The 494,281-nt window shown below is 38.4% G+C and overlaps 2 protein-coding genes, 1 long non-coding RNA gene and 1 pseudogene across 18 annotated transcripts; 1 reads left to right on the top strand and 3 right to left on the bottom strand.

Moving 5' to 3' along the window:
• Nucleotides 1-10,668: 10,668 nt before the first annotated feature.
• On the bottom strand, nucleotides 10,669-28,411 carry FAM71D (family with sequence similarity 71 member D). Its single transcript, XM_036325283.1, has 5 exons — nucleotides 28,253-28,411; nucleotides 25,118-25,314; nucleotides 23,623-24,157; nucleotides 20,086-20,315; nucleotides 10,669-10,747 (listed from the first exon to the last, which is right to left on the bottom strand). The coding sequence occupies exons 1-5, from the start codon at nucleotides 28,409-28,411 to the stop codon at nucleotides 10,669-10,671; spliced, it is 1,200 nt and encodes a 399-aa protein (XP_036181176.1).
• Nucleotides 28,412-46,820: 18,409 nt separating this feature from the next.
• GPHN (gephyrin) lies at nucleotides 46,821-486,021 on the bottom strand. 16 transcript variants are annotated; one of them, XM_036310162.1, is made up of 26 exons: nucleotides 485,895-486,021; nucleotides 396,385-396,463; nucleotides 311,269-311,326; nucleotides 290,284-290,376; nucleotides 270,958-270,996; nucleotides 244,452-244,546; nucleotides 220,497-220,563; nucleotides 214,152-214,424; nucleotides 212,586-212,693; nucleotides 193,924-194,058; nucleotides 179,245-179,301; nucleotides 139,736-139,778; nucleotides 114,961-115,098; nucleotides 101,144-101,236; nucleotides 91,285-91,340; nucleotides 88,643-88,762; nucleotides 86,665-86,723; nucleotides 85,664-85,817; nucleotides 82,516-82,611; nucleotides 73,391-73,512; nucleotides 64,082-64,169; nucleotides 59,676-59,749; nucleotides 55,400-55,464; nucleotides 51,291-51,394; nucleotides 49,289-49,385; nucleotides 46,821-47,820 (listed from the first exon to the last, which is right to left on the bottom strand). In XM_036310162.1, exons 1-26 carry the CDS (start codon nucleotides 485,956-485,958, stop codon nucleotides 47,687-47,689), a joined length of 2,511 nt encoding a protein of 836 aa, XP_036166055.1. In that variant the 5' UTR covers nucleotides 485,959-486,021; the 3' UTR covers nucleotides 46,821-47,686. The 16 variants fall into 16 exon arrangements, with proteins under 16 accessions (XP_036166055.1, XP_036166079.1, XP_036166070.1 ...); XM_036310186.1 differs by lacking the exon at nucleotides 82,516-82,611; XM_036310177.1 differs by lacking the exon at nucleotides 179,245-179,301.
• LOC118656722 lies at nucleotides 235,893-238,666 on the bottom strand (annotated as a pseudogene).
• Nucleotides 485,521-487,516, top strand: LOC118656726. The gene is made up of 3 exons (XR_004967674.1): nucleotides 485,521-485,667; nucleotides 485,793-487,146; nucleotides 487,286-487,516. It is a non-coding gene; the product is annotated as an uncharacterized LOC118656726 (long non-coding RNA).
• The last annotated feature ends 6,765 nt before the right edge of the window (nucleotides 487,517-494,281 follow it).

Here is a 494,281-nt window from a genome sequence, read left to right as displayed (position 1 = left end):
CGAGCAGCTCCGGGCTCGCAGGCGTAGGCAATGGCTTTGGCGTGGAGCCCGTGGGCTACGTTGTGTGCGGACGCGAGGTTTCCCTGAGGCGCTGTCGGGAGCAGGTGGATGACTGTCCGCCTCTGAAGAAAATCTGATTCCCCATGAGGCCACTCGTCCTGTCCTATGGAACACGTCACACAATATAGCATTTGTTTAAAACAGCACCAACAACAAAACAAAAACCAGGACACACTTACAGGTAGTGTCCCACAGAAGAACTCTCTGCCGCTGCAGAATCCAAAAAACTATCAGCTGGGATCGAGTACTGCAAACCAGAAAGGAAGAATGCCAAGGGCCACAGCTGTTCCACAAAACCCGAGTAAATGGGTTTAGAGTTACCTGGAACAACAACCCACATCCAGTGCAAGGAAATCCAGATAAACAGTCTCCGGAATTTCCTAGAAACTGTTGGGCGAGGGGGACGGGTGTGTGTGTGTGTGTGTGACCTATTTTCTAAGTTCTAAAATGCATGAAATAACAATTCAAGAAGCCTCCTCTAGCTCCTCAATGAATTTTACTTCTCTAGCTCAGGATTTCTCACCTGAGGGCTATTGACATTAGGACCACATCATTCTGTGTGTGTGTTTTGTTTTTGGGGTTTTGTGTGTGTGTGTGTGTGTGTGTTTTTGGGGGGTGGGGGCGGCCTGTGCATTGTAGGATGTTCAGCAGCACCCCTGCTCCCTGCCCGATGCCGGTAGACCACTACCCCATTATGACCATCGAATATGTCACTAGACATTGCCCAAGATCCCCTGGACGCCAAAAATCATCTCCAGTAGAGAACCACGGATCCAGCTGTTTAAAGAATTCTTTAAAAAGGAGTCTCTAGTCGCCGGTGCATTCCAATTGCCTGGCTCCAAGCAACTGTGCATAGCACCCTACCCACCCGAACTCTCAGGCTCCCTAGGCTTGCTTCCCCGGCTGCTTGGCCTCCTCGGTCACAGGGCCGCACCCTAGTAAAAAGATGATCGCTATCTGTGCGAGATAGCAGCTAATGTTCTCCAAATATGTGGAAATTCCTTTGTCAAATGCTATACAAACGTTAGCTATTATTTTTACTTCCCAACGTATTTCCTTTTAAAAGAGGGTAGACCCTATGGCAAATAAAAAGTTTATTTTCTGGTGAATAAAGCCATGCCCAGAATCCCAAATTACTTGGCCTTGTGAAAAAAAGAAAAAGATAATAAAAGAGGAGGAGGAGGGCGGGGGAGGAGGAGGAAAAAGTGAAAGAAATGAAAGGTAATTGGATTTGAGTTTTAACTTTGATGCTAACTAGCTCTGTGATTTCAGAGCGTGAAAATTTCCTAAACTATTCCTAAGTTTACTTCCCTAAATGTTCTCATCCACAATATAACGGGTTAACTACATATTTTTTCTAGCTTTAAGATTCTGGTAGCCTCTGCATATGGAATCTAACATGGATAGCATAAGGAGTTAAGAAAATATAATTTCATCCCAAAATAGAATGAAATGGGTAATCTGTGCTTTAAAACCCCACCAGAAGAGTTGTTCGTCTTTGTCACAAGGCAGATTCACCCACAGAGTCACCCTGACAAATTTGTAACTGAGTTTTTCGGGTGAGTAGTGAAAGCCAAACTGTAAAAACAAGTGTATGGTGGAGAGTAACCATAGGAAATACCTTTCCTCCTTCCTCATCTTGGCGTCTGCTTAGCCCATCATTTGCCAACAGCCTCTGTTACACGTCTATGTAATAAAATGTTCCATTTTATTATGCTAAAGGCTTAGGGGAAATATATTAATATTGCATTTCAGCCATTTGCAACAAGTCTGAAATCTCAGTTTTCAAGATTCTACCATTCCCTATTATATGTGAAATCCTTAACTTAAGGCTATTATATCCCTTTGGTTTTATCATCTCTATGTACTAGTGAAAGCCAAAGCTTTCATAACTGAATTAGTAGCCTAATCACTTCTGACTGTATGAAACAGATGATCAGAAATGATGTCAATTAAAAGAATGCTCACTGATTGAGATATAAAAGAAGTTATGAAACAAGTCGTTATTACACAAGTATCTAAAAATTTTAAATACCATAAAAACAGAAAGCAAACCAATAAACCATGAATTTTTCTAACTTAAGTGGGTTTAGTTATTATCGTTTTGATGTTGTAGAGTACTTCTTAACTTTCATAAATCTAGCTAAAATGATTATGTCCCTAAGCTAAGAACATTACACAGTTGTTGCCATGTGGAATGGGAAGTCCTACTGTCTTTGGTTTGTTTAGCATCAGTGTCATTCAATACAGGTGTGTATCATTCAACTCAGTTGACTTCAATATTCACTCATTAATATATATATAAAATATATATATATATATATATCTCGAATACTTCTTATGTCTAAGTACTATGCTGTAGAGAACTGAAACATGGGACAGTCCCTGTCCTGGAGGTGGGGAAAGGGACAAGATAAAACAAGTCCATAAACGTAAAATACAATATAATAAATGAAAATAAGGCTCAAAAAATGGTAAAGTCTTATATTAGGAGAAGTTTTGCTATCTAATGAGGAGGGAGAAGGACAGAGAAAGAAAAGACACCACTATTGAAAGACCCACAGTAATAGGAAAATCAAGATCTTATACATGCCTTTTAAAAAGATAACACTTTTTATCAATTTGAATGAGTGAAGAACACAGAGAAAAGCATGGGCTTATTATGGGAACAGCAAGTAGTCAACAATAACTTCAGAGTAGCATATTCAATATTTAGAGTGTTAGTCATTTATCCCGCTTGTTTGTGTGCCCTTGGGTGGTCCTGTGCTAGACGGGGGATGTGTAGACAAATGAAATATGGTCCAGGAGACGTTCTATTTTGAAGAGAGGGGGCAGGTATATTTGGAGCTTGGAAATAGTTTCTAATAAGAGAAAGACCAAGACTGAATCCAAGAGAAAGGATATCAGGTTTTTTCTCCTAAATAGAGCAATAAAATTACCCATATCTTTTTCTCACTAAGTACCCAATCAAAACTCTATTTTTGTTTATGTAATAAATCTCAGCTACCACTTTTAATTCATATCCACACATGAATACCTCTCACTGGGTCTGGGGACGTATCTGCTGAGCTCCAGAGAGTTGAACTCCAATGCTTCTTCTATCCAGTCTTGGACTCACTCTGATTGAGATTTAACTCCATCGCAGCTTCAAAACAGCCTTTATCAAGGTCACCTGTTAGAGCCACTTTGTTAAACGCAAAGGTCAGTGTTCAGTCCTTGTCTTCCTTGACCTGCCAGCAAGCATTTGATGCCATTGAGCATTTTCTCCATTTTGTCCTCTGGGCTCCTGACCACGCTAGCTTCTCTACCTACACACTGGAACCTCCTTCTCAGTCTTCTTTGCTGGTTCTTCCTGATCTCCCTGATTGCTAAAAGTTGGAGTCTCTCAGGCTACACTTAATATTTTACCTCTCTCTGCCTGGGTTTGAATCCTAGTTCTATCACTTGCTAGCCGTTTGATCAGAAGAAATTAACTTAATTTCTCCAAGATTCAATTTCCTTACCTAATAATTGATGATAATATAAGTAGCTACCTCTTTTAGTGGTTGTGAAGACCAAATGAATCTATTTATGTAAAGCGCTTAAAACATGCCAGGCACTATATACATTAATTCTTTGTACTTGTTCTTATCATGTTCTTTATCACTCACTACCTATGTGATTGCATCTGGTCTCGGTTGCTTTAAATTCTGTTTATACACTGTCAACTCTAATTTGTCTCGAGCCTAAACCTCTGTCATAACTCCAGAATCATATATTCAACTATTAGGCTCAACACCTCCATTTGATTTTCTAATGATTATTACAAATTGAACATGCCATAACTTTTTATGTTTATCTAGATTTCTTCATTTCAATATATGGTGACCTCACTATTCCAATTGGTGAGGCTTTCTTTCTACTGTAGACGCAATCCAGTGGGAAATCCTCTCATTTCTACCTTCGTATCCAGAATCTAACCACTTCTCATCCACCCCACTGCTACCACGCTAATAGGCTCTTTTGCACTGATATCTTCTCAATACTGCAGCCACCATGCTGCTGAATGTATATATTTTAGCTATATGACTTTGGACAAGCAACTTAACCTTGCTAAGCTTCACTTTGGCCATCTGTCTGTGAAACAGGGAAGTAGCAATATCCTCAGATTACTGTGAAGATGGAGAATGCTTGCAAAGCATAGTATAGATTACTGGCAGCTTTTTGAAAATGATAAGTGGTGGCTATTAAAAATTCAAACTATATTTTTGGATGGAGACTGCCTGTAGTTTCTTTATTTTTAAAAGTATGGGGATTAAAAATATAAAAAACTCTGAAATGGCGTTCGATTCCATAAATACTGTCTCTCAGGCCAGGTGCGCAGCTAGAACACAAAGATGGAAAGAACACGGCCCCTCCTTCAAGGATGCCACAGGCCCAATGTTAGCAGCAACGTAGTGTTGGGTTAATGTCCAAATGAGAAAGGTAAAACCAAAGAGAATAACAAACTTTTCCAATAACCCCAAAGAAGCCCTATACGTGAAAATTGAGTTTATGAATAAAAAATCTTACAGTTATGTATATGCCTCTATCTTCCTTTAAAATTGATAATGCACAGTAATTAAGGTTTAAGAAATGAGGTTGACATAGATTTAAGTGCTTAATGGTTGGTGGTAGCCTTTATTTCTGCCACATGGAAGACACCGCTTTGTTTTTTTCCTTGTGTTGGCTGTTATTTCTTGAGCTGTGCTTGTTTTTTAGTTTAGTAGTTTGTATTTATCTGGGAAATAAAAAAGACAGAGGAGTCAATTCAATTAATTCAAAAGTCTAAAATAGACAATTAAAGTTATTTCTGTTAAATAAAAAACTTATAAAAACTAAATATGCATAAAATAAGTGATTATAATAAGTAAAATTATGCTTATAATCCAGCTTTTCTTCTTAATATAAGAATAAACATCCTTTGGACAGATAAGTTTTTGTTTTTTACAGGTTGAAGCAATGTTAAAGGAACCTCTACATTTCTTAAAATTTTTGTTTGAAGCTATTTCTACCCATGTAAGAATCTAATAAATCAAGATATCAAGATTAAAAGAGTATGGGCTTTTATTCTGTAAGAATTATAGATATATCATGGAATTATTTTGTATCTAAACTGAGTCCTAAAATAAGTCATAGGTATTACAAGCTCATTGAAATAAGGGGCCAAATAACTTTCACATTACTTCAGTTGTAATATGAAGTCTTTTTTCACCATTTAAAAAATTGTCTATCTTTGCCCATACATAAGCAATTCACAGTTTAAATATTTGAGAGCCATTTTTTAAAAATCAGAAGTCAAGATTTAAATGTGGCATGTATATCTTTTCTTGCCCTTTTTTGTATTTGTAGTTCTTAATAAGACCCCAATATTTGAAATTTCATTGCTATAAAATATATCAATTAAAGGATGAAATCACAGAATATTGGATTATCTTTAAAGGATTTTCTCTCTCTAAATTGTACACTATATAGGGTGGAGCAAAAGTAGGTTTACAGTTGTGAGTACATGAAACAGAAAGGTTATTCTTATATTATTTTTATTAATTATTGTATTATTTTCCATACGAACAACTGTAAGCCTACTTTTGTCCCACCCTGTTTTGAGAGCTAGCAGGACCTGGGATTCTCTCTAAGTGGATGTAGGAACCAGCACATGTCATCCTGAGTGACACCCTTTCACTGTCCACCACTACCATCTATAATAATAAAAGGGTAATATGCTAATTAGACCAGACATCCTTCCGGACGACCTTCTGGATGAAGCCAGAGCTGCGCGAGGGAAGCCAGTGCCGGCAGCCAGGGGAAGGAAAGCCTATTCTTGCACAAATTCCGTGCATTGGGCAGAAAAACCACAAAAGCATAGGCACAGACTAAGCAGTGTATGTGAAGGCCAGGGGATTACTGTGTGGGGGCATTTGTTATTTTTTGGCCACAATGTTTTCCTCTGGTGCATAACCTCTGGCCCATGGTGTGCATCTGGGTGGGGCTCTGTGAATAAACTAGGTACTCAGCGCTAACCTAGCTGACTTTAGTGGCAGCATGACAGAACGGGTAAAAGAAGGGTGGGCGCCTCCATTATCATCAGATCCCTAATGAGATGCGCATGGGGTTCCTGCCAAGGCCACTCCTGGTTCTCCAACCTTCTCTTCAATTCTACAAACTCAGCCCCTAAGTGTACACATGTATGCATGGGTACACACACACACACACACACACACACACACACACACACAGTAGCTATGTTGTGGGAGGCTGCTGAAAGAAGTTCATTCGTAAGTAACTCACTGTCAAGCTAGCATCCCAGAGAACTTTAGAATAGTAGGCCTGGGCCAGCACCTGCAGCTATAGGCTGCAATGTGACTAAACCGTGCAGTGTACAATTTACACAACTGTATGTAACAGCCTACTAGGTGCTCTATAAATATTGTTATAACTGTGGTATGAAAGAGAGAGGGTTTGGCTGTGTTGGCTAACCTAAGAAAGCAGGTTGGGAAAGAGTGTGATGAGGGAGGCAAAGAGGAAGAGGAAGAATGAGAATGGAAGAAATCACGTAAAAGCAGCTTCAAGTAATTCCCTTCCAGTGCCTTATCCGAGGCTCCTTCTTTTCCTGTGGACTTACAGCAGAAACCACAACCAACCCTCAACATTCCAGTCCCCCTCTATTGACACTACAATAGAAGCAATAAGGTTCAATGTTAAAAGATTCGATTTTTTGACAACTTTTTGTGAAAGTGTCATGTCTGTCCTTTATCTATAGGGATTTATAATTGTAAAAAATTACCTTTAGGTTGTCTTACATGTCTTTTATCCATTGGTCTTTGCTTTTTCTGTTTTACTTTCCTCTCCTCACATCCGTTCCCCTGAGAAAAGGGGAGACAGATGAGGCACAAGTTCGAGGAAATTAGAAGAGGCTTTGACATGAGGGGAGAGAGACAAAGGGCAAAAAGGAAAATAGTAGGGACAGGGGAAGAGAGGGGGAAGTGAAGAAGAAAGAAAAAAGTCACAAGCAGGAGAGAAAAAAAGCACAGAAAGAGAGGGAACGTATTCTGGGTCTTAAATTCAAATGATGTGCCAGCCATCTCATCAAAAATGTCTTTATTCTTTCCAATGGAGCCCGTTGTTAAGTTTCACAAACAGGTTTCCTTTAAGGTCCTCCCACCCTTTCTCTTTTTAGCCTCGGTTTTATCAACACAAAATGACCCTGCCCATTTAGGATTCGGAAGAATTTGATTCGTAATTGGAAAAGAAAGGCTAGTGGGGATGGGGAGGACGCTCCCAGTATTTCATAAGAACTTTCCCCTCTCTTCTTTCCTTGGATCTCTATTCTTTGTCTCATTCCTTTACACATTTGGAAAATACCATAGGTTCACAGATAAGCCGATTTTTTTCAGCAATGTTAAGGAGAAGAAAGCCTAGGAAGATAAGACATTGAAAGTCAAGAAGGAAGAGAGATGGACCCAGATCCGGAGAGACAAGGTTAGCCTAAGCCCTGCCTTGTAGCCTTCTTGTAAAAATGCATTTGAAGTGCCTCTTTACCCAAAATCTTACTGAGAAAGGAGAAAAAGTGTGATTCTTTCAAACTGCTGAGAGATTTGAGAGAAATGAGTTAGAAACCATGCCTGCAGCTGGCCATTGCCCAGCAGTGGGGTGAGTGAGAATCTGAGAGGGTAATAGGACCAGGGGTTCGTTTTACTGCAGTGGGAGCACTCATTATTCGGGCTTCTACATAGAGTAGAAATGGGGTAGAAATCAGATTTACAGACTCAATTTCAGTCTACACTCAGTCTAAATTCAATGAGGCATTATGATTCCACTAATCTTTGCTTTTCTTGGGGGAAAGAGTGCTCAGTGTGCGTAAGAGGGGATGAAAGGGGAAAACGAAGTGATTCAGAGCAGTGTGAAAAAGGGGAAAGAAATGCTAATCAGAGGGAAAATTGAAAAACTATACAATCCTAAGTAATGAAAAATGGGAAGATCGAGGAAAGAAAAATGGAAAGAATGAGAAAGTACATGAAAGAAAACAAACAGGGAAAAAATTAATACTTTTGAGAAACCTGCATGCCAGACTTGCATCCTATACTGTCCTTGGGACTTAACAAGCTCAGAGTGGAATTTTGCTGCCCGGGGGCTGTTCTTTGCTTTGCTCCTCATTCCCAGAGCCCTGTTCTAAGCTGCCTCTATATTTACAAAGATGGGCCACCCGGACCACAAACATATCAGCTTATAAAGTCCTAACAGTGGAAAGGGCCCCGAGACAGCTAACCATGCCCCTCCTTCCCCCACCCATGTGCACACACATTTGACAGTTGAGAAAACTGAGGCGCAGAGGGGTTGAATATGAAACAGAGGAAGTGCACTTAGAGGTCAAAGCTAGGGCTTTTGATTCTAAGTTCAGGGTTTGATAGTTGACTTCTTCACTTTCCCAAACTCTTCCAATTCCTTTCCCAGCTTGTATCATGGACTCACTGCTTTCTAGTCGTGTTGCCTCCCAAGCTGTTGTCTTCAGTTTGTTGTTTTTTTGTTTTTTTTTTTCTCTTGCCCCCACAGGTAGTCAGTCCATAAGTCTTGCTGACTACATATTCATGTCCTTTTTATCTCACGGCTTCTTACCTGGTTCAAACCTTGGCACCCTTCACCTGGACTGTTATGATCTCCTATCTCTACTCTGCTCCAGCTTCTCTTAGAAGTTGCAATTGTCCTAAAACGTAACACTAATTTTGTCCTTTCTGCCTTTCCATGGCTCCTCCTTTCCAACCAAACAGTGATGTCCACACTCCCTCACATGGTGCAGGACCTCCACAGGCTGGCTCCTGCCTTGCATTCTGGCTGCACCTCTCTTTGTTCCTGTATTGTCCATGCCCAGCACTACCACACCCCTTTGATTTTGTTCACACCATTCCCTATATCCAGGATATTCTTGCTTCCCCCTTTCTAACTCAAAGACTGCCTCCTTCATAGAGTCTTTCATGATTTTCTCTCTCCTTCTTGAGCTAAAAGTAGGTCTTCCACTTTTCTCTGAAAGCTACACTATCACAAATTTATGTTATTTGTGCATCAATATGTGTACATATTGTTATTTATTTCATTTTGATCTCTCCCAGAGCCTGCCAGTACTTCATATATAATAGATAGGCCCTGGATGCTTGTTCAGTTGAACAAAATTGAGTTTGTGCCAAAAGATAGGTGAAGGAATCAGTCACATGTAGGGTGAAGTTAAAAATATTGATTTCCAGGGAGGGGGGTAAGAGATCAACTGAAGGACTTGTATCCATGCATATAAGCATAACCAATGGACATAAGACACTGGGGGGTAGGGGAGACCACGGGATTGTCAAGGACGGTGGGAAAAAAAAGGACACATATGTAATACCCTTTGTAATACTTTAAGCAATAAAACAATTAAAAAATATTGATTTCCTACATTAATTTAAACTGTCGTTGGCTTAAATAAGGAGCACTTCAGAGTACATGGAGAATGTACTAATTATGTGCTAATGTACTATGCATTAGTGATAAGGCTGCTGTAGATTGACCCTTCCCTAGAGAATGAGAGGAAATATTTGCTGATTGGACATCTCTGGAATTTCTACAAATTCACTTTGATTTCTTTTTGAAATACAATCTGGGGTAGGAATTGATAGATGAAAGTTCTAGACGCTGCAAAGGAGATTTTGCATTTTTATTATAAACGACGATAACATATCCCTGCGATGGTGTCAGGTTCAGCACAGCGGATTGTAACATAGGTGAAGCCAGATTAGGTGAAGCTGATCTGGTACCTGGACACTAATGCCCGGTGGGAAGGCCCAGAGACAAATTCCCCTTGTATAAACACCTATCCTCTAATTATTTGCTTTTTTTGAGGAGGATTCTTGCAAATGTGACTACAAATATCTTTTAAGTGTTGGTTTTTAAAGCAGAAGTATTCCTCCCCCCCCCCCCCCCCCCCACTTAAGTCCAGCGAAATGTGCCTCTGTGTGCCTTCCGTGACATTCTTTCCTGCGCATGACTGGAGCGGAGGTCTGCTCCACCCCCACCGTAACTTAGAAGTGGGTCAGCAGCAAGCCAAGCCGGGGAGGAGCTCCCCACTGGTGCCTATAGGACGACCTCCACGTCAAAAGCTTGTGTTACAATTTTAAAATCCCGAGGCATGAGAATTTGTGAAGAAAAAACTGCCAAACAAAACACTGAATGGAATCACCTGACAGCAAAGCAGAGGCCCAAGCTGAAAGCAGGAGGAAAAGGGGGCGATGACTGCAGATTTACCAAGACATGTACTGGTGGACCACTCCCCTTTCAAATCAGCAAGGACAAGAGGCCCTATTGTTTGGGTTCGGCCTGCAGAGCTAGGCTGGGAGTGGTTCCTGCCCAGGGAGTTAGATACGGGGAACTGGGAAACCGAACCCTACCAGCACAGAAGACTGTGAAGCGAGGGCCCCTACGTGAAAGATCGCAGGAGGACCGGCTCTGGGCAAGAGTTTCTGAGCGCAGGACTCAGAAGGGAGCAGAGGCAGGGGAGGGAATGCGTCAACACATCTCGCTTGATTCCTTCGCTCTTAACTACTCTGCTCCAGGACCCAGAGGGGACTACCAGATACCAGGGATCACAAAGAAATGTAGTGGAATCTGTTCCTTACCTGAAGTGTTTGAATCAGTCCTCATGCTCCTGTAAAAATAAACAACACATTTCAAAACATTTGCTAGTGTAACCACAAGTATCTAGAAAAGCACTACTGGGTGTGAGGTAGCTGCCCCTTCTCGAAATGCTTTGTAGGTAGTAAGGAAACGTGTTTGGTACATCTATGGCATTGTTGATTATAAAACAAATTAAAGTGAAATTACCTAAATTTCTCTAACATGCAAGCTATCCCACCTGCAAAAGCCATATTAATAACATATAATCTATTTTTATTCCCTGCCACTCAATGAGGCTGGGGCATCCTTTCCCTGCTTCCTCTCCAGCCCCTGAAAACTTACTTGGGGTTTAGACCGAGAGAAGCTCAGGGCTCACCCAAAAAGAGCCGGGTGTGTTGGGAATTGTAGACTTTCATAGAGACCTAGGGATAGATTCTAGAAAGGATGGGTGCCTGGGGTTAGAAGTTGTCCGACTCCGCTTGCTTCTTCGTCACAGTCTCTATGGCCCTGATGGGGGCCACAGAGCCTGGGAAACTTGCCAGCCCCCAAGATATGCCTTTTTGTTATGTTGATTATTCTAAGCTGGTTATTTTTAAGAAACAAAAGACTCAGAAAGAACCTTTGAACCACCCCGTCCCGCCCCCCTTACCTGACTAAAGGAATTCAGACAGAAAAACCTACTCAAAGGAAAATCTGCTCACCTTAGTGGCATGTGATCTAAGCGTGCTAGAAAGGAAGCAGCCAAGCAGGGTCAGGTTTTAGACTCCCCCCTGGGTCCCATTGTGTCTGGGTGTCCTGGCAAGATTTGTTTACCAGATGTGTGCTCTTTCTCATCCATCCCTGGATTGCCCACTTTCCTTCTGATGTCCCAGACCCCTGCCCCCCTTCTTTTGGTCTAGAATGGCATGTGAACCTGAACTGCCCAGTCTGTCCTAGAGTCCTCTATTCTTAGGGAACCCCCACATGTACCTATGTAGTAAATTTGATTATTTTCTCTTGTTAATCTGTTTCATGTTCATTTGATTATAAAATTAGCCAGATGAACTTGAAGGGTAAATGGAAAATTCTTTTTCCTCCCCAACACAGGTGAATAACATAGACAAGATGCTGAAACCAGTTTGGCCCGGTGGATAGAGCGTCGGCTTGCGGACTGAAAGGTCCCAGGTTCGATTCCGGTCAAGGGCATGTACCTGGGTTGCGGGCACATCCCCAGTAGGAGACGTGCAGGAGGCAGCTGATCGATGTTCCTCTCTCATCGATGTTTCTAACTCTCTATCTCTCTCCCTTCCTCTCTGTAAAAAAATCAATAAAATATATTAAAAAAAACATAGACAAGTTATTATTTTTCTTATGGTGTAGTGGATAAAATAGGAGAGAAGCTGTCAGTTTTTCAGACTATTTCACTTTCAGAAATGTCTTTGGATTTAGAAGTTTGTTTTCTGCACTCCTAATTTTAAAAATTAATAACAATAATGAAAATACTTATTTTCTTAACCTCATTGGCATGCTAAAACATAAACCTATGTGACTTAATTTTCACTAAATCTGTTTCTTCGTCACATTTTCAATAATATTTTGGAACTGTTGCTGTTGGAGCAAAAGAAAGTGTTTCAGAAAAATAATTGCCCTTAGGTAATATATTCACAGATAAGTACAAAGACATAATTATGATCCATTTCAAGGGTTCTGGCAAATGCATCCAGTTTAAATTCTAATGGATCTTTCCAAAGTAAAGGTTAAGCTAGTAATTTTCTGAGGAGTTTGCAAATAAATGTTCACAGCGCCTGAACTAAATAGGTCTGGTGATTTAAATGAAGGTTAAGCTTAATGACAAAAGTTTTCAAGAGACTGAGAAATATCAGGTAAATGTACTTTAAATAGGTGTAAATTAAAATAAAGCCTGCCATTATCCTCCATACAGCAAAGGGAAGAGTCACAGTATCGCTATTATCAAGGTATGAAAAGGAATATAAATGCTTTATAAAGTAAATCCTTCACTTCAGAAGGACCTAAAGTGACAGTATAGACGGCTCCATACTCTTTCACTCATCTAGATTGAAATTGCTGAATTTACATTTTAAAGAGTAATGAATTTGAGGACAAAATATCTAACAAGGTCATTGTTTAATTTTTTTTTTTCATGTTCCAAAGTGCATGGTTATAAAGTGTCACTGAAATCCATGGTCTGGAAGATGAAAAATATGTAGCTCTTATTTATCACTCTCACAATGTCCTGATGCAATCCCACAAATCCTGCAATATCCTACAGATGTCCCAGGAACAAAGCACCAGCCAATTCCACTCTATTCTTAGATATTACACCTATCATTCATAATGAACATTTTCAAATTAGGCTCCAGCAAGTAATTATGTTCCTGATGCGAACTGGCAATAAAAAAGAGCCCAGGCTTGATTAAACTGGGATTAAGAGGATTACTTAGAACCAACATTTGTTTTTGCTTTGTGTTTTAAACTTTATGTATTTACTTTTCTCCCTTGTAGAGTCATCAGATAAATGGCTCAGGAAGCTAAGAGACTGGAGGGCAGGCCTTGAAGAATTTCAGATGTGCTAACCTTCAAGAGTCCTTTCATCGCTAAAATTCCATAAATTTTTACTATTTATATAGGGATTTTGTTTCCTATTTCTAATAGGGATCATAATAGTGAGACTAACAACAATTTGCAGAGCATTTTTCATCATATTTTTTATCTCACAATTTTAATACTTTAAAAAGCCAATAAGAGCCAATCTAATGCTCAAAGGATTTTTTGGGCAGTGAGACTATTCTGTATGTCATGGTGGGTACATGTCACTATGCATGTGTCAAAACCCATTGAACTCTACAATACAAAGAGTGAGCCCTAAGCTAGGGACTATAGTTAATGATAACATATCAATATTATTTTTTAATTCCAACAAATGTACCACACTATGCAAAGTGTCAATAGGGAAGTCTGGGGGTGGGGGAAGGGTGACAGAATGGCATGGGGTGGGTGTATGGAGCTCTCTATCAATTTTTCTGTAAATCTAAAACTGTACTTAAATAAAGTTTAGCCGAAACCGGTTTGGCTCAGTGGATAGAGCATCGGCCTGGGGACTGAAAGGTCCCAGGCTCGATTCCGGTCAAGGGCATGTACCTGGGTTGCGGGCATATCCCCAGTAGGAGATGTGCAGGAGGCAGCTGATCGATGTTTCTCTCTCATCGATGTTTCTAACTCTCTATCTCTCTCCCTTCCTCTCTGTAAAAATCAATAAAATATATTTTTAAAAAAATAAATAAAAAAAAATAAAGTTTAGCCCTGACTGGTTTTGCTCAGTGGGTAGAGCATTGGCCTGCGGACTTAAGGGTCCCGGGTTTGATTCCAGTCAAGGGCATGTACCTTGGTTGCAGGCATATCCCCGGTAGGGGGTGTGCAGGAGGCAGCTGATCGATGCTTCTCTCTCATCAATGTCTCTAACTCTCTTTCCCTCTCCCTTCCTCTCTGTAAAAAATCAATAAAATATATATTTTAAAAAAAGAAAGTTTATTAATTATTCATTTTATTAAAAGGCACTAAAAGCTAATCTAAGGGCAAGGAAAGAAGTTGAAATGATTTAAATAGTTAACTTACATATTTTTTTATCTTTTGAATCCAAATTTCAGAGCGCCTGGTCATTTAGAAACAATTCCTGAAGAAGTCTCCCTAGAGTTCAAGCCAATAGTTTGCCCTGTGGCTCTAAAGGGGATCCTTGTTTTGGATATTGGGACTGAGAACAAGCCCTCAGGAGAAAGGCGCCCTTGCTAAACTGTACTTTGTATGTAGAACTGCTTTTCATAAAGCAATGGTTCTCAGATGTGAGCATGCACTGCAACCACTTGGAGGCCTAGTGCAGCACAGAATGCTGAGCCCACCCCAGAGTCTATGCCTCAGTAGGATGGGGCGGGGGCCTGGGAATGTCCATCTCTCACAAGTTCCCAGGAGATGGTGCTGACACACCCTGAGAGCCGCTGGTGTAGGAACCCTGGATATGTAGCGGTGCTTTGCTTGAGCAGACAGCCCAAAGTACAGAAATCATCACCCCCTGACGCCTGAATACCTTGGCACTTGGACCTAGAGGCTCTGGAATTGCTAGAAATGCACAGTCCAGGGGCTAAATGTACGTGACTCTGATTCCCATAATCCTTTGATTCCCTTGACCTGTACTTAGCTGAGAAAGGTGCAAGAAAAAGCCAGATTTGAATACGAAGTACTTAATTCTCAGTTGGTTAAGATATTGTTGAGTAAGATTTTTTTTTGACAGAATACCCAACTTTCTTTTACGGAAACTATTAGAAATGAATGATCAGTGACAACAGCGATCATTTACTGAGCACCTACTGTGTCTCAAGCTCTTTACGGACTTTTAGTGCTCTGCTTCTAGAGCCCTACAACCCACTGGATGTGTTTACTGTTTCTGTTCCAGCACTGTCCTTTAAGGACTCCCCAGAGCAGAGCTACATTTGCCTTCACCATGCGGTCTCTTGTTTATTTAGCAGTAGATTAAAATTACATAAGAATTATGAGTAGGTCTTGATCCCTGGCAGGAGAATAATGTCTAAAGTCTAGCCAGGACAAAGGTCTTAGTGTTTATTTTTGACAAATTTCCAAGGACAAAGACACCACAACCTCCAAAACCAGTTCTGTTGTTTATTAATATCTAATCAGTGATACGTACTAATGTATTGTTCTTTATTGATTGGTTGGCTGTCTGCTATATTACTTTGCTGTATAATAAATTTTTCCTTAGTGATTAGTTAAAATGATTTTCATTTTAAATTTAGCCTTCTGTGGACTTCTCATACATTGAAGATGGTAATAGTCACCTATTGGCATTTTCCTCCTCTGTTTAAATAACCTTTTTTTTTTTTTACTGCATAAATTTTGTGTTTTTCTCCAGTTCTTCTCTAGGTTCAGTGTATTAGCTAGTGTAGTGGGAACATTACTTTGAAGGTACTCTGTGGTATAAAATCATCTTTGCATTATATTCAATGCAAGTCAAATCTGTATTAGATTTGTTTAGTCTAATGTACAATCTGAACCCTTTCTCCCTCCCCTCCCTTACTATGTTACTTCCTCCTCCCATTCCCTTCCCCATTTTAATGTGTCTATTTTTTTTTTTTTTGAAGCAATTACCATTGCTCACAGTGACTGGCATTGTGGACTTTTTAATATCAGTTTTTTAAATCCCTACAGCAACTCAGCATGGTCAGCGTAAATCTCATTTTACAAGTAAAGAAACTGTGACCAGAAACATCGCAAGCAGGTAAGACTAGAAGAGCCAGGATGGGAACCAGGGTTGTCTGACTGCAAAATTCAGTCTCTAACTGCTATGTCTTCCAATTAACGCATCCTAGCATCAGTTTGATTTTTACATTATATATGTAATCCATTGTCTAATAAAAGTATAATAGAAACATGTGTTAATAGCTACAACAAATATCAATTTATTTAATCACCAACTCTGCCTAAACTCTTTGGTTTCTTACCATCCTTATTGTAAAAATAAAATACCATTATATATACATTTTTTGGAATTTTACTTTTCTAGCTTATAAGTTCTTTTTAGTCATACAGTGCTTTTCATTGAAATTTCCCCATTGCTTTTCCTAATGGGGACCTGCTGTTTCACTAAATTAACATATTATTTCCTATGTAGCCATTTTTATACCTGCAGTTCTTTGGATTACTTATAAGTTTTAACTACAAGACACTATGTTCAAATAGGTTATTTAAAAAAATTATTTCTTTGACACATGTTCCTCTATGTCAAGGGCTGTAACTGTCTCTAGTGTGAGTTGCCAAATCACTTGTAGACAGGTCCCACCATTTACGATGACATCATCAGTGTTAGAAACATCTAATAAAAACCCAGTAATTGCTTAACTTGTATTTTTAAAAATTATTAGTGAGATTGATCCCTCTTCAAGTATTGATTTACTTTTGTCTTCTAGAGTCAATTTTTCATTCATAACATTTATTGATTAGATTCTTTACAAATTCTCATTAGCTATATATATGGTAGGAACAACCTTTATAGATTATCTGTTGTGATTATTTTTCTATTGTGTTATGTATTTATTTATTTAAAATTATTTATTTGGCAGGTATTTATAAATGTTATACAGTCAGTCAGCTTGGAACTCTATTTCCTCAGAGCTCCATTCCTGCTCATATCAGAGAAGCCATCCTGACCACCTGTATAAAAATCTCTCTTCCCTCCTCAAATCACTCTCTATTCTGTTACTTTATTTGTTTTAATCACAGCCCATTTCAGATCTCATGATACATTTTATTATCTATTATCCTCCACTGGAATAAAACACTCCATGAGATAGGGACTTGATTATTTTCACTGCTGTGTTCCTAGGGCCTAGCACATAGACAGTGCTCAGTAAATATTATTGAATGAATGAAATTTGCCACTGAAAGTTTCTTCTGTTGCTTCAGTGGCCAAGAAATGAGCTTTCCTCTGAGACTAAGGCAATGCTACCATTCCATTTTCTTCTAGTTTATTTTAGTTTTACAATATTTCACTCTTTCCATTTGAAATTTTTTGTGTGGTATGACATAAATCTCTAGAATTTTTCTCTTTTGTGCTTCTTTTGAACCCATATTAGTTTACATTTATTTTTCAAACTTTATTTATATATTCTAAACTTGGCATTAGTGTTTCTAGTGGCTATCTATACTAATAAAAGGGTAACATGCTAATTAGACCGGGAGACTTTCCAGGAGGCCTTCCAGATGTCCTTCTGGACAAAGCCATGGTGGCGGGGCCGAGGCAGAGGAGGTTAGAGGCGATCAGGCTGGCGGGCGGGGGCAGTTGAGGGTGAGCAGGCTGGCAGGGGGGCAGTTAGGGGTGATCAGGATGGCAGGGGGAGCAGTTGGGGGTGATTAGACTGGCGGGGGGGGGGAGTTGGGGGCGATCAGGCTGGCAAGCAGAGTGGTTAGGGATGATCAGGTAGGCAGGCAGGTGAGTGGTTAGGAGCCAGCGGTCCCGGATTGCGAAAGGGATGTCTGACTTCTGGTTAAACCAGCAGTTGGATATCCCCCGAGGGGTCCCAGGTTGGAGAAGGTGCAGGCTAGGCTGAGGGACACCCCCCACCCCTGCATGAATTTCGTTTAATTATAATGTGGCTTAAGATTTTATAGAACCGACTCCCTCTAGACACTTTCCATCCCCAAAAGTTTACTTGATAATCTTACCCCTATCTTTTCCACATACTTTGTATAATTTCTATGAGATATCTTATTGAGATAAATTGGTATTGTATGAAATCTATAAATCAATCTAGGAGGCCCTGTAATATTTACTGTCTTAACTCTACCAGAGTTTTCCTTATTCAAGTTGTTGTTTAGTTCTGCCATTAAAGTTTTGTAATTCCAGATATATAGATCTCTTCTCACTTCCACTAAATATTTGATTTTTATCATTGTTTATAAAAAATACATTCTGTTTTTTCAATGCATTTTTTATTTTTTTAAAATGACATTAACAGAATTATTTTTTGTAAGTTTATTTTATACCTATGACATTCTTAAACTTTTTTTACAAACTATTATTTTTAATGAATCTCAAATTTTCTAAATGTGAATTTCCATTTGCAAAGAGTGATTTTTAAAATCTTATATTTATTCTTTGATTTCTTTGCCCTACTATATTTCCTCTTAAATTATATTTTATAGAAATGTTAATGGGAACATAATTTAAGAACAGTTGCAAAATTTCTTTATTTAAATAATGTCTCTGATTTGGAGTAAATGTGCTTTACTGTGCTAAAGGAAAATTCTTCTATATTTTGTGAGTCTCTATCAAGAGCTACAAAATCTCTCAAATGCATTTATAGTGTCATGACTTTTCTGCTATTTGAAATTCAAATAATGACTTCTATTGACAGTTTCCTTAATTTGGTATTATTTGCTATATTTTGCTTCTTAAGAGCCAATGAATTTAGTATTTATTGCCACAGGTAGGATTAATCTAGAATTTTCTTTCTTGTGCTGTCTGCCAGGCTTTATAATCCAAATTATTTGCTTCATAACATTAGGAAAATAAAACATATTTTCTTCTATATTTAAAAGATTACAAACATCTGCTAGATGATTTTGACTGTCCAAAAACTGTCCAGTAAAAGTCAGAACTATGTCCTTTTCTTTTATGGGAGCTCTTCGATAAAAGCTTTCTGTTTTCAAGTTTTGATTGTGCCAGTTTTGCCTCTTTGTGTTTTTGTTAAAACCATCTATTTAATTTAGGGTTTCCAAGCTATTAAAGCAAAGTTGTAGATAATCTTTCTCAATAACAATTTTCTAATCTTCCTATTAGCTGATGTGACACCTTTCAAGTTTCCAATTTTGCCCTTTAAAGGAAAAAAGTTGTACGGTGGTTCCCCCCCCTTTTTTTTGTTGTTTATTCATTTTGAAGAATCAACCACAGTTTCTATCACTTTAAATTACTTACATTTTGTATTGTTTATTACTTTTTTTAGTTTTGTTTTCCTGTTTCCCCTGTTCCTTTTTACATTAAAAAAAAAACAACTTATGAGCCCCGCTGGCATGCCTCAGTGGTTGAGTGCTGACCTATGAACCAGAAGGTCACGGTTCAATTCCTGGTCAGGGCACATGCCCAGGTTGTGGGCTTGATCCCCAGTGTGGGGCATGCAGGAGGCAGCTGATCAATGATTCTCTGTCATCATTGATGTTTCTCTCCCTCTCCCTCTCCCTTCCTCTCTGAAATCAATAAAAATGTATTTTATAAAAATAAAAAGAATTTAGACACCATTCATTGCATCCCTTGTTTTCATTATTGCTAATATAAATATTTAGATCCAAATTTTCCTCTGGTTTCTTTTTAGGCATTACTCCAGAATGACCGGATTAACTTTAATCTTTACAATACTGTAGTGCTCTCTCCCATTCATCTTGCAATTGGATATTAAAGTTATGAAAATAGTTTTTTTTCAGATTATTAAGTTGTTAGTTGGAAATGTAGAAAAGTGTGAGGGAAATGTGGAGGAGAAAAGATAGAGAAGTATAAAATAAAAGAAAGAGCACCCATCATCACTCCAGAAATCCAGGCCCCCTAACTCCCAAAGGGGGACCCTGCCATTCTTGTTTATTTTCTTCAGCACACACAGTGACACCGGGCAGGCAGCCCAGAATGGAAATGAAATTTAGATGAGATTGAACCAAAATCGGGTCATTAAGAGTTGACGATGTCATCATTCGATTATATTGTATCTATGCCCGAGACTCCAGCAACAAACCCCCGAGTTGCAGGGATCGGAAAGCGTCCACTCATTTACTTTACCTCCTATGGCGGCACCCCCGGCACCTCCCTGCCTCACGCACCTGGATTCTCCAGCCTTGAGAGCCGTGCTTATTTCCGAGGTCCTATCTTTCATCTCTTCGCAGGCATCTGGCTCGCTCTCTACTGGCGTCAAGGTCGTTTGGAAACATCTCTCACCTTCGAAAGTCAGTGTTACATTTGAGATGGTGACGTGCTTTGAGAATTCTTTGAGCTCATTCTTACTCTTTGTATCTCGTAGACACCCAGGCTTCAGACATTTTTCCAGTTTTTCCTTTGAAAATAGTAAGCAGCAGCAAATCAGGTCACAGGAGAGCATCATCGAGCAGTAGATGACTTATGGAGCCATATCTAAAACAGCAATCATTTCTTTCAGACTTACTCGATGCGCAGGCGCAGTGAGGAGGGACTGACGCTTGCTGTCGCATGGCCGGTGGGGAGGCCAGGTGGATGTTGGGGGCTGGCAGTGTGGGGACCCAACGCAGCACATTGAAAAGCGCATGTGGTCATGTACTGAAGTCACCTCTAAATTACAGTACTTCCTCTCCCCGAATTGTCAGGGAAAGGAAGGTTTTCTAGAAAGGCCTTGCTAGGTACTCCCCAGTCTGAGGCTGCCCTTGGTTTAAGAGCATTTAATAGGTGAGAAACTCTACCTAAACCTTAATGCCCTAAAATCTCTCCCGTTCTAATTTCCTGGTTTCTGTTAATGCAGCACCTCTCTGAGTGGCTCGCTGCCTTCCTGGGACTCCAAGGCTCAGAGCAATGGGCTGGCAGGTTCTGAATACTGTGTCTCTCTAGCATCGCCTGCGTCTGCACCAACTAGTCCATCACCTCTGTTACCTTTCTGGAAAGTGATCTTCCTCCTAAAAACTTCATTTTAAGTCTGACAATGAAAGAAATACATATTTATTATAGAATAATTTTAAAAATGCTATCCTATATAACAAAAGGCTAATATGCAGATTGTCCCCTGGACCAGGATTTCAACCAGGTGGCAGGGCTGGCAGCCAACCACCCGCAGCCCCTCTCCCCAGCCGGCCCAGCCCCATTGGCCCCTATCAGGGAGGGCTGGCTGGACCCCACTTGTGCATGAATTTGTGCACCAGGCCTCTCGTAATATTTAAAGTGAAAGGAAGAAAATTATTGCCAGCCTGATGCACTGGCCAGAAATAACCACTCCTCTGGCACATTTCACTTGGTCCCTGTGCCCATTTATTTACTTTATATGTGTCTGTTCTGTGACCATATTTCTGTTTCATATGCTACATTTGTCACTTAATGATTTATTATAAACGTTTTCCTTATATCATTAAAACTTGAATTCTTCTAATTAAAAATGAATCCTTTTGTTGTAGGAAACACTAAACTCAGAAAAGTGTGAAGAAAACATGAATTGCTTATAATCCCCCAATCCAAAAATAGACTGCTATTAATAATATGACTTTCCCCCTTCTATTGTCTCTGTACCGTACGGATCACATTCTTCATTTTTTAACTCAACTTTATATCATGAAGATTTCTCCAAGTAAAGAACAATTCTTCAACAATTTTAATAGCTACAGAGTATTCATTCATTTAACAAATATTTACTAAGTGTCTATCAACTTGCCAGATACATACTATAGTCATTCCTGAATTAGACAAATATGGGGTCTGCCCTGAATGGATTTAAATCCAGTTAGCCATTTTCCCTGTAGTGGACATTTAGGTTACTTCCATATTTTCATTTTTAGAAACATGGTATGAATGTGGAATAATTAGCATCTTTATAGCTAAATCCTCATTCCTATTTCTGTTTAATTCCTTTAGAAAGATTCCTAGAAGTGGAATCACTGAGTCAAAGGGTATATTTTAAGGTTTGTAGCAATTTTCTTTTTTTTAAAAAAAATATATTTTATTGATTTTTTTACAGAGAGGAAGGGAGAGGGATAGAGAGTTAGAAACATCGATGAGAGAGAAACATCCATCAGCTGCCTCCTGCATACTCCCTACTGGGGATGTGCCCACAACCAAAGTAAATGCCCTTGACCGGAATCGAACCCGGACCCTTCAGTCCGCAGGCTGACCCTCTATCCACTGAGCCAAACCGGTTAGGGCAGTTTGTAGCAATTTTCATCCCTACCATAAATCTATATGAATTCCATATTAACCACAGCTTCACTAACACAGACTACTTTTATTCTTTTTTTAAAAAAATATGTTTTATTGATTTTTTACAGAGAGGAAGGGAGAGGGAGAGGGATGCAGAGTTAGAAACATCGATTCAGCTGCTTCTTGCACGCCCCCTACTGGGGATGTGCCCGCAACCCAGGTACATGCCCTTGACTGGAATCGAACCTGGGACCCTTCAGTATGCAGGCAGACACTCTATCAGCTGAGCCAAACCGGATAGGGCTACTTTTATTCTTTTAAGTAACAGTTTTACAGGTTAGATTCTTTCTAAATTTGAATTTCTTTGATTATGAATGAGGTTAAACTTTTCCATTGTATTTACTGGAAGTTTCTTCTTCTGTGAAACTTCTTCCTTGCCCATTGCCATTTTTTTAAAAAAAATTGTGGGCCCCCTGGGCTTTTCTGCAGTAGTCTTCAAATTGATTTCTTTGCCTACAATCCATTCCGCCATCAAATTAATCTTTTAAAAACACAGCTCCTGGCCCTGGCCGGGTGGCTCAGTTGGTTGGGGAGTCGTCCCATACACCAGAAGGTTGCAGGTTACATCCCCAGTTGGGGTACATGCAGGAGACAACTGGTGGATGTTTCTCTCTCACATCAGTGTTTCTCTCTCTCCCTTTCTCTCTCCAAAAATCAATTAAAAAACACACAAGATCTCAGTCTTAAACACACACACACACACACACACACACACACACACACACACACACACACAAACCACAGCTCCTTCACACCCTTACGGAAAAGGCTATTGTGACTAAGGTATGCCCAAAGACCAAAATCCACACTTCTTATTTTGGCATTCAAGGTTTGCAAGCAATTTTTCAATTCTATATCCTATTATTCTCTGCATATATTAAGCTCCAGCTGAACAGGACTAACCATTCTTGGATATGGCTCTGCATTTTTCTACTTTCTGGCCTTTTCTATAGCCACTCAATTCTTTTGGTATTATAATTTCTACCCTCACTTTTCCCTACTGAAGTTTCATCCCATCCTTCAATGTACTTTTTATATACATTTAAACCTTAAAATAGCCCTTACATGATATTCATATTCTCATCCTAGAGATGAGGAGACTGAAGCTCATGCAGGTTCAGTGACTTGGCCAAACCACGCTGCAGCAGGGCAAGGTTCCAAGCCAGGTCTCGGACTCTGATTCCAAAGTTCTTCCCATCCCACCATAACTTTCTGACATTGGGGTGCGTTTGGTGGTAAGGATGGTCACTACCTATTTCAAGAGACACCTGACAACTCCTTTACACCAAGGATCAGATCTCATTATTAAAATTAGAACAAGTTCCATGGCATTTTGATAATCACCATCAGGGAACTAACCAAGAAGAGCCATCTTGGTGATCACCCTTGTTCTTGATGATTAAAGAATGAAAGTCTTCCATGTCACATACCTTTTCCTCCTGCTTGGCCCTTAGTATGTCATCATTTTCAAATACCACTCTGACCCCCGAGCTGTTTGTGCCATCATGGAGGTCTGTGACTTCTGTGACTTCTGTGAAAATGTTTACATCTGGGGCCTCAGTGACCTCCTGCTCTGGAACATCCGTGACATCCGTGACGTCAGTGATGACTGTTAATTCTGAGAAATCAGTGCTCTCCAGGCCGTACACATGGTCCGAATACATGTACGGATGGGAAGTCTGTACAGCGGTGAATTCTGCGATATCCATGATGTCCATCGAGCCTGTGATGTCTGTGCTATTTGTGAGTTCCGAGAGGCTCGAGACTTCTGACACTTTGGAAACTTTGGCTTTCTCCTGGTTCAAGAGGGCGATGAGCTCTACCCACTGAGAAAACAAGGCGTCCTGTTTGTAGGCGGGGGCACAGAGCTGGAGGTAGTAGGCTCGACCACTTGCCAGCTTCACTTTGAGGCGCATTTTCTCAGCATCGTGCACAGACAGAGTCACAAACTGCAGAGGGAGAAACCTGCAAACAGACGCAGAGGTCACCTGGAGGCCAGATCGGAGGCCTCTCAGAAGGCCTTTCCTCTTACATTTTATAGCAGTTTGTAGCGTGAGACTTAGGACAGTGATGGCGAACCTTTTGAGCTCGGCGTGTCAGCATTTTGAAAAACCCTAACTTAACTCTGGTGCCGTGTCACATAGAGAAATTTTTTGATATTTGCAACCATAGTAAAACAAAGATTTATATTTTTGATATTTATTTTCTATATTTAAATGCCATTTAACAAAGAAAAATCAACAACAAAAAAATGAGTTCGCGTGTCACCTCTGACACGCGTGTCATAGGTTCGCCATCACTGGACTTAGGACAACAGACTGGTCTCCCACACAGGCCTGGGGAGGGGCAGGCAGGGACCTGGCAGTGCCTTCCCATGGCCACCAGGTCCCCAGGCTGGTCCTTAGTTTAGGAGGCTCAGAATGTTCATTTTCAGTACATGTCATCAGGCTGCTGGGGGTCATCCCACCTGGGTCACACTTCTAAGACTCTGACGTACTACAAAAATCAGAGAACCGACATTTACCGCGAGAAACTGTCCTGTGTCATCCTGCAGAGTTGAGACTTAGAGAAGGTGGGTGATTGGCTCTGGGCCGCACAGCAAGTTGGTGGCTTGAGACGCAACCAGAGCTAACTACTTCTGGTAGCCGTTAGGATGTTGGGGGGGAGAGGGGCATGTTCTACAGAGGCAGTTTGAGTTTTCAGTTCCTGTTAATTAAGTTCAATTGAAATAAAAGTTTACCTCGTTTGACTGCCAGGTTGGCATAAGCCAGGTCCCCAGTTTCGAGGGCGTGGCTCTCATTTGCAGCAAGGAGCACAAGTGAGAGGCTCCCTCGGAGCAATTGTCATCGTTGTGTCCATTTTCAGCTCCTCGGGGGCAAAGCCCATTTTCTGAAACACCCTTCACCTCTTCCCTTTGTAACTCACCTGGTGAGCACCAGTTTCTCTGGAGAAGATCTCAGGAGACTCTTAAACAGGGGTTCTCTGTCCTTCTGGGCCATGGGTGTGAGATGTGCTAGCAGCATCACGTTGGGGGTCTTGTGGGTGTGGCTGGAAGAGCAGATGGCAACAGCCACCCAGTTGGCTCGGTTATGAAGGTAAATGGATTCACCTCTTCTATTGACCTAAGGCAGAGAACAGGAAGAGGGGTTTTCTGATGAGGTGCATGGTCCCGACTACCTTGCTTACCTGTAGGAAACAGGAACATTGAACCATGTGATGCATGTGTTCACCACTCTCTCCTGTGACTTCTTGGAGCTCTCCCACTAAAAAGGCAGACATGGCTCCTGACTGTGGAGGTCTACCAGGGAAGTGAACACTGGACAACTATGCCACTTATTATTATTATTATTATTATTATTATTATTATTATATTATTATTTAATCCTCATCTGAGGGTATGTTTATTATTTGTTTGTTTGTGTGTTTAGAGAGAGAGGGGAAGGGAGAAAGAAATAATAGGAATAATGAGTTTTGAGTATTTTTGCCTTTGTTTTGAATGTAATTTAATTGGAAAAGTTTATAGGATTTAATTTTTAATAATGGCTGTGTTTAACAACCTCTGGCAAACTTCCTAAACACTCACCAATCTGCCAGTCCCAGACACCCTGGCCATAGGGTCAGAGAAGTCTCCTTGAGAAAGGGACCTCACTGAGACCTGAACAATGTGGCAGATAAACTGGCTGTGTGGACAGAACTATTTTTTAATATATATTTTATTGATTTTTTTTTTTTTTTTTACAGAGAGGAAGGAAGAGGGAGGAAGAAACATTGATCAGCTGCCCCCCGCACACTCCCCACAGGGGATGTGCTTGCAACCAAGGTACATGCCCTTGTCTGGAATCGAACCTTGGACCCTTCAGTTCACAGGCCAATGCTCTATCCACTGAGCCAAACTGGTTGGGCTGGACAGAACTTTTAAGCTGAGGAATTGCATGTGCAAAACCTAAGAATCTCAGCCAGTAAAATCTTCACAGTTGGAAGAGGAGGAGACTGGAAAGTGGGTGGACAAGGAAATGAAGGAAGCCAGAGAAGTTCCAAGCAAACTTGGTTTCTCAGCTGTATAATAACTGGCTCAAAAAATAAATCACTTAAAAACAAATATACTCTAAAAGACCCACACTATTTATTATCTACTCAACACCATGCTCCTTTTCTGCCTGATGAGCAGAGTTCTGGTTTTGTTTGGTACCCACCCGTCAGAGATGGTGTTCCAGCTCAGGGGTTAAATTATGATTGACTTAGCCCAGCCGGTGTGGCTCAATACTTGAGTATTAAAGTCACCAGTTCAATTCCTGTTCAGGCCACATGCCCGGGTTGTGGGCTCAATCCCCCGTGGGGGGCATGCAGAAGACAGCTGATCAATGATTCTCTCTCTCATCAATGTTTCTATCTCTCTCTCTCTCCCTTCCTCTCTCTAAAGTCAATAAAAATATTAAAAAATTACAATAAACCAGTCATGCTGACCCATCCCCTTGCAAGCAATTGCTTTTAGCAGCAGCATGTGACCCAGGCCTGGCCAATGAAACACTAGTGGGGGCCTCTTGGTGGCCCTGGGAAAGGATTCCGAGTCCTCACAGAGTTGTAAGGATGAGAGGCATCTCTTTTGTTGCTGGCAGTCACTGACCTATTTGCATGTGATGTTTGAGGGGAGCTAACTTGAGGGTGACAGAGCAAAAGGAGGGAGCCTGGGTCCTTGATGACTCCCCGTGGGCGAGCTGATGCCCTGAGGTTCTGGCACTCTGTCTGAGATCATTGTTATTCTTTTTCATTTAAACTTGTTGACTCAGGAACCTTAGTAGCTTGCTGCATGTTGAAGGGAATAACCTTATCCAATTATGATATGGGGCCCTGGATGGTCTGTAGAATGCTAACTGGCCCCTACCCCCGTGTTCATGAGAGCATGCAAAGGTTATTTGAAAAGTGTGCAGGAAGAAATGTGAAAAAAAAGAATAGTAAGTACGAAGCACATGGAAAATAAAGTACATACAATTATGACTTATTCTACGTGTTCTGGGCAACACCGAAGCATCAGTGTTCTTTGAGGCATCACTTCCTGCCTACGGTTCTGGAGGGGAGGAGGTCTCCCGGGCTCCCAGGGGTCAGTGCAGAGAACGTGTTTATGGAAGATGAAGAAGTAAGCATCTGTAGTCATCTCTGTGGCATCAGCTGAGGAGCTGTTTGAATGGATGCGTTTCATGTTAGACTTGGTTGTGGCATTTCAGTGAAGTTTAGAGGTACAGCCTACTACACCATTGAACTCATTTCCCTATTTCTTTGTCTGAATATATATATTTTTAAATATGTTTTAATTGACTTCTGAGAGGGGAATGGAGAGGGAGAGAGAGATAGAAACATTAGTGATGAGAGAGAATCATTGATTGGCTGCCTCCTGAAAGCCCCCTGTTGGGGATTAAGCCTGAAACCTGGGCATGTGTCCCAACTGGGAATTGAACCCTGACCTCCTGGTTCATAGGTTGACTCTCAACCACTGAGCAACACTAGCCAGGTTTGTTTGAATATTTTAATGTTGAATGTTCAAAGGAAAGTTAGAACTGCTCCCAAATGCATTGATATATAGTTTCATTCATAATGTAGGTACATTTTTATGAAAGGAAATTTTTCTCCCTGACACAATTTGACAACTGTAGTTCACCTTCAGAACTAAAATCCAAAATTCACTTTAAATCCCAGTTGTGTCATAGGTGTTATTCTTTAAAATGTCTTCTAAAGCTAAGAAAGGAATTATTAGAATGCTTTCCTGTGGCAGGATATCCTAAAAATGACTACCATCTCTTCATGTAATTTTGAGCAGATTATGATAGAAAATTATGGTAGAGTTAGGACAGCATTCCTAGGTTAGAGCTGGGAAAATTTAAAATGAATTTTTACTTAACATTATAATTATTTTCAGTTGTCTAAAGTTCCAAAACTGTTCCCTTTAACTGTATCACACATTCCACTGCCACATTTAAAACAATTCTCCTCCCAACCTTTTCCGTCATCTTTGAGTAAGTTAATGACTGAAATGATTGTAACATAATTCAGGGCTCTAATTTTTACCTGGATGAAATTGCCCTCTAACATGGGAGGAGATACAAAAGGGGCATACTCTCCTCCATCCAATATGTTTTTGAGATCTCCTGGACCGTGCGAGGGTGGGGTGCAGATGGCGTCTCGCTCACTGATCCTCATGGTAAGCTTCCTGTTGCTCTTCTTCATTGTGCTTCCACACAAACATCCGACCATCGACAAAGTGGACAGACAACGAACAGATGCAGAGAAAATTTAACATAACACGTAAGTAGCTTCACTTATTCATTCATTCAACAAATCTCATCAACATCTATGATATGCTAGGCGACGTGCTGAGCATTGGAGATACATCCGAGAGGTCTGATAAGATCCCTCCCCTCAAGCAGCTTATAGGCTATGGGGAAACAGGAAGCAAGTTCAAAATCAGATGTGGCTTTGGCCAGGGAGCTTAGTTTGTTAGAGCGTCGTCCCCATGAGCCAAGGTTGCAGTTTTGATCCCTGGTCAGGGCACATACAAGAAGCAACCAATGAATGCATGAGTAAGTGGAAGAACTAATCGGTATTTCTCTCTCTCTTTAAAAAAATGAAGGTGTTGTATGATAAAGGCCACAGAGACTGTAGAACAGAGATACCTGGAATATGAAGTTCCTGGGGTATAGGGCTGGCAACACTAATTAATTAGGCTGGTTAGGAAAGGCCTCTCGAGGAGGCCTCACAACACATGCCCCATTTCCCCTAAACCATTATTTTCTGTCTTCTTAATTAATGTACCACTACTCTTTCCATCATTCAGAGTTCACAGTCCTCTTCTCCTCCTCCTCCTCCTCCTCCTCCTCCTCCTCCTCCTCCTCCTCCTCCTCCTCCTCCTCCTCCTCCCTCCTCACTCCTCCTCCTCCCTCCTCCTCCTCCTCCTCCTCCTCCTCCTCCTCCTCCTCCTCCTCCTCCTCCTCCTCCTCCTCCTCCTCCTCCTCCTTCTCCTTCTTCTTTTTTCAATCTCTATTACAAAGGTTAGGGCGTTTCTTATCTCCATTCCAGGGAGTAAAGATTATGTAGCTTAAGCATGATTGTTCATAGTTAAAGTGATTAATTACCCGCCTGGCACTTAGTTAAGAGGTTTTATTCCCTCCCTAACTTCAGGGGAAAATCCCTACCTGGGGAAACAATCTTTCTCAGAGACCTTGGTTAAAACACATAGTGCCAAGAAGGTGAGCAAACATATTAAGAACAGTATGCCATATATGCCAGGTCCCTTGAAACAGTAAGGATGGACCGGCTCCCGGCAGGTATGGAAACTATACTAAACTGAGAACACTTCTTCCTGATCATTCATCCATCACCAAGGCTTATCTCTTGGTTGGGAGGTAAATAGTGGATATTGATCTAATCAATGACAGTCATTCATCTCTTGCTCTCTCTCTGGCAACTGCTTCAACAGACAACAATGGCTATATATTATCTTTCATCTATCAGAAATCACAGAATTCCAAGAAGGGAACAAGACTTCAGAGTGTAATTCTGCTCAAATGTTCAAAATATCCCCTTCCCTCTTCACAAACCCCATGCCTGTGAGAGGAAGAGTTTTTAAGTGGCACGTAGTAGCTCCTGCATGCAGATTTTCACCTCTGTCCTTTCTCAGAGACACGTTTCCCCTCTAGCCGAAGCTAATAGGTAAGTAGTGAGCATGTCTCGTTGCTGCCCCTGCCAGGGTCGTGGGGTGCAGAGACCACCACTACCTGACATCCTACAAGCATATGCCGGGCATGGAGAGTGTGGGAATTCCCCAGACCTTCTGCTTGTGGAGCTCAAAGGATGCCTCCCTTTAGCTCATCTTTTTTTTTTTTTTTTTAACTGCTTTCAGAGAGGAAGGGAGAAGGAGAGAGAGTTAGAAACATCAATGATGAGAGAGAATCATTGATTGACTGCCTCCTGCACGCAACCCGGGCATGTTCCCTGACTAGGAATTGAAACCTGACCTCCTAGTTCATAGGTCCATGCTCAACCACTGAGCCACACTGGCCAGTCCCATTAGCACATCTTATACATGAACCAATGGGAAGTAAAATGAGTCAAGAAGAGCAAGAAATGCCCTAGCTGGTTTAGCTTAGTAGCTAGAGTGTCAGCCTGAGAACTGAAGGGTCAGGTTTGATTCTGATCAAGGACACATGCCTGGGTTGTGGGCTTGATCCCCAGTAGGGGGTGTGCAGGAGGCAGCCAATCAATGATTCTCTCTTATCACTGATGTTTCTATCTCTCTCCCTCTCCTTTCCTCTCTCTGAAATCAATATAAATATATTTTAAAAAATGAAGAGCAAGAAAGTAAAATAGTCTAGAGAAGCCAAAACATAAAAAGAATGGGATAAAAGAAAGCATTCAGGGATGGGTGTGGGAAGAGATAAAACAACTTCCACCTAACACAGAGAGGAAGGAAATAGTAATTGATAGAATTTATTTAGTGCTTGTCATGTGGGAAGCAATACAGGCCTTACATGCCCTACCTCATTTAATTCTGGTAACACCATGAAGTAGCATTATTAAGATATTCCATTTATACACTATGCCATTGAGGCTTGAAGACAGAAAGTAACTTACCCAACATCACACAGCTTGCAAATCCCACACCAGGAACTAGACACTCAGGGTCTAACTAGAGGAGCTTATGTCATTGCTCAAGATTCAGTCCTGCCTTGAGTGCTTGGGAAGACTGGCAAGGGTGGGAGGAGTCAGGATAGGTCAGAATGAATGGGAAAGAGGAAGAAGGAGGAAGAACCAAAGAATACAGAAGGTGTCCTTCCCCTCCTTCCTGTTCCTGTCCCTTCCTGAACAATTTAATTCTAAATGTATTAGCTGAACAAAGAGGCAGGAATCTGAGGTGGGGGAAGCTGCAGCCCAGAACTGGAGGGAGGAAGGAGGGTACCTATTACCAGGAGAGGGGGGTACAGCTCAATGTAAGAGCCGGGGGAGGGTGAGGAGGGCATCCAAGTGGGAAAGAGGATGGTGTGAGAGATATGTAATCAGTTACATCCCAGGAATTGATCTAATACAATAGGAGACCATGAGACTCTATGCTGATTTAAATACATAAATTAATTAGAAGTTTGATGAGGAACAGAATATTTACATATTTCAAACCTACATACTCATTAATTTCAAAGGGGGAAAAGTAACTTTACAGTGAAGAAGCCAGGCAGACACCTCTTAAATGAAGTGATCAGTGAACCCTGTCAGCAGTGGCTGTGAAAGCAGTGTACCACCAGGCAGGATGCAATGAGCAGCACCCAGCATCCTTCTGTGATATTCCTCCCAAAGATGCATCACCTGAGTCCCATCATTAGGAAACATCAGACAGATCCAATTCAGGGACATTCAACAAAATAACTGGCTTGTGGTCTTAAAACATGTCAAGATAATGAAAGCCAGAGGAAGACTAAGGCACTGTCCTAGACTGAAGGAGACCAAAGAGACAGGCCAACCGAACTGGATCCTCTAGCTTTGCAGATCCTCATTGGGACAATCGGCAGCATTTGAATGGGGTCTCAGGATCAGATGGTGGTAATATGCAGTGTTCATGCCCTGATTTCGATGATCACATTTTGGCTATGTAGAAGGACATCTATGATTGTAGGAAACAGAAACTAAAGTACTTGGGGATAATAGGGCATCATGTTGAAAATTGTTCTCAAAAATTTCAGAAAATATTTCTGTAAGTTCGTAATTGCTTAAAAAATTAATGGCGATAATAATACAAAGAAAGAGAAAGTAAAAGAGGTGGAGAGGAGAGGGTCGGGGAGGGGAGATAGATGAATTCTGAGGTTCAGACCATGAGTGAAAAAGGCTATATTAAACCACTTTAGATTTCCAAGGACAGAGCTTTGTAACGGCAATGAAAGAATTTTCATAGTGACTGAAAGGCTAGGAAAAAAAGCCTGTTGTCATTTCCATATTCTCTGCTCCATAACTTATCCCGTAGGACAAAACATGCATCCCATCATCGCTCAGTGGTCGGAGACACTGAGGCTGCCTGAGAGAACCAGAGGACACAGCGAGTGCTCCAACTCTCAACTGGATCCCTTGGGGGCCCAAATATAGGGTGTCCCCCCAAATGTATACACACTTTAACAGCTGATAACTCACTTGACTTTCATTCCTTTTCAGGTTTAACTGATTTGAAATAATAGGTGCAACCAGACTAAGCTTTGAACAAGAAAATTTATTTTAAAGTGCCTCATTAGACTTTTTAATGAGGATACATAAAAGAGAAAGTTTAAGGTACAAAACCCGGTTGACGAATTGAGGCCTCACAAGTACTGAATGAAATAGTTCTTGATGTTTGCCATTCCATTGCTTCCTGTTATCAGCAATGCCTGGATCAGAACAATCATCAGTTTGAAAACAGTCACTGACAAACAGCCTTATTCTTTTCTGTAGATTAGTTAAAATTTTGAAAATGAACTGTATGTTAATAAACACTAAATAAATCATGTACATATTTTTGGGGACATCCTATCTATGAAGATCGCCTAGAACATGTCAAGAAAGCTTTGGAATGGAGCATTTTTTAAAGGAGAGTAAGGTGTAATGGAGGAAGGAGAGTGAAGGCCCCCGACCTTTCGGGTCTGGCTGACAAGCAATCACACAACTGTTCTCCCTCCATTTCCCAGAACAGCTGTGCTTTCTTGCAGTTTTGTCCCTCTCAGCTCAGATTCTCATATTGGTGCATGTGTCCCTTCTTGAATCTAGAAAAGTGGATCATCCAAAGCCACATCTTTGGTACACTGAATTCCAGAAGGGGGAAAGAGGAAAAGAAAGCCCGGGAAGGGAAGGAAGTACAAAACGAAGGGAAAGAGAAAGGAAGAAGGGTAGACAACGGGAAGAGGAGCAGGGGATGGCGTAGCTCACCACAGGCTCAGCGTGTGCACCATCACATCTTACCTCAATTCAGGGCCAAGCCAGAATCTTCTCTTGGAGACAGCGTTTTTAACTCACTTCAGTTTGGGCTTCCTCATTTTCATGATGAAGTCTTTTGTGAAAGAAAGAAAAATAAAGTATGCAGTGCAATTTCAAGAAAATTTCCACACTAATCCTTACTCTTATTTCAAATGTGAGGTCCATGGCTTAGAAAGAGTTCTTCTGGCTGAACCCAGTGGGTGACGTGGTCAGAGGGCTGCTGGCCACATCTGAGCCGAGCTGTTGTCAGTGACCCTAATCATGGCCTTTCGGTGAATGGAACCAAACAGTCATATGTCCATAGCTCACAGTTGTCCTAAAACTGCCAGACAGTGAACTCCTGCGCTCCTATAGCCAACGAGGATGTTCGAGAATGTGACAAAGGAAGTAATGTAGACTCACATGACCTTTGGGCAATGGCGGTTGTAAGAACCCTGAAGGTTTTCTTTCTGTACATGAGCCAGAGTAGCCTAAATAACTCTCTAACTTCCCAGCCGGTAGTTGTTGTATGTATATACTTATATACACTATGCTCAGTATTTTGTCACTTGTGTTTAGTTCTCATATCATACTGTGATTACAATTACTATAGACAATTCTATCTTGTCTCTGTAAAATTCTGACATAAGTAGCCCCTTCAGGAATTCCTGGACCAGGTGAACTACAACTATAGTTGCTATCAGAACTTCAGTGACATAAGGCCAGTATGGAAACTAGTCTGGTGGGAATATAATGGATGTTGGAGTCAGACACAGCCAGGTTTATATTTGGGCTCTGTCACCTGCTACTTTTGTGATCTTGGACCACGTTACTAACATCTCTGAGCTCCATTTCCTCAATGCAGTGTTGGGATGACTGAATACACCGATGTATAGAAACACCGAACACCGTGGCTATCAAATAGTGAGCATCCGTATGGTGCCTATATTGGTCTGCCACACCTGACCCAGTGTCAAAAAGTACAGTCTACTAGCACTTGCTGTGCTGAGTTCCCTCTGATCACTGCTAGTTCCATATTCTCCCAATTTCATCCATGCTAGGAAACACGCTTTCCCTCAGTTTAACAACACTGAGATGGAATATATCTGTGGCCACCGAGGGACAATGGCATGGTGGTTGTCATTTGGCTGCTCATATATGAACTTAATCCTGGTTGTTCATATTAAATTATGTGCGTTGATTGTACTACATGGGTTGCATTTAATTATAATTTAAAAATGTGTTCCTAATGGGTTCCCTGAAAACGCTTTGTTGGTATCTTCTGGTACGACTGAGGCACTTCCAGGACAAAACTTGCAGGATGCAAGTCGGAGGCTCAGAAAAAGCTCCCAGAGACTAAAGTGGAGCGTTCCTTTAAGAAATGCACAGAGCTTGGAGGCACAGATATTGTGTGGGAGAAATCTAGCTAATGTGAAAGCATTGCCTTATGTAATTAGTAGCATTTTTTTTTTCTTTCACAGTGCTCCATACAGTAATGATATATCTTATAATTGATGGATCTTAGATTTGATGAAATGCAGTAATCAACTCTTGTTCACCTAGAAGTGGATGATAGACTAGACTTTTGGGGAGAAAAAAAATCACTCCAAGAGAGAGACAACATCCACGTCTTGGAGGCTATGTCTAGTGTTTACAAACACATGCTAATCAGTAGGTGCTGCATGGCCACTGGGAATAGGGAGTAGCCCTTTCCTGCCCAGTCATTCATGTGGTTCCAGGATCCCTTGTATAAGAGAACATCATCCCTCCAGAGAGCAATCAGCAGATGATCTCCCAGGGGAGCAGGTGTAGTTTCAGGGCCACATTGAAGGAGAAGGAAGTGACAGGAAGGGAAGGGCTTTAGCAGATTTGAACCCTGATTAGGACTTGCCCCTCTTGTTGCCTTTGAACCTTGAAACAAAAGGGAGGTCAGCTAAGGAGCAGAAAATGGAACAGAACCTTTTATCTTCTCTGGTGTGATTGTTTTTTTTTTTTTCTAAACATTTGTTTTAGAATTATTTTTACACCTTTGAACAAATGGTAAATGTGTGCTGACTTTTAACTAGTTTTAACTGTGATTTGAGATTATCAGTCTGTGTCTCACAATGCCTCCCCCCCCCCCCAATTATCAATTATCTTGGCTAATTAGTCAAGACTGCACTGTTCCTAAGACGCATGACTTGCTCTGTGAAACCAATCTTGGCCACATACACACATCACCTCACAATCTGTCCGTGGTTCAAAAGCAGGATCAGCTCTTAAATTAACTATTTATTAGGCTTACTTTCAATACCTGAGGACAGTATTAAAAGCATATATTAAAAGCATATATATTAAAATATATTATATTAAAAGCATAATATGCTAAGTAGACCAGACAACCAAACAGCCTTCTGGACATCCTTCCGGACGACCTTCTGGACAAAGCCGGGGCTGTGAAGGTCAAGCCCTTTGCAAGAATTTCGTGCATCAGGCCTCTAGTGTCCTGCATCAGGCCTCTAGTGTGTGTGTGTGTGTGTGTGTGTGTATATATATATATATATTCAGCTTTATAAATTTGTATATATACATATACATGTATTCTATATTGCATAGCATAAATATTCATATTTTCTCTTAACATCATATCAGCAGTTACGGATCATGGTGTTGACCTATTTGGAACATTACAATCTCTTGTAAGATGTGCCAAAATTAATTGTGCCCAATAGCTAACAGATGTTAGAAAATGATTTTCCCTTAAAAAGCAGTGGATGATTCCAGGTTCTCACTCTGAGCGCCCTGTGCTCTGCTGTGCTCTTGTGGGGATCACAGCAGATCATCCTGACAGTCACCTCACAGCCCCCAGCCCGCTCGCCCCATGAACAACCATGAACAACCATGAACAGCCCTTACTGAGATATTGCTGCTAATTTTGGTGATTCATAATAACTCTGATTTGTGTGGGCTGGACTTTTACAGATAGTTTTGTTTTCCTCATAATTTTATCTGTAGATCAGTTTTTAATATAGCTTTATTGAGATACAATTTACATACCATCTACTTTACTCATTTAAAGGGTATAATTCAATGATTTTTAGTATAATCTCAGAGTGGTGCAACCATCACCACAATCTAACTTTGCATTATTATCCATGGAAAAGTTTTTAATAAAGATAAATTAGGAATGTGAATAGCACATTTAAGTCTCTCTTTCGTCGTCCTGTGACCATTGCACATCAGATAATTTGACTGTAGTTTTTATGATTAAAAGAGCAGAGAGATGTTGCAAGTGAAATTTGTGATAATATTATTCATATTAATAAACTGAACATTTGTTGATTTTCAGCTTATTAATATGAATAACATTATAACAAATTTCAGATATATAAATATCTTAAAAATAAAGCAAGACTTATTTATGAAAATTCTTTATGGAAGTTCATATACTTTCCTGCTTTATTTTATATTACATGGGCAGTATAAGTCATATACTTTCCTGCTTTATTTAATATTACATGGGCAGTATAACTCATAAATAAAAAGTAAACTTTAGCCCTAGCTGGTTTGGCTCAGTGGATAGAGCATCGGCCTGGGGACTGAAAGGGTCCTGGGTTTGATTCCGGTCAAGGGCACATGCCCGGGTTGAGGTCTCGATCCCCAGTAGGGGGCATGCAAGAAGCAGCCAACCAATGATTCTCTCTCATTATTGATGTTTCTATCTCTCTCTCCCTCTCCCTTCCTCTCTGAAACCAATAAAAACATATATTTTAAAAAGTAAACTTTCGTGTTAAAATAAATTAATCAAACTAAAGGACCAATGAATGAGTACATAATGGAATTACAATAAATAGGTGTTGAGTGAATGTGTGAATTAAACAGAGCAGCCAAGCAGGGTTGCAGGAGGTCATCATGGGAACACAAAGCTAGCTTCATTTCACATACACAGAATCTCATGTTTGTTCTACCAGAGTGGCATATTTGTTTCACAACCATAACTTATATTTTCCCAATAATTTATGCCTTTCACTGGTCCCATTAAATATCCTATACATCTAAGCAAGCCAGAGTGATACTACAGAAAAGGGCTGTAGCTGTTGCTGAGCAGGGAGGGCGGAGAGGAAACTGATAATATTTGAGGTGGACTTCAACTTACCCTATCACTAGCAGAGCCTTTACATTCTTTTTTTAAAATATATTTTTATTGATTTTTTACAGAGAGGAAGGGAGAGGGATAGAGAAGCTAGAAACATCGATGAGAGAGAAACATCGACCAGCTGCCTCCTGCACACCTCCTACTGGGGATGTGCCCTCAACCAAGGTATGTGCCCTTGACCAGAATCGAACCTGGGACCTTTCAGTCCGCAGGCCGATGCTCTATCCACCGAGCCAAACCGGTTTTGGCAGCCTTTACATTCTTTGTTATTTCTCTTAATTAGTGTGTTCCCCCCCCCCAATCCTCTGCCCGCCCCCCTTTTTCAATTCTGAGTGCAGATTAATTCAGCAGATATTTACACCAGGTTGCACTTTTTCTGCAGAATTACGGCGTAATTTTCATTTGAAAAAGCACTGTTGGCTTTTAGTTAAAGAAAAAGGTAGGGAGATTCCATATTAAATCTGATCCCAGAGCAGGAGCTGATGCCAGTGACTTAACAGGGGAACAGAGCCCAGAGAAGCAGCGAGATGCATACATCTCAGGGTGGAACGGCTTCAGTTTTGCTCTAGACTTTCCATGACATCACCAGAATTCCCCACCTGGGTAATCCTCCCAGGATGGCCAAGGCCCCATCAGAGCTAAGAATAGTGTGGATGTGAAGGTACCACCCTATGGTGGGGGTGCGGAGTCTATATTTTCCCAGGAATAAATGCAGTCATTGGGAGTTTTTTGGAACTGGAAGAGCTTGAGCTTTAATGGAAATTAGGAAGCAGAGGGAGTGGGCATCTGGGAGCCAGCATGGAAGTGCTTCTGTTGGCTTTTCTGACCGCCTAATTCAGAGCAGTGTGTATAAATGCCCATAAAACGTTCTCTGTCTTTCCTATTTTCTATTTTCACGTGGTCTTTTCGCCTGATGTGTAATTATAAAACAATTTCAAACCTACGGCAACGTTGAAAGAACTCTATAGTGAACACCCATATACTGACCACCTAGAATCTGCTGTCTTTTCCCGTTGTGTGTTGTTTCTGTAATTCCATGGAAGCTCCTACATGAGGGTGTCTACCAGCACTTGGTAAAGCTGTTCTCTGTGATGCTTGGTGCTTTGAAGCATTGCATTTACTTTTCTCTAAGATTCTTAACACACCAATAAACATTTTTAGGATTGGTCCATCACAATTCTAGGTTGCAAGTCTTCTTACACCTGTGAGAAGGTCTGAATATTGCGGCCCCCTCTCTTGACAATGGGACCCACCCCAACCCCCCGACTCCTTCCCCAACTAACCTTTCATCTTTGAACAGAAAAGCCCTGGGTTCTGGATCTTCTCTCCCATTTGAACAATTGAAAATGACTGTCTTTCTACAAAATTCATTCAATTCTCAGGCACTTATGGAAGAAAATTGGGGTAACAGTTTGAAAAATCAAAATTTTAAGAGGATCTGGAAAACTCATTTTTATTTCCATCTCAAACGCTCTATGAAATTATTTTTTACAAAATCCAGTAACTAGGTGTTGTCTCTGAGCTTTCCTGCTTGTTCTGGTTACAGTACTAGAAGGAAAGAAATGAAACTAGAAGGAAAGGAGGAAGATAAGAAGAAAATAGACCGTGGGTTCTTGAATTATTTGAAATTCATTGAGCTAAACCTTCCTTCTCCCTCAGGTTCACTCCAGGTGGCAGGGGCGGGAGTCACTTACACAGAGGTGAGGCTGGAGAGACCTTGAGATCTCCTGGATGTCCACTAGGAGCTTGGTCTCCAAAGGGCACGCTCCCAACTCTTTTCACATTTCTTTGGCAGAAGGTGTTTGTGTCTACCAGGCAGGCAACTGACCGCGTAGTAAAAGAAGCAGAGGAGGCAGGCTGCTCTGGGCATTGTTTCATTGCGCCCGCATCACAATGCGCTGACATGGTCTCTGCAGGAAGAGAAGCTGGGAGATTCAGGGTGTCCAGCATTCCCTCAGAGCCCACACAACTCCACGGAGGTAGTTCTGGTTGCAGCATAAAGTTTTCAGATGAGAACTTCAGGGGAGAAAAGTAAGTTTAGCAGTAGAATCATACTGAGATATCATACTGAGAAAGGTGAAAACACTATACTGCTTATCATTCAATTGATAATTTATCAATCTCCCGATATTCCCATTTTCAGAGACTTGGGCTATTGAAGACACTTTGAGCTTCTGCGAGGAGAAACTTCAAATGAATGTAGCATTCTTAGAGGACAGAGATCTGCTTGTTTTCAGTGCATTCTGGACACATGCTATTGTAGGAACTCAGTCCTTCCTGGGTGAATGAATGAGGATAGTCACACACACATGCTGTTTTCTCTGGAGGGTATGTGATTAGGTTGTCTTTGCATTTCTGTGTGGTTAGGAGGTTCTCCCCTTCCTATGATATAGATCATACTTCTTCACCTTTTGTGTTTTAGTCAAGTGCTGCAGATACCCACCTGGACCACTGAGGCCTGCAAGTGGGAGTGGGCGGGGGGTGGGGAGGGTGGGGTGGTGGCATTACCTTGGTGAATTTAATTCCTTTGGGTCACCATAGTCTACATTGAAATCCTTAACAGGACCCAGAGAATATGTGGTCTCTCAGAATAAACATGAACTATCTGAGTGTTTGAAGGGATGATAGTGTTCCTATTTCCTCAAGAAGTGTGACTTCCATTTGGGACCAGGTGTTGTGTCAGGGAGACCGCAGGATCCACTCCCATAGGATGTGTACCAGACAGTTTTCCCAGGAACAGAATTGAGGGCTGTTGTATAACTGGAATGTTCAATGGCATCAGACTCTGGTGATAACTCTCCCGGAAAAACTAGCTCAGTCTGCAGGCTAGGGCAGCCTCTCCATGAGCAAGCTCAAAGGGTCTCCTGTTATTTTTACCTTAGACACTCCCTTTCCCGTCTTCTATCCTGAATGCCCTCTTTCAGATGGGCAAATTCTTCCTCTAGTTGTCTAGTTGCTATGGACTAGATGTCTAGCCACCCATTTCTTCATTCAGCATATTTATTGCATGATCCACTTGCCATGTACCTGTTCTTCCTGCCTCAGGGCCAAGAAACATTTTTGCATAAATCTGATCTCATCTCTTACAAGTTGCTGTTATTAATTTAATTATGATGTACCCTGATGAAACTCTGATATTATCTCACTTTCATTTACGTTTTTTTTTTTTTGAGGCTACCGGTATATTAAAAAGTGAAGAAATAGGTTCTGGCCAGGTAGCTCAGTTGGTTAGAGCATCATCCCCATATGCCAAGATTGCGGGTTTGATCCCCAGTCAGGGCACATACAAGAAGCAACCAATGAATGCATAAATAAGTGGAGTAACAAATCCTCCCAACCCCTCCCCTTAATAAGATTCCAAATATGAGTGAGATCATGTGATACTCAACTCTCCCTGACTGGTTTATTTCACTTAGCATAATGTCTCAAAGGGTAATAGATCCTTTTTTTATGAGTACCTACAATTTACTGGACTACCAAGGTAAACAGTCTCTGCCTCAAGGAATGTATTGTCAAGTCGGGGAGGGATCATGTAAGCATATTGCTGTGATGAGTAGAAGCACAGATGAGGGGCTTGCAGTTCAATCTAGGGATTTAAGGAAGGTTTCCTGGAAGAGTTAATGCCCAAGCGAAATCTTGAAAGATTAGCCAGCCTGAGCAAAGGCACCGAGCCATAAAATGACATGGTTTGAAAGGGTGACTACAAATGGTCAGGTTTACATAAAGTTGAAGGGGGAAAAAAATAAAGTTGGAGGAGGGGGCAGCTAGATGGTTGAGGGCCTGAGCACTCTGCTGGGGGCTTGGACCTCATCTGCTACAGTTTTCTAGGGAAGAATTTAGCACAGGGAGACTATGTCCTGGATTGATGGTTCTGGTAACTGCATGAAGGATACATTTCCGGAGGGCAATTCTGGAGCTGCAGAGACCAAGTTGGTAGCAGTGGTAATAGAAAACAGAGGGTTAATTTAAGAATGATTTGTAGAGTTGAAGAATTTGGTGACTAACTGAATGTGGGGAGAAGAAAGAATGACTCAGAGGTTTCTGATTTGGAAAACTGGGTACAGGGTGGTGTCATTAACCAGAAAACAAACTACAGGCAGAGGAACAGGTGTAGGAGGCAGAGAGAATGAGTTCTTTGTTTTTGGGAACCCTTGTCTAGCATGTTGCCTTGTATTCTTAACATGTGGGGCTTATTTTCATTCTGCAGATCTGAATTCAAATGTTACCTGTTTAGAGAGCCCTTTCTCAATCTCCTGACAAGTGATTTTCTCTCAGCTCCAACTCCACCATTGCATTCTGCGTTGTGGTGCTGGGCTGGAACTCTGCAAACTGCATCTCTTTTGTCAGCCAACCTCCCTGTTAGATTCAACAATAGGTTGCATTAGACTCCAGGGAGCTTTGCAAGCAGAGGGTAGGAAAAACAAACTTGAGTTCCTTCCTGTTTATTTTTGTTGCTGTCATTGTTGCCCTGGCAACAGCAACTGGTTCTAGACATTTTTTTGGTGTGATATCAGGATCAACACCTGGGCAGGGCAGTGTTCTCTCCTAGGGGGTTGAGTATGGTCTGACCTCCAAGTTTCTGGATTCTGATTACTCTTCTTCTACCCACCTTCCCAGTCCAGTGGTGGTAGTTGCTTCCTGTATTATTACCTCTGACACCTTAATGTTTCCTTTGAGCCTTTTCAGGTCTCAATACCTATTTAACGTATTCCTACATTAAAATCTCTTAGTGTGACTTTTGTCCTTTTTAATGGCTGGACCCTAACACCATAACTGAATATGATTTAAGCCTCTACCCACTTACTCGCTAACATATCATTACATTTCTTCATAGACTTTTCATAATCTATATTTACAAAAATTGGTTTTGCTTTCTCATAATCTATGTCCTTCAGTTGGATATCAGTTTTTTTCTCCTTCATCATTGTATCCTCAATGCCTAGCATGGAGACAGGCATACTATTGTAAAAATGTAATAAATGCTTGTTTAATAAATTATTATTGCAAAAGACTACAGGAGAAATATTGGTAACTGACCATACAAAATGGCCAGAATTGAGCAATTCTTTAACTCTTTGGCTCTAGGCTGAGTTATTGATGCACTCTGTAACTATACCTTTCTGTTATAGAGTCGGGCTTAATATTTCTTTTTTTTTTTTTTTTAGAGAAAGGGAGGAACCCATTTATTAACACTAATGACTAGTGGAATCCAGGAGTAATTTCCAAATCAGAGTCTTAATATTTCTTATAAGCAAGTTAAAATGCAATGTATTATTAACTTTGATCCATCATCATTGGAATAACAAGATACGTAGTTTATCTGCGTTGAATTATGCACTTACATAAATATCCACTTTATATAATTGGGAATAATAATGACTTACCTTGTTAGGATTTCATGAAGATCAAGAGTTCATCACGGGTTAGATCCACAAACTTTAGTTGGCAAATAATTGAAAAAATGAAAGCCATTCAAAGAATCCACTTGCTATAATATGCAACATCACTTAACTTGGTAAACTAAACTGCTTATATTCTTTTCTTCATTGTGTGATATGAAACAACCCACACAATAGAACCAAAAAAGCAGGTTAAAAAGGAGCTTCTTACCTTCCACACAGCTTTAAGTAGGAATCTAAAAACATCTTCTATAGTCTTTTATTTAAACACCAACTACTAAGACAAAGAATATAAAACATCATATATGTGTAATTCTAAAATAATTTTGGTCAAATAATGCAAATAGATTAGATGACATTGAAACTTCCACTGTATCAAGTAGAACTATTTCATTAAATCTTAACTTTTAAATTAAATGGGAGAATACATTTGCCAATGATACATGTGATAAGGGGTTAATTTCTAAAATATATAAAGAATGTATAGTACTCAACACCAAGAAGACAAACAACCCAATTAAAAAATGGGCAAAGGACCTGAATAGACATTTCTACAAAGAAGACATACAGAAGGCCAATATACATATGAAAAATGTCAATGTCACTAATCATTGGAGAGATACAGACGAAAAACACAATGAGATATCACCTCACACCTGTCAGAATGGTTATCATCAATAGATCAACAAACAAGTCCTGGCAAGGATGTGGAGAAAAGGGAACCCTTGTACAACTGTTGGTGGGAATGCAGATTGGTGCAGCCACTATGGAAAACAGTGTGGAGTTTCTTAAAAAAATTAAAAATGGAACTTGTTTATGACCCAGCCATCCCACTTCTGGGAATATATCCTAAGAAACATTAAAACACTAATTCAAAAGAATATATGCACACCTATGTTCATTCCTTGGCATTATTTATAATAGCCAAGATCTGGAAACAGCCCAAGGGCCCATCAGTAGATGAATGGCTAAGAAAAGTGGTGGCACATTTACACAATAGAACACTACTCAGCTGTAAAAAAAAAAAAAAAAAAAAAAAAAAAAAAGGCGATCTTATCTTTTGTGAAAACACGGATGGAACTGGAGACTGTGATGCTAAGTGAAATAAGCCAGTCAGTGAAAGACAAATATCATATGATCTCACTTATATGTGGAATCTAGTGAACAAAATTAACTGACGAACAAAATAGAAACAGAGGTATGGATATGTGGAACGGACAGCTGTCAGAGAGAAGTGGGGTTGGGGACTGGATAAAAGAAGGGATTAAGCAAAACATGCGCGTGCGCGCGCGCACGCACACACACACACACACACACACACATCCTATATAATAAAAGGGTAATATGCAAATCAACCAAATGGTGGAATGACCAGTCGCTATGATGCGCACTGACCACCAGGGGGCAGGCACTCAATGCAGAAGCTGTGTCCTGGTGGTCAGTGCGCTCCCACAGGGGGAACACCACTCAGCCAGAAGCCGGGCTCACTGCTGGCAAGTGCAGCAGTGGTGGCAGGAGCCTCTCCTGCCTCCACAGCAGTGCTAAGGAGCAGCTAGCCAAGTGTAAGGAGCAGCGAGCAGGCAGGCGGTAAGGAGCGAGGGGTCCCGGACTGCAAGAGAGATGTCTAACTACCGGCTTAGGCCTAAGCCAGCAGGCGGACATCCCCCGAGGGGTCCCAGACTGTGAGAGGTCGCAGGCTGGGCTGAGGGACCCCCCTGAGTGCATGAATTTTGGTGTATTGGGCCTCTAGTGAAAATATATATATATATCTGTAATAATAAAAGCATAATATGCTAATTAGACCCAATGTCCTTCCGGACGACCCTATGGATGAAGCCGGGGCTGTGAGGGAAGCCCGGGTCCCAGGTGCCATAAGGGAAGCTGGTGCCGGCAGCTGGGGGAAGGAAGGCCTACTCTTGCACGAATTTCATGCATCGGGCCTCTAGTATATTTAGTATATATCTATAACACCTAGACATAGACAACAGTGTGGTGTTAGCCAGAGAAAAAGAGGGGTGGGGTGGAAGTGGAGGTGGGGAAAGGGGATGGAAAGAGACTTTGCTAGGGGCAATAGACACCACGATGCTGTGTGCAGATGATGTTTTGTTGAGTTGTTCACTTGAAACCTGTATGCTTTTGTGTACCAATGTTGCCCCAGTAAATTCAATTAAAATATAAATTCCCTTTGTATTTGTTTCAAGCTACCATCCTGTGTCTATTTTCCTTATGCACAAGTTTACAGTTTCCATTTTGTAATCTGGCTTTTGCCCTCAACCCATTATTGAATTGCACTTATGTAGCTCACCAACAATTGCCTAATCAACAAATCTTTCTGAGCCTTCATCTTTCTTGACATTTCTTTTTTACAGTTTATCATCATTCCTTTTTGAAACTCTCCTCCTTGGTTTTTGGAACACTGCTCTACCTGGTTTCTTTTCTTCTACAAAATGCTCTCCCTTCCATTCCATTCATGAATTTTTTCTTCCAACACTCTGCACTAAGATGCTCCAATGGCCCTCCCCTCTTCTTTATCAATTTTCTGTTTCTTTAGCTTAGTGTTTAAGAATACAGACTCTCAAGCCAGGTTGCTTAAATCTTTTTGTGCCTTAATTTTCTCATTTGTAATCTATAATAATAAAAGCCTAATATGCTAATTAGACTGAATGTCCTCCGGACAAAGCCGGGGCTGCAAGGGAAGCCCCGGTTCCGGGTGCCAGAGGGAAGCCGGGGCTGGCAGCCGGGGGAAGGAAGGCCTAAACTTGCACAAATTTCGTGCATCAAGCATCTAGTATAGAAATAATAATTCTTTCAGGGTTGTTGTGAAAATTAAACAAATGAAAAGTAATGAGCATATAGTAAGCTCTATATAATGTATTTCATTGAACAAATATTTACTGATGCCTACACATATGCCAGGAAATCTTCTATGGACTTGGGATAATGTAAGTGAATAAAATAAACAAAATTCTTTCCCTCATGGGGCTTACATTTTATAATAGAAATAATTATTATTAATTGTCCATAATTCTGTTTCTGGAATGCCTTTTTCCTGCATCATCTTTAAAATTATACACACTTCCTTTAAGACCCACTAAAATGCCATCTTATCCCTTGAAATCTTACCTTATAGGAGGTAATCATTTGAACTTCTCCAACTCTTTAAACCTGAATCATGCCATTTATCATATTCTACACACTCTACCATGTATTTTCAAGTATCAAACATACCAAATATTATGTGTTTTTGTTTTTTCCCTTGATGGAGTTTAATGTTAGCTACTATCTCTATTCATCTTTGTAAATAGTAGCATGATATACGTTGTTCCCAAGCACATATTAGGTGATCAATAAATATTTCTTGAATGAATATAGGTAAATCCCTGTTCATAATCTTTCACTTGACTCTATTAACTAACCTTATCTTCTTTAATTGCAAGTATAAAACTTGAAATATAGGACATTGTATTTTCAACTCTGGAGATATGAAATATTAGAATCAAATATTTGTTGTTTACAATTTGGTTTCATTCATCATCATCACTTGGTACTTTGCTTACTAAGAGGGCAATTTTTATTGTTTGCTTTACTAAGAATAACCTACAGCATATTCAGTGTCCTGTTATTACTATTTGAAAAGTGCCCTTAAATTTTTATTAAAGGAACCACGTGGATAAACTATATTTCATTTGTTGCATTTTCTATGATCAGCACAGATTATTTCCATTTCTCACTTCCTTTCAAACATGATAAAAAAAGGTACTCATCTGACATTTCCTGGTGCACTACTTACATTTCCCCTCCATTCCAAAGAACTGTAGATGTTTGAAATTTGTTTTTATGGCATACGAATTTAGTTATTTTGCTCCTAAATTATCAACTATCTTTCCTCTAAACTTGCTTCTTATTCTCTAGCTATGACTGGAAACACCAGACGAACCACAGGTTCCCTACTGTCTTCTACTCTGTATTTTCACAAAGCTACAGACCACATTACTGTAATAAAATATAGTTATATAAAGCCACACTTTACATCTCCTTTATATCACTTAATCTTGCTGAGTCATTTAAATATGCCTTTCATCCAGGCAGAACCCCATGAGAATACATGACAATGTTTAATAACGAGGCCAACACAATGGATTTTTATATAATGATCAAGGATTTTTTTTATTCATTAAGTTTCAGTATCATTACAGAAAATGTTATGGTACAGAGTTGTTTATCATTATTTTTTCTTTGCTCTTGATTTCCACATGAATGCTGGTAACACTAATATCTGTACAAGATCAGTCTTTGATTTTATGTTTTTTTTCTGTACAATTTTAAACGTATTGGTTAAAAAGGCTGTCAGCACGTAAGGAAGCATTTCCCCCCAGTTAGATTGTTCAAATAAAAGGTATCCAGTTACTGCCCAAGAGTACTGTGCCATGAGGCTCCTGGGGTGAGAAACTTCCCGGAAGCTCTGCGAGGGATGGCTCTCCTGGAGGCAGGGCAGGGCCTCCCCCAATCGCTCTTCTGTTGGCACTGTGCACATAAACACGAGATACAGGATAAAGAACAAGCGAAAGCTCTCTGTAAAGCGGTTATGAAGCATACTAAGAAGGGAAATCCAAGTGTTGCCTACGCTAGTATAAATAAGCAGACAGCCTTGATTTGAGAGCATAAGTAGTTGTTTAAAGATGAGAAAAACACAAGTTCTGCAGGCACCTACTGCTGTCTACTAAAAGCTATCGCTATCAGACCTAGCATTGAACACACAAAGCAATTTGCAAGAAAGGAAAATTTTGCTTTGATATAATCAGAATAGAGTTATCTGTTAAGATTTATTTTTAGGTGTTTTTTTTTCTTTAAAAGGTATTTAAATTCTTTTGAAATATAGTTCAAGATGTTGACTATACAGATCAACTTTTATCCAAATCAGAAAAACTAGCTGTGCCGTTGCATATTACAGGATACAGTCAATGATATGTGGACATGCATCAAAGCTTTCTTCGCTGGTGACCATCATAGTCGTCCGATGACCATGACATCCACCACCTCGCCCTTGTGGAGCTCCACGTACTGCTCTGTCTTTGGAGGTAGCATCAACAATCCGTTGGCGCTGCGCATGCTCATCAGACGGCTGCTCATCTGATTACCTAGAAAGAAATACTCTCATTGCAACAGCAGAAGCATCACTATGGATACATCTGGAGCCCCTCTAGTTCCTTCCAAAGTAAGAAGCCATTAATAGAAACATAGGTCTTCAAGAGGAAGAGATACGAACAGACTTCCCAGTACCCTTTTCAGGTAGCTTTGCTACTGTACCCTACTACCTTGCCACTAAACTCTAAAAATAAACATTAAAAATTATTGCTTAAAAGAATAAACCAGGAATTTATAGCATTATGCAAAACACCACAGAATTTTCCTCTTCAGGCTGAACTATTATGTGTGTCTGAAAAAGAAAGACTTTTAAAATCTATTAAAATAATGATAATAATAGCAGCGGCTACCATTTCTTTAGTAGTATTTACTGAGTGCCAGACAAGGTGATAGGCACTTTACTTAACCATCTTTTAAAAAAATATGTTTCGATTGATTTGAGAGAGATACAAACATTGATGAGAGAGAAACATCATCGATCAATTGCCTCCCACATGCTCCCTGATGGAAATTGACCCTGCAACCCAGACATGTGCCCTGACCAGGCATTGAACCAGTGACCTCTTGGTGCATGGGTCGATGCTCAATCACTGAGCCACACCGGCCGGGTTTACTTAACTATCTTATTTAATTCTCACAAGACTCAAACGAGTTGAGGTAACTTGCTTAGAGTCCTACTTTCTTATGGCAAGGCCCCTGTCACAGTGTTAGTTGATATCTGCACTTGACAGGACTTTTGTTTCAAGGGCAATACAATTTTACTGGTGTTACATCAAAAGTTAGGTAAAATATGACGAGAGAAGTTGGGGATAAAAGTTTAAAGTCTAGAAGAGGTAACTATCAATATCGATTTCTTAGTCCTTAAATTTTAACAAGATCTAGGGTATAGTGGAGGCTCTAGAGCAGTGGTTCTCAACCTTCCTAATGCCGCGACCCTTTAATACAGTTCCTCATGTTATGGTGACCCCCAACCATAAAATTATTTTCGTTGCTACTTCATGACTGTAATTTTTCTACTGTTATGAATCTGAGATGGAGGATGTATTTTCATCGTTCGCGACCCACAGGTTGACAACCGCTGCTCTAGAGAATCACATTATAATTGGGCTTTATTCTTGTGTTTTAAGGTGGCATAGCCACAGTCTTTCCTGTTCCTACAACCAAAATTATGTTCAGAACTTACCGGTTGAACTAATAGATAAAAATCTTTTGTAATTATAGGTTTGTTTTCAAATGGTTATCTAGAAAACATGGCTCCATGGATAACTAAATATTTATTATAATTTTTTTTATTTTTTTGTCCTGTTATACTGTATGTTTAAGAATATTTAATTCATCTAATCTTCCAAAAATGAAAATATATAATAATTTAAAATTGTGTATACCCAAGGAAGGAGGTTATATACATGTGATTTTAGCAGAATAAGTGCACAGATGTACCTGTATGTGTGAATGACTAACCTGTACTCTGTGCCCAAGGCAGTGGTTCTTGGTGATGCCAAGTCAGTATACACCGATGGTATTCTGGGCGAGGATCCAGTTTTACATCACATGATAACTATAGAATAGAGAGGAAAATAAAACAAATTTGATCATTTTAGGATCATCTCTTAGAACTAGAGGGTGGTGGAGTTTGTGCAAAGAATAGAGTGGACATGAAAATTATTTTGGTATTCTGCTGTTTCCGCCACTGCTACCTTATATTCTTTTTTTTTTTTTTTTTTTTTTTAATATATTTTATTGATTTTTTACAGAGAGGAAGGGAGAGAGATAGAGAGTTAGAAACATCGATGAGAGAGAAACATCGATCAGCTGCCTCCTGCACATCTCCCACTGGGGATGTGCCCGCAACCCAGGTACATGCCCTTGACCGGAATCGAACCTGGGACCGTTCAGTCCGCAGGCCGAGGCTCTATCCACTGAGCCAAACCGGTTTCGGCCCTTATATTCTTTTTTAAAAAAATATATTTTTATTGATTTCAGAGAGGAAGGGAGAGGAAGAGAGATAGAAACATCAATGATGAGAGAGGATCATTGATTGGCTGCCTCCTGCACACCCCCACTGGGGACTGAGCCCACAACCCAGGCATGTGCCCTTGGCTGGAATCGAACCTGGGACCCTTCAGTCCACAGGCTGATGCTCTATCCACTGAGCCAAACCAGGTAGGGCCCACCTTATATTCTTAATACAGGAAATCCAGAGGTTGGGTTGCTCTGATGAAAAGAGAAAAGAAGGCCAAGAAGTTGGTATTCATAGTTCAGGAAGAGGCAGATGAAAAGATTGGGTCTAATTTTTAAAAATATGTTTTTATTGATTTGAGAGAGAGAGAAAAAGAGAGGAAGAAAGAGAAACATTGATGTGAGGGAAACATTGATACGCTGCCTCCTACTTGTCACCTACTGGGCATCTAGCCCACAACCTAGGCATGTGCCCTGACCTGGAATCGAACCGGTGACCTTTTGGTGTATGAGATAATGCTCAAACAACTGAGCCACACTGGCCAGAGCAAGAATTAACACTTTTTATTAGCATAATAATCATTTAAATCACTTTACCTTAAAATGATATAGAAAGGCTGTAGCTCTAACTAACAAAGATATTGCTTAGATTGGATGATGCAATTAAAATTGGAAATTTTGATTTAAGTAAGTCTGTGTCCAATCCATTCTGGTGACTATGTTTTTAAGTATTCTAATTATTCACTCTGACAACCCATGCTTTTCCTCTGGAGTCTAGAATATAATTCAATTGTAGGGTGTTTTTCTTGATTAAATCACACTCCACACTTTCACTTAATCTTATGTTTATACTCTATTTCATATCAATTGGGGTTTAACTTGCGATTACTCCTAAATTATTTTGTGTTTGAGGGCAAAATCTCTCTTTGAATATCTCTGTTTGTGTGTTCTCCACTACTAACTACAAGAGCTATTCGCATGGCTGTGTGATCTGCTAAGCGTTTAAGCAGGTGTCCCGTCCCGCCCCCCACCCCCTCCCCCCCGCAACAATGCACTGATTGGTTTGTAGGAGTACAGTGGAACAAATGTTGGAATGGGATGGTACCCATACCTAGGTTGTACTTCCAGCTTTACTGCTAACTGATGGCTGTACTAGCAAGTTATTTTGCTTTCTGATACTTGTTTGTTCATCTACAAAATGGGGTTGTTTTGAAGGAGATATTTATATTAATTTAAGAAACAAGAACAGTTGCATCAAATTGTCATTATATCTCCATTACCATATGGACTTCTTGCTGGAGAAAATTGTTCACCTTAGAAGTCATGAAATAATGTGGGAGGGAAATAAAAGGGGCCCTTTCCTCTATTTTCTATCACAAAGGAGAGACTATAACCCCATTTCTTCTCAAAACTAATATAAAACTCGAGATGTTTCTAGATCTTGATCATAACCTTAACTGTTACTAAGCTTCTATTTTGGTTCCTGGTCATTAGAAAACATTACCCTGGCTTTGATGATGGTTGGCCGAGGATCCAAGATGCCCTGCATCTTTCTCAGTGCAGGCACAACAAAGAGATTGCAGGTGACCACGGCTGACACAGGATTCCCTGAAAGTCAACCACGCAGTTATTGTAGTATCCACATAAATTTACCGAACAATTATGACTGTCTAAACCTTTAGGTATCATAGTGACATGACTACTTGTCTTTCTCTTCTGAATCACCTTGAACCCCAAAAGGATGCCAGAATAGACGTATAGTCAAGCAAATGCCATAGAGGGTACAACCTTCTGGGTCTACCAATGAAATGCAGACTTCTGATATCCAGAGGTTAACACCATTTATTTCTTCTTTTCTGAGAGCTATACATTGAAAGCCATTACCAATCTTGGTAAGTTTTAAAGCAGTTTCTACTTGCTATTTTTTTTAACTGTTTACACTATTACAGATGTCCCCCCATTCACCCCTTCCCCTTTTTATAGTTGTCTACTTGCTATTATTATGTTTGAAAACTTCCATAGTAATATATGCTCAATACAAAGAAAATTACAAAGTAGGATAAGCATAAAAAATATCCATATTCCCCTATACATAGACATTTCTTTAAGTTTAAAATATAAAGCTAAATGATTTAAAATGTGAAGGACTTGAAGATAAATACTGCATGGACTGAGTTGTGTTGTTTTCCCTCCCATTCATTTGTTGAAGTCTTAACTCCCAATGTGACTTTATTTGGAGATAGGGTCTTTAGAGAGGTAACTAAAATTAAATGAGATATAAGGGTGAGGCCCTAATTCAATAGAACCAGTGTCCTTATAAAAAGAGGAAAAGGCATTAGGCGTGCCTGTGCACAGAGGAAAGGCCATGTGAGGGCCTAGGGAGAAGGTAGCCATCTGAAAGCCAGGAAGAAAAACCTCAATAGAAACTAAATTTGCATCCATATAGCTTGTAGAACTGTGAGAAAACAGATTTCTGTTATCTATAATCCAGTTATCTAGTCTGTGATATTCTGTTATGGCAGCCTGAGCAGATTAATTCAAACACCAATTTCTTTTAGAGTTATAATAAAAATTTGAGAAATTCAATTGTACCTCTCCAAGAAGGAATCTGATTGTGTCATGCACTTTAAAGATAGGAAAGGTACATTGTGAAAACATGACTGGACTGAGAAAAACACATTTATAGTAGTTTCTTGTGTGGTATATTAACTAACCAAGCTGTGACCCTGGTGAGTTCCAAACCTTTTGAGTCTAACTTAACTAATTCACAAAATAAAGGTTGGACTATATGATTCTCAATATTCTTCTGGTTCTAAAATTCTATTTTTATTAATACTTTTATACAGTTGTATGTTGCTGGAGACCAAGATCAACAGTAATTGATATAAATGTGAGGAGTCTGGCAGAAGGTTGACCAGGACTCCTTTTGATATTCTCAGGGTGAATATCTACATTTTATTACCTGCTGTTGACTCAATGGCCTAAAGCAAACTCCCCCAAAACCTGACAATCTTACTGTTTACTAAACATTACCATTGATATGTCTGTTTGCATTCCTAAAGGCAATTGTGTATTCTAGCTAATGAAAGCAGCTGGGAAAGAAGCAACAGGGAGAACTTGACTGCCATGGTTAAGTTGCCCTCTGGTTCCCCTGGTATTAAAAATAAGATTTCGTCTTGTGTATCATCTGTGCATCAGCTCTTCCTCCAAGCCTTTGAACCCAAGCCTTTGAAAGCCACGCTGGCTGTGGACTCTCGCAGTATGTGAATATGTATGTATATACTAGAGGTATAAGATGGGCTATTAGATTTTTAGTTTCCCTTTGGCCTGGCTATGTGCTGCTAATTGTATCATCAAAGTAAAAGGCAATGGTTAATTTAGCCTCTTATTAGCTAAAACCATTATTTTTAATTTTCTTCTTCCTACAAGTAGTTAAGAATATCTTTTTTAAGTTGTAAAAGGTGATGAGTGATACTTATTATTTCAATGGAAAATGAGTTGTCCAACAGAGCTACAGTCTTAATAGGTAGCGGTGTGTGTGTATGGGGGGGGGGGGGGGACGGGCGGTAAGAGATCAACCAAAGGACTTGTATGCATGCATATTAGCATAACCAATGGACAGGGACACTGGGGCGGTGGGGGCTTGTGGGGGAAGGTGGGAGTGGCAGGGGAGGGGTCAATCAGGGAAAAAGGAGACATATGTAATACTTTAAACAATAAAAAATCAATTGCTTTTCTTGCCTCAACAATACAAATAAATATTTTTTTCTGGAAAAAAACACAGTTCATTTAACAATGATTACAGAATTCCTGTAATTGCTATTGCTTTATAAAATTACTCTATAAAAATAGTACTGTTAGGACTGATATAGAAAATTTCGGATAGTGGTTATTTCAGGGGGAAGAGGATTATGGATAACATTTCTTAATGCTTATCATCATTTTCTAAAGTTTTTATAGTGAATGTGTTATACAGTAATTTTAAAAAGTTACAAAAATAGCAAGTCGATACACAAAACTTTTAAACTGCTTTAAAACTTATGAAGCCTACTAATGGCTTTTCATGCATGGCCCTTGGGAAAGCAGAAATACAATTCTGAATTTTAAAATCCTTGTAAAAGGAACTTCTTCGCTGGTTTTACAGTCTGAACATGTGAGCTCCTGCTGCCCTCTTTAGGTTTATTCAGGCCGAGCAGAGAAAATTTCAAATGAAAGTAGTAATTTGAATATAGGTTAATTATAACTTCTTTGGTAGACAAACAGTACTTCCTCAGAAATGGTGAACTAGTCTCCCACTGTAACATCCTTTGTCACTGATGGGCTATAGGCTGAGTCATAGCTTCTGTAGACAAAGTAAATAGTGTCTTCTAGGGAAATTAAAACCAGACAGAGGATCATAGTTTTATATAATGGTTTTTAAAATGTCTAAGGATATATTAGAGGCTCCAAGGAGTTCTATACTACAGATAAAACTTGAAGACTACTTTCCTTACATGTCCTCTCTCTTAAAATTTCCTATATGATAGAAATCTAATCTCTTTTTTTGCTTATAAATTCTTTGGGGCTTTAAAAATGATTTTTAAGCCCTATATCTTTTCTGCTTTCTTTCTTTTCTTTATATCTCTATTTTGAGACTTATTTAATATAAAAAGCAAATAAATATCTCAAAGGAATAAGTAGGTTATAAAAAAATAAGTAGGTTATTTTCTGAAGGAACCTGTGTCAAAAAAAGAGGGAATGGGACACTGTTACAGATTAGAGGATAATTTTGTTAAAATTGGAAAAAAAAAACCAAGCTGATATTCAAAACTTCTCAACTGCTTTAGAATTTTTCAAGATGAGTAATGGCTTTAAAAGCACGGCTTTAAATACACAGTCAAAAATCGATAAAAAGCTGAATTTAAAAGTCCTTGTGAACGGAACCACTTGGCTTTTTAGAAAATACAGAAACACATTAAAAAGTGTTATTCGCATCCCCTTCCCTGCTGAAATAACCACTATCTGAACCTGTGGGTTTCTGCTCACTTGGCAGTGAGTGTGAGGACAGTGATGTGGTCAGACTGATGATGCCTGGGATTTTGGCTGAGAAGCACCAATACTAGTAGCCCCTCCGTCCACGTTGCTCACCCCCCTCCCTACGGTCCAAATTTGGCCCAAACCAAAAGCAATTGTGTATTTTTTGTTCTAGCATTTGCATTGTGGTCCACAGCCCTTTGGCCCCTCGAGCACAATACTTCAAGTTGTGGGACACGGTTAGGCTGCTAACTTTGACCGATCTCCTATAAAGAAAAGCAGGTGCCCCAGAAAGATCCAGTGACAGCTAATACTTGGTTATCATTTTAGGGTTTGGAATGTGCTGTGAAATATACTATCTAATTTGACTTTCACACCAACCCTGTGAAGTAGTAATTAGCCCCATTTTATAGATGAAGAAACACCTTCAGTGAGGTTAAGTGATTCATCAAGTAAGTAAAGCTGGGACTTGAGCCCAGGTCATTTAGATTCCAAATCAAGTACTCTGATAAGGGACTGGTCACTTGGGATTCAAAATCATTTTTGGTCATTTTTTTTTTTTTCAGAAAAGGTAAAATAAACTGTTTCAATTATTCTTACCTGGTAGTGCAAAAATTATTTTTCTTACACCATCAATATCCAAAGTTGCAAATGTCGTTGGCAGGCTAGAGAAAAAAAGAAGATTATTAGTTCTGTAAAGTAGTATAACAGGTAAATTCAGTACTCCAGTTTTCTTGTTACGTGGTTCTTCTAATAGAAAGCTTGTTATATAAAAATACTTCTCTGTTGATTCTTTAAATCTTTATATCCTGATGTGTTTTAAGAGCATGTAAATTAATTTGTTTTTAGCATCTACTATTTCCAAGTAACCAAACTCCTTGGTTTTCTGTAGCTTACTTTTCTCCCTTCCTGCCAGTGTCATAGAAGAGTATCCCAAGTCCTGGAGTTTCTCCACCCTCCTAGCTAATAATGTCTATACTATTGTTGCTGGTGATTCATAACAGTCATTCTCATTATCAGAAGGTTATCTCATAATACATGCCTATCAGATAACTGCCTATTGCTCAAAAGGAGTATTTCTCAACCTTTTAAAACTGTACTCAGCACTAAACATAAGAACTTCCCTCCTATGAAAGGCGTGTTTTGAAATGTCAAAATAAATTAAAAAAAAAACATGACTAGAATATAATTAAAGCAATAATAATATTAAAAATTCCCATATTATACTTTCTCAAGTTTCTGACATGAATCTTTACCATGAGGGGTATGGAGAGGGGTAAGTGTGAGTGGCATGGAGAAGGTGGGAAGTTAAGAATAGTAATTTTTTTCTATTGCCTATCCTTTACATAGAATTTCAGCTATAATTTTTATTGTATTAATGAAACTTGAGTGATGTAGAATCCTTAGGGAGTGATGAAGTTTCCTAATAAGTTTGAAAAATTACCTTTTTAAGCACCCAAATTTGTTTTATTTTTACTGTTTTTGCAGGTTGGGCTTTCAAAAATGGGTCATAATATTTTTTGATGATTTACAGCCATTATTATTAACGTATTCTACTCTTCTATAATACAGTGATTTTGGGTCACAAGGGTATTTTGTGTTCTTTTCACTTATAAACCATAGATGTGAGAGAGAAACATTGGTTGCCTCCCATATGCACCCCGACCAGGTATCAAACCCACAACCCTAGGTATGTGCCCTGACCAGGAATCAAACCTGCAACTTTTTTTGGTGTATGGGACAATGCTCTAACCAGCCGAGCCCCTGGCCAGGGCATCCGTTTTTTGTTTTTTTTTAACTAGTGTTTTTCTGTGGCTTCCCTTAATGTTAGACTGTCATCATCTCGACCCTTAAAGCTTGCTTAGGTTTGTGAACCAGAAAGTAGTAATAGTTATATTGTTGGAATGATAATAACAATAATAAAAGTTACTATTTTTAAAAAGTTCTATTAACTACATCTATTATTTCATTTAATTTTCACAGTAATCTCATGAGGTGATAATTATCGTCCCATTTTATAGATGAGGAAACTGAGAGATTAACAATGCCCCAAATCACTCAGCTACTAAGTAGGGAAACAAAGATTTGAACCAAGCTTTGTCTAACTGTATGACTCATAACTTGATGAGGCTCTGTATATAGGGTATGCTGTATATAGACTTCATAACATCTATTTTTGACTACTCTGAGGGCTTTTTTTTGCTTACTTTTTGATTCTTTGATGTAGTTTAGAAAGATGAGATTAGACTGTCATATTGATTTATGGATAGGTTATTTGGCAATGATTGTTACTGTATGATGAAAATAATTTCTAAGATGCATTCTCGAAAACAGCTATGTTCACTGTAGATGACTCATAAAAATTGTGATTGGTAGATCTGGTTGATAATAATCCAAATGCTTTTTTTTAGTATCTCTGTGTTTAAAATGAAAGAGGTTAGTTACATTCTAAATGCACTGTATGTGGGAAGAGCAAGACTAGTGTTCTGAGGTTTTATATTTGTTCTTGTACTATTAGGCAGCAATTATCTTTAAAATCTTACCTTTAGACAAGTGTAAAATTCTGGCCAAGTAAAGGAAGCTCCTTTAAAATTTTAAACCACTTTACTATAGCAAACTAACATGCATAATAAGAGTGAGGAGGGAGTGCATAATACCTTCCATCTACTATATTTAAAGCCAATTCAAATCATCTTGCATCTTGCAGACAGGTACTATGATTTATCTAAAGGCACTAATTTAAAAAAGATTCCATTACAACAAAACATTTAGTTGTCATGCATTGCTGTCATGAGTGTCCTAGACTGTGAAGTCTTTTTAAGCTCTGGGAAACCATTTCCTTGGAACTCAACACTTACTGTTCAATTCCCCTCCTGAGATGAGAATGTAACAGAACAATGAGTGAAGTCACAGGGGTTATGACTTTAAGGGAACTGGTGAAGTCCCAAAGTTGAAGTAAGTGGTAAATAAAAGACTGAAAATAAAAAGAGTGCTAAAATTATACATCACAGGTGCTGAGATTAATTTAAACATATATTACACAAATAATTGTCTTCCAGCGGTGAGGGCAAGTAATGCCAGCTTTTTCTCACTGCAAAGGAAATAACTGATTTAATTTTTGGGGTTAGTGAGAAGAAGCACACTGACATACTTTTGAGATGTCCTCTGTTTTCTAATCAAATTTGTATGGCCCATAGGGAAAGGAAAAGAAAAAGCCTGTGCACCCACACCATAGCAACATTTGCTTAAGATAAAATATTCCTAATAAGAATGATCCAAATCCAACAATTTCAATAATAAAAGAACCTTGTCAGTAGCAGCCATATTGGCGTAACTACAGAATTAAAATGCTGAGAATTTTAAGTTCTAGCAAGTTGTGAAGGAAACTTTAGGGATAATCTTAACTTCATACTTAAATGGCAAAATCATGGAGGCAAAGCCTGATCGCTATCCCTAGCTGACATGAGGACCCATTAAATCAGGGAGATTACAAGGGTCAGGGACACTTAAAAAAGGCTTCTGGAATATGGTAATAGTTCCCACAGCTCCTAACTGTAAGTCTCACCTCTACTCTCTCTTGGGGTTCACATGAGCACCCATCAGAGTATAATTCTGAACTACAGCATTATTGTTATTGTCCCTGATGGCATGGAGGTGGGGCTGGAATGCTCACCCACACACTGAGCCTTTGAATAGGGAACCAAAGGTTTACAGAGTAGCAGGGGTCTGAATAGGTAAACAACTGCTTGAAGACATGGCCACACATATTTCATCAACACCAATGTTTGATATTCTTTAAAGATTTACAATTGATTACAGAGCTTCCATCAGTCCTTCCTTAGGGAGTTATTAGTTTTTAGGATATGTGCAAGATCTTAGTATTTAGTTATTTTTTTTTTCCTCCTAGGAGGTAGTAAGAAGCAATATAAAATACTACTTATTAAGTATTCTTACAAAGGAAAAAAAGTTGAATCTTCATCTAATCAAGCCACTAGACCTAACTTCCAGTCTACAGAATATCCTGGAGAGAGTGTAACAAATTAAATACCACCGCAAACACAATCAGCCCAATCCATTTGTTTAGGACAAATGATTCATTCAGTTTCCTCAACAAGTCAATGGCATGACAAAAAAGGAGGGGACAGTAAATGTTCTTTAACAGCCAAATACAATGAGTGCACTGACTTGAATCCTAATGCAAACGAAACAATTATAAGAAGGCATTATTTTTCTTAACACATAGGAGAATTCTGAATATGATCAGGGTATTAGGTGTTAAGGTATTCTTATTTATTTTGTTAGGCGAGGCAATACCACTGTGATTACTTACATAAGAGGATACTGCTGCTGTTGTTATTATTTGAGATATATATAAAAATGACATGTCTAGAATTTGCTTTAATATAATCTAGCCCTTTGTCCCCCCAACAAAGTGTGGAATGGGCTGATGAAGCAATTATGAAAAAATGTTGATAGTTACAGAAGCTAGGTGATGGGTTCATGGGGGCTTCACTGTACTTCCTACTTATGTGTATGTTTGAGAATTTTCATATTGAAATGTTTTTAAAGAGAGAAAAAGAATCAGTATGGAGAGAAATAGAAAAAGAGAAAGCAGGAACTAGACATGGGAATTAAAGGGAAAAAGGTTTGGTAACTTGCTTTGCTTTTTTATAATAAACTCAGTGATTCATAAGGAAGATGAATACCCATTTCAGATAGGAGCTGCACTTGTGCAAAGAATTCTATTACTATAATATTTCTTCTATTAAAATAGGTAATCCATCATAGACTATATAAGAAGAAAGCATTTAAAGCTTTGTTAGTTAAAGCAAGCCAAACCAAGCCCATATATGAGATAACAAGATTATTTTCATACCCTGGCTTCATAAACACCCTGCCGAAATGGATCTGAGCATGAAGGTCAATGTCCAGCACCTGCTTGAGATAGTCCTGCAAATATGAAAAAGAATCGCTTTATTTTCAGACATTTGAATACCAGACTTTCAAGATGAAGATAAAATGAATTTATAAGATTAAAATAAAAAAACACCTTATTTTAGTGAAGTTGACTGTGTAAGACAAATATTCATTCCTCAGTCAGTCATTCATTCAATAAATATCTATTGAGCACTTGTTATATGCTAAGTACCAATCTAGGTACAGTCTTGAACAAAAGAGATAATGCTTTTTATATTTATATTTATTTATTATATGTTTTTTTTTTATTGATTTCAGAGAGAGGAAGGGAGAGGGAGAGAGGGATAGAAACATCAATGATGAGAGAGACTCATCCATTGCCTGCTCCCTGCATGTCCCCCACTGGGGATCGAGCCTGCAACATGGGCATGTGCCCTGACTGGAAATAGAACTGCGACCTCCTGGTTCATGGGTTGATGCTCAACCACTAAGCCACACCAGCTGGACTTTATATATATTTTAAACCTTTCAAGGTATTATTATTTTATACAATCAACACTCATTTACATTTACCTACATATTAACCCTTTCCTTTTTCCTTTTCAGTCCTTTCTGCATTTCCATGCTTCCATAATCTTTCTGCCTAAAAAACTTGCTTTAGTATAGGTCTGCTCAGTTTTTGTTTGACTAAAAATATCCCTATCTTAATTTTTGAAGGAAATTTTTGCTGAATACACAGTTCCACAGAGGCAGTTATTTTCTTTTAGCATTTTATAAATGCCATTCCAGTGTTTCTGAGTATCATCGTTTCCGGTTAAATCATTTCTGTTTTACTGTTGGTTCTTTGAAGGAAATATGTCCTTTGGTAAGATTTTCTCTTTGTCCTGGCTTTCAGTAGTTTTGCTATAATTATTTAAGGATGGTTTCTTCCTATTTATACTGATTGAGATTAGCAGAGCTCCTTGAATTTCTGACTTGAAATCTTTTATTGATTTGGGAAAACTCTTTGCCAATACTTCTTACATATTGCTTTTGCTTGCTCTTTCTCCTTTCCTTCTGGACTCCTATTACATATATGTTAGACCTTTCACCATATCCCATATGTCTTTTATGCCTTTTTTCATCCCTTTTCTAAAATTTTCATTTAATTCTTATGAGTAGATTCTAGTTTTCTAGTAAAATTCTTCATTTTGTCATTCCTCTCCCTTCCTCTCTGAAATCAATAAATATATTTAAAAAAAGAAAAAATTTGATACTGTATCCCAATAGAGAATTTTACTTATATTCTATTCTGATATTATTGATTACAGCATCAATGATGCACAGCCATTAAGTATCTGCTATCTATGGAGTTTCTGTTTTACTCTGATGCTTGCAGTAGGCTCGGCTATAAGCTACAGCCAATAGTTTGTGTCTGCAACAAAGACAGATTCAGAATACTAGGGAGGAATGTCAGAGAAACTTTGAAATACTGACACTTCAAAGAATAGTCTTGGGTACAGACTTAGATAGAGCTTAGGTAACTTTTATACAGTACCAGTGAACTGAGTCAGGAATCCCAGGACTCTTTAGAATGGAAGCAGATGGTTTCATGAAAGCAGACTGCTAACCCAAGATCTAGCAGAGCAAGAATGATATGGGGCTGAATAAAATGATAAGGAAAAATTTTACTGTGTTTATTTGTTCAGAATATTGTTGATTACTTTTAATATTCTATTGCTGTTTGACTCTAAATTTGCAACAAATTCAAGAAGGCCTATATTTAATAGTCTTCCTGCTAAATAATTAGGGTAACCCTGTGAGACCACCCTTTTTTGTGTGATCAAAACTATCTGTGATTATTTTGATCAGATGAGGTAACGGAGACATTATTAGGAAAACTTAAGAGACTGTTAAATAGGCAATAAAATAAAATAAATAAAATTACTGGGTATCCAGGTTAAGTATATTCTTCTTGGTTATCTGCACCATTCATTGTTTTTGAATTATTTTACAATCTTGAAGGTTGTAGGATATTTATAGTAATTCATGTAATTCTTTAGTTTTCAGGACAAAAAGCAGATTCTGTTTATCTGAAACTTTCAATTTTTATAAAAATAAAAACTCTTGAAAAAGTCTGTATGAAGCAGGGGGATGTAGCAGTGAGGAGAGATTTTATCTGAAAGAGTCATTTTTCATTGGCTCCTTTATAAAGGAAACTAATAGGCCTTACTATATTGGCTCTGTTTAATTGTGAGGGTATCCCTAGGATAAATGACATCTTTGTTAGTTATAAACTTGTTGCCTCTTCAGAAGTATTAGGAAAGACAAATTTTAGGTCTGACAAATAATTATTGTCCTACAATTAAGTTCATTAATAACCAAGATAAGTTATACATGACACACTCCCTGGGAATAACAAATTTAATATTTAAATACTCAACTTCAGGATTGCTCTTGTGATACTCGGAACACCACAGGCAGTTTGATGATAATAAAAACAGACATTATAGGTCTACTATAATGCAGACTTTAGCCCTAGCCTTTGTGATCTCAGGAGGTCTGCAGTAATTTGCTATACCGAGGATTGAAGACTGCTAGGAGACTTGAAAGAAGACTAACCCAGCAAACTGTCTGCTATAAGGAGAATACCTACCTACATTTTAATAGCTTTGCTCTTGGATGTCATTTGCGATGGTAGTCTTGGACTGAGATCCCCTCTTTTTCTTCATTGGCTTTAGCATCTGAATTGCTATTCTTAAACATTCTAAAACAGGGGTGGGCAAACTTTTTGACTCGAGGGCCACATTGGGTTCTTAAACTGGACTCAGAAGAAGGAGCTGCGGCCGTGTTTCCTGACGTTGCCATGTTAACACTGCTGCTGGTGAAGGAGCGGAGGGGAGAGCAAGAGAACCCTCTGCTCTTTCGGCTCCGCGGGCCGGATTGAATAGCCGAACGGGCCGGATCCGGCCTGCGGGCCGTAGTTTGCCCACGGCTGCTCTAAAACTAAAGTTGGGAATGAAAGCAGGCATTCTTTGTTCAGGCTACTGTATTCTGACATTTGCTCTCAGAGCCTATAGAATTCACTGTCCAAAGAGTCAGGTTAAGGATTAAGGCAGCTTTATAGCTAGTGAGTGCAGGGACCAAGAACAATCATATACATAAGGTCTTGCTAAAAAAAAATCAAGCTCTTGGAAAATATGATTTTAGCAAAAGTTGCTATTATGACAATATTTTTATAATTTTCAGTTCAGTCATTAATATGAGATTTAAAAAAAAACATGGAAAGGGATTATACATTTGCAAATTATTTTGTGATCTGAAATGTTATTGTGCCAAACATAAGATTGGTTATCGTAGTAAAGAATATTTCACTTTTATAACATTATTCAATGGACCCAATAATAATCATGGACCAACACATTTCATTTAGACATATATATAAATTTAATGATACTGAGATATTCAAATTGTAATTTTATAGGGTTAAGCATATACCATATGCAAATATACTTAGTCTTATAAAATCCAACATATATCTCTATATATATATATTTATATCCATGCTTGTATTTTATTTTCATCATTATTATGATTATGATTATTTTTCAAGTGGGGCAAAGGAATACCTAATCTTCTCTTTTTATCTTGTGGGCAACCAGGTTTGAAATATGAGGGAGGGGGGTGGCAAGGTCATCTGTAATTTAAATTTAGGTAGAAGGAAGGATCTTGGAGTTTTAACTTAGAAGTAAATATCTACACTAATAAAAGAGAAACATACAAATTGGTCATCACTCCGCTATGCCCACCAGCCAATCAGAGCAACTACGCAAACCAACCCAACAAGGATGGCGGTTAATTTGCATACACAGACACAGAGCGAAGACTGAAGACAGCGTAGAAGGAAGCTAAGTGCTGCAGAAGGGAGCGAAGCTGTGGAGAAGCAAGGGGGGGCGGCAGAGATGGGAGGGAAGCAAGCGGGGCGGCGGAGACAGGAGGGAAGCATGCGGGGTGGTGGAGACGGGAGGGAAGCAAGTGGGGCGGCCGCAGGAAGCCCTATTCTTGCAGGAATCTTCCTGCAACAGGCCACTAGTTACATATAAAAGAAGTCCTAATGTACTAAGGTTGATTGAGCAAAAAGCTAGAAATCTCCAGGGGGAGATCAAAACCATAATGCAAATTGTGGGATTTTCAATGCTGCTTCTGAGGTAAGCTCTCTGACCTAGACAGCAATCCTTTCTGTATGCCCAGAAATTTCTGAAGCCCCATGGATTTTTAGCTTTGTGGGGGTCTCGTTATACCCCAGAGCACTACCAGAGCACAGTTAATCAACTGCATGCAAAGATATTATAGTGGATAAATTTCCAAGGTCCCCATTTTTCATACCTTTTCCCCCATGGACACACCCCCTGATGTGATGATGACATCAGCACGACTGATACCCTCATTCAAGGCATTGAGTAAGTCATCTGGGCTGGAAAAAACAAAGACAAACACATTAATGCACAAGGAAAAGGTTTTAGATATAGTGCCCACTTTAAACTAAACCATGTTATTCACTGAGTAGGCGTTAACCTGAGCACAGCACTATATTCTGTACAAAGTAGGAATTAAAGGGTCTCTGCCCGACAGGAGCATAACTCTTATTATGGAGAAAGAATTATGAGCAGAACTAGTGGCTACTGGTACTTTCACAGGGTTTTCTTCTTTTTTCTCTAACAGGGTAACCTAATAAGGGGAAATGATGAGGTATTTGTGTATGCCAAATAGTGATGATTGAACAATAATTTGTACTTTAAAATTTTGAGATATCTTCTCACCATTGCCACAAAGGGGATGTAAGATAAAGCCTCCAAGGTCAGTGGTCAGCAAACTGCGGCTCGCGAGTCACATGTGGCTCTTTGGCCCCTTGAGTGTGGCTCTTCCACAAAATACTGACTTCTGCGCATGGGCCACGAAGTTTCAATCACACTGTACATGCACGCCCACACGTGGTATTTTGTGGAAGAGCCACACTCAAGGGGCCAAAGAGCCGCATGTGGCTCATGAGCCACAGTTTGCCGACCACTGGCCTAGGTATATATGAGTAGCATCCCTTCTCTCAAAGAGCAGCAGATCTTAAAGAGAGATATTATGATATCATTTAATTCTGCCTTCAGTAACAATCACAGTTTTAATTAGATTTGGACGATGATTAATCATTTATTTAAAAATAAATCAAATACCAGTATTAATCTTAATTTGCTAACACTTTATATCCATTTTCATTTAAATTAAGTACCTATCCATTGTTCTCTTAGAGTGCCAAATATTATATGAAAGTATTCTATAAGAGAGTTGTTTTAGTACTAAATGCTAAAAATTTAAATACTAGGTGACAGAAAATAGAACGGTTAATTGAAGGCCTAAGTGTCACAAGGTCTAGAATCCAATTTTGTCTCTACTGTTGAGATGACTGAAAAATTAATATCATTTTGGGGTCTCATTATTCTTATTTGCAATATGAGAACATTTAGACTAGATCCTTTCTGTCTCTAACATTCACTGACATAAAGCACTTAAAGCTAATTGGGATCCATTTAGCTTCAAGGTATCATTTTTAAGCTGACCTGGAAGTCTCCCTAAAAATTACCCACACTGCCCTATCCTGAAAGGCTGGGAAAGCCCAAACTTTTACAACTAAATGTCCAGGGAGCACAAAGGCTTTTTCCCCCCTCCTACTTTAACAGAAGAGTGGCAGCTTGCCACTGGAGCTTTGCCAATTCAGGAGTTGTGACTTCCGTGCCTTTTACCACTTGTGGTCCTCTTTTCTACTACAACTCCATTCCCATCAGGTCCTCAGTATTGTAGCAGCTTCCTGAGGGCTGAGGGCAAATAGATCTCTCAGTAGATAAGGAAAATACCAGCAATTTTAGAACTAGCAATGGGATGTGGAAGAGTAAGCATACTATTTAGGATAGCTAGCGCATTCTGAAATAAAACTACTCCAGGAAATATATAATTTTAACAATAACAAACAATTAAAGCACTAATGGAGATTGACTTACAACATTAAAGATTTACTGAGTTCTAGGCAAGGTTGAATATATTTATATATATAAATGTCGTGGTAAAATTGTGTAATTTCAAGAATAAAGAGAAAATCTTACAAGCTGTCAGACAGTAAGATTTGATTTACTAAAAAGAGAATATTGGCTTTGGATTTCTTACCTACAATACCAAAAATTATAAAACAGAAGATTAACATCAACATATTCTGAGAAAAAAGGCTTGCCGCTACCAAATCGTATATCCAGTCAGACAGCATTCACCCATCAGGATAGAAGAATGATATTTGTGAAAATGCAAAAATTCATATAATAAATTAATAAGTAATGTTCTGAAAAAATAGATCAGAAATCTCAAGATAGGGCAAGGAAAGAGGAAATGCTAGTGAGCCACACACATATTTATAGAACTATACAGCTAAATCTAATATACAATGATCAAATAAACTGAGGAATTATAATATATGTACTATATGTGGATTTCCCTAGGAATTAGAGAGATATACTACAAAAGAAAACTTAATAGCCTATAATTAAGAGCATGGTTGCAGCAATACTACCTAAAAGTTGATGGGGTCGGAGGAGATTGGGGAAGTATTCTAAAGGTCTCACTGGTGTAGGGGGTGCATAGAAGAAATGGGGATGTCTTATAGGAGGGATACATTTAGCATCCTTTAAAAATATAATAGTGGAGAAATATATATTTGATTATGAATATTAGAAATTGGAAGGAAATCATGAGGGGGATAGTGAAGAAATAATAAAGCTGAATAAATAGTAAACATAAAGTTTATGATAAATATAAACAGAAAAGAAAGAAAAACATCAAGGGATGTTTTTATAGCAAACTTCATGGTATGGTAAAGCAAAATAAACTTTATGCCAGGATCAGGGTTACAGTAACTTAAGGCAGATGCAAGATTGAGGGTTTTTTCTCTTTAGCTCAAATCCCATTTGAATATTATTTACAAGAGATACACTTGAAGATGAAAGACTGAAAGTAAGGGTAGGGCAAAAATATACCAGGAGGCAAATGTAAATAAGCAAAAAAGTAGGAGTGGTATATTAATGTCAAAGTGGAATTTCAAGTAAAAGAACTAAAAAGAATAAAGAGAAGCAACAATTTGGAAAAAGTAAAATTTATGAAGATGACACAATCCTATCTAATAAAGAGGGAATATGCTAATTGACTGCCTGCCCTCAAAGATGGCAGTGCCCACAGCCAATAAGGAGGGAATATGCTAATTGACTGCCACACTCAAAGATGGCGGCACCCATAACCACAAGATGGCGGCGCCCAGTCCCTTCTGCCATGCTGGGTGGCAGGCGCACAACAAGGCCTGCCTTCTGAGACCACCAGTCCCCTCATCACCCAGCTGCCTAGGGCCGCCCAAGGCTCAGGTAACCAGGGCCAGCTGAGGCTCAGGTAACCAGGGCCACCCAAGGCTTGCACTGCCGGCAACAGCAGCAGCAGAGGTGTGATGGGGCATCGCCTTCCCCTGATCGCTGGGTTGCCTCCCACCCCTGAGGGCTCCTGGACTATGAGAGGGGGCAGGCTGGGCTGAGGGACCCCCCTTCCAGTGCATGAATTTTCATGCACCGGGCCTCTAGTAATATATGACTGCCTCACAAGACAGGGTCTCATTTATCTAGGCTCCTTGATTGCCTCTCCAAATCTCTACACATTGTAGGAACTCAAAAAATGAACTGAACAAACCCTGGCCTCTATGCCATCTCTCCACAGTAGATTTGGGAATGAATAGTGTACAATTATTACAACTGTAATAATATTATGGGCAATAATATTGTCTGTGGATGGAAGAGAAGATACTATTTAATATTTATATAGACATAAATAGTGCTTTCTTTGAAAGCTTGTCATATATAATAGGGAGTCAATTTATTTGGTATTGCTCCAGAGGGCAGAATTAGGACTAATGGATGGAAGAAACAGGGATAAAGACTGGCTCAGTGAAATGGAAAAAATCCTTATCATAAGAGCTATCCAACAATAAAATGTGCTACCTCATGAGGCAAATAAGATCTTTCTCACTAAAAGCATCAAACGAAAACCGGATGGCTAGTTAGGAATTTTCTCTAACATCTCCAATAGTGAAAGATTTGACTAGCTAACATCAGACATTCTTTCAATTCTAACATATTGTGATTATATGGAAATAATGAAATTTATATAAATACAGCAACTATTTTCTCTTCATACTAGTACATAGACTGGAGCATAGAGGGCAAAATGGACTGGAGTATTGCAATACAATAATCATCTTGTATATTATACTTTTCTCCCTTTCACTTTTTGAACATCAAGAACATCTATTTGACTTGCATTAAAAAAAAACAAACAGCATTTTTTCTTTGCAAAGCTCTAACATTCACCTTCAATCTGGGATATGGTTACTGATAATAACAACAGTCTCCCTAGAATTCTAACTTAATCAGATGTCAAAGAAGCTTAAACTTAAAAGAAAGGCAGATAAAAGAGAAAGTAGAAGTATAACTCAAATCTATCAGAGAATGAATGTGGCTTTCTCAAAAAATTATGTATGAATCATTCTCTGTGAAGGAATATATCAATGATATCTTTGCAGTAGGCTTTGGAGACTCACTTTTAGTTCAGGCTTTTTTCCTTTTTAAAATTTGTATCTGCTTTAAATTACCACAATCCTGATTCTGGCATAGTTTTCTTTTCTTTACCATGAAGTCTACTATAAAATTCAAAACCAAGATAGAGTTTTTACCCACGTTTAGATTTTATGGATTTCAGACAGAGCATTCAGAATGCAAATGCACTTTTATTTTAAAATATTTAATATAAACACACAGATGGACAACAGCTGCTAATTAGTTTCCTGTTTCATCTGTTATACCAACTGTGAGCTATATCATTTTAAGATGAGTGAAGAGACAGTGGGAGAGTTAGAAAAAATTCTGAGATTGGAAATTAAGGAATAATAGCAGTTTATTATACCAAGATAACAACAAAAAATAGTTCAGGACATATACTAATTTCTTTAGGGGTCAAGGATAAATTCCTTAAAACAAATATTTTTTGGTGTCTACTTCACGTATGAAATCAAGCTGCATACTCCATATTGCCATCAGTTAGTCTTTCTCCAGTCCCACTGGGTATTTAGGCACCATGGAGTCATATAAAGAGAGAAGGAAGCATGGTCTCTACCTTAAGTTTACAAGCTAGTACAGAAAACATGGCAAAATTTAGGAAAATGAGTGAAATTAGCAATGAAATTAATATCACTGACTGAATTCAAATATGTTAATTAACACTACAGTAAAATGCATATAAGGAGATATTATATAAATATTGAGTGGAACATAATGATTTAATCTGGTATGGAATAATTAGGAAAAGATTTTTGGAAGATATTACTTTAATGGGGGTCGGTAAGAAATTCTATAAGTACAGTAAAAACTGGAGGTTATTCTTAGAAGAATCAATAACATCAACTCTCAAGGATTAAGAAAGTCAACTGTAATAGCCACTAAAAAAAGTTTGTCACCGAGAGTGGGAAGAATCTTTTTGGTTAACCGATAGAAAATCAGGGACCTCTGCTGATAAATGGTCAGGAAAGGAATCTATTATGTTGAAGTGAAAATGAATACCTTGCATTTTGAACAGAAAAGGGAAGTAGGCAGTTTATAAAGATGACAAGAACCAATTAAGTTCAGACAAAATTCCCCCTGTTAATTAGAAATTTCCACTTTTAGAACATTGGGTAAGCTATAGCAAGTTAGCATATGTTTTATTCACAAATTGGAAGATGTAAGGCACTGGACTTTGCCCAAATAATCACTGTACTGTTAAGTCTATCTTGATAATTCCTGCTACATGTGCCAGTTTTATAAAAATTCAATTTGCTATCTCAGTGCTTTTTACCCTTCTGTTCATGCTTTAACGTGAAGAGGCAGCTTCACAAATTGGCAGCAGCAGGAATAGGCAATTCAAATCCAAAACACCATCTAGGACAGAGCCAAGCAAGCCCAGCATGACTAGAGTGGGGCAAGCTTCTGTGATGGCACTGTTCCAGAGTGGGGAACCCTTTTCTTAATATGGGAATTTCTCAGCCCTTTAAGCCTTGAAAGGCTAGAAGGTTCAAGTCAACGGTTTGGAAGCCATATTACCAAGCTGCTTTTAGCTGAGGTAGAAATATAAACAGCTCAGTAAATCAGTTTTAGGAATAATATAAATTCAATTAATGGCAAAGTTTATTTTAAAAGGTTTCCCCAGCTCTGGTAGGGTGGCTTAGTTGGTTGGACTGTTGTCCATAAACCAAAATGTTTCAGGTTCAATTCCCAGTTAGGGCACATATCTGGGTTGTGGGTGCAATCCCTGGGTGAGGTGTGTATGGGAGGCAACCAATCTCGATATTTTTCTCTCACATCGATGTTTCTCTCCCTCTGCCTCTGTCTCTCTCTCTCTCCCTGTCCTTTCTTCCCTTCCTTCTCTCTCTAAAATAAAAACATATCCTTGGGTTAAGATTAAAAAAAAAAGAGATTTCCCCAAGTGGATTCTGTGTATTTGGATTATGATTACTGTTATATTTAAGAAGGAAATGTATAAGATCATCTACTTAAGTCTGAGGGAATAGCTCCCCAACTTTTTAAATTAGAAGCTTTTAAAATCCATTTGGAATTATGCCCACACCCCCATCTTACTTTTTTTCTTCTTCAGAAATATAAAATGGATTCATTTTAACTCCAGGTACAAAGCTTAACATTGTACCTTTTATGAGGATGTGTCTTAGTCACCAATGCAATTATGCTGTCAGTGCCATACTTTCTGGTCTGATCCTATGGCTAAGGTTTTTGGACTCACTTTAAGGGACCCTGTAAGATTCTTCTGGACAATTGCATGGTTGGAAGTTTGTAAGTTCCATGTAAAGACGAGATGGTATAGGGAAAGATGGCAGGACTGTCGAATGTAGGAGATGTACTCTTACTATGTGCTGTGGACATAGAGTTACCAAGACACACCTTTTATATCATGGAGCTTATAATCTGGTGGGAAAGAAAGCACCCTGTTTAGACCACAAAAGATAGAAATTTATTTAAGAAATTTCATCAGGAAACTGAGGGAAAAGAAAAAAATGCAAAAACAAGAGAAGTACGTATGTGCCCAAATGACCAATAACATAACCAGGTCTGGTCACAGTTGTCTCGATTAGCACCTGTAGTAAGCAATCTCTACTTATTTACCTACCCATATGTCCTCAGTTGTTTTATTTATCATTTTACCTCTGCTATTAACATAGCTTTGCAAACGGAAGACATTCAACAATTATCATAACATGAATAAAATAAAAACTTTAAAACACTCTCAAATAATTGTGGGTATATGCCAAGATTTAGTAATAAGGATGTTAGTCATTTATTTACAATTGAGAAAGATTAGAAACAACCTAATCTATGGCAACAAGGGATATAAATAAATACTATTGTACTTTATACTAGAGAATAACATGTAGGCATTAAAATGATATAGCAAAAATAAATAAAAAATGATATAGCAAAAATAAATAAAAAATGATATAGCAGAGAACTATGTAATGATATGAACAGATGTTTATAATATATTGAGTAAGAAAAGGAAGGTTAAAATAAGAATATGTTTTCTTTGATTTCTTGCACATGCATACACACATAAATAGTATACATGCATAGAATTAAAGAATTAAAGAAGGGTAATACTGCGTAATGGAATTAGGTGTTAATTTCCTTTCTTTTTTAAAAAGATTTTTTAAAAAATTGATTTTTAGAGAGAGAAACATCAATGTGAGAGCAAAACATCCATTGGCTGCCTTCTGCATACCCCCTACCAGGAACTGAGCCCACAACCCTGGCATGTGCCCTGACCGGAATGAAACTGACGACCTCCTGGTGCCTGGATCGGCACCCAATCACTGAGCACTCTGGCCAGGCAGTAACATTTATTTGTATACGAAAGTACCAACATAAGAGAATAAAATGGACAAAATTATAGTTCAGAACAGATTAAGGTTAAAATGACAAAAAAAAAAAAAAAGCTCCTTTTACTTTATTTCTTAGAGCTCATTAACGCACTTGGAGGCAGGGCCAGAGCCAGTGATAGGTAGGAAACAAAACCTAAACAACCTGGTAGGTTTGTTCTATACAGTTTCAGGTCTGCTCTGTGTTTTTGGAACTCTTGGAGTTGTATTATTTTTTCTCAGAAGTGAATTTTTGTCTTTTTAAAAGCTGTATCTGTATCAGGATTTTCAGGTGCTTGAAGTTTACATGGAAGGACAGGTTACTGGTCAGGTTAAAATGCAAACTACCCGCCTTTCATCCCCCCTTTCTTTCTACTTCCCCAGGGCTAGGGAGCCTGAATCAGGGTGATATTAGGTAACCTGTGACACTGGCTTCACCAGGGGTTCCATGGGGGCTGGCCACTTCGCTATAGGCTTCTCTAGAACTAAACATCCAGGCAAACACAAGTGGTGAAGAATCTAAAAAGAATGATGTTTGAAATATGTCTAACAGCCTCTACAAAAAATGTCCTCAGAGAAAGAAATAAAATCAGGAAAAAAAAAGAGAACTTTAAAAGGTCAGATGACATAAAAGCTACTGCTTCTCAGGTTACTGGCAAGATCCTGTGTCTAAGTTTTGATGTGTTGTGTCCAGTTTAAGCCTAAGGTGGGGTTTACAGGTTTGAGAGCATTAACTTATGAAATGGTGGGGTAGAGCCTTTCTAAAAGCACATTTGATTTTTGAGAAAGCACTCATCTTAAGGGATGAAGGATCATGGTATAATGAGCTTTACTCAGTGACCAGGTGGTAATGAGAGAGAAGGATGATTATGGGTGACAGAAACATACTGGTATCCACCACTCAGGCTTATCTCCTAGCTTGTCTCCACAAGGCTGATATTTCAGAATTACTAAAAGCAGGCACACCTTTGGTGAACGGATAATAGTGCCTGGTGAAAGATGGCTGAGTAGCAGTGTTGCATGGTAGTGAGATGCTCAGAAAGCAGGCTTGCTTTAGGTCATGTGTAAGATACAGCTGGAGAGTCACTGGATTACTTGGGGAATTTAGTAGAGGGCTGAGTTCATTTAGTAAATGTGCTGTTAGAGATGGGCAATTATAGTTAGCATGCCTCCCTCTGAATTTTCAAGTTGGTGAAATCTGGAGAAACTCAGGTTACATAAGGATGCCAAAATAAATACAGAGGCCCTAGAAAACAATTGTACTTAAACTTCAAAAAATCAGTTAGTGCTAATTTTGACATTCTCTCTTACTCTTCTCACTTATGCTATGTCTTCCCTGTCTTTCTTGAAACAAGTAAAAGTATGAATAGGAATAAAACACTATCACCATTACTTCCACTAGGATAAAGACAACACTATCAAAAAAGATCCCTGTAAATTTAATAAACCCATAGGACAGCAAAATATTTCTCCTGTTGTAATAGGCATTTCAGGAAATGTCTGTCCCCAATGGACATAGATACTTCCATAATTCTTAGGCTTCTGAAGAATGAAATACGTGAAAATTATGGTATTTAATTTCTGTTGTTTTAGCAACAACCCCACATAGTTAGTACTCCTAAAATTCATATTTGTATAACAACTTAGAAATAAAATCCAGTACTTACTTGTCTCCCACAATTCCCAAGTTGATTGTGGGGTAACCATGTTCCTGAATCGTGGCTAAGAGGGTGGAACGATTGCTGTCTCGAATCTTTCCTGGTAAGAGGTCATCTTCAGGATTTAGCAGCTACAAGGCCAAAAAAACCACCACAAATTATTCCCTTAGGATAATGTTGCCAATTGTTAATGGAAAAATAGACCTAGTAAACAGAGTTCAGTATATCTAGCACCTACAACAGTATTTGGCATATAGAAAATATATGCCCAAAGGATCTTTGAATAAATATTGAAAGTATAGGAGGATAAAAAAATGGTCCTGCAGAAATTTAAATGGTGACTAAACAATATTGCACCAGCTTTGGCTACAATTTGACCATAGTGCTCTGGAGATGCTGGCCTTCCCAGTGGTTGCTTACTGAAGCAAACTAAATAAAACAACTTTAATTTTAACTCCCAATATTACTTTCCAATTTGTTTGAGGTAGAGACTCTGTGACATGATATTCTCAAGTCTGAAGAGAATGATCATTTATCTTTCAAGTTTTTTTAAAATCTCTTTTCTGAAGTGGAATCAATACCTGAGAAGTTAAACTTAGTTGGAGGAGACAGATGCCTTGTCTCTTTATTAGCAAACTTAAATAAGTAATACTTAACAACACATACTCACAATTCCATGACTTTGAATCACCTTTAGAAATTTAATATCTGCTATTATATGCCTATAAGAAAATTATAAGACGCTTAGTCTATTTTCCAATGAGGTAGTATTGGAATAGCATAAAGAGGTTGGTATTCAGGTAAGGTTCAAATTCAAGTTGCCCAAACATATTATGCCTTAATTTTCTCATTTATAATATTTTTGGGCAGGTGAAAGTAGGTTTACAGTTATAATATAAATAAATAATACAGTAATTAATAAATAATAATACATGAATAAACTTTCTTATGTACTCACAACTGTAAACCTACTTTTGCCCACCCTGTATAGTAGTAACTACCTTATTATAGTAGTTGTTAGGATTAATTGAGATAATGAATACTCAGTTGATATAGGTAAATATACAATAAACAAGATTTTCTTTTCTTTCTTTATTACATATGATATTGAGAGAGCACTTACTTTCCCCCTAGTTGGTCTCATATTATTACTCCTAGATGCTCATATAGATGAAATTAGTTTATAATGTGAACATGGATTTGGATTTCTTAGAGTATAAAATACTTAAAAGTAGGGGGTCCTCACATACACACACACAACAGACAACTTTAATTTATGGATAATTTTAAGATGCACTCTGATTTTAGAAATGTGACAAAATGAACAAAGTATATATTTGAAGTGAGAAAATCTGGAATATTATCTTAGGAGGCGGACAGCAAGCCTGCACATTTAGATGCTCAGGTTGTTAATATGGCCAATACCCAGGGCTTCATATCTCAGTTCTCCCAAACAATAACCTCTAGTTTCTTCAGTCTCATTAGTGATACTATGTGGCTAGACCTTTTGCTTTGTGTTGAAAAAGTAGTAGCTTTGCAACTGACTGGCCTTTACAATAGCTGGAGGAAAACTTTGTCGTATTTAGTGTCACTGGGAGCCTTCCATTCAGATATGGCACTAATTTAACTTAATTAGATGCCAGGTTACATTGCAACCCACTTTCATCCTTAGTCACCAGCAGAGCTTGGAAAATTGCTATTGAAAAAGAAAACAAAGAAGAAAATTGCTATTGAGTGCTAATATAGATTAATTTTCTGATCTAATTAACACATGGTTATTGAAGCTATTGTCCTATATAATAAAAGCCTAATATGCTAAGTGTCCAATTGACTGGTCGTCTGTTCAACCAATCAAAGCATAATATGCTAATGATACGCTAAGGCCACTCAATCACTCGCTATGACATGTACTGACCACCAGGGGGCAGATACTCCGACCAGTAGGTTAGTTTGCTGCTGGGGTCTGGCCAATCAGGACTGAGTGAGATGGGTTGGACAAGCCCTGGAGCCCTCCCGCAGTCCCTCCCCGGCCCTGATCGTGCACTGGTGGGGTCCCTTGGCCTATCCTGCACCCTCTCGCAATCTGGGACCCCTCGGGGGAATGTTGGGGAGTCGGTTTCGGCCGGATCCCACAGGCCAGGCCAAGGGACCCCACTGGTGCACAGATATGTGCACCGGGCCTCTAGTAATTTTATAAAGGTCATGGCTTGCAGCTCTTTAACTCCATTAATCAGATAACTTGTTTCAGAAAAAAAAAACTATGGCTATGTAATTTTTTTCAGAAAAAGGTACTGGCTACCAACTAAGTAAGATTCCTCTGTTATTAAGGTATTTTCTTTGCCATTCATACTCCTCTCTGCTACTTTGCTGTAAACAGTTCCAGAAATAACAAAACAATTAGAGATTACTGGAGAGTCAGTTATTTGTCTGTAAAATTGACATAATGAAATAATAGCTAGATAAGTGAGAGGATAGGATTTACAATGCATTTTAAGTGTTTTCAAAGAAAGCATACAGAATTGGATGGAAGATGATAAGACTGAGATACTAGAATAAATTCACAATATTCCCTTTTTAAAACTGAGTATTATTTTCTGGTATCTTATACTTCTGGTCATCTCTGGATGATGTCTGAAACTTATTACAGTTGAAATACAAAAGAAAAAAAAATACAAAGTAGGTGCAGGGACTGTGCACCAAGCAGAAGGAACGACATTTCACAGACAAGTTAAATTGGCATTTAAGAGCAAGGCTCCTGGCTTTGGTTAAAGATGGTGAATTAGGGAAATCCTGAGCTCACTTTCTCTCATAGACACCAAAACTACAACTACATATAGAACAGTTATCTCTGAGAATGACCTAAATACTAGCAGAATAGATTTTCTACAACTATGGATTTAAAAAAAAAAAAGCCATACTGAGAGGGATAGAAGGGGCAGAGACTCACCTTACCCCCTACTCCCCATGCAGTGACTCACAAGTGGGAGAGAGATCACAACTGCAGAGGTCTCCCCTGAAGAGGGAGGGGTCCGAACTCCAGCCTAGGGATCCTGTATCAGGAAGAGGAGCCCGTATAACATCTGAGTTTGAAAAACAGCAGGGCTTAGGTCTGGGAGTCAAAGGGTTGTAGGAAAACAAGGCTGCACTTTTTCCGAGTCCCAGCGCAGAGGCAGCAGTTTGAAAAGCACCTGGGTCATACATGAAGGTAATACATTGACTAATTTTAGGGCATCTGCTGGAGGGATAGGGATCTGTCAGAACTTTTTCCAGAGTCCGAAGTGCTGGTGGGCACCATGTCTTTCCCCTTTATTACTCTCCTTCCTTCTGCCTGGTCGGATGCTGGAAGGTGCCATTTCTGTCACTCTCCATTAACCTTGCTAACAGCGTTCACCCTACCTTGGTGTTTCCCTGAGGACCCACCCAGGCTGGCACCTCTCCAAGTGGTTTCTAACCTGCCACACCTGGTGGGCAGCCTCAGGAGCAACAGCACACAGCAGTGTGTTTGTAATAAGCTGAGGCTGGACCTTGCAGCCAGTACCTCACAGCCAGCCAGGCCAGAGACCAGCCTTGCCTGCCAGTGTGTTCATAGCAGTTGTGGCCCAACCACAACAGAAGACCACACTAGTCCATACAGGAAACACTTCTTGAGCACCTAGGAAGGGGGGATTCCACCACTGGAACCCACAGAACACCTTCTAAATAAGGGTACTTTTTCAAGACCAGCAGACACAGCTGATCTACCTAATACATAGAAACAAAAAGGCAAAATGAGGAGACAAAATGATATGTTCCAAACAAAAACAACACAAGACAAATTCACAGAAAAAACCCCTAAACAAAATGGGGCTAAGCTGTCTACTAGGTAAAGAGATCAAATAACAGTCCTAAAGATGCTCATCAAATTCTGCAGACAAGTGAATAAACTCAGTGAGAACTTCAACAAAGACATAAATTACAAAAAGAACTGAAGAATATAATAATTGAAATGAAAAATACACTAGAGGGAATCAACAGATCAGAAGATGCAGAAGAATGGATTAGCAATGAGGGAGACAGGATAGTGCAAATCACCCATTGGAAGATCAAGAAAAAATAATTTAAAAGAATAAGGAGAGCATAAGGGACCTCTGGTACAACATCAAGTATATTCACATTTGCATCACAGGGGTCCCAGAAGGAGAAGAGATAGAGAAAGGGATGGAACGCTTTTTGAAAAAATAATGGCTGAAAACTTTCTTAATCTCATGAAGGAAACAGATATCCATATCCAGGAAGCATAGAGAGTCCCAAATAAGATCAATTCAAAGATACCCACACCAGCACACATCATAATTAAAATGTTAAAAGTTAAAGATAAAGAGAGAATCTTAAAAGTAGCAAGAGAAAAACAACTAGTTACATATAAGGTAATGACCATAAGACTATCAGTTGATTTTCAACAGAAACTTTGTAAGCCATAAGGGAGTGGCATGATGAAAGGGAAAACTCTACAACTAAGAATGCTCTACCCAGCAAGGTTGAAGGAGAGATCCAGGGTTTCCCAGATAAGCAAAGGCTAAAGGAGTTCATTAATATTAAACTGGCATTACAAGAAATGTTAAAGGGTATTCTTTAAGTGGAAAAGAAAATGCCAAAACTAGAAAAAAGAAAATATATGAAATAAAATCTCATTAGTAAAGGCAAACATATAGTAAAGTTAGTAGATCACTTATAAAGTTAGAGTGAAAACAATTTAAATGACAATAAGTACATTACTATCAATAGTTCCTTTACATATCCTATACAATTAAATAGTAAGGAAAAGATTTTAAAACTCTAAAATATCCTTTTTGTTATTGTTGATCTCAACATATGGGGAAAGCAGTTTAAAGAAAAAGCACTTCAGGTAGAAGGGAAAAATATAATCTTAATGATGATTTCAATTCAGGATCAAGATATAGTGCTCTGCATACAAGGGAACACTTACTAGCAGTACTTGAAGCCTTGTGAGTTGAAATTGCATGTTACTTGAAAGATCGAATTAAGCTAAGTTTTGGTGCACAGCAATTGTACATAATTTCTTGTTAATGTAGCAAAAGGCATTGAAATGTACTAGTATTGAAACATACATGTAAATATAGTTGTGGAAATTGTCTATTATATTTTCCTTGTGTCTCATTTATTTAGAGCATAGTTTCATTTTTATAATTGTTCTAAAGGATAAGGCTAAATGAATACTGTAATTGAAATTACATTTTAAATCTTTGTCTTGAGTTTTTTTTTTTTTATAAAAAAGCTATTGCAAATTGTATCATTCCTGATTATACAGAACTTTGTGGGTGATTTTAAAAACATTTTATACTTCTAAAAAAAGTTACTTTAAATGTAAATGGACTAAGTGCTCCATTCAAAAGACACAGGATGGCCGGATGGGTAAAAAAACAAGACCCTTTCATATGCTGCCTACATGAGACTCACTTCGGTTCAAAAGACTCATACAGAATGAAAATAAAGGGATGGGAAAATATATTACATGAAAATGGAAATGAAAGCTGAGGCAGCAATACTTTACCAGACAAAATAGACTTTAAAGCAAAGGCTATAATGAGACAAAGCAGGACCCAGCAATTCTACTTCTGGGTGCTTATCCAAAAAAAAAATGAAACACTAATTGGAAATGATATATGCACCCCTATGTTTACTGCAGCATTATTTATAACTAGAGGCCCGATGCACAAAATTCGTGTAAGGGCCTTGGCCTCGGCCCCTGCCCGCCACCGCGGCTGCGTCCAGGGGCCTCTGCCACTGCCTCTGCCATGGCCCCAATCACTGTGGCTTTGTCTGGAAGGAAGGATGTCCAGAAGGATGTCAGGTCTAATTAGCATGTTATGCTTTTATTATTATAGATAGCCATGATATGGAGGCAACCTAGGTGTCCATCAGTAAATAAATGGATAAAGGGAAAGTGATACACACACAGACACACAATGGAATATTACTCATCCATAAAAAATAATGCAATCTTGCCATTTGTGACAACATGGATGGACTTAGAGGGTATTGACTAATAGAAATAAATCAGGGAAAGACAAATGATTTATCATTTCACTATTTGTGAAATTTAAAAAACTAAACCAATGACCAAACCAAACCAAACCAATAGACTCATAGATACAAAGAACAAACTAATAGTTGCCAGAGGGTTGGGAGGTGGGGGTATGGGCAAAAAGGTGAAGGGGATTAAGAGGTACAAACTTATAACTCAAATAAGTCATGGGATAAGTGCAGCATAGGGAATACAGTCAATAATATCGCAATAACTTTGTATGGAGACAGATGGTTACTTCTTGTGGTGATTACTTCATAAGGTATATAAATGTCACATCACTGTTGTACATCTGAAACGATATTGCATATTAACTATACTTTAATTAAAAAGAGGTTTACATTCTAGAATGAAAAAAGGAAAACAATACATAACCCATTATCTCCATATCTTATTACTTTCCTATCTACCATATATTAAATTTCAATTTCCTGTTTGTTATTGTCAATGGTATCAACTGTCTTCCCAGTATTCAAACATTTAACCTTTGATTCATTTTTTTCCCCTTTGCAGTCTGAATTATTAAGAACATTGTAATCTATCTCTTCTTTGACCCAATGTTTTTATTCACTCTCTTGCCCATCCCCAACCCCAATTTCAGGCATTCAATATGTCTGAATTTCTATAAAAGCATTATAATTGGTTATCTTGCCTATAAGCTCTTTCTTTTTGAGAAAAAAAAAATACAACAGAAACATCAACTTGCAAAACTATACTATTACTTGTATAAAAGATAAAACTGTACCAAACCATGACATATAACTCAAACTATTTTAAGTCAAACTGTTTTAACACAAGCGTGTTAGGACCTATATTCTCCAACATAAGACCATGGACAATTTGGGACTATCGTAATTCACATGGACTCATGTGTGCCAAAGAAAAGACTGTTTTAGCAACTCATTTACTTTACAAAATATGACCAGTTATTGCCTAGACCTTACTTATAAACTTTTACCTTAAAACCACCCACGATCAACTCCAGTCCTGAAAATTCTGTTTCCTTTTGTAACTTCCCCCTTTTGGGACATTACTGAGACTCTGGCAAGTGATGCTCATCCTTGCTCAAAAACTTTCATATATTCAGTTTTGTACAATCAACAAGTTTCCTTGGTTGTCCTTGTATTAAGACTTTCAGAGTCATTGAGGCTCTACCAAGATTTAGGGAGGACCCCTTGCCACCAGTAGTCTCATAGTGGTTACACTGTACTTCACGGAGATCTCTTGAGCCTCTTTGGTTGGGGGATTTTTTTTCTATGGTAATAAGTCCAGCACTATGTTAAGCTCTAATACTTTTCTGTTGTTTTGTTTTTTGTTTTCCTGATCCTTTTCTGTTTAGCTACCAAAGCTAGCTGATATTTATTTTGTTTGTTGTAAAAATAAGATTCCCAGGAATTTTTGGTTACCTGATTAAATTTGTCCTAATTTTTGTGTTTAGATTGTTGGAAAGAAAGATAGCTAAAGGAATGGGGGAAATTATGAGGTAAAGAGAAGGGAAAATGAGGGAACCCTTATCTAGTTCAGTTTGACAAGTATTTTTTAGTTTCATTTTTTTCCATAAAGGTCACCCGTGAGGTTATCTGCCACGAGTGAGAAAGTAGGGCTGCTAGTAAGATTTAAAGGGGGTAGAGAATGTATGAATGAACTATCCACTGCAGGAATGTGCAGTGACATCAGAATTACTGAGCAACTTTAAGTGCCAGGTTGACATTAAATGGCAAAAATTTGTAGTGGGTCAGGTAATCCAAGTTTTACGAATTTTTTCAGTAATGTTTTTATGCTTGGGAGCAAAACTGTAGTTGGAGGATGAAGTCATGCAGTTTTGATATTAATTTAATAAGCAAAGGAATAGATTATAAGGAGTGAAGCTGCCTGAAGTGTTAGTGAGCCATGGTCTTTAATCTGGACAAGAAGTATAATATAGTTAGAATAAAGTAATGCACTATCTAATCTGATAGATTTCAGATTGCCATTGAAAAGTTGGACAAATGAAATTTAAGAAACCTTTAGTGGGAAGCATTGTAACATAGTGGGAAAAAGTCATTATAGCCAAAAGACTCAGATATGAAACATAGCTACATCACTTACACAAAATATGTTAGGCTAGTCGCTTTGTTTTTGAGTGTCAATTTCCTGGATAATTATACTAATCTCATAGTGTTGCTTTAGTTATAAAGCACATAGCAGTCCTGGGCATAGTAGGCACTCAACTTCATATTCCTTATTAGTGGGGAAAAAGATTTTAAAGATTCTAACTTTACAGCAGCCGCTTGTGGAAGTCCCCAAAGAATCTATCTATCTCTCTATATAAAAGCCTACGCGACCATTATGACCGAAAGACTGGAACGACTGGTTGACCAGTCGCTATGATGCACACTGACCACCAGGGGGCAGATGCTCAATGCAGGAGCTGCCCCCTGGTGGTCAGTCGCTCCCACAGCCAACCTCCCATGTCCGGCCAACCTCCCATGGCCGGCCAACCTCCCGCTACCCCTCCCCCTGGCCGGTGCCTCCCCTTGGCCGGCCAGCAAACCTCCCATGATCCCTCCCTCCCATCCCTCTCCCCAGTTGGCAGGCCCTGATTGGCCGGGCACCGATCGGCCGGGCACCGATCATCCTGGCCCCGATCGGAACTGGGAGAGACGTCCTGATTGGAACTGGGCGAGACGGCCTGATCGGCCCTGATCACTGGCCAGGCCTAGGGACCCCACCCATGCACGAATTTGTGCACTGGACTTCTAGTATTACATAAAGATTTTAGACAGACTATATATATCTAAAGTTCATACTTGTTTGTACAGGCCTCTGCTATTGGCAGTGGCCAGGTAAATGATAAAAAAATGGAACAGAAAAAGCAAAGGTATAGTAGAGATAAATATACTTAATTCTCTCTCTCTCTGTTTCTTTCTCTCTCTCTCTCTCTCTCTCTTTCTCTCTCTCTGTAAGAGAACATGAATGAATGAATGGGTTATGAAATATGGCAAAAGGTAACTGAAACAGTATCTTCAAAACTAGAAGACTAGCATTTACTGAAGGAATAATTACCTACTTTGTGTAAGTAGGTAACAAGCATACAGTCTTGATTTCCTGAAGATAATGGTAGCTGGTTGACTGATGTCCAGTCTAAAGACCTATAGATCACAATCTAAAGTTTCAAGAGAATAAGAATGTATTTATCAATAAAGAGATGACATCATCAAGCCAAAATTAGCCTTTGGCTTGATAGCTCAGTTGGTTAGAGTGTCATACACCAAGGTTGCAGGTTCGATCCCTTGTCAGGGCACATACAAGAATCAACCAATGAATGTATAAATAAGTGGGACAACAAATAGATGTTTCTCTCTTTCTCCTTTTCTCTCTCTCTCTCAAATCAATCAATAAATAAAATAAGTTTAGAAAATGAGTCAAAATTAGAAAATACAACTGGGAAATATAAAGGCTGATAAAAAGGTGGAAGATACAATTGCCTCCTAAGTGTAAAACTTGCATACCCTGTCTTCCATTTATACTCACTTCCTAGGTGACTTTATTTAGTCTCATGATTTTAAACACTATGTACCAGTATATATCTAAAAAAAAGGGAATAAAACCCCTTCTGTTTATATGCTGATAACTTCCAAATGTATATATTTAGCTCTGTCTTTTTCTAAGCCCCAGGCTAAATATCTTATTGCCTCCTGGATATTTCTACTAGGATCTCTAATAAGTATCTCAAATTTAACATGTCCAAAATAGAATCCCTGATTTCTACTGCCTAAATCTTTCTCACGTGGATAAATAAATGATAACTATCCTTAGAACTGCTCAGGTAAAAAAGTTTGGAGTTCATCTTGACTTCTCACTTTTTCTTACATTCTGTTTTAAATTTACTAACAAATCCTATTGGCTTTATCTTCAAAATATATCCTGGATCTGATTACTTCTTACCATCTCCATTGCTACCACTCTGGTCCAAATCTCTTGCTGGAATATTGCAGATACTGCTAACTAGTCTCCCTGCTTTTTTCCCTTTCCTTCCTATACGACATACCATATAGAAGCCAGAGTAAACATTTAAAATTTTAAGACATGTTATATTAAAAAAAAAAAGGCGTTATATTCCACATTATGTTTTCCTTCCTCAAAATGAGCTATTATAATAAACGAGAGGCCCGGTGCACAAAATTCGTGCATGGGATTGGGGTTCCCTCAGCCCAGCCTACACCCTTTCTAATCTGGGACTCCTGTGGGATCAGGCCTAAACTGGCAGTAGGACATCCCTCTTGCAATCTGGGACTGCTGGCTCCTTACTGCTTACCTGCCTGCCTGCCTGATCTCCCCTAACCAACCTGCCTGCCTGATCGCCCCTAACTGCCTCTGCCTGCCCCTCTGCCTGCCTGATCGCCCTTAACTGCTCTCCCCCACTGGTCTGATCACCCCTAACCACTCTCCCGTGCCGGCCTGATCACCCTTAACCTCTCTGCCTGCCGGCCTGATTGCCCTAACCGCCTCTGCCTTGGCCCCCGCCACTGTGGCTTTGTTCGGAAGGACGTCCAGAAGACGTCCAGTCTATCTGGTCTAATTAGCATATTACCCTTTTATTAGTATAGATGATTGTTTCTATTATCTCTCCACCCTCATCTCCTTTTACTTTGCTCCTTTCCCTCTATACTTCAGCCACAGTGACATATTTGCTGTTCCTCAAACATGACCTTACTTCAGGGCTTTTCTGTTTGTTCCTGATGTTTGGAACACAATTCCCTTCATATGACATATGCTCTCAATGTTTTCTGATTTCCACTTTATCAGTGAGGCCTAATTACCCTATATAAAATAGAAGACTCTATCAATCAGGTCCGTACAAGAAAACCAAAAGTCCTCTAGGGATGGAGGGGAGGATGGAGAAAGGAGAATTTAATACAGGGAATTGGTTACAGATGTATTGGCTACCAAAGATCAGCAACTGTGGGAAGTCACCATCATCCCTAGGGATGTTGGGGTAAGTATTACTTAGAGTCAAGGAGCTTATACCTCTGGTAATTTCTTTCCACCTTCTAATATCATGTTAATGCATCCCAATGGCAAAACCTAACTGGACCACAGCTGGAAAGACAGCCTGGGAAATAGAGTTTTCACGCTTCTTGCCTTATTGTTTAGGGGAGAGTATAAAAGGGCTAATTTGAGGGAAGTTTCAACATATAGTATCTAGCATTGCCTCTTCTACCACCACACTTTATCATCTGACCCTTTCTTTTTCTTAATGTAATTTATCACTGTTTGTTTATTGAATACCCCTCTCCTAACCTACTTGCTTGCTGCTATATTCCCAGTGGTCAGAACCATGCCCGGCATCAGTATGGCACCATACTGAGGGGTAAAGGGTGGTGGGAGTGGTCTGTCCCAGTGGAGAGGAGCATTTTATCACTGGTATTGTGTAGAGAAAAAAACAAAAACCCAATTATCAAACCCTTCCATAAAGATCACATGGAATTTTAGCAGGAACAGGCTAGCCATGGTATCCCAATTCATTGAATTCTTTCCCACATAGAGGTGGCCTACATCACAGCAGCAGAGAGGGCACAATTCATTGTCCTAATAGACCAGTGGTTCTCAACCTGTGGGTCGTCAACCTGTGGGTAGCGACCCCTTTGGGGGTCGAACGACCCTTTCACAGGGGTCGCCTAAGACCATTGGAAAACACATATATAATTACATATTGTTTTTGTGATTAATCACTATGCTTTAATTATGTTCAATTTGTAACAATAAAAATACATCCTGCATATCAGATACTTACATTACGATTCATAACAGTTTAGCAAAATTACAGTTATGAAGTAGCAACGAAAATAATTTTATGGTTGGGAGTCACCACAACATGAGGAACTGTATTAAAGGGTCGCAGCATTAGGAAGGTTAAGAACCACTGTAATAGACCAAGTACTGAGTTTGTACAGCTGAATATCTATAGCAATCAGTCAACATTCTTTGCATGTGTGGAAAGACCATTGTTTCAGTCTAATAAATGGAAGGGATTATTTATATGTAATTTCTACTTCTTCCTTCTCATCTCCTGTACTTGAACTATCCTGAGGCCAATTTTTATTTCTTAGTTATAGGAATGTGGTAATAGTTATAATCCACAATCTTCTATTTGTAACATAGATGTCAGAAACAGTTTTATCTGAAAGTCCCCTTCACCTGACCTCCTTTTTTACCTCATTCCCTGTTGACATGACTGCAACCACTGGAAACTTATTAACTTCAACCTCCGTGACACCTACAGTTGCCAGAAGACCAATCTCTGAGGGGCCCATGTGCGTTCCTTTGGCCAACACGCATTCCCCTCTTTTAATGTCATGGCCGATGGGTCTGAAAGTCAAAGCAGAACCATAAGCACGATGAGTAAGAATAATATTTTCACTCAGAGGGAAACTTTAGTGTCAGAGAAGGAGGACACTCTAGGGAGAAAAATATTAACAGATGGGGCAGGAGCAGAGTAATGAAATGAAGAGATTCTAAAACCTGCATGCTTCTTAAATTAAAAATATTAAATCATACAACAGAAGACAGAAATAGAATTTATATCTATTACTGCTAAACAGGAATATGTTATTTCACACCTGAAAATTACTTTATAAATTGCTTTGTACCACATTTCTGTCAAAAACGCCAGTTGCAAACTTTCTTTGATATAAGGCAAGAAATTATATGGAGTTAATGATAAAAAGTCTACAGCTTGTTAGTTTTGTGGTAAGGAGAAAAATACTAATAAGATTAGAGTCAAAGAGATAATTTCTATTTGAGTCACTTAGGTTGGTCCAGTTATGTGTCTGCATAAGTCCATTCACCTTGGCCTCCTGACATAAGGATGGGAGAAGCATAGCTTTGCCACAAGGAGATTCGACAAATTAGTATTAATGAAATCAGGGTAAATATAGTCCATTGTAACAAAGATCATTTAAAATATGTGCCCTCCTTATGGTAGGACAGTGGTCTCATCTTTGCTTTTGATTATTTCATTTGCCTCTACCATCGCCATGAAAATGTAGGCAGAGCAGACATGGACTGTAGAGTTCAGAAAATTCATTTCCTACTTGTTAAAAAACCTGAAAGATAATGGTTGACTGAACTGTGGATTTATGATAGCCATTCTTTCCTGAGTTCATGAACATGCAGAAACAAAAGTTGGCTATACATTTTATATGTTATGACTTACCTGATATCTTGGCCTGGCCGAGCTTGCACCAGAATTCGTACTTCAAGTTCTTCGGTGCCCTATAATAAGAGGAAGTCGTGCAATTTCAAACAGGACAGTCTAACAGAATTTCTGATCAATGGAATTTAGCTACATCAGATAGGCCCAGAATATATACAAATAAAGAGAAACAAAAAAACATTTGCTAAACACTTTGACATGATAAATTTCTACCATAGGTTCCTGCAAAATTAGGTTTGATGCCAAGGACTAAATAAAATATTTTTACACTTTAAAAAAATATACCAATTAAAATTCTGAATCTTACTTCGTAAGTAGCATTCTCAAGGAAAAATAATTTTATATATATTATTTATATGTAATGTTTGTATGGAAAAATAATACAATTAATAAATAATAATGTAAGAATAAACTGTTTTGCATACTCACAACTCTAAACCTACCTTTGCCCCACCTTGTATATGTATTTGGTTACCCTAGTTACTAGACCCAATGAATGTGTAAGGAGATAACCTATCTCTTCTGTTCCCATGAATCATGGGTTTAATACTATACCAAGGTTCCCAAATATCTGCAGAAATTTCCGTGAAGGACTTACAGTTTGCCTGGTAGTAAATTTCTATAAATGAATAGTGATCATCAATTTTACATTTATGGGCTGTGAATAATATTGTGAGACTGGAACTGGGTTTTGTCATCTGGCAGAGTCTGTGGAGGCATGTGTTCTGCATTTCAATGTTCTGTTGGCTTCCTGATACCAATAAATCTGCTGGACAGTTTTAACAGCAAGCAATGTGATCTGTATGCCAAGAGTTGAACTTTATAAGATGAAGTGTGATAAGATGTGATAAGATGATTTAAAAAATTCCCAGATCAAGAAAAGTGGCGGTCTCTCAACATGACCAAATTTTACTATATGCCAGACCAGGAGAATATTGTTATTTTTAACTTCAGCTTTTAAAATATAAGCTACCTTAAACTTCTTCACAAAATAAGTAAGATAGCCAGTCATTAAGACTTCAGTTGAAACCATTCTTTTATTGGTGGCTGATCCTCTGGCTGTAATAATTGCCACTAGTTTCAGTGACATGAAGGCCTGCTTAGACCAAAAAAGATCCCATGGTCCTTTATTTCAGGCAATAGAGGGGGAAACTGGTATCAATTTAATATTTCCAGGCTGTCACTAGGTGGCACAGATTTTTCTGAAATATAGATACTAGAACTGAATGTTATTTTGTTCAATTGTTTGGCTTAGTGTAATATTTAAGAACCTGCCCAAGTGTTCTTTGTTAAATTTTTCTCTATTAAGTCTCCCTTTACATTTTATCAGAAGCTAGTGTCTGTTAACAAACTCCTTAGCTAGAAGGTATGTTAACAATTAATACCTCTATCTTTTATCTTGAGGTAGTTTCTTTCCTTGTTTGCATGCAATATTTCTTGAATCAATGTGGTTCAAGTTCTGCTATAATCACAGTAATACAGTGGGTCCTCAGGTTATGTCAGAGATCCATTCCTATGGCGTGACGTAACGCGATTTTCACCGTAAGTCGGAACCGACCTACATAAGCACCTACATCACTCACATGGAGCACATACACAGCAGTAATGAAGTGAAACAGTAAAAAAATTTGACCTTTACTTGTGGTAAATAAATAATAAAAAACATAAAGCACATATGTACATACATCGAATGACAGAAATTTAAAAAAAAAAAAAGGGAGATGGTGACGTAACCACCAAACGACGTACGTTGAGTCCGACGTAACCCGAGGACTGTCTGTAATCATAAAAATGTCTCCTATAACAAGAGATTTTCAAGCCTAAGGCAATTCATTATTTAGTGTAGACTCATACACTACATTGTAAGATCCTAACATAACCAAAAGACACTGGGTTATTCTCATAAACATTCCAGAAAATGGATATGACTTAATATACTACCATAGGAATGTAATGATAAGACCTGGTGATAACGTACATCATCAGACTCCCTGATAAGTTCGGTATCTTCTACTTGTACTACAGCATCAGCACCGCAGGGGATTGGAGCACCTGTTGTAACCCGCATGACTTGTCCAGGCATTACTGTCTGAGTTGGCTGGAAACACAAACATGTAAGAAAGAGGTGATTTACTTTACTGCTGTTAAGTAAAACTAACATTTTCCTGTAGGAGATGTAACATTTTTAGAAACAAACCATAAAAGGAAAATCATACAGTCTTGTTCATTTTGGGCCAATGTAATGAAAGCTAGTCACAAACAGGTACAGGTACACTCTAAGAGGCTTTAACTTGATTTATCGTAATGACCATTAGATGCCTTTTGTGGTACCCTGTTTTCCTTTTGAAGAACTGCCACTTACACGTGCCATTATTGTCTCTCGCTCAAATAATGTGAATTTTTAAAATATATATAAAGTGATTTCAGAGTCTTTAAGAAAAAAATGCCATGCAAAATGATTTTATGCATGACAATTATGAAAAACCAGCACATTAGACATTTACTGAAGTTTTGATATTTGAGAAATGTCATAACTTAAAACTAAACTTTTTGGTTAAATATAGGCAAGTCAGAAAAATTATTTAAATTATTGCTCTTGAAAATCTTTCTACCAAATGTAATTAGATAATTTCAAAATGATTGTAGTGCCTGTAATAATTTGGATGAAACATTATATCTGAGATTTTCACTGTCTGAACTCTCATAGGAATGGTAGGAGACCAATTATAGGACCTGCCTGGTAAACTTCTCCTAGCATAGGAAAAAGCATATTTTTATAAGATCCATCTGATAGGTTTGATCTGGCCTCAGATGAATAACTTGTCATTGGCCATGATTTAGGTCAGAATTGGGAGGAAAAATGCTTCCAACTTCCTCGAAGATAAAATTCTGAGATAATATTAATTCCCTAATAAAAATCTTTCCAGCCTGGCCAGTCTCACTCAGTGGTTGTGTGTCTACCTATGAACCAGGAGGTCATGGTTTGATTCCCAGTCAGGGCACATGCCTGGATGGGTTGTGGGCTCAATCCCCAGTAGTGGGGGCGTGTAGCAGGCAGCCAATAGATGATTCTCTCTCATCATTAATCTCCCTCTCCCCTCCTCTCTCTGAAATCAATAAAAACATTTAAAAATAAGTATCTTTCCAAAGATACCTGCATCATAATTATTTATTTAAAATCTTAGGTTATGTGCTTGCTTCGGCAGTACATATACTAAAATTTTAGGTCACAACATGAATATATTTAACACTACTATGCTATATACTTAAAAATGATTAAGATGGTACATTTTAAGTTATGCATTTTTTAACAGATTAAAAACATTTTAGGGAATAGCTAAGGATATATACCTCTCCACTGGATATACATATGGAGTAAAACTGGAAATTTATTTATTAGAACAGCTTTAAAAAGCTTTTTTCAATATTATCACTACAAACAATCCCACTAATAGATAATATTATTGAACCCTCAATCTATGTTTGGTACAGTGTTAAGTGCATTATTACATTCAATTTATATAATAATCTAAGCTCAACAAAGATAGGAATTTGTTTTATTTTTCTGTTTGCCTCTCCAGATCACATCATCATACCATCCTGTGCTGCGGCCCAGAAGACTGACCTCTAATGGACTATTTCAACCAGGTTTCCATCACTGGATTCTGGTTAGGTAAAGCCAATGGGAGGGGTCAACAAGAGAGAGAGGGCAGAAGAGAAAAGCAGGTTTATATTCCCTTTGCTCTTTCCCTAATGGGCTGCACTTTGGTGAAGGCCAGGTCATCACTATCACTGACAGGTGACCCTGAGCCATAGCTATGAATCTCCACAGGTCCACTTCTTCAGACATAGAGATCGTAATGGAATTTCACTGTTATCCCCTGGGTGCTTCACATTTCTTCGTTAGTTTCTCTTAACCCATCTATATCTTGGATAGTCCCCACATTACTCTTCTTAATCACTTCTTTCCAGACATATTTATTGCTCTACCATTCCAAAGTCTCAAAAGTGTCTGGCACAAAGTTGGTAGTCAATAAATATTTCCAGAATGAATAAATGAACATGAATAATCTCATTATCACAACAACTACATGAAGTATACAATCCTTTGTGACTTACAACTCCAGTGTTCTCCCTGCTTTTCTCACAGTTATTGGAGAAAGTGATTCTTGGGATTGTACTATGTATCCCCTTATTCTGCTATTTGAAAATACATTGCAGGCTCATTCAGAATTGTTATATTTTAATGTAATCTTCTGCCAAGGTAATACCTGGCTCTGACTACTACAAACAATTTGTAGTTCCCTGAACATTCCATGTAATTTTTAAAACACTTCATTGATATTTATACAGGAAGAAAGAATCATCCAATCAAGGGCTGGAAAATGTTTGTGGGCATGTCTATGAGACATGACAACAACTCCACGCCCTATATTAATAGATGCAGATTCTTACAGCAAGAAAGAATTGGTTCTTCTCATGGGAACTCTCCTTTAATCTCTAATAACGTGTCTAATCCCTCTTTAAGATTTCCCTTACAGTGATGGTTTAAACTTAGAATTAGATCCTGGAAGTGCATGAAACTGAACTCTTTAGGGCCTGTCAGGCCTATGAATCTACCTGTTCACCGGCTTGGGATTCCCCAATGATGAAACGATCTCCTGGGCCATCAGCAGCTGTGAGATGAACAGAACCAAGAATCAGAATGGACCTATAGCAAGGAATAAAAACCTACTATTGGAATTCTAAAATTTGACTCAAATGATCAGATAGGCCTCAGGAAAGTGGAATCTCCTAGATGAAACAATGGCTTTACTAGTACTCCTGGTTTGGTATTCCAAACTCACAAGTACCAATAGAAATGTTCCTAATTCATGCTCTTTCTTGGTGTCACTTGAGATGGTCTTCCTCTTGCTTGATAATTTCCAAACATGTACTTTTAAAATAGGAAGTTCTTTTTGTCTATCTTCCTAATGAATACCACCTTATTCATGGGTATGCATTTGTGATGTGTGTGTGCCACTCATGGATATTACTATACATTTCTCCATTTTCTATAAAATTTTTAACTATTTCATACTATTTTAAAAAAAGTTATCACTCAGTTTGATCTTTATAATTACCCAGTGAAGTAGGAAGAACATAACATTCTTTTCTCCTTTTGGCATTTGAAGGAAATGAGTTACAGAATAAAGGAATTCAGGTAGAAAAGGTTAAGTACATTGAACAAGTTCTGGCTTGTGGTAGAGCTAGGACTAAAATCCAGTCTCTTAATTTCCAGTACAGTGTGTGTGTGTGTGTGTGTGTGTGTGTGTGTGTGTGTGTGTATTTTATAATGGGTCAATGTATATTATTCTGAATCAGAATGTATAGGCAGTGCTGCATCACATTTTTTCCATTAATTATTTTTAAATTGGAAGAAACCCTTTCACTATTGAGATTGAAAAAACCTTCTTATCCATTTTTTTCTGAATACAGTATAGTAATGACTGGATAAAAATACTCCTAGAAATAAATACATTCAAAAGGGTTTTCTTCACATATGATGTGGATTTCAGACCAATATGACTGGTAAGGCAATATCTACCTAATAAGTTTTAAGATCAGGACCATTAGTTCATGTTATCTGTATACAGCAAGGGTGTAGGACACATACACAGAAAAGATAACACTTTCTATAATACTATTTTAATTACATTTGCAATCATGCTGATAAATAATAAAAGTATTTTCCTTATTTTAAAAAGGACATGTGAAATTCATTATTTCTCTATGTGACTACAACACTGTTTTTTTTACTAAAGGCTTGTAAGCAATAATGTTTAAATGAGTCACTCTTTTCGCACAGGCTTTGGTTGACCTATTGTGGAGGGAGGTAAGAATTAACATTGGGTATCTTCTACGTAAAAGATATTGTATCTCATGCTTCATAACATTATATTATTAATAAACTCTTGACTTTCTTTTGTTTGTTTTTAATCTTATAGTATTTTCAGCATTCACTTGTAAAAAAGAGAACAGTTTTCCTGTAATGCTATTCTTACTATGCTGTTTTCATGGGCTCTTCTTTTTTAAAAAAACTTTTTTTGAAGTGAAAAATTTAAACAAACATAAAAGTCTTTGCTTCAACAATTATCAACATTTTACCAATCTTGTCTCATCTATTCCTTCACTTATTTTGGCAGAATTTTAAAGCAAATCATTATTTTCTTACTGTTGAAAATTAAAAAGTCAATTAGCTTTCAGAATTCTGCACTAAATGCATCTCAAATGTGAATAAGTTGTTTTTAATTATTTTTTCTAGTAAAGATATTACCAGCCTGCCATCTCCCAGTAGCAACCTAGACATTTTCTCTTTTTACTTCTTTGGGCAAGGGAAAATTAGCAAGGCTTTAGAGTAAAACAAAGCTGAATCCTGCTTCTGCCTATTATTAGCCTCAGGACTTCCAGCAAATTACTAAACTTTTTTCTAGCCTTCACAGTTTTCTTGTTGATAAAAATGGGGATAATCATTTAAAAATACTAATTCTTTTTAAAGCTTTTCATTCCTTTCACTCATTCACTAAATTTCTAAGTGTCATCGAAGTGCTGAGGTAGAGTAAAGAGTAAAACCAGACACTGTTTCAATTCTAGTGTGGTGCCAGTCCGTTGTAATGTATTTTAAACTCTGGATCACAAATGGAAGTGGGCCCTAAAATCAACCTGTAAACAATGTTTGTTTGTTTTTTAAATTAAAAAGAATAGAAAATATATTTCATCACACATGGTAAGGATAAATACTGTTTCAGGAAACTTATTTTTATATGTGTGCATATATATATTTGTAGATATTATATATGTCATATATGTGTGTATATCATTGGCTTGTAATGTATACTGTATTTAATTTTTCTTTTTTTTTTCTTTTAAAAACAGACTTTATTTTTAAGAGCAGTTTTAGGTTTGTAGCAAAATTGCACAGAAGAGTTCAAAGTTCCCATATCTCCCCTGCTCCTGTCCATAGTTCCTCCTATCATCAATATCTTGCATTAGTGAGGTATATCTGTTACAATGGATGAATTAATATTAATACATTATTACTAATTTAAGTCTGAAGGTTACATTAAGATTCACTCTGTGTTATACAGTTCTGTGAGTTTTGACAAATGCATAGTGTCTCGTATCCACCATTACACTATCATAGAGAATTAATGTGTGTCTTCCTATGAGTGTGGTTAAAATAAAACTCTTCAAGCCACTGATGTAATAGATATTAACCATATTAATCATATTAATTAATATATAAGCACAAATTAAGAAAACCACTCTAAAGGAACATGGTTTGTGACAGTACACAACGAAAGTAATGGAAGTACACTGGAGGGTCAAGGAAAGTTACCCTAATAAGAGGATTTTTTATTAGAATATGAAGGATGAATAAAGCTAAGTAGGCAAAAGGTAGGAGTGTGTGTGTGAGGGGGTGGGGGGAGAGGGAGAGAGAGAGAGAGAGAGAGAGAGAGAGAGAGAGAGAGAGAGAGAGAGAGAGAGGTGGAAATGCTCCATATAAAGTTCCTCACCTAGAGAGCAGTATGTATAAAGGCCTCTGGTTCATGTCTTCCTTATATCTTACCCTTTAGCCATTCTCCAGTTCTGGTACTGTTGCTCCTAAGGATGACTCATATTTCAGCTCCACAGCATATGCTACTTCCATTGCTTGGAATGTCCTTTCTTTATTCCCGCCTTTGATGAAAGACTTAGCTTTTAAGACTCAGTTCAAATGTCATTTTCTTTATGAAGTCATATCTGACTCCGAATCCTCAAGAGTCACCTACTTTCTCTTTTGTTTCTCCAGAGTATTCTTGAAATAACTCTAATATGGCTTCCTAATGTATTTGCAATTATTTGCTTATTTGCCTCAGGGGGAATCCCTAGAACTTGCTGCATAATAGGTATTCTATAAATGTTCAATATGTGAAGTATTCAAAGTGTCCAATAAATAAGAATAAATTAATAATCTTTTTAGAAAGATGCATGAGTGACTGAATGAATAATATTTTTTCAACACAAAATGCTGTATTTTGAATGTCTTTCATTTTCTGCTAGGCATACTGTCTTTAAAATGTGTGTCAACATTCACCATCTTTCGATATTTAGAAAGACTGCTCTGATTTAATTCTATATAACTTAGGTTATGTTGTTATTCAGTCAAGGTTATGACTACCTCATCACGATGCTCAATAAATACTTGTTAAAAGAATAAAGAAATGAATTTGGCATTTCCATAATAGGCGGAAAGTTTGTAAACTGACTTGTATGTGTTACTATTGTGTTTTGTAAATCTTTTAAAATACTTTAAAATGAGCTCTGTAAAAATAGGGATCACTTCCTTCATTTCTTTTTTGAAACCCTCTGCTCTTCAATCTTCCTCCTGTCTCCTGTTCCCCTACACATGGAAATGCACATACACTTAAAATGCTTACATTAATATTTTACACAAATGCTCTAAATAAATGTTACTGAATAATGAGTGACTGGAGATCATCTGGGGCGAGTCTGGTATAGACTGCCAGGGAGGCCAACATCTGAAAGAGCCCTCAAGTGATTCTAAGCAGCAAGATCCCTTGTGATTAGGGACTGTGAGTTAACTGGGGAGAGAATACATGGTCACTTAAACTGTGTTCTCCACCTTGCCCTGGGAAACAGGCCTCTATACTGCTGGCTAAGGAAGGCTCAGCTAACCAACATAATATAAGGCTCTTTGAATGAAGAGGAGTCTCTTTAAAAATTATATTTCCCTTACAATAGTGCTTCTCAGTCCTTAATGAGCATATAAATCACCTGGCGATCTTGTTAAAATACAGATTCTGATTCAGTGGGTCCAGGATAGGACCTGAGGTTCTACACTGCTGAGAAAGCTGATGTTGCTACTGCTGGTTCATGGACTATTCTTGTTGAGGAGCAGACAAGATTGAACTGAATATAGACACATTCCGACTAAGAGAAAACTTAAGGAATAAAAAAAGCAGTGAACAACAACAGAAGTTCTGATTTTACATTAATGCCAAGGCTCACTATTTCTTATAAAGATAGAAAAATAATAACCAATCTATCTAATTGCTGATATTTATTGAAAAAATATCTATTAAAGAGATAAGTAAAAGAAAAGTTGCCATTTTCAAGATGAATTCTACAAGCTTAGGTGTGAGGGGGCTGAAGTGGAGGAACGGTGGTATATGAACCTAAAGTTTAAAAAAAAATTAAGCTACAGTATGCCATCAGAAAAGATGGAGTCCCAGGATTTCTGTAAAGGCTTAGGATCTCTGCCCCCTGCCAATTCTGACATTTCAGTTAATAAACTTTCTTGTTTTGTAATTGTTGAATTTAATTAGAAGGAAGTGCTAAAAGCAATATAAACCCAATCCTAACAGCAAATGCATCATATAATTCATTACACTTAATGCTAGATTCTGAAGCTTTTAATGTCCAGATTTTTTTTAGTCTTGTTTACCTGTTTATGTAAAGATTTCTGATGTCATTTTATATAAAATTGATACCATTAGATAACTATTCATTGTGGCAATGTATAGAAAATAGTGTTCCCCAAGTCATTTATTATAGAATTATTACTTATTTTCATTTTCCAGCCATATGTGAACTCTCTTTAAGCCTCCTGAAACACTTTATTCATTTATTTCCAATAATAAAGAGTCTCATCATTTCCATGTTAGGACTGAATAAAAAAGACTGCAGAGATCACATACCTTTCAGAGATCCTAGGAAATATCTTCAACAGAGGAACAAGGCAGAGGGGTTTATTTACTTTGATAACAGAAGCACACTAAGACCAGGATGACAGACAATAGGGCAATAGTATTTATGTATATAGTAAAATTAAGATTATAGAAAGAGTTGGGGTGGGAGAAAGAGAAGGTGACAAGACTAGCACAACAGGATTAATACTTGCTGCAATTATATTGAGGGATTAAATCAGGTGAGTTGTTTGGAATTTTAAGTCTGTTGTCTTTTCTTATGGAGAGCAGGGAGCTAGGGAGTAGAACAGATGAGTGAGACGGCATTTTATATAATTTACAAAAATGCCCATTTATTTTTAGTATTGAGAAAAGAGATATTCCTTAAATACAGTTTTAACTAAAATTAATTATTCCAAATTATCTCTCTGCTCACATGAGTAATACTCCCATATCATAGTAAGAAGAGTAATACTCTTCTTCATCTGAAGTGTCCTATAGTGGAGGCAATAGGCTGTCAAATGAGTTGGAGAACCAGCTGTGGCCAAAAAGGTTTTGAATGGGCAAAATAAAAACCCTGTAACATGGCTTTCATGAAAGACTAAGAATTAGCTCTAATAAAAAAATTATACTGATAAATCATAAATTAAAAAAAGGTTATACTGAATTTTAGTATACAGTTTAATCTACTGCCAGGAAGTACAACAAAATAATAATAGTGGCTGGGCAGTGAGAAAATGGGCAATTTTGAGATGTTCTTTTTTATTTTCTATAGTTTCCAAAAACAAATATTTCAATCAGAAATTAAAACAGAAAAAATCTTTTAAAATTTACTTTACCCAAATGGCAAAGATTTCTTTCAATATATCCTTCCAGAATTGATTGCAACATGTGGTTCTCAAAATACTTACTGGCTTGTTCATAATTTTTCCTTTTTCTAAATAATCCCAAAACAAGTTCTGAAGGGATAAGCCTTTCATATTGAACATTTTCAAGAAAGCTGACCCTGGAATTCTGAGACATTTTTTCCTTTATTACATCTAAGAAGAAACTGTGTAAGAAGATGGTCTAGTATTTTTGTTTTTTTTGCTTGTCCAATTTTCCCAACACCATTTATTGAATAGACTATCTTTACCCCATTGTATGTTCTTGTCTTCTTTGTCAAATATTAATTGACTATATAGGCATGGGTCTATTTCTGGGCTCTCGATTCTGTTCCATTGATCTATATGTCTGTTTTTATACCAGTACCATGCTGTTTCTATTACTATGGCCTTATAGTATAGTTTGATTATCAGGTAGTGTTATACTTCCAACTTTGTTCTTCTTTCTCAATATTGCTGAGGCTATTTGGGATTTTTGTGGTTCCATATACATTTGTTTTTTTCAAGACAGAATGGATGGACCTGGAGGGTATTAAGCTTAGTGAAATAAGTCAGTTAGAGAAAGACAAATACCATATGATTTCACTTATATGTGAAATCTAAAGAACAAAATAAATGAACAAACAAAATTTGATGCAGTGAGTAGGCTGTTGGTTGCCAAAGGGGAAGAGTGTTGGGGGACTGGGAGAAAGAGGTAAAGGTAGATTAAGAAGTACAAGTGGTAGTTACAAAACAGTCACAGGGATGTAAAGTAAAGCATAAGGAATATAGTCAATAACATTGTGATAACTATGTATGGTGCCAGTTTGGTACTGAAAATATCGAGGGAAACACTATGTAAAGTATATGATTGTCTAACGGTTAGACTCTAACCACTAAGCTGTAAACCTGAAATCAACACAAAATAATATTGAAGTAAACTGTAATTTAAAAAAAAATTGTGAGACAATGAGCACCTACCCACATCTCTCCAGGAGGGTGTGAATGCATCAAAATGATTGACTTACTCAGTATGAAGGGAGAAATAACTCTTCAAAAATATGAAGAATATGATATCTAACTTATACTGATAAATCATAAATAAAAAAGGTTTCATTTTCTTTTACCTTTCAAATTTACTCTGTCCTGAATGCAGTTTTAGGTTTATAAGGTCACAGCTCTTCCTATTATTTAAATCATCATCACTGACTCTTGCCTTCTTTACATTCTAATCTATCTTATTTTTAAAAAGTTGTTCCTATTTCTCATTTCCTTAGTCATTTTTTACTGTCTTGATTCTTTCAACCCACATACCTTAAAGCAAGTGATCCTCCAACTGGTTTGGAGTTTTATGCCACATGCTTCTGAAGGATACTGGCTAATGCTTAGTGATCCAGAGCAAGTTAGCAACCTCTTTACACCTAGAGGGTTAGCAATGCTCACAGGTGCCACTGGTTATTACTGGAAGGCCTAAGGCAAAGGCAGAGGAGAAGAAAAAAAGGGAGAATAACGGGAGTGGGGAGGAAAGAATGGCAGTAAAGGAAGACAGGGTGGAGAGAAGAGGGGACACGAAGTAGAGTGGTAAAGAACCACAACAATAGCTTCCAGGAAATTCTTTACCAAGACAATGACTGGGAGGTGGCATTGTAACACAGAAAAGCCTAAGACCATGTCTTTTTGTTTACTGATGACTTTTGCTACTTTAAGTATGATATTGATATATATATATATACACACACACACATAGATTTACCAACCATTCCCAATTTGAGATTTAACTATATCCACAATGTTATGTTATGTGTTAAGTCTCTGTTAAATGGTCTATATGTTAGAGAACTCTCAATACTTCACAGGAAAGAAATAATATGAATAAGTTGCATGATATATAATCTGTTGAAACTTTTATACTGTGAGATGTCATTTTAGATGTTTTTTCTCTGTGTAAAATAACTAAAATACCATCACTTCAAAACACAAAGAAAAATAAGATACTGAATGGTAACTTCACATAAAAATTTCTTTGATAGATTCTACAGCACAAAGGCTCTTTTTATGGCTCATGTGGGCTAACTGCTCTTTCTGGCAACTAGAAAAGCTAAGAGCAATAGTTTCTTTTTATTAAGCTGTTACATCTCATGCAAAAATCATAGAACAACATTCTGTTTGAGAATAATTCTGCCTCAAATAATTTATTTTCTTACTTTCTCCTACTTTATATTACAAAGCATGTAAAAAATAGACTTTCTTGTCCCTCTGGTATTTCATTTGTTGTAGCTGTTTGTTCAATTCTGGAAATAAGAATTATTTGTGATTTTATAGTAATACTGTATGGCTGTTAATTATAAGTTCAAAACAAAATTTATATCTTAGATTGGGAATAAGAAACAAAAAGAGCCAATGAGGCTATCAGAAGATTAAAACAATTTTATTTCTGGACAATATGCATTACATAATAAACTCTGTAGAAGGAATTAATTGGGAAAAATTTGGTAGGGATTTATTATTTATGTTTTCAGAAATACTCTAATTTAGTGAGATCAAGCAGAATGAGGTGCATCCAAGATAGTATTCCTGAGACAGTATAAACTAGTAGGAATTAATCCCCTCACCATTTTATTTACACAGAATATGAGATTAACAATTTAGGGAAATGTTATACTTTTTTCAGAGATTGTATAAGTCAATGTGTTTATCATAATAACAGTAGTGATAATAATAGATATGATTATTAAAAACAATTATTGAATGCTCTTTTTGGTGCCAGGAACTTTACTAAGGATTTTTATAGTTTCATTTAATCCTCACAACAACCTGTTGGGGTAAGAACTGTTATAATTATCACCATTTTACAGATGAGAAACTGAGGCTCAAAAAGTTTAGGTAATTTGCTAAAAGTTAAATCAATGGAACTGGTACTAGAACCCAGATCATTCTTTGCTCAAAGCCCATACCCTTAACCACTTACTATACTGCCTCCAACATAAAAAGATACTTCTAAGAGATGGTGATAGAACATAGAGATTAACTAATATATTTCTTTACAAAAAATAGAAAATTATTTTAGTAGTTAGAGTAAAAAGAAAATAATGACAAAAATCAGCAAGAAACTCCATAAATGATCATTAAAAAAGGAATTGGCCTTCTTAACAGTTTTGATAAGTTGGGAAATGTTTTTAGACATTTCTTCAATGACATAAGCCTTGAGTTAATAACCAATAATAGTTTCTAAGCAATTCAGTTGCATTTTCATTTAGGGTTCTTAGATTGGACTTTAGACAGGTAAATACTATTTCTTTTTTGCTTTTAAGTTTTACGTAATCTCGGGTAACTCCAAAGGTGTGAGCTGCCTGGTACCATCTGGAGCTTTAGATATTTGAAATATGGCATCTTCCCAGGAATTAGAGGTTTCCCTCATGCTTGCTTTTTATGAAGCCTTTATTGATGTTTGAGTTTAAAGCAAGAGAAAACATCACCCCACTTTATCCCTATGTTGGGAATCTGCTCTTCTTTCTTGTACCATATAGATGTTTTCAACTAAAAAACATGCAAAAAACATCCAGACAAAGTAAGACTGTCTACTATCTGGTATGTGTAAGGCTAAAAGAATAAACTATAGTATAGTGTGTTTTTTTTTATATATCAATCTCTACATATAATTGTAAATAATAATTTTTAAGTAACTAGTAATTTCACTAAAAAGCTTTAAACAAGATTGTGTCAGAAAATAGATAGATGTAGATTACTTTTGTTATCTATGAATAAAATTATTTTGACAACCAAGGGGGAAACAGATTTAACAGTTGTTGGGTGCCCAGGCTGAGCCAAAAATCTGAAAAAACACACAGTGTGAGTTATGATGATACTCAAGAAAGCCAAAATATTTACCTCGAACAGCATAGCCATCTTTTACTGATGCTGGGAAGGGGGGTAGGTTATCTTTTGCATATACATCTTGAGCAAGGACTCGACCCATTCCATCTGAAAGAAGAGAAAAGAAGCAAAACACGGTTGTTGAGATTAATTTTAAACAGGCAGTCATAGACAAGATGAGCATATGTGCTTGCCTGACAAGGCTTGTATATGGGCTCAGTCAGACCTGATTTCTAACCCACAGAATAGGAGACAGAAGGAAGAGATGAATCCTAGCATCTGAAATGAAATATTAGATTCAGTCCATTAATAATGTTTGCAGAGATTATTTGAATATGAGTAGCTATACAAAATCATCAAAGATGTGCTTAAGTTGACATGTCATTAATCCTTTGACAACCCAAAAATGACTTTAAAAAGCCAATTATTAAACATTTTCATATCCATTGACCCAGTAATTTTACCTCTAGAAATCTGTTAAGAAAATGAATAAATATTTTTTTCTATGTCTAAGACTTTTTCCTCTTTTTTGCTCAATCCCTCTACCTCCTTCCAGCCCCTCTCCTATAATAGGCTGTCAGCTTGCTGGTCTGTCTCTATTTTGCTAGTTAGTTCATTTTATTAAATTCCATATATGAGTAAAATCATATGGTACTTGTTGTTCTCTGACTGGCTTATTTCACAAATCTCTATGCACATGCTTATTTCAGAGTTGCTTACATTAGTGAGAAATGGGAAGAAATCAAAAGACCAATAACATAGAAATTTAAATATACGAAGATGTAGCCTTATGATAAAACATTATGTAGGCTAAACTAATATTTATGAAGAAGATTCACTGACACAGGAAAACTCATATAGTTAAAAACATGCAGAATTGCACATGTAGACATATGCATAAGTATCAATAGAAAAAGATAGGAAAGGCATACATGAAAAATAAAGCATCTGTTATTTCAGTGTGCTAGAATTATATATGATTTTTATTCCTTTTGCTATATACTTTTCTGAAAGTGACCAAGTTTTCTACAATAAACATGAAATTTTTATAAAGTTTTTTTTTCCTTATGAAGAGAAAAGCAAAGACAAGAGCTTCCTTACCATTCCATTTGAATTTTAGCCTTGATTTTGCCTTTATTAACCTAAAAAAAGTAGTGACTATAAGAAAAGGGCTAAGTAGAAAAAGCCAGTCACAAAAGATCACACATGATACCTTTATATAAAATGTCCAGAATCGGTTAATCTATAGAGATTGAAAGTAGACCATTGGTTACTTAAGGCTAAGTGGGGATATGAGGGGATAGGAGGATGACAGATAAAGGGGAGAGGGATTGTTTGTGAGGTGATGAAAATGTTCCAAAGTTGATTATGGTGATTATTGTACATACCTGTGAATATACTAAGACATTGTATTGTATACTTTAAATGAGTGAATTGTGGTATATGAATTGTATCTTCATAAAACTGTTATTTTTTTAAAGGGCAAGGATAAGAGATTTTAAAAAAAGAATATTCCTCTCATTTCAACAAATAAGTATATTTAGGCAAGTCAAGAAAAATTACATTTGTAGCACAGATATACCATCTGGTCTTTACAGACCTTCTTGAAATATCATGGGAAAAAAATAATACACATCATTTTGAAAAAAAAGAACTGCTTCATACTTAGGCTATTAAAATTTATCAATATATCATATAATTGGCAAGATTTTTATTTTGGACTTATACTAAATATAGGGTGCTGTCTTTAAGGTAAATTAGATACCTACTGGGTTAATTCTGCTTTTAGAGTTGGTATTAAGTTAACCTATCAGCAGAGTTTTAATCTCTTCAAAGAGAAAAACAAAAAGTTCTGGTCTAAAAGCCTAAGGCAAGGGACAGGATTTATAGAGAACTATGCAATTGATCGGAAAATGGTAAAAACTCCCAGTTGCAGCAGATGCAAGAGTTTTGAAGGAATAAATGTCAGATAGACAAGCACCTACTGTATATCCAAATCTCCCAGTAGGGTTCAGGACTAAACAATGGGTAGCTCTTCCAAGAAGTCAATATTAGAATTGTCTGGTCAATGTCTGACCAGATGATCTGTTTGGGAACTTAAAGAGTATGTAGTAGTGCTGAAAGTTACTTCATCACATGGGACAGTCTCTCTTGCATACATATAGGTACATAGATGTTAAAGCATCCCTTTTCTTTGCCCATAGGTGGAGCCCAAGGATTGTGTTGAATAAACTTTGGGCATGTGTTTTGAAAAAGGGAACCTCAGCCTTCTTCAAACTTGAATGGGAACCAGGCAGCAGTAACTTCTCAACTAGATATTATGACTATTTTAGGTTTCACATTTAGTAGAGAAACAACAGTGAGCAGTTGAAGCTGTGGGAGCCAAAAGTTTTACTAAAAGATATAATTTCAGGAAAACATAAGCAAAATTCCTTTTTCTCAGGTGCTCTATTCCAATAGAGCCCTACTTAAAATAAGCAAAATATGATTTCCCCAATATATATTTAATACAACTAATATGTTCTCTTAGGAAGAGTTGGTGGTGGGAATTCGTAGCTCTTCACAGTCAGAAGTGAGCCTTTCAGTTGTAGAAAGTTAGTCTGTATGCCAAGAAGCTATGGCCCTACTTTCGGAGTCTGAGGAGAAAATGTTCATTGTGTTCTACTTTCCCCCTCACACTTATTCTCTAAGTTCTGTATAATAAAGGATGTCTTCAGTTTGTTGAAGATGAAAATAAATATGCATATTTCTAGATTCTGTGGGGGTCAGAAATCTTAAAGGCAGGGCTATGTATTACTGGGGATCCTGATCTGTATACACAATTAAGTGTTCTGAAGAAGGTGATAAGAAGGAAAGAGTGGAAAAGACGGGCTGTTGTATGCTTACTTGTGCTGCAAGAAGACAGTGGCAGAGTGCTTGGTTAAAAGGTGGTTGCCTTTTATGCTATCAGCAGGAAACTCATGAGTCAGCTTCCCATAGGTAACAGTCATTATGCCTACTCTCCTAGTGTTAGCTTTTTTATAATGGGATGACTGCCCCAAAAAATAACTTCAGAAAGTCTTTAGAAATTCAAATGGCTGACAATGGACACATATACAAGGAAAATCAAGATAGAGAGCTGTTTATAAAATTGAGTATGCTTTGTAACCATTAAATACAAATGTATTCTCTAAGAGGTAAAAGCAAATATTTGTTGGTTGGGCATTTATTCTGACTCAGATAATAGTCTCTTCTTGCTATCTAAATTAGGATGTCAGGAGAACTGAGTGACTTTTGGATGTAAGAGGGAAAAGCATGTTAATTTCTCAAGGTCACTTATCAGAGTGATTCCACTCTGTAAAGTTTCCTGTGTAGTTATTTCTAAGAAGGCTTTGGAGGAAGTCAAGGGAAAATTGAGTTCAGTGCTCCAGGAAATTGATTCCTTGTCCTCACTTTGGCTAACCAGGATACTATCAGTTTATATTTCAGGAATGCAGGAAGAGTGTGGTAGATAACATAAGTTTGAAAAGAAAGGTACCATTCAACATTTCCTAATATAAAACATGGATATAACTCAGTTTTATATACTATATATAAAACATTTAAAAACCACCATCACATCCAATCTATGTGAGAGGCTACTGAAGGATCTTTTTGACTTAACAGCTATCAGTTATGCTTACAAAAATAGTTGAGAAGGCAGACTTGATACATATACTTACTCTGGCCAAATGACCATTGGTAGGAACAACATTAGTTAAGTCCAAAGATTAAGAGGAAGGTGAAACAGGTTCAGAATTGGGTCATTACAACATTAACAAAAAAAAGTTTTATTGTGAAATATAATATACTTATAGAAAGCTTCATGATTATTTAAGAGACATTAAACATTTAATATGGTGAGCCTATCCCAATATAATATAATTTATTCCCACATTTTGACTGTGAATTTGAAAGATTAGACAACATTGGTACATTATAAATCTAACTAATGTATTATTATAGGCTTCACAATTTTGTAAACTGAGAAAGATTAAATGATTTAGGGTTGAATATATTTTGGGTAAAAACAAGCACATTAATTAATCTCTAGTTACTCCAGAAGTCATGTTTATGGAATAGTACAAAAAAATGCCTAAGCTTTTAAAACATGTAGCTTGTTCAAAGAGGTATTGCATTGTGCATTTGTATTTTTCCATCTAGGGATGCTCATTACCTGTCAATGTAATGAGTGAGGGCCAGCATTACAGTTTTACATCATAAAATAAAAATAAGCTTTGTGCAAAGTTACAGAATTTGGATAAATACAAATGTTATGATTATTAGAAATGATTAAGATGATTTAGAAATACAAAAAGATGCAATGGAATTGGTAATGAATTAGTTCTTAGACTGTATTGTGGTTTCATGATATAAATTTTATATCTCTGTTATATATTCATTTATATCCTACATAATAAAAGGCTAATATGCAAATTGACCAAACAGTGGAATGACTGGTGGCTATGATGTGCAATGACCACCAGGGGGCAGACACTCAACGCAGGAGCTATCCCCTGGTGGTCAGTGCGCACCCACAGGGGGAGTGCTGCACAGCCAGAAGCCATGTTCACGGTTGGCGAGCGCAGTGGCGGTGGCAACGCTAAAGATGTCCAACTGCCGGCTTAGGCCCACTCCCAGTGAGCAGGCCTACACCATCAATTGGACATTCCCCAAGGGCTCCCGGACTGTGAGAGGGTGCAGGCCAGTTTGAGGGACTCCCCTTGAGTGCACGAATTTCGTGCAATGGGCCTCTAGTATATAAAATATTAAGCTTTAAAAGCAATAAGTGCATAACTGTAAAAAGCATTTACCTTAATTGAAATGAAAGATATATATTTTTGGGAAAACATTAGTTTTAAAAAATACCTAAACCTGTGGTCACAGAAAATATTTCAAATGAAAGTAAATGATCACTCCTTGTGGTACTTAATGATGGAAACCTTCCCACACCAAGGTCACATGAATAGGGTGTCACTGATAAATAGATAGCACTTAGGTGAAAGGGATGGATTTGTTGGTCAGGATTTGGTAGAAACAAACAAAATGCTCTTTCTATAGTTTGAATAATTTAAATAAACTCTTCTTTATTGGTAGTTTCTCAATCACTGTCCTATAAACTACAATGTACTCCACAGGGAAAAATATTTTCTTATTATAATTTCTATAATTTTAAACACATGTTCTAGTATCCTAAAAATAATTCCTAACATTCAACATTAATTGTCCTATATTAGCATATTACTACTATGACTATTTAAAAAAGGTATGTAATAAATATTTTATAAAAAGAAAAAAAAAAGATGATGAAATAAAGCTCCTAGATGAGATGCAAGAAGAAGTAAATATTAAATCTAACAATTACAATATTGACCTTGAAGTAATCCTGGCAACTTACTTTCATATTGCTTAAATCAAAATAAGGAAATTAGTAAAGCATTATAGTTTCAAGGCTGCAATAGTATCACTGAATCACTCAGTGTTATTTACAAATGATAAGACAAGATGTTAATAGTTGATTTTTAAAATTAATTAACTAATTAATTAATTAATTTATCTAGCACATTAACCAAGGACATTGGGATTCTGTAGAAAAGGAGTTTATCGACAGATAAAATAATATATTTTTTTAAAAATATATTTTATTGATTTTTTACAGAGAGGAAGGGAAAGGGATAGAGAGTTAGAAACATCGATGAGAGAGAAACATCGATCAGCTGCCTCCTGCACATCTCCTACTGGGGATGTGCCCGCAACCAAGGTACATGCCCTTGACCGGAATCGAACCTGGGACCCTTGAGTCTGCAGGCCGACGCTCTGTCCACTGAGCCAAACCGGCCAGGGCAGAGAAAATAATATTTTTAACCAATTAAATATATTTTGTTCCTGGAAAATGGAGTTAAAGTTTTAAAAATTGATGCAAATTTATTCCATTCTTATATACATTAGGACACATTATAAAGATTGTTGCTGGTTATAAAAGAATCCTTGTGTCTCTAATTTTGCTCATATGCTTTTGTTTCATAATTAACCTAGAGGCCTGGTGCACAAAAATTTCTGCACTCGGGGGGGAAAGGGGGGTCCCTCAGCCCAGCCTGTGCCCTCTCGCAGTCTGGGACCCCTCAAGAGATAACGACCTGCTGGCTTAGGCCTGCTCCCGGGTGGCAGAGGGCAGGCCAAATCCCTAGGTACAGCCCCTGGTCGGGCTCAGAGCAGGGCCGATTGGGGAGTTGGGGCGCCGCCCCCTGTCATGCACAGAGCAGGGCGGATTGGAAGGCTGCGATGCCACCCTCTGTCATGCTCAGGGTAGGGCCGATTGGGGGGTTGGGGCACCGTCCCCTGTCACACTCAAGGCAGGGTCGATAGGGAGGTTGTGGCGCCACCCCCTGTCACGCACAGAGCAGGGTCCATCAGGGGGGTTGGGGCTCCGTACCCTGTCACGCACAGAGCAGGGCCCGTGGGGGGGGGGAGGGTTGGGGCGCCGCACCCTGTCACATACAGAGCCCCAGGGAGATCAGGGGGTTGGGGAGCTCCCCCGTGTCAGGCACAGAATAGGGCTGATCAGGAGGTTGGGGCGCCTTCCCCTGTCACGAACAGAGCAGGGCCGGTAGGGAGGTTGTGGCCCTACCCCCTGTTACACACAGAGCTGCAGGGCGATCAGGGGGTTTGGGCGCTACCCCCTGTCATGCTGATCCCGGTGCCGGGAGGCCTCTCGGCTCCGCTGATCCCGGTGCAGGGAGGCATATTACCCTTTTACTATATAGGATAGAGGCCTGGTGCATGTGTGGGGGCTGGCTGGTTTGCCCTGAAGGGTGTCCTGGATCAGGGTGGGGGTCCCCACTGGGATGCCTGGCCAGCCTGGGTGAGGGGCTGAGGGCTGTTTGCAGCTGGTCACACACCCTTCTGGGTGGGGGTCCCTACTGGGGTGCCTGGCCAGCCTGGGTGAGGGGATGATGGCTGTTTGCAGCTGGTCACACACCCTTCAGGGTGGGGGTCCCCACTGGGGTGCCTGGCCAGTCTGGGTGAGGGGCTGAGGGCTGTTTTCAGGCTGGCGGGTGACGGAAGCTTCCAACTGATCCTTTTTTTCTTTTTTTCTTTTTTAATTCTGGGCCAGCTTTAGCTCTGAGGCTCCAGCTCTTAGGCCTCTGCTCCTGAAAGCAGGTATCTGGTTTGTTTCAGTTCTATAATCGAAACTCTGTATCAACTCCAGCTCTGAGATCCCGGCTCGCTTAAAGCTGGTTTCTGGGGTTTTGTTTAGCTTCTATATTTGTTACTATGTTTCTTAAACTGCAGGCTCAGAGGCTGGCAAGGCAGGCAGGGAACGTTGGTTTCCTCCGTCACTGAAGCAAGCAAACCTCATGTTAGTTTCAAGCTGCCTGGCTGCCGGCCGCCATCTTGGCTGGCAGTTAATTTGCATATCTCACCGATTAGCCAATGGGAAGGTAGTGGTCGTACGCCAATTACCATATTTCTCTTTTATTAGATAGGATGGAAGATTTGAGTTTCCCTGCCACATACTACATGGTATGGGGTGAGTTAATAGCCTGCCAGGAATTGCAAAGTCTTTACTTAAAAAAATAGTCAAAGAGGTAATTACTGTAGCACTGGATGCTCTAATGGGAAAACTAATCAATAAAATCAATTTAAAAAAAGCTATTGCCCAGTTTCCATTCCTGGTAATTCTCTTGCTGGTGGTACTGGCAAATCCTTTACTGCCACTGAAATTTGTCTCTTTTCATTTTTATTAATTTTCTTCCCTGTAGTTTGGAAAATCTTGTATATTTACAAAAATTTTCATAGTTCTACCAATATAATTAAGAATAGACAAGAATTTCTAAAAATCGGAAATCCTTCTTTGATCACTGCAAGAATAAGGTGTTTTGATGCTATTCCTTGGAAAAATTTTCTATTTTCATTTTATTTTAACTGAAACATTTTTCCCATTGCTTATATTCTGAATCCTAACCTAATACTGCTAATAGAGATGATGGTACCTCAAAATAGATACTGAATAAAAGGATTGCCAAGTAAACTATGCTAAATAAAATGTATATTTAAAATGTGAAAAAGTACCCCAAAAGAATGGAAAATTAAGAATCACTAAGAATCGTATTTAAAAATTATACTTTGTTTTAACCTGATATACTGAAATTACTTCCTCCTTATTTTAAAAAAATTAATATAGATGGTTTTATCAAAATTATTTCAAGTGAGATACACTTATAATAAGCTTTATTTTTAAAGAGAGAGAATACATATAAGGAGACATTTAATGTTATGGAGAGAAGGAAGTATGAAATAGGAAGATTAGTCTACCTGACTGCCACATGGGATAATTAGCCAATGTTACAGGTCTGATTCCTATGTGACTTAATTTTACTCAATTATATAACTATAGAAATGACTCCCCCACACAAGAGGGCTTATTGAGTATTGTGATAACAGCACACATGTGGTAATTGCCATACTGGGGGAAAAGCACCTGAAAGCACATATACAGAGAACAGATTGGTATTATAATCACAATCTTGGACATTAAGAGCAGCATAATTGCCTAGAGATTATGATTACATACACACACACATACAAACAAACATACACACATACCATGAATACATAGAGGGATTTAATTTTTCGTATTTGAGGAATACAGGAAGAAGTATACAGGAAATGATATAAATAAAAGGATATAATGAGATGTGCATATTTTAGAGGCATAATAAAGTTTATGGGTTAAAGAGTCTAAAGAGATAAGACTACCTGAAGGGAAGTACGAATGAGTTCAAGCAGTCACATTGAAAAATCTACAGCAAATGCTAGCCCAGACCAACACCCCAGGAGGTATTTGCAAGCAAATGGGATCATCCTAGGTGAAACTTTACTAGACTGGAGTCAGTAATCCACACTAATAAAAGGGAAACATGCAAATTGACCATCCCTCTGCTACGCCCACCAACCAATCAGGGCAAGTATGCAAATTAACCCAATAAAGATGGCGGCGGCCACGGAGCTGGAGGCTTGGGTTGCCTCTGGTGATGGAGGAAGCCAAGCTTCCTGCCCGCCCTGGCCGCTGCTGAAGGAGTGGCTGGGAGCATGGGTCAGGGGCGACCCAGGCTTCCAGCTGGCCCTGGCTGCCGCTCAAGGAGGGGCTGGGGGCCTGGGTTGCCAGGAACCCGGGGAGGCGGGGCGGGCCTAGAGACTTGGCTTCTCCGCTGCGGCTGGACCAAAGGCCTGGGTCCTGGGTGCCGGAGGAAAATAGATGCCAGCAGCCAGGGGAAGGAAGGCCTTTTGCATGAATCTTCATGCAATGAGCCTCTTGCTTAGATAATAAACATATGCTTTCACTTGAAACATTTAAATAACTACCCAAATTCTCTGCTTCAATTTTGTAAAGCTCAATCAGAAATAAGCTCAAAAACTGCAAAAACTGCTGTTTAGGTTACATTTCCTAATGGGAAAGGGAGCACATGCCTGAATGACCTAGTAGGTAATGTAAATTTGACTACAACAAAATGCATAGGGATCCAGAAACAGTTCATGTGGATCAACAAATGGAGCTGAGCCAAGGGATCTAGCGTTGACACTGTAATTTATAGGTGCTTATATCAGGGCTATGATCTCAGAATCCCCACGTGGAGAAGGGAAGGGAATCAATCATTTACTAAATTTGAAATATGGCAGCTTGGTGCAAACTAGATGATTTACATATATTATTTCCTTTAATAATATCTCACAATGATCTTATTGGGTAGAAATTATTCCTATTTTTATGTATGAGAGAAATAAGACTCAGAAGGGTTATGTAGCTTGCCCAAGGTCTCTCAGCTAGTTAAAAGTGAAGCAAGGTAAAGAGTATATTTGATGGCAAGTTCCTGCTGGTATACCTTACTTGCCTTTTCATTATTTTCTGACAGCCCCTGAATCCTCAAGAGGAATTAATGAATTCCTAGCATGAGCTGTGAACCATTTTGGTGAGGACCTCCTACTGTTTGAAATCAAGAGCTTCTGAATTTCTTCTAGAGGCAGTAATTTCTGCCTACTTTCAGGCAATTATCTAACTGTAAGTCAGAGACAGGGAGAAATACCTCTGCTGTGGTCAGTATTCTAAAAGAGACCACTGCTTCCAAGTGAGTTCCAACATCAAAGCTTAACGTTTCCTTGACTCGAATTACTTAAGTGTTTTCTGGAAAAACAAAGATCCAAGGTTAGAGATGCTAAAGTCTGCGATCATTTAATCTTGAATAAGAAAGCCTAGAGCTAGTGATCTAAAATAATATCCTAAGAAAACATAACCTTTCTATTGAAAGCTCATAGTTTTTCCATTGTTAACTAAAAGAGACGGGGAATTACAGCGAATGGTGCCAGAATATTTTAACCTGCTTTACAGTAGCTAGTACAATACCAAATGTGAAGCTGTAATTTATTCATGCAAAGCATTTCATAAGCAAAGAAAACGAATCAGAAGTGGCAGTCTTACATATATTATCCCCTGTTGTTATCCCAGGTATGCCTCTCACAAGAAACCAAAGGAAGATATTTATAATCAATAGAGCGCTTGTTCCTTAAAGGCCTTGTTTGCAAGTAGAAGCTGAGAATAGTAGAAATGCATTTATAGCTAAACCAGATGAAAACAAACAAACAAACAATACATACATGGACATCTAGGCACTTGCTTTAGAAGGATAATTTTTAATATTCTATTAAACAATAATCCATGAAGTTAATAATAAAGACCTAAATCAAAATTATAGCTTTGGGAATAGAAAACAAGGGATGGATTCAAGAGGACGTAGAAACAGCAAGTATTGTAGAGGTAAAGAATATAAGTTTAGTTTTGGCCATGTTAAATTTACTAGCAGCAAGCCCTGCCAGTGTGGCTCAGTGTTGAGCGTCGTCCCATGAACCAAGAGGTCACGGTTTGATTCCTAGTCAGGGCAAATGCCTGGGTTTCAGGTTTGATCTCAAGTGTGGGGTGTGCAGGAGGTGGCTGATAGATGTTTCTCTCTCACTGATGTTTCTATTTCTCTATCCCTCTCCGTCTCTCTCTCTCTAAAATAATAGAAACATATTTAAATATTTACTAGCAGCATCATTACATTTGGTGTATAAGTCTAGAGCTCAGGCAAGGTCTGGGCAAGTGATATGGATTTAGAAATCATTTAATAGCTAGCATTTGAAATCATTGGCATGCATGAGGTTATTTGAAGTGCATGTGCAAGATGTGAAAAGGACCAAAAACGAAAATGCTAAAGAAAGCTTATATTCAAGGAATGGACAAAGGCAGGCAAGCCTACAAAAAAGCCAATAAAGGAGACAATTATCTCATTGTTTCCCTGTCTCTTCTGCACTATACGTGAGATCCATGGGGCAAAAGTGTTTTATTCACCTTTGTCTATCCAGGACTTAACATAGTACCTACCATTTGGTAGATGCTTAATAAATATTTATTGAACAAAATGAATTATGTTTCTATATATGATGATATTTTTTAAACACCTACTTAAAGTGCCTAGGCCCTAGGAGGTTTAATTATAATACTCTCTTGCATGAAAAATTGAGTTTGATCTAACTCAAAGGTTGAATGCACACTTCATCTTCATGGGTGGAAGCACTTGACAAGAAATTTAACCATCCATGAAGAGTTTGCTAACTTATAAGTGACAACTGATTTGATGAACAAATGAAGGAGAAACAAGCACATGAAGAAAAAAGAGATTCCATCTGACAGCTTTTTTTGGTTTGTTTTTTCCCCTAGAAGAAACTTATAAATGGCCACTTTCAATTCCGTTTTTGTTTTTTTCTTCCTTAAAAAGACTAAAATTTCTGCTTAAATGACTTGGCATACTCTGAGATTTTTCTAAAAACTGCTGTTAGGGAAAACTCCCGTGAAATTCCAAGGTCAGAGATGGTTAATTTATGTTTCTAATAGGTAAAGTATTACTTAAAATTTTTTCCAACTTAAGTTTACATTTATATTTTCTGAATATGTCTTGCTGTTGATGGATATAAAAATATCTGAATATTCTACATTTAATAATAGCAAAAACCTATCCCATTAAAATTGATTTTGAAAACACTTAGTTAATTAATTCCTAACTAATTCCTTACTCTAGTGAGCTTCTAATCTTTAGATCCTTTAATGAGGATTAATAATAAACCAAAAGTTTAAGCCTACTGATATACATATTTAAAAGAACGCAAGTCAGAGATATAGGATTAGGGTGAATTATATAAAAAGAATTTTTGTCTAAGTACCATCAGTGAACAGAGCTAGAATCTGGCATTTAGAATTTCACTAGTATTAGGCCTCTTAATTTTAACATAATTTGTTTGGTTACCTATCGTTATTTTAAAAAATAAATATTTTTATTGATTTCAGAAAGGAAGAGAGAGGGAGAGATACCATTTGCAACGTCATGGATGGAACTGGAGAGCATTATGCTAAGTGAAATAAGCCAGTCAATGAAGGAAAAATACCACATGATCTCACTCATTCATGGATAATAGAGACCATTATAAACTTTTGAACAATAATAGATACAGAGGCAGAGCTGCCTCAAACAGATTGTCAAACTGCAGCAGGAAGGCCGGGGAGGGTTGCGGGGCAGGAGGTAGGGGGGTAAGAGATCAACTAAAGGACTTGTATGCATGCATAGAAGCATAACCAGTGGACATAAGACATTGGGGGATAGGGGAGGCTAGGGGACTGTCTAGGGCGGGGGGATAAAATGGACACATATGTAATACCCTTTGTAATACTTTAAGCAATAAACCCCCCCCCCCCAAAAAAAAAAAAAAAAAAAAAGAAACATCAATGATGAAAGAGAACCATTGATCAGCTACTTCTTGCACGCTCCCCACTGGGGATTAAGCCCACATCCTGGCATATGCCCTCACTGGGAATCTAGTCGTGACCTCCTAGTTCATAAGTTGATGCTCAACCACCAAGCCACTCTAGCCGAGGTCTGTCATGTAGTAAAAAGAATGGAATCTTGAGCCTTAGTCTTATTCCTTTTCAGCTGTTCTGAGTCTGAACTGCCTTGCAGAAAAATTAGGGTGTTTGTATAGATGCTCTCTAATGTTCATTGAAGTTAGAATATTTTATGATCTATGAATAAAGTATTTTTTAAAATCAATCCTATTGTGTTGTTTTTATCTGCATAACAAAAATAACTAAGAAACTGTATTTTATTGAGATTGCACTAAATATAACTTTCATGCTGAATTTTTAAGAAGGGGGTTGATTAAAAAGTGAAAACACTGGGGACACCACCTTTCCATTGTCCTTCCACAAACTGGTCTCAATGTGCTACTGAACTAAAGGGCAGAGAATAAGAAGATAGACGAAGCACAAAAACTGAGATCAGTCTGGTTGTCCAGTGATCCATGGATCATTTAATGTAGTTTTTACATTTAAAAACATATTTTCCACAAAGGAAAACATGATTACAAGACACTTTAGTTATCTTCCATTTCTAACAGAAAGGACATCAGGAAGACTCAGAGTTAACTATTTTCCTCACTCAGTGCTAACAGCCCTCTTTTTGGTTTATAGTATTAGTATTTTGATGAACAGGAGAAACACAGCTACTTTATTCATTTTTTTATTTTTATGAAAAAGGAAGCTTTATAGATGTTTTACTCTATATACAATTAAGGCTGATCGTAGAGTTGAGTAGAAATAAGAATTTAAAAGAATAATGATAATAACTGTGATAATAATTAATAACCTTTTCTTTCAGGAAACTGTTTATTAATGCTCTATGAATCTTACTTGGAGAAAAGTGAAAGGCAATGGACAAATATTATAGTACCTCGGTAGTTGATGATTTCTGTCCCAAGCACCGGAGTCATCTCCAGGACTGTGATGAAGGCTTTGTCCATAGATGTTAGAGGAAAAGGAGACATGCGGTGTCTTCTAGCCACCTTGGTGATATCAACAGCACTGTGACCTAAACAGGAAGATAATTAACTAAGAATATGATGCGGAAACACTGATTAAAGTGGGACTGGCTCATAAATATCAACAACCCTCGGTTTCTTATATACCCAAATGAAGAATACAAGGAGAGAAATTTTCTCTTGCCAAAATATAGCCTTCTTTGGTGGAACATTACATCAAGTTAACATTACCTCATGTGTCAAAACATGGTGAACTTTAAAGATAATACTGCCTAATTCTTTTTGTTTTTTTCTTAAATGTCTTTTTTTAATTAAAAACTTTTAATATTGACATTATTGCAGGTATTCCCCCTTTTATCCTCCTTTTCCCACCTCTACCCACTCCCCTCCCCCTCCCTTGGCTTTCACCATACTATTTAATTCTTAAATTTCTTAATTTTTTTTTATTGTTTAAAGTATTACAAATAGTAGTACATATGTCTCCTCCCCCTCCCCCCCATTTGCCTAATTCTTTTAAAAAAATATTTTTATTGATTTCAGAGAAGAAGGGAGAGGGAGAGATAGAAACATCAATGATCAGAATCATTGACTAGCTGCCTCATACATGCCCCACACTGGGGATTAAACCTTCAGCCCGGGCATGTGCCCTGATCGGGAATCGAACCATGATCTCTTGGTTCATAGGTTGATGTTCAACCACTGTACCACACCAGCTGGGCTGCCTAATCTTTTGTGCATGTTACTATTTGCCATGGCACTGGTCTAATTTAACTTACTCATCACAAGAACCTTATAGGAAGGCATCATTATTATCCTTATTTACAGATAAAGAAAGAGAGGTGTAGAGGGATTATATGTTTTGGTCTAAATCACAGAAGAGCCACAATTCAAGCCTAGGTAGCCTGGCTTCAGAGTCCACGTGCTTAATCACTACACTAAACTTTGAACATTTAATGTGCTAGTTAGTAAAATGCAATACCCAAACTTGATCTTATCTAGGATTTCATAGAAAATTTTCTTTCTTCTGAAAAGTCATAGAAAAAGGTTATTACTTAGCTACCCCCTATATAACCTCATCTAGTCTCATGAAATTAATGTCACCCATTCACTAAAATTCCTAATTTTATATCTCTAATCCCAACCTCTACTGGTGACTCTAGGATTGTAGGCCATGCAAATAGCAGTGGATAAGAATATATATATATTTCCTAACATAAATCATCCAACATGCATTTGGATATGTAACAGGCATTTCAAGCCTAAACTGTCCAAATCAAACTCTTGATTTCCCACCCTCCTAGCCTACCCAAACAATTCCTGTCCTCAGAAAATAGCAACTCTGTTCTTCCAGTTATTAGTCTAAAACGTTGGAGACATCCTTGATTTTTCTTTTTGTCAGAACCATATCTAAACTACCTTTGAAATACCTCTAGGATCTGATCATTACTCACCATCTCTACTACTGCCACAATGGCTGAAACTATCACTTATTTTCTGGGAAACTGAATAGCCTCCTAACCGGTCTCCCTGTTTCTATCCTTGTTCACTACAATTTATACTCCACAAAGTAGTTATAGTAATCCTTTTAAATTGTGAATTAGATTGTACTAATCTCTGCTCACACCCTCCAATGACTTTCCATTTCACTAAGAGTAAAAGCTTTGCTAAGGCTTACAAAGCCCAACATATTATGGCCCCAACTGTGCTCACCTATCATTTTCCCTCTTGTTCTCTGTGCTCTATCTATATTGGTTTCTTGTTTGTCCTTGAGCATGCTAAATGCATCTCTTTTCAGGGCCTTTGTATTTGCTGTTGTTGTTGTTTTTTAACTTGGACCTTTCTTCCCCAGATATGACTCCATTGATTCTTCATTTCTTTCAGGTCTTTGCTAAAATATCACCTCATCAGAGGGTCTTTGTTAAACATCCTATCCTATATAATAAAAGCCTAATATACTAAGTGTCCGGTTGTCCACTTGGCCATTCAACCAATCAAAGTGTAATATGCTAATGATAAGCTAAGGTCGCTCAACCACTTGCTATGACGTACACTGATCACCAGGGGGCAGATGCTCAATGCAGGAGCTGCTCCCTGGTGGTCAGTGTGCTCCCACAGGGGGAGTGCTGCTCAGCCAGAAGCTGGGCTCACGGCTGGCGAGTGCAGCGGTGGTGGCTGCACTCCCCACACACACAGACACCGAGTGCACGAATTTCATGCACCAGGCCTCTAGTATAGAATATTACCTATCGTAACTATTCTCCTTACCCTACTTTACTTTTCTTTATAGATATGTACATATATCTGAATATATGTATATATGTATGTGTGTATATATATATATATGAATATTTATAATATATACTTATATTTATTTGTGTTTTAGCCTTCTAAGGACAATGTAAGCTCCATGAGAGCAACAACTTTATCTTTTTGTTCAGTGTTGTTATTCCCAATACTTAGAACAGTATCTGGACCATATTAGGTAATAAAAATGAAATATTTGTTGAATTAATAAATTAATCATTTACTGACAAAAAAGAGACTTCTTAGAATACTATATCTCCATTCATAAATAACTTGACCTTTTCTTTGGAACTTTAAGGTTCTATAGCTCAAAAGGTAAACAGAAAAGGAATAACTGCAGATACTGTTGCTTGGCTATGCTAAATACTATCCACAACTCCCTTCTTCACTAGCCACCTTGCAGCTACAAGTGTTTATATGATATAGTTCTGGCCAAGGAGATGTAGGAAGTTCCTAGGGAAGGTTTCCCATTACAAATAAAAAGATAAATATATAAAGTTTTAAGAGGAGAAAGCTCTTGTCCTCCTACCTTCCTTCTACTTGGACACAGCGAGATACAGAAGGTGCTGTAGCAATTTTCAATCATGAGGATGAAAACCCATTCAGTAAGTATGGAAACACGAGAAGAAAAAAGAACCTGAACCTCTCTAGTGACAATGTTGAGCTGCTGACAAGTCTTCAGCTGCCTGCTTCCAGACTTTTGGTATATGAGACAAATAAACGCGCATCATTTTAATCTACTCTACAATGATGGTATATATCTCTCAATAGTCTGTTAGTTACTGGTTACTGTAATTTATTAAATTTAGTACAGTACTCTTACCCCAACCCAAGCCGTTGCCTCATACATGACTTAAAGGTACTGCCTCAAAGACTTTACATTCTAAGATAATGACGCTGCTATAAGTACGCAGAAAAAAGTACATAAAAAGATGATTATAATTATGATACTCCTTCCCATAAATAATCATACAATTAAAAATGTTTCAAAGCTTCAAGAACCTTAAAGTTTATTTAGTGCTGAATATGAACAATATTTTCTATTCAGAATTTTAGTGAATATTTAAAAAAAGATTATGTGTGATTTATCATTCACTTACAATTGAAATATAAATATTATTTATAACTCACTTTCACTGAAGTCCTGGTCTCATCATTCATATATCATAAAACATCTTACCACAACCAGTATAACTGGGGAGAATGGTGGAGATGCTTCTGCCTTTAACTCAGGTTTATAGATTTCAGATTTAATCTTTCCTAAGATAAGCTTTCTTTATGGTGCAAATTTTGTGTAATCTTACAAAAGCTGTCCTTTTAAAATGTTGTTCCTGAGGAGAAAACTGTACTTTTTAATTGTGCGGAGTTTATTTGTGGAATACGTGTTGTAACAGAATAGAATATTTCTTATTAAAAAGCAAGTCTGATTATCAGTGACACACACACACTGAACAAATATTTATCCAATGCATTTTATGAGTCAGGAACAGTTAGGGACTTGGGAAACACAGAGTAAGCTATACCCTGCTATGAAGAACATTACAGCTCAGCAGAAAGAACGGACATGTAAGTAGATAAAAAATAAAAGCAGGAGGTTATGAAACCATCTGATGGCTCAAACTACAGAAATAAGTAGTTTTCTCTCTCCGTGTCTTTTAATTGGAAATTGTAATGTGGGTATCTACCAGCCTGGAAAAATATTCCCCACCTTTAAAATAATTTGCTTCTTGTTTATATTTTTCTTATGGCACCAATCACTCTCCTTTTTATGTTAGAGGCATTTAAATATCTGCCTTCCCTATGTTAGTCGATTGTAAACTCCTTGAAGGCAGGATCTACTACGTCTTATTAATATCTGTATCATTTGCCATATTTAGAAGTGCTTTTCCTTATACTTACAGTAGTTACTGAATAAATACTTATATGTATGAATAACAAATCTTCCAAACAAAGTCAAGTTGGGAAGGGAAAGACTCAGTGATGCTTCCTCCTCTGCCCTTTTGCTTCTCTAAGCCCTCCAATATTTATAGAATCTCTGCTACAAAGTGATTGCTCACTGGATAAATAATACAAACTTTGATGCTAATGCCTTAATATTGGTCCCTGGCTACACTATTTGCATGTTATCACAGGGGCCTTCTGGATATATAGTAAATTAACTGAAAGAAATGTCTCAAAGGAGGAGTATTTTAATTCTCTGGCACATTAGCAGGTTTGTGTGTGTTCTTAACAAATATTTACTGAGTACATTCCATGTGCCAACAGGTGTCTTCCCACTTCAAGACCCACTCAAAATCACACTAAGAATAGTCAGCTACTTCACCAATAAAAAAAGTTTAACTTGATCCTATAAATATGAGAAAACAGTATTTGTAACTGACCTACACACAAGAATAAAGTTAATAAAATAGACAATAGCTGTTCTTTTTACGTAAAAAGAACTACTAAATAACATTGCACACCTAGTTGTGTTTTATCCTTACTATGTACAAGATGACTATCATATAAGATCCTGGGTAACAAAAAACTGTAGCCAAAATAAGTTTGAAAACCATTGATCTAGGTGACCCAGTGCTCTCATTTCCAAATCAAAAGTGAACAAACATTGCTCCAGGGACAGCACCAGGGACAGACACAAAGAGGCACCAGCAGCTGGAGGCCTAGGCTGACACAGCACTCACACGTACATAGGGGGGTCTCATGCAGGCTTCCCAAGGGCAGCCCATTTTTAGAAGGCATACATTTCCAAAGTAAATCTGGTAAGCAAATAGTTATGTTTCCTTTTGTGGTTTGTTTCCATTTTTAAGAGAAACATAATTCTAATAAAGACAATTGTTTTCTGATGTTGACACTTGATTTACAAGAAGCTTCAAAATGAGAGCAGAAAATTTAAGAATAGTTATCTCTGACTTCTCTTATTTTGCAACTTACAACCTCAAAAAGCACTTCTCTTTAGTCATTAGAGAACTCAATCAGGCAGGGAAAAGGATCAAGACATACTCTCTCCTAAACCCCAATCCTCTTCTTGATTCCGAGCCTAGCACAGGAATCTGATAGAAGAAAAAAAAATTGAGGGAAAAAAGCATGCAGTTTTGTGTCTTGAAGGTAAGATGGGTTATAGCCCATTCAGTGGTCCATAAACCCCACTTAGCCAGAAGGAGGAAATGAAGAAAAAAAAATATATTTTTTTAAAAAGTAAGAAGGTTACAATGAAAGGAAGTTTGGTGTTTGGATAGAGAAAATATCCAAAATTTAATAGAAAATCTGGATAGTTTTTTTCTATAAAGCAAAAACTATTTCATGGCCACAAATATATTCTGATTGCTACCTTACAAATGAATTCCAATGGTCACAAAGAGGATCTGTGAAGACATTAGCTCCATTAAACTCATATATATCACAATGCAAAACAAAACCAACATGTGAAAATATGCCCTACTGAGAAGATTATAGTGTTCAAGGGAATATTTATTTTAACTTACAATAGTAAAATTAACTGGTAATATATGGCTGTTAGTGCAAATTTTTAGGTGGGCTAGTGAGTTTGACAAAAATAAGCTATGAAACACTCTAGGATTTGGGATTTTTACTTGAGAGTGAGGGTAGGGATAAGAAACGGAAGTCTATACATCTTCCCCACTAATAACAAGCTTTCCAACTGAGCTAAGAGTAACAGCATGAATTATTATAAATTCTAACATGACAGCATTCTTCTACAATGGTTTAGTTTTCTGAACTAGATATGCAGGATTAAAGCAATTTTAAATTAGCCACGGATTAATGATCTAAAGATTTCTCTAAAAAGCCTAGATTTCCATAAGTAAACTGAACTTGTCTCATTTATATTTTCTGGCACATAAGTCTAGGGATGGGGTTGATTACATTAGTTCAGGATCTTTGCAGGTACTCAAAATGTATTATCTTCTATGCTGAAGCTGTAATTACTACAAACCCATCTAATAAAAAAGTAATATGCAAATTAACCATCACTTTGCAACAAAGATGGCAGCACCCATAGCAGGGGCAGGATGCTGGCGGCATCACCCCGCAATGTGAGCCCAGCGGGCATTGCTGTGGCGACCTGGAGCAGGCAAGTGCCCAGCAGGGCCTGCTGGCGGGTCACTGCAGGGACTCGCGAGCAGGCAAGCATGGCCTGCTTGCAGTCGCCATGGTGTGGAGCAGGCAGGCCCTGCAGAGAGCAGAGAACCACAGGGAGCGGGCCTAAGCCGTCAGTAGAACATCCCCTGAGGGCTCCCGGATTGGAGAGGGTGCAGGTCGGGTTAAGGGGCCCCCCTTTCCCCCCTCCCCCCTTTGCACGAATTTCGTGCAACAAGCCTCTAGTACAGTGATGGCGAACCTTTTGAGCTCGGCGTGTCAGCATTTTGAAAAACCCTAACTTAACTCTGGTGCCGTGTCACATATAGAAATTTTTTGATATTTGCAACCATAGTAAAACAAAGACTTACATTTTTGATATTTATTTTATATATTTAAATGCCATTTAACAAAGAAAAATCAACCAAAAAAATGAGTTCGCGTGTCAGAGGTGTCATAGGTTCGCCATCACTGCTCTAGTACTAGGGACTTTGGTAAGTCAAAGAATGTGTGGTTTAGGTATACAAAGCATTTAGTCTTTCATGTAAATCTCTCAAATTAAGTGAAATCAGGTATGAAGCTCTCAGGAAACACTGGTAACAGTAGTGTTCTAAAGCTTAGGACTACAGGACACTTTGCATATTTGAAAATAATTTCTTGTATTGTTTCAATAATAGTTTTATGTCTTCTATTTGTTTATTCAAAATAATGAGACTTACAACATTCTGATAAAACCTAGAAACCATGGCTGAAAGAACTGTGTTATTTTTTTTAGAGTTGTATGGTATTGAGCATAGACACATAACAGTGTAGTGACAGGCAGAGGGAAAGGGAAGTGGGGAATAGGTGGAGGTGGGCAAGGTGGGGGAAAGGGAAACAGAAAGAGACTGTCTGAAGTGATGGCCGCATGATACAGTTTGCAGATGTTTTACTGACCTGTATATTTGAAAATTGTACAGTTTTGTGAACCAGAGTTACTCCAATAAATTCAATTAAGAAAAGAAATATTAAAGCAAAGTATTCTTGGAAATTTTATGCATCAAGATTATAAAACAGGGCATTGTTGTCACAAAATGTGTGCTCTATAATTTATATGCTAGGTTCATTATCACCCACAAGATAAAACTCAAATTACTTAGAATAATATATAAAATCTTTTCTTGCTTCCTTTTCAGACTCATCATTCATTACTCCATCACTCACAAAATTGTTTCCACTGTAGATATTAGAATATACCACACTATTTCATATTTTCCTGTCTTAGCACATTACGTTATTTTTGACTAGAATAAATTTTCTTTCATCTTTTTATTTTCATGTGAAGTTATTCTTCCTTCACAACTTTTTTTTTTTTTTTTGTAAGGAAGTACTCAATAATGATAGGAACATGCCGAAAGGATCTTGGAGTCAACTTGAAAAGACTCCCTTTGGCTAAACCTGGGAAAACTTAATCAAAATCACTTAGGAGAGCAACAGATTATATAATCTACTAGTGGCCTGGTGCACAAAATTCATGCACCGGGGATGGGGGGGGGGTGTCCCTCAGTCCAGCTTGCACCCTCTCCAATCTGGGAGCCCTCTTGCAATCATGGACTGCTGGCTCCTAACTGCTCACCTGCCTGTCTGCCTGATCTCCCCTAACCACTTTGCATGCCAGCCTGCTTGCCCCCAACTGCTCCCCCAGCCAGCCTTCTCACCCTCAACTGCACCCCCATGCCGGCCTGATCACCCCCAACTCCCACCCCCACCCGCCGGCCTGCTCGCCCCCAACCGCCCTCCCCTGCTGGCCTGATTGCCCCTAACCACCTCTGTGACAGCCCTGCCACCATGGCTTTGTCCAGAAGGTCTCCCAGAAGGTCTCCCAGTCTGATTAGCACATTACTCTGTTATTAGTATATTTGTTGTCCTTCCGGACAAAGCCACGGTGGCGGGAGCAGAGACAGAGGCAGTTAGGGGCGATCAGGCCGGCAGGGGAAGGTGGTTAGGGGTGATTGGGCCAGCAGGCAGAGGGGTTAGGGGTGATCAGGCAGGCAGGCAGAGGGGTTAGCGGCGATCAGGCAGGCAGGCAGAGTGGTTAGGGGGATCAGGCAGGCAGGCAGGCAGGCGAGTGATTAGGAGCCAGCGGTCCCGGATTGCGAGAGGGATGTCCGACTGCTGGTTTAATTTCGTGCACCGGGCCTCTAGTCCTATATAATAAAAGCCTAATATGCTAAGTATCCGGTTGACTGGTCAGTCATTCAACCAATCAAAGCATAATATGTGCACCGACCACCTGGGAGCAGACGCTCTGACTGGTAGGTTAGCTTGCTACTGAGGTCTGGCCAATCTGGACTGAGTGAGATGGCTGGGCATGCCCTGGATCCCCCCCACAGTCCCTCCCTGGTTCGCCAACCTCCCGTGTCTCTCCCTGGCTCCAGTGGGGTTCCTCAGCCTGGCCTGCACCCTCTCGCAATCCAGGACCCCTCGGGGGATGTCGGAGAGCCGGTTTCTGCCTGATCCCCCAGGCCAGGCTGAGGGACCCCACTGGTGCACTAATTCGGGCACTGAGCCTCTAGTTGTGAATAATGCTACAATGAATATGGGTGTGCAAATACCTCATTCATATTTTGTTTACAATTCTCTTGGATATATATTCAGAAGTGGGATTGCTGGAGCATATGAGAGTTTCATTGTTAAGTTTTTGAGGAATTGGCTTACAGTTTTCCCTAGTTGCACCATTTTACAATCTCACCAACAGTATACAAGTGTTCCAATTTCTCCACATTCTCACCAACACTTGTTATTTGTTTTTTGATAGTGGCCATCCTAATGGGTTTTGTTTTGATTTGCATTTCCCTTATGTTTAGTGATGTTAAGCATGTTTTCATATGCTTTTTGGCATTTGTAGATCTTCTTTGGAGAAATGTCTATTCAAGTTTTTGCCCATTTTTAAATTGTTTTGTTTGTTTGTTATTAAGAAGTGTTCCCTCTTCTTCAAACTCTTGTCAGAATTTGAGAAGAACTGGCTATAATTCTATGACAGAATTTAATAGTGAAAGCCTCTAGTCCTGGGCTCTTCGTTAGGAGGCTTTGATTACTGATTCAAACTGCATTTCTTCTAGGTTGCTTAATTTGTTGACATAAAAGTATTCATAGTAGTCTCATAATTCCTTTTATTTTTGTGGCATCAGTTGTAGTATTTCTTCATATTTAATTTTAATTATTGAGTCTCCTTTCTTTTATTCTTAGTCTAGCTAAGGGTCTGTGAAATTAGTTGATGTTTTTAAAAAATCCAACTTAGTTTTGTTGATTTTTTCTATTTTTTAAGTCTTTATTTCATTTATTTTTGCTTTAATCTTTATTATCTCATGCTAAAACTTCAATCATATAGAAAAACTATACTTTTACATCTTTCCGCTCCTACTTTGTTAATTATGTTACAAATTACATCTTTATATATTGTGTATGTAGTAACATAGTCTTATAGTGTTTTTATGTTTTTGTCTTTTAAAAATCTATGACATAATTAAAGGTGCTTTATGTAACACCATTACAATATTATAGAAGTCTGTATTTGTCTATATAGTATCTACCTTTACTGGTGAGTTACATATTTTAATATGCTTTTGTGTTGCTGTTTACTGTCATTTTATTTCAACTTGTAAGACTGTCATTAGCATTTTTGGTAAGACAGGTCTAGTGCTGATAAACTTGTCAGCTTTTGCTTATCTACAAAAGTACTTATTTATTCTTTTTTTTTTTTTTAAATATATTTTATTGATTTTTTACAGAGAGGAAGGGAGAGAGATAGAGAGTTAGAAACATCGATGAGAGAGAAACATCGATCAGCTGCCTCCTGCACATCTCCCACTGGGGATATGCCCGCAACCCAGGTACATGCCCTTGACCAGAATCGAACCTGGGACCCTTCAGTCCGCAGGCCGACGCTCTATCCACTGAGCCAAACCGGTTTCGGCAATTCTTAATTTTTGAATAACAGCTTTGTTGGACATAGTGCACTTGGTTGGCTGAATTTTTCTTTAAGCACTTTGAATATATCATCCCACTCCCTTCTGGAAAGTATCTTGCTGAAAAAGACACTGATAACCTTATGAAAGCTCCCTTACACATGACGAGTTGCTTTTCTCTTGCTGCTTTCAAAATCTTCTCTTTATATTTGACTTTTGACAGTTTAATTCTCTTATGTTTTAGTGTGGGCCTCTATGGATTCATCTTAATTGAAATACTTTGAGCTTCTTGAATTTTGATGTCCATTTCTTTCCTCAGATTTGAGAAAATTTCAGCCATTATTTCTTCAGATCGTTCTCTATACCTTTTTCTCTCTTCTCTCCCTTATCAGAATTTATCTGAAAAGTCCCTTAAGCTTTCTTCACTTCTCTTCATTTCTTTTAAATTTTTTATTATCTTTTATTTATTTTCTTTTTGCTCCTCTGACTTGATAATTTCACATGATCTTTTTTCCAAGTTCTTTCTTCTGCTTGATTAAGTCTGACTGAATGTCTCCAGGAAATTTTTCTGTTCAGTTATTATAGTATTCAGTTCCAGGATTTCTGTATGGTTCTTTTCTTTACAGTTTCCAACTCTTTGTTGAGATTCCCATTTTGTTCATGCATAGTTCCTGATTTTGCATAGTTGTCTGTGTTCTCCTGTAGCTTCAAAAAAAATTACTTTGAATTATTTGTGAAGAAATTTGTAGATTTCTCTTTCTTTAGAGTTTGTTTCTGGAAATTTATATTTTTCATTTGATTGGGCTATGATTCCCTGTTTCCTCATGTGCCTTGTAATTTTTTTTGCTGAGTTTACCCATTTGGAAAAAATAGTTACATCTCCTAGTCTTCATAAACTGGTTTCATATAAAGAAAGACTTTCACCAATCAGCCCGACTAGAGGTTCTGGGGGCCTATGAAAATTTTTTCTGTTGGCTGTGTGTATAATTTCCTAACCAAAGATTTGCCCAATTTATTTTTTCAGGAGCCCACAATCTCTTACTCCTTTAGGTGCTGCAGCTGCAGGCCCCTCTTCATTCCTTTATTCTCAGTGGCCCCCTGGCATCAAAAGCATGCTGGCTCACATGCCTCGAGTCAGCTGAGATAGAAACCAGTTCTTTGGGCAACCTCCCCAAAAAACCTGAATCCTGGGACATATGCTCTACTTTTTTCCCTTCTTCCCAAGGAAGAAGCAGTGAGTTGAGTGCCTTTTTCCCATTTCACTGAGCCATGGCAGCCTCTACACCACTTCAGGCTCTCAAGCAGTCAATACCCTCCTTTGCTTTAGTGGCCCCAGGCACCAAACTATGGCAGTCAGGCAAGACAGAAACCAGTTCCTTAGGCAGCCTTCTGAACACGTGAACTGTTGAGAGAGAAAATGGAATGTGCATCCATTCTCCCTTCAGCGACAGGCTGCAAGCCAGGCATTCTCTGCTGATCACGGTGACCTGTGCTGGTTTGGTGGAGGAGAGATCACAGGTAAAATGAAAAGGCTCTTCTTCCCATTTTAATGCAGCTGTTCTTGGCTTTGTGCTCACCTGGGGTATTGCAACTTATTAACTGGTTTCTGGATTTCTCATAAAGGTATTTTGGTCCGTATGTTGTTTTCAAGTTGTGTCTCCGTGGAATAGAGGGGGGGAACATACTATTCCACGATCTATTAATGTTTTTAGCTATACCAATATACAATATTGACAATGAGGAGGCTGAAAAGGGTGACTGGCCCAGCTGGCGTGGTTCAGTGGTTGGGTGTTGACCTATGAACTTGGAGGTCAGGGTTTGATTCCTGGTCAGGGCACATACCTAAGTTGCAGGCTTGATCCCCTGCAATGTGGGGGCATGTAGGAGGCAGCCGATCAATGATTCTCTCTCATCGATGATGTTTCTATCTCTCTATCCTTCTCTCCTCCTCTCTGAAATCAATAAAAATATATTTAAAAAAAAGGTTGACTGAAAGTGATAAATGAATCACAATTTTTTATGTTAAAAAAAGTGATAATCTAGGAAAATAAGACAAGTGAGATACAATTTAAATCAAAGATAAATACTATGTATGAAATTAGTAAATTTCATAAATAAATGAGAACTTGGTAATTAAACTATATGAGGGTATATGAAAGATATAGTTGACTTATTTAGGATATTAGATGAGAAAGTTAAGAAGGGTCGTGTTTATAAATGGTATCTCACTAAATTCTTATGGAAGTGAACTGCTAATTGTCTTTAGTTGTCTAAAGAAAATTTGGATAAGTGATGATAAATTGCAGTTGTATAATTCAGTAAGTGCCAATTAAGATGGTAAGGGATTAGATTATAGCAGAAAAGAATTAGGAAAATTATTCTAAAAATAAGACTACAAAAATTTATCATACTTCTTCAAGAACTATTTCATAATTCTTTTTACTGAGAATCATAAAGAAAAGAACGTCATGTTTTTAGGAGCAAGGTATAAGAAAATTAACTAGAAGACTTATTTATCTAGGACAGATTAAAGGGCATAAAAAAGTATGATAAAATACTCCAGGCAAGAGGTAGTTATTGGTCCTGAATCTGGGTGGCAGAATGTATATAAGGGCAGAATGAAAACATCATATAATTTGAAGAAAAGGAGCACTTAAAAAAATAGTATTGGTAAGAAGGACATTTTTGATAATGTTTATTATTTTCCCTCTCAGTTTCAACTCTGATTTCTTACTTGAATGTTCTACTGTTCCTTGCCTGCTCTACTTGCCCAACATTTTCTTCTCATTTATTTACATACTCACACATTGAACCCATTTAGTGAGGGACAGTTACTGTGCTAGATCCTGGGAATAGTACCAGTGAATAAGATAAGAGGGACCTGTAAGGAGCTTAGGGTGGAGTGGAGGAAACAGGAAAGTGCTATACTGTAAAAGAGGCTTGCAATAAAGTATGAAAACTACAGAGCACTAAAGAAGAACATAGGAGGGATATTTTACTCCGAGTTGGGCAGTAACGGAAAGCCTATGAGAAGAAATATAGAATAAGTAGCAGTTATTCAGGAGAAGAGATGGGAGAACAACATCTTTCAAAAGAGGGAACTACTTTTGTAAATTGAAAGTTTCACATGGCTGGAATACTAAATTTAATGGGAATGATAGAAGTAAAACTAGAGGTAAGCAGAAACTAGATTGTAAGCAATTTTAAGGAGTTGAGACTTTAAGAACAATGAGAAGCTATTAAAAAGTGAATAAAAGTCATTAAATGAGTATGAAAGGTTTAGGTTTGCATTTTAGAAAGATAAAAATGGTTGAAGGAAGAGGGATAGGAAAACACTGTAAAGATTTTGGGTTTGGACAACTAGGTGGACAGTGATGTCATTTTTTGAGATATGTTAAGAATATGAGATATGAGATTATATATTTGGTTTTGGTGATGTTGAATATGAGGAAATTGTGGAGTATCCAAGAAGAGATCTACAAAGAGATCTACAATAGATTATTGGAAATATAACTGAAACTTAGGGAAAAGATAAACTTACTGAAGCTTTGTGAGTGTGTGACTTTACTCATGTACAATGTGAAGTGTGAATGCAAGGTCTTGAGAAAACTCTGAATAACAGTGATATTGAACGAATGGACTAAAAGTAGAAGTCATCAAAGAAGCTGTGAAACAGGTAGAATAAAATGTTCCCCCAAATTGCTCGATTGAGTTAAGCCCGGCAATTATCAATAGGTAGCTATAAAACAATGGTCCAGGAATCACCCTGACTTCTTTTAAGTTTGTTTTTTAGATCTAAAAACAAGCCACAAACCCCAGAAACAAACTCAATACCTAGTTGGGAAAGTCCCTTCCTGCATCCCATAGTAAGTGCTGCATAATCTCAGAACACTTAGCTTTGTTGATGTATACCTGGACATCAGTGTTCCAAAAAAGAAAAAAAAAAACAGACAACCTATACTGTGATTGGTTAATGCCAACAACTTCTGTGTTCCCAAGGAATAAAAACCCCAATACACCACAGTTGGGGTGAGAAATCTGAGGCTCTATCTCAGTGTTCTAGTCCTCTGCAGAGCCTAAATAAACTTGCCTTTGCTTTTATCACTGTCCTTGGTCTTAATTCTTTTGTGTGTGTGTGTTTTTTTTTTATATTTTATTGATTTTTTGTAGAGAGGAAGGGAGAGGGATACAGACTTAGAAACATCGATGAGAGAGAAACATCGATTCAGCTGCCTCCGGTACGCCCCCCACTGGGGATGTGCCCGCAACCCCAGTACATGCCCTTGACCGGAATCGAACCTGGGACCCTTCAGTTCGCAGGCCGACGCTCTATCCGCTGAGCTAAACCGGTTAGGGCAAGTCTTAATTCTTTTATATCAGGAGACAAGAATCCAAACTCATTTGTAACAGCTGGAGAAAAAGGAAACCGATAGTTTAAAAGAAGAGAACAAAACCAAGGAAGGTAGGTAATTGTTTCAAGGAGAGAGTGATTGATTAAAAGTAGCATCTAGCCCGGCTGGTGTGGTTCAGTGGTTGAGTATCGACCTATGAACCAGGCAGTCTTGGTTTTATTTCTGGTCAGGACACATGCCAAGGTTCCTGGCTCAATCCCCAATAGGGGGCATACAGGAGGCAGCCAATCAATGAATCTCTTGTCATTGATATTTCTATTTCTCTCTTACTCTCTGAAATCAATAAAAATATATTAAAAAAATAAAAGTAGTATCCAACCTTGACCAGTCTTCTTTTAGGCTTTTCTTTTTCACTTATATTCTAATGAGAGGCCCAGTGCACAAAATTTGTGCCCGGGGGAGGGGGATCCCTCAGCCTGGCCTGCGTCCTCTCACAATCTGGAACCCCTCGGGGGATGTAGGGCCTAAACTGGCAGTCGCACATCCCTCTTGCTATCCAGGGTGCTGCATGCACCAGTGACCATACTTTTCATACAGGTGAAATGCATTGTGCTGTTGTATGGGCAGCTACATTTTTTTGGCCTGATTATAAAAAGTAGTACATAACATGATCCTTCTGAGGCAGTAGTACCATTTTCCCCATCTTAAAGGTAGAAAAACTGAAGCAGAGAGAAGTTAAGTAATTGGTTTTGTCACACAGTTATAAGTGTCAGAATCAGGGCTGACCACGAAATGTGCAAGCCAGAGTCCATGCACGTCATTGATGCATCATCCTGTTTTTTCAGTGTTAGAGTAGCCTTGCCAGGCTTTAATTTTTAAATCTAAGAGACTGTTCCCAATATATAGGGCAGGGTCTCGAGGCCTGGCCAGCGATCAGGGCCATCTGTGGGGCAACCGATGGGCGGGGTGATCGGGGGGGCCCTGGTGGCACCTGCCTTGGCTGGCGGCCTGGCGCCGCTTGCTGGCCACCCCTCCTCCCCACCCCCCATTGCTGCTGCTGGTCACTTCCCTCCTGGTTGGAGGCAGCTCCTGCATTGAGTGTCTGCCCCCCAGTGGCCAGTGCATGTCATGGCGACCAGTCGTGCCACTGTTTGGTCAATTTGCATATTAGGGTTTTATTATATAGGATAATAGCTATGTACCCACCCATTGTCTTAAAACTAATTTCCCAGAGGTAGCAGCCAGATTATCTGATAAATTCATCTAAGATTAATGAATTCTAAATGCTTAATTTGTTACCCCAACCAGTTAACAGACTTTCATTGAAGTAGTTTTTTAAAAGACAATGCCTTTGTGCTAAAGAACAATTGTTATAACAATAATAGTAATACTAGTAGTACTAGTAGTAATAACTGTAATAGCAGCTACCATTTACTCATTTACTGAATATTACTAGTATACACCAAGCACTTTAGCTGTTTAATCCGTACAACAATCCACGAGGCAGATACAATTCTCATTTGATAGAAAAGAAACCGAGACATAGAGATAATGAGCACTTGCCCAAGTTCATACAGCTAGTAACTAGAGAAACCAAGATTTGAACATACGTAGTTTAAACCTACAGCACATTTTCTTTTATAAGGTGAGACACTGAGGATAGTTTGAGACTTGCAGATTTTTCATGGTACCTCAAAATATGTTAAAACTGCAATCACTTGTTTTGCTTATGTATAAACCTGAATTTGAACAATTTAGAGGATATAGGCTTATTAAAACACAATTTGCTTATTGAAAATTGTTTTATTGCTTCCTTAAATTAGAATTGACACTTGGGACCTATAATATTTTAATACTAAGGAGTTTTAATGGACTGCATCTGTCATTAGAGATAATATTTATCAAACCTGATGGTAGTGAGGTGATACGGTTTCTTAAAGTTATTTAAGATCACAATTGTTAAAATAATGACAGCAAAAATGGAATATCTAACCTGGCCTGTGTTGTTCAGTGGTCAGAGCGTCAGCTTACATACCAAAGGGTCTTGGGTTTGATTCCAGATCAAGAGCATGTACCTGGAATGCAGCCTTGATTTTGTGGTATGTGTGGGAGGAAACCAATTGATGTATGTCTCTAACATTTAAGTCTTTATCTTTCTCTCTCTCTCCCTCTCTCCTCCCTCCCAATCCCTCTAAAAAAATCATTGGAAAAAATATCCTCCATGAGGATTAACAACAACAAAAAGGGAATATCTGACATTTATATATGGGTATTAAAAGTATGTGAACAAGAAGGAGATATAAGTAAGGTTATAAGTAAATAAGTCATTATCTAGTAATTTTAAAGTTTAATCACATTTCTGAAAACTTTAGAATATTGGAGTATTAAGATCAATGGAAAGAATTCTAAAACCCACAAAGTTCATTTTTTTTAGCATAAGGCTAGCAAACTTTTACAAATCTATATATATAAAAGCCTAAGTGACTGTTATGATGGAACAACTGGAACAATTGGTTGCTATGATATGCACTGACCACCAGGGGGCAGACTGACCAACGCAGGAGCCGATTGCCAATGGGGCCTGCTGGCCAACCTCCTGGTCCCTCCCTCTGGCTGGCAGGCCCTGATTGGCCCGCCGCCTGCCCGCCGCAGTGGCAGTTGGCCCCTCCCCCTGGCCAGCAGGCCCTGATCACCTGATTGGGGCCTGCTGGCCAACCTCTTAGTGTCCCCCGCTGGCCAGCAGGTCCCAATCACCCAATCAGGATCGGGACCCAGGTTGGGATGAGGAACTAGGGGTGGGTGGTGGCGGACACGGGTGGCGAGGGAAGGGGGGGGGGTGGCGGGGAACTGTGTGGTAGTGGCACAGGGGTGGAGAGGGAAGGGGAGGTGGGGAGGCAGGGAACCTGATCAGCTCTGATCACCGGCCAGGACTAGGGACCACACCCATGCACGAATTTCATGCACCGGCCTCTAGTAAAGTATAAAAAGGTAAAGCTTCACAAAGTTAGGACCTACAGATAAACTAACATACCTAACATTTTTCATTTCATTTAATAGATGAATAACATTTATCTTTTCTGCATCCCACTAAAATCTGTTCTATTATGTAATGAATCCCTCCAATAAAATAATAATGTCTTCAAATAAACATGTCTTTAAGGTAAAATTATTTTAAAATTAAAAGCCCACTAGAAACATGGGATGAATGTGCTAGTCTTTGACAAAACAATTTGTGAGAAAGTAGTTGTTTGAAAAGAAGAGCAATGCTAAATCAGTTTCAAAAGAAAGCCCTGGGAAATCCCTTACTTTAGTACTACTCAACTGAATCATTATTCCAGTTTCTTGCTGTACAAGTAGTAAAATCTCTTAATGTATTCACAGGAGAGAGTCAGTTTGTCTTTATATAACTCAAAATCCAACACCACTATTTTATTTATAGTTTATTCAAATAAGAATCTCCAGAAATTAGCATAGAATTCTACACATCCTATCTAATAATAGACAAATAGGGTAATTAACCGTACCTCCGACATGCTTCCCATTGGCTAATCAGGGTGATATGCAAATTAACTGCCAACCAAGATGGCGGTTAATCTGCATACGTAGGCGCCAAGCCATGGACTGAGGCTTTAGGCCTGGGTCAGGGAGGAGCCAGCCAGTGATCCTTGATGGTGGTGGCAGCCGGGAACCGGGGCGGAGCCAGCCAGCGATCGTTGAATGCGGCGGGGAGCTGGGGGTGCCCTGGCCCAGGGTTAATGACTCGCCAGAGGCGTTAGGCCTGGGCAGGGGCCAAACCGGCAATTGGTGTGAACTACAGAGGAAACACCTTTTCTGACTGCTGATTGGTTAAGCTCCCTGTATGCCACTGGTAATATTCTTAGTAACTTGGGTAATAAGAGTCCAAATAGGTGATCTAGGGTTTTTTTACCACATTCTTTGAGAAAAAAAGGAAGGTCCGCTGCTGGAGGGCTAAGAAATGTCATATCCTGCCCTAGCTGGTTTGGCTCAGTGGATAATGCCTTGGCCTGCCGATGGCAGGGTCTGGGTTCAATTCTGACCAAGGGCATGTACCTAGGTTGCAGGCTCCTCCCTGGCCCGGGGCCCAGGTCAGGGCTCATGCGGGAGGCAACCAATCAAAGTGTTCCTCTCACTTTGACGTTTCTCTCTGTCTTTCCCTTTCTCTTCCACATTCTCTAAAAATCAATGGAAACATATCCTCAGGTGAGGATAAAGAAAGGAAGAAAGAAAGAAAGAAATGTCATATCCTATGAAAGACACTTCTTGAAAATGCCTAAAGAAAGTTGTCATTTTTTCATGGTAAAGGGACTGGAGTCCATGTTGATGAAAACACCTTTGCGGCTGTGGTGACTGGCAGTGGCTGCAACAGTGCAGTGATGGGGCTGGTGCCTTCCCCTGATCAGCCCGGTCGCCTTCCACAAAGGGAGGCCAGTCTGTGGTTTAGGCCCGCTCCCCAAGGGGAGCAGGGAGCAGGTAGTAGGACATCCCCTAGGGCTCCCAGTATGTGATAGGGGGCAAGCTGGGCTGAGGGACCTCCCTCCAGTGCACAAATTTTTGTGCACCGGGCCTCTAGCAGTTAAATAAAGCAGGATGCCTTTTCACCAAGTTAGGGTGCAGATAAATTATTTTGCACCCTGGGGATATTTCTGGCTAGATAATTACTGTTAGCTATTATATTAGATTGAGAATTGAAACATGGCTTTACTATTCTACTGTCTTCATCAGCATAACTTTAGTAATCCAGAAAACTCTTGCTTAGGAAGATAAAACTTACAAATTACTATTCATTCTACGAACTTCCTCAAAGACCCATTGACTATTAGACAGTATCAAAGGCAGTGTACACACCAATACCTTTCTAAGCCCTCACCCCCAAATCTTTGCAAGGAGGCATTCTGGGTACTGCTTAGTGCAGAGCTCCTTCCCAGGAATTGAGGTGCACTGTGGGCACAGGGTCCTCGCCTCTACTGCTGGCCACAGGGTAGCCTCTTGCAGGACTGGCGATTGGAATGGCCTGCCTGGCGCTGGGGCTTGGCTGAAGTGGATGGAGAGGCAAATGGGGAGAGGTGCCTAGAGTCTGATACAACAGACCACATTAGTCCTAAGTTTGGCATTGATACATTGGTTTCACTTCTGAGGCAAGAAAATGTGTGATAAAAATTCCTCCAGAGATGAAATATACAGATTACTTTGTGACTTGGAGTGGAATCTCCACATGCCATGTGAAAATGCACAAATTGGCATAGAACATAAAAGTGAGTGCAAAAGTGAGCCTCATGTTAAGATCCAAAGAAATAGAGATTAGAGGACTTAATATTAAGATAACAATACTACCCAAAGCAATCCATGGTTTTATTGTAATATCTATCAAAATTCTAAAGGCTTTTTTTTTCTTCCAAGAAATAGAAAAGCCAATCTTCAAATTCAGATGAAATGGCAAATCAATATAGAAAAAGAACAAAGTTGGAAGACTCTCACTTACTAATTTTAAAACTTACTTACAAAGTTACAGTAATCAAAACAGGGTGAGATTGGCATAAGGATAGACATATAGATCAACAGAATAGAAATGACAGTCCAGAAATAAACTGATACACCTATAGTAAATAGATTTTGACAAGTATGCTAATACCAATCTCTTCAACAAATGGCATTGAGACAACTGAATACCTATAAGCAAAAGAAATTAAGTTGGATCCCTTCCTCACATACATCAAACTTAAATTGTACCACTGCAATACAATCTCTTCATTGCAGTAAAAAAAACTACTCATTGGTGGGTATCTCTAATAATTCTCTGTCGTGTCCTTCATAACTGTCACCCTCAGAAGTTTAACATAGAAACAGTTTTTCCTCCTCTGTAATATTCCTGCTAACTTGATAGGCAGAATGTACTATATAAATGGAATTGATACTGGTAGATGAAATGTTCTCCTGATGTTTTCCTTCCTTGAAATCCCCAAAGACTCCCCTGTTTGTAATGAGATTATAGCTAATTTGAATATTGAAGATCTCCAGGAGATCAACCCCAAATTGAAGATCTCTAAAAGATGCCAGACCTTTTACACTTTGTGGGCAAAATTTCAACAAACAGGAGAATTACTGCGATTGAACCCAGTAAGATTCAAATCAGGCCATCTAAACCTCTATCTACTCCTATGTGCAAAATACTCTTTTATTATCTTCATTTTGCAGATGAGGAAACTGAGGTAGTAGATGAAGTACTTACTGCAAGGAGCTTCTTCAAGAACCCATTTTAGACAATCAGTTTCTTTTCTAAGAAAAAACACAGCACCAGTTCCTAGATTGTTAGATAACTTAATTTTTAAAAAGTAGGAAAATTGGGCCTTAATGCAACAATCAAATTCTTGATCACTCAAGGGAAATTCTGTATTTCTTTCTTCCTTTCTCAAGCCTCTTTACTTCAAGCTTTACAAAAGGCCCTATAAGTAGGGAAGGTGCTACATGCTATGATTCAGAGAATAACGGATGAGTTACATAATTCCCCCAAGGCTAAATAACTCATTATTTGAAAGTTTCATGAAATTACAATGACAGTGCCTTAGCTGCTTTAGATATAATATTGTCTTCTTATGGAATAACATGTGCTGATATTGGGTAAGAATGTGCTGCTTATACGCCTGTAGACTTCTCTGGGATCACTGTTATTACTAAAAACAACCAGCATGCAAATAAAGAAGTCAGAAAATTAGGTAGTTTGACTAATAACCCTATATCTTATTCTGAAGACTCCTCAGAGTGAGAAAGAGATTTATTCTCTTGGCTTAATTTTGTTTTTGTCCCCTCACCCCCAGTTTTATTGAGATGTATTGACATAGAGCACTGTGTAAGTTTAAGGTGTACAGCATTATAATTTGACTTTCACATATTGTGAAATGATTACCACAGTTAGTTAACATTATTATCTTACATAGATACAAATATTATTTTTCTTGTAATATGAACTCTACTGCCTTAACAACTTTCAAGTACACTACACAGCAGTGTTAATTATAGTGTCATGTTGTATATTACATCTCCAATACTTATTTATCTTATACCTGGGAGTTTGTACTTTTTGACTACCTTCATCCAATTCCCAACCCAACACCTCTGGACCTCTGGTAACCACAAATGATCAATTTTCTATGAGTTTGTTTTTATTCTACATATGAGATCATACAGAATTTACCTTGCTCTATCTGACTTATTTCACTTATCATGATGCCCTCAAGGTCTATCTATGTTGTTGCAAATGGCAAGATTTCCTCCTTTTTTATGGCTGAATAATATCTATCTATCTATCTATCTATCTATCTATCTATCTATCTATCTATCTATCTATCTATCTCATTACTTCTTTATCCATTCATTCATTGAGGGACACTTAGGTCCAAAGCTGCTATGACCATGGGGGTTGCAGCTATCTTTTCGAGATACTGATTTTGTTTCCTTTGGATAAATACCCAGAAGTAGAATTGCTAATATACAGTATTTCAATTTTTATTTTTTTGAGGAAACTCCATACTATTTTCCTTAGTGGCTGTGCCAATTTACAATCCCACCAACAGCGGGCCAGGATTCACTTTTCTCCACTCCTTGCCAGCATTTGTTATCTCTTGTTTTTCTGAAGACAGCCATCTTAACAGGCATGAAGTGAAAGCTCATTGTGGTTTTGATTTGTATTTTCCTTATGATTAGTGATGCGGAGCATCTTTTCATGTACCTGTTGGCCATTCATATGTCTTTTTCTAAAAAATGTCTATTCAGGTCCTTTGCCCATTTTTAATTAAATTATATGTTTGTTTGTTTTGTTTTGCTATTGCTAAAAAATGCCAACTATCTTCTAAACTTTCAGAGACTCATAATCTTTTTTTCTAGTAGGGTCTTGTCTTTTTTTTTTTTTTAATATATTTGATTGATTTTTTACAGAGAGGAAGGGAGAGTGATAGTTAGAAACATCAATGAGCGAGAAACATTGATCAGCTGCCTCCTGCACACCCCCTACTGGGGATGTGCTTGCAGCCAAGGTTCATGCCCTTGACCAGAATCGAACCTCGGACCCTTCAGCCCACAGGCCGAAGCTTTATCCACTGAGCCAAACCAGTTAGGGCATGAAGAGTCTTGTTTTGATGCTGATGGCTGCTGACTGATCAAGGTGGTGGTTGGTGGAGGTTGGGGTGGCTGTGGCAATTTCTTAAAATGATAATAAAATTAAGTTTGCCATATTTATTGACTCTTCCTTTCACAAATAATTTCTCAGTAGCATGTTATGCTGTTTGATAGCATTTTACCTACAGAACTTCTTTCAGAATTGGAGTCAATCTTCTTAAACCCTGCCATTGCTTTATCAACTAAGTTTATATAATATTCTAAATCCTTTGTTGATATTTCAACAATCTACAAAGTAGCATATTCCAACAGGAGTATATTCCATCCCAAGAATTCAAGATCAGAAAAACCTGAACCATCATGATGTCCAGCCAAAGTGATTACTAGCCAACAAGCCAGTAAGAGTACAGTGAAATGAAAGACAGTCCTAACAACACAAAGGTCCATGAGAAGTGAAAAAGGGTTCAAAGAAGTCTGTTCTCCATAAGAAATTATTTTTGTTCTAATCACCATAATCACTATCAGTTTATTCATTATCATCTCCGGATCAACAAAAAAATGGAAATCATACAGTAATCATTATAAAATGTAATTTTAAAATTTAATTTATATCTATTATTTTATTTTAGTGAATATTCAATTATCATTCACCTGGTTCTTAGGTTTTTCAACCTTAGGAGTTAGTATAGGACTATAGGACTTTACATCTCTTATAATTGAAAAGCCTTTCTCATGTCTTTTAAAATGCTGTAGAAACTCGCAAAGTATAGAGATTAAACATGGCTGTTTGCATTTATTTTTTTTTTATATAACTCTAACATAAATGTCTTGGGCAAATAATTGCAATATGCTTGCCTATCAATTCAATAGTTTCAAGCAAAGATTCATAAAACAGAAATGGGAAAAAATTTACATTAAAGAAAATAAAACATGAATTTTTACCCATCTGAAATTTTGTTATTTTTTTTTAATGTTAAATAATATACACATTCTACTGGAAATATAAATAATCCCATTTACTAAAACTCCTAGTGGTATAAGTATCCAATAGACCCATTTCAGTATGATCCACCTGTACTTCTTCTTTTGATAAAGAAGAGGAATAAGAAAGGATGATATCATTAATATTAAGTGAAAGAAAATAATAGTAAAGTAATTAGCATTTATACAGCATTTTCTCTTAGAATCCCAAAGCTTTTAAGGCACAACCTTCAACATCACATCATTTCAAGGATGCAGGTTATTTATAGTTCCTTTTTATAAAATAAAAAATAGTTCCTTTTTATAAAATAAAAAAATGAATAATACACAAAGTTAAATGACTTCCAAGTTATCGTTACTAGCAATCAAACAAAAAAAAAAATAAAAAAGAGGTTTCTTTATCCATGGTTCATGGCACTATTTTTAAAACATGCTGCCTGTGAAGTAAGATCTTTCAGGAATGCACATACATAAAATGATTATGCTGTATCCTTTTAGGAGTCACTTTTTTTTAGTTAGATTCTTTTAGTGAATTTAGATTATTATTTTCAGTTAGTCTGTTTTTAAGTAACTTTTTTGGCAGTGAGGCAATTAAAGAAGGTTCCCATCTTAGAATAATAGAGGTGCTCATTATCACCCTAACTAGGAGTGTTATCAAAGTTTTGCTGTTAGCTTGCAAAGACAATTAGAATAAAGGAAACATCCATTACTATATTGATACTAATATTCTTAGAAGGTAAAAGCCCTATTCATATTTTTGATATAAAAGTTACCTATTACCTTCTTCATTCTTTCACCAAAATGACATTTTTAGGGTTCATTCCTGTTGAACCACAAGCTCTGATTCACTAGTCCATCTGAAATAAGCACATACTTACTGGCTCTGAGAATGTTCTCCTTGCTGCTGCACCTGGATTGGACCTGCAAAGAAAGCATAAACTCAGTAATTTAGGGCTTCTAACATAGATAGCCAGATATGTATGTATTCTTATTGGGCAAACTCCTGAGGTCTAGGAGCAAGGGTTCTAGATATCTCAGATATCAGAACATGTTAGTAAAAATATGCTACATTTGTTTTATATATTATTATCCTTTCCTTTAAGTAACCGATTTCCAGAAAAAAATGGGAGTACAATATTATAAATGTGACAGGATTGTAAAACCGAAGGCAATTTTTTATTTATGTGTATATGAACTTAGCATATGGAAAAAAATTCAAGTTACCACATATTCAGTTGCAAATAAAGACCCTTAATCTTAAGGCATTATGTTTATCTATTGACTAGAATAATGCAATTCAAGTATTAAAGTTACAATCAAATATTCTATTGTAATGTTTGTTCCATGTTAATAAGGGGAAAATCCTCAGATACAATATTTATGTGTGATTCTAATAACTTTTGTTATTTATTGTATTTATTAATATTGGTTATAAAAGTTGCACCTGTTTGAAATCAATGATTTCGAATACATTTATTTACCAGTTCTTAGGTGTGTATATATAGTTTATCAATCAGAAACTTTTATGCTTTGATTAAAATATTTTAGTTCAAAGTGGAACATTCTTTTAAATGCTGTAAAACTGTTGAATTCAAGGGCCATGTTGAATGGCACTATCACTTGTTAATTTCAGAGTAAATTGCATTTAAACTCCACACCTCTTCCTCCCATTCCACAGCAGCTTGCCCCAAATGGATATATACACAAAAAATTAATTTCTATAGCTTAACACAATCTACTATTGTAATGAAACAATTTATGAAAGGAATGTTGCAACTTAGGGTGGATTATGGTTGTCCTTCCCTGAAAAAAACAATTGTTAATGTTTAAAGAAACAACAACATAAAAAAAAATCACATACACACAAGAAAAACACACACACACCAAAAAAAGAAAAAAAAAGAAAATAATTCCAGATGTTAAAGTTATTCTCTTTTGGTCCAGATTGTTTAATTAGATTTAAATATACTATAATGAAGAAGCTAATCTAGAAAATAGTATTGTTATATTATTTTACTCATAAGTTTTATTGGGGAACAATTCTGGACCAAATGGGAAAGATATCAATGACTACTTAAAGAAAACAATACAGGGAGGAAAACACAAGAGTGAGGAAAAAAAAAAAAAGAAGAAGAGATGGGGTGGTAACTCTAGCAGATAGAAAAGAAAGTACGGGTTTACAGAAGGGGACTATATGTTAATGCTATTTCTTATTGAAAATTCATATCAAGAGGGTAAGAATGACGAATGAACTTGCTGCAAGATAAACAAGCAAGTTGACATACCATGGAATGAAAATAAGTGTAACTATACCACTACAGCCTTAAAGGAGAAAATAAACAAACACTAATAGAAAAATTAATAGACAAGCTTAATAAAGAGATAAACTACATTTTAAAAAGTGATTCAAAGAACATAAGAGAAAGCTAAAGAGTGAGAGAAACATCTGGGAGAGAGAAGAAAAAGAAAGGGAAAATGTTGAAAGACAAAAACAGAGTTCAAAGAAGTCAAATGGAAGTCAAGAAAGTCTTCAACAAGATGTAGAAACAGAAGGAGCCCAAACCCATAGCGCAAAGCAATGTTTGCGAATGGAAAGCAGCTCCTTTGATCAGTAATAGTTACTCTTAAGTCGTAGCCTCTATTCCTCCAGAGTTCATCTTTAAGCCCTTCCAATCTAGAGTGGAGCTAGTGTATGGATAGAAACAAGAGATTTATAATGAACAGAGCAGTTCAGATGAGTAGTTCAAATCTTCTCATCAAATGTTTCAACAGGTTTATATAATGTCTAAATGAAAATGGTGGTGAAGAACTAGCCAGCTTTACCAAAACCAAACAAAAAAACAAAACAAAACAAAAAACAAACCCAAAGCAAAACTACAATAAAAGAACACCGTGTCCCTTCCATAGATGGCTTAAAAAATTAAAAAGTCCATTCATAGCGTAAATTTAATAAAGAACACTGATTTGCTTTGTAGCACCTCATTTTAGAATTATTTTTCCCCCAAATGGTTTTGGGAGAGAAATTTGGATGATGAAAACAATTCAATTTTGTGAGTCTGTTATTTATTTAGGTTCATAAATTGCCAACAGCAGTATTAGCAATGTTTTCTCATTTATGTTACATTGGCTATTTGATCTAGATCGAGGGAAATCACTTTTAAAATCAACAATTACATAAACTTTAGTGATTTTGAGTATGTATGTAAAAATATTGAGTAAAATAATTTTAAAAATGTAATATTTATGCATGTAGCAGATGCCCCTCTCTCTTGTACCATTAAAGTGGTCATCTTTATCTATTTATTTTATAAAATCCCAATATAAAGACTTTACTTAACTCATAATGAAATGGAATTTACTTGAAAGAATAAAGTTGAGAAACAACTATTGTTCTTATTCTCACACATATGAACTATAAAGAAGGTAACACAGGTCTGTCTCAAGTTTTATGGCTTATTGTTTTGTTTTATCTTACCCTGGATTTTTACTCAATGTAGAAAAATAAAGTTTGAAAAACAAAATAAAACCAATATTTTGCCCTAATACCAAATTTTTTAGGGATTAAAAATGAAAAATATGGTATTGGATTATCTATTACTTTATTCTATTGGATTAACATCTGACTTTATTGTGTTGACAATGAAGTTCTCTTTCAACTGGAGTCAAAACTACAATAATGGTGTAGAAACGTCAATGGAGGAAATGAGACGTACAAGAGACTCACTGAAAATATAGGTATTCGCCAAAGCCGGTTTGGCTCAGCGGATAGAGCGTCGGCCTGCCGACTGAAAGGTCCCAGGTTCGATTCTGGTCAAGGGCATGTACCTGGGTTGCAGGCACTTCCCCAGTGGGGGATGTGCAGGAGGCAGCTGATCGATGTTTCTCTCTCATCGATGTTTCTAACTCTCTATCTCTCTCCCTTCCTCTCTGTAAAAAATCAATAAAATATATTAAAAAAAATATAGGTATTCATTTACTAATCAAGACTGCTTTCAGACATTAAATAATTCATTTAATTAATTTCAACATGTGTTTACATGTGTAATATAATTTTGCTGAAGATCACATTGCCCATTAACAAATCTTAAAGCCATGAAACAGAAAACAAAATGGGGGAGAACACGCAATAAATGGTAAGGGAAAAAGTGAAAATGCTTTAAACAAAACTGAGAAAAATTTAACAAACAACCACAATCTTTAGATACAGTTAGAGAAGTGACTTACCTTATGCTTAGGTCATAACAAGAATAGCACAGTGTTTAAAGTCAGCTCTTCATTATGGGAGGTGCAATTGAAAGCCATTGGTTATAATAACATGAATTGCTACACAGAAATGAAGACTTTTTCAGCCCAACATGAAAAGCTAACTCTTAAAGGAGAACATTTCAAATTATGTTTAATGCAACATGAAGAACAATTGAGGGTGTAAACATCAAAACACATGAATCTCACACCAATAAGAGAGAGACGGCCCAGTCTCTCAGGAACACAGAAGATTTAATCTGTGATCATAATCTGTGACACATAAGGGAAGGCACATCACTCTAACATTGCATGCATGATGTATAACCATCCACTGACAACGCCCCACCCCAACCCCCATCCCACTCGTACACACAAGCCCACTAAGATACAGGGAAAGAATGTAGTGGTGCCAAGCTGTTATGAAGAAAGCAGGACACACAGAAGCGCAGCAGTGGTCATGTGACTTGAGAGGTGTTCTTCCCTTAAACCATCCCATCTCCATGCTTATTTTAAAGAAGCCAGGAAAAGGCCCTCTTCAATGCTGCAGTAGCTACGAGCCCCCAGCATGAAGCTAGTGTGTGGAATTTTGATCACCGTTCCCTGCGATGTCAGGGGCTCTCCAGTGGAAGCCAGATGTGTAACACCAGTTAGTGGGGTATAAATGTATGAATAACAAACACCCTTTCCTTTCTGCATTTCACAGAAATAAGGGAGGAGAGAAACAAATAAATAAAATCCACGTTAAGAATAGGCTCATAACAACATAAAAATGTATAAATATTAAAATAAAGATTACATTTGATTGCAGGTTAACACAACTTAGGTTTCTTAAAAACTTGTCTCTATTTTGCTGCTCACCAGGCTAATTTGTATTTTTCCCCCTGCAAACAGGTGGAATAAATTAATTAATACAATATGACTCATATTGAAAAATTCTGAGCAGTTGGTCAAATGGGGTTAAAGTCAAGAACAAAATAAATCATCTTTGCGGGTCATTAAGAAAGCCCTTTCTATATTTAGCATAGTTTTACTGGCCAGCAGTCATATTTAAAATTAGAAATTAAGCTTCTGTATATCTGCTCACTCATATAATCTGAAAAATTCTATAGCAATTTTTTGAAACACCTAATTTAAATTGTAATCTTTTTACATTTTAAAAAGCAAAAAAAACCCCTACCTATTTAGAAATTGTTGCTAACTTTCCTGTGTACAGTGGGGCCTTGACTTACGAGTGACCCGACAAACGAGTTTTTCGAGATACGAGCCGTTTCTCGGCCGATTTTTTGCTTTGAGTTGCGAGCTAAAATCCTGGTTACGAGCCAGCTTCAGATACCCCACTGCTAGTTGGCGTAGCAAACGTCACAGTGAACGCCACAACATCAGCCCAGCATCATGTGTCACTGTAATGGTGAAAATTGATTTGACATACGAGTAATTTGAGTTATGAGCTCCATCACGGGAACGAATTAAACTCGTAAGTCAAGGCCCCACTGTACTTTTCTCTACTGTCAATAAAAGATGGGCCAGTAATAGGATCATATCAGCTCATTAGAAAAAATGCAAATTTGCTTATCTGTAATTGAAGATAGTAGTTAACTTCACCTATTTTATTTTTTGTATGAGATGAGTTTTGAGTCATATGTGGCATGCAATTTAGTTAGATTTTTAATTGTTCAAAGATCATTTATTTATATTACCATTTTCCCTCTCCCTCATCCTATTCTTAGCAGGTCAGAATATGTTTACCTTTCTGTTAGCATGTCTCTATTATTTTAGGCTCTGGGTCCTCCTTTAATCTGTTTCCTCTTGGGGAAAATAAAGACTATAGGACTCACAGGAGATAATGCAGGTATCGGTGATTTTAGCTATAAAGACGGAAACAAATATCAAGAGTTGCTATCAGTGGAGCCAGTGATAATTGTGAAATACCGTAATTATACACCCTCGAATTGTAACTTCCTCATCTGCTCAAAATGGAGGCAAATACTTATTTTTAACTCAAAGGAAGAAAAAGTATTTATATACAGTTATGTTTTTCAATAGGAATTGACCAAAACTTTTTGGAAATGTTATAGCCATTTGGCCATATGTACTAGTAGGAATGCAAGTCATATAATCTAAGGCATGGAGCAAAGTCTGAACTAACTCCTCTAGCATAATCCTTGTACGTTTGAACTCTTAGACCTTAGACAAGCTGTTTACTCTCTCTGGAATATCCTGTTGCTTATTTTCTAATCTAAATACTACTTGTCTTCTAAGATCCAGCCTAAATTGCACCAGGTGCAAAAATATTCTCCAAGTTCTTAATCAGAAACAATTTCTTCTTTCCCTAAACTCTTTTAATAGCTGTATTGAGATAAAATTTACCTACCATAAAATTCACTCATTTTAGGTATACAGTTTTATGATTTTTAATACATTTATATGGCTGTACATATATGGCTGTACACCACAATCGGGTTTTAGGTTTACCTAAACTCATAAAGCCTCTTATCTGAACTTCTATTATAAGAGTTACCACAGTTACTAATATTCCAATTATTGATGCGGGTCCCTGAATATACTGTAGGTTGTGGAGAGAAAGGATTTAACTTTAATTCTTGGTATATTCTCTTTCTATCATGTCAAACATAGTACTTTATACACAGTAAATATTAGCCATATTTGAATATTTGTATATTTTGTAGTAATTATAGTTTTTCTAATCTCAGCAGATTAAAAATGATTTCTCATCAGTATGATCATATCCACTCCTGTACTAACTTAAAAATAGTTTTTACTTATTTGGGTCTGCTAATATTAAGAGATATAACATGAAAAGTATGTGAATTATATCTAAAAAATATATGGGTAACCTACAGAATGATATTAAAAGTTTGGAAAACACATTACTATTATTATTACTTAAGGTTATTGGAGTCCAATAAAAGTAATCCTATACCAAAAGTTTCAGTTTAGGTTAAGAAGATTCCTTATTTTCTAAGAGAACAGGATGTTCTATATCTCATACAGTTAGGTCAGTAGAATGAGAGATAATAAAGATTTCATTTTAATTTTTCTATCTTGTTAAATTTATTTAAGAATAATCTGTCTACAAAAGCACAAACTTTACTGAATGCCATTTACTCATAAAAATAAAACTTAAGAAGATAGAAAAAAAGAACCTCCTTGGCGTTTCCTCTGATTATTTGCCTCTTTAGCCTACCCAAAACCAGAAAGGTTTGATTTAAACAAATTAAGCCAATGCTACAATCACAGATTCTTAAATTTGATTTCTTTCTTTTCCAACTTCTTATAACAAAAATGGATAATTGGTCTACAAATACTCTATTCCATAGTTCCATTCATTCATCACTTTATCTATAAATTTGGATACAAGTACTGGGCTCATCTGATCCTGATAACAACTCATTTGTGTTCAGTTAGGTTTATGATATCACAACACAAATGCAACTACAGAACTAAAGTTTTTGATTTATTTATGACATGAAAGGCAGTATGATAACAGGTATGGTTTCTAATATTGATTTTTTTCCCTTTTCCTAGCTGTTTGGCCTTAGACTCAATAATCAACACCTCAAAGTTTTAATTTCCTAATCCATAAAATGGGGGAAAATTAAGTAGGATAATGTATGTGAAGGTGAAACTACTATAGATGAAAAAGAGCAATACAGATCTATGTTATTGTTATTATCCTTATGTATGTTGGTAGAATCTGAGGAACAATGAGAATAAAGAATTTGCTTCAGATTATGCCACAAATCAGTAACAGTATAATGGCCAATTTCTAGACTATAGTTCAAAAAAGGCTGAGATAAGGTCTAAGGTTATCTTTGCAAGGATTGATCTTCTTTTGCTTTGTATGATTTTAGATAAGTTACCTAATTTCTATGGAACTTAGTTTCCTCAACTGCAAAATGAGGATATTTTCAGGGGTTTGAATTGAGGTTGATGGACCCCTTGAGAGAATCTGTGGATATTTGTCAGGGGGGTCCATTTACTGGAATGAAGAAAAAATATTTATAATTTTTATATTCATCAAACTAAATAAATTTTAGCATTTTCTTTCATTATGAGCATATGTGACAAGCCACAATAATATTAGCAGAACCTATTGCTTTGAATTATTATGAGTATCTTAAAATATTGTCATGTTCATCAAGATTTCAAATAACAGTAGTCTAATTACTAACAGGTTTTATTATCTAATGGACAAAGCAGTATTTAACATAACTTATTTTATACATATTTTGATAATGATTTCAATTAGTTCTCTTTGTAATTCTATATATTTATATATTTAAAAAAAAATATATATTTTTTTGAAAAGAAGAGTGTAGACTTTGCCAGATTCCCAAATAGGTTCAGGAGAAAAAAACGGTTAAAAAACTGTGTACTAGATAATTTCCAAGCTTCCTTTTATGTCTAGAATTTTGTAGCTCTAGAAATCTTTCCTATCTTTATATGCTGCTCTTTATCAATTTATATATAAAAGATGTCCTTATACTTTTGAAAAATTATGTAAAATTGGTCTCTGAATTAAGAAATTACCATTTAGTAGACCCCCTACAAAACAAAAAAGGAATATGGTTATTAAAAAGTTATAAAGACCTCAGACTTAAAAAAAAAAAAAAAAAAGAAAGAAAGAAAATCTGGCCCTAGCCAGTTTGGCTCAGTGGATAGAGCGTCGGCCTGTGGACTGAAAAGTCCCGGGTTCAGTTTCATTCAAGGGCACATGGCTGGGTTGAGGGCTTCATCCCCAGTAGGGGGCATGCAGGAGGCAGGTGATCAATGATTCTCTCTCATCACTTATGTTTCTATTTCTCTCTCCCTCTCTCTTCCTCTCTGAAATCAATAAAAAATACATTAAAAAAAGAAAATCTGTTTTACTTGCTCTTTTTCCAATGGTTTAGATAAATAATTATATGGAATCATTTAACAGCCATCACATTTAAAACTAACCAAATGTAAACGTACACACATACACACACACACACACAGACACTTCTATAGCTAATTATTTTTTGAACTCTTAGTCATGTGTTGATCACAAAGAGAGAGCAACAATTCTATTATCTATGTACTAGTGGCCTGGTGCACAAATTCGTGCACATAGAAAGGAAATTAATTAGAATTATTTTAATATCGCTATTCGCCCTTTCTCTATAATAGAAGTGTCAACCATATTTATGACCGACAATGACAGATGGAAATACACGCATGTGATAGGTGCCAGTAGAGCTTTATATGTATCGTGAATGCATGAGTCAACTTAGCCTTTATAGATATAGAACAAACTTGCTTAACTAGACCTGCTTTCTGATTTAGCGAAACTTTTTCCAGCCCAGTGAAGCACCCAAACTTCTCTTTCAGGTAATTGTCAGCAACACAGTAATTGTCAGCAACACAGCAGTAAAGATCAATACGAAGCAGATTATTATTGTAGATCATGCAGGGAGAACAAAGGGTAACTGCAGCAGTGTTTGACTATATTCTGTGCAGTGAGAAAACCTGAAGTGATTTTCAAGGTCCACCATTTCTTACTTCTTTTCAGTCGAGTCAAGTTCCTAAGCTTTTAAAATCTCCATTTTCCAGCTAATGAAAAGAAAATGGGATTCTACTGAGTCTCTTATCTACCTACTCCAGGGCTTCTGTGAGGATCAAATGAAATGAGGCAGGGGAAAACGCTTCACAGACATTTGGTTACAGTGTAAAGTGTTTCCACCTGGCTATAAAGCAAGTCATGTTCCTGGGCTGAAGAAACTGTAAGGAGGCTAGTCATTGCTAGGGAGAGGAAGCCAGGTGTTGCTATGTGATGTCATTACCCCTCAGTGGGAAGGACACTTAGCATATTAGCCTTTTATATATATAGATAATGTAAGTCTTTGAAGGTGCACAGACAATATTTATAAGCAATACAATTTTGTAAATCTTTTCCAGAGGATTATTCTTAAATGTTTTTCCATGGTTGTATAAAATATTATTGTCTTAAATTCCCCTGAGCTTTCTTAAGTCTTGGGTAAATGTGAAGAATTCTTTTTGTTTTCAGGATTGACCTCTTCTAAAGTAAGTCAGAACTATAACAGGCACAGAGTTGTTGAAGTGGATTATATTTTTCATTGTAAATCAAAAGCCTATTTATGGTGCTGTATAGGTAACTTGGTGAGTTCCTTATCCCTAAAGAGAATAATATAATATGTAGAACATAACTGGTTATCACCAGGTCTCAAGGGAATATGAATACAAACATCAATGGTGAATATTCTTAATGTATTTTCTATATAAAGCTTTAGTTATAAATTGAGCCACTATCAATCACCTCCAGAAAATTTGTAATCTCTGGCTGGCTGATTTCCCCTTGGTAACAACAATATTTTTGAGTTGATGCTTGTTCTGAGAATTTTAATGTTGAATATGATAAATAGGAGGAAAATATACTACCTAGTTGTATATATAAAACAAAGCTAAATAAAAAATATTTTTACTAATAGGGATTTGGGATTATTCATAACACTATTTCTCAATCTTCAGATGAATAACTGATTATTTTACAAAGATATTTATATCCATTCTAGAGATGAAAAAGCAAGGATTGTTACTGGCTTCAGATCACACAGTAAAGTAGGGAAGGGGAGCAAAATATGCCACCCTGAAAAGTTCTCCTTTAGCATGTGGATTATTTTGAGTTGAGGCAATCATGATCCAGCAGACTCAAGAAAAACTTTCACCTCTCTTACCTACCAAAAAAAAAATTTGATGTGGGGAGAGGGGGCTAGCTCAGAGAAAGAGACAGCTGTTACCAGAGGGAACTTTCATTTGAATAATCTATCTGTATGGCAGGGCAAACATCTAATTACCAAACATCTGCTATTCTTATTGTCTTGTGAATTACCTCCTACCCTTTGAAGCCTCAGGCACCCATCCCATTCCTTGGCTCAGGAAGGTATATAAGCCTCAAATGCCTGACTTGATGTTGGTCTCATACCTTTATGGGACTCCCATATGCACAAAATTAAAAATTTTTCTCCTGTTAATCTATATTACATCAATTTGATTATTAGAACAGCCAAATAATCTAGAAGGGTAGAATATTGCTATGCAATTAGGGATTATAGTTTCAGGATGAAGTTTCATTTTAGACACTTTTTTTTTTTTTTAAAGAAAAAGCTAAATAGTCATGTGTAGGAAGAAGTGAATTAGAAGGGGTATTCTTTCTTAGAACATTGTTAAATTTAGGCTTACAGGTAGTTTAAGTTGTTTTAGACCACTTTAATTACCTTGCAAAAATATGCATTTGCTCCATATATATTGCTAGTTCTGCTACTTCATACCAGTATAAGTTCACATTCATATAACTCATTCATATAACTCATCCCTGTATTTAGTACATATACACATACAGTATTTGTGTGTGTATTCTCTCTCCATCAGCACATACCCCAAATCCTTCAAATCATGCTACTAAATAAGTATTTTAAAAATAAATATAAGCAGGAATATATCGAGGTATCACAGAAGCAAAAGGGGTCCTAAAAATACAGCATCATTCAAATGCAGGGTCAATATATGCCACACATGTAGAAAGAATATCTTTCTAAATTTCTAACATATAATGTACTATTTTTCTATAATTATAATCCTATGCAAAGGGAACTTGAGCTTTGTCATAACTTTTAAAAAATGTTAAAAGATCTAAAGACATTATAATAAACATTAATATTTGTTAAATCTAGATGGTCAGCATATGGGTGTTTGTTATTTATTCTTTGTTAAATATTTGAAGTATTTCATTAAAAAAATGAGAACTGTAACAAAAAAGAGAAAAAAGGGAACTGATTCACCAAAGGATATTTAAATGAGGCTGTGGATATCAAGAAACCCTTTAGCTTAGATTTCTCAAATTCAGAATTTGGGATCACCTGGATATTCTTTTGCCCTCTTTATTCTATAACAAACACAATGCCAATGTTTTCAAACCATATGTTTTTCCTATTTTTCCCCCTTGGCTAAGTATATATTGAACTGAGAATGCTGTTTAGCTGTTACCACTGTCCTTGACTGTTTTGCCATTCACCAATTTACTCCCTTTACTCTTCTCAGGGTTGCTTCAGGGAGCTTTGCTATTCCTTTTATTGCTCACTTATTGCATAAGGAATACAATCAAGTCAAACTGCAGAAACACATCCACCAGATTTTCCAACTCTTAAATCTCTTATATACTAATCGTTCTTAAAACTTTCCACATAGGTTATTCTTTAAAGATAATTATTCCTTCTATATATGCTTCTTTATTTACTTTACAGTCTCAATAGAATTTCCTTTCTACTCTCCTCGATACACCATCCTATTATTTCTTTTCATTAAATGTCAACAGCATTTAACATGGGGAAGTTCAAAGGTAATTTTTTTCTCTTTGCTTATCAATATTCTTTACTGAATATGTGAAAAACAAGCCAAACATTATTCAAAATGAAAGAAAAATAGAAACTGCTATTGAAAATGATACATTTGATTAAATTTTTTAAAATTCAAACCTCTTAGTTTAGTATAGATTGACCATTATTTTATTTGTTCAAATCAGTCTCACTCAATTGTTGATAGATTTATTCTGAGCCATCAATACATCCTTCCTCAGTCCTTTCCCTGTATACACATCTACAATAAAATATTTAGGATTATTTTACAGTCTATAATTATAGAACAATTTTGAAATTAACTGGCTTTACTAATCTGTAATCCTAAACTCATTATTACCATTACGTTTTAACTCAACTAAGCTGAAAAAGGCACATATATTCTTTTCATAAATAGTATTTTCACAGGGCCACTGCATGACTTAAAAGTTTAATAGGTATAAATGTTATACCTAATTAATTCATGCTAGTTTCTTTCAGATTATCTGTCCCATATTCCTGTGAGATAGCTTGCCTAGAATATAGGCACAATATATGGCTGTTATTTATTCTTTGCCATATTTAAATACTAAAGCAGCTATGCTCATCTCATTTTGTTTCTTTATAGCAAACTGAGACACACATATTCATTTAAACAATTATTAAAGTTCATACTCTTTATCACTGACTGAGATGGGTTGGGTTATTTATAGAAAAAGGAAAGAAAAATAGGAAACAGGTAGAGATATAAAGATAGGTCATTTCTATTAAAAAACACATATACACACAGGAAAGAAAAGCACAGAAAAGAGTGAAATGTAGGGAACTGCAGTAAGAAAATGGGTGAATGTAAATTACAGAATACCAAAGAACAGAACAGGGATTCTTATATGTTATTTTCCTCTTTATACTTCTTATTTCAACCTTAAAACACCAATATCATCTGTGATCTGACATTTTCTTTTCAAGTAATAGGCCAGAGTCAAAAGACATAGCTTATAAAAATTTAAAAGGTGTGTGTCAGAGTAATAACAGGTATTTTGAACCACATCATAACTTAAGAGCAATAGCAACATTTCTCTTTGTGGATGGGATATTTAAAAGAAAGCCAAAGTGACTTCAAACATTAAGGCAATGACATAGTATAGCTACATCTACCAGGATAAATAACTCAATAAAGAACAGGTAGATAATTCTAGCTGGGGAATATTTCAGAACAAAGCGTTGAAACAGAGCTCAGTTATATCTAAAAGTTAGGTAACTGCAAATGAAAGGACAGTGATATAGATGGACTAAAACAGTGGTACTTATATATGCCCAAGAATTCTTTAGAAATGCTACAATCACTGACCTGTAACAGTGAGAATGGCTATAGAGACCCTTGCTAATATATATATGGCGGTAGTTGAGGTTGAATGAATAACGCAATATTATCTTGACGTGGCTTTAAAAAACAACATATTTTCATTGATTTCAGAGAGGAAGGGAGAGAGAGAGATAGAAACATCAATAATGAGAGAATCATTGATCAGCTGCCTCCTGCACATCCGCTACTAGAGACTGAGCCCGAAACCCAGACATGTGCCCTGACCAGGAATCTAACAGTGACCTCCTGGTTCATAGGTCGGCACTCAATCACTGAGCCACACCGGCCAGGTTTGAAGTTTCTTTTGAACTCTTAAAATGTGCTACGTGGCTCTAAAATAGGTGAACCAGGGCGAGTACAGATAAACTTGCTATATATAAAGGGAAATGAGCTAATGGAGGTCATTTAGATAATTCTGAGCTTCTGGTCATATAACATTTTTTGTTTGTTTGTTTAAATTTCATTAGCCTACATATCAAAGACTGGAGTAATTGACAGTTGTGTGGTCCAATTACTGTACTCACACTGATTTTCTTTGGGAACATCCAGTTATAAATTAAGCAACATAATAATAATTCATGTTCATAAAAATGATTTAGGAATATAAAGATTAAATGCCCAATTTCAGGAACATTCATTTTCTTCCTATCTTTTCAAAATAAAACTTTAAAGTGAAAGGGAAACAGGAATATTTTTTTCCACTTGGAAAAACAGCATCTAATTTATTTTATTTTCTAGTAAACAAAAGATGCATACATGAAATAAGATGAATACTTACTGGAATTAATGAAGGGTATTGATCACATGATAGTTAAATCAATGCTTCTAATACACAGTTAAAATATCAAAGGCAATTATAAAGTTTGTTTAACCAGTTAACTGCCACAATATTTTGAATTTAATTAAAAAAGGTCCCCTGCTTGTGTCTATAGTCACTTATGGTGTACAAATGGTTTAAAAACAGTTTGGCACTGTTATGGATATAAAGAAGTTAAGACATGTTTGATATATTTAAAGCTGTATGACTGGGCTGGGAAATTTGATAAGACAAAGTCGGTCTTAATTTGACCCAATTACTTCAGACTCTGAGTCAAATATTTGAGCTTGAAGACTGACTCAACATTTCCTCATACATCTCTTTCAAACCTCCTTTTTTCTCTTTCTTACTCCCCCACTCATGTGCATTCTTTGAAGGATGCCTACCACCACAACTGAAAAGTACCAGTGACTAATTTAGCAGCCTCTGACTGCAGAAGACCATTTTTACCTCAGTGCCCACTTTTATTCTTGGGGCATTCCCTTCTCTGTCAAGTACTGTATAGAAGGCCATCATCTATAACTGCAGCTTCAATACTAAATTCAAAGGACTAGATTGCTAAAGGAATTTTTCTTTTGGTGAGATACATACACAACAGTCTTCTCAAAAAGCCATGTATTAGCTCATGTCATGCTTCTCATAGGAAACAGCTAGGCATGGCAGCTGTGTGTTGATATAGCAGCAAGTTGTCAAAGAGGGGGAAAAAAAATAAAAGCATCAAGCCCAATTTTTATGACTCTAGGCAATACTGAGTGCAGAATGGCATGGACAAAATTTCAAAAATAGACCCTTCTGTTCTTATCCTAAGGCAAACTTAGAAATAGGACAAGGAAAACTGCTAATATAATTTAAAACTATGGCTATAAAAGTCCATGTGAATCTGAATTTCATTCAGGATTTCATGGAACATGATTCCAAAAATATCTTTAAGGTCTTTCTGAATTCACTCTTGTTCTTTAAGTTGCTACTCATGGTCTGCAACTATTTGATAGGAGAAATTATAATAAGTGATTTTTTTTTAAATACTGAAGCAGAAAATGGAAAGAAAAACTGTTTGTTTCCTTTTCCCCCCTATCTTCTCCTTTCACTCCATCCTTCCTCTCTTTTTCTTTTTTAAAATTCAAAACATTTGAGTAGTAACATATCACTCTCAATTCTAAGGAATATATTCAATATTAGTTTTCCTATGTATAATACAGAGCCAACTGTTTTATTATAAAACAATCTTATTTTATATAATAATTTTATTATGTTTAATAATCCTTTGCTTTCTGTAGTAACAAAAGTCAGATGAAAATTAGGTCAAAAGCATTTACATTTCAAAGGCTGTATGTGACTTCAATTTATCATCCAATGCACTGATATTTCCTCCTGCATATAAAATATCTCACTTATAAACCGAACATGGGTTTGGATACACAAAATATTTAGGCTAAAGAGAAGTCAGTATGATAAGAATGAGCACACCTATAAAATACTCTGATATCATATACATGTAATTATACAAGTTGAACTTTTCAAAGCTAATGGAAAGGACATTAAGATGACATTCTCCATTTTTTATTTCTAGTGTAGCCTCTTGATGATGATAGGGTACCTTGGGGAAACCCCCCTAACATTTCTCTATAATTTTTAATTCTGTAATTCTTGTAAAAAATGAGAATAAAATACTATTCCTGGCTGATTAGCTCAGTTGGTTAGAGTGTTGTCCTCATATGCCAAGGTTGCAGGTTTGATCTCCAATCAGGGCACATATAAGAAGCAACCGATGAATGCATAAACAAGTGGAACAACAAATCTCTCTCTCTAAGAACTAATTTAAAAAAAAATGAGAATAAAATAATTCTGTCTTAGATGCAAAAAGATAAAATAGAGTTGAAAAGCGTTTGAATAATAGGCATAACACTATTATTAAGAATGCAAACATTACAGATTAATGTACATTGGAGAATGACAGCCACAATTGTAAAGTGGGGTAGGAAACATTTATTAGATAACACATGGGAAAGACTACTTGTATGATTAAAATGAATTACATAGAATTCAAAATATGCCCTTATATTGAATTGAGTGGACTCAAAATACATTTCTCAAATTCCTTTTTGTAGATTATATCTCTTTTGCATATGCTATTCATTCTGACCCATGATGTTTGCTGAGTTCTTTCTCAATGTCTCATATACCACTCAAATGTATTTGGTAACTTAGAGCAGAGAAGAGCATTTGAAGAATGAAAATTTGCATTCTCCTCCAATAAGTAATGTTAATAGCAATATCAACTATTGATAAAGGCTTTGCCTTTATCTCTCCTTTCCAAAGAGGTCTGCACTAGGCAAATAAATTAAATAAGGCTTTCCATCAAGTTAGAATAACTGACACCATCTCTGTATAGGAAAAAATATGGCCTAAAGAAATATTATGGCATTTTTAAAGTTATATAATAAGGCCTCAAGATCTCAAATTTATTCTAGAAAAATCTGCCCTAAGCAAGTTCTTTTTTGGGACTTGACAATAATTTGGTGAATTATAAAATAACTCCCCATGACTATTTTGTGAACACAGAGCCCAAGAATGATGATTTTCCTCCTGACTTTTTTGATGCTAACACTGAATAGTTTTAATTTTCAGCTTGAATACAAAGAATATGATTTTTTAAAAAAATACAGACAATATCCAATTTGTAAAATTCTTAAGTGAAGCCCCATTTAAAATTTTTACTACATTCTCTATATAACTAATAAAGCAATATCTTCTCTGTAGCAGAGATGCCCAATCGATACTTGATTAATCATAACCTATTGGTAATGTTAGAGAAACTCAAGGTATAAATAATCAAGTAGAAAAAAACACAATGATAGCAATTTCAATTTTTACATTCATCTAGGACATCCAATTCATTACAGCCCTGGATGGGTGGCTTAGTTGATTGGAGTAACATACTGTACACCAAAAGGTTTCAGGTTTGATTCCTAGTCAGGGCACATATCTAGGTTGTGAGTTCAATCCCTGGTCGGGTCGTAAGGGAGGCAACTAATCAACGTTTCTCTCTCACACTGATGTTTCTCTCTCTCTCCCTCTTCTCCTTTCCTCTCTCTCTCAAATCAATAAAAACATATCCTTGAGAGAGGATTAAAAAAAACTAATTACAAACTTTAACCTCAAAGTATGTTTTTGTTTTTTTTTAATCTGCGTTTTGGTACTCTGACTGAACTTAATGTAGAAAACAAAATGAGCAGAGGATAATCAAGATCAAATTCCTTTAAACTGGTACTATTAAAACTGTAACAGGATTAAAAATCCTGTTTGCTACATTCATGATAAATTAGCTTTCTCATGAACAGACCAGGTAGTAGAAATAACCTCTTTTAATTCAGAGTCAGACATCTATCTTTCTCAGTTGGTTCAAACACCTATATATTGTTTACAAGATACTAAGGACATAGAAGGCACTTAATAAGTCAGAAAAATCAGCATTCATTAGGAAGAGGTATTAGAAATGACACCACACTATAAAAACTTATTGAAATTTAACTATACAGGTATAAACCATTGATATAAATGTCCAATTTATAATTTCATTCAACAATGGTTGATGCTGCTGTGAAGAAGTCCTTGCCCCCAATTGCCAGAGTTTCCCTCTCCCTTTCCCTTCCATCATAATGAGTATTCTAAGGAAGATGTCCCAGTTGAGCAGTTGGAGGAAGAAAACAGAATGTAAGACATGTTGCTGTTTAGAATTTGTCAGGGTAAAAATGCCTTGGAGTAAGCTGGATTTTATTAGAGGTTAAAATGCATTTTCTCAAGAAATAATGTTACAAACCCTATCTAATAAAAGAGAAACATGGTAATTGGCGTACGACCGCTACCCTTCCCATTGGCTAATCAGGGCGACATGCAAATTAACTGCCAGCCAAGATGGCGGCCGGCAGCCAGGCAGCTTGAAACTAACATGAGGCTTGCTTGCTTCAGTGACGGAGCACTCCAACGTTCCCTGCCTGCCTTGCCGGCCTCTGAGCTGGCAGTTTGAAACATAGTTACAAAAACAGAAGCTAAACAAAACCCCAGAAACCAGCTTTCAGCTAGCCGGGATCTCAGACCTGGAGTTGATACAGAGTTTCCATTGTAGAACCTAAACAAACCAGATACCTGCTTTCAGGAGCGGAGGCCTAAGAGCTGGAGCCTCAGAGCTAAAGCTAGCTCAGAATAAAAAAAAAAAAAAAAAAAGGAGCAGTTGGGAGCTTCAGTCCCAGCCTGAAAACAGCCCTCAGCCCCTCACCCAGACTGGCCAGGCACCCCAGTGGGGACCCCCACCGTGATCCAGGACACCCTTCAGGGCAAACCAGCCAGACCCCACCCATGCACCAGGCCCCTATTCTACATAGTAAAAGGGTAATATGCCTCCCAGCACTGGGATCAGTGGAGCCGCGAGGCCTCCTGGCACTGGGATCAGCATGAGAGGGGGCAGCACCCAAACCCCCTGATCGCCCTGTGGCTCTGTGTGTGACAGGGGGCGGGGCCACAACCTCCCTATCGGCCCCGCTCTGTTCCTGACAGGGCAAGGCGCCCCAACCCCCTGATCGGCCCTGCTCTGTGCTTGATAGGGGGGAGCTCTCCAACCTCCTGATTGCCTGCGGTCTGTGTGTGACAGGGTGCGGTGCCCCAACCCCCCCCACACCATGGGCCCTGCTCTGTGTGTGATGGGGTAGAGCCATAACCTCCCCATCGGCCCTGCCCTGAGTGACAGTGGCGGCGCTCCAACCCCCTGATCGGCCCTGCTCTGTGGGTGATAAGAGGGCTGCGCCCCAACCCCCTGATCCGCCCTGCTCTGTGCGTGACAGGGGGGAGCTCCCCAACCCCCTGATGGGCCCTGCTCTGTGCATGACAGGGGGGAGCTCCCCAACCCCCTGATGGGCCCTGCTCTGTGCGTGACAGGGGCTGGCGCCGCAACCTCCCCATCGACCCTGCCTTGAGTGTGACAGGGGACGGTGCCCCAACCCCCCAATCGGCCCTACCCTGAGTGTGACTGAGGGTGGCATTGCAACCGCCCAATCCGCCCTGCTCTGTGCATGACAGGGGAAGGCGCCCCAACTCCCCATTCGGCCCTGCTCTGAGCCCGACCAGGGGCTGCACCTAGGGATTAGGCCTGCCCTCTGCCACCCAGGAGCAGGTCTAAGCCAGCAGGTCGTTATCTCTTGAGGGGTCCCAGACTGCGAGAGGGCACAGGCCGGGCTGAGGGACCCCCCCTCCCCCCCGAGTGCACAAATTTTTGTGCACCAGGTCTCTAGTAGTATATAAATCCCTAAATTAATCCTTATATTTTGACCCTCAATTCAATTAAACTATAGTGCTATTTCAACTTTTGAGTGCTAGCCTAGAAATCTGGTCACTATAAGTTACTTTCATGGCAAAATGCTTTGTCCCACTTATAAGGCAAATGCTTGTAGAGTATCTGTATATATAAAAGCCTAAGAGACAGGTTTGACTGGCCAACCAGCTGCTATGATGCAAACTGAGCACCAGGGGGCAGATGCTTAACGCAGGAGCGGAAACCACCGGCATGGAAATGATGGAATAGACTGAGAATCTCAGAGGGAAGCGGGGAGGAGGGAGGGCGGGAAGAGATTAACCAAAGAGCTTATATGCATACTAGAGGTCCGGTGCATGAATTTGTGCACTGGTGGGGTACCTCGGCCTGGCCTGCGGGGATCAGGCCAAAACTGGCTCTCCAACATCCCCCAAGGGGTCCCAGATTGCAAGAGGGTGCAGACTAGGCCAAGGGACCCACTGGTGCATGCACCAGGCCTCTGGTGACATACAATGGAATTCAAGGACAATATAATGAATATAATGATGGCATTCAGGACATACTACCGCCAAATATGGCACTTTGGCATACTCAATTTTTTAAAATGGAGAAGTTTAAGAAAACGGCAGAAGCAAGAAGGTCTTTCTGTCTCTCCCTTGCCCTTCTCCCCTAAAGCAGGTCAGAAGACCTTTAAGTGAGAGGTGCCCTCCCTATAGCATAAGGAAAGGAGCATCCTTACCTCTAAGATGAGGGGGCACTGAGAAGAAGCAGAACAAACAGGCCTTGCTAAGTTTCCCCCATTTACTACCCTTAGCTCATATTCTTTGCCCTATCCTTTTTTCCCCAACAAATATCCACTTATTATCAAAACTATCATAAAAGCACACAGGCTTAACTATTTCTTTGGTCTTCATGTTGTTATGAAGGCTCCTATGTCATGTAAAATTTATAGAAATGATGCTGTATGGTTCTCTCCTGTTAACCTTTATTAGGTTAATTTTCAGACCCAACCAGGGACCATAACAGTGTCAAGGAAAATATTTTCCTGCCCTAAAATAACAATTATAATAAAAAGTACTATTCTTATTAGCTATAATCTTTAGTGAAGTGGTGTATAGGTGTGCTAAATAATGCGGACACTAAAAAGGAAAGTGATTTTGGAGAAAAAAGACAAGATAATCTGGGAAAGATAGTCAACTGGCTAAATGAAAAGAAATAGATGTTCATATATAGCATATTCAACATACTTACCATGACTAAGAAAAAGAAGCAAGCAGGAATGTGTATAAGTGTTCATGTTAAGTTAGGTAAAGTTGATAGCGAAGTTAATAATACTTGATTTTTCAGTCAGAGTGTGGCTAACCATATGTAAAACATATTTTACTGCATGACAAATGTAGCAGCTACTATGTCTAACAGGTAGTTCAAACTAAACATAACTTTACCTTTGTACCTCTAGTATATATTTATTGAGTACTTACACACATCAGGCACTGTATCAACCAGTATTAAGTGATTAAATACATAAAGTACACTTAACAGGAAGTATTATTTCCATTTTATAGAAAAATGAAGTGCAGACAAGTTAACTTTCCTAAGATTGCAAAGCTAGTAAGAGGCAGGGTTGGGTTTCAAATCCAGTGCTGGGATTCAAATCTAGCCCAAACACAAAATTTTTTAAGCATTATGCTAAATTCATCTTCAGTAAATTTACTTCAAGACTGTGAGAAAACCAATAAATATTAATAATTGCCAAAACATGAACATCTTTGGAATATGGTGAGAAGCTGGTTAATCTTGATTCGTTCAGAAAAATAATTTTAAAAAAATCAAATAAATCCATGACTCATATTCTCAAGTCTTAAAATAGACATGGTAAGCATGAAGCTATTTAGGTATTTTAGTATCCTCAAAAAAATGGCAATAAGAAGAATTCCCAAAGAAGAAATTTTTTAGGTATGGCTTTAAATGACAACTGGTTGCAAGAAATACTGAATTACTTAAAGAGTAGAGAAAGAATTAATATGTTTCTCAACTCTGGAAGAGAATTAAGCCTGATGCACTATACATGCACTGTATGTAATAAATTAGCTTCTCCTTTATGAATATAGACTGGTACCATCTTCGTAGGAGTTTGAGAAAACAGCCATACAAATAACTTGTTCTGTGGTTTAGATGAGAAATCCCAGTTGAAAAAGGAAGTGATTTTGAACGGGGGAAAAATGTTGACCAGAGAAAACTGACAATTCTATTTGCCAAAGTCCAGGCTACACATTTCATTGCACTGAAATGCATGTTTGTATGAACAAGTAAAAGAAAGTTTACATTGCTGATAGTCAAGAAGATACTTTCTGAATCTTTAAAATTTAGACCAGGTTTGGTGATAAACTAAAACTGTCTGTAAATCTATGGGTATGAACCACAGCAGGGTGTGACCACAAGCTGCTGAGTATTCCTGCTCTGTAATTTGCAGGCAGCTGTGCAAGTATACATATACTACCTCACATATAGAAGAGACAATTGGGTTAATTAAGAAAGAAGACAAATGGAGACAAAATGCAGGCTGTGGTGTATAAGAGCACATGAAAGAAAAGAATTATGGGCATCAGCCCAGTAAGGAGTAAAAATCACTTTGATGTAAATTGTCCTCAATATTGAATAGAGAGCAATAAAAAAATAAAGCCCCTGGGAATTTATATGTTGATCCTTCTTTAGACTTAAATTGCCTACCAATACTCCCTTTGTGTCTTGGTAATAAATAACGAAGCTTTGGCTGGCTGGTGTTGCTCAGTGGTTGAACGTAGACTTGTGAACCAAAAGGTTGCTGGTTCAATTCCTGGTCAGGGCACATGCCAGGGTTGCAAGCTCAATCCTCAGTCGGGGGCATGCAGGAGGCAGCCAATCCATGATGTTTCTCTTATTGATTCTTCTATCTCTCTCTTTTCCTCTCCCTTCCTCTCTCTCTAAAAGTCAATAAAAACATATTTTTAATTTTTTAATTTTATTTTATTGTTTAAAGTATTACAAATAGTTGTACATATATCTCCTAAAACAGCTTCAATGAAAGGCCTATATATGATTTATTTATTAATCAATAACACTAGATTCTGACTTCAAGTTTGTTGAAAGCTAAGAAATACTTACTATTGGTTTAACAGCTTTCTTTATTTTTTTGCTTGTGTACCAATTCTGATTCCCATCTGAATTTATAAAAGCATGATTTTTCATGGACTTTTAGTCCCTAGTGTTTTTCAAACAGGATGTCAAGGAGACTGATTGAGGACAGAGAAGAAAGCTGCATTGCTCTAGGTAAACTTCAGGTTTCAACAATAGGGGGAGAAAGACAATTCAGTAGTTCGAGATTCCCTTCTCACCTATTACATCCAAGGTCAATAAGGAATTAGAGTTGTAGAGATTGGAACAACTATTTCATAATGATGATGCCCACACTCAAAAAAGACTGGGCCAGCTACCTTTGTTACTTTAGAAAGTAGAATATCAGAATATGCTGTAGGAAAGCCAGTCAGGCAATGGAGAATTAAAATGTTTTAGAAGCACTGACCTAGAATAGTGATGCTCAACCTTTTTCATCTTAGGGCACATATAAACTAATTATTATAATTCTCCGGCACACACACAAAAATACATATTTGTTGATCTGACAAAAAAGTAGGTGTAATTTTGATTCATTCACACTGATGGCTATTATCATGTTGGCTGTTATCTTTTTTTAAATTGACAATCTAAGGGAAAAGAGGTCAGTGTCCTTGACTAAATAGGTATTGCATGTTTTAAAAATTTTTGTGGTACACCAGTGTACCTCTTATAGCACACTAATTAAAAATCGCTGACCTAGATTATTTTATGCTTCAGGAATTTAAAAAATGCATGTAAATCTTACTCATATTTGACACATACAGAATGAGATATTTGAGACTGTGTTTGAACTCATGACCTGGTTAATATGTGTTTATTAAATGCTTACTGTGTGTGCTGTGTGTGGGGGAAGGTAGTATAAAACCCAAAAGAAGCTAAGTCAGTGTCTCTATCCAACCAAGTTCCTAGAATGATCCCTGACCAAAGCAAGTGGTATACACATAGAATGATGATGATGGACAGTGATGATCATAATAATAATGGCTGATTATATCGACCCAGAAGAGAACATTGTGTTCCAATATAACTTCTTGTGATGATGAAAATATTCTATATCTATAGTTTGTAATATGGTAGCCACTAGTCACATGTGACTATTAAGAATTTGAAAAGTGACTGCTACAACTGAGAAACTAAATTTTAAATTTTATTTTATTTTAGTGAATTTAAATTTAAAGGCTACATATGGCTACAGGCTATTATGTTGGAAATGGCAAATATATAGTGAGAAACGAAACAGAGAATCTGAGAGTGAATCAAGTTGATCACCAACATGTATGCAACAATAAAAAAACAGTAAAAAAGGCAGGAGGAAAAGCAATATAGGGAAATATTGTCTTTAAGTACAATTCAAATTCCTTTGAGAAGAATGGGAATTGGTAGAGAAGGTTTTCTGGAGGAAGATGTGCTAGAGTTATGGAGGAAGAAAGAATAGGACAAATCTATCTATATAAAACCCTAATATGCAAATTGACCAAACTGCAGAATGACTGGTGGAATGACCCGTCATTATGACATGCACTGACCACCAGGGGGCAGACGCTCAATGCAGGAGCTGCCCCCAGCCCACAGGTCCCGACTGGCAGTGGTGGGGGGCTGGGGCCGGTGAGCGGGCAGTGCCAGGCCAAGGCAGGTGCAAGCGGGGACCCAGAACATCCCGCCGGTTGCTCCACAGATCGGCCCTGATCACCGGCCAGGCCTAGGGACCCTACTCATGCATGAATTTTGTGCACCGGGCCTCTAATAATGGCCAATAAAAAGGAAGAAACAATATGACAAGAAGTTTCACCTTGACTGGAACTGTAGGTACATGATAAGGAGTAAGTGGTCAATTATCCTTGTTGCCTGGGATTGAGGGGGTTCCTGGTATATAGGACTTTCAGTTTTAGGATGTGGTACTTTCAGTGCCAGAATCTGGAAAGTCCTGAGCAAAGTTGGAGGAGTTGGTCACTTTTAGAAAATAATGTTAGATAAACAGTGGCTAGTTAAAGTATGAAGGACTTTGATAGAGAGGCATTTACTCTTGATAATAACTCAGAGGTAGGTTATTATAGCTTTTTTGATTGGAGAGCTGAAAGGAATTAAAGTGGCCTTGGGAAGATTAGTCTAACATAAGAGAAAACAAGGATTATAAAAAGAGAATCAGTTATTTGGCTACTCTAGTAATCCAAGTCTGAGGTTATTAGGGCTTTAAATATCCAAGTTAGAGAAGGGAAAAAAACAGAAACCCAGATGTGGAAACCTTATAAACTTTAGAAAAGTTCACTGATTTATTTGTTTAAGGCACTCACCATTTCCCAAATATTTTTTGAGTTCTTCCTATAAGACATACCAAGTTCATGACTTATCTTACTATAACCAGGGTTTGAAAGTAGATCAGACTACAAAGTTTATTGTACATATTAGAAGAATTAAAAGAAAATAATTTAAGGAAAGAAATAACAAAAATGACAAAATTTAATCATACACTGTCAAAGATGAAAAATAAAGAAGAGTCAAAACAACAAAGATTTCTATGTTGGGAAACTTTAAGAACATGATAAAAACAAGTGAATTAGACAGCAGAGTTGGATACAGTGAATTGACATCATAAAAAGACATTCAAAGAGCAGCTGGAACTCTAAGTATGAATGCAAGAAAGATATGTCATTTTCGTGCATACCATAATGGCCAACATTTATTTGGGCTCTAACTATATTTAGAATTAATATATTTCATTTGTAAAATGATAACGTCATGATGATAAACTAACTTGCATTTGTATAAAGCTGGATTTCCATTTAGTATTTGATAGACTTTTTTCATTTCTATTTCCATTTGGATTTTAGTTATGTACTTTTCTTATTTTGATCCAAAGAATCTATATACTTCAATTCATTTTTAAAAATTCAAAAGTGAGGAAGGAGTCAAGAAACTTTGTTAACAGCAGTTGCAGTGTTATATAAAAATATACTACTTCTAAGAGATTTCTTTAAACTGTCTCCAAATTTCCAGCTATTATATACAAACAGAATGAAAACAGTACACATTAAAGTGAAAGGAAAGAGTGGAGCATTACAGAAAATAGATTGCAATAAAGAGTAAATCAATTATTAAAGATTTTCTAAGTGATAATTTATATAATAGGAAATCTTAGGTGATTATCCGGCAGTGTAGAATATTCATTTATGAATATTTATTATATTAAAGTTTCTTTTACTTTGAACAGTTTGTGGTCCTCTTTTTTAAACAGGAAATGCTATAGTCTTTAGAGTCCAGTTTTCTTCCTTTCCTTCCTCTCTTCCTCCCTCCCTTCCTTGATTATATAGATCTACTATCTGTAATTTAAATAAAACTTCCATTTACAGAAGCTCCAAATTGTAAATCAGTTGAGGTTTGTTTAGATCAGATTTGGTGTTCTAAAAGTGTGTTAAGAGTTCAAAGGGCAGCCTAGCTGGTTTGGCTCAGTGGATAGAGCATTAGCCTGTGGGCTGAATGGTCCCAGGTTCAATTCCAGTCAAGGCATATGCCCAGGTTGCAGGTTTGATCCCCTGTAGGGGGCCTGCAGGAGGCAGCCAATCAATGATTCTCTTCCATCACTGATGTTTCTATCTCTCTTTCCCTCTCCCTTCCTCTCTGAAATCAACAAAAATGTATTTAAAAAAAAAAGAGTTCAAAGGGCAACTGTTTTGCATGTTACAACTTAAAAATGCCACTTTTTCTTTAGGTAGCTAAGTTCTTAAGCACTAAATAAAGATATAATTAAGTTTTAGTCTTTTTCTGCTCAACAGGAAAAATCAATTTAGCTTCAAAATTTTAAATTATCTAAATCAATCTTGCTACTGGGAAATCTAACACATTAAAGATAGGTTTAAAAGCTGTTTATTAACTATCTTGGTGTAGACATTGTTACAAATCATTTAAGATTTATATGTAATATATATTCCCGCTTTGCAAATACAGGAGTGGGAAAGGTAGGTTTACAGTTGTAATACAAATAAGTAATCAATAATTAATAAATAATAATACAAGAATAAATTGTTTTGTATACCCACAACTATAAACCTACTTTTGCCCACCCCTATATGTCAGAAAATAGCACTATTTCTATCAGAAGATAGTACTAAGTCTGGCTTTTGTTTAGGCTAAGAAAATTCTGAAGCAATTTTTCTAAGTATTTTAAAAAATGAACACTGCTGAAACACTGTTGGAACAAAGTTGAGGGTTAGAGATTTGGAAGGTGAGTTTTTTCCTTTTTTTCATGTGGCTTGCAGTGATGAATAATAGTGTACAACATGAGACACTAATCTCTAATTATATTCATGATATTTCTATGCATTCTAAATGTGAAGCCAATTCCATAGATAAAAAAATAGTTAGCAGATTACAATTACATTTGAGTAAGGCATAGTAGGAGCTCAATAAATATATTCTGAATAACTAAGTACAAAAATAAGAATAATAAATTATAAAAAGGGTTGTCTTTCTAACATTTCCTTAAAGTTTTCTATCTTATACAACCACATCCTCTCCTATAATAATATCCAAAACTATATAATCAACGTAAACTAGGGAAATAGATACTGTGAAAATATAAGACTACTGCATGCCATTCAGAGAGCTGATGACTTTCAATAACCCCTGAACAGTAGAAACCATGGTATTTAAGAAAAAATTCTCTACCACTCACTTGACAGCTTTTATAACTTTGGGCAAGATATCTAACCTTTTGAGCCATAGCCTACTCATCTGTGAAATGAGGATGACAATAATATCTTTTCCAAACAGAGCTGTAGTGAAGATTAATTAAGATAAAATAAGTGAGATGTCAAACACAGACTTGTCACATAGTAAGAGAACTGTATTTTTTACAAAGAGCCATCAATCACTAATACATGGAGTAACATTTGCTGAGCAGTATTATCCAGGTAAGGTTAGAAATTATCTTGTTCTTGTACAACTCATGGATGGATTCATTTCTTTCTTTCTTTTTTTAAAAAAATATATTTTATTGATTTTTTACAGAGAGAAAGGGAGAGGGATAGAGAGTTAGAAACATCGATGAGAGAGAAACGTCGATTCAGCTGCCTCCTGCACACTCCACACAGGGGATGTGCCTGCATCCAAGGTACATGCCCTTGACCGGAATCAAACCTGGGACCCTTGAGTCCGCAGGCTGATGTTCTATCCACTGAGCAAACTGGTTAGGGCAGGATGGATTCATTTCTGAACAAGGCTTATTATTTTTTTAGTCTTATGAATGCCACAGAAGATAGTGACATGCAATTGGTAAAGCATTAGGGTTTCGAGAAGTTGTTTCTACCGTAGTGGAGGTTAGTGAACATGATGTAAATGTGAGGAAAAGAAGAGACTGAGCCATAAAGGTTTGGCTACCTCCATAATGATGCTATAAAATACATAATGTACTTAAGCAACAGTCTCATCAAGAGGCTTTCATGTCAAAAAACATGAGGACATTCCCTGAAATTCTAATAATTAAGGCTTACAGTCTAACATTTGTGAAATAGTCATTTACCAATTTAAGATGAAATGGAAAACAATTATAAAAGTTTATTTCTGTCCAGATGATTATCATATTAGAATGCCTAAGGAGTTCTTCATGGTATTAGTCTTTATAGCATCATAAGTTACCACCTATAGAATCCACAGACATGTGGCATTGAGTGAAATATAGAAACCTACCACAAGTGACAAAAAGAGAAACATACTTCATGACAAATAAATAAAGCTCATGTGTCACAATGAAAGAAACAAACCCTGATAAAGCCAGAGTTTATTTAAGAGCTGAGTGCTATGGAGCAAATGCCATAGCATACACAATCCCATCCCCCTGAATCCAGTTCCACATTCCAACCTTAGAGCCCTCCTGCACACATGCTGTCACAGAGAAAGTAATACCCTGATGGATGCTGTAGACTGTGATTGGAGATGATGCCAATGGTAGACTTCTTATACACTCTCATGGGAAATGGAGAATTGCCTGGATGAAGTGGCAGAAAGAAATGGGTTATATATACACCTTTTTTACACTGGGGATTATAATCCTGGGAACTTAAGAAAAGACCTATGAAAAATGTGATGAGATGACATAAATCTTCTCTTTTAAAAGTCTTTGCTGATATCACAAGTAATTCATTTGTCTTTCATTACTTTGCTTCTCACTACAAATACATATTTCAAGAAGAAATTAATTATCCACAAAATCAGTTTTAAGAGAAAAATATTGGTAGCAGTTGTAACTTGCAAAAGAAAGAAAATTAGAGAAGCTGGTTGTAATTCTACCAAATTTAAACTTTGTGAGGCTATGGGTTTAACTATGCTATTCCTTCAAAGCTTTTTCTTAAGTTTTGAAGTCAAAAGATGGTATTCTGCCTGTGGTCTGCATATACTTACTACCTGGTATTTTAGATACTGTGATCTTTCTGTTTGTTGTTGTTTTGTTTTGCATAACATTATAATATTTTTGTGGTCAGAATTAAGCTGACAATACTGGCCTGCACATGGCAGCTATAGCTATAGTGGCCTGAGCAAAGTGTAGAAATGTTATGTTTCTAAAGTAACAAACTAAGACCTTAAAATTCATAGGCTATTAAAGTCCTTTTAATTACTAGTCATATTTTGAGGTACATATATTCTTTCCTTTTAGCTACTTAACAGTGACCTTGCTTTGGAAAGAATATTCAAAGTCTATTAATAATATTTTAATAAATATGGCTTATAAAAACAGAAAATCCATTTATGCTATGGTTTAACATAGTAAGAATAAGAAATTAAACCCCTAAAAAGGGCAAAGAACATAAAGGTCAAATTTCATGTAAAATATTTTGTTAAAAACAACAACACATGAATCTCAGGAGGATAAGCTCTTCTAGCTCATAAAAACCTTATAAAAATACAAGTATCCTGAGTAACCTAATCAGTATCTTAAAAGGGACTGAATCCTTTCTTTTAAAAATAGAGAAATCATATTAACTTTTCATTTAATAATCAGTTTTGGATGCTTTCCTGTTTCTATGGATAATGGGTCAGAGTCATCACTAATGTAATATACATATTCAGCTACCAGAGACAGACCTTTACAGATTTGCAAATTGGAATCTTTGTCTTTAGCCAATTTGAGTTTAATAACAAATTATTTGTTCAAAGGAATCTTTATGTAATTAAGGTGGTGATAATAATCAAATGGGCTATTTGGGTTTTAAGCATTTCAATTGATACAGTGATTGCCAGAAAAAAAGTTACTCAGAAATAGTACAGTCTAAAAATATACAAATTTTCCCCAAAACAGCTAACTTCTCCCCTTTCAGCCAAATGCAAAGTGCAAGGCAAAAGAAATTAAGGCAAAAGGAAAATAAAATAAGAAAAATGGTGAGGGCGAGCATGTTGTTGACCATGTAATAAAACACGTGCAAAGTATACCTCAGAAACACTATAGGTAGATGAGCACGAGGGAAGCCGAGCCTGGTTTTGCAGTGGGGAAAAGAAAACACTGTTAAAGAGGAAACGATAGCATAGTAAGGGTCTCAGAAGTTTAGATGGCTCCATCACCAATACATTTGCCAGACAGTAAAACAGCCTTATAAGAAGACACTTGAGTTTGAAATCTCAAGGTTCAAGCTAGTTGAGAAGAACCTCGTGATAAAAAAAAAAATACCAGCTTATAAAAAAAATCCATGACGAAGATGACTCCTTTAATCAGAATCTGGTATAATCTTGTCGAAAAGAGGCTAATTTAAGGTTAACAGAAAAGGACTTTGTCCTATGGTATCACACCAATCTTCATTGGCTTAACACTAGCAAACTACATGTGACATTATTCTGTAAAGAGGGCACTAAGCCAGCTCAGTATTCTAATTCTGATTTCCTGTTCCTACTATTCCATTCTCAGTATTACTGAATATTTTTCTCTACATATCTATACCTATAGCTCTATCTCTATTATATCTACCCATACCAATACCAAAAAAGATATGAAATCTTAAACACAAACTCTTCTACAGACCTATCTTTTAAAAACAACTATTTTATACTTTAAAACATGTTTATAATCTTCATGACTCCAAACTGATCATTTTCTGGCCTGTTTTTCCTTTCTAGGCTGTCACATTGCCATGTTCAATTCTGTGGCTTCTTCTTTCATTAGGTTTTCTCAATGTCATGTGAGGCAAATTCTTAAGTCTACATTCTCTAGTTACAAAATTCTTCATGAAGTTCCAAAATACAAAGTTAGGATGCGAAAATGAAGATATAGGAAATGTCAAAATGGAGGAATCAAATGCCCTTATTATTTGATTTGTTCTTTAACTGTATTCCAGCTCAGCTAGATGTAGAAGGTACTCAATGTATTTATTGAGTGAATGAATATACAAACTCTTTTCTTCTAACCTTAAAAAAACTTGAACCATGTGAAATAATAATCAGAAGGTTTTACACTTACCATTAAAAAGACCTGTGATAGAATGTATGACTGCCACTTAATGAGTTACTTTGAGGTAGATTTTAAAATATGGCCAATTCTATACATATTAAGAAATTATATCCTGGGTGGTGAACATATAATATAATACAATATATAAATGATGTATTATAGAATTGTACACCTGAAACCTACATAATTTTATTAAGCAATGCCATCCCAATAAATTCAATACAAAAGAAATTATACCTTTATAATCAATCACAGACACATCTGATTTTCTTTAGCAAGATGCCAGTTCTAATAAAGCCTGGCCCTGCATGTTTATTCTGTTTCTATAACTATACCCATAAAACTAAAAAACATTATCTTTGAAATCAGTTTGAGACTTGTCTCCCTCCCACCTCTCAATTCTCCATTTTCTATTACTAGGGAAATTTACTTGTCAAGGAGATCTTTTATTAGTATCTTATTTTTGTATAAAATTTCTGAGAAGGGCAATTCTGTAATAAGTATTAAACACTTCACAGATATGTTATTTCCACTCCAAATGATGTTGTAGGCTATTGTAGGTGATTTGATAAGTATCAGATGAGAAATTTTTAGTTCGAAGCACAAGATAAATTTTAGCTATTTTTCAGTAGAACTGAAACTTCAGAAATGTATTAACTTTACATACATGTTAAGCAAATTCTAACAAAGTAAAAGGTAGCAAAATTAGCCAGTTTTCCAAAAGAAATAGCCCTAAAATTGATTTACCGCTATCTTTATCTTTATTGTAGTGCAGACATATTTATAAGACATCATCTATCAAAGTACTCAGAATGTTACATAATTATTATAAAGTAAATGCATATTATCAATGAATAAATGCCAAAAATGTCAAAAAAGGGAAGACTTAAAGGCTTACATAATATTCTACATACAAAACCCAAAAAACATAGAAATTTGCCTAAAGAAAGTAGAGTATACAAACTGATGTTTATTCATTTAAAAGCTACTGGCAATGGGAGGATAAGGACACATATGTAATACCTTAATCAATAAAGAAAAAAATTAAAAAAAATACACAGAAATACACAGAAAAAAAAAGCTACTGAATGTTTATTTACCTAAGGAGTAGTGTTCTAGCTGTTTCTCCTCACCTCAGAAAGAGTTGGCTGATTCAATGCAGATACCTTTTAGACTTTTAAGTGCTGTATAATAAGATATGATGTATTACTTGTACTGTCAGAGTCTTTCCCATTTGTATGGTACTTTTTATATAAGGTATGATTTTAGGTGAGGTCCAATTGGAAATTCAGTAGAAATTAAAAGTTGATCATGATTTTCAAGGGGAAAATTATTAAAAGGCAATGAAGTGATAAACAAAAGAAATGCAATGTATACTGCAAAAATACTTTAAAAATACATTTTAAAAAAAGTTTAAGAGAGCAAGAATGGAATTTATCTTTATATATTAAGTGGTCCCCCAAAGAGGAGGAATGTATAAACTATACTTTTTTCATATGATATGTCTATATTTGAAGGGTTTAATGTTAATTCCATAGTAAGTTTTACTCTCTATGTGTGTGTTGTATGTGTGTGTGTGTGTGTGTGTGTGTGTGTGTGTGTGAGAGAGAGAGAGAGAGAGAGAGAGAGAGAGAGAGAAAGAGAGGGAGAGAGAGAGAGAGGGGGAATATGTGGCATATAAAAAGAGAGTAGCTAGCAGGAAAAAAAAGGAAGAATAAAAATTCAATAATAATCTGAAACCATCCCTAGAAAAATGAGCAGCTCTCCTTTTTTCAAGCTTTAAAATGAAGATAATTTCACACAGCCTCTACTATAATCATTTCTTTGTCAATGTCATCTTTCTTTTCAATGTCATCTTGATACACTAACCAGTTATAGCAGTTCTTGGCAAATGTTTTCTATAAACATTCAGATAGTAAATATTTTTGGTTTTACAATTCTTATGGTTCTTGCCTCAACTGTTAAGCTCTGTTGTTGTAGTGCAAAAACAAGCATAGATGATATACAAATAAATGAGTGTGGTTGTGTTTCAATAAAACTTTATTTTTGGACACTGAAATTTGAATTTAATATAATTTTCACATATCATAAAATGATATTCTTTTGATTTCCCTCCATTATTTAAAAATGCAAAAATCATCCCTAGTTTGTGGGCTCACAAAAGAGAAACAGGATTTGGCCCAAAGGCTATAGTTTGCTGACTCCCGAGTAATAGCATTAATTTGATGAATATAAAAGTGAAAAAGAGCCCAAATACAATTCAAAAAATATAAGAGGTAATTCAGGAGTAAGGCTGAAATGAAAATACTGATTTTAAAAGATCTACAACCTACTTCATATCAGTTTTATTTTTAGTTAACTTTGTGCCAATAATCTGTCTTTATAAGTCATCTTCCCTTTTATTGTTTTTAAAAGCCTTTAAAAATTAACATATTTGGTTACCTATCTGTATACATTTGTAGCTGAATAAAAAGTTACTATCATGTTACATAAACTGAGTGAAAATACAAAATTTGTGGCTTTGAGGTATTTTTACTCCTCTCCTTGCTTTCCTTTCTATTCGTCATTATTTCATGAGCATATATCTAACTCTTCTTCTAAATATTTTAATATTCAATCTTTCCAGATCCTATTTTTAAAAACTAATTAACTTCAATTTTGTAAATTTATCTTGATTTATATTACTTAAACAAAGTGTTAGTTTGTCTTTTTATAACCTATGTTTTCCAATTTTCAACACTATCTACATTGTTCTTCAATCTTGTGCATTACTTTTAGTATTCTTCTTACTAGTTTCATGCATTTGGTTAAATGGAAAATTAACTTTTTACTTTATGTGGTTTTAGTCTTGTCATTATTCTCAACACATTATCAGTCTAAGAATTTGCAGTAAATTTTGCAGTTGTTGAATTAGGCAAACTCTGCTTAGGTAGAAAATGTTAATATTATCAATATGAAAACTACTAAAAACCCATTGAGGGTTCAGAATATTTCAGCTTTGTGCAATGGACAGAAAAAGATGATAAATTCTTAATGTAGAATTCAAGAATCTATTACATCCTACATTTTGCTATAGAGGAGTAAATGTAGGATAAAGAAGTATATAAATAAAATTTAATATTCAAAAAATTATATTTTAATAGAATATTAAATTTTATATAATTGATTATCCATAATAAATAAGAATGCAAGGTTCTTTTCTCTCTAAAAAATAATATATTGTGTAGATGATACCAATAGAAGCATCAATGATTTAATAAAATCCTTATTCCAAACTTCTGTATGATGCCTCACCTTCTACAATTATTAAATAAAATATTTAAGTGGCAAGATGGTTCTAAATCTTTCCTTTTAATGAAATATTTAGCAGTGTTTCAATGAATAAAATGGCACCCACTGTTTTGCTCTTGTGTGTGATCACCTATAATAAATTTGTGTGAAACTGAATGGTGACTATCTGCCAATTTACCCCATTTTAGAAACAAAACCTATTTATATAGCCTATGGTCCTGAGAATAACTTTATTCTGCTCTTAAGCAATATTTTAAAATATACAAGGCATATATTACAGCATTCTGGGGTAATAGAAATTAAAGGTGAAGGAGAAAAAGTGAACATTAAGTTAAGCATTTTATTTGCATCTTTTCTTAGCTGAGCTCTCTAGAGAAGATATAATTTGCCTTTAGATAGTTTTTTTTCTACTCTTCTAGTTAACAGAAATCTCAGAATGATATACCTCTATTCAATCTTTGCAGAAAAATAAAAGGTATACAAAACAAGTGCAGCCCCATGAAATGAAACAAAAGATGAAGATACTGAGACTGGTCATTATGTACTATACTACGCAGTATAGGTGTTGAAAAAAGAAATCGAAGAATGACATGAGATAAACTAATTTGCAAAGTACAGAACTTTTCATTTAACCCTAACATAACACTAACTCCCCACCAAGTTGACGTGAACAAGTCTCAATTTTCTAGTCTTAGTTTTATTGAAAGAAAAAGAATATCAGCTCTCATGGCTGATTAGGGAAGAGTATGACACTAAATACATATATTAATTAATATAATCAGAATATCTTTAGTGGTTTTTAGAATAATATCCAGGTATCTTTAGACTGATTTAGACATAGAGTTCATGCTGATTTTTTTTTAAACAGTGGAACACATTCTGAGGGCGATTGTGGATGATCTTTTAGCTTCAATAAGAATATAAATAGAAAAGAAGGACTGGCTCCAAAGGAAGAAGTAGAAAACACTTGCTATACTTTCCTTCTCTGTTTAGCTATTATAATTTAATTACTGATATTAGTAAAAACAATTTTGGACTTCAGTAATCAAAACTTAATATAGAGATATAAATAACTAATTAAAAACAAGCTGAGAATTATTATATCACTATTATTTTTCATTCAACCCTGTATAACAAAAACTATCATAGCAATATGAATTAAATGTATAGCACTAATCTTGGGAGAAGTCAGGGCTAGGATTCATAGGCACTTTTTAAAAAGCCTTAGGAATGGGAGGTCAGGGCTAAATAGAGCCAGAATTATTTAGAGTAAACCCTTGATTTTTGCAGACCTCAATTTAATGGACAAAATTTCTAGTCCGCATGTCATATGTGAATATTAACACTGATAACTTTAAAATGTTTTTACCCAAGTTTTGCTTATAATTAAATTAACAGATTATTATTTTTTATTTTTGTTATTAATTCACTGCTATTTTTTTAAAACAAATTTTAGTGAATAGGCCATATGATAGAAAAACACTGTAGTAATTTCACTGACATAAATAAATATTACATACCTACAACTATAGTCTACATATTTAAATCTAAGAGCCAACACTCATAAACAATGTTCAACGAATGATTAGCACGTGACCACACCGCAGCGCTTGTGCTACTTGGTTCTGTTGTCCTGTGGCAAGACTTTCTGCAGCAGTTTTAACGCATGCCTGCTGATGGTTGGACTTGTGCTAAGCCATGCCCCAGTGTCAGAGCAAGTTCCTCCTCCAACCCTGCTAGCTGCACTAACTGTTGGGAACACAGCTCCTCATTTATCCTATGCTTGCTGCACCATATGTTGGCGGCATAGATCTTGATCCTGCCCTACTACGCCAGTTGGATCCGCGCCTCTCTGCCGGGGGCTGAACCTTCTTGGACATCCAGCATGCTCTGAATAGGGCCTTCACACTCTTAACTGGCCTTGAGCATCCGGCATATTCTGAATAGGGTCCCCAACCCAGCTTTGTGCATTTGTTTACTTGTGATGACTGATGAATGCATGCATTTACTAAACTTACTCAGTTTAAAATTAAAATTACAGTATACATTTAGAAAAGTTTTCTGTGAAATTAAACTTTTCATACATACTTAATTTTAATTACACAAATATGTCCACATAAGTAAAAACAAGTAAACTAACTAATTTGTCAAGTTTTTAACATGCATTTAGAAAACCTTCTTTATTATATAATGGAGTTTCAGCTATAATGAACACTCCCTCTCCTGAATTAATCTGTTATATCGAGGTTTTACTATACAACAATAATTTAGCTTTTCTTCTGCCATATTTATATCATATACCATTTTTGAGATTTACTTCCATTTATCTTAGAAATGTATATTCAGTAGAAGAGCTAAGTATTCTGAGTCTGAACTACTGGTCACAAAATACTATTTTTGCCTTTGATTATATAATATATGCACAGTATTGAGTGGCTATAAGGTATTGTTCTCTTTCAAAGTGTTATCTTAAGCATACAATCCTTTGTCTCAAGTAAGATGTTACATGATGGTGTTCCTGATAAAGATGCTTACTATTTTATTTTTAAACAAAAAATATCTTACAGTTAATCCTAAAGAATATGAGTTGAGAAAAGTCTGTTAATTCAGAAAAAAGTCTACTTGCCAGAATACCTATACTCTAACATAGATCATTTTCCTTGACAACTGAAATTGAATCATAAAGGCTCTATCACTTGGATTCAGCCCATAAATTATAATCCTGTTGACACATCTAACAGGGGACAGAAGAGACAGTCAACAGAAAAGCTCCAAATGAAGTCTCATGAATAGATCCTCAGAAAATTATATAATTGAATAAGAAACACAGATTTTGCAAAGGAAGTTTTTATTTTGTAATGAATCCAGAATGTTATTAAATCAACCTCAATGCTAGTGTGGCTTAAGGGTCCTCTGCTCTGCCAATTTAATCTGTATTTCATAAACATGAGCATGAAGCTACAGCTAGAAAAGAGGGAGAAAAGAGAAAAAAAGTAAACAAAAATGGAGATGAGAGGACAAACCAATCAGATTTGGAATTACCAGTCAGCAGAAGTTTAGGGGAAAAAAAATCACCAAGTAAAATCGTACATGTACTCTGAGAGAGTATCCTTTCACATTGCCTTCTAGGTGATCTCTGAGCTCATCCAGCTTTCGATGGAGCTACATGTAAACATCAAAAAATGAATTGAAAAAGCACCTTGTTCTCTTTTCAGTTTTTCTTTTAAAAATAAGATCATAGCATTGCACATTTCTCACTGCCTTTGGCAAACATTTCAACACATCAAAGATCTTTGTATAATACAAGAATACATGCTAAATAAAGCTGTGACTAGGGAAGCCAATATTTTAATGATTGCATCTTGTCTCCCCAAAGCATTAGAGAAAAGAAATACTGTAACTACCCTTTTAATCCCCTAGAGATCCACTTAAGATTTTTCTATTTGGTAGAAATATGGAGTAAAAATATTTAAAAATTATGAAATTTGCCTTTCTTTCCCAAATACACTTTTTGATTTAAGGCTGCATCCACATTAAAGTAAACTGACTGAACCCAAATATCTATCTTTTGTTCTTATAAATAATGTGTGTATATATATAATCATACTGTATATATACTTAAAAACAACGAACATACAATTATAACTTGAAGTTCTATACACACAAAAGCTGAACACAGAGATAATTAAACACACACATACTCACACATACAATCCAGTTTATAGCAGATGGTGCTGCAGTTAGGGATGCTATTTGATCTTTATTTAACTATCAATAACTTCTCCAAAGTTATGTTGCTCTGCACATTTGAGTGTGAGTCATAATCCATAGTCTAAATGATTATAGATTTAACTTTCCTTAAAGACAAAGGTAAAATATGATAGATACCTCACAGTAGACAGTGAGGAATGTTACTAATAATCATCAGGATACATAAACTAATATATTTGTGACTGAATAATTTTAACTTGCCTCATTTTTGAAATAGAAATTTAATCAACACTTCCTATCTCCTCTGATTATCCTTAGTGAAATAACATTTTAAAAAATGATACCCAGTATATAGCAGTGTTAGAGAACAGAGAGGATGATTTGTCTGGAATTAAGGACACAAACGTACAGACACACCTTCATCCATGTGCAATCACACAAGTGGCACACACACAAATAAACAAATACAAAAAAAGTAAAATTAAGAAGGCAGAAGAGGCAAGGAGAGGAAAAAGTGCAGAAATTAGTGCTTAATAAATTGTTAAATGGAAATAAACTGAAGGTGTGTAAAATTTTGAAATAACTTAATATTAGGCCTCTAGAATCTAAACCAGCGGTCACCAACCTTTCGGACCTCACGGACCACCAGTGGTCCGCAAACCAACCGGTTGGCAACCGCTACATAGTTATTGAATTTTGGAAACATCCCAGTGTAATGAAGTCATTTTGATTAGTTTAATAGTTACTACTGTTGCAAGAACAAATGGGATTGACATATAAGAAGCTGTTAATTTGGGGGGGGGGGAATTCCTTTGTGTATTTTAAAAATTCAAATTTTATCTTACATTTATGGGGGCAGCATTAAAAATTATCAATGCAACTTTTAACTATGTCTGTGTTTCTTAGGATTGATAACTTGTTTACCTACTCATTGTGACTAAATGTTAGAGTATCAAGTACCCAAGATATTTAACAGCTAGTAAATGGGACCATCAGATCAGAAATATTTAAGTTGTAAATTAGCAAATCACATACAAAAATGGGCAAACATTAGATGTATATTGTTTCTGCTGATTGTTATATCAATTTTTTAATTTAAAAAATAAAATAAAGGGGATTGAGTGCTTAAATACTGTTAGCTATAATGTGAGCCCATTATACCAGCATCATATAACATTTCTAATTCTTAAGATTTTTATATATGTATAAAATATGTTATTAATTCATAATTATTTTTCTGGAATAAACATAAATGGTAATAACACCAAAATAATACTTAATTATTTTTTATAAAAAACATAAACAGGGAAGATAGTATTCTGAAAATAAATATTAGTTCTCTGTATAACAGGAACTTAACACATAGTGACATCAGTCAGAGGAACGGTTTACTCTAGAACCCCAAATTATGGCACCTGTAGTGAGGCAGTTGCCCTTTTTCTTGTCTGTAGTGCCATTCAAAGCTAGTTATTTGTCAGCTTGCCTTCAGCTGGTTGCTCTATGTGTAGCTGAAACAAACAAAAAATATGACCCAACAGCCAATAAAAATATTAAAATAAAAAAAAATGGGATGGTGAAAAATGGAAAAAGCTCCCTTCCTCCCACCACCCGCCAAAAAGGAAGAAGTGTAGGCTATAGACAAAATCTTGCCAAAAAATGTTAGAAACATATTTACTTTGAGGGATCCAACTCTACTAGCAACTCCTTTGCTTTCATCCGGCCGTCTAATTTGCTACAATGAGGGAAGATGGGTAAAAAAGACAGAATAAAGAAAAAGTGAACTTAAAAATTTTTCTACGCATTAGTAAATACATGCAAAAACATCAATTGACTCTTTGAGGTACCTCTTAGGAGGTCAAGGAGTTAACTAACCCAGAGGCTATATGACATGCTCTGCAAATAGGCTAGTCAGTAGAATGCAATCATTGTTATGGCACTATTCCTGATGAAGAAATGTGCACTTACTTTCAGTTATCTTGGGGATTTCTGATGAAGCAGTATCTGGGGTAGTGTTACATTTGCATTTGGTTTATGAAAAACAAAGAATTACAAATATACCTATGCATAGAACTTTGTTTCTTTCAGTGTTTTAGTATCTATTCCATTGTAATATCAGAAAACATTAATGATATGATTAGAAACATAAATGTTCCCCAAGTGGAAAGATCAGTCCTGACAAGCATCATTCTTAATAGGTGACAGAGTGAAGATCCTCCGCTTGCTGACCCAAGCATTGAGGTTGTTCAGCTGTCACTGAGATTCCCAATTAAACAATTGTGCTGCCCAACCAGAAAATTTTAATGCCAGACCAATGTCAGATACAGTCACTCCCTCAAAGCTTTCTGTATTTCAGTTGAATCTTCCTCCTAGGTAAGAGGGGAAAATAAAGTTGCCATTTTAAAAACTCGTTTTATATCATTACATAAATGAGAAAAAGAAGGTTCTTAACACAAAATGTTTTATCAGATGAGGGATAAACTAGAAATTCATTTGCTTTTTAGTAGAGCTGTAACAACAACAAATATTTTGTTTAAAGAGGAAGACAAAAAGAAAAAAAAATGAAAATAGAGAGGGAGAAGGGGAAAGAAGCTTCCGATCAAGTGGATTCGTACATGTGCAGAATGATAGCCTCCCTTCAGACTGCACAGGTCAAGTTAGCTGGAATGCTTCTGCTTGTATTAGGAGACAGCAGAGAAGCATCAACATGATGTCAAGTTCTGAGTGTTAAAATCTCCTGAAGAAAAGAAACCTGACCATACTACAAAATTATATTTGGCACACTACATATTGTTTTATCCTTTTTAGGACATCTCAAATAGTATATGGAGATTACTAAATACTAAGAATTGAATTTTCATTTTGAAAAAAAAAAACAGCATCTTGGCACATAAGAATTTTAATGCCAACTTCTGGTTTTAGTCAATATAAATAGTTTCTACTAATTCTTCAGCATTAACTAAATTTATGCCCAAATAATAATCACCAATTCTCATGCTTAGTCAAACAGAATTCTCAAATTTAGAAACAATGAAAACCAAGTAGAATGTCTACCCGCTATAAGACAGGGCCTTTGTGTAGACAATGTGTTCCTAGTAATTCTCTTGTGCTATTTTCTTTGACCTCAGAGCACATTTTCATATCAAAAGTTGTTTCCCTTTTTAAAGGGAGACTCACTATATCTTGATTACAAAGATAAACTATGCAGTTTCCAATAAAAGTATAGTCTAGTGACTCATGCTGCTTTCTGAAAACTTTCAAAAACTGTGAAGATTTTCAGCAAATTTTCAGTAACAAGTGAATGCCACTTTCTACATACATATTTTTTTTAATTTCCAGAGAGCTTAAAATTACATCAAGTCTAGCAACATAAGGTATCTTATTCAAGGTTACACAAAATATTAATGACAAATCAAGGAACAACATCCACAGTTCCTAATTTATAGTTTAAGGTTGTATTTCCTTAATAGGCCTGGAAATAAATGGGTAGGACAAAAATTGATGCTTATTAGATTATATGTATGTATATATCTCTTTATCTCTCCATCTTAAATAAATTTTGTTATTATATGAATTATAAGAGAGAAAAGATAGTCACTATTGAACACTAAACATGAAAAAAAAGACTATAATACTAATTTAAAGATAGATTTTTGGAGTAGACAGCTCATTTGTCAATGCTTGAGATAAATTTTCTGCATATAAATTGGATATTGTAAATTGAAACTATCATAAGAGGAAGACTTTAGAAAACCAATGTGGTTATCAAAGTCAGAGTTGTCATGTAATATTTTTGTGGCTCCTACAACAGGTAATAATTCCAAATACTAAAAATTTTCAAAGAGAATCTGAAAAAGATTTGTCTCATAAACAAAAATTTGAGAAGTAGAGAAAAGTTAAATGAATAGATTTTGAAATGCAATGCTCTCACTTATTCTAGTCAACCCTTAATAATCAAAGATGGAACAGAATAAGAGAAATCACAAAAGATTAGCATTTGAATAAAATGAATTAATTTGGTCTTCATGATAATTGTAAGAGCCTCACATGTTAGCTAATTTTATACATACATTTCTCTGAGGCTAAACATTCTCTATCAGTAACTAAGAGAGGTTAAACTGCAAATGTTTCTGTTACATATAGGATCATTGCAATATTAATGAAATTTTTATAATCAGGTGTAAAGAACTGTAAGGATTATGAGTTGGTTGAAATTATTAATTATTTACATATACTGAAAAATAAAATGTCAGTTGCAAAACAAAAAATGTTATCACTAATAATTTTTCTATCTTGAAGAAATCCTTCTACAAGCATTTTACTGAGATTGTAAAAGATATAAACCAGAGGATCAAAACCATTTCAATATTCTATTCAGCCTCCCAGCTAGAATATTTAACAAAACATTTATTAAAAATAGTCTGAAAATATTGCACAAATGTTCTTTTGTAACATTCTAGGAATCTTTCTTTAGGATTACTGGAGAATCTATCCTTAGGGATTAATTACCAGTATGTGTCCTATAAAACAGTGAAATCACTGCTGTTTATAGTCAGCTTTTTAATAAAAGTTTGAATTCTAGAAATATCATTTAAAAAAGACATTGCCTGAAAGCGAATACAATATGGGTTGTTGATTTGCTTTGTTTTAGTCTAATTTTTCAAAACTGAGCTCACTGTAAAATCATTTCGACTGCTAAGAAGGTAAAAAATTATTCCTCTTGCCAATAATAAGTAGTTGTGTTATGTTTTTATTGAAGCAAACATATAGATTTTAGAGTAGAAATCCAACTTTATATTAATTTTTTTAAAGATATGAAATTTCAAAGAAAGTTTAGGCTTGTAAAAGCCACATAAAGGTAAGTGACTATATCACTGGGTGTATGCATTCACATTTCTCTTTATTACAAAATGTTTGCTGAAAATTTTTGAGAAAAGGTTTATATTTTGTGTGTTTGTTTTATTGATAAGAGAACTCAGGTTTAGAGAGGTTCAGTGGCTTTCTGGAGAACTAGAAATTAAGAAAATTTAGACTTTCATCTATGAAATGACTAATGTAGACTCCCATCCTTGTCCCCTGACATATTTTCTATTGATTTAGATTATGTAGATTAAACAAATTTTTCTGTTTGTTTGCCTTAGGGCCTGAATTCTTTTATTTTTAGAATTATCTAACTGACTCCTAATTACCCTGAGAGACAAACATTTTTAACCTGATTTTATTATGCCACTTTTTAAAAAGTATGGGCATCAGTAATAGAAAAAAAACTTCTTACTTAGAAACTATCTTCCAACCAATACCACTCAGTGTATATTAGTAAAGCTATAGATTGTTTCTGGTAGTTATGATTTGGAGGAGGACATTAAAAAGAGTTTTACTTTCAACTTGAAAATTTGAACCAACTTCTGTAAGTAAGAAAATACTTTTTTAGGATTTGTCTTTAATCCTGAAGTTTTGGCATGGCCAATTTTAGAATATATATCATTTTAAAATATAATGATCCAGAGAATAATTTAATTTGGGATTTGCTCTTTATTAAAGTCATGAATGAGATGAGACATGGCCAGTTAATTATATGGATATTTATTTATTTATTTATTATTTATTATTTATTTATTTATTTATTTATTTAAAATGTCGACCCTTCTTGCCCTTTTTTTCTTGGGTGGTTTTTTTTTTAAAATATATATTTTACTGATTTGGGAGAGGGGAGAGATAGATATATCAATGATGATAGAGAATCAGGGGAGAGAGAAGATAGAAACATCAATGATGAGAGAGAATCATTGACTGGCTGCCTCCTACATATCTGGAACTGGCACGTACCCCTAACCTGATTCGAACCTGGCACCCTTCAGTCTGGAGGCCGACACTCTGGCCACTGAGGCAAACCAGCTAGGGCAGTGGTTCTCAACCTTCCTCATGTTGCGGTGACCCCCAATTTCATTGTTACAAATTGAACATAATTAAAGCGTAGTGATTAATCACAAAAACAATATGTAATCATATATGTGTTTACTGATGGTCTTAGGCAACCCCTGTGAAAGGGTCGTTCGACCCCCAAAGGGGTCGCGACCCACAGGTTGAGAACCACTGAGCTAGGGCAATTATATGGATTTAAATCATGGCTCTATCTAATAAATTCTGTTGCTGAAATAATGATGGCATAGGTTATTTCTGTTGAGCTGCTTTTGCACAAACATGCCCCAAACTATCAAAAAGAAGTTTAAAGGAATCAAAACTTTTTAATTAAAATGAAAGCTAGTATTCTTAATTTAATTATTCCTTGTATTTCTATACTTCTCACTTTCCTATTTTCCTATCGCTTGCACAAACTCTAGTGGATACCAAGATAAATCATTATTTCATTTAACAGAATTAAGCTTGACCTAAATGAGAAAAATCTTGACTAAAGTTAGAGCATTTTCAGTTGATAATCCCCAACTTTATGTAGTAACATGGAATGTAAAGGCTGGATAAATAAATATAAATTATTTTATATTAATTGGATATTAATATAACATCAGAGAGGAGGGCTAAACAGAATGGTAATATTTATTCAGTCAGTATAGAAACTTATTTCAAAGAAACAGATTTATAGGCCTACAAGGAACTTTAGAGGTTACTTAATTTAATACCATGATATTATAAATATAAAAACTGAGGTCTATTTAAAAAATATTTCAAAGTGGCAGTTGGGCTGACCCTCAATATTTAGTGCCTCATAGTGCAATTACTTTTACATACTCAATGTTAAGTTTTCAAACAACTTTGGATCCATAATTTTTTAAATGTCTGCCAATAAATAAGTCATATGCAAATACTAAAAACTGCTTTTAATTGAATATCATTAAATTGAATTCATCAAGATGCAAAAATGAACTGTTCTTGGTATCCATATGAATTATATGAATAAAGAAAAACTAAGATACCTAGGAATAAACTTAACTAAGGACGTAAAAGACCTGTATTTAAAAAACTACAGGACATTGAAAAAAGAGATAGAGGAAGATATAAACAGATGGAAGAACATACCATGTTCACGTATTGGTAGGATCAACATCATTAAAATGTTCATACTACCCAAAGCAATTTACAGATTCAATGCAATCCCAATTAAAATACCAATGGCATATTTCAAAGATCTAGAACAAACGTTCCAAAAATTCATCTGGAATAAAAAAAAGACCCCGAATACCACAGCAATCTTGAGAAAGAAGAACAAAGTTAGAGGGATGACAATACTGGATATCCAGCCATATTACCAAGCCACGGTTCTCAAAACTGCCTGGTTCTGGCACAAGAACAGACATATAGACCAATAGAACAGCACAGAGAGCCCAGAAATCGACCCAAGCCATTATGCTCAATTAATAATATTTGACAAAGGAGGCAAGAACATACAATGGAGTCAAGAAGTCTCTTCAATAAATGATGTTGGGAAATTTGGTCACATACATGCAAAATAATGAAACTAGATCAGCAACTTACACCATACACAAAAACAAACTCAAAATGGCTAAAGGACTTAAATGTAAGATGGGAAACCATAAAAATCCTACAAGACTCCATAGGCAGCGAAATAGCAGACATATGTCGTAGCAATATCTTTACAGACACAGCTCCTAGGGCAATGGAGACTAAGGGGAAAATAAACAAATGGGACTACATCAAAATAAAAAGCTTCTGCACACCACGAGAAACCATCAACAAAACAACAAGAAAGTCCACTGCATGGGAGAACATATTTGCCAATGATATTTCCGATAAGTGTTTAATCTCCAAAATTCACAGAGAACTCATACAACTTAACAAAAGGAAGATAAACAACCCAATAAAAAAATGGGCAAAGGATCTAAATAGACACTTTTTGAAAGAGGACATAAAGAAGGCCCAGAGACATATAAAAACATGCTCAATGCCGAAACTGGTTTGGCTCAGTGGATAGAGCATCGGCCTGAGGACTGAAGGGTCCTGGGTTTGATTCCGGTCAAGGGCATGTGCCTTGGTTGCACGCATATCCCCAGTAGGGGATATGCAGGAGGCGGCTGATCGATGTTTCTCTCTCATCGATGTTTCTGGCTCTCTATCTCTCTCCCTCTCTGTAAAAAATCAATAAAATATATTTTAAAAAAAACAACATGCTCAAAGTCCTAATCATCTGAGAGTGACAAAATAACAATGAGACACCATCTCACACCTGTCAGAATGGCTATCATCAACAAATCAACAAACGACAAGTGCTGGCTAAGATGTGGAGAAAAAGGAACCCTCGTGCACTGCTGGTGGGAATGCAGACTGGTGCAGCCACTGTGAAAAATAGTATGGAGGTTCCTCAGAAAGTTAAAAATTGAACTTCCATGTGACCCAGTAATCCCACTTCTAAAACTATATCCCAAGAAACCAGAAACACCAATCAGAAAGGATATATGCACCCCTATGTTCATAGCAGCACAATTTATAATAGCTAAGATTTGGAAACAGCCTAAGTGCCCATCAGCAGATGAGTGGATTAAAAAGCTATGGTACATCTATACAATGGAATACTACGCCACTATACAAAAGAAGGAATTTTTACCATTTGCAACAACATGGATGGAACTGGAGAGCATTATGCTAAGCGAAATAAGCCAGTTGGAGAAAGATAAATATCACATGATCTCACTCATATGTGGGATATAATGATCAACATAATTTGATGAACAAGAATAGATCCAGAGACAAATGGTGGTGGTGGTGGTGGTGGTGGTGGTGGTGATGGTGGTGGTGGTGGGGAGGTTAGAGAACAACCAAAGGACTTGTGTGCATGCATATTCGCATAACCAATGGACACAGACACTGGGGAGGTGGGGGCATGCCTAGAGTGGGAATGGCTGGGGGGACAGGGGGATCAATCGGAGGAAAAGGAGACATGTAAAACTTTAGACAATAAAAAACACACACAATTATATGAATAATGAACTAAAGATTCTGCATATACTTTAAACAAAGGTAGAATTAATACAGTTGCTAGGTTTAATTAAGAGAAAACTGTAGTTCTGGCCAGTGTGGCTCAGTTGGTTGGGCATCGTCCCATGTACCAAGAGGTTGGCAGTTTGATTCCTAGTCAGGGCACATGCTTGGGGTTTCCAGCTTGATCCCCGGTAGGGGGTGTGTAAGAGACACTGATGGATGTTTCTTTTTCTCTCCATATCCCTTCCTCTCTCTCTAAAAATAAATAAAAAAAATTTAAAAAGAGAAAACTGTGCCATAGCCAGTTTGGCTCAGTGGATAGAGTGTCGGCCTGCAGACTGAAGGGTCCCTGGTTCAATTCCGGTCAAAGGTACATGCCTGGGTTGCGGGCTCGATCTCCAGTAGGGGGTATGCAGGAAGCAGCTGACCAATGATTCTCTCTCATTATTGATGTTTTAATCTCTCTCTCCCTCTCTGAAATAAATAAACAAACAAATAAATAAAATAAATAAATTAAAAAGAGAAAACTGTGAAACATTTAACTTCCAGATCATTATATCATTGTTTTAAAAACTGAAATAACAACTGAAATATCCATAATAGGGGCTGCTGAAAAAACGATGCTACCTCCACAAATTAGAATAGCAAACAATAATAATGTTGTACAAGATTATTTAAAAACATGTAATGATGTTTATATTACTAAATGAATGAGCTAGGATAAATTTTTTTTTAATCTTTATTGTTTAGGATAAAATATTATAGTTTAATAATAATAGCTAACATTTAGGGAGCATTACTTGTATTTCAAACTTTGTGATAAGTGATTAATATGAATTTTGAAATTTAAACCTTATAATAACTCTATGAGGGAAATGTTATTATTATTTTTCATTTTACAGATGAGATAATTATGGTTACAGAGGTAAAGTAACTTTCTAAAGGCCATATACCTACTAGTGATTCCAGAACCTAAGCTCTTATTCACTGCCTTCCTATTATGATCCATTTATATAAATATTTGAATGCAAAGAAAAAAATAACAGAATGATATACAACAAAATTTTAGCAGTCATTAATTAAGTGTAGAGGAACTCTTTTCCCCCCTTATATACATTTTCTAAAATGAGAAGGTATATTACTTGTTTTTAAAGAATAAAAAAAGAACCTAGCCACTTATAGACTGCCTAAGCCAGCAGTTCTCAACCTGTGGGTCGCGACCCCTTTGGGGGTTGAACGACCCTTTCACAGGGGTTGCCTAAATACATCCTGCATATCAGATATTTACATTATGATTCATAACAGTAGCAAAATTACAGTTTAAAGTAGCAACGAAAATAATTTTATGGTTGGGGGTCACCACAACATGAGGAACTGTAATAAAGGGTCGCGGCATTAGGAAGGTTGAGAACCACTGGTAAGCAATAAAACTTAACTCTACAGCTAATAATTTCTGGTTAGCTATATCTTCTTAGGATAACAATTAAATGTCATTTGCAAGTTCAGATTTCAGAGTAGAAATTGTACATTTCCCAGTTAAATTATGCTTAGCTTTAATGATGAATATAATTCTGTGAACATTAAATAATTAGAAAAGGATGGGAGGAATTTCATTTTCAATTACCACTATATATAAAGACAGAGGGGACACTAAAGGAGATGAACAAAGAAACAAAAATCAATGTAAAACCTGTACATTTAGCAGAATGCCATAGAACAACCATTTAAAATTATTTGTCGCCCAGCTGGTATGGCTCAGTTGGTTGGAGCATGGTCCCATATACCAAAAGGCAGCGGGTTGGATTCCCAGTCAGGGCACATACCCAGATTACGGTTTCGATCCCCAGTTGGGGTGTGTATGATCAGCAACCGATATATGTTTCCCTTTCTTGCTCTCCTTTCATCTTTCTAAAATCAATAAAAATAAGAAAATAAAATGATTTGTAAACTCAAAATTAAAAGCTAAAACATATTACTATTGTTTAACTTCAATTTTATCAAAATATGAAATACTTTATCATACTGGGTGGTGCCTTTCTCATTAGAAAAGTACAGAAGAGAACCATCTTTTATTTGAAGTCTCAATAATCTGTTTTGCTATCACACCAGAATAATTAGCAAAACAAACATGTTGTTATAATGGAGGAGAAACTAAACAATAATGAACAAGAGTAGAAATCAGTTACTCAAACATCTATAGGAGCCAGTCATTGAATGCAAATGAGTAAAATAGCCTGGAGGATATAAAGAATGACAGCTGTGATATACATAGGGCGCTGGACAAGTAATGTTGATCTTATCTTTTTAGGAAAAGCTGAAAAATTTTATATTTATTTAAAAGCTCATCAATTTTAAATGTTCTAAACTGAGTTTTAGAGAGCCACGCTCAATTATATCTCTAATAAAATTATCTTTCCAAAACAAGGCTATTACTTAAAAGAGGCCTCTCTGTATCTATTAGTAGATAAGATATCCTGGGGAAACATTAGATGCCATCCAAGTACAGAAATAGTATCTCTTTGGAAATAAGTCGAGTTAGCCAGAAATTACAATTCCTGGTCTTGTATCCGCAAAAGACTTTGTGAAGCCTTTTCTCATTTTGACTTAGGGAGGAGATATTCTATTCCCTGCTCTGGAATTAATTGGGATTACAGAGTGAGGGTGAACCATTTATAATGCTTAAGTAGGGTACTATACTGTAGGGTATAAGTATAGGGTATAAATAAGTAGGGTTATTTACATACCAGGGGTGGGGAATGTCTGGCCTGTGGACTGTATAAGGCCTATGAAATCATTTGGTCTGGCCCTGGCAAGGCTTTAGGGGTGAATTAATTAAATGTTTGACCAAATATAGCAGGCTAATTTTTAAAGTGATAATTTTGTATGGCCCGTGAATGATGTTATAAATACCCAAATGGCCCTTGGCCAAAAAAAGGTTCTCACCCCTGAATAAGATCTCTATTCTGAGGATAGCACTGTAACATTGTCTCACTGAAAAAATAAGATTCAAAAGACATAATTTTGACCCATATATGTTCAAGAAACAAACCAGTTTGCTCATTTAATTATACTGGTGATTCTTTAAGTCCACAGTCCCATGAGGGTCCCCGAGGCCCTATCAGGAGTCCAAAGGCTGAATTATTTCAATAATAGTACTATGACATTTGCCTCTTTCACTATGTTGACATTTTCAATAATGATACAAAAGCAATGGTGGGTTGGCACCTGAGTGCAGATTGAGGTGGTGGATCCAAATAGTATGAATAGTCCTTGTATTATTCACTATCATGCGCTAAGAGTTAAAAAAATTTAATAGTTTCAAAAAAGAAAAGCTAGTTTCATTTAACATTGTTCTCAATGCAACAGTAAATACTAATTTAACTTACTTTAAACTTGTCCCTTGAGTCTGGCAAAATGAGTAGTATGAATACAATACTGCTGTTCCATATCAAAGGATGATGATTGTCTCAAGGAAAAGCACTTATGCAGTTGTTAAGTTGCATGCTGAACTAGTCAGGTTTTGAACAGAATACCATTGTTACTTGAAGGAATGAAAGAATACTGACAAACTGTGATTATTCAGACTTAGATATTCGGCAGACATTTTCTCGAAATGAATGAAATGGGCCTGTCAATTCCAGAAAAACACAGGAATTGTTGTTTTGTCAAAGATAACTTTTAAACACAAATCAGAACTGTGGAAAACATATAATACTATGAGTTTGAGAGCTTCTAATACTTCAAAATCCTTTTTTATGAGCTTGGTGGTTATATTAATGAAAATGGTTTTTTAATATAAATAATGAAATATGTCAACACTTAGAAGAACATATATTTTTCAAGTTACCAAGAAATGTGTTACAAAATCATACCTACGTTCATTCAAAGTTCAAGCCAGGGCAATGGATTATAATATATCAAAGTACTCAATGGTCCTGACAAAATTTTTGATTCCATCCTTTAACTAACTTTTAAAAGAAAATTGTAAATTTTTGGTGTAATTTCAAAGAATACCCATAATTATCTGAAAATACTATTAAAATCATCCTTCCTTTTCTAACTACATGTGTGAGGCTGATTTGTTTCTTCATATTCTTCAACGAAAACAACATATCACAACAGACTGAGTACAGAAGATGTGAGAATCTGGCTGTCTTCTATTAAACCAAACATTGAAATATATTTGAAAAAATGTAAAGCAATGCCATCCTTTTCAGTAGATATTTTTGCTTTGGAAAACATTATTTTTTTTCATAAAAATGTTATTTATGTTGACATATAAAGGCTTATTATTCTTATTTTGAGGCAAATAAACATTTAAAATTTCTCAGTTTTAATTTCTTGCACAGTAGATATTACTAGGTATAACCACATAAACAAATGCTATTTGGTGTCCTTAATAATTTTTAAGTGTGTGAAGGGGTTCTGAGACCATTATGTCTGATAATTGCTGACTTTGACAAATAATCTAGAGAATATTATTCTCAATATCCATCAGATGGGGCAATTAACTTTTTATAAAATAACTTACATTTTTATGTTTAGAAAATGTACTTTTGATGTCATTAAGTCAGTGTTTTCCAACCTTTTTTGGCGTTTGTAGAACCCATATTTCTATAATGTCATTTACAGCTGAATAGATGTTGCTATACCAATACTGATTTAATTTAAGACAAAAGCAAAGAATCTTAATGTTTAGTATAGTCTTATTGATTTTGTATATGCTCTTACAAATAGTGCAAAATAATTTGCAGACCCCAGCTAGTACCATGACCTAGCAACAAAGATTTTCCAGAGACTTGGGAACCTCAGGTTTACAACCAATGAACTAGCCATATCATATAATTACCCTGGTGCTCACAAAGAAAAGTGGTAATAATATGGAATAGTTTGTAAAACTAACTTCACTAAGAAAAAAATCTCAGAGGGAATATTATACTGATACTGGATCAATGATGCCATTTTTATATGTAAAGGAAATCACATTGTTTTCTAGACAGACCTAGTGATTGAAAACTGTGAGTTAAAAAATATTCATTATTTATCCAGAGTAATCTAAATTCTTATGTTCAAAGGATAAAGGAAACGTATAAAAAATTAATAATTATGCATTTTGTTTGAATATAAGATTAGACATTGTATTCTTCATGTCCTAGGTGAAATGTTATTCCTTGGCGAGGTCTTCTCTGATCATTCTAAGTAAGGTTTCTCTCCTATTATTTTCTATCACTACAATTTTTTCATTTCTTCTTGCATGAATTTCAATTTATAATTATGAAGTTATTGTAAAATTATATTTGAATAATTTATGTTTATCTACCTATTTATTTTATTATACCATCGACTAAACTGTCACTGATTCCAAAGCATATATAACTTAGATTCAATCAAGAAGTCTTAATAATTTAAAATATTTAATAGAAAGATTAATTTGACTTCACTCCTTTAAGAAATCAATATTCAAACTAGTTTTTTATTATATTAGTATTCTGATTCAGCCTTAACAATTTAATTTTAAAATTACACTAAAGCAATAATTTTATCTTTGATGTACATTATGATGCTGGTAAAAATTATTGAAAAGAAACAGAATCTTATTCCTAGATAAAAGTATAGAAAAAAACTCCTAGGAAAAAAGATATTCACATACACTGCTTTATATGAATTCATTGTCAGTTTGAGCATGTAAGTGTTAATTAAGAGAAAAATGTCAAGACAAGCCACTTGCTCTCCTAAAGCTTTGCAATAAGCACATTAACTTAATAAATATCAATATTTTTATTTTTAAGATTTCACCTTAGTAAACTTGGAAATACCAAGTGAATTTTAAAATTGGATTTAATAACCACTTTGTAATTAAAATGTAATTACAATGTTTTAAAAGGACTAAGAACTAGTATGTATAATTAAATTATGCTTAAAATATTTATGTTCACAGTATATATTGTTAAGGGGGAAAAATGCTGTATCTTGGATAGCTCTTTATTACCAAGATTTGGATCTTAATATGTGGTGAATGGCTAAACATTAATAGTGACCTTAACTTTCAGCTTTAATTATTTCTCAGATTTTATAAATGAATACAGCTTATACAATTAGAATTTAATGCAGTCAAACAATAAATTATTTTGATTTAAAAATTTAAAAGACATGAATGAAATTCATTTATCCAATTTTAGTCTAGAGAACTCAATGTTTTCATTCAGTGAATATGTAGTTGATTATCATCCCAATGGCATTAACATACATTTCATGTCTAGAATGTGCTTACAATTTTTCTTCACTGAAGATTTAGGACCTCAGTTTTTTAAAACTATAAAATTAATATGTTATTTTTGATACAAGTCTAAAAACAATGATATACAACATTAACACTGTGAAGACTTTGCTAAGAAGGTTGTACCATGGAATGTAAAAGCAACTGCATTATATATCAAGAACTGCTTGAGGTCACTTCTAGTTAAATCCAATTACAACACTGATAAATTCAGAGAAGTTGAGAAAGAAATTGAGAAAGATAGCTATGTAAGTTCTTAAATTTGATATAGAGAAAAAGTCACAATTTGAGAAATTACCTGCAGAGCCCTAGAATAAATTCAGTGTACAGACTGATATCTAACACCATATCCTATTAAGTAAGCAGAAATTTTACTCTTAACCTTCTGATGCCAATATTGGATCCATTCCATAGAAAACGTGATAGCACAAATGATTATCTTAACCAGGGAAGGGAGATTCCAGGAGTAAGCAGTCATAGCCATAATTAAGTTTGCTATTTAATTTATCATACACATTGAAGATGTGAGGCAGTGAATAAATAATACATTTTCCCCCATACACAATTCAGTACTTGGGAAAATTATAAAAAATAAATACTAAGATACTTCTCCCCTCCCCCAAAGGTTGGCATTAAAACTTTCTTTCTAATCAATTTAGATGTGTTTCCAAATATTAGGCAGCAACATTCCAAGTTGGATATGTTTGAAAAAATTTGGAATGATACTAGAGTAGGGAGCTACCCCAGACTGGACAGGTTAAAAAAAAAAAAACACACCTTTTGGTAATATTATTTTATTTTGGCCAAAAATGCATTGATCTGCATATGCATGTAACTCCACATCTATACTGATGAGTATGCTAAGAAAATAACAAGTCTACAGCAAAGTAATAGGAGCTACAGAAAGTGATACCTGATGTAGAAGTAGACATTTTGCATGAAATTTTTATTGTCCTTCTGTTGGCCTAGTATGACAATTTGTGAAACAGTAGGTGGTAACTATCTTATAGTCCATTAATTTTTCATTGTATTTATCATGCATGAATCCGACCTTGACAAGCAGAAGAAAATATTGGTTAGTTTTCCCAGATTCACATCATAGCCACAGTACCAAGGGACTGTACTTACTTTTGGTGTTGGGCAGGAAGCAGTAGAAAGGCGAGATGTAGCCTGAGCACGAGGCGATTCTGAAGGAGTAGTGCTGAGGGAAGCTGTGTCTCGTGGGAGCACCTGAACGCCACGAGAAATTATGGAGTCTGGAATCTGAACAAGGGGAATATGCATGGTTTAATATTCTAAAAATACTAACAGCATGTAAAACCAATACCCACACCTAACTTGTTGTTGGATGGGGGCATTCTTTTCTTCTCATATACTGTTAGTTATAAAAGTATCCAACAATTTGACGTAGAATAGAAACCTCCAGATTCAAAGTATTTCCCCTGGCCAAATAATATTTTATTAAACTTCTTTATGAGAGCTTTTAACCACAATTGCATTGTGGTCAGGAGTAAAGTGTTTGGCATTCATATACTGACTCTGTAATTTAATAGTTATGTATTTCCCAGATATTTTCCATTTCCCTTTCAGATTCATTTTCCATCCTTCTTCACCCTCTCTACTTTAAACTGACTTGTATAGATAGAATCAACAAAATATCCTGGGCTTTCTGGTTTCCAGTTGGAGTCAGCCAATGGGAGGCACTGTCAGGAAACTAAAGGAGTGGAGGAACATAAAGTCTGGTATTTATTCCCCTGGCTTTTTCTCTACCAGGTCATTATAGGTTAGCTAGGATCACAGCCATGTCAGATGACACTTGCTTATAGCTCTTTTCTGGATTGTAATAGCAGCTCCCTTCCTTTGTCCCATTAGGACTATCCACTATTACTAGTCCCAGGGCACTGCATTATGTCTGGTTGCTTCCCCTAAAACAGTGATGGCGAACCTATGATATGCGTGTCAGAAGTGACACGCAAACTCATTTTTTTGGTTGATTTTTCTTTGTTAAATGGCATTTAAATATATAAAATAAATATCAAAAATATAAATCTTTGTTTTACTATGGTTGTAGATATCAAAAAATTTCTATATGTGACACGGCACCAGAGTTAAATTGGGGTTTTTCAAAATGCTGACACGACGAGCTCAAAAGGTTCGCCATCACTGCCCTAAAATCTGCCCAAACCTTTGTAAATACCATAGTCCTTTATTAAACTCTTCTCCATTTAAGTATGCTATGACTTCTGCAGGGATACTGATGACTATATTTTTCCTTTTTTTAAAAAATTGAGAAGACATTAGTTTTATTCATACCAGAGGAATATATTTTTCTAATCATCATTTCTTTTATCTAAAACATGAAGACAATGATAGCATCTACCTCACTGGATTACTGATGAAGATTAAATAAGATAGTGTATTTAAATTATCTAGCACTTCCAAGTAGTAAACAATAAATGTTGGCTATTATTATTATTATTATTATTATTAAATTATTCCTATCAACATGGTAAAGACTGATGTAATTGAGAATCACCATTCTAAAAATATACAAACATACGGGCAAATAATGTGAATTATTTATTTTAAAAATCATTAATATTTATGTTGATTATAAAATTTATTATTTGGGGCTATGCCTAATTTAGTTCATGTTCTGGGCTACTACTAATGGTATAGTTCTTCTATTCTCAAAGTGAGAATGTGACTACTTTCAAGTTTTGTGCACAAGATGGGAACAAGGTGATATTCAAAGAATATACCAAGAGAGATAAAGGGGAAAGAAACAGACACTAAATAGATGGGGTAGTCATTAGTGGTCTGAGAGAGAGCTACTTCATTATTTCATGAAGATAAATACTTGATTATAGGATATAAAGAAAAAAGATGAATGTAAGAAAAAGGAGGCAATGAATATGGATTACTCTGTTGATGAACATTTGTATTATTTTCATTTTGGAGACATTATGAACAATGCTACATTCTTGTTAATATATCGTAATTCCCACATGCATTAATTCTAGCACATATACATATACTCGGGAACAGAAGTGCTGTTATAGGGTATAAATACCTTCTTTTACAAATTCCTAAATTGGTTAAGCCAATTTATGTATATCACAAAAGAATGGTAACAATTGCTCTTATTCCACAATTTACCTCTACCTAGTATTGTCAGTATTATTAATTTTTGTCAAATCTGGTAGGTAGTATGGTGGTTTTACTTTTTCTTACCCTACTTATTAATGAGGGTAAACACCTTTTCATCTTTATTAGTCATTTAGATATTCTCTTTTGTAAAGTCCCTGTTCAAGTCTTTTGCCCTATTTTCTCTTATTGGGTTCTCTTTTATTGAACTGTTATACTTCTGTATCTATTCTGAATAACTAGTCTTTTATCAGTTTTATATTGTGTAAATATATACTCCTACTATGCAGATTGTCTTCTTCCTTTATCATGTCTTTTTATTTTAATTTAGTTAAATCTATCAATATTTTCTTGTATAGTTAGTAGTTTTTGTGTCTTAGAAGGAATCCTTTCTAAGTGATAACAGTGGAAATGGCAGAGTAGGAATGCCAAAAGTCCATCCTTTCACTAAAGAGATGAATAAACTAGCAATAATGTCAGAATCAACTTTACCAGAAATCTAGAAACTAATAAAAAGTTTACTAGTATAGTAACTAGGAGAATGCTTAATCAATTTAAAAAAATCCTACTGATCCCCCAATATATAGCTCAATGAATGGCCTTGAAGACACAGTCCACAATCCTGGTAAAGGTTCTTACAAATGAAGGAGAACAAACCTTATTCTAAAAAATCGTGGTTGTTTGTTTCAACATGTCTGGTGGTTCACTGAAGGACACACTTGAAGGGCTGCCTTTATTTCCCCTGATTTGTAACATTCCCAGAGCTCAGGCAGCTAACTAGGGAAAGGGGGCGGGGCACAGTAGTTGTCAAAATCTACTAAAGGGGTTCAGCAGCATACTTGAATAAGAAGAAAAAGAATTAATGAACTTGAAGATAAATCAATTTAGAATGCCCAGTTTTAGAAGCAGAAAAAAAAAAAAAAGAAGAAAAGTAAACAGAACTCAAGAAATCTAAGGGACACCAATAACTGTACCAAGATATGTGTAATGGGAGTTCCAGAGGAGAGGAAAGAGGCAGGGATAATATTTGAAGAAATAAGGCACCCAAATTTTCTAAACTTGATAAAGACAAAAAGCTCAACAACCCCAAGTTGGATAAACTCAAAGATTTCTAAACCAAGACACATTATAATCAAGCTTCCGAGAGAAAAAGACAAAGACAGAATCCTGAAAACAGCAAAAGAGAAGCACTCAGACAAAAGATCCTCAATAAGAGTAACAGCTGATTTCTCAACAGAAACCATAGGGATCAGTAGGCAGTGAAATGACAAACTAAAAATGCCAAAAATTGTATATCTGGCAAAATACTTCAAAAATAAAGGTTAATTCAAGACATTCTTAGATAAACAAAAACTGAGAGAGTTCAATGCTAGTAGACCTGCCCTACAAATAATGCTAAAAGGAGGAAGTCCTTCAGGCTGAAATGTAAGGACATTAGGTAGTAATTTGGAATTCATATGAAGAAATAAACAACACTGGTATTCTGCATAGGTAAATATAAAAGTCAGTATTGTAGAGTGTATATTTTGGTTTGTAAATCCATATATATATATATTTGTTGCTTATATAATTTAAAAAGACAATTTTAGCGCTAGCAGGTTTGGCTCCATGGATAGAGCATCAGCCTATGGACTGAAGGGTCCCGGGTTCGATTCTGGTCAAGGGCACATGTCCAGGTTGCAGGCTTGATTCCCATGCAGAAGGCAGCCAATCAATGATGCTGTCATTATTGATGTTTCTCTCTCTCTCTCTCTCTCTCTCTCTCTCTCTCTCTCTCTCTCTTTCCTCTCCAAAATTAATAAAAATAATCAAACAAACAAATAAAAAGACAATTCCAAGTAAAAAGTAACCATGAGAGCTGGAATGGCTATAATAATATCAGAAGAAATGGATATTAAGCTAAAAACTATTATAAGAAATATTATATAATGATAAAAAAGTCAATTTATCAGAATATATGACAACTATAAACTTACATGCACTTAACCAGAGCCCTACAATATATGAAGCAAAAACTGACAGTATAAAAGAGAAAAAAAAATTTAACAATAGTAATGGGATATTCCAATGCTCAACTTTGAATACTGGTTAGAACAACTAGTTAAAAGGTCAAAAAGTAAAACAGATGACTTGAACAGTATAAATTAATTAGACCTAACAACCATGTAGAGAACAATCAGCCTGATAACAGTGGAATATACATTTTTCTTAAGTGAATATGGAATATTTTCCAGGATAGATAAAATGTTAGGGCACAACATAATTTTCAGTAAAATATTAAAATCATAAAATGCATTTTCTCTGATTATAGAAATCAATACAGGAAGAAACTGGGAAATTTACAAATATGTGGTAATTAAACACATTCTTAAACCAATGAGTCATGGCAGAAATCATAAGGAAAATTAGAAAATATTTTGATATGAATAAAAATGAATACATAACAGGGGGCTTCTGGTCAAGATGATGGAGTAGGTAAACATGATATAGGCATTCTCCCATACCAGTTCAAAATTATAACTAAACTACAGAATAACATAATTGCAAATGGCCTGAAATCTAGCTGAACTATAATTAAGGATATACAGAAACCACATGGAGACTGGTAGGAGGGGCATAGACATAGAACAGGCTGATCCCATACCCACATGTGATGGTTAAAATGGGCAAAGCTATCTTGGCTGCAGAGATATCCCCTTGAGGAGAAAGATGTCCGAGCCCCACACCAGGCCCTTCAGCCCATGGTTACAGTGCCAGCAAAAGAAGTCCTCATAAGTTCTGGCTGTGAAAACCAGTGGAGAATGTGGCTGTTGAGTCCCAGGTGTTCCCCTTAAAGGGCCCATGCACAGATTTACTTGGACTTATTTCCTCTGAGCTCCAGCACTGAGGCAGCAACTCGAAAGGTGCCAAGGATATGTGGGAAGGAACTGAATTGTATGGCATCAAGGCGAGGGCTGGTGGAGCAGCTCTCCCAGATAGAAGTTCTGGAAGAAACTATTGTTCTTTGCAGAGCCCTCCCCCTGCAGATGCACATGGGCACCATATCTGATTTTCCATCAACCTGATTAACACTGTTCACCTTCTGGTGATCCTCTGAGACCCGGCCGCACCCAACTTGTGGCTTTTCATTACAAATGGCCTGTCTTGGCTCATGCTACAGACTTTCCTAAATTCTTTCAAAGGTTAATAAACCACAAACAAGCAGTATCTGGCTTTGACATGCACTGTATCTCTTGCTACGTGGCCCCAGGTTCAGGTAGCCAGGCTCTGTTCCCAACTTGGCCTCCCCTGCACCTCCAAGACCAGCACAAGTAACAGCCAGCTGCAGATTGCTTTATGGATGGCCCTCGGTAGGGCATAGGCAGCAGCTGACCTTGGTCTCGACCTCAAGGGAGGCCCTAGAGCCAGTGCACCCTGTTAGCCAGCTTCAGACCAGGCTGGAGCACCACCCAACCACTTCTACAAGTCATACACTCAAGGAGTGAATATGTTGGGCACCAGAGCCCTACTGAAGCAAGTTCTGTTCTATGGGGTAGGCCCTTGCAAGCAACTCCTTTGCTATAGTCGTGGCCAGTCCTCCTAGCTGATCACCCTGTGTGTCAATTCCTTCCAATAACATGCCAACGGCAATTTGGCTCAACTATAACAGGAGGGTGCACACAGTCCAAATGGGTGCACCTGAAGTACCAGGCTCAGGTGACTGGGGAGTCTGTGCCACTGGGCCCTCCAGACACCTACTACATAAGGTCACTCTACCAAGTCTGGGAGACACAGAAATCTATCTACTAGTATATATAAAAACAAACAGAGACACAGACACAATGGGGAGACAAAGAAACATGTGCCAAATGAAAGAACAGGAGACTCTCCAGAAAAAGAATTAAATTAAATAGAGGCAAACAAACTACTAGATAAAACAATGGTTATAAGAATTCTCAAGGAGCTCGGTGAGAACTTCAACAGCATAAAAAAGGGCATATAAACCATAAAAAGAAAAAAGTTAGAAATGAATATAATAAATGAAATGAAGGATATACTAGAAATCAACAGCAGATTAGATGAAGCAGTGGGTTGAATCAATGATTTAAAAGACAAGGTAGTAGAAAACATCCAATCAGAGCAGCAGAAAGAAAAAATAATTTTAAATAATGAGGATAGTTTAAGGGATCTCTGGTACAACCTCAACTGCAACAACATCTGTGTCATCAGGGTATGAGAAGGATAAGACAGAGAGCAAGGGATCGAGAACTTATTTGAAGAAATAATGACTGAAAACTTCCCTAACCTGGTGAAAGAAAGAGACTCAAGTTCATTGAATTTGTAGATCCCTTTGGGTAGTATTGCCATCTTAACAATGTTTTCCCACTTATTTATGTCTTTTTATGTTTTGTAATTTTCAATGTTCACTCTCTCTGATGCTATTGTAAATGGTATTTTTTTAAAATTTTCTTTTAAAAAATTTTAATGTCAGTATATACAAATCCAACTGATTTTTGTGGGTTCTTCATTTATCCTGCAACTTTGAATTTATTAGCTCTAATGGTTTTACTTCTTCCTTTTTAAATTGGATGCCCTTTATTTCTTTTTCTTGCCTAATTTCCCTGGCTTAAACTTCCTGTACAATGTTGAAAAAAAGTGTTGAGAGCAGACATCTTTGATCCTTATCTTAGGGAGAAAGTTTCAATCTTTCATCATTAAGTAGGATGTTAACTATGGGTTTTGTTTTTGCTTTTTTGTTTTTTTATAAGATGCCCTTTAATCAGGTTGGGAAAGTTGCCTTCTATTCCTGGTTTTCTTACTGGTAAAATGCTTTTTCTACATCAATTGAGATAATCATGTGGATTTTTTTCTTTGGTTAATGCATCGTAATATAGTGATTATATTTCTTATGTTGTTTATATCCATGGAATAAATTTTACATGGTCATGGTTTATAATCATTTTAATATGCTGTTGGATTCAATTTCCTAGTATCTTGTTTAGGAGGCTTGCATCTGTAGTCATAAGGGATATTGGTTTGTAGTTTTCATTTTTGTGTTCATTTATATTTTGTATCAGGATTATTTTATATCATTTTATGTCTTGATATTTATAGAGTAGGTTTCCTCACTTTGCTCTTTTTCTTATTCAAGAATATCTTCGTTATTTTTGGCCCATTCCATTGACAGTCTATAAAATTTTAGAAGCAGCTTGTCAATTATCTCTCTCCCTCTTTCAATTACACACACACACACACACAAATACACAACACATCACTTACAGATTATTAGGATTTTACTTACTACATTTGTATAGAAAAGTTTTGAGGAATGCCCTGCTGAACGATTAAAAAAGGTTTACTTCTGGGGAAATATAAAGATAAATGAGAATGAAATGAGTGTGGTTTAAATGCATGTTAATCTTTTTTTTTTTTTATTTTTATTTTTTTTATTTTTTATTTAAATCTTTATTGTTCAGATTATTACATTTGTTCCTCTTTTTTTTTTTTTTTTTTTTCCCCCCATAACTCCCCTCCTCCCAGTTCCCGCCCCACCCTCCGCCCTCACTCCCCACCCACTGTCCTCATCCATAGGTGCACGATTTTTGTCCAGTCTCTTCCCGCATCTCCCACACCCCTTTCCCCCCCAGGAATAGTCAGTCCATTCCCTTTCTATGTCCCTGATTCTATTATAATCAACAGTTCATTCTGTTCATCAGATTATTTATTCACTTGATTCTTAGATTCACTTGTTGATAGATGCATATTTGTTGTTCATAATTTGTATCTTTACCTTTTTCTTCCTCTTCCTCTTCTTAAAGGATACCTTTCAGCATTTCATATAATCCTGGTTTGGTGGTGATGAACTCCTTTATCTTTTCCTTATCTGTGAAGCTCTTTATCTGACCTTCAATTCTGAATGATAGCTTTGCTGGATAAAGTAATCTTGGTTGTAGGTTCTTGGTATTCATCACTTTGAATATTTCTTGCCACTCCCTTCTGGCCTGCAAAGTTTCTGTTGAGAAATCAGCTGACAGTCGTATGGGTATTCCCTTGTAGGTAACTGAGTTTCTTTCTCTTGCTGTTTTTAAGATTCTCTCTTTATCTTTTGCTCTTGGCATTTTAATTATGATGTGTCTTGGTGTGGTCCTCTTTGGATTCCTTTTGTTTGGGGTTCTCCGCGCTTCTTGGACCTGTAAGTCCATTTCTTTCACCAGGTGGGGGAAGTTTTCTGTCATTATTTCTTCAAATAGGTTTTCAATATCTTGCTCTCTCTCATCTTCTGGCACCCCTATAATTCTGATGTTGGTACGCTTGAAGCTGTCCCAGAGGCTCCTTACACTATCCTCGCATTTTTGGATTCTTTTTTCATTTTGCTTTTCCGGTTGGGTGTTTTTTGCTTCCTCGCATTTCAAATCATTGACTTGATTCTTGCGCTCCTCTGGTCTGCTGTCGGGAGTCTGTATAATATTCGTTATTTCAGTCCGTGTATGCTTAATTTCTAGTTGGTTCCCCAATATAACATCGAGGGTCTCATTAGTTTTCTTGTAGATCTCATTAAGTTTATCGGCGGCTTCTAAACAGTTCTTGAGAGACCTTAAAAGTGTGGTTCTGAACTCTATATCTTCCATTGACAATTTTGTCCTGTTTCTTTGTCTCCGCATTTTGTTATGCTTCCTTGGTGCACCCCCTAGTGGTCTTTGTTCGCAGTTTTATAGTTAAATCTTGATTGTTGTAGCTAATTCCAAGGAGGGTTTGACCTCCAGGCCAAGTGGCTATGAGAATCAGCTGTGTCAGCAGTGAGAGAACTTCTGCCTCTAGGGAGGTGCTAATCTAGCCTTTGCCTGAGGCTATCCGGCAAATGCCTCTGTGCAGGGCTTGGGCGGGGCGGGTCGCACAGGATCAACAGGGTGGGCCGGAGAGAGCAGTTATGGCGGCTCTCAGTCCTGTCCCCAGGGGCTCTGCCTCTCTGAGTCCCAGCACCCGCTGCAAAGCTCAGAGAGAAAGCTGCACTCGCTCTGACCGAAGCCAGACAGTCCCGCTTCTCCCGTTTGAGTCTGGGTCACTAAAGACTCGCCCGGTTCTAGAGCTCAGAGTCTGCGACTCCCTCCCGATTGAAAACGCCAACCGCGCCCTCCGCTGCCAGCCCGCTCCGCGCCCTCCGCACCTCAGAATTTGACTTCAGCACTGCGCCTCCTCTGAGTGTCCGTATGCTTTTCTCTTTCCTCCTAGTTGTAGGACTTCCACTCAGCCAGCGTTCCTGTGGTTCTGGGTGATGTCCCTTCCGTTTTTTGGTTTCACTTTTGAAGTAGTTGTTCAAAGCAGCAAACTCCGGCGTTAACCTATGTCGCCATCTTGGTTCTCCGCATGTTAATCTTATTAATGTTTCATTTTTACTTTTTAATAAGGAAAATGTATTTATGCATAGCTTACAATTAAAAACATTTTAGTAAAGAAAACCAATTCAAGATTTAGTTTCAAAAATGAGACGTGGTCAACACACTCAACAACTAGGGAAAGGTAAAGGAATGAGCACAATGTCTGGCATGCAGTTGATACTTAATCATTATTTCCTTAAAAAAAAAAAAAAACCCAGTAAAAGCAGTCATTAACTTTGAAAATTACAATCTCTCTTTGTGATAAAAATGAACAAAGTATTAACTAAAAATATAGTTTAAACAAAAAGAAAAAATGTTTAGCTCTGTTAGTCTTTAATTTCTTTAAGATAACAATAAGCAAGAGTTGTCCTGGCCAAGTGGCTCAGTTGGTTGGAGTGTCGTCCTGTACACCAAAAGGTGGCAGGTTCAATTCCTGGTAGGGCACATACCTAGGTTGCGGGTTTGATTCCCAGTCGGGCATGAATAAGAGGCAACCAGTTGATGTTTCTCCCTCACATTGATGTTTCTCTCTCTCTTTTCCTTCTTCTCTCTAAAAATCAATTAAAACATATCGTCAGGGTGAGGATTAAGAAAAAAAAAAAAAAAAAAAGAGCAAGAACAGAGAATGGGGGAAATGAGATGAAAAAGGTGAAGGTCTGTATCTCATCAATATATATAAAGGAATCAATAAGGGATAAGCCAAAGACTTTCCAAGGAGTAGTGAGAATCTACCTAGAGTAAGCAGAATTTGTAGTGGGTTAAGTCAGCAAAAAATGAGAAAGAGAAATGCCAAATCACTTTCAAACAAAATAACATTCTTACTTTTAGAGAACTAATCTGTATTCCTATTATCTTACACAACTACAGGGAGAAAACAATTTGTCCCAGTTGATTGAAAACTCTGTAGATATATAATTAAACAATAGAATTTTCTTCATTAAGGGAAACTGTAATGGGAATACATACTTTCTTAGGAACTGTGCTGATTCTATCTATGTTGCTTTTTCTGTCCTAAAGCTAATTTGATTGATAGGGTGAACACTTCTAAAAGAAAAAATAGAGAGTTATACATCAAAATCAGAATACATAGCCAAAATATCATTTTCCTTTTTGAACTCCATAGTCTTTTGAAATGCCAGTAAGAATAACAACAGTGAAAACATACACATTTGTATTTGGTGCAAGGTAAATTCATAAGTAAGCCTACATTTCACCCTTTGAATCATTAATTTTATCACTTAAAATTTTTTTGTTCTGAAAAATGGTTAAACTTATAGAAAAGTTGCAAGACTAATACAATAAAAGATCTATTATTTGGATTTAATTTTATGTAGCTCGTGAGCAAATTTATAATAATTGGAATCAGTCTCCAAAAGCAGCCATATATGAAAAAGTATGGCTTCCATAGCCATAATTTGTCAATCTCCACTGGTAAGGCTTTTGGAGTCCCTGTTAACTTTGGTAGTTAGTTCTATCATATGTACACTTTCTTAATAACTTCTCTGTTTAGAGACCTTTACAGACATCTCAGTGTGCAATATAGAATCTAAATAATAAAAACAGATGACATATGCATACCTAAATTGGTTCTTTCTGAAAATATACAACATATATCCTTCCAGAGCTTTGGTACTAATCCTTTAAAGGCTATGATTAAACATAATGGAAATTTTACTAAAGAACAAAGCTATCATACCTATCTTGCATTCAGTAGGTATCTTATGACAAATCATTTATAAAATTCTGTGGACAAAATTGATACAGTGGGTTTTCATGACTATAAGAGAAGTATATGTTAGCTGGTTAAGTGCTATAGCCAACAGGGTTGCTGGCACTATGTACAATGACCTATCCTAAAAAAGAGCTCTATCAGTGACTCGCATAAAAGCATGGTTAATATATCTGTAGGTAACAGAGCTAGAAAAGACAGGAAATATACTTAATGGCCAATATAGATTTAAAAAAAGATCTTCTCAGGCTAGACTCATCAGCTGAATGTAGCAAAATGGAAAAAAAATTCATTGATTTTTAGAGAAGTGAAGGGAGGGGGAAAGAGAGAAACATCTGTGTGAGAGCAAAACATTGATTGGTTGCCTCCAGCATGTCCCCCCCCCCCCCCCCCCCCCCCCCCGGGGATCGAGCCCACAACTCAAGCATGTGCCTTGACCGGGAATCGAATCATAAACTTTGCGATGCCTAACCAAGCCACATCGGCCAGGGCGCAAAATGAAATTTAACAAGAATAAGACCTGAATTTAGATTAAAATAAGCAATACAAAAATCCACAAGAATTTCTGATATATCCTATATAATAAAGAGGTAATATGCAAAGTGACCATCACTCCAACACACAAGATAGCCGTCCCCATGTGGACACAAGATGGCCAGCAGGGAAGCGCAGTTGGGGGCGACGAGGCCTGCAGGGAAGGGCAGTTGGGGCAACCAGGCCTTCAGGGGAGGGCAGTTGGGGGGAACCAGGCCTGCAGGGGAGGGCAATTGGGGGGGGACCAGACCTGCAGGGGAGGGCAGTTGGGAGGGGCCAGGCCTGCAGGGGAGGGTAGCTGGGGGGAACCAGGCCTGCAGGGGAGGGTAGTTGGGGGGACCAGGCCTACAGGGGAGGGCAGTTGGGAGGGGCCAGGCCTGCAGGGGAGGGCAGTTGGGGGCAACCAGGCCAGCAAGGGAGGGCAGTTAGGGGTGACCGGGCCAGCAGGGGAGGGCAGTCAGGTGCAATTGGGCCGGCAGGGGAGCAGTTAGATGTTGATCAGGCTGGCATGGGAGTGGTTAGGGGTGATCAGGCTGGCAGGCAGGCAAACGGTTGGGTGCCAGCAGTCCTGGATTGTGAGAGGGAAGTCCGACTGCCCATTTAGGCCTGATCCTGGTGATGGGATCGGGCCTAAACAGGCAGTCAGACAGCCCTCAAGGGGTCCCAGATTGAAGAGGGTGCAGGCTGGGCTGAGGGACACCCCTCCACTCCTGTGCATGAATTTCGTGCACTGGGCCTCTAGTATATATATATAACACACGCACTGTGATTTTGTCTACACAGTAAACATATAAGGTATAACTATAAGCTATCTTTTTTATAAATGTAAAAATTTAAATATTCATATGAGTGTTTCTTTACAAGTACTATCTCCACTTATTAAAATTACAAATGAGAAACTGAACCTTAAATCTTGAGTAATTTGCCCCAAATGTTAAGTGGTAAAGTCAGGGCTAATATCTAGTTTTTCTGATTTTAAGTTTCATAATTTTACATTATTCCACACTGCTTTGTATGCCTCAGAATGGGAACCAGCTGAGGGAAAACTGTGATTTTTCTCTCGAATAGGTAATTAGATGCTCCCTTTTAAAAATTAATTTTTAAATTTTACATTAGTAAAGCTTGTAACAATCAGCCAAATAGTTCATAGAGATATTGCAAATGACTGTCTCATGTAGAGATCTAAAACACTGACACTAAATCTGGGCATTCATAACCACTGAGGCTCACTGATGAAGTTAGTGCCAGATAAGCATTCACAGAGTTAACACAACTTCTTTAGGAGTACTGAGGACATTAAAAACCTTCCTTTTAATCATTTTCTGTTACCTATTTCTTCTTTTTCATTCTTTTCTATGGATGTTAGGTCTGTAGAAATAGAACATTATACTCTTTGATTTATAGCTCTGATAATCATTTGTCAAAGGAATTGTAAGTCTACTTACAAAACTGAATTATCTGTCAAAAGACCATAACCACTACTTACAAAGGATTATTAAATATCAATTAATAAATAATAAGTTCCTGGTGATGCCATATGAGGCCATCCAGTTAGAATACTTAAATAGCCATTTTCAACTAGTTTCTCCAGAGAATGAAATCCTAGTAATAAAAGGAATCCACCATATGTAATAATTTCTCTTCCAGGCATCTAGAATGGTACTAGGTATGTGCAATCCTTGGGACTACTAAAAATACAAAACGAGCCACGCCAGAAGGGGTCAATGGGGGAAAATAGGGGACATATGTAATACTTTCAACAATAAGAGTTTTAAAACAAAGAGCCATTAAAATAATTTTCAGTGTAATAGTATAAAACTCAGACATTAATAACTTAAAACTTCCAAATACTTTATTTTGAAAACCAGGATGATTATTACAGTTGTGGTTGTTTTATAAGATGAGAATACAAAAAACAGTCCTGGTTCAAGTTTCATATATTTTTGAATGTTTATAATTTATAACAAAGCTATATCTGGAGAATTCACATGCTAGTTGTCAACTGAAATTCATTAGTAATTTTAAAAATCAATATTTAAGTTTTCTACTTGTCCTTTGACTAACTCAAGTCTATTTCCAACCAGGTAGGGCTTGTTGTATATAAAGATTAAAGTCTTCATTGTGGTAGTGTATCTCCCAAGAAACCACTAGTTCCCCACCTACCCCTCCATACCCTCTTCCCCAAATTATGAGTGCTTGTTCTCCCTAAATATTTAAAGGCAAAATTTACTTCAGTACTTTTCCCTCTCAGTTTATATCCCTATTAGGGATTATATATATATATATTTTCCCCCCCCAGTGGTCAGATTATTATGACCACCTGATGTTTGTAGGCAAATTAGCTATAATTTCGCGCTGAAGTTGCAAGAGGGCCAGACCATTATAAATAGGGAAGCAGGTTGTTTACCACAACAGTAGAAGTGATTTTTTTCTGATGATATGGGTAAACAACGCGATTTAACAACCTTTGAACGTGGGAGATTACACACACACACACACACACACACACACACACACACATACATTGAGTGGCCAGATTATTACGACTACCTGACGTTTGTAGGCAAAATTAGCCGTACAGTGCACCGTATGGGATATGGAAGCCAAAGGCCTGTTCGAACACCTTTGTTGTCTGCAGTTACAAAGATAAAATGTCTCCAATTTGCACAGGAACACAAGGAAAAAACAGTCGAGCATTGGAAAAAAGTCATGTGGTCCGATGAATCATGTTTCCAGGTGCATCAAGCAGACGGCAGAGTGAGAATTTGGCGGAAACAGCATGAAAGCATGCATCCCACATGCATGAGTACAACCTTTCAAGCTGGTGGGGGCAGTGTTATAGTTTGGGGCATGTTTTCCTGGCATGATTTGGGCCCTTTAATTCATGTGGAACAACGTCTGAATAGCACAACATACCTAAGTATCATTGCTGATCAAGGTCATCCTATCATGTTGATGGCGTATCCCAGTGGTCGGCAAACTCATCAGTCAACAGATCCAAATATCAACAGCACAACAACTGAAATTTCTTTGGAGAGCCAAATTTTTTAAACTTAAACTATATAGGTAGGTACATTGTTATTAACTTAATTAGGGTACTCCTAAGCTGGCCTTTGCTAAAAACATCCTCAATCTGATTGAGGTATGTTCGCTGAGGTCGAGCCCTTCCAACTCTCCCATCCACACTCGTCTTGTATACTTGTTTCGTCTATCTCCTTTCCTTCATAATCTCTATATGTCCAAACCACCTCAACCTACCTTTCTCAATCCTCGACACTACATCTTTCATTCCACAACGTTCCCTAAAATTAACTTAATAAACTTTACTTAAAGTTTTAAGTCAACTTCGCACTGTACGTGCGTGCCCGTACGTGGTATTTTGTGGAATAGCCATTCTCAAGGGGCCAAAGGGCCGAATGTGGCTCATGAGCCACGGTTTGCCAACCACTGGTGTATCCCAATGGAGATGGCTTCTTCCAACAAGACAAAGTGCCATGCCACGGTGCTCGTATTGTGCAGGAGTGGTTTCAAGAACATGAGGGAGACTTCACCTTGCTTAGGTGGCTCCCACAATCACCATATCTCAATCCAATTGAGCATTTGTGGGACGAAGTTAAAAGAGCCATCAGGCAGCTGGTTCCACAACCATCAAATCTCACAGAACTGGACAGTGCTATTCATCAGGCATGGTGTCAGATTCCTCACATCACCTTTCAACATCTCGTGGAGTCAAAGACAAGAATTGCCGCAGTATTGAAAGCAAAAGGTGGCCCAATGAAGTACTGATGGGGTGGTCACAATAATCTGGCCACTTATGTTCAAATATATCCCACGTTCAAAGGCTGTTAAATCACGTTGTTTACCCATATCTTCAGAAAAAAAATCACTTCTACTGTCGTGGTAAACAATCTGCTTCCCTATTTATAAAAGTCTGGCCCTCTAGCAACTTCAGTGCGAAATTATAGCTAATTTGCCTACAAACATCAGGTGGTCATAATAATCTGGTCACTCAGTGCACACACACACACACACACACACACACACACACACACACACACTAGAGGCCCGTTGCCCGAAAATTTGTGCAAGAGTAGGCCTTCCTTCCCTGGGCTGCTGGCACTGGCTTCCCTCTGGCACCGGGACCAAGGCTTCCCTCCCTCTGGCCGGCCGCAGGCACCCGGGACCCCGGGCAGCTTCCTCTAGGCTGGGCCCCGGCTTTGTCAGGAAGTATGTCCAGAATGACGTTAGGAAGATGTCAGGTCTATCCGGTCTAATAAGCATATTACCCTTTTATTAGTGTGTGTGTGTGTGTGTGTGTGTGTGTGTGTGTATATATATATATATATTTTCTTGATTTCAGAGAGGAAGGGAGAGGGGGAGAGAGAAACATCAATGATAGAGAATCATGGATCAGCTGCCTCCTGCATGGCCCCAACTGGGGATTGAACTCACAACCTGGGCATATGTCCTTGACCGGAATTGAACTCGGGACCCTGCAGGCTGCAGGCTGATGCTCTATCCACTAAGCCAAACCAGCCAGGGCATCACCAGTTACTTTTAGAAGGTTGTATTGCTTCTAGAAGAAACCCTGTGCCACCTTACCCATCTAGTTGCCTGCCCCACCCAGCTATCTGCACACTGCTGTTTGAGACATTTCATGGGAATGGGACCATACACAATGGGCGTTTTGTGACCGGCTGCCTCACTTGGGTGTATAACTTGGAGTGGCGGGTTGCAGGGTCCTATGTGACTGATATTAATCATTTGAGGAGCGGCCGCACCATTTCCATTCCAACAGCAGTGGGTGAGGGCTCAGATTTGTCCACATCCTCACCAACACTTGCTATCATGTAACTTTTGGTTCTAGCCTCCAAGGTGACCTCGGGGTCCCGCTGAAGCATTGCTCTCTAGAGCAACAATCTATGCTTCTCAATTCAGTTTTAAAAGTGGATGTTGTTTACAATGTCTGCACAAACATGCCTATTGGTAAGTTCTTGCTGCTCAGGATCTGCTGTGACACAGCTTGCAAGGGCTAAGTCTGCCCCAGGCCAACTTTACCCCCCGGCTGTCTGGTCCTGTCTGGTACCTGGGGAGGGCTGTTCACAGACTGCATTGGGCTTTGGGAACCGAGGGAGGAAGAGCGAGGTTCAGGTGCAGCTTTGGGGCCATGCCTATCGCAGTGACTGTGCTGCTCCCTACAGGCTGAGGTGAACGGTATGTGGGGGGCACCTTCTCTGAATGAAGCCATGGGAGCCCAGGAGCTCCTGGGTGCCCATCTGCAGGCTCCACTGTGCCCACCGTCCTGGCTTCTACGCTGCCTGGCAAAGGTCCGATCAGCAAAAATGAAAACTTTAAAGAGGTGATGTGGGCTCCACCTCAGAGTGGCTCAGACATGGTTCACGGTCCCACGTGGGACTGCAGACACCAGTGGGGATGGGCAGCGGCCACGCGGGGCCGGCATGGCCCTCTTCGTTGGGAGAGAAAGTCCACAGGGCTGAAGGCTCCCTCTTCAAACACTGATCGCTGGTCACAGTCTGGCCCCCAACTCCCATCCACGGGCCCTCCTCACGAAGTAAAGGGTGCCAGGTGAGGCCTCTTCCTGGCCATCCCCACAGACCCATTGGCTCTCCTGAGTCTGTGGGGGCAGATTGTGGGGCTCCCCACTGGGCAGCGCAGCCACAGCTGCAGCCCTGAGGCCAGGCTCTGGGCTTGGAACTGGGGTCTCCAGTGCTGCAGCCCCCCTGATCTGCAGCACCCCTGATCCGCAGCCCCCTGTGCAGTGACTCTGTGCTCACTTTGAATGCGTCATTATTCCAGGCCTGAGGGTGTGCTGGCCGATAGGGGGCTGGCGGTGCTGGGAGCCTGCGGCTGCTCAAGTCCCTCCTGTTAGGTTGTGACCGTTATGGCGTCCGGGCTAATTTGCATATTTCTCTATTTTATATATATATATGGCTAATATGCAAAGTGTCCCCTTAGGAGTTCGACTGGGAGACTGGGAGTTTGATTGCTCACTATCATGTGAGCTGACCACCAGGGGGTGGTGTGGAATGAAGGCCCTGCCTGGCAGCCAAAAGGCCCCGATCGGCCCTGACTGCTGGCCAGGCCTAGGGACTCTACCCGTGCACGAATTTCGTGCACCGGGCCTCTAGTATAATAATAAATCATAATATGCTAATTAGACTTCCAGACTAAGTCGGGGTTATGAGGGCCGAGGCAAGCCGCCACGGCTGCGAGGGCCGAGCCCCTTGCACGAATTTCATGTATTGGGCCTCTAATATCTATCTATCTATCATCTATCTATCTATCTATCTATCTATCTATCTATCTATCTATCTATCTATCTTTTTTTCCTTTTTTTGCAGCCATAGTCTAAATTATCACTGCTTAGTCAGTTATACATATCACTTTAATCTTTCCTAGTCTGGCATTTCTTGCAAACTATCATTCAGCCAGTGACTAAAAGAAGTGATATGTATCCTTGAAAGTTTCTATCTTAGAAATCTCAGAATTTGTATCAAGACTCAACTCTCTAAATGGTTGTAATGAGAACATAGTGAAGGAAAAGAAAATAAGATGTAAAATCATGAGCAAAAAACCCCAAGGTTAATACAAATGGAATATTAGCTTGAACAATCTGTTTAGATTTTAAGACATAGGCTGAACCTCTTAAAGAAATTACTTTAATTAAGCAGGATAATTTATTTGAAGGTATTTGATAAAACTGCTAAAGAAAAGAACTTCTGAGCAATGAATTTCTTGGAAGTCATGTAATGAAAGCTCATTGCCACATACTTCAGAATCTTAATGATATTAGAGTAGTAGTAATTTAGGTATAGGAGAAACTCTATTAAATTAAATTCTTCGATGAAATATAGTCAGTGGCACTTACACTTTCACAAGAAAGCACTGCTGAAGGTCCTTCTGAATAAAACATATCTCCCATAATATGTTATAGCCTACCTCTAAAGATAGGAGGTAGGTGGTATGCTTGCAAAATCATTAATGCAAAAGCCTCTTTGTCTTACCCGTTCATCTGCACTGCCTGTTGCATGATGGGAATAACTGATGAGACCAGGGATGGGCTGCTCACCATGTGCCATGATAACAGCAGGACTGGTGTAGAATGGATGCTTCTAATGCACAACACATAATAACTATGAATATAGTGACAAGAAAACATGAAACTATACAAGCAAAATGACTAGAAAGGAAAAAAGGTGAAAACAAATGGAACAATGAAATGTCAAATCAGCTTAGATTTCAAATGCTATAAGCTTTTTTCTTAAGATTGAAATTGGTGGTATTTTTTACTCTTTTAATTAAGAGTAAAAGAAAAAGAACATACATTGATTTTTAAATGTATATTATTCACCAATTAGTTCCAGCAAAACAAAACAAAATTCACAGACATCTTAAATACTAGCCTTAAGTAAAAACTTAATGGATCATTAAATTGATCTGAAGATAGAATCATCTGTCTTCAGTGAAAGGATCACCTGCTGGTTGTCTGAATGTACACTTCAAAAAGATCTCTATGATCCTTTCTATCTATATGTTGCCAAAAAACCCTCTCATGCAATCCTCATAGGCAAAATATCTGGATAATCCATGAAATGTTAGGAATTGCTTAAGATAGTAATTGGATTTTTACTCTTTATGCTCTTAATCAATGAACAATCATTATTCCCAGAAGTGATATTTTACTTTTTGAAGATTTTAAAGCACACTGGTAAAGCATACTAGGTATGGATAATAATGTAAATGATGTTCTGTGACTTAAAATGACTAAATTCGTTCAAGTACCTCATGGTACCCTACTCCCTGCATTTCCCCAAAAGAGTTTTTAATATGTTGGTACTGTCCTAATAATATTACTTTATTAGATTAAAAATGCAAATACTTTATATCCATTTCCTGTCTACACCACTATGGTAATCAGTCATTTATTTAAATAACTGTTTAGTTAATTGCTGAAAACGCTTATATTAAAATATCTTTATTAACCTTTTTAACTAATCTCTTGAATCATCTAGCAGTGGTTCTCAACCTTCCTAATGCCGCGACCCTTTAATACAGTTCCTCATGTTGTGGTGACCCCCAACCATAAAATTATTTTCGTTGCTACTTTAAACTGTAATTTTGCTACTGTTATGAATCGTAATGCAAATATCTGATATGCAGGATGTATTTTCATTGTTCACGACCCACAGGTTGAGAACTGTTGAATTATTGTTCCTTTAAGAAATTGTGAATATTTGATTTTTTGAATATGTAAACATTATATATTTATTATTACACAAAAATGACATCTCCAAAAAGTTCTTCAATGTCACATTGTTTATCATTGCAGCTTTTACTTCACTAGATAACAGCAGTATCTTGAATGCCTCAGAACTCAGAACAAGCTTCAGTGCTTTCAAGAACTCTACATTATGGAGGAAACAGCGGCGTGTCCTGAGTATCTCTGTTCTTTTTAAAGAATGTAGTAAAGAGGTTTTAAACTTATGGAATGATGAGATGAGAAGAGGGATGAAATCAGTACATTTACCTGTGAGTCCTTTAGATTGCTGGGTCTCTCTCAGCAAGCTTACCTTGGCAGCAATGGCTGCTGCAGTTATATGTGATGAAGAACTATCTTCTGTTGAAGCAACACCACTGTCTTTCTTCTCTTCTTCCTCCTCTTCACATTGAACCCCTTTGTCTTCTGTCTGTTTATGGGGGCTAGTTGTGGGAGGAGGAGAAAGAGGAGGTGGTGGGGAAGGTAAATCTTCAAGTTCATCATGCACTTCCTTTACTTTTACAATGGCATCACGTAAAAGGTCAATGGCATGAGGTAGAGCTGGCAGTATGAACTGAAAGCATTCCTGTATGCAAGAGAAAGAAAAAAATGAAGATGAAGTACTTTTATAGGCATAAAAAATGGTAGCAATCAAACTTATCTGTGATTTTTGGATTTGCATTTCTTTTCATCAGTCTTAAGAATGAATATTTAAAGCATTATTGTTGTAATATGAAAAAGGAAGTAAGCATGTTGTATATTACAGTGTTCTTTGAGGAACTACAGTACTATATAAGTACACAGTATTTTTTTGACCAAAAATGTTTATACAACTTTGGGGTTCAAGGATATATTATGGGAAAAGAAAAAGTTTTTCCTCTCTAATTAGAGCAGAGCATTAGAACTAACAAACCACTTGAGAACTGAGCTATTTTATTCAGAGATTTAAAGTTCTGACTACCATTATAAAGTACAGCTAGTCAACATGAGATATAACTTTGTACAAAACACTGCATTAAAGTCAATACAGTCTCCTGCTCAGCTGTACACTATTACCTATAATGTATCATCAAAAAGAGAATAGGTGAGAATGTTAACCTTAGAACACTGGGTCATATATGTTTGGGGAATGTGTTGGGGCAGAGGTCTTTCTCTTTTATATTTAAAGTAACTTACCTTAAAATGTAAGATGTAAAAAAAAGTATCTTGAATTTATGGGGGGTTACTGAAATACATGAAAGCATGCCCAATATTTTTATCTCTTTTCGCATAGCTCAATCACTTTACTGATAAAGATTAGATAGTAAAGGATTTAACCTTAACCAAAGAGAGGTTTGGCCTTTACTTTCAGATTTTGAGAGGTGATCTCTAGTGCCTTGGAATTTCATGCATGATAGAAATGTGTTTGTTTGCTTGGGGGCTTTAGCTACTGGACAGCCTAACACTGATTTATTATGAGGGCTTCAGGAAACATTATTAGTTTTGCCTCTGGAAGGAACTAGAGAGTAAAGTCACCAGTCTTCCCTCTGGAAAAGACTAGGCTAAATGTCAGCTTTGCAGGAAATATGTGATCAAGTCCCAATAAAAACTCTGGTCACCATAGGCAAAAAGTCAGGGTACCTTGCTAGCAATAGTCTGTCTGTATCGTCTCATATTATGGAGAGTAGGTTAAGAGGATAACCAGAGTTCCTCATTTGGTACCTCTCTTAGACTCTGCCCTTTCTGCTTCTTCCCTTGGCTGATTTCGATCCATATTCTTTCCATGTAATATAACACATAACTGTGAGTATAACAGCTTTCAGTGAGTTCTATGAGTCCTATTGAATTATTAAAACTGAGGGTGGTTTTAGAAATCCCTTGAATTGCAACTGGTATCAGAAATGAGGGAAGTCTTATAGTTGGCTAACTTTTGCAGTTGGCCAAAACTCCTTACAATTGGTATTAGAAGTGGGATTCACTAGAAAGAGTGTGATGCATGAAACATGTGATCTGGGAGGAGGAAGGAAGAGAGGGTAAAGAACGATGCGTCTTTAAAGCCTGAATGAACACAAAGTCACTCACAGAAAGGAAATGCAGCTGTGCTGCGATTAGTTATTGAAGATTAAAGTTAGCAATGGAATTTCGAAATGAAAGGTCCAACTCCTAAGGAGCTGTGTTACTGGGTGGATAAATAAACGTAAAATAACAAGAAACAAGGTACATATATAGTCCCTTGGTTACTGATATCTGTGCTAGCTAAAATTAATATAAGGGAGAATGTTGGGGTGGATCCTGAGGCTGAGCCAAGCCGAGATTTTGGCTTGTCCAATATATAGTTGTTAACCTCAGAGCTGCTTCCGAAGGAAAAAAGTTAGGTTAAAGCAATAAACAGTGAATAAAGTTAGATTAATTTATAAGAGAATAGGACTTGTCCTAGCAGGAAAGAATTGGAGAATATCATACTAATTAAAATAAATCAGAGAGAAAAAGTGAAGAATCATATGATTTCACTCATATGTGGGATATAAAACTGAAAGCAACACATGAACAAACAAAACAAACAAAATCTCATAGACACAGACAACAATATGGTAATTATCAGAGGGAAGCAGGGTTAAGAGGGTAGTAAAGGGTAAAGGGGGTCCAATATATGGTGATGGAAGAGATTCAACTGTGGGTGGTGGGCACACAAAATGCAATAATAGATGTATCATAGAATTGTACACTTAAAACCTATATAATGTTATTAACCATTGTTACCCCAATAAATTCAATTGAATAAAAAAATAAATGGCTGAATAAAGTGAGCACTGATGGGGGCAAAACAAAGGTCTTAATGTAGCATTGTTGTGGATTGAGCACAGATAGGAGCAGTTGCTTGTCTCCTGAGAGGAGTGTCTTTGATTTCCTGGTGACTATGGCACTGCACCATCTAACAATGTAGTTTAATATGAGGGCTTTGGTCCTAAACAAATCTCTATTGAGAGGTCCTAAACAAATCTCTACTTACTTTAGTTTAGAAATATTTAAAAAGTGAGAAGACAAAGATGACTGTAAGAAAACTCACCTTGAATCACCTAACGTGATGGATGATCCCATAATCTAGTCAAGATAAGGCCTGACAAAAGGGTCTGGATCCCTTCGCCCAGTGTAGGCCTAGAAATCCAAGGCCATATGCACATAAATTGGTCAAATGGTCAGAAAATGGAGAAGAGATTTTGGGGGGACTTTTTGACATGGGAGTACCATGTACTGTGATTCTAAAACTTGTTAAGGTCCTAATTGGGGGATAATATTAGGTTGAGAGGGTATAGGAGTGCAATAGGGATTAAGGTGAAAGTTTGGATGAAAATAGCATGTTTGTACAGTGAACTTTATGTGAAGTGGTGAGTCTCCTTTACCTGAATGTATTATGGGAATGGATATTGTGTTTGGAGAATTCTTCCCCTATCTAGTATTGTATGACAGAAGGCATGTAAACCCACTCTTCCATCCAATATAGACTGGATGTGCTAAGTGAAAATCAAAAGATTGTCTGAGCCCAGACAGTTCATTAATTTGCTGTACAATAGCTTTGTGAAGAGTGCAAAGTAGAACTTATGGCAAAACCTATGAGAGCTACCCAGCAACAACTGCTGAGATTTTGGTCCAGAAAATCTGTATTTGAGGAAACAATTACTAGCTTATTATTGAACTTTAATTGAAACTTCCCTTATTACTAAATGACATAGAATAATATAATCTTGAAACCTGAAATAGCCATAATGTCTTAGGTAAGGTCAGAGAAATGTTCTAATGGGGAAGGCAATGCCTAGGAGAGTTCCATAATAAAATGGAAATGGTGGATATAGGATCATGCTACCAGGAGAATGCAAGGAGGTACTCACGAGCAGGTAGCCTCTTTTCACCTAGGGCCGACTTCGGAAGCACCTGAGGAGCTGCTGGATCCTATGGCCACTTAGGCCACTTGGGCGGTGCCCTATAAACAGCTTTCTATTGATCAACAAAGAGCTGCTTGGTTTATGGATGGCAATTCCAAGGTGAAGGGACAGCATCCTGTTTGGAAGGCCGCCACTCTGATTGAAGAAGGTAAAAACAAATCAGCTCGATGGGCTGAACTGCATGATTTTTGGCCCTATATTTGGGTTTTAATTGAATCATGGGAAGTGTCTAATGGCCTGGCCATATGGTCAGGCAGAAGGACAATGGAAAACTGGTTTACTAAAGGTATTCCTGTATGGGGCATAGCCCCATGAAAATCACCCTGGCAATGCAGGGGGTATATTAAAGTAAGATATGTTAATGCCCATCAAAAGAACCCCCTTCCAGAATTGGAAACTGATTGAAACTAGTGAGCAGGTATTGATGTGCCTTCTTGATATGGCCACCTGGACCCATGAGATGAGTGAACATTAGGGGGCTGCAAGATGGGATGAATGTAGATATATTCGTCTTGCACTTTCTGAGACACACAATGCCAACAAGGACTGTTCTGTCTGCTAACAAGAGAGACAGAGACGGCACAGGGCTATACAGCAGATTCCACGGGAAAGGTCTTTCACATAGATGGCAAGTTGGCCTGATGCCAGTAGTCTCTGGCGGCTACAAATTTGTCCTAATAGGAATAGACACTTACTCTAAATTGGGCTTTGCTTACCCAGTGGTAGATACAAATGCTCAGTGTACTATGAAAGGCCCAGAGCAGAAGATAGTGTATCAATGACCATTATACCAAGGAACACACTTTCATCTAGAGCAATGATTTGATAGAAAATTGGAATGGACAATGAAACACTTGTCTCAAAGGGGAGGAGATAAAGATATGAAGGGCTGGCTTACTTATACACCTTCATTGGTGTGTGATCATACTCAACATGAGGCAGTCCAAGGGATGGTCCCCATTAGACAGATTCCTCTACTTTTCTGGGGAAGAGAGGGATGGGGGAAGATGCTCTTATGACATACTTTTTACTTTAGGACATTACTTTTTTCCCCCATGTCACCTCAATTTCCCCCCCCTATCAGATGTAGTGGTCCTAAACCAGGACTGCAACTGTGAGTGCCTACTAGTTCTATACGTAAGTAATCCTACCTTATATGAAAGGAAATGAACTGGGTGGGAGGCACTTGCTAAACAGGTATTATTGGTGGCAATCTGGATCACATACTGGCCAAACTAATTGTCTCATCAAAGATTTTCAAAGGAAAAGTTTGGGTATAATGGAGAGAAGAAATGGTACCTAAAGGTAAATGAGTGAATAAATGGTTTATGCAATGAGGGCAATCCAATATATTGGTGTATCAAAAGAGGTTTAGGACAAGAGATGATGTTGTTTCTTAGCTCAGTTGTAACAGATGCCAGAAAGGGAAAAGCCATATGTTGTTGAGACTACTGCTTTTGGAACATGACAAACCGTAAATCTGAGTAGCATCATTCTGGGAGGCATTGTTGTCATATGAAATGATGATGGACAAGGGTAACTTTAATGTATGTGCAGGAATTCAACTATGTGCCAATATCTTCTGACTTTTATTTTTCACATTACATTTACTACTATACTGTGATATGTTATAATACTGGCACTTTAGTAAGATTATAAAACTGGTTATATGTACTGAGAAACAGAGTTAAAGCCTCCTCAAAATTGTAATACCGATGGAAAATGATTGACCTGAGCAACAGAGCTAATTTCTATGGTAAATAGTTCTATGTGAATATATCATAAACTACAAATAGTAGTTAAAGGTGAAAAATCAGTAAATTAGTACAAAAAATATGAAAATGTATGTAATGGCTATAGAGGATGGATTAGCTATTTCTTGAAATCTATCCCAGTCCCACACTGGCTTCTCCAAATCTTAGGCATATTCACACTTATATTGTTTTTGTGTCTATAATAAAAATGCTATAGTCGATTTAGATGTCCAGTCAAACAAATACAATCATTTAGCCTTCATATAGCCTTGGCCAAAGGCTAGGGAGTAGCTTGTCTAATAAAGAATTAACTTTATTCAAAGAGAGTCTGGTTTTTGCCCTCAGTAACTGATAAGTGATAGGAGTGTCTTTGTACTGGGGAAGTACAAAGACACCAGACAGTCTAACAGTGTGATTTATTATGGGGCTTTGGGCAATGTGCTATCAGTTTTACTTCTGGAAAGTGTTGGACATTAAAGGTATCAGCCCAACTTCTGGGAAGGGCTAGAGACTAAAAGTCAGCCATATGAGCAGTATTTGATGAGCCCTAGTAAAACTTTGGACACCAAAGGCTTGGATCTTCCCTGATTGGCAATGCTCCCTGTGTTGCTACACATTGATGCCAGGAGATTTTAATGCATTTATGACTCCACAGGGAGAGGCTAACAGACGTTCCTACTTGGTAACTCTCCTGTACTCTGTCTAATGCACTTCTTCCCTTGGTGGATTTTAACCTGCATCCTTTCCCTGCCATAATTGTGGGTATACCTCTTCAGTGAGTTCTGTGAGTCTTTTTAATGAATCATTGAAACTGAGAATGGTTTTGGAAATGTACTGAATTGCAATTGGTGTCAGAAGTGAGGGTAGTCTTGTGGAGTGCTCCAACTCTTCAGCTGGCTAAATTTCACAGCTGGCCAAAACTTTGTACACTAAACCATATAATTCTCAAGAACATTAAATCATATAATTCTCAAGGTTTCTTACCTGAGATCCTTTCTTGCTACCTGGCAAGTTAATTATGAGAGTTTTCCCTCTGATTCCACATACAGGCCTAAAAGGAAAGATAAACTGGATGAATACTAAATGGTAATGAAAAGCTGGTTTAAATATATTAAACAACAAGAATCAATCACTGTTCTTTTCATGAGAACAATTGTTTTAGAAATATAATTGTTGTGGCTAGAGATTCACCAATTGGTATACAAATTGGGAAATCTGGCTGAGGTTTTTACAATAATGGTCAGTGTGGTGGATGGGAAAAAAGCACTGAACATGGAATCAGAATAAATTAAAGCCACTTTAAAGAATTAATGGTCAAATTATCTTTCTCTAACTTCAGGTTCTTAATAACTCATACGGTTATAAGATTTTAATGAGACAGTGTATCAAAATACTTAACATAATATTTAACTTTAAAAATGTAACACATAAGGTGCTCAAGAGCTAACTGAGGCTTTTGAGTTCTTCTTAGGAAGTCATTAAGTTTTAAAATAAAACAATGTGTCTAGTAAATGAATGGCAGTGGGGAGTTTGGAGAGCTCAGTTGTTAACAGATCCATTGATAAAGAGTCAATTTAAAGTAAAAGGTCACTGTCAATTTCCAAGCCACTTTAATCTAAGTGGTTAGATAAGAAACATAAACACTAGAAAAGGACTGGAAGACTGAGATAAAAATTGAAGGCCTGGATTTCATATGAGAATTGTAATCATGCTCTGGCAACATCTCATGGTCATTATTTGAAAACGAAAGTATTGACTAGTCTATTCCTAAAATTGCGCAGCTAATATTTAAAAGTCATATAAGAATATTTTCCCAAAACTTCTATGATAGAGTTTATACTTTACTCTCACTCTCTGAAATAACCTAAAATTATCTCCTATTTTGTTTTTTTATTTTCCTATTCACAAAGAGAAGAGTTTATAGCTATTTATTTAAAACTTTCCATATTCTTTTGTTTTCAATTGTAATATAATTGACAAATAACATTGTAGTAGTTTTAGGTGTAGAACATAATGATTTGATATATGTACTGCAAAATAATTATCACAATAAATTTAGTTAACATCCATCATTCAGTTACAGTTTTTCTTCTTGTGATGAGAACTCTTACAATTTACTGTCTTGGAAACTTTCAAACATACAATGCAGGATTATTAACTACTATACATTATACCTCCAGAATCATATCTATATCTATTTATATCTATCTATCTATCTATCTATCTATCTATCTTCTATCTATCAATCAAAGGCTAATAAGCTAAGTGTCCTCGCAGTTCAACCAGGAATTCTATCATATGCTATGACAACTTGCACTGACCATCAGGGGGTGGCATAGAATGAAGGCAGGCCCTGGCTGGCAGCCAGCAGCAGGGGAAGGGAGGTCCCAGCTAGCAGCCAGAAGGCCCCGATTGGCCCTGATGGCTGGTCAGGCCTAGTGACCCTATTTTGTGCACCGGGCCTCTAGTTTATTTTTAAGTGGAAGTTCTTACCTTTTAAACACTGTTGCCCATTTTACCTACTCCTCAATCCTGCCTCTGGCAACCATCAATCTGTTCTCTATGTCATGGGTCTGCTTATTTTTAGATTCCACATATGAAACTATATAGTATTTTTTCCCCTCTGATTTCACTTAGTAAATGCACTCAAGGTCCATCCATGTTGTTGCAAGTGGCAGGATTTCCTTTTTTTGTGTATGTGTGTGTCTGAATATTTCATTGCACATATATATGTTCTTCCCCAGGATAGGAAATTTTTAGTCATGATTTCTTCAAAAACTATGTATATATTTTTTCTTTATTCATTCATCAATTGATGGAATCCTAGGTTCTTTCTATCTTTTTGTGATTATTAACAATGATCCAATGAACATGGGGGTGCAGGTATCTTTTTGAGACAGTGACTATCATTTCCTTTGGATAAATAACCAGAAGTAGAATAGCTGGATCAGATGGTACTTCTACTTTTAATTTCTGATGAACCTCCATACTCTTTTCATAGTAGATTAACCAATTTACATTCTCACCAACATTGTACAAGAGTTCTCTTTTCTCTACATCCTCTTATCTCCTGTATTTTGATAATGGACATTCTAACAAGTGTGAGATGATAACTCATTGTCCTTTGGTTTTGTGTGTTCCTGATGATTAGTGATATTGATTGACCACTTTTCATGTACCCGTTGGCCATCTGGATGTCTTCTTTGCAAAAATGTATATTTGATTATCCTCTGCTCATGTTTAAATTATATTATTTGGTTTTTCGATTGAGTTATATGACTTCTATATATAATTTGGATATTAATCTCTTATCAGATATATTATTTGCAAATATTTTCTCCCATTCTGTAAGTTGCCTTTTCATTTGGTTGATGGTTTCCTCTGCTGTACAGAAAGTTTTCAGTTTTATGTTGCCCCATTTGCTGATTTTTGCTTTTGTTGCCTTTGTTTTTGAAGTTAATTCCAGAAAAGCACTGCCAAGAATAATGTTCAGGAGCTTACTCCCTATGTTTTCTTCTAAGAAATTTATGGCTTCAGGTATTACATTCAAGTCTTTAATCCATCTTCAGGTATTATATTAAAGTCTTTAATTCATATTAGTTGATTTTTGTGTATGGTGTAAGATAGGGGTCATATTTCGTTCTTTTGCATGTGGCTATATAGTTTTTCCAACACCATTTATTGAAGAGACTACCCTTTCCCCATGGTATATTCTTGGTTCCTTTGTTATAAATTAATAGACCATACATATGTGGGTTTATTTATAGATTCTCTATTTTGTTCCACTTATCTGTGTATCTGGTTTTATGCCAATACCATACTGTCTTGATTACTAAAGCTTTGTAATGTATCTTGAAATCAGGAAGTGATTTTTCATTTTTCTAAAGATCCTTTGCTATTAGGGTCTTTTATGGTTCCATTAAAATTATCCTATTTTCATGAAAAAATGCCACTGAAATTCTGATAAGGATTGCAATGAATGTGCAGATTTTAACAATATTAATTCTTCCGATCCATGAGCACAAAATATCTTTCTATATTAGACTTCAATTTCTTTCATCAATGTCTTATAATTTTCAGTGTACAGATCTTTCACTTCCTTGGTTAAATTCATTCCTAGGTAGCCTATTCTTTTTGATGCAATTATATATGGGATTGCTTTTTTAAAAATTTCTCTTTCTGATAGTTCATTATTACTGTATAGAAATGCAACTAATTTTTATATGTTGACTAGAGGCCTGATGCATGAAATTCATATAAGAGTAGGCTTTCCTTCCGCCAGCTGACAGCACCAGCTTCCCTCCGGCACCCGAGACCCAGGATTCCCTCGCAGCCCCAGCTTCATCTGGAAGGTTGTCAGGTCTAATTAGCGTATCATGTTTTTATTATTATAGACTTTGTATCCTGCAACTTTATTGATTGAATTTATTCATTCTAATATTTTTGTGTGTGAAGTCTTTATGGTTTACCATATATAATATGCCATTTGCAAATAGAAGCAGTTTTACTTCTTCCTTTCTATTTTGGGTGGCATTTTTTCCCCTTTTATTTGCATAATTGCTCTGGCTAAGACTTCCTGTACTATCTTGAATAAAAGTGGCAAGACTAGTTGTCCTTGTCTTGTTCCTGATATTAGAGGAAAAGTTTTCAGTTTTTCACCACTGAGTATGTTGTTAGCTATAGATCTGTCATATATGACTTTTCTTATGTTGAGATACATTTCTTCTATATTCACTTTGTTAAGTTTCCATTATGAATGAATGTTAACTTCTGTCAAATGCATTTTCTGCATCTATTGGGATGATCATATGATATTTGTTATTTTGTTAAAATGGTCTATCATATTGATGAATTAGTGGCTATTAAACCATCCTTGCATCCCTGGAATAACCAGTTCATCATAATGTATTATTCTGTTAATGCAGTGGTTCTCAACCTTCTGGCCCTTTAAATACAGTTCCTCATGTTGTGACCCAACCATTATTTTCATTGCTACTTCATAACTGTAGTGTTATGAATCGTAATGTAAATATCTGATATGCAGAATGGTCTTAGGCGACCCCTGTAAAAGGGTCATTCTACTGCCAAAGGGGTCATGACCCACAGGTTGAGAACTGCTGTCTTAATGCAATGTTGTAGTCAGTTGGCTAATACTTTGTTGAGAATTTTTGCATCTATGTTCATCAGGTCTATTAGCCTAAAATTTTGTTTTCTTGTACTGTCTTTGCTTGGTTTTCATATCAGGGTAATGTTGGCCTTGTAAATGATTGGGGAAGTGTTCGCTCCTCTTCTATTTTTGGGAGAATTTGTATTACTTTTGAGAAGGAATTGTATTAATTCTTCTTTAAATATTTGGTGGAATTATCCAGTGAAACCATCTGGTCCTGCACTTTGTTTTTTGAGAGGTTTTAGGTTATTAACTCAATCTCCTTACTAATAATTGATCTGTTCACATGTTCTACTTGTAAATTCTAAACTGAACTATATATTTACCTTTACTAGAGAAATTTATACTTTCATATAAGTTTTCCTGTTACTGATTAGTACCCTTTGTTTCAGCTTAAAGAAGTCCCTCTAACTTTTCTCGTAAGGCCTGTCTAGTTACACTGAATTCCTTCAACTTTTTCTTGTCTTATATACTCTTCTTCTCTCCTTCAATTCTGAAGGACAATTTTGTTGGGTAGAGTATCTTGGTTGAAAAGCTCTTTATTTCTTTCAGCACTTTAAATATATCATGCTACTCCCTTCTGGCCTACAAAGGTTTTTGTTTTAATCTTCACCTGAGAATATGTTTTCATTAATTTTTTTAGACCAAAAAGAAGGATGAGAGGGAGAGGGAGAAGGAGAGGAAAACACTGATTGGTTGCATCCTGTAAGCACCCTAACCGAGGATCAAACCTGTAACCTAGGAATATGCTCTGACTGGGACTCAAACCCACAACCTTTCTAGGGTACAGGATGATGCTCCAATGAACTGACCCACCTGGCCAGGATGAAAGTTTTTGCTGAAAAATCTATTAATAATCTTATGGGAGTTTGCTTATATATAAGCGAAAAAATGTATGCACACCTTAATAGCTGATTCTATTACATTTTTTATTTTAAATATATTTTATTGATTTTTTACAGAGAGGGAGAGGGATAGAGAGTTAGAAACATCGATGAACTGCCTCTTGCACACCCCCTCTTGGGGATGTGCCCGCAACCAAGGTACATGCCCTTGACTGGAATCGAACCTGGGACCCTTCAGTCCACAGGCCGATGCTCTATCCACTGAGCCAAACCGGTTAGGGCAATTCTATTACATTTTTTAAAATGAAATTTTAATAAACACTGTCTTTATAATTATGTAAAGTGTATACATATTTTTTGGGATACCCTATAGTTGTTCTCTTGCTGCTATTAAGATTCCCTCTTTAATATTTGATAATTTAATTTCAATGTGTCTTTGTGTGGGTCTCTTTAGATTTTTCTTATTTGGATATCTGTGGGCTTCCTAGATCTGAATATCTGTTTCCTTCCCTAGGTTAAGGACATTTTCAGCCATGGTTTCTTCAAATAAATTTCCTGGCCCTTTTTCTTTATTCTCTCCTTCTGGGATCCTTATAATGTGAATATTAATCCACTTGATGTTGTCATGTGAGTCCCTTAAGCTATCTTTACCATTTTTCTTTTTCCTTTCACTCCTCTGATGGATGAATTTCATTGCCTTGTCTTCAAGTTTGCTGATCCTCTCTTGTTTCATCTAGTGTGGTTGAACCCCTCTACTGTAATTTTTCAGTTCATTTATTGTATTCTTCAGCTCTGTGGTTTTTGTTTGGCACTTTATTATATTTTCTCTTTGTTGATATTCTCACATTGTTCATACATTGTTCTCCTGACCTTGATGAGAACAATGTATTCTGAATTCTTTATCAGGCAAATTACTATTTTCCATTTCATTAAGGTCTTTTCCTGAGATTTTGATATACTATGCATACAAAATTGGATTAATACATGCCTCTGGGATTCTTGTAAGTTCATTCCACCCATGATAATATAGTTTATTTTCTAAGTATCATGGCCATGAATTTATCCTTACTAACAATAATGTTGTGTCTACAGTTTAAAAAGTTTATCATGTGTTATGGAACTTAGAATCTATTTTCCAAGAATCCTATCTAATAATAGACAAACATGGTAATTGACCGTACCTTCTCTATGCCTCCCATTGGCTAATCAGCATGATATGCAAATTAACCACCAACAAAGACGGCGGCTAATTTGCATACTGCAGGCAGGGCGGGACAGTGCGAGCCGCCGGCACATCGCCAACCAGGGCAGCCCCAGAAGACCCAGAAGCCAGGACCCAGAAGACACAGCAGCTGGTCTTGCCTTGTGGCCGGGGAACCGCCCATCGGCGGGTCCAGGGCTGCAAGGCAAGGCCCGCCCCCCGAAGCCCCAGCAGCTGGTCTTGCCTTGCGGCCCGGGAACTGCCCATCGGCGGGTCCCGGGAGGCAAGGCAATGCCTGCCCCCAGAGGCCCCAGCTACTTTAAAAATAGAATGATCTCCTTTAGAACCAATCTGTTTAGATTCATGATTAGTAAAACAGTATGGAACTAATGAAATACAGTGATAGGAATTAGGAAGTGCGACACTGATGGTTCTGGGCATGTGAAGGGTGAGGGACAGAAGGGTACACATGGTCTTCCCTTCAGTTCTGCTGGAGAGATGAGCTCCCAGGGCCCGAGCTGCTCCATGCCCAGAGGAGGTGGGTGGGGTCAGTGGCTCTGTTTCAGAACTTCCTGCCAAGCAGAGACCTTACCCAACCCACAGGAACCTTTTTACTCCAGAAAACAAACAGCCAGTTCCTAATGGGCATGGGAAAACCAGTGTCCCCTCCTGTGCACGGCGTCCTGATGGGGTGTCAGGGGAGGTGGACGAGGGGAGCAGTGCAGAGTTGTTAGGCAGCTGGAGTGGGAGTGGAAAGGCCATGAAATGTCCACAGTCCTGGCTGTGCCCACGGCCTGGGCTGCTCCTCCAGGCCCTGGCTGAGGGATTAGGGCTGATTCTCTTTGGAAGGGAATATTCCATAGGTGGAAGATTTACAGGCTCAGGGTGGGCTGTGTGTTAGTTTGGGGCAAATCCCTCAGCACTCCTGCTGCCAAGCCCTCAAAGGAAGGAGGCAGAGGCACTCCTCACCCCCAAGACCCCTTCGTGGACATTTTAGCATCTACGTGATTTTTAATCCCTTCAGGGAGACTTTCTATCCTGCAGTCCTATCCCACCCCACTGTTGCTGTTTGTCTGCCAGCTGGGTCGAGCATCAAGGGGAAGGGGGGTTTAAACTCACTGAAAGACTACTGATCCTACTGGGAAACCAATCTGTTTACTATACTGTTGTAAATATCATACCCTTTATATCCTGTTATTTGGCTTCTTTTAAATAAAGTGAAATGTCTTAGAAAAAAAAAGAAAAAAAAAAAGGCAAGGCAGGGCGAGGCCCAGAAGACCCAGAAGCCGCCTGATATGGTAGTAACTCTATCAGTAAGCACTCTGAAAGTCAGTGGCATAAATGCACCAATTAAAGGACAGATTATGAGGGTGAATCAAAAACAAAACTCACTTTAAATATAAAGACACATATAGATTAAAAGTAAATGAATTAAGCTGCAGCCTGTTTTGCTCAGTGGATAGAGCATTAGCCGGTGGACTGAAGGGTCCCAGGTTCGATTCCAGTCAAGGGCATGTACCTCACTTGCTGGCTTGATCTCCAGTCCCTATCAAAGCATGTGCAGGAGGCAACCAATCAATGTGTCTCTCCCTTTCCCTTCACTCTCTCTATTAGTCAATGGAAAAATATCCTTGGGTGAAGATTAACAAAAACAAAGTAAATGGATTAAGTAACATTAAAGAGATTATAAGAAAAATATATTCCAAATTCTGTTAGTTGTATAATAGTTATGTTTAAATTATTAACACCTAAGAAATTGGGTGAAGGGTACATATAATATGCTATAGTATTTTATAGTTTTTTTTAACATGTATGAGATTATTTCAAATTAAAATATTAAAAAATTAAAAATTAGTAAAATATTAATTGAAATGTATCTGAATTACATGAAAAGTCTCCTAATTGCATCTACCATAATTTATCAAATTGTGCTAAAATTTATGAGGGTTCAATTAAAAAATATCTTAATTCTAAATGATATAATAGAAAATATATAATAGTGCAGTTATAAGCACTTATCTGAAAATAAAAATTTAAAGAAGTGAATTTAAGCAAGGGATTAGCCAAAGAAAATTTATGTACAACCCATGGACACAGACAACAGTATTGTGATGGCCAGAGAGAAGTGGGAGGCAAGAGCTGGGTAGAGGGGGCAAAAAGGGGAAATAGGGACATCCTATATTCTATCTAATAAAAGAGAAACATGGTAATAGGCATACGACCGCTACCCTTCCCATTGGCTAATCAGGGCGATATGCAAATTAACTTCCAGCCAAGATGGCGGCTGGCAGCCAGGCAGCTTGAAACTAACATGAGGCTTGCTTGCTTCAGTGACGGAGGACTCCAATGTTCCCCGCCTGCTTGCCCGCCTCTGAGCTGGCAGTTTGAAACATAGTTACAAAAACAGAAGCTAAACAAAACCCCAGAAACCAGCTTTCAGCTAGCCGGGATCTCAGACCTGGAGTTGACATAGAGTTTCCATTGTAGAACCTAAACAAACCAGATACCTGCTTTCAGGAGCGGAGGCCTAAGAGCTGGAGCCTCAGAGCTAAAGCTGGCTCAGAATAAAAAAAAAAAAAAAGAAAAAAAGGAGCGGTTGGGAGCTTCAGTCCCAGCCTGAAAATAGCCTCAGCCCCTCACCCAGACTGGCCAGGCACCCCAGTGGGGACCCCCACCCTGAAGGGTGTGTGACCAGCTGCAAACAGCCATCATCCCCGCATCCAGGCTGGCCAGGCACCCCAGTGGGGACCCCCACCCTGATCCGGGACACCCTTCAGGGCAAACCAGCCAGCCCCCACCCATGCACCAGGCCTCTATTCTATATAGTAAAAGGGTAATATGCCTCCCAGCACCGGGATCAGAGGAGCTGTGAGGTCTCCCGGCACCGGGATTAGCATGACAGGGGGCAGCGCCCAAACCCCCTGATCGCCCTGTGGCTCTGTGTGTGACAGGGGGCGGGGCCACAACCTCCCTATCAGCCCTGCTCTGTTCCTGATAGGGGAAGGAACCCCAACCCCCTGATTGGCCCTGCTCTGTGCCTGATAGGGGGGAGCTCCCCAACCTCCTGATCGCCCTGCGGCTCTGTGTGTGACAGGGTGCAGCGCCCCAACGCCCCCCCACACCACGGGCCCTGCTCTGTGTGTGACGGGGTAGAGCCATAACCTCCCCATCGGCCCTGCCCTGAGTCTGAGAGTGGCGGCGCCCCAACCCCCTGATCCGCCCTGTTCTGTGCGTGACGGGGGGAGCTCCCCAACCACCTGATGAGCCCTGCTCTGTGCGTGACAGGGGGTGGCGCCGCAACCTCCCCATCGACCCTGCCTTGAGTGTGACAGGGGACGGTGCCCCAACCCCCCAATTGGCCCTACCCTGAGCGTGACTGAGGGTGGCATCACAACCTCCCAATCTGCCCTGCTCTGTGCATGACAGGGGGCGGCGCCCCAATTCCCCAATCGGCCCTGCTCTAAGCCTGACCAGGGGCTGCACCTAGGGATTGGGCCTGCCCTCTGCCACCCGGGAGCAGGCCTAAGCCAACAGGTCGTTATCTTTCGAGGGGTCTCAGAGTGCGAGAGAGCACAGGCCGGGCTGAGGGACCCCCCCTTCCCCCCCGAGCGCACAAATTTTTGTGCACTGGGCCTCTAATAATAATAATAAAAGGCTAATATGCACATTGACTGAACGGTAGAATGACTGGTTGCTATGATGCACACTGGCCACCAGGGAGCAGATGCTCAATGCAGGAGCTGCCCCCTGGTGGTCAGTGCACTTCTATATGGGGAGTGCCACTCAGCCAGAAGCTGGCTCATGGCTGGCCAGTGCAGAGGTGGTGGGAGGAGCCTCTCCCACCTCCGTGGCAGCACTAAGAATGTCCAACTAACGGTTTAGACCTGATCCCTTGGGGGCCTAAGCCTTTAGTCAGACATCCCCTGAAGGCTCCCTGGCTGCCAGACAGATGTCTGACTGCAAGCTTAGGTCTGATCCCCAGGGGAGTGGGCCTAAGTTGACAGGTGGACATCCCCCAAGGGGTCCTGGACTGTGAATGGGTGCAGGATGGGCTGAGGAACCCTCCCCCCCAAGTGCACAAATTTTTGTACACCGGGCTTCTAGTCCTATCTAATAATAGACAAAGATTGAAATTGACCATACCTTCGCTACGCCTCCCATTGGCTAATCAGTGAGATATGCAAATTAACCGTCAACAAAGATGGCGATTAATTTGCATATATAGGCACGTAGCTGCGGAGCGAAGACTGAAGGCGGCTCGGCCGGAGAAGCAAGGGCTGTGAGGGCAGCTCCGGCCGAAGCAGCGAGGGCTGTGAGGGCGGTTCTGGCCAGAGCAGCACTGGTTTTCCTCCGGTACCTGGGACCCAGGCCTATTGCACGAATCTTTTCGTGCAACAGGCCTCTAGTATAACTATATTTTCCAAGAGTGTTCCAGCATATTATTTTCTCATATAAAGCAGACATAATTTTTATTGTTTTACAAGGTACATTAAATAATTTTACTCATATATTTACCACTGTCTTATTCTCTTTTCCTTCTTGAATTCTCAACTCTTCATTTGAGATAAAATTTCATCTAAAAGAAGGATATCCTTTAAATTCTTTAAGTGCGGTTGTTTGGGTAATAAAATCACCAATTTCTATAAGTAGGAAAATGGCATTTCTTCCCTCCTTCATTCCTGAATGACAACTTTACTGGATGTGTAATTCTTGGTTATCAATTATTTTCTTTCAGCACACTGAAAGCATTATTCCAGTATCTTGTTTCAATTATTGTTATTAAGAGGTTAACAATGAGTAAAACTGCTGTTTAATTTTAGGTGTTTTGTGTTTTTGCTCTCTCCAATTTTTGAAAGATTTATATTCATAAAACTGAAATTTCCATTTGACAAAATACTATAAGTAAATATAAAAGTGAACAAAGAACTAATTAGAAAAATATGACTTAAAATGTTAATATTTAAAAAACTCATAAAATCAATAAAAAAGCAGACTAGCCTAAGAATTGATAAATGAAGTGAATATGCAACTTATAAATGAGGAAATACGAAGTATATAAATACATGTAAATGTTTCATATTGCTATTAAGCAAAGAATTCTATATCTAAATAATATACCATTTATTGTTTATTACACTGAGAAAAAACCAAAATTATAATTCCAAGATATAAAGAATTATGCATTTTCAACAACTATATTGAAGTATAACTAACATATCATACATTTCATTTTCTGAAAATTTTAAGATCTCTTTTCCATGGTATTTTATAGTGTTACTATGATATGCCAGGTATAGATTTCTTTATATTCATCCAGCTACTGATTTGTTTGGGTCCTGAATTGAAGATTGATGTCTTTCAAGATTTTGAAATTGTTTTTGGTTTTATTTGTCAAACATTTCCTTTCCTTCATTCTCTATTATCTCTTTCTGAACTCCAGTTATACTTTATATGGATTTGTGCACATTGAAAGGAAATTAATTAGAAGAAATATTTTAAAATCACTATTCACCTTTTCTCTATAATAGAAGTGTCAACCAAATTCACAATTGAGAATGACAGATGGAAATAGACGCATGCGATTGGCGTCCACGAGAGCTTTATATATATATAACTTGCTTAATTAGATCTGCTTTCTGATTTAGCTAAACTTTTTCCAGCACAGTGAAGCACCCAAACTTCTCTTTCAGATAATTGTCAGCAACACAGCAGTAAATATCAACACAAAGCAGATTACTTACTTATTTATTTAAATATATGTTTATTGATTTTAGAGAGGAATGGAGAGGGAGAGAGAGATAGAAACATCAATGATGAGAGAGAATCATGCATCGGCTGCCTCCTGCATGCCCCACACTGGGGATCGAGCCCACAACCCGGGTATGTGCCCTTGACTGGAATCGAACCCGGGACCCTTCAGTCGCAGGCCGATGCTCTATCCACTGAGCCAAACTGGCTAGGGCTATGAAGTAGATTATTATTGTAGATCATGAAGGGAGAACAAAGGGTGAAATATCTAACTGTGGCAGTGTTTGACTATATCCTACGCAGTGAGAAAACCTGAAGTCATTTTCAAGGTCCAACATTTCTTACTTCTTTTCAGTCGGGTCAAGTTTCTAAACTTTTTAAATCTCCATTTTCCGGCTAATGAAAAGAAAATAGGATTCTACTAAGTCTCCTATCTACCTACTCCAGGACTTCTGTGAGGATCAAATGAGATGAGACATGGGAAAACACTTCACAGACATTTGGTTAAACTGTGAAATGTTTGCACTTGGCTATAAAGCAAGTCGGGTCCCTGGGCTAAAGAAACTCCCAGGAGGCTAGTCGGGCGTTGTTACATGATGTCATTACCTGGCACCCACAGCCACTGTTTCCAGGCTGGGCTGGGCTGTGGGCCGCATTTCGCACCATGGAGTCTTGGCAGCGTTGACTGTGATTTGGTGGGCTGTTGCTCTGGGGTAGTGGAGGAGCCTGTGTCTGGCTTGGGGGAAGCCAATTGTTGGTTTGTCGGTGCCCAGTCCACGGTGCTGTTTCTTTTAAAATGGCCAGTGCGCATCATGGCAGCTCCTGCATTGAGTGTCTGGCCCTGGTGGTCAGTGCGCATCATAGCTACCAGTCCGACGGTCAGATGGACACTTAGGCTTTTATATATATAGATATTCTCACTGTATTCTCAATGTTTCTTAATTTTTATGTCGCTGTCAATCTGAATTGTATTCTGGATAATTTCTTCAAATATTTTCTTCTAGTTCCCTAATTCTCTCTTCAATTATATATAATCTGCAATCTAATCTATTTAGTTTAATATTTGTCATTATTATATTTTACCTATCTAAATATGTTTCATTCTTTTAAAACTACTTGCTACTTGAATATAATTTTCCAGCTTCTTTTTTAGTTCTCTTAGATATATTACATTATTTCTTTTTATTCTGTCTGATACCAGGGTTTTAAGTCTTTCAGATCTCTCATTCCTTAATGTGCCTTGATACTTGTGTGGGTGACCTGCTAATTTCTGTAGAACTTTATCTGTGACAAACCTTTGAGGTTTAGATTGAAGTATAATTCCTGAAGAGAGGATTTATGTCAGTCCAATATTTGGGACACTTCCAACACAGAGACACTTTAAATTTAATTTTCCTTTACTTGATGTTTTTCAGATTACACAAGTAATCCAAACCTATACCATTATGTGGTTATGGTATTGAGGAGATAACAGCTGGACTCGACTCCTTCCAAAGTCAAGGAGATAATTAAAGAGATAATTCTGGGTCAAACTGCTTACTTAAAAAAATGCACTAAACTGATCCTGTGCTCTAGGTGCTTCTGAACTAAAGCTGTACTAGAGTTGCTGTGCAAGGATCTGAAGATACCATGAGGAACTTGAACCATGTTACTCAGATTGTTTATTTTTTGTAACAGCAGAAGCACATATACACACTCAGTGCCCTCAGCCCCATCCCTCAGAATAACATGGAAGTCCTTGGGTTGTAGGAGGAATCCTTTGGAGGGAAATGGATGCCTGGTCCACACTGCCTTGACTGGTTGGGATGAAAGGGCCATTGCAGGGCCTAGTTACATGTCATCCCTAGGCCTAAGAAACCCTAAAGATGGGAATGGATGCAAGCTCAGGATATTAATCACTAATCCAGCATGTCTAGGGGTCAAGGTTAAGTCTGCTACTAGCTTCTTCTACAAGAATATATACATTCAGGGTGTCCGCCTCAAAAAGTCCAAACTCCTAGGATCCCCACAAAAACATGGTCTGGCAGAAAAGGAAAGTCTTAGAGCAGCCGTGGGCAAACTACGGCCCGCGGGCCGGTTCCGGCCCGTTTGAAATGAATAAAACTAAAAAAAAAAAAAAAAGACCGTACCCTTTTATGTAATGACTAGAGGCCCGGTGCACAAAAATTTGTGCACTCGGGGGAGGGGGGGTCCCTCAGCCCAGCCTGTGCCCTCTAGCAGTCTCGGACCCCTCGGGAGATAACGACCTGCTGGCTTAGGCCTGCTCCCGGGTGGCAGAGGGAAGGCCCAATCCCTAGGTGCAGCCCCTGGTTGGGCTCAGAGCAGGGCCGATTGGGGAGTTGGGGCGCTGCCCCATCATGCACAGAGCAGGGCAGATTGGGAGGTTGTGATGCCACCCTCAGTCACGCTCAGGGTAGGGCCAATTGGGGGGTTGGGGCACCATCCCCTGTCACACTCAAGGCAGGGTCGATGGGGAGGTTGCGGTGCCACCCCGTCACACACAGAGCAGGGTGGATCAGGGGGTTGGGGCGCTGCCCCCGTCACACACAGAGCAGGGCCCATCAGGGGGTTGGGGCGCCACCACTCTCACACTCAGGGCAGGGCCGATGGGGAGGTTATGGCTCTACCCCATCACACACAGAGCAGGGCCCATGCGGGGGGGGGGGGGGAGGGGGTTGGGGAGCTCCCCCCTATCAGGCACAGAGCAGGGCTGCTCAGGGGGTTGGGGCCCCGCCCCCTGTCACACACAGAGCCGCAGGGCGATCAGGGGGTTTGGACGCTGCCCCTTGTCACGCTGATCCCGGTGCCGGGAGGCATATTACCCTTTTACTATATAGGGTAGAGGCCTGGTGCATGCATGGGTGGGGGCTGGCTGGTTTGCCCTGAAGGGTGTCCTGGATCAGGGTGGGCGTCCCCACTGGGGTACCTGGCCAGTCTGGGTGAGGGGCTGAGGGCTGTTTTCAGGCTGGGAGTGACTGAAATTCCCAACCGTTCCTTTTTTTCTTTTTTTTATTCTGGGCCAGCTTTACCTTGAGGCTTGGCTCCAGCTCTTATGCCTCCAAGGCTGAAAGTAGGTTTCTGGCCTTTGCTTACAATGTTGCGAATCTGCTGGCGGTATTTGTTACAACGTTTCTTAAACTGCCTGCTCAGAGCCCTGCCGCCGCAGGCGGGGAACGTTGGTTTCCTCCAATGATCCTCTGTCACTGAGGCAAGCAAGCCTCATGTTAGTTTCAAGCTGCCTGGCTGCCAGCCGCCATCTTGGCTGACAGTTAATTTGCATACCTTGCTGATTAGCCAATGAAAAGGGTAGAGGTCATACGCCAATTACCATGTTTCTCTTTTATTAGTGTAGATGTTTACTTTGAATTTATATTACTTCACACGAACACTCCATCCATGCTTTGGTTCCGGCCCTCCGGTCCAGTTTAAGAACCCATTGTGGCCCTCGAGTCAAAAAGTTTGCCCACCCCTGCCTTAGAGTCTGCTGAATGATGCAAGTCAGGCCCAGAGTGGACCACACTGCTCTCAGCACCACTCCAAAAGGCATCCATTGGCAAGGACAGCCCAAAGGGGCACTGCCACCAGCCTGGCTCAAACCCAAGCCTGGGTTAGGAATGGTCATGTTCAATCACCTTTAGACCATCTGGACTTCTGATTCCTCAGCTATTCCCTGAAACTTTTCCATGATGATCCCTGAGGGGGGCTTGAGTGCTGGGTGTGGGGGGCTCTCCAGTGTCTTTGGACAGCACATAGTAGACTATCTCTTGGGCATTGGTCTGATTCACCACATGGATGACAGTTCTGGAGGTGTCCTGAGAGGCTGAGAGGGCTATCCCCTCACTACCTCTGCTTTCCTCTTCCACCTCTTCCTGGGGTCCTGAATCCCCTGATGCTGATTTTAGAATGATGCTCTGCAGGCTGCTCTCATTCAGTGATACTCTCAGGCCCAATCCTTCTCGTGATTGCCACAGCAGTTGCTGTGTCAGCTCTACACTTTCATAGCGAACTAGCTACAGCTGCATGTAGCCGTCTTCATGTTCCTTGTTCAAGTGTCACTTGAACTGGTGCTTCTTATGAAGATACATGGTGAGGCTGTTGCACCTTGTGAAGCATTTGGGACACACATGACATTTGTACTTTGGCTCTGAGTAATCTTCATGCACTTTTCAGTAATGGGACTTGACAGAGCAGAGGGCTCGGGCACTAAAGTTGCAGTTCTCAAAATGATACCTGTAGGCTGGCTCCTTGCTATGGGTATACAGGTGCTTCCAGAAGTCAAGTAGATTCTTGCAGCTGAAGTTACAACAGTCACATTTAAAAGGCCAGTCCTCACTGTGGCGATAGTGCATGTGGTTGCAGAGGGAGAATGGCAGCAGACAGATCATATCACACAGAGGACACTTACAATATAGTGATTCACATGGTTATGCATATGGTCGCACAACACCTGTCACAAATCTCATGGAACAGTGAGAGCACTGGGAGCATTGCTGATCCAATGAGGTCTGGCAATAGATGTGATCTAAGAACTTGGTCAAACATGCCCTGAAGGTGGGGCAGGCCACCACCTTTTCCTGGGTATGGCTACAGAGGTGCTTACGAAGCTTACAGTGGTCCTTGAAGGTACAGGTACAGCCTTTCCTGCCACACAGCACCACATGGTTGTCTTTGCCAACTGCTTTGTATTCACAGCACAGGCTGTGCCCTTCCACATGCCAATAGAACCACTCAGGATTATTAAAGGAGCTCTCACAGTGCTCCCACAGACATGGGAAGTGGTCAGGGATGTCAGGTCATGTAGCTGTGGAAGTCCAAATGCAAGGGCTGAAGTTGGCCTGACTCTGCAGGGCTGGCAGCCCCCCACTGATTCAACTTGGTATGGTAGCAGTGGTAGTAGACATGGACAAGGTCAGCACAACTGACCAGAGGACAAAGGCCACACTCCTGCCATATGCAGGGGTATTCTTCCTCCAGCATATCCTCCTCATCATCCTTTTCTTCCTTCCCCAAGCTGTGCAGGTACTTCTGCAGGAGGTGAGTGACGTGTTCACAGAACTCCTACATGGCCAAACACAGAAAGGAGGAGGACCCCCATTCACACTGTAGGTCCAGGTTCTCCTTTTGGGAAACTTTCCCAGGGGGCAGCATGGCCTTCACTTGCCCCTCAGCTCCTAAGTCTCTCCAGTTTTCCTTCTACCTTGACCATTTCTGGAAGGGCCCAGATTGTTTATTATATGGCTTATGACGATGGAACTCAGCTATCAAAAAACTCTTATGGGACTACAGTACATAAAAAAAAAATATATATTAGGGGGGTGAGAGGAGGGAAAAGGTACCAGCTTTCCTGTGCTGCAGTAGTTATTCATCCCAAACCTGTCTCACTTGTCTTTTGCAACCTGATGTACTTCCTATGATGCTGAATGGATGTCTGATGTATTGTAGCAATATACCAAGAAAATTTGCATTCCATGGATGCTGTATTTACTATCCTAAAGCATTTCTTCACATTGTGGTGAAATATACATACCATGCAATTTACCATTTTAACCAATTTTAAGTGTTCAGTTCATTGGCATTAAGTACATTCAAACTGCTGTGTAACTATCACTATACATCTCCAGAACTTTGTCATCATTCTGTACTGAAACTGTCCAATAAACAATAACTCCATGTTCCACCCTTCCCATCCTGGGTAGTCACTGTTCTACTTTCTATATCTATGTATTTGACTTCATATAAGTGGAATCATACAATGTTTGTCCTTTTGTCTAGTTTACTTTACTTAGCACATCTCTAAGGTCATCCATGTTGTATAATGTATCAGAAATTCATTCATTTTTAAGACTAATATTCCATTGTATGTACTGATACATAACACATTTTGTTTATCCCTTCACCTATCCATAAAGGGACATATGAGTTGCATCCACCTTTTGGCTGTTGTGAATAAAACACTATAACCATTGGTGTACAAGTATTGTTCCAGTCTTTGCTTTCAGTTATTTTAGGCATAAACCCAGAAGTGGAATTGCTGGAAAATACGGTAATTCTATATTTAATTTTCTTGAGTAGTGGCCATAGTGTTTTAAACAACAGCTGCACCATTTTACATTCCCACTAACAATGTACAAGGGTTCCAATTTCTCTACACCCTCACCAGTGCTTGAATTTCTGTTTTGTTGTTTTTTTTTTCGATAACAGCCATCCTAATAGGTGTAAAGTGGTATCTCATTGTAGTTTTCATTTGCATTTCTCTAATGATTGCTGGTGTTGAGTATCTTTTCATGTGCTTACTGGCTATTTGTATATCTTCTTTAGAGAAATACCTATTTAAGTCCTCTGCCCATTTTTAAATTGGGGTGTTTGTTTTGTTTTTGAGTTGGAGTCCTTTACAAATTCTGGATATTAAACCCTTATCAGATATATGACTTGCAATTTTTTTTTTACCATTCTGCGGTTGTCACTTTATTTTGTTGATATTGTATTTTGAGGCACAAAGTTTTTAATGTTGACAAAGTCCAACTTGTCTATATTTTATTTTATTACTTTTGATATTATAGTCAAAAAGCACTGCAAAATCTAATGTCATCAAGCTTTCCCCTGAAGTTTTCTTCCACATGTTTTATAGTTTTAACTCTTACATTTAGGTCTTTGATTCTTTTAAAGTTAATTATAATATATGGTATAGGGTATAGGGCCAACTTCATACTTTTCATGTGGATATTCAATTTTCCCAACACCATTTGGGAAGATTATAATTTTCCACACTGAATTGTCTTAGTACCCTTCTCAAAAATAACTGGCCTCTCTATTCTTTCTCTTCTTTAAAATCCTCTTTTAAAAAATATATTTTTATTGACATGAGAAAGAGAGAGGAAAGGAGAGGGAGAGAGAGAAACATCAATGTGAGAGAAACATTGATTGGTTGCCTCCTGCATGCCCTTACTGGGGTCATGCCCACAACCTGGGCATATACCCTGACTGAGAAACAAACTAGTAACCTTTTGGTGCATGGGACACTGCTCAACCAACTGAGCAACACCAGCCAGGTTTGACCTCTCTATTCTATTCCATTGGTTTAAAAAAGTCTGTCTTAATGCCAGTACCACAGTTTTAATTACTGTAGCTTTTTAATAAGTTTGATATCAGGGAGAGAGAGTCCTCCTACTTTATTGCTCTTTTTCAATATTGTTTTGGCTATTTGGGGTCCCTTGAGATTTTCTATAAATTTTAGAATAAAATTTTCTATTTCTGCAAAAGGATGTTGCTATGTGTATTTTGATAGGACTGCATTACATCTGTAGATTACTTTGGGTAGTAATGACATTTTCATAATTAAATTTTCCAATCCATAAACCTGGGATGGATTTCCATTTAATTAAGTCTTTCATTTCTTTCAGCAATGTTTGGTAGTTTTCAGTGTACAAGTCTTTCACCTCCTTGATCAAGATAATGAGTAAGAATTTTATTCTTTTAAATGCTATTGTTAATGTATAGAAACACAACTGCATGTTGATCAAATGCATGTTGATTATGTATCTTAAGCTTGGCTGAATATAATTCTTAGTTCTAATGGGCTGTGTGTGTATAATCTTTAGGGTTTTTGTTACATAGAAGATTAAGTCAAACAGGAATAACTTCAATTCTTTCTTCCCAATTTGGAATTTCATTAATTAACTGATTAATTTATTTTTGCCTAATGCTCCAACTACAACTTCCAATAGCTTCTTTTTTTTTTTTTTTTTTTTAAGTGGCAAAAATTGGCATCCTGGTCTTGTTCCTATTTTAGAGAAAGAGCATTCAGTCTTTCACCATTGAGTATGATATTTTCTGTGTGTTTTTTAATATAAGGCCTTTATTCTGTTAAGGTAGTTTCCTTCAATTTCTGATTAAGTGTTATTAACATGAATGCATGCTGAATTTTGTCAAATAATTTTTTTTGTATCAACTGAGCTACTCAGTGTTTTTAATCCTTTATTTTGTTAGTATGGTATATTGATTGTTCTGTTTTGTGGGTTTTTTTTGTATGAAGAACTATTCTTGCATTCTAGATATAAATCCCACTTCATCATGGTGCATAATTCTTTCAATATGCTGCTGAATTTGGTTTGCTAGTATATTGTTGAATATTTTTGCATCAATGTTCATAAAGAATATTGGTCTGCTGTTTTCTTGAAGTTTTTTTTGTCTTTCCTTGGTATAGGGTAGTGCTGCCCTCATAGAATTAGTTAGGAAGTGTTCCCTTCTCTTCAATTTTTTTTGAAGAGTTTGAGAAGGATTGGTATCCATTATTTCTTAATGTTTGGTAGACTTATTAGTGAAGCCGTTGGATACAAGCATTTTATTTGTAGGTAGGTTTTTGATTACTGATTCAGTCTTCTTACTAGTTACAGATCTATTTGGATTTTCTATTCCTTTGTGATTCAATCTACTAGGCTTTGTGTTTGTAGGAATTTGTCCATTTCATCTAGATTATCCAATTTTGTTGATCTTTTTAAAGAAACAATATTTGATTTAGTTAATTTTTCTGTATTGCTTTTTCCATTTGCTATTTTATTTATTTCCGCTTTAATCTTTATTATTTTCTTTTTTCTTCTAGTTTTGGGTTTTGTTCATTCTTCTTTCTTTAGTTCCTTAAGCTACAATGTTAGGTGGTTGTTTTGAGACTTTTCTTTTTAAATGTAAGCATTTACAGCAATAACTTTCCTTATCAATTAAGTTTTGTTAGGAATCATGGAGGCAGGAAACAGTGAAACTTTTTTTTTAATGTGCTGAAAAAAAGAGCTGTCAATCCAGAATACTACATCTAGTGACAATATCCTTCAGGAATAAAGGTAAAATAAAGGCATTTTCAAATGAAAGAAAGCTATTAGAAGGTATTTCCAACAGACTTGTTTAAGAACTAGAACACCCAACCAATAAAAATACAACAACAATGATTAACACTTAAATAAGACTTATATATCAGTTGTTGTTTTAAATACTTTACATAGACTCACTCACTTAATTCAAGGACACTGGTACTATTAACATCCTCATTATACAGATAAGAAAACAAAACAGATGTTAAGTAGCTAGTAAGTATTAGAGCCTGAATAGAACCCAAGCCAGCCATCTGCCTTCAGAGATGATGCTCTTAACTAATACGTACTTGATACTATCTTCCAACTTTCTTGTACAGAAAACCTATAGTATATCAAGTAATCAAATAGATAAAAACAATTTGGAATAGATTTGGTGATTCTGAAAGGTATTTTTATTTAATTCTGCTCTCTAGAGATAAAAACAGAAATGCAAGGCACCAACTTGACAGATTACCTTGAAAAAAATTCTATTAGAATTAGGATGTATTGATTTATCAATAAAAATAACCTTAACAATGAATAATTTTTGAGTACTTACTATGTGTTAAAAGTGGTTTTGTAGGGTGAGGATGTAAAAATGAATAAGACAAAGCTCCTGTTCTTGAGAGTTTTATACAAATTAGGTAATACAGACAAGAAAGTACAGTAGGTCCTCGGGCTACGTCGGAGATGCGTTCCTACGGATGTAATGTGATTTTCGCCGTAAGTTGGAACCCACCTACATAAGCACCTACGTCACTCACATGGAGCACATACATAGCAGTAATGAAGTGAAACAGTAAAAAATATTTAAAAGAAAGATAACAATTCCTGACCTTTACTTGTGGTAAATAAATAATAAAAAACATAAAGCACATATGAACATATGTCGAAATGACAGAACATTTTTTTTTTACAAATAAATGGGAGATGGCGATGTAACCATGAAACAACATACGTCGAGTCTGATGTAACCCGAGGACTGTTTGTAAATAATTAAAATATAGCATGTGTTATAATAGAATTATATGCAAAGTCCAAAGTACATACAAGGTAAAAATGCTATCAAAAGGAAGCATCAATCTAATTATGGCTGTTTTAAAAATAGGAATTAAAAAAGGCTTTAAAAAGCACCAAAAATGAACATTCATGGGAATATTCTACAATTTCCTTTTCCACTCATGTAGAACTGTTTCAAATCTATTAACTGTTTCAAATCTGTGGAAACTCTCAGTTAAGTCGGCAATGAACAGAAAGAAAAGTCAGAAGAATTTGTTACCCTGATGTGTATATGTTTTAATTTTCAAAGTCCACAGCATAATGATGATGACCTTATACAAAGTACTTAGAATCAGCTCCTGTTGATTAGTTTTCCACTTACTTAGCAGTCCAGTGCTCAGTCCAGTGGATTCAAAAGATGGAAAAGGAATTAATCCAGAAAAATCTTTCAATAAGAAAAAAAGTAATATTTCTATACTGGCTCAAGAAATCTATAGAAAATTTTAAGGATTACCTTAACCGTTGCAAAGAACAAGTTCTCCAGGTTAACTGTGGGATCATTAAGGACAAGGCCTTACATATTTTTTTCTATTCTTAGTATCCCTAATGGTTAATATGGGCCTGTCAAATAGAGTATTACTATGCCTGCCAAAATAAAATTTACATTATAAAAGAATTAACAAGAGATGAAGTTTAATTCTTTAACTATATTCCTTTTATTCCAAGAAAGAGTTATATGTTCACAGATAACTACACTTAATTCCATAGAGAAAAGGGATCAAATTTGACTCTAGACCTCATATCTATAGTAATATAAGTAAAGGCTAAAAAAAAAAAAAATCCCCAACAGAATAAAAGAGTTAATATAAGTTCCTTAAAGATCAGCATGGTCTTTTAAGTTTAAAATCTCTATCATTCTACTTTAATTCTATTTTTGCTCTTACTAAAATATTCCCATATAGTACTTGTGATAGCAAAGGGAATACAGTATCTGATGACCCATTCATATTTCCTTTTAGTTATTTTCAAGTGGCTTCTCTTCATGGGATATAAACTTAGTCGAAGTAAAAGAAAGGGCATTGTATCTAAGCATTAAATGCATATATTTACTTATATATTCATATTGCACATAGGGTCAATAAATGGCTATAAATGATTGTGATATGCTTATATTATAAAGTTGCTGTGTATTTTTAGGTTGCTCTGAGATCAACTGTCTATTTAATAAAATCATTAAATCAACAGACTCTCACTAATTTATACTTCTGTCTTTAACTTAAATGATATGTTATATGTTGTCCTCATTAAAGAAGATTTTAATCTAAGGGTTGCTAAAATAATAAATAAATAAACCATTAGATCAGTGATGGCTAACCTTTTGAGCTCGGCGTGTCAGCATTTTGAAAAACCCTAACTTAACTCTGGTGCCATGTCACATATAGAAATTTTTTGATATTTGCAACCATAGTAAAACAGAGACTTATAATTTTGATATTTATTTTATATATTTAAATGCCATTTAACAAAGAAAAATCAACCCAAAAATGAGTTCGTGTGTCACCTCTGACACGCGTGTCATAGGTTCGCCATCACTGCATTAGATTGCGATGGATGTCAACATCTATGTCAGCAAAAGCATAGTTTTAAATACACTAATTTAATAAAATAATAATATACTATTAATTGAGCTTTTTTCATGACCAGATATCAATAAATCTAATTACAAATTGGAATAAAAGTTAGTAACTTGTGAGAACAACTTAATTTTAGAAATTCTACTGTTTAGTTTTATCAAATTAGTATTTGAATGCAATTAATGACTATTAATTAATGATTGCAGATAATCACAAAAAAGAATAGTTTTACATCTTAATAAACTGGACTCTTCTCTGTGTTAGGATTGACAACTTTTAGCAGTAATATAGTACTTTCTAAAACTTTAAATATGCAAAAAGAAAAATCTTGAAAGAAACTAATGTCCAATATTTGACTGGACAGGAAACTAAGACTTAATTCTCGGGAATATATGGGGCAAACTTAATTGTTATAACTCAAGTTTCTTGGGTTTATCAGTCTATTGTAGTGATTAATAGTATGGAATTAATTTTATTTGCAACATTTTGGTGACTTTCTTACCTAGAGAGCATGCCCAGAGGTGTAACATTAAGTGATCCCATCAGCATTGCCAGGGCCATCCCTGGTGCTTCCCGTTCTATTACTTCTTTTGTGGCCTGTAATTAAAGATTAAATAGCAGACTGAGTGAAACTAGCCAAAAAGAAGGAATGCAGAGTAGTAAAATTAACTTCAATGTAAGTATAAACCATGCTTTTCCTAAACCACACTTTGTAGTTCTTCAGACTTTTTTTTTTTTTTTTAAGGCAGCAAGACTCAGTTCTTTGGGACCACTGAATAAAAGCCGAGGACCAGGACATCCAGGGAACTTTTACATTAGCAGACCTTTCTCATATCTTACAATTCTGAAGTATTTGATAAAAGTCTCATCTCGCCTAATAACCTAAATTTTAAGAGAAAGTCCCAGATTGCTATAAGGACTCAATAGATTTCTAAGGGTAAGAAATTTGGGTAAATTTATTTTTGTCTATTACTCTTAAAATAATTAGTCCCTCCCTGAAGCCCTGCGATCATTTTGTATCTCTCCTAGCTCTGTACTTTTATGATATAATTAAAAGGAACTCAAGAAGTCATCAGTCAACTTTTCCCATGTATTGGGTAGAAAAAAACCCTCTAGGTTCCATATCTTCAATATGAATTACCATCTACTTTGAAAATAATAAAAGTGATAGGCTTTATTTATATAACAAGTTTTAAGATAGAACATTTTTAAGACAAGTGTGTTTAAACCTGGAATAAGCTAATGAAGGAGATAGGAATATTTCATTTTCTAAAGGTAAATCAAATTAGGTATATATTATTCTGTGATGGTAAAGATATGACTTAGGTTAAAACTTGAGAGTGAAATATATGATTTAATTAATTCCTAATCCTCTGTTTTTATAAATATAGCTTACAATACTTGGGGGCAGTACAAAAGTGAAACTTGCAAAACAAAGTGTTCCAATAAATAAGAAAAATGCAAATGCAATAAAAAGTAAATTATGGAGAAAGGTTTATATTTCAATATTTCATTAGAAGTAGAGAGATAGTCTTAGATTGTAGCTCTGGGAAAAATGTAGAATGAGGACTGGGCAAAGCAGTTAATATGCACCGAGTATGTGTTAGAGATGTCAGTCAACTTTTAAGATTAATTGTTAGTTAATCCCTTATAACTATACAGAATAAAGGACGACTAGAATTGATGTCATCTACTAGTCTACTGAATCCCAGCATAATTCAATACTTTACAATGGCAGACATTTAAAGGAAACTAATATACCAAAATATTTTTCAATAAATTGTGCTTTAAAAATAGAGGGTCAACAGATAGGAGAAAGGAAATTCTTAAATTCCTAAATTTAGAAGTTAATTACTTTCATTTAAATGTATAGCTAAAAATTGTCAAGCTAGCATTATCAGAATCTATCTTCTGTTTTCCAAATTCAATCTGTCTGGTATGATTTTGAGGTCTCTTGAGAAGAAACACTATTTCCATGTTATAAGGATGTATTCCAAAGTACAGTAGCATAGTTTATTTAAAGATAAGGGAAAATACCAACGTGTAGCTGAGAGAAGTCTTTCATTTAAACAAATACTTTAAAGCACAGCACTTATCCATCTCCACATTAGTTATTAAACAGCTATGTACTAGGTTGTATTCTATGCATTGATGTTGCACTAATGAAAACAAACTTATAAGAGTTTGTGTAAACTCACTGTTACCTGGTACATAAAAAACTCAATAGGCAAATTATATTTGAGAATTACCTAAAAAATATGCAAGTCATTAAATTTTCTACATACTCTTAAAATATGCAATTGAATTTGGTCAGATCACAGTGGTTTACCTTGATAGCCTCATCTCACTTTTCAAAGAATCATTTTACTGGACTTTGCTTTTGTGGCATGCAATTGAAGCCAATGAAATGGCTCAGTGCGACTCATACTTACATCACAAAGTATCTGAGGCCACTGTTCACTACATTGCATTGTGATCCTATTTAAGAGAATCTATAGAGAAATTTCCTCTTAAGTGTCACAACTAAGAATGGGTCTTTTTCTGCGCTACTAGTTTGTTTTTAAATTATGATGCTTGTGAATTAAGTTATCCTTTAGAAAAGAGGAAAATTTGTGGATACTGTTTTAATATGCTTCCTGAACACAACCGAATTGCATCTTATTGTTCCTTGCCCTATTTTTTCACATTTATCTTGTTAGAAGTTGTGTTCTATGTGTTTGGATAAACCATCTTAATTATTTTTAGTGTATTAATAAATATATGAATGATAGATGGATAGATTAATGAATTTTTTATACAAAGGTCTTCATCTTTTTCCAAACATAATTTAGGGAGGACAGTTAATTCTTTCTGAAGACTTTTTAGAGCAGTGGTTCTCAACCTTCCTAATGCCGTGATCATTTAATACAGTTCCTCATGTTGTGGTGACCCCCAATTTCATTGTTACAAATTGAACATAATTAAAGCATAGTGATTAATCACAAAATAATATGTAATTATATATGTGTTTTCCGATGGTCTTAGGTGACCCCTGTGAAAGGGTTGTTCGACCCCCAAAGGGGTCGTGACCCACAGGTTGAGAACTGCTGTTTTAGAGAATTTGGGCTTATAGACACAATTTTTGTATATTTTAGAACAGAACAGAAAAGGAAATTATATACTATGGTGATGTCACTAAAAGGCACCGGCGCTCACGGTAGTGATGGGGAGATCGTCAGACTTTCTCTAGGACTAGACAAAAAGCAACTTTTCAATAGAGTATCCCTAAGTAATGCCCAAATATGGTCTTTCTTACATCTAGTCAAATACATCTTTTCTATGAACCATCAGAACCTTCTATTTCTTTTTTCTTTTTCCTCTTTTTTAAAAATATATTTTATTGATTTTTTACAGGGAGGAAGGGAGAGAGATAGAGAGTTAGAAACATCGATCAGCTGCCTCCTGCACACGCCCTACTGGGTATGTGCTCGTAACCAAGGTACATGCCCTTGACCGGAATCAAACCTGGGACCCTTCAATCCGCAGGCCGACGCTCTACCCACCAAGCCAAACTGTCTAGGGCTCTTTTTCCTCTTAAGCTGTTTGGTATAGCAGTAAAATCATCATCTGTGAGATCAGACAATGCCACTACATATTTAAGGTAGATGAGAATAAGGGCTGGCTATATTGCAGCACCTAGCACAATATCCAACATATACTATATGTATTCAATAAATTTTTGTTGAATAAAAGAATTAATGAGTAAATGAACCAATATACTTGAAACTTGGCTTTATCACCTAATTGTTCTGTGCATTACAACAAAATGTTTAACTTTTCTGAGCTTTAGTGTACTTATGAATAAAATGAATATAATTGTAAAACATATCTACATCTTATGAGAAGCAAATGATATAAGTAAATCACCTATCACAGAGTAGATAGTCAATACATGTCAATTCTCTCTGTGCTTCTACCTTCCAATTCGCCTTACATCCTTGCAGGTTTGATCTCACCAGTTAGAGAACAGGAATAATACAAAAAACCAGAAGCCAAACCTAGAGACAGTGGTTGAGAACCAAAGGTGAAGGAAAAGAGAATGGAGAGCAAGAACTTAAATCTTAGAATGTTGACAAGTGGGGGGCAGGAAGCAGAACACTGAAATAGTGGAATCTAAAGAGAACAAGAGGTCAAATGAAGTGGAAATTGGAAGAAGTGTAGGAGGGCAAGAGCTGGTGAAGGCACAATTAGAAGGAAAAGAGAAGAGAATAAAACAGGAAAAAGTGATCTAAATTATTTAAAAATCCAAACGGCAGCATAGTTTTAACAATGTAGCTTTATCCTTTCAATCATATATACTAGTATGCTATAGATATTGAAGATTATATGTGCCTTTATTGTCCAAGTACTAATAGATATCATTCATTATTAATAGATTATTCATAATTAATGGAAAAAAGGATGCCATTACAACTTTAAAACCATTTTTCTTAATTAGCTTAATGTTTCTACTTTCTCATACATTAATTTGATTGCTAATTTTTTTTCCTTGAGCAATAGTAGAAATTTATATTTCTACTTCAGATATGAACTTTTCTGAACTAGTAGTGTCTAAAATAATGATGTTTAATTAGATTTAGCAATTCCCTGTTAATAAGACATTTTATCTTTAACTTCTAAATACTTTCTAAACTATAAAAATTCAATCTCCTATGGAAACTTGTTTACTGTGATCTTATTTTTTTATCCTTGACACTTTGAAGATAACATTTAAGTCAGAAAGATGCTTCAAAGACTGCTCAAGTTCCAAAAAAAGAGTGTCATCAACAATAATTCGATAGGCAGGGAACTTGTCAATGAAATTGAGTTCCATTTTTAACTTCACAGAAAAAAAAATGACCTTAAAAAATGTTATTGCTAAAAAGCAGTCATGTTTAAATAAGTGCAGGACACATAGCAGCTACATGTCAATGGGTAGAAATTTCTTATATTCCTGGTGATTGTGAAAAATCACTTTTACTTACTTTATAGATATTTATTAACAAACCATAATTTGTATTAATATTTACATGCTTGTTACTCAACTATGTAGGTTTAATAAAATATCCTCCTAACAATTACTACAGTGCTCTCTGCTCTTTGTTCTTAAGTAACAAAGAATATCTTTGAAACAACATCTAATGGCTACTAATAATGTAAAGCTATCAAGGTAGGATCGGTTAGAGGAGTAGTTTTCTAACAGTAATGTGCATCTGAGTCTTCAAGAGGCCTTGAACAACACTGATTGCTGAGACCTTGACTCAGAATGTCTGATTGGAGTCTCAAAATATGCATTTATAACAGATTATGCTTGTGATGATGGTCAGAGGACCACACTTTGAAAAACACACTGCGGATAGACGTAATGAGGTTGATTCATGATAATGTGTACTACTTGATCTAATCTTCATGATCACCTTATAATATTCAACTTTGTAAAGTAGACTGAAATAAATGTTAGGATATTTCATAAGAGCAAAATGTAGACCTAGTGAGGAGATAAATTTGGTAAAAATAAGCAGTATAATGCCATCCAATTAAATTTTCCTTACTCTATTCATTAAAGGGCAAACATATTAATTTTATTTTACACTTTAAAAAGAGGTTATAATAAACTAACAGTTTAGAGCCTGACCCTTTAAGTATACTATGGTACAGAGAAGCTATTTTTAATACATTTTTTTCCTCAGGACTACAAAGACATGATATATAAAATTTAAATGTATGACTATCTCCTAAGTATGCTCAAGGAATACTAGATATAAATCATCTTTCTCCTCTCATTTAAGAAACAGAGCATAATGAAATAAGAGACACATTATTATAAGGGCAGCTTTAAATTTAATTTAATTAATTAAACGTTCATTTGTAGATTTTGTAATTTTGTATTAGTTGCAAACACCTTTCAAACAATCATAACACATCACTGTCTCACAACAGTGTGACTAAAGCAGTTAGACATACGCAACAAGCAGATGAAGATGCTACCCAGGATAATGGTAGTTATCCCAGTTTTACTTGGAAGATATGATCTGGTTGATAATGTTTTAGGCTTCTTAAATATTTACATCTTCTTCCACTCCTGGAAGAAGCAGGAAGCTTTTCAAAATGGATATACTTTATTTTGTTTTTCAAAGTTGTACAATATTTAATATCTGGTTATGATAAGAGATCAAGGGAGACTGTATAATTATAGAGAGAAAGCAAGAAAAAAAGAGTAAAAATTTAAGTACTGTAGCCAACTTCATCTTTTATTCCATTTAGTGAACACGTTGCAGTGAGCACGAGATGCTGAGTTAAGTCTACTGTTTCTCCAGTTCACCTCAGTTCCCATGAGCATCACTGAGTTAACATATCAGTGTTCTAAGTAAGGTTCTGATGTTCAAAGGTAAGTATTTCTTATATAACATGGCCTCTAAAACAAGCCAAGCAATTTATCTGATTCAACAAAAGGATTTATTTCAATGTTAGAGTAAAAACAAATTGTTGGGTTACTGAGAATATGTCTTTCTATAATAATACTACATCACAGTTACTTTACCTATGAAAAATCTCATCCTCTTTGCTAACATTTAGATCCCAACCTCTGCGAAATAACTAACTTGAGTATACAGTGATGAATACTCCTTAGCTTAAAAACATTTTTCTTTACCCGGTTACTTTTCACATTGTTTTCCTTCTTTATCTAAAAATTAATTTAATTAATTATCACACATATATACACACATATTTTTATGCATGGAATTTTGGGCTGATATCTTAGAATCAAGATTTGTAATTTAAGATCTGAGGATCCCAGACTCTTGCAGAACCTCCAGACGACGGTGCTCAGAGTAAGGTAGGTCACTATCCAAAAAAAGTCTATGTCACCTTCAAGTTTGAGATTTATTTATTTATTTATTTATTTATTTTTTAAATATATTTTATTGATTTTTTACAGAGAGGAAGGGAGAGAGATAGAGAGTTAGAAACATCGATGAGAGAGAAACATCGATCAGCTGCCTCCTGCACATCCCCCACTGGGGATGTGCCCACAACCCAGGTACATGCCCTTGACCGGAATCGAACCTGGGACCCTTCAGTCCGCAGGCTGACGCTCTATCCACCGAGCCAAACCGGTTTCGGCTCAAGTTTGAGATTTAAAAGAAGTCAAAATAGAGTCCATCCTTGAGCAACAACAACAAATTGCACTTCATAAAACTAAGGTTAATGTATGTGTGTATGTGTGTGCACATATGTACACATGTTCTAGGACTGGAATTGAGTTCTCAGGCTGGGGCTATAGGCTGAAGAGTTGACTTTATTAGGGTACTGGTGGGACTGAGGAGGAAGAAATTGGCTGCCCATTACCTAGTCAAAATGGGTGGAAATAAACATCCCTACTAACACATAAATAAACATACACATGCATGCATTTATAACATTTTCTCTTTCGATGCTACCTTAATGTTCATTTTAGCTGAATGATATGATCTGTTCTAGAAACTGTACCCTTAAGTATGGCTCAAGATATGCAAGAACCAAACTAAATTCACAAGAATACCCAATAAAGGATATTTAACAATTCAGGTTTATAAAACAAACCTAAAGATTTGATAACCAAGCAATATTATTTTATATTAAGATAATTATGAACAGTGTTAACTCAGGTCATGTCTTCACAGAATAAAAATCAAGTATCTAAGAGCAGAGGGTACCCAAAGCAGGAACCTTGAGTGGAGCAAATGGAAACTGCCCTTTTGTTCAACACTAATAGGAAGGGCAAAGTTCTATACTAACAAAATTTGCTTCTAGGGAAAGAAGAGATAACAAAAAAATAGGTGGGGATGTGGGGGGTGGAGGGGATGACAACACTAGATTATGTCACATCCTAGTTTCCAAAAGTTCTTCTTCTTTTATTAATGTAGATTGACCAGAAGCTATCAGACATTTTGTAATTTTCTCTGAATAATTTTCATATATCTCAGCTTCCGCAAATTCTGTTTTGTAAACCTTTTTATATTACAAAATGATAGTCTATATAAGGAATATTTTCCTTAATCTTCTTGACCTGTCTGACTGCCAGCAGCAATGACAAGAAAACATCAGAGAGAAACAGTACTGTTTCAAAAGGATGGAATTAAAAAAATATATATATGGCTATTAATTTTCAGTATCTCAAAATAAATCTGGCCTAAATAAATCAAGGCAAATGTAGTTCTATTCTTAAAGTTATTCATAAAACTGTTCTTGTGTCATCACAGAGGTAGTCAGAAAGCTAAATAAATAGGAATTAATAGAAATCCAAAATATTAGTCTGTTAAAAGCAGTAAAGCTTATATAAAACAAATGCCTAATGTTATGGCTCATCATAACAGAAAAGTAATCTCAAAATTACTCAGGTGCTACCTCAGAACAATATATTTTGAATTTAATATGATATATTCTGAACATAAATCTTTAAAGATAAAAGGGCACTGTTTTTGATTAAACTATGGATAACTATGACATGAGGCTCAAAAATGAGTGAGTTTGAATCCTGACATATTAAGATTGTTCTATGGATTGTGCTCAAGATTTTCCAAAGTTTTTCAACTAAGTGTAATAGTAAAATTATTATAAGTGAGAGGCCAAATTATGTAAGAATAAAAATTTTAATATATTATTTTTACATTAAAAATATACTATTTTTATTATGTGATGAACATTTAAAAAATTGGTCTCCAAATCATTAAAGTGAGAAGGTAGGTAGCATTAGAAAAATTTAAAGTATTGAATACATTAGGAAGAGAAAATAATACAATCTTAGATATTTAATTCACTTTTTGAAACATAATTATTTTATTTAAATATTAGTAAATTAAGAAAGTCAAGTATGATTACTAGATTTAAAGTACATAAAGTATATAACACACTTAGGAATTAATTCTTTCTGTATCTAAATCAAATCTATATATATAAAACCCTAAGCAACCAGACTGGATGACTGGCCAGTAGCCATGACATGCACTGACCACCAGGGGGTAGACACTCAATGCATAGGCATGGAAACATGGAACAGACTGATGAATTTCACAGGGAAGTGAGTAGGAGGGAGGGTGGAAAGAGATGAACAAATCCGTGCACTGGGCTTCTAGTTCCTATATAAGTGATTTGTCCTTCTTTGGTTACTTTAAAAATCATTGCCTTTATTCTTTCTTTTTGAGGCTATGATGAATGTACTTTGGTATTTCTCATTTCATTCTCCATACCTATGTTTCTCTTATATTCCCATTAAATCATCTCTCTATGTAATTTTTCCAATATGAATTGGAAAAATAGTAATTTCCTCAGATAGATATTTCAGTGTGTGAATTCTCTCTTCTGCTGGTCTAATCTGCTGTTTTATCTGTTCATCGATTTTTTAGACTTGCATTTTCTTATTTCTAAGAATCCCATTCCCCCCAAAATTGCTCATTCATAAATGATGATCTCTTATGTCTTTATTTTTGTTAGTCTCTCTTTGTTCTTTTGGACATTTCACCATAGGTAGGTTAAACATATATCCTGGCTTGCCAGGGATAGTTTAATGTGTTTCTGTTGTGTCTGCTAAACCTGTCTGGTATAGCATTTGTCCTAAACAAAAGTTCCCCAGTATGAACAATAAATGACAACAGTCATCTAATTCTTAAATGACATTTGTATTTGACAGTTCTAGCAGTTGTCATGTTTTTCAGTCCATCTACTGAATAATGGTTTTGCTTTGCTGACTTGTGATTGGTAAGTTTTAGTAGTACATTCATTACTTGATCTTAATCTGTTGAGAATACTGCTGAATTAAACTGGGGAAAATGTCCTTTGGAGAAATATTATTTCTGTTTCACTGTCAGTTTCCACTTCAGCCTCCAACAGGTTCTCAGTCTCAGGGAGTCCCAGGATGAACTTTACACACTGCTGCTAATCCAAGGATAAGTGTCTCACCAGCAGTGCTGCTAGTCATCTATCCCAGGGCACCTTCTGTCTCTCCCAAGTCTTGGCTTCCTATAGTTGTGGCTAATGTTCCCTGCTGCTCTGACTTCCAACTCATGGTATTTTGGGGGAGAATGTGAATCTAAATACTGACAGTGTCTGTCATTTTACAGGGTATGCCTCAGAGGATCTGTCCTTTTACTGGGTTAAGTTTTTCTATAGTGGGAAGGTTTTTCAAAGTACCAAATCAATGATTATTTTAGACCATACCTCTTTGTAAACTGCTTTATTCCTTTATGAAATGGATGTCTTTTATATAATTACACTGACATTTTTCACACATTGCAGACTGCCCTACAGAGAGATGATACCAATTTATCTTCTAAACAATAATGTGCTTTTCACACAAACCTTGCCTATTCCAGGCAATCTCAATTTTAAAGTTATTTAATTGGTGTGTACAAAACAACAGAATATTTTTAAAGGTACATTTATTACCAATTATAACAAGTACATATTTAAAAGCAACTTACAACTTTTCGGTTGCAAATTGTCTGTTTATATCCTTTGCCTACTTTCTATACTGTTCTTCCTATTGAATTATAAGAAAACTTTATATATTGAAAATATTAAACTGTTGGCAGTTAAATCTATTGCAAATATTCACTTTTAAGTTTGACATTTGTAATAATTTTTGCTTAGCTGATATTTCCATGAAGAAGTTTTAAATTGCTTATATAGGAGGTCCTATAAGTATTTTTATTGTATTTTCTGAGTTTCATGTCTCAACTAGAAAGGTTTCTCTTACCTAGAGATCATAAGCATAACCTATTAATTTAAAAATCATAAACTTATAGTTTTTTATGTTAAATGTTTAGTCCATGTATAGTTTAATTTTTTTGCATGATCAATCTTCTCGACCAAAACGGATATCCAATTTTCTGAATACCTTTTACTGAATAATCCTTCTTTCCTCCAATGTCTGGAAATGTCATATTTATAATGTATTAAATTCCAATTTTATACATATTGAGATGAATAAAACATCATTTGGTTGGATTTATCTCTAACTTTGTTTTCATGTAATGTGCCAAATGTTTAATTACAGTGCCTTATATTATGTTTTTACATCTGACTGGATAAAGCCCTCTCATTGTTTAACTTAAAAAAAATTACTACATATTTTCTTAGATCTGTTCTTTTAAAATGACATTTAGATTCAACTTTGTATACTCTCCCCAAAATCAATTGGGAATTATACCAGATTTATCAATCAATTTAAGGAAAATCGACAATTTCACAGAAATATTTGCATCTAAGAACATGGCATGACTTCCTAATCATTCAAACAATATTGTATGTCCTTTAATAAAGTTTTGTTTATTCAAAGCTGGCAAAATTCTTGTTTATTCTTAGGCATTATAAAGTTTCCTTTCTTTTTTTCTATTGCAAAGAAGACATTTTTCCATTATATTTTCTAGTGGGTTGTTCCTAATTTAAGTAATACTATTCTATAGTTATTTAAAAAAGAAAATACTCTTGTATTTAGCCGCCATTAAAAACTTTTCTGGATTCTAATACTTTTTCAATTGATTCTTTTGGATTTTCTAGGTGAATAATGTCTATAAAAAAAAGGGTTTACAACTTTTTTTAAAAAAATGCTAACGTTCTTCATCTTCCAAAACATTGATAGGCAGTGCTATGTTACCAAAAGCTAACTGTACTCATTCTCTAGGTCACAAATAGGCAACTAGCTTTGCCACTATCTTAGGTAGCAATCAATACATCTTTGAAGTGATGCTACTCGGAATTTTCTGACTCAGTGGCTTTATTCTCTTAAGGAATGCATACACAAACCAATTCAAATACAGTAATTGTCCCATCTAAAAATAACAACTGGAACTCAATTAATTTCCTCCAGAAAATTTCCTTCTTATTCATACAGATGCAATATTTTAAGTCCTTTCTTCCTTCCCTCTCCCCACTCTTGCTTTTAACATACACATACACATACACATACACATACACATACACATACACATACACATACACATACACATACACATACAGAGACACACACACTGTGTTTCATTTTTTCTTCCTGAGCTAAAAAGAACTTTATTCATGACTAAGTGTATAAATTTTGTGGAAAGTAAAACTCGTGAAATCTGAAACAAAAAAGAAGGAAGATGGAGTTTTAAATTAAAACAAAAAAAAAGGCCAATGCCATTATTCAGTCTAGACTGTTACCAATCTTCCTACAGATTATACATAAAGATTTCCATCAATTTATTCATATTCAACTAATGATATCTATTCTTCTACAAGTTTGAATACTAAAGATGAATTTGGACATTATTTTGAATTCAATTTTAATTACTGAGTAGAATTCTATTTATTTTTCATTGCTCAGATTTTGTATTTCAGTCACACACACACGTTTTTGAAAGCTGGCTCTGAAAACTATCCTCTGCAATCTTCATACCCAGTTGGTAAAAAAGTGCTATAAATTTTATCCAGAGAGAGCCATCTATCCCTCTCTAATCTTGCCTGCATTTAGGTCTCAACATCTTTTGTTTGAATAGCCCAATAACCTGACTGGTGTTATAACTAAGTTTACTCTCATTCAACCCATTCTCTACTCTGCTGCCAAAGTGGTCTTTCTGAATTTCAAACATCATTAAATTCAATGCTATTTAACATCTTTCAAAAAATCTTAATTTCTTTCCACAGGAAAATCCAATTGCCTTTTATATGACACAGAGAGTCTCCATAATTTGACCCTATCTACATCTCTAGGTTCTCTCTTTGCCACTTCCATCTCCAAACCCAGTCTGCAGCCTGACTGATCTACTGGAAGAGTTAAGATTTCAGCCATTGTGCCTTTATAGAATTGATAAATTCTTCACAGTAGATTAATAAATATTGGCTTATTTCTACAATGGATTACTGTATGATAATGAGAATGAACAACTACATATAATGATATTAATTGATTTTACAAAACATAATATTGAGCAAGAGATCCAGACACAAAAGATTACATACTATATGGTTTCATTTATATAAAGTTCAGTAAAAAAAAACCTATAATACTAAAAGTCAGAAGAGTAGTTACTTTTGACAGTTGGGCTGTAACTGAAAGGGAGCACAAGAAAGTCCTCTGGGATGCTCTTAACATTCTGGTGTCTTGATTTGGAAGGCGCTGTTTACGTGAGTATATGTTCGTTTTTTGAAAATCCATTGTTATAACTATACTGTTAGTGTGTTTTTTGTAAATTTAAGTGAAAGATAAATAATACAAATAACAATAACAAAAACAGTTCCAGTATCACTGCTTTGAAATTTTTTCTAATTCCCTCAGGCAAACTTTATATCTTGCTTCTATCACACACACAACACTACTATATTCATGAGCATGTCATATTTTATTTATCTAACTAGAGGCCTGGTGCATGAATTTGTGTACCGGTAGGGTCTCTCAGCCTGGCTTGCGCCCTCTTGCAATCCAGGACCCCTCAGGGGATGTTCAACTGCCGGCTTCTGCCTGATCCCCACAGGCCAGGCCTAGGAACCCCACTGGTGCACAAATTCGTGCATCCGACCTCTAGTATGCATTTAAGATCTTGGTTAATCTCTTCCCCCCACCCCGCGTCCCCTCCCCACTGAGGTTCATCAGTCTGTTCCATGTTTCCATGCATGTGCTTTGAGCGTCTGCCCCCTGGTGGTCAGTGCGTATCATAGCTACTGGTTGAACAGTCAAAAGGTTGTTTAGGCTTTTATATACTGGTATATAGACTAGAGGCCCGGTACGCAAAATTCATGCACTGGGGGGGAGGGGTTCCCTCAGCCTGGACTGCACCCTCTTGCAGTTCAGGACCCCTCGGGGGATGTCCGACTGCCGGCTTGTGGCTGGATGGCCTTGTGCTGCTGCACAGCCTATTGTTTGAGCTTCAGCAGCTGCTGCACGTGCACAGGCTGGGTCACCATAGTCTGTCCTGTGAACACCATCGAGTAGGTGAGTCAAGAGCAGAGGCAGGCTCACCCCCGAGTTCCCTATGCTTCCCTGAGTCACTGAGTTATTCAGACTGACTGCCTTGTACAGAGAACAGCACTGGGATCGGGCTTAAGCCAGCAGTCGGACATCCCTCTCGCAGTCTGGGACCCCTCAGGGGATGTAGCAGTACACCAAGTGGCAGGCGGCCAGGGAGGAGCCTGAAACAGGGTTGGGCGCCGTGCTGCTCACGATCATCCTGGCCCACTGTGACTGCTGCCACCATTTGGTAGTGCTGCCGTGGAGTTGGGAGAGGCTCCCACTGTGGCAGCTGTGCTTGCCAGCCATGAGCCTGGTTTCTGGCTGAGTGGCCCTGCCCCTGTGGGAGCACACTGACCATCAGGGGGCAGCTCCTGTATTGAGCATCTGCCCTGTAGTGGTCAGTGCACATCATAGCAACCGGTCGTTCTGGTCGTTCCGCCGTAACAGTCGTTTAGGCTTTTATTATATAGATTCTTTCTATTTACTACCTATAATGTAACTTCCCAGAATGCTAAGATCATAACTTTCTGTCCATGTGTTCCCAGGTCCCAGCACAGTGCAGTTACTGAGTGAGTGTGTGTGTGTGTGTGTGTGTGTGTGTATACTAGAGGCCCGGTGCACAAAAATTTGTGCACTCGGGGGGGAAGGGGGGCTCCCTCAGCCTGGCCTGTGCGCTCTTGCAGTCTGGGACCCCTCAGGAGATAACGCCCTGCTGGCTTAGGCCTGCTCCCAGGTGGCAGAGGGCAGGCCCAATCCCTAGGTGCAGCCCCTGGTCGGGCTCAGAGCAGGGCCGATTGGGGTGTTGGGGCGCCGCCCACTGTCATGCACAGAGCAGGGCGGATCCGGAGGTTGCGATGCCACCCCCAGTCACGCTCAGGGTAGGGCCGATTGGGGGGTTGGGGCACCGCCCCCTGTCACACTCAAGGCAGGGTCAATGGGGAGTTTGCGGTGCCACCCCCTGTCACGCACAGAGCAGGGCCAATCCGGGGGTTGGGGCGTTGCCCCCTGTCACGCACAGAGCTGGGCCCATCAGGGGGTTGGGGCGCCGCCACTCTCACACTCAGGGCAGGGCCAATGGGGAGGTTATTGCTCTACCCTGTCACACATAGAGCAGGGCCCGGGGGGTGGGGGGGGTTGGAGCGCCGCACCCTGTCACACACAGAGCAGGGCCGATCAGGGGATTGGGGCGCCGCACCCTGTCACACACAGAGCCACAGGGCGATCAGAGGTTGGGGAGCTCCCCCGTATCAGGCACAGAGCAGGGCTGATCAGGAGGTTGGGGCGCCTTCCCCTGTCACAAACAGAGTAGGGCGGATAGGGAGGTTGTGGCCCTGCACCCTGTCACGCACAGAGCTGCAGGGCAATCAGGGGGTTTGGGCGCTGCCCCCTGTCACGCTGATCCCAGTGCTGGGAGGCATATTACCCTTTTACTATATAGGATAGAGGCCTGGTGCATGGGTGGGGCTGGCTGGTTTGCCCTGAAGGGTGTCCTGGATCAGGGTGGGGGACCCCACTGGGGTGCCTGGCCAGCCTGGGTGAGGGGATGATGGCTGTTTGCAGCTGGTCACACACCATTCAGGGTGGGGGTCCCCACTGGGGTGCTTGGCCAGCCTGGGTGAGGGGCTGAGGGCTGTTTGCAGCTGGTCACACACCCTTCAGGGTGGGGGTCCCCACTGGGGTGCCTGGCCAGTCTGGGTGAGGGGCTGAGCGCTGTTTTCAGGCTGGCGGGTGACGGAAGCTCCCAACCGCTCCTTTTTTTCTTTTAATTCTGGGCCAGCTTTAGCTCTGAGGCTCCAGCTCTTAGGCCTCTGCTGCTGAAAGTAGGTATCTGGTTTGTTTCGGTTCGAAACAATGTATAACTCCAGCTCTGACTCCAGCTCTGAGATCCCACCTCGCTGAAAGCTGGTTTCTGGGTGTTTTTTTTAGCTTCATTATTTGTTAAAATGTATCAAACTCCAGGCTCAGAGGCCTGCCAGGCAGGCGGGGAATGTTGGAGTCCTCCGTCACTGAAGCAAGCAAGCCTCATGTTAGTTTCAAGCTGCCTGGCTGCCGGCCGCCATCTTGGCTGACAGTTAATTTGCATATCGCCCTGATTAGCCAATGGGAAGGGTAGCGGCCGTACGCCAATTACCATGTTTCTCTTTTATTAGATAGGATAGCAGTAATATGCAAATGAGGTCAAGACTCTGTGATGGTCAGGACCAGCTCAGGAGGAGGGGCTGAGCACGGCCCTGAGCCTGAGAGAACAACATGCAGGCACAGCCTGGAGCCTGAGAGATCAACACAGAGGGGTGCCTTGCTCCAAGCCTCAGACGCAGCTGGGGGCAGGCCCCCAGCGGACACACACACACAGTGTGCCTGCTCACAACCTCTGTGGTGGGGCTGGGGGCAGGCCCCCAGAGGACACACATACACACATACACACACACACACACACACACACACACACACACGGCGCCTGCTTGGAGCCTACGTGGCCGAGGTCACCTGTCAGGGCTGCGAGGTGAGAGGAAAGCCTAGCCTGACACATGTACCAGTGCCCAGGAGGTGCTTGGGTCCCTTGGTCTGATGGGTTTTCTCCAGGGAAGTCTTCTGGTTGCTTCTCTGGTCCTGGTCAAGGGAAGGAGCCAGGGGTGGGGGGAAACGAGGCCAGTCCAATCTGGATTTTCCAATTGTTCTTGGCTGTGTGTTTGCTGCAGAGGCTGGTGGGAGGAAGTTCTCTGCACAAAGGCAGGAAGGCAGAGGAGCTCTGTGGCAAAGGCGAAGGCACAGCGGTCCTGAGACAGCCCGAGGGTCTGCAGCACAGAGCGCTGGGCAGGGCAGCCACCGCAGGGGCTGTCCCCAGCACCTCTCACCCCTCTGAGGGCATCAACTCGGGATGTCACAAATGGGGAAACAGACCCAAACAGAGTTTAGACCTGCCCAGGTCACATAAAGGCTTCCAATTCAGTTCCCTTTCCACTCTTCTTCAGATTCACAACCATTGACTGAACACTTTCAAGTTCCTAGAAGGTGGTAATCTCTCACCAACTGTGGTTTTAAGAGGGTTCCCATTTAGATGTATGCCTTTACACAGCTTTCTCGAAGAGGCACTTACATGCCATACAACTCACCCACAGCAAGCATACTGTTTGATGCGTGAATTTCCACAGCAGCTCAACCACCGACAAAAACCATTTTCAAGCTTCCATCACACTGTTTGCCCATCTGCAGTCAACCTCACCCCAGCCCCAGGCAACCACAGATCGGCTTTCTGTCTCTGCAATTTTGTATTTTCTAGAAATCTCCACCTTCAATATAAAAAAAAAAAAAGGTGAAAAAAACCCCACAAGAATGCTGCTGTCCTCAGGCCTAGAAAGGGGAAGACAACTGAGGGCAAAAAGATATCTCCGTGAAGAGCCTACAGTGCGGGGCCCGGCCCCTCCTGCTTCAACTCCCAGATGAACAAAGTGAGGGTCAGAGAGGCCTGGGGTGTGGTTCAGTCTTTTCAACCCATGCCTGCATCCCAGATGCTAATGACAGTGGCAGCAGTGATGGTACTACTCAGGGCCCGGCCGGCCCCACCCCAGTGGACACACACACACACACACACACACACGGGGCGCCTGCTCCAAGCCTCCGTGGTGCGGCTGAGGGCAGGCCCCCAGTGGAGACACACACACACACACACACACACAGACACACACACACACACACACACACACACAGAGACACACGGCGCCTGCTTCGAGCCTCTGCAGCCAGACTGCGGCTTAGGCCCGCTCCCCATGTCAGTAGGACATCCCCTGAGGGCTCCCGGACAGTGAAAGGGGGAAGGCTGGGCCGAGGGACCCCCACCCCCTAGTGCACAAATTTATATTTATTAACTCTAGTTAATATATAAATGAGGATTTCTTAATTTCTGTTCTATTAACATTTGGGCCAGAGGATTCTTTGTTGTAGGGGCTGCCTAGTACATTGTAGGATATTTAGAAGCTTTTCTGGCCTCTAATAAAAAGATGTCAGTAGCACCCCGCCAGTTGTGACAACCAAAAACATCATCAGGCACTGTGAAATAGTCCCTGGGGACGAAAAATGCTCTTGATTGAGAATCATTTACATAAATAAATGTTTCTGTGGAAAAATACAAGCCAAGTGTTATACAATTCACTTATCCATGTTAGTGGAGACTAAAAAAATATGAGGAAAGTTAAGCTCTGCCTGTCAGAACATGTTTATAAAATGCTTTAAATTCCTAGATAATCAAATATAATTCACATTAACTGCATGCCAGAACATTGTTTTCATTGGAATTCTTATGATGCAGAAAACTAATTTGTGCCAAATAATTTGCAAATAGAACTATATATTTAGTATTTTTTAAAAAATCACTGCTAATAGTAGCTATGTGGATTCAGTGTCCTAATTATAAATTATTTTCTAAGGTTTGTTATTTATGAACAAACCATTCATTCTAAAATATTAAGATTCAATATTTTTCTATCCATAAAGTATTATCATATATATTGCATAAGAAAAGGTTAGAAAATAAACTATTGTGCATCAGCTATTAAAAAGACTTGCAAAGGGTGTAAGTACTTGTTAGAAAATAATGTGTTTGTATTTTATTAACTGCATACCTTTGATTCAGAATGTGTTTTGAGCTTAACAGCGGTTGTAAGAGGATGGGTAATGAAATAACTGAGTACTATTATATTAATGGAATTTGAGAAAAGAGAAAACCAATTGGTATATATTTATGTGTCAAATAAACTAGTTAAAAATCTACTGACTTTGCCAAAAGTATTTTCTGGCAAGTAATTCCTTAAACTTCTCTTTGAAATTAGAATCTGTCTTTAAGAACAGGTTACTGAGCCAAAAGAAAACTGAACAAAGAAAACAGGCATTTTATAAAAGAAGAAAAAAAGTGGGCAAACATAAGAAAAATGTTTCATCTCATTATTAGTCTACAATATGCCAATAAAGGCATACAATTTTCATCTATCAAATTGGTAAGATCAAAAATGATAATAGATTTGCAGTCTCACAAACTGATATGAATATATAAATTTGCACATGTATTGCAGAGGACAATGTTGACTCTTTTTAAAAAAACATATTTTATTGATTTTTTTCAGAGAGGAAGGGAGAGGGACAGAGAGTTAGAAACATCAATGAGAGAGAAACATTGATCAGCTGCCTCCTGCACACCCCCTACTGGGGATGTGCCCGCAACCAAGGTACATGCCCTTGACCGGAATCGAACCTGGGACCTTTCAGTCTGCAGGCCGATGCTCTATCCACTGAGCCAAACCGGTTAGGGCCAATGTTGACTCTTTATTCTATTTTAAGAAATATTGCTAAAGTGATAATCAGAGATGTATTTGACAATTTATATAAAGGTAATGTTTATAATAGGAAATAAGAACCTAAATAATTAATGACAAGAAAATTAAGTTAGTTATAGCTTATTTATACTCTGTAGTGATTGACAGATCCCTTTTATTTTTGTAGAACAGTTATTACATGGAAAAAGCTTAATTTATATAAAAAGGAGAATGATTAAGAGCAAGGGCCCTGGAGTAAGACTACCTATTTCAAATTCTAGTCCTATTATCTTCTACTAGCTCTATGATCTAGGTTAACTCACAATTTAATCTTTCTAAATATAATTTCATATCTGTTAAGTGGTACCTATTGTATATGTTTTTTGTAAGGATTAAATGAGATATTACATAACCTGTCACACAGTAAGTGCACAATAAATTTCAGAAGCTATAGTAATAATTGAGATGGTTTTATTAAGAAACTCAAACTTATACTTATGGATTCTTAATTGTGGAAATTAATCAATTATTCCTAGCTAATAAGTTGAGATTATTGGTGGGTTTTGTTTACTTCATAAATAAATCTATATTCATAAAATAGGAGTTTTTAAAAAGCTAGTAATAAAAGGCAAGATAAGTAGCAAAAACCATTTTCCTTCTCCTAAATGAGCATATACTTTTCAGTTAAAATCTCATCTTTAACATTATGTCACATTAAAAAGATCATCATTTTATGCTCTTATTGGAAACCTATGATACATGCTAACTGCTGTGATCCTAAAATTCCAACAATAGGAGTAGAATGGAAATTTAAAGATAGACCTTGTTAATACAATAGAAACTCTCTACAGATGACTTTATTTTTTAATTAGCAACCATCATGAAAAGCAGAATATCTCAAAAGGCTCTCTGCCTTTTAACCATCTCACAAGATTGACTTTATTTTAAACCAGAGACATTGAGTTGGGATGAGAAAACAATATACTTATAAGAGATGTTTTTTTTCAGAATATTTGTTTAAATCTTTATAATGGTACTAGTGGCCTGGTGCACAAAACTTGTGCACATTAAAAGGGAATTAATTAGAGGAAATATTTTAATATTGCTATTTGCCCTTTATAATAGAAGTGTCAATGATGAAAGAAAATTAGTAAAATGCATATGAAAATCTTACTCCTGCCAGAGTCTGGGGCGCACCGTGGGACCCAGAGTCAAGTCTCCGCTCACCCGTGTGCGCCTTGAAATTGCGCGAGACCCAGACCCGGCTGGCCCCAACCCCGTCAAGCCCCGCAGGGCCGGGGGCACAGCTTCAGATCCCCTGGCCGGGAGTCGGGCAGGGGGCACAGCCTCAGGTCCCCCGTCAAGCCCCGCTGGGCAGGGGGCATAGCCTCAGGTCTCCTGGCCTGGCGCTGGGTGGGGAGGCGTGGCCTCAGGTCCCCTGGCCTGGCGCCAGGTGGGGGGCATGGCCTCAGGTCCCCTGGCCTGGTCTCCAGTCCCCCGACCCCAGTGTGAGGGTGCAAGGACCATTTGCATATTAGCTCTTTATTATATAGGATTATTACCTCTGATTGCAAAATAAATATGCACACATCTACTACTGTAATATGGATTTGAACAAATGAAAAATATTGATTACTGAACATCTGAGATGTTTTAATGCTGCTGATATGAACAGAAAATATCTCTATCTCTTCAAAAGTATTAAATACTAGAGGCCCGGTGCACAGATTCGTGCACTGGTGTGGTCCCTCAGCTTGGCCTGCACCCTCTTGCAATCCAGGACCTCTCTGGGGATGTCAGACTGCTGGTTTCGGCCCCCAAGGATGTGTAGTGCACCCAGTGGCAGGCGGCCGGGGAGGAGCCCAAGCTGGAACCAGGCACCACTCCACTCCTGATCATCACGGCCCTGCTGTGCCTGCTGCAGCTGCCTCCACTAGGTAGTGTTGCCACGGAGGTGGGAGAGGCTCATGCCAACACAGCAGGGCTTGCCAGCTGTGAGCCCGGCTACTGGCTGAGTGGCGCTCCCTCTGTGGGAGTGCATTAACCACCAGGGGGCAGCTCCTGCATTGAGCATCTACCCCTGATGGTCAGTGCTCTTCATAGTGACCAGTTGACTGGTCATTTGGTTGTTCAGTTGCTTAGGCTTTTATATATATAGATGGTAAGAAATTTAAAAGCATTCAGAGATAAATACAAAATGTTTGGGAGTTCTTTGTATTTTATAAATATCCAAATGTCTAACAAATGAATTTTACATGAAATGATTTTGATGTTAAAGACTATTAAATATATAAAAAGCTTTAAACCAAATAATTTCCATACCTGAGGCAATTGATTTTTCCCTCAATAATCTCTCTCTCACTCCACCACACCTCTTGTGCCACAGGTACAATGTGTGAGTTTTTGCCAGCAAAAGTAAAACATTTGAGGATAGAAGAGCAAAGGAGAGAGGAAGAGATTAGGGGATTTAGAGACTGGTTATTAGTGCCTGTTCCTGTCACTGTCTACGTTAAAAACTGAAGGAGTGAAACTACCTCCATAAAATGTTTGTGGAAGGAAGCTACTGCATCTTCCTTTGCAAGGTTCTGAATATGTCTTACTGTTCTTCAGGAGATAAAGGGCGGGGAATGGGGGAGAGAAAGAAAAAAAAAATTAGATGACAACTTGTATGTTAGGAGTAGTTACCTATAAAGAATCTCAAGATTGCAAGGAAATTTACAGGATTTTGTTATTAAATTTAAAAAGGACTTGAAGACTAATAAGGGAATGATACAGAGATATTGCCTTTCCTGGTTAACTTTCACAAAAATACAGTATACAATTCTATTTTCAATTTAGCATTCCTCAAAATAAAAATAAGATTTCAGAGATCACAAAAAAGTATATTATGAATAAACAAGTTTAATAGAATGATGCTATTCCTTTATCCCCAGATCTTATACTTTAAAATATCTGCATAATCTTTTCTTGCATTAAAAATGTTTTTCAGAATGAATACAAGCAAAAATGTTAAAAATTATTAAGAAAACAATTTAAATCTGGATGTAATTTCTATTTTAGTGCTTCTTTTCTGACACAAGCATTTTGATCTTTTTGTAGCTGTGCTGTTAAAAAATAAATAACCAGTAGGCTATCAGGAGATGGGAGGATAAATAGGTTCCTAAAACTTACTTTAGTGTAGCACTTTAAAGAGATTCCTTTAGAAAAGTAAGTGTGAAGCAGTGAGCAATAGGAATAAAGCTAACTGCTCTCAAATTTAAAGGCACACATAAATTTAAGGACAAATGCATTTTTAGTTCAAATGACTAATTAAAAAAATCCATCATAAAAACTAACGAAGATGACTGAACTTTATGACATCAGGAATTCAAATGAGCTTTAGTTGATAGTAAGAATAAATTAAATCCCCAAACATTTTCAAATATATAGTTACTAGTGGCCTGGTGCATGAAATTCGTGCACAGAGGGGAGGTTCCCTCAGCCCAGCCTGCACCCTCTCCAATCAGGGACATCCCTCTCGCAATCTGGGACCACTGGCTCCTAACCTCTCATCTGCCTGCCTGCCTGATTGCCCCTAACTGCCACTGCCTGCCTGCCTGATTGCCCCTAACCCCCTGCCTGCCTGACTGATTATCCCTAACCTCTCTGCCTGCCTGCCTGATCGCCCCTAACTGCCCTTCCCTGCCGCATGATCTCGCTCCCAACTGCCCTCCTCTGCTGGCCTGATTGCCCCTAATTGCCTCTGCTTGCGTGATCACCCTTATCTGCCCTCCCCTGCTGGTCTGATCTCACCCCCAACTGCCCTCCCCTGCTGGCCAACTTGGTCTGATTGGTTGGTTTCTATGCCAGTCAGCGTCAGAAGCTCTGCCTCCTAGGTAGCCATTGGCTCCTCGTAGTTCACAGATTTGATTCTGATTGGTCGGTTTCTATGCCAGTCAGCATCTCCAGGCCTATCTCTGGGCCTGATCAGAGAGGCGGGGCTGATCAGCAGTCCCCGCTGAGGCCCGGAGAAAAAGAGAGGCATAGCTCCTGGCAAAGCCTGGAGAGAAAGTGAGAGGCAATGGCTGATCACCAGCTGCCACAGAGGCTGCGGATCAGACCCTGCCTCTCTCTCCAGGCCTCTCTCCAGGCCTGATCCGCAGCCCCCTCGGCAGTCAGTGCTGGGTCACCACGGCAACCAAACACTGACTGCAGGACTGACTTCCAGTATTCGGTTGAACCTTTGGTCAGTCATTATGGACCCTGGATTTTTATATATTAGGATACTTTAGAGTGGAAATCCTTATTGTGCTTATAATTAGATTAAAAAATAACCTCCTAAATATTAGTTATCTATCTCTAGCCAATCTCTACTCTTCCACTATCAAACTAAAAACACTGGTTTCAGGTAATGCTGTTTATTAACAGCTACCAACAAAAATCACTAATTTGTCACTGAATGCTCTAGGTTTTAAAACTAAGAGATTCTTATTGGCATTTAAAATATCACCAGAGTCATTCAGCTGTGATAAGGCATTACAGGTAATAAAGAAGACATTCTTAGTCCTGATTCAATGATGCTTACAAGAGGTGAAAGAATGTCCTTATATACAATCACTCTGACTTAGAACATTCTTCCTAAAGAATTAAAATAACAAAATTTTGTAGATATTAGAAATGTATTTTTTGTTAAAAGGTTTTTCCCTTCTCTCAGGATGTAAGCTCCTTGAAAGAGAAGCCTTATCTTTGTGTATCAATTCCTAATAGACTACATAGCATAGAGCAAGCCTTTTAAAATAGGTTCTAATAGAATAATTGTATGTAATGAAATAACTTCTCACCTATACATATAGAATAGTACAAGTTTATGTACCACCTTGGGAGATTTGAGAAGACAGCCACTCAATTTTCTGTGTTTTGAGAGGTTACATGAGGAAGCTTGGCTGAGAAAGACTCAATAGAGTATGTAAAATCACCCAAGAAATTGAGATAACAAGTGAAAACATTACCTAGTAATGGACTGAAAGTCTTCTCTCCCAAATCCATTATTATTGCATATTTAAATACTCCAGTTTTAAAGTCCTTGAAGACAATTACCAATTTTTCCCAACTTTTGTAACCCCTGTAAGGTCTAGGACACTATGCTACACGGTTCAATTTAACAAACATTGTGCCTTAACAGTGGATTAAAACACACACACTCACACACACTCAATACCTAAACCATATCTCCAACTCATTATGTCAGAGGGTTGGGCCCAGGACTTTTTATTATTATTATTTTTTAAGTTTTTAAAAAATATTTTTGATTTTTAGAAAGAGAGAAAGAGAGAAAGACAAAAACATCGATGTAAGAACCAAACACTGATCAGCTGTCTCCTGCACATACCCTATCAGGGTTTGAGTCCGTCATCTGAGCATGTGCCCTGCATGTGCCCTGACTGGGAATCAAACTAGCAACTTTTTGATGCAAGGAACAATGTCCAACCAACCGAGCCACCCAGCCAGGGCAGGTCCAGGAATAGTTTTAGAAAAATCTTTATAGGTAGAAGGCTGGGTATCCAAGATTACTCAATTGAAATAAATTCCTATTCCAGTTGCTAGTTTCTATAAATACACCCTGGTTGCCTCATTCAGTCCCATTATCTTCATTTAAACCTTGCCTTTCAAAAGCCTCCCCCTCTTCTCTTCTTTAAAAGTCCACATTACTCTATTTCAAAGACATGCCATCATTCTGTCCTGAAGTTGGTATATTTTTTAATTCAACCCTCTTCAGAATCATTTTGATGTCCTTCAACCATGAGTGTTATTTCACTTCATTCTCCTTTCATTTCTACCAGGGTCTTCTAAATTTCACCTGGCCACCTGTAACCTTTCTAATTTCTTTTGCTCCCAATGCAATATCTTGAACTTATCCATTTTAGTGTTAATTATACAGTTTCCTGATGCCGTTGCTATTGATTTTATTTCCTCTTATACAAAATATTAAAAGTTCTGAGTACACTTTTAGGTAAATACCCAAGAGAAGGGAAAGAAAAACAGATACCTGCATACCCATGTTCATAGCAGCATTATTCATAATAGCAAAAAGATGGAACAACTCAAGTGCCCAGAAGAAAGGATAAACAAGAGGTGGCACAAAAATACAATAAAACAGTAGTCTCAAAAAAGAAATTCTAGTATATGCTACAACATAAATCAACCTTGAAAATAATATGTTAAGTATAAGTCAGACTTAGAAGAATAAAAATTGAATGATTCTACTTATACAAGGTACTAGAATAGGCAAATTCAGAGGCAGAAAGTAAAACAGAGATTACCAGGGGCTATAGAAGAGGTCAATGGGGGGTTGGAGGTGGGGAAGGAAGGACATCTTTAATACTTTTAACAATAAAGATAAATTAAATAAATGGATCAGAGTGGAAAGCTACTTTAATGTTAACTACAAAGAAACTATAAGTAAATGTATTAGTTTTAAAGATGATACTTTTAGTCTTAAATGAAATTAATGGGAGTAATTTGTCTTCATGATGCCCTGAAAATATTAGGGAAAATAAATTAGGAAATAAATTTAGTATATGAAAAATTATTAAAATATCCTATACATAAGGAATAAAAAGTACATAATATATGATGTGAAAAGGCAAAGATAACAAATGACTTAGAAAAAAAATTCTATTCTTAAGTAAAGAGAAAAATGTAAAGTTGTATAAAAAAGCTAAAAGGATGGGTGGAAATGAGTTTAAAAGGCAGTTTAAGAGTAAATTGGACTGTACTGTTAAAAAGCAAAGCATTTTTCTATTTTTAAGATATGTTTGGACAATATGTAGGCAACACTTTTCTTGGAAATAAAACCTGATCAGGGTTACAAGACAACAGAGGAACAATGCCAGTGATTTATCAGATATAGAGAAGTATAAAGGAGGTAATATGGCAAGTTTCAAGGCTGAGTACATAGGAGATGAATATAATATCTCAAGTTAACTAATGGGGCAGCCATGTACAACAAATAGTTATAGGAGACAGTCATAAAGCAAATTCAATCAGCAGTCCAACTTAGTGGCAGAAGGCAAGTGGAGATCAGCAGCAGAAGTGCTAAACAATCTGAACCTACATATATCACAGGCATAGATTGGGCAGGGCAAGATCAAGCAGGCAGATGGCATAGGAGTGCCGACAGACAATGCTGAGCAGTCTAAAATGCTAAAACAGCAAATGGCTATGAGAGTAACAGGCCATTTGCTGCTGGGCAAAGCACAGTGAGTAAAGAATGCAAATTAATCAGCAGATGAGTAAAGTGGGGCAAAAAAAAAATAGAGAAAAAAAATCAAAGGCAGTCAAAGCAGGAAGACAGAATAGCAGAGAGGCAATGATAGATCATCAGAAGCAGTTGGGTAGGGTAGTGAAAAGCTGTCAGCAGGGGAACAAAACACCATTCAGGAAAAAAATGAGACAGAGTGAAGCAATCTCCTGAATTTGGTGTCTTCCATCTAGGAAACAGTCACGAGTAAACTGCATATGAAAATCCATAAGAGAACAGCACACAAATGGAAATAGCTAATGGATCTGAACTCTATTGCCCAGAGATACAGAGTGACCCTAGAACATAGATACATACAATCCACAAGAAAATTAAACAGATGGGAAAATGGGTTGAAGCATTTTTATAATGACAAAAAAAATCAAAACACTAGAAATTATTAATCTGGAAATGATTGGCTGGGATTGAAGTCTTCGCTTACCCCTTTCTGGAGCCCACAAAATGGGAATGTTGGGAATTTCTGCAGCAGAAAAACAGAAGAGAAAAGGGATTTCTGACTCCCAGTTTGAGGAAAGCAGATCAAATTTAGGGCTGTATGAACTGGTTCATGGAAGTAAGAACCAGCCTGAACCTTCACCCTTCCTCAGAATCAAGCCATTTCTGAGGTTTGAGAAAGGTTTAGGAAGCCCTCACCCCAGCATTTCCCACAACCGCCCCTTTCACACTTACCTCCAGTGCAAACAGTTTCCAGCAAGGAGGTACTTGGGAAAATTCACTCCCATGTTAACACTATGGCAAAGTTTGAGGATGGCCTACTAATGGTACTTTCTGTGTAGGTCAGATTTCTGACTCAGTGGAATCCCTTCTACCCTTTGTGTGTGAGCAGATGGGACAGGTTATTAGAAGCTACCTATCTCTTTGAAAGTGAATGAGAAAAGAAGCAGGGGCAGAAATACCATTAAAGAAAGTAATACTAATCAATACCTTGATGAGCTCATCAATTGTCATGGGCTTTAATTCCATTAAGATCTTGATGACTCTAAAAAAAATAGTATCTCTAGCCAGACTTTTACTCTGAACTCCAGATGCAAATATCTAACAGCCAACTTAACATCTCTACTTGGATATCTTAAAGGCAGTTCAAGTTTCCATGATCAAAGTAAAACTCCTGATCTACCTCTTCAAATCTACTCTTCCCACAGTCTTATCCAGTAAATGGCAACTCCATCCTTCCAATTGCCAAGTCAAAATCCTGGGTATTATACTTAACTTTTTTCTTACTCCAATCTGTTATCTCTACCTTCAAAATGTATCAATAATGTATTTTTCACTAACTCCACCTCTATATCACTGGTTTACTAGTAAGTCACTATAATTTTTCACCTGGATTATTTCAATAGCCTCTTAAATGGTTTCCCAGTTAAAATACAAGTCAAATCATGCCACACCTCTGTTCAAAACTCTCCATTACTCTAAGGGTAAGATACAGGTCCTACTTGATCCATGGCTTATTCCCTCTCCTACTTTAGATGTTTACTCAAATGTCACCTTATCAACGAAGCCTTCCTTGATGGCCTTATTTAAAATTACAATCCTCTTTCCTGCTACCTATCCACCTCCCCTGGTATATTTTTATCCATAGTACTTATCACCATCCCTAATACAACACTTGTTCCTTGTTTACTTATATTTGTGTCACCCCACTAAAATGTGAATTCTAAAGAGGCAGGGAATTTTGACTTCTTTGGTTATTGCTATATTCCCAATATCTTGAACAGTACTTGGCATTTAAAATAGGTATTCAGGACATATTTGAGTCTGTGAAGTGTTAATTTCTTGTGGGACATCTCCTTTCTCTGTCTTAAATTCTCACAGCAATCTTCTGAAAGCTCAAAAACTATGGGCTTTTAATTAACAGAGTATATGCTAGTACAGAACAGGAGTGTTCTAAAATAGGGTTAGCAAACCACAGCCAATGGGACAAATCCTACCTGTTGCTTTTTTTTTTTTGGCATGGCCTACAATCTAAGAGTGATCTTTCTATTTTTTAATGATTGAAAAAAAGCAAAAGAAAAATATTTCGTGATATGTGAAACTATATGAAATCTAATTTCAGTATCTATAAATACAATGTTATTGGGGTAGAGCAAGGCACATTCATTTATATCATCTTATGGCGGATTTTGTGCTACAGGGCTGGCAAAGGTGAATAGTTATGAGAGAGCTCATACATCCTACAAAGTCTAAAATATTTACTATATAGACCTCTAAAGAATAAGTTTGCTGACCTCCATCCTAAGGTATTTTTTGTTTTGTTTAGAAGGCAAAGAGTAATAACTAATGTTTGAACAAAGATAAACTGGAGCATCATTGTGAATACTGTTGCTATTATCGCTCAAGATAAACATGAGGGAAGGTCCATTTATACTAAGATTTGCTTTCAATATTACATAAAAGCAGCCCTCATTTCTCTAATTATTATTTAATACTAGAGGCTCAGTGCACGAATTCGTGCACCAGTGGGGTCTCTTGGCCTGGCCTGAGGGATTGGCCGAAACCAGCTCTCTGACAACCCCTGAGGGGTCCTGGACAGCAAGAGGGTGAAGGCCGGGCTGAGGGACCCCACCTGTGCACGATCAGGGTCGGGGAGGGACACGGGAGGTTGGCCAGCTGAGGAGGGACTGAGGGAGGGGTCCAGGGCATGCCAGGCCTGTCTTGCTCAGTTCCAATCTGCCAGACCCCAGCAGCAAGCAAACCTACCAGTTGGAGCATCTGCCCCCTGGTGGTCAGTGTATGTCAGAGAGCAGTTGAGCAGCCTTAGCAAATCATTAGCATATTACACTTTGATTGGTTGAACAGCCAACAGGATGACTGGACACTTAGCATATTAGCCTTTTATTATATAGGAGGATTGATGATGATATTCATTAATCTACCCACTACACAGAAACACTCTATCTTAAGGGACAGGGTGCAGTATAGAAAAGTCTTAAAAATGGCAAAAAGAGAGGAAGTGAAGGAGGAAAGTAAATAGGGCCAACAAATAGATCACATATCAAAGTACCATAATTAACTGAACCTCTAAGTACCCTGTTTAACAATAGTGGGAAACTGGCATCGTGTGAATCTCTTTTGAACCAAATCAATGGTGTTACAATGCTAAAGTGAATTCATGATAATGGAGGTCTCCTATACAATGTAGTCTTAAATCAGAGCAAGCAACAGACACATTTTAATAAGATTCCATTACATTTATATAATATACAAAACTAACAGCTATCTTCTCATTGGCTCAAAAGCATATATTTTATAGAGAAGTATTTTTTAAAATTTGAAAAATCCTATTTGAAATCACCTTCTAGTCAAAACTGACCTATCTTCTCAGTACATAAAGTTTTATCCTGATAATTATTACATGAAAGGATATTATATCATGCTGTAATTAAACTATAGAAAGCGAAGAGGAAGGTGAGGGGAAAACACACTTAAATTACTCCAATGATATACATCACTACAATGCTATCTTCAATCTTCATAGAATCATATAATTTATTTCCTCATATCAATTGGTTCTTCCAGCACAATCAACTGCTTCTTCTGCATTATTGCCTTTGACCTTCAATATCTCTCTCAGGGAAACTGATGACAATGCATTTTCAGACAACATACTGACAAAAGCTTTACTGCTTCTTTCATCTCGGCATCTTTTGAAGGAATTTGGATTCTTCCTGTAAGTTCTCATCATTGTGCCTGTCATTTATGATTATCTGTAACAGTTTCTCCCTCCATTGGACATCTGTCCTCTATTCTTTTTTTTTTTCTTTTTTTTTCTTTTTTAATATTTTATTGATTTTTTACAGAGAGGAAGGGAGAGAGATAGAGAGTTAGAAACATCGATGGGAGAGAAACATCGATCAGCCGCCTCCTGCACATCTCCCACTGGGGACGTGCCCGCAATCCAGGTACATGCCCTCTACCGGAATCGAACCTGGGACCTCTCAGTCCGCAGGCCGACGCTCTATCCACTGAGCCAAACCGGCTTTGGCTGTCCTCTATTCTTTAATAGCAGTCATGTTCTTTCCAAGTTCCAATATGAGGAAATAATACTTGTAAATTACTAGAATGATTCCAAGTAGTTTATTTTGTTATATGAATCCACTTTCTGACTCTCTATTATTAGTTCCATGTTGCCTTTTTTGGCAGGCAGTAACAAAATTACAAATATTCTGCCCTTCTAATACAGTGATATCATTCTAAGAAGCTCAGAGGACTTGACAGATATAAATCTATTTGTTATCATTTTACTACATTTTGCATGAAAAGCAACATTAATTCCACTTTACAGATGGAACTCTAACATAAGAGATGAATACACATTCTTTATTTCAGACAATAATAAGGAATATCCTGAAATTTTCATTCCTGAAAATGTATCTGTAGATAAATATGCTTTACCACTTGTATTTGCAATTTATTTAATGATATTTAGTTTTCAATGCCTTAGCACATAATTTGTAAAACTGAAGTATTCAGATGACAGCCTCTGTTCATTTACAAGAGTATGCTTATGAGGGTAAGCTGAAAAGGTGATTTTAAGATGATTTTAAGAAAGGTGATTTTATCACTTTGACAGATTTAAGGTAGAAAAAATCAATATCTAGCATGTCATCTCTGTTTCTTTTTACTTCTTCACAACTACACTGTTGTAAACTTTAGGTCCTTATCTTGATGGGTTTTTCCCCAGAAAAAAATTCTTTCAATATTTACTCAGCTATTATCTACTTACTTTTTTTTAATATATTTTTTATTGATTAAGATATTACATATGTGTCCTTATCCCCACGTTACCCCCTACCTCCCCCCGCTCATGCCCTCACCCCCGCCCCCCCCGTTGTCCGTGTCCATTGGTTAGGCCTATATGCTTGCATATAAGTCCTTTGGTTGATCTTTCTCCCTTACCCCCACCCTCCCCTACCTTCCCTCCAAGGCCCGACAGTCCAATCAATGCCTCTCTACCTCTGGATCAGTCCTTGTTCATCAGTTTATGTTGTTCATTATATTCCACAAATGAGTGAGATCATGTGGTATTTATCCGCTCTCCAGTTCCATCCATGCTGTGGCAAATGGTAAGAGTTCCTTTTTCTTCTTCCTCTTCTTAAAGAATACCTTTCAGCATTTCATATAATGCTGGTTTGGTGGTAATGAACTCCTTTAGCTTTTTCTTATCTGTGAAGCTCTTTATCTGACCTTCTATTCTGAATGATAGCTTTGCTGGATAAAGTAATCTTGGTTGTAGGTTCTTGCTATTCATCACTTTGAATATTTCTTGCCACTCTCTTCTGGCCTGCATGGTTTCTGTTGAGAAATCAGCTGACATTCGTATGGGTACTCCCTTGTAGGTAACTGACTGTCTTTCTCTTGCTGCTTTTAAGATTCTCTCTTTGTCTTTTGCTCTTGGCATTTTAATTATGATGTGTCTTGGTGTGGTCCTCTTTGGATTCCTTTTGTTTGGGGTTCTCTGCGCTTCCTGGACTTGTAAACCTATTTCTTTCACCAAGTAGGGGAAGTTTTCTGTCATTATTTCTTCAAATAGGTTTTCAATATCTTGCCCTCTCTCTTCTTCTGGTATCCCTATAATTCTGATGTTGGTACGCTTGAAGTTGTCCCAGAGGCTCCTTACACTATCTTCATATTTTTGGAATCTTTATTCTTTTTTCTTTTTCGATTGGGTATTTTTTGTTTCTTTGTATTTCAAATCTTTGACTTGATTCTTGGGATCCTCTTGTCTGCTGTTGGATCTCTGTATATTATTCTTTATTTCAGTCAGTGTATACTTAATTTCTAGTTGGCCCTTTTTCATATCCTCGAGGGTCTCACTAGATTTCTTGAGGGTCTCACTAAATTTATCGGCGTTTTCCATAAAATTCTTGAAAAACCTTATAAACGTGGTTTTGAACTCTATATCCAGTCGTTTGCTTTCCTCCATTTCTGTCATTTGTGACCTGTTTCTTTGTCTCCGCATTTTTTATGCTTCCCTGTGTTGGTAGAGTGGTTTTGTGTGCTAGGTGTCCTGTAGGGCCCAGTGGCTCAGCCTCCTCAGTTACCTGAGGTGGACACTCTTGGTGCATCCCCTTGTGGGCTTTGTGCACAGTCTTGTTGTAGTTATGCCCTGATTGTTGTAGGATCAATGGGAGGAATTGACCTCCAGGCCAATTGGCAGTGAGAATTGGCTGTGTCTGCAGTGGGAGAACTTCTGTGCTGAAGACACCCTTCTGGGACAAGACTTGCTTCAGGGGGGCTTTGGTGCTCACCGAGTCTGCCCCTTGGGTGTGTCCCTTATGGATCTGAGGAGTTGTAATCCGGATGGACCCCCTCTGACCACTGGGTACACCGGCTCTTGGAGGTTACCCAGCAGGAGCTATGGAGAGAACTGCAGATTCCCCATCCTTTTTTGGAGTTTGGAGGTGCCCTGATGAGGCCCAGCTGTGAAGCAATGCAAGCTGCTGTGGGGCCTTGGGCCTTCTCTTGGAAGTTCTGGGTCTGTGGCCCCACTGCAGTTTGTTAGGTAATTTTCAGGTTGCAAAGGGCCAGGGCATTCATATGCAAAAGCCTCTGCGGCAGCCTGGGTGGGGCGGGATCTCAGGGAATCAAAGGGTGGAGCAAGGAACTATGGCAGATTCTCAGCCCTGCCCTATGGGGCCACGCGCATCTCAGTGTCCCGACAATCCAATTGCTGCAAGCACCTCTGAGGGAAAGCCGCCCTTGAGTTCTGAGTTCTGCCCGCTGCCAGACAGTCCAGTTTCTCCCCGTATGAGTCCTGGGTCCCCAGAGACTTCCGGGAACTGGAGTTCAGAGCAGTCGGGAGCCTGTGACTCCCTCTCAATTCAAAAAGACAGCCGTGTCCTCAGGTACCAGCCCCTTTCCACGCACTCTCGAGCCTCCGTACCTTTGTACTTTACTTCCGCAGCTCCTGACCCTCAATGTGCCTTTCTCTTTCCTTCTAGTTGTAGAATTTCCACTCCACCAGCCTTCCTGCAAGTTTTGGATGATGTCCGTTTTGTCTGTAAATTGCGTTTTGAAGTTGTTGTAGGAGGCAGCAATTTCGGTGTTTCCCTATGCCGCCATCTTAGTTTCTCCTGCTATCTACTTACTTTTTAAGCTAATGCTCTTTCTACTTATATTGCAGGTAATAATAGCAAATATTTATGTGGCAAATATTGTTTTTAGTGTCCTACTTATATTAATTCACAACCTACCCATGAGTTAAGTATTTTTATTCTCTTCATTTTACACATAAGAAATAAGTATAGAAAATTAGTAAAGTTGTATAAGGTTGCACACTAGGAAAAGGTGAATCTAGTATTCAAACCTACGTGCTTTTAATCACTATGTTATGCAGCCTCATATATGGTTAAATGGGCAACACCGTTTTTTCTAGTAAGAGCTCTATTTAGACATAAATTTTGTCATAATAAATAAATTTGTATTTTACTGATATGATCTCTCTTCACCAAACAGGTACCCCCCAAAAAGCTGAGTTTACATATTCTGGTACAGTGTAGGCATAAAATTAAGCATTATACTTAAGGGAAAATAAAGATAGCATTTTATTTATGGATTCTTTATACATGAAATTTGTTTTTGCCTTATACTCAAAATTTCAAAATTCTGACCTTGAGTAGCAATATGCTTTACTCTGTTTAGTGTGGCTATGTGGAATGGGAGCCTTTCAACATAATAATTTTAAATGCAATGTCACTTATTGTCCTAATTACTTCATCTAAGTGATTTTGTACCTGTAACTTTTCCACTGGTACAATTGTACTACAAAGTTTTTCTTTTTGTTTTTTTAACATATTTTTATTGATTTCAGAGAAGAAGGGAGAGGAAGAGAGAGACAGAAACATCGATGAGAGACAATCATTGATTGGCTGCCTCCTGCACGCTCCCTACTGGGAATTGAGCCCACAACCTGGGTATGTGCCCTAATCAGGAATCAAACCTTGACCTCCTGGTTCATGGATCGACACTCATCCACTAAGCCACATTGACTGGGCAGGAGTTTTTCTTTTTAATGAATAAATAAAATAGGGGGTGAATGTCTTGGGAAAGTCTGTAGCTATTGGGGAAAAAAATGAGTGCAAAAATATTATTAAAGTAAGTGGACCTAAAAGGGAAATGTAGTGTTTATCTTCAAATATTTGAACTGTCATGCAAAAGAGGACTTTAACTTCTTTTGTACATTGCAAAGGGCAGAATTAGGACTACTAGGTAGAAATTATAAGGCATCAGGTTTCAATTTGGTATGTTTAGACTTTCAAAGAATTAGAGTTCCACAAGCAACAAACCCCCAGATGAAAGAAATAATGATAAAGATGTTTAGACAAAGGCAAAGTACGAATGATAAAAAGGAGATGGTAGGACTTTGAATATAGCATCTACTCAAACTTTGAGAAACTGTGATTCCTCTATTATGTTATTTGTAATTTTACATAAAATAAGCTAACTAAAGATTCAACACTGACAAAATCTATAAGAAAATATTCCTTGATTTTCTTAATTTTAAGATTAGTATTAACTGAAAGGTTTCCAAAGGGCAATTCAAAATTGGAACTTGGTACTTCACAACATTTTAAATTTTATACACAAATAACTATATTTGTAGGTTACAACAGGAAAAAACACACACCAAACAAGGCACAAAAAATAATCTTCAAAAAGAATGACGTTAGATCTACTGAGGAATGTATTGATATGCACTTCAATTAAATGCCAATTCTCAAAAGGGTCTATTTTTAGAGAGCTTTGATGGCAGGATTTTACTGTGTGTACTGGTTGATAGTAGACTTAAGAATTCTGGTTCCTAAGGAATCTCTGAATAATGACAGTTGCTATTTTTCATCTCTACAGATGGCACTATTCTAGCTGATCTAAGAAAGAGATTTAAATAACATAAGTCTATTCTGCTGGTTTGGGATGAAATGTTCTGTAAATACCAATTAAATCCATCAGGTCTAGTGTGTCACTTAAAGTTTTTGTTTCCTTGTTGATTTTTTATCTGGAAGATCTATCCATTGATGACAGTGGGGTGATAAATTTCTCTACTATGACTATATTGCTGTGGATCTCTCCCTTAAAGTCCACCAAGAGGTTTTTAATATATGTATGTGTATATATATATATATATATATATATATATATATATATATATATATTTAGGTGCTCCTATATTGAGTGCATATATGTTAATAGGGTCATAGCCTCTTGTTGGATCGATCCCTTTAGTATTATGTACTGAATTTCTTTGTCTCTTGTTATGTCCTTTGTTTGAAGTCTATTTTATCAGAAATAAGTATTGCTACCCCAGCTTTTTTTTTTGTTTCAATTTATATGGAATATTTTTTTCCATCCTCTAACTTTCAGGATGGAGGTTGGTCTGAGGTTGGTCTCTTGTAGACAGAATATATACAGGTTGTGGGTTTTTTTCTAACCTGACCGGGAATCAAACCAGCAACCTCTGGGAGAACGGGATGACAGCCAATCAACTGAGGCACAACAGCTGGGCAGGGTCATGTTTTCTTATCCATTCAGCTACCCTATGTCTTTTGACTGGGTCATTAAAAAATAATAATTAATAAATAAATAAACAAATAGACAGAGGATAGAGAGATAGATAACATAGTCTAGTTTATCCATCTTTCTATGTAAAGTGAATTCTCTTCTTTCGCCAGGAAGATTTTCTTAATTTTATCTTTTATTTTAGCTTGATAAACATTTCCCCTTCTTCCTTGCTCCTATCAGTAATATCTTCTTCTCTCCTAATCTACTTTTTTTCTCCCTCAATTTTAGCTCAAATTCTACTTTAATAAAAATTTCCCTGATTACTCAGTTCTCTCTTAATCTTTCCCTTTTAAGAAATATTTTGCCCAAATTGGCTGAACATTTCAGGTACTAGGTTTATACTGTCTTGATTTGTCAGCCAAGTGACTATTTTAGGAGAACATGTACTTTAGCATTTGCTCAATAAAGCCCAAAGTGCTTGATAAATACTTGCTAAATGGAACAAAGACTATGAATGTTTTTAGCAAACAGGTAGTTCCTAAGTGTGCCTATACTTTACAATATTAACTGTTTTTCAATGGATAATGCAAAGTAATTATAAACCGTAAAATAAAGTGGACTATTACAAAAATGCTACCCTGAATATTACATACCTGAGTGATTTAAAACCACTTCCCAATAATTTTACACTACAGAGGAATTAGAGACTCAAAACAAAATAAATAGGTTAGGTAGAATATCAGGAGGTATAATTCAACTGCAATAATAATCTACATTCTTCATACCATAAAGATTATAGAAATTCTTACTACTGTTCCTTTGCCCTATGCCTTAAATAGCTAATGGGGAAATGTTGACTTACATCTTTATTATTATATTTTTAATATATTATTATTGATTTCAGAGAGGAAAGGATAGATAGAGACAGAAACATCAACGATGACAGAGAATCACTGATCAGCTGCCTCCTGTATGTCCCCTATTGGGGATTGAGCCTGCAACCTGGGTATGTGCCCTGACTGGAAATTGAACTGTGACCACCTGCTTCATAGGTAGAAGCTCAACCACTGAGACACACTGGCCGGGACATCTTTATTTTTTAGACATATCCACCAGGTATTTTAGTAGCTAACAACAGATACCAGAAATCCCATGACAAATAGCAGAACTATTTGGGGCTGCCATGTCTAATTAGAGGTAATAGGTAATCTATACTAATAATAGCCTAGGTGGTCGTCACCCCTTCACACCCTAACGTCATCAGAAGATGGCTGTCACAAGATGGCCGTCACAAGACGGCCATCACAAGATGGCCATGTGCACAGCGGAGGCGGGGCCTGGCGGAGGAGGTGGGTTGCGGCCGGGGAGGGCAGTTGTGGACAATCAGGCCGGCAGGGGATGGCAGTTGTGGGTGATTAGGCCTGCAGGGGAGGGCAGTTGGGGATGATCAGGCTGGTAGGAGAGGGCAGTTGTGGGCGATTGGGCTGGCAGGGGAGGGAAGTTGGGGGCGATCAGGCCAGCAGGGGAGCAGTTAGGCGTCAATCAGGCCGGCAGGGGAGGGCAGTTGGGGGCGATCAGGCAGGCAGGCAGGTGAGCAATTAGGAGCCAGCAGTCCCAGATTGCAAGAGGGATGTCCTGCAGTCGGACATCCCCCCAGGGGTCCCAGGTTGGAGAGGGTGCAGGCTGGGCTGAGGGGCCCCCCCACCCCCCGAATGAATTTCATGCATGGGGCCTCTAGTAATATCAATAAATGAGAAAGAAAAAGGTAAAGAAAAAACAAATGTTTATCAAGCACCTACAAAGGTGCCTTGCATTATACAAGGTCCTTTTACATGCATTATTGTTAGTAGCTTGGATTACTTTAGGCAAGGCAATAAATTGATTAGTATTTCCATCTTTAAAACAGATATAACAATAGTGCTTGCCTCATATGGGTGGTTTTTTTTTTGAAGGCTAAATGAATGAACATATGCTTTAAACAGCACCTGACACATAGTAAATGCTATATGCAAGTGTTAGTTATTATTATTATTGGCTACTTTTATTATCTCAATTATTAGAAAAACAATTAGCTAATTTAGCAGATAAGAAAACTGAACTTTGAATACATTAATTTACCTTAATTTCATAGTTTAGTGGTAGAGTAGGGATTTCAAATTCAGGTATGTCTGACTATTTCCACTATATCATATTGCATCTGAAAATGTTTAAACAAAGATAAGACATGGAGACATATTTTTCATGTTCAGGACCATTTTGTAAAAATTATAGGAAGTGCTCCTTAAAGTGGCATAAAAAATATAACATTCTCTGTCCATAGAATAATGACATAGTTTATTCAATCTAGTTTTAAATATTTCAAGTTAAGTGTTTCTTGTATTGTTATCAATTTCATATCATTGAGTTATTCTGTTAATACAGAACAATTTTAAGATACTCAAAATCCTAGCCTAATATGGTTATTTTTAGCTTTACTATGTGTAACAGGTATTTTATTATTGTCAGAACAATCCTAGAACTAGAAAATAAAAATTCATAGAGTTCTAGAGTACCAGTATACAGAATTTTGCTAGGGAAGTAATCATGTTTTCTAGCCAATTCTGATATATACTTGAAAACAACTATACATTTTAAATGACCTATGTTAGAGGTCAAATTATTTCAAAAGTGTTTCTGACTGTATTTTCTATGTTTTACTTACTTTCCTGTGACTATTTTGTAACTGCCAATTTATGCTTCGCAGTCCCTTCCCCTCAATATTGTAATAACTAAGTATAGTGTCAGTTGGGTGTAGAAATATTGAGGGGAACACTAAGCTGTACAACTGAAACCAATCCTATCTAATAAAGAGGTAATATGCAAACTGACCATCACTCCAACACACAAGATGGCCGCCCCCATGTGGACACAAGATGGCCGGCAGGGGAGGGAAGTTGTGGGCGATCAGGCCAGCAGGAGAGGGCAGTTGGGAGGGACCAGGCCTGAAAAGGAGGGCAGTTGAGGGTGACCAGGCCTGCAGGGGAGGGCAGTTGGAGGGGATCAGGCCTACAGGGGAGGGCAGCTTGGGGGAACCAGGCCTGCAGGGGAGGGCAGCTGGAGGGGACCAGGCCTGCAGAGGGCAGTTCGGGGGAACCAGGCCTGCAGGGGAGGGCAGCTGGGGGGAACCAGACCTGCAGGGTAGGGCAGTTGGGGGCGACCAGACCTGCAGGGGAAAGCAGTTAGGGGTGACCAAGCTGGCAGGGGAGGGCAGTTAGGGGCAATTGGGCTGTCAGGGGAGCAGTTAGGTATAGATCAGGCTGGCAGGGAATGGTTAGGGGGTGATCAGGCTGGCAGGCAGAAGTGGCTGGGGGAAATCAGGCAGGCAGGCAGGCGAGCTGTTGGGAGCCAGCAGTCCTGGATTGTGAGAGGGGTGTCCGACTTCCCGTTTAGGCCTGTTCCGGTTGGATAGGGCCTAAACGGGCAGTTGGACATCCCTCAAGGGGTCCCAGATTGCAGAGGGTGCAGGCTGGGTTGAGGGACACACACACACACACACACACACACACACACACACACACACCCATGCACGAATTTCATGCACCGGGCCCCTAGTCCTAAATAATAAAAGGCTAATATGCAAATCGATTGAACGGCGGAACGACCGGTCCCTATGACATGCACTGACCACCAACAGGCAGATGCTCAACACAGGAGCTGCCCCCTGGTGGTCAGTGCACTCCCATGGAGGAGCACCGCTCAGTCAGAAGCCGGACTCACGGCTGACGACAGCAGCGGCGGTGGTGGGAGCCTCTCCCGCCTTCGTCACAGTCGGACATCCCCTGAGGGCTCCTGTACTGCAAGAAGGCACAGGCTGAGATGAGGGACCTCCCCACCGGCCCCCAAGTGCACTAATTTCATTGCCCGGGCCTCTAGTACAAAATAAAATTGAAAGAAAAAATTATTTCAAAAACAGAAATTATTCAACATGGTGTTTTTGCTATGCTTCTCTGAGAGTTTTTCTGATTGCTAAAATGTTGAATGTTAACTTTTAGGTGAAGTTGTTAAGTGTAAATTTTCACCAGTGTTCATAAGAGTCACCAATTGAGAATCATTAACATATAGTCAGTAAATTAGGGCAATTATGACTTCTTCCTTTTACTTACACAGAATTCTTGATTTTGAAGCATTATAACATAAGGAAGAAAAATGGTTAATAACTGCATGAAATACCTGACTTATAGTATACTCACACATACAATTGTAAAATATATGTTTTAACAAATTGATTATAGAAAATTGTATAAAATAAATAAATTTCCTGGTATTTAAAAAAAATGCCTAATAACCTAAGTGGAAAAACATTTGTAGAAAGGCTGAGATAGTAATCTGTTCCAAAGAAATATAAATATTATAGGCTATATACAGAATATATCTTCTGGAATTCATAATCTTTTCCTATACAGTGGGGCCTTGACTTACGAGTTTAATTCGTTCCGTGACGGAGCTCGTAACTCAAATTACTCGTATGTCAAATCTTAAAGTGAACGAGTGAGACACGTGATGCTGGGCTGATGTTGTGGCATTCACTGTGATGTTCACTGCACCAACTAGTGGTGGGGTATCTGAAGCTGGCTTGTAACCCGAATTTTAGCTTGCACCTCAAAGCAAAAAATTGGCCGAGAGACGGCTCGTATCTCAAAAAACTCGTTAGTCGGGACACTCATAAGTCAAGGGCCCACTGTAAATTCATACTTTGTACCAAATTTTAAGCATTCTACCCTCTTCAGCACTGGTCATTTTGTCAGATGCCTCACTTACATAATGAACCATAAGGAGCCTTTTAAATGAATATCCCTTACATCAAATTTATAGTTTTCTGAAATTTTTGCTATTCTTCCTTTTGTTTATTTCATTATGAATAATTATATCAGGACACGTTAGGAGTAATTGCTAAGAACAACAGTTTGAAATATTTTAAGAGTGAGATTTTATTTAATGTATTATAAATTAATTAATTGGACCAATCCAATTTTAAAAGTTAAACATTTTATATATTACTTAGCTTATTTTTTAAATTGAATTTATTGGAATGACACCGGTTAACAAAATTACATATGTTTCAGGTGCACAATTCTGCAACATATCATCTGTATACAGTATTGTGTGTTCACCATCCCAAGTTTCCGACCATCACCATTTATCTTCCATAGAATAAGGGATCTTTTATTTTTGTTATGCTATATTGTCTATTAAGACAATGGGGCAATACATTTCCTTATTGCAGAAAAGTGTTCTTTTTTACTTTCTTTGCTCCTTCTAAAATTAAAAATTTAAGAAATGAAGCCCAATAACATTTGTGATTACTAAAGAACAAAGGTAAAAATCAAGAAAATCAATCTTAAAAATAAAAAAAAATTGACTAAAGATGACTTACTGCCATCACCTAATGGAACAGGGGTTGGCAAACTTTTTCTGCAAAGGGGCAAGATGGCAAATATTTTAGACCTTGCAGGCTATACCAGTTTGGTTGCAACTACTCAGCTCTGCTTTTGTAGCTATAGGCAATATATAAATGAATTAGTGTGGCTGTGTTCAAATAAAATTTCATTTATGGAAACCGAAACTTGATTTCAAATAATTTTCATGTGTCACAAAATATTCTCCTTTTGATTTTCCCCCTACTCATTTAAAAATGCAAAATCTATTCATTAGCTCACAAGCCATACAAAAAAGATGACAGATTGGATTTGGTATACAGGCCATCATTTGCCAACCCCTGTGTTAGATTAAGAATTTCTTGAGGATAGGGACCTGCCTTATTCATTTTTTAACTCTAGTAACCTGTATCGCACTGGATACATATTAAGAATTAAAAATACCAAACTCATCTGATGAATGAATGAGTGGATGGAACCTAATGTGTATGCTAGACTTTTACTTAACTCTTAATTTATTATCAAAACAATACATTAGTATTCAACCCTTTATTTTGGTGTGGCCTATTACTCTAAAAGTGGTGAAAGTTATTTTTACCCTGTAAATATTGAGTAGCTTAATATTTTCTAATTTATCATAATACATTAAACATTCTTTGTAAGTATATACATCTTTTAATGCTTCTTAATCTTTTATTCTCTTCTCAAATTTATGTCTAAAGAGCTTTCACTTCACCTCACTTATATGTCCTTAATTATACTTCTATTTTCTAAAAATAATAAAAAATTCTTTATGTAATAATACCTATTTTGGAAATATGTAATTTTAAAGAGATAATGGGACACAAAGAGATAATTTTGTATATCAATGAATTCTTATGTTCCATAGAATATTATAATGACTAGCATTTCACCAATGACACAGATTATCCATCCTTTATATAAGATCAGAGAAAATGTAATTTATTTTTTAAAATAAAGCTTTTCATATCAAAATAAAACCAAAAAGTTGAATAGTTTATGCTACTATATGTTAAGTTAGATAGTATGTCATGTTTAGAGGCACAGAGTGAGCCAGCAAGGCATGTAGAAACAAATTCACAATTTAGAAATATCAATTGATTGCATTCTTTCTATAAAATATGTAAATACGATACTCTTTTCTAAACTTGCTATTCCTTTTTTTTAAAATATACCTCAGAAGAAATCTAAATCTATTAAACTTTTCATTTTCTCAAAGGTTCATACTTATTGATAACAACTTTAGAATGCTTTATTTCATTCATTCAATTTGTTATTATACCCTTCACTTTTTTCTAACAACACACACATCTCACATACAATCATCCGTTCTGATTGTAGGACAAAATAATTATTGAAAATTACTCGCTGTAAAATATTAGTCCCTGAAGGTAGAAGTTTTATGTTATTTAACCTTTATCATTAATATTTGTGTTTTCTATCAATAACTTCCGAATCTACTTAACAATATTTGCAACTAGTTGTATATAGATAAATATGGTCTAGAAATAGTTTCCTCTCTTTTTAGGCCTAGTTATGTAAAACAAACAAGTTAAAAACAAATAATTGTATTATTATAGGCCCCAAATTATATTTCTGGATTCCTAACTAATATTTCAGTGTTATTTTTAAATATTATAAAAATTGCAACTATTAAGAGTATCATGCAGTGGTTCTCAACCTTCCTAATGTCGCGAACCTTTAATACAGTTCTTCATGTTGTGGTGACTCCCAACCATAAAATTATTTTCGTTGCTACTTCATAACTGTAATTTTGCTACTGTTATGAATCGTAATGTAAATATCTGATATGCTATATGTGTTTTCCTATGGTCGCGACCCACAGGTTGAGAACCGCTGGTATAGAGGAAATGGGAAATTAGAATTATTTTTGGGAGGACCTACATTGCTTTCATGTTTATTTAATTTTTCAAAAGCTTAACAGTCCTATGGACTTTTGTTGTACATAATCAAACCATAAATATTATATGAAGTAAAGTGTATTTACTAAAGATCATGAATTCACAATGAGTAAGTCACCTGTTTTCAAAAACAGAGAAGACATATTTATGTGTATTTTAAAAACCATAATATAATTTTAGGTTTTTTTTGCTATAGGCATATATGACTATAAGAATATAAGAGTACCTCTAACTGAAAAACTTCACTTAAGAATAAAGAACTTCTCAATTTCTGATATAATGAAACATACAAGCTTATGGAAAGGGAGAAGTCTCTTGTCAACTAACAGTACCCAAAAATAGGAATGGGGGATATTACGATATTAGAATGGTAGAAATTCAAGATTTCTGATTTATATGGAGACAGAAAAGGTAAAATGTGAAGCTTACTATATCAAAACTAAAAATAATTTAATAGGATTGTGAAGATTTCAAGGATATACTTTAAATCTAGAATAAGACTTTTTATTCATTTGGTAGGTTTATACAAAATTACTATCAAATTTGCCCACTTGGTAGTTATGTAGTAACTAATAAAAAAGTATTTACCCCTTATAAGTTAATCCTTACATAGCTAGTACTAAAATACTGGCATACTTTTCATTGAATCCTCACAGGTACCCTGGTGAGTACTTTTATATTCCTAATTTTCCTAAGCACAGAGCAGTTTATTGACTAGTTTATAGTCACTTTGCTAGTAAATAGCAGAGCCAGAATTCACAGGTTTGAATTTTCAACCTTGCATTTTGGTATTGCCTTGAAGCTCCACAGTATACAAAATACTAAACTTTGTGATGTAAATTATTTCCCCACAATTGAAAATAACGTTGTTATCTGGTTATAAATTAATTCCTGATAATTGTTAATACTTTTCTGATATAAAAATAAGTAATACCATGAAAATATCAAACTACCACACAAAAAATGGCGATATATAAACCTAATTTCATTTCCTTCAAACACTTACACAACACCTAATTCCAAAAATCAATGTCTTCACATAGATAGGCAATTTTCTTATAAACCAGGGGTGGGGAATGCCTGGCCCTTGGGCTGTATAAGGTCTGAGAAATCATTTGGTTTGGCACTGCCAAGGCTTTAGGGGTGAGTTAATTAAGTGCTTGAGCAAATATAGCAGGCTAATTTTTAAGTTGATAATTTTGTATGGCCTGCAAATGATGTTATAAGTATCCAAATGGCCCTTGGCAGAATATAGGTTCCCCACTCCTATTATAAGCAAAACAAAACATAAACACATCTCTAAAGGAGATGGCTTCCCTCAATTGTACTTTTTAAGTTAGCCTCAGAGTTTATTTTTTTAAAAAATATATATTTTATTGATTTTTTTTACAGAGAGGAAGAGAAAGGGATAGAGAGTTAGAAACATTGATGCGAGAGAAACATCGATCAGCTGCCTCCTGCACACCCGCTACTGGGGATGTGCCTGCAACCAAGGTACATGCATGCCCTTGACGGGAATTGAACCTGGGACCCTTCAGTCCGCAGGCCGACACTCTAGCCCTGAGCCAAACCGGTTAGGGCTAGCCTCACAGTTTTAAAAAAAAATGTAATTTTTTTTTAATGTAAAACATGTCAAAGAACCATTTCCCTTAGGACCCAGAGTCTAAATAAATTATGTAAGGTTGGCTTCTTTTTTACGCAGTTGAAGTTAATTTCTCAATTTAACATGATTCTGATTTAAGGCAAGACCATTTTATTTATAAGCCTACTTATAATATTATTCAAAGAATTTCTGTGTCATGATTTTTATTTACATAGAATAGAAACTATTTTACAACTTGTTTAAAAATTTGTATTTTCATATGGAACAGTGGTTCTCAAAGTCTGATGTATGGTCGATGGGCCAGTGACATCAGCATCACCTGGGGCCTTGTTAAAAATACAAAATCTCAGCACCCATTGCAGACTTTACTGAATCAGAAAATCTGTGTGTAGGGCCCAGCAATCTGCTTTGTGGTGAAGGCTAAAGTTTGAAAAACAGGACAGGAATTATTTAATAGGTGCAGAGAAAAAGCATCTTGCTGATAATAAGATAGTAGATACAATAGTGTACTGATTTGAAAAATAGAAGGACATAATTAATATTAACTTGAAATTCAGCCAAGAAACACTTTTTTGGGGAAGTAAAGAAAACAATGTCACACGTGGTAATATAAATTTGCTTAAAACTCTGAAAGTGACACCTGGTTTATGGCTTCCTCATAAAAAAGATTTTTTCCCCCTGTATCAATGAGCACTGCCTACTCTTCATTCTTTCCCTATTTTTTCTCTCTGTGCAAAAGCTGAGGTGATTTTTGTGGCATAAAGCCTAGATATTAATTCTGTTTATGATTTATTAAATTCATTTAAAGTTACGGAATATACAACCCTTTCTCACCAAAAGAACTATAAAATTGGTATAAATATTCTATTACAACCATTCTACTGTGCTTTGAGGCCAGTGACAAGGGTATCTCAAAAAAACAGAATTCAGATACAGTTTGAATTATATTAAGAACGCACACCAGATGCCACGCTGAGTCAGAGTTCTGTTATCACCTCCTTTGGGAACATGCCTGAAGTTCAGCTGATACCACAGACCACTGAAGAAATGCAGGATTTACCTTCTGGACCAGCTCAATCTTCCTCATATTATATAATTTCTAGTTTAAGTCCAAAGAAAAAAGCCAAGAAATATTTTTTACATAATTCTTCCTCAGCAAGTTTTTCATTCTTAGCACCACAAGTCTCTTGTTATGCCTAGCAGAATTACAAAAATAATATTAAAAATATTTAAAATAACATGAATAGTTTACTCCTTGAATCTGAGAAAAGCATATTCTATCTCACCTCTGGAGTGACATCTCGTGGTGCAAACCCTGTTCCTCCAGTTGTTAGTATCAAATTAAGTTCCTTTTCATCACACCAATCTATCAGGGTTTCCTGAAAGAAAACAGTAATAATGTCACATGCAGAAGGATGTGCCTGTCTGCTTGAAACACACATGTACTCAAATACATTATGTATAGTGATGGAAAACACATTCTTATCAACATAAAAATTTTGAAGCACAATTCATAGAACAATTTCACTGTTGCTCAAAACACACTGCATTTTGAATGTTTATTTTACTCACAGAAAATGAGGATGAAATTCTTTAAAGTAAATGAAATGCATTTACTTTCAATGAAATACCATAAAAGTTTATAAACTAGTATTTGTTATGTGTTCATGTGGCATACCTAAGTTCTTTACAGCCATTCAAAATATATTCAAGTTAAAAAAATTGAGTACTGCGTATGTGTCATTTATATGATCTCATTACTAAAAAACCACACCAATCCTTCCAGGTAAATATGCATACTTCAATTTCATATTTAAAGAAACAGACTCATTCATTTTTTTTTCTTTAATGGATTCTGAGAGATCAAGAAACTAATTTGATCATGAGCTCATAAACTAGAAGGAGAAAGAACTAGGATTCAAACTAGATCTGTGGGATCCACAATATATGTTCCCTACTTTCCAACTGTGATTATGTCAATATTTTCTACTAAGTTTCAAGTTGTTTAGGGAAGTTTTATTATTTTATCAGGAATTATTTTACATGATTTCCTTAAAAGAAAGGTGTAGGAATAAATGATTACTTAAAGTTTTTCCCCTCCACACTACTTATAAAGCCTAGAATTACATAATTATACACCATAAAATTTTGGAGTTGGTAGGGACCTTAGGGGATTTGCCTCTTCATTTTCTAGATAAGACAAGTGAAGTACAAAAGTGGTTAAATAATTTACTCAAAGTTATCTAGCTAGTTTGTAAAGAAGAGGAACTACGATCTATTGTCAGCTTACACTACTGGTAATTCTACTCATCCATTCTACATTGTAATTATATTTTAAAAACAACTATTATATACATATTATATCATTATTTTTTTATAATTCCAGTCCAAATGTAATAATGCAATTATATTATTTAATTGCTGATAACGAGGTGTAAAACACAAGTAGCAGGCTAATACCTACATGTAAAACATAATATCCTCTGTTCTCAAATTCATCAGTAGCATAAAATGCAGGATAATTAGTTAGAAGGAAATCTGAGGTCTAAAAATGATTTTTTCCCTATCTTTGAATATTTATATTTCATCATAGTATCACAGGAATGGAGAGCCCAAACCTCCAAATGAACGGGATTTTCCCCCTGCTATTATTCATTAATGGCAACAGACTATTTTTAAAATATATAAATTATAGACTACTGAGAGCCCAACTGAAAAACTTCCATTCCTGATGTAGTTATAATTTTGTTCCGAGGAAAGCTCACACACAAAATCAATGAGCATTATAATAAAAGTTATCACAAGGTGGTTCACAAACCAAACCTAAAATTTACATTGACTTGTGCTTCTATATTTAAAGTAAAAAAATATAAATACTCATGATTCTAAGTAGTTATTTCTAGTCCACACAAAAATAAGTTGATGTCACAATTCAGAAATGAGATTAATTGACCTTGTTTTCCCACTAATGGATCCCAGAACACTTTAAATTTCCTGTTAACATTCCAAAGTTCCCCTATCAGTACTGGAGTGCCATGCCACAGCATCCTCATCTCTGACCACATTCCATTTACATCAGCTCTTGATAAAAAATGATATCAAAGTTACACTTACAAAATATCCCAAGTACACACAAAATCTATATCAAATACCAAATTTCAGTATTGTCAATACCAAAAGGGCATTCAAACTTTACTAAATTCAAAATGCTACTATTATAGTTAAAATAGTCCTTTTATACTAAAGAGTTCTACTGTTTGGTAACAGGCAATACTCTCTTATAATTCATCCAGTGATTAAGTAAACATTTACTGAGTATCTATACCATGTATTAGGTGCTAAAAGTTAAAGAAATAAATGAAAGATTGATCCTGGCTTCAAAGAGCTCATAGTCAAGTAATGGTTCTCACCTTGATTATATACTAGAATTATCTAGGGAGCTTGAACCAGCATCAGTGGTTCCCATCTTTGGTACAATCTGGGCATTAGAATTTTTAAAAGCTTCCCAGGTTTTATTTAAATGCAGCCAAGCAATTGAGAAATACTAAGGAGATAAATTAGTTCAGTTACCTGAAAGTGAATTTCAGTTTACTCAACTGGTTGTCATACAGCTTAAGTTTAGTTGCACCTTAGAAATACTACTTGTTTTTCTATTCTCAGGATGAATAACTGGTAACACCTACTGTAAAGACTTCTTTCATTTACATAATATTTGATACCGTTTTCTGTGTTTAAGAGTTGTTGCTGCCTTTTTTTTTCTTTTTTTTTTCTTTTTTTCCTTAATCTCTTTACCTTTTCACCCAGCCATGCAACCTTCCTCCACAAGAGGGTAAATGGGAGATAAATGGTGATGGAAGGAGACTTGACTTGGGGTGGTAAACACACAATACAATGTATAGATGATGCATCAAAGAATTGTAAACCTAAAACCTATATAATTTTGTTAACCAATGTCACCTGAAAGAATTCAGTAAAAAATAAAAATTTAGCCAAAACCGGTTTGGCTCAGTGGATAGAGCGTCGGCCTGCAGACTGAAAGGTCCCAGGTTCGACTCCGGTCAAGGGCATGTACCTGGGTTGCGGGCACATCCCCAGTAGGAGATGTGCAGGAGGCAGCTGATCGATGTTTCTCTCTCATCGATGTTTCTAACTCTCTATCTCTCTTCCTTCTTCTCTGTAAAAAATCAATAAAATATGTTTAAAAAAAAAATAAATAAAAATTTAAAAAATAAATAATATTTGATATCTTGAGCTCAAAGGATTAAGGATTGTTTAAGTAGTCATTTAATTATTTAACAAGAAAATATTTCTGGGCATTCTTTCACTCAGGTACTTTATTAAATAACAGGAAATAAAGATGAATATGGCACAGTCCTTTGTCTAAAGTCAAGAAGAGGAGCTCTGGGTCCACAGCTGTCTTAGACCTTTGATACTAAAAGTATTACCTAAAGACCAATGACATTGTATAATCAGGGAACTTGTTAGAAATACAGAATCTCTATGTCTGTTTTTGTAAAGTGTCTATTTAGGTCCTTTGCTCTTTTATTTATTTATTTATTTATTTATTTATTTATTTATTGGATTGTTTATCTTCCTTTTGTTAAGTTGTATGAGTTTCCTGTAAATTTTGGAGATTAAACCCTTATCGGACATAACATTGGCAAATATGTTCTCCCATGCAGTGGGCTTTCTTGTTATTTTGTTGATGGTTTCTTTTGTTGTGCAGAAGCTTTTTATTTTGATGTAGTCCCATTCGTTTATTTTCTCTTTAGTTTCCATTGCTCTAGGAGCTGTATCAATAAAAATATTGCTATGATATATGTCTCTATTTTGCTGCCTATGGAGTCTTCTAAGATTTTTATGGTTTCCCATCTTACGTTTAAGTCCTTTATCCATTTTGAGTTTATTTTTGTGTATGGTGTAAGTTGGTGGTTAGTTTCATATTTTTGCAAGTATCTGTCCAATTTTCCCAACACCATTTATTGAAGAGACTGTCTTGACTCCATTGTATGCTCTTGCCTCCTTTGTCAAATATTAGTTGATCTTGGGGTGATCTCTGGGTTCTCTGTTCCATTGGTCTATATGTCTGTTCTTGTGCCAGTACCAGGCAGTTTTGAGAACAGTGGCTTTGTAGTATAATTTATATCTGGTATTGTGATCCCTCCAACATTGTTCTTCTTTCTCAATATTGCTGCAGCTATTCTGGGTCGGTTTTTACTCCAGATGAATTTTTGGAGAGTTTGTTCTAGGTCTTTGAAATATGTCGTTGGTATTTTAATGGGGATTGCATTGAATCTATAGATTGCTTTGAGTAGTATGGACATTTTAATTTTGTTGATTCTACCAATCCATGAACACAGTATATTCTTCCATTTGTTTATGTCTTCCTCTATCTCTTTTTTCAGTGTCCTGTAATTTTATGAGTACAGGTCCTTTACCTCCTTTGTTAAATTTATTTCTAGGTATCTTAATTTTTTGTTGCAATGGTAAATGGGATTTTTTTTTTTTTTTTTTTAGTTTTTCTTTTTGTGAGTTCATTATTGGTGTATAAAAAAGCAATAGATTTCTGGGTGTTAATTTTGTATCCTGCTGAATTACCGAATTCATTTATTAAGTCTAGTAGTTTTTTGATGGCCAAGAGACATATGAAAACATGCTCAAAGTTACTAATCAGCCAAGAGATGCAAATCAAAACAACAATGAGGTACCATCTCACACCTGTCAGAATGGCTTTCATCAACAAATCAACAAATGACAAGTGATGGAGAAGATGTGGAGAAAAAGGAACCCTCGTGCCCTGCTGGTGGCAATGCAGACTGGCGCAGCCACTGTGAAGAACAGTATGGTGTTTCCTCAAAAACCTAAAAATGGAATTTTCATTTGACCCAGTAATCCCACTTCTAGGACTATATCCCAAGAAACTAGAAACACCAATCAGAAAGGATATATGCACCCCTATGTTCATAGCAGCACAATTTACAATAGCTAAGATTTGGAAACAGCCTTAAGTGCCCATCAGCAGATGAGTGGATTAGAAAACTGTGGTACATCTACACAATGGAATTCTATGCTGCTGTAAAAAAAGAAGGAACTTTTACCATTTGTAACAGCATGGATGGAACTAGAGTGCATTATGCTAAGTGAAATAAGCCAGTCAGAGAAAGATAAATATCACATGATATCACTCATTTGTGGAATATAATGAACAACATAAAATGATGAACAAAGATAGAACCAGAAACACAGAAGCATCGAACAGACTGTACAACCTATGAGGGAAGGCAGGGGGGTGAGGGAGTAAGAGATCAACCAAAGGACTTGTATGCATGCATGAGTAAAACCAATTGACACAGACACCAGGGGGGTGACGGCTTGTGCTTGGGGGTTAGGGTGGCAAGGGAGAGGTCAATGGGGGGATAAGGAGACTCATGTAATACTTTAAATAATAAAGAATTAAAAAAAAAGAAATATTACCATACTTGTGCTAATAAAAATAGAACTAAATCTTGAATATAAAGAATATCCCAGGATTATTCAAATGGCATCATTTCTACAGATAAATAGATGAAATTCAGAATAACCATAAAATAAAAAAAGAAATACAGACCCTCAGGTCCCATCCCAAACCTAATGAATCAGAATCTGCATTTTTAGAAAGACTCTTCAAGGTAACATATTTACACATTAAACTGGACTAATTATGCTTTCTGCCCTAAGCGGTTTGGCTCAATGGATAGAGCATTAGCCTGTGGACTGAAGGATCCCGGGTTTGATTCCAGTCAAGGGCATGTACCTTGGTTGCGAGCACATCCCCAGTAGGGGCTGTGCAGGAGGCAGCTGATCGATGTTTCTCTCTCATCGATCTTTCTAACTATCCCTCTCCTTTCCTCTCTGTAAAAAATAAATAAAATATATTTTAAAAAATTATGCTTTCTATATAACATGAAGAAAATGAATCTATTTTTCTATGGCATTAGGTAACCTGAAAGCAATCTATCTTAACATACTATTTATTTCAGCACCTATAAGATACCTTTCATGCTGAGATATATCTTAATATCTGGCTGCCTCTACCAGATAGTATGTCATTGAGAATTCTACATGAGCCACCGTTATGAACAATTGCTCTGCATCTATTGCAAAAATGAGGCTGAAGGCATTTTTTATTTTAATGATTAATTTTCCCTTATGTTGAATGTATTTCTTTATAAATTTATTGCCTGGAGCTTCCATGTTAGCATAGTATAAAGAAGTTGTAATCACAGAATTTCCCCCTCTCATCATCTACTAAAATGAAAAAAATTTAAAAATTAGAGGAAAACAACTTAGATATCCACTAGCAACAATTAAATAAGATTCATGTCACAAATCTCAAAGTTCGATAGTCAAGTACAGAAATGAAGGATCTTTGAGAAATATAGTGCAGCATAGTGAGGCCCCTAATGCTGCTTTGGCTCCCAAAGAAGTTATATGGTAAATTTTCAAAATCCTAAAAATTCTCACTAATACTTTCAAATCAAGAGCAATGCAAACTAAGAGAACCAAGATAGCAGCATATGTAAATGCTGGTAATCATCACCTCCCACAACCACATCAAAATTACAACTAAAATACAGAACAACCATCATTAAGAACCACCTGTAATCTGGCTGAATGTTAAGTCCAATGACTAGAGAAGTAAAGAAGGAAGTACACTGAGACTGGTAGGAGGGGCAGAGGCGTGGAATAGGCTGGTATGACAACCATGTGTGGCATTTGTTTTAATCGGGAGGGATATCTCTGCTGTGGAGGCCTCCCATGAGAAGCAAGGGGCCCACCCTCATACCAGACACCCCAACCCAGGGTTCCAGAGCTGAGAAGAGAAGTCCTCATAACTTCAGGCTGTAAACACCAGTGGAGATTATGGCTGACTGACACAGCGGCTGCTGGAAACCCAGGTAGCTTCTCTTAAAGGGCAGGCACACAAACTTACAAGGACCTAATCCCTCTGAGCTCCAGCACTCTGTGGAGGCATTGGGGGAACCAGGAACATACGAGGAGAAAATGGATTGTCTGGTAGTGGGGCAGGAACTCAGGGGCAGCTTTATCCTAGAAGGGAGTGCTTACAGAAGTCATATGCCTGTGCTGGGATCTCCCCTAATGCAGAACTGACTGACAGTCATATCTGGGTTTCCATCAACTTGGTTCACACTGTTCACTCTGCCCTGGTAATTCCGTGAGACCCCATCCCATCCAATTTGCAGCCCCACCCAAGCTGTTTTCAGTGGCTTTTCCATATAAATGTCCTGTCCTGGCTAAGACTTCAGACTTTCCTAAAATCTCCCAAGCAGCAGCTGGCATCAGCATGCCCCATACCTAACTGGCCCAAGACCTGACGCTACAACCAGCCTGCCTTGCCTCACAGCTTGGCCTCACCTGGGCACTTCCATGCCCAATACAAGTAGCAGCCATCTATAGATCACTCTGTAGCACCTGCCATTTGGCCTCAGGCAGTGGCTGACTTTGCACCTCCCGGGAGGCCCCAGAGCCAGTGTACCCACAAGCAACACATTCAAGGGATAGACTCCAGTGAAAACCAAAGACTCACTGAAGCAAGTCCTGCTCCATAGGGTTGTCTCCTGCACAGCAGCTCTTCCACTATAGTCATGGCTAGTCCTCACACCTAATTGGCCTAGAGGTCAACTCCTCCCAGTGACACCAACAGCAATCAAGGCTCAACTACAACAAGACTGTGCACACAGTCAACACAGGGGTGCACGTAGAGTGTCTAGTTCAGGTGACTGGGGAGGCTGAGCCACTGGGTTCTATAGGACACCTAATACATAAGGCCACTCTACCAATTCCAGGAGACACAGCATCTCTACCTTATATATAAAAACAAACACAGGGAAGCAGCCAAAACGGGAGACAAAATAATATGTCAGAAAGGAAAGAACAGAAGAAATCTCCAGAAAACAAACTAAATGAAATGGAAGCAAGCAAACTATGGGATACAGAGTTCAAAACAATGGTTATAAGGTTGCTCAAGGATCTTAATGAGAGCTTCAAGGGACTTAGTGAGAATTTCAAAGACATGAAAAAGGAACAGTCAGAAATTAAGCATACACTAACTGAAATAAAGACTAATTTTTACTGGGATTCAACAGTACAGTAGGGGATTCCAAGAATCAAATCAATGATTTGGAACATGAGGAAGCAAAAAACACCCCAATCAGAAGAGAAAAAAAAAAAAGAATCCAAAATATGAAGATAGTATAAGAAGCCTCTGGGACAAATATGAGTACCAACATTTGCATTTTGGGGGTAACAAAAGAAAAAGAGAGAGAGAGCAGAATGTTGAAAACTTATTTGAAGAAATAATGGCAGAAAACTTCCCCTACCTGATGAAAGAAATAGATTTTACAAGCCCAGGAAGTGCAGAGTCCCAATCAAGAAGAACCCAAAGAGAGTCACACCAAGACACAACAAAATGAAAATGACAAGAGAGACAATGAGAGAATCTTAAAAACAGCAAGAGAAAAGCAGTTAGCTACAAGGAAGTACCCACATGACTGTCAACTGATTTCTCAACAGAAGCTTTGCAGGCTAGAAGGGAGTGGCAAGAAATAATCAAAGTGATGCATAGCAAGGACCTACAACCAAGATTTCTCTACTCAGCAAAGCTACCATTTCGAATTGAAGGTCAGATAAAGAGCTTCACAGGTAAGAAGAAGGTAAAGGAGCTCATCGCCATCAAACCAGTATTACATGAAATGTTGAAGGGTATTCTTTAAGAAGAGAAAGAAGAAGAAAAAAAGATAAACAATATGAACAATAAAATGGCAATAAATACAACTGAATCTAAAAAGCAAAATAAATGAACAAGGAATCTAATGAACAAAATGAACTGATGAATAAAATATAACCAGAGGCATGGAAACATGGAACAGATTGACGAAGCTCAGAGGGAAGGGAGGTGGGGGTGTGAACAGGAAGAGATTAACCAAAGATCTTATATGCATACTAGGGGCCCAGTGCACGAATTCATGCACCTCGAAAGGAACTGCGGGCTGCGAGTCTGCAGTGGGCACAGGGGTGGGTCTTGGCCCATTCTCCGTACCCCCACTTGGCTCCTCCCACAATGGCCCCTGGTCACCTGTCTGCTGGCAGCCCCGCTCCCCCCGCCGCCACTCCCACGTGCTGACAGCGCCGGTCCCGCTTGCACCTGCTGATGGCATGGAGCAATTGGGGCTGGCACCAGCGACGGGTGCGAGCAGTGGCTGCTAACCCAATCACCCCTCAGGAGCAGGGGGAGGTGGAGAAACCCACAGGGGCAATAGGGGTCAGCAGCTGCCGCTCACACCTGCTGATGGCGCCGAGCAATAGGGGCTGGCACCAGGCGCCGGTAGTGGGTGCAAGCAGGGCCAGCGCCAGCAGTAGGTGCAAGCACCGGGCAGGACCATGGCATGTGGGAACAAAGAATTTTCAATAACGACCAGAGGCTTGACCTGATGACAGCAACCGGCGCCCCACCTTGGTCTGGCACCCCCGCTCACCCGCTCCACCATCCCGCCACAGTCGATGCCCACCATGTTCCGCGCTCTGCTGCCTGCTGCCGATGCCCGCCATGTTCCGTGCGCAGCCCCTGGTGGTCAGCGCACATCATAGCGACCGGTTGTTGGGTTGTTCTGCTGTTTGGTCTATTTGCATATTAGCCTTTTATTATATAGGATCTGCATTACCTCTGGACTCAGACAATAGAGTGGTGAAGGCCTGAGGAGGGGCAGGAATTGGGTGAAGGGGAGTAGTGGGGGGGAAAGGGGGACAGATGTAATACTCTCAACAATAAAGATTTAAAAATTAAAAAAAGAGATGCAAACTCTGAGAGACTCCTCTTTTTAATCTTGTAAGCAACTGCTAGGTGAAACAAATAAAGCAAGGGCTAACTCTATGATCAATATGAGATTCCCGGGACAAATGCACACTGAAACGGGACACTAATCTGAAACCTAATTAATGATACCCCCCACATACTAATGAATTAAACTATTATCTAGACAGAAAGACTTTAGTATTGGACATTTAATAAAATCTCAGAGAGAGAAGCAAAACATTCCAACAAAGATATATTGTCTCTGGTTTCTTACTTCCTCCATTTTCTCTGTGCCAAATCTGTCCAGATCTTATATAGTCCAGGTTGACTTTGTCTTTCTTCCAACATCTAGGTAATGGTCTGTGAAATAAGCTCAGTTTGAGGACTGGATACTATTCACTCAGGTTTTTGGGTTTTTGTTTTTTTAATAATCATATTATTATCAAAATTTGAAGATAATCGGAGGACAGGTAGAAGAAACTAACACTGCTCATATTCTTATCAGGAGCAGTGATTCAACCAATTTTGCCTGAGGTTTAAAAAGACAGTTACAAATATGACTATAACCTATGAATTATTTTCTCTATTTTAACTTTAGAGAGATGTCTGTTTAGTACATTACATCTCTTGTAATATGCTCTTTTATTCCCTTTCTTTTTCTTCTGTTTAAATGAAATATAATGCTATTCAATATTAACTTTAGGGAATTATTCTAATTTTGTATAGCTATGTCTTTCACTCAAGCATCCATCCAGTCTTCTATCTATAATATAGGCATAGAAAGATGTTGGTATGTTTTACAATTAATCTTAATAATGGTTATTTTTGGGTAATTAGATTTGAAATACATTTCTTTTTTACTTCTTTTTTGTGTTTTGATAGTATTTATAATTTGCATGTATTAAAAAATAAAAAAACTTTTAAAAATTTAATTTTTTGTTATTTGTTCATTCTGATATTTAGTACCCTAGTGCCTCATTTTCCCTCATTTTCAGCCAGCTCAGAAAAAAATTTTGTCCTCTACAATTATGCATATACTACTGTGGTAGATTAAATATGGCCATGTAACCTTTATAAATTCTCCTGTCGAGAGGTGGAGTCTATTCCCATAATATTTGCATCTTGGCAGGACTTGTGACTTTGACCAATAGAATGGGGCAGAAATCATGGTATGTGTGTTCTGAATCCCAGGTCTCAAAAGGCTTCACAGTTCTGCCTTCACTATTTTGGTAATCTTCTTTCACCATGAAAGCCAGACCAAGCTAAATAATGTAATGATGAAAGACCATGTGGAGAGAAAGGTGTAGCAGAACAGACAGCACCAAATGTCCCAGACATTTAAGTGAGGTCATCCTAAATTCTCCAGCCCTAGCTGAGGTGACAAATTATTTCTGCCACATGAGTGACTTCCAGGTAAGACCAGAAGAAGATACACCCAGCAACCCCACAGATTTGTGAGAAATAATAAATCATTGTTGTTTTAAGTCACTAGGTTATATGGTGGTTGGTAATGCAACTAAACAATACAGATAAAATTACTTTCTTAGCACCTCTGCCTCCTCCTCTTTTTCTGGCTATTTATATTTTGTTAGTCATAAGTTTACACATCCTGTATAAATTTCCTTAAGACACTTCCTGCCCAGAGAAGATCTCAAAACTAAGATTTTGTTGCATTTTAAATTATTATTTGTTATTCTCTCACACCCACAAAAAAATGTCAACACCAAGGAGCCATTTTAGGCTTTCTACTTCCAAGAAAATAGAGCTGGTCTTTTATTTAAGTGGTCTGATACTTAATCCATGGACCAATTTCAGTTTAATTCTATTCATTTAAACCTCAAGTAATAAAAATGTCAAATATTGTATATACTACTTATAAGATATTTTAAATAATGTGGCCCTAACCGGTTTGGCTCAGTGGATAGAGCGTTGGCCTGTGGACTGAATGGTCCCAGGTTCAATTCCGGCCCAAGGGCATGTACTTTGGTTGTGGGCACATTCCCGGTGGGGGGTGTGCAGGAGGCAACTGGTCGATGTTTCTCTCTCATCAATGTTTCTAACTCTTTATCCCTCTCCCTTCCTCTCTGTAAAAAATCAATAAAATATATTTTAAAAAAATAATGTGAATGATTAAATTCTATTATATTAATTATGTAATGTCAAATACTGCAGTGTCTTGTGTCCATTGGTTATGCTTATATGCATGCATACAAGTCCTTTGGTTGATCTCTTACCGCCCCCCCTCCCCAACACTCCCCAGCCTTCCTGCTGTAATTTGACAGCCTGTTTGATGCTTCTCTGCCTCTGTATCTATCTTTTTGTTCATCAGGTTATAATATTCTTTATTATCGATAAATGAGTGAGATCATGTGGTATTTTTCTTTCACTGCCTGGCTTATTTCACTTAGCACAGGAATTTTGATGAGAGGTTTTTGTTTGTTTGTTCTCCATATTTCATCCATTCGCTTTTTCCTAGGTAGCAGATACTTGATTGATTGGAGAAAGCCTGAAACTGCATCTCTTAAGGATTCCTATTAGAGTCATCTTGAGATACTGTGTTTTATTTCCTATTACATGGTTTTAATTATTTATTCCAAATTCCTCTTCAGAGGTCCAGTCAGTCTTAGAAGGATATATAATGTTAGTAGAAACACCACCATTTGTTTAGGTCACCTATTATATAAGACCAGAGGCCCGGTGCATGAAATTTGTGTACTCGGGGGGGGGGGGGTCCCCTCAGCTTGGGTTGCGAGAGGGTGCAGGCCAGACTGAGGGACCCCACCAGTGCACGATTGGGGGCTAAGGGGGATGAGGGAGGTTGGCCAGCTGGGGAGGGACCATGCGAGGACTCCAGGGTATGTCTGGCCCATCTTGCTCAGTCCCAATAGGCCGAACCCCAGTAGCAAGCTAACCTACTGATCAGAACATCTGCCCCCTGGTGGTCAGTGCATGTCATAGTGAGCAGTTGAACAACCTTAGCATATCATTAGCATATTATGCTTTGATTGGTTGAATGGCCAACTGGACACTTAGCATATTAGGCTTTTATTACATAGGATCACTGAAGAGTACAAATATGCATGAAATCTGGCTCTTAAGCTCAGAGAAGGTCTTTAGGGAAAAATAGGATAAAAAGGTCAAAAGACATATCTCTTAAATCCATTTAGCTCTATAAATTACTCTGTTTTCCCATTTGTCTTTCTTTTAAAATATCCTAGTCAGGTAGCTCAGTTGGTTAGAGCATTGTCCCCACATATCAATGTTGAGAGTTCAATTTCCAGTCAGGGCACATACAAGAATCAAACAATGAATGCATAAATGAGTGGAACTGCAAATCAATGTCTGTCTATCTCTCTGTTTACCTCTCCTCTCTCTCAAATCAATAAATAAAAAAATATGACATTTCAATTATTAGCCTTTCAGAGCTAGAGATAAAAAGATTACCATGAACTCTGACTCTATTTGGGTTGTTTAAGGTGATTAAGGTTGTGGAGAATATCCATACTTAGTGTAACTGTGACATAAATAATATTGAAAATAAGAAAAGTACCCATTTATTCTGTATTTAGTATGTGCTAAATATTCTGCCAAGTTCTGAACTTGCTCCTGTGAGATTCCATCTCATAGGAGCAAATCCTTGGTATTCTGTGAAGTAATTATGGTTACTAAATCCTCATCACAGTGTGGTATTCCCATACTATTGTGATGATGGACCCAGGTTACCCTCATTCAGAACAATTCTCCAGTAAAACCATCTGGGCCTGGATATTTTTTTAAAGGTTGTATTTCAGGTTTTAAGACTATATAGATTGTCTATGTCTTTTTGGTTATTTTTTGTAATTTGTGAGGTTTTAGGAATCGTTCAATTTTTTCTAAGTAATTTAAGTTATGGATATAGAGTTTTTCATAGTATTCTCTAATTATCCTTTTAATGGTTGTAATATTGTTTGTTCAATCCTGATATTGATGATTGTGTCTTTTTTCTTTAAATTTGTTAGTCTAGTAAGATGTTTATCGATGTTATTGAGTTTTTAAAAGAACCAGCTTTTTATTTCATGGATTTTCCCCTACTGTGTTCCTATTTTCAATTTCATTTATTCCAATTTTTAAGTATTTTCTGTCTTCTGGTTTTGACTATATCTGGCTCCTCTTCCTTAACTTCTTGAAGAAGAAACATGGGTTATTGCCCTGAGAATTTTCCTTTTCTCTAAAAATTGATATTTTCATGTTATATCTTTTTCTGTCCTTTTACTTTCAACCTACCTGTGTCATTGTTTTGAGATATTTTTTTAAATATATATTTTATTGATTTTTTTTTTTTTTTTTTTTACAGAGAGGAAGGGAGAGGGATAGAGAGTTAGAAACATCAATGAGAGAGAAACATCGATCAGTACCACCTGCACAGCCCCCAACCAAGGTATATGCCCTTGACCAGAATCAGACCTGGGACCCTTCAGTCTGTAGGCCAATGCTCTATCCACTGAGCCAAACCGGTTAGGGCTGTGTCACTGTTTTTGAAATAATTTTTGAGAATAGCATATGTTGGATCATTTCTAAAAATCCATTATATCAATTTTTCTTTTAATTGTATATTTAGATTTTTTATATTCAAGGCAATTACTAAAATGGTAGAACTTAAATCTGTTTATGTCTTCTGTTTCTCATTCCTGTTTCTTTATACCTTATTGTGAACTACTTGAAAATTTTTTCAGTATTTCATCTTATTTTATAATATTTTTGTGTATATTGTTTTGTATACTTGCTCTGAGTATTACAATATATAGATGAAATTTATCACTGTCTACTGATATTGACATTTTATCATTTCAAGTGAAATACAGAAACTTTGCTTTCATTTAGGCACCTTTACCCTCCCATATTTTAAATATGACTTTATTATTTACTCCATAGAGTATATAATATACCACATTATATGGTGTTATAATTTTTGTTTCAACCTTCGAATGTGACTTAACACCTTTTGTACCGCTCACAAGATTTCTCATGTTTCGCGTGCCATCTGTTAAGGACCGCTCACGAGTTTTCTCGTTTTTCATGTGCCATCTGTTATGGACCTTAGATGTCAACACACTGTCTTGTCCACATCGAATGAAGCGATCTCATTGGTGGAAACCGTGCAGGTCAATCTATGAAAAACTATATAATTGCACGAACCCATAAAGCATTGCAGTTACATTGTATTTTGGTCATTCGAATAGTCTTCGTCTTCAAGTTCCTGGCGCTTTTAGAAATGCCCTCTCTCAGAAAAAGAAAGGAAACCAACAAAACTGATACACTTCCTTTCATGTTGTTCCTTTCTAAGGAAAACGATGAAATGGACAAAAAAAGTAGTGCTGTACCTTATAAACTGTGGACTTTTCAATTTATTTAGAGTATACAACGTCATCAATCCACAAGCAAAAATGAAGTATAAACAGTTTCTGCTATCGGTGGCGAGAGACTGGATAACGGATGACAATAATGAAGGCTCTCTGGAAACAGAGACAAATCTGTCCAGCCCTTCCCCTGGGGGTGCAAGGAGAGTACCTCGTAAAGATCCACCCAAAAGGTTGTCAGGTGATATGAAGCAGCATGAACCTACATGTATTCCAGCGAGTGGAAAGAAAAAATTTCCTACGAGAGCCTGCAGAGTTTGTGCCGCCCAGGGAAAAAGGAGCGAATCTAGATACTTACGTAAATTTTGTTTGGTCCCTCTTCATAGAGGAAAATGTTTTACGCAGTACCATACATTAAAAAAGTACTAGGAGCTTTAATTGTCAATTGTTTTTGTAAAGAAAAATGTTATAATTATTGAAAATCAACACCTAAAGTGCATTATGATCTGTAGTTATGATGATTTAAATAACGTGGAGTTTGCCCAAAAACGTGCGGTCCCTAGAGTATGTCTTAGAGATTTCTATGCAGTACGAAATGTGTTAAGAAAATCATTTTAAAAATATAGTCTACTATATTTACCTATTTTGTTCTTCTTTCTTTCTGAAGTTATTTCCTTCCTCTATAAAATTCATTTAGCTATTCTTTCAGGGTACGTTTTCTAGTGACAAATTCTTTCAGTTTTCTTTGGTCTGAGTATGTCCTTATTTCCCATTCACTCCTAAAGAGTAATTTCACTAGACATACACTTTTTTGTAACAGTTCTTTTTTTCAGCACTTGAAAAGTGTTGTGCCACTTCCTTCTGGTGCCACCACCCTCCCTAACCCCTGCCACTCAAGTATTGTGCCAGCAAAAAACAAACAAACAGATAAATAGATCAAGGAAACAAAAATTCAGAAAAAAAGAGGCTTATGTATGTGCATGTTTTTGTCTTGGCATATGAAACATTAGTATATGATAAATGAGACAATTCAAACTGGAGGGGAGGGGGATAGGTTTTCCCATAAATTGGGCTGTAACTGTAAGTCATCCCATATATAAATAAATAAAAATTTATACCAAGATAAATTTCAGATAGATTAAAGAGTTAATATTTAAATATTTCTCTTTAAAATAAATATACCCAAGTTGGTAGTATAAATTAGCATGACTACCTTAGAAAACAGTGATTTCATTCAGAAAAGTTGAAAATACACATTACTTAAAAAAACAGAAATTCCTTTCTTTAGTATATACCTTAGAGAAACTCTTATACAGGATGCTATATAAGAGTTTTATAACATAATTTTTCATAATAACTGTAAATGGAAATAAGCTGAATGTCCATCAGTGGTAGTTTTCAATAATTTGTGACACAATGAGGTATATTATGGCCAAAATAAAAGAAGAAGAAAGAAACTTAGCTATTGACAATGACATGGATGAATCTCAGTGTTGAGCAAAAGAAGAAAGCACAAAAGTTTACATACAATGTAATTCACTTTATATAAAATGCAAGCAGAAGCACAAATAAATTATAATATTTAGGAATGTGTGTGCACGAGTGGTAAATCTAAATAAAAGCAAAGATATTAGGTGGAAGAGATTATTGTGATTGGGCCAGGAAGATAGGCACTCTTTATCCTTTAAGCCTTTGGCCTAGCATCCATTCACTATGAGATGATTTTTTGCAATAAATAAATGTATGCTTAAGTCAAACTATGTATGAACTAAATGATTTCTGGTACCAGAAACATTGTGAAAGATTACTATATCTGACAAAAATTGAATTATGTTTCATCAATCAATCATACCTTTTTAATAGTAAAACTTTACATACATATATCTTTATATATGGTATATTACAGACAGTATAGTTCAAATATAAATTCAATTGCACATTTAAATAATTTAAAATTACTCAGATATTATCCAACTAAAATGAACATTACAAACATATGTTTCCCATTTCCTCCAATCAAAGCAAAAAGATTTTACTATCTGATTTCAGCTGAAAATGCAAATGGTGCCAACATATGTTGGTAAAATAATTTATAATAGTTTTTCTTCTAACACTTTCGAACAAAAGAATCAATTTTATATTTTTTATGCCTCAGGCCTCAAACTCTCTGAAGATACCTGAGATATAAAACTAGTAATTGATGGGAAAAATCACATATCACATGTCATCCATTAATCATGTTTTTAAAAAAAATCTCTTGAGACATAACTCTATAATTCTAGAATTTCAAAAAATACAATGAAAGGCCCTGACCGGTTTGGCTCAGTGGATAGAGCATTAGCCTATGGACTGAAGGGTCCCGGGTTCGATTCCAGTCAAGGGCATGTACCTTGGTTACGGCACATCCCCAGTAGGGGGTGTGCAGAAGGCAGCTGATCAATGTCTCTCTCTCATTGATGCTTCTAACTCTCTATCCCTCTCCCTTCCTCTCTGTAAAAAATCAATAAAATATATTTTAAAAAACACAATGAAAGAACTCCTCCTTTAGAGAAAGTCACTATAAAAATTAGGCAAAATTCTTGCACTTAATGAAACTTAAAAAAATAATATATTAATCCTCTGTTTCTAGGATGGGCCTTCCCCAGGGCAACGGTTTCAGTCCACTATTATTACTTCACTAGAGGCAGGTGCACAAATTTGTGCACAGGTGGTCCAGCCAGCCCATCCTGATCTGGGCCAATTGGGCTGGGCCAGCCAGGGTGAGGGGACATGGGAGGTTGGATGGCAGGCCCCACCCCCAATCAAGGTTAGGGGGGCAATCGGGGGGAGGGCCAGCTGCGGGGAGCATGGAACAGACTATCAAATCTCAGAGAGACTACAAGGGTGGGTAGGTGGGAAGAGATCAACCAAAGAACTTGTATGCATATATATGTATAACCCATGGACACAGACAATAGGGTGGTGAAGACCTGGGGCAGGAGGTGAGGGGTGGGCTAGAAAGCGTCAATGGGGGGAAAAAGAAAGCATATGTAATACTTTCAACAATAAAGATTGTTTTAAAATCATTTTTTAGGGAATTGCATGTATTAGCATGGCCTTAACTGCCTTACATAATGACAAACCCCAATATCAATCAAAAGATACAATTATCTTTTTCTGGGTTCCAGGCTGACTTATCCAATCACTTACTGGATATTTGGTTATCTGAGACAGATATATAATGATGAACTAAATAAGTCAAAACATATCCTCTTTCCTCTCAAACTTAGTTCTTTTCTTGGATCTCCTAAGATTTCCTAAGCCAGAAACCTGACTCAATTTTTCCATCTTCCCCTAAACATCTAATTAATAAAGTATTTTTTGATTCTACTTATATAATATTTCTGGAATCTAAGTTTTTTCTTCAGACTTACTGCTACCTCTTTAGCTCAGGTTTTAATCACTTTGTGCTTATATCCTGCAACCTGGTCTCCTTCATTATAGATGGAACCTCCTTTTCATTGAGATTATTTTTCTCACTCATCTCAGAAAAACCTAAAAAATTTACCAATCAGGTTACGTTTCTTTCTTAAAATCACATAATGGCAACCCATAGTTTTCAGTATAAAATCTAAATTTCTTAACATAGCATAAAGGTCTACTGCCAGTTCTATATCTCAACAGTTTTTATTTTAACCCTGTGATCCGTTGCCATATTATCTCATGTTTATTCTTTCACAGAACACGGAACTGTATAAAACTCCAATTTGCTGAGTTCTTGGAAAGATTGCTGATTATCTTTTACAAATGGCGAAGTGCACCTCTTAGGTCTTTCATAGGACACTCTGTTTATCTTAATCACTTAACATATCATAATTGTAAAAAAGACAGAGCACCATTTAGAGAGATGGATTTCAACTCTGTATCCTTTATATAAATGCTGCTTAATTATTTACATATACATTTATTGATTACTTAAAGTTTTTACAGTTTGTAATATATATCTCAAGAAGTAATATGTTCATGTTATTCTGACCCTTTAAACCTCTGATTATATTTTTGGAAGTACTTACTGGACCTCAATTAATTTTAGCAAGTTCACCTTTATTCCTGTTTTCTCTTTTTAAAAAAATGAGAGATCTGGATTAGACCAAAGGTTCCTTCCAACCACCTATTTTGAGAATTTATATCAAGTTTGAGTAAGTCTGCTGACACCTGATTTCTTAAATGATAGAATGTAATCATGGCATTAATTCCTGATGTTGACTACACATAACACCTGACATATTAAAATTAATAGTGTGTGTGTGTGTGTGTATATATATATATATATATATATATACACACACACACACACACACTAGAGGTCCGGTGCACAAAAATTTGTGCACTCGGGGGGGGGGGGGGGAGGGTCCCTCAGCCCGGCCTGTGCCCTCTCCCAGTCTGGGACCCCTCGGGAGATAATGACCTGCTGGCTTAGGCCTGCTCCCGGGTGGCAGAGGGCAGGCCCAATCCCTAGGTGCAGCCCCTGGTCGGGATCAGAGCAGGGCCGATTGGGGAGTTGGGGCGCCGATCTCTGTCATGCACAGAGCAGGGAGGATTGGGAGGTTGCGATGCCACCCTCAGTCACGCTCAGGGTAGGGCCTATTGGGGGGTTGGAGCATCGCCCCCTGTCACGCTCAAGGCAGGGTCGATGGGGAGGTTGCGGCGCCACCCCGTCACGCACAGAGCAGGGCCAATCAGGGGGTTGGGGCGCTGCCCCCTGTCACGCACAGAGTAGGGCCCATCAGGGGGTTGAGGAGCTCCCCCCTGTCACTCACAGAGTAGGGCCTATAGGGGAGTTGGTGCACCGCCCCATGTCACACACAGAGCAGGGCGGATCAGGGGGTTGGGGCGCCGCCCTCTATCACACACAGAGCAGGGCCGATCAGGGGGTTGGGGCGCCGCCACTGTCACACTCAGGGCAGAGCCGATGGGGAGGTTATGGCTCTACCCCATCACACACAGAGTAGGGCCTGCGGGGTGGGGGGGTTGGGGCGCCGCACCCTGTCACACACAGAGCCGCAGGGTGATCAGGGGGTTGGGGAGCTCCCCCCTACCAGGCATAGTGCAGGGCCAATCAGGGGGTTGGGGCGCCTTCCCCTGTCAGGAACAGAGCAGGGCTGATAGGGAGGTTGTGGCCCCGCCCCCTGTCACACACAGAGCCACAGGGCGATCAGGGGTTTTGGGCGCTGCCCCCTGTCATGCTGATCCCGGTGCCGGGAGGCCTCACGGCTCCGCTGATCCCGTTGCTGGGAGGCATATTACCCTTTTACTATATAGAATAGGGGCCTGGTGCATGGGTGGGGGCTGGCTGGTTTGCCCTGAAGGGTGTCCTGGATCAGGGTGGGGGTCCCCACTGGGGTGCCTGGCCAGCCTGGATGAGGGGATGATGGCTGTTTGCAGCTGGTCACACCCCCTTCAGGGTGGGGGTCCCCACTGGGGTGCCTGGCCAGTCTGGGTGAGGGGCTGAGGGCTGTTTTCAGGTTGGCGGGTGACTGAAGCTCCCAACTGCTCCTTTTTTCTTTTTTCTTTTTTTTTATTCTGGGCCAGCTTTAGCCTGGCTCCAGCTCTGAGGCCTCTGCTGCTGAAAGAAGGTATCCGGTTTGTTTCGGTTCTATAATCGAAACTCTGTATCAACTCCAGCTCTGAGAACCCAGCCGACTGAAAGCTGGTTTCTGGGGTTTTGTTTAGCTTCTATATTTGTTACAATGTTCAAACTGCAGGCTCAGAGGCCAGCAAGGCAGGCGGGGAACGTTGGAGTCCTCCGTCACTGAAGCAAGCAAGCCTCATGTTCAGTTTAAGCTGCCTGGCTGCCGGCCGCCATCTCGGCTGGCAGTTAATTTGCATATCACCCTTATTAGCCAATGGGAAGGGTAGCGGTCGTACGCCAATTACCATGTTTCTTTTATTAGATAGGATTATTTCAAATAGGATAACTTGGAATAAAATGTTGTCCTAATACATCCAAAGATTTAATAGCATAAAGAATAAGCAATTCTTCCCCCACTTGCCACCAAGATACTAAGTCTTTGTTTGTAGAGATGAAAAACGCCATACGGTACCTTGATTTCTTCTATTTCGTCTGGTACTATCTTGTATGCTGATATAGTCCCACCCAACCTGAAATCAGGAAAAGAAAATATTCTCAAAACTGGCAATAGTGTATAAAAAAAACAGGACTATTAACATCAGAGTGACACCAATAATGCCCATTGCCCACCCCAATAACCATGAAGGCAAAACAACCATTTTATGATTAAATTTTCCATATATTAGTTAAAAAGTGTAGATAATGAATGACTACTGGAATAGGAAACATTAAATCAGACTTTTCACCATAACTAAACATCTCTGATTGATGGTTTTAATGACACTAAAACTGCCACTTTTACTGATGGATTCTGTCACAAGTGAAATATATCAAGAATCAGTAACAGACATGGTGTTTGTTTGGGTTTTTTTGTTTGTTTGTTTTTATAACAGACTTAATTTTTACAGTAGTTTTAGGTTTACAGAGAAAATAAGCAGAAAAGTAAAGAAATTTATTTCACAGATTCTCACACCACGGTTTTCTTTTAACATCTTGCATTAATGTGAAAATATTTGTCACAACTGATGAGCCAATATTAATTTTGCTTCTTTTAAAAATAGTTTAAACATGGATTCAGAGAGATATGTATACCCAGAACTGTCCAATGGAAAAAGATGAGTGTTTTAAAGTTACAAATTTAATGCTTAAGATATAATCTTTGCCTTGAGGCAGTGATGTCATTAAATATCGTGTTCATCTGTTTGAAATATTTTTGGAAAGCAGCTAAGATTTCTGTAATACCATTTGCTAGGCATAGTATATATTATCTAATTTAACCATTATAATGTTTCATTATAAAAATGGAGAAATTGAGACACAAAAATATTCAGTAATTTTCTTACGTAACTGAAGTAGCTGGTAAGTAAAGATGCTAATTGAGATGTACATTAAGTGTAAAATACATAGCAGATTTTAAATACTTAGTATAAAAAGGTTAATTTAAAAACACTGATTATGGGCTAAAATAACATTGTGGATATACTGAGTTAAATAGCTATATTATTAAAATTAACTTAATCTGTTTCTTTTCAGTTTTTACAATGTGCTACTAAAATTTTTAAATTCCATATATGGTAATATTGTGCTACTATCATATCTCTAATAGAGAGGTGCTCTAGGTTCTTAATTCCTACCACTGCTCTAATTCAGTGCTTACCTATCACTGTTCTAATTCAGTGCTTAAAAAGAAAATTTATGATTGTTTATTTGACTTTATAAGTACTCAATATAAAAAAGGTATCATAAATAAGACACTTAGGTATTTTAGATACTTGACGATATCGCCTATCTCATATGTAAATGAATAAATGATATTCTGGTTTTCACTAAAAAGTAATTGAACCAAATTATCTTTTATTGAAAGCTCTGCATTTAAACTCTTTAATGTTACCATTTATCCTTGCTAATGGAACTAGTGTTCAGATAATTTTTTTTCGCATACTGAAATAATGTTTTTTGTTTTTTTTTAAATTTATTGGGTGACACTGGTTAAACAAAATTATACATGTTTCAGATATACAATTCTATAATACATCATCTGTACACTGTATTGTGTGTTCACCATCCCAAGCCAAGTCTTCATCCATCACCATTTACCCCCCAGGCCCTCCTCTACCTACCTCAACCCTCTTCCCCCTAGCAATCACCACACTCTTGTCTGTGTCTACGAGTTTTACTTTTTTTTTTCCTTTTTACTCAATACCTCCTCTTCCCCCAAGTTCCCTCAATGCCAACTGTCAGTCTGCTCTCTATCCATGAGTCTGTAACTATTTTGCTTGTTTGTTCATTAGAGTCCACATAGGAGTTTAATCATATGGTACTTGTCTTTCTCTCACTGGCTTATTTCACTTAGAATAATGCTCTCCAGTTCATCCATGCTGTTGCAAAGGGTAAGATTTCCTTCTTTTTTAATGGCCAAGTAGTGTCTATGTATATAAAAGCCTAACAACCGTTACAATTGGAATGTATGGTCGACCAGTCGCTATGATGCACACTGACTACCAGGGGGCAGATGGTCAAAGCAGAAGCTGCCCCTTGGTGGTCAGTGTGCTTTCACAGCCAACCTCCCACGGCCCCTCCCCCAGGCCAGTCAACCTCCCGCGATCCTTCCCCCTTACCGGCCGGCCCTCCTGAAGGCCCTGATTGGGGGGCCGGCCAGCCAACCTCCCAGGGGTCCCTCCTCCCTGCAGGTGTTGATCGCCAGCCAAGCCAAGGGACCCCACCCATGCACGAATTCGTGCACAGGGCCTCTAGTTCCATTGTATAAATGTACCACTTCTTTTTTATCCACTCATCTCTGATGGACACTTGGGCTGTTTCCAAATATTGGTGATTGTAAATAATCCTGCAATGAACACAGGAGTGCATACATTTTTTTGAATTAGTGTCTTGGGTTTCTTTGGATAAATTCCCAGAAATGGAATTGCTGGGTCATAAGGCAGTCCATTTTTAATTTTAAATGAACTTTTAGTTTCAGAAGCCATAGGCAGCAAAATAGCAGACATTTGCCATAGCAATATCTTTACTAAATACAGCTCCTGGGGCAATGAAAACCAAGGAGAAAATAAATAAATGGGACTACATCAAAATAAAAAGCTTCTGCACAGCAAAAGAAACCATCAACAAAACAAGAAAGCCCACTACATAGGAGAACATATTTGCCAATGTTATCTTCGATAAGGGTTTAATCTCCAAAATTTATAGGGAACTCATACAACTTAACAAAAGGAAGATAAACAATCCAATCAAAAAATGGGCAAAGGAGCTAAATAGACACTTTTTGGAAGAAGACATACAGAAGGTAAAGAGACAAAGGAAAACATGCTCAAAGCCACTAATCATCCGAGAGATGCAAATCACAACAACAATGAGGTACAATCTCACACCTGTCAGAATGGCTATCATCAACAAATCAACAAATGACAAGTGATGGAAAAGATGTGGAGAAAAAGGAACCCTCTTGAACTGCTGGTGGGTATGCAGACTGGTGCAGCCACTGTGGAAAACAGTATGGCATTTCTTCAAAAAATTAAAAGTTAAACTTCCATTTGATCCAGTCCCACTTCTAGGAATATATCCCAAGAAACAGAAAGGATATATGCACCCCTATGTTTATAGTAGCACAATTCACCATAGCTAAGAATTGGAAACAGCATAAGTGCCCATCAGCAGATGAGTGGATTAGAGATCTATGGTACATCTATACAGTGGAATGCTAAGCTGCTGTAAAAAAGGAATTCTTACCATTTGCAACAGCCTGGATGGAACTGGAGGGCATTATGCTAAGCGAAATAAGCCAGTCAGAGAAAGATAAATATTACATGATCTCACTCACTTGTGGAATATAATGAACAACATAAACTGATGAACAAAGATAGAACCAGAAACACAGAAGCATCAAACAAACTGTCTAACCTAAGAGGGAAGGCAGAGGGCAAAGGGGTAAAAGATCAACCAAAAGACTTGTATGCATGCATATGAGCATAACCAATGGGCACAGACATGGGAGAGGGGGCTGAAAGCATGTACTGGGGGTTGGGGATGGCTGGGGGAAAAAGGAGACTTACGTAATACTTTAAACAATAAAGAATTTAAATTTAAATTTAAAAAAAAATCTGAGAATAAAAGGAATTTTCTAGCTAAATTGGGCAAACCTAAAAAAAAAATAAAAGAACTTTTGGCAGTTCCGTCTTTAATTTTTTAAGGTAACTCCATACTGCCTTCCACAGTGACTGCACCAACTTGCATTCCCTCTTCTCTACATTCTAGCTAACATTTGTTTTTTGAATTACTGATGTTAGCTATTCTGAGAGGTGTGAAATGAAATCTCATTGTGGTTTTAATTTGCATTTCTTTGATGATTAGTGACGTTGAGCATCTTTTCATATGTCTATTGGCCATCCGTATGTCCCTTTTGGAGAAATGTCTATTCAGGTTCTTTGCCCATCTATTAATTGAATTGTTTGAATTTTGGATATTATCCACTTGTCAGATGTATTGGCAAATATGTTCCCCCATTCAGTGGATTGTATTTTCATTTTGTTGGTGATTTTCTTTGCTAGGCAAGAACTTTTTAGTCTGATGTAGTTAGTGTTTAGATCTTTATTTGAAATTTCCTAAAGTGTCAAGATTGAATGATGAAAACAGTAATGAAATTTAACTTAATTCATATTATATAAGGTACATAAGTGACATACTAAATAAGACCATAATAAAATAACTAGAGCAGCACTATATGTTAATAAAATGAAAAATTACATAACTCTGTAGCAGGTTTAAAGTAGCCATTTAAAATACGTTTTCATTGTTAATTATTAAAGCTATTCAATGAGTAGTTGAAATTGTTAGGGTATCAGTAAGACATTAGAGCAAAAACACTACTGAATATTCTAAGACTTCAATTTATAGCCTTGCCAAAAATGAGTTCATCATTTTATTCACTCAATTTATATTATGTAATAGAGACAACCCAGAGAATAAGGATGCAAAGAAATTATAGTCTTGTAAAGAAGCAAATTGAGCACACAAATATCTGTAATATAATCCACTATAAGTTAATATTTTTAAATTACTTCATAATTTTTAAAGCCCCTATCGAAAAATAGACAATTATATTATAAGCAGTCTAATGCCTATTCATAAATGTCAGAGATTACAGAAATAGTTTCAATTTGTTACAATAATGATTTAAAGATGCCATGGTGATAACATTTTAATTGTAGAAGAAAAGATAAAAACAAAGTTGCTATAATAAACTTTAATTCTACTTCAACAAAGAACTTATTTTTCCTTTGATTAATGTTGACTAACACTAGCTCAAATACTGCCTTTCCTGAAATCCCAACCTCGGGAAGGTAAGCTTCCAATTTAGTATTCCTACATCAGCTTTAAACCAGTGATGATGGTTTCAACTGTTAAAAAGGCAGGTAAGGGGGATGGAGGAGGTAGAAGAGGGTAAAGGAGAGATAAATGGTGATGGAAAGAGACATGACTTGGGGTGGTGAACACACAATACAATATACAGATGATGTATTATAAAATTGTATAGCTGAAAGCTATACAATTTTATTAACCAACTAGGGCCCGGTGCACGAAGATTTGTGCACGGAGAGGGTGGTGAGGGTGGTCCCTCAGCCCGACCTGCACCCTCTCCAATCTGGGAGTTTCTGTCTGTCTTTGCAATCATATGAACCAATTGTCTGAGACCCCCAACCCAGTTTAGTTTGTTGCTCACAGAATAATAGAGGCATTTTGTTTTTTCTTTGCTTCATTGGTGGAGATTTCCTGGAAGTTTTAGGATATCTTCCCTTTAATTTTTCCTAGACACTCTGATTTTACTTATGTCTCTCACCTTTGCTTTCCCTCCATCCCCTACTGCAACAGTAACTTGCTCCAGGCTCACTTTGCTCTAGTTCAGCGGTTCTCAACCTGGGGGTCGAATGACCCTTTCACAGGGGTCGCCTAAGACCATCAGAAAACACATATATAATTACATATTGTTTTTGTGAATAATCACTATGCTTTAATTATGTTCAATTTGTAACAATGAAATTGGGGGTCATCACAACATGAGGAACTGTATTAAAGGGTTGCGACATTAAAAAGGTTGAGAACCACTGCTCTAGTGTCTAGGAGTTCCATCTGCTACCAGAACTACGATTCCCAGCATTTCTGGTGCTCCCCGTGCTCTGGGCTTCTGCTTCCGGTCCTGGGGCTGTCATCAGAACTACTATTCCCAGAATTCCTGGTGCTCCCTGTGCTGGGAGCGACCCAGGGAGCCATGGCCTCCCAAGCCTCCTGCTCTCCTGCTCTGCTCTCTGCCCAGCGACTGAGGGAGCCACAACCCCCAAGCTGCCGGCTCTCCAGCTTCTGCTCTCCGCTTGGCGCCTGTGTATGAATTAACCCACCATCTTTGTAGGTTAATTTGCATATCCACCCTGATTGGCTGGTGAGTATAGCAAAGGGATGGTCAATTTACAAGTTTCTCTTTTATTATATAGGATGTCACCCCAATAAATTCAACAAATCAAAAAAAATTTTTTTTTAAGGCAGGTAAGCCTGTCTAGGTGGATCCGTTGGTTGGAGCATCATCCCATATACCAAAGAGGTATAGGTTCAATCCCCTGTTGAAGAGCCTACTGATGTAACCAATCCATGTTTTTCTTGCACATTGATATTTCTCTCTCTCTCAAATTAAGAACATATCCTCAGATAAGGATAAAAAATGTAAAAACTAATAAAAAGGCAGGTAAAATATATGATTTAACATATTCCTAATGGATTAATATGGACATATGACATATAAACATTATGCATGTGAATAGTATATTGACAAAATAGTAGGAAATAGTAGGATAACCATATGGTCAAGTGTCTAAAAACAAAGGAAAATTGGATGGCATCTGTATTATACTAAACAAAGGAATGAGAAAGGAGATTAAAGCTGACAGAAACACCAGGAAAAAATCCAATAAAAAGAAAAAATCTAAAAGCAATTAAAGAAAACTTAGTCATGAGCATTTTTAAAAATCAAGCATAAACTTACTTCAACCCATCTTTTTTTTTCTATTTCCTGACTACAATCAAATTAATAGTAACTCTACCAACTATTAATTTTAACCTTTCAACCAATTTCTGAAAATGACATTTCTATTTTCACGGTATTATGATACACAGCTTGTTTTAAAATACCTATAAAATTAACATAGTATCAGTATTCCATACTTCCTGCACCCAAGCAGACTCATTCCAAATCTCATGTTCTTTCCATTACAACACACTGTCCTCATTGTACAAGAAAACACTTGAGGCAGAGTTCTATTTGACTGTAGTCAATATCTATATATATAAAAGCCTAAGCTACCAGTTGACTGGTAGAGTGGTAACTATGACACACACTGACAAATAGGGGGCAGATGCTCAACGCAGGAGCTGCCCCCTGGTGGACAGTGCGCTCCCACAGTAGGAGCACCACTCAGCTGACTGACAGGTTCCAGATGCAAAGCTCACAGCTGGCTGCCGCATCCTGGAGACCACAGCGGAGCAGCAGCGAACCTACCAGCCCTGAGACCACAACAGAGCAGCAGCGAGCCTACCGAGAGGCAGCGGCAGGTGCAGCAGGGCCGGGATGAGCAGGAGCAGTAGGCAGGAGTGGCAGACAGTGTTGGGACTGCTAGTTCCAGCCGATTCCCACAGGCCACGCTGAGGAACCCCACTGGCACACGAATCTGTGCACCAGGCCTCTGGTGTGTGTGTGTGTGTATATATATATATATTACATAATAATAATAGCAGCAATACTATCATTAGTAGTATATTGAACATTTACTATATGTTAAGCATTACATCAGGCTTTACATGTGTTTTCTCATTTAACTTTCATAATCCTATCTAATAAGAGAGAAACATGGTAATTAGCTGTACGTGCACTACCCTTCCCATTGGCTAATCAGGGCGATATGAAAATTAACTGCCAGCCAAGATGGCGGCCGGCAGCCAGGCAGCTTGAAGCTAACATGAGGCTTGCTTGCTTCAGTGACGGAGGACTCCAATGTTCCCCGCCTGCCTTGCCGGCCTCTGAGCTTGCAGTTTGAAACATTGTTACAAATACAGAACCTAAACAAAACCCCACAAACCTGCTTTCAGCCAGCTGGGATCTCAGAGCTGGAGTTAATATAGTGTTTCAATTATAGAACCCAAACAAACCAGATACCTGCTTTCAGCAGCAGAGGCCTCAGAGCTGGAGCCAGAGCTAAAGCTGGCCCAGAATTAAAAAAAAAGAAAAAAGAAAAAAGGAGCAGTTGGGAGCTTCAGTCACCCGCCAGCCTGAAAACAGCCCTCAGCCCCTCACCCAGACTGGCCAGGCACCCCAGTGGGGACCCCCACCCTGAAGGGTGTGTGACCAGCTGCAAACAGCCATCATCCCCTCATCCAGGCTGGCCAGGCACCCCAGTGGGGACCCCCACCCTGATCCAGGACACCCTTCAGGGCAAACCAGCCGGCCCCCACCAGTGCACCAGGCCTCTATCCTCTATAGTAAAAGCGGAGCCGTGAGGCCTCCCGGCACCGGGATCAGCGTGACAGGGGGCAGCACCCAAAACCCCTGATCACCCTGTGGCTCTGTGTGTGACAGGGGGCGGGGCCACAACCTCCCTATCAGCCCTGCTCTGTTCGTGCCAGGGGAAGGCGCCCCAACCCCCCGATCAGCGCTGCTCTGTGCCTGATAGGGGGGAGCTCCTCAACCCCCTGATCGCCCTGCGGCTCTGTGTGTGACAGGGTGTGGAGCCCCAAACCCCCCCCCCCCCAAGGGGCCTGCTCTGTGTGTGACAGGGTAGAGCCATAACCTCCCCATCGGCCCTGCCCTGAGTGTGAGAGTGGCAGCGCCCCAACCCCCTGATCCGCCCTGCTCTGTGTGTGACAGGGGGTGGTGCCCCAACTCCCCTATTGGCCCTACTCTGTGAGTGACAGGGGGGAGCTCCTCAACCCCCTGATGGGCCCTGCTCTGTGCGTGACAGGAAGGAGCTCTCCAACCCCCTGATGGGCCCTGCTCTGTGCTTGACAGGGGGGAGCTCCCCAACCCCCTGATTGACCGTGCTCTGTGCGTGACAGGTTACGGAGCCCCAACCCCCCTGATGGGCCCTGCTCTGTGAATGACAGGGCATGGCGTCGCAACCTCCCCATCGACCCTGCCTTGAGTGTGACAGGTGGCGGTGCCCCAACCCCCCGATCGGCCCTAACCTGAGCTTGTCTGAGGGTGGCATCGCAACCTCCCAATCCGCCCTGCTCTGTGCATGACAGGGGGCGGTGCCCCAACTACCCAATCAGCTCTGCTCTGAGCCCGACCAGGGGCTGCACCTAGGGATTGGTCCTGCCCTCTGCTACTGGGGAGCAGGCCTAAGCCAGCAGGTTGTTATCTCTCGAGGAGTCCCAGACTGGGAGAAGGCACAGGCCGGGCTGAGGGACCCTCCCCCCCCCCCCGCCCGAGTGCACGAATTTTTGTGCACTGGGCCTCTAGTCTATTCTAATAAAAGGGTAATATGCTAATTAGACCGGGTCAACCGGACATCTTCTGGACGTCCGACTTTCTTCTGACAAAGCCACAGTGGCCTCTATTCCATGGGTTATGGTGTTGCTGGGGCACTATTGGCCTGAATTCAGTTTACTGCACACTTGTGTTTGCGTTCCACACCCTGTATGACAGCAACTTTGCAGAGTGCCTTCTTGCACTTTGGAACCTCTCAGGGGATGTTGGAGAGCTGTTTTTGGCTTGATCCTCACAGGCCAGACCAAGTGACCCACCTGCTTGAGGGACACTGCTCATTCTGCAGATGCCGGGGAGGGACTGTGGGAAGTTAGCTCCATGGTGTGTCCGGCCTGTCTCGCCCAGTCCCGCCCCACTGGCCACCTTCTAATTAACTTCCTTTCAGTGTGCATGAATCTGTGCACCGGGTCACTATTAGAATTAGAAGATAACCAATTTTTGTTTTAAGCTTTTATGTTTGTGATAATTTTGTTACAGTAGCTATAGAAAATGAGTACAGAAGTAAACACATGTCTAAAATTGATAAAGCAAGGGACACATTATAAAATAATGCAAATGTCCGAAGAAGCAACTAAAAGAAAGTGCTTCTGTAAGCAGGAAAAACAGTTGGATTTTATTATTGTTATGAGCTATTTTAGCATTATTTTAGTTTATAGTGATACCACTACAATCAGTTATCCTATATAATAAAGAGGTAATATGCAAATTAACCCTCACACCCTCACAAGATAGCTGCCTATGACCAGGCTGGCAGGGGGGTTAGTGAGGAACGACCAAACGACTGAACAGCAGGATTTGTGGGGCCACCAGGCCAGCAGGGGGGTTAGTGAGGGATGACCAAACAACTAAACAGCAGGCTGCATGGGGTGACCAGGCTGGCAGGGAGGCCATGAGGGGTGACTAAACTGGCGGTGGTGGGGGGGCAAGTTGGGGACAACCAGGCCAGCAGGGGTGGGGGAAGTTAGGGGCAACCAGGCCGGCAAAGGGGGACAGTTGGGGATGACCAGGCCGGCAGTAAGCAGCAATCAGGCTAGTGAGGGCGGCAGTTAGGAGCGATCAGGCTGGCAGGGGCGGTGCAGTTGGGGGCCACCAGGCCGACAGGGGGGGCAGTTGGGGGCGAATTTCATGCACTGGGCCCCGGGCCTCTAGTTAATAATAAGAAAGGAGCAAAAGAAAGGTCAGACATTATAAGTATGTCATTTGGGCAGCTTCACCAGGACGCTGAATTTCATACAGGCCCATACCCTGCAGATCACTGGGGGAATAGAAGGGACAAAGGGGAGCATGGGCGCAAGGGCAGTTAAGATGGTATGATGTAAGGAAGGTGCTTGTTGTCAGTCAAATCTGAGAACAGAAATCATTAGCTAGAAGGGGTGGAGCCAATGTAAACTAAGCCTGTGAAAAATTGAGGCTACATAGCGCCCCAAACCAAGGAGCTCGCTCTCTTGGCTCTCTAGTTTGTTTATGTGGGTTTGTTTACTTTCCTCCTGTGTATGTTCCCTCCATAGCCACATGGCCATGGCCAAGCAATCCCCACTTGCAATGGACTGATGGGCTGCAGTGGGAAACACAAACTAAGCTAGCCTGATGCTAGATTGGACTATGCCTTAACATCGAACAAAAACTCCAGATACTGGATTTGATTTTAGCCCTGCTGGAGGCAAAATGGCACTTCTTCCTTAGTGGGACAGTGGGAGAGGGGACTTTGGCAACTCAGAGATTTAATTCCACAGAAATAAAGCTTTCTACAATATCTCATCTTCACATGTGAGTCTCAGAAAATTCTTTTTCTCAGGATATCTCAAGAAGCCCACTACCATTAGCAACAGATGTAGACATGGAAGTCTCCCCACCTATAACAGAATATGTGAATGGATTACTTCAATAAAAAATAAAAATTGAGTTAAAAAAGAAAAACAAGAAGGTTGTTTATATGGTAGAAAAGTCTGGCAGCTCTTCTAATGTTTCTCAGGAGTGAGAGTGGAGGAATAGGCTATCATTATTTTTACTTTTATGATTAACCAGCAATCATCTCTCAAAGGTTTCTGTTATCACCGCAAACATACCTATTCTTCCTTCTCAAACTCAAACACTATGGGATAAACAACAGGGCTAAAAGAAAGAAAAGATTTGTTAACCATGCCTTTTAACAGTAAAACACTTTATTTTTACTTTCAAATTAATTACAGAGAGGTTAATAGAACTCATAGTATTGCATTACCCCATATTATTGATTGGAAATTTGGAGGTAGAGGGATGTGTGGCTGGAGAATATCCCAACTTCAGGTCCAAGAAAGGAGCTATAACTCCAGTAAAAACTTAAATAAGGAGTATAAAAAGCAAAGATAGTCTCATTATTAGAGAAAGAACAGAGTAAATGCAAGATGCATCTAATGAAAATTGCTTGGAAAATGACTTTAACACACATTGGTTATCCCAATTCATTTGGTATGTAATCACATACACTGTCTTGTTTTGCTATTGTTTCTGGTGTGTATATGCGTATGTGTATTTTCACAAAGCACTATAAATTACTAAAAAGCAGAAAGAGTTCTTACTTTTTTTAAAAAAAAAAAAAGATTCCACTCAATGTTTACTATTCTAATAAGGCACTTTACATATAATTGTTGAATAAATATTATGAGGATGTTTTACATTGAGAAAGAACTATTAAGGCTTTACCTTGTTCTCTAAGTGGTTTATCCAAGCTTTCTGCCAAAGCTAATTCAAAATTCTGACAATATACCTTGGATATTATAAGCTACCAAAGTTGTAAGTTTGAATAGCACTGAATGAGCATATCCCTACAGTATTCTTTAGGGTCCAGCAACATGCATTTGTAATAGCATGGATATTCAATAAAACACTAAAAAAGAACCAGAGATACTTTTAATAAGATTCTAATTTTAAATGCTTTCTCTGCATACTTATGATCTGTTGGGGGGAGGGGGGGGGCGGTCTGCTAAAACCATAAGAGTGGCTCTCAATTGGCAGCGATTTGGTTTCCAGGGGAACATCTGTCAATGTCTAGATACATTTTTAAAAATTTATTTTTATTGTTGAGAGTATTACAATGTCCCCCATTTTTTCCCATTTGGCCCCCCTCCACCTGGCTCCAGCCCCACCCCAGGCTTTCACCACACCATTGTCTGTGGACACATTTTTTATTAGTAATAACTTGGATGGTGTTACGGTCATTTAGTGGGTAGAGGCCAGAGATGCTGTATAACATACTACAATGCACAGGAGAGCTTCCCATAACAATTATCTGGCCTAAAATGTCAATAATGCTAAGAATGAGAAACTTTGCATTAACGTAATATAGAAGCCAAATAGAAAATGTAAAAACATTTTTTAGAAGTATCCACAATATATTTACCATGAATTTGATACAGAAAATTAAAAGGACTATGTTTACCACAGGAAATACACATGCACATACATTCAAACACGCTACCTAGAAATAAAGCTAAAATTTTTAAAAAAATCTTTTCCACCACTGAAAACTGTGTGTCCACTAGTACATAACTGTTTGTGAAGGCACATCTTTCAAGTTCAGATTCCTTCCAGATAAGCTTAGGGCCATGCTCATTCAATCTTTTAAGGTGATTTCTTTGGCTATCTATGTATATGTATGTTTGTTTATTTATGTGAATGACTTTAATCAAGGTATTAATTCTCTAAGTTAGCAAATGTCCTAACTCTCCCTATTATTTTGTACCAAAATATTTATAATACCTACCTGGAAACTGAAGATATTTGAGTTTGTAGCTCTATACTTTTTACTATATATCAACTTCAGTATAGAATTTCTGAGGACATCCTATATAATAAAGAGGTAACATGCAAATTAATCCTCATGACCTCACAAATGTCTGCCTACAAACAGGATGGCAGGGGGATTAGTGAGGGACGACCAAACGACTGAACAGCAGGCTGCATTGGGCAACCAGGCTGGCAGAGGGGTTAGTGAGGGACGACCAAATGACTGAACAAGCAGGTTGTATGGGGTGACCAGGCTGGCGGGAGGGCTGTGAGGGGCAACCAGGCCAGTAGGAGGGGCAGTTGGGGGCAACCAGGCCATCAGGGGGAAGGCAGTTAGGGGTGACCATGTCAGCAGAGGGGGGCAGTTGGAGGTGACCAGGCCAGCTGAGGGGGAAGTTAGGGGCGACCAGGCTGCCAGGGGGGTTAGTGAGGGATGACCAAATGACTAAGCAGCAGGCTGCGTGGGGCAACCAGGCCGGGGCGGGGGGGGAGGGGGAGAGCGGGTAGTGAGGGATGACCAGGCCATCGGGGGGGAAGTTTGGGGCGACCAGGCCATCGGGGGGGCAGTTGGGGGCAACCAGGTTGGCATGGGGGGCAGTAAGAGGTGAGCAGGCTGGCTAGGGGGGCAGTTAGGGGCAAACCGGCTGGCAGGGGGGCAGTTGGGGGCAATTAGGCTGGCAGGGGGTGGCAGTTAGGGGCGACCAGGACTGGAGAGGGGGGCAGTTGGGGGTGACCAGGCTGGCGGGGGGGGGGGGCAGAAAGGGGTGACCAGGCCAGAGGGAGGGGGCAGTTAGGGACAACCAGGCTGGCAGGGGTGGCAGTTAGGGGCAATCAGGCTGGTGCGGGAGGGGCAGTTAGGGGCAACCAGGCAGGCAGGCAGGCAGGTGAGCGATTAGGAGCCAGCAGTCCAGGATTGTGAGAGGGATGTCCAACTGCCGGTTTAGGCCCGATCTCTGGGATTGGGCCTAAACCGGCAGTCAGACATCCCCCAAGGGGTCCCAGATTGGAGAGGGTGCAAGCTGGGCTGAGGGGATCCTGCCCCCCATGCACGAATTTCCTGCACCAGGCCTCTAGTGAAACTATAACCTTTTTAGAGTTTCCACAGAACCTAATATAATTCCTAAAAAATAAGTGCTTAATAAATATCTGGTTTATTGATTTTTGAATAACCTTCAGAATATCTTAAAGAAAATTTTGTGTTAGAACACAATTGTGTACATAATGTCCAAAATAACCACATAGTTTACACATTTAAAGTATTAAAACATTTGCTTATAAATTCTATCTTGACTGGGCTTATTCCCATGTTTACTAGGTTTACTAAACCCTAATCATTTGGTTATAGTTTATACTCTTAATCCAATAATATGGAAAAGGAATAGTGTAGTTAGAATTCACTGTGGTAAGCATTTATAAATAAATATGCTCTTGATTCAAATTAGCCTATTTTCAAAGAATATCAACACAGTACAGCAAATGAACTTGCTACACAATGGGACTGATAAAGCATTATAAGAAACCCCATAGTGAGAATACATAAGAAATATTTTTCCATTGCTTATTTCCTCCTGGAAGTCTTCAAAGTCCCTTTTCACTTTAAGACAAATAGTGTTACAACAGTGTACATCCATATGCAGACAAATGAACTTTGATCTAACCCTCACACCTTACATATAATTAACTTATACTGATGTTAGGTCTAAATGTAAAATTATAAAATTTTGTAAGAAAATACAAGAAAAAAAATCTTTGTGACCTAGAGATAGGAAAAAAGTTCATAAAGTTTTGCTCTGTGAGAGAAAATGTTAAGAAAATGAAAAAAATAACAAATCGGGAAAAAATGTTGGCAAACCACATCACCAAGAAAGGGCTTGTATATATCCTTACAAAGAATATATAAAACTATATAAACTGAACACTAAGAGAGCAAACAACTGAATTAAAAATGGGCAAAAGAGCCCTGGACAGTGTTGCTCAGTTGGTTGCGTGTCATCCTGTGCACCAAAAGGTTGTTGGTTCGATTCCTTGGTCAAGGCACATGCCTAGGGTTGCAGGTTCGAATGCCAGTAGGGGGCATGTAGAAGGCATCTGATAGATGTTTTGCTCTCACATTGATATTTCTCTCACTCTCTCTCTCTTCCTTTCTCTCTAAAAATAAATAAAAATAGTTTTATAAATGAGCAATATATTTTCTTTTTAAAATTGATTCTCATAGAGAAAGGGACAATGAGAGGAAGGAGGAATGGAGGAGGAGGGGAAGGGGGAGGGGGAGGAGGAGGGGGAGGGGGAGGGGGAGAAGGAGGAGGGGGGATGTGCCCGCAACCAAGGTACATGCCCTTGACCACAATCGAACCTGGGACCTTTCAATCCGCAGGCCAATGCTCTATCCAGAGCCAAACCGGTTAGGGCAATTTGGCAATTTCTTAAAGTTAAACATTTTCTCACAGAAAAACTTGTACATGAATGTTTGTAGCAGTTTTATTCATAATCCTTTTTTTTTTTTTTGTAAAGAAATCTTTTTGCATAATCATAATCTTTTAAAACTAGGGAATATTTCACATAAAAACATGGCTTTCAGATCTTCATTAAAAAACAAAAACAAACCCAAAACCATAAATCTAAAATATCTGGCAACATTTTTTCCCTCCTAAAACAGAACAAGACGGGCTGATAATAAATAGTAATTTCCCTATGTGTAGGACATGCCACAGCTCTGCCACCCTCCTTATACAGTGAATGCATATGCATTGATATCTGGCCCATTTCATTTTTGGATATTTACTTGCCTGGTCTCTGTGGTAGAACTAACAAAAATTTGTGTTCACACAAAAAACAACCAACCAAACCCTAATAGCCTCAGCAATTTTGAAATAGAAGAAAAAAGCTGGAGGTATCATGTTACCTGATATCAAACTATATTATAAGGCCAGAGTAATGAAAAAAGCATGGTACTGGTATTAGAAACAACATACTGGTATTAGAAACAACACATAGATAAATGAAACAGAACAGAGCACCCCAAAATAAACCCACATCTACATGGCCAATTAATATTTGACAAGGAAGGCAAGAACATACAATGGGATAAAGATGATCTATTCAGTAATAACTGGACCTGGGAAAATTGGACAGATACTTGCAAAAAAAAATGAAACTAGACCATCTTCTTACACCATATACAAGAATAAACTCTAATAATGATTTCAAAATAAATAAATAAATAAATAAATCTAAAGTAAAAACAATAGTTCTGGAAAATATTAAATGCATAATATTTTATTTTAAATAACTTTTTAATAAGTCACAGGAAACGTGTTTTTCTGGGGGGAAAAATAATAATCAGGCTTTCAAAAAGCTATGACTTTAGTGTGCAAAAGAGAACTCACATTCAGATGACATAAATCACCACATCCAAATAAAAGATGTTTTGTTTAAAAAAAAAAAAAAAAAAAAAAAAAGAATAGCCTGGACAGTGTAGTTCAGTGGTTGAGCATCAACCTATGAACCAGGAGGTCACAGTTTGATTCCCAGTCAGGGCACATGCCTGGGTTGCAGGCTCAGTCCCCAGTGTGGGGTGTGCATGGGGTGGCCAATCAATGGTTCTCTCTCATCATTGATGTTTCTATCTCTCCCTCTCCCTTTCTCTCTGAACTCAAGAAAAGTATATTTAAAAAAGAAAAAACTCAAAATGGATTAAGGTTTTAAATGCAAGACTCGAAATCATAAGAATCCTAAAAGAAAACATAGGTAATAAAATCCCTAACATTTCTTATAGCAATATTTTTTCTGATATATCTCCTCAGACAAGGGAAATTAAAAAAAAAGTGAGAACATATTCCCTAATGATACATCTGATAAGGGGGTTAATATGCAAAATTAATTAAAAACTCATACTACTCAACATAAAAAAAAAACCAATCCAATTAAAAAATGGGCAAAGGACCTGCATAGACACTTCTCCAAAGAGGACATACAGAAGGCCAACAGACATATGAAATGATACTAAACATCACTAATTGTCAGAGAAATGCAAAGAAAAACCACAATGAGATGTCACCTCACATCTGTCAGAATGACTATCATCAATAAACCCAGAAATGACAAATTTTGGCAAGAATGTGGAGAAAAGGGAACCCTCATGCACTATTGGTGGGAATACAGATTGGTACAACCACTATGGAAAACAGTATCAAGTTTCCTCAAAAAATTAAAAGTGGACCTGCCTTATAACCCAGTGACTTCACTTCTGGATATATATATGAGGATACCCAAAACACTAATTCAGAAGAATATATGCAACCCTATGTTCATTGCAGCATCTATATTAATAAAAGGGTAATATGCTAAATAGACCAGGAGACCCTTGGGAGACCTTCCGGATGTCCTCCCAGACAAAGCCATGGTGGCAGGGCCGAGGCAGAGGCAGTTAGGGGTGATCAGGCCAGGAAGGGAGGGCAGTTGGGAATGAGCAGGCTGGCAGGCAGAGTGGTTAGGGGTGATCAGGCTGGCAGGCAAGTGAGGGGTTAGGAACCAGTGGTCCCGGATTGTGAGGGGGATGTCCAACTCCCTGTGGGATCGGGCCTAAACTGGCAGTTGATCATTCCCTGAGGGGTCACAGATTGGAGAGGGTGCAGGCTGGGCTGAGGGACCCCCCTCACCCCCTGCACAAATTTCGTGCACTGGGCCACTAGTTATTTATAATAGTCATGATATTGAAAGCAACCCAAGTGTCTATCAATAATAGACAAGTGAATAAAAAAGCTGTGGTACATATACACAATGCAATATTACTTAGCCTTAAAAAAGGATGAAATCTTACCATTTGCAACAGCATGGATGGACCTAGAGGGTATTATGCTCAGTGAAATAAGTCACAGAAAGACAAATACCATATGATTTCACTTACATGTGAACTTAAAAAACAAAATAAATGAACAAACAAAACTGAAACAGACTGATAGACACAGAGAGTCATCTGGTGGTTGCCAGAGGGGAGTTGGATTAGGGAACGGGTTTGTAAGAGGTTAAGGGATTAAGAAGTACAAATTGGTAGTTACAAAATAGTCTCAGGTATGCAAGTAAAAAAACACAAGAAATATAGTTAATAGTATTATGCTAATTATGTATGGTGTCAGGGTACTAGAAACATTGAGGGGAACAGTATGTAAAGTATATGATTGTCTAACCACTCAGCTGTACATCTGAAGCCAATACAAAATAAAATTGAAAGAAAAAAATTGTGTTCCTCTTACCATCATGAATTTATTGCTGGGTAGTGGCTACTTAGCCAGGGACTACATTTTCCAGTTCCTTGAATCTAGATGTGGCCACAGAACTAGTTCTCACTAATTGACTGTCAGCAGAATGATCTTTCTGACTTTCTGGCTAGGATTTTAAGAAGTGGATTTTTCCTTCCTTTTGCCATCTAGTAGCAAAAATCTCCAAGGTCTCAGGGGATGATGAAGCCACAAATGAAGAAGCAATTAACCTGCCCCAGGCATACAGAAATATTATTCATCTTGGACTATTATGTGAAAAAGAAATGTCTTGTGTGAAATAATTGAAATTTGGGGTTTATTTGACAGAATTATGTTAGTCTAATTCTGTGTTGTCCAAATAGGGTACCCATTAGCTACATGTGGTTATTTAAACTTATTCAAATAAAAATTTTGGTTCCTTAGGAGGGATTAATAAAAATACTATTAACATTTGAAAGACAGTTATAGATTAAGAAATACTTTCAATGTGGATCTCCTACACCAGTGGTCGGCAAACTCATTAGTCAACAGAGCCAAATATCAACAGTACAATGATTGAAATTTCTTTTGAGAGCCAAATTTTTTAAACTTAAACTATATAGGTAGGTACATTGTTATTAATTTAATTAGGGTACTCCTAAGGCTTAGGAAGAGCCACACTCCAGGGGCCAGAGAGCCACATGTGGCTCGCGAGCCGCAGTTTGCCGACCACAGTCCTACACCAACAGTTTGAAGTTGGCAAACATAAATTTCACACTTCCATCTACAGCAGCATTTTCCATCCATATAGCTTTCTTATTGTGGAGGTAAAATTTGTTGTAAAACATACATACATATTTGGTATAAAACATTTATTGACATAAAAATATCAAGAAAAATATTTATTACTGAGACTAACATACAACATTCAAAATATAAGCAAAGGTAAGAAAGATAGTATCTTTGTTACTATTCTTATTTACTCCCATTTCAACAAATATTAATGATTTTCATAATTTCTTACAATACAAAAAACACTTCAGAGTGGAAATAAATATTTAAAACTCCTTTTAGATCAATTTTGGCTTCTTTAAGGATAAGATACATATGTATAGATACACTTTGAATAATTATTAAGGTAGTGTTTATTAACATACATTTCATCTTTAAAATTGAGTTCTCAGCTATTATAGTGTGTATACATTTTGAGGGGGTATCCTTTATTTGTGGTTTTGAGGGGAAAAAAAATTGTTTAGCTGAGATATTTTTCCACGGGTAAATTAATGGGTGTTGACTTCCCAGAGAAAGACCAAACTACTTGATCTCTAGATAATCAAAAGTGCAAATTTATAGATTTTAAAATTCTCAAATAACTTCATTCTCTTGCCTTTCGTGGACAAAATCACCTTGGAGTTCTAATGATTCTCTGCATGTTTGCTTAAAATCAAAATCTGACTCAAAGAAATTGCAGCCTATTTCTTCTTGTTCTCATTATGATGATTAATTAAACTGCTGGTCACAATCAATTCACATAAACATTGTTCAGGCATTTATCATTAGAGTACTTGAATACTTAGAATCATCAGGATGCAACAATGGAGTGAAATAAATCTTTTCTCATACCAAGAGTCTTACATAAGGCAAATGACAAAGACTGTAAATACCTAGAAAGGGGAATTCTAGGATTTCTATAAAAAGGTTTGTATTTCACATTAACTGATACAGTAACTAACACAGGAAAGTTACTTTGCCTTCTAAATTAGAGATTTTTTGAAATTGTGAGTACTTACACTTTTCTAAACTATCTATGAAATTACCTTTTTCATTCTAGAGTCCAGTAGAAAACTTAATGCTGACCAAAAGGACAGTCACTTTAAATGTAGTAGAAGAACCTGAGGATATTCTCCTTTATTTCTACTTTTACTAATACTGGAATATGTTACCTGGAAAAAAGTTTTCCTTTTCATGTACATTCAATAATTCTATTCTTCTAAAGATGGCATATTTTAATTATCTTCCGTACTTCTTGCAGGATACAAAATTAACAAAAAAAAACAAAAACAGGAACATTTCTCTATGCTTAAAACAAACTATGTGAAAAAGATATGCAGAAAACAATCCCATTTAGAATAGTATCTAAAATAATAAAATATTTAAAAATAAACTTATTTAGAATAAACTTAAACAAGGAGGCAACTGACTCATACACTGAAAACTTCAAATCATTGCTGAAAGAAATTTTAAAAGACATAAATAAATGGAAAGAGCATGTGTGCACATAATTGAAGACTTAATAGTTAAAATGTCCATATTATCTAAAGCAATCAACAGATTCAATGCAATTCCTATCAAAATCCCAAAGGCATTTTTTATAGAAAAAGAAGAAACAATCCTAAAATTCATATGGAAACACAAAATACCTCAAATAACAAAAGCAATCTCAGAAAATAAGAACAAAGCTCTAGGTATCACACTTCCTGATTTTAAAATATATTACAAAGTTACAGTAACTAAAACAGTATGGTACTGGCATAAAAACATACATATGTCAATAGAACAGAATAGAGACTCCAGGAATAAATCAATGTATATACATGTATATACAGTTAAATGATCTTCAACAAAGGCGCCAAGAATACAAAATGGGTACAGAATAGACTCTTCAAAAAAATGATATTAGAAAAACTGGACATCTACATGCAAAAAAAATACAATTAGATCCCTGTCTTATACCATATATATATAAAAAAACCTCTAAATGGTTCAAGAATTCAATGTCAGACCTAAAACTGTAACACAAAACTTCTAAGAGAAAAAATAGGGATTGACATTTGTCTTGGCAATGATTTCTTGGATTTGACATCAAAAGCAAAGGCAACAAAGCCAAAATAGACAAGTGGTACTACATCAAACTAAAAAGATTCTGCACAGCAAAGAAAAAAAAATGAACAGAGTAAAACGACATCCTACAGAATAAGTGAAAATATTTGCAAACCATCTATCAGATAAGAGGTTAATATTCAAATATTTAAGAATTTCTTCTAACGCAACAGTAAACAACTACTACTACTACTAATAATAATACAATTAAAAAATAAGCAAAGTTCATGAAGAGACCATCCCCTTCATTGATCAGGCCAGCAGGGGAGCTGTTAGGGGCATCAGGATAAATACTGCTAAGAACCAATTAAAAAAATTAAACTTTTAAAAAATGTATCTTTATTATTGAAAGTATTACAAATGTCCTCCTTTCTCTATCCCTGCAAAGACCCCCCTCCTCCCTGCTCCCGTCCCCTTCCCAGGCTAATTCTATTGAAAAATCACAAAAATCATGAAATCAATATGATTATAGTTTTCTTCCATCATGTTACGAAATCATCATTTTTTTCATTTAAGTTACTTTTTGGAATAAATACATTCACATGATAAAAAAATTCCAAAGTTAAGAAAGTATAAGTGAAAAGTATTCCTCCCTACCATGAAATAAATCTTTGTGCACATAAAAGCAATGATATATGTAATGTAAAAATAGATATCCCTTTTTACACAAGTATACACACTTCTGCATACTTAATTAGTCATTTAGATAAGCTTTACATATTTTTTCAAAAAAGATGATTTTATATAATAAATACCAGCAGTTCTTGAAGATTCTATCAATAAACATAACATTAAGTTTTATGTTTTAATATCCTCATTGCTTTTCCCGGATACCCCACCCCCATCTCACACACACCCACTCTCAACTAACATGTCTTGCTCTACTCACTTTCCATCTCCTTTCCTTGTATTACCTCAGATTGCATTCATTTAAAAAATTATAATAGAAAATTTAATGAGCTGAATTCAAGTATTAATAGAACAAGCAAGAAAATAACTGATTTAGGTAATGCAAAGACCACTATGGGTTATTTCTTCATTGATTACCATGAATTTCTATTCCTGCTTTATAAAATTAATTTAGAAATACGACTGTTGTTTTCATTTATGTGATTCAGATTTAAATGAACACAATCTAGATTTATGCAATTTCATGCTCATTATCAAGGATGACTACTACTCTCAGTACATGTGAAATAAAAGTATTCATTTATTTGCATATCTTAGTAATAATTATACATACCCTAATTTTTAAAAATCCTCACCCAAGGATATGTTTTTTCTATTGATTTTTAAGAGACAGGGGAAGGCGGGGGGAGACAGAGAGAAACATCGATGTGAGAGAAAAACACTGATTGGGAGGCACCCGACCATGGATGGAGCCTGCAACCTAGGTACATGCGCTGACCGGAAACCTAGGTATGTGCTCTGATCAGGATGACACTCCAATCAACTGAGCCAGCCCACCTAACTGTACCTTAATTTTGTAACCATGCCTTAGTCAATGAAGAACTGAGCATACGATAAAAGTTAATATAAGAATCCAAGAAATAGTAAAAAACAAATGATTAAAGTCTAGGCTCTGTCACTTATAAATCCTTACAGGAAATAATTTATTTAAACTCCACAATGGTTATTTATAAAACAGAATAATACCACCATCTACCTCACAGGATTACTGTGACAATAATAGAAAAGTGTTAAGGTATTCTGTAAACTTTAAATAAGCCCTAACTAAGAGCGGTAAATTAATGCCACATAAACATGCAATTCATATTCATGTTACATGCATGATAAATTTATAAGTTCTCCATAAGTACTTAGTTAAATATTCAGATTTATTAATATATTTAACAAATACTGTTTTGAAAAAAACCATCATGAGCCAGATAATGTATGGGATTGAGGAAACAAAAATATAGACAATCACAGCACTTAACATAATCTATATAAATAAAAGCCTAAACGACCATTACAGCGGAATGACCAGAATGACTGGTCGCTATGATGCACACTGACCACCAGGGGGCAGACACTCAATGTAGGAGTTGCCCCTGGTGGTCAGTGCACTCACACAGGAGGAGCACCGCTCAGCCAGAAGCCAGGCTCACAGCTGGCGAGAGCAGTGGTAGTGGCCTCTGTGGCAGCACTAAGAAGGAGTAAGGAGCGAGGGATCCTAGACATTCCCCATGGGCTCTCGGACTGCGAGAGGGTGCAGGCCGGGCTGAGGGACTCCCTCCGGCCCTCCCATCACCCCCAGTGCATAAATTTCATGCACCAGGCCTCTATAATAAAGGGAAGGAGACATTTAGCAGATAATTGCACAAACATTAATTAATTATAATTGTGGTGAGTTGGTGGGGAGAAACACCTAAAGGTCAGGACCCGAGGTAAGCTCCAGTATGTAAAACCCCACCCCTACTTCTCTTATTCATTCACCAGCCAAAATATTTTTTTGGTAGCATTCTAGAAGGCCTTCTTTTCTTTTGGCCCAGTTTAAAGACTAACAACACACTGTATTTCTGGAACTCCTAGCCAATAGATACATTATCTTTTCTATGCATTCTATATGTTGTTGGCTAACTTTTACTCTGTGTGAATACTTCCATCTTTCTTTGGGAATGATGCTGGCCTATAATTAATCTTTGTACTTCACTTGCTGGTTTTGGTTTCAGTATCAAGGTTTTACTTGTACAATTGAATGAATTTGGAACTATTTTATTTCCTTCCTTCCAATTATCCTTTCTTTTAATTCTTGTAGATTTTGTATATGATTAGAACGATTTAGTCTGTGAAGATAGGCTGTCTAAACTCTATGCTAAGAGAAATGAATGTGCATTGTTAAGTAAAAAGACTCATCAAAGAACTAAATCAACATACATAATTGTTTTTTAAAAGGGCAGAGAGAGATGGGATGGCATAAATCAATTCCTCACCTTTTATAACAAGAAGTCCATAAATATCCTCTAAATTTAACAGACTTAGAAACAAAGGAATAGGACTAACATCTTTAGTTATGAAAGTAATCATAAGAACAACTAAAATCAGAAACAGTTAAAAATGACTGTCTTTAGGGAACTGATACAGGACTGGATGTGGGAGGAGAAGATCTTCCTTTTAACTTTATGCTCCTCATTTCTATATTAATTATTTTACTACTTTGATAAGAAGAAAGAAAAAAATAGATTTCATAGTGGAAGAAATTTTATAAATCTGTCACTAGGTGGCAGTCTCAGCAGAAATGTAGATTTACAGGTTAAAACCAGGGTATCAAGAACAGCACTTCTTAAACTTTAACATGTGAATTTTGAAGGGGTAGATCTGATGTGGAACTTGAAGTACTGCATAACTTATTAGGTCCTAGGTGATGCTAAGGCTGCTGGACCAAGGACCACATCGTATATAGCAAACAGAAATGAATTCTACTTTCTGTAGGCTCATTCAGGATTACTATAAGAAATTTTACAATTTCAGGTTCAACATTAAATTAAGAAAAACCACTTACTTCCCTTTAAAAGTAAATTTCCACTGAAAATATGAGTTAAGAATATTAAAGTCAGTTTTTAAAAAATTAAGTTGTGTCTGTATCCAAGTAAACAGTAACTATTGTATAGGAATTCATCTATATTTGTGACAATTCAGTAAGTCCCATTGAACAGACACAGTAGTGGCACATGATATTAAATTCAGGCAAACATTTTTTTAAAACCCCATTGAACTGTTCTAATCATAAATTAAAAACAAGCAATTATTTATGAATGTTACTGCAATCAGCAGAATTACTCAAGTGTTAAGTAATCCTCTGAAGACTTTCATTTAGCAATACCACAAGTGTTTGGTAAAAATCTCAATTTAAGCTCAAATTGGTTTGCAATAATTTTATAGCTATGTCCATAGAAACATGGTAAAAAACAGACACAATTAAGGTTCAGTAGCACTTGAAAGTTTCTAAGCAGCCTCCTAAAATCAACAGTTCTCCCATTAATTTCATTAATATATAAATCTCTCACAATGACACAAAAATTATCAGTTCAGACTTGAGCTATATTCTAATTATAAATAAGATGTGTCATCTTCATTATTCAGACGGATTAAAAAAAAAAAAAGAACTGTGTGGGAAATTGAGAGCTTCTAATTCCCCAGTCAGTGCTTTTAAACTCTAGGTTAGCACAGCCCAAAGGAAATTTATGCCAGATGCATTGTAATTTAAGTTTTTCTAAGTAGCCCAATTTGAAAAGTTAAAAAAACAAGTAAACCAAAATAATATAGAGATACAATGGCATCTCCATCAAAAAGCAATGGCATTTTTCACAGAACTAGAAGAATGCTAAAATTTGTATAGAACCACAAAAACCCCTGAGAATAACTAAACAATCTTGAAAAAAAAAAAACTAAGATGGAGTCATCATGCTTAATGATTTCAAAATATACTACAAAGCTACAGTAATCAAAATAGTATAATCCTGGCACAAAAACAGATATATAGATCAATGGAATATAATAGAGAGCCCAGAAATAAACCCACACATATATGGTCAACTATTTATGACAAAGCAAGGAAAAATATACAATGGGGATTAAATGACAGCTTTTTCAATAAATAGTATTGGGAAAACTGGCAGCTATATGCAAAAGAATGAAAATGGGTCACTATCTTACTCCATATAAAAAATAAATTTAAAATGGATTAAAGCCTTGAATATAAGACCTGAAACAGTAAAACTCCTAGAGGAAAACATAGGGAAGGAGCTCTTTGACATCAGTTTTAGCAATATTTTCTTTTTTAAAAAATATATTTTATTGATTTTTCACAGAAGAAGGGAGAGGGGTAGAAAGTTAAAAACATCACTGAGAGAGAAACATCGATCAGCTGCCTCCTGCACACTCCTTACTGGGGATGTGCCCGCAACCAAGGTACATGCCCTTGCCCAGAATCGAACCTGGGACCCTGAGTCCACAGGCTTGACGCTCTATCCACTGAGCCAAACCGGTTAGGGCTAGCAATATTTTCTTGAATCAGTCTCCTCAGACAAGGGCACTAAAAGCAAAAATAAACAAAATAAATAACATCAAAGTAAAAAGCCATTTCACAGCATAGAAAACCATCAACAAGGTAAAGGGGCAACCTTACTGAATGGGAGAAGATATTTGCAAGTGATATATCCCATAAGGGATTAATATATAAAATATTACATTTCAACATCAGAAAGACAAATAATCCAATTAAAAATGGGCAGATGACCTGAATAGACATTTCTCCAAAGACTTACAGAAGACCAATAGATACATAAAAAGACACTCAATATCACTAAACATTAAGAAAATACAAATCAACCACAATGAAAATCACCTCACATCTGGCAGAATGGCTGTTATCAAAAAAGACAACAAATTTCAAGTGCTGGCAATGATGTAGAGAAAAAGGAACCCATATGCACTGTTGGTGGGATTATAAACTAGTGCAACCATTATGAAAACAGCATGGAGATTTTTCAAAAATTGAAAATAGATCTACTATATGGCCCAGTAATTCCACTTCTGAGTATTTATCCAAAGAAAGCGAAAATGATAATATGAAAAGATATATGCAACCCTATGTTCGATGCAGCATTTTTACAATAGTCAAGATATGGGAAAAACCTAGGTGTCCACTGATAGATGAATTAAGAAAATGTGGTGTATACACAATAAAATATTACTCAGACATAAAAAAGAATGAAATCTTGCCATTTGCAACAAATCACTCAGGTAAACCTAGAGGGTATTTGCTTAGTGAAATAAAGTATGTCACTTATATGTAAAAATCCTATCTAATAAAAGAGAAACATGGTAATTAGCTGTACCTCCGCTACCTTTCCCATTGGCTAATCAGGGCGATATGCAAATTAACTGCCAGCCAAGATGGCAGCCGGCAGCCAGGCAGCTTGAAGCAAACATGAGGCTTGCTTGCTTCAGTGATGGAGGACTCCAATGTTCCCCGCCTGCTGCTGCCGGCCTCTGAGCTTGCAGTTTGAAACATTGTTACAAATATAGACTCTAAATAAACTCCAGAAACCTGCTTTCAGCCAGCCAGGATCTCAGAGCTGGAGTTGAAACAGTGTTTCGATTATAGAACCCAAACAAACCAGATACCGGCTTTCAGCAGCCGAGGCCTCAGAGCTGGAGCCAAGCCTCAGAGCTAAAGCTGGCCCAGAATAAAAAAAGAAAAAAGAAAAAAAGTAGCGGTTGGGAGCTTCAGTCACCCGCCAGCCTGAAAACAGCCCTCAGCCCCTCACCCAGGCTGGCCAGGCACCTCAGTGGGGACCCCACCCTGATCCAGGACACCCTTCAGGGCAAACCAGCCGGACCCCACCCGTGCACCAGGCCTCTATCCTATATAGTAAAAGGGTAATATACCTCCCAGCACTGGGATCAGTGGAGCTGCGAGGCGTCCCCGCACCAGGATCAGCATGACAGGGGGCAGCGCCCAAACCCCCTGATCGCCCTGCGGCTCTGTGTGAGACAGGGGGCGGGGCCAAAACCTCCCTATCCGCCCTGCTCTGTTCGTGACAGGGGAAGGCACCCCAACCCCCTGATCAGCCCTGCTCTGTGCCTGATAGGGGGGAGCTCCCCAACCCCCTGATTGCCGTGTGGCTCTGTGTGTGACAGGGTGCGGCGCCCCAACCCCCACCCCCCACGGGCCCTGCTCTGTGTGTGACAGGGTAGAGCCATAACCTCCCCATAGACCCTGCCCTGAGTGTGACAGTGGTGGCGCCCCAACCCCCTGATCGGCCCTGCTCTGTGGGTGATAGAGGGCGGCGCCCCAACCGCCACCCCCCACGGGCCTGCTCTGTGTGTGACAGGGGGCGGTGCCCCAACTCCCCTATCAGCCCTACTCTGTGAGTGACGGGGGAGCTCCTCAACCCCCTGATGGGCCCTGCTCTGTGCGTGACAGGGTGGAGCGCCCCAACCCCCTGATGGGTCCTGCTCTGTGTGTGACAGGGGGCAGCGCCCCAACCCCGATTGGCCCTGCTCTGTGCGTGACAGGGGGTGGCGCCGCAACCTCCCCATCGACCCTGCCTTGAGTGTGACGGGGAGCAGCGCTCCAACGCCCCAATTGGCCCTACCCTGAGCGTGACTGAGGGTGGCATCACAACCTCCCGATCCGCCCTGCTCTGTGCATGACAGGGGCTGTGCCCCAACTCCCCAATCAGCCCTGCTCTGAGCCCGACCAGTGGCTGCACCTAGGGATTGGGCCTATCCTCTGCCACCCGGGAGCAGGCCTAAGCCAGCAGGTCGTTATCTCCTGAGGTGTCCCAGACTGCGAGAGGGCACATGCCGGGCTGAAGGACCCTCCCCCCTACCCCAAGTGCACAAATTTTTGTGCACCGGGCCTCTAGTAAATAAATAAATGAAAGAGAACAAGCTCATAGATACTGGAAACAAAGAGGTGGTTAGCAGAGTGAGGAGGAAGAAGAGGAAAGGTGATAAAGGTGAAGGGAATTGAGAGGTACAAAGTTCCTTTGCTGTCTCAGTTGTTTGGAGCACCAAAGGATGGCAGGTTCAATTCCAGGTCAGGACACAGACCCCAGTTGCAGGTTTGATCCCTGGTCCGGCACATATGGGAGGCAATAGATCAATGTTTCTCTTTCACATCGATGTTTCTCTCTCTCCCTTCCTCGCACTAACAAAAAAAAAAATCAGTAAGACACAAAAAAAGATGTACAAAGTTCCTGTTATAACATAAATAAGTAATGCTGGGTGTAATTCTAATATATATAAAAAGCCAGGTGCCGTCACGACCCACAGACAACCAAACAGTAGGCTAGGGAGATGAGGGAGTGAGAGCTGTGGGCCCCCAGCTGCCCACGGTGTGGCAGTGGGAGGAGGTAGCTGTGGGCCCAAATGACCAAAGGACCAGTCCAGCTCACGCAGCATGGCGGGGCCACGGAGGCTGAGGAGCCTCGGGGGTCTGGGCTGTGAGCATGGAGCTTCCTGGGATGGCGGAGGAGCATCGCGGGGCAGGGGCAGTGGACGGAGGCGTAGGAGCGGGCCGGGGTCTGAGAGTATGGAGCTTCATAGGGCGTTGAGGCAAAAGAGCGTCGCGGCAGTGGCTGAGGCCGAGGAGCCTCACGGGGTGGGGGCTGTGAGCGTGGAAGTTCACGGGGCAGGGTCCACGGAGGTGGAGGAGCGATGCTGGGCGGCGGACATGGCCCTGATTGCAGCTAGGCCTAGGGATCCCAACCACGTACAATTTAATCATGCGCTGGGCCTCTAGTGTACAGTATTAAGAGTATAGTCAATAATATTGTAATAACTTTAAATGGTGACAGATGGTAACCAGACTAATTGTGGTAATCATTTCATAATGTATATAAATATCAAATTATTATGACATATACCTGAAACTAATAGGATATTGTATGCTAATTATACTTCAATAAAAAGGAAACACATTGCATAGAAAAATACCTTCAGAAAGTCAAAAGGTAAATGATAAACTTTAAAATACTGTATCAACACACTACTAGGTTAAGGATTAATGTTGAAATAGCTGTTAATCAATAAGGAAAAATAAACTAAATGGAAAAATGGGCAAAGGTCAGGAACAAACAGGAAATATAAATGGCTTTTAAACATATGAAATGATTACTAATGTCACTCCAATTATAAGCAGAGCAAATCGACACAAAGGAAACATCTCGGATTAACAAGAAAACACCTTTTCTAAGAATGTACTAACAAGGATGTGGGTAAATAGGTTCTACAATACATTGCTACTGAGATTATAAGTTATATAGATGGAGGAAATTTGTTGATGGCTTTTAAATGAACATGAATCTTTGCCCCAGTGATTCCACTCTTTTTTTCCCTACTTAATGTCTTTATTGTTGAAAGTATTACACATGTCCCCTTTTTTCCCTATTGACCCCTCTAACCTATCCCTGTCCACCACCCCAGGCCTTCACCACACTACTACTGTCTGTGTCCATGGGTTATGCATATATGCATACACATTCTTTGGTTGATCTCTTCCCTCCCACCAATCCATCCATCCATCCATCCACCCACCCATCCACCCCCACCTTCCCTCAGAGTTCCACAGTCTGTTCCATGCTTCTATGTCTCTGGATCTATTTTGTTCCTCAGTTTATTTTGTTCATTAGATTCTACATGTGAGTGAAATCATGTGATATTTGTCTTTCTCTGACTGGCTTATTGTACTTAGCATAATAATCTCCAGGTCCCTCCATGCTGTCTCAAAGGGTAAGAGATGCTTCTTTTTTACTGCTGCATAGTATTGCACAGTGTAAATGCACTACAGGTTTTTAATTTATAATTTAACCTGTATTTGCGTATGCATGCAAAAACACATAACATGGATATTCATGAGGATTTGTTTATAACAAAGAACTGAAAACAACTCAAATGTCCATCATTAGGAAACTCATTAATTCAAATTCAGTATTTCATACAGAGAATACCATGCAACTATTGTAAAAGAAAAAGGCAGTACAAAGTGTAAAAATATAGAACACTATTTATGAACTATATAAAATTTTTTAACATACAGAAGAGTATGTACAGCATGCTAGTACTATTAATAAATGGGTAAAATTAATTTTAAAGTCTATTTTATTTAACTCAATATAATGAAAAGACTATGACTTCAGCAAATAATAAATATTAACAATTATTGAAGAGATATTTTATATAAGTCCAATGTGTATTTTACACTTACATCCCAATCTGGACTAGCCACCTTCCAACTGCTTACTAGCAACATGTGGCTAATGGCTACCATACTGAATTGTGTAGATCTAGATCAATGTTTTTCAAATATTTTTGATTGGCCATTATATCTATAAAAATGTTTAGCATGCACTCACAGTTTATGTATGTGTACTTATGTATAAATTATATTAACATACTGTTGTCATTAGGTAATATTTCAATATATAAAATATACTTAAGGTGAAGTAGTTCATTGTTCAAAAAAGTGAATATAAATCCTTATTTATAACTAGTGACCCAGTGCACAGATTTTTGAACATTGAAAGGAAATTAATTAGAAGGTGGCTGGCGGGGCAGGGCTGGGCAAGACAGGCTGGACGGAGCCAGCCTCCCAAGGTCCCTCCCCGGTCTCTGCGGAGTGAGTAGAGTCTCTCCTGCAGGTGGGGTCTCTCGGCCTGAACTGTAGGGATCAGGCCAAAACTGGCTCTCTGACATCCCCTGAGGGGTCCTGGAGTGAGAGAGGGCACGCTGCAAAGGTGCTGTCACACAGGGTGTGGAAAGCAAATGCAAGTGTGCAGTAAACCAGATTTGGGGCCGACAGTGCACCAGCAACAACATAACCCACAGCTAAAGGTGGAATCGTAAGGCCCCAAGAGGAATTGGGATCCCTCCTTTCTAGTTTCAGGGTGTGTCACCCAAGAACCGCAGCTGCCAAGTCACTGCAGCTCTGCAGCTCCTGCATTGAGTGTCTGCCCCCTGGTGGTCAGTACGTATTACACCTACTGGCCAGTTGGACGGTCGGATGGTCACTTAGCCTTTTATATATGTAGATAGTATTTATAATCATCATTGGCTTTCCTTTGATTAGATTTGATTTTGAAAGCTTTAAAATGTGATTACAAAAAAAAGTATCCTGCTAAAACTATAAGACTCAGCTCTGTCATTTTCTTGTTGATTATATTATCAGTATTGTCTATCTACAACCTGTGGTATATTTGCAGGAATCTTTTAAAATCACTTGCCCATTTTGTAAGAGTTAGTGCAATCAGAACTATATAATGGAATATATAAATCCACTTTACCAGGGTACCAATAAACTGAAAGCAAATGAACAAATGAGGGTATCATTGTGAACCCCTTTATATCATGGAACATCCTTTGCCCGTGGGATACCTTACCATACACTTGCATGCCAGAGACAATATCTATACTAAACATTGACAAAGCTTATATTCTAAAATTTCAGATAAAAATGTTTTAACATTTTCTTACCAACACAAAATATTTCCATATTAAATAGAGAAGGTAGGCTATGATGTTCTAGGATCTCCCCCAAAATTCAGTGACAAGGCTCTATTATTTTCAACATTTGGCTGCCAAGCTTGTTATGCCTATCTCAATCCTAGTAAGTCAGGGTACAAAAGAACATGGAATAATATGCATAGAAGTTTATATGGGCCAGGTCAGGAAGTAGCAAACATATAATGCAAGCTCATATTCCATTGTCTGGCAGTCAGCACATGGCCCCACCTAAGTGCAAGGAAGATTAGGAAGGAAGAAGGGACAGTGGATTTTGGTGAATAAGTTGTAGTCTCTGCCACAAAAATTTCAAAAAACTGTACTTGGAGTGCATGAAACCCATTTCAGACACCACTACTCTAGCTTAGTGGATATTTGAGCCATATGAGAGCTAGTTAAAATCCAGATTCCTGAATTTCATCATTGTAGATTGATTCAATAGGCTTTGAATGAAAATCAGAAATAAACTTTATAAACAAGCATTCTAGGTGATTCTGATGTAGATAGCCCAAGATCACAACTCTTGGAAAAACACTGCTGTAGACCTCAGGTTCTCAATATATGATTCGTAAATACCCACAAACTTACAAATGGAGGGAGGTACCCTAATCTGTCCTATAACCAGAGTTTGTTTTTATTATGAAAAGAAAAGAACATAAAAGAAAAGAAGACCCAAAGTGGATTTGAAAAAGCCTGTGAGATCAATTTGATCATTTGTTACTCTGATTGTGTTTATGCATATAATAAAGTCAAATTAATACAGTCTCTTAAAAAAAAAAAAAAAAAAAAGAAGAAGACCAATCTACTATAGAACAATGCTTCTTTTAAGAACCTTAAGAAGATCATAACAAAAATGTCAGTGCCACAAATTTTTCAATATCAAAATTACTGTTCTTCTGCTATTTATGTAAATTATACTTCTAAAAAGAAAAAAAGCCGAAACCGGTTTGGCTCAGTGGATAGAGCGTCGGCCTGCGGACTGAAGGGTCCCAGGTTTGATTCCGGTCAAGGGCATGTACCTGGGTTGCGGGCACATCCCCAGTGGGAGATGTGCAGGAGGCAGCTGATCGATGTTTCTCTCTCATCGATGTTTCTGGCTCTCTATCTCTCTCCCTTCCTCTCTGTAAAAAATCAATAAAATATATTAAAAAAATTAGGAAAAAAAAGAGAATACTATAAATACATATCTGACAATGATATCAAAGTAAGATATAATTAATTCTGCTCCAAGGCCAACAAAATCAGAAAACCAGACAAATGATAGACCAGTGGTATAAAAACTTTATTTTCAGGACAATTATTCCAGTTTGCCTGGCTTGCTGGAATCTAAGCCAAAGCTACATAGCACAATTAGGAGTAAAAGTAACATAGGGAAACAAGTCAGAAGGATCAAAATGATGAAGTCTTAGAACATGTTCAGTCCAGTCTGAAACTCATTTATTTGTAGAATTAATCATCAGATTTTCTACATGGATAAAATATAAGGCAGCCAATGACATTTAGAATTTTACTGAGACTTGTTAAGCTTTCATTTATTTTGTTCCTGCTACCAAAAAAGAAGTACATGTTGACATTATTATAAATCAATTTTATCTTTATTTTTTTAAAGCCACTGAACCCCTCCCTCCCCCCAAGTTAATGTATTTCCCTTATTTTAGGATCCATAAGACTATGGTTACTACTTTTATGCTAGTCCTTTCTACATTTTCTGATTGGGAAATCAGAGTTGTTATAAGTCTGATTTTGGTATCAGTGTAATAATACTTGCAGAGTCAAAAATCAGAACCCCAGCCTTCTGAAATAACTCATAATATATAAAAAGATGATTGGGTTTGTTTGGGTTATTTTGTTTAGGATTTATAAAAGAAAAAATTTTCTGAAGTAACTTAGTTTAACCCTCCATTTTAATACTTAAAAACACATAAATAAATGCCTTGTCAAGGTCATCCCAGCTAACACTGAACCCAGTCTTAGAAATCGTATCTTTTGGCTCTGATTCCAATGACCTATTTCAACATAATGCTTTTGTCATCTCATTAGATGATATGTAGAATAGACTTCAAATCTGAGAAATAATACTGGGCACATTTTGACCTGCATTTATAGACATAAATTTATAGACATATGGACACAGTTATAGACATAAATTATCAATAAAAGAATGAACAAAGTATTTGGGTTGTATGTTAATTATTACTAGTCTTGTAGAAGGAATTGCCAAACTTTGGCTTCAAAGAGTTGCTAGTATTCACTGAATACAAAAGCATAAAAATTCAGAAGACAACAACTAAAGGGGAAAAGAAGGGAAAAGTAGGAATGGTAATGTAAAGAAAATCCTCACAGTTGCTTAATATTCAAAATCTTTTTTGATGTTTCACACAGCAAATAAAAGAGGAATCATTAGAAAAAGAAATATTTGTTTCACTGACTATGAAAGCTGTCTATTTCAATATGTGTGTTGGTGGATTAATCAATAACATTAGTTAAGTTGAGAAATCATCCTATCTAATAAAAGAGAAACATGGTAATAGGCATACGACCGCTACCCTTCCCATTGGCTAATCAGGGCAATATGCAAATTAACTGTCAGACAAGATGGCGGCCGGCAGCCAGGCAGCTTGAAACTAACATGAGGCTTGCTTGCTTCAGTGACGGAGGACTCCAACTTTCCCCGCCTGCCGCTGCAGGCCTCTGAGCTTGCAGTTTAAGAAACATAGTTACAAAAATAGAAGCTAAACAAAACCCCAGAAACCAGCTTTCAGCTAGCCGGGATCTCAGACCTGGAGTTGATACAGAGTTTCGATTGTAGAACCTAAACAAACCAGATACCTGCTTTCAGGAGTGGAGGCCTAAGAGCTGGAGCCTCAGAGCTAAAGTTGGCTCAGAATACAAAAAAAAAAAAAAAAAAAAAAAAAGGAGCAGTTGGGAGCTTCAGTCCCAGCCTGAAAACAGCCCTCAGCCCCTCACCCAGACTGGCCAGGCACCCCAGTGGGGACCCCCACCCTGAAGGGTGTGTGACCAGCTGCAAACAGCCATCATCCCCTCATCCAGGCTGGCCAGGCACCCCAGTGGGGACCCCCACCCTGATCCGGGACACCCTTCAGGGCAAACCAGCCAGCCCCCACCCATGCACCAGGCCTCTACTCTATATAGTAAAAGGGTAATAAGCCTCCCAGCACCGGGATCAGCGGAGCCGTGAGGTCTCCCGGCACCGGGATCAGCATGACAGGGGGCAGCGCCCAAACCCCCTCATCGCCCTGTGGCTCTGTGTGTGACAGGGGGCGGGGCCACAACCTCCCTATCGGCCCTGCTCTGTTCCTGACAGGGGAAGACTCCCCAACCCCCTGATCGGCCTTGCTCTGTGCCTGACGGGGGAGCTCCCCAACCTCCTGATCATCCTGCGGCTCTGTGTGTGACAGGGTGCGGCGCTCCAACCCCACCACCCCACGGGTCCTGCTCTGTGTGTGACGGGGTAGAGCCATAACCTCCCCATCGGCCCTGCCCTGAGTGTGACAGTGCCGGCGCCCCAACCCCCTGATCGCCCTGCTCTGTGGGTGATAGATGGCGGTGCCCTAACCCCCTGATCCGCCCTGCTCTGTGAGTGACAGGGGGGAGCTCCCCAACCCCCTGATGGGCCCTGCTCTGTGCGTGACAGGGGGTGGCGCCGCAACCTCCCCATCGACCCTGCCTTGAGTGTGACAGGGCGGTGCACCAACCCCCCAATCGGCCCTACCCTGAGCGTGACTGAGGGTGGCATCGCAACCTCCGGATCCGCCCTGCTCTGTGCATGACAGGGGGCGGCGCCCCAATTCCCCAATCGGCCCTGCTCTGAGCCCGACCAGGGGCTGCACGTAGGGATTAGGCCTGCCCCCTGCCACTAGGGAGCAGGCCTAAGCCAGTAGGTCGTTATCTCCCGAGGGGTCCCAGACTGCAAGAGGGCACAGGCCAGGCTGAGGGACCCCCCTTCCCCCCCCTCCGAGTGCACAAATTTTTGTGCACCGGGCCTCTAGTAAAAACAATAAATACCTTATACATATTACTTTAAACATAAATGAATATCTACTTACCAACCTTCTGATATGAAGCTAAGGCTTTTCTCTAAGTAAGGGTCTTCTTATTAAAGTCAGCAGGAGGTATCTTTCAGTTAGGCACACCAATAATTAATTATATATAATTACTTATGTAACCATCATTAGAATATTTTTATGATTTTACCCCATAAATAATTTAGTCATACATAATTTTAAAAGTTTTTAGTAACTTAACTTTATAATCTTTGTAAAGCTCATTTTAATGCCAATGAATATTTCACTCTCTTATTTCAGCAGTTTTTAATATTTTATTCAGTAATTATAATAAAAGCTCTATTGGAATAATGTAGTTTGAGATAAATACAACTAATTCTTGGGAGCATAAATATCAATTGCTGGGGATAGAACTTTGCAGCTATGTTAGAGAGAAGGCTATTACTAAAGGTTTAGTATATTATGAACATCTGTCAGTGTGTCTTACAGAGCAATTGAGAAGATAAGTTAATCTAGTGCATTGGTTAAAGGGAAGTCAATTAAATGTGCATGTATTATACTTGTATCCCTTATATTCTGGAATTTATTTTTTTCATCTGTTTTATTATCATCTCTTTCTACCTTACCACATAAGGTCTTTAAGATCAGGGACTATTTCTTTGTTTCTCCAAGGCCAAGAAATATGCCTGATTACATACAGGAGGAGTATAATTTATGTATGCTACTACAAGAATGAAAGAGATGAGATCTCTCAATAACATCAAATTGTCTAAATTTCTCACAAATTTTCTTTTACAAAATAATAAGAATATTCATATGCTGTTATATGAAATAGAAGTAGCCTGGTATAAAAAAATTCCTTAAGTGAAAAATATTAGAAATTGCATTCTAACTAGTAGATACAAGAAAGTATAGTGAAGAAATGATACTGGGGAAAGAAGATAACTATGAAAGGACATGATGAATGTTCTTAGCCAAAGTCACAAAGTTCCAAACTCATTATTTCACTTAGTTTTTAGTATTCTAGAATTTAAAAAGTCATCAGTTATATATCATATTTGCAGGTCTAAATCTATCTTTAAAATCTATAGCTAATGATATTTTAGTTCAAGTTCAATATCTGGTTTACTAATTCTACATCTAAACACTGATTTAGGAAAATGCCTAATGATTAATTTGACTTCTTAGGAATTGGATATAAAGCTATTTAGGGCGTGACAACAGAGAAATTGTGTATGAGAAGTTCCCCTGGTCTCTCCCCTTGAAGTTACAACAATTTGAACAGCTATAGTTCAACAAAGAATTCCTTGCTCAACACACAAACATGTCTGAGAAATCCGCACATTGAAACATGAAAAGGTGGGCAAATGGAATCAAGCAGGGGAGGAGAGAAGGGAGAAGAGTGCAGTCCAATGCCACAGGCAGATGCAGACTGGAGCTCACTGTGTTCTCAGAAGAGGGGAGGAATCTGGTTGCCACCTGCCCTCCTGAGCCCAGAGGAGCAAGGAGATACTGTGAGCTCTGATGAAGCAGTGGGTGCTTCATTTCCACTGCTATGTCTGTGACATAACTACTAGAAAGCACTCAATAGTCAAGTCATCTTTTTCTCCATTTTAATAGTTATTAGGCTCTTTATGGATATAATTCAGAACTGACAAAGAGCCACATCATGTGTTATGGGTCATATTGATAATCTTTGATATAATAAAATATTGGCTGTTTTATAAAATATTAAATGTAAGTAAATTCTTTTTAAAAATTAAGTATAGAGTTACCACATGACTCAGCAACTCCTCTTTTGGGTATCTACCCAAAAAAATTGAAAACATTTATTTATAAATATATATGTACCCCTATGTTCACTGCAGCATATTCACAGTGGCCAAGACATGGAAACAACCAAAGTGTCTTTTGATAGATAATTTGATAAAGAATATGTGGTATATATGCACAATGGAACACTATTCAGCCATAAGAATAAGTGAAATGCTGCCATTTGTGACAACATGAATGGATCTTGAGAATATCATACTAAGTGAAGTAAGTCAGATGGAAAAGTCAAGAACCATATGATTTCACTCATATATGAGAAAGGAAGGGGAGTGGGGGGACATGGTAAAGGGTAAAGGGATGGTCAAATATACATATGGTGACAGAAGGAGATTTGACTGTTGGTAGTAAACACACACAATGCAATATGCAGATGATATATTATAGAACTGCACACTTGAAACCTACATAATTTTATTAATCAATGTCACCCCAATTAATTTAATAAATAAAAACATAACTAAAACTACATAGGGAACCGAGTACAATGTACACACTGATATAAGATATTTATCCTAGCAGAAGATAATTTTAAAAGACTTCTGTTTTTCCAGTTTGGCAGCTAAGGAGGTTGGAAGTTGTTTATTTATTGTTAAAATTATAGTTTACTTCTTATGTAAATAACATTGCATTTAAAGTCTTGAGAGAGAAAAAACTGTATGCCTTCATTTACAAAAATACCTGCTGGGCCAATTATTTACTTAATTTATATAATTGTTTTAAATATGTTTTAATAAAATCTTCAGCTATTTTATGTATAAATATATTCATGTACATTTAATGTTAATAGAGCCACAAAAGATCTATCTTAAAGAATGAATGGTAAAATATTTTTAAAAATCCAATTATGAGGTCCCTTTGCACTTCTGATCATAGTATTTTTACAATCCTATATAATAAAGAGGCAATATGCAAATTGACTGTCACACCCTTGCACAAGATGATCGCCTCCATTTGGGCACAAGATGGCCGGCAGGGGAGGGCAGTTGTGGGCAATCAGGCCAGTAGGGGATGGCAGTTAGGGGCAACCATGCCAGCAGGGGAGGGCAGTTGGGGGCAACCGGGCCGGCAGGGGAGGGCAGTTGGGGCGACCGGGTCAGCAGGGGAGGACAGTTGCGGGGGACCAGGCCTGCAGGGGAGGGCAAGTGGGGGTGACCGGGCTGGCAGGGGAGCAGTTAGGTGTTGCTAAGGCTGGCAGGGGAGTGGTTAGGGGTGATCAGGCTGGCAGGCATAAATGGTTAGGGACAATCAGGCAGGCAGGCAGGCGAGCAGTTGGGAGCCAGCAGTCCTGGATTGTGAGGGGGGATGTCCCAGATTGGAGAGGGTGCAGGGTGGGCTGAGAGACACCCCCACCTTCCCAGTGCATGAATTTCGTGCACTGGGCCTCTAGTGTACTATACATGCCTGTCTTATTCCCTTTTCTAGAGAATCTCTGCCTATCTAATTCATTATATCTATAGACCTAGGCCAAGAGTTGGCTTTATTAAATTTTTATAGCATGAATAAAGTAATGAATTAATATTTAATTTTAGATGAATTTCTTCTTATAATATTCTACTTATACCTTTCACAAACTTTATCTCATGTGAAAGGTACAAATAACAATGACAACAGAAAAAGCCTGATGTATGTTTTAAATTCGCATTTTCCACAATTTAGAAGTTATTTACTGAAATAGATGGTCTGACAATTACATCCTCAATTCTGCTAAAAAATTCAATTAGCAGTTCTGGTTCCTCTGAGATGAAATGAAAACCAGTCTCTCTTCACCTGCTACCAATCAATTATAAAACCTGGATAGAATATATAGAGACTTATTTGAAAACTCTAAAAGAAGTTTCAGGGAAGAAAATCAGAATTCAAAATACTGTTGAAACGGTAGTACATTTAGCATTTATTTTCTTCCACTATCTCTAGCTTGAATTCAATGAAGACAGGAACCCAAAGGGAATACTGTGTGTTGTGAATGAGATCCTGGAGAAATTCTCTAAACTCTTAAAATACAGAGAGAGAGTAGGAGAAATCCCTAGGTTCTTTTTTTCTTTTTCTCATGCCAAAATCCCTGGGGAGTCCCCCCACAGCTATGATAAGCAATGCCAGAAATGAGAGGCTGCAGAAGCCAAAACTGAGGGAGGTGAAACTACACCAGCGACACCAAAAGGGCAGGACCAAACTCTGTAGGTTGTTCCCTATGTCGCTGTCTTCCCACCCCTCAACTCTGGATGTAGTGCCACTGCTGAAGGGAGTAGTTTTTTTTACTGCAGAATAAAAAGCAGACCCCAGGGGAGCACAGAGTACCTGAGACATAACTGAGAAGCGGAATCAGAAAAGCAATTCAGCTGTTTTAAACTGCTGGATTCATTTTGGACCAGCCCATATATGGAACTGATCCTCGAATGCCAAAGACTGAAAGGCTTTACATAATGAGTAGACCTACAGGCAGGTCCAGAGTGACCATCAGAAGATGCACATACAGGACAGACCCAAACAGCCTTGTAAAACAGACCTGACTTCAGAACCACAGCCCACAGAAGATCAAAACAAACACATCAACATTATTCATAAGATCTAAATAAGACTCCAGGTCTTATAAAATATACAGTATACAAACTCACATGGAAAAAGACAATCAACTAACTCCAATGCCAAGAAGATGCAAATGTTGAAAGACATTTTAGCAGTTTTTTACAAAGCTAAACACACATTTACCATATGACCAAGCAATTTACTTCTTGGTATTTATCAATGTGAAATGGAAATTTATGTCCACACCAAAATGTATACATAAATGTTAACAGATTTATTTTTAATAGCCAAAAGCTAGAAACAATAAAATTGCCCTTCAATGGATGAATAGATAAACTGTCATATATCCATATACTAGCAGTAGAACACTATTCACCTGTAAAAAGGAATAAATTATTGATACACACAAGCTGGATGAATCTCAAAGATATTGCACTGAGAGAAGCCAGTCACAAAAGGGTATATACTACCTGATTCAATTTATTGACATTCTAGGAAAGACAAGCTAAGGGACAGAAAGCAGACCAGTGGTTGTCAGAGACAGTGTGAAGATGCTGGGATGTGACTATAAAGTGATAAAGCATTTTGAGGTATGATGGAACTATTCTGTAACCTTATTGTGGTGGCAATTAGAAAAGAAAAAGCCAGTTCTACTGTATTATTATTTTTAAAATAAAATTATTTTTTACAAAAGAGACAATAGATTTAACTCAATTAAGCATCAAGAACACATATATTCATAACTATTTTCAAGGAATTAAAATCACTTTAAATAATAAAATCAACTATATCATAAAAATCATAGTGGAATATTTCTAGATTATCTGGATTTATACATTTTTCATGAGAGCTAAGACACTTTTCATAGTTGCTAAATATGAAATTAATCTATATCAAATTTCTGAAATTTATGTAACAAAAATAAAGAGATATCACTATCAAATTCCATTTATAATCCTTATTAAAATACTGAATAAAAATGCAAATACTATTTTGTGAAAATTGGATAAATCTAAATATAGACTGAATTGTATAATAAGTGATATTATAATGTCAATGTTAAATTTCTAGCATATGATAAGGGTATTGTGAATAATGACCTTATTGTTAGAGAAAAAATGCTGAAGTATTCAGGGGTGAAGTACCATAATGTATTCAAATATTTTTAAATAGCAGAGAAAAAAAGTGAGACATTGATTTGTATAGAAAAGTATGTATTACAAAATATTATGAATCTAGGTGTAGAGCGTGTTCATCATACTATTCTCTCAACTTTTCTGAAAGTTTAAAAGTTGTCAAAATGAAAAGTTGACAAAATAAAGAGTTGAGGAATAACAACAACAAAAATGTGAAAATAATGAATTCACAATCAAATAAATTTAATGTGGTATTTATAACCTTTACTGAGTTGTAGAAATTTTTACATTTGAAAACTTACTCTCATCCCTCTCCTGTGCCTTGACTGGCCTTCTAACTAAAGGGTAAATAGAATCTATTTGATCTAAGGCTTTATGAACAGCTACCATAGAGATGAAGCTCCTGTATCCCACAAGATATTATCCAAATGTCAAATGCTACTTGGTAACATAATCCCTCATAAGAAAGTTTTTAAAAAAATAATCATTGCTATTAAATTTCCAATCAGAAATTGCAACTAACCCACTGTTCAAATATATAGCTGCCTAAGATGAAATCATCTATTCAGAGCCCAATATAGAAAGCCAGAGTTTTTGTGAATGTCTCTATAATAGGATCTTAAAATGTTACATCAACTACAATTCCTACCTTCTCAGTGTTCTGAAATTTTAGTCAATTAATCAATGTATAAGAACTCACTATATGTCTGGCATTAGATCATACTTTCCTGTATATGAAAATTTATGTACATTCTTTCAAGGTATATAATAAAATTGCAAAATGTATTCAATAATTCATTGCTTAGTCTAAGCTTTACATGCATAATGTGACTTAATGGCTATTATGAAGATCTCATACATACCCCCCCTACACACACACACCCTTCCCCACAAAAAACAATATGACTTTATTCCTTGTTTAAACTGCAGACAGTAACAGAAGATGAACATGTTTCAGATCACCAGCCACTTAAATCTCAGTGAATTGGATCAGATTTCTTCCTGTGAAAAGGTTTAAGTAGAAGAAGAAGAGATCATGAAGGCAAGGAAGAAAGGGGTGAAAGGATATGGAAAGGAAAGTAGAATAAAATCAAACTTTGTGTAGTACAGTAACTCGGAGTAGGCTTTCATTAGTCTCTTACTTTACTCAAAGGTATTTTATAATCAAGTTATAGATAGAAGGCCAAAAATATATATAAATTTGGATCCAATATCACCAACCCATTATATACAGTTGTTCTAATTAAAATTGTGTTACATTTTTATTGATATGACTAACAGATGAACAAGGAAAAAACTTGGAATCCTTTAGGAGAAAGGATGAGAAGTAGTGTAAATAGCAGGCAGAGTTCTGAGGAAAAGGATAAAATGTAACTGTTTTGTTTAAAATGATAATATGGCTAGTGTTTATCCTTTATTAATGATGATTTATACTTATATTGAGTTGGCAAATATTAAGATCTAAAAATTTTCACTTTTGACATGAAAAATACGAAGAGAAAAAGGTGTCAAGCTTTGGTAGCTATTTTTAAGTGTTTTTATATGGAAAGATGAGATAGCTTTTCTGGGTGCTCTAATAAATGGAATTAGACCAGCCGTGGGCAAACTACGGCCCGCAGGCCGGATCCTGCCCGTTTGAAATGAATGAAACTAAAAAAAAAAAAAGACCGTACCCTTTTATGTAATGATGTTTACTTTGAATTTATATTAGTTCACACAAACACTCCATCCATGCTTTTGTTCCGGCCCTTCGGTCCAGTTAAGGAACCCATTGTGGCCCTCGAGTCAAAAAGTTTGCCCACCCCTGAATTAGACCCAACAACAGGGCAAACTGGCACTCAATATAAGAGAGGTTATGAATAGGTTGCGGTCATTTTTTTTAAGAAAAAGAAATGGAATATGTTACTTTGAAAAACAATGAATTTTCTCTTTCTAAACATATGACTAGAGAATAGAGCATTGTCAGTGTTTAAATTGATATTGGTATCCACTGGGACTTGGAAGGGAAAACAGATAAAAAATCAACCAGAAGTATAAACTGAAGCAATTTTATTAAAAAACCTTTCTACAGCCCAGCCTGCATGGCTCAGTGATTGAGCATAAACCCATGAACCAGGAGATGACAGTTCAATTCCCAGTCAAGATACATGCCTTGGTTGAAGGCTCTATCCCCACTGGGGGGCATACAAGAGGCAGCTAATCAATGATTCCCTCTCATCATTGTTGTTTCTATTTCTGTCTCTCCCTCCCCCTTCCTCTCTGAAATCAATAAAAAAAAAAATATATATATATATATATTTTAAACCCTCTCTACACAGGAGAACTTGTTCAGAGTCCACAGATCAGGAGAGGTAAGTTCCCCTAGAGCAGTGATGGCGCACCTATGACATGCGTGTCATATGTGACACGCGAACTCATTTTTTTTGGTTGATTTTTCTTTGTTAAATGGCATTTAAATATATAAAGTAAATATCAAAAATATAAGTTTTTGTTTTACTATGGTTGCAAATATCAAAAAATTTCTATATGTGACACAGCACCAGAGTTAAGTTAGGGTTTTTCAAAATGCTGACATGATGAGCTCAAAAGGTTCGCCATCACTGCCCTAGAGTATGTTCACAAGGTACGAACAATTGAAGCAATGTGCAGGGTTCTTCTATGTGAAGGCAGTGGAGTGTATCAGTCAGAGTAATTGGTCAGAAACAAACAAAAAACCCCTATCTCCAGCTTTATTAAGCAAAAATAGGAATAAACTCAAGAAATAGAAGCTTGGAAAACCAAATGAAAACCAGAAAACCAAGCTTTGAAGGTAAATGGAAACAAAATCAACTGCAAAAGCAGCATGAAAAATGACTGTATTTTAATGGTATAGTATGGCTTGAACTATCTATCACACTCTTCTCCAACCTCAGGCCACTATTATGGTTGCTGGATATCATCACTATTGCTTCCATAAATGAACCCTAATAGGGGATGGGACACTCAACAGTTTTAAAAAATTACAGTAAATTTCTACAGTAAGAGTTATACAAATTGAGAGGCTTATTCAATTCTATGCACTGGCATAACATGCACAATGCAATGGCCTCCAAATCAAATTGGGCACACTTGCCTAGTATGTCTGCTAAGTCTCATTCATGACGCCTCATTTTCCTTGTAGCTTTTCATATTCATTGGGAAATAATTTGTGCTATTTCTCTGAATTTTAAAATATAGTATATTTACCACAGAATTTGCATTAGTTTCTGTCAGGTGCTCAGAAGCACTATTAGTTATGGACTCTTTTAAACTAAATTCACACATTTAAGGTATTTTGTATAGTCCAGGTGATATGAATTTGAATTGCAAATTCACTCTAAGATCAATTTATAGTTACAACTTCTCTGCAACTTTTCTTAAACTCCTGTTTTGTCCAGCTCTGGTGCATCTTTCTTTCCAGTTTCAAGGCCTCTGGGAGTGGGAAAGAGTGTGTGTGTGTGTGTGTGTGTGTGTGTGTGTGTGTGTGTGTATATGATGGGGGTGAGGGAAAGTACAAGAGTAACTAACCTCTATCTCTTCATATTCTCATATTTAGTAGAATGTCATCCAAAAAAAAGAAAATATGAAAAGAACACTCAATAAAACATGAACTCATGAAATAACTAGCTGAAGACATTAATTTCCTGGAGTTATAAAGATACCATAATGATTTCATTAGGAGGGAGTAGGGAGAAAGTTTTCCTTTTAACATTTCTAAGAGAAACTTTCTTTGTTAATTAACGCAATGATTTTAAATATAAATTCACCTAACTGAATTTTAGAATTAAATATATTTATTGTGGTATTAAATATATTGAGTAAAGAGATTTTGTGTTTTAGTTGGATTAGAAATTAGTTATTTTTTAATAAAACAATTTCAACTAGATATCTAGGGCAGTGATGGCGAACCTATGACACGCATGTCAGAGGTGACACGCGAACTCATTTTGGGTGACACACATGGACAGAGACAAAAAACTGCATAATTCAAATATTTGTCTCTCGCAATGGCCAGAGTTGGGCATCACTCGAGATACTATTACTCATGTTACTCATGATCAATAATGCAATTCAAAAACCGGATGTAAACATGTACATCGGTGTTGCGTAGCAAAGATACATAGTGAAAACATCCAAGATACATTGTTCCAATATTGACATTAATATAAAAAGGTTAAGAATTGCACTATAAAGAGATTCATCTTTACTCATGACATTTTATTTTTACTCGAGTGACAAAATGCCAAATTCTGGAAGCGGCCACATTATTGTCAACATGTGCCTCGGGTAAGCTTCCCGTGCGTTCGGGTGCATTCGGCAAACGGACACACTTGATCGCCATGTTCGTTAGGAGACAGGAGTGGGAGGGTTAGAAGAAAAAGATATACAGTGCAACAGTGCTCGACGAGACACATTCTGCATGTTGGATAACTGATCACAGCACCATATATTTGTTGGTTATACATGCTATCTTTGAATTGTTTTGCACCAGGAGTCAGTGCAACAACACTGCAAAAAGTTAATAGGTAAGAAAGCTATCAACCTTTTATAAAAACGCCGTGATTTATATTTATTTATTTTTGCAGCCTTGTGATGGAGAATCAAAAAAATAAAAAAGCAAGATTGAATGATAAAGGAAGTGGAAGTAGCAGTAGCCGACCCTTTCAAGACATATGGACTGAGATGTACGGGATTGTCGACAGAAACAACAGATCATTGTGCATACTATGTAATGAAATGGTAGTAAGCAGAACGTGGACTGTAAAGAGACATTTTGAAACTAATCATTGTCAGCTCTTGAAAAAAAGTATCGATGAAAGGAAGGAATACATTTCTAGGCAGCTACATCTTTATAAAAGTCAATCAAATTCCATCAATATATTTTTAAGATTCTCTACAAATTTAACATCAGCAAGTCACTACATTGCTCACTCCATAGCTCACATGGAAAAGTCCTCAGTGATGGAGAATTTATTAAGGAAACATTTCTAAGATGTGCACCAGCTCTATTTCACGATATGAAAAATAAAGATGGTATTATTAAAAGAATTTCTGAGTTACCACCCAGTAGAAATACTATCCAAGACAGAACAATAGATCTTAACAAAAACATACATCAATTAAAAAAAGACTTAAATAGTTGTAAATATTTTTCGATTTCTCTTGATGAGATTACTGATGTCACATCAAATGCTCGGTTGGCCATTATTGCTAGATATTCTGATGGTCTCACAATGAGAGAAGAGTTGATAAAGTTAGAATCAGTGACAATAAGTACATCAGGAAACGAAATATGTAAGGGTGTTATAAAAACATTCAGTGACCTAAACATTGATATCTCTAAAATTGTGTCAGTCACGACAGATGGGGCACCAAATATGGTGGGAAAAAATGTTGGATTCCTGAAATGGTTTATGGAAGCTATTAGACACCCACTTGTACCTTTTCATTGCATTATCCATCAGGAGGTGTTGTGTGCCAAATCGGGATTCTCAGAATTGAATGATTTAATGTCAGCTGTAACAAAAATTGTGAATTTTATAGCTTCTCGACACCTTCACAAGCGAGAATTTTCTGCACTTTTACAAGAAGTTGATTTAACCTATAGTGGACTACTGATGTTCAATAATGTGAGATGGCTGAGTCGAGGTAAAGTACTTGAGCGATTTGTGGGGTGCTTTGAAGAAATTACGGTATTTATTGAGAAGGAGGATCTGGCAAACTTTCCTCAGATCAATGATCATAAGTGGGTCAGCAATTTGATGTTTTTTACAGATCTCTCTGTTCATATGAATGAACTGAACTTAAAATTACAAGGTTTTGGCAAAAGTAATGATGTTATGTTTGGATACATCAAATCTTTTGAAAGTAAACTTAAAATTTTCAAGCGAGATATTGAAACTAATACATATAAGTATTTTCCTCAGATAAAAAAGTATTTCGAGAAGGCCACTACAACTAGTATAATGGAGTCCACACTTATGTACCAGAATATAGTAAACTCATTATTTGAACAGTTCAGCAAAAGATTCGACCAATTTAGAAGCCTAGAACAGACCATTAAAATAATTAAGTATCCGGATGTAGTTGTTTACAGCACTCTGGAATTAAAGGATTTCCAATGGATGCAAATTGACGATTTAGAGATTCAACTTGCAGATTTTCAAGGTAGCATTTGGACTCAGGTGCTTGTCGACTTAAGGTCGAAACTTGAAAATCTGGAACAAAATCGTTTGAATAATGAAGAAGAGTGCAACTACAAACAAGAAATTTTGAGTGCTTGGAACAGAGTATCTGACACTTTTAGTGAGATAAAAAATCTAGCGATGGCTTTGCTAACAATTTTTTCATCAACATCTTTTTGTGAGACTTTGTTCTCAGCATTAAATAATATTAAAACGAACAAAAGAAACCGGCTAACAGGTGAAGTTAGTGGCGCTTGCTTGGCCTTGAAGTGCACCAAGTATGAACCTGCAATCGAAGAATTAGCAGACAAACTTCAGCACCTAAAAAGTCACTAATTTCTAGTTTTCGTACAATTTGATTATCATTGTTTTTATTTTTTTTCCTAAATGTACATTGTTTTTCTGTTTTTGTTCATTTTATGCATATTTTTTGGTTGATTTTTCTTTGTTAAATGGCATTTAAATATATAAAATAAATATCAAAAATATCTTTTTTTACTATGGTTGCAAATATAAAAAAAAAAATTATGAATATTTCTATATGTGACACGGCACCAGAGTTAAGTTAGGGTTTTTCAAAATTTTGACACGCCGAGCTCAAAAGGTTCACCATCACTGATCTAGGGTCATTCTATAATGGGATTTAAAACTATTTCTTTTAAATGAAGGTAATGTAATGTTTTGCATATAAGCTTAATGTAATGTTTTCTAAATTAGCTTTCTGTATAATTTATTTCTATTCAAAGCAAGACACATGCTATGAAAAACATCAAGAGTCAATAATGCAAAGGTTTTCAAGTATTTCCTTTTTACAGATTTTAGTCTAAAATACTTATGGGTATTTAGCAGAGCAGATGGTTTTAAAGGATAAATATTTGTAACTTAACATTTTAAATAGAAACTATACCCTTTATAATAAAATAACTTTATAATAGAATGACTTCTGTAACAACAGACTGTTCTTCCTTAACTATTTTGAGGTAAGAAGTAAATCTGTTTTAGTGTAACACAGATAGTTATGAAATAACAGTGCTTCAATTCTAACTTGAGTTTTGTTACTCTTTTGGAGTAATATTTTTAAATAGCTATAGAATAACTAACGACTGGTATCACCTCTCACTCCCTAGTATACTTTTTCAAAATTCGCTATAGTCTTGGAAGAGTTGGCTATATTTTTTAGGCAAATTTCAACATTTTAAATGTTCCTTAGAGAATTAGGAGTTACTTGGCTATGGCCAGAGCAGTCCGAGTTCTAACTCCACCTCTGGGTAAAGTAACAGCAAATCCACATAAAAGAGTTCTCTGGTTTGTAACTTGCTTCTGACTCCAGTGAGCACAGATTCCTATAAGGGTCTTTCCCAAAATAAAATGGGTTGTCTTTTTTTACTATGGCAGACCAAGATATTTGGTTAACTCCCCTCCTAGGATACTACATCTAAAAATGTTGTAATATATATCTTTAAACTGGGCTAGAAAATAAAAAATTTTTTACAAGACCATAAAAAAAAAAAAAGATAGAAATCCAGATTAGTAAAGAGTTCTGGAGCCAGTATTTGCTCATGTGTAGCCTAGATTCTGGGTATTAAAGAACTCCATTTTTTAAACATTAGGAATTCAGAGTTCAATCAGGACATGAAGTCCTATCATATAAAATCCAAATATGGTCAGGAACATCCAAATCATAAACAATGAAAAACAAACAAATAAATAAAAACCCGAATAGAAAGTTGACAGCACTACAAGTCCATCTGCCTTGGATCTGAGGAGAACAGGAAAGTACTAATAAAAAGAAAAAAAAAAGAAAAAGGCTACCCTGAGAATTAATAATTATAAACCCACACTTATGAAGGCTTACGGCTTCAATTTACACTCCAAATTTAAAGTGGTTCCAGATTTGTACTATCCCTATGTTCATGGGAGAATCAACATTTCTCATAAAGGAATGAACTCCACACATTCCAAACTCCAACAAATGAATTTAAAACAAACAAAAAGCTACCACAAGAAGTTTACATAGAAACAACAAACTAAAGAATCTGACCTGCCGAAACCGGTTTGGTTCAGTGGATAGAGCGTCGGCCTGCGGACTGAAAGGTCCCAGGTTCGATTCCGGTCAGGGGCATGTGCCTGGGTTGCGGGCACATCCCCAGTAGGAGATGTGCGGGAGGCGGCTGATCGATGTTTCTCTCCCATCGATGTTTCTAACTCTCTATCTCTCTCTCCCTTCCTCTCTGTAAAAAATCAATAAAATATATTTAAAAAAAAAAAAAGAATCTGACCTGAAAATATTGTAAGTACTAGAATTATTAAGTAAAGATCATTAGTATACTCAATATGCTTAAAGTACTAAATGCAAGAAAACTAACTAGGCAGATCTGAAAATAAACAACCAGACATTCATGCATGAAACATATAATAAGTACTTTAGGACTAGGGAAGAAACTAAGGAGACTGCAGGAGATCAGAGTTGAAAAGAGAATTACTTCATACTAATGACAGATCTCAAGAAATGACAGAGAATGCAGCAAAAGAGTCAAAATATAGAAAATAAAAAACAAAGATGAAAAGATACGAATGATCATTCAAAATACTATAGAAGTTAAGAAGGAGATAATAAAGAACAAATAATGAAAGGCCTTTTACTAGCTTCAGTGATGTCCTTGTACTCTGGAAGCAAAAAAGCAGGAATACATTCAAAATGAAAAATTCACAGTGAAAAGCTAATTCTGTAGTACTTCACTTCCATGGACCATTAAATTATAAATAATCAAACTTAACTATGTGTACACTAAAATAATATTCACTGATTGTCTATAATAAAAATAAGTCTACAAAATACACTGACATCTAATAATCCAGCAAATGATATTAAAAACACACACCACAGCATATACAATAGACTAAAAATTAACATAAAAATCTAACCTTTAGTGTTTATTTCCAGTCCTAAAATCTACGACATAGATTTTCATTCCCTTGATCCTCCACCCAATTAACTGCATTAAGTTGAAAAATATACCTTAAGTATCACCTCAAGAAGCCTTCATTATAGTGTTCCCATACACAGGAAAATCACTTGTAAGTTTTGGAACTACATTTAAGTACTAGCTTCACCCATTTATTTGTGTAGCCTTGAGCAAAATATTTAATCTTTCACCTTCAGTTTCTTGCCTATAAAAGAGAAATAATATCACTCATGTCTCAGGATTGCTTAAGTGCCGGGGTCCAACCCCAGCGGGTCCAGGGGTTCCCAAAGGCGTAGACGGAGTCGGCGAAGAAGGAAGGACACGGAGACAGTGTTCAGTTGATCAGCAGCCTAGCCAGGATCTCCAGCCAGGATCTCCAGCCAAGTTCTGGTCTGGATCTCCAGAGAGGTTCTGCTGTTTATTGTCTTGTTACAACCGTATTTATACCAGTTGATTTTAATCCTGTCAATTTCTATTACACAGGTTAGGGTGTTTCTTATCTCCATTCCAGGGAGTAAAGATTATGTAGCTTAAGCATGATTGTTTGTAGTTAAAGTGATTAACTACCCGCCTGGCACTTAGTTAAGGAGTTTCTTCCCCTCCCTAACTTCAGGGAGAAATCCCTACCTGGGGAAACAACCTTTCTTGGAGAGGTGACCTTGGTTAAAACACACAGCACTAAGGGGAGCAAACATATTAAGAACAGTATGCTATATACGCCAGGTCCCTTGAAACATGTGCTGTGCAGATGTTTCTATCCTGCAGCGACTGTGTCAAGCAGCAAGGATGGACCGGCTTCCGGCACTTAAGTATTAAACAAGATTAAAAAATAATGTCTATTCAAGGGAAATAAAAGCAAAAATAAATGAATGGGACTATATCAAACTAACATGCTTCTGCACAACAAAAAGAAACTGACAACAAACAGGCAACAGACTGAATGGGACATGATATTTACAAACCATAGGTTTGACAAATGTTTAATATCCAAAAAATAAAAAGAACTCATAAACTCAATACCAAACAAACAATTCAATTAAAAGATAGGCAGAGGACCTGAACAGACACCTCTCCCAAGAAGGCATACAAATGGCCAACAGCTATATGAAGAGATGTTCAACCTCACTAGCAATTAAGGAAGTGTAAATAAAAACTGCAATGAGATACCACCTCACACCTGCTAGAATTGCTATTATCAACAAGACAAGTAATAACAAGTGTGGAAGAGGTTGTAGAGAAAAGGGAACCCTCATTAACTACTGATGGGAATGTAGACTTGTACAACCACTGTTGAAGACAGTCTGGCAGTTCAAAAAAATTAAGACTAGAATTACCATATGACTCAGCAATCCCTCTCCTGAGTATCCACCAGAAAAACTTAAAAACTTGTATTCATAAAGATATATGCACCCCTATGTTCACTGCAGTATTATTCATAGTGGCCAAGACACAGAGACAGCCAAAGTGTCCTTGGATAGAGGATTGGCTGGTGTGGCTCAGTGGGTAGAGTGTCGGCCTGCACACCAAAGGGTCTCAGGTTCGATTCCATGTCAAGGGCATGCACCTGGGTTGCAGGTTCAAACCCCAACCCTGCAGAGGTACGTGTGAGAGGCAACCAATCAATATATCTCTCTCACATTGATGCTTCTCTCTTTCCCCCTCCCTCCCTTCCACCTCTAAAAATCAATGAAAACTATAATCCTGGGTGATTTTAACAACAACAACAACAGCAAAAACCCCACAGTAAAAAAGATGTGGTACATATACACAATGGAACTACTGCTCAGCCATAAGGAAAGACAAAATACTGCCATTTGTGACAACATGGATGGACCTTGAATATAATATGGTAAGTGAAATAAGTCAGTCAGAAAAAGTAAAGAACTATAAGATTTCACTCATATGTGAGATATAAAACTGAATCTCTTGGACACGGACAGCAGTGTGGTGGTTTGCCAGAGGGTGGAGGTAGAAGAGCCCAATATATAGTGAGGGAAGATGGTTTGACTTTGGGTGGTGGCCACAGAGTGCAATATAAGACCTTGTATCATAGAAATGTACACTTGAGGCCTATATGATCCTATTAACCAATAAATGTCATCACAATAAATTTAATTTAAAAAAAGACTTAAGACAGGAACCAAGATGGCAGCATAGGTAAACACCTGTACTTACTGCCTCGCACAACCACATCAAAACTACAACTAAAAGACGAAACGGATATCATCCAGAACCACGGGAAGGCTGGCTGAGTGGAAGTTTGACAACTAGAGGGAAAGAGAAAAGCGTATCTAGACTGGTAGGAGGTGCACAGGTGTGGAAGAGCAGAGGGACGGAAGCACGTGGAACGGGCTGCCAACTGGGTACGCCGTGGTCTTTTTCTATCGGGAGGGAGATTCAAACTCCCGACTGCTCTGAACTCCAGTTCCAGGTGAGACTCTGAGGACCCAGACTCATACGGGGAGAAACTGGACTGTGTGGCATCAGGCCAGAACACGAGGGTGGCTTTCTCTCAGAGGTGCTCGCAGCGTTCATTGTTCCTGCATGGGGCCACGGAACACAGAGACCCAGAAACCTATCTGGGGCAGGACTGACAGGCAACCATTGCTGTCTGCACTGCCCTGTGATTCCCTGAGAACCCACCCCACCCAATTTACAACCCCACCTAAGCTGTGCACAGAGGCTTTTGCATATGAATGGCCTGGCCTTTTGCAATCTAAAACCTAACAACCTGCAGCTGGGTCAATGAATCCCAGAGCTTCCAAAACAGTGGTTCTCAACCTTGGCTGCACATTAGAATCACCTGGGAATCTTTTTAAAATCCTTATTTCTGGGCCTCATCCTCCAGAAATTCTGTTTCTTTGTTATGGGGTGAGGCCACAACATTAGTAACCAAGACACAGAATTGAGAACCACTGTTCCAAAAGAAGGCCTAAGGCTTGTCAGCAGCCTGCATTGCTTCACAGCTGGGCCTCATCTGGGCACATCCAAACCCCAAACAAAGAGGAGGAATCTGCAGATCTCTCTGTAGCTCCTGCTGGGTGGCCTCAGGCAGTGGCTGACTTTGCACCTCCTTGGAGATTCAAGAGCCAGTGTACTCAGTGGTCAGAATGAGACCACACCAGATTACAACTCTTCAGATCCATAAAAGACACACTCAGGGGGCAGACTCAGTGAGCACCAAAGCCCTACTGAAGCAAGTCCTGCCCCATAGGGTATTTCCAGCACAGCAGTTCTCCCATTGTAGACACAACTGATCTTCACAGCCAATTGGCCTGGAGGTCAATTCCTCCCAGTGATACCAACAGCAATCAAGGTTTAACTACAACAAGACTGTGCACACAGCCCACAAAGGGGTGCACCAACAGCGTCCACCTCAGGTGACTGGGGAGGCTGAGCCACTGGGCCCTATAGGACACCTAGCACACAAAGCCACTCTATCAATACAGGGAAGCAGCCAAAATGCAGAGACAAAGAAAAATGTCACAAATGAAAGAAATGGAGGAAAGCAAACTACTGGATATAGAGTTCAAAACCACAGTTATAAGGTTACTCAAGAATCTTCTAGAAACCTCTGAGAAATTTAGCGAGACCCTCAAGGATATGAAAAAGGACTAATTAGAAATTAAGCATACTCTGACTGAAATATAGAATAATATACAGAGATCCAATAGCAGACTAGAGGATCCCAAGAATCAAGTCAAAGATTTGAAATACAAAGAAGCAAAAAACACCCAACCGGAAAAGCAAAAAGAAAAAAGAATCCAAAAATAACAAGACAGTTAAAGGAGCCTCTGGGACAACTTCAAGCATACCAACATCCAAATTATGGGGGTACAGAAGAAGAAAGAAAGCAAGATATTGAAAACCTATTTGAAGAAATAATGACAGGAAACTTCCCCTACCTGGTGAAAGAAATAGACTTATAAGTCCAGGAAGTGCAGAGAACTCCAAACAAGAGGAATCCAAAGAGGATCACACCAAGACACATCATAATTAAAATGCCAAGGGCAAAAGACAAAGAGAGAATCTTAAAAGCAGCAAGAAAAAAACAGTTACCTACAAGGGAGTACTCATACAATTGTCAGCTGATTTCTCAACAGAAACTATGCAGGCCAGAAGGGAGTGGCAAGAAATATTCAAAGTGACGAATAGCAAGAACCTACAACAAAGATTACTCTACCCATGCTGGGGTCCAACCCCAGCAGGTCCAGGGGTCCCCAAAGGTGTAGACGGAGTCGGGGAAGAAGGAATGACACGGAGACAGCGTTCAGTTGATCAGCATGGTTGGGTTCTCCAGCCAGGTTCTGTCTAGGATCTTCAGCCAGGTTCAGTCACCAGGTTCTAGTCAGGTTCTCTTGCCATGTTCTATCCAGGTTCTGTAGCCAGGTTCTGTCTCTAGGTTCTGTGGCCAGTTTCTGTCCAGGATCTTTTGCCATGTTCTCTCCAGCGAAGTTCTTCTGTCTCTAGGTTCTGTGTAGGTTCTGTGTCTAGGTTCTGTCTAGGTTCTGTGTAGGTTCTGTCTTCTAAGTTCTGTCTCTCCTTGTCTTGTTACATCTGTATTTATACTAGTTGATTCAATCCTATCAATCTCTATTACAAAGGTTAGGGCGTTTCTTATCTCCATTCCAGGGAGTAAAGATTATGTAGCTTAAGCATGATTGTTCGTAGTTAAAGTGATTAACTACCCGCCTGGCACTTAGTTAAGGAGTTTCATCCCCTCCCTGACTTCAGGGAAAAATCCTACCTGGGGAAACAACCTTTCTCAGAGAGGTGACCTTGGTTAAAACACATAGTGCCAAGAAGGTGAGCAAACATATTAAGAACAGTATGCCATATATGCCAGGTCCCTTGAAACAGCAAGGATGGACCGGCTCCTGGCATACCCAGCAAAGCTATCATTTATATTTGAAGGTCAGATAAAGAGCTTCACAGATAAGAACAAGCTAAAGGAGTTCCAAACCAGTATTATATGAAATGCTGAAGGGTATTCTTTAAGAAGAGGAGGAAGAAGAAAAAGGTAAAGATAAAAATTATGAACAACAAAGTGACAACAAATACATATCTATCAACAAATTAATCTAAAAATCAAGTGAATAAAAAATATGATGAACAGAATAAACTGGTGAATATAATAGAATCAAGGGCACAGAAAGGGAGTGGACTGACAATTCTTGGGGGGAAGGAAGTGTGGGGGGTGCAGGAAGAGACTGGACAAAAATTAAACACCTATGGAGGAGGACAATAGGGGGCTAAGGGCATGGGGTGGGGTGGGAACTGGGTGGAGGGGACCTATGGGGAGAAAAAAGAGGAACAACTGCAATAATCTGAACAATAAAGACTTATTTAAAAACATAAAATAAAAAAAGACTTGAGACATAGCAACCAATTGCAATATATGAACATTTTTTTTGGATCCTGATTCAAACACTGCAAAAAACAAACTTTGTGAAATGATTAAGGATAAGTGAATACTGAATATCTTATATTAATAAATTGTTCATTTTTTATGTGTGATAATTTTGTGATTGTTTTTATAAAAGTCCATATCTTTTAGAAACACACATTGAAGTATTTATAGATTAAACCATATGAAGTGTGGGATTTGCTCCTAAGAAATGATAAGGCCGAAACTGGTTTGGCTCAGTGGATACAGCGTCAGCCTGTGGACTGAAAGGTCCCAGGTTCGATTCTGGTCAAGGGCATGTACCTGGGTTGCGGGCACATCCCCAGTAGGAGATGTGCAGGAGGCGGCTCATCGATGTTTCTCTCTCTCATCGATGTTTCTAACTCTCTATCTCTCTCCCTTCCTCTCGGTAAAAAGTCAATAAAATATATTAAAAAAAAAAAAAGAAATGATAAGGACAATAGGGGGCTATTAATTAAGCCAGATTGTCTATGAGTTGACCATTGTTGAATCTGAGTGATGGAAATTCTTTCTTCTATTTTTCTCTACTTTTGTAGATGTTTGAAATTTTTCATAATAAACGGTTAAAAATGTCAAAAAATAATACATATCATATAGTTACCACCTTCCATAGTACTCTATACACCAGTTATAAACAGCAATGTCTTCTAGAGTAGTCCTCAAAATTTCTCAGTTCAAGGTGCTCTTAGGGTCTCAGTAATTTTTCTCATAGAATTTCTAAGATAAAACAACTACAGTTCTGTTTATTAAATAGTTAGTTCCAAATAACTTAACACATTTGTATATCTTACCAACTTAGCTATTTATAAACAAACAAAATTGAAAGAGAAATAATATTTTAATTTCTTCATAAAATAATGAAAATTACTTACTAATGGAATGGGTGCACCTATTTAGCCCAGCACATATTTTAAAACCTTAAAATCATGCACCCTCTCCAATCTGGGACCTTTCGGGGGATGTCTGACTGCCCTTACATCCCTCTTGCAATCCGGGACCGCTGGCCCCTAACTGCTCAACTGCCTGCCTGCCTGATCGCCCCTAAACACTCTGCCTGCCAGCCTGCTCGCCCCCAACTGCCCCCTCTCCCCCGCTGCCAGCCTGATCACCCCCAACAGCCCTCACCTCCTGGACTTATCGCCCCTAATCGCCTCTGCCTTGGCCCCACCATCATGGCTTTGTCCGGAAGGATGTCTGGAAGATCTCCAGATCTAATTAGCATATTACCCTTTATTAGTATAGATTTTAATAATTCAGCATCTCTCAGCTATTATCTATCTATCTATCTATCTATCTATCTATCTATCTATCTATCTATAAAGAGTCAGGGGCTGTCACATCTGAAACAACAGAACAGACAACTAACGGGCTGAGTGGGGCGACAAGGCCAGCAGGGGGGTTAGTGAGGGACAACCAAACGACTGAGCAGTAAGCTGCATGAAGAGACCAGGCTGGCAGGGGAGTTAGTGAGGGATGACCAAACGATTGAGCAGCATGCTGCATGGGACAACCAGGCTGGCAGGGGGGCAGTGACGGGCAACCAAATGACCGAACAGCAAGCTATGTGTGGCAAACAGTCCAGCAGGGCGGGCAGTGAGGGGGGACCAGGTTGGCAGAGGGGGGCAGTGAGGGGCGACTAGGCTGGCAGAGGGGGCAGTTGGCAGCAACCAGGCTAGCAGGGGGGGCAGTTGGGGCAACCAGGCTGGCAGGGGAGCCAGTTAGGGGCAATAAGCCAGGCAGGCAGGTGAGCAGTTAGGAGCCAGCAGTCCCAGATTGTGAGAGGGATGTCCGACTGCTGGTTTAGGCTTGATCCCCAGGATTTGGCCTAAACCGGCAGTTGGACATCCCCCGAGGGGTCCCGAACTGGAGAGGGTGCAGGATGGGCTGAGGGGACCCCCACCCTCCATGCACAAATTTCATGCACCAGGCATCTAGTCAATATATATGATTTTATTAAATTATATATAACATTTGTTATATATAATCATTAACATTTGTACAAAATATTCCCAATAAAGTTTGAGACTGTTCTATTAAAGCATGTATAGTGCTTTCTCAAATTATCAAAAAAAACTTATAAAATAATTTTTAGAATCTATTGAGTGCTTTCCCCTTAGCAGAATCTGTTCTAAGAGTTTTTACTTGTATTACCTCACTTAAACTTTACAATAGCCTTAAGATTATTATCCCAATTTTATAGATGTGGAAACTGAAGAATGGTGGTTAGAAAACCCTGCTAAATGGAAAAATAGTGTTTTAATCCAGGTTATTAAGCTAGGATTTGAGCTCTGAATTTCTGTGCTATACTGCCTCTCATATGTCAATTATTTTCCCAGATACTCGTCTACCATAAATCATTCATTACCTTAATAAATGTTCTACCTGAGGGCAAGGGACAAGATCTCATTAAGGAGGCTAGTAAAAAATAAAGCAGCATAAAGTAAAGTAACATAATAAAAGAACATATTTGGAATATAAAATAAAATAAAGGGAGTATAAAATATAAGGAAAATAATGTTTGTCAAGCACCTCAAAAAGAAATTTTATACATATTGTGCTACTTTTACATATATACATATCCACACACTGTATATGACGGCATATTACAACCTGGCTAAATAGCAGCTTCTGAAATGTGATGTTGCACAGACTAAGATGAGATCCATTTTAATAAGCTCACATAATATGCAAAGTGTTTTGGAAAAGAGACTTCTCAGATTCCAAACTCTGAACACATTCTAGGACAGGGGTGGGCAACCCCTGGCACGCGTGCCAAAATGGCATGCCAGTGACTTTTGCTGGCACGCGAAACCCTCTCTTATAATCTTCCATTTACAATTTTTTTCTTAATATTGACTTTTATTTTTCATATAAATTCAGTGTAGGTGCATCTTAGATAAATAAATAATTTTACATAACAAGTTATCTTAAAGACCGTAGACATGGATTGACGAGAGAGGGGAAGAGCAATTTCTATGCCTCTGCCTTAACTCTCCCTGCCTTCCTAGATCCAACCAGTGTTTTGGTTTCATCCACATACGCTTGTGAATCTTTGTTCTCAGTGATGAATTTTGTTAAGTCTCGTAACAGGAGTAGCCTGACGGATGAAAGTAGTAGCTCGTGCATATCTCTGAAGGTCACGAAATATAAACCTGATGTAAAATCTCTGTCATCAGTGATGCAGCAGCAAAAGTCCCACTGATAATATCAAACGGAGTCATAAAGTTTTCTGTCAGACTGTCACTGTACATGTATACATTAAAAAATAAATGTATTTTTCTTCACCATATACTGTGTTTTTGTTGCTCGAATGAATTTTATTATTTCTTCAAGGTTCTTCACATATGTTCACCTTAAGAGATATCAAGTAGGCCTAACATGTTCTCAAAAAATTACGGTTGGCCCACAGAAGAATTTTGAGTCAGAGATTTTGCTGGTTTTGGCACACACAAAAAGGTTGCCCACGCCTGTTCTAGGATTTATAAAGAGGAACAACTTATTAAATGATTGACTACTGGAATCTATCGGTATATATTTGTATTTGTGTAGTAATTTTAGTATTTTAACAACTTAAAATAAAGTTATCAATTAACTTTTGAAATATGGGAGTAGTATGTAAAGTACTAGTATATACAATTGCATTAAAACACATTGTATGCGGGAAACATATTTATACGTTTTATGTTGACTGTAAGTAGTAGAGCGCGGGACACGTATTAATACGTTTTTTATAGACTAGCGGTAGAATGCGAGTAACGTATAAATACGTAAACTAAAGTTATCGTAATTTTACTGAACGTTGCCATTTGTGCAAAAAATTAGCAAAAATGGCCCGCACCACCTGTTAGCGAGTGATTAAAACTGCCCGCAAACAATGTGTTAATAATCTTCATGTTTTCCTGATCCAGTCCATTTCATGAACAGTTTTCAATTAATCATCCTTATAATGAATGACAACTCTAACCATGCTTTTCCTGCTCAAACAATTTCCTCCCTTTTCATTCAAGTCCCTTCCTCCAACACAATTTCCCATTACTTTCTTTTATATGGGAAATCAAGTCTCTGCCTAGAATAGGAACCTCTAAAAAGAGCCTAAAGAAACCTCTATTGTAATACATCCCCTAGTAGAAAGTAACTCTATAATCTTCTCAGAGAAGTAGGCAGCACACCAAAACAGACATTGTCACAAAACAATCCTAACTCCCATCTAGTCTCCTAAGGGTCAGTTAATTTATCTTTCCAGAAAGTCATGTGCTATCCCATAAATGACCTTTCTCCTTCCCTTCTCAGTCATTTGCTTTCCCTCTCTTCTTTCTCTCCCTTTTCCCTATTAAGATGGTAGATAAGCCCATAAATATTCACACCAGGTTGAGTCACACTTTTTGTGAACACAGTACATACATATATAATTTAAAGCTGTTTTTCCTCTCACTAATCTCTTTGTCAGTTTAATTCACAGGTCCTCAAGTATTAAATTAAGAGTGTAGAGGAAAAGTTTTCCTCCCCAATACAGTAAATTACAGATACAGATTTAAATCTATTTATATTTTCTTATCATGTTTTGTTACATATTGAAATTACTAAACATGTAAAATATTTATTTCTTTTAAAGGGAGTTATTTTCTCGTATAAATTAGTGCCCAAGGAAAGGCTGATGACTGCCTCAGAATGTGGTTCAATTCATGTGAACTACAAGCAGGCGGTATTATACTAACAGAATTTTCAGATATATATAATGCGGTAATATTACACTTACTGCATTATGTCCTCTCAAAATATTTCCAAAACTTTAGATATTAAACACCATTACAGGCCACCTTATTTTCAAATGAAATTAATGTATTTTCATTTTGCACAGAATTGAATAAAATTGAGAAGGCCTACAATTTTGCTACACCTTACTATGGGTGAAAAATTCCAAAGAATTACAGACACAAATTAATTTAAAGAATTTAATCAACTAAAAATATTTGTCAAAGAAAGGCATTCCGAATGGAGCAAAAAGAAGACACCACCTGTAAAAGTACTTAGGCTAAAATATTTAAACATTTCAGTACTGTTTGAAGATTATAGGCAATTTATTTTAAAAATTTAAAGTAAAGCCATCTCAAAATTACATTTTTAATAAAATATCAATGACCCACTATTATAGGTCAATTTGGCTAAAAAAAACTGCTTAAAGCATGTAAATATGTAAAAAAAATTATTCTGTTTTTGTGACCTTTTATCATTTTAAGATAATATAAATAAACATTTTAGTTGTCATTTTAAAGCACATGCTTAGTATTTGTTATTTTTAAAGACACGGTTTTATTTTTTAAAATAGTTTTTTCTTTAAACTGGTTTTATGGGTCCACCAATATAAATCTAATTTCTTAGTCAATAATATTTCAAAACATATGTAGTTTTGTTTTAATGTCCCATTTCTCTCTCAAACATGAAGTTGTTAGGAATGATAAATTAATTATACATTTAGCTTACCAATAAACTGCCTGATACTACTTTACTGCAGTTCACTAACCAATTGGACAGAGACAGAGTCCAAAATTACACTGCTGGAGATTACGGTAAACAGAGCAAAACTGGCTTAAGATGATATAAAATGCTGCATTCCAAGAATCTACATTATGAACTTTCTGAGATGAACTACAGGCGAAACAAAAATTTGGGTAAAAAATTCAATTATGGTCTTAACACTTCAAAAGATATTTTGATTACATATTCTTTAAGTGACAAACTATTTTCAAGAATAGCTACTATAGTCCAATACTTGCACATGTGAAAAATATGTCATGAGCACTAGCATTTTTATTATATCAATATTTGAATAGCAAAGATGGACCAAATCCCAATGACCATCAGCAAAGGACTAAGTAATTGAATTATGACATATCCATAGAGCAAAATGCAATACAGCTATTAAAGGAAGATAGGTCTCTGAATTCAATGTCAATGAAACAACATATGTTAAGTAAGGTGTCTTTAAATAGAAACACACGTTAAAAAAAGCTTATTTATTGTTTGTTGATGAAAATGTTTTGACCAGAAGCTTAGTTTGTATTTTCTAGCCCTGTATTTCCCTTGGGGGCAATGATTCAGTGTTTGTTAATTCAGTGTTCATGGTGACTTTATACAATATAACCACTCTGAATAATGAGGGGATTAAAAAAAGAGAGTTCTGATTATGCTGATATTGAAAGATCTTTGAAATATAATGTTAAATTAAAAAAACATGCAGAAGAATGTACATTTATTAAGAAGTGTGAACTTTTACTCAAATGAAAATTAAGTACATATACATATACATACATACATAATTATAAAAATGTATACATGTATGCCCCACCCTGGGGACCGAGCCCACAACCTGGGCTGTGCACTGACCGGGAATCAAACCCTGACCTCCTGGTTCATAGGTGCATGCACAACCACTGAGCCACATCAGCTGGGCTGTAAGCAGATTTTTAAGCAGAAACTTTGCAGGTCAGAAGGGAGTGGAACAATATACTCAATGTATAGAAAGGAAAAAAAATCTGCCAACCAAGAATACTCCACCCAGAAAAACTGACATTCAGAACTGAAGGAGAGATGAAGGGTTTTCCAGACAAGCAAAATGAAGGAGTTCATCACCAATAGACTGACTTATAAGAAATGCTAAAGGGATTTCTTCAAACTGAGAGCCACTGTGGAAAAAGGTATGGTAATTTCTCAACATTTTAAATGTTAGAATTACTATAGGATCAGCATTTTAACTTCTAAGTACATATCTATATGAATTGAAAGCAGGGTCTCAAAGAGATATTTGTACACTCATGTTCATAGCAACATCATTCACAATAGGTAAATGTGGAAGTAACCCAAGGGTACATCAACAGATGATTGATAAGTGAAATGTGCTATACACATACAATGGAATATTATTTAGTCCTAAAAAGAGAGAAATATTTGACATAAGCTACAGCTTGGATGAACTTTAAAGACAATATACTAAGAGAAATAAGCTATTCACAAAAGAACAAATAGTATATGATTCTTCTTATATGAGATTTCTGGAATAGTCAAATTCATTCAGACAGAAAGTAGAATGCTGGTTGCCAGGAGCAATTCCTGGGAATTGGAGGGGAGCACAGAATAGGAGTTTATGTAGAATGGGAGTTTAGTGTTTAATGGGTACAGTTTCATCTGGGGAAGATGAAAATATTCTGGAGGTGATGGTGGTGATAATTTCACAACAATATGAATTACTTAATATCACTGAAATACACACTAAAAATTTAAGATGGTACATTTTATGTTATGTATTTTTTAAAATTGTGTGAAAAAAAGCCACTTCAGAGAACATTTTGTCCCTTCCTTAAAATGGTAAATATTAAGTTACCACATGACCAAGCAATTCCAATACTTGCTATATATGAAAGAGAAAATAAAAGATACTATCCTATAATAACTGTACAAGAATGCTAACAGCAGCATAATTCATAATATCAAAAAGCGGGAAAACCCAAATGCCTGTTAACCTGATGAATGGATAAACAATTATGGTATATCCATATAATGGAATACTATTTGGCAATAAAAAACAACAAAATACTAATATATTCTACAGCAAGGAGGAACTTTGAAAATACTATGGCAAACTCATTAGTCCACAGAGCCAAATAAATATCAACAGTACAACGATTGAAAATTCTTTTGAGAGCCAAATTTTTTAAACTTAAACTCTATACGTAGGTACATTGTTATTAACTTAATTAGGGTACTCCTAAGGCTTAGGAAGAGCCACACTCAAGGGGCCAAAGAGCCGCATGTGGCTCGCGAGCTGCAGTTTGCCGACCACAGTACTATGCTGAGTGAAAGCAGTCACAAAAGAATATATTTTTAATGATTTCATTTATGCAAAATATCCAACTATATAGACAAAATTCACAGATTCATGGTTAACTGGGAAAAGGAAAATGGGAGAAAATGAGGAGCAGCTGTTAATGGTTCAGGGTGTTTTTCTGTGGCAATGAAAATAGTCTACAATTGATAGTGGTAATGATTATACAACTCTGTGAATACACTAAAACCCAATGAAGTGCATACTTTAAATGGGTGAATTGTATGTATGTGATTTATATCTCAATAAAAAACAAAACTTTAAAAATTTTCAAAAGATATGAAAGGAGGGTAGTAGATCTGATCAGGTTCCCTACTCACCCCCTGCTTCCCCAAAAGAAGTTAAAATAAATTCACAAAGAATTAGAAGCAGTATTCCAAACACAAACTGAGCAAGTCTCAATCTCCTCAGTGACACTCAGGTCAACTCTAAAACACTGTGTGCCATTTTGCTATTACACTTTAAGGGAAACACTAATAAACTACAGCTTATTCTGGGTGTCTTTCTCAAATTGAATTATCTTGACTAAGTCATTGATCTGAATAAATCAATGAAATAACTAAATTTCAGTTATAAATAATCCTATCTAATAAAAGAGAAACATGGTAATTGGTGTACGACCGCTACCCTTTCCATTGGCTAATAAGGGCGATATGCAAATTAACTGTCAGCCAAGATGGCGGCCGGCAGCCAGGCAGCTTGAAACTAACATGAGGCTTGCTTGCTTCAGTGACAGAGGACTCCAACATTCCCCGCCTGCTGCTGTAGGCCTCTGAGCTGGCAGTTTGAAACATAGTTACAAAAATAGAAGCTAAACAAACCCCAGAAACCAGCTTTCAGCTAGCCGGGATCTCAGACCTGGAGTTGATACAGACTTTCGATTGTAGAAACTAAACAAACCAGATACCTGCTTTAAGGAGCGGAGGCCTAAGAGCTGGAGCCTCAGAGCTAAAGCTGGCTCAGAATAAAAAAAAAGAAAAAAAGGAGCAGTTGGGAGCTTCAGTCCCAGCCTGAAAACAGCCCTCAGCCCCTCACCTAGACTGGCCAGGCACCCCAGTGGGGACCCCCACCCTGAAGGGTGTGTGACCAGCTGCAAACAGCCATCATCCCCTCATCCAGGCTGGCCAGGCACCCCAGTGGGAACCCCCACCCTGATCCGGGACACCCTTCAGGGCAAACCAGCCAGACCCCACCCATGCACCAGGCCTCTATTCTATATAGTAAAAGGGTAATATGCCTCCCAGCACCGGGATCAGCGGAGCCGCGAGGTCTCCCGGCACCGGGATCAGCATGACAGGGGGCAGCGCCCAAACCCTGATCGCCCTGTGGCTCTGTGTGTGACAGGGGGCGGGGCCACAACCTCCCTATCGGCCCTGCTCTGTTCCTGACAGGGGAAGGCGCCCCAACCCCCTGATCGGCCCTGCTCTGTGCCTGATAGGGGGGAGCTCCCCAACCTCCTGATCATCCTGCGGCTCTGTGTGTGACAGGGTGCGGCGCCCCAACCCCACCACCCCACGGGCCCTGCTCTGTGTGTGACGGGGTAGAGCCATAACCTCCCCATTGGCCCTGCCCTGAGTGTGACGGGGTAGAGCCATAACCTCCCCATCGGCCCTGCCCTGAGTGTGACAGTGGCGGCGCCCCAACCCCCTGATCCGCCCTGCTCTGTGCGTGACAGGGGGGAGCTCCCCAACCCCCTGATGGGCCCTGCTCTGTGCATGACAGGGGGGAGCTCCCCAACCCCCTGATTGGCCCTGCTCTGTGCGTGACAGGGGGTGGCGCCGCAACCTCCCCATCGACCCTGCCTTGAGTGTGACAGGTGGCCGTGCCCCAACCCCCCAATCGGCCCTACCCTGAGCGTGACTGAGTGTGGCATCGCAACCTCCCAATCGGCCCTGCTCTGTGCATGACAGGGGGCGGCGCCCCAATTCCCCAATCGGCCCTGCTCTCAGCCCGACCAGGGGCTGCACCTAGGGATTAGGCCTGCCCTCTGCCACCCTGGAGCAGGCCTAAGCCAGTAGGTCGTTATCTCCTGAGGGGTCCCAGATTGCGAGAGGGCACAGGCCGGGCTGAGGGACCCCCTACCCCCCGAGTGCACAAATTTTTGTGCACCGGGCCTCTAGTGTATATAATAATTGACCAAATTTGAAATGTAATATACTTCAGCAGGATAGACAACTGAGCTTCAGATTACATATTTTTAGCAATATCTGACACTTTCCCAAGCCACAATCCTTTACAGAGGTTTCTGGTAGCAAAAAAGAGTAAACTGAATTCCGTTTCATTACACAGTCACAAATATTATTACAAGGACCATGTAATAATTTATTCACCATTATTTTCTAGGTCCTACCATATGAAATGACACACATTAGGTACTAAAGATCTATATCCCTAGCCGGTTTGGCTCAGTGGATAGAGCGTCGGCCTGCGGACTGAAGGGTCCCAGGTTCAATTCTGGTCAAGGGCACATTCCTGAGTTGCGGACTCAATCCCTACTGGAGGGCATGCAGGAGGCAGTCGATCAACGATTCTCTCTCATCATTGATGTTTCTATCACTCACTCCCTCTTCCTTCCTCTAAAATCAAGAAAAATACATACACACACACACACACACACACACTGAATGGCCAGATTATTATAACCACCTGATGTTTGTGGCAAATTAGCTATAATTTTGCGCTGAAGTTGCTAGAGGGCCAGACCATTATAAATCGGGAAGCAGGTTGTTTACCACGACAGTAGAAGTGATGTTTTTCTGAAGATATGGGTAAACAATACGATTTAACAGCCTTTGAATGTGGGATATATATATATATATATATATATATATATATATATATATATATATATATCTACACTAATAAGAGAAACATGCAAATTGGTGTCACTTCGCTATGCCCACCAGCCAATCAGAGCAACTATGCAAATTAACCCAACAAAGATGGCGGTTAATTAGCATATGCAGGCATGGAGCGAAGGCTCCGGCCGGAGGGAACACTGAAGACTGAAGACTGAAGACTGAAGAGGCTTGGCTTCTCCGCTGCGGCCAGACCAAAGGACTGGGTCCCGGGTTTTAAAGGAAAACCGGTGCCAGCAGCCAGGGGAAGGAAGGCCTATTGCACGAATCTCTTCATGCAATGGGCCTCTAGTATATGAGTGTGTGTGTGTGTATGTATACACACACACACAGACACACATACATACACACACACATACATACACACACACACACACACACACACACACACACACTGAGTAGCCAGATTATTATGACCACCTGACATTTGCAGGTCAATTAGCCATACAATGCATTGTATGGGATATGGAAGCCGAAGGCCTGTTCGAACACCTTTGCTGTCCACAGTTACCAAGATAAAACGTCTCCAATTCGCACAGGAACACAGGATTAAACAGTCGAGCCTTGAAAAAAAGTCATGTGGTCCGATGAATCATGTTTCCAGTTGCATCATGCAGATGGCAGAGTGAGAATTAGGCGGAAACAGCATGATAGCATGGGCAGGGTTTGGGGCATGTTTTCTTGGCATGATTTGGGCCCTTTAATTCGTGTGGAACAACGTCTGAATAGCATAAATACCTAAGTATCATTGCTGATCAAATTCATCCTATCATGTTGATGGCATATCCCAATGGAGATGGCTTCTTCCAACAAGACAAAGCGCCATGCCTCGGTGCTCGTATTGTGCAGGAGTGGTTTCAAGAACATGAGGGAGACTTTAACTTGCTTAGGTGGCCCCCACAATCACCAGATCTCACAATTGAGCATTTGTGGGGCAAAGTTAAAAGAGCCATCAGGCAGCTGGTTCCACAACCATCAAATCTCACAGAACTGGACAGTGCTATTCAAGCATGATGTCAGATTCCTTGCATCACCTTTCAACATCTCGTGGAGTCAATGCCAAGAAGAACTGCCACAGTATTGAAGGCAAAAGGTGGCCCAATGAAGTACTGATGGGGTGGTCAAAATAATCTGGCCACTCAGTATATATACTAGAGGCCCAGTGCATGAAAATTCATGCACTGGAGGGGGGGGCCTCAGCCCAGCCTGCCCCCTCTCACAGTCCAGGAGCCCTCATGGGTGGTAGGTGACCCTGCGATCAAGGGAAGGCAATGCCCCTATCACACCTCTATTGCTGCCACTGCCAGCAGTGCAAGCCTTGGCTGGTCCTGGTTACCTGATCCTCTGGCTAGCCCTGGGAAGCTGTGTGGCTGGGCAGCCACCTTCTGAGGCTTGCTTGCGCCTCAGGCTGGCCCTGAGTGGCTGGGCTGCCGCCATCCAAGGCTTGCCTGCACGTTGGGCCGGCCGTGGGCAGCCGCCATCTGAGGCTTGCCTGCACCTCCACCGGCCCTGGGCAGTAGCCACCACCATCCGCAGCTTGTCTGAGCCTCAGTCAGTGGGGGTGCAGGAGGACCCGAGGCCCCTGGCAGCGCTGAGGGGACTCGGGTGGCAGGCGCATGGAGTGGCCGGCCCTGGCTGAGGAATGGAGGATACTCTCAACGACATGAGTTATAACTTCCAATTTGTTGGACACCACAGTCAGACTTCAGCTTTGGGGAGGGAGGAAGAGAGAGATGGGCAGCTCATTGGAGGAGCCTGTGTGAGCTGTCAGTCAGTGGGGAGTGCAGGAGGACCCGAGGCCCACAGCAGGGCTGAGGGGACTCCGGGGGCAGGCGCGAGGAGCAGCCAGCCCCACCCCCACTGTGGGTGCCGCCATCTTGTGACAGAGTGATAGTCAATTTGCATATTACCTCTTTATTATATAGGATATTTAAAGATATATATGCTAGCAGTTTTTTCCCTAAATTCATGGCTTAATGATAGAGTAAAAGATAATGTTTTAAATTAAGTATCCTAATTTCATTTCATCTATTTATGCTTTAAAAAGGTCAAGACTTAATATTATGCTGATTCCAATCTAAGTAAACTAAGAATTTACACTCAATGCAAGGTGGCTAAATGAAATTCTGACCAGAATACAAATGTCACCTCATCCCATAACCTGCAACTCATATAGTTTTCCAGTCTGACCATGTTCTTAGTGATTCATAAAAAAGGGAGCAATAAAATAGAACTTTAAAAATAAAAAAAATAAAAAATATCTTCTTAACTTTTTAAATTATTGCCTTGCACAGAAATAAGTTAATTTAGGACTGATTTATTCAAAATATGTTTTTCCTCTATCAAAATTATGCTATAAAAGTTTTTCTCGACATGAACTTGTAAGAAAGTACACTTTGAAAATGCTTTCAGGGATCTTCCTTGATTCCATTATGAAAAAATAGAATTCATTCTTGGTTATACCTATCCTCAGTATTCTGAGCAGTAAATACCAATAAATAAAAGCAATGGGGATTAGTGAGGTCATCATTTCCTTTTGCTTCTGGAGTTAGGTCTCTCATCTCATACACACAAAGATGCTAAAGCATCAGAGGAATCTGTGTTGATCAAAGGCCATCAGATCACCTGAGAGTAAATCATAAATAAGGCAATCAGGTCACCTGAGAGTAAATTTTTATATGGAACACCAACAAAGGCTGAATGTTAGAATCAGAAAGGTGTGAAGAGTAAGGAAAAGGCAGGTTTTGCCAAGGTATGTTCATTATACATTGGGTCTGTTACTCTCTTAGTCTATTCATTACCCATACATTCATTTAGTCATTAAATCACACATTCATTCCTTCATTCATCTATTTTAGGAATATTTCTGGAAGGACTACTAAGTATAAAATACTATATTGAGTGTTAGTGACACAACATTACAAATGAACATAGTTTCTACCCTTAAGGAGGTTATATTCCATTGACAAATACAGTCAGTGCTCATATAATGATAATATAATATAGGTAAAATGCATGATAGATGCTAACCTAACACACAGAAGGAGCACATGTTAGACCATAGAAGACTCCAGGAGGAAAAAAAAAAATCCAAGTTCAAACAGCCTTCCTTCTTAAATGGATTATCCTAAATTTTAAAATTAGGCTTCCTTCCAAACTTAATTTGCATTTATCTCAGAGCACAAAAAATTAGGGTAATTATCATTTACTACACTGTTTAGGTAGGAGCGGAAAGAAGTAGAAAGGACTGGCTTCCTTGAAACTGTTGCCTAATACTCTAATACTATGGAGATTTTTCCATCTGGGTAGAGGTTATTTAATTCTCCATAATCTCTCAAAAAATAATATTTGAAAATTTTTAAACCCTCAAAACATCTAGAAAAGAAACAAATGGTGGTGTTCCCCTAGCTTTTCAGTTGTTACTTCTTCCTAATTTGGGATGAGCCATACACAGGTGTTCCTTAAAAAGCTCATTAGGGGAGTATACTTAGCAAACTTCTTTACCTGTTTGATTGTTTTCCTAACACACAGCCAGCAATCCTCTACTAAAAATCCCATAGAGGAGTTCATATAGAGGACTCAATTGAGGCTTTTCTTCTTGCAGGTGTTGAGTCTCACTTTTGGTCTCACTCAGATGCCAAAATAAAACAAAACCAAAGGCAACAAGAATTCTACTTCACCTACACCTAACATAAATATAGTGAGATAACAAATAATCAAAAATCAAACACCTATAGGCCATACAAAAATATATATATATTCAAACATTTTAATGTCAGTGCCTAGGTGGCCAAAACTAAGATATAGTCAACATTCTATATAATAAAAGGCTAATATGCAAATTGTCCCCTTGGGAGGAGTTCGACTGACCAGGAGTTTGACCGCTCGCTATGATGTGCGCTGACCACCAGGGAGTTGTACGGAATGAAGGGAGGCCCTGGCCGGCAGCCAGAAGGCCCCCATTGGCCCTGATCACTGGCCAGGCCTAGGGACCCTACCCTTGCACAAATTTCATGCACTGGACCTCTAGTATTTTTAATAAACTTAGTAACAGAAATTAAAACCACATGTGAATTCTTTATGCTGTACACCTTAAACTTATATAGTGCTTTATGTCAATTACATCCCAATAAAACTGGAAAAAAAATTTTAAACCAATAAATGTGACACCAAAACCAAGAAAGTGGAAGTGGAAAGAGCACAAATGTCTGGTTGTCAGGTGGCCTTAGATAAATCACAACTTAGTTTAACTTTAGTTTTTACATCTCCAAATTGACAGTATTAAACTAGTTGAATATGACTCCCATATAGGAAAGAAAATTTCAAAAGTATTGAGGCTATCAAACCCTAAAGTGATCCCCAACAATCCCCACATAATGCTATTTACATTTTAATGTAATCCCTTTGAATTTGGTTGGAATATGTGACTTGTTTCTAACCAAAAGGTTATTCCCATGATTATGTAGCATTATATGGCAAAGGTGATGGAAGCTTTGGATGGAAACTAGCCAACACCAAAATGCAGTTAAAAAAAGGGGGCGTGGATATTCAGTCATACAACCACAAGAATTCTGCAAACAATTTGAATTTGTTTGGAGCAATATTTCCCCAGTCAAGTCTTCAGATAAAAATGCAACCCAGCCAATACCTTCATTGTAATATTGGGTGACTCTGAGCAGAAGATACAGTTAAACTGTGCCAAAAATCATGACTCATGGAAATTGTAAGATAATAAACATGTGTTGCTTTACGCCAGTAAGTTTGTGGTGATTTGCTGCACAGCATTCTAAAACTAATATAAGTAGAGAACCCAGATGGTGGTGTAGGTAAATGCCTCTATTCCCTGCTTCTCAAAATCACATCAAAATTACAACTAAAATACAGAGAAACCATCATTAAGAATCCCCTGAAATCTGGCTGAATGGAAGTCCTAGAACTAGAGAAATAAAGATGAAAGCACATTGAGACTGACAGGAGGGGTGGAAGCGCAAAATGGGGTGGTCTGACACCCACGTGTAGCGTTTATTTAATCGGGAGGGATATCTCCAAGGCCTCCCATGAGAAATAGCCCCACACCAGACCCCCAACCCAGTGTTCCAGAGTTGGGAAGAGAAGTCCCCATAACTTTGGGCTGTAAAAACAAGCAGGAATTGTGACTGACTCCCACAGAGGCTGCTGGAGTCCCAGGTATTTCTCTTAAAGGGTCTGCACATGAACTTACATGGTCTTGCTCCCTCTGAGGTCCAGTGTCAGGCTGTGGCTTTGGGGGAATCCAGGGTCATATGGGGAGGAACTGGACTGTTTGGTATCAGGGCAAGAACTTGGAGGTGGTTTTCTCTCAGACAGGAGTGCTTGCAAGGGTCACTGTTCCTGTACTGGGACCTCCATCTGATCCTCCATCAGCCTACAGCACACTGTTCATTCCACCCTAATGATTCACTGAGACCCCGCCCCATCCAATATGCAACCCCACCTAAGCTGTTTGCAGCTGTTTTTCCATATGAATTGCAAGTCCTGGCTCAGGCCTCAGTCTTTACTAAAATCTCTTAAACAAGCAGCAGCTGGAGTCAGCTGTCCCAAACCTATCAATAAAAGGCTCAATATCCAGAAACAGCACCACCTGCCTTGTTTCACAACTGGGTCTCACCTGGGCACTTCCTAGCCCAATACAAGTATCAGCCATCTACAAATCACTCTGTAGCTCCTGTCAGGTGGATTCAGGCAGTGGCTGACTATGCACCTCCCAGGAGGACTCCACACTAGTGCACCCAGTGGACAGCTTCACACCATACCACGTTACAACTCTACACATCCACAAGTGACACACTCAAGGGGCAGATTCAGTGAGCACCAAAGCCCCACTGAAGCAAGTCCTACTCAATAGGGATTTCTCCTGCACAGAAGCTCTTTCATTGTAGACATAGCTGGTTCTCACAGCCAATTGGCCTAGAGGTCAATTCTTCCCAGTGATGCCAACAGCAATCAAAGCTCAACTACAAGACTGTGCACACAGTCCACACAGGGACACACCTAGAGTACCCAGCTAAGATGACTGGGGAGACTGACCCACTGGGCCCTACAAGATACCTAATACAGAAGGCCGCTCTACCAATTCCAAGAGACATAATAGTTCTACCTAATACATAGAAACAAACACAGGGAATTAGCCAACATGAAGAAACAAAGAAACATGTTACAAATTAAAGAAATGGAAGCAAGCAAAAAATGGATACAGAGTTCAAAACAATGGTTATAAGGTTACCAAGGATCTTAATGAGAGTTTCAAGGGATTTAATGAGAGCTTCAAAGGAATTAATGAGAGTGGCCAGGGACTTAATGAGACTTTCGAGGATCTTAGTGATAAAAAGGAGCAGTCAGAAATTAAGCATACACTAACTGAAATAAAGAATAATTTACAGGGATTCAACAGTAGAGTAGAAAATTCTGAGAATTAAAACAACAATTTGGAATATAAGGAAGCAAAAAACACCCAATCAGAAGAGCAAAAAGAATCCAAAAAATGAAGATAGTGGAAGGAGCCTCTGGGACAACTTCCAGAGTATCAACATTCGCATTATGGGAGTGCTACAAGGAGAAGAGAGAAAGAAAGATGTTGAAAACCTATTTCAAGAAATAATGACAGAAAACTTCCCCTACCTGGTGAAAGAAATAGACTTACAAGTTCAGGAAGCACAGAGAGTCCCAAACAAGAGGAACCCAAAGAGACCCACATCAAGACACATCATACCATATTTTTCCGTGTATAAGACACCCCCATGTATAAGACATCCCCCACTTTTCCAACCCAAAATTAATAAATCAATATTTTAAACATTTTGCTGGTTTTGCTCTTAATGCCTTCTTCTTTTTTGGCATCTTAAGGGATTGTTCTTCCTATTTTCTCCACTGTCTGATCATACACTCAGTGAGAGGCAGTCCAAATTAACTCTCTGCCGCTCTATTTCAATACTCTTTTGCATAGCTGATTACATTCACTTTGAATTTTGCAGAGTAAGACAATCACTTACCAGTATTTTTTAAAAATATATATTTTATTTATTTTTTACAGAGAGGAAGGGAGAGGAATAGAGAGTTAGAAACATTGATGAGAGAGAAACATCGATCAGCTGCTTCCTGCACACTCCCCACTGAGGATGTGCCCGCAACCAAGGTACATGCCCTTGACCGGAATAGAACCTGAGATCCTTGATTCCACAGGCTGACGATCTATCTACTGAGCCAAACCGGTTAGGGCTCACTTACCAGTATTTATCTTTTTACTTTTTTATATCTTTATGGGCTCAGAACTCTCCAGTCCCTGTTGCATCTCCACCTCTACCCCCACCTCCAATTATGGCATCAGCTGATGCCAATAAAAATAAGGCTTGTGATTGGAGGAAGCCTGTTTGACAAGGTATGGGCAGCTATGCACCCACACAGCTCCCTCCTCAGGGGACTTCTGTGTATAAGATGCCCCCTCAATTTTCAGTCTAACAATTTTAGGAAAAAAAAAGCGTTCTTATACACAGAAAAATACGGTAATTAAAATGCAAAGGGCAAAGAGAGAATCATAAAAGCACCAAGAGAAAAGCAGTTAGTTACCTACAAGGAAGCACCCATATAATTGTTAGCTGATTTCTCAATAGAAACTTTGCAGGCCTGAAGGGAGTGGCAAGAAATACTCAAAGTGATTAATAACAAGGACCTATAACCAAGATTACTCTACCCAGCAAAGCTATCATTCAGAATTAAAAGTCAGATAAAGAGCTTCACAGACAAAAAGCTAAAGGAGCTCATCACCACCAAACCAGTATTATATGAAATGTTGAAGGGTATTATTTAAGAAGAGGAAGTGGAGGAGGAAGAGGAGTGCCGGAAGCTAATTCCAGCATGTCAGCAGGGCTGAATCATCTGGAATGGCTGAGGGCATTTCCGCACACCTAAAGATTTGTTTAGATGATTGCTTGCTGCCAGACAGCTGAGGGCATTTCAATCTACATGTTATTGCCTCCTGCTGGCCAAATACTTGAACAGCCATAGGCAGTTCCAATCTGACAATGGATTCTGTATACTAAACCTTGACCTTTGATATGTATATCTACCTTGCTTTAGGACAATTTGTGTTAATAAAAAGCAAGGGGTCCAGAAATTCAGAGAACTTGGTTCCTTTAGCTAAGTCTTCTCTGGCTCCCCAAAATGCCTTCCAAAATTATGTTTCGTCTCTGGACTCTTTAAGGATTTACGCTGCAGCCCCTTCTCCAGATTCCTGAAATCCCTTGCAGATTCCAAGAAACACACACCAGCAGAGGAGGAAGAGGAAGAAGAAATAGATAAAAAATATAAATAATAAAATGGAAATAAATACATATCTATCAATGATTGAATCTAAAAAACACACACACAGAGAAATCTAATGAACAAAATAAACTGGTGAATAAAATAGAATCAGAAGCATGGAAACATGGATCACACTGACAAATCTCAGAGGGAAGTGGGATGGGAGGGGCGGGGGCGGGAAGAGATTTAACCAAAGATCTTATATGCATTTCTTATGGACACAGACAATAGGATGGTGAAGGCCTGGGGAGGGGTGGGAACTGGGTGGAGGGGGATAATGGGGAGGCAAAAAGGAAACATCAGTAATACTCTCAACAATAAAGATTTAAAAGAAAAAAAAAGAAAAAAACTAATATATGTACACAATGCAATCATTCATTTGTTTGCTCTGAGCATCAATGTCAGATGTGTTGATGTGTTCTAGATTAATGAAACACACAGCGGTGAAAATTTTGTTTTAATCATTAGTTTTAACCTTTAGGTCCTTATTCGTCTTCAGCTAAACTGGGTTTCTAAACTATATAATATACTCATGGAGTTTCCATTTTCCTCTTAATCTCTCTCTCTCTCTCTCTCTCTCTCTCTCTCTCTCTCTCTCTCTCTCTTTCTCTCTCTCTCTCTCCCTCCCTCTCTATTCCTCCCTCTCTTCCTCTCTCTCTCTCCCCTCCCTCATTTTTTTTAAACAAAAAGGATCATTTCATTTCAAGGATCACCTCTTCTTGAAATAATTCATCTGTGTTCCCATTAAACTTTTATATGACCTATAATAATATTCCCGGTTAAAGTATTATAATGGAATGGTAAATGAGAATCTTTGACTCCTTTTCCCTTTTTGATTTATAGTGGTGAAGATCCTCTTTTTAAGAAAGAAATATGGAAAAACAGTAATAATCTGTTTTTATTCCACCTGCTGTCTAGCCAGTTGAAATCAATGAATTAAAGTGATTTGTTTCACATTTATGTATATGTATTACCATTAGCAAGTAAATAACTACTATCAATTAATTAAACTATGTAGTCCTTTAAAATTATTATAGATACTACCAATACCTATCTAAATGAGATACTATACCCAGACAGCAAAATGTTTTGTGTTAAGTAATAGCACTTCTTGAGAATGTATTAGTTCTTCCTTAAATTAACAAGTGAGAATTAGTATAGCACACATCTCTTGGTTTTACCACTATTTTTTTCTGGGACTACCTCCTCCCTCATTTATTTGAGGTATCCCACTATTCTGGCCTCAGGCATTTGTCCTATGACTAGTCAATTAATATATCCTATACCCTGCCCACAGTAATTGAGTACATGACCAAATTAACAAAATTATAACTCTTCCAAGGGATTTTACATTTTAGAGCTGGAATTAAAGAGAGACCATGGAGCTAGAAGGAAGGAAATTCGAGTAAGTTGGCAGCCATTAATCTGGTTTCATAGAGAAAGCCCGAATGCAGTAAGAGAAACTAAAGCCAAAAAAGACCAGAGAAGATAATGGCAGTTGCACAAACTCTCTAATTCTACTCTTGAATTATACATACATTCTCAGGAATGTTTGGAATGATGGAAATGAGGAAAGTCTTCCAAAACCAAAGTGAAATTTAAAGTCTTTGGATTTGTAGTTCCGACACAGACCATACAACAACACCATAGCACCAGTCCAGGTTAAGCTGTATTATCCCAATATACACTCTACAGACCAAAAATATATAAGCTAAAAAGGAGGCTGATTAAAAATGATAAAAACTCAGATACATTATTATAAACAAGGCAGCTTTGGTAGCTTGTCTTAGATTTAGCAAACACTTGGTGGCAACGTAAAGTGAATGATCAGTAATGTTTAAAATGCTGTCATTGGAAAAATGTATTTTTCCACATCAAATAAAATTTATTTATAGAGTACCAAAAGATAACAATATAAAAACTCTTCAATTTGTTCAATAAATATTAAGGGTCTCAAAGATAGTCTAAATTGAAATTTAATAAATAGACAATTAAAAATTTAAATTCATCTACCTGGAAATGCAGTATGAGAATGTACAGCTATATGGAAAATAACCACTTCAAAAACCACTGTTTATCCTCTGCTGATTGGCATTTTTAAGAAATTCAATTCACCATAGCAACCTGTCTTAACACCAGCAGATAAGTACAGGCTATATTTAGATATGATGGCTTTCCAGCCTAGAATCCTGTCTTCCTTCATATTTAATGACATGATCCAAGGAACCAAAATATCATTCAATCAGATTGTAAGGTGAGGTATACTAAAGCAGATAAGGCTGTGTTTCAGAACCATGCAAAGAACAGTTTCCACCGAAGATGAAAATTTGTAAAGTACATAAAGGTAAATAACACTTTGATGCCTCAGAAATTTACAAACATATGTAACTATTTTGTCCAATTTTATCTTTCTTCTTAAAGATGAAAGACCATTATCAACCATTAATGATCTATAATATCAAAGTACATTTAAACTAGCAGATTGTTGTTTTTTAATTAGTGTGCTGCACTTCCAATCTGGCATCTTCTAATTAAAACAGATTTTTATTTTTTTTACTCAAAAGAAATCCTTTAGATGAGGTACAACAAGAGCAGTAGCAATATAAAACAAGCAATACAATACAAAATAAGGAAGATGAATTGATTAAAATACTATTGTTACAAAATAACTATGGACCTATTTGTACTTTATAATCTTCATAATGATAGTGAAAAGAATTTGTTGTACTAAATAAGCACCATGGTTTTATACAGTTTACATCACAATATACCAAAATACCATAATAATAAAACATAAATACCTTTTATTTTTCTTTACTCTATAGATGAGTTGCATCAAAATCATTACTAAAGATAATATGTGAAGTCCAATTAAAAAATGCCAAGACCATATCATCTCACACTCTTTAGGATGGCTACTATCAAAAACCTCCAGAAAACCCAAACAAACAAATAGAAAATAATAAGGGTTGGTAAAGTGGATAAATTAGAATGCTTGTGCATTGTTGGTGGGAATATAGAACAGTACAACCGTTAAGGAAAACAGTATGGTAGTTCTTTAAAAAATAAAAAATAAAAAAAAACAGAATTACTATATGACACAGCAATTCTACTTCTGGGTATATAACCAATGAAGTGAGAGCAGGGTCTCAAACAGATATTAGTATACCCAAGTCCATAGCAGTATTATTCACAATAGTCAAAAAGTGGAAGCAACCTAGTGTTCACTGATGGATGAAAGGATAAACGAAAGATGGCAACTTCTTTTCTCTTCTTCTTCTTAAAGACCCTTTAACATTTCTTTTAATATTGGTTTGGTGGTAATAAACTCCTTTACCTTTTTCTTGTCTGGGAAATGCTTTATTTGCCTTCAATCCTAAATGATAGCTTTGCCGAGTAATCTTGATTGTAGGTCCTTGCTTTGAATCATTTTGAATATTTCATGCCAATACCTTATGGCCCGCAAAGTTTCTGTTGAGAATCAGCTGACAGCCTTATGGGAACTCCCTTATAGGTAACTAACTGGTTTACTTTGATGCCTTTAAGATTCTCACTTTGTCTTTAAGCTTTTGCATTTTAATTATGATGTCTTAATGTGGGCTTCTTTGGAGTCATCTTGTTTGGGACTCTCTGTGCTTCCTGAACTTGTATGTGTATTGCCTTCATCAGGTTACATCCTTATTTTTCCATATAAGTTGTCTTTAAATAATTTTTTAAGTGTTTTGATTGATTTTAGAGGGAGAGAGAGGAAGAGGGGAGAGGGAAAGAAAGAGATTAATTTGTTGTTCTGGTTATTTATGCATTCATTGGTTGCTCCTTGTATGTGCCCTGACCAGAGATCAAACATACAACCTTAGCATATTGGGATGACACTTTAACCAATTGAGCTACCTGGCCAGAGCCCTCACCTAGGTTTTCAATTATTGCTCTCTCTCTCTCCTCCTTCTGGAACCCCCATGATACTCTTGAAGTCATACCAGAGGCTCCTTATAACTATCCTCATTTTTTTTTTTTTTTGGATTCTTTATTCTTTTTGCTGTTCTGATTGGGTGTTTGCTGCTTACGTATCTTCCAATTGCTGATTTAATCCTCTGCTTCACCTACTCTACTGTTGATCCCCTGTAATGTATTCTTCATTTCAGTTAGTGTAGTCTTCATTTATAACGCCCTTTGTTAGAGTTTCCATGTCCTTTTTAATGCTATACTGAGTTCCTTGAGCATCCTTATAACCATTGTTTTGAATTCTGTATCTGGGTAGTTTGCGTACCTCCATTCCATTAAGTTCTTTTTCTGGAAATTTCTCCAGTTCTTTCATTTGGGACCTGTTTTTTTTTTGTTGTATTTTGACTGCTTCCTGGTGTTTGTTTCTATGTATTAGGTAGAGCTGCTATGACTCCCAGGTTGGAAGAATGCCCTCATACAGGAGGTGTCCTATAGGGCCCAGTGGCATAGCCTCCAAAGCCACCTGAGCCAGGTGTACCAGGTGTGCCCCTGTGTGGTCTTTGTGCACCCTTCTGTTTTAGTTCAGCTTTGAATGTTGATGGCACATCACTGGAATTGACTCCTAGGCCATTTGGCTGATAGGGCTGGTCATGACCACTATGGAGGATCTGCTGTGCAGAAGCCAACACTACAGAGCAGACTTGCTTCAGTGGGGCTTTTGTGCCCTCTGAGTCCAACCCTTGAGTATGTCACTCATGGAAGTGGTTGGGTTGTAATCTGGCATGGTCTAAAGCTATCCAATCAGTACACTTGTTCTGAGACCTCCTGGTAAGTGCAAACTATCACTTGTGTCATGCCAGGGAACACCAGGCATGAGCTATGGCCGCTACTTGTGCTGGGCTTGGATAAGCCTGAGAGAGGCCAATCTGTGAACCAAGACTGGCTGCACTAATGCCAGGGCTAGGTCCACTTAGCAAGGGATATGGGATATGCAGAGGTCAAATGATGCTTGTTTAAGAAACTTTAGTTAAGTTGGAAGCGTGAGCCAAGAGAGGCCATTTGTATGAAAAAGCCACTGGAAAAACCTTGGGTGAGCCTACAAATTGAATGGAGTGGGTTTAAGGGCATCACCAGGGTGGCAACAGTGTTAGCGAGATTGATGGAGAGACAGATATAGCACCTGTCAGTTCTGTGGGCGGAGGGGTTGGCAAAAGAACAATGGCCTCTGCCAGCATTTTTGCCTGGCAGAAAACTGCCCCTCCAGCCCTGGGCCTGAAGCCAGATAATTCTGTTCCTCCCCATATGTTCTGATGCCTTTCAAGCTGCTGCCCCCGTGGTGCTACAGCTCAGATAGAGTGAGTCCAAGTAAGTCTGTGCTCAGGCCCTTTAAGAGGAGTGCCTGGGGCTCCAGAAGCTCTCCATCTCATGCAGTCACCATCCAGACTAGTTTTTACAGTCATATGTTATAGGGATTTCTCTTTCCAGCACTGAAATCCTGGACTGGGGGTTCTGGTGTGGAGCTGGGACCCCTGGCTCTTCAGAGGGGAACCTCGATAGCCTCGATATCCCTACCAATTTTTTACTACCAGACATGTGTGTGGGATCAGCCCTTTCCATGTCTACCAGTCTCAATGTGGCTGCTTCTTTATGTCCTTAGTTTAGGACTTCTGTTTACTAGATTTCAGGTGGTACTGATTGATTCTTGTTCTGTAGTTTAGTTATAATTTTGATGTGATTGTGGGAGTTTCCAAGTACCTCATTCACTCATGCTACCAACTTGACCAGAACTCCCCAAGTCTAGAAAGTCTTGCTTAGAAATTCACAACTTTCTCTTCTTCCAAAGCGTCTCTCCTTCATATGTTCACTCAATTCATTCAAGCCCAATAATTAATTTACTACAATAAAAAGAAATCTTGGCATGTATATTATATACAGTTTGAATAAATTACAGAGGGTCTATCATACTATTCCAGTAGTTGCATCAGATTAACAATATGAATTTGTCACTTTTGATTTGCATCTCTCAGATGATTAGTGACTGAGCATGTTTTCATATGTCTCTTGCCCTTCTGTATGTATGCTTTCTAAAGAGTCTATTTAGGTCCTTTGCCCATTTTTTTGATTGGATTATCTTTCTTTTGTTAAATTGAATGAGTTGCCTATAAATTTTGGAGATTAAACCTTTATCGAAGATAACATTGGAAAATATGTTCTCCCCTGCAGTGGGCTTTCTTGTTGTTTTGTTGATGGTTTCTTTCTCTGTGCAGAAGCTTTTTATTTTGATATAGTCCCATTTGTTTATTTTCTCCTTAGTTTCAATTGCCCTAGGAGCTGTATCGGTAAAGATATTGCTACGACATATGTCTGATATTTTGTTGCCTATGGCTTCTTCTAAGATTTTTATGGTTCACCATCTTTCGTTTAAGTCCTTTTATCCATTTTGAGTTTATTTTTGTGTATGTTTTAAGTCGGTGGTCTGGTTTCGTTGTTTTGCATGTATCTGTCCAATTTTCCCAACACCATTTATTGAAGAGACTGTCCTTGACTCCATTGTATGCTCTTGACTCCTTTGTCAATATTAATTGAGCATAATGGCTTGGGGCAATTTTTGGGTTTTCTGTTCAGTTCCATTGGTCTGTATGTCTGTTCTTGTGCCAGTACCAGGCAGTTTTGAGAACCGTGGCTTGGAAATATAGCTTGATATCTGGTATTGTGATCTCTCCAACATTGTTCTTCTTAAGATTGCTACAGCTATTCGGGGTCTTTTTTTACTCTACATGAATTTTTGGAGAGTTTGTTCTAGATCTTTGAAGTATGCCATTGGTATTTAAATGGGGATTGCATTGAATCCGTAGATTGCTTTGGGTAGTATGGACATTTTAATGATGTTGATTCTACCAATCCATGAACACAGTATATTCTGCCATTTGTTTATGTCTACCTTTTTCTTTTTTAAATTTTTTTATATGTATTTTATTGAGTTTTTACAGAGAGGAAGGGAGAGAGACAGAGAGCCAGAAACATCAATGAGAGAGAAACATCGATCAGCTGCCTCCTGCACATCTCCCACTGGGGATGTGCCTGCAACCCAGGCACATGCCCTTGACCGGAATCGAACCCGGGACCTTTCAGTCCGCAGGCCGACGCTCTATCCACTGAGCCAAACCGGTTTCGGCAATGTCTACCTTTTTCTTCAATGTCCTGTAGTTTTCCAAGTACAGGTCTTTTACCTCCTTAGTTAAGTTTATCCTAGGTATCTTAATTTTTTTTTGTGCAGTGGTAAATGAGATTGTTTTTGGTTTCTTTCTGTGATTTCATTATTGGTGTATAAAAAGGCCATAGATTCTGGGTGTTAATTTTCTATCCAGCTCATTATCGAATATATTTATTAAGTCTAGTGGCTTTTTTGATGGAGTCTTTAGGATTTTCTATGTATAATATCATGTCATCTGTGAATAATGATGGTTTTACTTTTTCTTTTCCAGTTTGGATGTCTTTTATTTCTTCTTCTTGTCTGATGGCTAAGGCTAGCACTTCTAGTACTATGTCGAACAGGAGTGGTGAAAGTGGGAATCCCTGTCTTGTTCCTATTCTTAGGGGAAACGGTTTTACTTTTTGCCCATTGAGTATGATGTTGGCTGTAGGTTTGTCATATAAGACTCTTATTATGTTGAGGTACGATCCCTCTATTCCCACTTTGCTGAGAGTTTTTATCAAGAAAGGGTGTTGGATTCTGTCAAATGCTTTTTCTGCATCAATTGATATGATTATGTGATTTTTGTCTCTCAATTTGTTTATGTGATGATCACATTTATTGATTTGCGGATATTTTACCAGCCTTGCAGCCCTGGAGTAAATCACACTTGGTCATGGTGTATGATCATAATGCTGGATCCGATTTGCTAGAATTTGGTTGAGGATTTTATCATCTATGTTCATCAGGGATATTGGCCTGTAATTCTTTCTTTGTAGTGTCTTTATCTGGATTTGGGATTAGGATAATACTAGCTAAGAGCTTGGAAGTGTGCCTTCCTCTTGAATTTTTTGGAATAATCTGAGGAGGATAGGTTTTAGTTCTTCTTTGAATGTTTGGTAAAACTCCCCTGTGAAGCCAGCCAAACCAGGGCTTTTGTTTGCTGGAAGTTTTTTGAGTACCGCTTCAATTTCATCGGTAGTTATCGGCCTATTCAGGTTTGTTTGTTTTTTTTTTATTCTTCCTGAGTTTTGAAAGACTTACATAAATCTTAAAGAAAAAGTTCTTTCCAAATCCAAGTGGCAAAGGCAAAATAAAAAAGTATTTTCCCCTAAATTCTCTTTTTTTAAATACAATTTTTGTTGATTTCAGAGAGGAAGCGAGAGGGTATGAGAGATAGAAACATCAATGATGAGAGAGAATCATTGATCAGCTGCATCCTGCATGCCCCACAGTGGGGATTAAGTCTGCATGTGCCCTCTTAGGGAATCGAACCATGACCTTCTGGTTCATAGGTTGATGATCAACTATTGAGCCACACTGACCGAGCTTCACTAAATTCTTACATTCTAGGCTAATGCCAAGTTAAGAAAATAATTCTGAATTAAGATAGTATCTGGGTATTTTCAAACAGAAAACTCAAAATTATTTTGTCCATTCAATGCAGTAGTGATCTAATTTTTTCTTAAAATACTAAGGTTAGATTTAGAATTTAGTTACAGGTTACATGATAAATATTCTACATTCTGGAAAGAAGTACCAATTTCTCTCAAAACACTATTATTCATTATTTTAATCTACTATCTATAATAATAAAAGCATAATATGCTAATTATACTGGACGTCCTTCCTTCTGGACAAAGCTGCAGCGGGTGGGGGGCTGCAGCAGAGGCAGCCAAGGCAGCAGAGGCCCCCGGCTACAGTGGCAGTGGGTGGGGGCCAGGGCCAAGTCACCTGCACAAATTTCGTGCTTTGGGCCTCTAGCTGAAGTATAATTCTCCACAGCTTTTATATCGATAAATTCCACAGGAGCATATTATTTTCCACAAATATTGCATTAAACAGATATATAATCCTATTACACAAAAATACAACTTATAAATAATAATGGATTTAATTGATTTGTTTAAATAAATATTACTCAACATTGACTAGGAATATTTATATTCACATATACTAATTATATTCTTAATTATTTATAGGACTGAAAGGACAACTGTCAGTCTTCATTGGAATAAACACCCTGAAGAAAGAATATGGGAAATCCTTTTGATTAGGAAAAAAGAGAGATTAAGAAAAATAGTTGAAAGAAAACACTGCTAAGCACTCAATTTTCTTTTCTCTGCTGCCCAAGGCTTAACTAGTCTTGATTTTTTTTTTCCCCAATAAAAGGTGATCTGGGAGGGTATGTTCATATAGAAAATAGTATACACAATTCCCAGTAAATATACAACTGCAAAAATAAATTAATTCAAGGAATAGAAAGTGACATTATATTAAAGTAAGAATTGCCACATGAACAAGAACATTAAAAATTAAAACCTTTAAAATTCTTCAAAAATCTTGGGCTATACACAGCTCTCTTATGTAAAACATGAAAAGTATATTGTTATGGTAAATTATTACATATTGTTATTACGAATTATTTTATGCATATTTGTAATTATGCTTATAAATTATTCACAAAAGCTTAAAATTGATGTAAATAAATTCACCTTTCCAAGCAAAGAAACTACTAATCATCTTCCCTGCCTAGTATCTACTGCCATATTGGCAAGATATCATCAGCCATTAGCCCTACCCCTTGAAAGTCAATCAGTAATCATAACACTATCCTGTCTTCTAAAATCTCTTATATTTCTAAAAAGTAATTTTTCCATAACTTCACCTCTGTTTAAACTGTTCCATGTGTTTCAATATATGTAACACAAATTATCAGAAAATAAAATTTTGCTCAACCTTAAAGCAGTTCTGTCACAACTTTTTTGAAAAAAATCACACCAACCATAAACTTTTAAATTATAATTAATACTAAAAGCCAATACTCACAAAGAAGGATCTTGTACGAGATCTTTGAGATTTATCCCACTGCGATCTTCTGCAAGATTCCTGAAGCAACTATCACTCACTAAACAGGAAAGGGGGAAAGAAAAAGAAAATTAATTTTTGTTTACATTTCATTTAAATTACTGCTGACAAAACAAATTTTGAAATCAAAATGGTCTGTCATGATACAGTTTTTCCAAATAGCAATATTGGTCAATCTCTAAGCCTGGTATATTTAGCAACAAATATTAACACACAAACTTTATATAAAGTGCAGTATATAAAAGAGTAAACCTGTGAGTCAAAATTTTGTTATTTTTACAAACTAATTTACCAGTACATAGTGGCAAGTCACTGCTTCCACAACAACTAGAAAAAAAAGATAAATTATCTCCCCAAATCATATTTTTAAATATACTGAAAAGCAATGGTAGTAAAATAAATAAATTAAGAGAAAAGTAATATCTATTCTTAGGTAAATTCGGACTCTTGATTGCTTTCATTTCTGGGAGATTTGCCATTTATACACAAGCTAAGATTCAGAAAGAGTGACACCACCCAGGAAAAGAGAAACCAGCATAGCTTTTTATGGTTCATGCACTGGTATGACAGATTGGAACCTTTTGGATTTCTCCAAACACAGACAGTTTTCTCCTGGGAGATCTGTTGAGGACTTGGACTACACGAATAGATTGGGAAAGGACAGACTGAGCCAGAAATGTTTTCTGTAGTGTTATAGTGATTAGGAGTCAAAGTCACACTATAACAGTTAGCACCTATCACTTATATAGTATAGAATTTCAACAGGTCTCCCCTCAAGACATTTGTTTTCAACCAAAAGCACCCTACCTTAAGAGTGGGGAATGAAAAAGAGGAGGCAAAACCCAAAAGTTAGAGCAATATCTCCCATAGTGTCACAGTTCATTAAGTATAGTCACACCAAAGAGAAATACACACAACAGAATAGGTCTTGCTTTTAAGACATTTAAAACCAGAGGTACGAGGTATATCTTAAGGTGTCACTCAAGTCACCCAGCTCAATTCATGGTTGAGTTAAGGTAATTAGCACTTCATCATTTCTTTCTAATATAGGCAAGAAAATAACATTTACATCAATCTTATTATCCTATGTAAACAGTATTTGGTATACAATAATAATTATGAAACATGGGAAGGGCCACAAAATATGATCAATAATAGAAAAAATAATACCTATAAGCTGACCTATACATGATACAGATTTTGAAGATAAACTTTTTAACAAAAGTTTAAGAAAACTATTTAACAAAAGTTAAAGAAGGCACAGGAAGTGTTCATAGAAGAAAAGAAGAAAAATTCAACAGGTAATTTAAATCTATGAAAAGAATTAAATATTGATTTTAGAACTGAACAATACCATATGTGAAATTGAGAAATCAGTGGGTAAGTTTTATAGCTGACTCAACACTGCAAAAGGCAGGCTAGTGAACTTGAAGAGATCAGCAGAAAATATCTAACTAAAGCACAGAGAGAGAGAAAAAATGAGGAAAAGAAAACATAAAAGACATGTGGGAATCAAACAACCCAATGTAACTGTAGTTGAGAAGAGGAGAGAGAATGAGGATGAAGTAATACTTTCAGGAAAAAAAAAAGCTAAGAATACACCAAAACTGAAACTATACATTAACTCACTGACTCAGGAAGTATAGCCAAGCCAAGAATGGAAAAAATGAAAGAAAATCACATCCAGCAGTAAAATGCTGAAAATTAAATAAAACAAGAAAACCTTAAATACAGCTAGGGGAGAAAAAGGACACATCACCATCGAACCACCAAAGGAAAAGCAAAACTTACAGCTGAGTATTCAACATAAACTATGGAATCCAGAAGACAATGGAATGACATGTTTAAAATGCTGGGTGACAGAGGAGAATCTGAGAATCTAAAAATCTATATCTTGATAAAATATTTATTCTAAAATTAAAGGCAAAATAAAGCTTTATATAATATTAGAGGCCTGGTGCATGAAATTCATGCATGAGAGGGGGGCGTCCCTCAGCCCAGCCTGCACCCTCTCCAATCTGGGAAGCCTCGGGGAATGTCCAACTGCCGGCAGTCAGACATCCCCCTCACAATCTGGGACCGCTGGCTCCAAACCGCTCACCTGCCTGCCTGTCTGATTACCCCTAACCACTCTGCCTACCTGCCTCACTGCCCCTAACCCCTCTGCCTGCCTGCCTGATCGCATCTAACGGCCTCTGCCTGATCACCCCTAAATGCCTCTGCCTGCCTGCCTGATGCCCCTAACTGCTCCCCTGCCAGCCTGATCACCACTAACTGCTCTACTCTGCCGACCTGATCACCCCTAACCACCTCTGCCTGCCTGCCTGATCGCCCCTAACCGCCTCTGCCTGCCTGCCTGATGTCCCTAACCACGCTCCCCTGCTGGCTTGATTGCCCCTAACCGCTCTCCTCTGCCAGCCTGATTGCCCCAATTACTCCCCCGTGCCAGTCTGATAGCCCCTAACCACTCTTCCTGCCTGCCTGATCACCCCTAACTGCCTTTGCCTTGGCCCCACCACCATGGCTTTGTACAGAAAGATGTCTGGAAGGACACCCAGAAGACGTCTGGTCCATCCGGTCTAATTAGCATATTACCCTTTTATTAGTATAGATTTTATATTAGGTAAGCATAAATATTAAGTGATTAGTTTCTATTTCAAGTTAAATATATATGTAGATACATATATATGAGCCATTTATAATCTACATAAAAAGAACAATATAACTTTAAAAATATTTAAAGTTGAAAAAGGTTGGAATTCTTATTAATTACCCTCAAAATCCCCATGTTTTTTGCAATGAGTAAGTGATTTTAATTAATATATAATTTTTATTCCATATTTAATAGACACTGATCTCAATCTGTTGATTTGAGACAAATTTTCTGCTTTTCATAACTTTAACAAAAATGTTCTTTATTATACCATTAAATGAGTAAGACCAAAAAAGGAAATGTTGGCAAATTTTATGAAAAGTTGGTTTTCAGCTGAGCTGAACTAAAATTGAAAGCATAATAATGCATTATATTATAAAATTTGTTCTCATAAAGTTTCTTGCCCAATTTGGCAAATGCAAGTGCTTAGTTATAAACATTAGGAGCCTGTCGGTTTGGTAGGCTTAATTAAAATGAAATAAACCTTTGATCCTTTAAAGGCTTGCTAGTCAGCTATCTGTGAAATGAGTTTTACTAAAAAAAAGGCCCTTTTCTAAAATTCATGTCACATCCTTATATTAAGTTAAAAACAGCAAGAAATCTAGAGAAATCGTTTCTTAACAAAAATTTTGAAAGTTTGGCTACCTAATAAAAAAAAAATTTTAGTTATAATTTTTTTTCACCAATGCAACAAATACTATTTCTGAATTATAGATAAGATATTGTACTTTTTAATTAAGAAGTGAACATACTTTTTAATGTGTAAATCACACAAAATCAAAGGTCAGATAAAACAGAAGAGATTACAATAGAAACATAGTCACAAACTTTATGGCAGTACCATGAAAATTATAAATTTGCATATCAATTTTGTTTATATTAACATAACTTGAAGGGTAACAAAGGAAAATTAATAACAAATGTTTGTAAAATGTATTTTTTAGCAGAATTCTTATGCAACTACATGCATTTTTTTCTATAAATATTCATTTTTTGGACCTATAATCAAGATATGCTAAGTATTTCATTTTCCACATCTCACTTAATCTTCATAATTATCCGGTGATATACTTATTATTTGTATCCCCCTTTTACAGGTAAACTAAGAGAGATTAAGGATCTAGAGATCATATATTTAATGAATAGCAGTACTGGGAGTATCCAGACCCTAAAATTCCAAAGCCTGCACTCTTAACCACTATGCCATATTGATGATAGTTCTCATTGATTTCTCATATATTCTGGATTCTCATGCAGAATATATGAAAAACTTTCCATAACTTTAAAACAAATAAAAGACAATTAAAATTAAAGTTTTCAAAAGTTGAATGAAACTTTAGGGGATCTTCTAGTTAAGTGGTTAGTTAACTGCACTTCATATCTCATGGGTTCTATGGCAGTATTTCAGATTAATGACATCCTTTGTTCTCTTCAGCTAAAGAACTCTAATTTTGTTTTACATATTATGTTGCTTCAAAAATTACTAGAAGAAATTTTACTAAAGAAAATTTTACAGAAGCTGAAACACACACACACACACATACACACCTTAGAACCATATTACTTCTACTCTCTATTAAGATGAAAATCACAATTTGTCTTCGGTCAACAAGAGTCAGCATTCAAACTCAATATAAACTTAAATATTTGTAAAATGGACCTGTAGCAGGGTTCTTAGCTTATCGTAAGTACCTTTTTCTGTATATTAACCTTTCTGGTTAAGGTAACAGTTGACATTTATTATGTGCTAAAAGCATTTCACATTCATTTTCTCACTTGTAACAAGTATAATATAGTATTCTACATAATTGATATAATCCTATGTAATAAAAGGGTAATATATAAATAGACCGGAACAACTGAACAACCGAACAACCGATCACCACCAGGGGGCGTGTGCAGAACATGGAAGGCTTTGCCACAGAGGGATGGTGGAGCAGGTGAGTGGAAGCTGCAGACCAAGGTGGAGTGCTGGTCTCTGTCATCGGGGTGAGCCTCTGGTGGTTACTGAAAATTCTTTGCTCCCATGTGCCGCAGTGCCCCGTACCGGTCCTGATCACTCAGTACCAACAGCGGGTGCGAGCAGCGGCTGCTGGCTCTGATCGCCCTGGAGGGCTTCTCTACCTTCCTCTGCTCCTGAGGGGTGATCGGGGCAGCAACCACCACTCCCACCCACTGATAGCACCGACCCCACTTGTATAACAAACATAAGGTGAAAAAAATTAAATAGTGCTGTCTCAAGATGGGAGTACCGACTGGAAAGGGGAATGAGAAACTTTCTGAAGAGATGGAAACATTCTATATTATGAAAGGGGAAGGGGATTAATGTATGCACTTAATTGTCAATATTGTACAGCTAACACTCATGAATTTAAAATATGTAAGATTTACCTCAAAGAATTGACAATAACTGAGTGGAACGTGGAAAGTTGGGGGAGATATAAATGAAACAAGAATAGCATAATGATAACTGCTATATATGGGTGGTGGATACATGAGGTGTATATATGTAGTGTTTACTTTTGTACATTCCTTAAGTTTTCCAAAATGAAAAGTTAAAAAACAAATAAGTAGCAGGTATGTAGAGGAACTACAGGAGAGAAAATGAGCTTTATAAAAGAAAAAGTTAAAGGGATAACTTAGTTTGAAGGTCTTCATGGAAAAGTCATTAGAATTGGAAACATTTGGTATATTTTGGACATGCAAAGGCAAGGAAAGGCCACTTCATTAAAAGAAAACAGTATTAAAATATCATAAGAGTATTGCTGGTATTGGGCTAATTAGGGAACACTTTGGCTTAAGTATAATGTCAAAAAAAAAATAATAATACGAGATAAATCTGAAAATACAAGTGGAAGATAAAAGCAAAGCCTGAAATTTGAGGTCAAAGAAAACACACTGGGGAATAGGGAATCATTCTGCACATTCAAGTTTCAGAATGACAGGATCAGAACTAATCTGACAGTAATGTGAAGAATAGCATGGAAGCACTACGATGTGCCCGTTAAGAGAGAACGATGCTCTAGCAGGTCAATGATAGGGAGATTAGAGAGCGAAAGATGCAGGTATTTGAGTTGATAATTGATGGTTAAAAGTTTCTTTTTCTTTTTTTGTAATTCTTTATTGCTGAAAGTATTACATATGTCCTCCTTTTCCCCATTGTAAAATTTTCAAAAGAGTAAATATTAAGTTATATAGCTTTGAAGATGTTTAAGCACTGAGATTCTTCTCCTTAGCACAATATAATACTAAAAACACTTAACCTATTAGAAACAGAGTATGCTGAAGTCTAATGCCAAATTTTCTCAAGATTTGCACTGGAAGTGTTCATTTATAACTGGAGTGTCAATCCAATTAATGCTGAACTTTTGGTTTTGTATGTTGTTTGTTTTAAAAATAACCTTGTTATGGAACTGCTATAAAAGCATCAGCAAAGATTTGACATTTGCCACAAAGTACTCCAAATAGCAATGAGATTATTCTTATGTTTTGTTGCATTTACAGTAATACTGTTAAAACAAAAAAAGATTTATATTGGTTAAGGGCTTTGGCCATGAAAATAATGCTTTATATTCAAGAGAATAAAGCAATCATCACTGCATTAATATAACTTTTAAAGAAGAAAAATAACATAAAACTAAATTACTAGTAAAAACCCTTCATATCCCTGAATTATATATTATTTTCTTATCTGAAAAATTTCTATTCAAGGTTAAATTCACAATTATTAAAACTGCTCTGATTACTTAAATGGCTTTATAAGGACAAACTATTGTCTATCTTAATAATAACAAACATATTGACTTAAAACTAAAGAGTAATTTGAAATTAGACATAAGCACTTCAGAGTACAAACAGTTACATAATGGAATAATTTCTGAAGAAAATAGTAAAATGTTTTTCTAAAGTATTTTTTAAAAAAGAAACACTGAAATTTATGTTTTAACTATAGGCCCAGTGCATGTGCACTGGTAGGGTCCCTAGGGGCTGCCGACTGCCGGCTGCCGGCTGCAGGCTGGGTACTCCCTCCCTTCACCTGGCCAGCCCAAACCCCTGGTCCAACTCCTGGAAGAACTCCAGGCCAAGGGGACAATTTGCATAGTACACTTTTATTATATAGGATTATACTCCAATTATATCCAGAGACAAGATTTCATTTGTTGGATATTATTTTTTACCTAATGTCTACTAAGTAACTACTTTAATATTTTTAATATTAAATTGGGCTTGTGGGTATATGTTTATACCTAAATACATACAGACACATATACATGCAAATATTTGCATACATATTATAGATAGCAGATTTCAACTTTTACACTAATGGAGATTATAATCCACAAGAGGAGATAAACTTCAAAACATAAATTTAAATGAGAATAGAAGAATATTGATATTCATTCCTGTTGCATATATTTACAAATGCAGGTTCTAGAGCTAAAGTTCCTATATTCTAATAGTGGTTCTACCACTTATACTTTGTATGAACTCTAACAAAATTTCTAAGAATCAGAAGTCATTATCTATAAATGTCATTAACCATGGTAGGGCTAACTACTCAGTAAATGTCAGCAACAATGTAACTTTTGTTTTTTAAAATATTTTTTAAACTGCGATTGGTTGAATCTGTGGCTATGGAACCCACAGATATAAAGGGCCAAGTGTACTACCTATATAATATTGTGAATTTTATTTTAGAAGCCTGGTGCACAAAATTCATGCACAGCAGGGTGGGGAATCCCCTCAGCCTGGCCTACACCCTCTCCAATCCGGGATCCCTCGGGGAATGTCCAACTGCTGGCAGTCAGACATCCCCCTCACAATCTGGGAATGCTGGCTCCTAACCGCTCGCCTGCCTGCCTGCCTGATCACCCCTACCCACTCTGCCTGCCTGCCTCATCGTCCCTAACCACTTGCCTGCCTGCTGATTTCCCCTAACCCTCTGCCTGCCTGATGCCCCAAACCACTCGCCGGCCTGCCTGATCACCCCTAACTGCTTGCCTGCCTGCCTAATCACCCCTACCCACTCTGCCTGCCTGCCTGATCACCCCTAATCACTCTGCCTGCCTGATCACCCCTAACCACTTGCCTGCCTGCCAGATCGTACCTAACTGCTCGCCTGCCTGCCAGATCATACCTAATTGCTTGCCTGCCTGCCTGATCGCCCCTAACCACCTCTGCCTTGGCTCCCGCCACCATGGTTTCACCTGGAAGGACATCCAGAATGACGTCTGGAAGGTCGTTCAGCTGTCCAGTCTAATTAGCATATTATGCTTTTATTATTATAGATAATACAATTTAAGTGCGCAATGTGATATACAGGATGATACTGAAACCAAGTGTTCATACCCTAAGGCCATGACAACACATTCACAGGGTAGCACATAGGCATTATTGTTACAGTGGACAAAGTATGTACAGTTATTTGACAAACATAAAAAATAGGAATATTCTTTTCAGGGAATATTAATATTAATAAGATATACAATCAAATTGTGAAGAAATAACAAGCTTCCTTCTTTACATTTAAAGCTTTCAGATTTGAGGAAATACAAGATTACTTTATTACATCTACAACTGACCTATGTGGAAATAGAATAATAATGAAAATAAACAATATTTTACTTTAGACATATTATCAAGTATTTATAAATATCCCCAAGATATTTATTTAAAGATATAAATAATATTTAAGATAAAATAGAAGTATAGTTGTAAAGCATAATAAATATATGACTTAAAATCCCATTCCACTTATCCTAAAAAATGCTAATCATGTATAAAAATGTATACATAATAATGCTCCGCATAGTACTACTAATAACTGTTGGAGATTAGTTATGTTATACAGCATTCAACAGAAAATTATATGATCAGTTAAAATTATTTTTTACTGAATTTTTAATGTCATGGGAAAATGTCCATAAAGTTGAAGAAAAAGCAAGTTCTTACAATGTAATTCAAACTTGTAAAATACATACACACTAGAGGCTCGATGCACAAAATTTGTGCAAGAGTAGGCTTTCTTTCCCCCGGCTGCCAGCACCAGCTTCCCTCCGGCACCCAGGACCTGGGCTTCCCTCGCAGCCCCGGCTTCGTCTGGAAGGTCGTCCGTAAGGACATTCAGACAATTAGCATATTATGCTTTTATTATTATAAATATCTGTATGCATACATTTATATACACAGAGAAAACAAAACTGGAAGAAAACATGTTAAAATGTTAAAAATGTTATGATTATTCTGCATATAAGGGTTACAGGAATTTTGAATTTTTTCTTATTTTTTGCATTTCTCAAATTTTATTGTTATAATTAAAACGTCTGATTTTTTAAAATCCTATTGTTTTAGATTTTACCCATATATAAATTTCCACTAGGATTTCATAGCTTATGAGATTCACAATGTAATGCCATGCTTTAGAAAACTATTTTTCAATCTTCTCTGGTAAACTACATGCTCAATGATCTTACATTTCAGCCTAATAAGCTTGCTGTGTATAGACAGAGAATAAAATTGAAAACTGGATCAAAAATCAATTTCTTAGGGGCAAAAGAACTTAACCAGGAATAAATAGTAAGTAAGCTATAACTCTCATTTCAAAATGTTCAATTTTATGGGCCTTTGAAGACTTGGTGATCCTTAAACTTTGTTTTCCACTTCTCCTCCCTAAAATATGAGTCCGAGAAACTTACAAGTCATATTAAAATGTTCTGTTGCTTTCTGACCTTGAACTTTATCTATTACTAAACTACATATTATTATCAGAAATAAATATTTATTACTATAAGTATTAAAATGGAATTAGAGTAAATAACTTCTAAAGTTCCTTTGTTAACTTAAGATTTTATAAAGATCTAAGTAACAGGTAAACTGAATCCTTTAATATGAACAAAGAAAACTAACATTTACACACACACACACACACACGCACTCACAAAACTAACATTCACATTTCTTATTATATGTATCAGATAATTATTTTAATAATAAAGGGTTTTGGAATATTCATTTAGTCAATAGCATTTCTTGTGGGCTTTCTATGTAATTGGAACTTTATTAGGAATATAGAAGATGAAAAGCCACAATTCTTGCCTCAAATAACTTATATTATACATATAACACATATTATAAACTCAATTATAAGAGCCCAACTCTAAGAAGGTAGTCAAAATTTTGCCCATTAAAATGAAAATATTTGGTAAATAAATAAATAGTAAAATAGAATCTAAAAAATTCTCCTCTTAATTTTCTGTTGTTTTTTTATGATGCAATTAGGTTTGGTTAAATAGATATAGCTGAAAAAGATGACCAATGTTTTACAAAAGTACCATATGACTGGGGGGAAAAACCTTTGTACTTCAGCAATTTTTAAAAATTACCTGATTTTTTTTTACTCTGTCACAAAACACTCCCTTGTTTCAATCCTACTACAGAAATGGCACCTGCTTTCAGCCAGTGTTTCTCCTTATTCCATAAGAAACTAACACTATTCCATTCACTCCTTAATCCATCATAATAAATTTACATTAAAACACTGCCATGTTCCTTTTCCAAATAAGGGTGCTATTGCCTTATTTTCTGATAGTACAAGAGTAGAAAAAATTTGAGATGATAATTGAAAAATGATCAGAGAATGATGAGATAAATCCTGAAAACTGAAAACGAAAGAGGCTGACCCTCCACTACCACTTCCCTATTCCAACAAGGCTAGAACCAGCAATTGAGAGAGAGAGAGAAAGAGGAGAAAAAAATAGAAAAAAGCACATTCTGAATTACCGTAGTTGATCTCTTCCATCCTCACAAGCTCTTAATGAAAGTCTATTGAGTTTTAGATAACATTACCTACATAAAGACCTTCCATGATCTTTGAAATAAATCTTTCCTTTGAATATCTATTGTATCTTGGTGGTATTAGCATATGCTATGTAACAAAAATTACCTTGAATTTAGTTGTTTTAGCAAAACCCTTTATTAACCCTTTTAGACAGAAAGGGACACTAAAGGCAGATACCATGTTTTGCTATCAGTTTCAGTAATATCCTAACTCCATCACTCACTAAATGTCTAACACTGAGCAAGCCAGTTAACCTCTTCATTGCAGAGTGTATCACCTAACAGTACATATCTCACAGGATTGCTGGAACGAACAGACGGACAGACGGACGGACGGACGGATGGATGGATGGATGGATGGATGGATGGATGGATGGATGGACTAATGAATACATATTGAACACAAAGAAGTACACTTGCTCCTCATTATTCATATTCAGTACTTGTGGATTCATCTACTCACTAAAAGTTATTTGTAACCCTAACACCAATATTTGCAGAACTTTTTCAATTATTTGAAAACATGTAGAGTGAAGAAAAACTTGAGTTCCCTAAATCACATGATCTCAGCTGAGGTTGAATAAGGTGATGCTCTGCTTATGTCAGCACTCATATACGGTAAATAAGTATACTTTTCACAGTCTATTCAGTGCCGTGCTTTTGCATTTTTGTGCTTTTTTTTGATTTTGCTGCTTAGAATGGTCCCCTACCATAGTGATGAAGTGCTGATTAATGTTCCAAAGTTCAAGAAAGTTGTTTTATGCTTTAACCCTTTGAGTGCCAACCAATATCCTAGGAACTATGCTAAAATTGCCAAGGCATTTTTGCTGATTTTACAGCAGTTTAGGAAAAAAATTATGAATCGCAAGTAAATGAAGTTACATATTCAATAACTTCCACAAAATCGTCATCTTCACAGCAAGAATTGTCATATTTAGCAATATCATCATCACTAATAAAATCAGACTTAGAATGGACACTGCAGGAGGAGCGCAATAGTGCTCCCAGCACTTTTGGCGAAAGACAGTAGGAGTGCAATTGTGCTCCCTGACCTCTAGGGGTTAAGGAGAAAATATGTGTTGAATAAGTTTTGTTCAGGCATGAAATCACAGTGCGGTTGGACATAAATTCAATGTTAATGAATCAACTATTCTATATAATAAAGAGCTAATGTGCAAATGGTCCTCACGAACCTCAGGCCATCATGTCATAATGGCTCAGATACTCAACACTGAGGAGAGAGAAATGGGGACCAGCCAGGCACAAATGAGCTCGCGAGAGGGGAATGGGGATTGGCCAGGCTGTGGCCTGGGAGAGGGACAAGCTGCCCGTCCTGCGGTCCCAGGTGCCAGCAACTGTGCCTGCACCTGCAGCCCGGGAGAGGAACAATCTGCATGCCCCATGGTCCCAGGCACCAGCAGCTGCGCCTGCGGCCTGGGAGAGGGACAAACCGCCCACCCCACGGTCCCAGGTGCCTGTGGCTGCGGCCTGTGCAAAGCCGGGTTGGGTCCTGGGTGCCTGTGGCCAGCCAGTGGGAGGGAAGCCCAGGTCCCGGGTGCCTGCGACCAGCCACAGGAGACAATCCTGGATCCTGGGTGCGGCTCGAGGCAGAGGCGGTTAGGCGCGATCAGGCCAGTAGGGGAGCAGTTAGGGGTGATCAGGCAGGCAGGCAGAGGGTTTGGGGTGATCAGGCAGGCAAGCAGTTAGGAGACAGTGGTCCCGGATTATGAGAGGCAGTCGGACATCCCCCACGGGGTCCCAGATTGGAGAGGGTGCAGGCCGGGATGACAACCCACCCCCATGCACGAATTTCAAGCACCAGGCCTCTAGTCTCTTATGTAAAGGACCTGTGGCCATCATGCCATAATGCCATCACAACCAAATGAGCCGCGGCTTTCTCGGCGGGCAGGGCGGGAGCTACTAGCAGCGGAGAGCTTTGAGTGGTGGAGAGCTATGAGTGGTGGAGGGTGGGACGGCGAGCTACTAACAGTGGAGAGCTACGAGCAGCAGAGGGCTACGAGCGGCGGAGAGCGGGGCAGTGAGCTACAAGCATTGACAGGCAGGGCGATGGCCAGCTAAGGCAAGCGGAAGTGAGCTACTCGCGCATGAGTTCGAGTGCACTGGGCCTCTAGTCTATATTATAAAAGGCCTGTGGCCGTAACGCCGTGACACTGTAACGACCAAACGAGGCATGGCGGAGTCTGGGGTCCCGTGGCAGCGCAGCAGAGTCTGGGGTCCCGCCCCTGTGGCAGCACGGTGGGGTCTGGGGTCCCGTGGTGCGGTGGGTCTGGGGTCTCACGCAATTTCACGTGCTAGGCCTTTAGTATACTAAAGTGTCTTTAAACAGAAACACATTAAATATGTATTGACCAGCTGACCAAAATGTAAACAAAGGCTCTCAATAACCTACCACTGTAATTCCTCTAGGAGTAATGGTTTAGTATCTACTAATTCAGTGTATGCACATCTTTATAGTACAATACTACTGTAAGTAATGTAAATGAACTGTGTTAAAATATGGTCAAATACATAGTAAAATCTCAGTAACTAATAATTAGCATTACTAGTTTATTATTATTTAGCCCAAGCACATACTCAAACCTCTGCTTAATTACTGCCTAAATAAAAATAACCAGTTTAAAAAAGGAAGGAAATTTCCTAATTATTCTTATAAAATAGGTATGACGTTAACCCCAAAATCTGACAAAAAACTACACAAAGAAATAAAACTACAGATCAATTACACTAATGAATAAAAATATAAAACTCATGATATATTTCAAAAGAATTCAAACAGTCCACACAAGAGAAGAAACTCATAATTAATTTTGGCAGTTCTTAAAATAGTATACCAGCTTGACAATGTTAGCCAGATTTAATCAACTCATTTTTAAATGAAAACTTCCAAATAAAATCTTTTATCATTACCACAAATAAGAAAAGTATGGCTTGCCATAAATAAAAGGTAACAGTAAATATATATTTCATTAAATTCTAGCAGAGAATGTTTCTTACAGAATATTCTGCATCTAAGCACCTCTTTGTTAAAAAGGAAGAATGATAAATGTTAAAGGGGTGTCAAAAGCTTAGGTATATGCATATAATGTAAAGGACTGAAAAATCATTAAAAAGGGAAAAGCTTTTTATGTGATTTGATACTATTTAATGCTCTGCCCCTAACATCCTAATATCATCCCAAGTATCTGAATGTGACACACTTTGAGAAACACTATTTCATGCTGTTTCTTAATTGATATTTTCTCTCTGGAAATATTTCTCCCCACAATAGTTTAAACTCTATTGACAGAAAATGAATCTTATATTTAATTCCCTTTGGTATCTAGTCCAATAACTGGTACATAGTAGGCACTTAATAATATGTTTAAACCCTAACCGGTTTGGCTCAGTGGGTAGAGCGTCGGCCTGTGGACTCAAGGGTCCCAGGTTCGATTCTGGTCAAGGGCATGTACCTTGCTTGCGGGCACATACCCAGTAGGGTGTGTGCAGGAGGCAGCTGATCCATGTTTCTCTCTTATCAATGTTTCTAACTCTCTATCCCTCTCCCTTCCTCTCTGTAAAAAATCAATAAAATATATATATTTTTTTAAAAAAATAATAATATGTTTAAGTGAACCGAAAAGATAACTCATTATACCAGGCAATTTATTTAGAATTGTTGAATTCTTAGAGCTGAAAAACCTTGTGAGAGCGCCTATTATTCTAACTTTAGTCATTTAAAGATATGAACACTAAGGGCCAAAGACAATAAGTGACTAGCCTGATATTCAAATTTATTTTTAGTGACACTGAGATTTCTTAATTATCAGATGTCAAGTGAATGGCTAAAGGCAAATCAACCCTACTGACATTTTATTTAAGGCCAGACAGACAATAGGTTTGGGAAGGGTGAAGGGAAGAGTCACAGACATTGAGAGGGGTAACTTGCCCAAAAATGCTCCACGAGAAGAATTCTCAGGCTGGAAAAGATACCTAGCCAGAATTCCACCCACATTTCAGATTCGCTCAGGTGAAAGAGTAGAGAAGCAAAAGATCCTCTCAGGGAGATGGCTGTGTCCCATGCCTTAGTGAGAATTTTCTAAACTTCTTTTTTAACACTATAAGAGCTGTCCCATGCCTGGAATCTCAAGCATTTGTTGATTCCACTGGTTTCCTCCTAACTCCCAACCCCCAATCCTGAACTGACTATAAATATATGTTCAATATTGCAAGAAGAGTTGCAATAAAAATACAAGTAACCCTTGAAGTGAAAAATTTGTCTCTAAAACTCTGACTTGATAACATTTTTCCAGTCCACAGAAAAGAATTCTTTTGAGGATTAAAATAGAGACAGCTTCCTCAGAAGATAAACTTTAAAAATGAACTGGAAACATTACTATGTATGATAAAATAGTTATTTTGTTTGTAAATGATACAATTTAACTTTTAAAATGGGGAGTGGCATAGGGTTATTATAAGATATCTAGGGTATACTAGTATAAAAAAAACTGGCCAGATTCAGGGTCACTTCAGGAACATGGGGTCTAAAACCTGGGAATCAACCACCCCATCAGGATTCTCTTTGCTTCTTCAGCTCTTTAATCTCTGCTTCTCTGTGAGTAGATCTCATTCTCTGCAAATAAACATAGGTTACCAATCTATATGGTATGGGAAATGGAAAGGAGGGCATGATCTTTGATAGGTTGGAACTCCTATCCACCCTGGATATATTACTACTAGTGGCCCGGTGCACGAAATTCGTGCACATTGAAAGGGAATTAGAGGAACATAATTTGGACTCACTATCTAATATCAATAATATGTGAGCGTGAGGCAGTCTGCATTTCTGAAATTCAATGACATGAATTTTAGCTATTACTTTGCCAAATAAATGGAATTTACAGATATCATTTAAAAGAGCATTCAGCTTAATATTAAAAACTCTGGCTACCACGTCAGGTCTGTTTTCAACTTTTTGCCAGCACTGTAAATTGTTTGCAATATCTTCCCATTTGGGGTTGCATGTCATGGTTATGAATAAATCAGGCTTGCCATACTTCATTACAATTGCCATAGCATCCTGATATCTCTGCTGCATATTTCTGGGACTACCCTCAAAAGATGATGGAAGTCTTATCATTTAACCAATCAGCACATTGTCATTTTCAGATCGATTTGAGATAATCCATCAAACCACTATATTTTTCAACACTCAACTTAGATTGGTTTGCTTTGATGAAATTTATCCGATTGGCCTCCATTTTTGAATACGAATCCACAATAAACTGTTGAGTTAATTTTCCTGCATTTAAAATAGGATTGAACGTGTCCTGCACAGAGATATGAAATCCATAATACTGCATTTGTGTGACTTGTGTCCTTACATTTTGTCTAGTATTATTGTCGATTACACTGTTGTCTTTGAGTCATAATGCAATATCTGTTCCCCAGCCTTTTTCACCATGTGGAAAAAGAATAGGATATGTCATTGCATCTAATGTAGGAAACAGAATATTGATCTGTTTCATTTTAGTGGCATTTGGATTATTGGGATCTGGTTTACAATGAATGAGCAAGTCCCTTTCAAAAGGAGGTTCTCCATCTTCATTTCTGAATATGACAGCAACCTAGGTTATACGGGGAGAATTATATCTATCTGGGTCACTGTTACGATCATATTTAATTTCCATTGTTACTTCTGTGGGAGCAATACCTTTTGCTGCTGCTTCAGATTGGGCTTCCTTTTCTTCCTTTTCTCATGTAGCATCTTGTACGATTTTGGTAATTCATTTATTTCATGCATGAGGTTGTTGACGTTGATCATGAGTCTTTCTGAGCAGCCCTGGTTTTCTGGCATTGCTAATCTTTTACTTGTAGCTTTGGCTGTATCCAAAATATAGAGTTGAGCAAACTTCTGAGAAACACCATCTGAAGGATGTAAAGTTCCAGTACGGTGATAAACTTGTCCGTGTATTCTAAAACAGTATGACCCATATCCTGATGGCGATGCAATATTTGCACCCATGGAAGCAAAAGCAAAAGAACTATTTATGGAACAAATATTTTCCATGAAATTTTTACTGTCATAATCGTTTGTCATTAATCTTTTTAAATATGCCAGGTAATCTGGAAAATGTATATCATTTGGACAGACTTTCCCTTTGCTACAACATCAAGTAAATTTCCCATCAGATGGTTTTTCATCAGAGAAATTTAGTGATAGGCAAAAATTCACGTCGAACAGTCATTCCACCACAATTATGTTCAAGAATTGCATCCTCATGTACTCCATTTTCGCTGAGAAGGCAGTTCCTACCAGTATTGGTAGTACTTGTTGATGACTGTTCTCTAGATATATTCTGTCGTCGCCACTGCCTTCTTTCAACTTCAAAGGCAGTCTTTAGACATTTTCTGTCGATAACACCGGTGTTTTTCGGCATCAGAGCAACGTTTTTCCAGTAGCTAGTGTTTAGATACGTTCTGTCGCAGGCGCTGCCTTCTTTCAAGATCAGACGCACGCTGCTCTGCAGACATTTTCTGTCGATAACGCCAGCATCTTTCGGCTGCAGAGCTACATTGTATCAATAGTTGTTCTTTAGACATAGTCCCACCTCTCTACTGTCACGGTCTGATGTGCAGGCCACTGAGAGCTGTCTGACCAACGGCTGATTCTGGTTGATTCTGTGGGGGTGGTACTTCCTCCTCCCTACTGTCAGTTTCCACAGCTGTGATGAGGAAGCTGGGGTGACAGAGGGAGCCGCGCCCTCCAAGCCGTCCTCTCTCTTGCTCTGCTCTATGTCAAGCGGCCTCCGGCTCTGCCAAATCCTCCAAACCTACCACTCCGCCTGCTCCTCTCCCACTCTGCTCTCCACCGGCAAGGTCCTGGGAGCCCGTGGGCGTGGCTTGGCATGGCAGGCTTTGCCTCCCCGGCCAGCAATGGTCCTAGGAGCCTATGGGCGTGGCAAAGCCTCGCCTCCTGGGCTGGCAATGGTCCTGGGAGCCCACTGCCGCAGTTGCCTCCTGGGGCGTTTGATACCTGTGTATGCAACTTAGCCACCATCTTTGTTGGGTTAATTTGCATACTCACTTTGATTGGCTGGTGAGCGTAGCGGAGGGATGGTTAATTTGCATGTTTCTCTTTTATTATATAGGATAGTCAGTGGGTTGGGGAATTATGATTGGTACATCTGAGTTAACTCCCCACCCAATAACCAGGGGTAGAATATTATGTTTGGTACAGTCCCATCAAAAGCATAATGGTATATGTTGGGGAAGAAGTAAGGTCTGTTAATAGAAATTAGAAAAGTATGCTGGACAGAGAAAAATGCTAACTACCATATTTTAATTCAATTTCAGTTGTGTATAATCAATTCCTCAAGATAACAATAGATTTATTGGTACATGGGGAAACACGTTTGGTTAGTTCTTGAGGAAGAACACCTTCTTCATTAGTCAAGGTTTACAACTATCAACAGGAGTGTTTAAACACAGGCCACCCCTCAGTATTAATAAATTAAGAAGATACATACATACATACATACATATGCATATATATGCATATATACATATACACATATATATAATGTACTATCACATATGCTTAAAATGACTTGAATTTAGCTACAATATAGAGCTAAATTCAAGTCACTTCATCAGCATGCCTTTTTTATTCTTAAAAATAGTTTTCCTATAATATCTTTTCAAGGCAAAATATAATCACACAGAGGCCCGGTGCACAAAATTTGTGCACGGAAAGGGGGGTACCCTCAGCCCAGCCTGCACCTACTCCATTCGGGGACCCCTCAGGGGATGTCCGACTGCCAGTTTAGGCCCAATCATTGTGGGATTGGGCCTAAACCAGCAGTCAGACACCCCTTTCATAATCTGGGACTGCTGGCTCCTAACCACTCACCTGCCTGCCTGCCTATTTATCCCTAACCCCTCTGCCTACCTGCCTGATCGCTCTTAACTGCCTCTGCCTGCCTGCTTGCCCCTAACTGCCCTCCCCTGCTGGCCTGATCGCCCCTTACTGCTCTTCCCCGCTGGCCTGGTCGCCCCTATCTGCCTCTGCCTGCCTGATTGCCCCTAACTGCCCTCTCCTGCCAGTCTGATCTCACCCCCAACTGCCCTTCCTTGCTGGCCTGATTGCCCCTAATTGCCTCTGCCTGCCTGATCACCCCTAACTGCCCTCCCCTGCTGGCCTGATCTCCCTCCCAACTGCCCTTCCCTGCAGGCCTGATCTCACCCCCAACTGCCCTCCTCTGCCAGCCAATTTGGTTCTGACTGGTCAGTTTCTATGCCAGTCAGAATCAAAAGCTCCACCTTCTAGGCAGCCACTGGCCCCTCACAGTTCACCCAGATTTGGTTCTGATTGGTCAACTTCTATGCCAGTCAGCATCAAAAGCTCCACCTCCAAGCAGCCATTGGCTCCTCACAGTTGCCCCAGGTTTGGTTTCTGATTGGTTGGTTTCTATGGCAATCAGCGTCAAAAGCTCCGCCTCCTAGGCAGCCATTTGTTCCTCACACTTCACCCAGATTTAGTTCTGATTGGTCAGTTTTATGACAGTCAGTGTCTCTGGGCCTATCAACGGGGCCTGATGAGAAAGGCGGAGCTGATCAGCAACCCTGGTGGAGACCTGGAGAGAAATGGAGGTGCAGCTGTTGGCCAGGCCGGGAGAGAAAGAGAGGCAAGTTCTGATCAACGGCTGCCACAGAGGCTACGGATCAGACCCTGCCTCTCTCTTCAGGCCTCTCTCCAGGCCTGATCTGCAGCCCCTTAGGCAGTCAGTGCTGGGTCGCCACAGCAACCCAGCACTGACTTGCGGTTTGGTCGAGCCTTCGGTCATTAAAACCCTGGCTCTTTATTATATAGATGTTTATAAATATGCTATATATTTATATAAAGACTAGAGGCCCGGTGCACGAAATTTGTGCACTGCAGGTGTAGGGGGGAGGTTCCTCAGCTTGGCCTGTGCCCTCTCAGAGTCCGGGACCCCTCCCTCGCTCCTTACCGCCCACCTGCTTGCTGCTCCTTACTGCTCGGCTCACTGCTCCTTAGTGCTGCCGCAGAGGTTCCCACCATCTCTGCTGCACTCACCAGCTGTGAGCCCAGTTTCTGGCTGAGTGGCACTCCCTCTGTAGGAGTGCACTGACCACCGGGGGCAGCTCCTCTGTTGAGCATCTGCCTCCTGGTGGTCTGTGACAAGTCATTCCACTGTTGGTCTATTTGTATAGCAGGGTTTTATTATATAGGATACAATATTGAATGTGAACTATAAATGAAAAATAAAGTTTTAAAAAGAACCAAATAAAATTTTAGATCTGAACATTTTTTAACATATATATATATTTTTAGTTCTCACTTGAGGATGCTTTTAAAATTGATTTTTAGAGAGAGAAACATCCATGTGACAGAGAAATACAAGTAGGCTGCCTCTGCATCTGCTGACTCAGCAGGATCTAACCTAAACCTAAGTATGTGCCCTAACCTAGAATCCAACAGATCCTTTGGGTACAGGTTGAGACTGCAACCAATTGAGCCACCTGGACAGGGCAGATCTGAAAAAAAATTTTTTTTAATGTACCTCCAGGCCCTGGTCAGTGTGGATCAGTAGTTAGAGTGTCCTCCCACACACCAAAGGGTCATGGGTTCGATTCCAGGTGAGGGCACATACACAGGTTGGGGGTTCCATACCTGTCAGATTGCTTAGGCAACTGATCGATGTTTCTCTTTCTCTTTCTCTCTCTCTAGAATCAATGAAAAGAACATATCCTTAGAGGAGGACTTAAAAAGAAAAAAAATGCTGGTTTGGTTCAGTGGATAGTGCTTCTGCAGGCGGACTGAAGGGTACCAGGTTGGATTCTGATCAAGGGCACATTTCTGGGTTGTAGGCTTAATCCAGGGCCCTGGTCGGGGATTCAGCAAGGGGAAACTAATTGATGTCTCTCATATTAGTTTCTGTCTTTCTCCCTCACTTCCACTCTCCGTAAAAAAAAAAAAAAAAAAAAATCATCAATGCAAAAATGTCCTTAGGTGAGGATTAACCAAAACAAATGAACAAACACCCATTCCCAGGGTGATTATTGAAGGAGCATATGAAGTATTTGTTGAATGAATGGGAAGGGATGGGACTTTGCTTTCTAACTGTTGTAGCAACTCTGCAAGCCAGAGGGTTTATTTTTATTTTTTTAAAATATATTTTATTGATTTTTTACAGAGAGGAAGGGAGAGGGATAGAGAGTTAGAAACATCGATGAAAGAGAAACGTCGATTAGCTGACTCCTGCACTCCCCCCACTGGGGATGTGCTCACAACCAAGGTACATGCCCTTGACAGGAATCGAACCCGGGACCCCTCAGTCCACAGGCTGACACTCTATCCACTGAACCAAACCGGTTAGGGCCAGAGGGTTTATTTTTTATTTTAGAGAGAGGAAGGGAGCGAGAGAAACATCAGTGTGTTGTTACACTTATTATGCTCTCTTTGGTTGCTTCTTATCTGTGCCCTGACCAGGGTCCAAACCGCAACCTTGCTGTATTGGAAGAAGGTTCTAACCCACTGCGCTGCGGGCTGGCTGTCAGGGACCCTCAACAAAACCCCTCTGGCTGCCCTGGCCCCTGTTGTGGGTCAGAGCTCCTCTGCCACTCCATCGAGGGCAACTTCAACTATGGCAGCCACATGGCCTCAGGGTAGGTCCCCCTCTATGCAGCTTGCCATGCCTGGCTTCTGCGCAGTTGCACCAGGAGGCAGATTTCCAGGTTCCCAGGGAGAGCACCCTCAGTGCTGGACTCCCAGGAAGAGCGGGGTCAGTAGGGAAAGCACTTTGCTCCACCTCGCTTCAGCGCTCCCATGTGGAGCAGCGCGCCTGACCTGCTCAGGACTCAGAGGGGAGAGCCGCCCCAGGGAGTCCTCCTAGCTAGGTGTGAGAAAACGAAACTGGAGCCCTGCCTCCTTGAACCCATTCGTCTTCAGGGATGTGAACGCATTTTATTTTATTTAACGCAGCCTCGCGTGCCTGGCCACGTGCGGCACGCAGCCATGTCTACCTGCTCCTGCCAGATGTTACCAGTGAGAGCGTCCTGGCTAATTGGCATTTTCCTCTCTTATTATATAGGATGGCATGTCAAGAAAATTGTCACAATTCACTGAATTACCCCCACTGAGCCGAAAAGACAAGAATTTACGTAATAGAAAAGAAATGCTCATGAAATGGGAACTATAGAGGTAGAAAAGCATAGAATAATGATGGATAAAGTGATATATTCTATAAATAGTTCAAGAATTGATAGTATTCCGTTTAATGTACTAGAAAGAAAGAGAATATAAATTCAATTACTAGTTCCAACCAAGGACTTTTTAGACTCAAAGCACCTATTTACTCATATCCTTTCATTAAAATTTCTTTTGAGACTGAATAACAAATTAGATTTAAAAAGAAAATTAGAAATAAAAATAACTGAATAAACATATATTTTCCCCTCTTCCCCCCCACCCCCGGAAATAATATAGATGTTATTTATATCATGTTGGCGACTAAGTAGATGGCACCATTCTCATTAAATCAAAATAGATCTAGTAATCTGGTTTGAAATGTCATAAGAAACAGGGCATATAAACTTAACCAAGAATACTAATGTGCTTTTACCAAAAATATAAAACAATATCCTAAAAACTTGTATAAATGAATAATTGATCTAATCCAGGGGTGGGCAAACTTTTTGACTCGAGGGCCACAATGGGTTCTTAAACTGGACCGGAGGGCCGGAACAAAAGCATGGATGGAGTGTTTGTGTGAACTAATATAAATTCAAAGTAAACATCATAACATGAAAGGGTACGGTCTTTTTTTTTTTTTTAGTTTTATTCATTTCAAACGGGCCGGATCGGCCCGCGGGCCATAGTTTGCCCACGGCTGATCTAATCAAATCTTAAATATGGTGAAAAAATTTATTAAAAAGATCATTTCCAACTGCAGCTTAACTAGAATTCTATAAATTTTCCTTGTAAATATTAATGATCTAATAACATCTCTACTAAAAAATTAAATTGGTTGTTTCCCCTAATTAAAATGTGAAATAACAGTACTCTCTATTTCTTTTAACAGCTCCTTGTCAAATATAAGAGAATATTAGAGAATAATGTTTTCAAAATACGAACTAGACTGTCATTATCCAGTTTTAAATGTTCAGTTATAAGCATTTTCTTCATTAACATGTACTCTTCATTACTGACTGGCCTTCTTGCCTAACTTTCTATGAGTTAGCTACCCTAAATTAAGGTAATTATTGACAAGGAGTAAGTCTTACGTATTTTTAGAGATCCCACAGCAAGTAGTACATAAATATACTCAAACTTAAAGTTACGTACTAAACATAATACTCATCAACAAAATGCATTAAATTATTTACTGAGTGGAATATACATGAGTACATAAAAGCAACAAAAGTGAAAACAAATCCATTATCCACACTGGTAATTTAACCTGGAGATTTTATATTTAAATCCTAAAGTAATGAGTTTTTTATTTCCACATAAAAAAGGAAATAATCACATAAAGGAAATAACATAAACTAGGTGGTATTAATGGCCCTAAAACTATCTTTATTTAGTCAGTCATTCAACAAGTATTTTCTGAGAACTCTATAGTGTATTACATTATACTAGAGGGCCAGTGCATGGATTCGTGCACCGGTGGGGTCCCTCAACCTGGCCTGACACTCTCACAATCTGGGACCCCTGGGGGAAGTGAAGCGGCGGTTCGAAGCTTACCCCTACTTCCTAACTTTGCAAAATTCCATTCTTAGAAATGCTGCTATGTGTGCTTTAAAGGTTATATTTGTTTTTAATGTTAAGAATAAAGATATCATTTTCATTTAAACCTCTTGAAATATTATAAAACAACTAGTGGCCTGGTGCATGAAATTTGTGCATGGGGGGCAGGGGGGAGGATGGTTTCCCTCAGCCCAGCCTGCATCCTCTCCAATCGGGGACCCCTTGGGGGATGTCCGACTGCTGGTTTAAGGATCAGGCCTAAACCAGCAGTCGGATATCCCTCTTGTAATCTGGGACTGCTGGCTCCTAACTGCTCACCCGCCTGCCTGCCCAATCGTCCCTAACCACTCTGCCTGCCGATTGCCCCTAACCCCTCTGCCTGCCTGCCTAATCGCCCCTAACCTCTTTGCCTGCCGGCCTGATCGCCTCTAACTGCCCTCCCCTGCCTGCCTGATCTCACCCCCAATGGCCCTCTCCTGCTGGCCTGATCTTGCCCCCAACTGCCCTCTCTGCCTCGGCCCCCATCACCATGGCTTTGTCCAGAAGGAAGTCAGATGTCCAGAAGATGGCCAGTCACCCCGGTGTAATTAGCCTATTACCCTTTTATTAGTATAGATAGGTTATATAGGATAGGATTGTTTAAATGGGGGGGGGGGAGGGGACGGGGAAGCCTTTTTCAGCAGAAGGAGATAGTCTTGGCAGAAAAAAATACATAATCCCTATATCTGGACTGATAACCAGCCATATGCACTATATTGCCAAACCGGTCATTAAAAAATTGAACTGCTTTCTTACACCTTATACCAAACAGCTGTTGCCCTTAAAACCCCTCCTCAGCCCCCACCATAGGTTCTGCCTTCACCCAGATTAGATTCTGATTCGTCAGTGTCTATGCCAGTCAGCGTCAAAAGCTCCGCCTCCAAGGCAGCCATTGGCTCCTCGCATTTCACCCAGATTTGGTTCTGATTGGTCGTTTTTTATGCCAGTCAGCGTCAAAAGCTCTGCCTCCTAGGCAGCCACTGGCCCCTCACAGTTCAGCCAGACTTGGTTCTGATTGGTCAGTTTCTATGCCAGTCAGCATCAAAAGTTCCACCTCGTAGGCAGCCATTGGCTCCTCGCACTTCACCCAGAGATGGTTCTGACTGGTCAGTTTCTATGCCAGTCAGCATCAAAAACTCTGTCTCCTAGGCAGCCATTGGCTCCTGGCACTTCACCCAGAGATGGTTCTGATTGGTCAGTTTCTATGACAGTCAGCATCTCCAGGCCTATCTCCGGGCCTGATCAGCAGCCCCCTGGAGGCCCAGAGAGAATCAGAGGCATGGCTGCTGACGAAGCCCATATAGAAAGAGAGAGGTAACAGCTGATCAACAGCTGCTACAGAGGCTGTGAATCAGACCCTGCCTCTCTCTTCAGGCCTCTCTCCGGGCCTGATCTGCAGCCCCCCTCGGCAGTCAGAGCTGGGTTGCGACGGCAACCCAGCACCGACTGCAGGACTTCCTTCCAGTCAGTCGAGCCTTCAGTCGTTTCGGACCCTAGGTTTTTATATATTAGGATGCATGTTCACTAGTACAAAGGTTGAGAGTTCAGGACAGAACTCTTAGCTACTTGAATTTTATTTTCCTTCCCCAATAATTTGTTAGATGCTTACACTGTTCTCTGTTGTCTATGGCATTCCCATGCCCAGCAGCGAAGCGGCAGGCAGACGGGGAGGAGCCTGAGCACGGGCTGGGCCCCAAACTGCTCCCGCTCATCCTGGTCCCACTGCGCCTGCCACCACCACTGCTCGGTAGCGCTGCCATGGAGGTAGGAGAGGCTTGCACCACCGCAGCTGGGCTTGCCAGCCATGAGCCCGGTGCCCTGTACCCGTTAATGAATTGACCAGCGCTCCCACTGTGGGAGCACATTGACCACCAGGGGGCAGCTCCTGCATTGAGCATCTGCCCTCTGGTGGTCAGTGTGCATCATAGCAACTGGTCGTTCTATTTGCATATTAGAACGTTCAGTCGATTTGCATATTAGCCTTTTATTATATAGGACTAGAGGACCAGTGCACCAAATTCATGCACGGGTAGGGTCCCTAGAGGATTCTGGCTGCTGGCTGGAACCTCCCTTCCTCCGGCTGCCTGCCGCCGTCACTGGCCAGGGCCTCCCTTCACACCCGCCTTGGCCTGGCGCCGCCCTCTCACCTGCTCCACCATCCTGCCATGGTCCCACTCTCGTCGGGGACCATTGGGGCGGGCAGCGCCTCCACTACCGCCCACTGCCAGTGCCGCATCGTCGATGCCCACCATGTTCTGCACCAACCCCTAGTGGTCAGCACACATCTAACTTCCGGTTTGTCAAACTCCCACCCGTGGGGACAATTTGCATATTAGCCTTTTATTATATAGGACTAGAGGCTCAGTGCATGAAATTCGTGCGGGGGTGGACCCTCAGCCTGGCCTGCACTCTCTCGCAATCTGGGACTCTAGGGCCTAACCTGGCAGTTGGACATCCCTCTCGTAATCCGGGACCAGTCGCCCCTAACCACTCACCCACCTCCCTGCCTGCTCACCCCTAAACACTCGCCTGCCTGCCTGATCTTCCCTAACTGCTCGCCTGCCTGCCTGCTTGTCCTTACCATGTGCCTGCCTGCCTGCCTGCTCAGTGTGCTTCATAGCGACCAGTCGTTCCGGTCATTCTGTTCGTTCCGCCATAATGGTTGCTTAGGCATTTATTTATACATAGACTAGTGGCCCGGTGAACGAATTCGTGCACATTGAAAGGAAATTAATTAGAAGAAATATTTTAATATTGCTATTTGCCCTTTCTCTATCATAAAAGTGCCAACCAAATTCACGATCAACAATGACAAATGGAAACACATGCGTGTGATTGGCACCAGTGAGAGCTTTAATATGTATCGTGCATGCGTGAGTCAACTTAGCCTTTTATAGATACAGAACAAGCTTGCTTAATTAGACCTGCTTTCTGATTTAGCTAAACTTTTTCCAGCCCAGTGAAGCACCCCTACTTCTCTTTCAGGTAATTGTCAGCAACGCGGCAGTAAATATCAACATGAAGCTCATTATGATTGTAGATAATGCAGGGAGAATAAAGGGTAAAATATATTCTGTGCAATGAGAAAACCTGAAGTCATTTTCAAGGTCCACCATTTCTTAATACTTTTCAGTCAGGTCAAGTTTCTAAGCTTTCTAAATCTCTGTTTTCTGGCTAAAGAAAAGAAAATAAGATTCCACTCAGTCTCCTTTCTACCTATTTCAGGACTTCTGTGAGGATCAAACGAGATGAGGCATGGGAAAACGCTTCACAGACATTTGGTTACAGTATAAAGTGTTTCCACCTGGGTATAAAGCAAGTCGTGTTCCTGGGCTGAAGAAACTGCAAGGAGGCTGGTCGTTGCTAGGGAGAGGAAGCCAGATATTGCTACTTGACGACGTCATTACCCAGAAGAGGTAAGGACACTTAGCATATTATTCTTTTATATAGATAGATAGATCCAAACAAATAGATTCACAGATAGATTCACAATCCAAGATCCAAACAAATCCCTAGGGATTTTTAGGCAATCCTCCTAGATCTATCAGCTCTACATCCCACCCCTCTCTCTCATTTTCTTGCTCTATATCTGAGAATAGCCAGGCCCTTGGAATATTCCAGATGAAAGCAATTCAGCATTAAATAGCTTTACCTACTTCTCTGTTATGGCTTAACATTAGTCACTCTTCCAGACCAAGTACTGACATAGAGCCATTACTGCCAAAGGCTACACCACTATACCAAGTCCCCTAGGCTGCTAAAACAAATGTAAAGATCAGATACCATAACTAATGAACAAAAACAGATCCAGAGACAGAGAAGCATCAATCAGATGCTCAAACCTCAGAGGGAAGGTAGGGGAGGGAGAGGGTAAGGAGGAGAGATCAACCAAAGGATTTGTAGGCATGCATATAAGCATAACCAATGGACGCAGACAACAGGGGGTGAGGGCATGATTGGGGGGCAATGGGGGTATAAGGACACATATGTAATACCTTAATCAACAAAGAAAAAAAAATATCAGATACCACTTCTAGGCTCTAATGTTGCTCTGTACTCTTAGTTTAGCTTTTCCTAACCCAGTAGGCTCAAGATTCTAGAATTTTGCTTTAGTACCTCCTTCTCTGTTTTCTTACCAGTTCTTTATCTGGGGTTCTATAGCCAAGTCCCAGAACTCTGCTGAATGACAAAATTCATCCTCAAGATAATAATTACATACCCTCATGATGAATATCTATATTGAATTTCCTGATATACCCTAACTACCTGATTGGCAACAGCTCCATTTGAAAACTTAGTGCCAACAACACTGTTTTAAAGACAATCTAGCCTACCACACCTTTTGTTTACTCTTACCTATTCAGTTCAACTTCCAAAATCAGCATCTGCAGCCAAATCTGTGCTACAAAGTTCCAAAGATGCTAAGCTTCTATTAAGTCCCAGGCTCCTTAATAACTGTCAACAGCCCTGTGTTGCCCAGAGAAACCTTGCCCCAAAATGTGATGTCATTAGCTTTACTCTGTAAAATATTTAGGAGTCTATAAACACTCATAAGCGTCTTAAACTCAAAATATCTCTAGTTCAGAACACAAATCAACAAACAAAAATTAACTGATCTGCCAGTGCTAGGCCTAATTAAAGATCTTACAGATAAAAAAGAAAAATTCCTTCCTTCAACAAGCTCAGTCTTGTGGGGCTAAAAGTCTTCCATTAAGTTAAAGGATAGTTTGGGAATGCATGCAACCTAGACTGGAAAAAATATAGGCAATAAAAAAAAATACCAGCTACCTACTATGTGTAAGAGACAGTTAATATAATCCCTTAGAATATGTATTCCTTCATAAAAGTCTTCCAAAGTCAGCTACAGAATAAAGAAAATACCTGAGATAAGGATTTATGTCTCTCTACCTATTTGATTAAATGGAAATATATCTTCAATGAGAACTATTAAATACCTGAATGGATTGCAGTGAAATGGTAAAATCTCTTTCTACAGAGATTTTTAATTTTTTTTTTAATCCTCACCCAAGAATATGTTTTTATTGATTTGAGAGAGAGGAAGGGATAGAGAGAGGGAGGAAGAGAGATATATCAAAGTGAGAAAGAAACATCCATTGGTTGCCTCCTGTACTCATCCTGACCAGAGATCTAACCTTCAACCTGGGTATGTGCCCCAGCTGGGAATCAAACCCAAGACCTTTTGGTGTACAAGCTGATGCTCCAACCAACTGAGCCACACCCACCAGGGGTATAGAGATTTTTTTTTTAAGTATGCCATAAGATACTAAAATGTCAAGAAAGCTTTAAGTTTAAGGATCTTTAAGGCTAGATGAGGAATTAATTGAATTCCCAGCAAGTAAAAGTTTAAAGTAGAGAAATGAAGGCACTGCCATTGTAATTAGCTAGTTGTTAATAATAGGAAAGGAGCAAAAGGGAGGGCACACATTTTAAGCATTGTTATCTGGGCTGCTTCACCAGGAAGCTTCAATCTTACACTCTCCAGGGAACCACAGGCCCATTCCTGGCAGATTACTAGAGGGAAGTGACTGAACAAAGGGGAAAATGGGCACATGTGCAGTAAAGTCAGGGTGATCTAGGGAAAGTACTTGTCTGTCAATTTAGCCTGGAACAAAGATAACTGGCTGAAGGGGGTGGAGCCACTGCAAGCACAGGAAATTTTAGGTTAAAATCTGCCAACAAAGGAATTCTCTCTCTCCTTCCTCTTACTTTTCTCCTGCTTCCTTACCCTCACCCATGTTCCCACCATAGCCATGTGGCCCCAGAAGCTGCAAGGCTATCCCACACCCAATGGACTAGAGCTGGGAATACAAACTAAGCTAGCCTGATGCTGGACTGGACTGTTCAAATATTGAGTGGAAACTCTGGACACTGGTTTTAATCCTAACTCTGCTGAAGACAGAGCTAGACCTTAGAAACTCGGGGGCTTAAATAAATACCACTCATTCTCCCATGAAAATCTCAAAAAATTTCTTTTCTAATGACATCACAAGAAGCTCACTTTCACCAGCAACATGTGGAAACATGAAGAACACCCCATGAATAACAGAGGAAGACTTTTTTATTTCACTTCAGTTTTTAACTTTCTTTTTATTGTTGACACTATTACAGGTGTCTCTATGTCCACCCTCCCTTTGCCCACCTCCACCCATTCTTTTCACCCCTTCCCTCTGGTCATCAACATACTGTTGTCTGTGTCTATGTGTCATGTATATATGTTCTTTGGCTAGTCTCTTCACCTTATTTCATCCAGTCTCTCTCTTCACCTCCCCTCTGTCAGTCTGTTCCATGTATCCATGCCTCTGTTTCTATTTTATTTGTCAGTTTATTTTGTTCATTAGATTCCACATATAAGTGAGATCATATGACATTTATCTTTGCCTGACTAGCTTATTTCACTTAGCATAATAATCTCCAGGTCCAACCATGCTGTCGAAAAAAGTAAAATTTCCTTCTTCCTATGGCCACACTAGTGGCCCGGTGCACGAAATTGGTCCACAGGTAGGGTCCCTAGGCCTGGCTGGCAATCAGAGCTGATCTGGGCCTTCTGGCTGCCGGCCGGGCCCTTCCTTTGTTCCACACCACTCCCTGGTGGTAAGCGCACATCATAGCAAGCAATCTAACTGCCAGTCTCCCAGTCGACTCCTACGGGGACACTTTGCATATTAGCCTTTTATATACAGATAGATAGTATTCCATCGTTTAAATGTACCTTTGCTTTTTTATCCATTTATCTACTGACATGCACTTGAGTTATTTTTAGATCTTGGCTATTGTAAATAACACCGAGGAAGATTTTTTTAAAAACAATTTGAGATGGTGAGATGGGTTTAGTAGGTGTTAAAATCATTGCCACTCCTAATGAAGACAAGAAGAAGAATCTTTGAGATCAATACACTGATGATATAAGAAAAAATAAAAGGTCTTAAAATAAATTGAAAGTAAAAAAAAATATATTCTTTTTGCTTTTATTTCGGTTTTTCTCTTTTATCGCTTCTACTTTTTCTGAAAATCTTGACTTTTTCAAATCGGACACTTTTCTTTTTTTAAGTATTTTCTTACCTACTTTAAATCTCAAATTATTTATGTAGCAGTGTGGTAAAATAACAAAGACAAAATTAAAACCCAGTTCAAGGGTTACTTGTGTTTTATATTTTTATATGTGGTATCTTTTGCTACTGCTTTTCTTGATTTTTAAAAATTAGGGTAGTAATAACTTTGAATATGATATTAATAAACATTAACATTTTACAATAAAGCCCTATGAGTCCCAAGATTTTATGACTATTTTGTTTCAAGCTTTGCTTCTCAGCACCAGAAATGGCATATCAGAGAAGAATTTTTCTTACACTGGAAATATTCACTTTGTGACATTTCACTTAAATAAATTTGCATCTGGACCAAGAGACACAATTTTTGGCAACTAACAGAACAGACAGATCAGACACTAGTATAAAATCATTGCCTTCCTTATCTTCTATTAAAAACAACAAAAAATATTTGATTCTTATTTCTAATAGTCATATACTTAAAAAAAAACTAAGCCTAATTCTCTGCAATTAAACACTAATAAATTATAGGCAGTGTTGCAACAGTAAAGCACACTTTGCCTTATTCTTTGAAACATAAGACACATTCTTAACTGTAAAACACATTGTTAACATATTAGTCATAAGATTATTTAACAACTCATCTCAGTTTAAGACAAAATCTTAATTTAATCAGAACTATATAGTTTCAACTATAAAAATCTGAAACATTTCCTCATCCTAATCATTTTTCTTTTTATTAAATGAATGGAAGAAAATAAATTACTAAGTCCTCTTATTCACATCTTGAGAATGTAGACAAAAGTATTCTCTATTTTTTAAAACAATTTTAGCCCTATAGTTTTATATTAATTAAGAAATAACACTTCGTCCTGGCTGGGGAGGTCAGCTGGTTAAAATGCAGTCCCCCAATACACCAACGTTGCAGGTTTGATCAGGGCACATACAAGAAGCTACCAATGAATGCATAAATAAGTGGAATAACAGATCAATGCTTCTCTCTTCTCTCTCTCTCTCTCTCTCTCTCTCTCTCTCTCTCTCTCTCTCTCTCCCTTCCCCTTCCTCTCTCTCAAATCAATTTAAAACTTTTTTTTTAAAGAAATAACACTTCTATTTTATTCTTGGTCAGATAATATCTATTCATTTTCTATGACCTATGAATTTTCATTAAAATAAACTTTACATTGATTTGGAAGCCTCAATAATTTTAACTATAATTTTTCAAAGAACATAAATTTACATCTGTATAGCACTTTAGCATATTTTCCATATAGGCTATTAAATTTATCTTCAAAATAACCTTTTTAGTAGGCTTATCATCTTAATTTTCTTGATAGGAAACTGAGGCTGTAACCTGGGAACTTACATGCATATATGCATTATCCATGGACAATAGTGTGGTGAAAGCCTGAGAGGGGTGTGTGTAGTGTGAAGGGGGTCAATGAGAAAAAAAAAACAAAGGGGACATCTGTAATACTTTCAACAATAAAGATAATTTTTTAAAAAAGAAAGGAAATAGGCTGAAAGAAGATAAATGATTTGTCTGAAAGTATTTGAATCCTAAAGTTAAATTTAAGTTCCTAGTACCAATTCCAATGCTTATAACCACCATAGTATGCAATCAGATAAACATATGACACTATTACAAAAAATAATCAACCCCCAAAGGGGTCTAAGACTCCTTGTACTGTCGTATAATCATTTGTCCTCGCATAAACAAATGAGATTAACCAATCATAAACCTTACTCCTAGGAAAGGTAAAAAGGTCATTGTACCCTGCCCTACAACATGGATTATATTTTTTCTTAAGAGAAAAGAAAGAACTTCTCCAAATTCCCTGTTTAAAGTTTTCTTATTGTTCTTTTTCATGCTTGATATGTTACAGCTTTAACCCACAGAATAAAAGGAGTTAAGGCAGTGGTTCTCAACCTTGGCTGCACATTAGAATCACCTGGGAATCTTTTTAAAATCCTGACTTCTGGGCCTCATCCTCCAGAAATTCTGTTTCTTTATTATGGGGTGGGGCCACATTAGTAACAAAGAAGCAGAATTTCTGGAGGATAAGGCCCAGAAATCAGGATTTTAAAAAGATTCCCAGGTGATTCTAATGTGCAGCCAAGGTTGAGAACCACTGAGTTAAGGGGTCAAAAAAATAATCCAATAATCCAAACACAACTTAGAAAAAAATTGCTAATTAACAAATGGTTTACACACAGCATTGAAAACAATTGCTTTAAAAGTTTTACAAGTTGAAATTCTGATGGATTATGAATAAAAATTAAAAATTTCACTTTAAATTAAATAAATAAATTGTAGTAAAGAAAGTATAAGCTTCTGGCCTTATATCCTAATTCATTTTTTCTAGTTCTTTTATTGAAACAATAAAATATTTATTTATCCATTCTCCAAAGTCACCCATGGAACTCAGCCCATCTTCATCTCTCTTTTCATCTGTCAAACATTCTAGTATTTACCTATTCCATCTTCACATCTTAAACTAATCAATTTCAATCATTTTTGTGTAAACTTAGTTATGAAAGATTCCACAGGTTTCTTTGTGCTCTGAAAACACACTACTAGAATTTACATTTCAAGTACACTTTTTATACCATTTGATTGTTTGCTGTTTTGTTTTCTGCTCTATACAATAAGTACTCCTCTTTCCCAATAAACCCTGACCCCAGTAAAGTCCCTATCTTATTATCTTCTATCAAATCTGACCATTTGTTTCACTTTTATTTTTTTGGCTATCTTTCCTTTCTTAAGTTCTCTCATGTGGACATATTCTAAGTAACCCTTCTATGTAATTGCTTTTCTCTCTCTTAAAATGCTATATAAAGTGTTAAATTATCCTAATTATACAACTTTTTCCTCATTGATGTTTTTAATAATAAAATATTATAATGCATCTTTTCAATAACTTCTGGTCCAAAATGGCAGTGTAGGAAGACCCTTAACTCATCTCAACCCATGAACACATTGAATTTATACCTACAGACAGCACAATTTCTTCTGAGAAAGAACTGAGGGCTGATTGGAGAGCTTCTGCACAACAAATGAGAGAGAGTTAGAAACAGGTAGAAGAGACAAAGACACGGTGGTATTATGGGAACCCAATCCCCAATGCACCTTGCTGAAGTAGGAAGGGGTCACTGAAAGACCTGTGAGGAAACTAATCTGCCCTGGTCACAGCCAAGAAGTAGTGGTTTAATGGGCTCCTATACTATAAGGGGAAAAGATCCATTTACTAACTAACCCTAGATCACCTGTCAAAAGGAGGGGAGCAATGGGAACTCTTTCTGGCATTCAAGGCACCAGAGAGCACCATTTGTTGCACCTCCATTCCACCTTGATCACATGGGCAGGAGTACAATCTGCCTCTAGCCAGATGGCCAAGGCCATCCCAGTGTACCCAGTCTCCAGGCCCACACTAGCTCCATGGCTTGTCTCCAGGACTCCCTATTGTCCATGCCCTTCCCAACTACTGCTCCAGACTGGTGCAGCTTATTGCTGGGTCTCCCCACATCTTGTTCAGGCCACCTTTCAACCAGCCTGCCATGGCAGTTCTGGGGCAGCTTGCCTACAGAACACCCCCATAGTTTCACAGGTGAATTCTACCAAGGATTCCAAGAAAAATTAATACCTATCCTTCTCAAACCATTCCAAAATATCGAAGAGGAGGAAAAGCTTCCAAACTCATTCTATGAGGCCAGCATTACTTTGATACCAAAACCAGACAAAGAGACTACAAAAAATAAAAAATAAACAAATTTCAGGCCAATATCCCTGATAAACATCGATGTAAAAATCCTCAACAAAATATTAGCAAACTAAATTTAGCAACATATTTTTTTAAACCACACACCATGATTAAGTGAGATTTATTCCAGGGATGCAAGATGGGTTCAATATCTACAAATCAATCAATGTGATATACCACACAAAATAAAGGCTAAAATCATATCATCTCAATAAATACAAAAATATTTGACAAAACTCAACATCCAATTATGACAATAAATTCTCAAAATATGGGAATAGAAAAATATACCTCAAAACAATAAAGGCCTTATATAACAAACCCGCAGCTGACATACTCAATAGTGAAAAGCTGAAAGCTTTTTCTCTCAGATTAGGAACAAGATAAGAATGCCCACTCTCACCACTCATATCGAACATAGTATTGTAAGTCCTAGCCATAGACAAGAAAATGTAGTAAAAGGTATCCAAAATGGAAAAGAAAAAGTAAAACTGTCACCATTTGCAGATGACATGATATTATAGATTTCACACACAAAAATTAGAACTAATAAATGAATTTAGTAAAGTTTTAGGATACAAAATTAATATTCAGAAATATGTTGTGTTTCTATTCTCAAATAGTAAACGATCAGAAGAAAGAATTAATATCATTTAAATGCCCATACTACCCAAAGCTATCTACAGATTCAATGCAATCCCTATAAAAATACAAACAGCATTCTTCACAGAACTAAAACAAATAATCCTAAAGTTTATATGGAACCACAAAAGACCCTAATTGGCCATAATGATCTTGAGAAAGAAAAATAAAGTTGTAGGTATAATGTTCCCTGATTTCAAACTATACCACAAAACTATAGTGATTAAAGCTTTATGGTACTGACACAAAAACAGACACAAAGATCAATGAAACACAATACATAGCTAGAACTCATGCTTATATGGCCAATTAATCTATAAGAAAGGAGAAAAGAATATACAATAAAAAAATGGCAGTCACTTCAATAAATGGTTTTTGGAAACTGGACAAATACATGCACAAAAAAATAGAAATTAGACCACCTTCTTATACCACATGCAAAAATAAACTAAAAATGAATCAATACTTAAATTGAAGACCTGAAACCAAAAGACTGCAACAAGAAAATATAGACAGTAAACTCTCTGACATCAGTCTTAGCAATATTTTTTTACCCTAAACTAAGGATAGGTTTTTATTGATTTTAGAGAGAGAGGAAGGGAGGGAGAGAGAGAGAGAAAAAAAATTGATGAGAGAGAAAAATGTCAATTGTTTGCCTTCTGTATGTGCCTGACTAGGAATCAAACCGGCATCCTAGATATATGCCCTGACCACGGATTGAACCCACAAACTTTTGGTGTATGGGACAATGTTCCAACCAACTGACCTACACTATCCAGGTCTTAGGAATATGTTTTTAGCTATGTCTCTTCAGGAAAAGCCCATAAAAGCAAAAATAAACAAACGAGACAACATCAAATTAAAAACTTTTGCACAGCAAAGGAAACAATTATCAAGGAAAAAAGAAAACCTACTGAATGGGAGAAATATTTGCAAATGATATATATGATGAGGTGTTAATACCCAAAATAAACACAGAACTAATACAAATCAACATCAAAAAACAAACAATCCAATTTTGAAAATGAACAGAGGATGTTAATAGACATTTCTCCAAAAAGACATATAGATGGCCAACAGACACATGAAAAGGTGCTCAACATTACTAATCATCAGGGAAATTCAAGTCAAAACCACAATGAGATCACCTCACACCTGTCAGAATCCTATCTAATAATAGCCAAACATGGTAACTGACGATAACTTCGCTACGCCTCCCATCGGCTACTCAGCGAAATATGAAAATTAACCGCCAAAAAAGATGGTGGCTAATTTGCATACTGCAGGCAGGCAAGAGAGCAGAAGCCACCAGCACGAGCCACCCTCCAGGTCCCCGTGGGCGATCCCAGAAGCTGCTTGCTTTCTGGAGGGCACGCTGGCCCCGCAAGCGCCAGAAGCTGCCCGATATGGCAATAACTCTATCAGTAAGCACTCTGAAAGTCAGTGGCATAAATGCACCAATTAAAAGACAGATTATGAGGGTGAATCAAAAACAAAACCCACTTTAAATATAAAGGCACATATAGATTAAAAGTAAATGAATTAAGCTGCAGCCTGTTTTGCTCAATGGATAGAGCATTAGCCCTTGGACTGAAGGGTCCCAGGTTAGATTCCAGTCAAGGGCATGTACCTCACTTGCTGACTTGATCCCCAGTTCCTATCAGAGCATGTGCAGGAGGCAACCAATCAATGTGTCTCTCCATTTCCCTTCACTCTCTCTAAAATTCAATGGAAAAATATCCTTGGGTGAAGATTAACAAAAACAAAGTAAATGGATTAAGTAACATTAAGGAGATTATAAGACAAAGATATTCCAAATTTTGATAGTTGTATAATGGTTATGTTTAAATTATTAACACCTAACACTGAAGAGTACATATAATATTCTGTAGTATTTTATAGTTTTTTTACATGTATGAGATTATTTCAAATTAAAATATTAAAAAATTAAAATTAATAAAATATTGAAATGTATCTGCCTTACATGAAAAATCTCCTAATTGTTTCTAGCATAATTTATTAAATTGTGCTAAAACTTACAAGGGTTAATTAAAAAATATCAATTCTAAATGGTATAACAGAAAATATATAATAGTGCAGTTATAAGCACTTATCTGAAAATAAAAATTTAAAGAAGTGAATTTAAAGAAGGGATTAGCCAAAGAAAATATATGCAAAACCCATGGACACAGACAACAGTATGGTGATGGCCAGAGAGAAGTGGGGGGCAAGAGCTGGGTAGAGGGGGCAAAAGGGGGGGAAAAGGGACATCCTATCGTATCTAATAATAGACAAACATGGTAATTAACCATACCTCCGACATGCCTCCCATTGGCTAATCAGGGCGATATGCAAATTAACTGCCAACAAAGTTGGCGGCCGGCAGCCAGGCAGCTGAAGCAAACAGGAGGCTTGCTTGCTCCAGTGATGGAGGAAGCCAAGGTTCCCCACCTGCCGCTGCCGGTGCCGGCCTCTGAGCTGCACTCTAAGAAACAATGTTGCAATTATAGAAGCTAAACAAACTCCAGGACCCTGCTTTCAGCCGTCAGAGCTGGAGCAAGCAGGACTGCAACAGTGTTTCAATTATAGAAGCCAAACAAACCCAAATCCCTGCTTTCAGCAGCCGAGGTCTCAGAGCTGGAGCCGAGCCTCAGAGCTAAAGCCAGCTCTCAGCTCCAGTGACAGCCATAGAAGGTACATAAATCCCAGAATGAAAAAAAAAGGAAAAAAGGAGAGGTTGGGAGCTTCAGTCACCCGCCAGCCTGAAAACAGACCTCAGCCCCTCACCCAGACTGGCCAGGCACCCCAGTGGGGACCCCCACCCTGAAGGGGGTGTGACCAGCTGCAAATAGCCATCATCCCCTCATCCAGGCTGGCCAGGCACCCAAGTGGACCCCCACCCTGATCCAGGACACCCTTCAGGGCAAATCAGCCGGCCCCCACCAGTGCACCAGGCCTCTATCCTATATAGTAAAGGGGTAATATGGAAAATGACCCTAACAAGAGAGGACTGGAACAACTGGTCACTAAGACACACACTGACCACCAGGGGGCAGACGTTCAGTGCAGGAGCTGCCCTCTGGTGGTCAGTGTGCTCTCACATGGGGAGCTCTGCTCAGCCACAAGCCAGGCTGATGGCTGCCAGTAGAGGGGTGGAGGTGGGAGCCTCTCCCGCCTCCTCAGCACGCTAAGGATGTCTGACTGCAGTTTAGGCCTGCTCCCCGCTGGCAAGTGGACATCCCCCAAGGGATGTCTGATTGCCATCTTAAGCCCAACCCCCCGGGGAGCAGGCCTAAGCCAGCAGGTGGTCATGCCCTGAGGGGTCCCAGACTGTGAGAGGGCACAGGCCGGGTTGAGGAACCCCCCCCTTCCCCCTAGTGCACAAAAATTTGTGCACCGGGCCTCTAGTACCCTATCTAATAAAAGAGAAACATGGTAATTAGCCGTACCTCCGCTACCTTTCCCATTGGCTAATCAGGGCGATGTGCAAATTAACTGCCAGCCAAGATGGCACCCGGCAGCCAGGCAGCTTGAAGCGAACAGGAGGCTTGCTTGCTTCAGTGATGGAGGACTCCAACGTTCCCCGCCTGCCGCTGCTGGCCTCTGAGCTTGCAGTTTGAAACATTGTTACAAATATAGAAGCTAAACAAAATCCCACAAACCTGCTTTCAGCCAGCCAGGATCACAGAGCTGGAGCTGATACAGTGTTTCGATTATAGAACCTAAACAAACAAGATACCTGCTTTCAGCAGCAGAGGCCTCAGAGCTGGAGCCAGAGCTAAAGCTGGCCCCAAATAAAAAAAGAAAAAAAGAAAAAAAGGAGCAGTTGGGAGCTTCAGTCACCTGCCAGCCTGAAAACAGCCCTCAGCCTTTCACCCAGACTGGACAGGCACCCCAGTGGTGACCCCCACCCTGAAGGGTGTGTGACAAGCTGCAAACAGCCATCATCCCCTCACCCAGGCTGGCCAGGCACCTCAGTGGGGACCCCCACCCTGATCCGGGACACCCTTCAGGGCAAACTAGCTGGCCCCCACCGATGCACCAGACCTCTATCCTATATAGTAAAAGGGTAATATGCCTCCCAGTACCGGGATCAGTGGAGCCGAGAGGCCTCCCGGCACCGGGATCAGCATGACAGGGGGCAGCATCCAAACACCCTGATCGCCCTGTGTGTGACAGGCGGCTGTGTGTGTGACAGGGGGCAGGGCCACAACCTCCCTATCCACCCTGCTCTGTTCGTGACAGGGGAAGGCACCCCAACCCCCTGATCAGTCCTGCTCTGTGCCTGATAGGGTGGAGCTCCCCAACCACCTGATCGCCCTGCGGCTCTGTGTGTGGCAGGGTACGGCGCCCCAACCCCCTGATCAGCCCTGCTCTGTGGGTGATAGAGGGTGGTGCCCTAACCCCCACCCCCACGGGCCCTGCTCTGTGTGTAATGGGGTAGAGCCATAACCTCCCCATCGGCCCTGCCCTGAGTGTGACAGTGGCGGCGCCCCAACCCCCTGATCGGCCCTGCTCTGTGTGTGACAGGGGGCGGTGCCCCAACTCCCCTATTGGCCCTACTCTGTGAGTGACAGGGGGAAGCTCCTCAACCCCCTGATTGGCCCTGCTCTGTGCATGACAGGGGGCAGCGCCCCAACTCCGATTGGCCTTGCTCTGTGCGTGACAGGGTACGGAGCCCCAACCCCCTGATGGGCCCTGCTCTGTGCCTGACAGGGGGCAGCATCCCAACCTGCTGATTGGCCCTGCTCTGCACATGACAGGGGGCAGCGCACCAACCCCCTGATCGACCCTGCTCTGTGCGTGACAGGGTACGGAGCCCCAACCCCCCTGATGGGCCCTGCTCTGTGCGTGACAGGGGGCAGCGCCCCAACCCCAATTGGCCCTGCTCTGTGCGTGACAGGGTATGGAGCCCCAACCCCCCTGATGGGCCCTGCTCTGTGCGTGAGGGGGCGGTGCCGCAACCTCCCCATCGACCCTGCCTTGAGTGCGACAGGGAGCGGTGCCCCAACCCCCCAATCGGCCCTACCCTGAGCATGACTGAGGGTGGCATCGCAACCTCCCGATCTGCCCTGCTCTGTGCATGACAGGGGCGGCACCCCAACTCCCCAATCGGCCCTGCTCTGAGCCCGACCAGGGGCTGCACCTAGGGATTGGGCCTGCCCTCTGCCACCCGGGAGCAGGCCTATGCCAGCAGGTCGTTATCTCCCGAGGGGTCCCAGACTGCGAGAGGGCACAGGCCGGGCTGAAGGATCCCCCTCTTCCCCCCCGAGTGCACAAATTTTTCTGCACCAGGCCTCTAGTCCTATCTACTAAAAGGGTAACATGCAAATAGACCGAATGGCAGAACAACTGAACAACCAATCAAAGCATAATATGCTAATGATATGCTAGGGATGCTCAACTGCTTGCTATGACATGCATTGACCACCGGGGAGCAGATAGTCAACTGGTCAACCAGTCACTATGACGTGCACTGGCCACCACGGGGCAGACTGTCAACCAGGTGACCAGTCGCTATGATGTGCACTGACTCACCACCAGGGGTCAGATGCTCTGACTGGCAGTTTAGCTTGCTGCTAGGGTCCCGCCGATCAGGACTGAGCAAGATGGGCCGGACTTGCCCTAGAGCCCTCCCGCGTCCCTCCCTGGCCCAATCGTGCACCAGTGGAGTCCCTCAGCCTGGCCTGCACCCTCTCCCAATTTGGGACCCTCAGGGGATGTCGGAGAGCTGGTTTCAGCCCAATCCCGGAGGCCACACCCCTTGGGAGGGTGCCAGACACAGGGCTCATGGCTGGTGAGCACTTCTGCGGCAGCACGAGCCTCTCCTAATCGGGACTGATTGGGCGCAAGCCCACAGCAGGCACAGAGGGGTGGGGCTGGGATTAGCGGGAGCGTCAGGTAGGAGCTGCAGGCGGCATTGGACTGTGGGTTTCGGCCTGATTCCTGCAGGCCAACCAGAGGGACCCCACCTGTGCACAAAAGTTTGTGCACTCGGGGGGGGATTCCTCAGCCTGGTCTGTGCCCTCTCGCAGTTTGGGACCCCTCGGGGCATGTCCACTTGCTGGCTTAGGCCCTCTCCCTGGGGGACCAGGCCTAAGCTGGCAGTCAGACATCCCTCTGGTAACCCAGAAGCCCTCAGGGGATGTCCACTTGCCAGTGGGGACCAGGCCTAAGCTGCAGTTGGACATCCTTAGTGCTGCTGAGGTGGGAGAGGCTCCCACCATCACTGCTGTGCTGGCAGCCGTCAGCCTGGCTTGTGGCTGAACAGAGCTCCCCCTGTGGGAGCGCACTGACCACCAGGGGGCAGTAAGGGGTGTGCAGGAGATAGATGAACAATGATTCTCTCTCATCATTGATATTTCTATCTCTCTCCCTCCCTCCCCCATCCTCTCTGAAATCAATAAAAACATATTTAAAAAATTAAGTTTGTTAAAAAAATATTTTAAAAATACTTAAGACATAAAGGAAAGACAATTAGTTAACAGATGGATGATAACAGCTTATAAATTAAAGTATTTTTTAAAAGCAAAAGGATTTCCAGTTTAAGATCAAAGATACAAATAGCTGGAGTGTCACTCCCACCAAACAAGAAAAAAAAAACCTTGAAAATGCCAAATTAATGACTTTTCCTGAGCCCATCGGAGAACTGAGGCCACAGGTCAAACAACAAGCTGAAATCTGAATAAAGGCACCTAAGAGGTGAAATAGGACCTGAGCTTACCTAACCTCAGAAAGATGCCACTGAACATTATGTAAGCTGCCAAAAGAGTAAACTAGAAATTAAAAATGCACTGCTATAGACTGACTGTTAGCTATCAAGACAGCATGAAATCCTAGGAGTTGCAAAACATAGGGGGGCTACACACTGTGATATGTGATTTATAATAATAAATTTTTACTCCCCATTCTTGGCAGAGCTTCTAAAATTCTTGGAATTTTCCAAGTGGTAAGAGAAATATAGGTATCTTTTGTTGTTCATAATAAGCCCTTTTCTTTTCTCATTTCTTTTCTTTTCTTTCTTTTTTTTCATAACAAACCCCTTTCAACCATATCTGAGTTTACGAGGTGACATTTGAAAAGCCTCTAGGTAACTTAAGGATGAGGACTACTTGCCAGGGGAACCAACCAAGTAAAACTTTCTTCACTACCTATCCTACCCTCTGGGGAAAGGAGAAGCTGGAAATTGAGTTCAATCAACAATGACCAATGATTTCATGAAGCTTCCATAAAAAAACTAAAAGGATACGGTCCAGAGAATTTCCAGGTTGGAGAACGCTTTGGAGATGCCCAGAGAATGTTGTGCCTGGAGAGAGCATGGAAGCCCTGCAGCTCTACCCATATAACTTGCCCTATGCATTTCTTCCATCTGGCTGATCCTGAGTTAAATCCTTTCACAATAAACTGGTAATCTAATGAGTAAACTGTTTTTCCTGAGTGCTGTGAGCCACTCTAACAAATTAATTGAGCCAAAGGAGGGGGTCCTGGGGATCTCCAATTAATAGCACATTTCTCAGAAGTTCAGGTAACAACTGGACTTGCTACTGGCATGTGAAATTGGGAGGAGGCAGTTTTGTAGGACTAAACCCTTAACTCCAGGTAGATGATGTCAAAATTGAGTTAAACTGCTTGAGAGCTTTGGAAAGATGGCAGCTGGGAATATGGCAGCAAGGGAGAGAGTGTGAGTAAGGGAGTGAAAGGGGAATGTGTGGATGTGTGGTGTGTGTTTGTACATGTGTGTGTGAGAGTGAGGGACAGTTAGATCCCACAGGACTTTCAGGGGCTGGCGGTCCGGGCTTGCCTAGCAGGACAGCCTCTGCTACCACTGTAATCATGCCTGGGGTGGCTGGCTCTGCCTCAGAGGCCATGCCATCTTGAAGGGGAAAGCTGCTGTGACTAGGACCCCAGCCTCACCTCCACCCAGAGTGCTCTCAGACACCACCCGGGACCCTACAGTCACTCCAGCCAGGGAACTGCTACCTCGGCTGAGAACCCATGGACACCGGTTCTGAAGCCTCCCAGCTGAAGGCTCTTGTGAGTTATGGAGAACGCTCCCCTCCCACCAGTCCAAAACTTTAGCCCCAAGCACCATGACCACGCCAACAGCCGCTGCTGTGACTACGCAAAAAACCATGGGAGCAGCAGCTACAGCAACCACCCAAGGAGGAGCCATCACCTGCAACAGCGCAGGAGCAGCAGCCACCCATGATCACCCGAGGAGCAGATGCCGCCCACAACCACCCAAGGACCAGCCGTGGCCAGCGACCACACAAAAAGCCACACAAGCAGCAGCCACCACCACCACCTGTGGAGCAGCCTCCACCCGTGACTGCCTCAGGAGCAGCCAACATCGCGACTGTGTGACCTGCCACCAAGCCCACCGCTGCAGCCACAGGCCCCACGCAAGTCGACACCTAGATCCTTCGGTAAGAGCAAAAATGGGGAGACAGAAGAACAACCCCCAAAGGAAAGAAAGGGAAGAATCCCCAGAAAAGGGACCAAATGAAATGGAAGTATGCAAGTTGTCAGAAAAAGAATTCAGAATAAGGGTCATACAGTTCATAAACCGGATGGATCAGAAAATCAACATATGCAAGAATCAAGAAGAAATAAAGAATGATATAACTACAATAAAAAGCACTATGGGAGCTTTCAACAGTAGACTAGGAAAAGCAGAGGACCAAATTAGTGAATTAGAAGACAGGGAAGCAACATACCCAATTTGAACTGCAATTGAAGAAAAAAATCAAAAGACAGGAGGAGAGCCTAAGGGAGCTTAGGGACAACATGAAACAAAGAAACATACGTATAATGGGGTGTAAGAACAACAAGAAGAGAAGCAAGGGTTAGAAACTTATTTGAATAAATAATGTCAGAAAACTTCCCTGATTTGGGGAAGAAAAAAGTCACACAAGCACAGAGAGTCCCAAACAAGATGAGCCCCAAAAGACCAACACGAAGACATGTCATAATTACAATCGCAAACATTAGTGACAAAAAGAGAATATTGAAGGCTGCAATAGAGAGACAGAAAGTTACCTACAAGGGATCTCCCATTAGATTATCAAATGATTTTTCAACAGAAACACATCAGGCCAGAAAGAAATGGAAGGAAATATACAAAGTGATGCAAAGCAAGAGACTGAATCCAAGAATACTCTATCCAGCAAGGCTATCATTCAAAACTGAAGCGAATATCAGGAGCTTCACAGACCAAAAAAAGGCGAAGGGAGATTATCATTACCAAACCAGCAATATAAGAAATGTTAAAGGAATATTGTAAAATGAAGGAAAAAAAGGGAAGAAGGAACACAGGCACAAAAATTAAAAATTACTACAAACAAGTACCTATCAATAATAACTTTAAATGTAAATGGACTAAATGCTCCAATCAAAACACATCAAGTGGCTTAATGAATTAGAAAACATGACCCATATATATGCTGTCTACAAGAGATCCACCTCAGAATAAGAGACTCACACAGGCTGAAAGTGAAGAGATGGAAAAATATCTTTCAGGCAAATGGAAATGAAAAAAAAAAGCTGGGGTAGCAATACTTATATCGGACAAAATAGACCTGAAAGTGAAAGTCATAACAAGTGATAAGGAAGGCCACTTCATAATACTAAAGGGATTGATACAACAAGAAGATGTAACTCTGGTAAACATATATGCAACCAATGCAGGAGCACCCAAATACATAAAAAAAAAAAAAAAAAAAAAAAAAAAATTCTGGAAGATATCAAGGGAGAGATCGACAGCAATACAATCATAGTAGGGGAATTGAATACCTCAGTGACATCACTGGATAAATCCTCTAGACAAAAAATCAGCAAAAAAACACCAATCCTAAATGACTCACTAGATCAGATGGACTAAATTGACATCTTAAGAACATTTCACCCCAAAGCTACAGAATACTCATTCTTTTCAAGTGCACATGGAACATTTTCAAAGATAGACCACATATTGGGTCACAAGCAAAATCTCTCCAAATTCAAGAAGACTGAAATCATATTAAGCACCTTCTCAGACCACATGGCATATTAGAAATCAACTACAATAAAGACAATAAAAAAAATTCAAACACGTGGAGGCTGAATAGCATGCTATTAAACAATGATTGGGTCATTGAGATCAAAGAGATCAAAGAAGAAATTAAAAACATCCTGGAAATGAATGACAATGAAAACACAACAATCCGAAACATATGGGACACAGTGAAAGCAGTCTTGAGAGGAAAGTTCATAGCATTACAGGCCTGCCTCAAAAACAAGAAAAACTGGTAATAAATTATCTAACTCTACAACTTAAAAAATTACAAAGAAAGCAACAAGAAAAGCCTAGAGTGAGCAAAAGGAAGGAGATAATAAAGATCAGAGCAGAAATAAATAACATAGAGACCAAATAAACAATACAAAAGATCAATGAAACCAAGAGCTGGTTCTTTCAAGGAATAAAGAAGATTGATGAACCTCTAGCCAGGCTTACCAAGAAGCAAAGAGAGAGGACCCAAATAAACAAAATCAGAAATGATAGAGGCGAAATAACAATAGACCCCACAGAAATACAAATATTGTAAAAAAAATATTATGAACAACTCTACTCCAACAAACTAAACAACCTAGAGCAGTGGTTGGCAAACCGCGGCTCACGAGCCACATGCGGCTCTTTGGCCCCGTAAATGTGGCTCTTCCACAAAATACCATGTGCGGGCGCGCACGTACAGTGCGATTGAAACTTCGTGGCCCATGCGCAGAAGTTGGCTTTCAGCCTGGGCGAGTCTATTTTCAAGAAGTGGCTTTAAAGAAGTGGGGGGTGTCGGTCGGTCGGGGGAAGGGAAACATGGCACAGGCTGGCCACGGGATACACAGCGCAGGGGAGGCGCCAAATATCAACAGTACTTAAACTATATAGGTAGGTTAATAACAATGTACCTACCTATATAGTTTAAGTTTAAAAAATTTGGCTCTAAAAAGAAATTTCAATCGTTGTACTGTTGATATTTGGCTCTACTGACTAATGAGTTTGCCGACCACTGACCTAGAGGAAATGGACATATTCCTAGAAAAATACGACCTTCCAAAACTCAATCAAGAAGAATCAAAAAATCTCAACAGGCTGATAATTAAGGAGGAAATTGAAGCAGTCATCAAAAAACTTCCATCAAACAAAAGCCTGGGGCCAGACAGCTTCACAGAGGAGTTTTACCAAAGATTCAAAGAAGAACTAAAACCTGTCCTACTCAAACTATTCCAAAAAATTCAAGAGGAAGGCACATTGCCAAGCTCTTTCTATGAAGCCAGTATTACCCTAAGTCCAAAACCAGATAAAGACACTACAAAGAAAGAGAATTACAGGCCAAAATCCCTGATGAACATTGATGATAAAATCCTCAACAAAATTCTAGCAAATTGGATCCAGCATTACATTAGAAAGATCATACACCATGACCAAGTGGGATGTATTCCACGGATGCAAGGCTGATACAATATCCACAAATCAATAAACGTGATACATCACATAAACAAACTAAGACAAAAATCACATAATCATATCAATTAATGCAGCAAAGGCATTTGACAAAATCCAACACTCTTTCCTGATAAAAACTCTCAAGGAAGTGGGAATAGAGGGATCATATCTCAACATAATAAAAGCCTTATATGACAAACATACAGCCAACATCATACTCAATGGGCAAAAACTAAAACCATTTCCCTTAAGAACAGGAATAAGACAGGAATACCCACTTCACCACACCTGTTCAAAATATTACTGGAAATGCTAGCCAAAGTGATCAGACAAGAAGAAGAAATAAAAGGCATCCAAATGGGAAAAGAAGAAGTAAAACTGTCATTATTCGCAGATGACATGATATTATATATAAAGAACCCTAAAGACTCCACCAAAAAAAGCTACTAGACTTAAAAAATGAATTCGGTAATTCAGCAGGATACAAAATTAACACCCAGAATTCTATCGCATTTTTATACACCAATAATGAACTCAGAGGAAGAGAAATTTAAAAAAAACAATCCCATTTACCACTGCAACAAAAAAAAATTAAGATATCTAGGAATAAATTTAACCAAGGAGGTAAAGGACCTGTACTCAGAAAATTACAGGATGCTGAAAAAAGAGATACAGGAATACATAAACAAATGGAAGAATATACATGTTCATGGATTGGAAGAATCAACATTGTTAAAATGTCCATACTACCCAAAGCAACCTATAGATTGAATGCAATCCTCATTAATATATCAATGGCATATTTCACAGACCTAGAAAAAAACTCTCCAAAAATTCATCTGCAATAAAAAAAGACCCCGAATAGCTGCAGCAATCTTGAGAAAGAAGAACACTGTTGGAGGGATCACAATACCAGATATCAAGTTATACTACAAAGCCACTGTTCGCAAAACTGCCTGGTATTGGTACAAGAACGGACATATAGACCAATGGAACAGAACATAGATCCCAGAAATCAACCCAAGCCATTATGCTCAATTAATATTTGACAAAGAAGGCAAGCAATGGAGTCAAGACAGTCTCTTCAATAAATGGTGTTGGGAAAATTGGACAGATACATGCAAAAAAAAAAAATGAAATTAGACCACCAATTTACACCATACACAAAAATAAACTCAAAATGGATAAAGGGCTTAAATGAAAGATGGGAAACCATAAAAATCTTAGAAGAAGCCATAGGCAGCAAAATATGACATATGTTGTAGCAATATCTTTGTAATACAGCTCCTAGGGCAATTGAAACTAAGGGGAAAATAAACAAATGGGACTACATCAAAATAAAAAGCTTCTGCACAGCAAAAGAAACCATCAACAAAACAACAAGAAAGCCCACTGCATGGGAGAACATACTTGCCAATGTTATCTCTGATAAGGGTTTAATCTCCAAAATTTACAGGCAACTCATACAACTTAACAAAAGGAAGATAAACAATCCAATGAAAAAAATGGACAAAGGACCTAAATAGACAACAGACATACAGAGGGCAAGAGATATACGAAAACATGCTCAAAGTCATTGAGAGATGCAAATCAAAATGACAACGAGGTATCATCTCACACCTGTCAACAAATGAAAAAATGGTAAGTGATGGAGAGAATTTGGAGAAAAAGGAACCCTCTTGCACTGTTGGTGGGAATGCAGATTGGCCCAGCCACTGTGGAAAACAGTATGGCGTTTCCTCAAAAAATTAAAAATGGAACTTCCATTTGCCCTAATAATTCCAGTACTAGGAATATATCCCCAAAAAAGAGAAACACCAATCAGAAAGGATATATGCACCCCTATGTTCATAGCAGCAGAATTTACAATAGCTAAGAACTGGAAACAGCCTACGTGCCCATCAGCAGATGAGTGGATTAGAAAACTGTAGTATGTCTACACAATGGAATACAACACTGCTGTAAAAAAGAAGGAATTCTTACCATTTGCAACAGCATGCATGGAACTGGAGAGCATTATGCTAAGGGAAATAAGCCAGTCAGAGAAAGATAAATATCACATGATGTCACTCATTTGTGGAATATAATGAACAACATAAACTGATGAACAAAAATAGAACCAGAGTCATAGAGGCGTCAGACAGACTGTCCAATCTATGAGGGAGGGGGGGTTGTGATCGGGTAAGAGATCAACCAAAGGACTGGTATGCATGCATATGAGCATAACCAATAGATACAGACAGTGGGGGGTGGGGAGGGTCAGTGAGGACATGTGCTGGGGGTTGGGGATGGCCTGGGAGAGGTCAATGGGGGAAAAAGGAGACTAATGTAATACTTTAAACAATAAAGAATTAAAATTAAACCAAAATTTAAAAAAAAAAAACCTGCAGGACAACCAGCTGGTGTCACAAAACTGCTTGTAAATTCACATATCCTATAATAAAGATGTAATATGCAAATGGCCATTACATAACGACCAACCGCATAACAACCAGATCACGGATCAGCAGGAAGGTGGGGCAGTGAGCTACAAGTGAGCAGTGGAAAGCTACAGGAGGGGGCAGGGCGGCAAACCAATGGGGGGGGGGGAGCGGGGAGGGAGCGGGGGAAGGCGGTAGAGCTACAGGAGGGCAGGGCATCAGGCAGATAACTACAGGAGGGCGGCAGTGAGCTACTGGCTATAAGCAGGCTGCAGAGAGCTACAGGATGGGGCAGAGCAACAAGCTATAAGAGGGGGTGGGGGGAGCTACAGGAGGTCAGGGCAGCAGGCAGAGAGCTACAGGAGGGCAGCAGCAAGCTACTGGCGCACGGATTCGTGTGCAGGGCTACTAGTATGGTATAAAAAGTGTTGGGAACTAAAGCGTTCAAAATGTGAGTAGAGTATTGAGAGTAGAGGAGGCACACAGGGGTGTGGTTTTTTTACACACACTTTCTTGCACAATCTTCCTCCAGGAACTCCACTAGGAACACAGATGACAGAATCTCAAGTCAGCTCCCCACTGCTTACTAAGAAAGAACAGTAAACAATGTTGAAACTCCACCCAGAACCATCAAGCCTACCCTACCTCCCCTACAAAATGAAAACCTTAATCTGTAAACCTGCGCTTGAGGAAATTGGTGCAATTCCATTCAACATAGGTGAGAAACTTTGCCCATACCTATTTGATTTGTCTTCCCTAAGAAGCAAAATTCTTAACATGCAGGAAGAAGTATATAAACATCATAGCCTGTTAGAAACTCACTGCTGCTGGGAGAGGGAAACATGGGGAAAGAGGTAGGTCTGCTCTTGTCAAGGAGCAGGAATACATGCTAGTTCCAGCATCACAATTGGAAGAGGGACAGGAACACTTGTAAAGACCATAATCCCAACATCCAGATTCACCACCTAAAATTGAGGCTTAACAATAATAAGATTTGATAGTAGGCAATGTGTACACACACACACACACATATATTTATAGATAGATGATATAGATATAGATAGATAGATAGATATAGAGATATATAGATATAGATATAAATATAGATATAGATATGGATATAGAACCACCAAACACACACCCACACACAATATTTTCACCTCACACTAGTCTACAATCCCTGATTCTTTAATTACTTCATTAGATCATACATTTTGGTCTGCAAAGGGATTAGTAATAAAATGTCTCATTTCGTACTCACTCAATTTCTGATTCCTAGTATGTAGAAAACAGTAAATGTAATAAATATAACTCAAAATTATTTTGGCTTACAGGAGGAAAACAACAGAATCATAAAATGTCACCAAATTTTGTAAATAGATTGGAGTTCAGAGATAAATTAGGAATTCAAATCCACTAGTATTAGTGAGGAAACTAAAGCCAAAAGGGATTTAACCAAGGTCACACAACTAAATAATGACAGTCAGGACTGAATCCCAAGATAACTTCTTAGCTGATGAATATAATATAGGCGTAGGCAAAGTAGGTTTATAGTTGTATGTAAAACACAGTTTATTTTTGTATTATTATTTACTTATTATTGTATTATTTATTTGTATTATTTGTCTTATTATTATTTCATATCCTTACTTGTGGTATATGACATTCTTTTGAGTCAATAAAGCTATTGTAATAATCATAATCTGCATGTCTTTTTCCATACTAACAACTGTAAACCTACTTTTGCCCACCCCGTATTCAAACTTGCTAGCCCACTGGATACAGTTCTTAGCTAGCCAATGAATACAGTTCTTCACTGATGAATACAATCATCAAACTTGAGAGCCAGTTTAAAAATTTGTTCAAAATGTTTAGGATCAAAAACAAAACTCGTATAATGTAAATTTTATTCCCTGACAATTAATATTAATTTCCATACTCAACAAAGCAGAAATTCCCTGCCTAACTTTAAACATTGTAAACTCAAGTTACATGCCATTTTAAACATTCTATTAATGCTCATTATCATCATAATTACACTGATTTTGTAATGGAGATAATCCAGAATTTCAGAAAACAAAAGAAATTTGACAAGCAGTATGCAAGCTAGATAACCTTAACAAATATATTTATACTAGAGGCCCGGTGCATGAATTTGTGCACATTAAAAGGGAATTAATTAGAGGAAATATTTTAATATTGCTATTTGACCTTTCTCTACAATAGAAGTGTCAGAGATGAAAGAAAACTAGTAAAATGTATATGAAAATCTTCCTCCTGTCAGAGTCTGGGGCGTGCCACGGGAACCAGAGTCAAGTCCCTGCCCACCCACATGTGCCTCGAAATAGTGCGAGACCCAGACCCAGCTGGGCCCACCCGTCAAGCCTCGCTGGGTGGGGAGCATGGCCTCAGGTCGCCTGGCCTGGCACCGGGGTGGGGGGTGTGGCCTCAGGTCCTCCGTCCCAGCACCGGGGTGGGGGCATAGCCTGAAGTCCCCCGTCAAGCCCCACTGGGCGGGGGGCACAGCCTTTGGTCCCCTGTCAAGCCCTATCGGGTGGGGGCATGGCCTCAGGTCCCCCATCAAGCCCTACCGGGCAGGGGGCAAGGCCTGAAGTCCCCATCAAGCTCCTCCAGTTGGGGGACGTGGCCTGAGGTACCTCGTCAAGCCCTGCTGGGTGCAGTTGCAGCCTGAGGTCCCCCATTCTGGGCCAGGGGCACGGAGGGGAGGGGGGCACGGCCTCAGGTTGCCTGGCCCAGCGCCGGGGCAGGGGGCATGCCTTGTATGAGGTCCCCGTCAAGCCCTGTATGGCGGGGGGTGGGGGGGGAGAAGGGGGAGTGGCCTCAGGTCCCCCAGCCTGGCGCCAGGATGGGGACGTGGCTGCAGATCCTCCGTCCTGGCGCTGGGGCGTGTGGCCTGAGGTTCCCCAGGCCCAGCACTGGGGCAGGGGCACAGCCTGAGGTGCCCCATCAAGCCCTGCCAGGCAGGGGGCATGGCCTGAAGTCCCGTCAAGCTCTGCCAGGTGAGGGACGTGGCCTGAGGTCCCCCGTCAAGCCCTGCCGAGCAGGGGGTGCAACCTGAGGCCTCCCATCCTGGCACCAGGGCAGGGGGTGTGGCCTGAGGTCCCCCGGCCTGGCGCCAGGGCAGGGGGTGCAGCCTGAGGTCCCCTGTCAAGCCCCACCAGGCAGGGGGCGCAGCCTCAGGTCCCCTGCCCCGTTCCAGCTCCATGCAGCCTCAGGTCCCTGCTGATTGCTCATTAAGGCTTGTTACAGGAACTCGGCCTCCGCTGTGGGTACAGCCATCTTGTGTTATAGGGTCCCCACCTCTGCTATGGGCGCGGCCATCTTGTGTTACGGAATCCCTGCCTCCGCTGTGGGCGCAGCCATCTTGTTATGGTGTGATGGTCAATTTGCATAGTCCCTCTTTATTAGCTAGGACTAGAGGCCCAGTGCATGACATTTGTGCACTCAGGGTGGTGCCTCAGCCCAGCCTGCACCCCCTCGCAGTTTGGGAGACCTCGAGGGATGTCCAACTGATGGACATCCTTAGCGCTTCCCTGGAGGTGGGAGAGGCTCCCACCACTGCCGCTGTGCTCACCAGCCATGAGCCTGGCATCTGGCTAAGCGCGCTTCCCTGTGGGAGCACACCGACCACCAGGGGGCAGCTCCTGCATTGAGTGTCTGCCTCCTGGTGGTCAGTGCACATCATAAGGACCAGTCATTCTGCCCTTCGGTTGATTTGTATATTAGCCTTTTATTATATAGGATGGCATGTCTAAGTTAAACTAAACACAATAAGAAACAACATGGCAAAAAAACACATGCATCCTACATGAGTTTAGCAGATTGGTTTTGTCAAGACACTAAATTCAGTCCTGGCCAGGTGGCTCAGTTGGTTGGAGCATTGTCCTGTACACCAAAAGGTTGTGGGTTTGATTCCTGGTCAGGGAACATACCTAGGTTGTGGGTTCCATCCCCTGTCAGGGTGTGCAGGAGGCAACCGATGGATGTTTCTCTGTCTCTCCCCTGCCCCTTCCTCCCTTTCTAATATCAATAAACACATCCTTGGGTGAGGATTAAAAAAAAAAAAAGACACCAAATTCATTGTCTAGGAAGAAACCTTTCAAGTCCAGGTAAAATGGACCTCTGAAGCTCAAAGTACCACTTCATTCTAAAAGTTGTCCATTTTCATCAAAGAGAAGAACTCTCAGACTACAGGTCAGTAATTTGTCTGAACTATGAAAGAAACATGTAATCAAAGAAGTACACAAAATTTAGCAATAGACTATCAGTAAAAGAAATACACAATATATTTACAATAAAAAAATGCTTTACAATGTGGTTGCTGCAATAAACTGCATTTTTATGAATGCGCATGTCTACTGGCATACAATACACCCTGTTCTTGTGATAATTTATTTCAAACCCATTTTAAATTAACCAAAATCTGACATACATACTTACCCTTCTCTTCTTCCTCCCCATTTCATAGATGACTCCACCAACACAAAACCTAACAGCAAATTTTACTTTTTACACATCACCATATTCGAAAATTTAGAGACAAGATTTAATGATATATATGCCAAGGAACAGTGTTCTGTAATACTGTTAATTGGCAAAAATAATATTAACACTTGTAAAGATGTAATCAATAATTAACAATCTAGATTTAATTGTAGCATACTAAAAGTATAACAAAGTACCATTTATTTGTTTGTATCTTACTTGTACCAGGAAGAATTAGAAATACAAATGTATTTTTTTTAAATGTGATGAGAGAACATAAATATAAAATCTTTAAAAAATGAAAGGCCAAAGAAGAGCCAGGAATAGGGCTAAAAATGTACCGTTTGTATAAACCCATTTGTGTATGTTTTAATAATATAAATTAGAAGACAGATTTAAATATAGCCAGCTATTGGTATATGCATTAAATTTTTTAAAGGGTTATACTAGAAATTTACAGTGATTACCTTTAAAGAGAAGGATAAGGGGCTGATGTTGAGAAATAATTTTTCATTTTAAGCATTTAATGTTATACTGAGTAAGGCTTAAGGGTATGGAAAGCACAGAGAATAAGACAATACTAAATACCCATTAAGGTCAGAGAATATGATATTTTTATTAAAAAACGGAATATAGTGGAGGTAGAAAGAGTAAATTCCTACTTACTATATCAAAATATTGAATTTGTGCTCTGGCAGGTATGGCTCAGTTCGTTGGAACACCATCCCATACAGCCAAAGGTTGAGGGGTTGATTCCCGTTTGGGGCACATATAGAAGGCAACCAATCAAAGTTTCTCTCTCACAGTGATGTTTCTACCTCCCCAACCCCCACCCCTTTCCTTCTCTCTAATATCAATAAACATGTCCTCAGAGGAGGATTACAAAAAAAAAACAACACACACACACACCAAAAAACACTTGAATTTTTGCTCAAAGAGTCACTCTCAGAAAGATTACTACTTCTACTAGTAAATTCCTCCTAGTCCTTGCTTTCAACCATTGGCATAGCTTTAGAATTTAAGAAAGCCACGTACACTTGGTCTCAGGGCCCAATTTAAATAAACGTGGTATCTAAGACCAAATTTTAAAAGTTTTAGTCATTTGTAGTAAAAAGTAAATGACAAGGTATTAAGGTTTTCTATAAAGTTAAAGTTGTTGAATTTAGGGGAATTTTAGTCAATGACTTTGTCCTTCCTACTTTTGTGATGTTCAAATGTTTCTTTATGATGTGATGGTGACAACAAATAACTGTTGGGTTTCTTATGTTCTTAGAAGAGTAAAAAGCTGGCACTTTTAATATATCTTACTAGTCAATGAATCTAAAAATTCAGGAACCACTATGGTAAATATAAGGATAGTTATTTTTTAGTCTAATGGAAAGTTTAACACTTCCTGCAATTTAATAAGGAACCACACTTACATAGAGATAGCTATCTATTTCCCCAGAGGTACAAAGATAAATAGGAACCTCAGAAATCATTAAGGATCATCAGGAATATGTGTCCATGCCATTTGAATGCTTCAAATAGAATGTGCAATTAATTTATTCATCAAGTACTTACTGTGTACCTACCATGACACTAACATAAAACATTAAGGCCGAGATTTTCTACCTTTTTCATCTCATAGCACACACAAACGAATTACTAAAATTCTGTGGCACGCCAAGAAATATCTATATTTTCTTGCCTATCTGACAAAAAGGAAGATGTAATTTTTAAAAAACATATTTTTATTGATTTCAGAGAGGAAGGGAGTGGGGGAGAGAGAAGAAACATCACTGGTAAGAGAGAATCATTGATTGTCTGCCTCCTGCATGACACCTACTGGGGATCAAGCCCTAAACCTGGGCATGTGCCATAACCAGGAATCAAACCATGACCTCCTGGTTCACAGATTGACACTCAACCACTGAGCCCACTGGCCAGGCAAAAAAGATATAATTTTAACTCATTCATACCCGATGGCTATTGTTGTGTTAGCTGTTGTCATTTCTTCCCCTTTTTATTGAATTTATTGGGTGATGCTGGTTAACAAAATTATACAGGTTTCAAGTAGACAATTCATTTTATTATTTGATAATCTAGGGGAAAAAAGGTCAGTGCTAACTAGTCAGGTATTGCATGTTTTAAAAATTCGTGCAGCACACTAGTTGAAAATCAGTGCATTAAGGTAATAAAAACTTGCTATGGCTTCACTTAAACTCTCAACAGAAGAACCAACTTTTTTGTTAGTGTACAAAACAACTAGACTAGAAATTACCAGCACTTGAGCTTAGAAAGAGACAAACAAGCATGCAGTGAATGGAAGATGCAAGTAGTCAAGTAGAATTACCAAAATGAGTTGGCCAAAAAATCAAAACCTACTCATGGGTCTTAGGAGCAAAAGTCCTTTTTCTATAAAGAAGTGAATCAGACAGCGTACCTATTAGTAAAACCAAAGAATTAAAAAAGTTTGGTCATAAAAAATAAAGAAATGTATTGGGATTTAAAATATAACAACTAGCTTAGTTACTAGTTTAAGATTGCTTACATTCCCTTTAACACAAAAGACGTTGGCCCTATATTAAGGTTTGTCTACATTTTTAAATAGCATTAAACAGCATCAGATGAAAAATTTAGAGAGCTAAAAGAAAAAAGGGTGAAGTCATTCAAATAAAATCTAGTATTCAGAAATTATACAGAAGTAAAACTGTGGACCAAGAATTAGGAGTAAGTATAATAAATCTGCTATGTAGTAAACCCTAGGAAATCTATAAAGCAATTGTTATGTAATAAATCAAATTTATTATTACATCCTAAAAATTTGCCATCATAGATGTTACGCCCTATACTATTCTTTAAAATTCTATTTGTAGCATTCAAAAACTATGTTTATGAATACTGCAATTATTCTTCTTAGAGAGGTATGCAGCTTTACATTTTGTTTAGTAAGTCCTTCACAAATTATATATTTAAATCAACAAAATCCCATAAGAAAAATAAAAGGATTTTATATGTGCCTCCTTACTAAAAGCTGTCAATATCTTAATATGTTCTCTTACATGGCAAAAATGTAACTGAGATTATGGACCATGAGATGGGAAGATTATCCTTGATTAGCTGAGTTGCCCCAATCTAATCACTTGAGTCATTAAAAGACAAAACCTTTCTGGGTTGTTTTCAAAGAAAAGAAAGAGAGAACTGGTTAGATAAGAGTGACAGAATACTCAACCCATCACTGTTGGCTTTGAAGATGGAAGAAGGAGGCCTTGAGCCAAGGTATGCAGGCAGCCTAAAGCTGGAAAAGGCAAGGAATCTGATTCTCTCCTACAGATTCCAGAAAGAAATATAACCCTATTAATACAGGAATTTTTAGCTCATCAAGATATGTGTTGGACTTTTAACCTACAAAACTATAAAGATAAATTTACATTGCTTAAGCCAGCGGTTCTCAACCTGTGGGTCGCGACCCCTTTGGGGGTCGAACAACCCTTTCACAGGGGTCGCCTAACACCATCGGAAAACACATATATAATTACATATTGTTTTTATGATTAATCACTATGCTTTAATTATGTTCAATTTGTAACAATGAAAATACATCCTGCATATCAGATATTTACATTACGATTCATAACAGTAGCAAAACTACAGTTATGAAGTAGCAATGAAAATAATTTTATGGTTGGGGGTCACCACAACATGAGGAACTGTATTAAAGGGTCGCTGCATTAGGAAGGTTGAGAATCACTGGCTTAAGCTATCTGGTTTGTGGTAATTTGTTACAGCAGCAATAGAAAACAAATGCAGTATATATTCTATAAGTAACTTTAGTTTTATAAATTAAGATACTAATTTCAATTTACTAATTTTAGAAATAATACACATACAAACATATAGACAAAAATACTAAACTAAAAATAAGATAACCTATAGTCTAGCTACAGCTGACAAATAGTGAGTTCGTGTAAACTATTTCTTCATCATTTGGACTACAATTTCCTAATCTGCAAAATGAATTCTATAAAGCAATTGTTATATAATAATTCAAAAACAGCAATTATAATCCATATAATCTTTAAACTCAAGAAACTTCAGGATTAAACAGAATAGCCTTACATAATTAATTCAATTTATAACCATGAATTCTATATTAAACGATATATACCTAAAAAGAAATATCTAGCCTGGCTGGCATGACTCAGTGGCTGAGCATCAACCTATGAACCAGGAGGTCACGATTCGATTCCGGGTCAAGTCACATGTCCAGGTTGTGGGCTTGATCCCCAGTGTGGGGCATATGCAGGAAATAGCTGATCAATGATTCTCTCTCATCATTGATGTTTCTATCTTCTCCCTCTCCCTTCCTCTCTGAAATCAATAAAAATATTTTTGAAAGGAATATCTAACTGGGATTATTTAGATATTCCTAATTATGTCCTTTCATTTTCATTCCCATAGTTTTTTGCAATCTCTTCATATAAAAAATTCTGACTTTCAGAATATTCTCCCTGAACTTCCTATTAAAATAAAAATAAGAATGACTTAAAATATGTATCAGAATTCTTAAGGATCACATTTCAGAATGAGAAAACATTAATTAAAGATTTCTTGAAAGAAAGTCCATGATATAAAAAATATATGGGTCTAATGAGTATCACTATAGAAGGCACAGACATAAAATCAGATTATTTTTCACACCTTCTCTCATTGTTTAAATTAGAGAATTTCACAGAAAAATGGTTTTTGATCTTCAGAGATTGAAGGTTGTCTTCTTTGTGTATTTTACTCACTGTATTTTAGTACTTTTTGTACCAAAGATCAATTAAGATATTTATGTCATTTCTTAAAATAAATTCTGAGTGGATGTACATACTATCATGCTACTGTAGTTCTTCAGGAAGATATAAAGCAGGGTGAGGGATGTCTAGGCTACAGGCCATATAAGGCCTAGGAAATCATTTAGTCTGGCCCTATGAAGACATTAAATCTTTGACCAAATATAGCAGGATAATTTTTAAGTTGATAATTTCGTATGGCCCACAAATGATATTATAAATATCCAACCCTTGGCAGAAAAAAGGTTCCCCACCCCTGATATAAACCCTCATTCCTATATAGTAGTGCTTGCTAGCACAACATGTAGATTACCAAAACTCTTCAACTGGAATCCTATCCAGCTTTGGTTTGAGAGATTTCATTTAAGGGGAAAAAATGTTTAGAGAGAAAATATTTTTATTGTGAAGTCTCTTAGTAATTTTTCAAATGAATTACTAAACTATTCCTAAAATAATGATTATCTACTTAAGAGTGTCAAATGTCTCTGGTGGGTAATAATTAGTGCCATATTAGATATTCAAGCCAGGCCAAAGAAACATTCTCAAACCAAAATGAGAATCAAGGGCAAAAAGAATATCACAATTTTGAATTCCACAACTACTATATCTAATCTAATAAAGACAAACATGCAAATTGACCATACCTTCACTACACCTTAAGCCACACCCACCAGCCAATCAAAGCGACTATATGCAAATTAACCCAACCAAGATGGCGGCCGGCAGCCACGGAGCTGAAGCGAACAGGAGGTTTGGTTACTCCAGTGATGGAGGAAACCAAGCTTCCCGCCAGCTCTGAGCTCCACTAAAGGCAACAAAGTTTCAATTATAGAAGATAAATAAACCCCAGATACTTGCTTTCAGGGGGCCATGGCCATGGAGGTGGAGTGAGCAGGAGCCGGCTCTGAGCTCCACTGAAGGCAACAAAGTTTCAATTATAGAAGATAAATAAATCCCAGAATAAAAAAAAAAAATTAAAAAAGGAGAGGCTGGGAGATTCCATCGCCGGGGGTCTTGGCCAGCCTGAAAACGGCCCTCAGCCCCTCACCCAGACTGGCCAGGCACCCCAGTGGGGACCCCCCACTCTAAAGAGGGTGTGGCCAGCCTGAAAACAGCCATCATCCCCTCACCCAGGCTGGCCAGGCACCCCAGTGGGGACCCCCATCCTGAAGAGGGTGTGACCAGCCTGCAAACACCCATCAGCCCCTCACTCAGGCTGGCCAGGCACCCCAGCGGGACCCCCACCCTGATCCGGGACACCCTTCAGGGCAAACCAGCCGGCTCCCACCCATGCACAGGCCTCTATCCTATATAATAAAAGGGTAATATGCAGCCCTGGCTGGTGTGGCTCAGTGGATAGAGTGTCAGCCTGCGGACTGAGGGGTCCCGGGTTTGATTCCAGCCAAGGGCACATGCCCGGGTCGCGGGCTCGATTCCCCCCAGTAGGGAGCGTGCAGGAGGCAGCCAATCAATGATTCTCTCTCATTGATCTTTCTATCTCTCTATCCCTCTCCCTTCCTCTCTGAAATCAATAAAAATATATATATATTTTTTAAAAAAGGGTAATATGCAAACTGACCCTAACAGCAAAAAGACTGGGAATGACTGGTCACTATGACACACACTGACCACCAGGGGACAGATGCTCAATGCAGGAGCTGCCCCCTGGTGGTCAGTGCGCTCCCACAGGGGGAGCTCTGCTCAGCCACAAGACAGACTGACAGCTGCCAATACAGTGGTGGTGGTAGGAGCCTCTCCCGCCTCCTCAGCAGCGCTAAGGATGTCCGACTGCAGCTTAGGCCTGGTCCCCGCTGGCAAGTGGACATCCCCCGAGGGCTCCTGGGCTGCCAGAGTGATGTCTGAATGCCAGCTTAGGCCCAATTCACCTGGGAGCAGGCCTAAACCAGCAGGTGGTCATCCTCCAAGGGGTCCCAGACTGCGAGAGGGCACAGGCCAGGCTGACCCCCGCCCCCCCGCGAGTGCACAAATTTTTGTGCACCAGGCCTCTAGTATATTAATAACTCACATAACAGGAAAAGAATTCAGTTCTAAGGGATTTATTCCACACATAATTCTGAAATTATGATTTTTGCCCTGGCCTGTGTGGCTCAGTTGGTTGAAGAGTTACTCAGTACACTGTGGGTTCAATTCTGGTCAGGGTACATACCTACCTAGGTTTGGGTTCAGTCTCTGGTTAGGATGTATATGAGAAACAGCCAATCAATGTTTCTCTCTCAGATCAATTTCTCTTTCTCTCACTCTCTCTCTCTCTCTCTCTCCCCCCCCCCCCCCTTCTTCTCTCTAAAAATCAATAAACACATCCTTAGGTGAGGATCAAAAAATCGAATAAAAATATTTAAAAAATAATGAAAGTCAAGATGATTTTTGATGACTGCCTTGTTTAAATACAATTAAATCAAGTCCACTGAAATCAGAAGGGACCATAAAGATAATCTGACTGTGAGACCTCAATTATCATCCTTGTAACTTACTACTTTGGTTTTATTCATGAAAAAACATGAAAGCTTTGAGAAAAAAATTACTTACAGCTTTCAAAAACTTGTAGTGTGTTCCACATTATGATTTAATGTAAAAATTTATATCTTCTTTCCCTTATATTATTTTCCTTAAAAATCATCTTAATTCCACTAATTCAACTGAAAATTCCTAAAGAATCAGTCATCTATAATAATAAATGGGTAATATGCTAATTAGACTGGATGTCTTCCAGATGTCATTCTGGCCATCCTTCCTGACAAAGCCGGGCCAGAGGGAAGCCAACCCGGGTCCCGGGTGCCTGTGGGTGGCCCGAGGGAAGCCAGCCCAGGTACCGGGTGCCTGCTAGGGGCTGGAGGAGGGAAGCAGCCCAGGTCCCTGGTACCTGCAGGCAGCTGAAGGAGGGAAGCCTGGGTCCTGGGTGCCAAAGGGAAGCCGGTGCCAGCAGCTGGGGGAAGGAAGGCCTACTCTTGCACAAATTTTCATGCATCGGGCCTCTAGTTCTATTTTTAAATGCCAAGTATCTCATTGTTCTCTTAAGTCAGTGACGACTTGTCTTTTATTTTAAAGTGGTAATTAGAAGTTGCTTTGCATTAAACATCATTTTACCATTACATTCTCAACAAACCTTGGGAAAACTCATTAAATACTATCAACTTGTTTTCTATTAGGACATGTAGTAGAAACCTTTGTATAGTCTAGTACCCCACTATTACAACTGCCATAAAGGACGACCAATTTAAAATGGTAATAAAATAAAATATGTCACTATAAAGTGCTTCTGTAAATTTTCAATGAATTCAATGTTAAATGTTCAATGTATTTAATATAAAACTGTATATATAAACACCAGAGGCCCGGTGCATGAAATTCGTGCACGGGTAGGGTCCCTAGGCCTGGCTGGTGATCATGGCTGATCTGTGGGGTGACTGGCGGGGTAATTGGGGCCCCCACTCGCACCTGCCTTGGCTGGCCTGGCAATGCCTGCTCACCAGCCCTGCCACCCGCCACTGCCGCCAGTAGGGGCCTGAGGGCTGGGGGCAGCTCCTACGCTGAGGGTCTGCCACCTGATGGTTAGTGCATGTCATAGCAACCGGTCGTCCCACTGGTCATTCCGCCATTCGGTCAATTTGCATATTAGGGTTTTATATAGATAGACTAGAGGCCCGGTGCACAAAAATTTGTGCACTGGCGGAGGGGGTGTCCCTCAGCCCCACTTGTGCCCTCTCACAGTCTGGGACCCCTCGGGAGATAACAACCTGCTGGCTTAGGCCCGCTCCCGGGTGGCAGAGAGCAGGCCCAATCCCTAGGTGCAGCCCCTGGTCGGGCTCAGAGCAGGGCCAATTGGGGAGTTGGGGCGCCGCCCCGTCATGCACAGAGCAGGGCAGATCGGGAGGTTGTGATGCCACCCTCAGTCACGCTCAGGGTAGGGCCGATTGGGGGGTTGGGGCGCTGCTCCCTGTCACACTCAAGGCAGGGTCGATGGGGAGGTTGCGGCACAACCCCATCACGCACAGAGCAGGGCTGATAGGGGAGTTGGGGCACCGTCCCGTCACACACAGAGCAGGGCTGATCAGGGGGTTGGGGCACTCCCCCCTGTCACACTCAGGGCAGGGCCAATGGGGAGGTTGTGGCTCCACCCCGTCACACACAGAGCAGGGCACATGGGGGAGTTGGGGCTCTGGCCCCTGTCACGCACAGAGCAGGGCTGATCAGGGGGTTGGGGAGCTCCCCCCTATCATGCACAGAGTAGGGCTGATAGGGGAGTTGGGGCACCGCCCCCTGTCACACACAGAGCAGGGCTGATCAGGGGGTTGGGGCACTCCCCCCGTCACACTCAGGGCAGGGCCAATGGGGAGGTTGCAGCTCCACCCCGTCACACACAGAGCAGGGCTCATGGGGGAGTTGGGGCGCTGCACCCTGTCACACACAGAGCAGGGCTGATCAGGAGGTTGGGGTGCCTTCTCCTGTCACGAACAGAGCGGGGCGGATAGGGAGGTTGTGGCCATGCCCCCTGTCACACACAGAGCCGCAGGGCAATCAGGGGGTTTGGGGACTGCCCCTTGTCATGCTGCTCCAGGGGCCAGGAGGCCTCGCGGCTCTGCTGATCCCAGTGCTGGGAGGCCTCACTGCTCCCCTTGACACAGGGGCAGTGAGGCCTCGCTGCTCAGCTGATCCCGGTGCTGGGAGGCCTCACTGCTCCGATAATCCCAGTGCTGGGAGGGCTCGCTGCTCAGCTGATCCCGGTGCTAGGAGGTCTCGCTGGTCTGCTGATCCCAGTGCTGGGAGGCCTCGGGGCTCCGCTTGACACAGGGGCAGTGAGGCCTCGCTGCTCAGCTGATCCAGGGGCTGGGAGGCCTCGCTGCTCCACTGATCCTGGTGCTGGGAGACTCCGCTGATCCCGGTGCCAGGAGGCCTTGCAGCTCCGCTGATCCCAGTGCCGGGAGGCCTCGCGGCTCCGCTGATCCCGGGTTCGGGAGGCCTCGTGGCTCCGCTGATCCCGGTGCTGGGAGGCATATTACCCTTTTACTATATAGGATAGAGGCCTGGTGCACGGGTGGGGGCCGGCTGGTTTGCCCTGAAGGGTGTCCTGGATCAGGGTGGGGGTCCCCACTGGAGTGCCTGGCCAGCCTGGGTGAGGGGATGATGGCTGTTTGTAGCTGTTCACACACCCTTCAGGGTGGGGGTCCGCACTGGGGTGCCTGGCCAGTCTGGGTGAGGGGCTGAGGGCTGTTTTTAGGCTGGTGGATGACTGAAGCTCCCAACCTCCCCTTTTTTTCTTTTTTTTTTAAATTCTGGATTTATTTACCTTCTATGGCTGTCACTGGAACTGAGAGCCAGCTTTAGCTCTGAGGCTCGGCTCCAGCTCTGAGACCTCGGCTGCTGAAAGCAGGTAGCTGGGTTTGTTTGGCTTCTATAATTGAAACACTGTTGCAACTCCAGCTCGGCCGGCTGGCTGAAAGCATGGGGTTTGTTTAGCTTCTATAATTGCAACATTGTTTCTTAGAGTGCAAGCTCAGAGCCCAGCAGCGGCAGGCAGGGAACCTTGGCTTCCTCCTTCACTGGAGCAAGCAAGCCTCCTGTTCGCTTCAGCTGCCTGGCTGCTGGCCGCCATCTTGATTGGCAGTTAATTTGCATATCACCCTGATTAGCCAATGGGAAGTGTGTTGGAGGTATGGTTAATTACCATATTTGTCTATTATTAGATAGGACTAGAGGCCCAGTGCACAAAATTTGTGAACTGGGGGGGGGGGGGTCCCTCAGCCCGGCCTCTGGGGAGCAGGCCTAAACCAGCAGTCGGACACCCTTAGTGCTGCTGCGGATGCAGGAGAGGCTCCCGCCACCGCCACTGCACTCGCCAGCCGTGAGCCCGGCTTCTGGCTGAGCGGCGCTCCCCTGTGGGAACGCACTGACTACCTGAGGGCACCTCCTGCACTGAGTGTCTGCCCCTGGTGGTCAGTGCATGTCATAGCAACCGGGCATTCCACCGTTCAGTCAATTTGCATATAGCCTTTTATTCTATAGGATACTTTTTAAACTAGTTTTTTAAATATAGGCATTTATAATTTTGTTACCAAAATTTAAGCTAATCTCTCAAAATCAGTTGATCTGAATATAAACTAGTTTCATTTCATGTTCTAAACTAGAACATGAACCCTGGATGCTTGCTCAGTGGTTAGAGCATCGGCCCACCGATCAAAGGGTCGCAGGTTAGATTCCCAGTCAAGGGCACATACCTCAGTTGCAGGTTCCCCAGCTCTGGTAGGGGCACATGAGGGAGGCAGTTTCTCACATTGATGTTTCCCTCTCTCTCTCTCCCCCACTCCTCACTCCCTTCCACTATCTCTGGAACTCACTGGAAAAAAATCCTGGGGTGAGGATCCTATATAATAAAACTCTAATATGCAAATTGACCAAACAGTGAAACGACTGCCAGAATGGCCAGTCGCTATGATGCGCACTGACCACAAGGGGGCAGATGCACACTGCAGGAGCTGCCCCTTGGTGGTCAGTGCGCTCCCACAGGGGAAGCACCGTTCAGCCAGAAGCCCAGAAGCCGGGCTCATGGCTGGCGAGCGCAGCAGCAGTGGCGAGAGCATCTCCCGCCTCCATGGCAGCACTAAGGAACAGTGAACCGAGCACTAAGGAGGGATCCCCAGGGGGATTGGACCTAAGCTGGCAGGCGGACATCCCTAGAGGGGTCCCAGAATTGTGAGAAGGCATAGGCTGGGCTGAGGACCCCCCACCCCCACCCAGTGCATAAATTTCGTGCACCAGGCCTCTAGTTAAAAATAGGTAGGTACTTAGGTAGGTGATAGATAATAGATAGATAGGAACATGTACATAGATAGATAGATAGATAGATAGGTAGGTAGATAGATAGATAGATAGGAACATGTACCTAAAAAGGAATAGCTAATGGAATTATTTAGATACTAGAAGCCCAGCGCACGAAACCATGTGCGAGCCACAAGTCACCACCAAGAGCCTCCCTGCCCTGCCGCTGGGAGCCGCCCACCGGGAGCTGTGAGCCGCCCGACTTTTCACAGCAGTACCTCCAGTCAGCACTGAGGACACTGGGCAAGCTGGAGGAGGAACATGTGGTGATGGTTCTAGTGAGAGACACTGCCTAGCCCAGCCCGCTTTTCCAGCTCCACATTTGTGTCACAAAAGCAGTTATTTTAAAATCTGATCCACTGCCTCAGATCTACCCCATTGGTTTGAATTTTCTGTGCTGGGAGCCGCGAACTGCCCCACCCCGGGGAGCCAGGAGCCACCCCGCCCCACAGCCGGGAGCCGCTGCTCATGGGCAGGGGTTGGGGGAGGAAGGACTGAGAGGTGCTCAATGCACCTCATGGTGACCGGTCGCTTGGTTGTTGCAGTCATTAGGGACACTGGCTTTTATATAGAGAGAGAGAGATTCCAAATTATGTCCTTTCATTTCTATTCCCATAGTGTTTTGCAATCTCTTCATATAAAAAATTCTGATTTCAAAAATATTCTCCCTGAACTTCCTATCAAGATGGAATAGTGGTTTTATACTTAGTCTCATCTCATCAGCTCCAAATACATAATAATGACAGAAAAAAGAGAATAGATAATTGGGGGAGGGGGAGTACATATTTAGCTAGGCTTTAAAAAAATACACAATACAACGCAATTGGAAAATGGACAGAAGACTTGAAAAGACATTTCACCAAATAGGATATACAGATGGCAAATAAGCACATATAAAGATATTCAAAGGCATTTACCAATAGAGAAATTCAAATCACCATGAGATATCAGTACATATCTATCAGAATGACTAAAATAAAAAATACTGAAAATAACAAGTTCTGAGGAAGTACAGCAACTGCAACTCTCATACATTATTAAGGGGATGCAAAATGGCACAGCCACTCAGGAAAACAGTTTGGTAGTTTCTCAAAAATTTAAACATACACTTACCATAGAACCCAGCAATCCCACTTCTAGATATTTGCCCTAGAGAAATGAAAACGTATGTTCACACAAAAACCTATAATCCAAGTGTATAGCAGTTCTGTTTAAAATCTCAAAAATAAAAAAAAGGACCCAAATATTCCTTCAACTGATGAATGGATAAACTATGGTACATCTGTACAATGGCAAACTACTCAGCAAGAATAATTTTTAAAAAGAACTATTAACACATGCAATAACTTGGATGAATTTCAGAGACATTGTGCAAAATAAAAGGAGTCTCACAAAGGTTAAACACTGCATAATTCCATTGATAGAAAAATAAAACAACAGTGACAAAGAACAGATCAGTGGTTGACAAAGGTTATGGGCTGGGAGAGGTTGTGAATAAAATGAAATAGCACAAAATTTTTGTGGTGAAATTGTTTTGTATCCTGACTGTGGTTATGGTTAAATAAATTCAAAGATGTGTTAAATTCATAGAACTGTACTTCAAAAAAGTCAATTTTACTCAACATTAACTTATTTTTTAACAGTAATTTAAAAAATAAAATGAAAATATATACACACGTACATATTCATATCCTATATAATAAAAGCATAATATGCTAAGTGTCCAGTTGGCCATTCAACCAATCAAAGCGTAATATGCTAATGATATACTAAAGCCACTCAACTGATCACTATGGCATGCACTGACCACCAGGAGGCAGACGCTCCGACTGGTAGGTTAACTTGCTGCTGGGGTCCGGACATGGAGCCCTCCCGCAACCCCTCCCCGTCTGGCCAACCTCCCACGTCCCTCCCTGGCGCCGACTGTGTACTGGTGGGGTCCCTCAGCCTGGCCTGCACCCTCTCGTAATCCAGGACCCCTCAGGGGATGTCAGAGAGCCAATTTCGGCCCAATCCCGCAGGCCAGGCCGAGGGACCCCACTCATGCACGTATTCATGCACCAGGCCTCTGGTGTATAAATACATATGTATTACTATCCTATAGTCCAGAAATGAAATTAAAATGTAAAGTGTTGATCAGAGCTAAAGCTACAGACCTATTGAGATCTTTTGTACAGAAGAAAGCGGTAGCAGATAATCAGTGAGTTCATGTAGGGTATAAGGAAAGACCACAGCTAGACTCAGTGTTTGAACTTACACCTCAAACCACTAACATACTATCACAACACAGCTAGCCTCTGGAAAGAATGTTGAGGGCAAAAAATAAAACTATTTTCAAATGACTACTAGGATTAAAGGTTTAAAGGAACTGCAGAGAAAGAGCCCAAAAACCAGCAAAGAAAAAAAAAAAAATCCATCCAGTTCTGACTTACTCAACTGCACATGGCAAAAATTCAAGAATGCCAAAAGAAGATGGCAACTGGGAAGCTAAAGATCTGGGCAGAGATTTCAGTAGCCAGTGTTGGGAAGATTGCAATTTAAGGCCTGTCAAGGTACCCTGGGCTTTATATTGAGACTTCAGAATGGACTGGGTTTAGGAATACAGGCTAGCCTAGAATAAGAGCAAAAGTGAAATTGATCAGCCCTAGCAAAACCTAAAACTAATCCTCCACAAGATGACAAAAGATGATTCACAAAACAGGCATTTAAATATTTGACATCAAAATGTCATTCCTGTTTTCTTGATTATCAAACTTCAAATACTTATGTTCCTAATTGTATATTTAAAACAGCTGTTTCAGGTAAAGCCAGTTTATGTCTCAAAGTACCTACGTATTCATAGAGCTCTTCCTGTGATCTCTACCAACAAACTACTTTACTTTCTATCCTTTCTCTTTCCTGTTCACTCTGACTTCAGTTAGTATAAGATTCAACTTAACATAACCTAACTCAACCTCATGAAATCTCATTAGTTCAGCTATACTGCTAAATCATTCATTTTCCCAATTCCAATCAGAGTAGATAAAATCCTTTTTATATACAAGAAGATAAGTAGATTGCAGGCCAGTCTATGTATTGGGCTTCTCTTGAATCAGGTGTTCCCTCCTAAAACAGCTATGGTTGGAAAGAATGATATAGAGATACAAAAATGCACACCTGCCTGGGCATACGTTTTCTGCAGGGGCCGATATTACAGAAACTGTTTCCCTTAGAAAGATATTTGGATGGAAAGGCAATTAACAACATCTCTTTAAAGTCTAGGCTTAATGGCCAACAGAGTCACAAACATAATACTTGTGCTCTGCAACCTCCTTTATATCATTTAATATGTACTGACTACCAACTATGCGAATAATATTAAGCTATATGGCAAATAATTATATTAAAAGGCATCCTCATACTTAAGTGTGCAATAATATTTATATACATGAAAAATAATACAAGGTAGAAGGTGATTAAATACCAAAATGAACAGAAAATGTTGAAGTGGGAATTTAAAAAAGGTCTCAGTAATTTTAGACACTCATCACATAAAAATGCTTTAGTTATTATTTACCTGTTCATTAACAGAAAAATTAATGTTTATTGAAAGAGACTCAGGAGAAATCCCCAATACTAAGACAAACCCCAATTTTTGAGGATAAAATAGCTCTATTTCAGAGGATTTTGTGTGGGTTTATCCCAAAATTGTATAATGATAATGTATTTGGTAATACACTCAATATAAAAATAAATCCATATCTCTGTACATTCTTATAAAAGAATGGTTAATTTTAAAAATAGGATATATTCATTTACTAATTCAATAAATATTTATTAAGCATTTACCATATGCCAGACACTGTGATAGATGCAAGGGAGGTAGAGTGAAAAACAATATAGACATCTACAAAATAATCACTCCATTCCCCTGTTGATAAACATTTATGAGTCCTGTATCAATATAGGGAAGAAGATGAAAATTATTGCTTGGTATTATTATAGAACTCAATATAATTTGGACAAATGTATACATATAAATAAATGTGTATATACATATATTTATTTATATTTGAAATAATACCGTATGTGTACTATATTATTCTATGTAATCAACCATATGTTCATGATCTGCTACAGAGATTTTTATTTGTGACAATAAAGAAACATTAAGTGGAATAGGCCCCGGAATGCCTCAAGACCTTCCTACAATGGAGACTAGGGACCAATTTCTTTTTTCTTTCTTTTTTTTTTTCTTTTTTTAATCCTCACCCAAGGATATTTTTCCATTGATATTTAGAGAGAGGGAAAGACAGAGAGAAATACTGGATATGTGAGAAACACATCGATTGGTTGCCTCCTGCACGCGCCCTGACCAGGGCCTGAGCCAGGAAAGAGCCTGCAACCAAGGTTAGAAGACCTCCTGCCTCAAAACTCTCCTCTTGAGTTTCTGGTCCATTGCTATCCACCAGGAAACTACATTCATTCTAATCAAGACTTGGAAGGGAAACAAGTTGGAATCCTCCTGGTAAAGACCCTACCTTGCCTTGCATACCACGGAGACTGCTGTTCAGACTGCAGAGCGAGGTTGGACCTATCACACATGAGTTAAGGGTGGACAGGCCTCAACTTGGGCCATACCAGGACATATCCCCTTGAAATTAACACTAAAAACTGTGAGCTGTCTTAATAACCATCGTGTACTGGGTTCTATTTGGTTTAGGGATCTGGAAAATTGCAAGGACTTACAATGTGGGCTGGGGAAAGGTATACAATCCAGATCATACTTACCCAGTTAAATTATTGGTTATAGGTAACTTGAATGACTTGGATATTTCAGCCTTTACGTCAAAAGATTGGCTAGTACTAGATTTAGGAGCAGAGGTCAGAGGACAAGACCCCCTAGGCCACTGCCACCACCACGCAAATAGAAGTAGGGTATGAGGGAGTGAATGCCTGGGTGGAATGGATTAACTATTCTGTACGCGCTCTAAATAAAAGCGAATGTTAGGCTTGCACGGCAGGAAGGCTAGAGGCCCAATTGGTCCCATTTCCATTCAGATGGACCTTAGACAGTAATGGGATGGAATGTGTGCTTGCCCTGTATCAGGAGGAAACCGCCTGGTGAAACGCCTCCTGTAAGACTTTCTCTCTGTTGTTCCCAACCAACACAGGTAAAGAGCAAGGATTCCCCAAAATTATCCAGCTCATTCTCTGATGTAAACTATACCTCCTTCCTCTCAAGGTAGAGCGGGAACAGGTACTCCGAGTTTATGGGAAATTTACCCGGATGTGTAAACGGCAGAGCATCCTCAGCAGCTGCACTGTCGCTACCCCGTGCTGATGTCTGGTGGTGTTTGGGGGACCCTTACTTGTGGCCTTGCCCAGCAGTTGGAGCAGAACTTGCACTCTGATACAACTGGCTATCCCTTTCACAAGGTATAACCACAAAGGGTTATACCGTAAACCCTTTTCAACGGACAGACAGACTAGGAAGAAGAGAGAGAGTCCAGGGGGCTCCTTTGATCCCCATATATACCCAGATCCCATTGGGGTTCCAGGAGGAGTGCCAAGGAGTTAATGCTGGGAATCAAATAGCACCAGGATTTGAGTCTGTACTGTTCTGGCAGTCAACTATTAATAAGAATGTAGATTGGATAAACTGTATTTATTATAATCAGCAGAGGTTTGTCAATTACACTAAAAACGCTATCAAGGGAATAGCTGAGAAGTTAAATACAACCAGCAGAATGACCTGGGAGAACCGGCTAGCTTTAGATATGGTTCTAGTGGAGAAAGGGGGGTATGTATAATGATAGGAGGCCAATGCTGCACATTTATCCCTAACATCACAGCTCCGGATGGGACCATCACTAAGGCCTTACAGGGATTAGCAACTCTGGCTAATGAGTTAGTGCCAGGGTTCTTGTCCCAGCATCAAGGGTTCAGGAATCTGGAGAAGGCTGTGCATAGATGACATAGGAATCCAGAGACTAATAAAGAGTCTGGAGACGAGATATAATTTTGAAAGGCATTAGGGGTCAGAGGGCCTTCAGCTAAAGGAACTGAAGACTCCCTCCTTGTCTAGGACCCTTGCTTTTATTAACACAATTTGTCCTAAGGTAAGGTGGAGATAATACACTTCAAAGGGTAAGGTTTCAAAGGGTACAGAAGCATTGTCAGTTTGGGGGAATTAGCCAACGGCTGTTCAGGTGTTTGGCCAGTAGGAGGCAATAACATGTAGATTAATATGCCCTTTAACTGTCTGGCAGCCACAGTTTCCTATTCAGGTTTGGGGAAATGCCTTTAGCCATTCCCAACAGGTGACTACATGTGTGACTCAACCCTGTTGAGTCCCCAAGTCTCATCAACCTTTTGATGAAACTCTTGAAATTATGACATGTTGGAATTGGTCCCCGGCAAGTTAGCTGGGAATTCTGGAATTGAGGATCCTTTCTCCAATCTACTAGAGCAATGGTTTGGGAAGTGGAAGGGAATTCTGACATCTATATTCACATCCTTAATAATTGTGTTAGGTGTTATGACAGTAATAGGACATTGCATTATTCCATGTATGAGAGGCCTTATCCAAAGGTGAATTGAGAGTGCATAACCAAACAAACCCCAGTAACATAACAGCAGAATAATCTCCTTCTCCTAGATACTGCAGAACATGAAAGTCAAAGACTGCTAGCTGAATTTGAAGAGTGAAATTATTAAAAAGGAGGAATTGTGAGTGAACCAGCGATCTTTTTCTGTAAAAGAAAGGAGCTCGCTGCTATCTTAGGTTCCCCCATTTTTTATATGGCCTTTAGACTCTCAGGGGGCTGCCATCTTAGGCTCCTTCTTACCCCTGCCCTTCCTCTGAATTAGCTAATAGTGCAATAATGGGAACCTGAGCTCTGAGCCTTGACCAATCAAGTCAGAGTACAGAGTGAGGGGAAGGGCGGACTCTGCATCAGAAAATAAAACCCCAGGAGACTTCCCTTGTGTGTGCTTTGCCCATGATTTCCAACTGGCATGCACCCTACTGCGCAGGAGTAAATTTGCCTTGCCAATCCAAAAAGAGATGAAAGAAAGGAAGAAAAGAAAGAAAGATTAAGTGCTTATGCTACCACAACCTTATTTTGTTTTCTGTTTTTAAACTAGTGACTTCTTTATCCTTCAACTTCTGAATCCACTGTTATTCCAATATTTTAAATCTATATTAATATTACCTACCACATATTGGCTAAGAAATATTGAAACCTTTATAATGTACTATATATATATATATATATATATATATATATATATATATATATATATATAACTTTGTATTCTTGCATAACATTTTGCATTGGAAGTATCTATCACTTATCTATTCAACTCAGTGTGAATAAAATCCTTGAATATCCATTTTAACAGAATGAAGTGAGGTTATTAGGATCATTTTTAAAGTCTGTTCAGACACTAAAAGTCTATAATTCCCTAACTATATAAATGACAGTAAAAGAACAAAACACAGGTAAAATCCAATAATCTACTGGGGCCTGTTCCTAATTTAAGACATCATTAAAGTCATGGTCCATTTGTTGCACTAGCCATTCTACAGAACCTAATCTTAATTTCATTTCTGTCCTCATCTCTGCCCTTGATTATACACCATCCTGGTATAAATCATAATTCCATGTGATTTTTCAAACATTAAAAACCCAGAAAGTTCAGGAAAGTAAATTATCCTAAAAAGCAAGCTTTTAGATAGTCAAATATTTTTAATTTGTACTAAGTTATATCTAGCACCTTCATAATCAAGATCAAATGAAACAATAGGGCTTTTTGAAGAACTTAAAACAAAAGGAAAATAAAGAAGTTAAAGAAATATTCATATTAAAACCAAAATAATACAGGTTAATTGAAAAATTAACTACATGGAAACCATAAAGAACCAAATAGTGCAAGGATAGAAAAACAGACCAATGTACAGAATATACACTCTAGAAACAAATCCATCTGATTTAGGTACCCTAAAATCCAGAAGGAAAAGGATAGTTTTCTCAAAAAAGGATGCTGGATCAACTGGATATTCACATGTTTGAAAAATAATTCTTAATCTTTCTCTACCTTACATTATTCACAGAAATTAATTTGAAATGCACCCTAGAACTGCAAGTAAAAGGAAAAGCAATAAAATTTGTAGAAGAAAATTTTGAATAATAGTTTCATGATCCTGCAGTAGGCAAAAGTTTTTTAAATAAGACACACATAAAAATACGAAATATAAAAAGAAAATTTAATAAATTGAGCATTAATATTAAGAATTTGTATTAAGACACCATTAAGAGAGTGAAAAGATCAGCCACAAACTGAGAGATGATATTTGCCATACATATGTCTCCAAAGTTCACCTATTCAGAATTATAAAAAAGTCCTACAAATCCCAAAGATAGCATATTTAAAAATATACTAAAAATTAAAATATTAAAAGGTATTCAACATCATTACTCATCTGGAAAATATAAATTAGAAACCACTACACATGGACCAGAATGGTTAAAATTTAAAAGACTGACAATATCGCCCAGCCGGCATGGCTCAGTGGTTGAGCGTCGACCTATGAACCAGGATATCACGGTTCAATTCCTGGTCAGGGAACATGCCTGGGTTTGGGGCTCAATTCCCAGTGTGGGGTATGCAGGAGGCAGCCGATCAATGATTCTCTCTCTCCCTCTCCCTTCCTCTCTGAAATAAATAAAAATAAATTTTTAAAAAAGACTGACAATACCAAATTTTGACAAGAATGTAGAGCAACTGAAATGCTGGTGGGGATAGAAGTACAACTTTTGGGGGAAGCAACAACCCAGCAATTCTATACCTAGAAATTAGATAATATATTCATCAAAAAATACATGAGAATATTCACAATGATAAAAAAAAAACAGAAGCAATTCAAAAAACTAGAAGCATTAACAAAAGAATAAATAATGATCCATTCATTCAATGGAATACCACACAGCAATAGAGAGAGTGAATAACTGCTATACACAACATGGATGAATATCATAAACATAATGAATGACAAAAGTCATTCTATTTATATCAAGTTCAAGTACACACTAACTTAATCCTTGAGGATAAAAGCAGAACAGTGATTACTTGGGGGTGGCAGAGGAAGTCCATACTGACTAGTACATGGCATCTAAGAAGATTCCGGAGTGCTGGAAATGTTCTACATCTTGATCTGGGTGGTATTTACAAGGGTCTATATGAAAAGTTCATCATGTTGTACAATTAACATCTGAGCACTTTACTGCATGCATGTTATATCTCAAATTTAAAAACTGTTACAGCAGGTAATTCAAATGGATGTAAATTTTAATAAATATTCTTACTACAGAGGATACACTGTAAATTTTTTTAAAAATGTCCAAAGACTAGGAATAAGGTGGCCCAAGTGTTAGTCCTAAGTCTATCATTTAGCTGTGTAACCTTAAATAAATCACTTAGCTGGGTCTTAGTTTCTTTACCTACTAGAGGGGGTTGGTACAGATAATCTTTAAAGTTCTTTCTATATCCAACTATCTGAGGCTTTGAGATAAACTGTTTCATTAAAAAATGAAATTCTAAAATTTCAAACTACCATATAGATACCTAATGCCTGAATGTGACAAAACCAAGTTAGATCTTGTAATTCTAATGGGAAAAAAAAGTTAAAGTCAGATAAGTGCATGCTGCTATTTATCCTGAATTCTCAACATCTATATTTAATCTCATCTACTTTAGCCTAGACATTCTGGTGCCACCCCTTCAGCAGCCAAAAAAACCTGACATCCAGATTACCTTTCCTTGTTTCTCTAAGGATGGGTTATTCATTCTTCCAAGCCCTGCTCAAACACTATCTTATTTAAAATACCATTCCTCCTACAGCCATTCAGTCAAAATTAATTGTTCCTTTCTCTGTACACCCACAGTATGCTGCCTGTACTTCCTTTATAGCTCTTATTTCATTCTGTATTATAGTTGCTTTCCTGTATACAAGTAGGCCCTTTCCAAAGGAAGGATATACCCACTCAGCCAGCCAGATCAGCCAAATCAACTCTGGAAAATCAGTAACCACAGAGTAAGATCACCTTCATAGCTGATTCTATGTTAACGGTGGCAAAGTGAAATAGTAGGCACTAAATGCTGCTATTCCCTACTCAAATCAAGAAAAGATTACAATGAATATTCAAGATACTAAACTAATTCCAGCCCTTACTTTAGCCTACTCTCCAGCAGAACAATGAAACAGCCAAAGGCAGATAGCTGAAGAAAGAAGTAAATTAGGTCTACAATGGGGAAACAAATTATTTTATGTTCATATATAGATGGTTAAGGAAGAGGCAACTGAATTACTTGGGGGTTATATATTCAGCATCACTTTTCTGTTCATTGACCCTGCTCCTACAGGGTTGGTACAAAATAACTTATATGCTCTGATCACAATTAATTGGATCAGCACAAAGTTCTTCCTCAAAAAATTTTAGAGACACAACTGTAAAAATATAGTCAGTCCTTCTCTGAATGGCTAAAATGGGAAGATATAAACAACGCAGGAGCTGTCAATGGCAGTTTTTTCCATTGTGGAAAGGCAGATCTATGGTATGAGAAAATGAGGCTTACAGAATGAAGCAAATATAAGAAAATCCAGAAGACCTTCAGACCCTAAATCCAATATTCGTAGAGCCAAATCCCATATTTAGGTTTTGTGAGATAGACATCCCATTACCCTTATAATAAATTTCACCTTTACTAAAGCTAATTCAATTTGAACTGTCACAATGAAAACAATCCTGTGATAAACTGTTACTTTGATGATCCCCAATTAACCATGCATCCTAGTATTCCTAGTCTCTTCCCACAATAGCTATGGGCTGACCCTGTGACTATTTTCACCAATAGAATAATGGCAGAAGTGAAGCTGTGCCAATTTCAGGTCTAAGCCTTCATTGGTCTGGCAGCTTCTGCTTCCTCACTATCACAATGCTTGCTCTTGGAATACTTCTTGGAAGCCTGCCATCATACTCTGATGCTAATGAATCAGCCACGTGGAGAAACCCACATATAGGAGGACCAAGGCCCTGGACAATAGTTCTAGTCAAAATTCCATGTGACTGCAGCTATACCAGAACCCCAAACAATGCCACCTAAAGCAAAAACACTGAGTTAATTCACAGATATGTAAAAGAGATTAAGTTGTAGTTTTAAGCCACTAAATTTTGTGGTGGTTTATAATGTAAATTTTAACTGACATGAAAGTTCAATTCATATGCAGGTAATTTGGGATTATACTTTCCTAAAATAAGACTGTGATCTGGAGCACAGATTAGACAAATCTGGCTGACCATCTGTTTTTGCAAATAAAATTTTATTGGGACACATTTCATTTACATGTTGTCTATGACTGCTTTCCTGCTATAAGGACAAAGCTGAGTACCTGTGACAGAAATCATATTGCCCAAAAAGCCTAAAATATTTACTATCTGACCCTTTATAGAAACAGTTTGGTAAACCCCATCATACAGTACTTGGTAAGTGTTTTAATATATAAATGACTTAACATGTAAACCTATTTTTACAGCCAATTCTTCACACTTAAAGGTCAACTCTATAAATATTTACAGGCATATCTCATTGTATTGCACTTTGCCTTATTTGCTTCCAGATATTGAGGGGTATTTTTAAAATTGAAGGTAAGACTGCACCAGCAAAAAGATTACAATTCAAATGATGGCTAGCATTTTTTAGCAATAGGTATTTACTTAAATTAAGGTATGCACTTTTTTTTTTTTTCAATATAATGCTAGTGCACACTTAATAAACTACAATATAGTGTAAACATAACTTTTATATGCACTGGGGAACCAAAAAATTCATGTGACTCACTTTACTATGGTCTCTACTTTATTGCAGTGGTCTGGAACCAAACCTGCAATATCTCCAAGATAAGCCTGTCATAGCTGTAGCTCAACACAATGCAAAGCATGTCAAATGGTACATACTTGTAATAGACTGGATGTTTGTACACCCCTCTCCAAAATTCCTATGTTGAAACCTGTTTTCCCAGTATCATGGTGTTTGGAAGTGGGGCTTTGGGAGGTGATAGTCATGAGAGCAAAGCCCCACAGAGTTTCCTCCCCTCTTCCACCACGTGAGGAGACAGAGGAAAGACAGCTTCTACAGGAAGTGGGCACTCACTGGACAATGAATCTACTGGTACCTTGATCCTGGACTTCCCAACCTTTTATTAGCTACCCAGTATAGCACTTTGTAATAGCAACCCAAATGGACTAAGTCAATACTAAACTGGGCTATACTGTTTGTAAACAAGTTATGCTATGGTCAGACTGATATATTAATCACTGACAGGAAAACAACCTAATAATAAAATCAGATCCATAACTATTTAGCTACTTAAAAATTCCAACTATTGCCCTAACTGGTTTGGCTCAGTGGATAGAGCGTCGGCCTGTGGACTGAAAGGTCCCAGGTTCAATTCCGGCCAAGGGCATGTACCTTGGTTGTGGGCACATCCCCAGTAGGAGGTGTGCAGGAGGCAGCTGATCGATATTTCTCTCTCATCGATGTTTCTAACTCTCTATCCCTCTCCCTTCCTCTGTAAAAAAAAAATCAATAAAATATATGAAAAAAAAATTCCAACTATGGGGGTAGGGGTACTTCCATTTCAAGTTTCTCACATATTGGATATGACTCACTTCTGAATTGCATTATGAATCAGAAAGGAATAAGTGTTTCATTATGATGCATAATTGACAATTTTAAAAATTAATATCATTTCACAGATCCATCTGTAGAAGAAAATTGGAAAATCCAAGTCCAGTATTAACTTAATTCAATGATTCTCAAGCTTTCCTTCCAAAAATTATCTAAGGTAGGCATTGGTATTCCCCATTTTATGGATAGAAAAACTGAAGTTTAGAGAAGTTAAGTAACTCTAAAAACTTCACTTAGATATAAACTCAGGTAGTCTAATCTATTCTGAGTACAGTAAGTCCTCACTTAACATCATGGATAGGTTCTTGGAAACTATGATTTTAATGAAATGACATATAACAAAATCAATTTTACCATAGGCTAATTGATATAAATAAAACTTAAGTTCCTACAGCATATTTCTGGTAACAAAAACATCATCAAACTTCTAAATAAAGACCAAATGTTAAATGTTAAACAATGAAACAAATGTGAGTTATACGTACATACATTTAAGAAAGATTAATAAAAACAAGTAGATAATTATTTTCCAACCCGCTTCTTCCATTTCAGAATCTTAGGTGGCCAAAACCTGCCCCAGGAACTCAGGATGCAAGAAGGGAACCAACCCTGGACGGGATGCCATTCCATCACAGGGAGCATCAAACACATTCAGATTCACACAGACAGGGACAGTCTAGACACATCAATGCACCTAATGTGCACATCTTAGTGATGTGGGAGGAAATTAGAGTACCCAGAAGAAACCCATGTGGACATGGGGAGATCTATAAACTCCACACATAGTGGCCCCAGCCCAGAATTGATTTTTATCATCAACGTTATAATAAAACAATGTTAAACAAAATGATGTTATTGGAGGACCTGCTGTATCTGTGTGAACCTAAAACATAATATTGTTCAATGAAGATATATGTCTTATTTTTGCAATAGTTTTATTTTAAACATGTAACAGCAAAATAATAACTTTTTGGAAGAATACTAACTTTGCTTTCCAGATCTCTGGTATATTACCATAATTAAAATTTTAAAAGGTAATACCTCAAATACCTCTATTAGTCTTATAAGCCTGATTGTGTGAATCAGTTATTACCCTTACATGCATGTAATTATTCTAAATCTTAAGCATTTTGCAATTTGAACTCCCTGTAGCATGTGATATTGAATGAAATAAAATTGCACATATTATGCAGTGGAAGTAACAGCCTTTTATTCCATTTATACTTGGTATAAATATCTGTCTTTTTCTAGCAATTTTTCCTGTTTGAAGGAAAGCATTTCAGATCAATAATTTTGCTGTCATTAATAGATTGTAGATAACATGAATATAAGCAATAAGAAAATGGTAAACATGAGGTATGTTCCTGAGACTGGGTTTAATAAAATTTGAGAGTTGAATGAGATTTTAGAGAGCATCTATTGTACTTTACTTTTTATGGATAATGATATCAAACTCCCACTGGAAAAATCCAAAATAGAAATTGATCTAGTGTTCTTTTCCCATAATAGTAGTAACAGAATAAAGATTGGTCTTTCTAGTCTTTGCTATAATAGATTTTCTGAGTATGATAATAATAGTTAGCCAATATTTTAATATAAAAAAGAAAAAGAGGGGTGAGTGGGGGTGAGAGATTAATCAGGGAACTTATATGCATACTTGAGGCCTGATGCATGAGATCCCTGCAAGAGTAGGCCTTCCTTCCCCTGGCTGCCAGCACTGGCTTCCCTCCAGCCGCCAGCAGGCACCCAGGACCCGGGCTTTCCTCCGGCCCTAGCTTCATCCGGAAGGATTTCCAGAATCATGTCTGGTCTAATTAGCATATTACCCTTTTATTGTTTTAGATAATTATATAGACTTATTCCACACAAAGGCTGTTCAGTTAATTTTTTTCTTTGCCTAATCATGCTTGAAAAATTATAATACCTTTTGGACAATTATTTCATACTAGAGGCCCATTGCACAAAATCTGTGCACTGGGGGGTGGTGGCTGTCCCTCAGCCCAGCCTGCACCCTCTCCAATCTGGGACGCCTCAGGGGATGTCCAACTGCCAGTTTAAACTGGCAGTCAGACATCCCTCTCACAATCCAGGACTCCTGGCTCCCAACCGCTCACCAGCCTGCCTGCCAGCCTGATCACCCCCTAACCACTCCCCTGCCAGCCTGATCAATGCCTAACTGCTCCCATGCCGGCCCAATTGCCCCCAACTGCCCTCCCCTGGTTGCCCCCAACTACCCTCCCCCACTGGCCTGATCGCCCCCAAATGCCCTCCCTTGCCGGCCCTCTTGTGGCAGCCATCTTTGGCCACATGGGGGCAGCCATCTTGTGCAAGGGTGTGATGGTCAATTTGCATATTACCTCTTTATTAGATAGGATATGCATAGCCCATGGACACAGACAACAGTGTGGTGAAGGGCAGGTGTGGGTAAAGAGGGTCAATGAATTGGGGGGCAGGGGGTGAAAAAGAAAGAAAAAAACAGATGGTGAATGATTAGGAAAAATATTATTTTTTTTATTGATTGAGGGGGAGGAAAGGAAGATATAATGTCTGATTCCATATGTGCAAATTCAAATATATACTTATATACAGAAGAATAAACAAAAACAAAAATCTTAAAAGTGGTTAACACTAGAGAGACTGGGGAAGTAAGGTGGTAGGGATTCATTTCACACTTTATCTTTCTGTAGTGTTACATTTTTTACAATGCACAAATACACTCTAGCAAGTCTTTAAAAATATGACTTAAGAATTCAGGAGTTTTTCTACTTGCAAGTGAATTCAAAAGTAACTCCTACTGTATAGATACTAATTTTATCAAAGCATAATTTTTTAAATTTGCATTAGAATCAAAATGCTTAGTATTGACTCATAAATGGAAGAGGAAAGGTAATCACTTAAATGATGCATCCTTTTTTATGTCTGAAAATATTTATTCAATTTCTTGTTTCCAAGATATTAAAAAATTCTTAACCTTGAATTGGACTTTAAAGATTAATTTCTTCAAGTATACTTTTTTCTTTATCTTTCTTTTTTATTGATTTCAGAGAGGAAGGGAGAAGGAGAGAGAGAGAAAAACATCATTGATGAGAATCATTGATTGGCTGCCTCCTGAATGCCCCACACTGGAGATCGAATCTGCAACCCGGGCATATGCCCTTGACTAGAATTGAACCCGGGACTCTTCAGTCTGCAGGCCAACACTCTATGCACTGAGCCAAACCAGTTAGGACAAGTATACTTTTTTCTTAATGTTCTTTAAAAAAAAAGAATTTATCAGTACTTAGAGAATTAAAGGAAACATTCCATTTATACTTGGCACTCATACTGTACTTGCTCTCTTACTTTTCATAAGTTTCTGCATTTTTATTAACATTTTCAGCATCAGGAAGATCCAATTAACTCTGATCCTGAAATCTCAAAGTACAAAAAAATAATTAAATTAATAAATAATAACCCATTTATCCACTGATGCCCCCAACCCAAAAGTGAAAATACTTATTCTTTAGACCTCACTTCAAGTCTAACTGAAGGTGATATCTATCATATATAATTCTTAGCAAGGTAGTTTATGTGCTTCTTCCGATGGCTATTGCAGATTATAAACTAGAAGGGGAAGGGCAAGTATATAAAGTCAAATACAGTACAGAGCCATACTACCCCACTTCATAATAAGAGATATTCAAAATAAAATATAGAAATATAATTATTGAGAGTACAGTCAGACTTGTGCTTGAATTCTGGCACTGCCACTGGTATAAACCTGAACAAGTTACTTAGCTTCTCTACTTCTCAGGCAGCGTAAGAGGAAGGATTGAATAACATATGCAAAGTGTTAGAACAAATAGAATACATTTATACCATATATAGGCCCAATACATGTTACTTATAATTAGTTATACCTGTTTGAACAGAAATAATTATATTATGTTCATTAAATATTTTCTATCTTAGAAAGGAGGAAATGTGTAATGGTTTGAAAATTTGTTGTCAAAAGTGGCTTGAAAATTACTTGGTGCTTATACTTACCTGCATCAAAAATAAAAGAGCCTGGCCCAGCGTGGCTCAGTGGTTGAACCAGGAGGACACGGTTCAATTCCCGGTCAGAGCACCTGTCCGGGTTGTGGGCTCGATCCCCAGGAGGCAGCTGATCAATGCTCTCATCATTGATGTTTCTATCTCTCTCTCCCTCTCTGAAATCAATGCAAACATATTTTAAAAAAATAAAAATAATAAAAGATAAAAGTACTTTATTCCTTGAAATGCAACATAAATTAAGCATGTATTTGTCAATATCCAACCTAATTAAATACTGTGTTCATGTTAGCTCCATGAACATAAGGTCTTGTGTCTCTTATTCACTATTGTATCCCTCACTTAAGCACATAACCTGGCACACAGTAAGTGCTGAATATTAAATAAAGTATTTCCTTCCTCTCAATAACCATATAAGGTAAGCATAATTCCCCCATTCAAAGCTAAGGATAAACAGGTAAACTGTAATTAAGTGTCTTGAAAGTGATAGAAGAGGTACAACTTTTGACTCCTATTTTATGGTGTTTTGCCATTTTGACCATCACAGTTAACCTTCCAAATAAATAATAGCATTTTTAGAATTCCTTTTACCTATAATTTAAAATTTTCATTTTTAAGATAACATTTTTTGGGGTGGGGCGGGCTAGAAGGGGTCAAAGAAGAAAAACGGGGACATCTAATACTTTCAATAATAAAGATAATTTAAAAATTTTAATAAATGATAAAATAAAATAAAACACATAGATAAATAAATAAATATTACCCAAAAATAATCCTCATACAGACTATGACTATCAACTAAGAGGTACTATGTTGGATTTGATAGTATAAAATGTCTCAAATACACATTATTAATCACCCTATTAACAGTTATATTAAACATCTCTTATGCAACTACTTCATTACTAGGTGCTATGGTGAAAGGCACAAAAGAAGTAAGGAACAGATCACCTGTTTGAAGAGCTTTAAAATCTATTTTAAATAAGATGTTTGTTCATGAAGCTGTTAGCAAACTGCCCCAAAGGAACATACAAAAAGAAAAGGAAGATTACCGAACATATACTCCAACCTAGACATACATGGTAGGCATTTTCACATACATTATCTCAGTTATTTCTTAAAACTCTGTGAAGTAAGTATTGCCAGCTTCATTTTGGAGAAAGAAACTGGAATTCAGAGAGGTTAAATGACTTCGCACTATCAAGGGCAAACCAGAGTGTGAAATCCAAGTCTCTTTGACTCCAAAGTCCTTTTTTCAAAAAAAAAAACAACAAACTGCATCTTGCAGCCTCCCACATGATTGCAGGGTACAGACAACAATTTATAAACACAAAGAAAGAAAACAAAGAAAGACATCATTGTAGAGAGAAGATTTTGCTGAGGAAGTGAGGTTTGAGCTGAATTTGAAATAAAATATAAGACCGAAACTACTGGTAACAGGAAAAGGGTTAATACAAAAATTTCTAAATTGAAGAAAATCTAAATACTTTTCCTTAGTTTATACTGACAGCACCTGATCTCTGAAACATTTATCTTTTCTTCCATTTCTTATTTTCTTGCATCTTTATGTATAATTTACCTCTCCCCCATAACAATTTCCATTGTAAAGACAAAAAAAAAAAAATTAAGCATGATATTCTATATATCTCCTTCCAGCTGGCCAAGATGCTAAATGATAGAAACATATATTGTCCCAGAGCTTAAAGTGATCTCAGAGAATGATTCCTTCATATTAATGGTGAGAAAAGTTGAGAGACAGAGTTAAGTAATATTGTTCAAGGTTATAAAAAGTTTACTGGCCTAATTATCATTAGAAAGTGAGTCTTCTAGTGTTGTGTGACCCAGTGTTCCTTAAATGTTCTCTGTGTGTGTGTGTGTGTGTTCGTGCCAAAGTATCAAAAACAAAAGAATGATGAAGTCTGGGGTTACATAATGGGCTCACTTGAACTGTCTTTGAAGTTCCAGATTTTATCTTAAAAGCTCATGCATTCTACACTCAGTACCTAATTTACTCATGCTTATCTAATATTAAAGTGGTTTAAATTACAGTCTCAAGTAAAATATACTTCAAAAATTATGTTTGGTTTTATTAATCAATGTCACCACAATAAGTTTCCTTTTCAAAAAATTAAAAAAAAAAACACTTAAAAAGAATTATTATGTTTGTTCCCACCATTTAGAATCTAAGGATTAGAAAGAATCCTTAGAGTATCCCTTAACACAGTATCATGTACCGCAATTTAAGAAGCAGGACACAAATTGTGTAATGCTCCGTTCACCAGATCTCATTTCCTTGCTCCTTTATTTTTCAAATTAGTAAATTTTTAAAGCACAGTAAATTTCATTCTTTCAAAATGTATAGTTTACTGGCAAAACAACTGTAAAAATTGTTGGGACTGTTTATTTAATTAAAAAAGTTTCAAGAAGTCCTACTTGTTTAGTTAAAATTAATTAAATACAAATTCACTTATGAACTCACTAAACAACCTGAACAGAACTTCTACATGACAATACTTAGGTATTTGCTTTTTGGGAGGTCATTCAAAAATTAAGTAAGAATTGCATGCTATTCATATTAACTATAGTCTCAATTACTTTTAAGCAGTTTAAATAATCTTTTCTTCGTCCTAATTTATCTTCTCTTCCCAGATGTGAAAAAAGAAATCCCTGTGGTTTCATTATTTTCTTTTTAGTATTGTTTTAACATCTCAAATCCCAAATATGTTATGTTGTTCTTCAATCCTATTTCCAGGAGCAAAGCATAGATTTTACCTGTTTTACTCAGTTTCAAAAAAAGCATCCAATTCAACTTACCAACGTATCTATCATCTATAAGAGTAAAAATGGACTCATAGTCATTTCCTCCTCAATAACATATTGCTGATTCTCCACCATATATCTCAGTTAAAGTGAAAGTCAAATATATTTTTAATATAGTTAAAGCTCTTAATGTGTAACAATCTATGTACCCATCTATAATAATAAAAGCGTAATATGCTAATTAGACCAGACATCCTTCTGGACAACCTTCCAGACAAAGCCGGGGCTGAGAGGGAAGCCTGGTCCGGGGTGCCAGAGGGAAGCCAGTGCTGGCAGCTGGGGAAAGGAAGGCCAACTCTTGCACGAATTTCGTGCATCAGGCCTCTAGTAGTTTATAGTCTTTGGCCAATGATGATAGTGTTGATTTAATGATTTTCTACTTTAACTAAAATTTTAATTCTCTAATATATTGCTTCCAACCCAAAATTCATGAAAGAACAACCTAGTTTAAGAAATAGGCTTCCTTTTAACAAAAGTCATATAGATCAATGTTGATATGTCTGCCAGAATACACAATTCCATTTGGTAGGATTTAGATTTTGTTTGCAATAGTAATTTGGCTACTTAAAAACAAAGATATATTTAGATATCCTCATCAATAAATGGGTTTTTCAAAATACAACATAGATAGTTATAATGCACAGGTATAAGCTTAAAGAACACAATAAAATAAATGCTTGAACAAGTCCAGAGTTACATGATTATCATCTCCTTGACTTAGAATTTGGTTTTTTAATATTTTGAGTGGCTGAAATACTCCCTACATGGAACTAATATTTTAGGTGTTCTAGTTTACAATTAGTCTCTTATCTCTATTGTCTAGTCAGATCTTGTTCTAATAACTCTTACTGATTATAAATCTACAGCTTAGCCCAATAAAAATGTATGTTACTAGAGAAAAAGTATTCGTTTTTAAAATGCCCTTTGCTAAATATTTGCATCACTTCTCATTCACGCCACTGTCAGTGAAAATTCAGGTACTGAATTATCATCTTTAGCTAAGTGCTTTGATAGCAAACATTAGCAGTGGCTAGCTAATACGATATTAAATACCCAATGGAACATAATCTGTCTCATTCTATATTAACTACACACATATTCATTATTTTCCTGATATTGCAGAGAAACTTTTGTAGCAGAACTAGTGTGCTCCCTTGATAAACAGCTTCATTAGAAATAGAAAAAATTAGGTGAAAAGTGACACATTTAAAATATAGTTACCCTTGTATGTAATTATTAAGACTCACTGTAAGTACTAGTATAATTACTATAGCTATCAAAAAAAAAATCCTACATCTGCCCCACATCTTCTTTCAGTTTCAAAAAAGCAGATACTTGTTTGTTTTCCTCATGCTATTCATCCATCCTATAATCTTTTATCTCTGTTATAAACAATAGAAGTAGAGAACATTAGAAACAGATATATTGAAAACTAGGTCTTATGTCACCAAAGACCTATAATACTTTATTTATAGCAAATCATCATAAGATAGTTATTGACAACGATATTGTTCCTAGAGATGGTCAATAATGTTCAACTTAAAATGTTTCCACGATAACCTATTTTATATACAGAAATGTTCCCAATTTTTCTGATAAAAATTAATTAATATAGCTAAAATATCCATTTATATTATTATAATCTGATTTCCAAACCCTAAATAATTCAAAATATCAAGTAAAAAAGAAATGCCTTTACTAAATATTTTCCTTCCCACCACTATATTTTTAAAATTCTAATAGTTAATTCATTTGATGAGACATTTCAATAGATTGTATACTATAGTTGTCAAATTCATAGCTGAGCTGAAGATTACAAAAACATCTAGAAGATGAAAAGTTTCATGGTACAAATATTATCCTGCAATAGAAAATTTAAAATGTCACACAAAAATTAAAAATTTAGAAATTACAATACAGTTTCACAACAATACTACCACATGTGTGCTTGGGTAGACAATACTTTCTACAACCGCTGTAAAACAGATTTAGACCATGGGGGCCATGGGGACAATGCTCTACCAACTGAGCTACCCGACCAGGGCAACATTTTCATTTATAACGTTGCCACCGAGAATACATAAAATCCCTATTATGAAGCATGCAGAGGATATTTTATAAAATAAGTCCTTCACCTTTAAAGAGAGCTGCAAATTAAAACTCATAAAATCAGTTTTAAGTATGGTATCTTAACTCAATGTTCTTAAGTATAAAATCATAGTGCTTAAGTCCAGTAAAGAGTAATTTCACACAGTAAAACTGCAACATTTGAAGTTCTACAAGACACAAAAATTGCACAACATAGCTTTTTTTTTTGCACAATATAACATGGAATATCAAGAACATAAATATTAAGCTGTTTGTTTGTAATAAAATCCACTACTTGCAGACTGAAGGCTGGTGCCCTTTCATCTGTTTCTTCTCCATGTTTCCAGGCTCCATCATAGTAGACAATATTCATATTAATAACTTTTCAAGTAAAAACCTCAGAGTTATTTCTGACTTCAAAAATCCATTATTACCCTGTTACCACTTCTCCCAAATCTGAAACTTCTACTTCTTTCCTTCAGCTACATCCTTATTCCTGACCCTACTTTTCCCCTAAACTACATGAAACAGTGTCTCCAGATTCTCTTTAATCCCACTGCAAAGTTCTCTTCTCTCCTTGACATTCTGCCTATGCCCCATACCTATTCTACCTAGGCTTCTCATATTCTGCTCAAGAGCCTCATCCTCACCAACCAACATTTTCTTATTTATTTGGTTTGTATTTTAGAGAGAAAGAGAAGAATGAGGGAGGGGGGGGGGAGACAGAGAGATCGTTCCACTTATTTATTCTTTCATTGGTTGAGTCCTGTATGTGCCCTGATGGGAGATCAAACCCCCAACCTTGGTATATGGGGACCATGCTCTAACCAACTGAGATACCTGGCCAGGGCAACATTTTCATTTATAAGGTTGCCACTGAGTTTCAACTACCCTTTAAAATGTCAGTTTCTACTTAACCTCTGGTAAATGTATTAAATTCTGCCTACAGGTAATCACATTTGCTCCTAATCCATCTGAATATGGGATTCCTTTTACATTTAGCCCTCATATGCACAGGTAATTTATTTAGACAATTTTAGCAAAATAATTACATATATTGTTAGTGGTTTGCATATCAATCTTATTCCTATTGTACTGTAGGGATATGGATAAGGGCCAAATCTTTCAAAGTATTCTGTACAACTATGTCACTTGACCCAAGTAAGAAGATTTGATAAGTAAAACTATTAGGGAAAGCTTAAATAAACAATTTTTTAAAAAATCTCTATGACTTAACTTTAAAACATCTATGACCTTTCATTTCCATGGTCAGTTGACATACTTTGGAATTTATTAAGCTTCACTCTTACTACTCTACTAATTTTCAAAACATGGCTAGAATTTAAAGTGCAAGTTGATATAGAGTATACACCTTTACACGCCGTGATTAGATTCTTTGAAAATCAGCAATGTGAACTCTAACAATTCTGAGCTATAACTGTATCTTTGCATATGGCAAGTTTCAGCACCAAAAAGGGAGGACAGCTCATCTTCTGATTTGGGGGGATTCCCTTCCCAGCAATAGGTTTAGACCAGTTTCTCCACCCAAGAGGCTATTAGGAAAATTCAGTAAATCGCCATTAACAACTAGAAAGAAAACCAGGAAAAGGCAACCCATTTGCGTAAAAGAATGTAGAGTGTCGTGGATATCTCCTTGTCATAAAACTCAGCAGTTCAATTAAGCTTTGCACTCAGTATCTACCGAGAGAGGATTTTTGTTAAACCTAATAATAAAAGCAAGTCTCATTCAATTTAGTCCCTCCTCGAGCACCGTCTCAACCTGTCAATATTTGACAAGGAAAAAAAATTAAAAAGAATCGGGGAGTTGGGGGGGGGGGCGGGGGAGAAACACACACGAGGATTCCTGTCTACATCACTCCTTTTTCCGAAATCACAACAGTAAATCTTGGATTTCCTTCACTCCCGACTAAGCCCTCAGATTCTAAATATAGTTCTTTAACCCCCGCCTGGCCACGCAATTGCACAGAAGCCTGGCCAACTACAGAGCCACAGCAGAAACCCCTACAAATTGGCTGGCTCTTCATCTCGGGAGTCGTGCCCTGCAGCAACGGAGGGAGATCACCCAAATACAGCGCAACGGAGTCAGACGTGCGGGGCACACACGGTTTCTGCGAGGGAGGGAAGCGCGACCCGGGAGAAGTGTGCTCCTCACCAGCTTCGGGACCATGGGGGGGGGGGGGGGGTCCCAGAAGGGAGGAGGACCGAGGAGCCCAAGTGGAGGAATCCTCTCTCCAGTGAAGGGGGCTGGATCCCCGGCCGCAGGTCCAGCCGGTCCCTCTACACCTTTTACTCTAAGGAAACCAAGGGGCGGGCAGAGGGCCCTCGGCTCAGGAAGGCGGAATACGGACACTTTCCGAGGTCCGGGTGCAAGCCGACCCCCCACCTCCCGGGGGAGACTAGGGGTGTCCCATGGTGGCGGAGGGGATGCCCGGCTCTCGAGGGGCAGAGTTCCGCCTCTTGAACACCCAAGTCGTGCCCGGCCCGTGCCCCCGGCGAGCACGGCACGAGCGGCTCCGGGCCACTCGAGTGGGGGAGGGGGCCGCGAGGGGGTGGGTTCGGGATTCCCCTCCCGGACGGGCGCTGGCGGAGGAAGTGCGCGGGCCGGCGGGAGCGGCGAGCTCCGGACTGCGGAGCCGGCATCCCGCGCCCGCACCGGCAGCCAGGAGCCCCGCAGCGCCCGCCGCACCGGCCCCTCGGTCCCCGAGGGCCAGGGACTTGGGCTGCGAAGGTGCCGGGGCCGGACCTCCCACGGGACCGGCACTTGCTCCCGGGAGGGGTGGGAGCACGGGAACACCCCAGCCTCCAGCAGCTCCGCGGTGGTAAAACGCCCCCCTTTCCTGTCCCCCTCCTCAGCCTGCCCTCCTCCCGAGGCCGCAGAGCAGGGTCACCGCCGGCAAGAAGCCCGAGGCACGTCGGGGGCGGCGGCGGCGGCGATCCCGTTCTCCTCCCGGTTACCTGTGAGGACTCCGACGCGGATTTGATGGTCGTGGTTCGTGAGGATCATCCCCTCGGTCGCCATGTTTCCCAGCGCAGTCACCGCACTGACAGGAGCCGGGAGAAGCGGGAGCTCGGAGCGCGCGGCCGGGAGCGCGCCCGCCGGGGACCGCGCGAGACCGCGAGCGCGAGGTGAGCGCGAGGGAAGGAGTGGGGGGGAGGCGGCCGCGACCGGTCCGCTTGCGCCTGTGAGAGGCCGCGCCGGCAGCGCGCGAGGCCGCGGGACGGGGCGGAGTCCGGGCGCGCGACCCCGAGGCCGGTGCGAGGCGGCGAGCGCGAGGGGCACACGCTGTGGCCGCCGGAGGGGGAGTGCGCGGAGGTGTCGGTCCGGGCGGAGAGTCCGAGGCCGCTCTGCCGAGCGCGAGAGCCCGGGCGGCTGGATAGCTAGAGACTGAAGGGAACGGAGAGCACGCGCTCGGAGCTTGCGGGGGCGGACTCGGGGCCGGGGCGGAGCTACACCGCGAGGCGTGGAACTCGTGGAGAGTGAGGGGAGGAGGGGGAGCCGGCCGGACCGGCCCTGCCCGGGGGACGCTCGGGACACGCGAGTAGCGCCGGATTGGCTGGGAGCAGGCGGCGCGGTGCGCGCGAGACCCGAACGCCGCCTCCGCGAGCGCCAGACAGAAGCAATCCCCTGCCGAGCCGCGCTGGCGGGGCCTCTGGCCGGCTTGGCTGGGCTGCGGAGCGCTCTCCTGCGCGGGTTTGGGAAGGAGTTAGCGCCTGGGGCCGCTCCTCGCAACCCCCAGGAACTGCCGGCCGACCCCGGGAAGGCGCCAGGGGACCTGGAGGTAGCGTAGGAAGCTGCGTGGGTGGCAGAACGGCGGCCACTAGGACGGAGATGGTGCCGTGGGCCTTGGAGGAGGAGGTCTGTCCTGCCTCGTCTTCCCCCTGGCTTCCTCCTCCCGCGGCGGTGCTCCAGGACCCGGGTCCAAGTGTGTCCACGGGGCGACCTTCCTGAACTCGGGAATCTGCAGCGGAGCCACGCGAGTGCAGATACCTGGCTGCTCTTCCTCCTGCTGCCAGCCCTTGGTTTTGTGGCTTCTTCGCCACGGCCTCTGCTTTCAAATGAAAAGCACCAGTCTTGGTGCGAAGGTGTTCCTCCCACCCGAACCCTGCCAGAAAAGTGGAAATAGAACCCAGGCCATGGCAACTGAGTTTCATTTTAGTATTTGTGGGAGATGACCATGAAAAGAGCTTTTGTTACTTTTTTCCCCAGGTGTGTTTTCATACAATGTGTTATTATTAATCAACTGCTGCTATTTCATATCAGCTCTTACTATCCTTTTAGCCCTTTCAACGGCTGCATTTAAAAGTTACTTACACACATATGTATATATTTTTACTTTGGTTCTCAGCCGCGGTAAAACCTGAGAAGCTTAGAAATGAAAAGCAAAGTGTCCAAAATGTATAATCACCGTTTGTACACAATTAAAATCTGTCAGTTTGATGGCTATGAGTTTATTGTTCCAATTGGAACATAGACTTATCCTCTGAGTCACATTGTTATGTATTTCACGTTAAATAATGGAGTACAAAGGAGATGATGGATGGAATTGAGGTGGGATAAAATAAACTTGTAAAAAAAATTTTGAGTGTGTGTATTGCTAGTATTTTTTTGACAGTGGGTTAAAAATCAAAGCCAGAATGGTGAACCCATCTGAAATAATAAAATCATAATATGCTAATTAGACCAGATGTCCTTCCTGACGACCTTCTGGACAAAGCGGGGTCTGAGGGAAGCCTGGGTCCCGGGTGCCAGAGGCAACAGCCAGGGGAAGGAAGGCCTACTCTTGCATGGATTTCATGCATCCGGCCTCTAGTTTCCCATAATTATCTCGGTAGAGCCTGGTGGCCAACGGATTAAGTAGTTTCAAATGGAATATATACAATTTTATGGGAAAGTATGTCCAAGAGAAGTTTTCTTTATCTCTAAAGATGAAGACCAAATAGTTGGTTACATTGTTACCTCCCTAACCTATCTTTATTCTCTACAGTTTCCTCAAGTTTTAAATGATTAAATGTCTTGAATTTTTAGTTAAATTCTAAACCACTAATAGGTTCTGTAATCTTAAACAAGTTTGGGCCTTTTTCTTCGTCTTTTAAATGAGGTGGTAGACTAAATAAGCACCCTTTAAGTAAAGTGATAGACTGAAGCACCCTTTCAACTTAGAAATGCTATAATTATTCATGGAAGAAACTGACACTTGTTTCACAAATAACAAAACAAGGGGCTATCTGTCATAGTTAATGACAAACTTCTTTAAGATGTAATTGGGAAAGTTGAATATGAATTCAGCCTTATAAAGTATATGGAGGATTGTTTGCTAAAACTACTAAAATTGCTGAAATAAAAAGTGATATTAGAACTAAAATGGGCAATTATAATAGATGCTTGTCTCCCAACAATTTTCCTCAAATGAATTTATCTCTGCCGAGTTTAGCAAGCTATTACAAAATTTACACAGGAAAAAACCCAGTGATCTTACCATCACATTTTTTTTCTTTGCTGGTTATTGAATGAACATGGCAGTATGCACATGCTTTTTTACTCCTGTTACAATGCAACATTTCTTCAAAATCCATCCTGAATCAGGTTTTATAACAAGGAAAATTTTCTGGAATGTAGGAAGAGAGTAGCATTTCTAAATACTGACACGTCTCAGGGACATGGTGGAAGGGAGAACCACAGTAAAAGAGTTAGAGTTTATATGTAAAGAATTGGAAGCACCCAGGGATTTATCCTCTCAGTTCTTAAGGTTTTAATAATGAAAACTACAGGAGTTTGCATTAACTCAGTTAACATAAAAGGTAAACATCTGGCTTTCATAGTGATTTCATTATGAAGATGAAACTTTATCAGTAGAAATGAATTATTGAAGTATGAGTTTTTCCCAGTAATGGTATATTTACAGTTAGCCTTCTGGTACTTTAGTTTTCTGTGGTTAATCACAATTTCAATATAAGTAAGGCAAAAGCTTACTTGTTTTTCTGTGGTCAAACTCTCCTCATTAGCACTGGATATGAGCAAGAACGAATTTGGTGATGGATTATTCTTTCTCTAAGGCTCATTTCACTCTATCTCTTTCCTGTTTGGTTTATGGCCACAACTAAAACTGCTTCGATTAAAAATGGGTGCAAGCAACATTTTGAATGTAATACTTAATGCCACTGGATTATATATCTTTAAATGGTAAATTTTGTTATGTGTATTTAGCACAATAAATACCAAGTGAAGCTCTGGTTGATTTCAACCCATTATTTCCCCCAAAAGTAGCTTGGTTATAGTCAAGATGAATTTTAAACTAGCTGAATTAGACAGTGTATTACTTCGTAGGGCTGCTAAAGCTAAGTACCACAAACTAGATGACATAAAAACAAGGAATTTATTCTCTCATGTTTCTGGAGGCCAGAAGCTTAAAATCAAGGTATCTCGAAGCCATGCTCCCTGTGAAAGCTCTAGGGAAGAATTCTTCCTTGTTTTGTCCAGCCTCAGGTGGTTTCCAGCAATCCTCAGCATTCCTTGGCTTGTAGCTGCATCACTCCAATCTTTGCTTCCATATTCATTCACATGACCTTCTTTGTGTGTATTTGCCCTTCTTTAAGGATAGCAGCCATTGGATTTAGGGACCACTATAATCTAGTACAGGGGTGGGCAAACTTTTTTACTCGAGGGCCACAGTGGGTTCTTAAACTGGACCGGAGGGCCGGAACAAAAACATGGATGGAGTGTTTGTGTGAACTAATATAAATTCAAAGTAAACATCATTACATAAAAGGGTAAGGTCTTTTTTTTTTTGGTTTTATTCATTTCAAACGGGCCGGATCCGGCCCGCGGGCCGTAGTTTGCCCACGGCTGATTCTAGTATGATCTTATTTAACTAATTATATCTTTAAAGACCCTATTTCCAAGTAGATCTCATTATAATGGTAGAGCTGGGTATGAAATTTTGAGGGACTCTATTCAGCCCAGTATAGGCAGTGATAGATTACTGTGTACAGGTATGAAAACATAAATTAGAAATTCAACTATCAGAAATGAAGGTTCAAAGGTTTCTTTAAGAGGTGGGATTTAGAAATTGGATACACTTTTAGAAAAAATATAGCACTATAGTCTAGAGAATACTGGAGAAATTTTTAACATTTGACATAAGTAGCCTAATGTTTCACCCCTCGAAGTAGTTTTCCAAATTAGAATTTTCCAAAGTCTGGTGAGGTAAATTTATTCATTCTTACTGAAGAAACTGACATTGTGCTTTCGTTATCTTCTAGTGAAGTGAAGCTGAGCTACCTCAGTTGCCCATGGAGTTTGATGGCACTGATTTGGGAACAACCAGGACAATGTTTTCCCATATCTTCCCTTGTTTAAAATAATTTTGAACTTTTCCTTGTGCTTTTGATATTCTATTTGTTCTGTGCAGATTGCTGCTTAAAATAATTATTTTGGTCCTTTGTATTTTTTTTCACCAATACTCTCTTCCTCTGAGGTCCCCATCTGGAAACCCAGATATATAAGGATGTTTTTGGTTGCAAGTAACTCATTCTAGGTTAAACCAAAAGGAATTCAGTGGCAGCTAGGAAGTCCAGACATGTGTATAACTTCAGGGTTGGCTACCTTCAGTTTCTGAAACCATGTCATTAAGAAGCCATCTTTCAGCTATGCTTTGTTCTTTGTTGACTTAATTGTCACATCAGCTCTTTGTACATGGTGGCAAACTTGGATGGTATTGACTTCTGTAGGCTATAATTTAGATCAGTAGGTTTTGAGCCTGTCTGGGACACCTGGAGACTTCAAGATACTTTCAGAGGATCTGCAAGGTCAAAACTATTTTTATACTAATATTAAGGCATTATTTGTCTTTCCACTCTCATACTTTCATTAGATACTGTGCAATTTTCCAGAAGCTGTGTGATGTGTAATATGGATATTTAATGGAATGTGTTTGTATATTTATAGTTTAATTTTTTAATATATAATATCAGTAGATATAAACTACATAAACAAAAGCTCTTTGGAGTCCTCAATAATTTTTAAGTATAAAGGGGTCCTGAGACAAAATCTTGAGACTCATAGATTAAGGCCCTGTGTCTATCCCCAAAGCACTTACTAGGGCAAGGAGAGTGGCATTTTCTGATTGGTTTGGCCTTGATCAGGTACTCACCCAGAGGATGGAGATTAGCTGTCTCCCTACCAAATGGACCAAGGAAGGATAGATCTGGGTTCCATAGGTAAAGCTAGTGTCTCGATAGGTTAGCAATTAGTCCTACTCTTTTTACAGCGTCTTATCTCTCTCCACCATTACTAAAGATTTCATTCTTTTCTGAGAGCTGTAATGTATACCTTTAATACTACCTGCATCATCTCATGTTGATATTCACAAGATGGAGAAACTCTTCCATATGTGTCCTGACTATTTACAAATGCACAAGGTCGCTACTTATTTGTATGGGCACTTACCTGGTAAAAGAAAAAAATCAGGAAAATAAAAAAGTGATTTCTATTTAAAAAGCTATGGTATTTCTCCTGCCTTAATTCAAGAAAGGGTAACTATAAGGAAGGAGAACAGAATTTGCTAGGAGAGGAAAGAATTATGAGATAAGGGAAAGGAGGATGAGATTTGTTCAATGGAAAGGTAACATTAAGTGCCCAAACGCTATTTGATTTCTTAAAAGGGCCCTGTTTACAAGGCCTTCTATTCCTAGTGTTCAGTATACACAAGTCAAGAAAAGGTAGCCCCAGTTTAGCAACTGACATGAGTTAAAGTTAAGTGAATTTTTTGAAATCAAAAGTAATGTGTTTCTTAAATTATTATTAATTATTGGTTTCCAGGTCATCAGACTTAGCTTAGAGCCCAGCTACCCTAGAAAAAGATATTTTTGTCTCTATAAAAGCAATATATATATAAAGAAAATTATTTTGTTGACCTAAATAATCTTATTTCCTCTCAAGTTGATTTATAATTGGAGGAAATATAGTTTATAGGAATGTTTTTACAGTGTTTTACCTTGAAAATGAACCTCTAGGAAAAGTTTTAAATGTTAGGAAGCATAAATTAATTTGTGAAAGAATCAGTTCTGAAAAAATCTCATTTCATCATGTAATCGTTACATTTCATATTTGTCTGTGTATCTCCTGTGGGATTGATTTGTTGCAGTGCAAGTATCCCTTTCAAATACAGAACTTGTTCTCTTCCCTTTTCCTAATATTTGATGACTAAATACAGAACATATGAAGCAATGGGGACTTTGACTTGCTAGCAGTACAGGTTCCTCCCAAGGTGCCTGAGGGGCTGCTAGAAATTTGCCTTAGCATGTAACAGATTGCAGAAGCCTCTGCCTAAGATTGCCATAGCTCACTCAAACAATATTAAAGCTAGATTTTCTGGTTGATCTAAACATGTAAGGCATAATATTGCGTGCTGTCACTTGTCCTCTTTGATGCCTGCAATCCTAGACTAAAGATGTAAGCATCGGGCTATTGTTGGCCTTATTTCAATTAGGAAAGAAGTGTGACAAGCATTACTAACCACTTTGAGGTCACTGCAAAAAGGTAACTTTGGGTGGTGAAATATAAACAAATATTTTGTAAATAGAAAGTCAAGGTAAAATAAATGAGATAAGCCACAAAAATAAAACTACCCAACATTGTGGTTTGTAAATGGATTGCTGATGGCACAGTTTTTCCTCAGTTGAACTTAAAATTGAAAAGTATCTCCCCAAGGAAGGTCAAGGGTATCAGGAGTTTTATTCTTAGAAAGAAATATTATGAGTCTAAAAACTGTAATAATGATGTTTCAATTCCACCAATACTTTTGGACCACTAATTCAGTTTCCCTAATAATTTGGTTCTGAGATGGGGATGCCCAAACATATATATGTATATTCTAATCATCTAGCCCTCTCTGTAATTTAAATCAATATTTGATTTGTCAGTGACTCTCTTGGGAGTTTCAATAGCTTGAATGAGTCTCTGATTTGTTGGGTAAGAAAAACCAAGCAAATTGGTACATACAAACGTGAGATCTATATATTGGATTTATAAAAATGCAGACGCCCATGCATAGGCAGCCTACCTAACTGATAACTTTGCATTGTCATATGGGTGAAAGTTAGAGTCCAAAGTAAAGTCTTAAAAACAAAGTAGAATTAAAAGCTACAGTATTTCAGTTTTGTGTTTTGAAGAACTTGAAAGATTTAGAGCACTTAAAGAAAGGTGATAAGCCTGGCTGATGATGAAGGTACAATTTCAGTACTTTGGAGATGGTAAATGATTCATTTTTCACTAAGTTAGAAGTCCATTAGCTAGCAAACTAGCTTACTTCATGCCTTAGTTAATGAATAGTTAATAACAAATAATTGTAATACAGTTAAAAAATAAGGAAAATGCTCAGTTACTTATCTAAACGCATTGAAGGGGGGGAAAAAATAACAACACATGATTTTAAAACATTCAAATGGTGCTCTTTTAATCCAATTTTTTAAATTGGGAATCTGAGACCCTGAGAATAAATGATATGCTCAAGGTAGTTAGTGATACAGTTAGATCTTATATTCCTGATTTTTGTTCTCATTGCTCTGTTCAATCCAATTGACTTGGAACATCTCACAGGACTGCTGACTCTCTTAAAACAGAATGTGGATTACATCAGCTAACTCAGTTGGTAGAATATGAAACTAATAATCTCAGGGCTGCAGAGCCTGTTATTTTTGTGGTCAAGAAAGGCAAAGTATGAGTTAAATTGGAATGTGAACTGGTAGTAATAACACCTAGGCTTTGGTATTCAGCTTAATTGTTAACAGCCCCAATTAACTGTGGAACTTTGGATACCCTTTCAACATGTCTAAACTCCAGTTTCCTCTTCTGTGAAGAAACTTTATGCTTACTTACAGTCCCTTCTAAAGTCCAAATTCTGTGATTTTGTGTAAACTTTTTTAGTTCAAAGGTGCATTTTAAAAAAACAAACAAACACCTTTATAAAGATTTAAATTAATTTGGGGGCAAAGAAGATTTTTAATTGATTGGCTTACTTTACTCATTACTAGAATATAAAAGGGATTATTACAGGTTATGTAGTGTTTTATAACAAGTCAACTCCCCCATATTAATATCATAGAAATTTAATGACACCTAAGCAAAATAAAGGAAGATCTGAAGATCAGGGACTACAATATGATCCAGTAGTATCATATTGGCACAAGACAGATATTCAACAGACCTAGAACTTTGCAATTTGCTTTCTATGGCCTTTGGCAGTATCTGAGCCTCTATCAAATCTCAGGCACTGTGTTAGGTGGTCAGAATGAAAAGATGAACAAGACATGGTCCTGGGCTTCAAAGAGCTTACCATTTGATG

The sequence above is a fragment of the Myotis myotis genome, unplaced genomic scaffold (genome assembly GCF_014108235.1).
Source record: "Myotis myotis isolate mMyoMyo1 unplaced genomic scaffold, mMyoMyo1.p scaffold_m19_p_1, whole genome shotgun sequence".
In the NCBI taxonomy this organism is placed as follows: Eukaryota; Metazoa; Chordata; class Mammalia; order Chiroptera; family Vespertilionidae; genus Myotis; species Myotis myotis.
The sequence above is the reverse complement of the archived record's forward strand: the minus strand, read 5'-3'. Positions and strand labels throughout refer to the sequence as shown.

Excerpts from the sequence above, each read along its gene's own strand:
- FAM71D (XM_036325283.1), bottom strand. The coding sequence starts at position 28,411 with ATGAAGAAGAGCAACAGGAAGCTTACCATGAGGATCAGTGAGCGAGAC. Across the intron at positions 25,315-28,252 it reads TAGAGGGCAATTTCATCCAG|GTCAATAGAAGAGGTGAATC; the intron begins GTAAAAATTAGA and ends TCTCTGCCTTAG. Across the intron at positions 20,316-23,622 it reads GGGCCAAGCAGGAGGAAAAG|GAAAAACTGGAAAAATGTCT; the intron begins GTATGTGACATG and ends CTATTTTCAAAG.
- GPHN (XM_036310162.1), bottom strand. The coding sequence starts at position 485,958 with ATGGCGACCGAGGGGATGATCCTCACGAACCACGACCATCAAATCCGC. Across the intron at positions 212,694-214,151 it reads CAGCAGCCATTGCTGCCAAG|AAGCATCCATTCTACACCAG; the intron begins GTAAGCTTGCTG and ends GTTGTGCATTAG. Across the intron at positions 115,099-139,735 it reads GGAGAACATTCTCAGAGCCA|GTCACAGTGCTGTTGATATC; the intron begins GTAAGTATGTGC and ends CTTCCTGTTTAG.